Raw genomic sequence first — 576,716 nt, forward strand, 5'->3', positions numbered from 1 at the left:
TGACACATTGGACCACTTGGATTTAATCGATATTTTCAGAGCATTTCACTCCAATGCTACAGAATACATGTTCTTCTCAAGCGCACATGGAACATTTTCCAAGATAGACCATAAGTTAGGCCACAAAACAAGTCTTGATAAATTTAAGAAAATTGAAATCATACCAATTTGTCTTCTCTGACCACAGTGCTATGAAATTAGAAATGAACTACAGGAAAAAAACTGAAAGACACACCAATTCATGGAGGCTGAAGAACATGTTACTAAATAATGAATGGGTCAACCAGGAGATCAAGGAAGCAATCAAAAGATATCTCGAGACAAACGAAAATGAAAACATGACGACCCAAAATCTATGGGATACTGTGAAAGCAGTCCTCAGAGGGAAATTCATAGCATTGCTGGCCTACCTAAAGAAACAAGAAACATCACTAATCAACAGTTTATCTTCACACTTAAGGGATCTGGAAAAAGAACAGCAAAATAAGCCCAAAGGGAGTACAAGGAAGGAGATAATAAAGATCAGAGCAGAAATAAATGAAATAGAAACCAGAAAAACAATACAAAAGATCAATGAATCCAAGAGTTGGTTCTTAGGGAAGATAAACAAAATCAACAAAACTTTAGCCAGACTCATTAAAAAAAAGAGAGAGAGGACCCAAATTAATAAAATCAGAAATGAAAGAGAAGTGACAACAGACACAGCAGAAATACAAAAAATTTTAAGAAACTACTATGAGCAACTATATGCCAACAAATTTGACAATCTGGAAGAAATGGACAATTTTCTAGAGGTGTATAACCTTCCAAGGCTAACTCAAGAAGAAACAGAAAACCTGAATGGACTGATTACCACCAGGGAAATTGAATCAGTAATCAACAATCTCCCAACAAACAAAAGCCCTGGACCAGATGGCTTTACAGGTGAATTTTACAAAACGTTGAAAAAAGAATTATCACCTATTTTCCTCAAGCTCTTCCAAAAAATCCAGAAGGAGGGAAGATTCCCAAACGCTTTTTATGAAGCCACTATCACCCTGATCCCAAAATCAGACAAAGACACCACAAAAAAAGAAAACTACAGGCCGATATCTCTAATGAACATAGATGCAAAAATCCTCAACAAAATATTAGCGAACAGAATTCAGCAATACATTAAAAAGATCATACACCATGATCAAGTGGGATTCATCCCTGGTATGCAAGGGTGGTTCAACATCCGAAAATCAATTAATGTGATATACCACATTAACAAAATGAAAAATAAAAATCACATGATCATATCGATAGATGCAGAAAAAGCATTTGATAAAATCCAGCAGCCATTTATGATAAAAACCCTTAAGAAAGTGGGAATAGAGGGATCATATCTCAACATAATAAAGGCCATATATGACAAACCCACAGCTAACATCATACTCAACGGGGAAAAGCTAAAACCATTCCCCCTAAGATCAGGAACAAGGCAAGGTTGCCCACTATCTCCGCTTCTATTCAACATAGTGCTGGAAGTTCTAGCCACAGCAATCAGACAAGAAAAAGAAATAAAAGGCATCCAAATTGGTAAGGAGGAAGTAAAATTATCATTATATGCAGATGATATGATACTATATAGAGAGAACCCTAAAGACTCCACCAAGAAGCTATTAGAGCTGATAGATGAATTTAGTAAAGTAGCAGGATACAAAATTAATGTTCAGAAATCAGTTGCATTTGTATATACCAATAATAAAACATCAGAAGGAGAAATTAAAAAAAACATTCCCATTTACAATTGCTCCAAAGTGTATAAAATACCTGGGAATAAATTTAACCAAAGAAGTAAAAGATCTGTACTCAGAAAATTATAAGACACTGAAGAAAGGAATGAAAGAAGATGTAAATAGATGGAAACACATATCATGTTCATGGATAGGAAGAATTAATATAGTTAAAATGTCCATACTGCCTAAGGCAATATACATATTCAACGCAATTCCTATCAAACTACCAACGACGTTTTTCACAGAAATAGAACATATAATCCAAAAATTTATATGGGACCATAAAAGACCCTGGATAGCCTCAGCAATCTTGAGAAATAAGAACAAAGTGGGAGGTATAACAATACCTGACTTCAAATTATACTACAAGGCTACAGTAATCAAAACAGCATGGTACTGGCATAAAAACAGATACAGATCAATGGAGCAGAATAGAGAGTCCAGAAATAAATCCATGCCTATATGGCCATTTAATGTACGACAATGGAAGCAAGAATGTACGATGGGGTAAAGACAGTCTATTCAATAAATGGTGCTGGGAAACCTGGACAGACACATGCAAAAAAATGAAGGTGGACCACCTCCTTACACCATATACAAAAATAAATTCAAAATGGCTTAAAGACTTAAATGTAAGATCTGAAACCATAAAATACCTAGAAGAAAATATAGGAAGAAACTTCACAGACATTACCAGACATATACTGATATATCCCCTCGCGCGAGGGAAGTAAGAGAAAAAATAAACATGTGGGATTACATCAAACTAAAAATTTTTTTCACAGCAAAGGAAACCATCAATAAACCAAAAAGGGATCCTACTGAATGGGAAAAGATATTTGCCAATGATATATCTGATAAGGGATTAATATCACAAATCTATAGAAAACTCACTCAACTCAACTCCAAAAAAACAAACGACCCAATTAAAAAATGGGCAGAGGACTTGAAGAGACATTTTTCTAAAAAAGACATACAGATGGCAAACAGACATATGAAGAAATGCTCAACCTCACTAACCATCAGAGAAATGCAAATGAAAACCACAATGAGATACCACCTCACCCCAGTCAAAATGGCCATCATCAATAAATCAACAAACAACAAGTGCTGGCGCGGATGTGGAAAAAAGGGAAGGCTTGTGCACTGTTGGTGGGATTGCAGATTGGTGCAGCCACTATGGAAAACAGTATTGAGGTATCTCAAAAATCTGAAAATGGAACTACCCTATGATCCAGTAATTCCACTCCTAGGTATCTATCCGGAGAAATCCAAAACTCCAATTCAAAAATCTTTATGCACTCCTATGTTTATTGCAGCACTATACACAATAGCTAAGACATGGAAACAACTGAAATGCCCATCGGTAGATGACTGGATTAAGAAAATGTGATACATTTATACAACGGAGTATTACACAGCCATAAAGAAGAAAGAAATCTTACCATTTGCAACAACATGGATGGACCTAGAGAACATTATGTTAAATGAAATAAGTCAGAGAAAGATAAGTACCATATGATCTCCCTTATATGCGGAATCTAAAGAAAAGAATAAGTGAATGAACTAATCAGAAACAGTTTTGGAGACAAAGACGAAAAACTGAGGGTTGCTAGATGGGCGGGGGGCGGTGGGGGCAAAGGGGAAGGTGAGGGGATTAGAAAACAATCAATAACCACAAGATGGCCACGGGGTTTTGAAAATTAATCTGGGGAATGTAATTTAGTGGTTACCAGAAGGTAAGGGGGGTAAGGGGTGGGAGATGAGGGTAAGGGGGATCAAATATATGGTGATGGAAGGAGAACTGACTCTGGGTGGTGAACACACAATGGGATTTATAGACGATGTAATACAGAACTGTACACCTGAAATCTATGTAATTTTACTAACAATTGTCACCCCAATAAATTTAAAAAAAAAATGATACTGTAAACTGAACACCTAGAAAGGACATATCCAGATTTTGTGGATTTGAACCTGAGTTAGTTTTGGAGGCCTACTTAAAAGAAAAAATATAAAATTGCAAATGCAAAATCAAGTATGAAACTGAACATTTATTTAGAATGAGAAAAGAAATCACAACAGATAATTCATTTTAAAAAGCAGGGAATACCACAAACAACACAGGATCCAGAAAAATAACATAATGACTTTATAAATGAAATACATGCCTCTATAATACATTTTTCCTATATAATTTTAACTGCATCTTCTTTGAGCACCCCTTCCTATAACAATTGCTTTGTACTATTTTATATAGACAAAACAGAAAGATAATCTATACTTTCTTTTAATATGACTGATCAAATTTTTATTATTGAGAATAATTTGATATTAAAAATGTTACGTTAACAATTGTCAGCCCAATAAATTAAAAAAAATGTTACGTAAATATTTAGGATTGTAGTGAAATTTAGGGAAACCTCGATAATATTTATATTTGAACTGTAAGATTTTTGGGAGGTTCACATTTTATCATGCAAGACTTTAAATGCTCTTTGAAATAACAATACTAATTAATCAGAGCAAATTCAATTGCATTTAACAATGCTCTTATGTTGTAGTAAGCTATATAATTGTATAGTCAAATTATTTTTATGCTATATATTTTGACTTATTGGTAAACATGTGTAGAAGTTCTGTCATAAAAACATTTATTCTTTATTTGTTTTGCTATGTTGGTGGCAATTTTGTATGCCACTTTATCTGGAACTGTCAGATATCATCAGGACAAGATACGTGAGCCATGGCAAGATGTGCTCTGATAGCTGAGATACATAAAATATGTGACTTCACACACAGACATACTCGTTGATTGTAGTATTGCTATAGGTTTTTGCCTTACAAACACAGGAATTACGATAAATTCTATTTCATGGGAATATGATAAAAAATAAAACTAAAAAAAAATCTATGATTTGTTCAAAATTGAATGACAGGAGAGAAATTCCATTGAGAACCAAATCCCTTGTTTGTAACCTGACGTATGTGATTACTGGAAGAATTTTCCACAGACTGGCTTCTCGTTCCATAATTTAAAACCTTGTTTCTTTTCCACTTCCACGTATTTTTGACCCTGCACACCACAAAACCCACTCACATTGCACCTTCATGTCACAACCACACATGAGTCAGTAGAGTGGGCAGGAATATTCCCGGAAGGCATCTTCTACTGGGATGGCTAGTGATAATCTAAGTCCACATGGAAGAGCCTAGGAACCATATAAAAAATTCTACTATACCTAAACTAAACCTAAACTACTCCCAAGTTGACTTCTTATTTGGATCCTAAAAATGCTTGCAGGCACTTATGCTCCCTCTAACATAAAGAAAGTATAACAGAAGGAAGTCACAGTGGAAAGAAACAGCGGTCTTAATTATGGTCAAAATACCTTATCTTTAGCTCACCTCTGCAACTTTTACAGAAACAAATGATAGTGTGGGTATATTGCAGGGGAGATGCTCACTCAGTGAAGGTTCCTGAACCTAAGGTTCATTAGCTTCGTGGTAAATTTGTCTTTATCTTCAGAAAACCAAAATATTTTAATGGTGTTTAAAGGCATTTGACACAATAAAATACAGAATGTTGTTGAACTTGTTGATAAATTATTTTGAGGTTCCTTCCTCATTTAAGTTAAAAAAACCTCATACATTTTGCTACCTATGTCAGCCACTAAAATCAACTATCAAAATGAAATAAATGTAGAGCCAGACTTTTGAATTGCCATGTCACCAAGTATTATTCCAAGATTAACAAAAGTATACTAATTAAGTTATATTGCTGTCATTTAAAATACTGATTTTTTTCAGAGATGACAAAAAGGATTTTTGTACCATAAATATAAAAATATTTTAATATTATTCATTTCAGCCTTTAAAATACGTTATATAAAATACATAATCACATATTATTTGTTATATATATATATATATATATATATATATATATGTAAATGTTGGGAAGTGTGCTCAAAAATCTTTACTAATAAAATGCATGATCCAAAATATTTGGGTATCATTGAATTAAGCATTAAGGAGCCTCAAAATTTGACCCCAAGGGACCTTATCTCTTTAGCTAGCCAGAATTATTCCTACTCCCTAAAACAAGTCTTTATATTCCTATCTTAGTGTCATTATCCAAGTATATCTGATCCCATTTTCCAACTTGGAATATCCCCCTTTCTTCTGGCAAACTCAAATCTTACCTATTGTGAAGGACGCGTTCTTCCAACACTCCCTTGGCCTCTTCAGTTTTCAAAATTCTCTCATTTTGTGAAACGAATAGTACTTACTATTTTAAACAGGCCCCTAGCACCAAGGGTTAGCATACTTTAAGGCACCTCTTTTATTGTATAATTTGGTTTAATGCACAGATACCTTATTTTGCAGCTTCTCAAAGGCAAAACCTCTGTGTTACACTTTTGTATCCCCACAGTACCTCACATAAGTCTATGCAACTAATCTTCTATGAAGATTTGTGGAATCAATACTGTTTTTGGGAAAAAAAATTCACGGGAGATATCTTCCAAGTGCATAAAGTTCTGTGTCAGGGGAGGGTGTGTGTGTGAAGGCAGTCATAATGGCAACCTTTTCCTTGCCAATGACACAGTGGTAGAAGGTTTTCCCATACACATCGTCACCATGCTGAAAATATAGTCCTCATGGTGAATAAGTAAGTAAGTGGCATACACTAGAACCTCAAACTATGACACTAAAGGGAAAGAATGGCTTTATTTAGAGTCACAACGTGATTAATATATTCTCTTTCTCAAAGGAGAGAATTTTATCTTCTGAACAACTTATTTTTCTGCCTTATTTATTTTTTAATTAAAGTTTATTGGGGTGACAATTGTTAGTAAAGTTACATAAATTTCAGGTGTACAATTCTGTAATACATCATCTATAAATTCCATTGTGTGTTCACCACCCAGAGTTCAGTTCTCCTTCCATCACTATATATTTGATCCCCTTTACCTTGATCTACCACTCTCTTCCCCACTTACCCTCTGGTGACCACTATACTATTGTCTGTGTCTATACCTTATTTATCATAAGATCATGTTCATTAACAATGGCAGATGGCAGGATGGGGGTGTCTGTCCATCTCACGCTAGTTTGGAATCTCTGTAGAAAGAAAACAAATTGATAAAAAGAAATCCTGTTTCTTTTTTGAGTATACTTGTGGTGGCTCCTTTCGTTGTCGCCCTTCTGGAAGTACACTTTCACTGTCTCTCTAAAGACGTCTATTCTTTTTTAACAGTAGAGGTCCTCCTTGCTCAGCAGCCCTTCAGGATCAAGTAACTGCTCATCCTAAAAGTGTGAGATAGTTGGGAACTGCATGACTTAAACAGATTGTTAAAAGTCATGGTCTGTGCTGTAACCAGGTTTATGATGTCTTTTCATCTTGACACATGCCGACATCTCAAGGTTCTAATTAGCTGCCAATCAGGGTAAAAAGACCATAATAAGCAGCACTGTGCCTGGAATTACTATGTGGATGTATATGCAAATTACCTGTGTTAAAGATAAGAAAGAATCTGTAGTTTAGAGAATAAAAAACTATATTAATCTAGAATTATCAAACACTGATAAATGTATTATTGACCTTGTCATGATGCCAGACAAAGTAATACTGTGATCTAGAGCCCAGATTTCCTGCACACTGGTAAAACATGCTGGCTCTGGTCCGGTTACTTCCATTTGAATCACAGGGAATGGAAAGAACCAAGCCAACACTAATCTGAGCGTGTCTGGGGTCCCAAGACCATGAGATCGGGACAAACTCTACCCTGCGCCACCCACCTTTTCCCATCTGTATCTATCTACTACTGTGTTATCAGATGCTCCAGATGGAGCTTCCTGTGTAATTGTTAATTATTATTATTATTTTTATCTCTTTACCCGTAATGTCTCTAAACCCCCTGGCACTGAAACTGTTGTCTTTGTTGGAAAGAGATGATGGCCTTCTGAGATGGTGATGGTGGCATTTCTTTGTGAGCTCTCAGGAGCAGTGTGGATACTATTTAAGTTTTAAAAAATAATAATCACGTCCTGACACTTTAAAAAAGTGAATTTCTTTGTAATTAGTTGTAGTGTTTAGGATTGCTTTGAAATTCACTAGAGTTTTTCTTTTAAACAAGCAGAAAAGAGTTAGCTTGTTTCCCTTATTTGGGATCCTTTGGGATGAAAAATACTATAGAAATGTAAGCTATTATTAATCCACCCCTTCTCTAGACACTTGTCGACAGGGACTCTAAAGTATACATTAGCTGATGGTGTGTCGTCTCAAAGGAAGCTGCAAAATTATTTATAAGCATGTACTTTGAATTTGCCCAAATCCTGTCTATTTTCATGGAAATAAAAGTAACATCCTGTGGCTGAGGCTCCTGTTGGTTTTAGTAGTTACAAGCAGGTTAAGCTGGATGGATGCTACCTCCTGGATAATACCTAATACTTTTCTCTAAGTGGTTTGTATAGCAAGGGTGGGGAATAGGTTTGGTTCTGCCTGAATGCAGAGGAATACATCTCACAAATTTCCTCCAAAGATTTGCATTCCACAACAGCATCTCGATAACCGTTATCCCTTTTGCAATTGCCTTACAGGTATTGCATAGTTATGAGGAAGAGAAAATCATCATGTTTTGCCCCTGTAGCTTTACCAGCTGTGTGCTAAGTTAGAAGTTTGGAGTAGTACTTCCTTTTCCAGTGTTGCTTCACAGCTAGTATTGACTGACCCCAAACAATCTAGAAATCATGATCTCCGCTACCAGTGTCCTCTGTGGGATATCAAGTATGTACCTCCATGTGTGTATCACTGTGTTGGGCACTGCACAGGCAAGACAGGGAGACAGCTCAAGACAACCCCAAAGCAGATGGACATGTGGAGAATGTGGTGGGAACCAGCAAGCTCTGATTACTATGGAAACAGACAAGACTACACATTTACATAGCTTATCAGTTAATGTATTTGGTGAATTTCCATGTTTACCAGGGTGACATTTGTGGAATTGGGGATATTTTCATTATAATTTGGAAATGAGTGAAAGCACGGGAGCCCTTTTTTTGTTCCCTGTCCCTGAATTCCTCGGGGAATTTCAGGAGCCTTAGCTTAGTGACACGGGAAGCATCAAGACACCTTCTCAAGGTCTCACTTGGACTCTATGTCCTAAACAGGTCTGTGAGGCTGAATCTTCACCATGTGTTTCACTTATCTATTCGCTACACAGCTCAGTGGTTTAAACAATAATCATTCATTTGCTTGCAATTCTTTAGTCTTTGTTCTCTTTGCTTTTCAGTTTTCCAGGATTCTATTGATACAGTTTCTACCCCAGAAATCCTTTCCTCAGCCATGTTCAGTCTACCGATAAGCCCATCAAAGGCAGTCTTCACTTCTGTTACATTGTTTTAATCTCTAGCATTTCCTTTGGTTCTTTCTTAGGATTTCCATCTCTCTTCTTGCATTGCTCATCTGTTCTTGTATGCTGCTTTATCCATTAGATCCCTGAGCATATTACTCAGAGTTGTATTAAATTTCTGGTCTAATAATGCCAAGATCCCTGCCATGTCCAGTTCTGATGACTGCTCTGTGTCTTCAAATTGTGTTTGCTTTTTTGATATGCCTTGTAATTTTGTCTTGATAGCTAGATGTACCGGGTAAAAGAAACTTCTATAAATAGGCTTTTAGTAATGTGGTGGTGAGGTGTGGGGGAGGGGAAGTGTTCCATAGTCTATGATTAGGTCTCAGTTTTTTCGTGAGCCTCTGACTCTGAACTGTGAACTTCACAAGGGCTTCTCTGTTTTTCCCCGCCTCTCAGGTGGGGCAAGATGGCTAGAATAGGCTGGGGTGGGTATTTCTTTTATCCTGGTTAACTAGTTTAGGCTCTGGTTAACTAGTTTCTCCTGAGGACAGGCCTTATTAATTAGAATAGGGTAGAAAAGACATATGCACCCCATGTTCATTGCAGCATTATTTACAATAGCCAAGATATGGAAACAAGTGTTCATTGACGGATTAATGAATAAAGAAAATGTGGTATATATGTACAGGGGAGTATTATTCAGCCATAAAAAACAATGAAATCTTGTCATTTGTGACAACATGGATGAAGCTTGAAGGCATTATACTAAGAGAAATAAGTCAGAGAAAGACAAGTACCATATGATCTCATTTATATGTGGGATAAAAAACCAAACCAAACCAAACCACCAAAATCGTAGATACAGAGAACAGATTGGTGGTTGCCAGAGGTGGGGGGTGCACAGTGGGCAAAATGGGTGAAAGTGGTCAAAAGATATAAACTTCCACTTATAAAATAAAAAAGTCATGGGGATGTAATATACAGCATGGTAAACAGACTATAGTTAATAATACTGTATTGCATATTTGAAAGTTGCTAAGAGTAAATCTTAAAAGTTCTCATCACAAGAAAAAATCCTATAACTATCTGTGCTGATGGATTTTAACTACACTTATTGTGGTAGTCATTTTGCAATATATACAAATATTGAATCATTATGTTGTACACACAAAACTAATATAATGTTGAATATCAATTATCCCTCAACTTAAAAAAATAGAAGAACAACAGAGTGGTCTGGCTACTTCAAAATGGTTCCTATTTCTCTCACCTGCTGGAAACACAAGAATATTTTTCTTGATATTTGCTATGGGAACCTGGTTGAGCTCTTGGAGGTAAATCTCACAATATTGTAGGAACCCCAGTGACTGGGTCCCCCTGGAATCTTACCTCTCAGTGTTGTCCGCAATGAACCTCTAGCTCAATCACAGTTCAGGTTTTCCTACCCTGGCACTGGTTCTCACAGCAGTTTCCTTGGTGTCTCTGCTCCGGTAAATTGTTATTTTCTGTATTCTCCCATTGGTCTCTCCAGTCTTGGGGGCAGCCATTTGCCTTGTGTCTTCCCCTTTCCTATGGATCCAAGAAGAGTTGTTGATTTTTTCAGTCTATTCTGCTTTTTAGTTGTTAAGATGAAGCAGCGGCTTCCAAGCCCCTTATATGCAAAACCAGAAAACCTGCTTATGGTTCCTTAATTTGATTATGACTCTGCAGGACCAGTACGATACTGCCCCATATGGTGTTATCTTCTAAAATGGCTCACTCACATGGCAAGCAAACTGGTACTGAGCTGGGGCAGCCAGCCCAGGGCACCTTGGTCAGCAGGATCCTTTCCATGTGGTCTCTCCAGGGGGCCAGTCTAGGCTTCTGCACAGCAAAGTGGCCCAGGGTAGTCAGGTTTCTTATATTTTGGCTAGCTTTCCCTAGAATGCAAACGCAGAAGCTGCCAGACGTTTTTAAGGCTCAGTCCTAGATCTAGTACTGCTTCACTTCTGCAGGGTCACAGGACAGCTCGGATTCAAGGGGAGAGGTTACACAAGGATGTGAACACATACCAGGAAATTGGATTCACTGACAATAGTCTTCCATTTTGTTCCCTGGTCCCAGTGGCTGCCCCTGTCTTGGTACCCCTATTCTTAATTTGGCACCCCCTATTCCTCAAAGTTTTGGGATCCTGCCTTCTTCTTGCCAGAACTTCTAAGGACTGAAGTCTTTCTTTCCAAACTTTATCCTCATGGCGGCTACCAAATGCCTTGCTCTGTTTGTTGGCACAACCATTGATTTCCCCCATGAAGGTTTCTGGAGGCTGCCTACCAGATCACCTGGGCCTTTACTACGTTCCTGACAATCAAACAGAGGCCTGAATACACCTAGGTGTATGGAACTATGTGCCAAGGAGTGTGGGCAATTTGAGAGAAAAGCATGAATCATCTTCCCTGAAAGTAGATTTTACTCAAAAATACAGATTGAAAAAATTCTCATTTCAATCATTATTTTTTCATATAAAGCTTTTATGTAAAAGCAAATGTGAATATGTTGTGGAATAAATGTGGCTCTATTGAATTTTTTTTGTCTTGTTTCTTAAGATTTTTATTACAATATAACGAACATGCAATATTATATTAGTTTCAGGATTAGTTTCACTGTTGCATTTAGTTATGCAACAGTATCCACCTGGCACTATACATAATTATTATCATATTATTGACTGTTTCCTGTGCTAAAAAAGTGATCACTATGATAAGTCCAGCAACCATCTGACACCATACCACGCTATCACAATATTATTGACTATATTTCCTATGCTATACATTATATCCCCAAGACTTATTTGTTTTATTACCTGAAACTCTGAATTCCCCTTTATCTTCCCCTCCCTTTTTAATTTTTCAATTACAGTTGACATTCAATATTATTTTATATTAATTACAGGTATACAGCATAGTGGTTAGACATTTATATAATTTACAAACTGATCCCCCGCCCGGACTAATGCCCACCTGGCACTATACATATTTATTACCATATTATTGATTATATTCCCTATATTTTAGTTTACATCCCCGTGACTATTTTGTAACTACCAATTTATACTTCTTAATCCCTTCCCCTTTTTCACCCTGTCCCCCAACACCCCTCCAATCTATCACCCTGATAGATCTAGTACCCGTCTGACACCATACATACTTATTAAAATATTACTGACTATATTCCTTATGCTATACCCTACATCCCCATGATTACTGGGTAACAACCAATTTGTACTTCTTAGTCCCTTCCCCCTTTTCACCCACCTCTACCTCTCCTCCCATTGGGCAACCATCAAAATGTTCTGTGTACCTATGAGTTTGTTTCTGTTTCATTTGTTTGTTTATTTTGTTCTTTAGATTCCACTTATAAGTGAAATCATATGACATTTGTCTTTCACTGTCTGACTTACTACACTCAGCACAGTACCCTCTAGGTCTATCCATGTTGTTTCTGATGGCAAGATTTCATTTGTTTTTATGGATGAGTAATATTCCATTGTATATATGTACCACTTGTTCTTTATCCATTCATCCATTCAGGGACACCCAGGCTGCCTTAGTATTTTGACTATTGTATGAGTAAGTAATGCTGCAATGAAAATATGGATGAGCACATCTGTTTGAAGTAGAATTTTGGGTTTCTTCGGATAAATATCCAGAAGTGGGATTACTAGGTCCTTCCTTGTCTCTTGTTATAGTCTTTGTTTCAAAGTCTATTTTGTCTGGTATAAGTATTGCTACCCTAATTGCTACCCCAAGGTTTTTTTGTTTCTTGTTTTTGTTTTTTTTTTTACAGGACTTTATTGGGGAACAGTGTGTACTTTCAGGACTTTTTTCCAAGTCAAGTTGTTGTCCTTTCAATCTTAGTTGTGGAGGGTGCCGTTCAGCTTCAAGTTGTTGTCCTTTCAGTCTTGGTTGTGGAGGGCGCAGCTCAGCTCCAGGTCCAGTTGCCTGGGGTCCAGTTGCAATTACTAGTTGCAGGGAGCGCAGCCCACCATCCCTTGTGGGAGTCGAACAAGCAACCTTGTGGTTGAGAGGATGCGCTCCAACCAGCTGAGCCATCCGGGAGCTCAGCGGCAGCTCAGCTCAAGGTGCCGTGTTCAATCTTAGTTGCAGGGGGTTCTCCCCACCATCCCTTGCGGGACTCGAGGAATTGAACTGGCAACCCTGTGGTTGAGAGCCCACTGGCCCATGTGGGAATCGAACCGGTAGCCTTCGGAGTTAGGAGCATGGAGCTCTAACCGCCTGAGCCACCGGGCCAGCCCCTACCTCAAGGTTTTTGTTGTTGTTTGTCTGTTTCCATTTTCATGAAACATCTTTTCCCATGTATTTACTTTGAGTCTGTGTGTGTCTTTCGGTCTGAAGCGAGTCTCTCATAGGCAGCATATGTAAGGATCTTGTTTTCTTATCCATTCAGGCCTCCTATCTTTTGAATGGAGCATTTCATTCATTTACATTGAAAGTAGTTGTTGGTAGGTATGTAATTGTTGCCATTTTATTCATTTTTTCTGTTTTGTTTTGTTTTAAAGAAGACCCTCGAAGATCCCTTGTAATACTGGTTTGGTGGTGATGAACTCCTTTAAGTTTTTCTTGTCTGGGAAGCTCTGTATTTGTCCTTTGATTCAAAATAATAACTTGCTGGGTAGAGTAATCTTGGTTGTAGGTCTTTACTTTTCATTTCTTTGAGTATTTTCTGCCAATCTCTTCTAGCTTGAAAAGTCTCTGTTGAGAAATTAGCTGACAGTCTTACTGGAGCTCCCTTGTAGCTAACTAACTGCTTTTCTCTTGCTGCTTTTAAGATTTGCTCTTTGTCTTTAACCCTTGGCATTTTAATTATGATGTGTCTTGGCGTTGGCCTCTTTGGGTTCATCTTGTTTGGGACTCTCTGTGCTTCCTAAACTTGTATACATTTCCTGTGCAGGTTAGGAAAGTTTTCAGTCATTATTTCTTCAAATAGGTTTTCAATTCCTTGCTCTCTATCTTCTCCTTCTGGTACCCCTGTAGTGTGAATGTTGTTTTGCTTGATGTTGTCCCAGAGGCCCCTTAAACTCTCCTCATTTTTTTGGATTCTTTTTTCTTTTTGCTGTTCTGATTGGATGTTTTCTGCTACCTTAACTTCTAAATCACTAATTTGATCTTTATCTAATCTACTATTGATTCCCTCTAATGTATTATTCATTTCAGTTATTGTATTCTTTATTTCTGACTGGTTCTTTTTTATGTTTTCTATCTCCCTTTTTATGTTTCCTATCTCTTTGTTGAAGTTCTCCCTGAGATCATTGAGCATTTTTATAACCAGTGTTTGGAAATCTGCATCTGTTAGATTGCTTGTCTCCATTTTATTTAGTTTTTTTTTTCTGGAGATTTGTTCTGTTCTCTTATTTGGGACATGTTTGTTTGTCTCCCAATTTTGGCTGCCTCTCTATGTTTGTTTCCATGTGTTAGGTAGGGCTGCTATGTCTCCCAATCTTAGTAGAGTGGACTTGTGTAGTAGGTATGCTGTGGGGCTCAGTGGTGTAGTTTCCCTGGTCACTAGACCCACACACTACAAGTGTGTCCCTTGTGTGGGTTGTGTGTGCCCTCCTGTTGTAGTTGAGCCCTGGCTGCTGTTTACACATCAATGGAAGGGATTGACCCTCAGGCTCTTTGGTTGTGAGGACTGGCTGTGACTATAGTGGAGGAGTTGTGGTTCAGGGGCTGACCCTACAGAGCAGGATCTGCTCTCGTGCCTGCCCACTGTGCCCTTAGGGTGTATCTTCCTTGGTGGTGATTGGGTGATGCTCCAGCTCATTTCAAAGCTGGTCACTAGGTGCACCAGCCCAAAAGCCATCTGGGAGGGGACCTTCTGCAGGTCAGGTTCAGCTACAGCCCATGCCCCACCTGGGCCATCCAGCAGGAGCCACAAAGCAATCCGTAATGGCCACCACCTGTGCTTTGCTTGGAAGTGCCTCGAGAGGCCAAGCCACAAACCAAGTGCTAGGTTTAGGGCTGTTCATCCAGAGGTACTAGACATGCTCAAACCAGATGCTCCTTGTCTGGGTTCTACGAACCTTTGAGAGACCTTAGGAAAGCCTGCAGCATGAGCCAAAGCAGGCGGTTTGTACAAAAAAAGCCACTGGAAGTGGCTTGGGTATGCCCAAAATTTGGGCAGTGTCTGAGAATCACCAGGGTGTGGCAATCGAATAGTGTTAGCCAGCTTGATGGAAACTCAAATATGGTGTCTACCTGAATCGGCATGCTGGGAAGGGGGAGGGCTCAACAAAGAAATAATGGCTTCCACCAACTTTTTCATCTGGGAGAATGCTGCCCCTCAAGTCCTCATCCTGAAGCCAGACATATCAGTTTCCTCCCATACAGTTTCCTCCTGTATGTTCCTGTCACCTCTCCAGCTGCTGCCCCAGTGCTGGAGCTCAGAGCCAGGGGTTCCGTCGGTGGGTAAATCCATGCACAGTCCCTTTAAGAGGAGCACTAGGGACTCCAGCCACCCACCATCTCACTCAGCCACAATCTCTGCTGGTTTTCACAACCAAAAGTTATGGGGACATCTCTCCCTGGCACTGGAACCATGGGCTGGGGAGCCTGGTATGGCACTGGGACCCCTTGCTCCTTTGGAGAGGACCTCTGCAGCCGAGATATCCCTCCCAATTTTTAATGTCACATGCAGGTGTGGGACCAGCCCAGTTCTGCATCTCTACCCCTTTTACCAGTCTTGAGGTGGCTTCTTCTATGTGTTCTTAATTGTAGGACTTCAGTTCAGCTAGACTTCATGCAATTCTCAATGATAATTGTTTTGTAATTTAGTTCTAATTTTGATGTGGTTGTGAGAGAAGGTAAGCACAGTGGTTACTTATTCTGCCACCTTGACTAGAACTCCTCTGTTGAACTTTTAAGATAGAATACAAGGCTTCAAGGACATTTAAAGCTTAGTGTGGCTGCTTCAAACTATACCCCCAATTCGAGGAGGCATGGATGTATTCTCTCACGTCACTGTCATTCTCTCTGTTCACTTTTTGTTCCTAGAGACTTTTCTTCTCAATTTGCTTATCCTGTCACCCATCCAGGAATGGATCAGACTCCACTACGTCCTGGGCCCTGACCTTGGTACATTTGATGCTTGTTGTCTATGAAAGCTTCCTTGTAAAGGGAAAAGACTGTCCTCTAATGGTGAAGGAAAAGTGCATTGTTTCTGTATCCTTTTTCTGGGGCCCAAATCCTGTTGTAAATTTTGTTCCATTAAAACCAGACCCTGCTGTTTGCTTAGTGTACTACCCCCACCGCTTGCTTTCCCAGCCTCTCAATATTACTGATTAAGAATACTCAAACAATACAATACTGGATTGTATTACTTTGAATGGAAGCCCCAGAGGTGAGAGATTTTCTCCTGTGTTCTGTGCTTAGCATGGCTGAGCGCCTCCAGTAGAGCTGTTGGGAACTTCAGCAATTCTTCATTTCTGATTCCTGATATTTGGCAAAGTCTTTGAATATTGCACTGCACGCATGGGCTCAGTCAGTTACTGTGGACCCCAGTCTATTTCCCCAATGGGGAAAGGGTGGTACCTAGTGAGCTTAGTGGTGAATTTTAGGCAGGGCTCAGGAATGCCAGGAAGCTTTGTCTCCTGTGTGTGCAGGAGCCTCTAGCTCTAAGAGAATGAGGATGAAGGAGGTGACATGAGGCAGTATGTCATGGTCAGTGCTTGCTGGGGATTACAGTTGCTGGGAGTCCATTGCAGAGGTCCGATAAGTCTTTAAGTAACTACAGAAGAATAAGGTTGCTCTTTGATATGGCTCACATCTTAGCCTAACTAAGTCCCATGGTATTTAAATTCTGTCCCATCTTCACTACATCCCAGAGGAAAATATTTGTCTTCTTTCAGTTGGTGAGTTGGTAAAGCCCAGCCCAGCGCAACCGGTCTCCTGAAAGAACTTAGTATTTTGGACTCAAGTAGACCCTCAGCATTTTTATGTTGTTCTGATTAAGTTTCAAACCCTCAGAGCTTCCCTCCTAGATGTCCATAGTGCTGCAGGGACAGGCATTGCGGGAACCATAAGATCCTGAGCCTCCCTTTCTTACCTATATTTTTGTCCCTTTGGAGGGGTAGCCTTAGAGCCTAGTGCAGCCAAGCTACCTGTGAGCACAGGCTCAGATGTTCATTGCAAACTCGGTTTTAATGCTTCTGGATTCAGTGTTGATGTCATTTCACCAGGGGCTTTCTCTGGGTGCTCTGGAGCTGGGGAACTCAATACTAAGTGTGTCCTTGATGACCCAGAAGCCAGCAGAACTGAATTCAAGCCAATGTAGTTAGAGAAGAACCCTCATGCACAGCTGAATGCTTTTCTCACTAATCTTACATGGAAATGTATGTTTTGAGTTCTCTTGAGTAAGAGCCAAAAGTGCCTCTGTCACTTGGAACAGATTAGAGCAGAGCGAATTATTGCCCTTTAGTAACTACTGAAGAGTCAGTGTTAGGGTGGGGTTGCCTATAAACTCCATATGTGATGTACACTATCCTCTGAGGAGCACTCTAGGAGGGGCCATCTGAGACTCTAAAGTGGACTCAAGACTCAATTATGGTTTTTCAAGTATCAGTATATTGTAAGAGCAAAGGTTCTGCTCTTAGACAGACTGGTTTGAAACACCAGTTTCTCCATATACTAATTGTGTAACCATGGACAAGTTACATAATCTCTTGGGGGTCTCACTTTTCTCATTCCTAATTATGTGGTAACAATAGTACCTACCCCGAGGGATGTTGGGTGGGCTAAATGAGATAATGTGTCTGGCATGTAGTAAACCCTCTGTAATTCTTGAAATAATAACAACAACAACAATAACAGTAGCATTTTTTTGTGCAACTTAGTGTAAGTCTAGCACAGTATTAAGCATGTTACCTGCTTTGCATACAAAAGGCCTATGTTACTATTATCAGGCGACTGTTAGCTAATAGATAAAGAAGCTGAAACTTTTGCTTGAATTCAAAGCCTATGTTCTTCCTCTTGGCCATTCTTTATGTCCTGCTAGCTCTTACCCCAAAAACTACAGGAATCCTGGAGAGGAAGACAGTGTAATTACCAGTCTGGCTCCGTTACCAGTTCATCTACCAATTTCCTGAGTTGGAGGACATCTCTGACTTAAGCTTAGATCTGGCCCAGACTCCACTCTAATCAAGGAGACTATTAGCTCTAGGCCAAGAGGGAGCTCACTGCTGACTGCTCTGACTACCCCATAGTTGTAATAGAAGCCTCCATCTTGGACCCACGTTCTGGTAACTGGATCTCTGTCATATTTTTTTCTGTCCCCACCTTATACTCCAACCTGCACTTTAGTTCCTCAAGAGTCATCCTCCACTGATTGCCAATCCATGAAACTTTTGATCCTGGTCTCTTATCTATCTAGATATCAGTCTGTTCTCTGGCTAGGACACCTGATTAGTCTGCTCAGCATTCTTCCTATGGCATAGCGATTGATGCTTCCTGGATTAGCTTCTGGCCTGAATGGACCTATTCATTCATTCATTCATTCAATAATATTTAGGAAACATGACTACATTAATCCTAATCTTAAGATACAAGGTCCTTTAACCACTCTCCTTTTTCGAGCCTTCCCATATCTTGGACAAACCCTCATTTCTCCTGAGAAATAGCTCCTGGTTCTGAGACTTTATTCTTAGTTGCTTTCTGCATATTTCTTGGACATTCAGTAATCTTAGGATAGAAAATTCTCAAGTGGTTGCTACCTGTCCTCCTTGGAAACTTGAACTTGGAGGGTAACACTAACCACTGGTTCCATCTGAATAAAGAAGTAGAGATGAATAAAGATGCTGCAGTCAGGTATGTTATGTTTACACTCCCCTGTTTCTGGTTTGTTGTGCTCAAAAGCTTAAAGGCAAAGGATCACTTAATCGGATGTTTCATCTGGAAAACAATTTCATAAACTAGGCTCCAATACTTTGGCTGGCGAGGATGGCTTCTAGCACACGGAGAAAATGCCCTGGGGATTTGCTCTTTTGCTGATATTGGGCTCTAATAAAACGATCGTTTTAGTTTTTTTTAATATAAGAATGCTCCATGGATGTATTTGTCAAATTCATTTCTATATTTAACAGTGTCATAGCAGAGTTCCATAAGATAGATTTCATGCATTATGTCAGTGTGGCCTTGGAATGACAAACCAGGTAGTTAAGTTGATTAATGGAGGGTATGTTTAGTCACCATTTCAAATAAAACAGAGGGAGTCAATAAGTGAACTCTTTCTGGAACCCAGCGTTATCACCCCTATTAAAATATTAACGCTATCTATTCCCTGGCAGCCTCACTAATCAATTCTTTTTTCATATTAATTTAGTTTTTAGGCCAGGCTTTTTCCCAAAGCTTGCCCAGGCAAACAAGATAAATCACAGGTGGTAATCACATCAAATGATGGCCATGGTTAGCGTCAACTCTTGCAAAACTCTAAGTAGGGTCTATGAGAAAGAACTTCCTTATTAGGAAAAGTGTAACCAAGGGCACATCAAAACCTTCCATCTTTCTAGTCTGAGAAATCAAAGCATTATTAAATCTCATTTAATTCATATTATCTGCAAGGATCTATATAGTCAGTGAGCAAAGTTCTCTTTAACAAGCATATCTCAAGGTTCACAGATTATCCAAACACTATTCTCTCTGTACTGATTGTATTCTTCCACCTTTGTCACAGTGATTCACACCTTCCTACCAGTGTAACTGGATTTTCTATTTTGCAGAGAGGGAAGTTGCTGGTGGGGCATGTTGGGGGCCAGAGGAATGGGTCCAGGTTAAAAAATACATATATATCAATGAGTCAATGATTGATCCATCTTTCTCTGTTTAACCACAAGGGATCATCCAGTTGGGAGGGAAGTGGCGGTTAATATAATTCATCAAGTTAAACTGTTTCTTTTTTGGGATAGTTGAAGTGCTTGATTTTCTGTTTCCCTTTTCTTGAGTTTTCTAGTCAAGCTATTTTAAAATGGGTTGTTTTTGAACACATCATAGCAATTAATGGCAATAAATAAAATCTCTGTTAAAGACTTCCAAATTTACCGTGTTTCCCAGAAAATAAGACCTAGACAGACCTTTAGCTCTACTAAGTCTTTTGGAGCCAAAATTAATATAAGACCCAGTATTATATTATTATATTATATTATATTATATTATATTATATTATATTATATTATATTATATTATATTATATAGACCCTGTCTGATATTATATTAAAATAAGACTGGGTCTTATATTAGGTTTTGCTCCAAAAGATGCATTAGAGGTAATGGTCTGGCTAGGTCTTATTTTTGGGGAAACACGGTATATCTCCAAGTTTGACTTCTTTTTGATGTCCAGACTTCTATATTTAATTGCCTTAGATTTCCACTTGGATTTGTAATGGACATCATAAACACATTGTTTGGCTTTTCCCTTCGAAGCTGCTTCTCCCCTTTCCTAACTGCCTCATCTCATGAAATGGCATCATTTACATTTCTCTAAGTTGCTCAGGCCCCAAACCTAGAACTCATTCTTTTTTTTTTTTTTTTAATTTATTGGGGTGACAATTGTTAGTGAAATTACATAGATTTCAGGTGTACAATTCTGTAAGAACTCATTCTTGTTTCCTCCCTTTCTCACTTCCCCACAACATGGCAACTCTTCGATTTACTTTCAAAATGTGCATCAAATATGACCACCTCTCATCACCTCCACTGCTGTCATGGTAGTTCGAGGCACCATCAATCTTCTCTCACTTGGATGATTGCAAAGACTCCTAAAATCACACTCTTCCCCCTTTAGTAGAATCTATAGCCAAAGTGATCATACAACTTCCTTGCTCAAAACCCTTGAATGACCTCTTGTTACATTTAGAATAAAGTCTAAATCTCTGACCATCTCTGCAAGGCCTTATGATCTTTTAATGCTCATCTTCTGCTGTTCTTTCCTTCATTCGTGCTGCTTCAGCCCCTCGGCCTCAAACATTTCAAGGTCTTCCCATCGCAGAGCTTGTGTTCTTGTTCTCTTGTCCTCTGAGCCTGTTCTTCCCTCTCATGCTCACCTGCCCTGCTCTCTCACTTCTTTTCTCAGCTCAAATGTCTTCACCACTTCAGAAATGTCTTCTTAACTACCTTGCAATAAATAAGTCTTAAAACTTTATTTATATTTTGTGTTCCCCACTGGGAGTTAGATCAAAGAAGTCAAGGATCTTGTCTGCTTTTCTCAGCATTCTCCTCAGCACCTAGAATAGTGCCTGAAACATAGTAATGTTTACTAAATATTGAATAAAAGGATGCCTCCATATATAGACATACTGTACTGGGAACTCAACTGGAGAGAATTAGGTGTATTAAAGATCAGCAATGCTCTCAAAGCCAGGGTTCAACATTTGGAGAACAATAGGAGAGTGAATAAAGAAGACAGTACGGTTGCTTAGTTAGCTACATTCTAACCTTTTCCATCTTGTAATCAAAAGGCTTAAACTAAAATAAAACAACATTTATTGATCATTTATTCTGTCCAAAGCATGGGAGCAGGGAATAGACCAAAATACTTGTATGGTGTGTGTGTGTTTGTGTATGTGTGTGTGTAAGAGGGACAGATCTTAATGACAAAGGAGTAAGGAAACTTTCCCCATAAACTGCAGGTAGTCAGACCTAAAGCATGGAAAAGTGGTTAGAGTACAGCTCGAGGACAGCTTCCCAGTGACTCTGCCGGTTACAAGCATGAGTCATGAGCAGCCTCCTTCTTTTGCTAAAATCTAAACAAACATATTAAAACTAAAACTAAACAGTATGCATAAAAAAGAGTGGGAAGCATTTAAGCACATGCATGTAACAGAAGAGAAATTGATGTGTTTTGGAATTTGCTAAGGTAACCTTTCTGGGACCTTCTGGGGCCGTTTCTGGGCACCTAGGGCATTCAAACTCAACCATGGTTCTTTTTTTTTTTTTTTTTGGAAGGGGAACAGGACTTTATTGGGGAACAGTGTGTACTTCCAGGACTTTTTTTTTTTTTTCCCCCAAGTCAAGTTGTTGTCTTTTCAATCCTAGTTGTGGAGGGTGCCATTCAGCTTCAAGTTGTTGTCCTTTCAGTCTTAGTTGTGGAGGGTGCAGCTCAGCTCCAGGTCCAGTTGCCGTTGCTAGTTGCAGGGGGCAGTGCCCACCATCCCTTGTGGGATTCGAGGAGTTGAACTGGCAACCTTGTGGTTGAGAGCCCACTGGCCCATGTGGGAATCGAACCGGCAGCCTTCGGAGTTAGGAGCACGGAGCTCTAACCGCCTGAGCCACCGGGACGGCCCCCTCAACCATGGTTCTTGCTGCCCCTCTGTTTCATGAGGAAAAGGTGCCTCAGAATTGTTACCAGTGTCCAGTATCCACTCATGACGCAGCAGAGGCTGTATCCTGCTATAAGGAATTCACCAACGTGAGTCTTGGCCTCTTTGCAGCACCTTCCAGTGTTTTCCTTGGAGATGGTATCTAGCAGTTAGAAGTCCAGGTAAACTCAATTCTTTCCAGCTATTCCAAAGGAGTGACCAAGTATATATATATTATATTATATATAATATATAATATACATTATATATGTATGTATATATATGTATATATTATATATATATTATATATATATATATATATATATATATATATATATATATATATATAGTTTTTTTTAGAGAGAGAGAAAATTATGTGGGGGTTTGGGAATTGTGGGGGGTTTTGCTGCTAACAAGAAGCCTTTCTTCTCCATTCAAATTTCTCCTCTTTAAGTTCTTTATTCTTCCTCCTTCTCCTTTATGTTTTTCTCTTTCTCTTCTCCCTCTGCTCTTGCTGTCCTCTTTTCATCCTCTTCACCTCTGTCTGCTGTTTCCTCAACACTCCCCAAAGTTGGTGGTTGATGACAGTCAGTGAGTAATAAGCAGTCAGAGAGGTGAATTCCAAAGTCAACTGTGGGAAACCAAACCACACACCACAGTGATGCTTTTCCTTCCTTTCTCCTTGTGCTTCTCCCCTGCGTGAACCAAGGACTTGGGTTTTCCTGCCAGTGCTATACGATGGAGTGGAGCAAGAGAAAGAGGAAATAGGAAACAAATGGCGCTTGACTTAATCACACCAGGAGCTCATTTATCAGAATACCAAGTTAATTTATAGCATCGTGACACGGAACATCATATTTCAGTACACAGAATTAAATCAAGTAGGGTATCATGGTTTTTTAGATAGGGTCTTTCTTGAGCAATGGGCCTGCGGAGACGTTGTAGCCATCTGTCTGCATTATAGCCAGAAAAACAGCTGTTTTCCACATTACTAAGGCAGAGTTTGTTTTGGCTGGGGTCCGTGTGCCCGGTAAAGTACTGGTCTGCTCTGGTTGTTCTGAAGGAGGTCAGAGCACTTCTTGTAAGTGGTGACTCTAGAAGGAACTAGGCGGATTTCAAGAAAGCCCTGGGCCTGACCAATGAGATATTCAGTTATTTCTTCCCCATTCTTTCTTGCCTTCTGCAGTTCAGGTAAGCAACTAGATTCAGAACCTTATTTCAGAATCCTGAGAGGAGACTCATGGATCACAGAACCTTAGGACTAGAAAGGACTTTAGAGGCCATCGACGTCACCACTGGCTAATGTTCCTTCCTTCCTTTCTTCTTCTGCCTTTCTATCTGAACAGTAACAGAAACTTTCCACATCCTGAGATAGCACATCCAATATTTCTAATTTCATAGAAGCTCTAATGGTTGGAGAGCTCTTTTTCCTATTGACTCAGCATCTCTCTTCTGCCTAAAGTTTCCCCACTGGCCCCTCTCAGTGTTCTTCTGGGACCCTGTGAAACAAGTCTTGGATTAGTCTAGAAGGCAACGGGACCCGCTAATGGAATGAATGTCCTACAGTCTTCAGTAGAAATAGCCTTAACCCTTGAAGCTGGGATGAAAGGAAGTAGTTGAAGCAAGATGTGCCATGAACTCAGTGAGCTTAATCAGAATGGTATAATTCTCTTTCTGGAATGTTCTCACTATTAATTCTTTAGAGACAGGATGGAGGCACTCTTTACCATTATTATTATTAATTTAATACCAAAGGCCTAAAAAATAGATTCAACACTGAGAAAAAAAATGTTATATGCAGATTCTCTCCCCCAAATGATAGAGTCTTTTTCTGGGGTCTTTTCTGATATGATTTAGGGACATTGGTTCTGAAAGGGCACAGAAATAAGATACAGCTTTTCTTTAGCAGGGAACAGGAAGTCCTAAATTTTATGTTAAAAGCTTGGAGTGTAAGCGCATTTAATTCTTTCAGTTACTAGAGAAGAGACCTACCTCTAAACTTCCTTAGGTGAGAGTCTGAAATCTTATAACTATCCATAGGTATGGTGGTACTTTTCTACTCTGTTTCTCATTATTTAATAAATAGTTCAACAATGTTTGTTAAGCACCAATCCCATGTTAGGCACTGTGCTCCAAATGCATGGGAAAGAGAAGGGTGATGTTCGTTTCACTTTCTGAGGCTTAACTTAGAACTAGTTTTGTCCATTCTGTTGATAGGTTGGATGAGATTTGCTGTTCACTAATGGCTTTTCTCTTCCTATCACCATAAAAATGTAGGTGGGGCCAGAGTTTACTGACCTGCTTTCAAAGATGGCATTATTTTTTGATTGATCAGATAGAACCCCTAAATCCAATTAGCCATCTGGCTTAAATTAATCGTTCATAAACTTAAGTGTGAATTTTAGTATATATTAATATTAACTCGCTTATAAATACTTATCTATAGTATATGTTCATTAAACCATTTTGATACTTCTATACCCTTCATTTTGTGGCTGCAAAGAAAGTACATTGTTAGTCTTGAGTATTGTTATAAACACAAATGTTGCACTCTGACAATCCTGAGTGTTCAAGCAGTAAGTTTCTGTACACAGCGATGTTGCGCAGGGATACAGACATTATCTGGGAACAGAGAAACCAAACTGGGGTTTGGCTGAGGGTTGAGGGGGGAGGTTGCCCCCAGGTTCTGGAGAGAACCAAGAGCCAATGTGGTGAGATGTGGCTGGGAAAACAGACGCCCTTCTTATAAAAGGAGACAGTCTGCAAATTGCTTTCCTCTGGTAACCAAGGTTTCGGTTCAGCCAGAAATAGTGATATGTAAACACCCTGATCCCCTCATGTGCAGGCAGAGAACTGAGCCAGTAAACACACAAACATTTTTTTTATTCTGCAGAAGGCGAATGCCAGTTCCGTTAAGTGTGATACCTAAATGGAAAGGTAATTTCAGTTTGCAAAATGCTGTCAAGGTCCTATCATTCAGCAGGACTAACAGAAAAAAGTAATTTAAAAATGAAATCCTTTGCCTTATCCCATCAGCTGCTTCTAACGAGCAACTCTTCCAATAAATGCACAGAGATGGGAATAGGCGAAGTGCAGGTGGGGCGCTTTGAGGTTTACAACCTGAATTCCCCTTTTGGCAGCTTGCTTTGTCCTTTAGGTTGCTAAGTGTTTGGGAACTACCCTCTCTTTGGCTTTAGTTTGCCTTTTCCACCTTGTGTTTTTTCTTCTATCTTCTCATAAGTCTAAAGGAATCTGGGGATGATGGTAGAAGAGCTATTGAGTGATCGGGTTTGTTGGACGGGAAATATCTTGCTGCTTGAAAAGCCATGCCTCAGATTGTTCTTGCATGACTTAATTTCATTCCAAATTGTGGGGAGATGAGGATATCCTGCCCCGTCCAATGCAGTAGCCTCTAGCCACATGAAGCCATCTAGGTGGCAATCTAACACTTGAAATGTGATTAATGGGACTAAAGAACTGAAATTTTAACTTAATGATACATTTTAGAGGAATGAGAAGAGAAGAGGTTTGTACAGGAGAGGGTATAGTAAAGAATTATCACAGGCACACCTGGTCCTCCTGTGTACAATCAACAAAGAATCTGGGCAAGTTAGTTAAAAATTAGGGTTAATAGGATTGGAAAATCATTTTGAAAGTGTCTATTGGACTTGGTTACAAGAAAAATAGAAAGAGAATAATAAATATTGTAAGTGCTAACACCCTGAGGTAAAATAGAAATGCTGTAATACATTAGTGACAAAGTCAGGAAAACAAAGGTCATAATGGTGCATATTATAGACTAAGAAGAAACTAGAAAAATGGTTTTAAATCATATATTATTTATTATTTATTATATTTGTGAAGGAAAATGTGATGACCCATGCTATGGAAAAGATTGATATATAAGTCTGTTTTTATATCATTTTTAAAATGAAAAAAATTGTATATCATCTATAATTCATTTCATTCTTACAAATTGCTAATGACTGGAGTATGGCCTATATTTTTAAACTGCAGATTAAAACCCACTGGTGGGTTACAAAATCAATTTAGTGGGTCACAATGAGCACTTGAATATAGAATAGAAAATTATCAGAGTGCATTTCATAACATAAGGAAAATTACTGTTTTGTGACATTTGTTTTTATTAGTGTGTGTGTGTGTGTGTGTGTGTGTGTGTGTGTGTACAGTAGGTCTGCCGTTGAAAATGTTTGAAAGCCATCAACCAAGATAACTTTTCATGAATCCTAATTCTGGTATATAACAATTCTGTATGTTAAAAAAAGTTGACTTCTGTAGGTAGAAATCATTTTTGTAGGATTTTAGGGAGTACTTCCATCTGGGCAAAGCACTAATTTCTGCTGAATGGAATTTGACTTATGGTGCCTCCACTTTGGACTACAAGAAAAGAGTGTTTAAATATTAAAGCACCAGCAGTCTCATCTTTAAGGCAGTCTAAAATTATGGAGCTGGTAGATATAATTAAGGGAAAGCTCCATTATATGAAACTATTTCTTCTATATATCTGCTGTATTTCTCTGTATGAGTTTATCAGAATTATCCAATTAATTGGGGGCTTCTAAATGCATGAATTAGAATAAATGTGTATGATTTTTTTTAAAAAAGTCATGTTTGGTATTACAGGTATTGGAAACATTTCTTTGCCTTTCTTGGTAACATATGTATGCATAAACTTTGCACATCATGATTCTTTAAAGAGCAGTCAGTGCAGAATTTACAAGAATACACATGATCTCTGGCTTTTCACACAGTAATTTAATAGAAAGAAGCTCAGTCCATCCTTCCTTATTACGTTTCTTTGCTATTATCTGTAAAAGCCCAGTTTTGAATTCGTGGGGATGATGATGCACTGTCTAAACAGGCCAGTTCTGTGGCATATAATTCCACAGAGTGCTGCCCAAGAACCGTGGTGGTGGTGGGAAGAGAGTTAGGTTTCCTAATAGCCTATGCTGCACATGTACTGATCGGCCATTCTGATAAACCTTATAAAGGATTCTTGACAACTGAGCACAATCAGGCGAGGTGAATGTTGTTTTGTGATCTGTAGCCTTAATAAAAATTCCATTACTATGGTGTATTTTTCACTCTGTGCACAGCTATGTGCACACCTCATGTACGCATGACATAGTCTTGGTATGTTCTCATGGTCTTTGGCCATATTATGCTCACAAAATTTTACAAGTGAGAAATATAGGGCTTTCACCAGAACTGACTTTGATATAATCAAATGTATTGGTATAAAGACAGTAAAATTATACCTGGTGAGAAGTTGGCTTATGTTCAAATAAGCACACACATGGTGATTCCGTAGGCAACTGATATAAAAATGTCGTATCAAAAGAGAAATAAAATAACAGCCCTTGAAACAATGTGAATCTTATTTTATAGCGAAGCTATCTTTGCTACCACTAGTGTTCTCCTATGGATTTCTTGCATTTCATCAGCAGGAGTTTTTGGCCTAGTTTTAGCAATGCTGAGGCAACGTTTCCTTTTGGCTCCAATCCCTTAACAGCTTTAATTAATAGTACTTATTCAGCTCATGCTTAGCAGTTTTATTTTTGCAAGATGATTTATAATCATTTTTATTAGTTATTCTAAATTGAGATTTAGAATGGCATGTCATAAAGAAAATGCTTCATGTTCGAAAAAAGGACACTAATCCTACCCAGCATTTGTCTAAATAGCATAATTATGGCTACATTACTCATGGATTGTTAATTATTTATTCTTTAATCTGTACATAGATGTAAATACACCACTTCAACCTACAATTATGGAAGGTCTGTAAAGCTTCCATAGCAGTTCAACTGATATCTGTAAGAATTCTTATAGCAAAGTTGAGTGTGTGTCTGTGGTAAAACACTATTAAAGAAAAAGAAAGTTGTAGTAACGATATAAATTATTAGATACTTATGACAATCCAAATTTGGTAGTGTATGTAATGATGCCATTCCATTAGAAATCAAAAGTATCAGCATAATATCACTTATTTATATAAAAGTAGTACATTTTTAAAATTTAATTTTATATTAGTTTCAGGTGTACACCACAGTAGTTAAACATTTATATAATCTATGAAGTCCAGTACGATAAGTCCAGTGCCCACCTGACACCCTACATAGTCTTTACAACATAATTGATTATATTCCCCATACTGTATTTCGTATTCCTGTGATTACCAATTTATACTTCTTAATCCGTTCACCTTTCTCAACCATCTCCCCGTCCCCTCCCATCTATCAACCATCAGTTTGCTCTCTGTTATCTGTGAGTCTATTTCTGTTTTGTTTGCTAGTTTATTCTGTTCTTTAGATTCCACATGTTAAGTGAGATCACATGGTATTTATCTTTCTCAGTCTGACTTATTTCACTTAGCATAATATTCTCTAGGTCCATCCATGTTGTTGCAAATGGTCAGATTTCATTCTTTTTTAAGACAGAGTAATACTCCATTGTATAAATGTACCATAATTTCTTTATCTAATTGTCTATTGATGGGCATTTCAGTTGTATCCATTGATGATAGCCTTTCTGACAGGAGTAAGGTGATATCTCACTGTGGTTTTAATTTGCATTTCTCTGATGATTAGTGATGTTGAGCATCTATTCATATGTCTATTGGCCATCTCCTCTTTGGAGAAATGTCTATTCAGGTCCTCTGCCCATTTTTTAATTGGATTGTTTGTTTTTTGGGTGCTGAGTTGTATGAGTTCTTTACAAATTTTGGATATTAACCCCTTACCAGATGTATGATTGACAAATATCTTCTCCCATTCAGGATGTACTTTTGTTTTGTCGATGGTTTCCTTTGCTGTAAAAAATCTTTGCAGTTTGATGTAGTCCCATTTTTTTTTTTAAAGTAGTACATATTAATAGAACATGTATTAATGTGTTTGCAATAAAAAGGTAATTGGAAAATACCTTAATGTGTTTCCAATAAAAAGGTAATTGGGAAATACCTTTTCACACAATATGAATCAAGGTTGTCATTAAAATGTTGAAAAATGTTGATTTTTTTGAATTGAATTTTTTAGATTTTGTATATACCAAAAGGACAAAAACATTAGCGTAAGCAATATTTTAATGACTTTATATATTACTTTCGCATACATTATAGAATGTAACATATAAATTCAAAGCTATGAAACTAGGAAATTTGAAATGAAATGTAATGTTCTAATTACATTAACTCAGTACACAAGTTTCAACTGATTTTTGATTTTTCAAAGACCTTCTAATCTTGGATTATGTGTAACTCAGTTGGCCTTTTGCATCTGCCTTTTGGATATTATGCTACACATGTAAGAATCTTTATCAGAGTCGGCAGCCAGAAGGGAGAAATGGTGAAACAGTGACCAACTTCCTTGCTTGCTGGGGAAGGCAATGGTGGAAAAAGAAAAACAACACCAGCTAAGAAACTCTCTATACCAGGGAAACTGGCACCCACTTGATTTAAAGCCATATTTTCAGAGTTAAATCCAGTGTTCAGACTATCAAATGATGAGAACAGATTTCATGGAAAAGTTTTTTTTCCCTGGTTACCATGGGGTTTATGAGAGAAAAGAACTATGAACAACAACTTAGGTTTATGGGGAAAAACCCAATTGAAAAATCAGAATGTCAGGCAAACACATCCTTGACTCAGTGTGTCTATTTTTTTTGTTGTTGTTTAATGGTTTGTACTTTTGGGTTTTTCTTTTTCTTTTTCTTTTTCTTTTTCTTTTTAGTTAAAGTTTATTGGGGTGACAATTGTTAGTAAAGTTACATAGATTTCAGGTGTACAATTCTGTAATACATCACCTATAAATCCCATTGTGTGCTCACCACCCAGAGTCAGTTCTCCTTCCATCACCATATATTTGATCCCCCTTACCCTCATCTACTATCCCCTTCTCCCCTTTACCCTCTGGGAACCACTAAACTATTGTCTGTGTCTATGAGTTTTTGTTTCTCTTTTGTTTGTCTTGTTCTTTTGTTGTTTTTGGTTTATATAACACGTATCAGTGAAATCATATGGTTCTTTGCTTTTTCTGTCTGACTGATTTCGCTTAGCATTATAATCTCAAGATCCATCCATGTTGTCACAAATGCTCCTATTTCATCTTTTCTTACCACCGAATAGTATTCCATTGTGTATATATATCACAGCTTCTTTATCCATTCATCTATCGAAGGACATTTTGGTTGTTTCCATGTCTTGGCCACCGTAAATAAAGCTGCAATGAACATTGGAGCACACATGTCTTTATGGATAAATGTTTTCAGATTTTTTGGGTAGATACCCAGGAGAGGGATTGCTGGGTCATACGGTAATTCTATTTGTAATTTTTTGAGGAACCTCCAGTCTATTTTTTTAAGGAACGAGTAATATAAACATGTAGCCACACAGTATCTGCATAGATATTAAATATGATAAAAAATTTACGAATGTACAACTGTGACTTGAATGAAAGGGCATGTCTAAACACAATGAGTCCAATTCTCTGCTTACACTGGCAAAGAAACCAACTACTGTGCCTAAAAAAACAGTTTAGTTTTATTAGCTAAATAAACAGACTAATCAACACCACTGCTGCCCTGCTCCCCCTTACCCAAAGCTTTTTCAAAACCTGGGAGGTTTCTCAAAGGCAAGTTACAGATTTTAAATGGTGAATTGAGGTTTTAAATTCACTGAAATTCAAGTGATGGTTTCCATGTTTGGAAAACCACTTCCTTCAGCCACTTTCTTGGAATGGCAAAGTACCTCCCCTTTTAACATCAAATCCCTAAGTCCCTTATGCCATGTAACAATGTGCAGAAAAAGGAGTAGCTGGCTTGGAGAAGGGCACTTGGTGTTGGCAGGCACTTCTGTCAGTATAGATTCTGATTCCTCATCAGACCAGATTCTAGCCATTCTGCGAGAGCTCCATCTCTTTTTGCCACCCATGGTGTTCTGGGTCAGGGCAGAAGGAGAGTGGGTAAAGTGTGGGTGGGCCAGCAAGAGATGAGTTAGCTTGTGTGTGCTTTCCGCATTGCAAATATCCAAATGGGCATCTGATGTGAATTGGAGAACAGAGGCCTGAAGTAACATGTTTCATTTTCATCTGGCAGATCTTAAAAGTCCAGTCTTTTTACCCAGAAAATACCTGGGTAGATTTCATAGTACCTCTTATGTGGCTTATTTAAAAATATGTATGTAGTAAAATACCAACAAAATGAGAAGATGCAGTGTTAATTATAAAAGAAAAATGTAGATACAAAATATGTGTATTGTTATGCGTCTATGTCTGTACAATGAAAATTGACCAAGGTCATGTAGTTAGTAGACGAATGAGCTAGGATTTAAACCCATGTAGTTTGATTCTAGAGTTGACAGTCGTAACCACTACCCAATACTTCCTCTTCCTTGATCTCTATTTGGAAGGAATTAAACACATTTCCTGTTGTTTTATCTTATACACATGTCTAGGTAAATGTTAACTCTAGGCCTTTTTGTTTTCCCCAAGAACCAAGGAGCAGCTGTTATAAATGTCAAATTTTGTTTGATGCCATTTTTTGGATGCTTGATAAAATTGTAATTCTTCTACTATATACTGAACTTTTTTCATGTGGAATCCCATTTTATTTCTATAGCAATTTAACAGGAAGCAAAGGAACATTCACTTTAAAGATTCAGAAACCAGCTTAAATAATGAGAAGAGGAAACCAGAAATGGGGAGAGGCATATGGGCAGAGGGAATCGGAATGTAATATCACGGAGTTGGTGGGGTATCATGACATGGAAGAGAGTATAGATGAAAAATGAGGTAAATAAAAGGTAGGAAATTAGAAAAAAGGAGAGAGCTTTAAAAAAAAACAAACTTGGTCTAAAGAAAGTACATCAATGAAGACGATTTGAGAAAAATACCCACAGACTAGCAACAGTGTTTGTGTCTTTTTACCATATTTAAAGTAAAAAAATAAAAAAACCTAATAATTTTTCAAAAATGGGCATTGTACTCATTTCTCCTTACCGGTACATACTCTTTTCTTATACTAGCTAGATGTTAAAAATGAGGCTTTGATGAACTCTGAAGGAAGATCTACCTTTTAGAGAAGTAGGGCACCTTCGATAATAAATATTTATTTTCCAAATAAATATAAAAACCTTAAGAATGCATAAAATTGTAAAGAAACCATATTTCCTCAGTACTGGTAAGGATTCTATGCCTGAGGAGGGAATGTGTCTATCAATGGGCAGAAGGAGGAGACTTTCAGTGTTTCCAACTTGATTTTCTTTCCCTTGCAAAGATAAAATCATGAGGGAGCCATAGGGTTTTGATAGAGACATCAATCACCCTGAGCTCTTCTCTGCGAAGCAAATAAGCTTCTCAGTGTGTATTAAATAAACAACTTGTGTGATTGCCCTAAAGGCAAGTACAGTGTTATAGAGTAAGAAAAGATATCACGTGGCAATATGATTATTTCATTAACTTACTCTCCCAGACATTTATTGCCCCACCCATGCATCATCATTCATGTCCCATTGGTGGGTGTCACTGAGGGGATGATGTCAGTGGCAGGGAATGTGAAGATAGGAAAGTCACCTCCGGTTACCATCCCATCAGGTAGAGGGGTGATGGCTCACCACACTTCCATATGGCAAATCTCCATCTGTTCTTTTTCAATTATGACGATAGTCTAATCCTATTTATAATTCATAAATTGCTTACGTGTGTATTTATTTAATGTTTATCTTCTATAGCAACTCTATAGCAAGCTCCATTGGACAGGGACTATATCATGTCTTGTTTATTGCTTTTTTTTATTTTTTTTTAATTTATTGGGGTGACAATTGTTAGTAAAATTATGTAGATTTCAGGTGTACAATTCTGTATTACATCATCTATAAATCCCATTGTGTGTTCACCACCCAGAGTCAGTTCTCCTTCCATCACCATATATTTGATGTCTTGTTAACTGTTGTTTGTTCCCACTACTGAGCATAGTGTTTGACACAATAAATTCTATAAATTGTTGAATAAACAAATACTGCAAAACAGAGTAAGAGCATGGCAGGTGATAAAAGATAATTATAGGCTCTAGGTCTAACCTGTGTTCTCGGATAACTATTAAGACTTTTTAAGAGATGAAGGAAAGATAACATGATACAATAGGAAAGATGTCTACTCTCATGGATTATTTAATTCTGTTCTCAGAGTTTAAGAAGGGAATACAAAGGTATAGATATGAATCTTTTCTCTTCGTCTATAATTCTGTCCATATTTCCACTCCAATTTGCTAATTGGGTGTAGGGTTACCATGAGGTTTGCAGTTCCATAGGAAATAAAGAGATGAATTTAAAAATGAAGACTATTCCAATGCTTATTTCTATGCCAAGCTATTACCTTAATTCAATCAACATCATTTGGAAGAGATAATATTCTTGCTTACCCAATTGAAGATAGAATATAGATTGAGGCATTCAATACGTTTGATGGACTGAGAGGGTTATTTAAAATTATTTTAGTATTATAATTGTGTCTTTTCTTTGCATGGTTATTGAACAACTGTTAATACCCTCACCTTTACCACCAGCAGCACTGACGTCCCACCATCACCATAATAACAGAGGTTACCCAAAAGATCAGTTGTAAAACCAAACTTCAACCCCAGAGTGATCTGATTCCAAAGCTCATGCTCTTTTCTGTCACACTCTTGTTACAAAGTGTAGTCTCCATAGGCAGGTCCTCTTACAAGGAACTAGGACAGTTGCATCCCATTTGATACCACAATCTTTGGCAGAGACTAGGGGGTCAGCGAGCTAGATATTATAATTACAGAGAAAAAAAGGGTGTCAACTTTTTAGAAAGTGATTGGAAACACAAACTGGGAAGAAAATAAAAATGTCAGGCCAGGTTGATCACATCAGATGCATCATTTAGCCATAGGAGTAGGAGGCTATTAAATACTTTATAAAGTTAACTTTTTAATCTACTATTTTCCTTCACTTTTACTTAATAATGAGAATGGTTAGGGCACGGGCTTTGTTTGTGTCATGCCATTTTTAGGAGGTTGTTTAATTTAAGTGAAACGGAAGTGTCCATGTGTGTTATATCAGTGCCTCTCAGGAGTGCCCACACCGTCAGCCACTTCAGCTATCAGTTGTAATTTAGGTATATCAGAATGCTTTGGTAACAGAATGCTTTGCTAAATGTTCTGAAATTGTATTTTCACCCCTCCCTCCAACTCCGAAATACTAGATACAGCCTTTTGGTCTGTTTCTTTCTGTAGTGGTGTCCCAGAGTAGTTTGGTAGCATTCCTATGACTGCTGTCATATAATTGACTTATCTCAGTCTGATGCAATAGGGGAGGCTGGGGAAATGTGAGAAGGCACAGTATAGTCTGCAATAAAACTGAACAAGAGGTATAAAGACGTGCGAAGGAGACATAAAAGGTAATTTTTTCCCATAAATAAACATGATTGCATTCTATTATATTTTATTAATGTAGTCTGCCTTTAGTTTCAACCAGGGGTTGGCAAAGTGTGGCCCTCTGTGAGTGAATTTGGCCACACCCATTCATTTGCATATTGCTTACAGCTGCTTTCTCACAACAATGGCAAAGTTGAGTAGTTGAGACAGAATGTTTGGCTGGCAAAGCCAACAACATTCTGACTGACTTTTAGCCAACTGATAGCCAACAACTATCTGACTTTTTACAGAAAAAGTTTGGAAACTCCTGGTTTAAATTAATTTCTTATCTTATTTTTTATTGAGTATACATTCATGAAATATAACCAGTCCCTAAATTCAAACTCTTCAGAAAACAAAAACAAAATATTTGTTTTGAAATTGTTATAGTACACCATTTAAAAAATAATGTGTCCCCATAAGTACAAAACAAAAATTTCCATATGACAGCCCAAACATTCCAGGGCTCTAAATCTCTAAATACTGAGTGTGTTAGTTTATTTCTTTGGAAAGAAATGAAAAAAAAATTTTTTTAAAAAAAAATTTTATTGTGGAAGGGGAACAGGACTTTATTGGGGAACAGTGTGTACTTCCAGGATTTTTTCCAAATCAAGTTGTTGTCCTTTCAATCATAGTTGTGGAGTTGTGGAGGGTACAGTGCAGCTCCAGGTCCAGTAGCCATTGTTAGTTGCAGGGGGAAGAGCCCACCATCCCTTGCGGGAGTTGAGGAGTCGAATGGGCAATTTTGTGGTTGAGAGCCCACTGGCCCATGTGGGAATCAAACCTGCAGTTTTCGGTGTTAGGAGCACGGAGCCCCTGAGCCACCGGGCAGGCCCTGAAAAAAAATTTTTAAGCACACGTAGTTACTGCTTTTAGTGGCTTCCAGAATTTTAACACTCCAAATAGAGCACCAATATTAGTATTATCCGTATGCATAATCGTGAAAGCAGAAGTAGAGTCTACAGCCTTGAGTTCAGTTTATTTTATCCATAAAAGTCTACAAATTTTATATTTATTATGGATCTGCAAGGGTAATCAAAACATATTGGCTCACTGCAGAGTAAAACATGATAAAAAACCAGTATTGTCAGAGCCAGGAGGCAGTGGCTAAAATAACTGCTGTCTCTCGGAATGTAATTTATTGTTAGCACTTGCTGAAGTCACTCATATGAAGGAGTGATTAATCACTAAATATTTCTCATTGTTGTAGAGGCAAAACAAATTGGCTTTATTTACTCATAGGATAGCAGGTACTAATTCCTAGGAAAATAATTACCTTTCAAAATTTAGCACTTGTGTTAACATAGTTTTCAAATCAAATTATTATTTTTAGAGAAATATCCTAATATCCAAGGCCAAATTCTCGTAATTCACATTTCTTGAAAGAAAATATTTAGTGGTAAGACAAGATAAAATATAGAAGATTGTTTCTGAAAACAAAACAACTTTGTCTTCCAATTCCCTAACCACCTGTCATGCCTAGGAATTTTATTCATAAGTAATCTATTTGTAGCTCCACTCATGTGGACTTAGAAATATTTGCAGGAAAAGTGCTTATGGAATGTGAGGGAAATCACAAGCTTTGAAATGTGCATCAGGACTTTAAAATGTGGCTTCGGTTGCTAGCTTTTGTTAATCTTGAATATACTTTACTATCAAACTTAATTTTACCAAAAAGAATTAAGTGCCAAATTTATGTCTAAACTTCAGATTCCTTGTCTGTCCCACAGTAATATGATTAATCAACCTTCACTGGAGTAAGTAAAATGCTATTTAGTTGAAGAATCTTGTTTGGTTGTTGCATGTTCCTCTAGAATGTAACATTGAACTGTACAGAAAGCATATTGGTACCATCATAGCTTAGATGTATGTATTTGCAGGATGTTTGATTAACTAGCTGATCTGGTTACAATTGCTGCTAAACGAACTACCTCAACATTTAGTAGCTTACAATAATCATTTTATTATGCTCATGGATTCTGTGGGTCAGGATAGGGCACAGCAAGATGGCTTTTCCCTGCTACACTGTGTCTAGGATCTCAACTGAGAATATTTGACGGCTGGGGTGATTTGATGGCTGGGACTGCAGTCATCTGGGGGTCCCTTCACTCATATGTCCGGTGGCTGAGTTGGGAAGAACTGGAGAGAACTGCCAACTGGACTGCATACAGGTGGCTTCTCCATGTGGCTCTTCCAAGTGGCTTGTCTTGGAGCCATGCATGGCAGCCTTAGGACAACTGGATTTCTTACATGCCAGCTCAAGGCTCCAAGCATGACTGTTCCAGCAAACAAACTGATAGCTACATCATCCTTTATGATTCAGCCTTGGAAGCCTCACAGTCTCACTTCCATTGTGTTCTACTGGTCAAAGCAATCCTAAGCCCTTCCAGATTCAAGGAGAGAAGAATTAGACTTTACCTCTTAATAGGGACGAGTGGCAAAGTCACACTGAACAATAGGATGTAGGAATGGGAGATGTCAATGACACTCTCCCTCTTCGGGAAATATAATCTTCTACACTGGCCAAAGAAAAAGTGAGTACACAGTTGATAAAGAGTAATGTTAACATTTTTGGGATGTTGGTTATTAGAATTGGATGCTAAAAGACGTCTCAAATTTACTGTGTTCAGAACAGTGTTCTATGTCTTCCCCCAAAATCGAAATAATGAATTTGTCTTCAAAGTTGGTCCTTGGCAGTTGTCACCATCTTAGAAAATGGTACTATTTTGTAGCCAAAACTTAGGAGTCAGTCTTGATTTGTCTTGTTCTTTCAACTCTTATATCTAATATGTAAAGTCCACTTAGTTCTGCCATCTAAAATGTCTCTCAAATTCATTCACTTCTCCATCTTCAGTTCCTTCCCCCTACTGCAAGCCATCAATTCCAGTTCAATCCATTTTTCCATTTAGTAGCAAGAATGAACTTCCCAAACCATAAATTTGATTATGTGACACCTTGGTTTGCACTATTCAGTAGCTTTGGAATAATGATCTTAGAAAAATGATCTTAATTCCTTCTCGAACCTAAAAAATACTGCAAGATTTGCCTCCTGCCTTCTCCAAACCTCATCTCATACCACTCTCACCTTTGCTCATTGTCCTCCACCCTCACCAAGTCTTTTGTTCCTCAACTCCCACGGGTCTTTGAACCTACTGTTTTCACTAGGAGTGCTTTCTGCACAGCTATCTGCAAGGCTTGCTCATTTAAAATCTCTGTTACCTCCTCAAGCCTTTCCTGACCAGCCAATCTAAAGTATTCCATCTCATTGTTCTCTCTTTTATGATCATATTAATTTCTGTAATAAAACTTATGATTCTATATATTTCTTTACTTGATTGTGTCTCTTTCCAACTAGAATTTAAGCTCCCTGAAGATAATGGCAGTCTGTCTTGCTCACCTGTTTCTTCAGTACTTTGCTGAATCTTGTGCATAATAGATATTCCATAAATATTTTTTTGAATGAATAATTGACAGGTTGTTTAAAACAAGGGGAAAATTGTATGTTTAAGTTTAATTTCTCATGAATACATCCATATTGTACTCAAGCCTATGACTGAACATAAAAGATGACTTTTACATTAATAGCCACAGAGAAGTAAAAAGTTACAAGTGTTTTTTTGAGTTCAGTCTCTTTTTTCAAAGAGGCTATTACTATATTTGAAGTTGTTATTGTCACTGACTAAACCTCAGTTTCATTTATTCATCCTTTCATTTATTTATTCAGTTTTATTAGTGAGAGTCTACTCTATGCATGGGACTGTACTAGAGTAGAAGAGGAATGTAAAAATGTATAAGATACATTTCCTACTTTCACAGAGCCTACAATTTTATGGGCAAATGAGAAACATATACCAAAACCCTCATTACATTCACATGGTTTCAGTGACACGTAAGTGGCAGAACCTAAATGCTATCAGTATTGAGGAGGTCTTTTGTGCCAAACTAATCAGAGAAGATAATATGGAATAGGTAGTATTTGAATTGGATGTTTAAAAGTAAAAAGGCTTATAATAGGTGGAAATGGAGGTGGAGGAAAGAAAGGCAATCATAGTAAAATAAGTGTAGCAAGCAAGTAACCAGGATCAAGAAAGCAAAATGCATGTTTAGGAAATGGTGAGAGTCCAGGTTGTGTGGAGTTTCAAGCCATGCGTGGGATCAATTGCCAATATAGCTGACTGAAGCTAAGTTATGAAAAGCATGACTCCAAGCTAAATAATTTTGACTTCAATCAATAGTTGATAAAGAACACTAAAAGTGTTTTATTTATTTTTGTATTTCTTAGGGAGGGCAGGTGCTTCATCAAACAGTGCTTTAGGAAGATTAACCTGCTTTGTTTGCACTATTAGACTGAAAATGGGGTATAAGGAGTAAGGATTATGGAGGTGAGGGGCTCAAGCTTTATCCATCAAGGACCAAGTAATGTCAACTTTCTCTATGATTGTCCTAGAGGTAAATTGAGGAAACATGGTATGGTGGAAAGAACAGGGGCTTAGGTCTGTTTTTAGAGCCCTGGATCCACGGCTTTGGTACATGTATGATCTGAGGTCAATCACATGACATTTCTGAGCCTCTGTTTCCTTAATTGTAAAATAGGGATAATTTTTATCCTATCGTTCAAGATTTCCATGAGGATTAAGAAGTACTTGACAAATGGTAGCTATTATTAATTTTTGAATGCAGCATTGAATTTGTTCACTTAAAATCTTTTAGCATTTATGCTGGACTACTTCCAACTGCCTTGATTGGTGGTCTTGCTAAAGCAAGATTATGAAAGCAGTTTGTTAGGATAGAAGCACTACACCTAGTATGTAATATTTTCTTCAGCCTTCTCTGAAAAATCACCTCCATCTATTTGATTACTCTGCTCTTTATTCCAAATAGTAACTGCAGCATCAGCAGAAGCTTTTGCATAGTTGTTCTTCTAAATGGAGTGTCTTTTACTCTTGCCAGGATAGACAAAGTGTTAAATAAGTACTCAATACTTACTGTAATTTAATCAAAGAAGCAGTAATAGAATTTGAGGGCTACTGGCTGGAGCAGAGAGAGAGCTCTCTAGCACTCTTTCTTATATTTTGTTCCATTTGCCTATTATTCTTTGTTCCTCTTTAGGGTTTATTTTAATACCTTCCTTGGACTAGGATGCCAGGCTATTGGTTCTAGGACATCACTAAGCCTATGAAGAAATGTGAGTACCTAGAAGTAATTTGGGGTTACTTTACCTAGATCAAAGTTACCAAAGTACTCAAGTGGAAACCTGAGAGGAAAGGAATTTACCTTTCACTGATTGGAAGGTTACTTCCCTCTTTCAGTTTCTGACTTACCATTAAGTATGCTAGCACAGATACTTTCTGACAAAGTTTGCTAAATTCTAACCTTCAAGTTTAAGTAAGAATTGATAAAGGAAATTTATTACCAATTTCTGTGTAATTATGGATAAAATGTTAGTTTTTCTAAACAGAGATAAAAGTCTCAAAATTAAACTTAGGGATGATGATCACTGGTAGCAGGCCGAGGGCATAAATACCAAAACAACAGTAACAATACCAGAACACAAAGAAAAAGATTTCCTTCCCCCACTTATTTTAACATGAATAAGCAAAAAGTCAAAGAGGAACAGTACAAGCAAATACCATAGTGTTACCTATTCATGGGAAGTTATTAATTAATGGTCTTTAAACCATATATGTCATATGTCTATTGTGAGCCCAACAGGGATGATTGTGGATACAAAGCACATACATGTCATTGAAATTAAAAGTAAAGGCCACTGAATATCTCATTTTGAATAACCATGATAAAACATTAGCTATATTAACAAAAAGGAAAATAAAACCAAAGTATATTGCCTTTAAGTTCCAAAATTTTTTTTTTTTTGGATAGCTGAGTTCTCGAAAGTATAAACCCACATACATATATGTCAAATAATTTTGACAAAGGAACCAAAAATATGCAATGGAGAAAAGAAAGCCTCTTCAATAAATGGTGAGAAAATTGGAGAGCCACATACAAAATAATTAAACTAGACTGATATTTGTCACCATACATAAAAATTTACTCAAAGTGGATCAGAGACCTAAACATAAGAGCTGAAACAATAAAATATGTAGAAGAAAACATAGGTACCAAACTTATGGACCTTGGATTCAGAGATAATTTTATGAATTTGACTTCAAAAGCAATGGAAGTGAAAGCAAAAATAAATGAATGGGACTATATCAATCTAAAAAGCTTCTGCACAGCAAAAGAAACTATCAACAAAGCAAAAAGTCAACCAACTGAATGGGAGAATGTATTTGCAAACAACACCTCCTATAATGGGTTGATATCCAAAATATATAAAGAACTCATACAACTCAACAACAAAATAACCTAAACAATCCTATTAAAAATGAGCAGAGGACCTAAACAGACCCTTCTCCCAAGAAGACATACAAATGGCCAACAGGCATATGAAAAGATACTCAACTTCACTAGCTACCATGTTTCCCCCCAAATTAGCCCTAATCGAACAATCAGTTCTAAAATCAGCTTTTTTGGAGCAAAAATTAATATAAGATCTGGTCTTATTTTACTATAATATAAGACCGAGTATAATATAATATAATATAATATAATATAATATAATATAATATAATATAATATAATATAATATAATACCAGGTTTTATTTTACTATAATCTAAGACCAGGTATAATATAATATAACATAATACCGGGTCTTATATTAATTTTTGCTCCAAAGACACATTAGAGCTGGTTTTCTGGGTAGGTTTTATTTTCGGGGAAACATGGTATAAGGGAAATGCAAATCAAAACCACAATGAGATACCACCTTACCCTGTTAGAATGGTTATTATCAACAAGACAAGAAATAATAAGTGTTGGAGAGGCTGTGAGGAAAAGGAACCCTTAAATGAGGTGTGATCAAAAAATATGGTGAATGTTCAAATTTTAAAAAATTACAGTAAAAGACACATTGCCATTAATTGACCCTCAAAATATCCCCCTTTGCTTTGAACACACTTATCCCGTTGTTCTTGCCACTTTCTGAGCAGTTCTGGAAGTCTTTTGTGAATGTCTTTAGTTGCGCTATCGTGGCTGCCTCAATGTCCTGAATCGATTCAAAACATTTACTTTTCATGGTCATTTTGACTTTGGGGAAGAGCCAGAAGTTGCATGATACCAGATCTGGTAAATAAGGTGGATAAGGACACACCATAATGTTTTTATTTGACAGAAATTTGACTAGAAGTGATATATGACACAGAGCCTTTCTGTTGTGATCAAGAAATATGGTGAATGCTGCTGCTGAGTGCCATCCAACAGAAAGAGGGATCTTCAATATGGGAAGCAATGCATTGAACCTTAGTAACAGTGTGTGACAAGTTTCAACTTGTTTGGTGCAGTCAGGTGTGACTATGGTTGAGAGAAGGTACGTTTTAAAGTGTGCCATAAATCATTCTCTATCATGACAATGCTCCATGTCACACATCACTTCTAGTATGGCAATTTCTTTCAAATAAAAACATTATGGTGTGTCCTCATCCACCTTATTCACTGGATGGCACCATGCAACTTCTGGATCTTCCCCCAAATCAAAATGATTCAGGACATCGGACAGCCACAACAGTGCAACTGAAGACACTAATGAAAGAGGTCTTCCAGAACTGCTTCAGAAAGTGGCAAGAATGATGGGATAAGAGTGTTCAAAGCAAAGGGTAGTATTTTGAGGGGGATTGACAGCAATGTGTCTTTTACTGTAATAACTTTTTTTAAATTTAAACATTCACTGTATTGTTTGATCACACCTCATACACTGCCTGTGAGAATGTAAATTGGTACCACCACTATGGAAAACAATATGGAGCTTTATCAAACAATTAAGAATAGAATTACCATATCACCCAGCAATTCTTCTTCTGGGTATCTACCTGAAAAAATTTGAAAACATGTATTTGTAAAGATATGCCATGTTTCCCTGAAAATAAGACCTAGCCAGACAATCAGCTCTAATGTGTCGTTCAGAGTAAAAATTAACGTAATATCTGGTCTTATTTTACTATAAGACCAGGTCTTATATAATATAAGACCGGGTCTTAAATTAATTATATTTTACTATAAGACCAGGTCTTACATTAATTTTTGCTCCAAAAGATGCATTAGAGCTGATTGTCTGTCTAGGTCTTATTTTCAGGGAAACAGTGTTTGTACCCCTATGTTCATTGTAGCACTATTCAATGTGGCCAAGAGGTGGAAACAACTGAAGTGTCCTCTGATAGATGATTGGATAAAGAAGATGTGGTACATATATACAATGGAATATTCCTCAGTCACAAGAAAAGATGAAATACTGCCATCTGCGACAAGGATGGACCTTGAGAATATCATGCTAAGTGAAATAAGTCAGATGGATAAAGTCAAGAACCATGTGATTTCACTCATATGTGAGATATAAAACTGAAAGCAACAAATGAATAAAACAAACAAACAAAAACTCATAGACACAGATAACAGTATGGTGGTTACCAGAGGGAAAGGAGGATGGGGGAGGTAGAAAAAGGTAAAAGGGGTCAAATTTATGGTGATGGAAGGAGACTTGACTTTGGGTGGTGAACACACGATGCAATATATGGATGATAGAATTGAAACCTGTATAATCTTATTAACCAATGTCACCCCCAATAAATTTAATTAAAAAAAGTAATTCTTGATGAAAAAAGATTGAATTAATTTATGTTAAATAATTAGAACAGTCCCTGGAACATGGTAATAACTATGTAGGTGTTGGCTATTGTTGTTGTTAGTGAGGCTGTCAATATTTTCTTTGCCAGATGACAGAAACTATCCACAGAGAGCCTATTCCATAGGAATTTTTGTTAAAGGCAATTCTGGAATTGTGCTGAGATAAGAGCACAACAGCTATCAACTTGGTTTAGAAAGATGGTACCAAATTTAGATCCCCTCTTTTTTCTAGCCATATCTCTTAAAACTTGTGTTTCATGCCAAAAGAGATTGTCCTCACTCAAAGACCACACATTAAAAAAAATACAATATGATCAATCAACTATAAGCCACAAATTTAAATTATGCAAAGAAGAAAATATGCCAGAACACTAGCAGTCTTCTTTGAAAGAGGGTATTTCTCACTGCCATTTCATCTATTTTTCTCTATCGTACAACTTTTTTACAATGAAACTACATTACTTTTATAATGGAAAAAAGCAGATTCTCACTGTTGAAAACCTAACACCTGTAATCAAAGGTACAGCAAGATGCCCAATAAAATGTTATTTAAAAATTTTTGTACTGTGTACATTTGCCCAGGTGCCAAGAAAAGCAGCAACATCCTTTTGAATATCTCTTTGTCTCATGACACTAATTTGAACGAAGCCCAGGTGGGCAGTGAGCAAACACTGTCAGCACTAAACAGCATCCACTAAGTAGGAGAGGGCACAGGTGCTCTAGCGCTGTCACTGGCGTTACAGTAGCCACTGTTTCATAGTTCATCAGGATATTAATCTCCCTGTCCATCATTTCTGTTAATTATATATTATAATAATATATATAATGATATATTATTCATATGAAAAAACAGCTCTAGGCATAGAACTGTTTTGCATATATAGGTATTTATTTATATATAAATATATATTAGTTATTTTAATTGAAATTTAAATTAAAAAACCAGCAATCTATCCACATGGCTCAAATTTCAAAAATGTACCAAGGATGCAGTGAAATGTCATTCTCCCTATGCCCACCCCACTATCATCTAGTTCTTAGCCCTGGAGGCAAATTATGCTTTTAGTTGCTCATATACGTTTATCCTTCCAGAGATTGCTTTATTTATATGCAAATAAATACACTGATGTAGTGTAGAAGTTGTTGTTTAAGAAGAATGATGTCTTCAGGAATTTGTGGAGCCCGAATCTGTCTTAACAGAAATATATTCTGGTTGAGTAACACCCTTTTTTTTTCAATGTTCCAAAAAGAGTGGATGCATCAATCATTCTATAAGTAATTACTGAGTTCCTACTATGTGTAAGGCACCACGCCAGATGGTGTTTATCCAGTCAACGTGCCTTTAACATTCTTCCTATTTTTGCTTCTTGGCATTAGGTCTGTGTGCTCAGACAACAGCGCGTCAGAGGCCTTTCCTAACACCCACTTGAAACAAGCTCTCCTGTGCCCTGTCACCGTGTTTTATCTCTCCTAGAGCTAGGGCGATTCTATCGTTTCTCACCAGGTTCTCTTCTGAAAGTAAAAGGGAGTGCTGTTATCATTACACAGGGATAACAGGGGTAAACTGCAACTGTTAGCTGGGATGCTTGGCCACCCTATTCATAGCATTTACTGCTTCATAGAAATTTGCATTCCAAGGAAATGGAAATTATCTTCTCCATTTATTTGTTTACTTAAAGTATGTAACTTTGTCTACTCGTTCCAGGAACCCATCTCCTAGAAGAATCCTTGACATATAGTAAGTAGGTTCTTAACAAGTATTTGTGGACTGAATGGATGACCCCATCATGTTCCATGTTCTGTGCTGAACTGAGCTTCCTTTGGTTAGTATTGGGAAATTGGAAAGCCTCAAAGGGCAAATTTGCTCAGAATGTTCCCTGCCCTCAAGATAGAGGAAGAAAGGAACCAACTTTTAATATTCAGATTTCAATCTTGCAGCATCCTCATAAAAAAAAAATCAGTCTGGCAGATATGTACTTGAAGTGTCAACTGATTTACTACTTAGAAGGAGATCGAGGTGCTGTGGTCTACAGGGTAAGCCTGGTGGGGGAACAGACAAGTGGATGAGAGCGGTCATAGCCCAGTTTGATCCAGTCGTCCCTTACGCTGTAGAAAACCTGTCTCCATGCGATGGAACGGCTGTGTCCACGTGACTCAATCCACAGGAGAAAAGGAAGAGCAACTTTAGAGCAGCCTGCGATCTGAGCTTATTCATCCCCTAATGAGGTAGGTAGGCCAGCGGGACACAAAGGAACAAGCACCTTTCTGTGTGTGGTGTGTACACACACACACACACACACATACACACACACACACACACACACTGATTAGCAGAGTCCAAAGGCCCTGGAAGTCAATTGTGGCAGAGAAGTCTGACGTATTTCTCTACTATCTTACCTAAAACCAGACCAATCTTTTTAATCAGGGGGCGTAGGTTTTAGTGGTTTAGTAGCTCAATTTAATTTGTCCTTTTCCTTTCAAACAGAGAAGTCTGTGTCCTGTGTAATGCTGATCCATGGGAGAATTCCTGTAGGAGGAAGAGGCTGAAACTCTGGCCTTGGGTTATTAAACAGAACATTCATAATAAATGTGTCAATACCATGTCTGAAAGATTTGCATGTTTCTCTATCACAAACGTAGTGTTCACATTTTATTAGAGAAAAAAGATTCTGGTATCCTATCAGAATTACTGGGTTTTTTTTTTTTTTTTTTTTTTTTTTTTTTTTTTTTTTTTTTTTTGGTAATTATCTTAAGCCCCTTGATTTTATTATGGGAATTGAGTCCCAGAAAGGTCCAAAAACTTCCTTGAAATGAACAGAGATAGGCTTCTGTTTTTAGAAGTTAGAAACTTCCGTAAGATTTGACTTTAGGTATGTTTTTAAAAGACAGATAGATATAGTTGAGAGCTTACCATAGTACATTAAGCTGTAAAGCAATTTATGACACATTTAACCAAATGAAATTATTTTCCCTAGCTCATGCCATGCTTACAACTGTAAAAACTGTGTTCACCTTTCTTCTCTCCTCATAAAAAATTAGCTACAGTTATTTTTAAGCCTGGGATTTGAAGGAGGGAATATAAATTATAAGTCTAGTTGGCTGAATTTATTCAGGAATGTCATATTGAATATGAACTTTCTGGAGTGTAAGTGAAACAAAAATGAGGTCTTTAAGTGATCTCTCTCTCTTTCTCTCTCTCTCTTTCTCTCTCTTTCATCTATGTCTGTCTTCAGTTTTATCCCAGGCTGGTCCCAGAATGAGAAAAAGTGATCTTCTCTTTCCTTACTCTTACATCATGAAGTGTTTGACTAAATTGATTACAGAGTGGCAAGTTTAATGATCATTCTTTTGCAAGATTGTTTAATAACAAAACAACTGCAAGTCAAAACAAATATTAGCACAAAGAAAATCTCTATTCTGTATAGCAAAATGTTTGTCAAACTTCCACCAATGAGTCACGTATTTAAAAAGGAGCTGATACTGAGAAACATTTCAGATCATTCTTTGAAGTTTGTAGTAATAGGAGATAACATATCTGCTACCACCTTTTTATTTAGGCCCCCCAAATGAGATGTGTATGGATGTTATAATTTTGTATAACTCCAGGATAAACACTCAATCATATTGTTCCCTTTTCCCCTTTTCTAATAAAATTGAATCACAGAAAAAAATCCGCAAATACAATAGTTATAATTATTGGTTCTGCTATTTGTTGAACAAATGTTTTATAGATAATATCTAGTGACAAGCCCTTCTTATTTTATGTAATGAGGAAACTTAAATACAGAGGTCTTTAAGTACAAAAATACAGAGGTCTTTATACAGAGAAGTGATTATACAAAGTCAACAAAAATTGAGAAAATACTATGGCAATAATCCCATCTGCAGGTCAGATCTGTAACCTATTTACTTTGAATAACCCACACAGGGCCTACTAGTAGCATTATTTTACTATATACAACGTTCTTGTTTTAGAATCAAAGAGTGCCATGCTTAGACAGGACCAGGAACGCCTGGACTGCCTATTCAAAAGCTTTTATTTTTATTCTTGTCAGAGACATTATGCTGTCAGGAGGTTTCATCACCTGCTGCCACTAGATGGTGCTTGTCATTGAAATAAAGTTTCTTCCTCCCATCTTTCTATTTTCTTTAGGTGCCTATTAAGACTGGATGATATGAAAGAACTTTGATTGATAAGCTAAGTAATGGGTGGGTATTCTAGAAGGTCATTTATCACAGAGAATTATTGATTAAAAAATAAATCATTATCAGTAAAGATTACTTATACTGTTGTTCTAATTCCATTAATTTTTCCATTCATTCATCCTGTCACCAAGCTGTGTGAACCCCCAGATAAAAAGAACAAATAAATCTTTCTTTGGGCTCATGAGAATCAAGAGATATAACTCAAATTTTAGGATACGTGAAAAATAGGTTTCAGGATTCATTGTCCTCACCTGAAATAGCATTAGCAAAGGTGACCACATGCAGAGTTAACAAGAAAAGTTAATCAATGACCTTTCAAAGGAAAAACACCGCATCTCAATTACTGGACAATAATCAATAGGAAAGGAAATGGAACATGTTCTTTTAATTGGGGAATAGCAAACACCAAGTACTGAGACTGATAACAGTGGTTGTTGGCTCTTTGCCAAAGACAACTCTTTTTTTTCCTCATTAATTTAAGGCATATACAAAACTTCACCCCATAGTGCTCTAATTCCCTCCCTGCCTCCCACCCCACATACCAACTTTATACCCCTTTCAGGATAAAATTTTGCCAATCTCGATAGTGAAATGCCTCCAGGAATTTTATCTGTTTGGTTTGTGTGAAAGACAGTTTGATATATTTTGCAGCAGAGTACTGGAAAACATACATTTCTTGAACTTTTTCTTTCCCAAACATTCTCCAATGCTGGCCATTCATGGCTGGTTCACTATTATAATAAGAAATTGCCAGCTATGTTGAAATACATAATCCACAGTGTGAAAAACTGCTGAACAGCGGTAGCACACTCTTAATACAAAAGTGGCTTTCCTTTGCCCAAGAGCTTTGGGGTTGCTGAATCTTGCTGTGTGCTCAGGGACTGAAAGTTAATTTTATCGTCAGTCTACAAACATTTTGCCTAAAACTATGTAGGAAAAAACTTTAAAGCTATTTTTTAAAAATATTTTGTTTTGAATTTCCCATGTCACTGCAGTGAGTCATGTAAAATGTGTGAACATACATATCACCCAGATGTGACAACAGCCAGACACACGACATTAGATTTTAATCTAAGACATTAGACAGCTTCCGGTGGTTCCTAAGTGCCTTCTGAGCATTAACCAAGGATTTTAAACATAACAGCTTTAAAAAAGATACAAGCTTATAACTGCTTCCTAAGGACTTGTTGAGGTACAATGGATCTTTTCCAGTTTTAAAAACTAGAAAGAAAAACTTCTGTCCACATATTATTTTCCTCCAGATTTCTTTCTCCTAGAGGTCTTACTAGGTATAGCTTAGTACTGTGGCAAGATTTGGAACCTGGAGCAGGTAGTCAGTATGTGAAATTATTTCTCTTGGACTTTATGTGTTTTGGTGGGTTCTGTTGAAAATGCAGTTTGGTTATTGTCTTCCACACACTTCTTATATACGACGTGTATTAATAGGAAATGCATCATGTGCCATGCGGCTCAAATCCATTAAGTGGCTACTCTAGCAGTATTCAGAACATTAGATGGTGCCGGTGCCGACAGTCTGTACCTATGGTTTACTTTACTGTTCTTAATGGGGCTGGATCACTGACATATTTTAGCATTATTTGCTTGGCAAAGGGTACTTTAACCTCTTTAATTAGCCTTATGGATAGAGTAAATACAAATGATCACTTTGTACACTTAAGAAACTCCCTTGGACGGCTAAAGATGTTTCCCAAACTGCTCGAGGAAGACATAAGCCATCAGTGACCTAAGTGAAAGACAAGATTGAGAACCGTGCTCTTCCTAGACATTCTTCGATAACGGTGAACGATGACTTAGTGCTGTGTGCTGGCAACCCTCCCTCTACCTACACTCAGTTTTACAAAGGAGCGTCAAAAGTGATCTGGGGCTGGGAAAGCGAGCAACTTCAGTTCTGCATGAGGGCACAAGCTCTGCTCAGCGGGGAACTCTCGTGAGCAGGACAAAAAGCTGGACGTAGCAGCCCGCCCAGGGCGTGAGAGAGAAGGAGCCCAGGAAAGCGAGGGCAGCGGGTCGGGAGCTGGGTCCCCGGCCAGCTCCAGGCGGGTGCAGCGCGCAGAGCCGGAGCCCCCGGCGGAGGCGGTGCGGCCCGAGGCCCCTCCCCGTCGCCGCGGAGGCCCGGGCGGCTGACGCCGAGCGGCAGCCCGGAACGGCGGGGGCCGGGCGGGCGCGAGCGAGGGCAGGGCTGGGGGCTGGCCGAAGCCACTCGGGGCTTTAAATATGGATCGCTGCCTCGCTCTCGTGGCACAGCCTCCTGCACGGCCACCTTCCCCAATTCTCCGTCCCCGGCTGGCTCCCGAGGGGAGCCCGGGCCGGGCTCCACTGCTGCAGTGTTAGCTACTCGCAGAAAAAGCGGAGAGCCCCATAATATGCAGGCGCTGCAGAAGGCAAAGTAGAGTAGACGCCCCCGCTCTCACACGCTCACCCGCCGCGCGCCACGCGGGCGGTGTAGACATCTCCCCCCGGCGCCACCTTCCCCCGGTTCTCGCGGGCCGTTCAGGTTCCAGTCCTGCCGGCTCCGAAGACGCTCCCGCCCCAGCGCCCTCGTCCCGCTCTCGCCTCCGCCCCTGAGCGCGCACCCACCCAGGCGGCAAAGTTGTGACTACTTGGGCGCGGGTGGCTCGCTCCCCGCTCGCACAGCGCCTCGCGCCGACAACTTCCCGCGGCGCGGTCCCGCCGCGCCCCGGTCCCGCGCCTCCGGGGATCCCGTGGGCCCCCAGCTTCCAGCCCCGGCGGCGCGCCGGGCAGCGCTTCGGTGGCGGCTGCGGTGGCAGTGAAGGCGGTGGCGGCAGCAGCCGCTGCAGCCCCACATTCCGTCGCCAAACTGGAGGAACGACGGAAGCCGGACCCCAGGAGGTGAGCGCCCGGCTGGGGGCGGCAGCGGGCGCAGAGGTGGCGGGCGGGGGGCCGGTCGGGGAGGGAGCGCTCGGGAGAGGCAGAGAGAGGTCAGTTGCGGGCCGGGCATCCCCTGGGCTGGGCGCTGGCGGACTGTGGAGGCTGCTTCCGCGGAAAAGTACTTTTTCACCCCTTCGTAGTGTTTAGAGGAGGAGTTCGGGTGGTCCTGGTTCTCCCCCACTGTAAAGCCCCCTTCGCGTCACCCGGTATTGTTGCCCAGACTGTGGGGCCAGTGCCCGCGGCGGGCTGGGCTCCGGCTCAGTGACACGTGTGATCCTGTGAGCTTGGGTGGTCCCAGTGTGGCGGGGCACCTGCTTGAGGGGGAAACAGCCCCAAGCCCACTATGGGGGGAGTGCTGGGGAGACTCACGTTGCTCCGAGACCGCGACCCCCACTTCACTACCGGCTCCGAGACGGAGCCTGGCACGCCGAAAACGGGGGGTGAGTCAGGCAGATTCTCTGCTAGTGGCACACACACAATTATTTGCAATGGATTTGGAAGGGGGAGGCAGAGGTTAAATTGGGATTTCTCTTGGCCAGCGACAGCGGAGCTCTTCCTCAGGTACTGGGCAGTGTGTACGTTTTGGCAAGGGCAGGTGATTTCTTTTTTTCTTAAGTGCATTTTACCCAGCCTTTGCCAGTCCGTTAATAAGAGTCACCAGTGGAAGGCAGGAGTTGGGAACTACATCAGCAAACTGCAGCAAGCACCACAAGGCAAAAGTTATTAAAGAACAAAAGAAAAAAAAAAAGCAGCAACCCTGAATTTGACGTGAAAGATGAAGGAAACCATTATACTTCTCTTCTACCATCGTAAAGCATTTTTTTAGCTCCTTGTAAACCCTCTGTTTTTTCCACCCCTCATTCTGTCTCAGGGCCTTACCTTCTCAGCATAATTGCCTGCAGCAAGCCCTCCATTCTTGACTTTCATTAAAGAGCAGTTAACTTTGGCTTACCCTCCCTAATTCTTTTCCCATTTCACTTTAGTGCAGGAGAAAGTTGCTCTTAACGGGAAATTAGGAACACTGGGCTGTACTAGACGTAAATTGTCTTAAATTCTGGAACAGTTCCTTCCCTAAGAGACACTGCATTGTAGTATACCATAGTTCCCTTTTATCTTGTATCTGGAACTTGTAGAATATTACCTGAATTAAAGTGTACCTTGCACACACACAAAAAAAGCACACCTTGCACATTAGGATTTATTTCTTTCATTCTGATTTGAATAGAGCCTTCCATGCAGTCAATGCAGTATTCACTAATTTCTTATAGACAATCTAATGTCTCTTGACAAGGTTTCTGAGAATTCTCCCTGTATTTGTCACATTAGAATTTAAATAATTTCCATGGTCTTTATAGCATTTACATTGAGGTTATACGTAGAACTTCAATCAAAAGAACCATGTCTGCTTATTTTTTATAGCTTTAGCAACTGAGAAAAAAACTTTTACTTTTATTTTAAAGTTAAATGTAGTGATAGGATTCTGTTCTCTTTAAATGAATAGTTTCAATTTGATCCCAGAGTCTCTAGTAAGACGACACAACAATTCCCACATGCATGGATAGGGAGAGGAAAGTTGTACTCTTATGAACTGTTGAGGCATAGGACATTTATAAGAGGTGATGCGGGAGAGACAAGATGGGATATTTTGATAGTTCCAAGCGTGCCTACCTTTGAGAAAACAGAAAACCAGGAACCCCCCAACATTTCGTACGAGAATATTTTCAAAATGAGCGTTTTGGTATCATTCAATGTTTGGGGATCATTCTGGAGACTAACATATATAAGGTACCCCAGCCAATGAGATTGCCAGAATGTACTCTCAAGTTTTTAATGATGTATCTCTTTTAGTATATTTTGTCAACATAAAATCACTTTAAATGTTTGAATGTTAATGTTTTTATTTTAGTCATATAAACGATTACATACATTTTGGATTTACAACAATGTGTGAAAGGAACATAGGGAATCATATTTAAAGACAAAATGTGATACCAATCAAATAACCTTTGGGACAACTCTGGTGGTGATTTTATTTTTTTATTGATCTCTGGCACATACAGTTTTCAGGTTTTGATCCCTTGTTCTGATAACAAGACAGATCATCTAGCCATACCTTGCATCTTAAAGAAAAGCACAAGGAAAGGAAATACCGGTTAGCTGTGAATCATGTAGGTAATCAGGTTTGTTGGCCCGCCTCTGAGGGCGCTGCAGTTTAGCACTATTGCTGGGGGAGAGTCCTGAGACAATTCACTGCTACTTAAGTGTGGGGATAATACACATCATCTCTTTGTTTCTTGGAGTTTCTTTGTGTTCATTTTTAATAACGTGAATGCAACTAAGACTAGAGTTGATAGTTATTAAGATTGGGAGTGGAAAGAACAAACTGAGAAGAAAAAAATCTAACGGCGATGAAAGTCGCTAAGTTGTTTCTTCTTGATTGCTAAGATGGAAGAAATCAGGGGACATGATTTGATGGGAAGCTGTCAGCACAACATATATCTTATTTCTCACTGTTGATGCCGTTTCTGAAGCCAACCTATGATTTATGACATTTATGTATTTGGGGGAGTCATTTAACAAAATGGATAGTTTAGGAACATCCAGGAAGTTGGTAAGACTTTACAAAACAGGATCTTGCTACTTTCAGGATTGTTTTTTGCTTAATGAAGGAATTTTTAGGGAAGAGTAATGTTTCTTTCATGTAAGGTCAGTGCTAAGTTGTATTCCAAATACATTTTGCCTTTTTCCCATTATCTAAACATTTGATATGTTTATGTCACAAAATAGAAAGTATGCTGCTCTCCTAACATGAAAGACATATATATTCCCTCTAGTGCACATTGTTAGTGATTTTTCGAGCAATGGAGATGGAGTCTCCTAATCTACTCTTTTACTCAGTTCTTTTCTCTGATACACATTTACACACACAACACATAACTCATTTGTAGAGGTGGCCGATTTTCTTTTCTCTAAAGTCACATTTGATTAAAGTCTAAATGATTTTGTGGCATTGACTTTTATTGCATTTCTCTGGTCTCAGCAGTGCAATGGTATTTTAAAGAAGGCATTGAAAGGACAGCCAGCTATGAATGGTAATGGATTTATTTACCTGCTGTGGCAAAGAAGAGATAAAACTTTTACTTTCCATCTTCATGAGGTTTATAATTTTATTCCTTAGTGATAAGGTCTTACTAGCCTCTGAATTATACTATGTGTTCAAAAAAGATGGTGATAGAAATAGTAATGCTGAAACCATATACATCTGTAATTGTTTTCATATAAGCCCAAACCTCATTATGTTCTTTTTCCCTGCAAATTAAGTAGATGTAAGGGATTATCATGTTCGTTGAAGAGATGAGGAAACTATGACACAGAACTTTGTATGCTTTTCTTGAATGAAACGAAAATTGTTGAAGGTCAGAGCGAACATTTTAGCTTTGAACTAGCGATACCTATTTAAACTAGAGAATGACTGTCATCCAATGAATGAATTTGGTTTTAGTCACAGCTGAAGACGCTAAAGTAGATAAAAGTTTAGCCTGGTTTAAAGTGATGATTGGCCTTCCCTGTTGGTAATTCTGCTCATCGGCAGCACCTACTTGCCTCAACCTTATTTTAGATCCTGCAATGCCAGGGCCTGTTTTCACTAGTGAAGAATTTTCAGTGTGTGCACCAGTTTTAGCTCCAGTCTTGAGAACTAACTTGTTTTTCATGGAGAATGAATACAGAAAGAAGTTACCTGAAAGCAATATGTTAAAGGAAGTAAGTAACCATCAACTGATACTTCTCTTGTTTTAATTTTGTGGGTTATTTTGTAGAAAAAGGGTACCCTCAGTGTAACTGGAGTTTCTGTATTAGAAACCTTAAATAAAACTCGTAACATACTTTTTGGGGGACTTTAACAATCAAAAATAATAAAAATACAAAATGAGGAAGGAATATATTATCTTAAAACTGATACAATGTTCTATGAGTGACACAATTAGAAAACTTGTTCATAATGTCTTGGATAAGAAGTTAGCAGTTTCTTTTCTATAAATATATTCACTAATTGACATTCTCCTTTATACTATTTGCAAATAAGAAAACTTGTGGGATCTGGAATTTTATGTTAGTTAATTCTAGCTTTGGCCTGGAGATCTAGTATTCGCCGATTGGGCCCAGTAACAATTTCATCTATTGGATAGATGAAATACTCCTGTATTTGGCATATTCTCCAGCAAAAAGCATGCATCCGAGCAGACAGAATAGAGGTGGGGGAAAAGACATATATTAAAGAGGATTCACTTTACTTATAAGCAATCCCTCAGGGTCTGTTTATTCTTTATTCATATACAGTTATAACATGACTGCTTATAAGATTTGTAATCCCATAGCAAACATAAAACTGCTCAGAATGCCCTGATATTGGCAGCTACATGGATAATACTGAAAAGTGCCAGAGGACAGCTTGTAGAAGAGGTAGCCTAAGGACTAGAAGCAGATGTAAAAATTAACACAAGCACAGCACTTAACTGTTTAGGTGTACCCTGAGAACATCCCTTCCTGCACTCCCTTTCCCCTCCTTTCCCTTTTTCCTTTCTTTTTTCTCTCCTTCCTGTTTATCTAAATTTTTATTGAAATCTAATGTGTATAGAAAAGTATGCATGTTATTAAATCATAAGTTAATAGCTTGGGGTGATTTACTTAAGTGAACACATCCTCCTAACCAGCACCAAGGCCAAGATGTAGACCATTGTCAGCAGCCAAAACCCCCTCTTCCCTACTCCCCGCCACCGCCTGTCATTACGCCCCTCCCAAAGGTAATTTTTGACCTCTGAGTCAAAAATTGACTTCTGAGACTTCTGAGACTATTGGTTACTTTTATCTATTATTGAACTTTCTACCAGAATACGTGATAAAGGTCCTTGTGTCTGACTTCTTTTGCTCAACGTTATTTTGTGACGTTCTTTCATGTTTTGTGTGTAGCAACAGTTTGTTTATTCTCATTGCTCTATAGTGTTCCACTTTATGAGAAGGCCACAATTTACTTGTCCATTTCCCTCTTGATGGTCCTTTGGGTTGTTTCCAGTTTGGGGCTATTATGAATAGTGCTGCTAAGAACATTCTTACATGTGTCTTTTGGTAAACATGTGGGAATTTTGGTTGTGTGTGTTGTGAGTTGAACTGCCGAGCCAGTGTTAGTAGATAATGCCTTCCTTCAAAAGGGGTACTAATTCACTTTCCGACCAGCACCTTGTGAGAGTATCTTCTATTTCACATCCTTACAAACAGCTGGTATTATCTGCCTTTTTACAAAGCAGAGTATCTTGTAATGTGGTATTGCCTAGTGACCGATGGGAATAGGGGTTTGGAAGATCAGGGCTGGAGACCCAGTTCTCTCACTTGCTGGTTTTTGATTTGGGGAGTTTAAAAAATAATATGTGTCTCTCTTTTTTCCTTATTAAAATGATTGTAAAACCTAATCACAGAGGTGTTATTTATGAAACCTTGTTCAGAACTGTAAATGGCTATACATACGTTTGTTGTTGTTGTTGAATTTTATAATACAACATTTCTTATTCTTGAGTTGAATTGTGCCAGCACTGAGAACAGTTCCTGGCATGTTAATAAATGTTTGTTGGCTAAACGAATGCACAACACATTTAAGCATCTTTCTTGCTTTGTTACCCTGAGTGATTCAAACTGCGTTTGTTACACTTTTTTCTCTAGGACTATTACTTTTTATCACTACAGCTATGATGAGGACAGTTTATTAAACCTCAGCTTGAAAAATTGAGGCTTAAATAGCCAGCAGTTTGTGATCACGCATTTCACTATATAACTCATATCAAATTTATGCCCCCTAGTAACACAAACAGACCTGGAGAACCCTTGAAAATGATTACAATGCTCTTCACCTGATGGGTGATCCCCAAAAGCTTACACGCTGAATATATTTAGCTTCTATAATTAGAATGCTGGTCAACAAATTTCCAGATTTAAAATATTGTAGTGGGTTCTCCAGGGCTGATACCTTGGAAACCATATTTCGTGCAAAATTGGATGTTGAAGGATGTATAATAGCTGGAAACTGGAATTTGTAGAGAGCCTTTTCAGCTTAGTATGTGTAGGGTGGTTCTTAGACATGTTGATTATAATATCAACAGCAAATTTGCAGCATATACCTTATAAACGTTTGTGTAAAACAATTCTTAATCCTATGAAAGGTCTCATTCTTAACTATTGGTTTGACTTTGGGACCCTCAATTTTCTTCATCTGAAAAGACGTTAGTGCCATATATTTATTTTAAAATTAGATACAATGGTTTTTATTTTGGAGAACTGCATGATGAACAACAATAGGTATTCCTCTGCAAAGTCAGGCTTGCAGCAGAAGGAACTTAGATTTTGATGTGGAAATCTAATTAGATTTTGTTACCCAAAGACTGATTTTCTTTGCCTTTTTACTTGTATTTGAGCTTTTTTTTTTCTCTTTCTTTTGAGAGTAGTGGTAGTCTTGGTTAGTTGGCTTTCATTGTTGAACTGTTTTTGGTACCCAGAGTACTGAGTATGTAACATATTACTTCAGAGTAACCTAAGTCAGTCTACATTTTATGAGGGCATTTACATTTTAGGTAGCATCCTTCATATCTGCTTGACCCAAATGTGGCTGCTTTATGGTGATTTTGTGGAAAATGAAATAATCTGGTATAGCAGACAGTTTTGTTTTCTGTTACACACATAATATAGAAAATTGAAATGAAAAAAGGGTAATTATGGTAAAACTTGTTAAACTACTGTTTTAAAATAAGTGAATTTTAGGGAACCTCATCTTCTGTTTTGGCTGATTTCATTCCTGTGAGAAGTTAAACAGGGTTGATTGAAAATAAAAGCATGCAGGCATGTCTGGTATTGCTGCGTTAAATGCTGGGAGCAAGGTTCCTCATTTTGGTGACCACTCAGCACATGAAAGTTTTTTTAAAAAAAATTAGTGTTATGGATTAGGGAAGGACAACTCTCTAAAGACTAGGATCATGACAATGATAATATCTAAACCATTATCTCGAGGGAATGGGATTAGCTTTCCCATTTCTTGTGTTCTTCAGCGTGGAAATCTGCTGTCTCTATGCAAGATGGGCCTATTCCTAACATCTTTTATACACATCAGGTTTTTGTATCTTCTACCCCAGAATGATCATGCTTGAAATCCTGAAACAGTTATTTGGTGCAACATGTTTGTTCTGAGTGAAGACTCAGTGAGACCGTCACTCAGACTGAAAGTTTGACTGGACTTGAGTGTTGATTGATGGCTGCACCCCTAAAACCCTCCCGTCCTTAATGCGTGTTGACTGTGGTGAGACTTTGGTGGAATTGCATCAAAAATTCCTTCTTTCCTTTGACCTTTGACCTCTGGAGACTGTGTCCTTAGGAATGTGAGATGAACACTCATGATGTGAGCAGAGAATAGGGCCTCCTCGTAGGAGATCGCTGAAGTACTGATTACAATCGCCTTTAGAAAATTGCTGAGTGTTAACAAATTGAGCAGAAACACAGATCACACGTTTGCACTTTACAAGTTGAGCAACTTTGCCAGGGAAAACAGAGAAGACGGATAGAAAATGTCTCAAAAGATTTAGATGAATGAGATAAGATAATTTCCCTTAAAAATAGATTAAGAAATAAAACAAAAATACCCATTCAAAAACATCAGAAGAAAATATAGTTCAAGCACTCACACGTTTTTACTGTCAAAACTTTACTCAGAGAATTCTATACTTTAATCAATCACTTTATTACTGCTTATTGCTCTTCACTGACCTTTAATTGTTTCCTTTTACATTTTCTCAGTGTAGGAACTGTATCACAATATCTTTTGTGGTCCTCAAAGTGGCTAGCATATTTTATAGTGAAAATACTTACTTAATGGAATGATACTTAAAAAATCTAGACAAACTAATCAGATGCCCAGTCATTATACCCAACTTTATCTAAACACTATTTCTTATAGAGCTATCCATAGAGTGTTTAAGCTTTGATCATTGCTGTTGGGTCTTTCAAATATTTCTGTGAAATTTATTGTCATGAAGTTTGGAATCCAGTAACTTTTTGGATGAAACTTTGTTATTAGGCTCTCTGATGGGTCTTGTAGTTCCTTGGAAAAATTACCTAATCTTTCTGTTTAGATACAACTGTATTTTATCTGTTCTCTGAATTAGAGACAGTTCTATTTACTATTTTTTTTTAAGTAAGTCTGAATTGTTAGCACTTAAAAATTTTTTTTATTTTAAAATAGTTGTAGGTTCACAGGAAGTTGCAAAAATATAGTATAGATTTATATAGCCTTCACCCAGCTTCCCCAATGAGCACCGCCTTTAAGATTTCTAAAAAGGAATTTACCTAAAAAAAATTTATAACTTTTTTTCCTTCTCTGAATTACGTTATATATATACCTCATATAATATATATACATATATATATATATATGTATATATATTATAGAGGTATTATAGAAAATACAGAATAAGGCACACGTAGTATTTTCTGGGTTTCACTTGGGAAAGGAGCTCCTGTGGTAGGCAAGGGGAAAGCACCAGTCATTCACTTATTTATTCACATCTGTGAATTTGGTGTTCATCTCATTCAAATCATTTCTTAATTGATCATATTGAACTAGGAGTTTTAAGCCCAGATGTTGTTCACATAAAATCTTTGGCAGCTATAACACAAATATAAGTGAGGGAAAGTAGATGTCCTTTATCATACTGGTATTAGGCATGGTGCTAATACCGGATTTTATATAAAGGTGAGAGCATATCATTGTACTATACATATCTATGCGTTGAAACATATGTGTCTTATAATATATGTGAATATATTGAGACATTTTGGAATACATGTTTTATTTATATTATATACATATTTCTAGTGAAATCGCATTATGCTTTACTATTCTTTAGTATATTGATAAATATTACATTTGAACAGATATTTGAATTCGGTTATCACCTCTTAATAGGGGTCTTTTAATAATACTGTATGTCTGCATTGTCCTTGTGGCTGAACCGTATGCATTCTTCACGTAGAATGCTCCATTAAAGATTTGGTCTTGTACTTCAAGATAGACTGAAATGGGAAAGGTCTAGAGAAATGCACTGCATATCATGAAAATAAAGGAATGTCTTTAAGAGAACAGACAGAAATCTACTCGAGCGCTATAGTCTTGAACAGTGAAGTCTGACAGGAGATCTTACCTAAGCCTATAATATCGTGAACAGTTTCCTCCAAAGCTAAGAACTTCAGAACCAGGAAGACCGCTTACAACTGAAAGAAATAAGCTTCACATAAAAAAAAGATTATGTGGTGGGTATTGATGTGACCAGCTTGTCACCCCAAGAGGAGACATTGGCTTCTCTCAAGAGGAGAAAGCCCACAATGAATCTTTGGTTCAAGTATTCATACAATTTAAAAGAGAATGTGGGCATGTTTGCTCGGTGTTCTGTTTTTACCTAGGGCTCTCTCAGCACCTTATTCAAGTCACTTATCATTTTGTAGAATGATTTCTTTGTTCTTTGGTATCACTGTCAGCTGTCCCTGAACGTTGGTCTAAACTCTAAAGGATTGTGTGTCTGACCTCACGTGACATTTGCTCTCAAATTTACCTGCCTCTGCACGCCCCGTCTCAGCTCTTGACCTTGACTAGAGGCACTAATATAAGTGCAGATAAGTGGATAAGCGCATTTTTACACGTGAGGTTATAAAATGATCAGATCATTTAGACCTTAAAAAATTTCTCTGAATCAAGTCCACACCTTGCTGCTCATAAAATGAATTTGGGTGTCACTGATGACTCCTTGGGTTCTGGGTCCATTTGGGATACTTCCACTAATCTAAAATAGTTTGCTTTCCCGACTAAAGGGAATATATTTCATTTTGTGCAGGTTTAAAAATCATTGTGTTAGATAACTTTCTTAGATGTAGTATTATGTTCACAAATTAAATAAAGAGCTTGGAAAGTCCAGTGCCATATATCCCTGTTTGACCCACAGCTTTTAGCTTCTGTGATGGAAGGACTTGAGTGTACGGCCTTGAATAACAGTGCACTTTATATTGAAACCAGAGCAGCAGAAAAAGACAGGCTAGAGCATGTGGCCCAGGCTTCAAGCACATTGCTGCTTGAGTCATGCATGAGCTAGTGGAATAACTTCTTTGTCCTGTAGAGACAGTGAGGGATTCAATTCTAAGGTGGGTGTCCAGGGATATAGAATCTGAAGGAGACTTGCTGACTTGGGGAGCAGTGACAGGACGTGTGAGTGCCTGAAGCTTGGGCAGTAGGTGCCATGAGTTGCAGAATCTGTGGAATCAAGAAAGGGGAAATCATATCTTGAGGAGCCTGTTTCTGGGAAATTGTGTATCTGTCTGCTTACGTAGCAGGAGTGGTCTATTTTCTACTGTCATTAGATTATGAAGTATTCACTGTAATTGAATTGTCTGATAACTGAAGCTTAGTTAATCAAGGGTCCAAACTAAAATTGTCTTAAAATAAGTTTTGATGTACATCATTCCCAAATAAATTGCACACACTTATCTCCTTTCTTAACAACATACTGAAAATAATTTCCCCTTTTGTTCCTGTCTCATGAATACCTCAGCGATGCTCTTAGCGCTGGAGATGTGTGGAGCTATTGCTCCCACGCCAGATGTCCCCATGTTGTTGTGCTTTGTGCTTTACACATTATTTTGCTTATCTTTTACGTTGTAAAGAGGGTGTCTTAGCTGTATGTGAACAAGGACGAAGGTTCTGGCTATTTGCTTACATCATGGGCAGTGATCCCTGATGTATGAGGAAATGCAGTTTTGAGTATAGGCTGGGATGAGAGGTGGGAACGAGGGGGAATGGAGGACACTGTGCTGTCTCTGCCTTACTGTGCCCTAGGGAGGATGCCGTAGCCACACTGAGAGAGAGAGACCATAGGACAAAGCTGAAGGGCCCGTTTTCATGAGGTAGTCGCAGAGTGGTGGGCTATGAGAGGGCTTCTTCAGGATCCAGCTGGCAGAGTGTATTTCAGGGGTAATGTAGCCTGAGGCACAGGTTGGGTGCTTCAGTGGCTTAAAGGTTTAGAGGATTACGTAGGAGACCCAGGAGAGAGCATCCTGGGCGGGAAAGTAGCATTCTCAAGTAGTCATTGGCCATCAGTGAAGAAGCCCAAGTAGAAGGACACGAAAAGACTGGCAGTCAGCGTGGCTGACAGACCCCAGAAATAAGAGGAGGTTGCTGAGATCCAGCAGTCATGTGGCTAATTTCAGTTGTTATCAAGACATTTTTCTATATACAGCCTGTTGAGGCCGGGGGAAACTCCCACCGAAGTTCTTTTCTGAATCCGCATTGACAGTCACGATTTCACTGGGCTGGTTACAAGCATGGATTCTGGAGTGAGAGTGCCTGGGCTTGAATCCTGTCTCCACCCCTGTCTTGGGTGGGGTTTCCTGGAAAACAGTTTCTGATTGTGCAGAAAGTTTACTGGGGCTGGCGCTGAGGGGTAAAACCTGTGAGGGAGTGAGGTGAGTTGGATTGGGCAGAGGGAGAAGTTGAAGTGTGAAGTGCAATTCAGTAGCAACAAAGATATGCACTGGTTGATGCCACCAGGAGCTCTGGAGCCGAGGAGACTGCACAGTTGCCCCACCTTGAGGTAAGGGAGCTGGTCCTTTTACCCATCACCAGTTGTGATGCGGGCTGCCCTTGGACAGGGCTGTGACTTTGGCTCAGGTGGCTCTCTTTGACTAAGACAATTTCCCGAGCAAGACTGAACTGAGTGAGCATCATTAGTCCCCAACACTCCCACTGGCCGGGGAAGCACCCCATTTTGAAGGGAGATTGGGGCAGTGAAGCATGGCACCCAAATACTTAGAGCCTTATGACTTGGGCGTCTCTGTGCTTGCAGTTTTTCATCCCAACCTACTTCATTTAATTCCTAGGGCTTAAGTAAGTTAATACATGAAAAATGCTTAGAAAAGTGTGCAGCTTATAGTAAGTATGATTTAGGTGTTAGTTATTATGATCAGACCTGATTTTATCAGCCCTGCCTTTCCCGTATAATATAGTTCTTTTAATACTCTATGAGTTTGAAGGCTAATGCTCTCATTATAAGATTTTTTTTTCTAAATTTATTTGCAAGGGGAGAACATTTGACAATATCTTAGTAGTAAGAAATAATTTAATGTACTTGTATTTTAGTAGTATTTGCATTTTAAATTTTACCAGAAGATACAAAAGAAATAATTCCTGATGATGAAATTTGAAGGAATTGGACATATGGTGAATGAAATTTTTAGATATTTGTTAGTTCTTAGCTTCCCTTAAAGTAACTTAGATAAGAAGCTTCTAAGTTAAGGGCGGACCCATCCCTGCTTTTGAGTTGAGAAGTGGTTGCATGATAGCCATTCAGGACCAGGTGAGATTGTCCTGCTGTGACCGTCCTCAGAGTCTCGGTTTTTGTCCCTTCTGTCATTCTGGTTTTAGATCTAAACATTACAACATACAATCAACAAATATAACATTGCCACTTAATTAAATTGTTTCATTTCTTCAATATTTTAGAAGCATTCTTTTCAATATTTCAGTATTTAAATTCCATAAATATAGAGTCGATCACCTGGAGTGTTTTAGAAATTTGGTTTTGATTCAAAGTAATGTTCTCATGGAGGCTCGGCCCCTGCCAATTCATTTCTCATTTATTTGGGGACATGGCTAATTCCTTTGGACAGTTTTTATCTCCTTCACATTCGTATGGATGGAAAACATTTCATTCGAAATGACGTACTTGTCCCCCCTCCACTCAGAATGGCAACTATATCGTATTAAGTAGTTTATTTTTAAGGAACTCGATGATTGCCCTTTTAATATTAAAACAGCAGAGATAGCTAACAATGTATGGCATAAACACTTCTTTAAAACATAAAGTGTGCCTGTTTCTTTTGTTTGTACAACAGCCCATGGTTGGCACACCCTAATGAAGCCAGAAGAGCAGAGGAAGAAATACTATCACCCCTCTTTTGAAATAATTTTTTTAAAGAAACCTTCTTTGAATCCATTTTCCTTCCAGTTTTAAGTTGCTTATAGCTATTCTCACTGTCTTTTAAAGAAATGAAAATGTTAGGAATGAACCATGAAAAGCTATTTACATGTTTATTATACAATAATTTGTAGAAGATGAAGATTATGTGGAATACATAGTAAGCATCAAGCTGAGTCGGTAAGAAATTTTGTCTTAGCTCTTTGGCATTAATTTTATTTTTGAGTTAAGGTGTCTGTTGTGGGGTCCATGCAGAATTCCGTAGTGACTTTTACATGAGTCAGCAACCTCTTGGAGCTCACCTCACTTCAGTAACCAACGAGCACTCTCTTTTTTCCCCTACTGAGATTAAGAATGTTGAACACATTTCACTTCCACATTTTTGGGGGGAGATGTTTGGGAAGGGTGAATATGGATAAAAGATTTAAGGTTGGCTAATAGATGTGTAAAAGGTATTAATATTTAAAGTGGTAAAAACTCATCTTGTAACAAGCCCTTTCTAAAAGCAAAGATGACTTTTAAAGCTGTGCATTTTGGGGATTAAAATACATAAATCCTCTTTTTAGAGCAATGTTGAGCTTGAGCTAATAGGAAACAAGTCCCATTTCCAAGAAGATTATGTCAGTACAGCTTTTAATTCTCAAAAACGTGAAATTATGACTTTGTATATATGATCTTTCAGTGTATGGGAGATATGAAATAAAAAGTAATATTTTGGACAAAGTTATTTATTGTTTCCAAAATGGATATAGGTGTGAATGATTTCTACACCTGTATATTTAATCCCAAACCAACCACAATTACTGTGTGACGGCTTTGCCCAGCACAGCCTCCTAATGCGTCTCTATTTAAATACCACTTAATGCCTTCCTCCTTTTTATTTTATTTTTTTTCATGAATGCAGGTGGGTTTTTATGAGGGTTTTAAGTTAAACTTTAGTGAAGAAAATTTTTTTTCAGTCTTGGTCCATTGTTTTGCGTTTTAAAAGCAATACATTCTAACCACAATACATTGCAGATAAGAAGGAAAATTTGTTTAACAAAAACACTTTTTTAATTTAAGAAGAATAGCTTTTTACTTTAATTGAAATTATTAATCAAGGTTAATCAATTCTTAGATTGTTCATCTAAATTTATACATGTAACGGAGTCATGGGTACTTAAATAAATATGCTTGCTTAAATGATAACTAATAGAGTAGAAGTACATTAAACAAGATTTTAATTACTCTTAAAGTTTTACAAATGAAATTTTTAGTAAGTTTACTGTTTATTATAATACTTAAATAAAAAACAGAAGAGGAAGAATACCTAACAAACATATTACTGTAAGTTCCAGTGAAACTTCGTTGTTAGAGTTTACATTTTCTCTGAAAATTAAAGACAAGGTTTTTTACTCATAGGACACTGAAAAGTTGACCTGAAGGAAAGGAAGGTTCCATATGGGTGTTGGCTGTTTGGTCTAATGGTCTAAATGAAATGGGAAAAGAAAACATGGACTTACACTAATGGTTCAGTTTCCAACAAAAAACCTGGTGAGTTCACTTTAAGTGCGGTTTGCTGAAAATTGATGATGATTTTTAGCACTCAGCTTCTTGTCTCAAAAGCACTTTCCAAACGTTGAATAATTAATTGCCACAACCCCCATGTGGAGGTAGAATATCAAGCATATCTTTCTGTTTACCAGGAAACCATTATGGCAAAGTCTGGAAATGTTGATTTTTATTTTTAAAAGTTTCTGTGCTTTCCAAGGTGACCACCTTTTAAAATGTTGTCCTGGTTTTTAATTACAGGGTCATGGGAAAAGTAACCAAGGATGTTGAATACTTAAAAACTTTTTCTTTTCATTGTTCCCATACAGATTTCACTTTTCATTTCATTTCTGTCTGCTCATCATTTTGCAATACACTTGTTTAAAAATGGAATATTAAATATCAGTAAGCTTTGTCTCTGCAGTTAATATAGTCTCTTCTTACCTGATAAATTCAGAATTTAGGAAACCTGGTTGAACTGTGAGAATAAATCTCAGTGACAAAAAAGTCACATTCTGAAAAAAGTTAGTAAATTAAAAAACTGTGTCTTTCAAACAATAGCTTTTGTAACTTAATCGTGGAATCTGAGGAATAATGAATATAGAATATATATATGTAATATATATTATACATATACACATGCACACACACATATATGCTTAATAGTGCATTATAAACAATTGAGCTATGTGGCATCTATAAAGGATAAACATATTACAAAATTAGAGAACCAGAAAGAATATGAGAGAGGCTAATTTACTATAGAATAGATAATTGAACACTGGCGTTAATAAATCCGAAAGGATTTTGAGAAGAGAGAGGTCTTGAGTGAAGGTGCAGACTGACAAGAGCCTTGAGTGAGGTGGGTGGCAGAACTTATGCGATGGTTCTGGTGGTGACTGTGGCTGGCCTACCAGATAATACCTACATTAGTCAGACTAATTCCTGGCTTGTTTGTGTTGCCAGCGGCAGGATGTCTACTGATTAACTCTCTGGAGAGATGCAGGATGAAGTCACCATGGCAGACACAGAAGGCTATGCATCCCTTAGGTTCTCAACCTTTGAAATAGAAAAAAGTCAGGACCTTTCTTTGAGAGAACAGTTAGTACCTTTATGTTTTGAAAAACTCACCAGGTAACAAAGACTATGTGTGGTGATTGTTTCTGATGAATACTAACTTTCTTTGCATACGGTTAACTCATTTAAAGGGGGAGCAGAATTAGATTTGTTTCAAGATGAAGTCTTAGAAATCATATTAATAGATGTGTCGGCTCACCCTTGTCTCCTGAGTATGGGGATAGGTTCTTAATGTTGAGGTCTGGAGTCCATGGTTGGGCTTTAGGGGGCTCCTGAAACCCCTAGATATCATATGCAGAATTTGTTTGTATATATGTTTTTGGAGGAGTGCATCCAAAGTATCGATGATGTTGCTAAAACTGTGACATATACAAAAACATTTAATCTTTAATATGGTCTAACGTCCCTTAAGAATGTTTACTTAGTCTCCTCCAGATAACAAAATAAAATATTAGTTTCCAGCTTTTTACTCCCCAAAATCTGGATGGAAAAGGAAGGAGTGCCTATCAGCTTCAGGACATCACTTCTAAAAATCTGATGTTTTTATGTTATCTGAAACATCAGGAAGTGCAATGATGCAATCACAACCAGTGAACATGGTTATTTAACGACAGTACATTAAATTTGGGAAGGTAGTGATCAAGTTCATCTTATCTACAATCAGTCTTGGGGCTTTCTTGCTATCAAATCTGAAGGAGGTGTGCCCAGAAGGATAAGGCAGTTTCAATTATGCATTTGTGATTTAGCTTACTTTCAGACATGAGGTGTTTTGATAGCATTTTTGTGGGAAACTGCTCACTGATTATGTGATAGAACTCATGCAGGAAGTAGAGGAATTCGTTGCTTCTATGTGGTTCCTTCTGTAAGCAATGTAGCTGTTTTCCTGAATATTTGTGGATTAATTTTTGTAACTGAGGTCATGCTTATGTGAAGTTTTGCAAATAAGATCTTGATTACAACTCAGGGGAAGTTTGATATTTAAAGGAATACTGCAATATAACAGAATATGTAAATACTAGTACAAAATAAGGCCCCCAATTCCCTAAAGTTTCTTGGTTGACCTTTGGGAAATGGGGGTTCAATAACCTCATGAAATAGCAACATTTTAATTATATACTTATATTTCCATTTTATTTTGAGTTTAGAATCTACAGCTTTCATCAGATTTTCAAACGATCCATGGCCCAAAAAGAGGTTAAGAATCATTAGTTTATAATGTCAGAATCTTATACAAGGTTGAAAAATTAAGTTTGCGAAGTCATCCTAGAAAAAGTGCTACATACCTCATTGCTGAACATCACTACAGTCACCTTCGAAGTACTCCCCTTGGGAAGCTATGTCCACCTTTCAAAGGTGGACGTGCCAGCGCCTAGTCCACCCTTCAAAGCAATTTTGAAACATTTTCTGGAATGGCGATCAGAGCTGTCGTCATATTACCCTTGATGTCCTGAATGTCATCAAAATGTCTTCCTTTTCAATATTTCCTTTATCTTCAGATAAAAACAGAAGTCACTGGGGGTCAGATCAGGTGAGTAGGGAGGGTATTCCAATTCAGTTATTTGTTGACTGGCTAAAAAAATCCCTCATAAGCAGTGCCGTGTGAACTGGTGCATTGTCGTGATGGAAGAGCCATGAATTGTTGGCAAAAATTCAGGTTGTCTAACTTTTTCATGTAGCCTTTTCAGTATTTTCAAATAGTAAACTTGGTTAACTGTTTGTCTAGTTGGTACAAATTCGTAATAAATAATCCCTCTGATATCAAAAAAGGTTAACAACATTGTTGCAACAAGTTCGCAAACTTAATTGTCAGACCTCATACATGCTTATCTAAAAAGAAGGCTTCTGTGGTTTTCAAAACTTTGCTCAACTTCAGAAATTTAAAGACAGGTCATTCATTGGTAAGGAATAAAATGATACTACAAAATAGAGTTTAAAATTGTTTAGGTCTGCCATGGTCTGAAAGTGTATTACTCCCCCATTCATAGGTTGAAAACTTACTACTTAAAGGTGATGGTATTAGTAGGTAGTAGGTGATTGCAGGGGCCGGGGGACGGGTGCTTAGGGCTTGAGGGTGGAGCCCTCATGAATGGGATAAGAGAGAAGTCAGCATTTTGGCAGAGTGAGATGAATGGAATTAAGTGCTTTTATAAGAGGTAGCACAGAGCTAGATCCCTAGCCCTTTTTGCTGTTTGAGGAGGTTACACTGAGAAGTCTGTGACCTTACCTGACCATGCTGGCACCCTGAATTTTGACTTCCAGACTCCAGAATTATGAGCAATAAATTTCTGTTTTCTGTAAGCTCCTCGTCTGTGGTATTTTGTTACAGCTGCTTGAAGGAACTAAGACAAGGGCTAAAAGTTCTGGAAGTCTGTTGTACAATAATGTAAATATATTTAAGTTACCGAACCGTACAGTTAAAAAAGGTTAAGATGGTAAATTTTATGTTACGTGTTTTTTTCCCCACCATAATTTAAAAAAAGTGTGTAGGGATGAGTACAGTGCTTGATAAATATGTATCAGATTTGATAAATGTATAAGAAGAAAAACAGGAAAGATAAAACTGGTAACTCAATTTGAGGGTCTGGGATTGAATATATGGGTTGAAATCTATAGATAATCCATGAGTCTCATTAAGACCAGTAATTGGAACCATTTCACTCATGAAATGCACATTCATTTTGATTATTAAAACAAACAGGAGAGGGTGGTTTCTTACCCTAGTGACTGGTTTGGGTTTCATTTCCTGTACTGGAGTTATCTTCTGAAGGCAAATCACACGTTTAAGTATTCAGGCTCTGGCATCAGATCAGATGGTCATATTGCTTTGCCATTTATGACTGTGATCTTGGGCAAGTCACTTGACAAATCTGTGCCCCTCATTTGTAAAATAAGCATAACAATAGTCCTGATCTCATAGGGTAGTTGTGAAAAATCTAATGCTCTAATATACAAGGGGTGCTAAAAAAATGTATACAATTGGACACTTTAGTCAACGTTGCTCAAGCAGTAGTTCGCCGTAATCAGAAGTGTCTGGATGCTGATGGTAACCACTTTGAGCACCTCTTGTAATTGCAGAAGTCAAATGTGACTTGTATCCATCTTTTGTTATTGGTATACACTGAGTATTACAATTTTAATACAGTTTTCCTTTCTTAAAATGTGTATACATGTTTTTGCACCTTCTGTAAATTCACAACAATGCCTTCTCATGATAAGGACTTAATAATTGTTAGTTTATTACTACTTTTGGAGTGATGCCTGCCAATAAGATAGATAAGATACTATAAGCTGAAAGGACAGCAAGAAGTAAGGTTGTTGGCTGTATTCCCAACACTATAATCATCCCTTGAATAAATGAGAATTACAGTTTATGTCATTGACACCAATCTGAATTCTCATGTAGATGTTTCATTTGATTTAAAATGTCTAGACACTTGGGTTTTCCAAATAGAACATTTCTAAGCTTATTAATTCAGAATTATAAAGATTGAAAAAAATCTGTATCCACGTGTGAGGAAAAATTTACAGGATGTGCTTCCACATCCTTAAAGCGAAGTATGCCTGTAGGTATAAATCACTGTTGATTTTAAAATTAAATAATGACTTCTCATCATTTGGTGGTTATTTAACTTTCTTCTTTCGTACACACACAAACATGCACACATACAAACTAAACAAAGGTCACCGACTATTAAATGCACTTTAAAATGTTAAAATCAGATCATTTAGTGCGTAAACTTACTTTTCATCTTTCAGTAGTGGTAAAGGAAACTCTGGAAGTGGGAAAGTGATGCAAAATTTGCTACTTCAAATTCTCCATGAATCACTTCATGGTCTTCCAAACAACTTTGTGTTTCTAAGAACTGCATGAAAGCTTTTTTTCTTTTTGTAGAAAAAAATTAGTGCTTGAGTATTTTTTTTCTTTTCATTTATATTGGAGTTTAAGCCATTTTTGGAAGGCTTCCTTTTGAGACATTAAAATAATATATAACAAGGTTATTATTACAGGTATTTAGATATATTATTGGTTAATCATATCTTCAGAATTAAAAAAAAAAGATTACTGGAAATAAAATCTGACATTACACAGTTTATCATATTACATCAAAAGGGCTGTATTATAGTATGTGGAAGCAAACCTGGGTTTTTTTTTGGTTTGTACTAAAATCTTGTCATCTTGTTTAATGGTAACTCAACTATGGTTCTCTTTCCTATTGTGGTCTTTGCTTTCAATATTATCATCTGGACTCTTCTATTTGAAACCACCTTTCTGTTTATGACTGTGTGAAAAGCAATTAAGTTGGGTTCTAGGATGTCTGGATCAGTTTTCCAGGTCATTTGTACCATCTCTTGAGGATCCTGGATGGTACTCAGCTAGCCCTAACTTGGATCTAGAGTAATTGTTGAGACATGACCAAAAAAAGTTTGACCTGAGATTCTAAAACTATTCAGAAAGTCTGTGTCAAACATTTCTTGCCCTTGAAGTTTATCCTGCATGATCAGAATAAGTATGGCATAAATGACTTTATATGACCTGGGCACATATTTATATCTCAATGCTCAACATAGTATGCAAATCAAAAGGACCCCTTACACTATTTGTGCTACTGGACACAATGTATTGTAGTTTTACTTTTGAAATTAATAGTGGTGTTTTTATTTAATAGTCACCTATTGTTTTGAGCATTATAATAGGATTTTGGGAGAAAGCAGAAGTGTTGCCCATGTCCACTTTAATGTCTAACAGCTATTTGGCGGGCAGGAGGAGGGGACAGGGTGATGCAGACACATTTAGAAAATTACTACAGGGATGCTGTCAGATCAGGTTCAAGAGTGTGGAGGATAAATGAGGTTCACAGGTGCTGAGGCAGTAGTTGAAACCTTTCTTTTTAACTTTTCTTTCTTTCTTTTGTATATAATACTTAGATCATATAGTTTCAGATAATAAAGATGTATCATAAAATATGGATACCAGTAAGCTCTATGTGAGCATTTTGGATGTTTTCATTTTATTACATGTTTCTTCAGAATATTACAAGTGTTTCTGCCTGTTAGAAAGTATTAATACTTCTCTGCAGTCACCTGTGATACAAACCCAGCTTACTCAATCTCTGATTTTCAGATGTACTTCTTTTTATGAGGTATTTAGGAACCCTAGCTTTAAAGATAGCTGATTCTTCTATCATGGTTTATTGGGCCAAATGAAAACTGTCTTAGGCAATGACAAAAACAAACAAATAAAAAAGCAATAAACAACGGTGACTGCCAGAAAATGAGAAAAATAAATTGTGATTTGTTCTTAGATTAATTATCTACAACCTTCAGGATATGCCAGAGTTTTATTTCATTATTATTACTTTTATTATTATCATTTTGATATATTTTTTTGGAGGGGTTGTTCCAATGCTTTCTTGTCATCTATGTCCAGTTTCCTATGATATTTGGCTATGAAGGCTTCTGAGAATTAAACATTTATACATTTTTTTTGGGGGGGTAACTATGTGACTCTAATTATTTCTTTATTTCCTTTTGCTTCTTACCTTGCTTTCTTTGGGGAGCAGATGCTACAAAGCTGGAATCCATAATTTTCTAGATAGTAAGCAAGCATGTTAGCATTCTTTTTGGCTATTGAATAACCATTATATAATTTAAGGAAAAATCATGGCATTTATATAGTCACTGTCAAAAGAGTCAATGACTTAAATGTACTCAATGTGACAGTTGTCAGAAATGATGAAATTAAGTGTTGTCTTTGAGCAGGTGTTGAGTTTGTGGTCAATATAGTATGTGTTACAATGACTAACCATTGGTAATTTTTCAGTAAAAAATTTCTTATGAGTTGTTTCTCACAAGAGAATGTATTATTTGTGATGTCTCTCTTTCTGCCTCCCTCCTTCCACTCCCCACCCCCACCCCAAGTACGAGCCTAGAGAAATTAACCTTAACTAAGGAGAATGCTTTCTGCTTGATACGGGGAATGCTCTGTTTGTAGACAAAAAGGACATAAGAAACATCTCTGTTAATCTTTAACAAATTAAAAATTTTTAAAAAAATTTTTCAATTACAGTTGACATACAATATTATATTAGTTTTAGGTGTACGAGGGGTGATAAAAAATACCGTGAATTTTTAAATTAAAAAAATGATTACAGTAAAAGACACATTGCCATGAGTCCCTGTCAAAATACTCCCCCTTGCTAGGAACACACTTCTCCCATCATTCTTGCCACTTTCTGAAGCAGTTCTGGAAGTCCTCTTTCATGAGTGTCTTCAGTTGTGCTGTCGTGGCTGCCTTGGTGTCTTGAATTGATTCAAAATGTTTACTTTCATGGTCATTTTGATTTTGGGGAAGAGCCAGAAGTTGTACAGTGCCAGATCCAGTGAATAAGGTGCATGAGGACACACTGTAATGTTTTTATTTGACAGAAATTGCTGTACCAAAAGCAATGTGTGACACGAAGTGATCAAAAAATACGGTGAATGCTGCTGCCAAGTGCCATACAAGAGAAAGGAAGGGATCTTCAATATGGGAAGCGACGTGTGGAACCTTAGTAACAGTGTGACAAGTTGCAGCTTGTTAGGTGAAGCCAGTTGGGTGTGAGCTACGGTTGAGGGAAGGTGTGTTTTAAAGTGTGCTGTAAATCATCCTCCATTATGATAAAGCTCTGTGTCGCACATCACGGAGGGCGATTTCTGTCAAATAAAAACATTATGGTGTGTCCTCATCCACCTTATTCACTGGATGGCACCGTGCGACTTCTGGCTCTTCCCCAAAATCAAAATGATTCAGGACATCGGGCAGCCACAACAGTGCAACTAAAGACACTCACGAAAGAGGACTTCCAGAACTGCTTCAGAAAGTGGCAAGAGCAATGGGATAAGCGTGTTTTAAGTGAGGGGGAGTATTTTGAGGGGGATTAATGACAATGTGTCCTTTACTGTAATAACTTTTTTAAAATTTAAACATTCACCATATTCTTTGATCACAACTCATATGACATACTGATTAGACATTTATGTAACTTAAAACGTGATCGCCCCAATAAATCTAGTGCCCATCTGACACCATACATGTTATTACAATATTATGGACTATATTTCCTATGCTGTACTTTACATCCCCATGACTACTTTGTAACTACTAATTTGTACTTCTTAATCCCTTCCCCCTTTTCACACACGTCCCGAGCCCCCCTCCCATCTGCAACCATCAAAATTTTCTCTGTATCTATGAGTTTATTTCAGTTTTGTTTATATTTTAACTTGTTCTTTAGATTCCACATATAAGTGAAATCATATGACATTTGTCTTTGTCTGTCTGACTTACTCCACTCAGCACAATGCCCTCTAGGTCCATCCATGTTGTTGCAGGTGGCAAGATTTCATTCCTTTTCATGGCTGAGTAAATATTCCATTGTATATATGTACCACTTCTTTATCCATTCATCCATTGATGGACACGCTTGTTAACTCCATATCTCAGCCATTGTAAACAATGCTGCAATGAATATATGAATGCACACTTCCCCTTGAAGTAGTGCTTTGTGTTTCTTCTGATAAACACCCAGAGGTGGAATTACTGGATTTTTCTTTGTCTCTTGTTATAGCCATTGTTTAAAAGTCTGTTTTGTCTGGTATTAGTGTTCTACCCTAGGTTTGTTTTGTTTTGTTTTGTTTTTTTCATTTTCATGAAATATCTTTTTCTCATCCCTTTACTTTCAGTCTATGTGTCTTTCAGTCTGAAGTGAGTCTCTTGTAGGCAGCATATGTGAAGGTTTTGTTTTCTTATCCATTCAGCCCCCCTATCTTTTGATTGGAGTATTTAACTCATTTACATTGAAAGTAATTATTGATAGATATGTAGTTATTGCCATTTTATTATGCATATTATTAATTTATTTTTCCTTTTTCTTCTTAAAGAAGTCCCTGTAATATTTCTTGTAGAAGTGGTTTGGTGGTGATGAAAGTTTTAACTTTTTATTGTCTGGGAATCTCTTTATCTGTCTTTTGATTCTAAATGATACCTTGCTGAGTAGCATAATCTTGGTTGTAGGTCCTTCTTTTCATCACTTTTAATATTTTGTGCCAATCCCTTCTGGCCTGCAAAGTGTTTTTTTTTAGGTAACCAACAAAAGTCATGTTTAAATGAGATAGTATTATTTGCCTATTACATTAGCACAGTTACAAAAGATACTAATACATAGTGCTTTCAAGGATGGAGCCAGATGACCAGTGTTATACAACATTGGTGTGGGTGCAAATAGACACAACCAGTCTAAAAAGTCATTTAAACCAAGCCTTCACAATGTTTATGCCCTTTATTCCACTACTAGGAATTTATCCTAAGGAAATATATATATTTTTCTGAATGCAGACATTTTGATACTTTGCTAGTAAATACTTCAGCACATTATTTTGTAAGAACAAGGACGTTATTCTACATGTCCACAATATCATTATCAGACATGGGAAATTTGACATGAATGCAATGCTATTTTTAATTTGTACTCCATGTTCAGATTTGCCCAACTATTTCAAAATGTTCTTTTTTTATTAGCTTCAGGTACACAAACCAATGTAATAGTTACACATTTATCATTTATATCCATCACATAGTGACAACCCCCCGTCCCCATCCACTATCCCTCTGACATCACAAACTGGCCTGCAAAGTTTTTGTTGAGAAATCAGCTGACATTCTTATCGGAGCTCCCTTGTAGGTAACTAACTTCTTTTCTCTTGCTGCTTTTAAGATTCACTCTTATCTCTAACCTTTGGCAGTTTAATTATGCTGTATTTTGGTGTGGTACCCTTTGGTTCATCTTGTTTGGGACTCTGAGCTTCCTGGGCTCGTATATCTATTTCCTTTACCACGTTAGGAAGTTTTCCATCATTATTTCTTCAAATAGGTTTTCAATTCCTTGCTCTCTCTCTTCTCCTTCTGGTACCCTATGATTTGAATGTTGGTATGTTTGATGTTGTCCCAGAGGCACCTTAAACTATCCTCATATTTTAGATTCTTTTTTCTTTTTGCTGCTGTGATTAGGTGTTTTATGCTATCTTCTAAATCACTGATTTGATCCTCTGCTTCATCTCATCTACTATTGATTCCCTCTTATGTATTCTTCATTTCAGTTATTGTATTCTTCATTTCTGACTGGTTCTTTTTTATGTTTCCTTTCTCCATTTTTTTCTCTTTGTTTCCTATCTCTTTGTTGAAGGTCACTCTGAGATCATTGAGCATCCTTATAACTAGCGTTTTGAATTCTGCATCTGGTAGATTGCTTGTGTCCCTTTTCTTTAGTTCTTTTTCTGGAGCTTTGTTCTGTTTTTTCATTTGGGACATGTCTCTTTGTCTTCTCATTTTGTCTGCCTCCCTGTGTTTGTTTCTATGTATTATGTAGAACTGTTGTGTCTCTCAATCTTAGTAGAATGGCCTTAGGTAGTAGGTGTCTGGTGGGGCCCAGTGGTACAGTCTCCTTGGTCACCTGAACTGGATGCTCCAGGTGTGCTCCTTGTGTAGGTTGTCTGTGTCCTCCTGTTGTAGTTGAGTTTTAGTTGCTGTTTGCATGTCAGTGGGAGGGATTGACCCTCAGGCTCATTGGTTGTGAGGACTGGCTCTGACTACAGTGGAGGAGCTGTTTTGCAGGGGCAGACCCTATGGAACAGGATTCACTATAGCAGGATCGCTCTAGTGGGGCTCTGGTGCTGGTTGAATCTGCCCTTTTGATATGTCATTTGTGGATGTGGTTGGGTGGAGATCTGATGTGGTTTGAAGCTGGACACTGGGTGTGTTAGTTCTGGTTCTCTTGTGAGGGACTCTAGTGCAGGCCAATGCTAGCCGCTGCCTGTGACCTGCCTGGAGACACTTAGTATGAGCTACAAAGTGATCTGTAGATGGTTGCCACTTGTGCTGGGCTTGGAGGTGCCTGGGAGAGGCTAAGCTGCAAACCAAGGCCAGCTGCCCCTACTGCTGGGCTGGGGCTGCTCAGCAAGAGATACGGGACATGCTGAGGCCAGATGCTAGTTGTTTGCGGTTTGTGAACCTTTGAGAGATTCTAGGCAAGTCTGTAGCATCAGCTACAACAGGCCATTTGTACAGAAAAGCCACTGGGAGTATCTTGGATTGGCCTTCAAGTTGGGTGGGGTGGGGTCTCAGAAAATCACTAGAGTGGACTGAATTGTGTTAGCTAAGTTGATGGAGATTCAGATGTGGTGGCCTCCTGAGACTGCATGCTGGGTGGCGGGAGGGCCCAACAAAGGAACAATGGCTTCTGCCAACAATTCTATCTGGGAGAGTTGCCCCTTCTGTCCTTGCTCTGAAGCCAGATGATTCAGTTTCTCCCCCTATGTCCCTGGAGCCTTTTGAGCTGCTGCCCCAGTGCTGGAGCAGAGAGTGAGTAAGACAATCAGCAAGTAAGTCCATGTGTGGACCCTTTAAGAGGAGCGCCTGGGACTCCAGACGCCTCCATCTCAATCAAGAACAATCTCTGCTGGTTTTCACAGCAAGAAGTTATGGGATCTTTTATTCCTGGCAATGGAACCTTGAGCTGAGGAACCTCGTTTGGGATTGGGACTCCTCACTGCTCAGGAGGGACCTCCGCAGCCGAGCTGTCCTTCCCAAATATTAACCACCATACGTGGGTGTGGGACCAGCCCATTCTGTATCCCCCGCCCCTCTCTGTTAATGTTGAATAAGTATATTTCTCAGAGTTTGAAGCTATGCAAAGTTATCTTATCAACGTGTCTTTCTACCTCAGCAGTCTAATCTCCTCCGCGAAGTGGCTCTATCTTACTCATTTTTTTATGTCACCAGTTTCTGGCATGGAATGCCATAGAGTAGGTTTTCAATAAAAAGATGTTCGAGTAAACAGACCTGGAAGTGTACAACTGCAATGATGAAAACGGAAAGTGATAAAAGAACAGTTTATGTAATCAATGTTCCAAAGAATTATTTGAAAACTCTGAACACACTTCAAATATACTACAAATAAAACACATTCAGAATGTTTTTCTTTATCATTTATCTTGGGAACATTTATTCATTTGCACATCTATGTGGTTTTTAGACTGCTTTCAAATACTATCTTTATATGCCAGGATGATTGCGTCATATACTTTTATCACAAAAACACCTTTACAAAACAGTTTATCTTTTCATAATTACTTTCTCTCTTTTCCTTTGTTTATACCTACAGATTTTGGGGTTTGGTCGGTGATTTAAAAATGATTTATAGTTTATTTGCTTTTAACAATATGAAGACATAGTGATTCTCCTATGATTCAACACTGTGGTAAATTTAGATGTCACTACTATGCTTTATTTAAAATACAGAAGTTTTTACATACTGCCACTGAAACCCCAAATGATTCGCAAAATTAAAATGCCAAAATGGTATATGATAGATTACATAATTCCTGAGGTTCTTTTGTCAGGGAGCTAGAAAGACATTTTGGGTCTATAACAGAAAATACAACAAATTTCTGTCCATATTATTCAGACTATACCAGCAAAATCTAGCGGTGACCTTAATGCCGCTGCATTCTGAAGCTTTAAAAACACGTGGTTAGGTTTTACACAGCTTCCTGATAAATGTGAGCTTGAACCTGAAGAGATAGAACCTTGCTGAAATCAAGCAGACTAACTTTTACAAATCTATTGCTAACAAGGTGAACATTTGTCAATTTAAAGTCATGTACCCTATAAGTTGGGAGCAAACACACATTAGTAATAGTATCTCTTGAATTTATCTGATAATTATTTGTGTGTGTGTGTGTGTGTGTGTGTGTGTGAAGAGTTTATAGGGCTTCATGAATCGTATCAGAACCACGTAGTGTTCTCAGATCTGAGGTTATGCCAAAGTGAGCTTTGTCTCTTGTAGTTGAAGAAAGAAATACAAAGAAAGAAGAGATTTGCTGGGAGTTACCTAAGTCAGGGCTTGTAAAATTTACAACCAACTTCATGGATGTGATGACTGTAGTGCTACATCACCAAGAAAATCAGCCAACTGTCAGGATGTCACTTACTGAGACAACTTAGATGCCATCTAAAAAAAAGATCTAACTTTCCAACCTTTGCTTGTACAAGTGTGTCTACCCTTAAAGAATCTGTCTTCTATCTGAATTAATAAAGTCAGGCTTCATTTCAAAATTATCTGATTCCACTCTGAAATTCTGAGCTTTATAGCTTTAATGTCCTCTGTTCTGAGCTTTGGTTTCTCACTTGGTTAGATTCAAGCCTAGCTTTAATATATTCACCATTCTGTGTTTTATACTTAGGATCAGGAATGGATGTAGGCAAAATTGTGTTTGGCTGGGAAAGCAGCAAGGAAGAGGCCCAATCCTCTGAGGCCAGGCAAAGAAGGGGGAAGTCACTCTTGCTTGGAGCAGAGAGTGAATACAATGCTGACCTGAACTGGTCAGAGGGGCTCACCAGAAATGAGAGAGAAGTCAAGAGGTCACTAAGACCAGATTGCTTCCACCGAGCAGAGCCACATAGCGGTAGGTAATAATGGGATGTGAAAGTGTGAGGCAGAGTTTGAGACGAGGGGAATGAGACGGTGATGAGCTATATTCCAAAATGGTAACGATACTGCCTCTGTGTGTGTGTGTGCATGTGTGCAGGCATGTGAATAGAATAACTCGGGGCAATTTTGGGCAGACCAGGTCATATTAAGGAGAGGGGATGGGACAGATACTAGGGAGCTAAGCAGAGAGATTTTCATGAGGTCAGAACTCCTCTAGTGCTAGGGAAAGGTATAGTCAGCCCTCTGTATCTTGGGTTCTACATTTGCGAATTCAACCATCCGTAGATTGAAAATTTTCAAAGAAAGGTTATGCTGTTGCTGCCACACACTATGTAGTTAGGCCTACTATGGTTGCGTCTATACTAAATGTTGTGCAGACTTTTTTCTTGTCATTATTCCCTAAACAATACAGTAGGACAGCTATTTACCTAGCATTTACATTGTATTAGGTATTATAAGTAATCTAGAGATGGTTTAAAATATGCTGGTTTAAAGTATGCAGGAGGATATATGTAGGTTATATGAAAATATTATGCCATTTTCTGTAAGGGACTTGAGCATCCTGGGATTTCTTTTTTTTTTTTTTTAATTTTATTGGGGAATATTGGGAAACATTATGTTTCTCCAGGGCCCATCAGCTCCAAGTCGTTGTCCTTCAATCTAGTTTTGGAGGGTGCAGCTCCCTCCAAGTCCAGTTGCCATTTTTAATCTTTAGTTGCAGGGGCCACAGCCCACCATCCCATGCGGGAATTGAACCAGCAACCTTGTTGTTGAGAGCTTGCTCTCTAATAACCAACTGAGCCATCCAGCCACCCCTCTGGAAGCTCAGTGGCAGCTCGTTGTCTTCAGTCTAGTTGTGGAGGGCGCAGCTCACTGGCCCACGTGGGAATTGAACCAGCAACCCTTTGTTCAGAGCTTACGCTCTAACCAACTGAGCCATCTGGCTGCCAGAGCATCCTGGGATTTTGGTATCTGGGGGGCGGAGGGGTCCTGGAAAAATCCCCCATGGATGCTGAGGGACAAATATATCTAAACAGGAGAGAACTAGGTATAAGACCTGATAACATCTCGGAATTCTGTGTTATCCTATATGCACTGTGTTACTGTCTTGCTGGAATGTATACCTTCCTGTATTCTCATTACTAGTAATAATTTTGAATTTTGTCTCATAAAGTGTTGGCCCGTGAGTGCAGCTCTTGATGTGTTACAAGGAGCTCATAAAGTAGAAGTAGGGGAGCCTGTGTTCTTATTTTGGATTTGGAGACACAAGAGAGCTCTGCTTCCTGCCTGGTGGGCTTCAAGGCAGGGGTGTCTTTTGCCACCACACAGGTCCTTGGGCCCTAGTTCCTGTGGAGTACTGAGTTCTACTGCACACCAATTGCTTTTTATAAAGTCATTTCTGAGGTTGTCCTTATGCGTGTGCCCTTTACTGTGTATTGAAGATACAGTGAAAGCTGAAATGGTGAGAAGGAAATCTCCTTCACTGCTCCTCACGCAGGCGGTTCCTACAATACCTTTGTGATTGTTCAGTTGACATTAATACCTTAATCGTTTTTTTTTTTTTTGACATGGCCCCAGGCACCCTTATGTACCCCATGACATTTTGTGATAGGCCTGTGTAGAGACCTGAACCATGCGTGGCTCTCTCTTTGGCACCCACTGATCCTATACTGAGGGATGTAGAAGTGCCTTCATCTGTGGCCTCCTAACTTGGTTTACACAGACTTGTATACAGTAGTTTGGAAAGTGTGTCATCTTCAGCTTGGGATGACGCTGGCTAACAGCTGTTAGAAAAATAATGGCCCCATGGGAAAGGAAAGGGATTGAGAAGGAATGGTTTTTGAAGCCACTCCAGGTACCTTGTGGATTTTCTAAGCTATTAGCATTTCCTGATCAAAAGGTTGGTGAAATGATGAATTTGTTTACTAAAGCTTCTGAATCTTTTTCACGTTTCAGAATGTTTAGTAAGTAGTAGTAATATTTGTAGGGCACACTGGATAAACATTCCAGACATCTGTGGCTGGAGGTAATTGGCCTGAGGCTCTGGCTGTGTGCTTGGCCTTTCGTGGTAGCCCCCAGGAAGGCGGGAGGGACATCTCAGCCCATCTGGAAATTATTCCCAGCACATTGGCTGGGAACCATCAGGATTCATAGTTGACACAGTGGCAACTTTATCTGGTGAAATAAATTCTATACCAGGAAGTAGGGTTACGATTTTGCTTCTGCTGTGATTTCTTTATGTGCTTGGAACCTCCTTTTATCTGTATTGTCATATCTCTAACCTAGACTAAATATAATACCTATCTTCTTATTAGCTATTAGGCATGTTGAGGAAATAGTATGAAACTCTTGGAGCACCTTGAAGGTAATACCCTATATGATTACAGTGGTATGAAACTTTGAAAGTCATTTTGTCTGTCCTCCTGTCTTCAGTCTTATTGATTGTATAGAGTAGATTAAAACATTACATATGAGCTTATTTATTTATTTATTGAATTAATTAATTTTCTTTTGATTGCTTTTATTGGTTTACTGAGAACTTTGTATTCTAGTCCTGTCCAAGGTGCAGATGGTTATGCTTTCAGAACATCGTATTGTTATAATAGTGCCCATTTAAAATAATCAATGCACTTCTCTTCATTTCATCATTTTCAGTACCATTGTTTTGGTCCCTGAGAAGAAGGTGATGCTTTTCCACTGATACTCTGGTTTTGAGCCTCCATCCACCTGGTACCTTTCCCAGGTTGCTAAGGAGGGACATGTCAAATGAACCCCGTGTTGGGTGCTTTCCTGGCCAGGAAGAGAGAGCATTTGAGAGGTTTTTGAATCAGATAGATCTGGGTGTGAATTTCCATTCTTCCCCTCTGTGCCAGGGAGCCATTTTCCTTATGGCGCCGAGACTGTGTTTCTTCCTATTTGTAAAATGGAGCTAGTAGGAACTCTAGCACTTGTGTGTTGTGAAATCACAAGTGACCCATCTACAGGGACCAGCAAATAATTGGTGCACAACCAAGTACACATACTCGTATAATTGTCATTATTGATAATTCTTAGCGTCATGCAGAGTCAGTAGTTTTACTACACAAAATAAACTATTATTGCTCCTCAACCATTTCTATTTTATGAAATCATTAGTTTCGGAAAATTAATTCTTACCAGAGCGATGTTAGTGAAGATGCTGGGGTACATTTTGTCTTTCTTTTCTTGCCTCTGTCCCTCAGTCACTACTATTTTTATTTTTATTTTTATTTTATTCTGATTTTTAAAAATTGGCATTTGGGTCATTTTCAAGTTTTTTTTCCAGTCACAAAAATTACACAAGCATGTCCGTGTTTCACAAGGTGACCACCTTTCAGAAATATGCTGCTGACTTGTTTCCAGTCCTCACCACGTTCCCAGTGAGTCCTCTGAGTATTATCCACACATTGAGAAGTTTGACCTCTGGGATATAAAGAGGTACAAGTTTGATAATTTCTTTCCTGGATGCCCCTGTACTTTATATAAAATTTAGAAGAGGGAAGCTTCTCTCATCCTTTGTTCCTGGATCCCACCCTGGGGCTCATAAACTCAGAGAAGACTTCGGAAGAACTAGCTGGTGGTTCTTCCTATTTCAAGCCCAGGAGGCAGAGCTGCGTGTGAATTCCCTCTCTGCCAGTTGCTAGCAGTGTGACCTTCATGAAGCCTTCTGTCTGAGAAAGTTCAGGACTTTGCTGCTTAATAATACCAGCTGCCTCTGTAGTCTGCAGCTCTTTTCCAACCACCTGCCATGCAGAGTGCTTTTCTGGATATATCCCGTAGCTTCCCTACATTTGAACAATTGTAGGTTTTACTAAGCCCATTTCTCAGATGGAGAGATTGAGACTGTTAACTTGAATTATATTCATTTGATAAAAATTTTTTTACTAATTTTTTTAGAAAAATTGTGTGAGTGGGATAAGGTCAAGAGAATCAGAATTGGGCAAGAAATACCACTTTAGATTTGCTCAAACATCAAAGTTTCTTTTTTTTTTAAGTAGACTAATCCTTACTGAGACTGACTAATAAGTTGTTTCTACTAATGAATGGGCCATCAGTGCTAATGAGAAAAGAGTGCAAATCAGTAGTTTAATGAAGCAATAAATGATTTGGCTGCTAACAAAATAGCGCTTGTAGAGCTTAGCGTGGGTAATTTTTATCAGTAGGTGCTTATTATATGCTCACATTTCAAAACCCATTGTAAACAAAATGATTCTGTGAATGTAACAGAATGGGCAACGCTCAGCTGGTCATTGCTTCCATGTGGTATAAGAGTGTCATCATTTGTAGTTAGCTGGCCTTTCTTGGTCTTGACTGTTGGTTTTACAGAACTGGAATCATAGGCAAGTCAACTTACAAAACACACTTGGAGGTTTCTGTCAAGGCTGGAACATGGAAGTGATTTGGGCTCTTCTTTTCATCTTGGCGGCAACTAGTAAACTGGGAGGACAGTGAAAGTTAAAACGAATGGAGATTGGAGAGCAAGTAATCCTAATTTCTCCTAAGACCCTTCTTAGCAAAGGGGATTTTCTACTGATATTTAAATGAAGACATCATTCTTCCTTTTAGCCAGTGGCTTGTGAAATTGATTCTAGTTGGCAATAGTTCACAAGCCAGTCCCGAATCTCCAAAGAGCGAATGTTAGCACACTGAACAGACCTTTAAGAAATGATTGATATTTTCCTTTGGTCTTTAGCTGTCATGGGTTTATCCCAATAATTGATTTTTGAGATGAGAAAAGCAAATGTAAAAAATTGCTTTCGACAATATGTGTACTCGTACGATGTCTGTACATAAGACTGGAGCTTTCTTTGGGATCTTAGAAGAACAAAAAGTATCCAAAACCAGTATAGTAGTCCCTTTTATTGGTAGACATTGGTAGGGTACAAGGGAAAGCAGAAGAGGGATGCTCCTGGTGACACCAGATACTCCTTTTGCCAAACACAGGACATCTATTTTTCCCAAAGAAATAATATTAATTGTTGGGTAGGTTCCAAAGCCAACTCACAAAGATCTATTCACTGCAAATGTGAACAAATTATAGTAATAATAATAAAAGCTAATGTAATAAGTGCTTTATGTGAATTATTGAAACTTATTACCAGTCCATGAAATAAGTGCTATTAATATCCTTATTTTACAGATAATGAAATTGAAACTTAAAGGTAAGCGAGTTGTCAAGGTCGTACAGCAATGGAACCCACATAGGTTACCAGCTAGTAGTATTAAAACTACTAATAATAGTAAAATGCTAAAAGTATTGTTTTAGGTACATAATGGGTAAAGTAGACAAGTGTGGGCTCAAATGGAATCCTAATAATTATCATTCTAATATTCTTTTCTATGGAGAAATACGAGTACATTTTGAGTTTCAAACAACCATATATAATGATGGCATTCCAAAAATAAGAAGCATGCATTTGGTTAGAAAGGTCATCAGAAAAAGAACTGAAATTAGAAGATAATTATCAGGTGTTATCTCTAATAGATAATCACAAATAAAATTGACCACAATCAGTTGAGACAAACCTACTCCAAGAAAAAATTGCATACACGTATTCCATTCTTAGGCAAGGGATGACAAGCTGATGGCATTTTCCTTCAAAATACAATAGATGTAGCTATGGAATTTGCAATCTTCCTGTGTCCTTCCTGTTCTCATAAAATTAATACAGAAAACTTACAGTTAGCAACAACTTTAAACATATTCCTTTCTTATTGACAGCTTAGACTTAAATCATGGGTGTTAAAAGGCCACCAACAAATCCATTCCATGCTATTCTCCTGATATCTACATATTAATCATCTGTTGTGGCATCTTCTAACACTGTGTTAAGTGTTGCCATCCCTGGGGCAAATTTAGGTAGGCGAGGATTCAGGTGGCAACTACTTGAGTCATGAGCTTTGAGGCTCGCTTGGCAGAAGTTAATAAAGATTATATGAATAAGTTAATGCAGATTGGCCTCAGTTCTGAGCACTGACTGACACATTGCTCAGCACCTCCGTGAGGCGGGAGTCAATATGCAGACACTGAACACTGGGGATAAAGTCATCCAAGGTGTGTCGGTCCAGTCTTTGATCTGCAGACACAGGACTGGGTCAGGTTCTAGCATGGCTGCTGCAGGATGCTGACCCAGCAGACCCTGCCTGGAACTTCTAAGCTGTGGCCCCTGGAAGACTTTCTGAGTAGAAGTAGGTTCCAGGAAGGATCTTAATGGAAATGTTTACATAATGACAGATTCAAGAAGTAAAGAAGACTGTTGTAAGCTTGAGGAAATATCACTGCTGCTCAGAATCTGCAGTGGTTTCTGCTCGCTGCTCACAGTAAACAGCAGAGTCCTGAGTGGCCGCCCAGGCCACACAGCCTGCCCCTCCTTTGGTTTTACCTCTCTGACCTGAGCCCCTACTTTCCATGCTTACTATGCTCTGGCCACTGCTAAGTTCCAAGACTCTGCCAGGCTCTGTCTTGCCTCATAGCCTTTGTATTTGCTGTTCTTCCTGCATACTCACTTCTTAACTTCCTTCCTTATTCACTTCCTCACTTCCGCACCCCCTTCAGGTAGGTCTTTGTTCAGTTACCGCTTACTGAGGGCTTCCCTAACTACCTATGTAAAACTGCCTTCCCTGCCTCTGCCTGTCTCACCAGCACTCCCTGAATCTCTTGCTCGCTTGTATTTTTCCGTAGCATTGTCACTTTCTAACATATACAATTTACTTTTTAATTTTGTTTATTGTCTATTTCCTACCATGGGTTTATCCTTAGTCCCTAGAATAATGGCTGGCCATAGGTAGTAGACATTTATTAAATTGTTTAAATGAGGGAATAGATGAGTCAAATTCTGGAAAATTTGATTACAAGAATACACGGAGAGATTCCTTGGGGAAAATGAAGGATGAACTTTGAACAGTATTGTAGAAAGACGCACTGTAGTTGGGGACGTGGAGCATTGTCATCACTGTTCATGTGACAGTGAATGTGCTCATAAAGTTTGAGATAAAGGTGTTTTTCTGCTTAGTAGTGTCGCCCATATGGTGCGTGATATAGTCGCTGCCTTTTGATGTAGTAGATCTTTGGCATATGTACATCTAACAATTGTGATTTCAGCTCTTTGCTGGCAGCCCTGAAGGGTCCCCCTGCCCAGTTGTTTATGCGTTGTAGAGACACATGTGGTGAACCCTGTGCCAGAAGTGAGCCCAGGCTGAGCCTGGGGTGCCCACATCTGCTTGCAGCTCATCCTGCTAGTCTTCTTTTCCTTGAGAATTCAGAAACTCTATATAGTTACACGTGACCACGTGCTCTATCAGAAATTATATGTCACAGTGTTATTGGTAAATTTGGGCATTTGCAAACCAGGACTGAGGGAGTAGATGTTTCATGAATGTCAAGGGGCTGATAATCTGTAGGCATTCTGGTGAGTCTGCTCTTTTACCAAAGGTCTGCTTAATATTTGTGATCCCAGTTTCCTAAAGAATTTGGAACAGATCAATCAAATCAGCTCAAGAGAGGCAGCGTGACATGTACTGGTTAAGAGTACAGACTTGTGAAGTTGGACTGCATGGGTTTGAATCCTGACCTTGACAGTTATTAGCTGTGTGACTTTGGGCAAGTCACTTAATCTCTCTGTGCCTCAGAAATGATGATGAAAAAATGGTACATACCGCATTGGATTGTTGTGAGAATTAAATGAGTTAATAATATTTATGAAACAGGTATAACGGTGACTGGCATGTAATAACCTCAACCTAAGTGTTTGCTAAATAAAAATAAAGACATTTATCTGGGAGTCCTCCTAGAGGATGTTTCAACCTTTTGCCAGTAGGCGTACCAAGACAGGGAAAGAGGTGAATGTAAGTGATATAATTTGAAGTTATAAGAAGGCATAGTGAAGTTTAACAACATTAAAAAAAATTATTGAAGGTAATCCTTAATGAGCATGAATTAGTTAGTTACGAAGGAGTATAGTAGAGTGGTTAAAATTGTGGACTGCTGAGGTAGACTCCCTGCCTAGTCTTCTGGTGACCCTCACTGTGTGATTTTGGACAAATCACTTAACTTCAAATTACAACTCTAAAATGGGTATGTGAAAAGTACTTACCTCACGGGGTGATCGTGAGGATGAATCAAATAATTGTTGTAAAGTGCTTAGCACAATAATTGGCATGTAGTAAATGTTTAAAAATGGAACTTAAAAAAAAAGATGAGAGTCCCTAATCTGTGTCCCCTACGTTGTTTTAGGTATTGACATCCTTTAGCTAGAACCTTCAGTCCTGTCCTATTACTGAGCCATTTGGGCAAAATCCAACATTAAGAATGAAATAATGCATGCGTGATGCTTAGCACAGTGCCTAGCATGTAGCAAGAACTCAATAAAATCCCTGCCAGCAGACGTGCTGGTTCAAGATGGAAGATGTGAAGAGTATGGCTGCTATCTTGGGAATATGCGAGAAGGAAGGACACCCTTCCGCAGTCACCACTCTGGTGTCAGAGTTGGGTAGGTCAGGAGCTATGCCTGATCAGATACCATCCAGCTGACTCCCGGTACTATGTCCTGGAACAAACTCCTACTCTGGTGTCCCTATCTCCCTGACAACCTGGATCTGACCTGAGGTCAGTGTAAAAGCCACAATAAATGTGTGCAAAATCACAGACTAAAATGAAATGTATGAATTAATTGTGGATTTCAGTTATCTGTGCTTTTCCTGTACTAATTATTACAAATGATTGACATTGTTGTATACATTTAAAGTTAGACTACAATTTCTAGAGCTCAAGTTAAAGGTTTTTATTGACATTTCAAATTCTAACTTCCTTGTGGAGGTAGTTGCCATCCAGTTTCTTTCTTGGCTCACCTAAACACGTTACAGAGTTTTATTTGTCATTTTGCAGGCCTGAGGCTCAAAATTGAGCTTTCTCGTAACTTTTCATGCTTCTATTGGATTTTAATAGCAATTTAAGTTGTGATCTATTTTAAGTTCATTCATTTATATAGTTATGGAACTAATATTTACTTAGAGCCTACTATGTGGCAGGTCCAGGAACCTCTTAACTTTTTTTTTTTTTTAAAGCACACAAGGAGAAATCCTCATTTGAATTTAATTCTGCCACTACATATTTCAGCGTAGTTACAGTCTATGTGAAGGGTTAAATTCCAAAGTTAGCCAATAAGGCATGTAGTAAGGAGAAAATTAGATAGTTAAATATATATATTTTTTAGTTAAAATTATTTTTTAAAGACTCCCTTAGTTCACCCACAGACATAATATCTTTAAGGGAATGCAACACAGCCATTTCCTCGCTCTAGGTTTGGAACAAATCACTTTTTTGTTTCTTCAGTTGAATACTAGACAAGTAATTAGAAGTTTGCTTCTGTAAGGGATTCATGTTGTTTGAAAAATACATTCAGAGCCTTTAAACTTAGAGATGCACTTAGTACGAAACATGTATGTACTCTCACTCTACCTACCCCTTGTTGGTTGGTTGATTCATTCATTCAGTCAACATTTAACGAGTACTTACTATGTGTAGTGACTATGCTTGACACTGGAGGTAGAATGACTATGGAAAGAAGATACCTGCTCTCTAGCTCATGATGTAGTGGGGTCGACTACATTATGTCGACTACATTATGTACATCATGGGGATGACATGTCCAAGTACAGTGTGTGAGGTGAAATGATTGTGACAATGCAGTGCCGTACATGCTGTATGAGAATGCTTTATATGCGATGTACACGTTCGAAGAGCCGATGGAGAACAGAGGATCACAGCTCTTCTTGGGGAAGGGTGTGTCTGCGAATGTAGAGAGGGCTCTAGAGAGGTTTGAGGTGGGTCTTGAAATGTGTTAACTAAGATGACATGTTAATGAGAGGAAATAGTATGTGTACAAGAGCATGGTGGCCTGCTCAGGGAACGGAATGGGTGGGGGATGGCAAGAGCTAAGCATGGACAGCTCATGACGAGCCTCAAATTCCATGTTGAGCAGTTTGGACTTCTTTAATATAACGAAGAACCATAGAATGGTGTTTAAAAGGAGAATGGTACCAAATTACTTTATAAGTGGATGGGATGGGGGGCGGGGACTGAGTTCAGAGCCAGAGAGTCCAGTTAGAAACCGTGGGTGGGAGGGCAGATTGCAAGCCAGCCATTACATAGTCACTTCTACGCCAGTGCATAGTTGGAGCATCCCTAAATTCACAGCTGCCTTGCAGGATGAGTTTCCAGCTACAGATAGTCATTTTCCCTTCTGTTCCCCCGTGGGTTGTCTCCCCTTCTTCCCTTTGCTCTGCCTTCTTTCTCTGCTGCTGGTTCAGTCAGGCTTTGGCTGAAGACCTGGCAGTGTGAGAAGGAAAGGAGACGGGACAGATGTGCCCGTGACGCCCTCCTGGCTTCTCACATGCAGCATCCCAGGCTTTTCAGTTCTTGCCTGACGCCTCTCTTAGAATCTTTCTGATTTTCACAGCAGGGCCCTTGAAGGACGATTGAAAGTAGAAAGTGGTTAGAAGGGAGCCTCCTTTTTCTGTCCCTAACAGGCAAAACTCGGAGAATACTTTCAGTGAGCAGAGTGCCGAATCTCTGACACACGAATGAGACTGCTGTGTTCTTCAGTGGAACTCTGGTCAGGGCGGCACGTGGTGGTGGCCGTGGAAGCACATGGTCAGCCCGTTGGAAAAATGGCAGTGTGTGTGACTGTGGTATAGGCTGTCAGGGGAATGTTCTGAGGGGGTCACGCAAGCCATTCTTTTTTGAGCATTTATCCCCCTCTCCAGCAATTGCTCCCTTCACCTGCCACCTCCCCTGAGCCTCTATGCCCTTCATCACCCCAAAACCCCTGTCTCCATCTTGTACCCGTTCTTTTCTTGTCCTTTATTGCTGAGCCTATTCCAGCCTTTCGGAGCTTAGTCAGGAATCTGAGGGCAGAATATAGGAGACCTTGGCCCAACATGGAAAAGATTCGGGGGAGAGGAGTTGGATCCTGTGGCCTCGAGGGGCAGTTTATTGCGGTGTCCCCAGTTAACACTCCCATGCATTTGCTCATGGAGGCAGAAGTACGGCCCTCGGGTCTGCAGGACTGTTCATACTCGATGGTACTTCCTAGGGACCTTAGATTTAGATTCAACTAAAGTTAATTGAATTTATTTCCTCCAGGAAATTATCTAATACCACAAATCACTTAGGAAGCGTTTTAGGCTTATTTGAAAGGAAACTGAAGTGAGAGGTTAACTTTCCCGAGGTTACACAGTTCTTAAGGGCACACCTGAGATCGGCCCTTAGTGCACCTGAATGTGCGTATGTATACGTGGGCCAGCTCCCATACCTGACCATCACGTAAAGTAATGTTTCCAGGGGAAATTAAAAAGCCAGATTTGCAAGTGAACTTTTTTTTAATTGAAATTTTGATTAAGGTAATGTTAGATTCCTGTGCATATTTGAGAAATAACACACAGAGTCCATTTGTACACTTTCAGTTTTCCTCACTGTTAACATTTTATAAAACTTTAGTACAATATCACAACCAGGATATTGGCACTGATGTATCCACTGAATTTATTCAGATTTCCTCAGTTTTACTTGTACTCATTTCTCTGTGTGTGTATTTTAATTTTGTACAATTTTGTCACCTGTGTGGATTCATGTATCCATCACCACAGGTAAGAGCCAACTCTGTAAAGATCTCTCATGTGGTCCTTTTATAACAACAAACACCCCCCTGTCCCCCAACTTCCACCCTCTGGGCACCACTAATCTGTCTTTCATATCTAAAATATTGTCATTTAAAAAATGATACATAAATGGAATCATATAGTATATAACTTCTTGGAGTTAGCATTTTTCACTTAGCATAATCCGCTGGAGAGTCATTCAATTTGTTTTGTGTATCAATAGTTTGTTCCTTTTTATTGCCAAGCAGTATTCCATGTTATGGATGTACCACAGTCTGTTGAACCATTCACTTGCAGAAAGACATCTGGGCGAATTCTAGTTTTCGGCAATTGCAAGTAAAGCTGCTGTGAACATTCATGTACACATTTTCTGTGAATATAAATTTTCACTTCTCTGGGCTTAGTGCCCAAGGGTACAAATGAACTTTTAATGCAGTTCATAAATCCAGAATTATATTTGGCATGATCCTGCTCTGGATTGTATTTTCACCTTTTATCTGGTCGGCAGTCAGATTTCATGTGGGGCGGTCACCCAGTTCTCCCTGTCCCTGGGCCTGTGTAAATTTCCAGACTGATTAGGGCACTCCTGAGCTCTGCGTAGGGGATTTGCTTTGCTTTGTTGCTGGCTAATCTCTGGGAGTTGCCTCTGCCATTCGTCATGCTTGTCAGGCTCGCCACACTGATGTCTCTTTTCCCCACCATGGATGTCCAGAGCTCCAGCAGCATCTACAGTGACAATAAAACTGTGTTCTTTTCCCTTCTTTGCTGTGGGAGTGATGGTCTTTCTCAGGCTGGCGAAGTTAGGACGGGCATAGTTGTAGGTTTTTCTCTGTCTCCACCCTCAGCTTCCGTGTAGTGAACACATGTTGCCAAAAGATGGCAGTGCTCTTTGCAGCCACTGAGATTGCTCTCCCTGTCTCTGTTGTTTGGAGCATGGATAGTGTTCTCGAGGTAAATGTTGAAAATGTGGACAGCAGATTTTCCAAAACAACGAAGGCACCAGTAAAAAGCTGTGTGGCTTAAAACGTTTGAAAGAAAACATCATGTTTGCAAATGATTTGTAATGAAGTTATTTGAATAGGGAATAGAATTCAGAGAGGTGTGTATGAGTGCATAATTTTAAATGTCAGTATGATTGTCGCATTCTGTGTAGTTCCAGAAAGAGGCCTGTGAAAAGGCGGATTTTTGCCTCCTGTCTGATCTAAGACCAGTCAAGTAGCAAGGACAGTCTGCGTTTGAGCTGTGAGACCTGAGATGAACACTGCTCAATCCTCAAGTAAAGGCTCTTATGCACACTGTAAATATAATTTTCATGGCAGCGAAGACTAATGGTAATCATAAAACTCTTCACTTCCTAGTATTTGTGCACTCCCCTGCGTGCGTCATTTCAGTGTGTGTGTGGGCATGTGTGTAAAGAACTGTTTAAACATTTGCTATGCACAGGAAAGCTGTTGTAAAACGAGGGAATATGGGGTTCACTGGATGTCATAAACAGATCAAGCTAGGGAGGATAAAGTGGGATGAGTTTAAGTATGAGGTTAACTAATAAATTTTAATTAAGCTGTATCCGTGGAAAGAACCAGCGGTATCAAATTCAGGAAGGGACATGTTAAAAAACTGGAGCTATTCTGCTCCCTAGGGTGTCATCCTCTAGTGCTTTTTTGGAAGTAGTCAGAAAGCCCCACTATTCACGTGATCCATGTGCAGCCTGGTTAAGTGGATTACAGGGTGTGGAAGAGGGTGGGCCGGCTATGGGATTGGGGCTGCAAGCCCCGGAGTGGGTCCTCTACGCGTGGGCCAGTCTTGTGGCAGTTGGAGGGTCTGGTGTCTGCTTCCCCCGTTGGAGTGCTGCCTCTGCTGTGACCCTGCAGCTCACAAGATAGCCACAGTCCTGGGGTGACAAGAGAACAGGTGGCTCTACCTTAAGCAGCAGCCTTTTTGCTACTGTATCCTTTGGCAAAAAAGCTTTAGGTTAGGAGGAAAATTGCTCTCTGTCAAGTTATAACCCTGAAACCAGATGCTGTTACTCTAGAGAGAGTGAGATGCCGCCGTGGGAGGCGTAACAGAGGAGGGGTAGGAGAAGGGCAATGGGAGGGCAAGTGAGGAGAATTAGAGGCTAGCACACCCGAAGACCTTCAACCTTTAGCAGCCCTATGACAGGGCAGGCTTGCATTCTGAAACTTCTGTGCTGGCGGCCTGCCACTTGCTGACTGGCTGAGTGGCAGCTGCTAGCACTGTGTGGACTAGCTGGTGAGCACGTTGGCAGTTGGCGAGGCCTCTGGGGGGTGGGACCTCAGAGGGGTGGAATGTAGATGGGCGCCCAAGGCCCAATGGCTGACAGTTTTGCACAAATGTTTCTCGTGCTGGGCTTCAGTCACCCTTACAAGCCTGTTCAGTGATTAGGACTGGCTGGTGAAAGCCGGTCTGTTTGGCAGCAGATTTGACATGTGTTACAGTTACATCATTTAGTGCCCTAGAATAATGGGGAATAAGAGAAACCTCCCGTTGGGTGTGGACTTCTGAGGAATGGTCTCCCGTCTCCCGTCAGAGGCAGTATTGGCCCTGTGTGGATTTTGTACTGACTGCTCTGACCCTTAGCCCCGTGATCCTGGGGAGAAGCTTCCAAATCTATTCTGAACTTTGCCTCATGCCGGCGATGTGAGCCACCCGGGAACGGTTTAGAAGCATGCTCCTTCCCTTCTCTGTTTTCAGCAAATGCAGTTCATGTGAAAGGAACGTTTTAAGAATGGAGTTGGGGGCCTGACTAGGGACTTGATGAGTTCATTTCTTTCTACGGATAGAGGGGAAAACTGGTTGGGTCACACAGTCATTTCAAAAGATAGCTCTGTCTTGCTAATAATAGCAAGCGACTGTTGAGGGGATTTTAGGGGGGGAACACAAACCTAAATAATTGACATGGAGTGATGTAAAGGTGGAAAAAAGCTGTAAATTCCTTGTACTTCGTACAAAAACCCAGGTGCTCCAGGCTGGACTTTCTCTGGAGGAAGAGAGGGCAGCTTTGGGGAAAGACCCCTCTGGGCCTGTAGGTTTTATATTCTCACTTCCTCCTTGGAAGAGGCTGCTTGCAGACCCTCTCTGCATTGTCCCTCAGAAAGAACTAGGTTTCTAATTACTTGCTATATATAGTCTTGGAGGGAATGTGAAATATGTATCAATAAGCCAAGGAATGCACAAATCATTATTCTCACTCTAACTCATGGAGCAGGGGTTTGGGTGGGGCCAGTGCTTCAGTTAGGCTGGATGGGTTTCTCCACCTCAGAAGACAGCTCTGGGCATTCAAGTTTCTACAGTTGTTACAGTGGTTACAATGTCTCACTTGTTACTGCTTTCCTTCCTTTATTTCTACTTTGCTTGTTTGTTGCATGCACTTTTGGGAAGGGCTTGGGTGCAAAGGCTGAACGTTTTATTGAGGGAACGTTTAAAAAGTCAATGAAAGACTTTAGGGCCAGCTTGATTAATGGTGGGGTGTACAAATGATGTTCCATGGGAAATTGTGTTGGATTCTATAGGTTGATAGGACGGGAAAGGGTTAATTCTGAGAAGAAATGTGGTTTAATCTCTTCTTTGTTTTCCAAAAGGGAGACAGTCCTTTTAAGGGATATGCAGTAGTACAGAGAGCCAGGGTTTTGTTGTACTTCCGAGGTCTTTTAAGGAAACTTCCCCATCAAGTGGTCATCCTTACCGATGTCTTTAAGGACTGTCTGTGTTCTTGCCCCGTGGATGGACTCGCCTAGATTGCTGCAGGAGTCTTCGAGCAGGCAGATGTAAATACACTAGAGCAACATCAATCATTGTATCTCCAGTGCCTAGAAGTGTGCCTGGCACCTAGTAGGTACTCAGTGAATATATACTGAATGAATGAATGGAGGAGGCCAGGAAAGAGAAAAGGGAATGATTGCATGCTCTCTGGCACTATGTATGGTGTGTTTTAAGGGCGTTGGTCACCATCAGCAACATCAATAACCACCATACTGCCAGGTGTTTTCTTCTCTGCCTCTCAGTAGCAGTGCTCTCCTCTTTTCTCAGCCTTCTGACATCACTCTTCCTGTTTTTTTCTCTTCATTAACTGCTTTTGTTCCGCTATTCTGTTTATAAATGTTGGTGTGCCCAGGATTTGGTCTTAGGTTTATACCTCTATTTCTACCTTTTCTTCTTGGATGATCTCATCTAGGAATAGTTTCAGTGACCACCTTTATTCATTGATTTGCCAATTTTTATCTCCAGCCCCAGGCTCCTGAGCTCTAGACTGAGACATCTCATTGTGTATTGGACAGTTCCTTTTTTATGTATAATAAACATCTTAACCATAAAGTGGCCAGAAAAGAGATTTTGATTCCTTCCCAAAAACCTGTTTCTCCCAGTCTTCCCTGGGACCCTGAGATAATTTCCTAGTTTCTTTGGTCTCTTGATTGTCTATTTTTCACATAGCAGAGTGATCCTTTAAAAAAGTAAAACAGCTGAAGTTACTTTCCATCTTAAAACTGTTAACTGTAGTTAATAATACTGTATTGCATATTGGAAAGTTGCTAGAACAGTAGATCTTAAAAGTTCTCATCAAGAAAAACAAATTTTGTAACTATGTATGTGATGGATGTTAACTAGACTTATTGTGGTCATCATTTCACAATATAGTTGTCCCCCTGTGAAATCAGGGGTTTTACTTTTAGTTACCTGTAGTCATTTGGGGTCTAAAAATATCAAATGGAAAAGTCCAGAAATATGTAATTGATAAGTTTTAAATTGTGCGCTGTTCTGAGTATTGTGATGAAATCTCGTGCTTTCGTGCTATGTCCCGCCTGGGATGTGAGTCTTCCTTTTGTCTAGTGTGTCCATGTTGTACACACTCCCTACCTGTTAGTTACTTAGTAGACATCTTGGTTATCCGCTCCACTGTCGCAGTACCACAGGTACCCTTATTTATTTAACAATGGTCCCAAAGTGCAAGAGTCGTGATACTGGCACTTTGTATATGCCAAAGGGAAGCCGTAAAGTGCTTCCTTTAAGTAAAAAGGTGAAAGTTCATGACTTAATAAAGAAAGAAAAAACTATTGTATGCTGAGTTTGCTAAAATCTACAGTAAGAATGAATCTCCTATCTGTAAACTTTATCATAGGTATGTATGTATAGGAAAAAACATTGTGTGTGTGTGTGTATATATATATATATATATAAGGTTCAGTACTATTGGCAGTTTCAGGTATCCACTGGGCGTCTTGGACCATATCCCTTATAGATAAGGGGCAACTACTGTATATACAAATATTAACTCATCGTGCTGTACACCTGAAACTAATATAATGTCATATATCAAGTGTTCTTCAATAGAATAGAACAGAACAAAACTCTTCAATGGCTCCTAGAACACCTAAAATTCTGACTGCTTGCCATGGCTTGCATGGCCCTGACACCCAATTAGTGCTATTGACTACTCTTGACTTTTTGTCTCTCTGTCTAGCCTCCCTGACCCTGGAACATGCTAAACTGGTTCGCACCTTAGGGCCTTTGCACTTATTGCTGCCTTTGCTTGAAACACTTTGCCCCCAGACCTCCAAATATCTGGTTCATTTGTATGATTTTTGTTCTCTGCTCAAATATCACCTCCTCAGAAGCCTCACCTGAACCATCTTATGCCAATAGCCAGCCCCCTGCCTCATTTTATTTCCTGCAAAGCACACAATGTCTAAAATTAGCTTGTTTATTTATTATTAGTTTCTTAGGAATTGTCTGTCTTATTCACAGATGTATTCTCCTTTCTCTGTAGAGTGCCAGAAACCTAACAGACACTAAATACACGCGTATTTGCTGAATCAGTGAATCACTGAATCAGTGATTCAATGTATCATTTAATCTTCATGGTAGCCTGAGGCTCAGAGAGGGCTAGTGAATGACTTGACTTCTCAAGTCTTCAAGGCATTTTTTTCTCCTATAATCCTGATGGCTGATCCATATCCTCTTTGCATTTAGTTTTTTTGTTTTTATTTTTAATACAGAGAAGGAAGAAGATATGTCAGGATGAATTATTGCATACAAGTCTCATATCCCTGAAAGAAGATATTCTGCAAGTATCTAAAGGTCATGATTTTCTTAATGACATTGTCCACCAGTAAAGATCAGGGTTAGAAAGGAAGGAAACTTAACCTTTATTAAACACTACTAGGTGCTAGGCACAAAACTCAGTGCTTTCACATGTTTCCTAATTTGAATCTCAAAGCACTCTTGCAAAATTGATATTATTGCTTTCAATTTTAAAGATGGAAACAATGAGGCTCAGAAAAGTTAAATACTTTGTTCCAGGTGATACAAATCCTAAATAGTGGGAGTAGATTTTTGAAACCCAGGTCTACCTGACACCAGACTTCTGACTTTTGTACTAGGATGGTTGTTTTGCGTGATGGATACATTCCTAAAATAGAAAGGAGGAAAATGTGGATTCAGTGCATATCCACATATAGTATAACAAATATTTGAAGCTCAAGGATAAGTCATACAGACAATATGGAAAACAGACCTACAGCATTCAGTGCCTAAGCATATAATTGGATGAATAGGCTACAGAGTGAACATTTGGTTCTCTGGCAGAGCTCATGTACTACGGTATGACATGGAGCAGCTGTCTCCAGAGAAAATTCTTTGTTTCTAGACCGGTACGATACAAGTAGCATTTGAGCAATTCGGGATTTCTTTCTGCTTTCACTATAAATAGAGTTCGTGGAGTTCTGTATGTCAAAGTAGATGCGATGAAAAGGAATCACAGAATATGGAGATAAACCTTAACTCAGTACACTGGAAACATGTTTGGCATTGGGAGGCTGTAAAAAGCGCTGTCATTACTTGGATGGATTCTGAGGTCTTATTTAGCATACGAAATTGCAGAGTAGATCTATTATGTAAGGAAGCGGGGGGTGGGGGGAGCTAGCATAATGTGGCTACAAAATGAAGAACTTTGTGCCCTTCAGAGAAGAGTTAACAGGACAGATGTGCATAGAGAGAGACGTGTGCTAAGAATGTGGAAAATGAATGAATGGGTGGTATATATATATATGTGACTGTTGCCGAAACCGGGTTGCTGGATAATCCTCAGATGTCCGTAAGGCCAACATGTGACTCAAAGCTTGCCACGCAACAGAATAGTGGGCTGTGCTGGTATTAAGAGGCTGGCTGGAAGCTAGGCTCCCACTGTGCACTAGCCTAACTCCCTGTCGCTTTCTGTGTGTGGGTGGGTGTGCATGTGTGTGCGCGAGGGCATACATTTTTATGCAGTGGGTGTTTAAAGAGCTAAGCACTGAAGCTGGGTTTCCACAAACGATCATCACGAGCACTTCAGACACACCAAATTTTCTCTCTTGGTATTTTTTTTTTTCTTTCATCTTTATTATTATTATTATTATTTTTTGCAAATCCCAAAGGGGAGAAACCCTCAACATCCAGATGATTTTCTCTCACCTGTCCATGTGGGTGCCCTCTCAAGGTTAGAGCCGAAGCTATGTGGGACCAGCATATTCTCCAGCACCAGAGGAGAGGAGCTGCGTGAAGGAGTCGCAGACACCAAGGAAGAGAGACTCTGCCCCGTTATCATGAACAACAGCTTGCAGGTTAACCTGCCCAGAAGCTGGGCTGCTGCAAGTGGCTCACTCCAGGAGAAGTCTGAGCATTCTTTTTTTCTTTTTTATTACTATAGGATGGAGGATGAAGCTGTCCTGGACAGAGGGGCTTCCTTCCTTAAGCATGTGTGTGATGAAGAAGAAGTAGAAGGTGAGATTTATGGGTCTGGGCAAGTGTATATTCATATACATATATCTTTGTAGATAAGTTACATACAGTTCATGTAACTTTTATTTTTGAAGTTAAAAACCAAAGCTTTTCTATGGAGTTTGATTAATCTCCACATTTTGCTTCAACACACACAGTAATTTTAAGAACTTTATTGTGCCATCAGAATCTGTCAGTGTAGTACTGCTTGGTTTAAAAATAAAGGGGAGGGGGTTTCCTTTGACGCAGGTACCTATGTTAGTGATACCTCTTCGTGAAAAATAAATATCTTGCCAGATAATATGAACCACCTTTCAATGACTAATTCAAGGAAGATGTTAGTTAGATTTATAGAAATGTATTTGGTTGAATCTTCTAATCTTTTTCCTTACAGCTTGCAGGGTAGGTGTTGCAGAGAACGACACCATTGTTGCCAGCAAAATGGGGCTAAGCTGAGGATATGTGAATGGTAATCATGGATGAGTCTCAGTTAGGAAAAGATGGACAAGCATGTTGTACTTAAAAACCCTTCAGGACATCTTTTGCTGATGTTCCCCTGTGCCCGTTCGGTGATGGAAGGGGAGCTGTCTCTGGGTGGTGAACACACAGTGTGATTTATGGATGATGTGATTCAGAATTGCACAACTGAAATCTATGTAATTCTACTAACAATTGTCACCCCAATAAATTAAAAAAAAAAAAAAAAAAAAAAAAAAAAAAAAAAAAAAAACCAAATGAGAGTTAAATTTTAGCTCATACTGTGATATTCTTATTGCGCCTTGTCTTATCTCTTGACTTATCAATAATGTGGGAATAATACTGTTTATTTGACAGTGAGAAGACAGGGCTTAATTTTTATTTATTAAAGTAGTTATGTGAAGGCATCACAAATACATAGGTATTTATTAATACTTATAATGAGATTTAAAAAGATAATCAGTACTCATAAAGTTAAATGAAACTTGCAGGTGAACCATGTCATAAATTGTGCCATTTAAAATCACCTGAGAGACAATTCATATGTGTTTTGGAAACTATAGTCTGATTGATGCCATTTGGTAAACATTTAATGCCTACCAAAAACTTGGACCAAAGTGGCGGTGCAGTTAGGAAAGAGGGGGTCGGTATTGTGTGTTCTGGAGTGATTCTTCGACCCAACTGGTCCCAGACAAGTGACACTCCGGTGCCACCTGGAATAGTTTGAACAGTGTGACAGTGCGTTTTCTCTCACGTTTCCTTAGTAAGTTTCTTCTGACCATGTAATGTTGAAGGGTTGGTTCCCCCCTCCACCTCCCTACTTCCCGCATTTATGCTCTTGTGACTAATAAGAATTTGATACCTAAGTTTCTTAGGAAAAAGGAAACTACAATATTTTCTTTCATATTGTTTTATGGGTTCCTTGCACTTTTACAACATGACTGTGGGAAAATGTCAAGTTAAGGAAAGCAAAATAGTAAAACTTTTGTTTTAAGATTCTTGTAACCCATGATGTAAAGTCTCCATTGTGGTGACTTTGTCACTGTCCCAGTGTCAAAGAGGAGATAAGAATCTTAAAGTTGTATAGCATGTGGATGTAAGAAATATTGTAGATTGAGTGAATATTCCACTGTTTCAGGACAATTATAGTAGAAGGCAGCTTGAGAATGAGATGCCGTGTGTGTGTGTGTGTGTGTGTGTGTGTGTGTGTGTGTGTGTTCCTTGAGAAGAATGTTCTAGCTAAGTTCCCAGGAGATGTAAATCACTTCTTGAGTTTATAAGGTTTTAGGATTGACAGTATCTTACTGCAGTTTGATATATTGTACATGGGTTTCTTAAGGCTTTGATTAAGAAGTTTATTTCCTGAAGTATTTCCCTTGATTTTCAGGCACAGAAATTAAGACAACAATGTAATGAATAGCACACAAATTTGTAGCCAGTTTTCTTTAAAAGAGAAACAAAAAAGACAGCAAAAGTTGGTAGAAACATCTGTAAAATTGCTTGGCTTTGTGGTGATTAAACTTGCCCTATGGATTTTGTGTATTTTCCTGTTCGGATAAGACTTTTATTTTAATGAGCATCTTCCATGTTGGTTGGAGCCTGAGTTAATTACATTTCTTTCAAGGCATCTTTAACTAGTTGCTTGTTGTTGAATTCTGAGGCCCTAAAGGATGGCTGTTTGTGGTGTCATTATTTGGTGGAGAACATCCAACAGCACAGGTTCCTCTATAGTACAAGTCTTAAAACTACAATTCGGAACTATTAGTTTCTAATTCAGTGCCCACCCAGTTGACTCTCCCATTTTCTCACCTGGCTTCTTCTGGTGGGGGTGGAAGCACTAACATTTTATAGTAAATCTCAGTGAAAGTGTACAGAAGTTGAAATGGACATGGGTTTGATGGCGTATCCACGGTGTCAGTGGTTGGGGATGAAGAAACAGATGACTCGACTGTCGACACCTCTAATAAGGATTTGTATTTTGAGTGGTAATGTATTCCTCAAGGACATAGTCTATGCCCTACTTTAAATTGCATTGAGAAGGGTGTATTTGAAGGAAAGCAAACTGTTATCTCTATTTGGAAGTAACTGAGTTCTGGTACATTTATGGTAGAAGAAAGTGCTCCCGTTTTAAAAATCAGAAATTCAAAGGGCAAGGAGCTGGAACACCTTACATTTCTTTTATCAAACATATTTCTTTTTATCCAAGTATCTTTTTTATCTTTCTCTTGCTTCTAGGATAAACATAGCTGAAGCGTATTACAGCACACTTGGCAAAAGTAAACCTAAAATAAAAATGAGATTTTTGAAATAATTGGCACAAAGAAGATGCACTCCCATTAAGTGACTACTAGGGTGAGTAAGGTCCACAAGCCCTAGTTACTTTGAAACATTCATGCTTTTAAAGTTCTTTTTAGGGTTCCCCAAATTTGGGGGGATTGCCTTCAGCTCAGCCTGAAGATGAGAAGAGCCAGATGCTCTCTCATAGTTCCTTCTAATGTTGTAGTTCTGAGAAGGGGAGAGAGACTGAGACTTCCAACCACACCCTCAGTTCACCTGGTTCAACTTTACTCTCAGTGGGTGGCATGTGACACTTAATCCACGTTCTGAAAGCTCAATAGAAACCATCAACTGCAAAACTCACTAAGAATAGTGAGTCAGAAGAGGAGTCATCTGCTGTTTAAATAATACATTTACCTATGTGGGATATATTTAAAGAACTAAACCTTGTTTTCACATAATTTGCCTTGTACATTTGTGTTAGTGGTGTAAAGAGATACTCTTCAAAAAGGAAACTAAGTGTCAATTTTTAATCCTTAAAATAAAGAGAAGCTTTAATATCTGTTCTTTCACTAGTTACAGTAGGTTTTGTAAAGTTAACATTTTAGGCACAAAGTGGTTATTGTGGGTAAACTCATTTAAATATTTTAACATTTCTGACATGTTTGTTTCTGTACCAAAAGGCTCCATCTCTAGCCCAGACACTTTCATAGAATTGGTCTGTAGATGACAAATTGATGTGACCAGAATGACCCAGAAATGCCAACTGTGAGAACACTCGGTTTTCATTTCAAACGCATGTATAGACAGGGAAAATTGACAAATTTTTGTGGGGTGAACGAAGGTTGAGGTAGGTAGAAAGAGTACCAGGTAGCTTTTTCTTATGGATGTTTTATCCTTAAAAAAGTCAGCCAGGATTTTGGATCTGTGTGATGTAAACAGATTACTTAATAGTCTCCTATTTCGCAATAGGGGAAAAGGGCAAACTCCACCTTATCCTCTGAGATAAGGCCTTGGCTCTGCAGGGCTAGGTAACTCCCCAGCAAGGCAAGCACTGGCGATGTGGACGTTATGGGGAGGGGCCTTTTCTTAACATCAAGTCTAACCAGCGACTCAGGAAGCATAAAGTACAGCAAGACAATATTGGCTGAAATGTGTCTCCGTTTCTGAAGTCTGATCAGTGCTCTCATAGCTACTATGATGTATTGTGGTGGCTTTCCTCTTCCATTCAAAACCACGGCCAAAAGGAAGTGAGCTGCCAACTGTCCAAATGGAACAATAATTTTGCAGAGTCCCATGTCTACTGATGGGCATTACGAGAGTTTTGTTAAAAATGCATGGAATTTGCAGGAGTATTATTTTCAGGGAAATAAAAGTAAAAAAGTAGGACACCCTGGAGCAGAGTAAATATTTACCAAATATTTGTTAAAAGGAAGAGTGAATAAATGCATAATAGAAACTAAATGAAGAATATGTAGAATTATTTTATATAATTCTTTGTTTAAATTTTTAGTTAGAAATGTCGTTCTCGGTACTTGTAGTCAAATGAGATGATATAGTCTCTAGTGTTCCTGTCCTTGCTGTTAACTCCTGTTTGATTTTGCAAACATCATTGACATATCATTTATACATTTATATTGAGAAGAAGAAGAAGCCTCCAAAGCACCTCTGCCTTATTCTTTTCCCTCCTTTTACTCTACCTTTTGAGGAGGGAGACTGAAGTGATGAAATGGTAGCGTTTGTCTTTTTGGAGGTCAGGATATCAACATTTTACAGACATGAAATCATAATGACTTAAACCTATTTTTCACTAGAGAATATTATGATGATGTATTTATGTGTATTGGAGGAGGTAGTTTTCTAAAGAAAAATTGGGGCCTGGTAGACATTTGTTAATAATTACAGTGGTAAAAAACTGAATTGCTGAGAAGGAGTGAATGAAAACCTATTGGATGGGAAGGGAGGGGCGGAGTTGGGGCTGGGGCTATTCTGAGCGCTGGGTATAAGTGTCCGGTTGCATTTTGCTGACCTCTTCTCTGCTGTTCACTCTAATTTCTCAGAAACAGTGTGTACAGAGGAAACACTTGGGCAAATATTGCTGAAGGAAAAGCCTTCTCAGAAGAAACAATGTACCCACACATTGGAGAGCTTTAAAGAAATGTGGTGAGGTGTTTAAAGGTTGATATATAAATAGTAACTTGGGTTTTCCAGAGCAGGTTGAGCCCACTGTAGCCCTTTCCCAAGGCCCTGCTTCTTTCTCCTCATGGCCTTAGCTGAAAGCCTGCCAGAGGCCCTCAAGTAGGCAGCACTTAGCTGGGGAGCTGTCTGACACCTCCTGCTGTGTCAGTGAGGTTAAATACTATTTGTATACAGATTTCTTCAGCGTCAAGGAAATCTGATGATAATTCCATGGTTTTTTGAAACTGAAATCAGACATCCCTTCCCAGAGTTTTTCCAATTGTAGAGAATTCCCTGGTATGGGCTAAGGCCCTTTTGAAGCCACTGTCTGTCCTAGATGTCTACATTCTTTTTTGGCAATAAGCTATAAAAAATTGAATTTGGTACTTGGGTTGTGTTTTGCAAGGATCCAGAAATTCTGAAGTGATACATTTGCAGCAATTTTGTCTATAGATTAAATTTCTTTTTAGAAGCTTTATATCTGGTCATATTTTGGAGATACATTGTTTGGTATTTTTGGGGGGTAGTCTCAGTCTCTATCATTTGTTTGATTCATGTGTTGTTAAAGCAGAGTAGCTAAGCTTCAGTTTGGGAATGAAAGTTTAAAAGTTGCTCTATTGCAGAATCATTACATAAGTTAAGGATGAAATTTACAGTTTGGAGTTTGGATTTCTTGCTCTGTCAAATGGAAATAATAGAACATGCCATTCACCGTAGAACTGTTTGGGTAGTTACCAGGAACAATGTTTTGTACCTGGCATTAGGAATAGGTGTGCTTTATACTCTACCACTCTCTGTTCTTTTTGTTTCTGATTGATAATAGTCTCCCCAATAATTTTCATTTTCACCAATAATTAATATCATTCCAAAAATTGTAACTGGTCTAAATGATTTTTATTTGCTTAATTTATTTTTACTACTAGCTAACCTTTGCCTTCATAACCACACTTACCTACTGCTTCTTGTATTGGAAAAGACAAGTTAGACTGGTCAAGGGAAGGTTCCCAAGCCCTGCTGTCTGTTTCTCTTTGGACTCATTCTGATTCCTTTAAGCTCTGGGTGTGAGATCTGATTTTCATGGTTACACTGTTCCAATGCACATTGCCCCTAATTTGGTAAATTACCTTCTTTTCCAAGAAGAGGTATATTAACTCTAATTGTATACAGAATAAAATACATGCCCATTGCCTAATAAAACACATGCAAATTTTCTCCTTTTGGAAAACAGATTTAAGTGTACAGTATTTTTTCACCAATGAAGAGGATTCACTGTCTATTAGATGTATATGTAATTTACAGCAGCATATTTTATATGGTCCACAAACAGGCTATTATGTAATTTAGGTGTCAATTAAATGAGAGTATGCAATATTATAGACATAATACTATATATTCAAACCTGAGCTAAATATTTCCCCATTTTTATCCTCACAAGATTCAGAATCACTGGGAGAATTGTGAATTGTGACTGGAGAATAGAGTAAGACGAGAATAAAGCTGCTTAAGGCCCACCCGAGTTTCTCTAGTTACTGTGGTGAGCTTGCTGGTGGGATTTTGTTGTTATGTTTTATTTTTATTTTTTGGCTGACGGCATTAGGGGAGTGAGGTGAGTGCCTGTCATGACAGGAGTTAACAGAAGGTTACAAACATTGTATCCCGAAGCTGCTGATTGCTGGGTGGGATGAAGGTGAAGGTAGGGAGGGTGGTGAGTGACATCCACTGAATCAACAGTACATAAATGTGACTGAAATAACTCCCTTCTCTGAATAGCTGCAAGAGCTTTTTCAATCTGGTTATTGTTTTTACCTTTCCATAGTGTTAGAATTAGAAGGCAGCTATCTTCAGTGCTTTATCCAATGTGTTTGCCTTTCTTTGTATTCTGTTGACTTGGAAAGGAGAACAGACTCTACTTAAACATCTTGAGACATTATTTTATTGACTCTTTTCATGGGGGAATGCTCAATAACTTTTACTAGGCTCAAACTTTTGGAAATAAAAATAGATTCTGCATTTTCATAGCATCAGCCAATATATCGGCTTTAGAGGGTCAGAATCACACATGTGTAATTGGTTAAATCACGACCCCAGCCCGATTTAGTTTTCAACAAGTGATTCTATCCCTACTGAAACATAAAGAAAATGTCTTGGATGTACAATGAAAACTCATAACTGAATACAGTTAATACATGTACTTAACAAACTAACTCAGAATCTGATTGTTCAGGTGCTTTTATTCAGGCAGTGTCGTGGGTTAGAGAACATAGTGGAGAACCAGAAACTGCAGGACCTGTTTCTGTTCCTGACTTTGCCCTACCTATTTGGATGACATGGGGACAATCGTGGTTGTGTGGTTACATTTCCTTCATGCCTATGGCAGTTAACCCGTCTCCTCACCCACTTACAAGAGATGCTCAAAGGATTCTTGGCAAATACCTAAAAAATACTTTGATGTTTGCTCTAAACCATTGACAAAGTACTTAATTTCTGATTCTTTTTTTTTTTTTGCATAAAGAAATAGCATTTGCACTTCCTTGTTTCCTAGTTCAAACTAATTTGAAATTCCCCAGAATAAACCCTATAAATTTAAGATATCATCTCCTTTGGATATAGTTGCTGTAGGTAATTTGTCTTTATGCACAACACTTCCTCACTAGTGGTTGCTGTGATTGCGCTGAATGCTTTCAGACTAAAGCTAATACTGACATCCGGTAATCAACACATTATTTGATTCATGTTATGTTAACTGTTCTGATGAACTTTAACTGACCGATAGTGCATTTTTTTTCTTTAAGCTTGTGAAAATGGTAAGAAAAGTTGCAGATATAAGTTCTAACATGTTGCCTTTCTAGGCTCACGTGTATCACTGAATATGATAATATAATTCCAGTTATGTTATATGCCACAGTTAATGTTTAGACAAATCAACCAGTCATTATTTAAGAACACAAGGTTAGTTGACATGATAATTTAGAGAGCGTATCATGTATGTGGGTGAATTTATATGGGAGACCAGAGTATAATAAGAGTATATATCGCCCATAGAGGGACATTACGTTGAGACCTAAAAGATGAAGAGGAATTTAGGGACACATCAGAAATGAGGGAAGCATCACAGGCAAGCATGTGTAATGGCACAGAGGTGAGAAAGAGGTAGGCCTATTTGAGAAGTGGAAATAAGGCCTGCATGGCTGGACCATGTGAATAGGGAGAGTGGCCTGAGTTGTGTGGAAGCTGAAAAAAAGTTTCTTCCTCCCTCCTTCTAAGTTCTTTTAGCTGGCCTAATATTCAGATTTTCAGAGAGATTAACAGAAGGAAATGTCCAAAGTTTATTATACAAAGGCACATTCAGGGGTGCTATAAGAATGAGACCTGAAATGCATCGGGCAGTTGAAGCTTATATGTATGTTATGGACAAAAGAGAAAAAGAGGCCGAGGTCTGGGATTTCCAAGGGGAAATAGGCACTTGCAGGTAGCTACCAGAGCTGAACACCTGGTAAACAAATTCCTGGTAAGCAACCCAGAAATAATGGGACACAAGGGGGTAATCTAGCTAACAGGCCCTTGCTTGGATCCTTCCTATCTAACACTAGGGGGGATATGCTAAGATTCCCTTCCTGGAGCAGCTTTTCCATCTTAATCTCTTAGGTAGGAAAGGGGGAGGGTCAAGGTTCTTTCTGAGTCTTCTGTTTCTTGATAACCTGCTTAAAATCAGTATTCCAAAAGGCACATTTGGGGGAGGCAAAACTTTGGTCCTCTTCAGGAGGCTAGGACACAGATAAGCCCTGGCCTTTTATGATATGCTAAAGATAGAGGGTTTTATGGAGTGTGCCCTCGGTAGCCATTGCGGAGGGTTTTAAGCAGGGAAGTGTCGAGACAAAATTTGCATTTAAAAAGAGATCTCTGGCTAATGGAAGAGTGAGAAAAGGACTGGACTAGGCTCTGTAAGTGCCAGCATTTGGAGACTGAGAGGAGCAGTCATAGAAGTTGGAGGAACACCAGGGAGACTGTGCCTTTGAGGCCAAGAGAAGAGCACTTTCAATAAGAAGCAAGTGATTGACAGTGTTGAATACTGCTTGGAGTCAGGTGGATGAGGACAGAAAAGTAGCCAGTGGATTTGGCAGAAGGAAGGCAATTGGCGGCTTTTGTTAGCAATGTGGGTGGCATTGTAAGGAAAGAGTCAAATTAGAGTAGATTGAAGAGTGTCTGAAGAGAAAGCTATCAGAAGAAGTTGGGAAGAGACTGAGAAATGGTAGAAAACGTTTGGCCTTTCCCTCCACGTGCTCCAATACACTTAACCAATTAAAATACTTCGAATTGTTATAGAATTTTTAGAGCTAGAAAGGATCTTAGAGAAAATTTAGCTCAACGTTCTCACCTTACAGATGAATAGGTGAGCCCTGGGGAGGTTAAAGTGATTTGCTTGCGGTAACACTATACCGTGTTTCCCCGAAAATAAGACCGGGTCTTACATTAATTTTTGCTCCAAAAGATGCATTAGGGCTTATGTTCAGGGGATGTCATCAGAAAAATCATGCTAGGGCTTATTTTCCGGTTAGGTTTTCTTTTCGGGGAAACACTGTGGTAACTGGAAAAACAAGGATAAAGACCAGGCTTTCTGACTTGCCCAGGGCAGTGCTAATTCCAAAAAAAGTGTGCTTGACGTCTTTTACCTCTGGAATGGGAAAGGAATTTAGAAAGGAAGATGGATGAGCGCTAGAAACAGCACCTGGAAGAGTAGAAGGGGGAAGAACTGAAAGGAGAAGACTAAGTTGTTGGAAAGTGGCTTATGAAAAGGTGAGACAGAAAGAAGACCCGAGCCTGGCTGGCCTCATCGTTGAATGACTGCAGGTCATCGCTGGGCAGATGTCACAGCCAGAACATCCTTATATTCTGGGGCAGCTTATGGAACTAAGGGTTGTGGCCTTAAACTTGTCCTTCTGTGATTATAAGAGGGAAACATTTTCAGAGAATTCTCGAGCCCTTTTTTCCTTCTATGTAACTAGGTAATCACTAAGTTGAAAAGACTTTTTTTTTTTTTTTTTTTTTAATTTTGGTTGTGTGGTGCAGACAGTGGAAGATGGGAGGTGTGGTGGTGGGGCTGGTACCATGGTAGTGGGAAGGTGGGAAAGGAAACCTTATATATCCCGGACGGCCAAGGGTCCCAGGCTTTATATCATCAACTGACTATTGGGCTTTAGTTGGTTCACTGGTAAATTAAGAGGTTGAACCAGGTGATGTTTAAGGTCATTTAAACTCTGAAAGTATAATTATGTGCCGTTCTGTTGGTGAACACCATTCACTTTTTTGGGTGCTTATGGAAAACCGTAGTCATGAAGCTTCTGGGATTGGGTTTAACCAGGTTGACTTCAGTCTCTTACAACTTTCCCTAGTTCTTGGTTATTTTCCGTGTCTCACCTATATTGCAGGTGTGTGAATGGAGGTAATTATATAAACTAATATTAAATATTTGATACACGATTAGCCATTGATGCATTAACTAGGTGGTGGATTATCTGTCTATGGCAACTAAAGACTGTTCTTCCTATTGCCCAGCCAGGGCTTAGGGCAATGCTAAAAGGGAAGCCATGACAGAGGCAGGGATGGACAGTGTGGTTAGGATGAGAGTGTGAATGTGAGCATTTATGTGTCTCTCTAAGCTGCTTTGCTGGCTGCAATTGCACATGCAGTTATCAGTGACCATTATTAGGTTAGCCAGTGTTTTCTCTCTTCCAACTCTACTACCCATTCAGTTGTGCAAATGGTGATAATAAGAGGAAAAATGGAAATGGTTAGTTTTCCTGTGTCTGACTCACAGGTGGATTTTGTCTGACTGCATGTGTACTGCACATTAAAATCCGCCGGCTCTCTTGGGGTTCTGGGGTGTCAGGATGAGTGGTGGTTCCTCTCTTTCTGTCGGGTGGTTCCTCTTCGCTCTTAGCTCTTCTCTGCCTGGCACTGGCCTTCCCAGGCCTTTTGGCTCTTCTCTACTCTGTTCAGTCGAGTAAAAGGACCAACAGACCCAGTTGCTGGGGTTGGCACTCACTTTGTGAAAGCTCAAGAGGACACTCTACCCAGGGCAGGGTGGGGCTGGCGGGCACTTGCTTCTGGGCAAAGTGAGGGGAGATTGAGGTAATGAAAGGTTTCTGTTGAACAAACTGTATGAGTGAAGCAGCTGAGCGAGGGACCGGCTAGACTTGGCCTGCAGTCCGTTATTTTGTCCTGCTCAGGGTGAATATCCTGGAGTGCTTTTGCTAGAGAACAGTGCGGGTTCCAAAGTTATTATCAGGGCTCCAGGCAGGTGGAAATGAGAAATAGTGCTTTGTTTTTTCTCCTTTGGAAAGGGAAAGGGAGAAATAGGATCAACGCTTATGGGGCACCTTTGGGTACCAGACACAGTGGGAGACACTTGGTCAACATTACCTGATTTGCATTGTTTTAAAAAATCTCTGTCGCTATATATCTCCCTCTATAAAGAAATGGTACAGATTTTATGTATAGAGAGATACAGTTATAAATACAGAGGTACAAATATAGGTTATATTTTATATCTAGATATGAATATAGAAAAGATTTTGCAAGAGCAAGGTTAAAATTACTTTGGAGAATCAACTTTTTAGAGATGGTGAAGCACTTCAAGAACTGCTGTTTATAAAAGATAAGGTGATTTTTAGTTCTGGTTTATTCATTAAGGTAGGATCCCATAGAACCTTTTAAGTGGTTATTCCAGCCTACATATTTTCAAGTAATTTATGATCACTGAACATAGTAAAGTTGTATTTCTTTAAAAACATTCACTGATTTTGACTTTTTATAGTGCTGGTCACTGTTTGCCTCTCTTATCAGCTATAAGTAATGGAAACTGTAATGGAAACTTAACTTCAGTGTATGGTGTCAGGGTCCTTAGCTGAAGAATTTAGAAGTATTTTGCTAAATACGAGCACTGCAAAGGCAGGCGTAGAAGCTTACTGGGTTAAAGGACAGGAGTTGACTCCCTTTCAAGACCTTTTTCCTGTAGCTGTTGTTTTCCTAGAGATTGTTATCATCGTGATCATCAAATATTAAATATTAAAAGTACTGTGCTCAACAAACACCAGGTAAACAAGTTGAGATTTCTTATCAGTTTTGCTCGAGGAACCTCAGGTCACCTTAAGGATTTCTGAGAGGCTATCAGTGAACAAAATTCCCAGGCAGTTCAGTGGGAAGAAAACTATTTCCCTGTTTTTCATTGTGTTTCGTATTTATTTCCTTGCATGCCTGATCCTAAGTGTAATCAGTCGCATTAATTACAATAATTTACTCATCAGCATTCAAAATGATCTATAAATAAATTACACATGTAGTATGTAATTATCTACTAATAAATGTATGCATTATTTTTTTCTATGTGAAAAGTTGCCCCTATTCAAAATAAAAAAATAGAAACCATCCCTTGTCCCGAGCAGTATGTATGTTTGAAATGTGGATCCTCATGAAAACATTTCACAATGGCTGACATGCCCCCATTTAACTGAAATTACACCATGCCTTTCGAAGGGTGTTTTCTTTTCATGAGCTGGTATTTATGCCCAAGTAACTTAGCGATGTTACTTTGATTATAGCTTATTAGAGCTGCTTGTGGACACTTTCACGGGTTTGTGAGTAATAAGCTAACAAATTATTTGTATTTCACTTATTAAAGTGTTTAGGATTATATATATTGACCCATTTCTCATTATATGAAGTGCTACACGCAAATCTCTGTAGCATCTGGATTTAATACTATGGTTCTATTTAAGGATGCTTCTAAAAAATCGTGGAGATTATTATTACTATTTTTGGCTCAAGAAGTTAAGTTCTTATAGCATCTTTGTATAATGTATCACTCATCCAGGGTCTTTGCCTCTTCTACCTTTTTCATTTTATAATTAAAAAGAAATAATAAATATCTCTTAATTTTGCTTCCCTTCCGTACATCCCTCTTGGCAATAGCCACAACATGGCATCTTGCCAGTAGGACAGGTTACTTTAGATAAGCCAGGGAAGGCAGTATTTAAGTTATATTTTGGGGATATTGCTGATTAGTTCTAAAAGAATGATATAAGTGCCAAGTGTTGTGGAATCTTTGCTTTAAACTAGAGAGAAAAGAAATTCAGTTGATTATAGGAAGAGCAATCCTGTGGATAAAAATCAAATTCAGAACGTCCCTCCATGTTTAATTATGTACTCGTAGGAGGATGTATGGAGGAGGCTGAGGGTAGAGGATAGGGATGGCTGGGGGTGGCTGTGGGGGAATGTCGATTTCCAGGCAAAGATTTAGACCTATAGATTTAGATCTATCTAAAGGATCACCAGAGGACAGGTAAAATTTTTGCCCAAAAGTCTACCTCCCTCACAGCTACCTCCGGATATCTCCATCCTCTACCCACAATATTGGCATCTTGGTTTAAAGGCAATATTTATATACTACCTTATTCCAAAATGGTTAGTGTGAAGGGAAAATAGCAGTTGAAAATTTGGAAGAGTGAGGTTAGTATATAACATTCATGTCACGAAACTGTTTACCCACTAGAGATTGGCCTGAGATTTGTCTCTTCTATTTCTAGTAGTCAACATGAGGAAGGAAACATAATCAGTTGTAAGACTGATAGTATAAATATTGTATATATTACAACAAAACTTTGCCAAAACAGTGAAGAAGTGCTCATTAGTCTTACTACTGACAATCTGAGAGAGAGTTCTCCTGTGGGATTTTATGAGCTAACTGGTGACAGTATCCTTGACTTCCCTGAACCTTGGTTTCTTTGCTTTTATAGTGGGGATAATAACAGTATTTAATTTGTGCAGTTGTGAGGATTGCATGAGGAAATAGATATAAGAGACCCAGCCAGAACCTGGCACATTTGTAAGTACTCATAAATAGTTTCTGTCATCTGTGTGTACTGTAAACACAGCAATGTGTATCCGAAAGAAGCTAATAGATCTACTTTGCATGTAGAGACGTATGTTAACCACCCAGTCCTCTAGAGAATGTTTGGCTGGCTGGTGCAAAACCCTTTTCTGGTTTGATGGGTTTAATTCTATAAAGTCTTAAATCATCCCTGGTAGGAAAGTGGGTCTCTGTGAAGGCCTCTTTAACTTGAATGACTATAGAGTTACTAAGTATATGTGTTCTCTGTCGGCCTGAAAATGTAGTAATAGCAACTATCAGTGCAGTTAGTTTAGAAATACCTTAGGAATTGGGAGAACTGGACATCATGTATTCACAGTACTTGTGCTTCCAAATGAGGTGGAGCAGGTGAGGATGGGAAGAAACAAGGATCACCTGGTGATAATTTCTGACATGCAGAGATAACCCGGAAAGCCATGTTTTCTGTCCAGTTGTACCAGCTGTGGGATGGGTTGTGAGATATTCCCAAGACATTGAGAGTTTGTGGGGAATTTGCACCATCTGTCAGAGAAAGGCATGCAGGGTATTTATTTGAACATATGATACTGAGACCACTGCCAGATCAAGGACTGAATGCCCTTTGACTCTCACGTAAATGAATACCATCAAATATAAATTCTAGTAGTTTTACCCTACAAAATTTTGAGTAGCAAGAATGTAACCTTTATTTTAATAACATTTTAACCCATCACCTTTTCCTTATGAATTATTGTTATTTAAAAAACATTTTTGCTCCTTTTTATACTACCTTTGAAGCAGTTTTATTGACAGTTCTAGCAGAGAATTTTTTTTTTTAAGCCTAAACTTCCCTTGTAAGTTAAGCAGATCACTGTCCCTGATTTTTTGAGTGTCTTCCTGTTTTGTAGACTCTTGCTGGATTGAAAGCTTGTCTGTCAACTTTCTCATTTTCATTTTACATGTAAAATAATACTACACCCTCAATCTTTATGGCTTTCTTAAGAGCTTGCTGTCATTTTGTGAGTTGTGATTTAAAAAATGGCCATCAAGCTTCATGACATATCTCTGAGACAGGTAAAGATATTTTAATGAAAACAAATGTTGAGATCCACCTACGAAAGTCTTATCAATAATAGCCTAGCTATCAGTTATGCTGCTTTTATTGATCCTGAAGACCGGTGTTCTGTGGGCGTGGTAAGAATGCTGCCATTCTAACTCATTTTACTTTTGGTATTTTTGTTACTTAGCACATACAGCTTATGAAATATTTGGTCATCACCTTGAGAAAACATGCCTAAGCCCCACTCACTGAAGCAAGGCTGTCCTCATGGACAAACTGATTTGGAGAGAGGTCGAGAAGTAATTGATGAAACCCAGGCCCTGTCCCTGAGTTCCTGAAGGTTTGTTTAACCTCGGGACCACGTTCCTTTTCTTCTATCTGAACACATGATAGAAAAGGAAAATTTGGATACCAGTAATGTGTGAGAGGAAAAGGAAGATGCTTTGAGTTTTGGATTGTTCAGCTCACTGCCACGATTTCCTCTGGCAGCTCTTGGAAGGCCGTATCTTCCTCACTCAGGGAATATTGTATTTTACTGTGCTGTAAGGACCTCTATGAAAATTTCATAGTCATGTGGGTACCAGAGATTTGTAGTTTTCCACAAGCCATCACTGACAGTATCAAAAATGTCAAAGAGCGGTTGTATGGAGTGGGAGTGGAAACAGACCTAGCCAGAACCTGGCACTTTTTCTCAGTACTCAGATGGGCGCGGTGTGTGTGTCTTTTTTAATTGATGGAAATGTTCTAAAATTGGATTATGGTGATGATTGCACAATTTTGTAAATGTCCTAAAAATCATTGAATTCTACTGTTAAAATGTGTGAATTTTGTGGCATGTAAATCATCTCTCAGTAAAGCTGATAAAAAATGCCTGAAATCTGGGCTGGCTTGGAAGGAACCCCATTTCGTAGGCCAGCATCTTATCTGAAAGCTTCCGCACCTGTCTGAAGGTGTGTGGCAAAGTGAGTGGGGGAAGGCTTCAAAGGCAGGAGCCAGAGGAAATGAGGATGAGCTGACTCTTACTCATAAGGCAGGGAGGAGGGCTGTGATCACAATGGGGATAAAATGGCACTGCTTTGTGGTGATGACAACTCAAACTAGATTCCAAAAGGTAAGGTACATTCCTCTCCATGGGCTTCGAAAGCTTACTTTCTGAATCACCGTAACTCTTGCATTTGGTGGACAACAACACTTTATAGCCCGAAATCTTACCCTAAAATCCTACCAGCCCATACAGAGTGTCCTTTAACTGATTTATCAGTTGGGCTATACAGATTTGGGTAAATAATAATAAAAAAATCCATATAACATCACTGTAACTAATGTAGCTCAACTGCTATTTTTTTCTTAGTTGCCATTATTTAATAAAATGTAGACAATACTTAATGTGACAGGTTTTAAAACATTTCCAATTTCTTATTGTTTTTTCATGATGTTTTCCTAATTACTGAATGAAAGCAACCAAGCTTTCAGTGTTTACTTTACTAAAGAAATTGGTTGGCTTTGCTTACATATATTGTGTGACTTGAGATAAAGCTGCAGGACGCCCTCAGTAACTGGAGCACAGGAAACAATTGACACTGTTACTTAATTCACATTGTTTCTGAGACATTTCCTACTTCCTAGTGTAATATAACTTTCCCATGAGAACAATTTGCTTGCAAATGGTTAGACATGATAAATTTCTCATTGGTACACATTCTATGAGGAGAATTTGATGGTACTTTGTAGTATTTGAATTGGTGTGTGTGTGTGCGTGTGTGTATATGTGTGTGTGTGTGTGTGTGTGTTGGGGGGGAGGTTCATGCATTATGTAGATGTCTCCAACTTCATTTCAAGCATCAGAGGTTTTCTTTTGAATGTTAACCCATTCACTGAGGGTTCTGCATTCCTTCCTTGGAACCTCTTTCTTGAAGGAGGATATAATTGTTTTAATCCTTCCACTTTAAGGGAAGACCCCTGTGAATTAATGGTATTTTTAGATATGGCTAATGAGTTACTGTGGAAAGTAATTCACAGCAATTTATATCAGACATGCTCCATGTTCCAGTATTCCATGTAAGTGTGTGATATTATCTGTGGCGCTGTGAATGGTCATTAAGGAATAATTCCAGAATGGGAGAGGAAACCCATAGATGAGATAATCTAACCTGCAGTTAAAAAAATAAGAAGAAGTTTCACATTACTCCTCAAATAGTGGTTCCCACATTCAGAAGTTATGCTGTACATAAAGTGAAAGTAAAAGTTTACCAATTAAAAAAAAAAAGATATTGGAACTTTGAGTTCTTTTTTTTCTATCTTATCAGATTTTGTAAAAATAATATCACTTGTCAGTTTTGCAGCTCCTTCCATCGAGAGAACTAAAAGCATTTCACAACGTTTTTTTCCTCATGCCCTTCTCTTCAAGGCAATTTTTGCTGGGCTAGGTTTATTTTTATCATTGCAGCAACCAGTTTTTAGAAACTTTTGGAAACAAAAAAAGAAAAAATGAGAATGGCACTGTAGTTGACATTCATTTTAGCTGCTTCCTAGTGGGAACATTTGAGTATTTCTGAAATCTTCTAAGTATGTCTTATTTTTTCTCAGTTTGTCCCAGTTCTAAATCTCTATTCTGCTGATTGGGTAAAAAAATAAAAAAGAAAAAAAGTTTTAGTGTAAAACCTTATCCCCAGAAGAATGACTTCATGAACTTTGAGTTAGATCTTTATTTTTTGCTGCTTCATGACCTTCTTTTTCAGCACCCTGTTGGGTATAAACACAGAAGGCTAGAATGGGAAGGACCTCTGAGGGTTACCAATTTAAGTCTCTCATTATACATGATGAATGATTAAGGGACATGCTCAGGGGACATGCTCAAGGTCATTGATGGTAGAGGTCTGACTAAAATCAGGAATTTCTGATTTCCGGTTTGGTATTTTTTGATTTTCCTAAACAAAAGTCATCTATCTGGATGGAACTAAAGGACGTCCTCACAGAATCCTAGTGCCAACCAACAGGTTGAATTATACACTAGCTAGTTGAAAATTGGGAGGGGTTCTATTTTTCCAGTTTGAGTTTGTTTGTCAAGTATAGAATGGTAATGTTGAATGCAAGACATTTTTTTTCTGACCTGTGGATCTCGTGCAATTTATATGTAGCAGATTTGAAATGACTGGTGATTTGTGTTCCTTTCTTTAGGCCACCACACCATCTACATTGGGGTCCATGTGCCGAAGAGCTACAGAAGAAGGAGACGTCACAAGAGAAAGACAGGGCACAAAGAAAAGAAGGAAAAGGAGAGAATCTCTGAGAACTACTCTGACAAGTCAGATGTGGAAAACGCCGACGAATCCAGCAGCAGCATCCTCAAGCCGCTGAGTGAGTGCCCTCGGGGGTCGGCGCCTCTCTCTGCCTCACTCCCACACCCTTGGGAAAGACACTTTTTAGGATCTTGTTGCCAATGGGGGAGGGACCCAGTAATATGGGGATGGTCTCCTGTAAAGGATAATGTCTACGAAGATGCTTTTCTTGTCCTAACAAGTTGGTCTAGGAGGAGATTTGGTAAAAATTCTGGGTTGGTCAGAAAAGATCTAACGATATTTAGGCATGGTCGTGGTTCTGTATTTTGATTAGGGAAATGGCAGAATATTATAGATGGTATTTAACTACAGTAATCAACAGCAACTGGAAGATTCTTCAATAAGATTTTAGATTGTTTCTGCTTAGAAATAAGCTCTATTGAGATAGTAGGTCAAGGTGAGCATTTTATATATACAATTATGTTTAGATGTAGATAGATATAGATATAGATATAGATATAGATGATACTTACTTGGTTATATGTGACATTTAACCAGATTGTGGGCCAGCCAATGATTTAAAAAGGAGTAATGGAAAAGCATCCTGTAAGTCAGAGAAGAATGTAGAATGACACAGCTTTTGAAATGTTGAACATATTAGATATCATACTTTGGATAGAAGTGTTACTGAGAACAGAATAGTGGAAAGTCAGAGAACACCCTTGGATTCAAGTAATTGGGTGGGCTGTGTGTTTAGGTACATGTGTACATTGTTTTCGATGTGGAGAATATTTGGCTATCTGAGTAACTGTGTCTGAAGTGATAATGAGTATGTGCCGTAGAAGGGAGGAGCAGTAGAAACACATGCCAATTTTGGGAGATTCCCCAACACGAGTTACATAGTGACAGCTTTTCATGTTGGCAGAGCTCTGTACATTCTTCATCTTTTTGCTACAGTTGCAGAAATACGGAACCTGCCATAAAATGCATTAGGGGTAGCACAGATGAAGATCCGTTTCAGTCATTGCAGGTGATGAGAGATCAAATTAGAATTAACCGCTCAGAAGTGTTGAAAAGTGAATTCACAGAGTTAAATTAAAGAAGGTGCAAAATGTAGTGATGTGAATCTGTGAATCTTTTATAGTCTCACCATTGGAACTGAGCAGGTGGTTTCGAAGCTAGAGAGGTACTATGCCGCGAAGGGCACTACAGATGGACCTCCAAATTAAAGATAAACGATTTGAGGAGAGTTTGGAGATGGACCACTAAATTGAAATTTAAAGGTGTTGGAATAAATGTAAGACTTAGAAAGAACCAGATGGGAGGAGGCAAGAGTTATGCACTTTGCATTGGAATGTTAAGGTAAAGCCTTTCTGAAAGGAATCCTTCACATAGTGACTAAAAAAAAGGGGTGGGGGGATCTGTTTCAAGTAAAGTCCTTGAAATGCAGATAAAAAAGGTCACAGTTAATAGTCTGGAGGAACAAAAGATAACATCCCTTTCCAGATAAATTACTACTGTCTATCTTGATTTGCTATCTTTTTCCGCAAGGCTTGAGCCGGAACCAGAGGTGCTCTCCTCAGTCTGTATGTGTGATCTCTCTGTCTCTCTCATAGTCATCTCTCATCTGCAATTTAAGAACAAGAGTGCATCATCACTATAAATACTTAAAAGGGAGAGACGCTCACCTAGACAATGGGCCAAAGGATTTGAGATGATAATTATGTACCAGCTTTGTAGGAAAGGCAATGGAAACTACTATGGCCTTGATACTCAAGTCAGTAATAGGTAATGAATGGATCAGAAAGGTAGTGAGATGGAATGTGTGTCTACCATGGGACTACTGTTGCTTCCTGTGGTATTTGGGGAACAGTTTGAGTACAGCATGTACAATAAACAAAGCAGTTCATTCTCTTTTCACTCAGAGGTCTCCTCCCTGGGGAGTACTGCATTGTGGTGTTGTATACTTGGTTTTGGAAGCGATTGTATGGAGAGACCATTGTTAAGGACCAAATTGTTCAGTGATCATAAGGAAATTATTTATAAATTTGCATTTTATACTTAGTTATTTTCCTGCTGGTCAATAAGGTATGCTGTAATATGCCTTGGACATATTTGACACGACTCATCCAATTTGACATGAAGGTTCTCTTAGAAATTACTGTATATTTTCTCCAGTGCTTATCTTGGAGATTAGATGGATTGGTAGCTGGTTTATCTGGTGCAGTTCTACTTAAGATGTTACACTTGTTACATTCAGATACAGGACATTTAACTATGATTTTGGGGAAGTTATAGGCCTCTGGCACCAACATGACAAAATTCTTACGGGAAAACTCTGCTGAAATATCTGCTTAGTATGTCGTTATTGTTTCTCAAGAACAGCCACACACAGTTTCTGTTACTCTTGGATCTAGGGTTTTGGAGTTAACTCGTGTCTGTAGACATACCATGACCTGTAGACCAGATTCTAGTATGGGCCTGAGATTGTATCAGGTGACGCTTCTTCTGAAAAAGCCCCACATATAAAGGGAGTAACTGAATGAGAATCATCTCTGATTCTTTCCTTGCTGTCACCCCCATATGCAATCTATCAGTGACTTTTGTTGAAATACGTCTGAATCTGTCTATTACTGAAAAGTTTGGCCTCCACATTCTGGTTCAGGGAATTGTCATCTCTTGTATAGACAAGTGCAATAGGCTCCACTAGTCAAGTCTTTTTCCAAAAAGACGCAACAGTGATCATCATAGAGTGTAAATCCTGTCATGAAATTCCTCTGCTGAAAAGTTCCTATTGTCCTTAGATTAAAGTCTTGATTGGGAATCATGGCCCCCAGTGTCTCAACAGTCATGCCCTGTCATTCTCTCCTTGCTTACTTTACTTCAGCCACACTGATTTTTCAGCTTTTTGGTGCCCAAACCTTTTCTGCCTCAGGGCCTTTCCACGTGTAACTCTGTTTTTGTGGGATAGTCACCCCATTTTTGTCCCGGTTAGCGTTTCTCTTCCTCTGTGTTCCAGCTTTAAAATTTTGTCTCTTCTGAAAGGATTTCCTTATTACTCTAATGTATGTTCTCCAGCTCCATATTTGTTTCCTTCATAATCCATGTACCAACTTGTGATTTTGTGAGCCTACAGTTTTGTCTTGTGCTCATGCTCCACGAGTGCAGGGATTAGGTTTGTTAACTATGTTATCTCTGGCACAGAATTTTGTGCATAGTGTATGTTTAATAAATGCTTACTGAAGAGGAGTTGAATGGATTGATTACTACAGAGAAAGACATAAGCATTGCTTTTATTTGTCTAAATATTTCCTACATTACAGATAAAGGTTCAGCTGATTTTCCTGTTTTTAATCCTTGCAAATCATCTTTATACCTCCCTACTCTGCTTTCCTCCCTTGCCATGTAAATCTGATTTAACTTTTAATTATTTTGCTTTGGAAGATGCCTCATTATTTTAACCGTTGCTGCAGTGGTGTTTTGGCCCGGGTAGATGGCTCCCAGGTCTGTTGAACTGCTTGTCATGCACAAGTGATGGAAGAAATTGATCCACTGGGCACATGGATGCATCATGTACACTTAAAAATGCTCACTACTCCACACAAAACTCGGGCACCTCAGCTTCAGAAGCCGTATTAAAGAGGCATGGAATTGAATACTAAAGGGCGTTTGTAAGAAAAAATAAGCCAAATGTCTCCCAGTATTTAGGCACGTAAGGAAGACGGTATGATTAATGGGTTCATTTAGCTTATGACACAGATTCATTTTCTTTTCTCCATGGTTTTGGTGTCAAGACAGGGCTTCCAGAGGCTCTTTTTCTATTTTTCTTTTTTTTTAAGGCGGGTGCAGCTCACAGTGGCCCATGCAGGGATCGAAGCGGCAATCTTGGTGTTATCAGCACCATGCTCTAACCAACTGAACTAATCGGCCACCCTAAGACAGGGCTTCTAAAAAGTGAATGCACGTTTTGGTTCTTACACTTTTGATGCTTTGAGGAAGGAAGCTAGCTAGCTTTATTTTCCCCTCTGAGCTCAGCAGTAGCTCCACGTGCTTGCAAAGCTGCTCTTCTTCCCAATGTAGTATTGAGCTGGTGTCCCAACTTGGGACACAGAGAAGGAAACGTGTGACAAGTGTGGTTGGTATATGAGCAGTGGGGAGAGAGGCTGGGGAAGAAAAGTGAAATGGAAGAGCGAGTAGGAGGAAAGACAAGGGAATGAGGAGGTGGTGTGGAGTGGGTGGTGGAGAGAAAAGTTAGATTGTGCTCTTTCTTAAAAATAATCCTTTTGCCTCCTCCATGGTGCACTTTCTTCCCCCCTAAGGTAGCAGCTGCCATCCTCTGAGAGTTGCCCAGATAGTGGGTGGGAAGGTGGTCCTTGATGAGATAGGCTCTGGAAACACAGCTTCCCACCATAGATGGTTTTGGCCTCTATCCTTCTCATTTTGTTAGTGTCCTGGATATTTATGGGGGATTCACAGGCTGCTGTGTGACTGCAAAGACTCTGACGATGTGTAATTTGTTAGGGAACAGAGCTACAGATGGAACAGCCTGTTCAGCATATTGGTCTGAGGTGCAATATATTTCTTGACAAGCTTGAATGTGCATCGGTGCCTGGGGTGCTAACTGCCTTGCTCACGTATGCCTTACCTGTGGAAGAGGCATCTTGCTAGGTATATGCACACAGACACTCATTCGGTCTGTGGAATCCTTTTTTAGCTCTTTGGCTGTGTATGAGAGCTGATGGATCTATGCTGGTGAGCATTGTTCTGTCAGCCTGGAACAATGGATGCCCGTGGGTGATCCTGTCACATGCAGGAAACTGAAACAGAGAAATGGTGGTAGCTCTTGTTTAGTGCTTCCAGGTGAATGGTCAGAAAAGCTTTTCACAAGAGCCGAGGTTATGTGGGCTTTTGTCATTTGACTTACCCTTTTCCCAGTGCATACCCCTGTGCCCTCCCTACCGCCTGACCTTACTCTTCTCGGTGCATTTCTACTTTTTCTTGATTTTTAAATGTTTTCGGTTAAGACCTCTAAGTCCCCTAATTCCGATATTATGAAATAAGATTTCTTCAGTTTTCTTTTCTTCTTCTTCTTTTTTTCTTTAAATTTTCCATTATGCCATTTGCATATCCCCCAAATGAATCTGTATGCAGGAGAGAGAAGGGGATCTTTGTAATGTGTGTGAAATGAGGTAGATTCTTTCCCTGTTATGAAACAAAACCAAACACAACACAAAAAAGCTATATACTGTCTCCTCCATCTTCTTCTCTGTTCTTCGTCTTATATAAGTAGGAGGAAGTACTTTATCTTTAGGTCTGAAACAAAGGCTTTTTATATTGAAAAACTGAAAACTTAAAATGTGCCTTTTCAGAAGGGACCTTGCGGTGTCATTTTACTGGAAAGGTAGCATATTATAGTAGGTAGAAGCACATACGCTAGCCATATCAAGTTTGAATTCCAGCTTACACCAGCAGTGTAACCGTGGCAAGATACTGAACATCTCTGTGCTCCAGTTTCCTCATCTGTAAAAAAGGGACAATGTCTAGGACTTAATTCACAGTGTTCTGAGTATTAAATGAACAGTGCATCTGGTTAGCAATAATGGTTAGTAATTATTGTTTTGAGTTACTCCGAACACATTCTTCAAGCTCGTCTTTCCCCATACTTTGTACACAGGTAATGCCAAAAACTTCAGACTAAAACTGTAGAGATTAATTCCCTATGAATGCTAATCACTATTCTTTAATCTCTTCTGGCCTTTTCTACTACAAATTCCCACTAGCTCTTCCTTTGCTTTACTGTCAGGTTGGCTCCTGGCTCCCAACGGCATCTTTGGGAGAAGTAACCCAAATAATAGTGTCTTAACTTGCAGTGGGTATCAGCCTGGATGCTGGTTGGCAGGTGAAAAGCCCAAGGAAATAAGACTTTCAGGAGGCAGAGGTGATACCTATTGTTGCTGCACTTTTGTGTAGAATACTGCCACTAGCAATGGACTGTTTACCAAATGTGCCCTTGAATTTAGTCAACAGTTGGAATTCCCAGTTCTGGGCTCCTGTAAGCAAATGGACCATTTGCTCTTTCATGAGAAAGACGTCTTTCTGTCTCCTTCTTTGTGTTTCTCAGTGAAATTAATCTGGTTAAGAAGGGCTGTTGGGTGGGACAAGTCAGCAACTTGAAGGCAGTGCTGTGCAGAAAGAATACATGTTTGGCATACTTGTGTTTTTGGTGGCACTGGGTTGGCTCAACAATGTTGTATTTTGTGTAGTACAAATAATTCCTTTGTGACGCTGATGAATCCAGGAGGGCTATGCCATGGTGCTTCTGTCTTCTTTAGCCAGTTAATTCTATAAATCTCTTCGGGAGCCTTGGATTTCTGAAATGAAGCCCTCTTGAAGTCACCTAGAAGTGCCCTCCAAGGGGCAGTTCTTAGACCATGGAAGGGTGTCACTTCTTGTTGTCTCTGACTGTTCTGTTACAATAGTGATTTTGTTTTATCTTACCCTGAGAAGTTATGAATAGTGTGTTTACGTGTGTCATGGGAGAGTTGATGTTGCTGCTATTTATAGTGACTCAGAAGTTCAGGAGACCTCAGAGTGTTCCGCTGTGCTCCAGGGGCTGGGGTACTCAAGGCTAAAAAGAGATTGTGACTGGGGGAGAAAATCGGGGGAATCAGAGCAGCGTGTAGAATTTAAGATGTGAAATATACTTTACAGAAGTGAATGGGGTGCAAATAAGTGTCTGCCACGGGCATTGCCACCTAAGCAGAAGGCAGGACGTGTCCTATGGTTTGGGGTCAAATTTATAAGACCAGAATTGTGAGCAGTGAGTGTATTTGTGAATATGTGTGTGATCGGAATGCACTGAAAGAATAAGAGAGAGTGGTAGGGATCTTCTTGAAATGGTATTCTGTTTAGGAAATTTCTCTTCGAAGGAAATTATTTTTAAAGGATTATGTGGGTTCTTAATACTGGGGATTTAGACTCAGGGCTTTGCGAGTTCAAACTCGCAAAGCCCTGAGTCTAATGCAGAAGCAGTTAGGATGAGGGACCATCGGGAACCATGGGTATACTCAGTAAATAAATTCTCTGGAATTCTTTCATAAAGTAGGAATGCTGGATTCTTTTAATAACTTTCCTATGGATGGAGAGTGTTACTTGACTTTTTATCACATTTTGATAAATGTATTGTGAACATGGAGTCCCCATTATCCTGGTTACTTGTATAATAATAATCTCAATCATCCTTGATTATTCCCTATTCTTTTTCTTCCATAGGCAGCCACTCACTGAGTCCTATTGTTTTTTTTTTTTTCTTCAAACTGTCTCTTATGTCTGCCCTTTTCTTGAAATCCTAAGGCAATAGCTTATTTGGATTTTCAGCCTTTAGGTTCTTCCTTGAAACAGAAGGGAGATATTTCAGACAAGGCTCCCAGACATCTAAAATATCACTTCATCCAGCCTTTCTTTAATTAAACAAACAAACAATTAAAAAAAAAAGAAAAAAGAAACTTCTAATGCTCTTTTTTAGTTAAAGCAGTTTCCTAACCTGGGGTCCTTAGACATTTAAGAGTGAATTGATGATGTAATGGAGTTTCCTCTACGATTTTCAGTATTTTAAGTAGTTTAATGAAAATTACAGGTTTACTGTGTCTTAGCAAGGCCTTAAAGGTACATTCATAATGACTTTTCAAGTTTTTGAACTCCTGTGGCAAGTATGATCTACATTACATATTCTGGTACTTAGATCTGTAATGCTTCAAGTATTGACTTACCTCTTTCATTCAGGTGTGTGTCATCTCTCCAACAGTATTGTTAGAGCCTCAAGGGCGGGAATAATATCTCATACTTACTTTGAATCATGTTCTGATATTTATACATCCCTTGAATGGATGCATAAATGAAATGTCCAGAAATTACCAATTAGGTTAAAATATTCTGGTCTGTCCATGAAAATAAAAACTGAAAAGAAAAGGTAATGTAATTACTCAGTATTAACAATTACCTTAGTTAAAAAAAAAAAAAGCTAACCCCCCCCCCCAACCAAATCTTATTTAAATGTGATTAAAATATAGTAGAAATCACCCAAGTCGTGCAATAGGGTGAGTTGAATAACGGTGAAATGAAAAGAGAGAAGGTCAGGAAAAGCAATTTTTTTCTCATGCTATATAGTTCTGCAGCTTTGTTTCGCAATAATTAGCGTGTAAATAAAATAGAAATTATTCACGTTTTCATAACAGAAATAAAGGTGCTACCCTGCATATACTTTTTCTCATTGGAAAATATTAAAATGTGTGAAAATATACAGGTCAATGTAAGAGTGCGAAATATTGTTCAAGATGCATTTCTCTAAAGAACCATATAGCATGCTTTAGTTGGAATAATCCTGCCTCTGCTTATCACTTTTTATTTAGGATTAATATTCCACTGTGGTGAGTGAGGATTATATCAGATAGGCTTCTTATGATAGTGAGATTTCTTAATTACTGAGTGTGTCAGCAATGCTGTTTGTGGAGTGTCTCACATAGAGACTTTGAGAATTGTTTATGCTCAGCCTTTAAAAAAAGGAAAGAAAAGAAAAGAAAAGAAAGGAAAAGAAATCTCAACATTTGCAACAACATGGATGGACCTAGAGGGTTTTACCCTAAGTGAAACAAATCAAACAGAGAAAGACAAATACCATATGATCTCACTTGTATGTGGAATCTAAAGAAAAACAACAAAAACAAAACAGAAACAGACTCATAAATACAGAGAACAAACTGATAGTTACCAGATTTGGGTAGGATGGGGAGGTTTGGGTAGGATGGTGAAAAAGATGAAGGGATTAAGAAGTATAAATTGGCAGTTACAGAATAGTCATGGGGATGTAAAGTATAGCATGGGAAATAGAGTCAATAATATTGTAATAACTATGTATGGTGCCAGGTGGGTACTAGATTTACCTGGGAGATCACTTTGTAAGTTATATAAATGTCTAACCACTATGCTATACACCTGAACCTAATATAACATCAAATGTCAACTAATTGAAAAAAATGTTATTTCCAAAAAAATAATTGTTTATATATGTGTATTATGGATAAATAGATTAATCCATGTTGCTGCAGGGATGAACGTCTGTATTAGGTTGGTACAAAAGTAATTGTGGTTGAAAAGGTTAAAAGTAATTGCAAAAACTGTAATTTCTTTTGTACCAACCTAAAAATACATCCTTCTCAGAATTAGGATTTAATGATTTTGAAACAAAAATGTTCCTGAATTTTTTAATTCTTTTGCTCTTTGCCAATTAAGCAGAATTCCATTTTTTTAAAAAAGCAGGATGCACTCTATATCCTTAGAAGCCACTTCTGGTAGTGGTGTTATTGTGATCCAGCAATTTGTATTAAAATTATCCTTTGTCAGTTACTCAAATTTTATCACAAAGGCCACAAGAGAAAGCAATTCTATTTAATTGATTCTGCTTCATTTATGAGGCTTTGGGAAGGAATAACTTAGGTGTAATGGAAAATGTGACTTCTGAATGCAAATTTACAATGAACATGTGGACCATATAGCTGGCTGTGTTGGTTCAAAACCAGTGTTGTTTTGAGCAGAAAATAGAGGGTGATTTCTGTACCCAAGGCATGGGAATAGCAATTTCTATAACTAGAAATTCACTGCAGATTCACCCAATGTTCAGAACACATGCTTGAACAACTACAAAATCCTGCTATGTCAATTCTTGGTCTAACTCTACTTTGTTACTTCTTGTGAAAATGCTGAACTCCCCGAAGAGAAACCAAAAAGCAAACAAGCAAAAAATTTCAGAAAGATTTTTGGATTATTTTTAATTGATGTCCACACCCAGAAACAGCTAATACTCTCCTTTGTTCCTCCAATTTTTAAATATAGAGTTTGAGCTAAAGATAATCTGGTTAAGAAGGACTGAAGGCAGATAACTGGTATTCCACTGGCTATTTCATTTCGATTAAGTGTTAATCAAAGTTTTTGAAAAGTATGTGTGATAAGTTTGGCTTGAAGAAACTTCTGAGTTATTATTTGCATTCTCAGAACAAATTTGGAAAGTTTATAGATCTCTTTCCCCCAATGAAACTGACTGGAAATCTGCATGCTTCATTTTTTAAGCTCCATTTATTTGATTATTTATAATTCTTTCTGACATTTGTGTAAACATCTAACTGGTGAATATAATGGGACAAGTTTGAAGATCTTCTTTGCATAGTTTTGTATACAGGTGAAAGTGGCAGAGATGTTTTTCTTGTTTGACAGGTTGGGGAGAATGTACTGTCTTTAAGAGTGGGAGTGGGGAACTTTTATTTTAATAGAAGGCTCATATTAGTGTAGATGAAAAAGAAACCAGTCAAGGGCAATGTATAAGAAAAACCAAGCTAGAGAATGTATTTATTTTTTAATAACAATTGAGTTTAAAAAAATGTCATTGAGTTCTATATTTTGGCCAGTCCTGGCGATAGAGGGAGAAAGTGCATGAATGACCCTGAAGGGAAGGAGAGAGGAGATGACAAATTCTGAGAAAGAGGAAGTGGAGGAACCCTGACTATCAAGAAAAACAATAAAACCAAAGAAGAACAGAACAGTTACTGGGAGAGTGACAAAGGCTAAGACATCTCCCCTCAAAATAGAGCCCCATTACTTAGCAGGACCAAGTCTCTCTACATGCTCTCCTCAAACCATTACCTGCCTTACTTTAATTCCCTAGGAATAGCTTTTTTTTGCACCATGATTATGAGATGATTAGCTTCCTTTCATTCTTATATTTATCTTTTTGTATTGGTTTTAGAATCACCTCTATAAGATGTTCTTCCTTAAGGAACTTGGGCTTTGTCTTATAGCTATACTAGTCCTTCTCTTAATACTTCCTAGTTCTTGTTTGTTTGTTTTTTTTGTTTGTTTTTGTTTTTTTTGATTCCAGAACACCATAGTATAAATAACCTTAGCATTCTGAAAAGTAATTTTAAATACTCTCTAGTCTTCTAGCAGGTCATTAAATATAATTCTGCAATTTAATATATACTCCTTATATGAGAACACTCCCCAGGATTTGTTCAGCCATCAGACAAAGCTGGAGGAAGGTACTTATTTTCTACAGAGGCTACCCTGAGTGTCCACACCAAATCCAAGACTGGCTCCTTAGATGTCTGCCTGATGACGGGAAATTCAGAGTGATTCAATGGGATTTTTTTGGAAGACAGCTGGACTAGGGGAATTTTTGTAAGCAATGAACCATTCTTTAATTGAAACCATTGGATGTGGTTAGTAGTTGATTTTAAAAAACACCATGTGTTAGTTAATTCCTATATACTGTGACAATCATAGTTTAATCAAAAGCTGCTTGTGACATTTCTGTTTAGAGTTCATAGAAGAGTGGCTTGCTTCCTTGAAATCCTGAACTCTGTGCCAAATGCGAGCACATTCACAGTTATAGTTTGGATTTTAGGCAATTGTGCAACTTTTTGAGTATGTGGTAGGTTTTTATTTATTTTTGTCACTTTCACTAATTTGTCATATTCGGAAATGGAATAATATTTTCCCAGCCCTTTGTTTGGTAACAGTGACTTTTACTCCTTTCTCCATAGTTCCCCTGAGAGGAAATATGTTAATATAACTGTTTTTTGATTCTCCCTTTATTTGTCCAGAAAGCCAAGCTAATGCATGATCTCGCTGAGACATGACCTGTTTGTATGAACTGTCAGCTTGTAAGCTTGTCATCATCCTTGATGGTACTGGGGCAGGCACCCTGTTCGCCAGGACAACAGGGTAGGACAAGAGGTGTGGCCAGATCCTTGAGTTTTCAATGCGGTGGAGCGCAAGTCAATTCAGTTCTTTTCAGTTCCATTTGATCCAATCCAAGAAATAGTTATGGAGTACTTTTCCTTTTCAGGCACAGTCCTAGGCACTGGGCCTACGGAGATGAAAATTTCATGAAAAAACTGACAGTTTAGTGGAGAAAAATGGCACATATCAGACACATTTCAGAGAACATGGTAGTTGCTCTAGTGGAGTTAGATGCCAGGTGGGATGAGCACATAAGGGGGACTACCTGAGCTTGGTTGGGGATGGAGGAGAGGACCTCATACAGGAAGTAGCACTTGAGTTGGGCCTCAGAGCAGCAGGTGGATGTCAGGAGGTTGGGGAGGGAGGACAAAGAACTGGTAGGTTTCACTGTCTTTTTACCCAGGAATGGGCCAACACACGTGGTGAGCAAGCTGAGGTACGTCTACCAAAACATCCCTTCCCGTTTAAGAAGGAAAGAATATGGTCGTTTTCTTTCTGTGCTGAAACGACCATGAGAGTCCATTTTAGGAGACTGCCTAATATCCATTCCTTTCTTCTTTATACTCAGAATCCCAGTTTTGTTGATGGCAGCAATGTAGCAGCTAAAAATTTCGATTTCCCAGGTTCCCATGTGGCCATGTGACTTAGTCCTGACCACTAAGATGTAAGCTTAAGTGTATGGGGTGGTTCTTGGGAGAAATGTATTGTTTCCTAGTGGAAAGGGATAGGTGCTGACACACATTTTAATGGGTATTCGTAAATGAATATTTTAGTTTCATTATTTGCTCCATAAAGTTAAAAATTGTCATGTGTTTTTACTTCCAGTAAGTAAGACCTGACACCTCTTAACTTTGTCATTAGTGCTGGTGAGCCTGAGTAGTCCCTTACATTTTCTAGGTTGGTCTGTTATATGTCTGTCTTTTCTCTCTCTCCTTACACAAGAATATTATGAGAAGTAGTAAGAATGAATCTGTGTATGAGATGACTTGAATTTCATTGATAAAATGTTGCTGATAATAATAGTAATAATAATAATAGTAATAATAATAATAATAAATATTTATTGCGCACTACTTTAGACTAGGCACTCTGCAGTTACCTAAAAAATATAATCTTAGTTTTCCTCATCCAAGGTTTTAGAGGTTACTAGCCTCTTTTTCGGGGTTGAGAACATTGAAACTCACAGAGGTGAGTGACTCACCTGATATTATGTGGTTGGCAGGTGGCATTGCTGGGACACTGGGGTCTCTCTGACTCCAAGCAAAGGCTCTTAACCATTGCACTATTGTGATTATGAAAAAGGTTGGATCAGGCTTTTTCACAGCTTCATGCTAGAGTGAATGAAATTTGGCATCCAAATTCAATTTGTGTTATCAATATTGATTCTTCACACTGCACTGCACAGTGATCAAGAACTTAAGCAAAATGAGTGAAGAAGCGTTTCCTCTTCTCCCTTGAAATCCTACATGTGTAATAGAAATCTTAGCTTAGAGTCAGAAGTCATATTGTGAATCCTTATATTGCTGATTTTTAAAGTAATTACATTTACTATTTGAGAAGGTACATAAAACAAACTAACTAAAGTAGCTAAATAAGCTGAAATAGGTAGCGTGGGTAGATTTTGCTAAGCACTGATAGTTTTCCTTTTTGAGTGAAATATCAATAACCTGTTATTTGTCGATTGATAAATTTATTGACAAATTGATCATTTGTTATTTTTTTAATTTTAAAGGTTTGAAATTTGGTCAGTTATCTTGTTTGCATATTTTGAAAATATTTTGGTTTCAAGTGAGTTTACTATAAAACGTTACTCAGCTTCCCTGCTCTAGGAAGTCCTTAGCCCTCCAGTCTGTTCTTTTGGAACACAGGATGTCATGGAAAAGTTATCCAGTACTGAGAACTCTAGGAAGAATCTCTCAGTAAACCCCAGGATCACATGAGTATCAGGAAGGATGAAATACCTTTCATTCATTCATTCATTCATTCATTCATCCAGAATATTTATTGAAGTTCTACTGTGTACCAAGGGTGGTGCTAGATGCTTGGGATATGATATGGGAGCAAAATTAAAGACACTTTATAGGTTACTGGGAGAGGCACTTACTAATCAAAAACCCATACAAATAAATGTTAAATCGCACCTATGTTAAGTGCTATGATGGAGTATGGCCCGTGGTGCTATGAAATCTGGTAATAGAGAGACTTGACTAGATTAGGGAGGTTAGGAGATGACTTCTGAGAAAGTCATACTTGTGTTGAGATCTGAAGTAAGAGAAAGAAAAAATTTGGTGGAGGTTGAGGAGAAGAACACTGCAGGTAAAAAGAAGAGCACAGAACAAGGAAGGTTCTGTGCCAGGAAGAAGCATGGTGAGCATAAGCACTCTTGTTTAAGACACGCCGTTAACACTGGTTGAGTATGGAGAGGCCTCATTAAGGAAAATTGCATCTAAAAAAATAATTGTTTCCTTGGACTAATATTTGAGAAAATGAAAGTACCAATTTCAGGTTAATAGTCATATAGAATGGTAAATGCACATAGTAAGTTAAAGCATCAATTTTTAAAAATCTGAGTTTAAAGAGGACTTTTTGTTTCCCGACTTTGTATTCCCCCCCCCCCCCCAGTGCTGTTTTATCTACTGAATTACCTCCAACTTCTGCTTACGTATCATTATCTTTGCTTCTGCAACCATTGTTCTTACTCTATCAGTATTTCAAACCAAGGGTTTGTTTTTCAGCCATTAATGAGTCTTGGCAAATGCTTCTTGTGTTGGCAGGAGAGATGCATTCCTCCCTTCTCTAGTGGCTCCATGACTGTCTTTTTTGATGCAACATTTTAGTGGCAATGAAGATCATCCCCCGAGGATACCAGTTCTACGATTTAGAGTATAGAAGGGAGGAGGGGCAAACCATTCTGCGTGGATGTTTGAGTAGCATTGACTTGAAATCCCGTACATGCCTTTTCTATCTGTGACTCACATGGTGTAAGGAAGGGGAGGATCGCATGACAGGATCAACAGCATATAAAACCTCAGCCCTGCTTCTGCTTACTCAAAGATTTCCTTCCTGATGACTTTACGTGTATCCCCAGAGTGTGGAATGATATCTTCCCATGACGATTCGTGGTTTTGGTTTGTTAATCTTATTCTGTCATAGCTAGGGCAAGAAGAGAAATTTCTGATGCAAAGGGAGATTTTATTGAGCCAGAGGAATTTTGAAACCTTTGTAGTACGTACATCAGTGTATTTTTTGTTCACTGTCCTTTTGAAGTCTGTGACTAGGAAATGTGTGTTTTCTCTAAAAAGAAATCAGAAGAAATCCGAGGAGGGCCTCATTAATTGTAGTGAAATATGTTTTTTATAGTACTTGTCATGTTTTCACACATTGCTTTTTCCTCCTTTGCTCCAAGTTGCGTTTTTCCATCAAAATTTTTTGGATGGCATTGAAAGTTGGCCCAGGGCCCTTTGTGCACAGTCCAAAGGGCATTCAGAAAGTTGAGTAAGTTGAGTTGACTATATTTTACAAAATATTTTTGTGTTGTGCTGTATAACTTATAGAGGCTTTTATACACAGTATCCAATTGTTCCATAACCCTTGACACAATTAGAGCAAGCATTAGTACCATTTTAGAAATACAAATCAGAGGTTCCCAAAGGCTAACAACTTCCTGAAGTCACACATCCTGTATTGGAGGAGTCAGGCTTAGGACAAGGTCTTTGGACTCCTGGGCTGGCTCTCTTTATACTGTATCATGAAGCTGTATCACTGGTGTGGCTTGGGCTGAAAGTGAGGAGCATTTGATGGGGTGCAATCAAGTTCTGGAGGATTCCATGATTCATTTCTCCAAAGCTTGGTGTATTCAAAATTAGAAAATTACAGCTCTGAGTAGTTGTTTTCCACTCGATTGGTCTAAAGTCAACTGAATCCTATAGAAAACTCATTTAAAGTGGGTTGCCTTGGAAATGGATGAGCACAGCAGTATAATAGCTTTTACTGTATTTGAAATTCCAGCAGTTTAGGTGACAGTTGTGTCTTTCTGAAGGGTGTGGGCACATTCTGAACGGGCTTTTCCCGTTGCTCATCAGCTCAGTCGTCACTGCTCTTATTAGAGCAGGCACTCAGTTTCACACATGTCTTTTGAAAATCTTGGTGGTTGTTTATTTTCTGAGTTCAGAACATGTAGAAGTAACTTCCTTTTGGCGTATTGCATCCGTTGTCCTTGCCTAGCAGGTAGTTGGTGTTAGGAAATGCATGCTGATTTGAGTAGGAACATGGCACATTTGTGCCTTTACTTTAGACTTAATGAAGGGCTGCCATCTCCATGATTATATTTGATCTCACAACCACCTTGTGAGAAATTTAATGTCTGTTTTAGTGTTCCCTTATTTTACAGATGAAGAAAGCAGGATTTACCAAAATGACACAGTGGTTAAAACCACAGGCTTGAAATCATCGTTTGAGTTCAGCTTTCGGAATGCCTGACTTACCAGCTGTTGGTGGGCATGCCTCATGACTGTCCTAAGTCTCAGTTCTTATAACTTGTAAAATAATGAGAGAAAGGTATCCATCTTTGGGTTCCTGTGAGGGTTCAGTGAGTTCTGAGGCCTTCACCCAGCACTGGTAAATAATAAGGACCCGTGTCTATTCATTATTGTTAAGTGACTGGATCATATTCACACGTTAGCAAGGAGTGCAGTTGGGACTTGATCCTGTGACTTTCAACTCCACCTTCTACCTCATCATCTTTTCAGCATACAGTCCTGCAGCAGTTTCCTTTTTACTCTCTTCCATGAACAGGCCGCTGCTGCATTACCTTATTCATGAAGGGGATGGGTTTTTGGAATAAAAGATTTAGAGATGCTGAGAGAACATTTGAACTCCTGGAATAAAGTCAGCAAATTATTCTAAAAATGGAGAAACACCTACCCTCCCTATTATTAAGAGCTGTTTGGTTCTAGCTCAAATTTAGCTTTTGAAAAATTCCCCCTCTCCGAATTACATTAACAGTCTGTGAGTACTTTGGATGTACCAGTTGATGTGAAGTATCTGCTGTCAGTGGTAGGGCATTAAGGGGAGATGTTGCATCCCCATATTATAAGCCTCCTTGTGACCCACAACCTGTTCCTGGGATGGGGCTGGGATGAGGGGTGCAGCTCACAGGCTCATGAGGAACAAAGCATAGTTTCATCTGCAATGTTCTTCTCTAAGCCAATCAGTTTAAATTGGTGGCCAAACAAAAAATTGGCTTGAGATGTTTACTGAATTGGGATTGTCCCTTGAAGTGTTTACTGAATTGGGATTGTCCTTTGAAGTGTTTACATTCATTTCCATTATGCTGCTGCTGTTTTTTCTCAGGGAGTCCTGCTAGCACTTTCTGTGGGGCCTAGCATGGTGGCTGCTTTGGGCCCCCATCACGACACATCTTTCCCATTTGCTGTAGGGGTCCTCGGTGCTGCACCGTAGTCTGCATCTGTGTGCACACTTTTACTTGGGTGACATTCACCTCTTCTCTGATGTAAAAATCATAATACCTGACCTTATATAGCACTTGACAGGTTACAAAGCAGACTCGTATACATAAATGATTCTGAGAGGCGTTCAGAGATTATTATTCCTACTTGACATGAGAAACCGAAGGTCTGAAAGTTTACATGAATTGCCCAGGAAGAGGGGATTATTATGAGAAATACTTAGGCCTTGGGCATCCCAAGTCTGGTGCTTTTTTCATAATACTTAAATCAGTATTTTCCCCTTGACGGAATGAATTAGTTGATTAGCTAATAGTGTCTCACAGCCTATGAAAGATTTGGGTGTCTTGTAATAATTAAATATGAATGAAAATAGATGTCAGAAGCAGGGAGAACATACAGTATGCAGAACTACTAGGGCCAATATTGTTACTAGAGGTGAATTTAATTTGTCTTTGAGCTTCCTGGCAGTCCAGATAAAAAGAGAGACAACTGGTTACATGTTTCTTATCAGGAAAGGAAGAACATGCTAAAGAGAAGGAAAGATTTTACTACGATTGTATTCTAAAAGGAATGTTTCACTTGAGGCTTTAGATAAGGGACAATAAGAATAATCGAAGATAATGCTCTCAATTAAATTGTATAGCTATGTAATACAGTAGTCCTCCCTTATTTGTGGGACATATGTTCCAAGACCTCCAATGGATGCTTGAAATCGGAGTGTACCGAATCCTATATATACTATGTTTTTTTCTATACATACATACATACATACATACCTATGCTAAAGTTTAATTTATAAATTAGTCGTAGTAAAATAACTACAATAACTAGTAGTTAAACAAAACAAGTGTAACATTATACTCTAATAAAAGTTATGTGAATGTGTGCTCTCGTGCGCTCGCGCTCTCTCTCAAAATTTTTTATAGCATTGCTCACCCTTCTGGTGATGATGAGATGCAATGAAATGAATAGTGTGGGCATTGAAATGTAGCACTAGGCTATTATAAGGGTTATTTGAACACAAGCACTGCCATACTACAACAGTTAATCTAATAACTGAGATGACTCAGGCATGGAGCATATACAGTGTGGACACACTGGACAAAGGGATGGTTGATATCCTGGGCAGGGCAGAGCAGGGCAACATGCGATTTCATCACGCTACTCAGAACGGCACACAGTTTAAAACGTACGAATTGTTTATTTCTGGAATTTTCCATTTAATATTTCTGGACCGCTGTTGACCGTGGGTAACTGAAACCATGAAAAATGAAACTACAGATAAGGGACAGGGATTATTGTATCATAAAAATACGTTGCAAGGGGGCTAATGTTTGTTGGGTACTATTATGTGGTAGGCACTATACTTATTTTATTTAATCCCCATAGGCATTTAACTATTACAACTACCTTATAAAGTTATCATTATGCCCACTTGATGGTAAGGAAAGTCAGTCTCAAATAATTTATATAACTTGCTCTAGATCACATACCTAATAAGGGGTAAACTTGTAACTGGGACCCAGACCGTGTCTGATTGTGGAGTCCATGCTGTCTCCACTCCATCACGCTGTTACAATGCTTTGAGGAGGGAAGTTAACAGAAAGCAAGTATATCTAGTGCTTCTGCATTTTCCGGGGATGTGTTTTCAGAGGACTGTTTTCTATAAACATCACTTCTCTCATCGAGGCTTTGGTAGGAGGTGGGTGGTAGAAAACCTCTTGTTCTGTTGCTGCTTGAGAGTATTTCCTTAAACTAAGGATAATAGTTATTTGTTGTCGTTGTTGAATATCACTCACTTTATATACGTGATCTTCTTTAGTCTTCCCAGCAACTCAATGAGGAAAGTATTGTTATTATTCCCATTTTGCAGGGGAGGAAAGTGTGGCTTACTGAGGTTAGAAGACTCACAAAGGGTCCTACAACCGCTCATTGCCAAGCTTCAAATACAGATCTCTCTGGTTTTAAAGCATATGCTTCACTATTGTGTTAGTGGGCCTCTAGAAGTGGTAGAAGTTGTTCATCTTTGGGGGGTGCACGGTGCGGGGTGGGATGAGATCCTAATCTAGTCTCTTGTCTGGAAGGATGATTATCTCATCTCAGCACTGTGATAGACTGCAGGGGTACCTACAGGCAAGTCCAAATTTTCGTTGAAAGGTAGTTGGGTCGGCTTCAGCATATGTTCAAGATTTAGCGTGCAGAATTTCACGTCATATATCATGAATAATAGGACACTGACAAGCAAAATTTTCAAAGGAGATGTTCTTAATGACTTTCACAACCACAGGAATACCTTAAAATGTTTCAGTGGATTTTATTTTATGAGGTCTGTGAGGAAGCCCCCAGGGTGAATTAACTACTAGATTTAGGCATGTCAGGAATCAATATGGACCAATTTAATTTTGGAGAATGCAACCAAATGTAATGATTTTACTTTAGAATATTTAATGCAGAACTGTTCTTTTTGACAGTCTTTCAATATCACGATCAATTATGTAAGCGAAGTCACTCCCGTGTTGTGATTATTCTAATATAAGAACCACTTCTACCATCACCACAGTAAGAATAGGTAATGTTGACTAAATATTTTTCTGAGTGCTTGACAAGTAGTAGCTCATTTAATCCTCATAACAAGGCCTGTGAGGGACGTATAATTATTAACTCTATTTTATAAATGAAGAAATGTAGGCAGGTGAGTAAACTCACCCAAGGCACACAGCTGATAAATGGTTTGCTCACTCTACTAGTCTGGTTTTTATACATGGTGGATCAAATAAAGATAATTATATCCTCTTCTTCATTTCTGGTTGCAGTACAACAAATTCATATGCAAGTGATTTGAAATCCTTAAAAATAGAAATTAAAAATAATGAGGGCAGGGATGCAGAAAACAGCCGATGACTGCTAACTTCTTAGGAGGAGACCACGCCGGCTCAGCCTACTTTTACAGTTGAGGAAAGTACCAAATGACTAGGAGTGTCCACTGAGTGCATGTAGTTTGGTTCATAATTGGTTTCAGTCCACAGAGTCAAAAGCTGGTTTAAAGTCCAGAAAAATTCAATCTTATGACATTATTCTTGACAGATTTCCTCACAAGGTAATGCACAGTTTCATTTATTGATAGTAGCATACTTTTGCTTAAAGTCCACTTGCACCTTAAGCTGAATATTGGATTGAGAATTCTAGGTCTGTATACTGATAAAGAACAGATTGGCATAAAGTTTTGAAAGGACAGCTAAGTGATTAAGCAGTCTGTGGCTCTGGGAAGCATATTGGTTAAGGCTTGGATGCTGAAACCAGATTGACCTGGATTAGATGTGTGGCCTTGGTCCAATTTACTAATTCTAAATTTCAATTTCCTCATCTGAAAAAATGGGGATAATACTACTTAACCAACAAAGTTGTGATGATAAAATGAGAGTCAATAAAAAGTCCTTAGCCTCGTCACTGGCATATTATAAGCTATATAAATATACCTTATAAGGTTACCCATTAAAAATGGGACAATGTTTGGAGTCCATTCAGATAGAATTATACATGAAGAATTACAGCAAACAGTTTGGTAAGGATTGGGGGTGGGGGTTGTCACCAAATAAATATTCCTGAGTAATTTAGGTATCAGAATTTAAATTTCCACATGCAGTTTGTATCTTTGGTGGAGCTTGGGCTCTGATGATCAAAGTCCGTAGAATTTTTTTTCCACCTGAAAGGGAGGAGGGCTGTCCTGTGGCAGAGCAGAGAGAGCAGTAGCTGCTACTCAAGGGGTGGCGTTCTAGGCCAGTTGTACCTTTACCAGCTCCTTGACATTGTGCACGTCATTGTTTTTTGGCTTCAATTTACTGAGCCGCGGAATGAAAAGTTGGTGTAGGTAATCTCTAATTTTTCTTCCAGTTCTCATATTTTACCGTAAATTAGTTTAAGCTATATAAAACTAGATAATCAGTTAAAAAAAAAAGTTGCCAGAAAGAGCTTTTCTTCAGATAGTCACAAATAAAACAGAGAAGAAATAACTGAAAATAAAACTCCAAAGTAGGTTGCTGGAGATTCTGTTTTTTTTAAATTCCAAAATGTCCCTTAGGGCCAAATGACCCTTTACTATCTTTCATTGATTTCTTTGGAGAAATGTCCTCAGCTCATTCACAGGCCTAGGATCTTTTGCTTCCTTCCTTGATTGAAAAAAAATTCTTTTCAGTTCTTTTCACTGCAACAGCAGGAGTCGCCCCAAAGGATGCAGGCACAGGAAATGTTTTTAATTGTTGCCAGTGGCAGTGCAACTCTTCTCTGAGTTGCCCTGAGCTGTCACCAGAATGAATATGTGAATGAATCAAATGAATAGGGAAGATAGTTCAAATAGCAGAGCACAGTTTTTTTCTCCCAAAGAACAATTTTGACTTCAGCTATGGGTCATTTGAACTGGAGATATAGTTGGCACAGTGCCTTGGAAAGGCTTGTCACTTTCTTTCTACAATACTTCCTGAAAAGTTTCCCTTTTATTTGAGACTTGTTCAAAGTGGCTGTCATAATTTTCCTTATAATAATAGTGACAGGGAGTGATGACTAAATGTAGAGTACATTCTAGATCTGGTCTCTGCCTTTCAAAGTTTCAAGGTAATAAGATTTTTTTTCTCAGAAATTTAGCTCTTTTTTCTCCGATAGTACTTTGAGAGCAGTAGTAATATATAGCAGGCCAACAACATCACAAATTAGTTAAACCTCTACATTTAATATATGAGACAAGTGAGGAAAAGTGACGTGGCCAAGGTCACCGAAACAGTTAACTTAGGCCCCTAGCACTCAAGAAACTGTTTTCTCTACCATGCCACATTTCCTTCCTATATTGGGCTGGGGCTTCCTACTTTGTACATAATAACTAGAATTTGCCACAGCAGTAACCATCTTTCACCAACATTAGAACTTTAGAAGAATGGAAATATTTTCCTTCTTTCTGAAGCCATGCTTCTAAGTGAGGTTGAGCATCACATTAATGAGGATGTGGTTGCCAAACTCTCCTGAAACTAAGAGAGCAAAGTGAAGAGCAAAGTGAAAGCACATGTGATGGAACTAGAGCTTCCAAGGCAATTGGTGAGTAAAAGAGCTCTAAGTTTATATCCGAGACTTTTTGGAGGGCTGAGAATGTGGCAATCAGTCTGGAATACTCCTGTGGCACTGCAAACTGGAATATTATAGTATTTTTTTGAAAAACATTTTTTTTGCAAAAACAATATAGATTTATAGGAAGTTGCAAAAGATAGTACAGAGAAGTCCTACCATGTTTCCCCGAAAATAAGACCTAGCTGAACAGTCAGCTCTAATGCGTCTTTTGGAGCAAACATTAATAAATTATTATATTATCTTAGACTGGATATTATCTCATACCAGATCTTATATTATATAAGACCCAGTCTTATATTATAGTAAAATAAGACCGAGTCTTATATTAATTTTTGCTCCAAAAGACGCATTAGAGCTAATTGTCTTGCTAGGTCTTATTTTCGGGGAAACACGGTATGTACCCTTCACCCCATTTCCCCCAAATGGTTACATCTTATATAATTATAGTATAATATCAAAACCAGGAAATTGACACTGGTACAATGTGTGCATATAGTTCTGTGTCATTTTATCATCTCTGTATAGATTTGTGTAACCACAAGATACAGAATAATTCCATTACTACAAAACCTTCCTAGGGCTCTTCTTTATAGTTACACCCTCTCCTTTCACACCATCTCTACGCTTGGCACCTCCTAATCTGTTTTCCATGTCTGTAATTTTGTCAATTAATTGATCTTATATAAATGAATCATATAGTATGTAAACTTTTTAGATTGGCTTTTTTTTTTCCAATCAGAGTAATATCCTTTAGATTCATTCAAGTTGTTGCAAAGAGTTTCATTTTTCATTGTTGTGTAAAAATCTGTGGTGTGGGTATACCAGTTTGTTTAACTGTTTGCCTATTAAGAGACATTTTGGTTGTTTCCAGTTTCAGGTTATTACAGATAAAGTTTCTGTGAACAATTGTACACAGGCTTTTGAATGGACATTACTTCATTTCTCTGAGATAAATGCCCAGGAGTGCAATTGCTGGGGTGTATGGTAAATGTCTGTATAGTTTTTTTAAGAAACTGCCAAACTATTTTTCAGAGTGGTTTTACCATTTTATTTTCCCACCAGCAGTGTATGAGTTACCCAGTTCCTCTGTATTCTCACCAGCATTTGGTGGTGTCATTAGTTTTTGTTTTAGCTCTTAGAATAAGTATGTAGTGATACTTCTGTTCTGGTCCTAGCTTGCATTTTTCTGATGGCTAGTGGTGTTGAATATATTTTCATGTTCTTATTAACCATCTGTATATCCTTTTTGGTGAAATGTCTGTATGTGTTGCCCATTTTCTAGTGGGATTGTTTATTTTATTTTTTTACTGTTGAGTTTTCAGAATTCTGTACATAGTCTAGATATGAGTCCTTTGTCAGATACGTGATTTGTAAATATTTTCTTCCAGCCTATCACTGGTCTCTTCATTCTTTTATCATGGTCTTTCACAGAGCAAAACTTTTAAGTTGTGACGAAGTCCAGTTTATTGGCTGTTTTTTTCTTTTATGGATTATGTTCTACATGTCATGTCTATAAATTTTTCATTAAGTCCTAGTGCTGAAGATTTCCCCCTTTGTTATCATCTGAAATTAAAAAAAAATACATTTAAATCTATGATCTATTTTGAGTTCATTTTGTACAAGGTGTGAGGTTTAGGTCAAGTTTTATTTTTAAAATTTATTTTTTCCTCTAAATAAAGATATATTATCTATATGAAAATGCACATGTGGTAAGTTCATGTACAGTTATTATGTTACCCACTTTTTGTATTTAGACAGTGTCTCCTTTAGAAGTGGTCCCTGTGAAGAAATAAAAAGGAAAAGAATTAACGTAAACTTGCTAATTTTGGGTGGCTACTGAATATTTAAATAATTGAGAGGTAGTAGATTTCAGGCCGAGTAGGACTCCAGAGGAGTGTATCTCCACCCCGGATTTTATTTCCCGATTGCCACTTGAATGCATTATACTTGATTTGAGTTAGACAGTAGATGCTAACTACAGAGCAGACTCCAGAGCTTGTATTTGTCATTGATGATTCTGCAGTGGGCCTGGAGTCAAGTTCAAGGCTCTACTTAAGAAGTGCAAAGTGGGATCTGAGTCCATCTTCGTATTTAATACAGTGTTGAAGGAAGAGTGCACTAGACTTTGAGGGGCAACGTAATATAGAAGAAAGAATGCTAGGGTAGGAATCTGGAGGCCTGGATTCTAGGGGCAGGCCTGTAGTAAGGGGTTTTATGACTTGCTGCAACCAATTTTAACTCAGCCCCAATTTTCTCCTTTGTGAAACAAGGGGCTTGGACCCTAGATGATCTCTGAAGTCTCTTCCAGATTTATATTTCATAGTTCTGTGAATTTTTTTTTTTAATAAAATGGACTGTGGTATGATCTTCGTTTTCTCTTGATTAGAATTAAAACCTTGATATAGGAAATGATAATTAAATGTAGTGTGTTGTGGAAATGCCCCCTTTGACTGTGTGTGTGTGTGTGTGTGTGTGTGTGTGTGTGTGTGTGTATAGTTTACATGTATCTAATGCAACAGGGTTAATTGATTGACAGGTTCTCTTTCAAAAATATTTGAGGGATTTTAATGCCCTGTTAAATATTGTCTGTTCTCTTGAAATTGACAATCCATTAGCAATATCTAAGTATTGCCCATGAAATGCAAACTGTTGATTTGTTTTGAACAATACACAACATCAGTGACTGATGGCAAAAGGCATTCAAATTTTCTCTCTTTTTTTGTTTCTCTTTAATTTTTTGAGTGAGATGACTGCATGATGTATTTTATTTCATTCTTCTATTGCTTATTGATCTCAGTTCTTGCTCACTGGTACAAGCTCTGAAAAAGAGTGATTTTTTAATGAACCTTGTTAAAAAAACCTTATAAAGTTTGGCTTGGGATTTGAACACAAAAGAAATGGAAAAATGATCTGAGTTCTTAGGCAAGAAAAAGCATCCATGGCTTGATAAAGTTACAAGTGGGCTCTGTGGAAAGCCAGAAAATAACCTGTTTGGCCAGTGTATTATAGTGTGTGGCAAGCAGACAGGTAGCTGCATTAAAAAAAAGGGCAGCCGTAACACTGATTTTAACTGGATCAGAATCATGTTAATCAGTATTAATGAGTGGAACACCTGTGACATTTTTTTCAAATATTCAAAGAAACAGGGACCATTACATTTATAGCCAAGGCGTGACCATGCCAAATAGACTTGGTTTTTAAATCTGATGAGCGAAATCTGTTGTGAAAATACCTACCAAGTGTCCTGCCATGCATTTTGGGAAAGGTATGTCACTCTTTGCCTTTTATGATAAACTAAAACTGTCTATCTGCCTGTGTACAGCAACAACGACCATGGCTCTGGTGATTTGTTTTGTATTTAACATCATTATAATCTTCACTCTTCCATCTCACCTATCCCCTGATCCTCATTTGTCTTTTGTTGTCTTAGGAAAGCTTTGAATGAAAACCCCGTCTCCATCTTTAATCTTTGTGTGCTCTTTTATGGCGATGTCTCTTGGAACAAGAGGATGAGTGGGGCACAGAGTGTCTGCAGTAGCTGAAATGTGTGCAGTCTTGGCATTTGACTCACAGAAGGAGCTTCTCTTGTCATCAGAGTCACGCACGGCCAAACTGCTCTGCCTCAGTTGCATCGACTGTCTTGCCTTTGTGGGTGGGAAACCAGCCGAATCTTGGCAGGATCAGGTGTAAAAGCCGCTCTTGCCTCATATGTGCAAATCCATAGCCTCATTACCCTGATTTCCAGGACAGGAAATGTAAGGCTGTCAAGGAGTGGCTTTTTAGTCAACATTATTGTTATGGGATCCCCCACTTTTCTTTCTTTAAGATTCACAGCTGTAACATCACCTGATTTTACCCATTAAGAATTGATTGCTGTGTATCTGATTGGGTATGAAACTTTGATTACTTTTTTCTACAAAATTTCCAATGGTTTTGCGTGCGTTCCAGGTCACAGGGAACTTCCATGCAGAGTTCAGTGTAAGCTGATCCCAGGCTGGTCTACAGTGTCATCCTTTCAGACCCAAGGAGCTTTTTATAGTCCTCTTGCGGCAGATCCCTTCTCCTTTGCCTCTTTATGCTAAATGAGGAGAGTGAATGATCATCTTAGAATTTTCTCAGAGTCAGCTTTCAGGAATAGAGTCATTTTTTTTCTTTGTCTTGTCAAGTCTATAAACTTGTGTTGGAAACTTAGCCTACAGTGATAAGGGTAATAGGAGTAATGCTAGTAGTAGTATGATGTCATAGGTAAAAATAAGTACCAGTTATATTTCCCAGAATGGCAATAAAGGGCTTGTAATTTAGACTGGGATCATTTAGATATTATACTCTTTGCCAGATTCATTATTCCTCCTTTAATGGTAGAAAAACTTGGTTTATACTCTAAGTATTTTTAATAGAATTTGAGCACAAAGAGAATTTAAGGGCTAGCTATTCTCTCTCTCACTAAAGTAAAAATCCTTGCTACAATTTTACTGACTGATCATAATTCACACTCCTCGGCTTAGGAGCTCATTGCTTGCAACGTGATCTGTTCCATATGTGGACAGTTTTAATTGCCTAAATGCCTTTCATTACATTGGATCAAAATCAGCCTTTCTGCGCTTTTGACCCTTTGCTCTTAGTTGTGCCCTTGATAATACAATTAATCCTTTTTCCTTTTTCTACATAACAGTCCTTGAAAATAAAAGGAGTTGTAACATCTCTCAGCTTTGTGTGACTTGATGTTTTTGTTATTTTTAAAGGTATGTTCTATTTATCTGTCTTCTTTGAAGTCATTGCTAACAATGTCAAATAGAACAGTGCATTACTCTTCCAAGCTGATCTTGGTTTATTAGTCAACTGTCTTTGTGCTTATGTCTTTCTGAACTTTGCATTGAAACTAGCATGATGACCCACTTGTACTTCTGGTCTTTGAACCCCTTTACTCCCACTGGTGCTTTTGCTTCCCATTCTTTTCTTGTGTCTTTCTGTATTTTTACACTTTGGGTTTTGTTTCTTGTTTCCAGTTTTACGTTGTCCCCTAGTCACATCTGGTTTTCTGGTATTTCCTGCTTCAGTCACATTGGGTAACTACCTGCCAACCTACTTCTCTCACTGATAGCTACCAGACTGGTGCACCCAATGGGAAGACTGATCAGGCCATTGTTGAGTCACAGAGTAATATTCCTTAGAGTGTGCTTCCCAACAAACAGTGTCCTGCAGTAGTGGATTACAGAGGTGCTGAGAAATTGATCTCCGCAGCTCTTGGATAGCTGGCTAAGGCCTCAGTGGACCCAGGTGTCATAGTATCCTCTATCTACTTTAGAGTGACTTACAAATGTCATTCTCTGTGTGTTCCCTGATGGGCCACAGCCTTAAGAACTGCCTCAAGGAATCATACATTACCACTAAGTTAGTTATGGGGTAGGGTTAGTAATTTTGCTTAACTTAAGTGATACAGTCATTAAATCAGAAAAGGAAACGAGGCTTTTTTTTGGCATAGCACAGTCTTTGTGAACCCATCATGGCTCCTGGTAACCCTTTGGTTGAAAGAACTGTTGTGAATGTGGCTGGGTACTGTTGGTGGTGTTCCTGTGGGGATACCCCCCACAGGCTCACCTGGATAGTGTGAAGATTGCTTGTGTTGGTTACCATCCTCTTATTAGATGTCTCTAACCTCAAAAAATGGATGGTAGTATTTCAGGCATGTTCAATTGAAGGCTGGGGTTTGATGAAGCATTGGAACTTGAAAATATGCTGATTTTCAACTCCTGTTTTTTATGGCTGGCACAGGCAAATGAGCAAGTGTTAAGGGAAGTGAATCAATTTCTGGAGCACTAGAGCAACCTGACTGTTCAACAATGACCAGTTATAAAGCAATTCTTTTATTATTCTATGAGATGATATTGAAAAGATGTATTATAAAAATGACGGGGTGAGGTGAGCCTCTTGAAAGCTCCCCTGGAATTTACAGCAAATTGAACAACTATAACTCCACAAAGGACTCCCTGCGCAGCAGACAGGCATGACTAAGAGGTGCGCAACTAAAATCATCTAAAGGTGGGCAAATTGCATGAGCAGGGGAGGAGGGAAGGGAAAAGTGCGGAGACGGAGCTGCGCGGGCGCAGGACGCAGACCTAGCTCAGTGCTCTGAGCTCGCTCCATCCCGGAACTACCGCAGCTGCAGGAGAGGGAAGAACTCGCTCTGCTTATGGCCCATAGGGCTGAGGGACAGCATATAATACGGCTGAATCCAACGCTCACGGCAGAGAGAGACCTCGGAGCAAAGAATGAGGGAAGAAGGGTGAGAACTGGCTGTGTAAGCCCTTACTGCCGCAGAGAATGGAAGCCTTAGGCACTGAGACTAGCTGCCCCCTTCCTACCCTCCCTGAACTCGTCCCACCCCCACCCTCCCAGCGCTAGAAGCGGAAAGGTAGCAGTATCAGATCAAAAGAACAGAATATTTTCAGTTCTGAGAACTGCCGCCTTTAGCCACGGACTTGCAGCCCAACTAGTTCTGACAAAGGGGAGGGAGCCTTGGATGCAGGACTGGCTGTGCTAGTGGTCACTGCCATTGCTCTGGGCCACCTCTTACAACCCACTCGCCCCTGTCCCCACCTATCTGGGCAGATCCCTGCAGGAGTAAACAGAGCCAATGAAACACACGGGCTCTGAATCTGGTGCAGGAAGAGCTTTGGGACTTCAGAAGTTCTCCACATGCCCCCACAGAGGTGACACCCTTTGACCCAGGTGAACTGTTCACAGAGGAGAAGCCCGCCTTCCAGGGAATCCCCCCATTGTGTGAGAAGCTGGGATAGTGCAGAGAAAATATAACACTACAGAGTGAGAGAGAATAAAATGGCTGCAGTCAGAGAGAAAATAAAACATTCTACCAACAGCTACTGGGCAAAAAAAGAAACACCTCTTCCTGTCAACCTGTTGCAGAACACACTCCTGTCGATGCCTAGGAAGATAAATAATAATTCATTAATTGCCATGAATAACCAAGGTAACAAGACAGCTCAGAAAGAAAATGAAAAGTCTCCAGAAAATGAACTTAAAGACATGGAAATATGTGACTTGAATGACAGAGACTTCAAGATTGCAGTTCTTAAAAAACTCAGTGAGATGCAAGAAAACACAGACAGATAGTTTAATGAACTCAGAAACACAATCAAAGAACAAAATGAACATTTTACCAAAGAGATTGAAATTTTAGAAAAGAACCGAATAGAATTTCTGGAGATTAAGAACTCAATAAAAGAAATGAAGAATGAAATAGCCAGCTTAGGTAATAGAGTTGACCAGATGGAGGAAAGAATCAGGGACTTTGAAGACAGAAATCTGGAATTGACACAGGCAATGAAATAGCAGGAAGAAGAGAGACACTTGAGAATTGAAAGAAATGAAAGAACTCTACAAGAACTTTTTGACTCCATCAGAAAGAGCAATGTAAGAATAATGGGCATACCAGAGGGAGAAGAAAGGGAGTAGGGAGCAGAGAGTATATTCAAACAAATAATGACGAGAACTTCCCAAACTTGTGGACAGAACTGGATCCTCGAATCCAAGAAGCAAATAGAACACCTAATTACCTCAATTCCAACAGGCCTTCTCCAAGGCACATTGTACTGAAGCTGTCAAAAATTAACAACAAAGAAAGAATCCTCAAGGCAGTCGGTAAAAAGAAGACGATAACCTACAAAGGAAAGCCCATTAGATTATCATCAGATTTTTCAGCAGAAACTCTACAAGCCAGGAGGGAGTGGAAACAAATATTCAAACTATTGAAAGAGAGAAATTATGAGCCAAAAATAATATATCCAGCAAAGATACCTTTAGATATGAAGGAGGAATAAAGACCTTTCCAGACATACAGAAGCTGAGGGAATTTTCTAACATACGACTTGCACTACAAGAAATACTGAAGAAGGCTATTCAACCTGAAACAAAAAAGCAAAAGAATACAAGACTACGAATAGTATTACGAACAGATAGAAGCAGGAAATGGCAACCACTACACCAAGTAGGACACTGTACACTTAAACATAACATACAGGCTAAAGAAGAAAAAAAAAAACCAAAACACTTAGAAAAAGAGGAAAAAGACAACTTGCTACTGCAGCACAGAAATCAACTCCCAGTATAAATAGGGATAATTTTTTTAAAAAATTAGTTTCAGGTGCACAAGATAAAGTAATACTTAGATGTTTATCTTTTATATCCCTCACATTGTGTGAACCCTCCTCCCCCATCCACTAACCCTCTGACATCGCACACAGCCATTACATTTCCACTGTCTCTATTCCTAATGCTGTACTCCGCTTCTTGTAAGTACATACATATACGCACACACATATATATGTGTGTGTATATATATATATATATATATATATATATATATATATATATATACACATATACATACAAACTTGTAGTTGACATTCATTTTTGTTCAGCTTCAGCTTCAGGTGTACAATGCAGTGATCAAGCATCTACATCATCCCTGAAGTGGTCTCCCTAATGAGACAAGTGTCCATCGGATACCCTACAAAATCTTTACAACGTTATTGATTACATTCCCCAAATTAATTTTCAGAACCCCGTGGCCATCTTGTGGTTACTGACTGTTTTCTAATCCCCTCACCTTCCCCCTTATCCCCACCCACTTCCCATCTAGCAACCCTCAGTTTTTCCTCTATGTCTCCAAAACAGTTTCTGGTTAGTTCATTCACTTATTCTTTTCTTTAGATTCCGCATATAAGTGAGATCATATGGTATTTGTCTTTCTCTGTTTGACTTATTTCACTTAACATAATGTTCCCTAGATCCATCCATGTTATTGCAATGGTAAGATTTCTTTCTTCTTTATGGCTGCATAATACTCCATTGTATAAATGTACCACAGTTTCTTAATCCAGTCGCCTACCAATGGGCATTTCAGTTGTTTCCATGTCTTGGCTATTGTGTATAGTGAAGTAAATATAGGAGTGCATAAAGTTTTTTGAATTAGAGTTTTGGATTTCTCCGGATAGATACATAGGACTGGAATTGCTGGATCATAAGGTAGTTCCATTTTCAGATTTTTGAGATACCTCCATACTGTTTCCCATAGTGGCCACAACAATCTGCAATCCCACCAACAGTGCACAAGGGTTCCCTTTTCTCCACATCCGCCCCAGCACTTGTTTGTTGATTTATTGATGATAGTTATTTTGACTGGGGTGAGGTGGTGTCTCATTGTGTTTTTTATTTGCATTTCTCTAATGATTAGTGAGTTTGAGCATTTTTTTCATATGTCTGTTTGCCATCTATATGTCCTTTTTAGAAAAATGTCTCTTCATGTGTTCTGCCCATTTTTTAATTGGGTTGTTTGTTTTTCTGGAGTTGAGTTGAGTGAGTTTTTAATAAATTTGTGATATTAACCCCTTATCAGGTATATCATTGGCAAATATCTTTTTCCATTTAGTAAGATCCCTTTTTGTTTTATTGATGGTTTCCTTTGCTGTGAAAAAACTTTTTAGTTTGATGTAATCCCACAAGTTTATTTTTTTCTCTTACTTCCCTCGCGCGAGGGGATATATCAGTAAAAATCCTACTCCTGGTAATGTCTGTGAAGTTTCTTCCTATATTTTCTTCTAGGTATTTTATGGTTTCAGATCTTACATTTAAGTCTTTAAGCCATTTTGAATTTATTTTTGTATATGGTGTAAGGAGGTGGTCCAGCTTCATTTTTTTGCATGTGTCTGTCCAGGTTTCCCAGCACCATTTATTGAATAGACTGTCTTTACCCCACCGTAATTCTTGCGTCCATTGTCGTAGATTAAATGGCCATATAGGCATGGATTTATTTCTGGACTCTCTATTCTGCTCCATTGATCTGTGTCTGTTTTTATGCCAGTACCATGCTGTTTTGATTACTGTAGCCTTGTAGTATAATTTGATGTCAGGTATTGTTATACCTCCCACTTTGTTCTTATTTCTCAAGATTGCTGAGGCTATCCAGGCTCTTTTATGGTCCCATATAAATTTTAGGATTATATGTTCTATTTCTGTGAAAAACGTCGTTGGTAGTTTGATAGGAATTGCGTTGAATATGTATATTGCCTTAGGCAGTCTGGACATTTTCACTATATTAATTCTTCCTATCCATGAACATGGTATGTGTTTCCATCTATTTGTATCTTCTTTCATTTCTTTCTTCAGTGTCTTATAATTTTCTGAGTACAGATCTTTTACTTCTTTGGTTAAATTTATTCCCAGGTATTTTATAGTCTTTGGAGCAATTGTAAATGGGATTGTTTTTTTAATTTCTCCTTCTGATGTTTTATTATTGGTATATACAAATGCAACTGATTTCTGAATATTAATTTTGTATCCTGCTACTTTACTAAATTCATCTATCAGCTCTAATAGTTTCTTGGTGGAGTCTTTAGGGTTCTCTATATATAGTATCATGTCATCTGCATATAATGACAGTTTTACTTCCTCCTTACCGATTTGGATGCCTTTTATTTCTTTTTCTTGTCTGATTGCTGTGGCTAGAACTTCCAGCACTATGTTGAATAAAAGCGGAGAAAGTGGGCAACCTTGCCTTGTTCCTGACCTTAGGGGGAATGGTTTTAGCTTTTCCCCGTTGAGTATGATGTTAGCTGTGGGTTTATCATATATGGCCTTTATTATGTTGAGATATGATCCCTCTATTCCCACTTTCTTAAGGGTTTTTATCATAAATGGCTGTTGGATTTTATCAAATGCCTTTTCTGCATCTATCGATATGATCATGTGGTTTTTATTTTTCATTTTGTTAATGTGGTGTATCACATTAATTGATTTGCGGATGTTGAACCACCCTTGCATACCAGGGATGAATCCTACTTGATCATGGTGTATGATCTTTTTAATGTATTGCTGAATTCCGTTTGCTAATATTTTGTTGAGGATTTTTGCATCTTTGTTCATTAGAAATATTGGCCTGTAGTTTTCTTTTTTTGTGGTTTCTTTGTCTGTTTTTGGGATCAGGGTGATAGTGGCTTCGTAAAAAGTGTTTGGGAGTCTTCCCTCCTTCTGGGTTTTTTGGAAAAGCTTGAGAAGAATAGGTGATAATTCTTCTTTGAACGTTTTGTAAAATCCACCTGTAAAGCCATCTGGTCCAGGGCTTTTGTTTGTTGGGAGATTGTTGATCACTGATTCAATTTCTCTGGTGGTAATCAGTCTATTCAGGTTTTCTGTTTCTTCTTGAGTTAGCCTTGGAAGGTTGTACGCCTCTAGAAAATTGTCCATTTCTTCCAGATTGTCAAATTTGTTGGCATATAGTTGCTCATAGTAGTTTCTTAAAATTTTTTGTATTTCTGCTGTGTCTGTTGTCACTTCTCTTTCATTTCTGATTTTATTAATTTGGGTCCTCTCTCTCTTTTTTTTAATGAGTCTGGCTAAAGTTTTGTTGATTTTGTTTATCTTCCCTAAGAACCAACTCTTGGATTCATTGATCTTTTGTATTGTTTTTCTGGTTTCTATTTCATTTATTTCTGCTCCGATCTTTATTATCTCCTTCCTTGTACTCCCTTTGGGCTTATTTTGCTGTTCTTTTTCCAGATCCCTTAGCTATGAAGAGGAACTGTTGATTAGTGATTTTTCTTGTTTCTTTAGGGTGGGCCTGCAATGCTATGAATTTTCCTCTGAGGACTGCTTTCGCAGTATCCCACAGATTTTGGGTCGTCATGTTTTCATTTTTGTTTGTCTCGAGATATCTTTTGATTTCTTCCTTGATCTCCTGCTTGACCCATTCATTATTTAGTAACATGTTATTCAGCCTCCATGAATTGGTGTGTCTTTCAGTTTTTTTCCTGCAGTTCATTTCTAATTTTATAGCACTGTGGTCAGAGAAGACAAATTGATATGGTTTCAATATCCTTAAATTTATCAAGACTTGTTTTGTGGCCTAACATATGGTCTATCTTGGAAAATGTTCCATGTGCGCTTGAGAAGAACATGTATTCTGTAGCATTGGGGTAAAATGCTCAGAAAATACCGATTAAATCCAAGTGGTCCAATGTGTCATTTAAGGCCGTTGTTTCCATATTGATTTTCCATCTAGAAGACCTGTCCCTTGTTGTCAGAGGTGTGTTGAAGTCCCCTACTATGATAGTGTTACTGTTGATCTCTGTCTTTATGTCAGTCAATATCTGTTTTATGTATTTAGGTGCTCCTATGTTGGGTGTATAGATGTTTACTAGGGTTATGTCCTCTTGTCGGATCGATCCCTTTATTATTATATAATGCCCATCTTTGTCTTTTAATATGTTCTTCATTTTAAAGTCTATTTTGTCAGATATAAGTATTGCAACTCCAGCTTTTTTCTCGTTTCCATTTGCATGAAATATCTTACTCCAACCCTTCACTTTCAGCCTGTGTGTGTCTTTTGATCTGAGGTGAGTCTCTTGTATACAGCATATATAAGGGCCTTGCTTTCTTATCCACTCAGCCACCCCATGTCTCTTGATTGGAGCATTTAATCCGTTTACATTTAAAGTGATTATTGATAGGTACATAGTTATTGGCATTTTTAAATTTGTAGTTAGATTGTTTTCATCTTTCTTCTATTTACAGAAGTCCTTTTAGTATTTCTTACAATGCTGGCTTGGTGGTAATAAATTCCTTTAGCTTATTCTTTTCTGGGAAGCTCTTTATCTCTCCATCAACTTTAAATGATAGCCTTGCTGGATAAAGCAATCTAGGTTGTAGGCCTTTGTTTTCAATCACATCTCCTGCCACTCCCTCCTGGCCTTCAATGGTAGAAAAGTCATTTGATAGACTTATGGGAGTTCCCTTGTATGTAACCCTCTGTCTTTCTCTTGCTGCTTTTAGGATTCTCTCTTTGTCTTTAACCTTTGCCATTTGACCTATAATGTGTTGGTGTGGACCTGTTTGGGTTTATCCTGGTTGGAACTCTCTGCACTTCCTGGGCTTGTATGTTGGTTTCCTTCATCAGGTTGGGGAAGTTTTTGGACATTATTACTTCAAATATGTTCTCAATCCCTTGCTTCCTCTCTTCACCTTCTGGTATTCCTATGATGTGCATGTTTTACACTTGGTGTTATCCCAGAGGTCTCTTAAACCATCTTCATTGTTTTTTATTCTTTTTTCTTTCTGTTCTGTTTGGGTGATCTCTGCTACCTATTCTAAGTCGCTGATTCGATCCTCTGCTTCATCTAACCTTCAAGTGATTTCTCTATTTCAGTAATTGTGTTCTTTAATTCTAACTGATTGTTCATTATGATTTCTCTATCCTTCTTTATGTCTTCTCTAAGCTCCTTAAACTTTCTTATCATCAGTGTTCTGAACTCTGTCTCTGATAGGTTGGTTACCTTTGTTTCATTTGGCTCCATTTCTGGAGGTTTCTTCTGTTCTTTTATTTGGGACATGTTTCTTTTTTTCCCCATTCTGGCTGACTCTCTGTGTTTGCTTCGATGTATTAGGTAGATCCCCTAGAGTTCTTAGTTCTTGCTGGGTTATCTTATGTAGTATGTGTCCTTATATTTGACTTGCACTACTTCATTCTTCTCCTCTGCGTGTGCTCCAAAGGTGACTTTTTTGTGTATATTGTCCTGTTAAAGAAGATCTTTAATTGCTTTTCTCTTGTGAGTAGGTGGGGTTAACTCCTAGGCTGATTAGTTGTGAGACTTGGCTCTGCCCACCGCAGGGTGTTCTGCTGCGTGAGGGTTACAACTTAAATGTGGTTTGGCCTCCATTGGCTCTTGTGCCTGTAGAGAATTCCCTCTGGGTGTGTCACTTGTAGGTCAAACCCGGTAGTACTCTGGTTGGTCTGGAGTTGTCCTCTGGGTGTGTTGAATCTTGTGCCTCTTAAGCTGGGCCCTGGTAGGGCAATTTCAGAACAAAGCAAATCACCAAGCACAACAACAACAACAACAACAACAACAAAGAAAAAATCAAATTCATTCACATGTGAAAACAACCGACAACCCACACTCAACATAGGCAAAGATATCAAAGATATAAAGACAAAATAAAAAACAAACAAACAAAAAAACAAGGCAAAAAAGCAGTGCCAGTCTTGGCTTAAGCCCACCAAGTAATCTCCAGGTTGTCCTCTGCTGTACCAAAGAGTCCTTTGTGTATTGTGCAGGCAGAGCCAGTCACCTGGTGCCCAGAGTGTTGTTGGGACTGCAGATTTAGATGCATAGGGCTGAGTTATCTGGGTGATAGTTTCTACAAAGTCAATGCAGTTTCTGCCCTTGCCTGCACCTATGTGCACTGAGAGTAGCACCACCAGTCCTATGTCCAGTTCTCCTGAGTCTTAGGGCACTTCTCCGTGTGTGTGTGTGTGTGTGTGTGTGTGTGTGTGTGTGTGTATGGCGGGAGGGAGATTTCTGAGCTGCTGAAAGCCCAGAGCTGCGTCTGCTGCTTACTGCTGATCCCTGGGAGTGCCTTCGCAGTTTTAATTGCCCTGCCCTAGGCCGGCCAGAAAGAGTTGGGGCTGGGGATGAAGGGGTCTTCTCTCTCCCAGGCCAGCCGTGTCACACTCCTTCCGCAGGCCAGAAAAGGTGGTGGCTGGGGGTGGAGGAGTCTCTTCTCTCCTAGCCCAGCAAAAATCACACCATTCCCAGCCTCTTCCCTAGGTCAGAACTACTCGCCAGTCTTCCCAGAGCCTGAGCACTAAGGCTCCTCTGTAATCTGACACTGATCCTCAGTTCAGGGGCCAGTTTAAATCTCTGGAAGGGCGAGGGTAGGATTGGAAGAGCAGGGGGAGGGACCCAGGTATGGAGTTTGTGTCCTTTGTCCGACCTAGGTCCCAACTGGCTTCCACCTTGGCGGGAGAGATCAGCTGTGGGACGCAGGGAAAGAGCCCACCTCCTGGCTTTTGTGTTCTCTGTTCCATTCTGGGATCCCCTGCGTCTCTGCAGCTGCAGATGCCGACGGCATTTCCAACGCTGCAGATGCGGGCCGTGCTTCCACTCCGCTCCCTTCCCTCTTCCCCTGCTCATCCAATTTGCCCATCTTCAAGTAATCCTTGCACGAGGCTCTTAGCTGTTCTGCGTGATGAGCAGAGAGTCCTTTGATGGGTTATAAATGTCCCGTTTGTGATAAGATCCGGAGGAGAACTCAAAAAGTGTGCCCCGCTGTCGCCATTCCTATGACGTCAGTCCTTCTCAATAGGGATAATTTTTGATAACAGAAACATGAAAGGAGAGAGAGTAAATATCTGAACTGGTACAAGGAAATGGAGAAAGAAGCATAATGAAGAAAATGGAGTACTCTAAAGATGAAACTTACATAAACTTAATGGTAACCACTCAAAAAAATTCGGAATGGAAATATATAACATAAAAAAAAAATAGAGGGAAAAAATCATAGAATACCACTACACTGAAATAAGACAGCAACAAAACGGCAAAGAAACAAGGGAGACACCATCCTACCAGAAAACCAGAGATAGAATGATAGGAAATTCTCATATATCAATAATCACCCTAAATGTAAATGGACTGAACTCACCAACAAAAAGGCACAGAGTAGCAGATTGGATAAAAAAACTAAACCCAACCATATGCTACCTCCAAGAGACACATCTCAGATACAATGACAAATACAGACTCAAAGTGAAAGGGTGGAAACTGACACTCCAAGTAAATGGTATTCAGATAAATGCAGTTGTAACTGTACTGATATCAGATGAAACAGACTTCAGGATAAAAAAAGGAAACAACAGACAAAGATGGGCATTTCATAACAATAAAGGGGACTAGACAACAAGAACACTTAACAGTCATCAATATTTATGCCCTCAATCAGGGAGCACTGAAATATATCAAGCAAGTACTAATAAAACTAAAGAGAGAAATTGACCAAAACACAATTATAGTAGGGGACCCAAATACATCATTGACAGCTACGGGTAGATCATCCAAACAGAAAATAAGTAACGAAATAGCAGCTCTAAATGACATATTAGATGAAATGGATATAATTGAAATTTATAGAGCACTTCATCCTAGAACATCAGACTATACATTTTTTTCTAGTGTACATGGAACATTCTCAAGGATAGAACATATATTGGGACACAAAACTAGCCTCAGCAAATTTAAGAAGGCTGAAATCATACCAAGCATATTCTCTGATCACAGGGCTTTGAAATTGGATATCAACTGCAAAAAGAAAGCAGGAAAAAACATGAAAAACCACAAACATGTGGAGATTAAACAACATACTTTCAAAGAATGACTGGGTCAAAGAAGAAATAAGAGGAGAGATCAAAAGATACATAGAAACAAATGACAATGAAAATACATGCTACCAAAATTTTTGGGATGCAGTGAAAGCAGTTTTAAGAGGGAAATTTATATTATTACAGGCCTATCTGAATAAAAAAGAAAAATCTCAGATAAGTAACCTCATGTTACAACTTAAAGAACTAGAAATAGAAGAACAAATGAAACCCAAAGATAGCAGAAGGAAGGAAATAATAAAAATCAGAGCAGAACTAAATGAAGTAGAGAACAGACAATAGAAAAAATTAATGCGACAAAGAGCTGATTCTTTGAAAAGATTAATAAAATTGACAAACCCTTGTTAGACTCACTAAGATAAAAAGAGAAAAGACAGGGCGACTGGATGGCTCAGCTGGTTAGAGTGTGAGCTCTGAACAGCAGGGCTGCTGGTTCGATTCCCGCATGGGCCAGTGAGCTGCACCCTCCACAACTAGATTGAAGGACAATGACTTGGAGCTGATGGGTCCTGGAGAAACACACTGTTCCCCAATATTCTCCAGTAAAATGTGTTAAAAAAAAAAAAGAGAGAGAGAGAGAGAAAAGACATTAATACACAAAATCAGAAATGAAAGAGGGGAAGTTACCACAGATGCCACAGAAATACAAAGAATCATCCAAGAATACTATGAAGGATTATATGCCACCAAACTCAATAACCTAGAAGAAAGGGACATGTTCTTAGAAACATATAGCCTTCCTGGGGTGAATCATGAAGAACTGGAAAATCTAAATAGGCCGATCAGTGCTAAGGAAATTGAATCAGTCATCTGAAACCTTCACAAAAGTAAAAGTCCGGAACCAGATGGCTTCACTAGTGAATTCTACCAAACATTCAAAGAGGACCTAATACCAATCCTACTCAAACTCTTCCAAAAAATTGAAGACGAGACAATACTTTCTAACTCATTTTATGAAGCCAACATTACCCTGATTCCAAAATCTGGTAAGGATAACACAAAAAAAGAAAACTACAGACCATATCTCTGATGAATACTGATGCAAAAATCCTAAACAAAATTCTAGCAAATTGAATGCAGCAATACATTAAAAAGATTATTCATCACGATTAAGTGGGGTTCATCCCAGGGGCACAAGGATGGTTCAACATATGCAAATCCATCAATGTGATACACCACATAAACAAAATAAAGGACAAAAATCATACGATTATATCAATAGATGCAGAAAAAGCATTTGACAAGATACAGCATCCATTTATGATTAAAACACTTAATAAAATGGGTATAGAAGGAAAATATTAACATTTAAAGGCCATATATCACAAACCCTCAGCTACTATCATAATTAATAGTGAAAAACTGAAACCCTCTGCTCTACGTTCAGGAACACGACAGGGCTGTCCCCTATCACCTCTGCTTTTCAACATAGTATTGGCAGTCCTAGCCAGAGAAATCAGGCAAGAGAAAGACATAAAAGTCATCCAAGCTGGGAATGAAGAAGTTAAATTGTCACTTTTTGCAGATGACATGATGCTATATATAGAAAACCCTAAAGACTCCACCAAAAAGCTATTAGAAACAATAAACAAGTACAGTAAAGTTGCCGGCTACAAAATCAATTTACAAAACTCCATTGCATTCCACTATACCGTGTTTCCCCAATATACCTTATTTCCCTGATCCAAGAAAACCGGGTCTTATATTAATATTTTGCTCCAAATGATGCATTAGGGCTTATGTAAGGGGATGTTATCCTGAAAAAACATGCTAGGGCTTATTTTTGGGGAAACATGGTACTAACAATGAAATCTCAGGAAAGAAATGAAAAAAAACAATTCCTTTTGCAATTACAACAAAAAGAATAAAATACCTAGGAATAAACTTAACCATGGATATGAAAGACTTATATACTGAAAACTATAAGACATTTTAAAAAGAAATTGAAGAAGACGCAAAGAAATGGAAAGACATTCCGTGTCCACGTATTGGAAGAATAAACATAGTTAAAATGGCGATATTACCCAAAGAAATATACAGATTTAATGCAATCCCCATCAAAATCCAAATGGCATTTTTTTAAAGAAATAGAACAAAAAATCATCAGATTTCTATGGAACCACAAAAGACCCCGAATAGAAAAAGCAATCCTAAAAAAAAACGATCAATGCTGGAGGTATCACACTCCCTGATTTCAGCTTGTACTACAAGACAACAATTATCAAAATAGTATGGTATTGGCAGAAAAAAAGACACACAGACCAATGGAATAGCATTGAGAACCCAGAAATAAACCCACATAAATATGGACAGATAATTTTTGACAAAGAAGCCAAAAACATACAATGGAGAAAAGATAGCCTCTTCAATAAATGGTGCTGGGAGAATTGGAAAGCCACATGCAAAAGAATGAAACTGGACTGCTATCTGTCACCATGTACCAAAATTAACTCAAAATGGATCAAAGACCAAAATATAAGACCTGAAACAATAAACTACATAGAAGAAAGCATAGGTACTAAACTTATGGACCTTGGGTTCAAAGAGCATTTCATGAATTTGACTCCAAAGGCAATGGAAGTAAAAGCTGAAATAAATGAATGGGACTATATCAAACTCAAAAGCTTCTGCACAGCAAAAGAAACCATTGCCAAAATAAAGAGGCAACCAACCGAATGGAAGAAGATTTTTGCAAACAACACCTCCGAGAAGAGGCTGATATCCAAAAGGTATAAGTAACTCACACAACTCAACAACAGAAAAACAAACAATCCAATTAAAAAATGGGCAGAGGACCTGAAGAGATAATTTCTCCAAAGAAGACATAAATGGCCAATAGACATATGAAAAAATGCTCAGCATCACTAATCATCAGAGAAATGCAAATATAAACCACAATGAGGTATCACCTCACCCCAGTTAGAATGGCTATCATCAATAAGACAAATAGTAACAAGTGTTGGAGAGGCTGTGGAGAAAAAGGAACACTCATACACTGTTGGTGGGAATGCAGACTGGTGCAGCCCCTATGGAAGCCAGTGTGGAGGTTCCTCAAAAAAATAAGAATAGAAGTACCGTATGACTCAACAATCCCTGTCCTGGGTATCTACCCAAAAAATCTGAAAACTTTTATCCGTATAGATATATGTGTTCCAGTGTTCACTGCAGTTTTATTTAAGGTAGCCAAGACATGGAAACAACCAAAGTGTCCTTTAATAGATGATTGGATAAAGAAGTTGTGGTATATATACCACATGTGGAGTACTATTCTGCCATAAGAAAAGATGAAATGGTACCATTTGGGACAACATGGGTGGATCTTGAGATTATAATGCTAAGAGAAATAAGTCAGACAAAAAGTTGAGAACCATATGATTTCACTGATATGTGGTATATGAAACTGAAAACAACAAAAGAAGACAAACAAATGAAGAAACAATAGTTTAGTGGTTACCAGAGAGTAAGGGGTGGTGGTGGTGGTAGATGAGGGTAAAGGGGATCCAGTATATGAGGATGGAAAGAGAACTGACTCTAGGTGGTGAACAGACAATGCCATATATAGATGATGTATTACAGAATTGTACACCTGAAATATATGTAACTTTATTAACAATTGTCACCCCAATAAACTTTAATTAAAAAAAGATGTATTTAAAGGATAAATTAAACCTTGATTTATTTTTTGAACTTTATCTACTATATCCATTTCAAAATTAGTACTTAGATTAAAATTTTGTGGTAAGATGATCTTTCTCCTTGTCTTGGGTAGACAATATTTCATAGTGAAAAGTGCTAGCTGTGTTTATGATTTTTCACAACAAAACTTTGAAGCAGCAGTTCTCAAACTTGAACATTAGAACCACTTGAAGGTCTTATTAAAAATTTAGATTTTTGGCTTTACTCCCAGAGATTTTGACTAAGTCAGTCAGGATGTTGCTAAGGAGTGTTTTATAAAAGCATGGCATGTGGATTCTCTTGCAAGTGGTCAGAAGACCAGACATTGAAAAGCATTGTATATAAAGGATGATGCTTTCCTACTTACCAGCTGGTGGATGCTTTTGATTGTATTGTCAAAGGATCCTTTTTTTTTTTTGTAGACTTGTATTTCCTTGGCACATGTCTCTTCTTGTGTTGTATTGAAATACAGAAACATCCAATCAAACAGGATTCTTCACCAGCAGTTTCTATAACTTTGTGCATAGTCAGGTCAATCACTATATGTTGTTTTTGGTTATGACATTCAAAAAACACTCAACTATTAAGATGGACAAAATAATATCACCGTAACATTTGTGTATATTTATACCATTAAGCAGTGTTTTTTACTGACATTGTCTCAATTGATCTTTATAACCGTCTTTTGCAGCTAGTATTGTTATTTTCATTTCATGAAGTAGGAAGTTTTAAGGTTGTGAGTAAATGATAAATGTATAATTCCAACCCATATTATTTATACTTCAAAATTAGGAAGGGTTTCATATGTGCCAGGGACTATGATGTACATGTGGTTCATTCTCTCTTAGAATCTTCATAAGGACACTGTGAGGTAAGTATTGTTATCTTTATTATTATCATGACTTTTTTCTTTAAAGTTGGCTCTTGATGAGGTTAAGTAACAGTAACTTCTCAAGGTCATGCCTTTAGGAAATTTCAGAGCCAAGATTTGAGCTAGGTTTGTCTGACACCAAAGTTCATGCTCTTACCGTGAGTTGTGTGAAGGCAGATTGCCTGGATTGATTACAGTGCTCTAATTAGATGTCTCTGTTCTCTGAAGGATGGGTGGTAGTATTTCCAGGCAAGTTACCAGTATACATTACAGCAAGTTGCCGGTATACATTATACAAAGCCATGCTACAACTCTCTCTAGAAACAAGAGAAAGTAACAAAGGTCTAACAGGAAGGACAGTATACATTCATAATATGAAAGTTAACACCCAATGAAAGGAAATAAAATTGTACATTTTTGGAAAAACTTGATAAAAATACCATTTACATTTTTCAATCACCAGAAGCACAACGGGTAGAAAACGTATTAAGTTGTGGTGTACATACATTCTGATAATGTTAGCCATTCTTCTCGAAGAAGCAGTAGAGTTGCTTTGTGTTTTGTAGACTTTTGAGTGTTGTTCAGTCTTCCATTTATGTAATCGTATTTCCATTACTAATACCAACTGGCATTTGACCTTTCATGCTTATGCCCTTGGCAATGATTGTCTTTATATCTTCAATGTACAGTATGGCCTTTGTGTTTTAAATCAGAAGTTTGCTTTCATCAGCTACTGCTTGTGTTGTGCTAGTGTTTTTACCCCTATTGATAGAAAAGTCTCATTGATGCAGTATTTATCCTGGATTTCTTTATGAAAGTTTGAAATTAACAATTTTGGTTTTGGTAGTTTTCGTTGTAAAATACAATGATGACTTTTATCACAGAAGAAATAAACAAAATATTATTTTTTGCCCTGAATCTTACTCTGAATGATGGATCAAAACAAGTATTTTCTATTTACTAATTTTCACCAAGCTTCGGGGTGAATAAGTGATTTATTTAAATCATTGTTTTTGTCTCAAGTCAAGCTTTATCATGACCTCGTATCATTTATTAGTGATGGTGATGAAAATCCTCAGGATCTAATATGTTGTGCTGACATCTTTTAATTCCCTATCTACCATTGTATATTTAGCAACTGTCAATACCTATGCGACTTTTAATACTTACCAATTGCGTATTAATATCCTTTGGCTCTGACAGTCTAGGGGACTGTGCCAGAAAGGAGCAGCATTCAGGATGACGTCCTATTTGAATTGGTTCTGTCTTGCGTGGTGCCCTACTTGAAAGCCATGAGTGGAAGATCTGGGATACATCAGTTCAGAACTATGTTTTGTAAATGCTTTTCCTTCAGGGAGAATGGCTAAAAATGTCAGAGGCCCTACTTTCTGACAGAGACAGTGAGTTCATGCAGCTCTTGATAGTTTGGCTTGATAACAAGGAGTCAGAGAGCAAACGCAGGGTAGGGCCTCTAGAGGAGCTCTCAAGGTCATCTGAGCCATCGGGTCAGTGTCCTCACCAGAGACATCTTGTACAGTTCAGTTATTTATCCAATTTGAAAAACTCCATGAAAATGCTCTGCAGAGTACCCTGCTTTTTTCCTTACTCCATCCTGTGAGTAAGGGCAAGCATTTTCCACTTCTCTTTTTTTCTCCTTTGTATAAATGGCATCAAAATACTTGTACGTATGTATGACTTTTGTATCTTTCAGTCAAATGCAGCCTGACTTTTACGGTAGTTGGTGGAGTTATATTCAGGTTCTCAGACTTGAGGAACTTAAGCAGAGGCCTAGGCTGACCTTGGGAATACGCTTGTTTATGTCTTTGAGAGTCGCACTGAGCAAGGCAGGTGGGGGAGCCAGGATTCCAATACAGGGAGGAGTAGGGAATTAGGTTAGGCAAGGAATTACTCCTTTTCCTTCGAGCAGGTGGACAAGCTAAAGAGGCAAACATGAGAAAGGAAATAAAGTTAATTTGAAGAGTGAAATTGTCTATAATAGAATATTTTAAAACTTTTATTGGAGGAAATTCTCTCTCTTTTCACTATTTGAAATGTACATTGGATTTGTAGTTTCTTATAGTTACAGGATTTGTGTATAGGATTATGACATTGGCCAGCCATGATGACTAATTTATTAATGAACAAATAGTGAATACCTCCTGGACTGGAGTACCAAAATGTTCAAAATATTTTTATATAACAACTAAAATGTTATTATAAATAATAGAGATTCCCTGCTTCCAAGGCATTTTATAATCTAGCAACTGTAAAGATAACGTGTATATGACACTAGTTGAGAACACTTGCCAAGTAAAATATTGATAAGTGAAAAAATATAGTGTAAATTACACATCTAAGTATGGAGTGATTAAGGGAGTGGTGTTAAAGATATGCGGCTAACTGAGGATGGAGCTGAATTTTGAACTGGATAACGAAGGAAGAGAGAAACGAATTGGCAGACAGGAGTAAGGATGGCATTTTGAGTGAGAAGAAAGGTATATGAGAGGACAGGTTTGGAAATGACAATAAGCAAGTCATGTGTGGTGGTTCCCAAGTACACTGGCTTGATCTAGATGGGACTTCCATAGCCATGGATAATTTGTGATGAATTCGATTATTGATTTGATGTGATAGTAAGGATGTGCCATAGGTTCTTAAATACAGCAGGTCGTTGAATAATGTCATTCCATTAAACGTCATTTCATTATAACATTGATGAGATGCCAAAGGAACTTAGCTCTTGTTTATATCAGTTAGTCTGTGGTAGAATTGATTTCATTATACTTCATGGCAATTAAAGTTGCAGAACCTATTGATGATGTGAAGTGAGGATTTAGTATACATGCAATATGCTAGATATGATAGAAAATGATAGATATGATAATTGTTGAGGCAGCAATATCTGTGATGAATTGGAGTGGTATAGCCGAAGGTGGAGACAGTGTTAGAAAGGTGTTTTTTAATTCAGATGTAAAATAATGAGGGTTTAATGTGAGGTGTTGGAAAAGTCTGCTGGGCTGGAAAAAAAACGAGCTCAGTTTTTGAGATATCATAGCCTGAGATTGACTAGTCAGTAACTGGACATGGGATCACAATTTGGAGGTCAAGGTTTAATTGTTGATTTTTGAGGCATATGTGCAAGGTGATAGCTCAGTACCGCACGTGGTGAATATTATGGTGGTGAATACTGACGGAGAAATGCAGAAAGCCAAGTTTGGAACCTTAGGAGCGGTTGCCAGCCAAGGGGGTGGAGGCAGACAAAAGGAACAGTCAGCAAATGAGACACAGAGGTAGCTGAAGAACACAGAGAACGTCCAGGGAAACCATGCGAGGAGAGAATTTCAACAGTGCTAAATGAAGCATAGAGGTCAAGGGGATTGAAAACTTGAGAAAGGCCTATCGGATTTGTTAAGGGAAAGGTCTTTGGAGACTTAGAAAAATGTGTTTCTAGTGAAGTTTCAGTGCAAAAGTACATCAGGGAATTTCCTAGGTACTCTGCATGATGGGATTAATGTTTAATAAATAAATCCATTCTGTAATGCTTTAGCACATATGACTGGGTAGCTGGGTCGTCAGTATTTCAAGGGAAATTGTGAGGTCACCTCAGGAAGGAATTGAGGTTCAGTTTCTCGTATTATGCAAACCAATCAGGTGATTTGGTGTTTTATGTGAGAGAGAAACTCTCAGAACTGAATTGTTGGGCTGACTTGGATTCTTGAGATCATGTTGTCTCTGGGGAAAATCTTTGGGACAATGTAAAACCCAAGCAATGTTTGAAAGACTCTTTATAGGTACTATTCTTCGGTGTATGCTAATGGATGAGCCTGAAGTATTTGTCACAAATGTTGAATTGTGTAAAAGAATAAGAATTAGATTTCAATTTATGAAAATAATTAACATTAATTTACATGGAAGTGGAGGTACCAAAGAAATTTTGATCAAGATTGAATCAGCTCTAAATTTAATGACCTGTTATTAATGTGATGCCAAAAGAACATAACATCAGTCAGTTGAAGAAATGGAGGTGATCGTCAGGTTTGATATGGTGAAGAACCCAAACTTTAAAAGTCAGCAGATACTTTTTTACGACTTAAAGTGAGAAATTTATAGAAAGAAAACAAACTTTTCAATTTATCTCCCATTCAACTAATCATTGGTAGCTTCATTAATTATAAAACTTTAAACTATAGCTATTGCATGATCTAAGTTAGATGTAATTGATTTTGTTATACTTCATTTTACTTACATAACTCGATGAAAATGTAGTGCTTTTTTGGTGAGTTAAATATGTGATTTTGGATTTATAATCACACCACAACAAACTAGTTGAGAAGGGACGAAGGTAAAAATTGAATTAAAATTTTCTTTTTTGCCTTTATCTTGTTTTTCTTTAATATTCAGGTGGTAGTTGTCTAGAACTCACTAGGGGCTAAATACAGTTTTGCTGTAATTGAGGATATGACTTTAATATTTTTACAGATTTTCATGTCTCTACAGCAAAACATGAACTGTTTGTGCTGTTTCTCTATATAAAATGGAGACTTTTCCAGTGCTCTATAAAATGTAACTTATACATGTGAATTTGGAACTATGCTTAAACTTAGATTGCATGAGAAACTGAAATTTGCCTGGTTATCTGTTCAAGCTGATACTTGACTGTGATAGTGTGTTTCTTTTTGATTTCTCAGAAGCTGCTATACAGTATAGGATGTATATTGACTTCTTTTTAAATTTACTGATTTAATCTCCACCTTATTACTGAAAACAGATCCAAGGTGACATATCGTTATTCCATAAACTAAAAGAATACAAAATAAGTTCTAGATAAGTTGGAAAATGACAGGAAAAAAAAGATAGAGACTAAAATGGAATCAAGAAAGAACAAATGTAAAACATGAAGTAGTCATGGACCTCATTTTTGTGTTTAAGTTTTCTACCAGCCAGGGAAAAATATGAAACTTGATTACTTAATATATAGAGACAGTGAATTAAAAACAAATCACTTGCTTAGGAGAAGCACAAGTGATCGCACAGAACCCAGAAAGAAATAAAGAGGACTTTGTATAACGCTATGAACGATGCCCTTAACAACATCTTGACTGGAGACCAGTCAAGCTCCCTGGGTTGCACTGAGCTGGCTCTCTGAGTCCATAGACCGTTTGTGTCACATGAACTTCTTGCTTATATTACATTGAGTTCCGCAAAGTCAATTCACTGGTGGGTATTCAGGGTCAGTTATAATTCTCTTAGTACTTATATTTGGGATAACTAGTTTTCTTTCTACCTCATGTGTTTTGAACTTTCAGGGCATCCATTACAATTCAGGACATACCCATGCCACTCGTAAGGTCGGAGCACTTGTGTTGAAAGCACTCTCTGTGTGAGCTCTCTTCTTATGGGAGAAGCAGGAAGGATGAGTTTCCATAACATCAGTGAAGAGTGATGTAATTATTACATAATTGGTTTTGGAATACATGATAAAGAAATGCCAAGGAAACAGTTAGGGTCTTCAGTTCCCCAGTGGATAGAATGGAGAACTAACCCTGACAAAAATTTCCAGAAATAGTTTTCCTGTTCCCTCCAAAACCAGGAGGATATTAGTAAGTAACTACCGCAAATTCTTTGTGGAATGAGGTGGAACATTCAGAAAAATAAAATAAATGCAATAGCGGTAAGATTCCTGTGAGTTTAAGGGAGAAACTAATTCTCTAGTTAGGAAAGGTTGCCGCTGTGTGGCTGTCTTGGGCTGCCTTGGAACAGATTCCCTGAGAGGTACGAGCCGCATCTTTACTTTCAGTGGCCTCTTCTTTGTATTTCCCTTGGCATGTGATTCAGGCTGTTGGAGACCTTGGTAAACTCATCACATTAGATCATGGGTTGATGTAAGTTCATGTTTGGATGTTTTAAAAATTGGTTGGGACTTGGCTACGGGAAGAATGTATGTCTACAACTGCCCTGAAAGAGATTAAACAAGTTTGAAATGTTTTTTATGGCAGCGAAGTGGATAGTAATAGTTCTTTAGCAGTGAGCTAGCAAGTGTGCCTGTTAGGAGAGCATTCCTGAACACGTGGTGAACCAGAGACTGATTAGCTATCGTTTAGGTAAGGCATCTGGAAACTGTTTGTGAGGGGGTTTTGCCGTTAATTATAGAAGATACACATGCCGCCAATTTAAGGACTAAAGATGGGGATTGGCTCTTAACCAAACGGATTTCTGTCCCATTGTATGTTTTCTTTACATTAAACTTGAGGACTTGCTGCCTTAAAAGTAGTTGATCTTCTTCAGCCAGTGATATGTAAAGAATGAATGGTTTCCATAATTGTTACAAATATTATATTTAGAGTTATATTTAATTAAAACACGACAAGTCAGTAGTCAAAAAAGCACAGTTTAGTTTTTTTCTTGGCCAAAAATTCAACCTTGTTCCATACAACAGAGTCTTTACCACCCATTGCTTTTTCAAGACTATTTACCTTTCTATAATTTCGAGCTGTTAGGTACTCTAAAGTTGTAAAGCATGCTTACGCAGACCTTAAGTTTTTAGGTATGTATGGCTGGGGGAAATACCAATTTCAGTGATAGAAGTGGGGGAACAGAGCTCATTTCTCTAGGGAGTGATAATTGGAGACAAAGGAGTAAAGCTTAGGAACATCATGGTTGTAGATGTTGATTCAGGAGTCATCTATTGTACTTCAAAAATATTTTCTTATTGCAAAAGTAATATATATTTATTAAAGAAAATATTGTTAACACTGATAAACACAAAGAAGAAAATAACAATCACCTAACATCTATAGGCAGCCATTCATAGGTATATCCTCTTATGTTTGTGTATTAAACATATTTTTTGACCAAAAAATGGCATCATACTATAAATACTATATAACTTGCTGTTTTCTCCTAACGGTAGCTCATGAAAATCTCCCTTGGTCGTTATATAGGTTTATAAGCCAGTATCATTTTTAATGGCTATTGTACAGGTGTATATCATGGTTTATTTAACTATTCCTCTGTTTTGGGGTGTTGTATTCTTCCTCATTTTGGTTACTCTAAGTAGTACTTTAACAAACATCCCTGCAGTTAAATCCTTAAGCCCATCTATGGTTATTTCCTCAGAATAAATTTCAAAAAGTGGAATTACTGGATCAAAGCATACACGGAACTAAAAGTTTCTGCCTCACCGCATCACAATTGTCCTCTACAGAGTCTGTATTAATTTACCATACGATCAGTGGGATATAAGAGGGAGTATTTGAGCAACATCCTGTTCAGAGGTAATAGCTGAAGTTTCGCCATCATAATGTAACTTGATTGATTGAAATGTAACTTGATTGATTGATAATTTGGCTTAGCCCCTGGGACCTCTTTCTTGGGACTTGGAGCTTTCTTCAGCTTCTACACTATTGTGTTTGGTAATATTTTATTTTTTATTATTTTTTTAAGCTTTTATTTTATTTTAAGTGTGTTTTTCCAGGACCCATCAGCTCCAAGTCAAGTAGTTGTTTCAATCTAGTTGTGGAGGGCGCAGCTCACAGTGGCCCATGTGGGGATCGAACTGGTAACCCTGGTTTTACGAACATCGCGCTCTAATCAGCTGAGCTAACCGGCTGCCCCAGGGTCTGGTAATATTTTAGACTGACTCTATCCTGAGCCAGAATCCTCCCCCTTACAATTTAAAACCACCTTCTTGGATCGGTCGTGCACTCTGGCCAAGGGAAAAGCTCTTCTTTTCCTCCCCACACCTGCCTTTCTTTGACTTAGAGCTATCCACACATATTCTTGCCCTGCTTTGAGTTTCAGTCATTTTCCATCAGAGTCTAGTATACTGAAACTGGGGACTGTTGCTTTACCCCTGTACTTAGAGACCAAGAGGAATTGTAGTATGACAGGTTAGACCCTGGAGCTGCAAACCGTAGGCATTTATGTAGCAACTCTGGACTGGTTTACCTTTGGTGTGGAATAACACAAATCCTTTTTAATACTCATGGAAGAGATTAACAGGGGCTTTACCTTGATTTTCCTCAGAGAGGAGGCAATCAGAGAACTGAATCCCTTTTCATAATTCTTCAACATTGATTGGAGAAAAAAATATTTGTAGGCCCCCCTGCCTTTTCACTTTTAGAAAGCCTTCATAGTGTCATTTATTTTGAAACAAAGTGTGCTCCTCCATGGCAGCAGCTGCCTACCCCTCCATTTCTAAAGCTTTGTATCATTCAGAGGTTGTTTCCAGGTTTGTTTTTTTTGTGGTCCTGCCTTAAACCAAATCTTCTAATCTTTTTTCACTTTTTCTTTCTTTATCTCATACAAATAAAATTTGAATGTGTTTTTATTTTCCTAGTTCAAACAATTGGAGTAAAAAGCAATAAAATACAGAATGAATATTGGAGCAGAAAATCAAAGCCTCTCTTCATCTTTTTGATCTTAAGCGCTCTCCAGGGTTGTCTTTCTACTCCTTTCTCTTTGGATTTATAGCATGTAAATGTACATGTAGGAAAATATTAACTTGTGTTTTGCAATAGATAGAATTAAAAAGTTACCTGTCTCATGTAATGATCGATGAACTGTGAGCCTAAAAATCCAATGTGTACCTTTTAGGAGCATGCAGCATTTCTATGTTATAAGAAGGGTCTGGATAAATGGCAAAGCTCTCGGCTTCTCAAGTTTATTTTTGTTTAGAGTTGGATGTATTTTCTATTTCAGGGCCATTAGTTACTTTTAGACATAATAGACTAAATCATAATGTTTTAAACATCAAAAGTGGATTTGGGGAGATTAAAATATGACTTGATAATTTCTACTGAGTTATATATACTGTCTCGTTAATATTTTCCTAATTTAAAAAAGTGGCCTACTTATGTGTTTGGCATACCTTGGAGTTGATCAACTCAAATAATTCTCCACTTATTACACATACCTGAAAATCAGTTTTCTCGGGTTAAAAGGGAGAAGTATTCTGTGCTTGTAGATACGTCATTTCACAGATATATCAGTTTGCCTTATTGAATGGGTAACAGGAAATAAAGGGCAGAAAATAAGAAATTATCCTCCATTGGATATTGCCTTGTTCTCTCATATTATCTGGATTTAAAAGTATTATTGGAAAAAAATATGCCCTAATCTTTTATTAAAGATAAAAAACAAGCGCTTACAAAGTATAGGTTGTTTGCCGGAGTGAGAACTATTGGAAATGTGTCTTGGCTCAACCAGCTGGCCACTCTCGAGAGCCAGCAACACTAAGTGGCTCAGCTTAGTTGCACTCAGTGGCAAGAGATGTTCTGAGGTTTCCCATGTGTTGGGAGGGGGCCCAAGACAAAGAAGTCCTTGTAAGACTCAGCTAGAGGCCTGGCCGTGGGACAGAGTCCTTGACAAATCGACATTAACTGTGCCCTGCCCAGTGGCATGCTGCTACCGCCCCTGTGCTGGGAACCATCAGCATCATGGAATGAGTTGGCAATTCCAGGTAGATACTCTGAGCTGCTTCAGCTTACTGACCGCATTATTACCCCTGAACTCTGGAGAGGCCTGGTAGCATCGGATGCCTTCGCTGCAAAATCACATCACACGTTCATTGTTAAAAACTGCTTCCTCTTTATTTTCTCCTGTGTGGTTGTTTCTGTAGAAGATAATTACTTATCCTTCCATCCACCTTTCTGGTTTGCTGTGTGTGTGTGTGTGGATGTATTTATGAATATATATCTATATCTATATATATATATATATATGAATAATGATTTAAAATTCACCAATGCATTTTTGCCACAGTATAAAGAGCATAGTATGTGAAACCAGAAGACCTGGGTTCAAGTTCTGTTTCTGCCACTTAATAGCATGATGACCTTCTGAGGCTCTGTTTCTATTTCCCTTTCTCATCTCATTTGGGACTTAAGAGCCTCAAATGAGGTAACATATTTAAAATCATGTGAATTGTAAATTGCCACACAAATGTTAATTATTGTTATTATTTTAAGTTTACTTTCTCTCAAGTAAAATCAAACATTAGTAATGAATGCCTCAGGAGTCATCTTAATCCCAGAGAAGACATGTAAATTGATGTACCCTACTTTGGTGGTCAAAAGGCATATTCATATAAAGCTACTGGTAAGGAGTGAAAATTACAGGTATGCTAATTTCATACTGGGTTCTACCAGCAGCCTTGGGTGGAGAAAGGAGGAAGCAGAGGACAGAGATCCGTAAGGGTTTACTTTATATACAGGCTGGTGAAAGATTGCATTTTGAAGGATTGAGTTCAGTTGTTAAGGTTGATAATGTTTTCACACTTTACATTAATACTTAAAATTGTAGCATTTATCAACTTTTAAAACAATAATTTTGTGAATCACCAAATACACATGTATGATCAAATATGCATTATGCTTTTCAGAGAAAGTAGCTTTTTGGGTAGTCCTTTGATTACATAGTAAACAGCATAGGAGAGAAGGTTTAGTATTTCCTAAGGTGAGTTTCACATCCTGGAAAATGTGTTTCCTCAGTTGGATGCTGTGGCCATCTTCAGGTTAGAAAGTGTCAACAGGAAATATTTCAGGTTCAGGTATGGGGCAGGTTCCTGGTTCCCAGTTTGTAAAAGGGCGTCTCATTATCAGTTGTGACGCTGTTTTCGTCTACCCAGCCTCTTGGATGAGTGGCCAGTTTCATTTATTTCTTTGGCTTCATCTTCAATTTATTTGCTTGTTCATTCCGTTGGGAACTCTTAATTTTTCTGATGAGAATGTTCTCTGGAGTTCAACTTTAGTGAAATCTTAGCAAATTTTATTTATTATTCTAGCTTATTATAACATCTACTTTGAAGCAGGACAGCTCACACATCTAGACGTTCATAATATGAACATAGTTTATATTTCCCCAAAAAAAGTTTTATTCTAGGTTTGAGTGAACTGCTGAATTAGCCGGGTGAAGAGATTCATTTTTGCTATCCGTGAGGCAGAAAAGTAGCGGAAGGATATGTGACTTCAGCCAGCTGGCCGTGGACCAGCCTCCCTGTTGTCTAGGCTGTAGGAAATAGGGCATGTGGAGACAGGTGCTGAGGAAATGAATAACAGTGAGATAAGTCTGACACATTCCCAGTTTTGTTCTCTATATTTGGTGTTTGATGCTTTTGTTGTATTGCAAAAGATGGTATAGCTTAGTAAGACATTATTTTATTTCATTTTCAAGGTAGGAATGACATTTCTACATGGGTGCTGTAGACATGCAGAGAAGGCACATGGTGTGAGTTTGGACCTCCTACTCTGTTTCCCTGAAAATAAAACCTAGCCGGACAATCAGCTCTCATGTGTCTTTTGGAGCAAAAATTAATATAAGACCAGGTCTTATATAACATAATATAAGACCTTATAGTAAAATAAGACCAGGTCTTACATTATATTATATTAATATTTATATTATATTATACCTGATCTTATAGTAAAATAAGACCAGGTATTATATTATATTGTATTTTATTATATTATATTATACTTATTTTACTATAAGACCAGGTCTTCTAATAATTTTTGCTCCAAAAGACGCATTAGAGCTGATTGTCCAGGTAGGTCTTATTTTTTGGGAAACACGGTATTTAGTCTTGTGGGCTTGGAAGTAGTGGTGATTTTTTTTTTTTTTTTCAGTCTTAGTAAAGGAAATATTTAAAATCTTTCGAAACAACCAGGTAAGACATGTTGTAGTAGTAGAAAGAGCAATGTGCTGAGAGTAATAAATAAAAAATATATCTTGACTCTGCTAATAGCTTGCTGACCATGGACATTTCCCATAATGCTCAGAACCTCTGTTTACTTGTTTATAAAATGATATTTCTATGTAATTTCTCCTTCTACATCTAAAATGCTGTGACTCTGATTTTTCTCTATGATTACAATATTTGTGTGATCCCCTGCACAGAGTCCAAAGGTAACAGGTATTCGTTATCAATGAAAATTACCTTTAAAGATATAAGGTGGCAAATTTTGTTGCAAAGAGCATGTGTGGAAATGGTTCTGTGGGTCTGGAAACTAACTGGGTTGCCTGTAGCTCATTCTCTATGAAGTGTATTACCTGCACTGTGGATTCCTGGCTGGCTGTTTCTCCGCCTCTAGGTATGCAGAGATTCTGGAAGGTAGGCATTCAGTCTTGAATGTGTAGTTTTTCCGCAACCTTTTTCTAGATAGGACATGCGTATTTCAATGGTGACCTCCAGTGGCGACAATGCCCCATCTTTCATTGTAGGACCCTTAGGTAACACTAAGATTGGGACTTCTCAACCCTATGGGAAAGGAGGATGGTGCTACGTTAGGACTGAGTAGGGTGTTTTGGAGATACAAAATGTCACATAGTCCACCTCAGCATAGATTTTGGTAAATGGCTTTTAGATAGAGTGTTTTTGTAGTAATGACTACGTATTGTAGTAATCATTTTTCTGTTGTTTGCAATACATTGTATTATCAATGAGGTTTACCATCTGCTAAAAAGAAAAGAATAAAAATCAGGCGGTGCCCATCTTTTACTGTCTCTAAAGTTATTTCCATCAGATGTCATTTTCTTCTTTAATCTGTCCTGTAAATACGGTAGTGATCTTGAGTCATGTACCTCACGGATATCAATCTGCAGAGGGAGGGAGAAATAAATGCTAAGGTGGAATTGCGGGAGTAGATTGATTATTCAAGTAACACTGCTTGGGAGTAAAGAAAAGCAGTTTGGTTGTTTATGATAAAGTTTAGCGCAAATGGCATTTGCACAATCATGAGGTTTATTTCATAGCCATGCAGTATGCCTATTAGCGTTTCATACATGTCTCTGTCGCTCTGTCAGAATATTTGCAGATGACTTTGTTGCTCCTGCTTATAGGCACTGTTTGTCTCCTGGCGTCTTTCCCATGGACCATGGCTTGATAATTCTTCTAGTTGAAACATATCTATTTATGACCCATTCCATTTTAGTTTTTAATTTTTTTGGATTAGGAATTACAATTTCTGTTACTATTAGCAGAAAGAATAAAACGGGAGGCCATAGTTTAACATTCTAATCCAGGATCAAAATCACAACCCTATGAACCCAAGACTGTGAACTCTTAATAGAATTTCAGCTATAACATCCTAGATTGGTGTTTTGATCTCATTTTCTTTCCTTCCCTCTCCCTTCTTCTTCCGCTTCCCTTTGCCTCTCCCTTTTTCCCTCCCTCCTCTCTCATTGTATTTAAGTACTTGCAAGAAAAGGGGCATCAACACTTTGCTGCATCTCACGATCTCCAGATTCTGCTCATCAATATCTGTCACGTGACTATTATATTCTTGGCTCCATGCTAGGCCCATTCCTGTGCATTGTCTCATCTAAATCCTGGAGCAGTCTTGTGAGAAAGCTATTTCATTCCCATTGTATTCATGAGGAAACTGATTCACAGAGCTGGTATGTGGCAGAGCCTGAATCTGAAATTAGGTCTTCTGAATCCTTCTTCTACTAGATAGAAACTCTGTGTTTCAGTTTGGAAGTGCTTTCTGAGAAAGAGACACACCATAGTATGGGAGCAAGGCAGGTGCGATTAAATGAGAAAAAATGAGAAACTAGATTCTGGTTTCAGATTCCCCAATTACTGAGTTGGTCTTGGACAAGTTTTTTACTTTTGTTCATTAGAGTCCCTACTTACTAAATAGGGATAGTGAAAAGGTGTTCTAGAAGAATGTTAATCTATAGATGTCTCCATTCGCTGTAGAATATTACTTTCTTTTTCTATGTTTAATTTTGTGGAACACTTGGAACTTCTTAGTTGGGAGAAAAATCCCAATCTCGTTGTTTTTATAGCACAACATTTAATAAAAGTTTTATTATCTAAATTGATTGTTAACAAATGTGCTGAATTGCTGAGCAGAATCTGATTATTCAGTGGGCCAATTCATATATATTAATTGAATACCTACTGTGTGACTAACACCTACATTTATTACATTTAATCTTTATATCATTCCTTGAGTTCTCAGTCGCTAACCTTGCAAATGATAAAAATGAGGCTCATGAACACATAGAAATAGAGAGTAGAATCAGGGAAAATAGAGAGATGTTTGTGAAAGGGTATAGACTTTCGGTTTCAGTTATAAGATGAATAAATTCTGGAGATCTAATATACAGCATGGTGACTATAGTTAACACTGTATTATATACTTGAAAGTTACTAAGAGAGTAAATGTTAAATGTTCTCACCGCACACACGTAGGTATATGAGGTGACAGAGGTGTTAACTCACCTTATTGTAATCATTTCGCAATAAGTACTTGTACCAAATCATCATGTTTTATTCCTTGATCTTCCACAATTTTATATATCAGTTATATTTCAATAAAGCTGGAAAAAAATGAGGCTCAGAGAAGTTAAATGCTTTTCTTGTGGTCACATAACTAGTAGAAGGTGGAGCTAGGATTTGGATCTTTGAGAACACAGAAATAGTACAGTGGTTACCAGTGTGGGATTTAAGTTCCAGTTGTGTCTCTTACTACTAGCTGTATAACCTTGGGCAAGTGACTTGACCTCTCTAAATCTTTATTTTTACAATGTGCTACTTCAGAGGATTCTTCTGAAAATTAAGTCTCAAGTATGTATGCCTTTAGTGTGGTCTGACATAGTAAGTAAGATATGACATGGCCCTTGTCTACAAGGGTTTACTATATTAAATGAGAGACAAAGCATAAAGGTGAAATGTGAACAACATTTTATATGTCTCATAATGTATGATAAAATGTTAACTCATGAAGTTTTAGGAAAAGAGAAGACTAGTCTGGTGTATGTCGTAAATTAGACAGAACGTTGAATTATGGCTAGGATATACAAACTCTTTTTCTCATCTTTTCCAAGCATACTGTAACTATTAGAGCAAGTTATTTTACTTCAGTGTCCCTCTTTTTGTGTTTCATTTTTTCATTCATTAATCAGGTATCTGTTGACAGATAGCAGTGTGTCCAGACACACTGGACTGGGAATCGAGGTACTGGAGAAGGACCTAAGACATAGTCTCTGTTCCCAAATGGGCCATGGAGCTTGCAACCTAATAATGGGAGGAGAGGAGACATAAGAAGACTTAATAATAATAATGCAGTGTGAAAAGTGATATAATAGTGCTTGAGAGAGGGAGACACACATAATACTTTGTACACCTACAGAAGACACTGATTATTTCTGTCTGGAGTCAGGGAAGGCTTTATGAAAGAGTTGACAATTGAATTAAGCAGGGAAGATGAGAAAGCACTATGTCTTATTCATCTTTGTATTAATATTTACCAAAGCACTGAGTGCAGTGCCTAACACATAATAGACCCCCAGTGGTGGATTAGGTACTGATTTGCAAACCTGATTTGTTTTGAAGATTTGTTTCTTCTTATGTGTCTTGTAATAGCTTGTCTACCACTGTCGAACACAGTTCTAGCCCATAATATACTCAGTGTCAGTACACCAGAGTGGTTAAAAGCAGAGGCTCTGTAATCAGACTTCCTGGTTTGAGTTTCTCTCTCTACCACTTACTGGCTCTTTGACCTTGGACAGGTTACTTAACATGTCCTTGCCTCAATTTCCTCATCTGTAAAAGGGGAATAATAATGGTACCTGGTGTTATTAAATGGAAAAAAAAATATCTGCAGAGAACTTAGAATGGGGACTAAGTATTAAGAATAATAATCACTTAATAGTTATCAGCAATTTTTATTTTCATTTACATATATCTTTGCCATAAGTTCGTTTATCTAATGCTGCCTCACAAATGCGCTTTGTTACCTGCAAAAATAGTATTTTCCTGTGTGTTTTCTCATTGACGGGACAAAAAGAGAAGGTGACTTATTTTTAGGAAGCAAGTTACTAATTCATGGCCTGCTCTTGCTGTAAAGCACTGATCGTAAGGTTCTGGTTTATGCTACAAGCAACTCACATGGATTTTGCTAATTACAAATCATGCTTCTTGGAGGCCCCTTTAACAGTGAAAATGACCTCCAGATTCTGATTTTCCTTCACTCTTTATTAATAGTTAACAAACTGTTTCATGCGTGGCAAGAAAGGCAAGTAAGCCTGAAGCATTTAGAAAATGGTATGTGAATTAGTTGTAAACTGTTTCAGTAAACATTAAATGGGTGGCAATTACTTAAAATGATTGTCTAAGTTTCATTAAAGTATTTAAGAGAAAACTATGTGCTTAATGCTGCTTTAATGTTAAGGAACTCATTAGGGTTTCTTCAATCTAGAGTTTACCAAATCAGTGTAATTCATAACCTCTCCTAGGGCATCTCGTAAAAATACAGATTCCTGACCTGCCCCTCTCCTGTCAGACCTGCTGAGAAGGAGGAACCTGGTAATCTGTGTTTTTAATTACCTCAGGTGAATCTGAGGAGCAGGTTTGAAAACGCTACTCAGTTATTATTTAGCTAAAAGCCCACTTTATATTTTGCTTTCAACAATCAGAAAAAGTACTTAAAGATACTTTAGTATCACTGGTTACCAAGGGTTAATAGTGGAGAATGTAGAATGAGAGTAGCTGAGAAAATGGAAGTCTGGGATTTGTGGATTGCCTTCCTAAGCCACTAGTATTAGCGGCAACATCATTTATTGGGCTGTGGCAGGAAATGCTACAGCTAGATTTGCCCACAAGTTAGTTTTTTTAGATAGGTGAAGAGTATGGATGAAAATAAGGTTAATCTTATCACATGTCTGATACCGTGTTTCCCCGAAAATAAGACCTAGCTGGACCATCAGCTCTAATACATCTTTTGGAGCAAAATTTAATATAAAACCCGGTCTTATTTTACTATAATATAAGACCGGGTCTTATATAATATAATATAATATAATATAATATAATATAATATAATATAATATAATATAATATAAGACTGGGTCCTATATTAATTTTTGCTCCAAAAGGTGCATTAGAGCTGATGGTCTGGCTAGGTCTTATTTTCGGGGAAAGACGTATGTGGAAGTGGTACATTTGTGAAGAGAGTTGCAAAAGAAATGCTGAGTATACTTTTGAATCAAGATAGCCTAACCACAGATTATTGGAAATAATCAGAAGCAGGCAACTACATTATCAAGGTGTGTGCAGCCAAGAAAACAGAGATGCTGAGATGCAAAGAGCAGTCAGTTGAATAGGTGTCCACAACTATTAATCACAACTTTACAGATATATTTATTCATTGTGGTAAGAGCTGTGAATACCCTGCTTCCTTCACCTCACCAGCTATGGCACTGCCCTAAACGGTTTTCTAAAACACACACCAGGTTTTGCCACTTCCTGCTTGAGACCCTCAATACTTCCCTATTGGTACTATAGGATAAAGTCTAAATGCCTTATCAAAGTATATAGGGCCATTCACGATTATCTCATATCTGTTTTTATAGTCTCTTTCTCACCGCATTTTCATGCTCTGTGCTTCAGCCACATGGAACTGTAGGCTTCCAAAGTGCTTTAACAAAAACACACTATTCTGTTATAGCCCCTAGCATGTTGCCTAGTAGGGGTCAAATACACAGTATGTGCATAGTAAGTGTTTATTGGATGAATGAATAAATCAACAGTACTTAACACAATTATTTGTTTACATGTGGGTTTTTCTGTTTTGGCATGTGAGCCAACCCAGAGCTCTAAAGTGTGTGCAGTTTCCGGCACATCATAGATATTCATTAAAATTTTTTGAATGATTCAATAGTTTGATTGGATCACAGACGACAGGGACTTTGCATATTTATGGTCAACCCTTAGTTATCCATGCTGTTGAAGGGAGATTGGATAAGCAAAACATTAAATAATAATATGTTTGATTTTCTTGGAATTTATAAAATTATCAAGCCAAACATGACTATCTGAATCTTGACAGACTAGAAATTTGGCTGGCTTTTTAGGTTCCTCCCTTTCCCATGGTATTTTTTGCTTTTCTCTATTCTATGTCCAACCGCATCAAAACTAAGACTCATGCAAATACCACAGATTTAAGCAGAGTTGACCTGTCCAAAATCACTTTCTCAATAGTTCACACCTCACCAAGGTTGGGAAGGCAAGTAAGTGTTTTGAATTGTATAAGGAATTTAGCTTGAGTTGGATTTCCTGGGAAAATGAAAACAGACAAGAGGTATTGAGTAATCATTATATTACTTTATCCTAGTCAGTTTAGTTGTGACGAAAAACTAAAAGGAATGGATGAGAGTTGGTCATAGTCACCTGGATGCACGTTGAGCTGTGCAAAGCTGTGGTAAAGACGTTGATTTAGACCTTCTTGAACAGAGGCTAAGAAGACTTCCTTCTCACACTGGGCTCTAGATGCTCCCAGGGTTGGTATGAAGTACAGAATAAACATATAATATTAACCTGAAGCATCGCTTTTATTTGGAGATTTGGAAAGAAATATTTTTATAATAAAATAAACATATAACTATTAATTCGAAATGCAAAAATCCATGAGTCTTTGAAGTTTAAGGACAAAACGTGGATTCTCAATTTTCCACTCTGATTAAAGTTAGACTACAGGACTGGTTTGTAATGTGGAAACCATACCAATTTAACTTTTATTTATTTTTAAGTGTGTTTTTCCAAGACCCATCAGCTCCAAGTCAAGTAGTTGTTTCAATCTAGTTGTGGAGGGCGCAGCTCACAGTGGCCCACGTGGGGATTGAACCGGCAACCTTGTTGTTAAGACCACCGCACTCAAACCAACTGAGCTAACCAGCTGCCCCCAACATTTTCCATTTAAAGTACACATTTAAAGGACAAAACCATTCAAAGTCTTAGTTTTTGACTTCATGTGTGAGTATTCTAAAGTTCCCTCTCACCACTTCTTGGGCATACAGAACAGTGCTACAATTGTTAGCTTCATTTTATTGCATGAGAAACCAGTCAGGATCCAAAGCTTCAGAAAGAGAGAGATGGCTTCCTGCTTTTGAGAACAAGTTACGTCAGGAACTGCTTTATTTGGAGCCAGTTGGAGGTAGCATGCTGCTGGCAATCCCAAATCATTTGAAAAACAAAAGTTATGGTTATTAATTTTTGAAGCCACAGAAGCATGAATCAACATTATAGCAGTGTCAGTATCTCAGTAGGAACTGGTTTCAACTGAACTGTGGCAGCAAAATAAATGTTTGCAAATTGTTTTGACAGAATGTCATCCACTGGGCTTCAGTTTATTCGCCAGCAGCCTTACTTTTGAAACAGAGTTGCTGCACTTGAAGTAGAGAAGAAAATCCTCCCTCTGAACATTTCTGGATCTCAGCAAATAACTCTATTTGCAAACATTTGTGATGTAGATCTGCAAATGTTTTCAGTAGGAGCTGGATATGTTGCTAAGAGATGTGCCTCTAAACATCTGTTTGACATATTTCACTGTGGTGCAGATGAGGGAAATGGATTCATGAAGCCATGTGGTCAGCTGGTCACCATGGTGGTACAGGCCATTTTAAAACAGGTCACATGGGTTCTTAAAGCTCTCTAGACAGATTTCTCTAGATAGGTTAAATGGAGAGGTACTTTTTCAACTAATGTACTGTGAGCATTATTGTGAGCATTTATCAATCCTTGACAGTTAGTTAGTCTTAAAAATTATAATGCTTCTTGGCTGATTTTTATGGGATACTTTTTTTTTTTAACTTCTAAGATTCTATGGCAGTATGTTTACACCGTTAGTTGATTTTATTCTTATTTTCTAATGTACACTCATCACTGAAGCTTAGGTACATGCAAACCTAGGAGGTTTATTCCCTGGAATGAATGTCTTTTTTTGTTTTGAAAGTTGTTTCATGAGTTTGAAGAAAATCATTTTCCACAGCAATCACATCCATTTTATACAAAACTCTGCTTGTTTGTGTTTGTATGCATTTCATCTGACTCTTAAACATATCTGTAGCCTCCAAAGTTAAAACTGACAAGTTTACAGACTAAGTTATTTGAGCTCTGGAATGAATTTAGGCAGCTCTTAAAGTCATTTATAATCAGAGGAAAGTAAATGAAAGTAATAGAATGGATAGCTTGTTGAAAAGTAAAGGAATCAATCCTGAGCTTAGTGTAGAAAAAGTTCAGCTCTCATTGGAAGGCACTTAGTAATATGTAATGTTTGGTTACTTTAAAGGAAAAGTAAATGTTGTTATTATCAAGATTTTTACCGTGCCTTACTTTCAAAGAGTTCTGTCCATGGCCAGATGTGTTTTTGAGATACGGAGTGTAGGCTCTTGTAGGGTGCCCTTACTCAGAAGTACAGTAGAAATAGAAATGAAGGTGGCGGGGAGGCACACTATAATAAAAAGTGTATGGACATTATGGTCAGTCAAATCTGTATAACAGTGCATTCTAAATCTAGAACTCCTCAGTACTAGATTTGTCATCTGTGTAATGTATATGACCTCCTTGAACATGTTTCACTTATGAATATAGAGATAATAAATACTGCGGTTATAGGAGTGTTCTTAAAAGAGATATTGTATGTTCCTAGTAAGTGATGGATTTTTATTAAGTAATATTTCCAATCAAGTGCCCTAACTAACACAAATATTACAGTTTAAACTGCTTGGGCAGAAAAAAATAGAAAGCGAGCCGAACTCTCTCTTCAATAAACTCCATTTTAGTAATCATCTCTTGAAGATGTATGCGTGTGGTGAACAGTTGACTGCAGAAAAATGAAGTCTTGTGATAGTGGGCAATAGAAGTATTAATTTTGGAAGAAAATACTGCCATGAGTGTGTAGCTCGGTTTGCTTATATGTGATTATATCCCCAAAGAGATTGCAAGCCAAGTTATTATACTCAAAGCCTTTGATCATTTTAAATAGTAATACTTCAGGATAAAAGAGAAATTTACTTCTGAAGTGAGTTTGATTTCAACATGTGAAATGATATGTTTTTTTTGACTGAGCTTAGAACACACTAATTTCATAGACAAATTTACCAGTTGTCATTTATAGCAGGGCATACCATATAAGCATTTCAGAAAAATTTTAATTGCACTTGGTGTTCTAAAGTGAATTCTTGGACATAACCATCTATGTAACTTCGGTGGTTATAGCATCTTGGACATGACATCTATATAACTGTAGGAGAAAATTTAGTATTAACTGATTTAATGTCCAAATAATAAAATTTAATTATTTAGGCATATTTTATATTAATGGCCAAAAAAGTATTAGAAATTGACTTTCAGAATTTTGTTTAGATGATTTATTTAGCTGAGATCATAACGAACTATGAGATGGCATTTTTGGGTGTGTTTTAAAGTAGGATTAGGCGAATATAACATTATAAGAACTGGGCATTGGCTAGTTTTTCTTTGAGTATACAAGGCAGAAGTTCAGAGTTTATTTAATAACTATAATTTATTTTTGTATAAACCAGTGATGGAATTTGTAAAAATATTTGGGATCTTGTTTTGAAAATGTAAGACTTTTTTAAGGAACAGGGTTAAGAACTGATTTACATGTTTTATTTTAACATGAATTTTGTTCTCCTGTAGTAGACAATCATACTTCCTAGAACCTCTACTTGGCAAGAGTGGAGATCTTAGGGAGTAACAATATTAATGTGTGTATTTTTTGGGTACAGCTCAGAGATAACCAGTGTTATTTAATAGTCATTGACTATCTCTTGGGTTGGTGATTGTGTATTTGTTTTTAAGATAGACTCTACTTGAGAAAAAGTAGATGTTTGTCAATAAAACTTGTGAAACAAAACTTGTGTTCCACATAAAATTTCCATATTCATAAAATTTTCATATTCACAGTCACCATTGAGCACAGCTTAGTTCTTTGACCACATATTCTTTTTATCTGTGAACCATGTATACCTGTCCCTTTCTGTCTTTGCAAATCCTCATCCTTACTCATGTGCTTTATTTTTCCAGTGAAATCTCAGCTTTCTAATCATCTTAAATGGTTAGTGCTTAGTTAGGCCTCGAGTTGGTTACGTGCCTTTACTTACCTCTTAAGATCACTTTTCACTTAAGTTTATTTTTGTTGCCAAAATTGATACATTTATTGAAAAAGGAAGAGTTGCATTCATTATGCAACTTCTTGATGTAGCTGGTGTCTAAATACTCCTAGTTAATGCTCACTACACCTCTTTAACTAAATAACAGGGTCAATAAAGGAGGAGACACTTGCTAAGGATTAGTTTTCCCTCCAGGAATGCCAAGTTCAGTTTTTCTCAATCTTTCCATTTGAAAATTTGTTGGTATTGCTTCTCAAAGGAAAGAGTACAAAAGTGACAAAGTGAATAGTAAATTAGTTTATCACTTAATATAATAGCACTGTCTTGTATTTCTGAGTAGATTTTTGTAAGCTTAACTTAATCCCACTATCCATAGATGTGCCTTGTAATCTTTTTACTCTTCTTGTTGTTATTTGTCAACCAGATAGGGAAGCTGAGTCAGGGGTAAAGGGGATTTGCTCACTCAGCAGAGTTGGAGTTGAGCATGGGATCTAGGTCTTACAATTCTGATTCCATCACTCCATCCATGATTACTGTTTACTCATGGTCGTGTTGTATCTTGAGAAGCAAATTCCCGTGCTGTGGCCGGCCCGGTGGCTCAGCGGTTGGAGCTCTGTGCTCCTAACTCTGAAGGCTGCTGGTTCGATTCCCACATGGGCCAGTGGACTCTCAACCACAAGGTTGCTGGTTCAACTCCTCGAGTCCTACAAGGGATGGTGGGCTGCGCCCCCTGCAACTAGCAACGGCAACTGGACTTGGATCTGAGCTGCACCCTCCACAACTAAGACTGAAAGGTCAACAACTTGACTGGAAAAAAGTCCTGGAAGTACACACTGTTCCCCAATAAAGTCCTATATAAAAAAAAAAATTCCCTGTGCTGTCACTAGACAGGAGAGCATGTGCAGAGCCCCATAGGAACAAGAATGCTCCTTAAGCTGTAAAGATGTATTTTCCCTCAGAATGTGAGAACCAGCTGTGGCAAAGACTTCCTTGATCCCTTGGGGGAATTTTACAACATGTCAGCCAGGTTGGGAGGGTGTTTGGTATCTCATATGAATCTTTAAAAAAATTTTTGGAGAACCCCCCCACCCCAGCCCTCCAATTATACCCCCAAACAACGGTACTTCTTTAGTTCATTTTCACATTATTAGACAACTTGAGTATTTATATTTGTCTTGACCTTTAAGTCCTATTGACTTACCTACATATCAACATTGGGTTGCCTTTATCTCCATTTACCGGTAACTTCTCACTCTTAACTTAGTAACCTGACCTAGATAGTTCCTTCTGGTCCCTTTAGGTTTGCTATTTATATTTTCTGGCTTTGGCATTTGAACCTTGGCTTCCTCCTATGGATTTTGGCTTATCTCAATTTTCAGGTCCAGAGCACCTTCCATTGCCTTAGTAGGAGTCCCCTGTCTCATTCTTTATATCCTTCTATATTTAATCCCACCATCCCACATAAGGAAGGTGGTAGAGGGATTTGGACAGTTTTCAAGTGAAGGCCTAATCTCTGCCTTATAAGGTTACTATAAAGCGTTTTATGAACACAGTTCTAGGAAAGACAGATTTGAGCTTACGTAGTTCTTAAAACGTGTCATAAAGAGACAAATGTATTTCTAAATTAGCTTAAACTGATATGTGATGGATCTAAAGAAGGGGTTGTCTGAGAAGGCAAAGGAACTTGAAGTTTTATGATTGATATTTAATTAATTGGAAATTCTGCATCCAATTAAGAACTAGCCATGCCTTCCACATATCATGAGCCTTAGAAGTGACTAAATACTTTCTCTGCCTGTTCTTTGTGAACAGGAAGCTATTAATAATGAATCTCTTTTGAAGTGGCCCTCATTTACTCCTCCCTGATGAACTGAGGTTATCTCCAGATGACCTGAGCTGTTATACATGGGTTTTTATATAAGGGATTAAGAAATAATTGGCTAGAAAGATTATAGTGAAACATACTGTGTTGAAAAGGTGACTTCCTTACTTTTGTTGATATTACTCTGTAAAATACATGGATTGTTCATAGCACACTTTAATAGGAAGTCAAAATCCCTAATTAGTGCACATATACTTTCTGATCTTTGATTTCCATCAGATTTTTGTGGTTTAGCTATATGGATAATTTAGAAGGAAGTTTATTTCTATCACAAATTACCATGTTTCCCTGAAAATAAGACCTACCCCGAAAATAAGCCTCAGTTAAGATCGTCAGCCAGACGGATGCATTTAGTACGTTATGACAATGTTCCAGAAGAAGATGACATGACTGTATTTGAATAAATGTAGAATGTTGTACATGAAAAAAATAAGGCATCCCCTGAATATACTCCCTAATGCATCTGTTGGAGCAAACATTAATAGAAGACCCAGTCTTACTTTCGGGGAAACACGGTATGCTCCTCTTCTCTTAAATATGGTTCTAAAAACTTAGCTGATCTCATTTTATTGTTTATTGAAAATAGATTTAGCAAACCTCTATTGATAATTTGGGAAGGTACTGAATGAAATGGTATCAAAACTTTACTTGTTTACTTGTAATTAGACTCTTGTTACTCATATGCCATTTCTCAAGCAGTTGAAATCAGGTTTTACAAGTCTTCTTTTAGATTCTGGCCTGGATTTGTGGTCTTTGCTGGCCACTGGACATGTATGTGTTGCTGGTTGGCTTCCCTAATGCAGTCTTGTGGGTAAGCAAAACAAGGCAAGTGAAGCGGTATGCTGAGAACAGTGAAACTATACATGTCAAGTAGGTAGTGTTGGAGGACCTGTTACATATTCTTTTCTTTGCTGGGAATGTAAATTAGCTTCAGAGAGGCTGGGGATCAGTGGAACTAATTTTAGACCCTTAACTCAGAACAGACTTAAATAAGGCAGGAAAGAATAAAAGCTTATTGTAGAATCCTGTTGATATTTCTGTATCACGTTCAGAGTTATATCAAAATCTTTAGAGCAGTGATATATCTGTGAGGAATGTGACTTTTTTTTTTTTAAGAAAAAGTCAGCCCCTATGTAACTACGTAATGTTTCCTTGATGCCTCTAGTCCCCACTCTCCCCTTTTAATGGGATTATATTTGAAGCATATTTTTGAATATTGCTATACAGGAAAAATGGGTAGAATTTTTTGGCAATGCGGGGATGGACTCCTAAAGATTCTTTAAGGTCTGCTGCCTTTATATTCTTACGCATTTGACAGAGAGTCTCCAGGAAGAAGGATATCTTTTTTATTTTTTGTATGTAGAGGCATCTAATGGCAGCATTAGCATGGTGGCTGTGACACTAATATTGGAGCAATAAATTTAGCTACTTTGTATAGAAAGTAGTTGCACTTGAGCAAGGTCTGTAGAGTTTATTTTGGGAAGCTTGAAGATTTCCTAATGTTGATGAAAATTGAGTCTGACTTTAGAAACCTCAGGGGATAAATTGTGCTGATAATTGTTCTGAGTTGAACCTGAAGAAAATGCTGATGTGTTCACTCTTAAGCAAAGTGATTCATCATATAAACCTTATCATGGACAGGTCTGGCAGAGCAAAGAGAAATGAAGTAGGGAGTAAAAATTAAAGGAAAATGGAAATGAGAGCTATGACATACATTAGGAATTTTTAGGTCTTTTAGGAAGAGGTTGCTGAGTGGCAATATTCTTTACCATCTTAATTAATGGGTAAGTTCCCATTTACAGAAAGGTAAGCTTTCTGTGCCACATGCATGGAGCCCCTCACCCCTGACTCCACTGTGCTGTGCCCATGGGATTATTTTTGGACCTATGTGGCTACCCAGTCTGCTAGCTTTCAGGACCATGGCCAGCCCTGTTACATGGTACTGTAACAGGGTACTGACATTGCTGTGCTGGGCCCTCGTGACAGTGTCTATAATATGATACCCTTTCCAGGTGGTTTTACAGACACAGGGCCTCAACAATGGGATGGGACCAAAAAGATGAATATGTGTGAAACATCCACTGGGTACCCAACAAATACCCGTGAGGTAGAGTTATCAGGGGGTGCAGTCTTGTTATATGCAACTGGGGCAAGAGTCAGTGAAATTCAGTAATTACCGTTTCTGTGAGCCCATTTTTCTCTCAAAGGCTTGTGAATACCATACAAACCTCGATTATGTAGGGGAAATGATACTGTGGAAGGTAAAGTCTAGAAAAAGAGTCAAAAGTTTTGTTTCTCCATTAGTCAATTTAGTGACGGTGTTAATCAGTATTGGCTGCCATAACAAAATACCAGAGACTAGGTGGCTTAAACAACTGGAATTTATTTCTCACAGTTCTGGAGGCTGAGAAGTCCAAGATCAAGTTGCCAGGTGATTTGGTTCCCTGGTAGGAGCTCACTTCTTGGCTTGCAGACGGCAGCGTTCTCACCGTGTCCTCAGTCCTCACATAGTGGAGAGAAAGAAGAAGCAAATTCTCTGATGTCTGTTCTTAGAAAGGCACTAATCCCATCATGAGCGCCCCACTCCCATGACCTCATCTACACCTAATTACCTCCCAAGAGCCCCATCTCCAAATACCATCACATTGGGGGGTAGGGTTTTAACATATGAATTTTGGGGGGACAGAGTTCAGTCCATAATTGTTACATATTTTAGGTCATCAGTGAGGTTGCTACAACCCAAAATGACTGATGTGAATTTTATGTCTCTCTGATAGAGATTCTTGAGATAGTGAAATAATACTAATAATTTAAGTAATATAATTGGGATTAGTAACAAAAAGAATCAGTAGACCAAAAAAGGCTTTGAGCCAATGTTTTCTCATATGGCTTGTCCAGGAATTTTGTAGACAAAATTTATTTGATAGCTAGACCGTTGCTGAGAGTGCTTCTTTGTGAATGACTTAGCAGCATTTACAAAACATATATTAACATTACTGACAGCCTAGTTTTAATTTCTCCAACCTACTCTGTTGGCAGAGATTATGAAGAAGGAAGACAGAATTAGTTGGGGCATATAAGAGCTACCACCTTTTTATTCTAAAGAATTCTGGGTATCTTATATATATGATTCAAGTTCTGATAACTTTTTTGTAATGTAAACCATAGGTAAATTATTTTCTTTCAACATTTTGAAGATGAAAGGCTAAGATACATATATTTTCCAAAAATGTCTCAGCAAATTCCAGGGTTTATTACCTCTTGCTAGCTGAAATTGATCTAATTCTGCTCCTAAGTAAGATAGTTTGGTAGCATTCTGAAATCCAGGGTTTTAGTGCTGCTGACTCTTTATAGCTGAATAATAATGTCGTGGCATATTAAGGATAATTGTGATAATTGACAGCTTTTCATGTGTGGGAGTTTATTAATACATGGATACTTAAGTATTTTAAAAATTATCTATCTTAATGAATGCTATTTGGCTGTTTCAGTTTCTTAGCTAATTTGATACAGAAAAAGTAACCATCTAATTTATCTGTCTAGAGTCTGACAGCATGTAAATCAATAGTCATTTTCTGGATTTGTTGAGGCAGAGGTAGGTTAATGCATGGAGAAAGTCTAGATCACTTGTATAGATCACTCGAAGAAAACTCGGATTCTATAAAAACAGATTCTTCAATGCAATTAATTTGAAGATGCTAATAAGTGGATGGCCAATACAAGTTTCCTCTACTCTGACCCATTAAAATGGAGTCACAGACGTGTACATCAGGGTTCTTTTGGTTGCAAGTGACAAAAAAAAAAAAGTCAGTTCAATTTACTTTAAGCTAAAAGGGAAGGGAATCATCACATATGATTGAAAAGTAACTGACATGGCATGGCTGGATCTAGGTGCTTAAGTGATGGCATCAGGAACCTGTCTCAACCTCGGTTCTAAGTACTTCCATGTTTACTTTCTTCTCAGGCAGGTTTTTCCCTTAGGGTTGCAAGATGGCCATCTGCACTCAAAACTTTTATTACCATCTTAGCACCTTAGCATAAAGTGAAAATGTATTTCCCAGAAGTTCCAACGAAAGGCTGACACTTAGTTACTGTTCGGCCTGGATTAGGTGAAGTGTCTGCTCAAAAATTAATTGCTGTGGCCAAGAGGTGTGGTTTTCTCATTGTACAGACCTTTATTGCAGGGGGTGGATTCAGCCTCAAAGGACTTACAAATATGAAGGTGGTTCTCCAAAGGGAAATGGGATGTTGTTATCAGAAAAAGAAGCTAGGTTGCTGAATGGGCGGGAGTAACAGATAGCCACAGTGCAATGTGTGTGTGTGTTTTAAAGATTTATATATATATGAAACTTCGTTTACTCAGTTATTTTCATTTCTTATAGTTATAAATGTGAAAATGAAGTTTGAAGATTTTATATATACATTTAAGTGTATTTACAGAATACTACAGTGGTCTAATAATTAGGTAAATTGTGGAAGTTTTAACAACTGTGGTGTCGACCCACAAACTTGTATCTAAGAATGAAGGAAGGACAAAAAAAAAAAGAACGAAGGAGGGAAATGAATACTTAAAATGATAACTATGTGTACCAGTTGGTGATAGACATTAATAACTTAAAGAAATAAACATTTATTTCTTTTTGTACTTTGATTTTAGAGTTAAGACTTTACCAGATGGTGGACTTTGCCAGGAGAAAATACAAAATCCAGAAGTCCTTATTTAACCCACAGAACAGAATTTGCATATAAATTTGTCGTGCTCAGTATGAATTGTTCATTATGATAACTATTTCTATTAAAAAATTTTTTTTTTGGTAGCCTGCAGGGTGGCCACAGTGGGCTGCTTCCCAGACCAAAAATAAAAGGGCACAGTCACAAATTGACTATTGGTGTAATGAACCAAATGTTCAATTAATTTACTTTAGGACGATTTCATATGCCATTATAATTTCTGCCTCTTCTGAAATCCAGTACATTTATGTCTGTACTGTTCATGTGGCAATCTGATTTAAAAAAAAAAAAAAAAAGAGATCTTTTATTAGAGTGCGGTGGCTAAGAAATGGGCTTGAAAATAATACAACTGGATATGAGGTCATATCACTTACTAGTTTTGTGGTCTTGGGGAAGTCCTTGACCTCTTTATACTCAGTTTCCCCATTTGTAATATAAGAGTAAATGAGAGAAGAACAACAGTAGATATTTCATAGGCTTCAGTGAAATAAGTAATGTAATAAATGGAAAGCACTTAACTTAAGCTACAGCATAACCATTCCGAAATGTTAGTTATTGCATATTACATGTTTACTATTGTTATATGTTATCCCATTTATAAGCTCCTCAAGGATATGGAAATTATCTTAAAAATATTTTTGTGTTTCTTCAACAAATACTATAGTGTATTGCATCTACTAAAAATTAGTAAGTATTAAGTTACCAAATGAAAGAGTGTAGAACTATACTTCAATTATTGCTAAGCCTCAGGGTTTCCGTTTTGTCACACCATGTCTTTTTCCTACTCGCATTTAAAAAAGAGGCAGAGGAAAGAAGCAGAGAAAAAAATTATCATGAGAAATTGTGGCAGAATATATATTATTCATTTTTTAATTCATTGTTTTGCTTATTCTTTTCCCCATCCTTTCTTGTATAACTTCACTGTGTACTAGGCAGGTGCCAAGAATAGTTGAAATAAGGGATGAACCAGATGGTTGGCTTAGTAAAGGTGCAAAGACAAAGGACAGCAATGAATACCACACAAAGCAGTGGATAGTAAATGTCTTAATAGAAGTTCGGATTAAGTATTGTGGTCCCTCGGGTAGGAGGGATTGCATCTAGCAGAGGAAAATAGCTTACCTGAAGTGTTTATTCTTTTATTTGTGGCTTACTCAACATTGAATGGTGACTGTGTTTTGGTCACTGTGCAGCGAATGCAAAGATGGATTAGGGGAAGGGTAGAATAAGGACAGTTTTCAAAACTTAAGACATTTTCCATTTCAGAATTCTTAATGTAAGCTTCCCTTTGCAAATGCTTATGTTTTTATGTACTTGAAAATGTCCAAGATTTATGAAGCCAGATCTAATTCATTACTATTCAAAGTGACTATTAGGTGCAGGGTACTATGTCTTTGAGGAAGGTACGTAAAACACAGACACTGTCTTCCCGGATCTTGGTGATCTAGTTGGAGAGAAAAGTCACATCTACCATAGTTAGGTGATCATGAGAAAGCTGTATATTTGTTGGTACTAAATGAGTAAGTAGTTCAGACACAGTGTTTTTATGGTTTGAATAAAGGAGAGACTCACATTTCTGTGAATTGTTAGTGTAGGTTAATGGAAAAGGTAGTCTTTTCAACTGGGCCTTAGCAACTGAGTCAGAGTTAGAGAGGAGAGAAAAGAATATGAGGTTGGACAATTAAGTTCGTGAACTCATCCTAGAAAAAGTGCTACATACCTCGTTGCTGAATATCACTAGGGTCACCTTCGAAGTACTCCCCTTGGAAAGCTATGCACTGATGCTTGCGCCTAGTCCATGCTTCAAAGCAATTTTGGAACTCTTTTTCTGGAATGGCCATCAGAGCTGTCATCGTATTACCCTTGATGTCCTGAGTGTCATCAAAATGCCTACCTTTCAATATTTCCTTTATCTTTGGGTAAAGAAAGAAGTCATTGGGGCCAGATCAGGTGAGTAGGGAGGGTGTTCCAATACAGTTATTTGTTAACTGGCTAAAAACTCCCTCACAGACAGTGCTGTGTGAGCTGGTGCATTGTCGTGATGTAAGAGCCATGAATTGGTAAAAAGTTCAGGTCGTCTAACTTTTTCATGTAGCCTTTTCAGCACTTCTAAACAGTAAACTTGGTTAACTGTCCAGTTAGTACAAATTCATAATGAATAATCCCTTTGATCTCCAAAAAGGTTGGCAACATCGTTGCAACAAGTTCGCAAACTTCATTGTCAGACCTCGTAATCTATTCTGGAAAAGTGAAAAAGATCTGAAAATGAGCAGTATGTTCTGTCATAAGAACAGCTTCTGAGCTGCTGTGGGAGACAAAGTCCAACACACAAATTAGGGCCAGAATGATCTGAAAGGCAAACTGAAAGGAGACTGTCCTCTGGTGAGGCATGGTGGAGAGGATTCGTCTCACACATCATCTCTGACTGATGATAGCGGCTGCTCTGAGAGCAACCAAGTTCAGGCTCAGCAGGAGTGAATGTGATGACGTGTAAATGATGTCTGCCATGGGTGCTGGTAGTGGGAGTGGTATGGACAGCATTCCTGCCACATATCTGCCTTTCCTTTTGTTGGCAACGGGGATTGCGGTGCCCTGGGTCTTTCCGAGCCCTGCACAGCATCACGTTGTTATCCTGCAGGTAGACGCTGGTCAAAGATAAGCACACTGATGTAGGACCCTCCAGGAAATTCTACAGCTACTCAAAAAACCCAAAACTCATTCTAACCAGAGAACGGAATAAAAAAAAGAAGCAAGTCAAGGCAGACGGGAGGTATTAACTTGGCTTTGATCTACAGGTCTTCTGTTCTGACAAATGTGATTAGATAAATTTGGCAGTTTCTCTCTATCCTTCATTCTCTTCCTCCCTGTCACCATCTCTCATTTTCTCCAGGATCTCTTTTCCGATGAAACTAGGTTAGTTATTACTTAGAATCATAATCTATTCATCTGTAATACAAGTTGATTTTCGGATGCCCTGCCCCTGTATTAAAGTGAGGCTAAAAGGGCTTCATTATTTTCCGCTTGTTCTTTTATTGGCTGTTTCCTAGAATGTAGGTAATCTTTGTGTCTCATTACTGAAGGTACCTAATTAACCTAAGTAACATAGGCAGAACTGCTGGATTTTTTTCTTTCCTACCTTGTATGTTTTCAACATATAGGGGCTATTAAGGCCACTATCTCTGAGAGCGTTTTTTTATTAGAAGCTAGGCAGGTTTTGCAAGAACCAGCAATTTTTAAACTAATTTAAGCCTTGTATTTTAGCTACTATAATGATCATCATCATCCTGCTTTTTAGGTGAGGAATTTGAGACACAGAGCAATTACTTAACTTGTCTTAGGTCACACCACAAGTAAGTAGCCCAGTTTGGATTCAAACCCTGGTAGTTTGGCTCCAGAGTCTATACTTTTAATCTCAATGCAATGCTGTGTCTTGTGTTTAGCTCATTGAACCATTTGATCAAAACTTATGGGGCAAAAAATGAATTCTTGACATGATTCATTAGGGAGACTCTCACTCTGCATATCTTTATGTTAAGAATGATGTTAGAAATTGGGAAGGGTATTTGCTGGCCACAGAGGATGCCCCCTCCCACAGGTCTATACTTACAAAATTGCTGTGGCCTCCTGCTTCTAATTCCTGGAGAAGCTTAGGGGAGCAACTGAGGAAACAAATTGAAAAGAGTAGCAAGCTAGCTAATGACACACGATTCTGGAATTTTATCCCAAAGGGATTGTTATACTGGTTGCTCAGAGGCTGTATTTAATAAATAAGACAACTTAGGAAAGGTGCTTAAACATGGTGCCTAGAGAGGAAGACCCGGAGGTAACGTTACATCCTTCTTCCATTCCATTTTGCAGAAGTCACAGCTGAGTTGCTGTCTGATAAGAAGTGAGTCGTGTTTTCCTAACTTGAGAATGCCGGACTAGAGTAATGCGCTGTGGCTTAGAGCCGAGCCAAGATGTGTGCTGTCTGTGCCAGGGATTCGGTTATTTCAGCTTGAGAAACATTTATTCTCCTTAGAGTAGAGGTGGGGATATACCCATATCATATGTTTTAGAAATGGACAAAATGTTGATTCTCTAAATGTAGACTCCTCACTTCAAAAAGCTAGTTCTAACTCAGGGATCTTGGATGTTGAATGTTGATGAACATCAATCAAATTTGTTATTGTCAGTTTCAGAACCACTATGATCAATAAGTAACTATATTTTTATTAGTGTGAACACTATACTCCTTAGACGTATCATCCAGATTCCAAATTTTGCCGATGATTTCTAACCCTCCCATTATTGTTTTTTTCATGCCTTTCCTGATCCTCTAAAATAATTACACATCCTCTTTCTTGACTGGAAAGGCATTGTAAATGTTTTTACACAAAGTCCTGGAACTTTAGAATTTTTTCCTCCCAGTTACATTAAGAAATTTCAAATCCATTTTTTTTTTTCTAATTACAGAAGTAAAACATTGTATCCTGAATTAATAATATGTGTTCAATTACCTTATTTTAATATTTTGCAAGCACAGTTCATAGATACTTTTGTTTGTTGGTTTATGTACTAGTTCATTTTTTCACTTTACTAATTAATTGATTAATTAATTACTTAATGTTTGTTTCCCTTTCTAGCATGTAAACTTGATAGCAACAGGGCTCTTTTTGTCAAGTTCTTTGCTTTATCTTCAGAGCCTGAAACAAAGCCTATTTAGAGCATAGACAGTACTCAAATATTTGCTGAATGAATATATGAATGAATTGTGAACATTTCAGAATTGATAGAAAAATGAAAGGAAGAAAATAGAAGCCCTAGAAATAAACATTTAAAAGATACAAGCAGTCTTTACTTTGCATAGTAGTGCAGGACCATAAAAATAACTATGCAAGCTGAAATTATGCAAAACAATCCTAATAATCGATAGAAATAGTTTCTATTATTCTTTGACCTTTAAAAAATTTGCCAAGTTATTAAAATTGTTCTTGCTGTTGGCTCTAAAGTCACTGGGAAATGAAAACATATAGTAAAACTGAGATTTATTTATTTACTCTAATTTAAAACATTAGAGACATTAAGATTAAAGAGACTGATTTTTCTTTTTAAATCTCATCAGAAGTAGTTTGAATACGTAGTACTTGTTTTCTTGCTGTAGTACAACTAATGAAATGGAGCAAGCATCTTTTCTATGCCCAAATTGTCATACTTCTCTGTAAGTTTGGATCAGCTTCCAACATTTTATCCTTTGTGCTTTCCATGTCAAGACATGGCTCTGAGAATTCCTTTAATGTGTAGGGTTTTTTTTTTCCCCAAGTGTTATTTCTTCTGGAATTGTGCTATCCTTTTCGTACACCCACCTTCCTTATTTACGTTAATGAATGCCTTCACTAAGTTCCTCCACTATGTATTTAGTTTGTCAAATGGCCAACCAATGGCAGCGTTTTCTACATTGCCATGATCAGCTAGGGCTTCCAGAACTCCATTTACATTTGATTACAGATTTCACTTCCAGTGTCATCACTTTTTGTTTCTGTAGTGTAATCTTTGTTGGCTGCAACTCCCTCTTGTGAGTATCAATGTTGTATGAATTTATCATGGGGAGATATGAAAGCAACACAACTACACACTTTGCTGTCTGTACATGAAGAACTGGATAACAAATGTGTAGTGGTCAATTACTGACGGACTTTGAAAGACTCATTGTGATTGGTCACTGATCATGAGGCACATGTTATTTACATAGTAATTGTGGACTAAAGAGGTAGCAGTGAAGTCTGTACTTTATGCAATTTCTCATAGTTAACATACCATGCTAACTAAAATTTGTACTGTGTTGTTAGGGGACTAGTGCTATTTAACTAAACTGTGGTAACTGAAATTCACGCATATTGGAACCCTGCAAAGTGAGGGCTCCCTAGATTCCAGACTAGTGTGTGTGTGTGTGTGTGTGTGTGTGTGTTTCTTTACTGGAGTGGAATCACTTTATGCTTTATGCATATAACTTTGCAATTTTATTTATTTAATATTATATGGTATACATCAAAAAACCAATAATCTTGACTTCATGTTTTATGACTATATGGTATTTTATTGAATAGTTATACTGTAGTTTTTTAACCAGTCCTCCTTTTTGAACATTTATTCTTTTTCTATTTTTCTCAGTAATAAACAATGCTGCAGTGGTCACCCCTTCTTGTAGCTGAGTCTTTGAGATAATGACTATTATTTGTTTGAAATAAATGTCCTGTGATAGAATTACTGGCTCACAGGATACATATACTTTTGAAACATTTCTGTATCCTTTGAAATTTCAGAGAATTGTTCCCATTTATACTCCAACCAGTGACAATAAATTTCCTACATCCTTGCTAATAGTGGACATTATCGTTCTTTTTAATTTTGCAATTTTAATAGATAAAACATGTATCTTATTTTAATAGTTTTGATTACTAGTTAGGTTGAATATTTTTCATGGGTTTATTTGTAGTAAATATATTTTTATCTATGTAATTTATTCTTGTCCTGTATTATAGTAGTTTTCAGATGGTAAGGATTTTCTTGTTATTTATTTAGTTTTTTGGTTGAGTACATGTATCCCTACATATTTATGTGCATATATACATATACATATTTACATATGTATGTGTATGTGTATATGTATATACGTATGTATATATACATACAAACATACATATGCATATATATGTATGTATGTATATATACACACATATGGATATATCTGTGTACCTGGATTGCATTTATATGTATATAACATTCTTAGTTTTACGTAGGGATTATAAAGAGTATCTGTGGACCTTAGTTTTGTAACATGACTATCAGTTTCCAAATGCTATCTTTTTTTAAAGGAAAAAAGAATGGGAAAATAACCCATGAACTGGAGAAGATGCTAGTTAATTTTTCATTACATTATTTTCAGGAGATGGGGTCAAAAGGAGCTAGTAGGGAATTCAATTATGTACTTCAGTGTGGTGAAAAAAATTTTTTTTCCCTCAGGTGTACAATATTTTACTTGGACTTGTTTTTCAAATGCACTGAAGTGTGACTAAACATTTTTGGGTACTGCCATTATGTAAAGAAGAGGTCCCATCTTGTTAAATATTATTTCATCGACTTTGTAGTTAGCCAGTTATGGGCAGCGAGGAGCCTGTGAGGGCATGGGCATTGGACAGAGGGAGGGTGTGTAGGAGGTGGGCACCTGGGGGGAAACTCAGGATTGGGGTGCTGTGTTGCCCCCTCCCACTGTTGTAGGAAAACTGATTGGCTCAAGCTGGTTTCTGTCTAATAATTTTGGATGGGTCATAAGTGGAGAAGGAGGGAAAGTCATGTGGTTGGACCTCAGCTCATCTGAGGGCTAAAGGTTCTTTGTCATATACCACACAGAACTAGAGCATTGTCCTTTTGGAGAGTGGTGGGGCGCTGAGATACAGTTTTAAACCAAAGGAACAGAGAAGGGCTTTGATTTTTCATCTTTAGGTTGGAGACAAGGGAGGCTCAGCAAGGAAGATGTCCACTGAAAATGTGGATGGGAAGCCCAACAGCGTTGGGGACAGAGGAAGAGCTTGGAGCTACAGTTTCCTCAGGGTTGTGCAGCCAGTATTTAATCACAGTATTTTCACTTCTGCAGTCTCTCCCGCCGCAGAGCGCATCCGATTCATCTTGGGCGAGGAGGATGACAGCCCAGCACCCCCTCAGCTCTTCACTGAGCTGGATGAGCTGCTGTCCGTGGATGGGCAGGAGATGGAGTGGAAGGAGACCGCAAGGTGAGGCATGGCCGACTGTGTGCAGTACTTACCTGTGGAAACAAGTGTGGGGCGAGAGAGTTGAGTCTGTCAGTGAATACCTTTCTCTAACCTTAGCATTTTGCAAAACTGGTGAGCATGATGTTGGCTGGGTTAAGGAGTCAAATAATTATTTTTCTTCTCTTTTACATTGACATAGATGCAGGAGACCCTTTATTTCACTATTGAAGCATTGTTTCATGGATCCATATTGTAATAATTTTAACCTTAATAAGGAATTAGTAGTAAATCTCCATTTGTGTGCTATTTAATAGTGAAATATTTTAGAAATAAACTCAAGTACCCAAACAAGATAGCCTAGAGATATGTATCCATAGTCTCCACATGCCAAGGTATCTTGTGAGATCATGTCTGATTTATTCCCCATTCCATTAGAAGGAGGTTGCAAAGACAGTGACTGGTACCCACCAACTTACTATTATTCCAAGTAAAAACTTGCCATCTTTTAAATATCCAGTGAAAGTAAGTAGAAGGTTCACCTGAATTTGGAATTTAGAGACCTGAGTTCAATTTCAGACTGACACCTGTTAGCTACATAACACTCAGTTAATCAGAACTTTGTTTTCATCAATAGAGTATATAATAATGCCTATTACATATAATGTATATGCACACTATATAGGATATGTTATATATGTAAATATAATGTACAATATATGTCTAATTATGTCACATATATACTTGTGTGTATATATGGAAATTCTTTGTAAATTGTTAAGCCTTATACAAATATCTAAGGTTTGGTTAATCTCACAATAACAGAGCCTTTCTTTGCTTCCTTCTTTCTACATATATATTTAGTTATTTATTCCATACTAAATCTGCTATGACATGTAACAATTATATAATATAAAGACTTTGATATAATGCAGTTATTGGCATCTCATTTTCATCATTACATGAAGATTCAATGTAGTTCACTTTCACAAACAGAATATTATTAAGATATGCTTTTTATCTTTTATAGGCTGTAATGCAATTCAAATCAATTAAATTGAACCAGAGTTTTTTTGAATGCATAGAATATGTTGCATACTGTTTTTAGGTACTGGGAATACACAAGTGAATATTTTCATTCATTGCTCTTTTAGGGCCTCTTTTCATGATACGGTAATAGTCTCTTATTCCATTTCTCAGCACCAATAACCTGGATATTAAAAGTCTTCCATAAAGTATAGTTTTAGTTCATAAACCGTCTTCCAAAAGAAGGATTTTGAAGCAAAAACTTTTACTGGTATCTTGATTTCATTCTTTCTTTTCCTTCTAACAGGAAAAAAAAATGGAGTGGGAATTGTAGACTCACACTGGTGCAGCCTGAACTAAGTGTTGGGGAGATTTTGGCCTAGTCTTTGCTTTGTTGCTAACTAGCTATTTATCTTTGGGCAAGTCATGTAATCATGTAGTCTCCTTGAGTTTGAGTTTTCTATTCTATAAAATGAGGATCATATTGGGTTGCATCCTCTCTAACATCATGCATATCTTACAGCTTTTAAAATCCCATCCCTGTGTGTATACTGTTGTAGTCAGCAGTGACTAGAAGAGCTACTTTGATTCGTATTTTTATCTAAAAATTCTGTGTGAGTACCTATATAGAGTAGAATTCAGATACGCCATTCTGTTTTTCTTTTACTCAAATAAAGACTACACTTTATTTTATATGACCCCTGGTCCCAGAAATGCGGACAGATCACAGTTCACTCTATAGGTAATTCGGACACAGTGTTTTCCTTTAAGTTTCTTAAAGGAGTAAGATGGTCTTGAATACTTTACCATCCTTAAAGACTTTATTTCCTTGTGAATGTGTGTGTCATTTGGGTGATGTCATTAGTCCCTGAGAGACTATACTGCTGGAGAAGAAGTGTGGTGAGAGTACGCCATGTGTTGGGGGTGGGGGAAGCTGTCCAGGAAGAATCATATGTATAGTCTACACTCTGTAACTTTTCCTATATAGGACTTGTCACAATGTATGCTTAATTAATAGAATTACTATTAAGCATACATGTGGTGTTATTGCTTCTGTTTTATCTCCCGGATTACACTAATTCCTCTGAAGGCAGGGACCACCATGTCTGTTTTTCACTATTGTATTACCAGTGCCTTGTTGTGCATGGATACGTGATAAGTGCTGAATAAAATTTTTTGCAGGTGATTAGTTGAGAACTGATTGCCTTAGAAACAGCATACACATACTACTTTCTTAGAAATATTACTTGACCAAATTTGGAGTTCTGTAAAAATCCACCTGTTTCTGATTGATGCACAGCTGAATGACAGACTCAAGGTGCCCAGTACATCATTAATAATGCTCAGAAGAGGACCTAAATTTGATGTTTCAAACTAATTCATCATTATGCTATGCCATCTGCATTTAGTTTTCTAGCCCAGACTTCTTGCTTTATTTGGTAGGAAACAAATAATTGAAGGGCTAATAGGCATCTCAAAACAACATGTGTAGAACTGAACTTCTGATTTACCCACTTCAGATAATACTCCTACACAGTTCCCTCCCCACCACAATGGATAACTCCGTTTTTCTAGTTGCTCAAGTCAGAAACATTGGAGTCTTCTTTGACTCCTGTCTTTCTCTACACCCTTTACTTGATCCACTGGTGAATCCTATCTATTTTACCCTCAAAGATGTATTCAGAATCTCACCATATCCACATTCAGTACCACCACCACCCTGGTCCAAGCCACCATCATCTCTCACCTAGATTACTGCAAAAGCTTCTTAATTAGTCCACCTCTCTGCACCTGCCCTTGCCTCCTCATGAACTGTCCACCGTGATCTCTTTGACTTTGTCTACTTCTCCACCTCTTGTTCCTCTGCTTCAGCCTCCCTGGCCAGTCATGTTCCTGTGCCAGGGACTTGGCCCTTCTGTCTGAAATGCTCTCCCTGCCACATCCCCACAGTTACCTACATGGCTCATGTTTTTTTACCCCCTTCAGGTCTTTATTCAAATACGACCTTCTCAGTGACTGCCCTTTCTACAATGGAAATCTTCTCCCAACACTCTCTGTCCCCTCTCCTCCGTCATTTATGTCCATAGTACTTCGCAGCGTTGAGCATATCATACCTCTAATCTTTTCTTCCCAATAAAATAAAAACTCCATTCATGAAGGCAGGAATTTTTGGTTGTTTTGTTCACTACTGTAGTCCTAGTACCTACAAGTACCTGGCACACAATCCATAATCAAGAAATATGTTTCAATAGAATGAATGGAGAAATTGAACCTTGATTCTTAGTTTGTTGCTCCACTGAAATCCTGCTGGGAGGTTTGGAGGTGATTGTACCTCAGGAAATCATTCAGATTTTCAGTGAATTGTACTTCCTGCAACATACTCTGCTTCAGAATGTTTTTGCAGTAATTTTTGACTGCCATTTATGATGTCCCATTTCCAGACATGATAGGGAATCCCCCACCCCACTCCGCCATGGAAAGCTCTGAAACCTACCAGACTAAAAAAAAAAGTGTAGTGCTTAGAAGGTATTTGCTTTATATATGAAAAATGCAGCATCAATATTTTTCTGGCTAACTTATAAAATTGAGAATTTTTTTTGATTTTTTTTTTTTTTTTTGGTGAAAAACCTCAATTAACAGACTATTTCGTTCCATAGAGAACTAACCTGCCAGACTTCTCCTGCTTAATGTAGTTTGTACTATAAGCCCATATCCCCACGGAACACAATCCTACCCCTTTTAAACTCTCCCTTTTAATGTTTACTACCTTTTGGCTGACTAATGATTTGATTTCACCAAGAATATCCTATATTGAATCTTAGCATTACTGCAGTTTCAGTCCTACTTCAGGAGTTCAGGTTTGCTCTGTGTCTCAAAAAATAAAGAGAATGATTTCAGTAGTAGGAAAAATATTTAGGTCTTGGAAAGCACAGTAGTCAGGTAAAACTATGAACAAGGGAAGCCTTTATTTACGTGAATTTTGAAGTACAGCTATCTCTACCACTCTCTTTGTTTCACTTCTTTTTCCTGCTCTTCCCTTTCTTAAAAATTAGAACTTTGAATTTTCACTGGCTCTTCCAACATGGAGCGCAAGTCGAAGACTGTGCAAAGGGTAGAACGCTCAGACCTGAGAAGTGTATATGGTCAGTGGAATGCAGAGAACACTGTTTTAAGGAGTAGTCCTAAGTGTTAGGTCATTAGAATATTGACATTTAGTAAGGTAGCAGTAATTATAATAGACTATTTGGTATCAGGGAAGAAGCTTATGTTCCTCATTAACAATTTCTAGATAGCTAGGCATTAGTTAATGGATTCATGAAGCAAACTGGTAAACGAATAAGTCATGGGCCAGCTTTGGTGATGGCCCAAAGCCAGGAAGAAGGGCTACCACTACCCCCTGCTACCCCCAAACTATTTCAGTTGGTGATGTCTGTGCAAAAATCATTATTGGCTTTCACTTTCCCTTCAGCAACTCTTCAGATGGGCAATGTTGGAAGAGGTGAACTGTTATAAGACTATATGTTAAAGATCACTCCCCCAATGTGATTCACATTTTACTGCCAAACAAGTAACACCATCACAAGTTTCAACAAACACAGCAAGCCAAAAAAGGAAAAGGGTATTGATGTTTCACTTTTAATGGAACAGCACAAAGGAACAGCCATTTGTCTTTCTGCTCTGCACACTGACCTGACATACCCCTGGACAACCTGGTTCCAGGGCCTGGCCACCAAACACAGACACGTGCACTTACCCTGGGGGTTTGGAGAGGGACCACTGTCTTCGCAATCTCCACTGACCTCTATCTTTCCTCTACTGGATTACTTCGGAAAATTCCATTCAGACCGTGTTTATTTTTTCGGTAAGAAAAAGGCTGAAGGAAAATAAGTTTAATCACTTGTGTAATTATATGTAGTTACAAAATACATATAACTTTTACAACAACATACACAGAACTTTATGTAACTTTTATATAACTTTTATAAGTATGCATACATGTAACTTTATAACTTTTATACATACACATAACTTTTACATAACATTTATAACAACATACAGATAACTTTTGCAATAACTTTCACAGTTGATCTAAAAATTTAAGAATTCTCCTTAAAAACATCTCTTACGCCAGATACACACTAGCACTGGCTGCTTTTTTATGTGTGATGAGGCACTTATTAGTTAGGAAGAAATTTTATCATCATTTTGATAGTTTTATGAAGTTGGAGTATAATCTAGGGTGAAGGTCATGTCTATTTTCCACAGTAAAACTGGCATGTTTTTAAGTTAGAGGTTTTGTCTTTTCTTAATTATATTTAATCATATGATTGGAAAATTGCAAAATTCAATGATTCCCAGTGGGCCTTCTGTTTCTTCAACAAGCGAGTTGAAATACTGTTTGGTTGGCAGTCACTCAAAGTGTGTTAAACTTCAGTGTACTTTATCATTATTCTTCTAAGACCTTGGAATAAATAAACTTCACCTAATAAACTACTCTTCCAAGGTTACAACAGTTCTATAATTGCAAGCATTTGAAAAGCCAACTTCTGAAATTAATTTTCCTGTAACATGTCAAGTACCAAGCAGAAGGAAAAGTAGGAAACTTACTGCTAATATATGGTTATTCCTAGTTATTATGAAGAGAGAGAGTGGCTTTTAGTACATTTTACAGTAAGAATGTCTGGTGTTTTTTTTTTTAAGAAAAATAATTGCACGGTTCTGAAGCACCTTTACAAATTCATTGGCACTCAGATAGCTGAACTTTGGTTCCTTGACCTTAGCCTTTTCTTTAATGGGTTCTGGTTTGAGTTGAGTAGTTTTCAGTTTTTTTGTTTTCAAATTTGTCCTTGATATGTGAGGATAGACATAGCATGTACAGTTTCTGAAATGAAACTACCTGCAAATAATCTGTTTTAATGGTCAAACCATTACTTTATGCCTGAATGCAAATGTTGGAAGTATAATCAGTTCCTTAAACAATTACATCAATATATTTTAAAGGAATTGTATAGTCACTATTCCAGAGCTTCCTTTATGCCCTTAGCTTTGCTGATATGACGTGATCACAGCATTCAGTATTTACTGAACTCAAAGTGAAATAGAGGCTAAATGGAACTGTGAGATAATACTGATCACTTAGGAATGTGGATTCTAAGAACCTGATAGTTTGAGACTACATTTCCATTCCTTTATTGTTAAATCTTGACCTAAAGAGCTGATGTATTCCAGGAGGATGAGTAATGAATGCTATCCCATAAATCCAAACTAGTTAAGATTTATGATTTCTAAATGTGCTTTTAAGACTTGTTCAAAGTCATATTGAAGTCCAGTCAGGTTGCCTAAAATATAAACTATGGAGAGGAATGAAATATAAGATCCATCACAAAAAAATGCAGTGGTTTTGCTCCTTTAAAAAAATACTAAACTTACATTTTTTGGACATTTGAGGATAATGGTAGAAAAGAGCCCTTGTCCCATGTTGTATGTAAGTGAGCCTTAGTTTTATTTTAAGAAATGGATTTGGCAAAACTGATTTATGGCAACTGATAGAAAGGGGGTTCATTTAGTAAAGATAAGCAGGAAGGGAAGGCTGTATAAAACACTCCCCTTTGCTGAGTTTCTAGTTGGCCCTTGTCATTCATCTTGGGCTTAAATTTTATGACCAAAGATTCTATCCTTCACTTAATAAGAATACTCTTAGGACTAAAAACAAGGAGTCCACAGATGCCATTCACAGATGCCATAATTATATGTAACCCTGTCTTGGTTTCATAACTATGGAATCTTCTATCTTCTAAAACCTTATCTTGAGCAATAAATTATAATATCAAAGGTAAATAACATTCATATACGAGTTACCCACAAATATGGTTAGCGATTCTGTGAGCAAGTGTGAGAAAATAATATATCTAAAGTTAACCAATGAAATATATGCTCCGTAAAATGATTACATTCAAAATAAACCCCAATTACCTTTTATCATTTTCGAAAATCCATAGAATTCTATGAGTGTGATGTAAAATTGACATTTCCCCTCCACTTCTATTTCTGTGGTTCTAATACCATGTGCAAAGCAAAGAACTAATTTACACACACACACACACACACACACACACACACAATATTAAGGGTCTTCCATTCTTTTTGGAATATTTTTCAACCACTTTGTAGAAATGAACAAGGTCCAGCTCTGAAGTTTTAAAACTTTGGTGGTGATGTTGGCTTTTTAACTTGTGAGGAAAACGTAAAAACCTCCATTGCCTACATTTTTTGGAATACAGGGGAAAGGAAGAGGGTCTCAGAATTGTGGGTGAAGTTGGGAATAAGGTTGCCATTGACATGTGGTTGTTTCCTGCCAGGGCGAGGCTTCCTGAGACGGGTAATGGAGGGAGACTCTTTGATTTTGGCCAAATACTTCTGAATCACATGAGTGTTGGGCTTGATTAAAATTCTAAATTTTCTTTGACACTGTGGCTGATCTCTTGATCTATTTTTACTCCCGGTTCTGCTAATGTGTTTTTTCTTCCCTCCTCTGGGGGTGGTGAGTGGTCTATAAATAATACCTCATGTAGAACTTCCTCTGATCTCTGCCCTTTGTTCTCATCTTTAGTGAGCTAGGTGAGCGTTTACCTTTTCTAGGAAAACATTTTTCAATCATTAAACCTTTGGGTGAAGAATGTAGAAAAACAATTTTTTTTAACCCCACTGTTGATCTTTTCAGAAGGTTTGAAGTGAGGGAAACAGTTTTCTTTGGGTCGTAATGAATAGCAAAATGATGATTCTTTCCTTTTTTTTTTTTTTTTAACCAGTATAAGAAGAGTCTATATGTGTAATATGTGGGACGTAAAAATTGTCAAATGTGTTTTGCCTTTACTTCCATTAAACTTTTAAAAATTGATGTATATTGCTAAGCTATCAAAATGTCTAGGAGTCTTAGAAGAAGCTATGAAAGAGGGTTGTTTGCTCCAATAATAAGGATGCTAGGAGATCTGTTATTTCAGAATAGATGTGTTGTTCATTGAGCTTGCATATTTTTAAACACATGTGGAACCAGACTTTAAGGGGGAACATGTGTCAGCTGAGGAACATATATTAAAGTAAGACATAGCAACATATGCTGACCCTCTTTAGGCATTAAAGGGAAATTATATATTCATTTGACCACTTCATAGACTGTGCCTTTCAAATATTTAAGATAAATATTGGTTCATACCTGATATTTCACCTTATATAAATTTGCCTTGTGGAGATACAACAGAATTCTCACAATGGTGGCTATTACACATTGTAAGCTCTACCTACAAGGAGAATTTTGTAATGCGTATTTTTTCTACCTTATTTAAAAGATTTAGTTAAATAATTGTTCTTAAGGTTTTCATGGTTACATATAGATAGATATAAAACCAAGAGTACTTTGGTTCCTTTTGGTTTGTTTTCTTTTTCTCTAATATTAGGGAAAGGAACAGTCTAGTTCTTCTATTTAGTGTGTTTATAAATATAGGTAACACAAATTAATGATATAAATAAGCTTTGAAGACTCCACAAAAGGAGATGTTTTGGAAGTACTGGTGGGGGTGGAAATGGAAGGGTTGATGTTGCCATTTCCAAGAAGGTTAAAACACTTTTAATTGCTACTCACTAATTTCATGTTTCTAGGTGGATTAAGTTTGAAGAAAAGGTGGAACAGGGTGGGGAGAGATGGAGCAAGCCCCACGTGGCCACATTATCCCTTCACAGTTTATTTGAGCTGAGGACGTGTATGGAGAAAGGATCCATTATGCTTGACAGGGAAGCTTCTTCTCTCCCACAGTTGGTGGGTAAGTATGTTGTTTTAAGTTCCTATCATTTTTACAGCTTTTCCTGCCTATCCATGAGTCTCCATCAAAGCAGATGACTTCTAGTATAAGCAGAGTTGAATATTCTAGAACATTTATTCTTTTTCTCTTCTTATGTTATAAAACTAGTAGGATTTATTGCAGAAAATTTGGAAAATAACAGACAAATATTGAGAAGAAAATTTAAAAAGTCATTCATTATACCTCTCTCCGGTCAGTCATTATTGACATTTTGGCGTATTTCCATTCAGTTTTGTTTCTCAGTCTTCTTTCTTGTGCTTTTTGTTTTCTATGTTATTTTTTAAAAATTAAAATTTGGATCCTATTGTATGTGTACATATTTGTATTCATTTTTTCACTGATTAGCATAAAATTAATATTTTTAATAAAGGTGCCCCTTACCCCCACTCACCCTTGGCGATATTGGATTGGAAGTCTGGACACTAGATTACTCTTTGATCTTGGACATTGCACTGAACTCTGGGCCTCAGTTTTGTCATCTGTAAAATAGGGTTTAAATCCTCTACAGGAAGGAAAATAGTCTAGTTCCTGGGTTAGGGCTGATTTTGTAGATGGAAGTCAAGCTCCCTTAACTGTTTGTAGAGAAAAGTTATGTGGGGGCAATCAGTCAGCAGAACAGGGGTTAGTGGCTGAGTCAGGTCACTTTGGTGCTGAGTATCATTTGTGCAACCACCTGCAAGTCACTGAACCTCATGGTGCAGGGTGGCTTTGGCATCTTTTGCAACAATTAGTGTTGTGTAGTGCATGCTAACTCACCATGGCGAACAGCTTGGGCACACACCACTACATTCCAAACAATAGTATTTGTTTTCATTTTCTGCCAGGGCCTGGTCTAAGCTGCCTTATTACCGTTCAGATCTGGGTGCGTTGACCAACAGCACAGATGGGGTGTTCATTGAGCACACCCCGAGAAACAGGGGCAGTCACTCTGATTGTTACTCCTAGGAAAATTCCATAACCTGGTTATTCCATAACCAGGTGAACACTGGGCCTGCTTAGATGACGGCCCTTTCCCAAGGGGTCTGTAGGGTGCCTACCTTGGGATTGTGGAGAATTGGATATGGATCATGGCTCTGCAGAAAGTGACCAGTGTAAAGTTCCTGTGTAATTTCAGACTTACTGCAAAATTTCTTTGACTGTCTGTAGACAAAAGACTTGTCTATGGCATCTGAGTGTTTATAGAAAATGGGGAGGCTATAGCATTTGTATTGAAAAAAAGAGTAGTAGTCAAAGGAGGCATATATCTAGCTGATGTATATGTATTCAGTTCTTCAGAGAACTTGTTAGATTTGTGAAGAAGCTCCACAATTGTCATGCATCTGAGGTACTTAAGGTGCAAATGGGGAAGAGAGAAAGACTAAGGTGATGATGCTAGGTGGACAGAATTAATTCTCGCGTTTATTCAGCAGTGGAGTGTAAGCTTCTACAATGTGCCAGACACTGTTCCAGGCCCTGGAATTAGGTTTGCAAATCTACCACTTTGTAAATGGGTAAGTTACAAATCCATATATACGTAGGTAGTTAGAAAGTAATGTAGGAAATACTATGTAGAATTTTTCATATTTGACAGGACAGGTAAGGCCGAAATGGACAGTTGATAGATCATGAAAGATCTTGGATTATTGTACCAAGGGAAGGTGGAATCCATCTGCAAAGACAGAAGCAAATGGAAGGAATGGTTTTCTGGGTGGTTTGTTCCACTGAGTTTGTTTCATTTGATAAAGGCGGCAAGAGAGGTTTTTATCTAAAAAAATATCATGGTTAGCAAATATCAGTCCAGTTTTTGAGTGAGAATTGCATTTACTGTCTACTTGGACATTAAGAACTAATCTGGAGCAAAGACGTCTGAAATCAGACAAGTCGAGAAAAATACTATCAGATGCATAAATGCAGGGTAAAATGGAAATTAACCTTGTGACGTGGCAATGTACAGGCAATCTAGGAGGAGAATATGTGTTGTGGTTTAACGGTCACCAGAAAGGTTCCTATTAAAAAAAAAAGTCTCTCTATAGGCCACAGGCAATTGTTACTGCCTGAAATTCTACCATTTGGAGATTTCATTTCACTGAGCCCAGGGTTTGTCCTCTATTATAATATATACATTCTGCCCGACAGAGGTCATACATGAATTCCATGAGATGCAGAGTGGTGTCATAGAAAGAATGGTGGATTTAAATTTGGAGGGGGTTTAATTAATGTCTACCCCTACTAGCATGTATGACTATGGGATGCACAAAGCAATTACTTTTTAACAGTCTCAGGTTACTACTCATCTGTAAAAGTAGGATGAGCGTGGACCTTTCATAGTGGTTGTGAGAATTAAATGAGGAGGACATTAGGTGTTATTGTTACATACTTACGTGACTATCCCAGTATAAATGAGTTTATGCACATCTTTCTACATGGCACTAGCAGAGGGCTGAGTGTAGACTCAGTCAGGTAGAGAGATGCTTAGGTACTACATGAGCAGGAGAAAAGTTTCCGAAAGGTGTAGTAGATGGAGCTGGAAACAATTTAACAGCTTCTTTGCTATGCCTAGAGCTGTTCCAACAAGGGTGACAAAAGTTAAAGTTGAATATATACTTGGACTTTTCTGTAAAACTGTCTTTGGGTTCTTCATCACCAGAAAGAGCCATCTTTTGGAACTTTGGGTCCTTAGCAAATAACTGACCCTTTATATGCAGTAGAAGACAGAACCCCCCATTATATTGGAGACTCGTTAGTCAATGGCCAACAAGAGAGGTTCTGCTATTTATTACATTTATGAACGGTTCTCCAAGCTTTCTGTGTTCTCACTTTAATTTTCCATTACTTGTTATTATTGGCTGTGAACTTTTCCTGTAACCTCATGCGTTTACTTTAAAAATTGTCATTAAATTTTAAAATTACACACCAGTAGGTCACTGAAGTATCATCACCCAGTAATATGTTTGTTCTACAGTCCCCGCGGCAAACAGGAGTGAGCCAGTGCTATTATTCTGGAGTTGATAATACAGAAAAACAATTTAGAGGCAAATAAAGAGGCCAAAAAGAAAAAAAAATTCACAAGCAAAAGAAAGAAAAAAAAAGAGACCTGATTTGCAGGAGTGCGAGGAGAAGAACATGATTGAGAGAGTGTGACTGGTTGAAAAGAAATACTTAAAAGTCCTCTGAAAGAATCTAAACCTTGAAGTGGGTTAAAAACCACGAAGGAAAAGAAAAGCCCTTATTTCATTTTAAATGACAGAAGACGGCATGATAACTTGGAGTTATTGTCATTATTTGGTTATCAAAACAATTCTTTTTTAGGAGAGGAGGAAATGGAGTTGTTTAGTCTTGAATCGTGCTGATAATTCAGAGTTGAGAATTATGAATAGCTGTCTTAAGATGCATCTCTCAACGCCAGTGTTATCTCAACATACCGGAAGAAACAGTAGTAATAACGAGTGTGATTATGTCAAACAATCAATAGCAAGATTTTTATCCTTTTTTGCTACTCCTCCTTGGTGGCCTGCCTCTGAGAGACATCCCCTGGCTACAGGTGCAAAGGTCCTGTGTCATGAGCAGTGGGTGACTGTTTAAACAGGTGTTACTTCTCACACTTGCAGAAAAAAATTCAGCCTAAGTCTGATTTCTTCTCAGGAGCTCTCCTTGTTTTCTTCATGAAGAACACCTTCTTAATAGTAATAGAAAAATTTGTCCTTAAAGGTATTTCAAGGATAAATCATCATTTTCATGGATTATTTTAGTAGCTTTATTATTACTATCATCATTATAATTCTACATTTAAAGAGTGTCAGTCACAAGTGAAGCCAACTGCATCGGAATTTACCTCTGAGTTACCATCTGAGTTAAAAAAAAATTATAAGCCATTTCAGGTATTTTATAATGATGGGAAATAGATTAGGAAAATGTAGCTCTATTTTTGGAGTTCTCATTTTTATATTTAAAGGCGTTCCTGAGCTGTGGCTGTTGGCAGATGTGTTAGTCAAGTCATTTCTTGCTTTTTACACCTTTTGTATTTTCAAAATGGTAATATATTTATTTTTTTTAATCACAAATCTATGTTCATTTTTAAACAATCCAGGAAAATATAACATACAAAAATCAGAATACCATAAATCTGTTCTTTTAGGACTATCCTCCCAGCAGTTTCTCTGTACATCTGTTGACACATATGAAATTTATTTTACAAAATGGTTTCATCCTGTAGCACTTTAATCAGTCTTTTAAAACTTAAAGAGATCAAGTGAATTATCTTTCCGTGTCATTAAATATAAATATAAAATATTTAATAATCTACTACTGGGCATTTAAGTTGCCTTCAGTTTTTACGGTAAAGAAAAGTGAGCATTTTTATGCTACTTCTGTGAAACTGATGATTTCCTTAATATGGATTTCTAATGGTGCAATATGCAAAGGGCTTGAACGTAATGAAGGGTTTTGTTATGTGGTTGCCAAGTGGCCTTCAGGAAAGGTTGTGCTCGTTCTGCTGTTCTCAGCAGTACGTGGATTGCCTGTTGCACACATCCTTCTCGTCACTGGGGATTAGTCTTTTAATTTTTGCCATTTTGTAGATTAACAGATATCTCATAATTGGTTATATTTGCGTAATTTGTTTAAATTGCCTGTTAGTCTTGAAGTTGACTATATCTTGGGTCTTTGTATTTCTCTTAAGAATGTTTGTCATCTTTGGCCTTTTTTCTGTTGCATGGCCATCCTTCTGTTGGTTTGCATAAATTCTGCATATAGCAATTTTTTTTTTTTTTTTTTTTTTGGTCTCGAGCTTCCTTTTTAAATAAAGAAAAATACTGTGTGGTACGGAAAAAGATCTAAATGAAGACTCAGAAAACCTGCTTTTATTTGGGAGGTTTTGCCTCTGATTAGGCCATGTTTGTGAGCAAGTCTCCTCTCTTGCCCTCTGTTTCCTCATCTGTATAACAAGGATCTCGAACTTGATGGCTCCTGGAGATTCCTTTCAGCTCCGCTATCATCTAGAGTTGGTACATCCCCAAGTGGTAGTGCCTGTGGGATTTTGAACACTGAAGGCTTAATTTCAGTGTAGCTGTGAAATGTTACTGCCCCCTGACTTTCCTTGAAAGGATTTGTAGTTTATGTGTAAAGAGATCCCTGCCCTGTGGGCCATTTTTATGGAAACTTAATGAAGGGCGTCAGCCACACAGATGTTTTAACCTGTTCTAACTGGTGATTTCCAGGCATTCGTAATAGAGGGCCGGCTGTGCATATATATGGATCAGTTTGAGATTACAGGGGAGAGAAAGAACAGAGGGAGGCTCTGCCAGGAAGGGTAGATAAGAAACACTTTAATCCACAACCTTGGAATTAGAGTAGGAGTTTGGTAACACAGCAGATATGCTGGGACTGTTTATTTATTTTTGTGGTTCTTCTGTAAAATGAAGTTTCCACATTGAACGATACTTAAAGGGAATGTAGAGGGGTTGTGTCAGTAGCACCTATTTATTTGACTGTGGAACAAAGTTAATTCTATTACAGGATCAGTTAAAAATACTCAGAGCTAATGGCCACTGTCAAACGAAAACATTCCCATGGGAGAAACTCTTCCTGCCATGCCCAGGCTCCCCACTAAGTGGTCTAGCATTAAGAGACATTTATGACATCTGTGTAAGACATATGGTAGAAAATTCTGGATTCAGTCTGCTTGGTTCCCAAATAGTTGATTGCATACTGTGTAAATCGTTAGTTTCTAGCCGTGCCTCATGAGGCCAGTTCTGAGTGCTTGCTTGATCAGGATGAACTTCTGAGAGGTGCCACCATGCCCACGCAAAGCCTCTTGCGTATTTGTAAATTCTCTTTACAAAAGGATGGGAATGCTTGAGAGACACTCTTATCCTACCAGCACCTATCAATTTTCTTGTCAGACTTTTATAAAAGGAGAGCTTTTGTTTTCTTCTCCACTTTTGGACACTGAGAAATTTGCCCAAGAGGAAATTATTGATGTGCTAGATGCACCCGTGCACTTGAACAGGTAGGCATGGGACACACTGTTCGGGTTCTGTGAAGGGGACAAAAGCTCTAACTGCATACAGTGAGGTAGCATCCTGCCGTTGCCTATCTTGCACAGATTTTGTGATATTTTGTCCTGAACCCTGTTTTGGGCAGAGGAAATGTCGACCTGTGATGTGACAGTAAGGTAGGGTGCACCAGGTTACATTTATGCTATACTGTTGCATACGTTGTATGCTGACTTGTGAGAAAAAGGATTTCTTGTTTTCTATTAGAGTAAAACTTTCCCTTCAGCAGAGCCACCCATGGAGCAATTTCTATGAAACACAGTCATCTTTTCTAGTTAAAATCATTCTTTAAAAAAGAGCTAATATAAATTTTAATATTTTTAATAGTAAGACTAAGATATTAAAATTTCATAGAAAATTCAGGTCAAGTTATACTTCAAAATGACTAATGGTTTATATTAGAAAGGCTTTAGATGGATCTAAACGAAGAATAACCCTCCCTTCTTAGAAAAGACTAAGGCATAATTTTATAGTTTAATCTTTCTTTCATTGGATTAATTGGTGTTCAAATAACCCGATATAGGGAAAGGTACTGTTTTCCTTTACTTGGTCCTATTTACTTGGTCCTATTATAAAGAAACAGCAACATTACAGGAGAATTTGAGGAAATAGATTTAAAAAATCAGTAATGTCACTACTTTAAATTTTATATATTCTTAAGTTTTTTTCATATCATTTATATTTCTGGCACACTTGATATAGCATACATGAAATTTTCTAATCTTTTTTCTCGTAATTGAAAAATGTAAATTACTAACTTATTGTGCTACTCATAAAAGAATGTTATCTACGCGAATTCAGTATTAACTGGACTTGGAAAAAAATGAACAAGACAGTTTTTCTCTAAAACTATAATTACTGTAATATTTATAATTTTCTCATTAATTAATGCCAGTGTCACTGTTTGTTTACCCTTCACGTAAAGTGGGAAGTTGGAAATTTGGAAAATAGTATATTGATATTAAATCTGAGGATGACATCTATAAAGTTAGAGTAAAAAATTAACTTCATGGTCTTCTGACGGAGTTTTTGTTTTTTGTTTTGTTTTTGTATCAGAGATGATTGTTGACCATCAGATTGAGACAGGCCTTTTGAAACCTGACCTTAAGGATAAGGTGACCTATACTTTGCTCCGAAAGCACCGGCATCAAACCAAGAAATCCAACCTTCGATCCCTGGCTGACATTGGGAAGACAGTCTCCAGTGCAAGTAGGATGTTTGCGAACCCTGATAATGGTAATGCAGGGGCCGACTGGCTGCTGCTGTCTGTACCAGTCTCACTTTTATCCATCTCTTGTCATCTCTCTTTTTTTTTTTTTTAACCTCTCTCCATGTTTCTTCTTTTCTCAAGTTCATATGCCACAGCCATTTCATAATAACACTTTTTATCCAGTTGGGCAGGTTTGCAGTCCTGTTGGAAAGATTTCAGCAGTTATTGTAGTCTGCAAATGCCAAGATGCCTTGCTTGCTCCATATATCTCTACTTTGATTGAGAAGGTTTGGTAATAATGCTACGATGAAACAACTGAATATTTGAGATGAATCAGCAAACTTGTAGATTATTGAGTACATCAAGGAATATACTTTCAATATGGTGGTTTGTCAGAAGTAGGAGGACAGACTAAGATATGATGCTCTGAAATCTCTTATTGTGAAGTATTTGCTTGATTTGATATGTGAGCTGCTGTCCGGCTTATACATGATCATTCATCAAAATAAGGCTCACTATTATTTTTCTACTTAAAAAAAAAAAATCTCTTTTGTTGTATGATAATGATAGCTAGATGTGAGAATAATGATTCAAGGTGGGATAGTAACCCCATTTACATACCATGTTTCCCTGAAAATAAGACCTAGCTGGGCCATCAGCTCTAATGCGTCTTTTGGAGCAAAAATTAATATAAGAGTTGGTCTTATTTTACTGTAATATAAGACCGGGTCTTATATTTTATAATATTATAATATAATATAATATAATTAATGTAATATAATAAATATATATTAATATATTAATACAACAATATATTAATAATATATTATATATTGTATAATAATATAATTATGTAATAATAATTATATAATAAGATAATATAATAATAATATAATGATATAAGTTATATTAATAATATAAAAGACCAGGTCTAATATAATACAATATAATATAATACCCGATCTTATATTAATTTTTTCTCCAAAAGACACATTAGAGCTGATTGTCTGGCTAGGTCTTATTTTTGGAGAAACAGGGTAGCAATAGGAAAGGCACTATGTCTTACTTATGCTCTGTTTTTCATTTCCCAGAGTTTTCTGTAAAGTGTCTATCTTCTGTATCATTACCTTTGTTTCAAATAAATTTCATGATTGGATGCAATCTGAGAGGGAGAAGTTAATTTCCGTGAAGTATGAAACATGAAGGCACGGTGGAACGAGTTGCTAAGCATTGAGCTGGTGGAAGTAGGTCTCTCCCATTCCACCCTTTTTAGCATTAAGAGAAATGAGCAGATAAGGGAGCTTCTACTTCTACTTCATGGCCATCAGCTGCATTTTCAGAATAACATAAAACATACTGCCATGGAAAAGGTGGGCTAAATGAATTGTATGAACTGAATTCTAACTCAGTTGTTTCGTTTCTGGAAAATTGGGTTTTCTGACTAAATATTAAAATTAGTGGTAGTCTGGAAGAAAGCTTACCCTTGGCAAACTTTCTCTGGAATATTTTCGAACCATTCCATCATTGTAGTTTCTATAAGAGTGTTTAGTCCTTAAATAGAACCAAATGAGAAGTTCAGTCTTATTGAGTGGCTTATATATTGATTTAACTGCTGCCATAAATTTTTTAAGAAGCAAAATTGATTATAAATAAATACTTAAAATAGAAATGCTATTTATAAAAAGCATTCACAAAAGAAATCATCTAATTTAGAACATTCCTACTACAATTTGATGGTTCTGCCATTACCTGGAATATTGATGCTGACGGGAAATATTTTTTTTTTTTAATTTTTATTTTTTTAATTGTATTTTTGAAGAGAGGTGTTGTTTAATGGCTGCAAAGCTTATGGGGTAAACAGTTTATTATAACTGATGTCACAGATATTTCATTTTAAAAGCAACCCATGTTTTTAAAATTATGGCAATTAAAGTAAAAATCTGTCTTTTATGTCTTATTTATTATCCTCGCTCTCACATGAAATTAAATTCTATGATTTGGAGATTTTTTTTTTAATCACGAAGCTGGTGGTAGTATAAAGAAGCAAGAAAGTGCATTATTTTCAAATATTGATATATTTGCAAAGAGAAGAGGAATGAATATAGTAGGTTGAGCGTGCCTTCAACTAGGATGGTGTGAGCTTCATTTTCATGGAAGTGCAGGCAGAGTAGAAATTAGGAACAGATGGGTCTTGGGAGGCTAGTATTTTGTACTTTAGGAGAAAGCATTTGGATGTGGAATACAACTAATTAGTTGATATCACTCATCACTCAGTCTTTTATCCTATCAGTAGATCTTTGTACTTCAGAGGAAAGTTGAAATTGCTTTTGTCATTCACCTTTTCTCTCGTGAAATCTTATCTATGCTAGGCAGAATGCAAATGGGAAGGCCAGGCACTTCTTTTCCTTTCCAGCTCTTCAGCTGATCAGCTTACACCCTGAAGCATGGAATATGATTAGGCCTTTTAAGACATGTTATTATTGGCCTTTGTGTTACCTAACTCCTTTTACATTTCCAGAGGTAAGGTTTGGCTTTGAGAGATTTTATAGGAATGAATTTGTGCCTCCATGACACATTATTATGAATGATCAAATGGCAAATTTTTGGTTTTCTAGAAGCACTTATTCTTATAAGTTTATACAGTTACCTTTGTATATTAGGGTTTAGTTAATATTTTAAACATTATGAAATGTTCTTAGAATAAATTTCTAAAATAAAGAGTTATAGAACTGTTACTACTATTTTACTAAAACAGAAACTTCTATTTATTATAATTAGAGCTAGGTTCTAATATGCCCATGTGAAACCTAGATAAATTGAAGTCACTCAGTCTTCTATCGTAGGCTACAAAATAGACCGAATGACACTGTCAACTTTAGTTATGAGAGCAACAATGTATATAATAGCTAAAATTTATGAAGATACTTTAGAACTGGAAATGTTTTCATTTTGCACTGGTGTGCTGGAGCCACCTTTTAGGCTGGAGCCATCTCTTACCTACTCATAAGAGCCAATCATCAGGAATTTTGTGAGCTGGTTATTAAACATAGATACTATTAAAAATTAAGTTATATAAATAAACAAATAATTATATTAAAACTAACGGTGATAAATACTCAAAATCGCTCACTTCCTACTTATTTTTGTGCATTTTACTGTAGTCTACGCTGTTGAGGTTATTTACGTCTTTTGTGTTTATATGGTAGAAATACTATAAAATGATATGCTACTGTGCATCTCTTCCCAATTCTTCATTCAGTGACTTCATATTAGTAATTTGAAATCAGCCACGATGGTAGTATTTACACCATAGAAATCAGCAGAGGCTATAAATCAGAGCTTGATTTTTGTTAATTGTCTCTAGACTTTATAAAATTATGGAGAAAATGATAATCATGCAGATTCAACTTAAAAGTACATAATGTCTATAGCTGTTGTCTTAGTCAGCTTGGCTACTATAACAAATTACCATAGATTGGGTGGTTTAGACAACATTTATTTCTCATAGTTCTGGAGGCTGGGAAGTCCAAGATCAAGGTGCTGCAGAGTTGGTTCTTGGTGAGGGCCTTCTTCTTGACTTGTAGATGGCTGCCTTCTCATTGTATTTTCAAATGGCAGAAAGAGATTATCTTGTTCTCCTGTCTTTTTTTATAAGGGCACTAATTCCATTCCAGAAGGCTCTGCTCAATTACCTTCCAAAGACCCCATCTCCTAATATCATCCCTTGGGGGTTAGGATTTCAACATACGAATTTCCAGAGGATACAAACGTTCAGTTCATGCCAGCTGTTAAAATGTGAATAGCACAAAGAATTGAGAAAATATTATTCTGGTATTTAAAAATGATTATCCAGTGTAGCAAAGGAGTCACTGACATCATTGACAAAGAGTGAAGTCTGACATACGTCTTCATTGTTTTGCTTTTGTCTTACCTGTTAGCATATATGATGATGGATGTTTAACAGGGATGTTTGAACTGTGCTTGCTTGCCAATTGCCACTATAAATTGGCTACTGATAAAAGAGTTCATTAAAAATCAACAAAAGCATTCTATATGCAATTTACAAAAGTATATTTTATTATTATTTATATGTGTGCTGCACATCCTTTATATCAGCAAAATTTATTACACACACACACACACACACACACACACACACACACACACGTACTTTTTTTTCACCTGGAGAGCTGGTTTTCAAACATTTACCAGTCCAGTCACTGTCTATCCATAGCTGAAGATTCACTCTCATGCTTAGGGTCCTCCTGTAGCTTGAGGTTCAAGATGATTTAGTGTTTCTAAAAAGAAATGAAAACCATTTTTATTTGTAATAAATTAGGAAAAAATCCGGCTAGCTTCCAAGATGTTAATTATTGTGAAATTGCCACTTGTCTGAGGCATCTGTGCATTCGGATGGACATGTCTACCAGGTATGAATTTTTAGGCAAGTGCTATAATTTCTCAATATATTAATTGAGGCATTTCTATAGAGGTAGTGTTGTATGAAGAAAGTAATGAGGTTACCATTTCCTCTGGTGTTGAATTTCCTTTACTTCTTCTATGTCTCACTATTGTTTTAGATTGAACCACATGAAATTGCCATTTTTGTGGGTAAGATAAAGTTGACTAATTGGTAATTTTATATAGTTCTGTTTAATAATTTGGTATGAGATACTTAGGTAATAGTTCTGTATCAGTGTGGTTTACTATGAAAGAATGATATTTCAGCCCAGGAACGTTCCTTGGTAATAGTTAAAAGTCAAGTAAGATGTATTCAGTTTGTTTTTTATTAGAAAGTGAAGTAAATGTTTATACTTAATTGGTATTCATTCAATAAAAATTTCGTAAGATGTTTATGACAAGATTACCTGATAACTCTGTTTTAAAAAGTTTATAGTAGGATGATCAGATTTTAAAAAATATTACTTCCCATTTAATCTGTATGGTCTAAGCTTACAAAAGATGAATGGGACCTGACTTTAGGATCAAGATCAGCTGGGAACCTTGATTTGAGTATTCAGCTTCACTACCTTTGTGGAAATTTGGGCAAAGCCATCATCAGTTTGTCCCTGTTCTTTTCTTGGCTTCTTCGTTTTTTTCCTCACTAAATATCATAAAAATCAGTTCCTAGCCTTTCTTGGTCTGAGAGTACAGATGTCCTTCATTGGAAAATTACTTTGGTTATCCAATCAGACCTAGACTTTGAATTTCATTTTTCCCTAATACAATTTTGTAACCCCATTTTTCATTAGTATGTTTTTCAATAAAATATTTGAAAGGTAATTTAACTCTTGTTTTGATGTCTGTAAAACAGAGACAATGGGAATTAAATGAGATAATGTATGTAAAATGTTTGGACTGGTAACTGGCACATAGTAGTCACTCAACAAATGACATTAAATTACATATAATATGTTTAAACACAATTAAGAAAGTCTCATGTTTAGTAAGAGTTTCTGCAATGATATTTGCTCTGTACCTTACTGCTTTGGAAGAAACTCATGGATATAGTGCTGATTTGTTTCTTCTGCTTTTTGGGGATTGACACCAATATTGTTTCATCACCAGTGGGAGAGGACGGAGCCCTTTCTCTTTATAGCCCTCTTATAGAACATCTGTCCACATCATTGATTTCACTTTTTGCTAACTAGCTATCAGGGAAACCCTAAACCACACTGAGAATCTGAGACTTACATGAGGACTTGGGAAAATGTGGCAGCTCCATGCCAGGCAGCCAGTTCTAGGCCTCGCACTGCTTCCTCCATGCTTTTTCCTGGTGCGATATGATGTCTTCTGTATTTACTAGGATACAGACTACTCCTGATTGAGCCTCTGGATTTTGTCTTCAATTCACCTTTTTTTCTTTTTTCTATTAAGTATGAGAAATGCGATCAGTTTACCCCCACCACTCATTGCCACCACTTACCCTCTTTCTGGATTCCTCTTTTCAAAGTTATGCACCAGGCAGAATGCTGCTTCCTAGCCTCTCTCTCACGCTGCTGTTTTTGACATAAGCACACAACAACTTGAGGTATTTTTAACAGTATAACCTATTGCTACAGCAAGATAGTGGGTAACAACATAGAATGAACAATGGAAAGAAATCTTTTTTGTTTTGTTCATCGTAATTCCGGGCCCCATTGAAATGTCAGTGGGATTAGCTAGGCGCTTGTTGCTTTAGATCTGATTTAAGATTAGGTATATTCAAGCTATTTATTGTGGATATTAGATTAAGCTGACTAGATGCTGGCATGTGGTGGATCGGGCTGGGATCATTGCCAGGTCTGGCAGCTTCCTCAATTCTCTTTAGAATTCTTAGTGTTATTCTGGGTTTTGGATTTCAGCTTTTCCCAATTGTCTCTGGCTGGGTGATTCTACTTTGTGGCTCCCCTTCTCCCCATATCCTTTAATTCAGAACTGGTCCCTGAATCGGCGGGTAAGGCGACATTTCCCTAACTTCCCTCAAAGATTCTGTTTCTCTGAAGCAGGCTGTCATGCTTCTCCAGTTCTGAGATGGGTCAGTTAACAGGCTCACACCACTTTAAAATGGATGAGTCATCTTGCCAGGTGCCTTTCTGCATCTAGTCAGCTCTCTCCAAAAACCAACAACACCCATCCATCTGTTTTGTTCAGGACTCTTAATTCTGCATTCAGTTGCGCAGCATAGATGAATGCCCTGGCCAGAACCCAGTGAACGATCAAGTTCTTCTCAGCCTTCGATTAAATGAGACAATCCATGGAAAGTTTTTAGAAAAGTATCTGAATGAAAGTGTTTCCTAATAACAATAATTATTAGCATTGTTTTTATTATATTTCTAAGTCATCTATCAGACCCCATTCTTATCTTTCTTTTCCCCAGGTAAGTGACTGATCTTCCAGATTTATAATGTTCAAATCTTTAAATAAACAACAATACATTTTTTACCAAGTGTCATTCTCTCCTAGTGTTTGGTATTATATTCTGTTCTATATGACAATGAAGAGTCAGGCGTAAGAGATGTAACAAAAGTGAGTATTTAGATTTTGACATTAATGGCCTACTTTATAATCTTGAAGACATGGTATTATGTTTTCCAAAGACTTCATTCTAATCCTAGGCTAACAGTAAGCACTGATTTTGAACAATTTACATAGTCATCTTGAGCCTTAGTTTTTATATTTATCAAATTAGTGTAGTAATGTATGCAGCCAGGAGTGAATAAGGTACCTTTGTGAAAGTAGTTAATAAGTATAACGTGAGCTACAACTGTAAGGAACAGCTATGATTCAGGAGTACTTTAAGGGGCAAATTCAGTGCCTTTCAGATTTAAAACTGAGGACAGAGCTTCAATTTCCCATCATTATTTTGTATTCTATTATTTTCTGAGTCTCTTAGTGTTTTTCTTTTACTACCTAATATATTAAAACATTCTTGGAGGTTTATTTTTATTTATTTTATTTTTAAAAGATTTTTATTAAAATATAGCTAACATACAATATTATGTTCGTTTCAGGTGTTAACACCGTAACACCATAGTTATTTTACATTTGTACACCTAAAGAAGTGATCACCATGATAAGTCCAGCAACCATCTGACATTGTAGTATGCTATCACAATATTATTGACTATATTCCCTGTGCTGTACATTACATCCCCATGACTTATTCATTTTATATATGAACATTTTATTACCCTGTACCTTTTCCCCTCTTTTTAAAAATTTTTTGATTACAGTTGACATTCAATTTTATTTTGTATTAGTTTCAGGTGTACAGTGTAACGGTAGACATTTATGTAATTTACAAAGTGATCCCCCTTCCTAGTCTAGTGCCAACCTGGCACCATACGTAGTTGTTACCACATTAATGACCACATTCCCTGTGCTTTACTTTATATCCCCGTGACTATTTCATAACTACCAATTGGTATTTCTTAATCCCTTCACCCCTTTCACTATGCCCCCAAACCTCCCTCCCATCTGGCAACAATCAATTTGTTCTCTGTATTTATGAGTCTGTTTCTGTTTTGTTTAATTTATTTTGTTCTTTAGATTCCACATATAAGTGAGATCATATGTTATTTGTCTTTCCCTGTGTGACTTATTTCACTTAGCATAATACCTTCTTCAGGTCCATCCATGTTGTTGCAAATACTAAAATTTCATTCTTTTTTATAATCAAGTAATATTCCATTTCAATAATCTTCTTCTTCATATAAAGAAGAAGAATAGATCACTTCTTCTTTATTCAGTCATCTATTGATGGGTACTTAGGTTGCTCCCGTAGCTTGACTATTATAAATAATGCTGCAATGAACATAGGTGTGCATGTATTTTTTCAAATTAGTGCTTTGGATTTCTTTGAATACATATGCAGAAGTGAAATTGCTGGGTCATAAGGTATTTCAATTTTTAATTTTTTTTAGGAACTTCAGTACTGTTTTCCATAGCGGCTGCACCAATTTGCAATCCCACCAATAGTGCATGAGGGTTCCCTTTTCTCCACGTCCTCACCAACGTTTGTTTGTTGATTTATTGATGATGGCCGTTTTGACAGCTATGAGGTGATATCTCACTGTGGTTTTAATTTCCATTTCTCTGATGATTAGTGACCTTGAGCCTCTTTTCATGTCTTTTGGTCATGTTTATGTCCTCTTTAGAGAAATGTTTATTCAGGTCCTCTACCCATCTTTTAATTGGGTTGTTAGTTTTTTTGGTGTTAAGTTGTGTGAGTTCTTTATAAATTTTGGCTATTAACCCCTTATTGGGTGTCTCATTGGCAAATACCTTCTTCCTTACAGTAGGTTGTTTATCCTTTTTGTTGATGGTTTCATTTGCTATGCAAATCTTTTTAGTTTGATGTACCCATTTCTTTAATTTTACTTTTGTTTCCCTTGCCTCAGGAGACATATCAGAAAAAATACTACTAAGAGCAATATGAGAAAGTTTACTACCTATGTTTTCCTCTAGGAGTTTTATGGTTTTGGGTGTTAACATTTAAGTCTTTAATCCATTTTGAGTTTATTCTTGTATATGGTGTAAGAAGGTGGTCTAGTTTCATTTTTTTTTTTTTGCATGTATCTGTCCAGTTTTCTCAGTACCATTTATAGACTCTTTACCCCATTGTATATTCTTTTCTCCTTTGTCATAGATTAATTGACCATATAGATGTGGATTTATTTTGGGGCTCTCTATTCTATTTCATTGATCTGTGTGTTTGTTTTTATTTCAGTACCATGCTGTTTTGATTACTGTAGACTTACAGTATAGTTTGGCATCAGGTGTTGTGATACCTCTCACTTTGTTTTTTTTCCTTAAGAAAGTGGTGGCTATTTGGGGTCTTTTGTGGTTCCATGTAAATTTTAGGATTATTTGTTCTAGTTTTATGAAGAATTCTATTACTATTTTGATAGGGATTGCATTGAATCTATACCTATCTTGCTTTGGGGTGTATGGACATTTGGACAATTCTTCCTATCCATGAGCATGGTATGTGCTTCCATTTATTTGTATCTTCCTCAGTTTCTTTCTTCAACGTCTTCTTTCTGAGTACAAATGTTTTACCTCTTTGGTTAAACCTGTTCTTTGGTATTTCATTTTTTTTGATGCAATTGCAAATGGGATTGTTTTCTTAATTTTTGTGATAATTCATTCTTGGTGTATAGAAATGCAACTGATTTCTAAATATTAATTTTATATCCTGCTACATTACTGAATTCATTTATCAGTTCTAATAGTTTTTTGGTGGAATCAGGGTTCTCTATGTATAGTATCATGTTATCTGTAAATAATGACAGTTTTTTGTCTTCCTTTCTAATTTGGATACCTTTTATTTCTTTTTCTTGTCTGATTGCTGTGGTTACGACTTATAATACTGTGTTGAATAAAAGTGGTGAAAGTGAACATCTTTGTCTTGTTCCTGATCTTAAGGAAAATTAGCTTTTCCTGTTAAGTATGATGTTAGTGGTGGGTTTGTCATATGTGGCCTTTATTAAGTTGAGATATATGCTCTCTATTCTTACTTTGGTGAGAGTTTTTATCATAAATGGTTGCTGGATTTTGTCAAATGCTTTTTCTGCATCTATTGATATGATCATATGATTTTCATCTTTCATTTTGTTTATGAGGTATATCATATTAATTGATTTGTGTATATTTAATTAACCTTGTGTCCCAAGAATGAGTCTCACTTGATCATAGTAAATGATCTTTTTAAAATATTGCTAAATTTTGTTTGCTAATATTTTATTGAGGATTTTTACATCTATGTTCATCAGGGATATAGATCTGTAATTTTTTTTTTTTTTTTTTTTTTGTAATGTCTTTGTCTGGCTTTGGAATCAGGATAATGGTGGCTTCATATAATGAGATTGGTATCCTTTCATCCTCTTGAATTATTTGGAATAGCTTGAGAAGTTTAGATGTTAATTCTTCTTTGAATGTTTGGTAAAATTCACCTGTGTTTGCTTTGTCCCATAGATTTTGGGTCATTGTGTTTTATTTTCGTTTGTCTCAAGGTATCTTTTAGTTTATTCCTTGATCTCATTGTTAACCCTTTCATTATTTAGTAGTATGTTGTTTAGCCTCCATGTGTTTGTGTTTTTTAGATTTTTTTTTCTTGTAATTGATTCTAGTTTCATACCACTGTGATCAGAGACTTAAGATGATTTCAGTCTTCTTAAATTCATTGAGACTTGTTTTATGGCCTAACATGTGGTCTATCTTGGAAGATGTTTTATGTGCACTTGAAAAGAATGTATATTCTGTTGCATTGGGATGAAATGCTATAAAAAATATCTGGTCTAGTGTGTCATTTAAGGCCGCTGTTTTCTTGTTAATATTCTGCCTGGAAGATCCATCAATCATGTGTTAAAAGCCTCTACAATGATTGTATTACTGTAGCTCTCTCCCTTTATGTCAGTCAATATTTGCTTTATATATTCAAGTGCTCCTGTGTTAAGTGCATAAATGTTTACCAGGGTTATATCCTCTTGTTGGATCGATCCCTTTATCATTAAGTAATTTCATTCTTTGTCTCTTATTATAGTTTTGTTTTAAAGTCTATTTTGTCTGATATAAGTATTGATACTCCAGCTTTTGTTTTTCCATTTCCATTGCATGAAATATCTTTTTCCATCTCTTTCAGTCTATGTGTCTTTCGAAGTGGCTCTCTTGTAGACAGCATATGTATGGGTCTTGGCTTCTTATCCATTCAGCTACCCTATGTCTTTTGATTGGAGCATTTAATCCTTTTACATTAAAAGTAATTGTTAATTGCCATTTTATTATATATATATATATATATTTTTTTTTTTTTTCCTGCCCTTTCTACTTCTTAAAGAAGTTCCTTTAACATTTCTTGTAATACTGGTTTGGTGGTGGTTTACTCCTTTAGCTTTTTCTTGTCTGAGAAGCTCTTTATCTCTCCTTCAAATTGAAATGATAGACTTGCTGCATAAAGTACTCTTGGTTGTATGTCCTTGCTTTTCATCACTTTGAATATTGAGTGCCAATCCCTTCTAGCCTGCAAAATTTCTGTTGAGATATCAGCTGACAGTCTTATGGGAACTCCCTCATAAGTAACCAGTTACCTTTCTCTTGCTGCTTTTAGGATTCCCTCTTTGTCTTTAATCTTTGACATTTTAAATATAATGTGTCTTTGTGTGGGCCTCCTTGGGTTCTTCTTGCTGGGGACTGCGCTTCCTGGACTTGTCTATCTATTTCCTTTGCCAGGTTAGGAAAGTTTCCATTCATTATTTCTTCAAATAGATTCTCAATCCGTTGTTCTCGCTTCTCCTTCTGGTATCCCTTTGATGCGCATATTGTTATGCATGATGTCCCAGAGGGCCTTCAAACTATCATTTTTTTAAATTGTTTTTTCCTTTTGCTGTTCCAATTGAGTGTTTTCTGCTCCTTCTCATCAAATTACTTATTTGGTTCCCTGCTTCATCTAACTTGCTATTGATTCCTTCTAGTGTATTGTTTATTTCAGTTATTCTTCATTTCTGACTGTTTTCTTATAGTTTCTGTGTACTTTTTTTTAATGCTTACTATCTCTTTGTTGAAATTTTCACTCAGTTCCTTAAGCATCCTTATAACCAGTGTTTTGAACTCTGTATCTGATAGATTGCTTGCCTCTATTTTGGTTACTTCTTTTTCTGGTGTTTTCTCCTATTCTTTCATTTACGACTTTTTTGGTTTGTTTGTTTCCTCATTTTGGCTGCCTCTCTGTGTTTGTTTCTATAGATTAGGTAGATCTGCTTCTTCTTGCATTCTTGGCCAGGTAGACTTATATAGTAGGTGTCCTGTGGGGTCTAGTGGCACAGTCTCCCTGGACTCCTAAGCTGGATGCTATAGGAGTGTCCCTTGTGTGGGTGGTGTGTGCCTTCCTGTTGTAGTTGAGTCTTGATTGCTGTTGGCATGACAGTGGATGGGATTAACTCTCAGATTGACTGGCTGTGGGGTTTGGCCATGTCCACTGCTTATGGGCTGTTGAGCAGGGGGCTTACCTCATGGAGATGGATTTGCCCTATTGGGCTCTGGTGCCTGCCAATACCAGCCTTTTGGTGTCCTGCTTGTGGAGCTAATCGGGTGGTGTTCTGTTATGGTTTGAAGCTGGCCACAAGGTGCTGGTTCTAGGGCCTCTTAGGATGGGTTTCTGTGCCGGCCAAGGTCGGTTGCTGCCTGTGACTGGTCTGGGGCTACCTGGTTGGAGCTACAAAGCCATCTGTGGTTGGTCACTAACTGTGTTGGACCTGGAGGTGTGTGGGAGATTCCATGCTGGGAACCAAGGCTGGCTGTCACTAGTACCGGGCCTGATGCAGCTCAGTAAAATGCCCAGGGAACCCCAAGGCCTGCCACCTCCTGTCATCTGTCCATAAGTTTCAGCTGCTGAAAGAGCCTTGGGTGGTATAGGAGTTTGGTGGGGTGAGGTCTCAGGGATTCACCAGTGTGGGGTGAGTGGTATTCAGTGGGTTAATGCAGATTCAGATTTGATGCCAGTTTTCAGTCTGGGTCCACTCTGCAAAAGGCTCAGAGCACACCAAGGCCAGTTGCCACCTCCCTGGGGCATGTGAACCCCAACAGTTGTTCAAGAAAGACTTCAGCATGGGCTAACACTGGATACCTGCAGGCCCTGGAAACAGCCTGCATTGGTGCATGAGTTGGGTAGGGCCAGGTATCAGAAAGTCACCAGTGTGGGACAAGTGGTATTCGACAGTTTAAGGCAGATTCAGATCTTATCCTAGTTCTAAGCCTGGGTCCACCCCACAAAAGTTTTAAAGCACTCCGAAGCCAGCTGCCACCTCCCTGGAGTCCACGGACCCCAGAGAGTTGTCCAAGAAAGACTGTAGCACGTGCCAACACTGGCTGCCTGCCAGCCAGGAAAAAGCCTCTGACATTGTGCAAGTTGGGTGGGGCAGAGTCCCAGGGTGTCAGCGGGGTGGAATGAGCAGAACTCACCAGGCCAATTAAACTTCAGGTTTGTCCGTGTGGGGGATAGGTCAACACAGGAAAGATGGCGCCCACCATCTGGCTACAAGGGAGGAGGGCTGAATGCATGGGTAATGGTGGCTTTCTCTCCAACACTTGATCTGAAGCCACGCAACTCGGTCTCTTCCCGTATGTCTGTGGCACCTCCCGAGTCTCAGTCTCTCTGCCAGAGCCCATGGTGAGTGCCTGATTAGTGCCAAGAGAGTGTGAGAGTCTGTATGTGGGGCCTTTAAGTGTACACCTGAGTTTCCAGCTGCTTTCTCTCTCATCCAGTCAGATGGAATCCCTACTGCTGTCACAACCAGATGCCATGGCAGCTCCTCTTCCCATCACTGGTTCTATGGGCTGGAGAGCCTGGTGTGGGGCTAGGACCCCTCACACTTTGGTGGGGGGATCACTGCACCTGAGATATCACTCCTGATTGGACCACCACATGTGAATGTTAGGCCAGCCCATTTTGCGTCTCTGCCTGTCCTTCCTATCTTGGGGTGGCTGCTGCTTTATATCTTGAGTTACAGAACTTCTCTTCGGCTAGTTTTCAGATGGTTTTCCAGGTTGATTGTTCTATAATTTAGTTGCAATTTTAATGTGGTCATGGGAGGAGGCAAGCACAGCCTTCACCTACTCTGCCATCTTCACCAGAAACCTTGGAGTTTTATTTTTAAAACAGGGATACTTTCATTGTCAAATTTACAGATGCCAAATAATATGATGAGATATCACCCATGAACTTTATATTTTTAGTTTAGAGTATAAAAATTGATCAATATGTCTGAGCAATAACCTTTTTAGCTATAAATACATAATATATGTATACCAGGATGTTATCATGAAATAAACGTATTTTAAAATTTTACTAATTACGAGTCTGTTATACATAGCCAAGGCCTGTTATGGAGTAAACGAATGGAATGATTCTCTTTGTCTTATTCTATCACATATGAGTACTCTCCTCTCTGTTTCTCCCTCTCTGGAAAAGACATATATTCAAAGATCTTTCACTGATTTGCTGCTGCCATCCCTGAGTAAATCTTCCATGGCTTGAGGTCCTTGATAGAGCCACCCTTGTGAAGTTTTGTTTTCCCAAGCCTCATCTTTCTCTAAGAGCAGATAAGAAAGTAAGTGTAGATCTGGGACCATGTCCTGGTGTCTGTGAAAGAGAAATAGAGGGAAGAATAGAGGGAAATATGGAAGAATGCGGGAAAAGGAGGATAAGCAAAATAAAGATATGAGATATGAGCATTGTGGACTCTTTACTATGTCTTCCCAAAAGAAAAAAAAGGGGAATAAAATTAAAGTCTTCAAGAATGATTAAGCATGCCTCATTCTATTAAAACCCTGTTTTAGTATAATACAAAGAAGAAAAAGCAGATCTTTTCAGGTTTGCAAACCTGATTTCTTAAGAATCAAATTTTGAATTTTAAGTAGGCCAAGGTTACTGTCTTTAGTGTTTTCCAACATCTTTCAGGATGTTGAACAAAGGAAACATTCCACCTATGGTATTAGTAGTAGCAGGGATAATAATACCTCCCATTAATTGAGCACCTGTTATATATACTAGGCATTGTTCTCTCTGATGTTTCTAATGTATCTATCATTATCTTCATTAGAAGACAAAAAACCTGACGCTCAGAAACTTGTCCAAGCATAAGAAATGGAGGAACATAGTGTGCTTAATAACAATATGCTAATTCAACTACAATGGGTATTGAGTTTCTTCAACCATAATTTATTTCCCACACATCAATAAATCCAGATCTCTTACTTTGTGTAGTCATGTGCTGTTGAAGGGCTCTGGAGATCATTCTATATCTAGAAAGAAATACACGCCATACATGGCAGTTGAATATTTTTATTGGCTTTCCAAATGGAAATTTCTAGGCATGTGTTTACAGGTGAAATGCTGCTATACTCTTGGGTTAAAGTTCTTGACAAAATAACAATGTGGAATTCATAGTTGGTGCTTAATAACCATTTGAGCACACAACATTACAATCCTGAAAGAATCCTAAAACTTTAACATGAGTAAAATTTATTTTCTTCTTCATTGGACTATATAAAAAGCATTTCGCTGGAGTGAATTTTTGGTCTATTTGTATAATTCAAGTAGGGACACCCTCTTCACTTGAACAGATTTGGGATCGATGGTTTTGGACAAGTTGATTGTCAAGGTAAATATGAATCATTAAAAAAAGTTCTCCTTACATCTTTTTCTGCAGTCTAGATATTGTAAACCATCACTCACACATCTTTAGAGTTATATCTTTTCTCATCAAGTCCCAATCATATAAACTAATTTCCACCTTGTTTATGCCTGAAGTCAGGCAAAAGTGATTTAAAAAAGCATATATAAGATAGCAAAACTAAGTTGTTATTTGTAGCGTAAGTGTAGAAGAGGTACAATAACAACATTATTTGGAAAAGGCGTACAATAATAGCTTATCACCGTGGTATAATTATAGAAAGTTCAGCTCCAGCTTTGGGAACAAATTTTAAAAATTTTATCTTTGGAGTAAATTTGTGAAGAGAATATAAGCAACATGAAAGGGTTACAGAGTTTGTATCTCTTTATGCACAAAAGTATGCATAGGGTCCAACAAATCAAATTGTTGGAATTTGCCAGTATAAGTAATAGATGCTGTGAGCCTCCCAGTTTTCGTGATGGTAAGCAGCCAGATGGCTCCAGTCATCTTTGCAAAAACACAGGTGCCAAGTCTCTATGGGCAGTTTCATTTTCATGTGTGTCTTTGGAGCCAGGTTCTTTGCTGGTGCGTGCCAGGCTCCATTCCACTGTCCCCTTGATGGTGAGGCTCAGCATAAGTGGAGACTGTCGATGAAAAAGGAGTTTCCAGCTTTAGTTCCCAGCAAACAGCACATTGACATGTTGAATAGAGGAGAGAGAAGCTGTTGGGGAAAGTTAGTTTTTAGCACCTGAGTTTTGGAGCAGCTGCTGACCTCTTGTACTTGCTTTAGGGGCAAGCCACGGTATCAGTGAGCTACATACCGATCTGAAGCTAAAGAATGTGAACACTATTTTGAATTTGCTTTGCATTACCAACCTCTGTCAGTTCTCACTGATCTGGAATTTCAGTAGGTCTTTGCTTGGGCCTAGATAAACGGCTGCCAGTTGTCTAGCCTGTTTCATTTCCTTTAGCTATGCTTGCAAGAATATTGGCTCTTTAAGCAGGTCACTTGGTTTTCAAAATAAATAGGAGGTGAAACTTGGTCATTATGATAATATACAATATGATAATATCGTATGTTTCCAAATGCCTCCCTTTTGACAAAAGCAATTTTGGAATAATCTCAACTGGTTCATTTCCCTTTATCATTTTTCTTAGTGTAATAAAAACTTGCAAAGAAGTTCAATTATGGGAAACAATTAAAAATTCAGATTGCAAAGAGAAGACATGAGATTTGACTCAAACAGGTGCTGGCACAGATGGCCGCTCACAAGTGCTGACTTTATTTACAGCATTTAAACACAGACAGATAAATTGACAAAAATGTTTCTAGATTTCATAATGTGCTGAATACACAAATTTAGCCGTAAACTTACATTAACTTGTAAATGTTTCAATTTAAAACCTGACCTCCCAAGTCACCACTAGCTTTAAGAAGACCATTTGAGTGGCCTGTCATTTGCACACTTCTGTGAATTGATTATTTAATCTTTGCTGTTGGTTGGACATGCTTTGTTTATTGCCTTGATCATTTAATGACTGTCTTTATTATTAAGGGGGGGGAACTCTCTCATGCTAAATTGTATGTAGGCTGATGGTTAGATATTTCCAGCTTTGTTGTCCTTCCTTGAAGGATAATTATGCTGCCTATTTCTTACTAGCCTTGGGGTGAGAGGCATTTGATGAGAATAGCAAAATAGATGACATGAAACCCAAATGAAATTGTCTTTAGGCCGAAGCTAATGATGCTCTGCCATTGATGAAAACTATCTGGAGAAACCATAGTATATTTTCAGCCTGCATCATTCTGTCTCAGATGTGGTCTAAGATTTGGCATGCGTGCACCAAATATTAAAGTCATGATAAAATGAGTATTAAAGGGTATCAGAAAGTGAGGACTAATATGCATTTCTAAATTGGTTTGTATTAAGGTACTGATTTATCTATATCCCTGTCTCGTTTCTGAAGGGCTGAAAGACTATTGGCAAAGGCAATTGAAACCAGTTCTATATTCATCAAGGAAAATATTTCGAAAGTAGAAGTATGAACTATTGCTTTCTGTATTTGTGCACAGGATCCATAGAAGCGTGGTTTGTTGGGTAGATCATAAGAAGGCGCCTTACTAATATGACACTCTACTCCCCATGATTCACAAAACTGTGTAACTTCCCTGTGTGTGCTTATGTGGTGCAAAATTATTAACAGTCTTGCTCTTACATCTTGAGATTAGTGTTCATTATGTGAATCCTCGGGATACAGTTCATGTTTTATGTATTAGAACTGCAGGGCAGATCATCCCTTGGTACTTGGGGAACTATAATGATTGAATGTAGTTTTTTTTAAGGCTTTTAAATTCTGTGTTGGGATTTGTTCCATCAAAGGATGCAGGGTCATGGGAGGTGATGTGTGTCAATGTGATATGTCATTATTTTCCTTTAACCCACTTACGTGATTTGCTTTAGTATTTTTTTCTTCTTAATTAATGCTTCCATCCTCATCCTTGCTGTGGCTGCTCATGTGTCCTCCTCCTCCTCCTCCTGTCTTCTGCTTCTGACACTAAAGCCCGCAGCCCGCTTGAGAACTCAGTGCCCTGCCTAGCAACCCCCAGCTTGGACGATGACCCCCGAGTGCGGCGCACTCCCAGCGTGGGATGGCTAAGTAAGTCAATGATTGGGGAACGGGCAAGGATGGCGGCGGTGGTGGGCAGTGGGAGGGCAGGACGACTGGGGTCCTCGTTACTGAGTGGAGGGCTTCCTCAAGAATTCCTGAAAGGACCAGGCTTACCGACTCCTGAACTCACGATTACTGGTTCATGCCTTCTCCTACCAAACAGTACAGTAATGATGTATTCTCTGGGTGACCTGCCATCCCGAATTTAACTTCAGTACCTTGTCAGGCGGTGGAAAGAGTCTGAGACGGAGGGCTAGGCCTGGCACTGGCAGCACTCCCTCCATGGAGTACTTCTCAGAATGTGGTTTCCTCATGAGTGGAATGATTCTGGACCTGCTTACTTCAGAGGATTCTGAGGAAGATACTTGAGATGAGATCTCTGAAGGTGATTTGAAAGCATTCAGGTGTTGGGTAAGAGGAAGAACTTGCAAAGTTAATGGTATAAAAACAAAACAAAACAAAATAAAATACCTGTTACATGCTAGAAAGGAAGGAGATGCTATGGACAATGAAAAAATAGCATAGGATAGAATCTTTATTCTTTCAAATAAAATCTTTGTTAAAGAGACGGGATTTAAATGCCTAAAACACAAAGAACATGCACAAAAAACTACATGGACTTTCCCCTAATATTTCCAAATTTGATTATGTGTGACATACATTTTTTTTAGTTGTCAAGAAATCCACCCATGGTGACATTCAGCTTTTAAGTGTTTATTATTACCTTTCTTATAATAAATCTATTGATTTAATTAAGCTTTTTACTAGTTTAGTATGAGGAAATTTTACTTTCCTAGGAAGATGTCTTTCTCTCATGACTAAATGGGGGAACTTTTAGTTCATCCTGAAATGGTGTTCACTGTGCTACATTCTTCCAGAGCTTTCCAGAGTCAATTTGACCTTTTAAGAAACTATATTAGTAATCTCTGTATCCAGTAGGGACATAAACGCACCTGGTGTTTAGAGATGAATAAGTGAGCCTTTGCCTTCAGGGGGCTTTTTCCTGCTAGTGAGGGAGACAGGACACAATGGATAATAATTGTACAATTATTATAATTGTGCTAAGTGAAATGATTGAAAACACACATACACTCACACACGCACAAATAAGATTATGGGAACATGTGACCTGCTTCACTTGGGAGCTGTGATGGTAGAAGAGACTTTTGGAGGAGATGTTTTTTGAGCTAACTCTTAAAGGAAAAGTAGGAGTTTGGTGGTGGGAGAATTGGAGAAAGGACCCTTTATTGAATGATTAACTTTTTAATGGTTTCTGGTAAAGTAGATCTAATTCTACTTGACTAATAATAGATGATTTTAAGCATTTATTCATTCCTTTTCAAGTACAAACACTGAGCTTAGTATTTTATGTAACACATTTTTAATTTTCTGGACAATCCTGTGAAATGGCTATTGATGTTATCCACATGGTACAGATGAAGAAAAGGGGCTTAGAGAGCTTTAGTAACTTGCCCAAGTCACACAGTTTCTAAGTGTCTAGGGCAGGACTTGAACTTTATCATATGGTAGTTTTATCTATAACTTTGATGGGTAGTGTCTTATTGAAATGACAGCATAGGAAATTCACATGGTTAGATTGCCAAAAAGATCTGCTGACCCCACAATGAAATCCTGACACCCATACGATTCTCTCTGCAAGATCATACATTCCTTCTAATAAATTCTTTTTTCTCAGTGATGCCTCTTGGGGAAAAAATAAATTCAGGTCAGAAGTTTAGTTGTTGGGGTTTGGAGTCAGGCAGGATTGGGTTTGAATCCCACATCTGCCTCTTGTTGGTCTGCAGACTTTGGGCAAGTTACTTCTCTACTATAAATTTGGGTTTGTCGACTATAAAATTAAGTTAATCTTACCCACATAGCATTGTTGTAAGAATTAAATTAGAAATGTGTAAAATGTTTAGTATATTACTCAACACTTAATAAGTCTCCCATTACTGTTATTAGCAAAGTGTTTAAAGGCATTCTCAAGAAATTGTAGCTGTTCTTATCCTCTGCAAGTTTTATTTATTACGTGTCAGACATCTAGACACTGAAGTATCGTTGTGGATAAAGCATCAAGAAAATTGACCAAAATGTTCAGTTTGTTGATGATAATGGAAATCTAGTAATTATTTGGAAATCAACCTATTACCACACCTTAGGTCAATCCTACTAAGAAAATACATTTTAGTTATGAGAGAAGATTTTTATCATTGTCTATTTATGTGATATATTCTCTCCTTAAACAAATAGCTTTGATATATAGTCTCAGTCACCTTCTCCAGGGTTCCCTATTACCTACTACATCAATTCAATGAATTTAACGTACACATATTAAATAATGAAGGTGTACAAAGTGGTGTTAAGTTTTGCTGGTTTTAAGCTACCTATCGAACCTCATTTCATCTTTTTTTCAATATGAATCTCTAGTCTAATCAGCTTGTCTTTTTTCTTTTGCTTTATATTGTGATCCTACTTCCGTGCCTTAGCTGATTTCTCTGCCCTTCCAAGAATGCCTTTTCAAGTATACCTATCCAGGACTATTCAGTAAGGTCTGAGTGAAGTTCTATCCCTTTATAGAATAGTTCTAGTAAACACAGATCTTTTCAGTTCTTAAAGTTCTACAGCTCCTAGTGTCTGTGCCTCACAATTGAAGACTTACTACATATTGTTTATGTTGTCCTCTGATGCTTCATTGTTTGTACTTTTTAGTTTCTACCACATTACGAAGCTCCATTAGGGCAGGGGCTGTATCTCATGCTTTTGTGAGACCTCCAGTGCAGCGCAGGTACTTGAAACAAGGGAGTTCTACAGTAAACAATTATTAATCCTTAGCACCTCAGCGTTCCATTAAAAGCAACCAATAACCCATTTTGATCACAGTAAACTATTAACCACAAGTGAATGTTGTTTACATGCAAAAACTGTTTCCCCATATTTCTGCTCATCCTGATCTGATATATTTGATTACCAGTTTATTCTAATAGTTAATGTGTAATTGTTTTTCAAAATCACTGCCAAAAATATCAGATAAAACAGGCTTGTGAACAAGGCTCCAATAATTTAATTTTTAAGTATTAGCAAGATATTTTCGGGCTTAGTGTAACTTGCAGTAACTAACTACGTTTAAAAGGCTACATTTAAACTTGCTTTTGGGGAGAGTAAGCTCTCATCATTTTTACATTGTGTGCTGCTTATCTTAGTTGTCACCTGAGACAGATGTGAGCTTGCAGCTCTTATCCATTTCAAATGCTGCCAAGGTATTGAATTAGAAGTTGGAACACAACCAAACATGATTTCCTCTTACAGATCTCACCGGCAGGTCTGAAACCAGGCCAGGCCACTGAGAACAAAAGAGAAGCGTTCACCTGTGCTTTTCAGAACAAACTAAAGCCCACCTAAATGCTTTGCCACTATTCGGAGCAGACCCTATCTTGATAGATCTAGAATGGCTCTTCTCTGTCGCGCTTAGCTGTGAATTCTGTTTGATGTCAATAGGTGTCATCCTCTGAGCCCTTAGAAATCACTTGTGTCCTTTTCTAGTTACTGGCAATTGAGATCAGCTCTTCAGACTTTTAGGTCTGAACTTCAAAGAAAAAAGTGAGGTTTAGGGTTTTTTCCTACCATCTTCTGCACAATCCAGCATCTGTCTTCACTTTGCTTTGCGTTGTGTCCATCTGTCTAGTTGATAAACCTACCAAGGCAGGGACCTCCTGGTACAGTTCAGTGTTTTGTTTTGTAAGTACTTATCCAGTGTTTGATGTTATTACTATCCTAAGTAATAATATTAGATAATACTGTTTCTTTTTCTTTTTTTAATGAAAACATAGTGGTGTAACTGTAGATTCTTGTTTCACCTTACAACCATGTTACGTAGTTAACATTAGAATTTAAAGCACTAAATTGTAAGTGAGTTTTTTTTGCATTAAAAAAAAAACCTTTTGTTTTTATTTCCTTTTGGGCATTTCTGGAATTAAGCAATTCAGAGTCTTTCAATTGTTGGAAAGTTTACTCACTAAATAAAAATGATAATTTTCTGTGGCACTAAAGTTTTCTTAAAAGGTTTTAGAATTTCTTTAGGAAAGTGGTGAACCCAGAGAGTTCATTTTCATAAGTTTAGGTCAACACCTACTCACTGAGCTCTTACTTTTCCAGTTTCATAGTCCAGTTGAAGGAGATGAGGGAAGTTCACAGGTAACGACGAATGAGAGAGGCAATGGTAAGGTGCAACCAGAAGAGGACGAGGGCAGACCTGTTTGTCCACTCTCTGAAAATGTTTATGAGAAGAATAGATAGGGGAACATAAAAAGAAAATCAAAAGAATAATTCTTCTTAGAGGAGGCAGACTTTTGAAAGGGCCTGAAGGATAAGTTATAATTCCATAAATGAAAACTGTGGGAAAAGCAGATGAGACACTGAAAGGAGATGCTAGTCTGAGAGAAAAGTATAAAAAAGCACCCAAGTTATTGAGAAAGTATAAAGAGTTTGTGTGAGGTAAAGTGAGTTGATTAGCAGAGATGGCATGAGAATGGAACGTATAGGTGTTACGGTGGCAAAGGAATTGAATCGTTTTGTGGAAGGTCTCTTTTTAGCAGGGAGGTAGAATGGTCAGAACTGTGTATTAAGGAAATTAATCTGCCAGGGATTCTTTGAATGGAATAGAATGAGGAAATGCTTAAGGTAGGGAGAGAGTTAGGAAGTGATTACACTGGACCAGATGGAGAGAATGAGGATCTGGGCTAAGATTGTGACTGTGGAAACGGAAAGGAGGGGATAATGCAAGAAATGTTACAGAAATGGCATCTGCAGGACTTGGCAACTGGTCAGATGTTAGGGGAGGAAAAGGAAGGAATCCAGGATGCCTCAGGTTTTGAGTTTGAAACCATTCGTGGAAAAAGTTGATGGGATTTACAAGCATGACAGTTCAGATTTCTGCACCTATTATGCATGCTGTGGTCATCTTTGAAGATAATATTTCACTAAGAGATTTTTAGATGATTTATCATGGGCCAAGACACTCTTATATTTCTGCTTTGTTACCACATTCTCACCTTAGTTTTTCAGATCCATCTAAACCTAACTTAGGGGTGGAGAATTACCAGTACACACACAGTACAGCGCTTTATATGGCCTAGTGAATTTACAGCATTTTCATGTTGATTCCAAGTATTTTACCTTCCAGCCCTCTGTTCCTGTCTTCAGCAGATTCAAAACCTGGGCTTGTTCTTGACTGGAAATTATTTGAGTCATTTCTTGTACCATTCTTACATACATTTTTGGCCTTTTTAAAGGCAAAATGAAATCCAAGAACAATTTTCAAAATTCCCTTACTATAGCTTTTCATAGTCATAAATTTCAGAAGACTGTAGGAAATAAAATCTTTTGGCAACCTGATGTCTACTTTTCAGAAAACTTAACGCTATCCAAGAATGTTACAATATTCTTCAAATGCAGACCGTCCTAACCATTTAAAAACACAAAAAGGGGGAGTTAGTTACTCTTTATCCTGAGCTTCTGAAAGAGGCCTCATTAGTTATTTTATTGATAATCTAATACAGTATTTACAATGAGCTAAAGTATATGCTGGTTCTAGAAGTCTATAAATAGAATCCAAGTGAAGAAAAAATAAGAACCTAGAAATTCTGTTATATGTCAGAGCACTGGAGAGTTGGAGGAGATTTCAAGAGGCGCAGATTTAGAAAAACGTTGACAATCTGCTGGAATTATAAAATAGAGTTTTTTCCCCCAGCAAGTAGGGTTTGGGATTTGTGAACATTCTGACTTATACTTGGCAAAGTGGGGATATATGGATTGTGTTCATATTCACACTCTTCATCTCATCACCACATCTTTCCCTTTTCCTGACCTTCCTGTTTCTTACCGTCTTCTCCCTTCTTTCAGACTTGGAACCTGAGAGTTACCTTTGACATGCACTCTTTCTTCCCCTCTACCCTGAGTGAACCACTACATCTCTTAAATGTTACCTGTGTACTGTTGCTTGCCTCTGTCTCCTTTCTAGTCCTACTGTCACTGCTTTTGTTCAGGTCCTTATTTCCTCTTGCTTAATCCAATTCAATAGCCTGTTATCTGGTGTCACTGTTTATGGTTGGACATATGCAACTGCATCCAACACTTTGCTTTCCAGTTGATCTTATACTTGGTGGATGAATTACCTCCTCAGGTGGAAATGGTCAGTGGCAGCTGTGCATCTCAAACAACATCCAAACCCCTGGGCCTAGAATTCAAGGCCCATTGCTGACCTAGAGTTGAGTAAGCAGCATTTCATGCTACGGTATTTCCTGTTATCTACACTGTATTTCAACAGCTACGTACCATTACTTCAATTTGCGAGTGTCTTTGCCCTGGACATTCTTTCTACTTGGAATACTCTCCTTCCTTCTGAGACTTTTCTGTCAAAATTATGCCCATCCTTCGAGGCCTACATTCTCCTTGAAACCTTCCCAACGTGAGGTACTCTGTACTGACCTTGAACTCGGGAAGCACCTTTTTTGAGACTCCTCATAGGACATTTATTTCATTCTGCTTCGTGTTATACTGTGTGAGTACATATGCTATTGCCTGTACTAGCTATACATTTCTTAAGGTCAGGATCTGAGTCTAATTCATTTAGGTACGTCTATTGCAGGGATGGACAAACTATGGCCCATGGATCAAATCTCAGCTGCTGCCTGGTTTCGTAAATAAATTTTTTACTGGAAAATAGCCATAGTCATTTGTTTATATATTGTCTATCGCTGCGTCATGCTACAATGGTAGAGTTATGTAGTTGCAATAGTGATCGTATGGCACACAAAGCCTAAAATATTTACTAGCCGCCCCTTTACAGAAAGTCTTCTGACACTTAACACTATAGTACTGGTTCTCAAAGTGTGGACTGGGGAGCCTTGGGTATCCCTGAGGTTCTTTCAGAGGGTCTGAAAGGTCTTAGGGTTTTCTTTATATCATTCAGCCAAAAATAACGTGTCTCAACAGATTGAGCGCAGAAGCAGACATGAGAATCCAGCAGTATTTCATTAAGCCATACATTAAAGAGATTTGTAAAAATGTGAAACAATGCCATCCTTTTTGCCATTTTCTGTTTTGAAAAAGTTATTTTTCATAGAAAACATTATGTTAACATGTAATGGGTTTATTAATGTTATTTAAAATTAATAGATGAATTGTTTTAAACTTTAGTTTTCATTTCTAATATGGTAAATATTAAGAGATATAACCCAGATAAACACTTAATTTTTAAGTATATAAAGGTATCCTGAGACCAAAAATTTTGACAACTCCTGCTTCGTTGTGTCTAGTAGAGTGCCTTACACATAGCAGTAATGTTGAATGAATGAGTAACAGGACCAAATGATCAAATGTAAAATTAAAGCACAGTGGTAATAATTGAAAGCATGGAAAAGAAAGTATAGGAGCCATTGCGAAATGATGTCTACCATGTGTTTGTGACTTTGATCCTCTCTTTGCCTCCAGAGAACATTGATGAGGCATAGTGGAGTGAGTGTGTCAGAAGAAGAGCTGGTCTTCCTGACCTTCAGTCTTTGCTGCTTTTATGACAACTAGTAGTCAAGATGGGCTGGATTGTACTATAGTGACAGCTAACCCCAAACATGTCAGTTACTGGACACCATAGTTTCTTACTCCTACTAATACTACATGTTTAATGTGGAACTTCAGGGAGCTCTGCTCACCATTATTAGTCAGGATCTAGGCTCACGGAAGGTTTCTCTTAATAGATGCTTCCACAGTCCCTGAAGCCGTGGAGAAGGGACAGTGACTCACAGGCTGCCTCTTCTGCATGGCCGTGACATGTTACTTTCACTGACATTTCATTCTCCGTAGTGAGTCATATGTCCACACCTAACTGCAGAGAATTGTTATCCTGCTGTGTGCTCAGAAGATAGCAATTCAGAAATATTGGGTACATAGTACTAATGACAACCGCCCAGTCATAACAGAAAGTGTAGCCTTGACTTTAGAACGTGTGCTTCTTGGCAGTGCTAAGAGCAGTGTGAGGTTATGTAAGGGTAGTATACACAAAACAGTCTCCTTCTGCATACTCTTATAGATAGAGGAGAGGCCTTTTCTCATAGTTAGGGAGGGCTGGGGTTACCAGTTCAAGGTCTACTGAAGAACCCCTGGGCCTGTGGTTTTACAGGGGACTTCTGAGGTAGACCTGATTAATTTGAAGCTGGTGGAGAGTCTTTCATGCAGATATATAGTAAACCACTCTTATTAGACCAAACAATGTCTGGATTTAATTCTTGGAAACAACTTAAGATCTAACTACTTGAATTAGTATGTCTGTACACATGTGAGTGAAGAGACTGGAGGAAAAGCAAATGTAATATTCTAGCTGCAGATACCAATTTTAAAGTTAATAATGAAATTTCTTCTTGGCAGCAAACAGTAGACTTTTACCTTGATGAAAATTGCTAGCAGAATCTTCAGAAATATGGCTTTTCCTTCTGTGGTAAACTGAATGTTTATGGTGTTTAGAGATTTTCTGGTCATTCAGGTCCCAAATTTGCTCCTCTTAACGCATCTTTTATCTCAGTAGCTCCTCATCCATCCCTTGTCAGGCCAAAGGTCCCTGTCTTGTCATCTCAGACTTCTCCTTGTCCTTCATCTAACATACTCTTCTGCTGTTTTCCTTCCTATTCGTTCATGCCCTTCTCTGACTCTCCATTATAGCTGTTCTACTTCATATACTCACTATCTCTTGTGAAAACTATTTCAGTATCCTTCTGTTTCCCCAGACTTTATTCTTATCCCTGTAAATTCATCCATTACAACTGCCAAAAGGACCTATCTAAAGTCACAAATGCAAAGATATCGCTTCTTCTGCTCTATAACCTTGAGTGACAACTCTCTATCCTTTAAATGCTCCAGCCCAAGCTCTCTAGCCTTGCTGATTTTTAGAAGACCAAGTCCAGTTTTCTAACCTGTGAAATGCTCCTTGACTTGGTCTCTGTTTAACTCTCTAATCATCTCTTGACATTCCCACTCTGGTACTACAAGCTCCAGTAATATTTGGATTCTCATATACTTAGATTCCTTTCAATCTCTATTCCGGTTTCTCCCACTTGACCTGACTAAATTTAACCTACCCTTGAAGCTCTTATTTCTTCCAGGAGAGTCTTTTCATCTCTCTCTTCTCCCACCCTCACACGAGACTGCTTCTCCCTCTTTTCTGGTCTCATACCTCTGGCCCTTGCTTTATCATCACACCACAGTACTAGTATATTTTCTTCAGTGTTGGCAAAGTGCTCGAAGAAGAGTTTGAAACACATCTCATTCATCTTTTAATCCCCATCACCAAGCACAATGCCACTCACTTAGTTGATGTTCACTAAATCTTGGACTGGACAAATTCATCCACCTGAATCTTGCCATGGGTAAATTATTTGTTAACCAAGCATTCTCAGTCACACTTGTATCTCCTCTAAAGGTGAGAAAAAGAAACCCCCTGTGAAAGAAGAATTAGGAGATGAGAATGAGTGAAGAAATAAATGAGGACCTCAGCAAAAGAAAAGGAGAGCCTTAGGTAGTCTAGGGAAACAGAAATAGCTCCAAGAATTTGATTGGCTTGGAAAATGAAAATGATTTGAGGAAAAAAGGACAGCCAAAGATTCAGGTAACTATCAAAGTAGGTGAGTAAAGCTCTGGCCAAAAGCTGAAGGCATCCTAGTATATGGGGCAAAGATAATGGAGAAGACATCCTCCTAGAGAGAGCTGGAAGTGTGCAGAGGCCAAACCACAACATAACAAACATCTATGCCAACGAGTCCTCACAGAGACTATTCTTTTCTTTTGAAGACCATTCTCTACCCTTTTGAGACTTCTGCCGTCCCCTGCTTCTGGATAATCTACCTAAGCTCAATTTCTTTGACTCCGTTCTCTCCTGTTTTTGAGTTTTCTGACTACTCTGTGGGCTTTTCCCATGATTCAGTGTTAGGTCTGAGACATCTGAATGTCAAACATACAAGGTTCACCTCTTCTAATTCTTTTTAAATTTCAACCAATGAAAGCAAAATGCTCTAACCATGGCGACTCCCATTCTAGTAAGACTGCACTGGATATTTAATTCTTGTTATACTCTGAAGTAGACAGTTTAATCTAGGTCCTAAGGACAGAGATGCTGAGCCAAACCCCCAGCTAGTGTACAATGGACATTACCATGACTGAGGAATAAATCACTATTGCTTTAAGCCATGAGAATCTGAGGTTGTTCTTTTATTGTAACCTTGCTTGGGTGGCAGGGAGAGTCTTTGAGGTCACCCAGTAAGTAGGGAACCGGGCTTTGAATTCCCGTGTGTAGACTCCAGATGACACGGTTCCTTTTGATTTCTGTCTTTGTTTCTCATTTTCTGTGCCCTCGGGTCTCCCTCCTTCCAGCCACAGATAGCGCTCTTGTCTGCTAACAAGAGGGGTGGACACTGATGACTCGGAGCTTTATTGTCTCAAGTCAGAAAATGAAATTCCTGGGGTGTCTCAATGAGAGGCAACAAGTCAGCATTCAGAAGTGCAATCTTGTGGGATGGTTCTGTTGTCTAAAGCCCATTCTTATCAACCCCAGCAAACATCTGGAGGACACTGTTATGGGCCTGATCAGTTTTTGCCTCAAGAAGAGCCATAAGTTGTGATGGGTTAGGCAAGTAGTAACCATGGTTACAAATCAAAGAACAGTCTCGTTAGGTGAATGTAGCAGAGAGATGGATATCGGCGTCCTTCTCAAGGAGGAAGAACAGGATAAATCCAATTATAATGACAAGTTTTTACTTCAATAAATGTCTTGCTTTAAAAATCAATTTTTCTAGCACACACACAAGCTGGGGCCTGGATTTTCGGAATTGTTGTAGGTGTCAAGGTGAAATCATTTCTTCAATTTCTGTAGGACGTCTTTGAATGATTTGTGTCTGACTTTCTAGGGAATTGCCTAGAGCCTGAAAGAAAGTGACACTTCCTTTAACTAGCTAATGACTGAAGCTGTGTGAGTTACTATTTTTAGTAATTTGTCGGTGATAGTTGTGACTGTTCTCTTCTGTAAGAATGATTGTTTATCCCCTTCGACTGGGAGTATCTCTTCCCCTTTAGTAGTGATAATTATGCTATACCCAGTTAAAGTGATAGAGTTTTTTGGGTGTTATATTAATTCATGCGAATTGTTCATTCATTCATTCTCTTAAATATTTTTAGGTGCCAGTCTTTGGCCAGTGTGCAGCTGGAGCTGGGAAGATACAATGAACAAGGCAGACACAGTACACACCTTCAGAGACCTTCTGGTTAGACTTGTTTTTACCAAGGGGAGAGTGATGTTTGTGATAAGCTGGTTCTCCTGAGCAAAGTGGGAAGTGCTGTAGAGAGAGTGCGTCACCTCTGAAGGGGGAATGAGAACCTAGAAACAATCTAGGAGGTGATCAGATCGTGAGAAATCTGACTGGGACTAAGGAGTGCTGATTAGAGGAATCGGAGAAAGGGCAGCTTAGTTGGTTCCTGAGAACTGGCTTAATACAAACATGTAGAGGAAAATCGACTTTGCTGCTTCAGAGAACAGAACCAGGCCCTATTGGTGAACATTTTAGAGGAGAAGATACTGATTTGACACTCCTGATGTTTTAGGTAGGGATTAGAATGTAATTTTTATTTTCATGGTTCATGAACTTCAATGATTTTCCAAAAGAATCAGTGACCTGATCAAGGTTGGGGCTGGTAAAGTGCATTTAGCAAGGGACGTAGTGCCATCCCTTCTGGATGAGGATGCAAGGTTTCCCCATCTATCCAGGGGCCTTTGTTTACCAGCGTCTTAGGAGGAAATGAGGGTTGCAGGGACCAACGCCCCAGTGCTAAAGAACAGTAAACTGTAGAGCAAAGGCCTCTACTTAAGCCTGCGAACAATGAGGATATGCATTATTTCTAAGAAGTTATGTCTATTTAAATGAAAGCTGGTTCTTTCTGAGCATGTGTGTGCTTTGGTTGGCACATTCTGTCTTTTGGTCCATCCACATGCTGTTATTTACCTGTGAAATTGAGGTGTTGTACTACATGTAAGAATGAGCTTTATTACAATGAAATTGATTGTCTCATTAAGTGGCAAGTTACGTGTCATTGAAAGTATATATAAGAGATTGGCTCTGTCTGATGTTATAGGGGAAAAACTGCTTGGGAAGGAACTTGGTTATGATGGCTAGGTGTCCTTTGATTCTGTGATCCTGGAGGCATATCTGTAATAACATATTTAACCTTCTAGAGTATTCACCCTATGGGGCGCTTAAACTCATCCTGCTACAGAGATAATGTATACTGTGAGAAAATTCTAATAGTCCTATACTGGAGGAATTTCTGAAGCTAACGTTTTGATACTGATTCAGGTTATTATTGATATGAGCTTCATATTCTGGTTTTTTTCGTGTGTGTTTGTTTTGCTTTTTGTTTTCCCCCACTTCATCAGAAAATAAATCTGGTTTAGCAGAAAATAGATTTTCTAGGATGTACCTTTGTCCACTGATTTAAGCAATCTTTAAATAGCATTACTAGACTCATTCTTGGCGTCTTTGCATCTTCTTTTTTTTTTTTTTTTGGTTGTTTCAGGCTTCGTATATTTACCATTTGCTCTTTTTCCCACCCAATTCACCCTCTGTACCACTTCAGTTCTAAACATGGAAAGGCATATCTTGCCCTCAAATCAGTGATAGGTGCTAGAATGAACTAAGACCACAGTCTCCTCAGAAAACAGTAGAGGTTATATAAGGAACTTTCTGTCTCCACAATATAACACACGTAAGTAAGCTAGATACATATTGCATAGGTTTCTCAAGTAAATAATTACTAAGGACCTCTGCACTCAGTGAGACATCCCACACTTTTGCTAGACACTGTCTAACTTTCGTTTGCCAGAAGTCACCGCATACCCTCTATGTGATGATAAACAGCTACATTTAGGCTTCAGTCCTCATTTCTTGATTTGGCTCCGATGATTTCAACCCCTAGCTGCAATTTCTCATTTCTCTGAGCTCATCTCCGTAGGCTGGAAAATTACAAGTGGTGGGACCCTACCATAGCAATTGTTCACAGTTTCCTGAGGATCTTGAATTCAGAGAGGATTTACATGTATGTGGTTGCATGCCCAAGGGAAGGAGAAACAAACAAAAAAAACCCAAAAAACCCAAATGCATGTTTTTTGACTCTCTGGGCAGGACTCTTGCTCATGTGTTTTCTTGCTTAATCCTTTCAGCAATCCTATACAAGATTATTAGTCCCTTTTATAGTCTTCTCTTAATTTAGCTTTGTCTTCTTCCCATTACATCATTTATATTATAAATAAATATATAAATTTTATATTTATATCATCTCACCTGAGAGAGGTGAGATGCGAACCACCACCCTGTACCCACCTACCTCCCACCAGTCAGAAAAATGATGGCCATGGCAGTGGGTGTCATGCTGGTCTGTGTCATGGAAGACCTTGACCCTTGGGATTTCTTAGAACTCGACAGATGACTAAATGTGAGTTCGGAGTAGGATAGTATCGACAGGAAACTGCAAGCTTCTCAATTCAGCTTGGGCTTTTAAATAAGAAGGAAATCCTGGGCCCATCTTAATTTTGATCAGGATTCCCAGAGTAACTCTAGGATCACTTCAGGCCTCAAAGCTATTACACCACTTTGAACCTAGACGTCACTTTGGCTCATTTGTATAATAAACCTCTCCAAGAGGGAGAACATGAGAGTCTGAGCAAGTGCACACCAGGAAAGGTGCTGCACCCCACCTTTGCTCCTCTCCCTCAGACTTATGGTGCTTACATGTGGATAGTCTTCACAGCTACTTGGGGCATCCAGACATTCTGGGCCCAGAGGTGGTGTGTCCTTCTTTCCTGGAGGCTGCCCTCTGAGTTGTGGGTGACCTGTGATCATGGATTACCCAATGTCTACTAACTAATTGGATGTGCGTCAGCAAGCCCATGAAGAATTACTGCATGAGGAAGCCAATTTGAATGGCTTTTTTCCAGGTCACATTTTGTGAGCCATAAATCAAGAGCAGTGAGGAGGGGCCGCATTTGTAACTGGAGACACTGAGAATGTGTCTATTACTCCTTCAAAGTGTTATCTCTGTGTCCATGTTTATACCTATACTTATATCCAATACTAATAAATTATATCGACATTGATATTGACACCCATATCTCTATATTTATTTGGCTGCAGATGTAGAACTATGTTAAATGGCTTGCCTTTCTGCACATGCTTTTTTCTTTTTTTTTTGCATACACTTTTAGGTTTTATAGGTATAGGGTTTTTGTTGACGAAAGCTATATAAGTGAATCTTTGATAATTCAGACAGAGCCTTCAGGAAAAATTTCCTTTGCTATAATTTAAAATACAATGTAAGTATTATTTCATGGAGCACGTAAAACTACTTACAAATTGATTTTACACTCTTTTAAATTTTGACCTCAATGTTTATATTATAATTTGATTTAATTAAAGCTCCCAAGGTTGTCTGCTAGTCAGTAATATTTCAGTTTAATCTCAGGTACTTAGAAATAATAAAAGTAGACTTAACTAACTTTTATCATATGACAAATATACATATGTAATGTATTTTTATTAAAGTTTTATGCATAAATGGTTATGAAAGTGAAAAGCACAGAAGGATTTCTAACGAAAAACAAACTCCTTTGCTTTATCATCCCTGCTCCCAGGTCTGCCCTTGTAACAATTACTTTTGACTCTTTAAATTGTTTCCGATTTTTTTCTTTTAGTTTTATCATGAATATCTTTATAACTCTATATAATAAGCTTATCTTGCTAGTTTTGGCAGGATCTTTTCACTTTTTACCTTGAAGGAAAGGGTATTAGCTTCCCTACCCTTTCTTGTCCCTCTCTTTGCTACCTTCACTCCCAGGCTTCTGTCATTGGTACTTGCATTTATTGTCAATGCTGGTTAGATTTACATTCTTGTCTCTATCTATAAATACAATCTGTTCTTTTTCTTATCAGTTGTTTCTAAAGTCGAAATCCATAAAGAGCATTTATATTATTATGACGGTATGAATATAGTTTACTCTAAGGCTATATAATGGGTTATAATTACATTTTCTCTGTTATGCAGTTTTTTTTTTAACCTGGAGTCTTAAATTGCATGTTTTAGAATTGCGTTTTGTTACTGTATTCCCAAGCTCTTTCCTAAAGATGTGAGTAAAACGGTATAGATACCTCCATCTTTCAGATCCATCCTTTCTTGTCGTCTTCCCTCTTCCCTACACCATCATCCTTGCTCCATAAGACACCATTGCTCTGAATTAGCACAGTCTAGACCTGCTGCTGTTCTGGCATTTCCTTTCATTGCTCTCCTGAGTTGGAGACCATATCTCTCTTTTTCTTATGCGTAGTTTATTACTTCATTTTGCTAAATCACGTTTCAAGTAACTTTGAATGGAAGGACAGATAGAGGTTGACAATTTTTAGGTTTTTTGTTTTTTAATGCCCTAAAAGTATTTTGTTTTTTGTTTTTCACACTTGATCGATTGTTTGGATGAGTATATGATTCTACGTTGAAAATAATTTTTTCCCCAAAACTTTGAAAGCATAGTTCCATTCTCTACTACCATTCTGTGTTGCGTAAGAAAATTGCAAAATCTAATTCTTATTTCTTTTCTTCTCTAAATAGAAAATTTTAGGATGTTCTCTTCATTCTTGGTATTGTGAAGTTTCACAATGATTCATGTACGTACAGGGTTGGATTTTTGTGTGTGTGTATGTGTGGTTTGTTTCTTTGTTTATTGTTCCCTAGGGACCCTTAGTGATTTGAAGAAACATGTCCTTTAGCTCTAGTATATTCTCTTTAATAATGTTCTCTTCTCCAATTCCTTGCTCTGACTTAGTAAGACTCCTGATATTCAGATATTGGCCTTCCTGGATTGAGCCTTTGTTCTCCTGGTCTTTTCTTTCATACTTTCTGGCTCTTTGTCCCCCTCTACCCTACTTTTTTTGGAATGTTTTCTTGATTTTATTTTCTAACCCTCATATTGTTTTATTTTATTAATTTTGATTTACAATCATATATAGTCTTTAAGTGTAATTATAACTCTAAAACATTTTCCTCGTTCTATTTTTCATAACATCCTGTCCCTGTTTTATGGATACAATATCTTCTTAAATCTCTCTGCAAACTAGTAAGAGTTTTATTTAAATTTTCTAAATAATACTTATTTATTGCAATTGTTTGTTTTTTTGTTGTTTTGGTGTATGTTTTAGTCTTTGGCTTTCTCTCTTATATATCTGATGATTCTCAATTGTCCATTTATATATAAGAAAGAGGATTTATTTTTGAGTGAGTAGGAAATGTTATCCTGAGGTGTCCCCTAAATTCTAGAATTCAGAACACTTTGTTCTGAGGTACGAACACCTGCACAAATTATCCTGGTCTTTTCTGAACACCTCTTTAGTGCAGAGCCCTGCTGTGTAAATGCTGAACATTCTGCCCATTGGGGTGCTATTAAACTCTATGTGCATAGACTTTGCGTAAACATCTCTTTCAGCCTCCATTATAATTGGCTTCTTCCAGTGTGAAGCTTCTTTAAGTTTTGCAGGGAAAATCTTTTCGTATTTGACTGCATGCCTGTCTGCACTATTATCAGTTCTTTTAATTGATGTGGATATATATATATATACACACACACACACACATACACACATATATGTACATATATACACATATATACATATACATAATTTTTTAAAAGTATTTTTTTGCAATGTCATTTTAAATGTTTATAGGAAGGGACAGGGATAAACTCATTTGCTTAGTCATATACTAGGTTAAATTGATAGCCTTTGTGAATTATTTTAAATGTAGACACTTTGTCAATTCAGAAAATTTCTCCATTAATCTGAATTAGCACAATTTTACTATACCTTGGATCTGATATCTACATATAGATACAAGAGAGTAGGCCCAACTAATAAAGTCAGACACTGCTACATGTACTTGGAGTGATTAAGTTGACTTAGGGGCATTTAGTAAAATCACTTTGGGTCAATGCCTATTTGCAGAGAAGGCAGTGAGATGTTTATTTGCTGCTGTCATAAGCTGCCATTGGTCTTTCCCAAATATCCTTTCATTAGATAGCATAGGCTTGTAGATGGTGTGTTCTTTTTCTATTTTTGTGAGATAAGGTCACAAATTATTTTATATACTTCCACCGATATTCTTGGACAGAATAAAATCTTGTTCGTGTGTGTGTGTGTGTGTGTGTGTGTGTGTGTATGTGAGACAGAGAAAGAACCACAAATTCTATATGTAATCACAAGGACCGTAGATTTGTTGTACTTTATGGGACTTTCCTATTTAGTAAGTTTTCCAGTCCTTGTTTGTTTCTGAATGTTTCCTCAGCTGAGTAGAGATTTTTTCAATGTCTGTTTTATGTGTCTCTGTGCAGAAAAAGAATGAAATGATGCTTTTAAAAAAATTTAAACTGTCTACTTTAGAGTATAATAAGAAGTATCCAATGCAATATTATTAGAATGGGAGTCTCCATGGTTAGAACATTTTGCTTTTGCTGGTTGAAATTTAAAAAGAATTAAAAGAGGCGAATCTTGTGTATTTGACATTCAGATGTCTAAGACCTAACATGGGAAAAGCCCACAGAGTAGTCAGAAAACTCAAAAACAGGAGAGAACGGAGTCAAGGAAATTGAGCTTAGATAGATTATCCAGAGGCATGGGGCAGCAGAAGTCTCAAAAGGGTAGAGAATGGTCTTCAAAAGAAAAGAATAGTCTCTGTGAGGACTCGTTGGCATAGATGTTTGTTATGTTGTGGTTTGGCCTCTGCACACTTCCAGCTCTCTCTAGGAGGATGTCTTCTCCATTATCTTTGCCCCATATACTAGGATGCCTTCAGCTTTTGGCCAGAGCTTTACTCACCTACTTTGATAGTTACCTGAATCTTTGGCTGTCCTTTTTTCCTCAAATCATTTTCATTTTCCAAGCCAATCAAATTCTTGGAGCTATTTCTGTTTCCCTAGACTACCTAAGGCTCTCCTTTTCTTTTGCTGAGGTTTTTTTTTTTTTTTTTTTTTCACTTCTCTCATTCTCACCTCCCAATTCTTCTTTCACAGGGGGTTTCTTTTTCTCACCTCTATTGCCTCTTACTTCTGTTCCACTACTGACTGACAGGCTTTTAGCCAATTTGGCAGAGTCTTTCCATTCTGTTAGTTCTGGGCCAGCTACAAACTTCGTTATTTACTCTAAGGCTTTCCAAGTTTGAAGGCTCCTGGAGTGTGCACACAACATCTCCCTCCATAGGAAATGGACTTTGAACAGTAGTGTTTGTAGTAGTGACTGGAAATGGAGGTAAAATGATACCCACTTGCTATTATTAATTCATTCACAAATATTTATTAAGTGCCATTAGTGCCAAGCTCAGAGTCTATAACTGTGAACAAGACAAACCAAGATCCTTGGAGTTGACATTATGTCATAAACAAACAAACAACAAAAATTCTCTAAATGAAACAAAACAATTACAATTGAAATGAGTAAAAATATTCAAACTGAATTTGTCTTAGTTACAAAATTACTTCAAAGGGCTACTTCTGATATTTTTAACTTTCCTTAGTCTAATATTTACATTTTAAATATTTCTGTATTTTATTTGGAGATGGGGAATAAGAGTGGGTTGGAATTTTTAATGCCATGCTTATTTTATTATTATTTTTGTTGAGGACAGCTGGATATTCTGTTGCCTTGGAAGACTAGGAAACAGCTCTGACAAAATCCAAGCTTATCTTTTAGCTACTCCCTCTAGACTTTCTCAGTCAAACTTACTGTGAGTATCCCGAATGATTTCCTCGCCTTGTCTCATTATTTTCCTGCTTTAGTGGTTGAAATGAAAAGAAACTGCAGTTGGAGTAACCTGAAATGTGGAAAACCAATATGGAAATAATGAAGAATTGGCTGTATGATCATTGTGGAATTTTACAAACACTTGGCTGTAACTGTGAATTAGGACATTCAGAAGCATGTGGTGTTACTGCTTTTATAATTACGTTGCTGTTGCTTGTAGCATCTTTTCTTCTTTGACATAAAGCTGTGGTTTGGGGTTACTGTTTAATCTCAGTGGCAAACAGAGTAGCTGAGTTCAATATTTCCATCCCTATTTTTTTTTTATGAAAATGAAAAAAAAGATATGTAAATTCTATTTTTGGAATTTACAAAATTGGAATGGTCTTTAAAAGAAAAGAATAGTCTCTATGATGGCACAGCTAAAATTGGAAACCAAGAATATTTCTACCTTAAACATTTTTAGTAATATTATATTTCACATAATTGCCATGGAAATGTAATATATTCATTGTAGTTATACATTAAAGTTTCTCTCCATTAGAAATGATGAAGTTTATGTGTTTATTTATGTAAATAACATAAAGAGACCAGTTTTTGTTTCAGGCTGTGAGATTGGTATTAAGAGATCCAGATTTAAATTGTGTTTTTACCACTTGCTGTGTGACCATGAACTTAACCTCCTTGAGGTTCATTTTATGTGTAAAGTGGTAATAATAATACTAACCTCAAAATGTATATATGAGATATAAGATAATGTAAGTTAAGTATGTAGTACTCAAAAAGGTTTGTTGGCCCTTAATCTTAGATATAGACATTTTCCAGTAGATGTGTTATGTCAACCAAGAAGGGGAAAAGAATATCAGTGAGTCAGTCGGGAATAGAACACATTAGCATGAATTACTCTGAAACTATATTTATTAATAGTTTTGTGGTCCCAAGCAGTTCAAATCATACCCATGGCCCTGAATTTTCTGACCTTAAGATTCATTTAAATTGTCCATTATACATAAGTTACTGTAGTTATTTTTATGTTAAAATATTATTTAATTATTATTAAGAATAAAAAACCTGGTTTATTTCATAGCCCATGTAATCTTTGTTTCAGCTTGTTCCTAGATTCTCTATTAGCTTGTTATAAAGGTATGAGATGTATGTGTGTGGGTCAGTTTGTGTCATTACATTACATACATAGTTACATTTTTATCTGGTATGTACACATTTAAATATTCTCTTTCTATCCTCTTTGTTCTCCTTACCCATTTTTAATTGCTTCTAACAGATACAGTTACAAAGGACTTTATGAATTGCTACATGTGTGCTAAAGAATAACAGTGATTTTCAAACTTAGTACAGAATTCAATTAATTTTTACAGAAGACAGTATGTACCTTCCAAGTGGATACTTTGAAAATGAAATTGTTTTTGATTGTGTGAAACTGCCTGAAAATGTGATCCTCCAAAGCGCTCTTTTTCTTATGGCAAGAAAACAGTGATATCGGAATTAATTATAATTATGCACTCAAGGCTGGTTCTTCTTTTTCTTCTTTTTTAAAAATCAAAGCTTAAAAAAACTAAGGTTTCTCTGCACCAAGTGCAATTATAAGACATTTGTATGCCTTGGATTTTAGATGGAAAGGGTTTACTGGTGGCGGCTTTGAGTAAAGGAATCGCCACTTGTACGAGAAGTAGCATACGTTAGGGTATCCTTGTAGCACACCTTTTTGGTATAAGGTGACATTTTCCTCTACTACCCCCACTCACTCAGGATTGCAGTATAATAAGTTTGTATTTTAGACCAAAACTCTAAACACAAAGCACCTGTTTATTCTGACAATGTGTCTTATTGAATGTCAGGAGCAAAATATCCACAACAGAATGTTGTTAGGAACCTGTTGTGTAACAGCTTCCTGGGTTCGCTAAAATGCCACATGCACATTTCTGATTCCCAGGTATAATCTGGTTTGTAATCTCTTTTGGCTCGTCTTTTTGAATTGGGTGATACGTTTCTCGAAAAGGCTGAGTAAACAATGAGTTTCCAAAACAAAGTTATTTATTTGTATGATACTATAGGTGAAGATTTAGAAGAAAAGCCAAGTATGGTCATTTTTTTATACTTACATGGCTAATTTAACGATTTGCTTGCAATACAACAATTTGGAGCAGTGGCTTGGAAGAGAGCAAGGTTATCAGAACTACTCCTCTGGCTACTTAAGCTTATATATATACCTTTCAACTCAGATTTTGACCGGGACACCCTCCGGTTAAGGTAACTGGTTTATTTCGAGCAGTGGTTCTTAAACTTCAGCATGCTTAAGAATCACTTAGAAGGTTTGTTAATTCCCGCGTCGCTGGGCCCCGTACCAAGTTTTGATAGAGTTGTTATGGGGTGAGTTCCAGGAGTTTGCATTTCTAACAAGTGCTCATGTGATGCTGACGGTCAGAGAACCACACGATACTTTGGGAACCATCGCATTGGGAAGGAAGCATCTGTCCCTCGCTCAATGTGTTAGGGTGCAGGGGTGGGGAGGTTGCTGGGGAGGACGGTGGGAAAAGATTGAAGAATGCTGATCATCTTGTTATGGTTTACCCGGAAGTGTTGATTTCAGAATTCTTCCAGTGTATTACAAACTTAAACATTGGTGACTAGAACTGATACTACTCTTTAATACTACATTTATTAATATTACTTCTATTAATGAGAATTGAATAATGTTAGGAGCGACAATAGATCGGATTATTTCTTAACATTGGTCTCCTCTTCCCCTTCTGGTTCCTGCCTGTTGGACCTGTGCCTCCTTCTGCCCCCCGTGTCATACAAATATAGATAGCTTTACTCTAACTGTCTTTTAGAAATGAGAGAAATGATGAGACAGTATATGCGGTTTCTTGGAAAAGTTGTGCTATCTGTCAAGATTACCATAATAATCAAAGCCTTATTTATTTGGCTTCTACCTATTCAGATTTTGCAGCAGTTAGGACAGTGCTTGGTTTGAAATGTACCAAAGCAAATCAGTGAGTTTAGGATATTGCCCAGGAAATTTAAATTATTTAACAAGAAACTTCTTCCAATTTATTTCAAAACTTCCACTTACATACAATTGTTTTATAATTAGAAATCAGTCTTATCTAAGCATTTACATAAGCTACTTTTAATTTATGATTACGATTGCTAAGGCTTCATTGCCTTGGGAACACATAGTTCACATTTCTTACCCGTTTAGTTTAAATAATGAGTTTTGTTTTTAATGTAAAGTGCAAAATTATATCTACTTATTGTTTCCTGTTAGTTTTAAGCCCCATGTTATTTGGGGGCATTCATGTTTGTACCTGGTGTCTTTTGTATGGAGTGGACACTAGAAACTTGGTATGCAGTTCAAAGAAAAAAATGTGACCTCAGAGAGGTTCTTTTAATTTTGTTCATAAAGCATTTTTTTCAGCTGTTACTTTCCTTTGAAAAATGCTCTGTGCTCAGATTTTCCTGGGATAAAACATCCAACCAGGTAAAGGATTTAAGAGAATTAGGCCACGCTTACTCAATGAAATGCGGTGGAGTGGAAAATATCCTGCCTTGCCAGCCCAAGAAAATTATGATTTTTCTGATCTAGTAGTTAAAGAAAATTATATTATTTAAAGAGCTGATGTTATATCGACATTAAATTACTAGGAGTAGTGTTTAGTCTTTTATAAGATTATGCGTTGACTTTTTAATCTAAAGGAATTAAAGTCTGTAATCTAAAGAATTACTTGGAAGCAAAGCGGTGTTCGAGCTTCTGTCCTTTTTTTCAACCCTTGTCCTCTTGGAGTGAAGACCAGCCTGAGTCAGAGCACTGAGGATTAAATGATGAATGCATTACTCAGCACCCTGCAGGGGTTGGGTCAAGCGCCCTGGCTTTGAAAAGTTACTCTTTTGCTTAGTAAGCCTAGAAATTTTAGGTCCAACCACAGAAGGAAAGTTCACAGTATCCTGCTGATTAACACAGTCCACTTGAAAATGATCTTTCACTCCTCTAGCTGTCCCCCCTCTCTCTTCTGTGTCACTGTGTCTGAAGTCACTGACTAGGTTGCCAGTGGATTTTACCTACTGCAGCTATATTGCCACACAACTTGGTTCCCATGAAGTATTCCTGGTGAAACCATCCCTTGACTTGAATAAGAAGTTGGCATGCTAAGGGCAAAGCACGGATACACTTATTTTAGTCTGGCAGAGACGGGGAACCTGTGACAATACTATTTTGAAGCAAAGAACAGGGATTCTGGATCAGGTGCCCACTAAGAATACATATTCTTAATTAAAGTGTTAGCTAAAGAAGGGAACACAGATGGCTTTTGGGGTTGATTAGAGCAAGCGCTGTCCTAGGAAGGATTGCAGAGACCTGGGGGAGAGGAAGGCTGGGCCTGAATCCTGGGGCCAGCTCTACTCACCTGAGGAAACAGCCTGTCTCTGCAGGGGATGGGAAAAGGAAAGGGTACCAGGTAGATGGATGTGGGTAAAAGGGCTGTGACAAAAAGTAAATCAAACCAGGAGTAAATTTATTTGCATGCTTACTGTTTTTGAGTTTTCTCTCAAAGTTTAACTTATCTTGAAAGAGAGCCAGGCAGTAAGATTTAAACAAGTTATTTGGGATTTTTTCATACTTTCCATTTTACCATGTTTGTGCTCTGACCTGGATGTAGCTGAAGCCTCATCACCATGTCCATCATCATTTACTAGTGTTCGTAAAGTATACAACCAACGCCTTTGGGTTTTTGGAAGGAAGTCTTGAATTAGGATTTCATTTTGTTTTTCCAGGTAGCCCAGCCATGACCCATAGGAATCTGACTTCTGCCAGTCTGAATGACATTTCTGATAAACCAGAGAAGGACCAGGTAAGCAAAGAATTCTTGCTTCTTTGAAATGTAAGACTAAGTGTGTATCTAGAAGATGCTGGGAAAAGATTAGAAATGATAGTTCCCTAGCTTAAAATGAACCAATAAGTGTCGATGGGTTTTTTGCACTTTCTCTGAGGCAAGAGGAAGCAGTATGTGAAGGGATTTGAAGTTCAAAAGATAAGAATTAAGAGTCTTGACTCCAGCCTTTACAGATGTATCTGCTTGGGCAGTTTAAATCTTGGAGCGATAGTTGTCCCAGTTTTAAAATAGTAAAAATAATTCCTACCTCAGGGTTATTGTGAGGATTAAATGAGATACTTCATGAAAAAATGCACTGATAAACTATAAAAGGCTAAGAAATGCTGGCAATTGTTAACTTTTGTGGGATACTTTAGGCAAAGGTAATATAGCTGTTTGTTAGCTGTTTGTCTACTAAAACACATAGTAAGTAGCCTATTTGAAATGAAGAGCAATTAGGTTTTGAATCTCAAATTTCCTTCTTTAAAAAGAATATTGTGGAAAGTGGGCCATTTTCCCAGTTGGGTGAATATCTGGGTGGATAATAGAAAATGGTGAGTAGACGTAATTTTTCATTTTACTTAAAAACCCCAAACCAGTTATTTGTCCTAATGGATGAAAACTCTCCCTGAATTGATAGATCTGAATTATATATTCCTAAGGCAATGAAGCCTTTTCTGTGACGATGTTCCTCTTTAACTGGCAATACTTGTAATAGCGATAAGGTGTATAGGTCTTGGTGAATTGTAAAAAGAACAGGAAAGGTGAAATTTATTTTTTCTTGTGAAGCAGCTTTTGAATCCTTCCTTCTTCTCACCAGCTCAACCCTAAAACGATAAAGCTCAACCTTTATCATCTATCTCAGAATGGATTGCTAGAAAAACCTTTGGAACTAATCCCATGTCTCTATTTTCTCAATTTAACGTGCTTTTCATATTATTGCCCTCATATTTCTCCCCTGGATCAAAAACTTATAATGATTTTCTGTCAAGGTAAGTTCAGAATTCCCTATATGACTTCTAAGACTCTCTGAAATCTGGTGTTATCCTTCTCATCTTATTTATGTTTCCTAGAAGAGGGTCTCTGCTTTGGTCAGGCCTAATTCCTCCCTTTTTATACTGAGATTAATTCTTGGTTCCTAGAGCTGCTCCCCTTTCAAATGCTAATATGGATAGCTCTCCTCCCCTCCATTTACCTACCTCTTGAAACATCAGGGTGAAGATGATGTAAATGCGGGATACACTGGCAGGTACATACCAGTAGCAGAAAAAGGACAACTCTTGTCAACTAGGTCTTGGTGCCAAAGTCTAGGTCCGCCAAAACAATTTTGCACAGTCTCGGTGCCATTCAATATTTATCAAGCAACATTCTAATAATGAAGTTTGCCAGGGGTCTTGATTCTGGATAAGGCAAGCGTGTTTAGGAAAGGCTTCTTTTATTAGGCATAGTTCTTCTCTTGGCAGGAATTCATATCAGGGCATATGCAGAAGAAATCTGATGGCATAAGATGTGTATTACATAAGATTTTGATTCAGGTATTAGAAGCAATAGGCTGGAGCATATGATTTGGGGGTGTTGATTTAAGTTGCTATAAAACCTGTGTGATGGCAGTTCTTGGAACCAGACGCTTTGATGCCTGTCACTAACATTTAATATTCATTAAGGTTTATGTTAAAATGAAACCGGGAAGATTTAATTCCGGAGTTTTGTTCTTGTTGTTTTTAAAGCCAGAAAATGAGATTGACCTGTATGTCATTTTAAGAGCAACCATCCATCTTTGGGTACCTAATATAATAGCCATCGTTAATCCAATGCGCTCTTCATCCCCCACCAAAAGAACTAGCTACGTTCTTTGCTTCCCACCAAAAGTTTGAAAAGAAGCTTTGTAATCGACCCATGATCTCTTCTGCAACCAAAGATAGAGTAGGAATTCAAACTAATAGTTCCAGTTTCTATACCTACTATTTTAGTAACTTCTAATACAAACACCCCTGGATCATGTTAGTGTGATAAGGAGAAAATGGGCTTGCCAAGAAGATGAAGCTATGGCGAAAAACCCAATAAACTCAGGCTTTTATTTTTTAACGTACTTTTTTTCTCTGGGTAGGAAACAAAGGTTACCAGGCACAAATTTGTTTTGAAAAAGCTTTTATAATTAATTAGCCAGTGTCCTGGAAATGATCTTGGCAGTAAAGTCAAACTTGTTCTGTATGCGTTTCCAAGTTGGCCGCAAAACTTCCATCCGACTGGAACTGAAGTTTCTGATTGACTGATTATTCTGCCCGGATACAACTTGAACCGTTGTGATGGTGCCTCATGACTTCCCGGAGCTATATAACTTCCCAGTAGCACAAGAAATGGGTTTAACGTTCAGAGTTAGAAACGGGAGCAGATTTTCTCTTTCTGACAGCTACACAGTGACCAAATTTGAAGGCATATTTTTTTATGAGATTCTGTTTTGGGGAAACAGTAGAAACAAATCTGTACACTATACTTTTTCTCGCTGGCTCTGCCAAGCCTATGTACTGATGATTTTAGTAGCGGCTACCTTACTGAGAAATACCTCAGAATAGTTAACAGCAGAAGAAGAGCATAGCCAAAATTTAGGTGATTCAATGCTTCAACAATATTCCAAGTTGGATGCTATAGTTATTAAGCAGAAAAACACCTGGGATAAGTAGATTTAAAAAATTACATCTGGAGCTCCTCTGCTTGTAGCTCTTCATAAATAATCTCTTCTATTTTGTTACAATGGTGGTGTTTCCCTTCATTGTCCACTTACCTTCCCCAATTTCCTTAGTTTGATTTGTTTCTCTCTCTTTTTATTCCTTTTCTGTTCTTTAAAAGATTTACAAGTGCAATCAACGGGTGCTTATCAACTACAGTGGGTTTAGTTCTCAGTTTCAGTAAGTATGGAATCAGCTGTGAGGGTAAAATCTTTCTCATCATGTTACCTCTTAGCTTTAACTCTCTGGTGGAAGTACCGTGTGCTAAGTGGGGCAATGACTTTAAAAGAGATTGACTTTTTTCCTCCGGGTTTCTCAATACTGCAATAACACCTCACAATTACAAGACCAGCCTAAGTGAAATTGCAGTCCATAGATTGCAGTGCATGTAGTAGATGTAGAATTACCTTGCAGATTCTCAGGAAGACACTTAGGACTCAGATAACCTTGTAACTTACGTGGTTATGACTTCCATGATACTCATTATTTAGCTTAGCTAGCTTTTCTGAGAACCTACCCATAGGTCTTCTGGTGGAATTTGGCCTAAGGTTAATTCCTAAAGAGTATTGTTATCATTTTTTAGCACTATTATTGACTTTTATCTTTAAATATACTTGGCTGTCTTGATTATTATTTTTGAAGTTTTTGTCTTTTACAGAAATAGTCCTGAATTTAAATATTTTGTCAGAGAGTAAGAGGATGAAACCATTAAACCATGTGCAAGTTTGAAATAACTAAGCCCATGACTTCCTTAAAATGAAATCTAGAAACACTTTGTGTTTGAACGACTCCTAACCCTTTTCTTACATATATGTAATATAGGAGGGAGTCAGCTAAATTAGACAGAGATGACCTTTTCATAGTTTTGAAGATCCCCATCCTAAAGCCCATATAAAGCTTCCCTTAGCGTTAGTAACTATTTCATATTCACAGTGACAGAAAAGGAGAACAGCGCCGCCTTCTCTTTTTCGTGGCTCAACCAGAAAAACTCTCTAATTTACACAGAGCACTGGGTAGTCTTGCTCCACTTCTTGGAGAAGGTGCAGTAGGTAAGGAAGATTCATGTTTTCCGAGGGGACAATATTTGTCTTTAGCATGTTTTCAGGGACCAGTGAAACACTGCTGTGTCATGAGAGCTCCAAATGGAATCACATCTGTGAGAACCTGAGAACAAAGGCGTGTTGTGAGGAGGTGGTTACAGTCGTCCAGTGTCACTAAGTCACTACACTTTTGGTAACTGCCTGGTTCAGCGGCTACAGCTTTTCTTCACCAATTGTCCTTGACTGGAAATGGTGTTAGCCATTGCGATGACTGATTATCTTTGGAGGGCCTTTGAAAGGAAATTAGCTTGCTGCTTAAATAATTAACAACAGTGATGTTTGTCATCATCTTTTTCCCCGTTCTACAAGAAATTTGACTTTATGTACCTTTCTTCTCCCACCTTATGTTCTCTTCTGTATTCTTAAAGAATTAATAATCAGTGGTATTAGCAGTGTTTGAGAAGCACCGATATTCATACTGACATCAAGGACCCGTGTTTTTGAACCTGTATCCCAATTAAATTCAAACACAGTTGAATTTTACCGTTTTTTTTTTGAATTTTCCCGAACTATGCTATTCTTCTGTGAAAGCTATTTATCTGGATCAGAAAACTAGCATTCATTTAAAAATCGGTAATGTGTCACCTTGAAAATGAAGTAGATAAACCTGCCTTAAGTAAACTAATGTCTATCTTGTGTTTTCAGGTAAGAAAAAAGAGGAGTTTTGTAAAATTTAGAACTATGGTTTTAAGGAATTATGAAGTTGCAATAAGTTTGAACTTCTAAATCCCCCAATAATTGTATGCTACTATGATTTAAACTCGTTCATTCATTCAAAAAGTATATCTGTAGTAGAAAATGTGGTAGGATTCCAGACGTGAATGAGAAAGATAAATCTTTTGACTCATAGAGCTGGTGTGCTTTTTAGGCGCAGATAGACAATAAACATCAAAAACAAGTAAACAAATGAACAGGAGCATTTCACACAATGATAAGTGCTATCCTGAAAATACAGCAGGATAATGTGGAGAGGTACAGGAAAGCTGTTGTAGGTAGGAGAGTTTGCCCGAGAGAAGATCTGGGGGAAGTGGTTTCTAGGCTGAGTGAAAGCTAGAGTAAAGCCTTCAGGCAAGAATGAGTGTGGTGTATTCAAGAAATAGGAGGAAGAAGGAAAAAAAAAAAAAATCCAGAGCAGCTAGAGAAAAGTAGCAGGCGTGCAGAGGTAGGTGAGGCCAGGGAAGTCCGTGGGGGGACCTTTTAATTTTATCCTAAGTGCAGTGAGACACTATTGTAGGAGTTTTGTGTTCTGATTTACGTTTTGAAAAGATCCCTGGATGCTGTGTGACAAGATGGAGGAATTTGCCCGTATTCTGGATCAACTGGTGGTGTTCCTATAATTAAGCACTGGGTGAGCACCCTTCTGCGTTCCACTCAGAGCACTGGAGACCCAACCGCCAGTTTGCTATAGACATCAAGACCTTCCTCCTGTCAGAAAAGGAAGTTCTTTTGTTCCATAGGAGAATTGTAAGAAAGAAAAAGAGTTCCCTAATTAAAATAGTTTCCATTAGATCAAATTATTAATTAATATTAATAAAAATTAAGTACTTTAATGCACTAGAAGTAGACACAGGCCAAGGAGAGTACTGAGATTGAGCTTTTGAGTGATTGATTGTACCTATACGTCCTGCTCTCTTGACGTTACTATTGGCTAATGTCAGTTGTGTCAGCTGGTAAAACACATGACTCATGAAACCTTTGCTAGAGGCCTGTCTGAGGAAACAAGCATCTTTGTTTTCATTGTTCAGAAAGGGGCATCAGGGTGTGTAGGAGGACAGAGCAGCCAAGTGGGATCTTGACCACAGTCTTACTTATACCAGTGAAAGAACGGAACTCCGGGGGCACTGCAGGGCAGTCCTGTATTTGACAGTTAGTAAAAGGCGTAGCAGGTTTTACATGTCTTAAATAGTTCACTGGAATGTTTTATATTTGATGCCACTTTTGTTTTTCTCTTTCGGATCAGTGGCATTCCACTGTATTTCTATGCCATGAATGTCTTCAGAATACATTGCAGAGAGTAGTAGAATGCCATCAACAATTATCTTTGACGGATGTCTACTTTCATGTCACGTTACCCACTTCTGACCACCACCACACGCACAAAAACCAAAAAAACAAAATAAAACAAAACAAAACTCTTTCCCCCTTGGAAAGGGGAAATTATTAGAAAACCAGAAAGCAGCAATATCTTATGATGAACACTCTAAGGGCATAGTTAAAAAATCTTTATAATAGTTGCAGGTATACACATGGAATTATTCTTTACCTGTTATAGTAACATGTTATTGTTATTATCTATAACATTTTTTAAAACTACTTTTTTTCTGATTCAAAAGTATACAAAATTGCTAAAAAAATCAAACAAAGCAAAAAAAATGAGTAAAATGGAAAGTGAAAATTCACAAATTCTCATCCTCAAAATAATCTTCTGGAACTTTCTGTAAATAAATGCCTATACATTTATTTATATAAAATACAAATGAGACCACAGTGTTCTGCACTTGCATTTTTAAAAAACCGAACAGAATACCATGGATATCTATCCTATTCTTCTTGAAGGTTTTATAGTACATATGAATCATTTTATTTAAGTGATCTTTAATTGATATTTAGTTACTTTCATTTCTTTGTAAGTACAAAAAAATCTTTAAGAAATACCCTTATTGTAATTTCATTTGTTTATTTATTTATTTTTGCATTCTTCCATGAGTATTTCTGGAGAAGAAATTTTTATAAGTGAATTGCTGGGTCACCGTATTGCCAGTTACCTTCCCAAAAGATTATACTAATTTGTCTCCTAGATCTTTTAAACACTGTAATAAATTCTCCTCCACTGCTAGGATACTGTTTGCTATTCACTTTTGAGTTTCTCCTGTATGAGTCACTCCACTAAAAGCTTAGCAACTCAAAGTGAAAAGAATCTCAGTCACTAGCATCTGCCTCCCCACCCACTTTGGGGGCTTTTTTCAGAAATTTATAATATTGAGGCTAAAACTGGGTGATTCTCCTGGTCTAATTGGATTCTGAGCTGGTTAATGTGCCCATGTTATGAAGCAAGAAGGTGAAAAGTGAAGTGGCAGTAGACTTGGCCACCTGTATGTTTCTTATTGCTTTTGCTAAGGGTGCTGCTGTTCCCAGCTCTGAGAGAAATCCTTCAGGCTTTGTGGGAATGTCCTTGGCAACCAAAAATGGCTTCATCTCAAGAACCCTTCTTGGTGGTCAGCCTTTGGAACAAAAAAGGAACTTTGTAAGAAAAGTTGGACAAGTGTTCTCCTTGAAGTACTATTCACCACGTTTGCAGCTTGGCTTTGCACCTACTTCCTCCCCTCTCCTCTATCCCCAAGAGAATTTTGAGTGCACTTACATCTAGACCATAAAGTTAGTTAAATGAGTAGTTTATACCTTATGTGGAATGCTTTATTAGGAGCTTTGAAGGAGTGTTGTCATCTGGGAAAACTGATAAAAGGATCAGCGAGTTGTTCTTTGCATGTTAAGGAGTATTTGCAGATTTTGGCGCTTTGCTGCTTCCCTGTTTTCCTCTCAACACTGACTCTCTGCACAGGAGATTTATGAAGAGGCCGTGCCATGGGAGGAAGTTTCTCTTGCTCTTCTTCAGAAAGAGAAGGGCTTCCCACTGTTTCCATCTCACTTGTCTGATTGATCCAGTGGCTAGTTGATTTACTTGACTTAGCAGAATCTCATGACCTTATCAATCACCAGCAGTGCTTCCTGATTTCTCTCTGTGTTGCCACCAATGGTCTGGTTTCACTTCCTAGAATGGAACTGAACTGAAAACAAGCATGCTTTTTTCTTTTCTGCTGCCATGTTAAAGGGTAGGTATAATTTTTTATACAATTCGAAAGGCAGTGGTTAATCATACCAAGCTGACATTACTGCCTAATCAGTGTTCTATGGGTACACATACAAGAGGCTAGAAAGTAACTGGCTCATTGTATAGGGGCTGCTGTAATAGCTTTGAACTTCAAATTTAGCTGAACTGTTAATTATTCAGGGGCTTTACCTGATTGTATTGAGTCTATTCCTCTTTAAAGAATAATTAACAACTAACGTAGACTGGGCACATATTCACACTAATGCTTTGGTTGGTACTAGTAACCCTATTTTACATATTGGTAAACTTAGGCATGACAAAAGTAAGTAAGTTCCTCAAACTTAAATAACATCTGAGTGGTGGAGCTTAGATGAGCACAGGAGCCTGTGCTGTTAATAAATGCAGTGAATTCTGCCTATTTGCATTGTGGTCTTTTCTGGTGCTAAGCCCCAGGTGTCCAGTTGAGAGTTACCAGCCTAGGGTCTGTTTTTGAGGCACACATCATGCTGAATAGGCTAATCACCAGAATTACTATTAAATAAACCAACAATTCTTAAGGTTGTTATGGTGGCCGGAGGTTTCTGCTGCCATAGTGATTAAAAGACTCAATGAACCACACTTGTGTTGTGTGTTCATACCCTGAGTGGTGTTGGTTGAGGTCAGTGAGAAGAAGCTGATGTAATTTGGAAAAGGATAATACATGACCTCAGATTATGATTTTATATCTAACTAGACAGACCAAATACACTGTGATGCTTACAGTAAAGTGGAGCCGTTCAGTGGAAGACAAGATAAGAGTGTGGGTGGAACCATCAATCAAAGAGAAACAGGGCACTTTAGAAGCATCTTTCTGTTTTAGAGAACAGAAGATAAGTGTTTTAACCAAATGAAACATTCTTCCTTGGAGAAAGAGTGAGGTATGAAATGTGAGAAATAAATTAGAATGTAACTATGTGCAGTTTTGACGTATGCATGACTTGGTTTACCCAAAAAGTGGCAAGTAATGTGACTTCTAAAAATTCTTTCAATAAGGGTCAGTAATCTCCAAAATTTGATGAAGTACAGAGTTTCAATGTTAACTTTTTTTTGTAGTTAGAGTTACCTGTAGAATTAGCCAAAGTGGATTAGATTATTTAGCCAATTGACCTGTCCATGGACCACAGTGCATGTGCTCCTGCTTTTTATTTTTGGTTTTGTTTTGCAGTAAGTTTCGCTAGGATGGAAGTCAGGTCCATTTTAGATTCCATTCCTTACCTTTCAACTTTACATTGTTAATTTGGCTTTTTGGGGTTTCATGCTCTTAATTTCTATACTCCACTGCTCTACTTGCACTCTAATAAAATGTGCCTGTCCTTCCATGAATATTGTTATTGCATGAACATTTCCTTTGGACCCATGCATCCCATTTTCTTGCTACAAGTCCTACCTTTCTTTCAAGACCTACATCAAATGCTATTTTTCTCTTACGTACGTCCTTGAACATTCTGACTCATGTTGATTACGCCTGTCTCAAATTTCTAAAACCACCCAGCATTTACTACTTGTCATTTCACGGGGACTCACTTGTTTGTTATTGTTTGTTGTGTGTCTCATCTTCTTTAGGGGATGGGGTGGGGAGGCCCAGGGTCTGGGGAGGAGGAAGAGGTAGGACCCTTAAATTAGTTGCTGAGGGAAATGATAATGGCGACTAATTGGGGAGAATCATCTTTCCCTTACCCTTTCTCTCAGAACTTTTTCTAAAGGCTGAGAAAACGACTGACTATGAGAGTTTCTCAGAAGATGGTGATTTCTCCAAGTATTGTTATTGTCTTATCTTTTCATTCTGGCCACTTTAAAAATTAGTATTTCTGGTCACGATCACTGACAGTGTTTCATTAGGTTAACCAGTTGCTTGAATGCACTTGAAATTCTTGCCCATCTCATACATTAAATTTTTTTTTCATCTAGGGCAATCATGTAAATGTTAATATTTCAAATACAGTTTGCTCTTTCATTTGTTAAAATTCATTTGCACATTTTTCTCATAATGAGAGCTCAATGACTGTAGTTAACTGGCTGATTGACATAGTTTAAAGAAAACACTGAACTTTTTTTTTTTTTCAACCTAAAACAAAGTGCAGTGTGTCATAAGGACATGTTAGAAAAGCCAACTGTCAGTACAGAATGATGTTCTATTGCAAGATGACATGGTATTGCTAAGTTTTCCCAAGCATGGCACATTTCAAATCAAGGACTGTCCAGTGTTCTACTTTTAGACATGAGCTACTTCATTTTGTATGACATGAGATAGTGTGAAATTAGAGTTAAGGCAGATCAAACCTGGAAAGGATGTATCATTGAATGGCATAAAATGGCATTTATTAAAGAATTTACTTGTTTTATACATTATTTTAACCCTTTTCACTTTACATTTTTCTTATAGTTTAGATTCCAAAGACCGTATTATGGTAAAGATCCAAGTATATTATTGAAAATGAAAAAAAAGGACAAGTCAGGTTGAAATCCAGTTATGTATCAGGATGACTTGTTTCAGAAAAACCCTTTGGTCAGAGATTAGAAAAGTTTATCTTTTCTCCTAGTGTCTTTGACTACTAGTGTCTTTGATTATTCATAGAGCTTTTTCACTAACTTATTTGTGATGCTTTTATTAAGTCCTCCTTTGCACTAAATCTGTATTAGGGAACAGGACTATAAAAATGAATAGGATACAATCTCTACCTTTCAGGGGTTCTGATTATAGACGGTGAGACAAATCTGTAAATAGTGTACGGTGGCAGAGGTCTTAGCTAGAGAAGGGAGTACGAATTCTGCCAGGGGCTGGGGAGTAGACAAAGGTGACATTTGAATTAATCTTTGAATTGAATGCTTTTGTCTTATCCATAATGTTCAAGAAGAAGCAGATGACTATATGGTAGGAATATAGGATGTTAGGAATATTAGGTCATTGAGTAGGAAATGGGGTTAGATAACCTTTGAGTTTTTTAAGATGTTCTGATTTGATGAATGTGGAATGAATGGCATATGGAGATTTAAAAAATTCAAAATTCAAAAAAGAGGTAGAATTTACACTGGGATGTACCATGGGACAAAGGAGTGAACAGACCCTCAGGCTCAATATTCATGTTCGTAAAGTGATCAGAACCCACTGGTGCTTACTCGGAGCCCACCAGGTACAAATGAGGAACCTTGCAGGGAAATTTTTGTGTAGCTGTCGCCTGCTTAGAACTTTACTCTCCCCTTTTTCTTCTTCCTCAGTATTTTCTATTGTTCTAATTTGGTGCATGTTCTCAGAGACCTAAGTGAAGGGTACATTAAAAAAATTCTGCTAAATAAATAATAGCATGCCTCCTACAGATTTAATTATAGCCATACAGCTGCCTGTTTGAAGTGTTCTGCTGGGGCCATATGGTTCCTTGTGCATTCCAGCCCTGGAAGGACCTGGTTTAAATGTTTCCCAGCTGATCACATTGAATTCTCAGAGAACTGCTAGCAGCCATTTGGAATTCAATAGATGGTGAGCTTTACCTCCCTTGTCTCTCTTTGGATGGACATTTTATTGGCAATTTCTTATTAGACCCAAGGTAATCAGACATTAAAGCACCCACCCAGTCAGGTCTTAAGATTTATGACTACTTGCTGTTTTCAGGCTGATTTTTGTCACCACGTTTGATATGCTGAATGGAAAATTCTTCTACATTTAACCACTTGCACTTAATGGCTTTTTTTAAAAAAAAGTATTTGAATGGAGGATTTTTAAAATTATTTTCTGTCCCAGAAGTGGGGGAACAGAAATAGGGCTCAGGAGAGGGAACCTGCCCTTCCCCTGCCGCTGTTCTAGGAGTGTGACTGTGAATTAAGTAACTTCTCTGAGCCCCAGGAGAGCCAGAACTGGCCCCTGTAGTTCCTTTCCCTTTCCAGAATTCTGCGAGAATCAGCTGGGGAACATGTTCTTTTGGTGACAAGCGTCTAGAGTAGAGTGGTAGTCTTCCCTTTTCCCATTGTGGCATTCTGGTGTCTCTTCCCCTAGTGATTAGAAAGCCAAAATTTCCCAACCCTTGGGCCACAAAAATCTTTCCATCTGAAGTGTGTATAAAGGTCTAAACCTCAGAGAGTAGCAGTTTTGGCTTCACTATGTGTTGTCTAATGTAGTGGTTTTTAACCTTTTTCAATGTCAAGTATCCAGTTGAATTTGTGATGAAACAATGGATGCTTTCACCAGAGAAATGCAAAATAATTCTTAAGGCACAAAAAGTTGCGAAAAATTACAAAGTGCCCATGGAGCAGCTGGTCCCCTAGTCCAGAACTGTTGGCTCTGTGCTTTGATAAGAGCCTTGCCTTTTCCTTTTTGTTCCGAGGGAAGAGAACTGCACGTGAAGTCGAGGACAGAGAAGTAGAAAGTGTGAAGCCTGAAGATCACATGGTAGAAAGGGCTCAGCTTTGCCGGGCTCATGGATTGCATTGGGTTGGAGCAAACAGTGGGGGTGGTGGACGGTATTTCCTCAGTTCCCACACAAGAAAAGCATTCTGCATAGGTGTTTGTCAAGCCATTAGCTTTCTACTCTGGGTTGCATACATTGCCTCTGATGATTCTACCTTCCCACCTCTCATGACTTGAACTTTTTGTTTTTAAATAGTATTTGTTTTTTATTAGCTAGCCAACTGGGATGTGAGCAGAAAAGAATGTCCGTGAAACATTTCCCATTAAACTATAATTTTCTCTTTCACTAATACCACGACACTAATTTTTAGGGGTCTTGTTTGTTTTGTCTTTCTTTGGTTTTTCCTTCTGCAACCCTACTCTCCAGGTGTCATCTGTAGATTGTGAGGCAGAAAGAATGAAAGTAACCGTATGTTTAGGATCTTTCTTCTGGGGGTGGGAGAGGGAAGACTGTAAACAGATACTGCTTTATAGATATTGATAGGCAGGGTGAAAGTTAAAAGGAAAGCATTTCGTGTTTTATTTCCTGCTGAAAACAGTCATTCAAAGATAAGGCGTCATCTGAGGGAATGCAGATAAAATGGTGCCATTATTGCGAGGAATTATATTTGTTTTACAGTATAGCTACACTGGTCCACCCACACTAATCTCAGCCTTCATTATATCTTAGCCTTACCACGGGAATGTTATCTCTGCAGCCTTCTCAAGTTGAAACTCAAGCATCTGTACAGCCGGTAGAATTAACTTAAACGTAGAGAGTTACTCTGCTGGATGAATATACGTTTTTAAGTCTATGATACAAACTAGGGAAAGAGATTTCTATCTAAAATTCAGAGAATTGTATATCTGAATTAAATGTAGTACCAGCGTAACTTTATTCCTTTGGGAGAGAAAAGTTTTATTTTGTGACATCATGTTTTCCATATATTCTAGGATTATCTTAAAACTTTGACATGATGGTTATCGTTACCACTTATTGAATATGTACTTGGCTATTTCAGACACTGTGCTAGGAGGTTTTTATATATAATCTACATGTAATACATTACTATCAACATGACTCTACAAATGAAGAGGCCAAATGCAAAACATAAGGAACTCAGTGGTCTTCTCAGCAACTATTGCTTAGGTTAAAATAAAAGGAAAATTTAGGGCACCAGTATTTTTAGTGCTGAGCCGGATTTTCACTGGTGCATCTGTTGTTACTCACTAGCATTGGTGAAATATTTCCTTTTGATGTTAGGAAGCATCGGGCCTTTGAAGAAAGGCAGTTCTAGTGTTGTGTGTCATTCTAGACTCTTCCTTCTTCACTTCCTCTATCCAGGCATTCAACCATTCCTGTGTATTCTGCCTTTTAATTGTTCTCAATTCTGTTTTCAACATTCTGTTCCCACTGATGTTCTTTGGGTTCCTCTATTTATTACATTTATTAAGCAGCCTGTTAACTTGCTGAGCACTATGCTTAAACACTTTGAAATATTATCTGATTTACTCCTTTTACATCTGTGAGGGGTCACTCATTATCCCCATTTTACAGATGAGGAAACTCAGCTTACAGAAATGCAGTAATTTGCCCAGAGTCCACTAGCTAGAAAAAGGAAGAACTGAGATGTGCTTATAGCTCTGTCTAACTCACTAAAGATCATTCTCTTTTTCTCTTTGAATTTAAATCAACTGGAGGGCAACCACCAAGCTTAGCATGGTGAATCCTGGTCTCTGGAGACAGACAGACAGTCTTTGGTTTGAATTTTCTTTCCTAGTGTCATGATCTCAGACAATTTGTGTAATCTCTAAATCTCATGTCCTCTTGGGTAAATAGTGACGACAATAGTAGCAGTTTATAGAAATGTTGTGAGAGTTTAATAAGATACTGAGTGTAGAGTTCCTGGTTCAGTGTCTGGCCAGGAACACTGATTAAAAAATGTTAGTAATCATTATCAGTGTTAATTTAAAATTATTGTTGAAGGCTTTTGTGCCTCTTGATGACAATAATGCCTTTAGAGTGCAGTTTTTCTGATGAGAGATTCAAAATCTTAAATTAGGAAATCATTCAACATACAACTATTCTTTAAAAGCAGGACCCCTTTCAAAGTCTCACCAGTAAATCCTGGAGAAGGGTACTACTTTAAGGCACTTCAGGAATTTTTAAACAACAGTGAATGGTAACTATCAAGCCACCCTACAGTTTTCATTGACCTACGTTCCTAGGTTTTGGAACCAGTAAAGGCTCTATTCTTCTCACCAGAGACCTTTCTCAAGTTTGCTACTACCAAATGTAGCTCCTTTCTTGGAGACTTCAGTGTCCTTGCTTGTATTTATGCAGAACGTAAGGCTACCATGACACAGGTGTGATCACATGGATTCCATGCATTTAACAAGCGTTTAGTGAACACTTCCTGCGAGGTGGTGCCTTTATAAGGCACTCGAGAAACAAAGTTGAATAATATATCGTTTCTTTTTATAGGGTAATTTAGAATCCTTTTAAAAGATACTTATAGTCTAATGAGAGTCACAGCCAAGTCAATTAATGAATGCATTGTGATAGGTATAATTTCAGAGGGAAGGCTAAAGTCCTGTGGTAGAACAAAATCAGGAAAGTTGGGGGAATCAGAGTTGTCTGGCTTACCTTTCCTGTAATTCTTGGCTAGAGTTCAGAGGCATAAGTGTATAGCTAGCATTTATAGGAGTATTTGTAACATTTAAGGAGAAACCAGGGGCAGGGCATTTCCCGCTATATAGATTATTTCAACTCTCTTTCCTTGACGCATGGAGTAGGTGACCTGCCTTTACATATGGTGAGTTCATGACACAACAATGAAAGAGGAAAAATAACTCTTAAAATATTACCTAACTTAACTATCACCTAGAGTTTACAGGTTCTTGATTTTCTTTAAATACTTTTTAAAATGCCATTCTCTTTATTTGGGTTTTTGGCTTTCCTGCCCCCCACCCCGTAGTTTTTCTTTTTCTTTTTCTTTTTCTTTTCTTTTCTTTTCTTTTTTTTTTTTTTTTTTTGCAATTAAGTACTGTTAAATACTTTAAAATATAGTCATTAATTTTTTTTTCTTTAAATTAAATTTTATTGGGGCAGCAATTGTTAGTAAAGTTACATAGATTTCAGGTGTACAATTCTGTAATACATTATCTATGTCTCACATTGTGTGTTCACCACCCAGAGTCAGTTCTCTTTCCATCACCGTATATTAGACCCCGTTTACCCTCTTCTAGAGCCCTGCTTCCCCCATCCCATTACTCTCTGGTAACCCCTAAACTATTGTCTATATCTATGAGTTGTTGTTCTTTCAGTTGTTTGTCTTGTTTTTTTGTTGTTTTCTGTATGGAGCCTAAACTACTTTAGATGCTTAACACTGGTTTGCTATACAAAAGGTTCAGAAATTTCAGAACAATATCTTCTACGCTTTAGGTAGTAAAACATATTCATCAGGAATATCAGAATTTCACAGTATAGTGAAGCGGACAGAGCATTAAAAATTAGAATTACTGTCCTGGCCTGGCTGTTTAGCCATAGGAGCCTCTGAAATTCCTTAAACTTTTTGAACTTTAGTTTCTCTGATCTGTAAGATGGTTTAAAAATATATTTATCATAAGCTTGCAGTAAGAATTCAATTAAGATAGTAAATGTGAAAGTTTTAAAAACTGTAACTAGCAATAAACACTAACAATATTATGTTTTAATGATATAAAACAGAAAATGTGACTAGAGATTTTGACAAGTTGATTTTTAAACTAGGTCAGTACTTGAAATTTCATCCTATTTAGGAATTCAGAACTGATGGATTGTACTTAATGTTATATTTAGTTTAATAGCCATTTGTAAATGTGCTGCTTTGCAGAATCATTTGCATTAATGGTGGTAAGATGTTTATATTTGGAAGGAGAAGTTAGAAAATCAAATTTTCACCCTCAGGGAACTGGTTTCATTTTGTATTTTTTTAAATGGAATAAACAAAAATAGGAGAGTGTTCAAAAAGTAAAAACATGCAGCCACAGAGCCTTTTGGCATCTTGTCTCATTTAATGAATTTGATTGCATTCTGTCATATTTCATGCATTCTGGAAATCTGAGACCATATCATGGATGTTCAGTACTAATAACCTTATAAGTGATTGTCTAAATTTTGGATTCTGTAGACGAACAAGCAATTGCGTCTTTTTAAGCTTCTTAGACACTGGGTCAGTGGTTTATAAATTTAGCCATTGGAAATATTCTTCTAAATCACAGTTTGAAGAAATCCTAAAGGGCAATCAGAGTTTCCATTCAAAACAAAACATGTTTATAATAATTATTCTAGTCGTTCTCTCTGTCACACCAAAAAAGTCCTATCCCACAAACTAGCTTAAGGGATGAATAAAGAATATCCTTATTTAATAGAAAAGTTTTAAGATAATTTTTCTTTTCTGGTCTTGGTATTAAAAGCAATACCTGGTTAAGTTATAAAGCAGCTATTCTTATCTTTTCCCTTCTGTGATTTCCTAATTCGGCAATCATATAATTTATAGTGAAGTAAGATTTAGGAATGGAATGCTGGGGTATGTTCACGATGGTGTTTGTCCAGGCTATTCAGGAACACCTAAACCCTATCTTCTGCCTACCCCTCTCTCTAGAAGATCATCAGAGGAAATGTGTACACAGAGAATCAAAGGCCAAGGAACCCTTTATTACTGGCTGAGGCTTTGGCTGCTAAACCCAAAGCAGATCTCTGGTAAAGTAGGAAGAGCCTCTCATCTTGATAGCTGTAAAGAACCTAGAAGCAAAACAAGCTCCTTGTACTTGGGACTAAAGAGTTAGGCCTGGTCTTGTGCTGGGAACCCCCTATTATAAAGAAAGTCTGGAACAGAGCTTTCAGTGAGAAGAACTATTTTCCCTGTATGTGGTGTAGGCTAATTGACTTAGAATTTAATTAGTTTAGATCAGTCCTTTGTTCAGATGAGTGAGAGAGCTGCTGGAAAGTGGGAAGAGGATGAGCGATAGGGACAGTCGTCAATTAAGCATAGAAGCCATCTGTAGGCAATGAACTGGTCTCCAACTATCATACTCCAGGATCTCCAGAGGTTGAGACTGTAGGTCTGCTCCAAATAAGTACACATACGTAGTTCTTGGTAGGTCAAATCTATTTCAAAATTATCCCAGGGGTTAGTTTTCACAAGGCTACTTTTGGTGGCCTGCTTCTTTATCCCAGTCCCGTTGGAGGCTAATTTTAACTTGCAGAAAGTACACTTTACTAGGTTATATTATATTTATGTTGAGTAGTATGATATTAGGGTTTGTATACCATTGGAAGATAAAGGCAGGAGTAGCACATCACTTCAGACAGAGCACATTCAGATGGTCTCCCCAGTATGCACTGAGGAAGAAAGAAGGCAGTGGGGAGGTTTACTTTCTGTGTTGGAGAAACTAAAAAGAAGAAGGAAGAAGTGAGCCCCACGTTTTTTTGTATCTTGCTAGGCATTTTACATCTTATCTCTTCTAATCTTTACAAAAGTTTTTAAAGAATGAGTTATGGCTATGGAATATGGTTTTAGTTTTTCACTTTCCTTGATATTCTTTATGGGTTTTCTGCCGAGGGAGCACTACATGTAAGCCAGATTTGCAAAGTAATAACAGTTTATGTGATAAGAAACTCATTGTAGTGTAATTGTTTTATTAAAGTAAAACATAGGTGTGTGATTTATCTATACACAGGTATATAAAACATTAATCTACTTTTTTACAATGTGAACACACCTGTGTAATTGTCACTCAGATTATGAAATAGAACATGACCAGCACAGTATATTTGTTTTCTATGTCACGCTTTCTTCTTTTGTTTTTATTTTCTTCTTTGTACCTTCTTTGAGTTTCATTTGCTATTTTATTTTTACTTCTTGAGATATGTTCAGTGAACATCAGCTTTTCTTCTTTTGCAATATTTGCACTTAAAGTCATGCATTTTACTCAGTGCATATGTTTAGCTGCATTCCACAAATTTTGATATGTCATATTTTTATATTGACTTTAACAAATCAATGATACATATTTTAATCGCTACTTTTAGAATAGATTCTGCTGAAATTCTCCATCTTGTCATAAATATTTTAAAAATGATGTTATTTAAAAGTCAATGTCTGATAATTGCAATATGTAGCTCTGCTTTAAGTTTGTTTCAGTTTCTGTTTTTTTGTGTGTGTTGTTTTTTCCTCTGGGGTCACAGTCATTTGATCATGCCTACAAGGATGCCTAGCAATTTCTGATTGAATGTCAGATAACATATATACATAGGAGAGATAATTTGATACTTTTGATGATATTATCTTTCTTCTGAGATTATTTCTTTTGCTTTTGGATGGTATTTAGGCTAAGGGCAGGTCACCTTAATATTTAGTCTGGAAATGAGCTGATTGGAAGCTGGGTTTCAGTCTTTATGTGGATTGGTCCATTCCTGTTTTGCCCTGTGCCTCGCATCTTGTCCATTATGGGTCCCAACTGGGTGACTGGCATGTCAGCACACTCATTTTGAGTGTGCTGAGGCATCAACTCAATTTCTAAATATCTGCAGCTACTTAGGAATCATCAAATGCCTTTATAAGAAAATCAGCTGAATTTAGCCTCTCTTCTATGCGGTTTCCTTCTTCAGGGATATTGTCTCCTCAAGTTGTTAATGTCGTAGTAACTTTCTGATTCCTTTAAACACATTATAAAGATCCAGTTTTTCAATTTTTCTTGCAGGAAGCATTGGCGTTCTGCAAGCTAGTTTACCATAGCTGGAAGTGAAGTCTCTTAGACATTATTTAGGTTGGAAATTCTTAGTTCACCAAATACACACAGCTCCAGGCCTATAACCACCCACGCAGAATCTAAATTTTGGAATTCATAGACCTAAGAGTTATGTGTTATGATAGAGAAATATAGTTGAGCCTATGAAACAGACTGTCAACTTATCTAACCAACCACATGAATGAAGATGTCAGGTCTCTTTTTTCCATTCACTTGTCTTGCTGTAAGATAAAATAGCTTACTTCTTGTCCTCAAGGCACTGTGCACTCGCATTAGAAAAAAGTCCCAATGAATTTGCCAAACTTCAATTCATCAAATTGGCCACTTTTACCAAGGTGTAGAGAAAGAGAATGGGCAGAGGCAGAAGCATCTCACTCATGGTGAGTGAGAGAACACTTTTTTTCCTATCCTAACAGTCAATATTGCTTGCCTATAGTAAATGAAAAAATTCATACTCAGAGAACATAAATAATTTACTAAGATGCTGTTTGACCTAGGCTTTCCTTCATTCTTTTGAGGTCCTTGAATCTTAAGCTTCCACAGCATGTAATTATTCTTCAACACCATATCTTAGGCACTGCTCGAGAGTCAACCTCAGAGAGATTAATATGTAAAGTGACCATATATTTTTTTCATAGTCCAAGATACTTTTGAGTATGAAAGAAGGTAATATTAATAATTATACCAGGACCATGGGGTAAACTGGGACTGCCGTAAGCAAACTGGTAAGACCCAGCTTTACTGTTAACACAGGTATCTTTGCAGTGGAAGGACATGGTACTAGAGTCACCTAGAATGATTATGAGCTTACCAGATGAGTTTTTTGGGAAAGAGTAAGAGCTGGCGATTTCCGAAGAGAATAGAAGGGGCAAAGTCAATAGGAAGAAGAGAAAATAAGCTAAGAAGAAGAAAAGAGGAGAGGAAAGAGCACCAATGAGAAAGCCAGGAGTAAGCTCTTTGCTCAGGAAAACAACTAGATGTTAGCCTATGGGCATGAGGCATTAGTCAGGGTGAACTGAGAATAAGTACAGATTGGAAGAGTAAAATCATTCTTATGGAAAAGAAGAATGTATGGAATGGGATAGCAGTGGATGTAAGCTTTGTAAAAATAATGAGAAAGTATGCTCAAGTTTAGATGATTTTTAAGACATTGCTTGTGTTAAGGACAGCCTATAGGATCACCTTCTAATAAATCAGGTTCAAATGACAAACCATAAGTTGTCCAGGTTATAAATGACACGTTATTATAGATGCACTTATTTTAGCATGTGCCAATGATGGCAGAGAAAAGGAGGCAGGGTTTAAATACTTGTCTAGTATCTGAGGAATAATGTGATGACCTGGACCCACTTACCAGGTGATGCTGTAGGTCTGAGGGCGATGGTAATGAAGCTAGAAGGACATAGTGTTACTCAACTGGTTATCTCAGTAAATGGCTATTACCATTGGTTAGCAGTTCCATTGTGATAGGTCCCATAGAGATACCCTAAAATATGCAAACTTCTTTCATAGAAGAGGGCAAGAGAATCTAAGACCTGAGTGGAGTAGGGAAGATCGACTTTTTCAATTAGCTGTATGTGATGCTTATCCCTTGTGTATGAATAACTTTTCCCTCAGCACACAGAGCTGTCATCCCAAGTAAGCTATCTTTTATAATCAGTCAATGGGTCCTGGTTTATCCATTCAGATTCTCTAGTTTCTTGGTATGGTAATACTGTGTTCACTGGGTTGTTAGAAAACCACTCCAAAAGTAAGGGAGGTTAAGAAGTAAACATTTGTGGCAGAGGGCAAACTGTATACATCTGCATAATTATAGCAAGATCATACTCTGAAAGAAAGAATACAGGCCAGTAGTATAAAAGGAGCCTGTAGTGTACACATCTGGAGTCACAGAGGTGGTGGTGTTAACTGGGTAAAGACAAAAAGGCACAAAATTGCTGACCTAGTCATAGTATCTTTTACCAATTGTAGCTCCACAGAGCAACCATTTAAAATCCATTTCTTTGAAATCTAGGTTGGCTCAGGGAATTTGTTCTCACTGTGTGTGTATTCTCTTCGTTGCCCCTGCATAAAATTCAGGTTGGGTGTTCTCCTGGAGACTCAACTAATGATCTATAACAAAGGAATACCAAATTTTATCTTTGGAATTCAATCTGGATGCGTTTATTGGGTGATTTTCAACCTGATTTGAAAGCCCTAGATTCTGTTCTTGCTTTTGTTATCTTTTTTTTATTGTTCTTTGTAATTCCTGGGTTATTCTTCACCTTTTTGTTTAATGTTTACAACTTTTTCTTAGTATTTTATTATTGTTTATAGTTTATTGTGTAAGCCAGAATTGGTTTTCATACTTCAGTCATTACTTTTTTCTTTATCAGATATTATTGAGGTAGTTGAAAAAGATAACATATATGAATTAGTATCTGATGAGCCCACTTTTATGAGAGAGATCTTTAAACGTTGATTCAGAGGAGATTCTTCCTTGAACTCTGTTGCCAGGTGTGATTGCTTACTTTGTGACCTCCAATTGCACAATGTACTTCTCATATGGCATTTATGTTTTCTTCTTTCATTGTAGCTATTTCTATATTTGCTTCTCTCCATTGGACTGTAAACTTCAGGAGAATAGGGTTTGTCTATTCTCTACAGCGCCCACTACCAGGCCTTGATGCTGTAGGCACCCGTAAAGTTTGAAGAAAATTAAATGGAGTTGGGAGTGGAATTAAATGGGAGATGAGTCAATTTCTATCCAATGCAGCATTTTCTATTCTGTTTTCACACCATAATGTGTTTTATTTATCTCCTGGGAGATAAAGCAGTCCTAGACATACAGGCATATTCAAGGTTCTGAGAGAGTCTGTAGTATAGTACATATTTTATTTAACCTGAAATTCCTCAAATTTATTTGACAAATACACTTTTGTGAAGGGTCTGGATTCTGCAGTAGACCGAAATCACCTCAAATTAATTAAAGCTCCAAATGGAATTTTGGCTTATCTAATTGGTAAGAATTCTTGATGAGTTTCACAGCATGGAGAAAGTACAGGGCCTGGGACTGTGGACTAAACAACCACTCTTGTCATCCATTTTTCTCTCCTGCTTTATCTGTTTCATTTTTGGTGCTGACCTCATTCTCTCCTAGTATGGACAGCCCCTTTCAACATGGAGGGGAGCAACCTCGGTGAAACAGAAAACGATTTTAACATATTCCAATGTTGATTTTTCCAAATGGGTTTGGTCCCTACTTGGGTCATGCATCCATCTTTTGGACTAATCATTATTATCAGGCATGGAGTTCACTAAGATTGCCCATATCTAGGGTTTTTGTCCACTTAAGTGGTTTGGGTGGTGGTGGAATGTCCAGAACCTATGACTGTAAGAGAGGAGTTAGGAAAGCTTGTTGGGAAGAGCAGAAATCATAACTATCACTCAACAAATACTTATTAAATCTTTCTCCTCAGACACTCTTCTAGGCATGAGGTGATATAACACTCAACAAAATAGATGGATATTCCTACCGTCAGGGAGCTTACATCCTAGTGGGGAGGCAGAAACTAAATAAGTAAAACGCATAGCATGTTTGGCTAAGTCCAAAGAAGAAAAAAATAAAACAGGAAAAAGGAGTGAGAAGAATCTGTACGGAGAAGGAGTGGCCAGGGAAAGACTTACTGGTAAGAAGGTGACTTTTAAATGAAGATCTGAAAGAAAACGAAGTGAGGGACGGGGCTGTGCAGACACTCCATTCAGAGGCAACAGCAGGTGTAAAGGCCCTGAGGTACCGGCGTGCCTGGCGTGTTTGAGGGAGGTCATGGAGACTGGAGTGGCAGGTATGGACAAGCGTGGGAGAGAGCAGTAGGAAATAAGGTCAGGGAGTTGAGGGAAAGCCAGGTAATGCTGGGGTTCTGGCTTGTCATAAAGACATTGTCTTCCCTCTTAGTGAAATGGGGGCCAATAGAGGGTTTTGAGCAGAGGAGAGACATGATCTGACTACTGATTTGACTTCTGGCTGCTGGGTGAATAGACTGGGGGCAAGGGCAGAAGCAGATAATTCAGCCAGGTGGCCAAAGCCATAATCCAGAAGAGGAATGATCATAAAATGGACGGGGATCGTGGCAGTGAAGTTGGTGAGAAATGGTCAGATTCTGGATATACTTTGAATATAGATCCAACAGGATTTGCTGACAGAATGGACAGGGGATATGAGAGAAAGAGGAGTATTGAAGACGACAGCAAGGTTTTGGCTTGAGAGATGGAAGATTGGAGTTGCCATTACCCTGATGAGGAAGATTGCGGGAAGAGCCAGTTAGAAGGGACTGTCAGGGACGCTCAGTGTTGGACGTGTGAGGTTTGAAATGCCTGTTAGACATCCAAGTAGAGATGCTGTAAGTCTGGGGTTCAGGAAAGAGGTCCTGGCTAAAGAGAAACATTTGTGAGTCATCAGCTTATAGATGGTACGTAAAGACACACGACTCAATGAGACCCCGGGAGAGTGGGTGTAGCACCAGCCAAGGACTGAGTTCTGGGGCACCTCAGGCACCACACAGTTTTATTTTAGACTAGCCATTAGTTTTTCTAAGAACATGTGTATTCCACAAGCACAGATTAAAATATGCTGATCTAAAAGAACATATCTTGGCAGCTATTATACTTATCTCCAGAGCATATAGAATACGGTTTATTTACTTTGTCTTTTAAAAATATAACCCTCATTTTGCAAGATGGTACATGAATCTCCATAAAGGTACCACAGTACTAGGAAAACATTTTATGGAAATATATAATCGACTGGGATATTCTGCACGTGTTGTGAGTCAGGTAGTTGCTTAGTGACAGGTGAAGATATAGTAGGTTCTAGAATAAGCTTTGAAAACTTCACTAACTTTCCTGGGTATTTGAGGGTCTTTTGGTCTGATTTTTAGTGCCACAGAGTTTATTTCTTTCATTCAAAATATTTATTACAGCTGAATTATGTGCAAAGTAGGTGATCAGTACAATAAAGGATACACTGTTTTTTAACCCTCAAGAAACTGGGGGAAAAAAATTTAAACATGGACAAAAAATGTGATTTAGAAAAAGACCGCTCCTGGAGTTCCCAAGGAAGTGGGCTGAGATGGTAGAAAGGCTCAAGCTGAGCTCTGAAGGATGTTTAGCAAAAGTAAAAATGAGGAAAGGACAGTTTTTGATAATGACTGTGGGACTCCAAGTACATCAAACAGAAGTGGATTATGATCAGATGGTCTGCCTAATTAGAGTAAAGAGTGCTGAAGAGAATGGGAAGTAAAATCAGATTATTATAGAGCCCAGTGTTGGTAATGGGAATTCTCTGGAAAGAGTCTGAGGATGGGTACTCTAGCAGTGATATTTTGTTATGCATTTGGGCCACTTGCCACATCCCATAGTCTATATGTCCTGTGTTTTAGAGAACAGTTTATTACTGTAACTTCTTTCGACCATAATAACAGTTTTGGCAAGTTGATGTTTTTAGACCCCCTCCCACGACGACTCTTTTCATATCTGTAGAATGTAAACAGATGTTTTTTTAAATATTAGCATTCTTGGAGGATTAATGGTATAAACTTTGGAAAAATCCCTACTGCTTAGAAGTAGTCATGTTTCTAACATCTAAAAATATATATTTTATCTTTTTAAAAAAATTTTGGTTTCCACTAAATTATTAGCCCTAACTTCCTCATTTTGTTTTTGTTTTGTTTTTTCTTTTTTTCTTGCCTCACTACTTTCCTCTTACATGAAGTACAAAATTAAAGACAAAAATCCCATAAAAATGCTAGTGAGGGTGATGGAGTTTTAAAGATTAATTCTCTTGACACTTATTTTCTCTAATTGAGAACTCTTTAAACGGAAATGAAAAATAAAAAGTTACTAATCACCTTTTTATTAATGGGGAAAATTGGGCCATGCCTGCCACTTCCCATCGAAGTGACAGTTCATGGCACAAAATGCCGAGTACACTGGTAACTTTTGACTTGAGGGGAAAGACATTTATATTGATGATAACTGTATATTAGAAGTCTCCTTTTCATATGGTCCTGCAAAATTCTTATCTCTATCCTTCCATGATTGTTGACATGTTTTCCTGGGGCTGGGGGAGGCATTTCTCACTCACTAAATGATGCTTAAACAAGCCTGTTCTAAGTGGGGTTGGGGAGAGAGGGGAAAGTAAGGAATAACACCTACAAGATAAGCGTTCAAAGTGACTGTGTTAAGCAATGTTCACTCTCCAGGAAAACCACTGTACACCTTTACCACTGTCCTCAAACTCCTGCATACTTCCCCCTCCTCCTCACCATCAGCTCACTTGAATTTCACTGCAAAAATAAGAATCCTCGGAAGCCCTCATCTTCACCCACCAAATCTCCCGGATGACCCCCATCGGTACCCGTATAGTCTGCTTTCCCTCGTTAGGAGTGATGCGCTCCCTGTGTACCTATCTGGTGCTGATCCCTCTACTTGTGATGTGGATATAGTCTCTTCTCAATAGTTAAGGTTGCTTGAGCAGCTTTTGAAGTTATCCCCTCTCTTGCAGCAAATATCTGTCTCTATTAGACCATTCTCCTTAGCATTCCAAAGTGTTATCATATTTCCCACTTTAAAAACATCCTCTATTTTATGCCTTCCTCCACCTACCTCCCTATTTCTTGGCTTTTCTTGGTAGCAGCATTTCTCAAAATAATCATCTTAACCCGCCGTCTCCTTTTCTTCACTTCTCATTCTTTACTGGGCACCCTGGTATCCACTGTAACAGCTCTTGTCTAGATCACCCAACACCTCCATTTTGGCAAATTCATTGGTCCATTCTTAGTTCTCACCTTATTTGAGCTTTCAGCAGCCTTTGACTCAGCTGAGACACTTCCTTATTGAGCCCTTTCTTCATCTGACTGTTGTGAAGTGCTGGTTTTCCTCCTACCTCTCTGGCTGCTCTTTTCCAGCGTCCTCTGCCGATAGCTCCTCCCATTCCTGTAAATGATAGAGTGGCCCAGGGTTTAGATCTTATCCCTTTTCTCTGTCTTCACTGACACCCAAGCTTGTGTCATCCTGTCCCATGGTTTTAAATATTGTTTACCTGGTGATATATCTTAAATTCATATCTTTCGACTCTACCTTTTCACTTGGACTTTTAGTAGGCAAGTCCCACCTAAAACATACAGAACTCCTTATTACGGCCTTTAAAGCCCTTACCAGATGGTCCCCCACCTCCCAACCCCTTACCTATGCGACTTGATTTGCTGCGGGTTTTTTCTCCACTGCTCCTTCAGCTGCCATCACACTTTCCTTCTTATTATTCCTCTAACTGCCAAGCTTTCCCATCTCAGAGGCTTTTCACTTGCTGTTCTCTTTGCCCAGAATGTTCTGTACCCAGATCTTTGCATGGCTTGTACTCAAATGTATTTCTTCAGAGGCCATCCCTGACCTCCCTTCCTAAGAGGACCCTCTTAACAGTTTTACTTTTTTTCCTCTTAGCACTTATCACTACTTGAAATTGTATTTTGTTTCTCCCCTGCTGTACTATGAGCCCAAGGAGGACATGTAATTAATGGATCCTTCCCGGTATTTATAGGGCTCAGATCAGGAGATCTGATAGGCTCTCAACACATGTTTATTGAGTGAATGAATCAATAAATTTATTGTTTCATATGTAAACATTGTTTTATATGTACACCATGTGACTATACCCTCGATATTTGTTTAATTCAAAGTACAGAGAAATGTTGATGATAATAGAATGGTTAAACATAATAGAAAAATGGGTATAACTAGGGCCTGTTGTGTGTAGACTCATATAAAGGAATTCTCTTAAGTGATATATGGAGTGTTTCTTCTTGTTCCCTTCTCTGGAAATAAGTTGTGTTTCTTCTCTTTTTCTTTTCCTTTCTTTCTTTTTTTTTTTTTTTTCCTGACTCTTCCCATGCAGCTGAAGAACAAGTTCATGAAAAAACTGCCCCGTGATGCAGAAGCCTCCAATGTGCTTGTCGGGGAGGTGGACTTCTTAGATATGCCTTTCATCGCCTTTGTTCGGCTACAGCAGGCGGTCATGCTGGGTGCCCTGACTGAGGTCCCTGTGCCCACGAGGTAAGCTGCTCCCTGACCTGCTGAGGTCTACAGTGTGGTTATAGGGAAATCTCTTCTCCTCCAGGCTACAGAATCAATAGACTAAGGATACATCCAGAGCAAGCATATTGGGAAGTTTTAATCTGATTTTCATGCTATCACATTACTTGACACTTGTATAGTAGTAATAATAAGAACAATTTAAATAATTTCTTGGGCTACGTAGTAGTTTCTTCCTTCTTATGGATTAGTTTATTTAATCTTCAGTAATAGTCTTTTATGTATAAATATAAGTATACAGATTTTACGGATGAAGAAACTGAGTCTGAGAGTTTTAAGTAACTTGTCCAAGGTCATATAGATGGTAATTGGTTCAGAGTCAGAGTTGCTTCCATTTGCTCTGTTTTAGCAGAAAATTGGTTGTATGTGTCTATACTCACACATATAAAAATAATAAAGCTTACCCTTAAATTTGCATACTTTACTGTTATGCATAAATTTTTATTTTGAAAGGAAGATTATTACTGTTACTATAATCGTGTATTCAATATACTTCAGATTAATCCTGTTTACCTTCCTCTACAACTGTGCTCAGTGGAGTTAGGACGCTTGACTTACAGAATGCAATAGGTGAATAGAAATTAATGCTTCCCTTAAACTTGTGCAGAAGAGTTTAAAGAGATGCTTGTAATCTTCAAGTTGGTATCAGAAAATTATCATATGAATAGGGGTGTGTGTGTGTGTGTGCGCGCGCGCGCGTGCGCGCGTGCGCGCTCCTGCTTTGTTTGGGTTCCAGAGCAAGAACAGGTGGCTTTTCTCTTCTTTAGGTTTCCCCAGGTGAGCAGGAATGGCTAAGAATTCCCAGTGATCTCAGATGTTCTGAGCATGATTAACTCACAATGACAAAGGGCTCAAGGTTTGTTTTCAGCCAAATTAGGAAAATTAGGGTAACATTTCCCTATGGCCTCCCAATTCGTAGGTTACAGAAAATTCTTTCTGATCGTACAGGTATTTTTTCCTCATTTTTATATTACTTAGACACTTCAAAGAGGAATGAGACTTGTCATCATTAGGCAGTCATTGGACAAATAGCAGAGGAAAAGATATGATCATAGTTTATTCAAGTGATGGGATTGTCACGATTTGTGTTTTCTGTAACTTAGCATTTTTCTTGAAAACATGCCAGTGGAGTCTTCAAGTTCTGTCTGAGCCATCACCTGGTGAACAGCTCGCTGATGCAGGTCATGGCTCAAGTCCAGCTTTTGTGTCCCTGTGGTTTTATTTCTGTCTCTTTGGACTAACTTCACTATGCTTGTAAGAAAAAAAAAATTGCAAGAAGTGTTAAATTGCTCTTGCTTTTTCATTTTTATTATTATTTTTCTTTAGAAGCTACAAATAAAAAACACTTTCGAAGGCTTTTTATGTCACAATAATATGAGTTTATTGAGTAGCAAATTATGACCATTTTTGTGTCCATCTTATCATATACTTCTGCCCGTCTCATTCTTTTCTTCTGGACTGGAGCGTGGCGCTAGTCTAGAGGTGAAATACAGCATCATAGGAATTAACAAAAGGAGCCCAGCAATTCAAGGGAATGTAATTCAATAATGTCATAAAACTTTCTGGGCAATAATCTGAACAATATATCCTAGCATGTTAACATTTTTCCAGGAAATAGTTTCATCCGTTTGCTGTCCTCTGAACCAGTGCAAGCTGTAATCACTGAGCAGGGAGCCTTATTAGCTTTTTTTGTGTATGAGTAATGTGGGGCCATTTACACTGGCTGCATCCTGTGAAATCCAATAAAGGAAATCCCACAAGGAATGTGGTGGTCACGGTGAAGGCGTGTCTCTGCCCTCAGTGATGGGCTGGAACACGCACGCTCCTCTGGTACTGCGGGGAGACCTGAAAAGTCTACTCTATGAACATCTTGTAGTGACTGTTTTTCCTTTTGAAGATGGAGGAAGGTTATGCTGTCATGCTTGTTGTTATTATTATTATTCAAAGGTATTACTGCTGTGTACCTTTCAGGACGTGTAGTTCTAGGAGCTCCCCTTGGGTATTCACAAGTTTATTTATTCTGTTATTTGGTTGATCTATTTTAGCATTCTGCTTATGGCTGGACTATTATCAACTGTGTGGATGTTACCTATTTCGGGGACCTTCTTGCTATCCATGTGAAAGCAATCAAACTCTGTTTTTTGATCTTTGGTCACTTGGTAGGGTATGTTTATGATTTTCCTAGCATCTTGCACACACTTTGCTTGCTGTTATCTTTATCTGTCCATAGAGGCTGCCACTAACTCCTACTTATGAGCTATGTAGGGGATAAATATTATTATTCCCATTTTATAGTTGTGAAATGGAGGCAAAAGGAAGAGTCATGATCAGTGCTAGAAATAGAACTGCAGATTTCTGACTTTGACACCAGGCTTTTAGGGAGAATCTAAGGCGATATCTAGAAGGGATTGGAATAAAATACTTTAGGGTTTTCCCAGGAAGAATAATAAAAGTCTCAGATCCGTCTGTCCTTTTTTGACCTTGAGTTTTACATCTAAAGCAAATAGTTATTCAGTGAGTTCTAGCCCTCTAAAACATTAGAATGTTTACCTCTTTAGTTTCACTGTAAGTTAATATATATTTTATGTTATAAAGGACGATTTGCCTAAAAGTAGTAGTTTGTCTTAATCGTCAAACCATGAAATATCCTATTAGAGGGACTGGGATGGAGGTCCTGCTAGTTCAATTCTGTCTTGTCTAACAATCCAGTTGCTAGCTGCTGTTTACATAAGTAATGTGGTTGGTTCTTTGTGGGTTTGTGGTCCTCATGAGTCTATTATGGAAGCTACAGTTTAGCTACATTTTCCAAAGCTGCTAAATATGAATAATGATTTATTTGATTCACTGTTGTTTTGAGAGAACGGAGTAAAGGATTGGTACATGTTGAGTTTATTCTAGAAATAGCTGTGATATATCAGGAAGGAGGGGGGTGTACATCCTTTCTAAAAAGATTGAGTGGTTTAGGAAAGCTAGCTCTTTTTCTGATATTATGCTCTGTTTCTGGCTATAATTATTTTGTGAATGTGAGTATAGTCCATTGGTTCCGGACACAGATCATCTGGCACTTATTTTTGTTGTGGAAAATGCTAAAGGCATCCTCCCCGGGCATAATCAGTTATATGGAAAAGCTCACAAGAGTAGAAGTGCTTCATGAAGATTCTAGAAACAACTAGTGCTATTAAAAATTGTAACTATGACTTATTTATAGTTATGAGTGAATAAAAGGGACACATTAACGTATATTAAATTTTTCCCTGAGTTGTCAACATGATCTGTGCCCTTCTAGCCACACAAATGTGTTTATTCTAATTTAATAATAAAGACAAAAGATTCTAGTTAAAAATAACATCTGTCCATTGACAGAAAACAGCTTGGGTCATGAAAAGAGTTTTCAGTACATTATAAAAGCTGAGTTTGGCAAGATGTACTTCTGTCACAAAAGTTGTAACAGCTTTCGCTTCTTTGAGGGTTAAAGGGGAGAGAACATGTTTCAAACAGAAGGAACTTCAACTTGATGAGTTGTTCTGTGTTGTTACTTCTCCCAGATCTCTCATCCCCATTTCAACAATGCAGTCCACATTAGAGGCTTATTAAGGGTCTCCATTCCTACAGATGAAGTTCTTGACCTGAAGTGATGTTTCCTGTTATTTATAGATGGCCCGGGTTTTTTCCTTCTCTGTATCATTTTTAGGAGATGGATTTACTGAATGATTCCTGACTGGAATAGTGTGAAAATTTTAACTGATATGTAACATGTTATTTCTATTCGGCACTTAATGACTTCCCATTAAAGAAACACAGACACACACACACACACTTTACCCAGGAAAGAGGAATTGTACCTTTACATCAGGTTACTGAAATTACTGAAACAATAAATTCTCATATATTGGGTTTATTGCTATAATACATGTTATAGTTACCATTGGTCTGCTCCTTCCATTCATTCTTTGGGTACCATTTAGCAGAGACCAAAATATATATTTATAGAAAATGTATGCCTTTATCTCATAGGTTTTAACTTAGAGGCTCCATTATTCTATCAGCTCTTGGAATAGTTATCCATTGTCTGCTTAAGTTTATATTGAAGGACTTTTAATGACTGAGACTACTTTACTTACTTTCCAATAAGAGAATAGTTTGGCTTTGTTGCCATATAGTCAACCTGATAATTAACTCATGTCAGTTGATAAATATGTATTTCCATAATGTGTATGCATGTATAATCATAATGGAGATGCTAGGGAGAAGCAGAAAGAATGTTCTGGAAAGGTTTTAGGTATTATGTATTACTGAAAAACTAGTATTTACATACATTGAAATAATGAAAAATGGCAGACAAAGGAAACTCATTATTAAAAAATGTATTAAGTAAAGATCCAGGTGTCAATTTTTCTCTTGCCTAAAACTGTGCCCTTATTGTGCTGCCTGACAGCTGGCTGTTGGTAGACAAATAGGATTAGGAAATGTGACTAGTACTATAGGTGTTTCTTAATTTGTATTTGCCTTAGTGGTTAAATATTTTTTGCATGTGTTGCACTCAAATCAGTCAGTGTTCAGTTTGTTTAGAAAAATACATTTTACTGTCATAAAGAAGCACCATGTACTGTAATATTATATGTAGTGGTATATCATTTAGATTCAGCTTCAAAGGAAGAAAAGTTCTAGTATCAATGGAACTTCAGTGTTGGAAGAACTAAAATCCAGTTCCAGTAATGACTTCCTTCGTATTTGAACAGACTTTTGTCCTGCTGATTGCTTTTGCTATTTCGTCTACTGTGATAACACTTGAAAGTGAATGTGCCGCCCCCCTCCAGAACTGGTTTCTAAGCAAATAAACACTGAATAGCTTTATGGTTCTCCTGGTGTAAAATCTAAGTATTCATACTTTCTGGTACCTTCTTATATTAATTTGTTTTTTTACTTCTTTGGATTGAATTTTATGATAAAAAAAAGAAATTGTCTAATCAGGGGAATTTTGGAAAAGACCTTAACACTTTGAAGAGTACTTCCTGTCTGTCCTTTTTTATTTAAAGTAAGGTTTATAAATAAATAAGTGAAAAATTTAAGAGAAATCCTAAGCCATTCCTGGCCCCATAAAACTTTACCTCAGATTTCTTGTCCCTAGATAATTATCCACAACATATTTCCCCAGGGTGATCTGTGGAAGTCACTGTTTGATAGCTTTTCTCTATTGAATCAACCCTGGTGTATAGGTTGGACAGGTAATACTAGGCAGAACTGTGTGCTGAAAAAGAACAGGAGGTAGGAAGTCCTATGTGTTCTCTCTTTTACTAGGCTGTCTGTCGGCTCATCCATTAGCCAACCTCCTTGTGCCTCAGTTTCTTCACCATTAAAAAGGAATAGGATACCTGTCTTTATTGCAAAGGGGTTTATGGAGTTTAAATGAGGTGATGAATGTGAAATGCTTTGCAAGCTTTAAAAAGCTGAGCAAATATATGATGTGATCATTTTTATTGTCCCCATTATCTCTGTGTTAGGTAAGATGTGATTATAAGCAAGACAGGGATTTATCCAATGTTGCCTTTAGTGTATTTTTTCTTACTCATTTACAGATCAGGTTTCCTCCTCCGTAGTCAGACATGCATCTTTGCCCTTGTGGTCAGTAAGGGATTTCTTCCAACATGATAAGAGGTGAACCTAAATGGGGGGTAAGCTCATTATTACAAGTTTCGGGACCTACTTACTGTCAAAAAATCTTAACTGTGAATGATGCTTTATTTCGAATTTCTTTCATATTTCTCTTTCTTTATTTTGGCTGTCAGTATGTGGCTTACTTGTAGAGGACTTGGTTTTTGCTGACCCCCAGTCACTTCTGAGTAGAAACATATCTTAAGAGTGTGGAGAAGATCATATGTCACGGTCCATGTTGGGTGAGGAAAAGTCACAGAAGTCTGAAGAGGTACTAAGTCTTCCAAAGACCACAATTCAGTAGAAATGGAGAGAGAAGAAAGTTTAGAAATGAAAGAATAAGTGACTCAAAGTGAACCTTTCCTTCTCAATGAAGAAGCTTCTCAGGTTTCCACGATAAATTCTCCATTGCCTCCAAATAAACTGAACAACAATTTGTGTTTCACGGTAGTGTGAAAGAGTGTCTTTTATATTACCAGGAATATTACCTTTGTTTTAAAGATGTATTCTAGACCTAACTTTTTAATGAACTAGAATAAATGCGTCTCAGTTTTATGTATACTGAATTTGAGGAGATGTGTGTTATAGCCTTTGTTTCTTTCCTCTTCCGTTAGGTTCTTGTTCATTCTCTTAGGTCCTAAGGGGAAAGCCAAGTCCTACCATGAGATTGGCAGAGCCATTGCCACCTTGATGTCTGACGAGGTAGGGAATCGGGAGGATGGTGATCTGTGAGTGTCTTACTTGTGTTGTTTTATACTGTGAATTGGCTGTCACTGTAAGTTAATACAGTGACTTTAACTTTTTAAAGAATGTTAAACATACATCGGTTTTAAGAATGGAATATGTTTAGGAAATAGAGGAAAATGTGTTTTATTCCAACATAAAATTTACTTTTTGAAAACTCTGTCAATGTCAGCTTATTTGCCATGAATGACTGTACCTCATTATAAAGAACGCTGGTAACCACAGCATTCTAATTGAATAACGTCCATTTGGGAAGCTCCTTCTTTGGATATTTGCATAAAAGACATGGAGCATTAAGTTCCTTAGGTAGTTTAGTTATTGCATGGATAAGCAGATTAACACATAGATGCTATCTACATTCCAGAATGTCCTTTTTGTCAACTGTTCTATTCTTCTAACCTAGCTGATGATCTGAAAGTCCTTTACTATACATAACCTAAGCCTTTCATAGCTAGACAGGTGATCTCCTACTTTGCTTTATGTGTTGCCAATATAACTCAGATTTTTCTTTTTTAAAAAAACTAACATTATTTGTGTGTTTGAGAGCTGCAGTGTTTGGGTCTTAACCCAATCTTGACACCAAGTTTGGACTTTCCCTTCTTGAATTATCGGCAATTGTTTGTCCTTGTATTTTTTATTTCAGGAAATGACTCTTCAGTATATTTCTCCAAATCATTTTCATCTGGCTTCTACAGATGAAAGACAACTTTATTTCATAGTATTGATAGAAAAAAAACGTGTAAAAGAAACACCTCCATTTGTTTTCTCATGACTTCATATATTCTTTGGATTATTACTGAAATATTTTGGAGGCAAGCTGAATAACAAGGAATGTTAAGAATCTGATTATAGCAATAGTAAAGTGGGCTATGAATTGCATTCCTCAGGCTGGACATGATGTGAGACGTGTGGAGAGTTACCTTGTTGTATCAGCGCATCTCTTATTCTTCTTTAGGTGTTTCATGACATTGCTTATAAAGCAAAAGATCGGCAGGACCTGATTGCTGGCATTGATGAGTTCCTCGATGAAGTCATTGTCCTTCCGCCTGGGGAATGGGATCCAGCGATCAGGATAGAGCCTCCTAAGAGTCTTCCATCGTCTGACAAAAGGTAAATTATCAAGCAGTTGGGAGTTTCAACCTTGAGAAGGAGGTTGTATTTGGCAAAGGAAATGGAATCAGGCAACTGCCCTAATATTTTTAGGTTCCTACTTAACTTGATATATTATCTCATCTCAAATGAATCATAAGAGTGCCTTGGTTTGACATTTCATGGACACTGTAAAATGAATGTTACCTGTTGTGATGTTCTTTGATGATTATAAATTAGAGATCTCAGATTATGATACTGAAATACATCACAGAGATCCTTTGGGGATATTTTGGAGAATCCCTGTCCATGTGGAAATATCATTTTACTCCTGAGGAGGCCCTGTAGGTTTCAGAGGTTAAGAAATTGGGTGAGATAATTGAGTAGAAGGCATTCCCTAGAAATATGTTATTTTCCAGGTGAAACAATTTCCCTCTTATACAATATACAATTTATTCAGCTTTTCTATGCATCCAGTCATTTGTCTTGGCTCTAAATATAACTCTTTAAGAGTTGTCTGTTAGAATGGAAGAAGGAAATAATGATCTTTCTTAGTTCATCTCTTCATTAGATAGTATGAGACACAGCTAAGAAGCAGGTAAAAAACCACACTAATATTCTCTTGGGCTCTGTTGTCTTGCTTAGAAAGAACATGTACTCGGGTGGAGAGAATGTTCAGATGAATGGGGACACGCCCCACGATGGAGGCCACGGAGGAGGAGGAGGACACGGTGACAGTGAAGAATTGCAGAGAACTGGACGGTAACTGATGGATTTTTGTCATTCACAATGAGATTCTCTTTAGACCTGAATTTCTTTTCATCTTTCTATCAGCATTTTATCGACTGGTTTGTACTTTTGTTCAGCCAACAAATATTTGTAGTGTACTTAATAGTCACAGGCTCTGGGGATGCAGCAGTGACTTAAACAAAAACCCCAGTCCTTACAGGTCTTACTTTGTCATGGTGGAGACAAACCCTGAGCAAATAAAGGAAGGTGGTGATGGTTTTATGAGGACAAATAAAGCAGAAGTAGAGAGTTTTGTGATGGAAGAAAGGTATTACAGTTTTAGAGAAGGGTGGTCAGGGATGGTCTTAAAAAAAATTGCAGCATTTGAGGAAAGTCCTAGAGGAGGTGGGAGACAGACCATGTAGATGTAGGGTTGGGAGAGGGGACAGCAGAGTGCCTGGTGTGTGTTGGGTTGGCATCGAGGCTGGTACAACTGGAGTGGAGTGAGTGAGGGGGTGTTAGAGAGAAAAACAGAGAGATTGTGGTGTGGGTGTGTATGGCAGGAAGACTGAGTAATGTGCCAGTCTTCCGCACTTGGCTTTTATGATTCCATCTCTTCCCTGTACATTTACTCAAAAGTGGATAACATATTACAGAGATGAGTACTCACAGGTCACGGTCTCCCTAGCCTACAGTTGGGAATTCAGGTTTTTTAGATTACTTTGGCTAAATCTCTTTTCATGATAGTTCTTCCCTCTCTGCTATTAGAGTCCCCATTTCATTTTGAGTTAAAGAAAAAAAAAATTAAGTAGGATGCTCATTTTATGAAGATACATGGCTTTTAAAAAACACTGCAGGTTTTTTTTTAAACACAAACATATGTCATTTTCATATGCAATGGAATCTGAATGAATTTAAGTTACCTCCCCCCGACCCCACCATGACCCACTTGGGTTTCTCTGCCAAGTTAAGAGAACATTATTCCCCTCTCCTTCCTTCTTACAGAATAGAGAACATAAAACCTTCTCTCCCACATTTTTTCTAAATAGTTCTTTACAAACTATTTCCATTAGCAATATCCTTTTTCCTTTGTACAGATACGAGTTCTGGAACTTAACTTTTTATTTAATCAGACTATGATTTCATTCTTCCATATTTCACCTTTTCTAAATGCACTGTCTGCAATTTGCTCCGTATCATGTGCGGTCCTGTGCATACCAAGAAAACTGAAGCAGGGCACTGAATGCAGCTAAGGGCCAGAGAGCACCCAGACAGATAGATGGAGGGAGGGAATTGTAGGCAGAAGGAACGGCAGGCTGAAGGCTGAGATGTGAGGTTTGGATGAGAGGATGAGTGGACTGATGCCTAAGTCAGCTGACCAACTTACATTTATAATGGTGCTCGGCTTGCAACGCTTTTCCACTACATACTTTCATGGCTTCCTCCCTTATTTCCTTCATGTTCTTACCCCAAAGTCACTTGCTCGGGAGACCTGTTCTGGCCACTATCATATTTCAACCACTGCTACTCTAGCATTTAATAATCCTCTTCCCCATTTGATTTTTTCCTTAATTTTTTAGCACCATGCATTTTACTTACTTTGTCTCCTCAACACAGAAAGTAAACTTCACAAAGGTAGGTATGTTTGTCCTGTGTTGTTCACTGTTGTATCTCCAGCAACCAGAATAGTTCTAGGCGTATCACAGATGCTCAATAACCATTTATGGAATGAATGAATGAATGAATGAATGAATGAATGAGGCTGGAAAGGAAACTGTGGCAAGATTATAAAGGTCCTTGTATGATCTACTCACATGTTTAGATGTTTTTCTTTAGACAGTGAGAAATTTTAATTTATCTACACAATTCACAACTGTCTGATCTTTCGGGAGTGTGACACCTAATTTGGTGACTAAAACAGAGACAAAAGAAAATTCATTCCTCCACAGTTTTCTGGTTTTATCTTAAGTGGTTAAACAGTACCTTGTTGTTCATTCAAGCACTGTAAATACAAATTCTTTGTGGTTTAATAAGTTATCGCGTAATTTGATGGTAATTTATTTTACATTGTCACATGTTTGTTTTCTCCCTTTCCAGGTTCTGTGGTGGACTAATTAAGGACATAAAGAGGAAAGCACCATTTTTTGCCAGTGATTTTTATGATGCTTTAAATATTCAGGCGCTATCAGCAATTCTCTTCATTTATTTGGCAACTGTAACTAATGCCATCACTTTTGGAGGACTGCTTGGGGATGCCACAGACAACATGCAGGTGGGTTTGGTTTTGGGGAAGACACAAATAGTACAGCACAGAATGCCTTCCTCACCCCTACAGCTCAGTGAGGAGCAGATGGCCTTTCAGTTACTCAGCGTGATTTTCTTTTTTTGCTGGATGCTGCGTTTTACTTTGCTTCTGGCCTGCTGCTATATTTCCAACGTTTTAGTAATTATAAAAATAGCTCGATGAAATCTGGCTTGAGTCACAAGTAGGGAAAAGAAGCAAAGGAAATGAGAATATACAATTCTGTTTGGGCAAAAGCATATCAACTGCCTTACTGTGCAGGGCCCATGGTTTAGATCTTCTACTACCTTGAGTATTGGCCATGTTGTTAAACTTGATGGTCACATTTTTCAGGAATGCAGGATTACCTTCATTTTCCGTGTAAGCAAAAAGAATCATCAGACTATTGAATGACTTGCTCAAGGGTGGATTTGCTTATCTATGGGTAGAACTCAGTTTTAAAAAATACAAGCTAAGAGTTTTCTCCTGTTCCTGAATTTGCCTCTCATTAAGCTGTAAAAATTCTGGATTGATTGATTTTGTATGAACCACAATTTGTCGGTTACTTTGCAGGTGACATTCGCCTTCATTTTGTATCGGTAATAGCTGAAGTTTTAGTGATAGGAAAGATACTTTAGATTCTCTCTGTCAATCAGAAAAATATGTACAGAACTCCTTTTAGTTGATCCAATTGTTAAGAAAAAAAATAGGCATTGTGCTAGGTACTGAATACAGAGTTGTGAGTGAAGGTGCTGTTCTGATGTAAAGAGCCAGATTCCAGCCCTTTTCAAACTCTGTCCTTCTCTTTTACTACTTATTACTGTTTAACCTATGTGACATTCCTAAGTGTAGCCAGCCAGCTTAATTAAAAAAAAAAAAATACAGCTGATTCCAAATGATCACTTTTCTTCCACTGTTGTTTTCCTCCCTGGGCACATTTATGTTTTAGATTTCTACCTAAACACTAAAATAAGATGGAGACTACTGTGACATCTATGTCGACGCAAGTAAAAAGAGAGAAGCTATTTTAAACAATTGTATTTAGTTTGTTAAGGGTACTTTCTTTCTTTTAGCTCTTTACTGTTGCTACATAGCATATTATCCTAAAACTTATCGGCTTGCAACAACCATTTTCTCTCTCGTGGTTTTGGTGGTTGTGGACTCATCTGGGTGGTTCTCTCTTTGGTCTTCATACACGTGTAAGATGGTGGCTGAGGCTGGAGCCTCCTGAAGGCTTCTTTACTCACATGTCTGGTGCCTAGGCTGGGATGTCTGGAAGAACAGGGGACTTGCCACATGGCTTTCTCACAGCTGGGGACTGTGTTGACTTCTCAGAACTCATGTTCTATTGGAAAGGGCTAGTTGCCACTCAGCTCTGCTTGTTCCCACGTGAATGTATACTCAGTATTACTTCATTTCTTGATTTTCGAAGAGAGGTTGACATTTCAAATTCTTATGTGAAATCTGGTGATTTTTAAATTCCGGCAACTGATTAACATTTTAAAAATAACGCTGTGCTGGCCAGAGGTCACATATCTGTATGTTCCCAATGAGAGACCTGTGGCATGGGGAATAGAAACCAAGTATGGCAGGACACAGGGATGAAGTATACGAAGAGGACATTTTCCCTTTTTTCCTCATTCATAAGACAGGAATGAAAAAATTAAATTGTATCAGTGATGTCAATAATAGAATTTTTATAATATCCGGTGTGTGTCCAAATTGGGCCACTGTTCTTCATCCAAATGAGAGCATAACGATAACTAAAACAGATCATTCAAGAAAACAAGTGCTAAAGAAAGCACTGGGGAAGCATCCCGAGGCCAGAATGAAGAAGATGATATAGGCAGCCACATAGTCAGAAAAGAAAGCCATGATTTTGAAAGAGTAGCAAGAACAAAAACTGTCTTCTTTCAGAATATAGGGAGACACTTTTATTGTGCAGATAATTTTTCACCCCATTTTTTTCCGTGGTTATTCTTCTCATTGAAATAGGGGAATTATGACACCTCCTATGTGTTAATTTATTGCCTTTTTAAATTGAATTGACTCCTTTTCAAGAGTTCTTGGGAAAGTAAAGGATTCTGTTGTGCAATATAGTCTATAGTTAACATGGATATTTTTCTCCTCTTTGATAAATTACATGGGAAAGGCCTTGCTGGTGGAGTAAGCTGTTTGAGGTTTTGAAAACTTCAGGAGAAACACAAATGCTTTCAGTGGTCAGAATGCTAAGTAGTCCACTAAAATGACCATTTGCTGGATATTACTCCTAGAAGTTGACTTTGAATTCAAAGTATCAAATTCAAACCTATGAGGATATTTGCCAGACATAGTTTAATCATTTTATTAATAGATTTTGTAATCTCTATTGATAATTTTACTGAAACTGTGAATTCATTATTTTAAAAGTTTCTCTAGATGAAAATATTGGAGGACATGTTTTTCACTCACCTCTAAAGCCTTTTTCCTTTAAGAAATGTATTAATGAAGTACTACAATTTGGTACTTCTAGAAGTCACAGTGGGTGGCAGAAACACTAAAACCAGGGATGGAAAAGTAATGATTGTTAATGCATATGTATTTGTTGAACTGAATAGTCTATTATTGATTTCTTTTGGGTGAACTGATGCTAGTGGTAAATGGATGCATAGATCTAAGCTCTGGGTTTATAGATCTAAAAATCTGTACAAAATAGGAATTAACTAGTATGTGTACACACATACCCAACTCTATGGTTATATAGTAATTTTACATATACTAATATTTTAATATCAAAGCTTTTACTCATAGTCACATAAGGTTTTCTTGCAATGGTAGATGATTATACTTGTATAATGTATTTTAAGGATCAGGGAGTGAGGTGTCTTAATATATTAAGGAGTATCTCAACATTGAAAGGGTATATACCTTAACATACAGAAGACCTGATGCTCTGGCAGTAGAAAACTTCTTGACTTGGCATTAGGACCACAAAACATTTTGTGGATTTGATGCTAAGACCCAGGTCATTTCACAGGTCTATGGCAGAGGTTGATTTATTCCTTTATAAATATTTATTTAGTGTCTGCTGTGTGCCAGATACTATTTTAAGTGGTGGGGATACAGATAAGTCACCAAAATAGACCAGAGCCCTATTCTGAGGACATTTACAGTCCAGGGTGTTGATAAAGCTATCTTTTTCTGTGCCCTCAAGAGATACCTGTAGTGGTATGTAGTGGGCTTATTTAGGGGCTGAGATCCTCTGTCTCTATCTGACTTTCTAAACACTAGATCAAGACTAGGCAGAAAAGCACTGGCACAGCCTGAAAGAATCTTCAATTATATCACTTGCCTTCATAAATGTGGCAGTGGGTTACTCTCAAAAGCACGAGCAGCTCAAATGAGTCAACTGAAAACAGTGTCCTTGCTTTTAAAGGCAGACAGCTCAGAGATGGTTCACACAGGGCTTTTATTGTCAGGTTACAAATAGATATGGGTGCTGGGGAGAAACATGTTGTGAAAACACAGATGAGTCACTGCACTGCTGTTGTTTAAGCAGATTCTTCTGCCAGCGTCTGTGCAGGTCTTGCCTACTCAAAGACAGGAACTCACATTTAAGCATTTATTTTGGTGCTAAAACATACACAGATATTTCATATTCATACATATATAACGTAGTATATATATTTAATATTTATACACAAATTTATATAATGTATATATTTAATATCCCGACATATATTTTTGTGTACACACACACACACACACACACACACCATTTGATGCAGATGACCTTGTGGGCCATATGGATCATTTCCAATGGATTTGTGATTAAAATAAAACAATGGAAACTACGATGGCTGCAAGTACAGTCAATTTTTAAGGGCCACATAAACTACTGTACAATTTCCCCAACTTGGCATATTCATTTTGACCATCAGGCTGTTCTGAGAGGACTTGGAGGCTTCTAGAGTGGATATTCATGGCTTTCTTGTTACGTGTGTGCAATCGAAGTTTAGCTTGGGCTTCTTGGAGTGACTGAACTGCTTCGTCAAGAGTTAATCTAGGATCCCGGCGTGACTTGTGACTGTTTCCTCTTCTTAGAATTCAACAAGAGCAGACGTTTAGGAATTGTGCTTAAGCTCTTACTATATTATTAGTCTTACTAGCTTTTCGAGTAAGTCCCACTGTAATAAAGCCCTGGGCCTCTTGCCATACTGTGAAGTAAACAAGGGCCTTTCAGCCTCACCATCCTAAAAACATGTCCTTTATACAACTAAATTCTGTGACCATGCACACCATTTCACTGCATTGTATTTATATTCTTGGTTACCAAGCAGGTATACTATTCTATTCATTTAAATACTTCTAATTAAATTGTTAAATGTTGATTTAACAAATATTTGTGGATAGCTTGCTCCATGGGCAAGATACTGATAAAGGAACACTTTTTGATATTTCCTAGCAAGTCTTTGTGTTATTTAAAAGTTGTTCTTAGCTTTACAAAACAAAAGAAAGTATTTTAACTTAAATCAACGTTGTTGATTGTGAATGAGCACAGTTTAAAGTGAAGATTGAGTGAAGAAAATAATTTTAATTTTTTTGTATGTGTATATATAATCCTATTTTCACAACCCTTTAGCCAAAGAATACAGTTAAGATTTTTAGAATTTTGTGATATTTGTGGAGTCTAACAGTACATTTTAAGGGACCGTGTCTCATAATAAGGAACATTTATAGCTGGCATCTCCAAATTTGAGGCTTTAACACACTGCTGTGCTGAGAATATTTGATCAATCTGCTTAAGTTGGAAATATTTCTTATTCACATATTCTTTGATGAGATAGACATTTCTTTACAATTTTTTTTTTAGTTACAGTTGACGTAACAATATTATATTAGTTTCAGGTGTATAACATAATGATTAGACATTTACATAACTTATGAAGTGATCACCCTGATAAATCTAGTACCCATCTGACACCATACATAGTTATTACAGTATTATTGACTATATTCCCTATGCTGTACTTTACATCCCTGCAATTGTTTTTATAACTGGCAATTTGTACTTCTTAAACCCTTCCCCTTTTTTACCCATCCCTCCAATCCCCATCCCATCTGACAATCATCAATTTGTTCTCTGTATCTATGAGTTTATTTCTGTTTTGCTCATTTATTTTGTTTTTTAGATTCCACATATGAGTGAAATAATATTTTTCTTTGTCTGACTCGTTTTACTTAGGATACACTCTAGGTCTATCCATGTTGTCGCAAATGGCAAGATTTTGTCGTCTTTTTATGGCCAAGTAATATTCCACTGCTTGTAGGTGCCACATCTGTTTTATGTATTCATCTATCAATGGACACTTAGGTTGCTTCCACATCTTGGCTATTGTAAGTAGCCAATGAAAATAGGGGTGTATATGTCTTTTCGAATAAGTGTTTTGGATGTTTGGATAAATACCCAGACGTGGACTTGCTGGGTCATATGGTAGTTCTATTTTCAATGTTTTGAGGAACCTCCATACTGTTTTCCATAGTGGCTGCACAATTTACAATCCCACCAACGGTATACAAGAATTCCTTTTTCTCCATATCCTCGCCAACACTCGTTTGTTAGACATTTCTTCATGAAGCTTATCATGTATAATTTATAATAGCAAGATTAAAGCAAACTGATGATTGCTTCACTATATTGAGGACTGTGTAGTAATTTCAATTTACCTAAATGTTGCCCATTGGTACCAAAATGCATTTTTTCCTTGAAGTGGAAATGTAAAGGGACAGGCTAAATTGCCTGAAATGGTCTTCCAGAAAAAATATTTCAGTTTCAAAAAGTTAGGTAGATGTATCCTGTTGGAAAGATACAGCTGGGTTGCTTTGGTAAGGAAAAAATAAATGGTGACAAAGTAAGGAGCTCTGCGTTGCTCACTTGCCTGCAATGTCAACTGGCAAAGAAAGAGCTTCCCAGGAAAGAGCTTCAACTAATTTTCTTCACTTCACACACAAGGTCTGAATTAAACCTGTTTGATTAAAGTTGAATAATTTGTGACCAAATTTCACTTACCACAAATTTATTTGGTTGTTTTTTTCATTTCAAAGACCTTTGTCGACTCTGTTTTCTTGGTGATCAGAAAAGTACATCGATTTAGGCAAGTTGGGGATTCAAAATGTTGCAAAATTCTAAAATTATTTTGTGTTTGGGTTAAAATTATTTTGAAATAGCTTTCTTTTTAATAAGATATAATTAGGAATTGTAGAATATTCAAGCAATACAGAAAAACTACATAGAATGTGATTTTGCCCTTAAACTCTTCATCCTGAAACAACCATTATTGGCATTTTCATGAGTATCTTCCCATACATCTTTCAGTGCATGTGTAAACAAATTGATGTATAGGATTTTATATAAATGAGATCGTATACATGCTGTTTCAAAGTGTGACTAGTATTTAATGGAAGTCCTTCCCCTTTCCTGAAGATCTTGAGTATCATTTTCTAATGACCACAACTATTTATACACATCTATAAATGACCACATTATACACATTTTTTAATAGACCACATCTATTAATGACCACATCTATTTATATGGTGTATGTACTATAATTTACTTAATAAGTCCCCTACTAGTAGACTTTCAGCTTTCCCCAATTTACTCATTTATAAACTATGGTCGTTAACTACATTTTCATTCTACCTGCTTAGGGTAGATTCCTAGCAGAATGGTTAAATGATACACTTATTTTATTTTTTCACATTTATTTCAAGTTATACTCCACAAAGGTCATGCCAACTTACATTTGTACCAAAAAGGAGAAGAGTATCCACTTGTTTACACCCTTGCAGAAGCAGGATTGTGTCCTATATTCTCATTTTTCTCATTCTGTGGGTTGCAAAATGATAGCTCATTCTTATTCAATTATCCTTCCACATTTTCAGTATCTATCTATTCCTCTTTATATTTGTGTCCCTGGCGTATTTTTGTTTTAGACATTTATTTTTTTCTCATTGACGTCTAAGAACTCTTTGTGTGATGAGGATATTTTCCTTTCGCTTGTCAGAAATATCACAAATGTATTTTTCCTAGATTCACCATGTCTTTTAAACTTATTTATGATTTCTTTTGCTATATAGAGTCTAATTTTTATATAGCAAAATCTTCAATCTTTTATAGTTTCTTATTTTCGTGATATATTTAGAGAGGTTTCCCTACCCCAAGATTAGAACAATATTTACCCACAAGTCTTAGTTCTTTTATGTTTTCATTTGAATTTTTTATCCATCTGGAATTGATTTTTGTGTAAGGTTATACTGGCATTTGATGTTTGGGCACTTCAGATGACCTGGATATATATTCACAGCTCTTCAAATAAAAAATATATTGTAAAGTCTCCCTGTCTTGCCCATCCATTCCAATTGACTTGGAGTTGAAGCTCTTTGGTAAAGGTTTTGGCTCAGACTTTTCTTCAAGCAGGGAGCTAATTTGTCTTTCAAGTCTTCCCACTTTTTTCAGTTCCTGCTGAGCAGTGTAAACAGAAATCCTGTTTATGATGACAAAGCACTTTTAGGCAGAGTAGATGGCAATAAGGATTTGGCAGCTGTGATCTGTCAGGATAAATCACTGATTTATAAGCTGTAGCTTCACAGGTGAAATAAATGAGGGTTGTATATCCAATCTTCTTCCCGAGTATAGGTGAACGGTCTGTGTAACCAAGCCTTAACCATGCTTGCAAGTGGTTCTTAGTTTGAAAGAGGAGGAAAGGTTGCCTGAATGAATATACCTCAAATTTGGGCTACAGGAGAATCACCCGGGGGAGCTTTGAAAAGATACTGATTTTCCAGACCTGACCTTCAGAGATCCTGATTTGTTCAAAGTAGAGATCAAGAATCAGTACTTCCCCCCCCCCAATAAATAAATAAATGAAAAGCTTCTCAGATAATTTTTATGTAACAAAATTTGATTTAAACACTTGCATCATTTCTCCACTCATTTTTGATCATTTGACTTGGCTTACGCTGGGGACCTGACATCAAGACTCCTGCAGGTAATTCAGATCTGACTGCCTATTTCCAGTGGCTATGTTTAAATGGCATTAGGCTGCATCATTTTTCTTGGCTAAATTTCAGATTCAAAGACTCATCTAGAGAAATTTAATTTTATTATTCAACATTCTACAGTTTGTATAAATTACCACCAACATAAGCTGGAATTTCTGTTTTTACGGTGAGAAACATTTTAATTTTAATTTTTTTTTAAAGCTTGAAATAATAATGTTGGTGAATGCTTTATCATTTACTGCCACCAAAATATTTTATGTTCCAAGTTTTATTTGATTGAAAATTGTCAGCGAAATAGAAAATCTTTTGTTTTGGGGGCAGTTGTGCTGCTTTTCTCTTTCTGTTATTGCCATCCAACCTCCTCAAACAGGGTTGTGATTATTATTCCAATAATAAATTCTTTAAAAAAGGGACATAACACAAGAATGGCAGTTCTTTAGTGTTGTATGAAAATACTAAATTACAATAAAGTCAAAGTTGACAAGCATAAATTTTTAATTTTTAATACGGGTGTTATCAGTCGTGGTTGTATTTTTTTTTTTAATAGAATCTCACTCCTATAGTCTGAGTTGTTCTATGATTGATTTTTTATTATGGACTTGTGCCTATTTTCTTGGCTGTTTTGTGAAACAAGGGCCATGTTTGGTTTAACCCCATACCCTGATGTAAGCAGAAAAATGTTCACAAATTATTCCGTATGTGGATTTTGACTTCACTGTTGTAAAATAAAACAAACTATTTTGTTTTATTGTAGTTGATTCCATGTGTTTAGTAACACAAGGAATGAAAAGAAGCAACTCTCAATGGCTGTAGTGTTGCCCCTAAGGCTTCTGTTGATTTAGAATTTGCTTTGGGGAGTAGTGAGGATTGTCATGCAAGGTGTCATGCTGGGTCTCGGCTCCCGCTCCCCACATAAGAACGCAGGACACGGTGAGGCCAAAAAGGGACACCCATGGAGCCATAGATAGGGGAGTCATACCACTATGTTCTTGCTGGTGGGTGGGTTGGAGACACAGGAAGCAGGAGCCACACTATCCACAACCTGCTGTCCACTTCTCTGCCAACGACCACTTCCTAGCTGCTAACTGCAACCTGCTGTGCTAACTGCAACCCGCTCCTGCCAGCTCAGCCACCATCTTCCCGCTAGCCCCTATTTGCTGCTAATGTAGCCATGGCAGTTACATTAGTGACCAATGGCTCACTGGTTACAGCTGCCGGCCAACTAGCCACAGCTGATGGCCATCCAATCACAGTTGACGGCCATTTATTACCCAAGTGAACACCTTTCCACGTGAGGGCGAGAGCGTGGAAAATGCACTCCTGGCTCTGTCCCCACAAGGATCTAAAGAGGCTTTTTACCCCTTTTCCTCTGAGGACTAATCTTCATCTTTTCATGTCACATCTTTTAACTTTCGTTTTCCATCCCTTTCCTCTTTTGAAGGAAAGAGAAATGATATAGGCTCATTGGAAAGAAGGGGATGAGAAGCAGTGAAGGAAAGGGAACCAACATTTTATTGTATCTCTACTTTATTCTTAGCTCTTTATATATTATTGTCCTATTTAGTCCAAATAATTATCCTATGAAATAGCCATTGATTTTACAGAAGAGAGAATTAGGAGTTAAAAAGGCTGGTGATGGGTGTAGTGAGATTTAAACTCCGATATTCCTGATTCCACAACATGCTCTTTGTGCTGAGCCACCTGGAAGAGACCTTGGAAATTATTTAATTCAACTTTCTCATCTTCAATCTAAATAAATACATTATGTATATGTTACTATTCATCAAAAACGTATTATCGCTATTGATGGGCACTTAGTTTAATTCTATATCTTGGCTATTGTCAACATGCTGCAATGAACACAGGGGTGCATATATCTTTTAGAAATAGTGTTTTGGATTTCTTCAGATACCAAGACGTGGAATTGCTGGGTCATAAGGTAGTTCAATTTTTATTTTTTGAGAACTCTCCATACTGGTTCCCGTAGTGGCTGCACCAATTTGCAATCCTACCAAAAGTGCACGAGTGTTAACCTTTTCTCCACATTCTCGCCAATACTTATTTGTTGATAGCCATCCTGATAGGCGTGGTGATATCTCATTGTGGTTTTATTTTGCATTTCTCTGATGATTAGTGACGTTGAGCATCTTTACATATGTCTATTGGCCATATATATGTCCTCTTTGGAGAAATGTCTATTCAGGTCCTCTGCCCATTTTTTTAATTGGGTTTTTTGTTGTTTTTTTTCTTTTTGGTGCTGATTTTTATGAATTCTTTATAAATCTTGGATGTTAACCCTTATTGGATGTATCATTGGTGAATATCTTTTCCCATTCAGTAGGCTGTCTTTTCATTTTGTTGATAGTTTCTTTTGCTGGGCAGAAGCTTTTTAGTTTGATGTAGTCCCCACTTGTTTATTTTTTCTTTCCCTTGCCTAAGGAGATATAGCAGAAAAAAAAATACCTCTTAGAGCAATATGGTACATGTATACAGTGGAATATTACTCGGCCATAAAAAAGAATGAAATCTCACCATTTGCAACACCATGGATGGACCTAGAGGGTATTATGCTAAGTAAAATAAGTCAGACTAAGAAAGACAAATACCATATAATTTCACTTATGTGGAATCTACAGTACAAAATAAATGAACAAAACAGAAATAGACTCATGGCTACAGAGAACAAACTGATGGTTGCCAAGGGTAGTGGCGTTGGGGAGGCTGGGGGAAAAAGGTGAAGGGATTAATTAAGAAATACAAATCGGTAGTTACAAAGTAGTCACCAGGATGTAAAGTACAGCATAGGAAATGCAGTCAGTAATGTTGCAACAACTATGTGTAGTGCCAGGTAGGCATTGGACTAATTGGGGAGATCACTGCATAAATTATATAAATGTCTCACCACTATGCTGTATATCTGAAACTAATATAAAATAATATTGAATGTCAGCTGTAACTGGAAAAAATTAATAAATAATTTTTTAAAAAAGTATGATTCAACCAAGATGATGCTGAACACTTTATATACATTATCTAATCTAATACACATACTAACTGTATAAGGCACAGAGAGATTAAATAGCTGTATGAGGCACAGAGAGATTAAATAGCTTGTGTAAAGTCATTAATTGAATAAATGGTACAGTTTGGACATCAACTAGAGATTGCCTGACTCCAGAGGTCATTGTTATACTATAGCATCTCTATACTTTTCTCCTACACGAAAAAACTAAGTTTCACAAAGGTTAAGTGACATTCCCAACATCATCAGCTTTTTGGCGGCAGAACAAAGTCTAGACTCTAGGTTTTCTGACTGCCTGTTGTTTGCTCTTTCTACTCTTCTGCAGTGGGCGACACCTGATCAGGAATGGAATAAAATAAAAGCCTACCAAAATGAAGCTGGACCACTCTGTGGCACCTGAATCTGCTACACTGCAGAGCTCAGCCGTCTGTATTCCCATGAATTGCTAGGCAGTGTCTTGCTCTGTGGGAAATCAGATGTAGAAGTGTCTTTATGAGTTATAGCTATTAAAAATAAACACATCCACATATCATTTTTCTTTTTTTATAATAGTGAGTACTGAATATAATAAATCAGAAAAGGGATTTCCGATAGTTCACCTTATAAATTGCTTTAAATTCTAGTTACAGTTGAACTAAAATTGAGATTATTTTAAAGTTTTCTGTATTGTCAAGATAGCATGTCAAAATGTGGTGAAAATAGTTATTTTCTCAGAAATGCTGGAAGCGTCTCTAAGTTTAAGCAAGTTTCCAGTGCAGTGTGTATAATAAATCACCTGTCTGTTTCAAAATTGTCAGCAACAGAATGGAAACTCTAGCACTTACCAAAGGATCAAGTACTGAAATAAAAATAATCTGCCTTTTAACTGTCACATGGCTTCCATAAATCAAAGCCATTTTATGGAAGAAATCAGTTGTTATCTTTACTGAATGAGCAACATTGGCTGTTGACCTTTGATAAGTGGAACCTAGGGTGTGATTTGGGCACTTTTTCTTTGATTCCTTTAGTGCTTCCTGCTTCCTGAGTGCCTGCAGAGCACGTGGAGATGTAGTGTATAGCATGATGGCACCGGGAAACCTTGTTCTTGTCCTCACAGACATTGATAGCTATGTCAAATCAAATAGAGATTCTTAATCTCACATTCTTCCTTTCTTCCTTCATGTTCTCTCATATACACAGGCTGTGCTGTATTTTGGTCCGGCAATAATATTGAAAGCTAGGCACTGCATACTTGATAAAGAATGATGCATTGTAACTTTGCCTATCACTTGTTCCCAGAGTATGGCTTGTCCAGCTACCTGGATCATTCCAGTCCTACCCTTTCATGTTACACACACTAAAGCAAGTCATGAAAAAGAAAAATAAAGTATAAAGACATAAAAAGCCCAATGTCAATGCACGGGGTAGGAAGCTGCATGTTCATGAAAATCTCAGCTGAAGACATACATTTTCTCCTTGCTAAGTAACAGTGATGTAGTGACTGGACAGCTACCCATACTCCAAAGACTTTTTGTGCTACATTGAAAGTGATTTGTTGTAAAGATCTGTACTCAGAAAACTGTAAGACACCGAGAAAGAAATTGAAGAAGATAAAAATAAGTGGAAGCATATACTGTGCTCATGGACTGGAAGAATTAATATGATTAAAATGTCCATATTACCCAAAGCAGTCTATAGATTCAGTGCAATCCCTATCAAAATACCAATGGCATTTTTCACAGAACTAGAACAAATAATACTAAATTTTATATGGAACCACAAAAGACCCCGAAAAGACACAGCAATCTTGAGAAAGAAGAACAAAATTGGAGGTATCACACTACCTGATAGCAAAATATACTACAAGGCTATAGTAATCAAAACAGCATGGTACTGGCATACAAACAGACACATAGATCAATGGAACAGAATAGAGAGACCAGAAATAAACCTACGTCTATATGGTCATTTAATCTATATGGTCATTTAGTCTATATGGTCATTTAATCAATAAATCCACATCTATGTGGTCGTGTTATTGCCTCAGAGGAGGCAATAATGTGCAGAGTGGTAAAAACAGTCTATTCAATTAATGGTGCTGGGAAAACTGGACAGATATGTGCAAAAGCAAAATACAAAAAAACTGGACCACCTTATTGCAGAACATACTCAAGAATAAATTCAAAATGGATAAAAGTCTTAAATGCGACCATAAAGTTCCTAGAAGAAAACATAAGCAGTAAACTCATATTCCTCTTAGCAATATGTTTTTGTGATCTCTTCGGGCAAGGGAAACAAAAGAAAAAAGAAATGGGACTACATTAAACTAAAAAGTTTTTGCACAGCAAAGGAAACCATTAACAAAACAAAAAGCCTACTGAATGAAAGAAGATATTTACCAGTGGTACATTTAATACGACGTTAATATCAAGAAATTTATGAAAAGCTCAGAAAACTTAACACCAAAAAAACTAACAATTCAATTAAAAATGGGCAGAGGACCTGAATAGACATTTCTCCAAAGAGGATATAAACATGACCAATAGACTATGAAAAGATGTTCAATGTCACTAATCATCAGAGAAATGCAAATTAAAACCACAATGAGATACGACCTCACACCTGTCAGAATGGCTATCATCAGTCAATCAACAAACAACAAGTGTTGGTGAGCATGTGGAGAAAAGGAAATCCTCACTGTTAATGGGACTGCAAATTGGTGCAGCCACTATGGAAAATCGTGTGGCAGTTCCTCAAAAAATTAGAACTTACCTTATGACCCAGAAATTGTACTTCTGGGTATAAAAAAAATAAAAGAAAATGGGTTTGTTTATTTAACCCCCTGAATTTCAGTATCTCACGTTTGAGATCAAGACTAATAGTGTTTGTTGGACACAAGGGAATCTCTTCTCTGCATAATTGCTACCTGTTTCTGCTAGCCTTGCTTGTTATTCTGCTTCCTGTCTTTCTGAGGAAAATTGGGGTGGATACTCTTGATTGCATATGTAATGGCTGTAAAACAATGAGATGGCACCCTTCAGCCAGCCATACAGTAGAGCTCAACATCCATGGAAATTGGGTCACCTCCTGCCAGCCTTCAAAACTAGACTTCTTAGAAGAAATTGTCCTGAATTTTTTCAGAATGTATCTACTCACTGTGAGAGAAGCCAGTCTTATTACTCATCAACCCTTGTTTGTTTGTTTTTTGCCCCATCCCCACCCCAACTTCGTTGTTACATACTGCTACACTAAAGGATTTGGGTCTGTTTTCTGAATTGAACTCTACCCTTAAATGAGGAGAAGGTGCTGTTGCTAACGTCATTCTAAGGAGAATATTCCTGGCTCTGAGGCAGTGTAAAAAATATTTTGAATAATCATCATAATAAAGATCTCTCCTAGGAAGGATTTTGAATGGGGATAACAGTGTATTTCAGTTCTGTACATTGATTTTATAAAAACAATTTCTTTATAATCATTTCATGTATGTTATATAATCAATGAATGAAAAGTTGCTGGAGAACTTTTGGGGCAGTGGAAAGAGGTGACTTAATGAGGCTGACAGGTAATTAGGTGAATAGGTTAATGGAGGCAGGGGCAGGAAATGACGGAGGGACATCTCAGATACCCCAGAAATCCACTCTGCTCCAGTCAGAGGGTGGTTTAGATTAAGAGGTGGCTTGTTTTATATATACATAAATCATACTTCTAGGAACAGATAATTTGTTATTCAATTGAAAAGGGAAATATTCCTAGTACTATTTTGTTTTAATATAAAGTTACAGACATCACATAATTTTCCTGTACTATGTAGATTAATTTATTATGTATATTTTTGTGCCGTCTAAAGCTGTAGAATGTCTTTATCTATTTATTTGAAAAATGTTTTACCTCATCGGTTTTATGGTTCAGATTTACAGCCTTATGTATGAATAAAGGGTCTCCATCATCTTTTTATAAAAATCGTGTCTTGCGGGGTGGCCAGTTAGCTCAGTTGGTTAGAGCGTGGTGCTAGTAACATCAGGGTTGCTGGTTTGATCCCCGCATGGGCCACTGTGAGCTGTGCCCTCCTTAAAAAAAAAAAAAAAGTTTCACAGAAAAAAACCGTGTCTTGATAGAATACTATTTTAAGTTTATGAAAGGACCTTTTCACAAATAAATATGTGCTTTTCTAACTGAAGTTTGAAATGATGAAAAATATAGGAAAGAGGCTAATTTGCCATTGTCTGAGGCATTGGTCCCAAATGATGTGATTAAGAATGCTAATATAATTTTCTAAGTCAGTGATGCTTTATGGCTTGTTTTTCTTTGCTTGTTTTGCTGAAAGAAAATAATGGGTTGATTTCCAGAGGTATAACTACAGGGACAATTGGCCACAAAGGCTTAGCTATTTATGTCCCTGCACATTTATTTCCTCTATGATAAAATAAATTGAAACTCCTATATAAGTTTACACTGGACAATGAATATGCGATAAGAATATTTTTTGGAATTAGTGTCTTAGAGATTGCAGGATGCAGGACAAATCACTTTTTGTGTCCTTCCCTACTTGAAAAGCTTTCCTCTTAAAAAAGAAAAAAGAAAAAAATATATATATAATCTTTGGAGCATAAAATGTAGCTACTTAAAAGTACCTGCTGGATGCCAGGTGGAATCAGGCTAAAACAAACACTGAAGGTAACCACAAAGAGAAAAATGCCACCAAAAGTACTAAATTACTTCTACCCACTTGGTGGGATTATATAATGTGATTTGATGTGCAGAAGCTTCAGTTAATTTTTTAGAATGGATCAGAGTCACCTTTTGCCTTCTGTAGTAAACCATGAGTCATTACAGTCACTGTAGCTTTTTGGAGCAATTCAGCCGTTAGGGTACAGAGGAATGACTAAATTGTATGTATGGTAAAGTAAATGGCGCTATTTATATTAAGAATCTTTATTGTTCATATCTGTTTGCTATGGCCCTCATAATAGCATATTCATGTGGCTTAATTTCCCCAGTGACATCATACATGGGGAGGAAAAAGATGTGTTATTGTTGTTTTTTTTTAACACCTATGTTTTTTTTTTCTATTAGGGTGTGTTGGAGAGCTTCCTGGGCACAGCTGTCTCTGGAGCCATCTTTTGCCTCTTTGCTGGTCAACCACTCACTATTTTGAGCAGCACAGGACCTGTTCTAGTTTTTGAGAGGCTTCTATTTAATTTCAGCAAGTATGTGTATACATATCTAATTAAAAATTAGGATTGTTTAATTGTAGAACATTCATAGTCAGGATAGAGCACAGAATAGTAATTCAGTAGATCAGAATATGACCGTTCAAGATCTGGTGGTTGAAAGATCCTGAGACATTAGGTAGTCCAAACATCATTTTACATTTGATTCAACTGAAGCCCATATGTTATATTATCTGCTTGTCCTCTACCAGTATTCTCTGCCCCTTATCATCCTGCGTTGTACTTCAGGGGACTGACCCCTGTGGATGCAACACTCGGACTCCTTTGCCCTCCGGCTTCCTATTGGGTTTGGCGAGTGCAGAGTACCAATAGGATCGGAAGAGAGAGGTCAGGGTGTGTGTCCGACTCCCTCCTCTAACTGTCTCTGCTTTAGCACTGCAGTCTGGCTTGTCCCCTGAATACAGCCCCTGTCAGGTGTCTTCTCCACCCTGGCTACAGCCCTCACCAGGCTCTGGTGATTCTATTCCTTCCTTGGCCTTTTCATGCCAGGAGGTAGAAATGGCTTCCTGATGTTGCAAGTCCCTGAGTACCTCACCATTCTTGGTTACTCACTCCTCTGTAAATAGCCCATTTATTAACTTTTCCCCCAAAACCCAATTGAGACTCCTTTTCCTGCCATGATCCTGACTGACACACTGGAGAAATGAAATGTGTTGTTCAAGGTCACATGGCTCATTCATGAAAGAAACTGCATGCTCCTGTGGTCCACTGCTCTTAATATTGATTATAATATTCTTAACTAAAGATACATTTCGAGACTCTGCTGAGTAATTACTTACATTTGTAGAGTGCTGACCACATATTATCCTACATGTACTTCCTCATTTAATTCTTGTTAATTCTTGTAGCAGTCCTATGAGATAGGATCTGTATCCTGTTTTATAGATGAGAGAGCAGGCGATTGCTGAAGGGTATCTCCCCAATTGTTTGCAGGGCTGGGCTTTGAATCCCTGCTTTCTGACTCCAGAGCTTCCGCTTCTTGTGGGATCACTGGACGCTACTAATGGGGATGACAATTGTGATAGCAATGTTGTCTTCTAGAAATTGATGGATCGTTGTAAGAAGGAGAAAATCTGGTTAAGCGAATTATCCAAGTGGCCACATTAGCACACAAATAGGCTCAAAATCAAATTGGGTATTCTGGCCTCTTTCTAATGAACGTGATACTTCTTAGAGATAATTGCCTTTACTGGCAGATCTCAATTTTTAGAGAGACTGCAGAATTTCGTAGAGTTTGCTAGTACTCTTTGTTGGAATTTCCATATTCTTATTATACAGTTTTAGGATTTTAATGTTAGAAATGTCATTGCCTACATAATTACCTCATGGACTTAAGGACTCATATAATAGCCTTTGAAACTGTGTGTGACCTTAAAAATGATCCCGAGGTAGAGGAGGAAATGAGGATTTAAAACTAGTGTTTTGGACACTAGGATGAGACCATCAGTGAGGGTCTTCTGAGAATTTAAAGTTCTAAATTTTAATTAATGTTGTGACTTTTCTGTGGATCATCACTACCCATTTCTCCTCCATCATAATCCTCAGGGCACTGGAAAGAATTCTGTTCATGTCATTTCATAGAAAGAGTCAAACAGTTGTTATATGTTTAAGGAAACACTGTGTGAGACAAGAAAGCCTCTGTGAAAAATTAGACAAGCATGTAGTATAAACAGGAACAAACATGTGCGACCTTTGCAGAAAGATTTATTGGATGCAATGTGATCAGAGCCTTAATGTACAGAAAACGTTTGCGTTCCCGTTTACTTTAGATAATTGTAGGAAAGAGATTATTTTCTTTCACTAGGCAAGTTCCTTTCCCACTTTCCCTTCTGTTTCATCATCATTGGTAACATAAACACAGGTCCAAGTGACTTATTTGAAGACAGTTGTAAAGCAACAAGAAACATTTGAGAAACCGTGCTTGAAATCCATCATTGAGTAACACGTGGCATTTAACGTGGAAAACTATTTTTTTTTTTTCACATTGCTGTATCGTTTACTGGTCTATTAGGACAGCAGTGCTAATATTTTGTCTAGATGTGGGTTTTGGTGTAGATCACTAATTCCCAAAGTGTGTTTCATCAATTACTATTCCCATTAGAGGCTCTATGCAAAAAGCTTCCATGACCCCAGCAATTCTGGAAAATGCTACATACCTCCCTCTTGGTAACCCACTTTACACTTTAGCTTAGTAAGGGATCTGAGAAGTCCTTCAGTAAAGAAACTGTTTTACTCTGTCTTGCCCAGATTTACCCCACATATTTTACCATTTTTTTGACAAATAGGTAAATCCTTGTTTTACAGATTCAGTGGACTCAAACAGTAACTCCACATAATCTACAGATCTATCTCTGACATGGGACACAGGTTTTAATATTTTCCCTGTAAATTGGAGAGTCATAAAAGAATATGAATGATGTGCTGTCACCTTTTAAAATTAGTCACACAATGAAGGAAAGAGCTCATAAGTGTTTTCCCAATTTTGCAGTCTGTTTTATACTATTTTTAAACATTGTATAACAATAATAGAGAATTAGATTTATTTTTCTTGAGTGAGGAATATGAAAGAAGTTTTAACTATGTGTTCTAAGTCATGTAGGATCTTCATAATTTAAGTTAGATTTTAGCCTGTATAATTGTCATTTGGTCGTTTGATAATTTCTTCCTTATATTCTTTGAACAATTTACTTAGAGTCCTTCAAATGATTATTTTCTTCTACTATATTATTGGTTTAATTCGTTTAGGGAGTTTATATTTATTTGTCAATGGCTGAACACTTATTTCTGTAGCATGTTTGAAATAGGAGTTCTTCAGTTTGTCTCTATCTTTGGTTTTATGCTACTCAGAAATTAACTCAAAATATCTAGGAACACTAAATGGTACCATAAGAATATAAACCCATTTTATCCTTCTAATTCACCATAGTTTCTTTGGTCTCTTACTGTCTTTTCCTTGGCACCAAAGGAACTGATAGTATTATTGGATGTAATATTGCCATTTTATTGTAGTCATTATTATTGATCAACTTGTTTAAAAAAGTTTCTCATCTCTTATCCCCCTCCTTGCTGCTGTAAACATATCACTTTCATAATGAAGTGGCATTGGTTTTAGGGATTTTATTTCAATTATTCTTATATAGCTACTCTGGAAGTCTTTAAAGATTTTAGGGAAGCTAGGCTGATACGTTGTGTAGGTCCTAAGACTTAAGTTTATACATGCATATTTTTTCCCTTGGACTCAAACTGATCAACATGCATATTTTTTCCCTTGGACTCAAACTGATCATGTTCCTAACCATTAGATAGCTAGTTGATGGATTTGTAGCTCATCCTGTCCTGTAAACATCAATTCTATAAACAATTGTTAGCATTCTTAGAACAAATCAAAATTGCTCTTTCATCTTGTTAGGGAAGCAAAACTAGGTAATTGGTTAAAACTTGAAAGAAAAGTCTGTTGGCTCAGAAATAATAAAACTGTTTCTTAGCTCTGACTCTGACGTTGGTACATTGTATGACAATGTAAATTATCTCAAATTCCCAGAATTTAGCTTTTTCTAAAGTCTATGTCACAAAGACATGCTTAGGATTAAACATTGGCGTTCCAGACATAAAGGAAACTGGAAGGGAATGCAAAAGGTGTCTTCAGAAAGATCCCGGGAAATCTGTAGACCAGAACTATCTACCCCATTGTAGATAATCTCTTGCTTTGGGAATGTATTCCAATTTTGGTGATTTGGTGAGAAGAGGGAAACAAAGGACAATGACATTAAGGCCCACCCTATCATTCACTAAATACAAATAGGAGAGGGGGACCATGGTGTAATTTTTAAAAGGGCCAGAGTAAGAACACAATTTGTTTTCTGGTCCAGTTCTGCCATTAAAACCTTGGCACTGAATAAATGACTCAACTTGCATTGGCCTTGGTGTGCTCATCTATAAAATTAGGCATATTTGACTAAATGGTATCTGTATTAGTCAGGATTCTCCAGAGAAACAGGACCGATAGAATGTGTATGAGTATGTACATATATAAAGAGATTTATTATAAGGAATCAGCACATATTGTTATAGAGGTTTACTGTATGTACATATATAAAGAGATTTATTGTAAGGAATTTGCACATACTGTTATAGAGGGTTACAAGTCTAAAATCTGCAGGGTGAGCCAGCAGGCTGGATACCCAGGAGAGTTGATATTCAAAGGTTTTCTGCTACGGAGGTAGGAAGAGCCCATGTTATAGATGAAGTCCGAAGGCAGTCTGCGGGAGAATGCTCTCTTGCTTGGGGGAGGCCAGTCTTTTTGTTCTATTCAGGCCTTTGACTGCTTGGGTGAGGCGCTCCCGCATTATGGGCAGCAGTCTGCTTTACGCAGTCTACCAATTTCAATGTTAATATCATGCAAAAATACCCTGAAAGAAGCACTCAGAATATTTGATCCGATATCTGGGCACCCCATAGCCCAGAGAAGTTGACACATAAAATTAACCATCATAATATCTAAGGAACTGTTAATTCTAATGTTTCATAAAATTTTTAGTCAATTTTCTCCTGGTGCCGTACGACAGCTCATAGGTCAATGTCAGTAACTGTTCAGTCGCTATCTGTCTCAGTAAAGTCGTAGGCCACAGGCATGTGTTAATGCATCCAGCAAGTCTTCACTGGGCACCTTCTATGTGCCCGGCACCGTGCTAGGTGGAAGATTTGAATTTGATTCGGAGAGCGGTGGGAAACTCGAAAGGTTTGGGAGATATCCCGTTTACATTTAGAAAGATCCTTTCGTCTGTGCTGTGGAAAATTGCTTTGAGCAGTGCAAACATGGATATGAGTAAGGATATCAGTAAGGAAGTTTTGTAATAAGCAGACAATGACTTCTTGTTGGCCCAGACTGGGTTGGTGGTGGTGAAGGTGTTGATACAATGCCTTCAGGAAAGTACTGAACTACATCACTGACAGTTATCAGAAACTCATTGTCTAAAAGCAAGACTACAGTGCTTTGAGCATGCATGATCCTTGATTTAGTTCTTTTTCTCAGACAGGAAATGTGACTACTACTATCTGCTTTTTTAACCCCCCAAAAAATTATGAGAAAAAAGTATTATAACACACTCTCCACATAATTTTAAAAGAATCAGTATGAAATGGTAAAAGGTCAGCACTTCTCCCATATTTTCCTAAATGTGAATCTTGAACTATTCACTTGTAAGAAATAGAAGGGCATCAAAAAAAACAATGGCCCCTTTGTTGGCAGTGGTCTGTTCTAACAGTACCGTGGGATAGTCACAGACAGAAAAGGTGATCAACAAGATACTTCTTCACACACAGCTTGGCAGAAGGGTATCATTATCAGTGGATAAATATCAGGAGAGGTGGGAGCGTCTGGTTATAGCACGCAAGACAGCCTTTCTTGATCTGACTGCAGCCTATGTTTCTAATGTCATGTGCTCATGTTGGTGGCACTCTGTCCACAGTGAGCGTTATATGGGGTCTCGTGCCTTTTTAAGGACTCTTTCAGCTCTTCCTAGCCTACCCTGCCTCCCCCGCCATCTTCCAGGAAAGTTCCTATGTAAGTACCTTTGAATTTTTTCTGCAGCTTCGTCTATCTTCCCAACCAGAATTAGTATCACTCCTTCTGTGACACTGTGTGAACCTTTAGGTATCACTTAGTATTTTATAGTGTGATTGTTCATTAGTTTGTCTCCCTCAGTAGACTGCAATGACTTGGAGACCGAGAATATATTTATCTTAGTGTCTTAATTAACTAGTAAAGCTCACAAACATATGTTGGGCACATGCTGGGTACCAATGTTAGGCTTTCAAATTCCTTGGCTATAAATTCCATGAAGGCAGGGACCATATTTTTAAAGGAGGAAATTAGTGAATTACTCACATACCAATGGTATGACAACTTTTGATGTGCTTTTCTCAAATTTCTGGAATTATTTCTCTATGGTAGCATAATAATATTACTAGACCAACCCTTAAATTTAATATTTTGGGGATAAAATCAAGAATAAGCATTCTATCTAGTGTGTTTTTAGCAATCTTTTTGCAGGCATTTGGTAGTTTTATATTATTCTTTGTGTTCCGTGGAGGCATCTAACCTTTCTTCCTTCTTTTCAGGGACCATAATTTTAACTATTTGGAGTTCCGCCTGTGGATTGGCCTGTGGTCAGCCTTCCTGTGTTTCATTTTGGTTGCTACTGATGCCAGCTTCTTGGTTCAGTACTTCACTCGCTTCACCGAAGAAGGCTTCTCTTCTCTCATTAGCTTCATCTTTATCTACGATGCTTTCAAGAAGATGATCAAGCTTGCTCATTACTACCCCATCAACTCCGACTTCAAAGTGGGCTACAATACTCATTTTTCCTGTGCCTGTATGCCGCCCGACCCAGGTGAGGACATCGTGCCTAGTGTTTGTGCTTGCCCTGTGTTTGGAGGAAGGTGTGGGCTTCATGCATGACAGCTTTCAACATGGTGTCGTGATCCTCAGGAAAGGAGTTTATTTTAGTTTCTCTGAGAAACCATCCTGCTGAATTGAAAGTCTCATTACCTGAGGTATCTTAGCCATGTGATTCAATCAGGAGGTGAAACCAGGAGCTCTGGAATATAAACATAATTAGCTCAATACTTAAACCACAGTATTTGCAAGGAAATTTTGTGTATATTATACTTAATCTTATCTGATAGGTGAGGAAACCTGCTACATATATCGGGGGTGCCAAAAAAATGTATACACATGACTTGTATTCGTCTTTTGTTATCAGTATATATTGAATATTACAATTTTCATACAGTTTTTCCTTTCTTAAAATGTGTATACATTTTTTTGGCACCGTCTGTATTAACAGATGTAAGGACCAGACAAACCTAGTCCTCTGAACTTTTAGCTTATGTTTCACTGCCTCCTTATTGCTATAGGAATCTCCTCCTTTAAGTAAACTCGAAATAGATTATTTTAAGCCTATGGAAGAAACAAAGGAGATACTAATTTACTTTGTGTAATTTGAGGCATGAAATTACAAAACAAATTCAGACTTGAGTCACCTAGTGGTAACGTAGTAGGCTTTAATGTTAATCTCCGTTAGACAACATAAAAAAGAAAGGAAAGAAAAGGAAAAGAAGAAACAAAAGAAAGTAAGAAAAGAAAGAATGTTATGTTCTCAGAGAAGATTTATGCTCTAGAGTCAGGAAAGACATAAAAGTAAAAATAACTTCTGGGTAATGTATGTGATTCTATACATCTTAGCACTTTAACATCTATCTTGCCAAACCTGAGAACTTTTTCACAAAAAAGTGCTCAACCTGGTCTTTGGAAATTTTTCTTGGAGTAATTCATCATCATTTTATAATATGGAAGGCATTTATAACAAAGAATTCACTTTGAGGCGCATTGCTTTACATCTGTTCTAGGCAATTCAATGGTAATAGTGCTAATGATCCTAAGTTAAGCAGTTAGCTACAGATCGATGCCCCTTAAAATAAAAATTGATATGCAACCCACGGTTTTTGACTAAGGCCTTATAGCAGCAGAAGTGCAGCAGTGTTCCGAGGGCTGTGTAAACCTGGGCCTAAGTGTGGGGCACATTCCTGCAAGTCTGAGGAAAAACCTCTTAATATTTACGGTAAAACAAACGTGCTTGTATTATAGACTAAAATGCAAAATGCTTATGAATTTAAAACCTAAACAAGATGCTACAAAGAATTTTGATGCTTGTGGTGGCTGTGTCAGATTACTCCAAGATATTTGAGTCGTATATCTTCATTCTTCTCTGCCACTTTTGTGGAGAAGTCTTAGAAAACGGATATGTATCTTGAATGGTGAGAGAAAGGAGAACAGTATCTCCCTAAACATGAGGCTGTCAGTAACGTTGATGAAAAGATAGAGCATTATTGGGCTTTGCACTCAAGGATATCTTTTGTCTCGTTGAAGAAAAATCAACACACCTTAAAAGAAAACCTATGCTTATAAGCAAAGCAGAGAGAATACAAAGTGGAAATACAAAGATTCAAGAGAACATGAATGACACAGTTGTTGTTACTATTATTATTATTATTATTATTATTATTATTATCATCATCATTATCATAAGATGTATAATGCTTGGAAATACTTCATAACTTAAAAAGTGCTTAGAAAAGAGTAGGTATTCAATATACGATAGGTATTATTATTAGAAAGAATTAAATATATTTCTCAGGGAACACAAATGTTGCCATGACACAACTGTGTAGATCTCTTCTAGGAGAGAAGGGGGCAAAACCTCTCGTAACCACCACCCTGGACTTTCAGGGGAAGTCCACACTACACATATTCAAAATATTGGATCATAGACATACAGTATGTCCTTGAATACATTATTTTGTTCAGCGTTGTTTTGTTAATATGTTGATGATATGCTATAGGAACTTAACTCTTATTTATAGTCAGTTAGCCTACGGTGAAATTGGTTTTATTATACTTCATTTCGCCTGAAGTTACAGAACCTATTGACGGCGTTAAGTGAGGACTTACTGTATTTAACTGTGGGACTTTGAACTCTCCTTTTCATTTATTTATTTCTCTCCATCTGTATGTATTAATGTATTTATGGAAAAGTCTATAAGCTGACTTCTTAGGTAAGTCTGAGTAATCATACAGTAAGATTTTCTAAAGGAAAAAAAATACTACTCAGTTGTTCTGAGATCTGCGGTGTTCATAAAGCCAGATGAGGGCTTCATCAGCTACCCTGTCACAAAAAACCTCTTGTCAGCCCTGTACCTACGTGAGGCTAATGGAAACTTGCATCCATTGTTTTACTGGGATGTTGGCTGAAAAGGTAACCCAGGTTTCAGATATGAAACCCAGGAAGACATATCTGAATGTGTTTTCATTGTAAAAGATAAGACCAAGATTTTACATGTAGTCTGCCAAGAGGGATATTTGTGTTTTTGAAAAAGTGATGTTGAGTGTTGAACTGATTTTACATTGACATGACAAGTGCTAGCTGAAGTGGTGACAACTTTTCCTTTGACTTATTTCCCCCAGCTGTGTAAAAGTCATTCCTAAATAGCTAGGAGGTGTCTCGGAAGGACTCTGACAATTCCTACTCTCTCTAGCAGGTACCAGTAAAGCAGTGCCACTTTGCTTTGAAGTCAGGAAATTTCATATTCCTGTCCCAGTGTGGCTAATGCCCAGTTGTTACTTTGGGCAAGTTCCTTTTCTCAGTGTAGCTTAGTCTTGTGCTCGCTTCGGCAGCACATATACTAAAGTCAGTGTAGCTTAGTCTTACCAGATCATCTGTAAAATGGGGTTTAAAATAGTACCTACTTTGTAGAATTGTTTTGATGGGTAGTATAGACAAAGCACTTAGGACAGTTTCTAATATGTATTAAGTAATTAAATGTTAACTGCTATTATTATTGCTGTTATTATTCATTAACGTTTAAAGTTTCTATGTAGCCTTTAAGTATGAATGATAAAACAAATCAGTCTTCATCATTCTCCCTTCTGAGCAAGTATTGTTGGGAATTAGGCCATTCTGCAATAAGATTTTTGGTTGCACCCAGTATTTTTAGTCGTCCAGCTAAGTTGCACTCGTGAACCATATGTTTATGAATGCAAGGATTATATAAACCTATGGAGATGAAATCTGGTTTGGAAAAAGGCAAATGCATATTTACATTATCATGACAATCCATGTTTTACAAAACCCCTTAAGATTAATGATTATGTATTTCTCCTGTAACCTTAATGCTTTTTTAATAGCAAACTACATAGATCCACCTTAAATTTAGTACCTCATGATAGCAAACTGAAAAATGATAGTGAGAGAATAATACAGTTACATGTACAGCTAGAGTAAGTATTCTAAAAACAACAAAAGACTGCCCTTTCATCACAACATGCACTCCTAGTAAAAGAATTCAATCAATGAGTCAATAATATTTAAACTGGCGGGTGACTTGTTTTTCAACACTGGGCAGTATGTAACGATGAACCAGCAACTGCACAGATGTAGTCGTGATCTTGCAAACTGAGCAATGATTTTACAGGAAAGGAAATCGGAGTCACTTATTACTGAGAAAACTCTGTTTATGGCCACAATAGTACTGTGATTTCTTTTGTGCTTTGTGAAGACAACCTTTCCTCCTTTCTGTCTTCCTCATCTTTCTTGTTCTTACTTGCAGCCTTAAAACTTCGTCACTTCCTGAGTTTCCATTTTCTTTACCTTTTTCTCCCTTCTCCTCACGCTAACTATTGCTCAGTAATCCAGGCCACATACCTAGTTCTCACTTACTGAGGAACTGAGGCCGCTCCATTGCAAGTGCTAAAACTGGCCATGAAGTTTGACCTATTAGTCAGGTAGATACATGGGTTTTGTGCTAAAATTTCCTTTTCTCAGAGATAGGATAGCTATTAATGTTTGTAGTGGCAACAGATATTATATTACCCACTTTGTCTTGATGGTTACACAGCAGAGGGGTATAAGAAGGATGATTCAGTTCTAAAGCCAAAAGTAAAAACTGAAAAATATTCTGTTAAAGGACAAGTCAGAATATCTCATTCCATCACCAACATCCCAATTTAGAAAATTGCTAGTGTGATAAAGTGTAAACAAATATGTGCTTTGGAGAAAAGGAAACTGAGTTTGAATTTCAACTCGAACTAGCAGTGTGACCCTGGGCTAAGCTAATTACCTAAGCTTTTTGTTTCATAATCTGTGAACTGGGTTAGTAATTGTACTTGTTCTAAGAGGTTACTGTAAGGGATGAATGAAATACTATATGTAAAAGTGTTTGGCATCTACCGTGTTTCCCTGGAAATAAGACCTAGCTGAATAATCAACTCTAATGCGTCTTTTGGAGCAAAAATTAATATAAGACCCAGTCTTATTTTACTATAAGACCGGATATAATATAATATAATATAATATATAAGACAATACAATGTAATACCAGGTCTTATATTAATATTAATAATATTAATAATATTATAAAATATAAGACCCGGTCTTATATTACAGTAAATTAAGACCAGCTCTTATATTAATTTTTGCTCCGAAGGACACATTAGAGCTGATTGTCCAGCTAGGTCTTATTTTCGGGCAAACAGGGTAACAGACACTGCATAAAAATTTGTTCTTTTTTTTCCCGTCATTTCTCATTGTCCCACAAAACTTTCTCCAGCCAGTTTAGTCTTCTAATTGTATTCGTTTAAAGGAGTTCAAACATTTTGTTTTCCCTGAAATTTTACTAGAGAAAGATACTAACTAGGCTTCTACTGGAAGCCTGCCAAAAAAAAAAAAAAAAATTAACAACTAATATGCCATTGTAGATAAATGTGAAACGTTGAAGTCATATTTAAAGAAAAAAATGTTAAGGAATTCAGCACATCATAGTTAGATAATTTAATACTATTCCACTGAATCTGAAGACAATAGAAGTATTGTACACATACATGGTCATGTGGAGAAGGCTTCAAAGTCGTTAAGGTGAGATGTTCAGTTCTTCTTAGAGGAATCTATCTAATTTATTCAAAAACATAAATGCCAGAATTTTGTAAATTGGAAATAAGACGTGGACTTTCTTCCTTTCTTTCCCCTACCCTTTTTTCCTTCCTCTTCTGCCATCCACAGAAATGTACTGAGGACCTGTTTCATTGTTTTTTAGCAATTGTGCTACTCACAATGAAGTAGAATGCACACCACACACACATACACACAAACCATATATACATATTGATTATTAAAATGTGTTGTTTTTTAGTGTTACTCACTTTTTAAATGAACAAGGTCAGATTTTCATTTGACCCAGACTTTAGAAGTAAATTTCTACTTTAGTACCTGTATTCATTTGCTTAATGTGTCAAGGTTGCAGTAACTATACACTTAAGGGCATGCTAATATTTTGGAAAGGCCAAAATAAATATTCTGACCAGGTATTGGTTTTGTATCTGGCAAGGAAAGAAGCCTTGCTAAAAATGATAAATTAGAAAAGCAAGAAAAATTGCCTCAAGTGGGTAGAAACTATGCTTTATTGTTAACAGAAGGAATATATTTTACTGATTCACTGTTGACTGTTCCAGGGAGAACGTGCTTAATAATGGATGAATGATTAAGAGGAATAGAGCCTTTCTCAGGCACCAAGTGCATCATTTCTATGGTATCTATAAGTAGAAGATGACCTTTTCCCTGGTGTGAAACTATAAGACCAACTCAAGTGATTGGAAGTGGCCGTGGCTTCCATTTCCATACCTTTCTATTCACAGAGGCTTCCAGAGAGGATCTTCCACAGAGGATCTAAAATGGTTGTCACTAAAGTGGAATTTCATTACCATTTTTATATATAATTTTTCTATTATATTAATAAATGCTATCTACTAGTATGTTATGACCATTAGAAAGAACTGCTAGTGCATAATTCCTGTGGTCCCATATTATAGTCAGTATGTGTTTCATAATTAGAAAGCAAATTACAAGAAAATGAAAGAAAATCCTAATTTATCTCCCATGACCTGCATCATGTTCTGTGCAATTTTTTTTATTGTGTGTCATTCCCTCCTTAGATTACAAAGTAGGTTTAAATCGTAGACTAATGGTTAAACAGGAAGTACAAGGCCCTCTGGTATAGCATTACTCAGGCTTGCATTTGTAAGGACACTTTACCAGCACAGCTGACATCATTCGTGGTAATATGGTCTTTTGAGAAAACCATAGATACTTGAAGGACCCATCATTTTAGTTTTCTTTTACTGTCCTAACCGATATTTTAGCAATTTCTGTATAATGCTTGCAGGAATCAGAAAAGGAGAAGCAATGAATTTGGATAATCACCAGACCTCAAGTTTCTCTAGCTTTGGGTTTGCATAAAACACAGGTTGTGAAAACCAACCCCAGAATAATGTCTATACACATCCTAAATGCAAGGATGAGTGGGTATGGAAGAGAAGTTTTGTGAAAATAGTGGCTAAATATATCTAGCTTAATACAAGACAGTAGTTCAGCTCTTTAATTTCCAGTGCAGTATCATAGGTGAACATGTGAAAAGTGCCCATGGGTGGAAGAGTGTCATAACTTGAACTTGCCTCGTTATAGTGAAAATCTCAAGCATCAGGCTTAGTTTATAATACTTAGGGAAACAAAAAGGATAATAAGGAAAAGTGAAGAAAAACTTTCTAATAATTTTGTTTTAAGATTGGTGGTATAGTGGCAGGTAATTTCCCTAAGAGCTACTTTCCCCAAAGTTTTCCTCATTCACTTTGTCATCCCTGAAAAAGCCATTTTGGCCTTTACTGATCTGGAAATCGGAAGCATAAATATTTGACTTGATCAAGAGGCACTTGTTTGTTCATGTTGTTGAGGACTCTTAAATAAATCTGACATGACCATGCAGGCAAGAAGCTTATTTAATTTTATTCTGTATCTATTTTCCAGTTACTCAGTTTCCTCAAGATGTTGCTTAAATAGAATGGAATAAAATATTAAAGTTTTATTGTCATGAAGAATACCCTTAAATTTATTGTAATTCAAGGCAGACTAATCAGTTCCACATTATGTATTGAAACTCTACAAGCAATGTTGAGGGTATAGATTCAGATTTGGCTAACATTGATTAAATACCATCCAAGTGATAGACATTTTACTAGGGGATTTTAATAAACTACATTTTAATATATATTATGTTATGCTAGATTATATTATAATATCTATATACGTATTTAATCATTACATAAACTCTGTGAGGTAGCTGACATTCTTCTCAGGTGTGAAGTTCTACATTCTCCAGGTCATAAAGCTGGAAATAATCTTGGCTGTCATTTATTTAGCTCTTACCTGGTACTGGACACTCTGCTAACAATGTCTTGTTTAATCTGCACCGTAACCTTATGAGGTAGATGGTTTCAAATCCAATTTCACCAATGAGGGACTTGTAGTCGAAAGGAGTGAGTTAACTTCCTGAAGAGTATGTAGTGAGGGAGTTTGGGGGCACTGTGCTCCAGAAGGTGGAGAATTCTGGTTCCAGAAGGTGGAACCAGAATTCCAGCCCAGTCCCCTAGTATTCCTTTCTCTATATTGTGATGTGTTGGTACCTCAAAGCAGACAGATCTGCTTCAGGGGCCACTTATTGCTTGTACTTGATCTCATGGTTCAAGTGAGCTGTTGTGTGTATTCCTGATGGTACATTTCCTGCTAACGTGTGAAGTAGAGGAGTCATAGGATAGTTCCTCGTGCCAGGTCACTAGAGGATAAAGGACAACCTTAAACAGTGCAATTGATATTCCTTTTGCAGGAGGGCACAGTGACACATGGATGTGTCTGCTCATAGCTCCTGCAGTCTGTTCTTTCTCCAGATCTCTTATTAAGCATCAAGAAGGAAAAGCCAGCTCACAGACACATTTTAAAATGTTTATTACTGACAGTGTTCATTCCCCATTCCAGAGGATCAGCTAGATTTTGATACATGGGAAGGAGGATCAAGAAGTGAAAATCCAAGTAACATAAAACGATCAACCTGTGGAAACTCCCTGAAACCCAAGTATGGGACACAGACTGTCCCAGTAACAATTGGCTAATTCTAAATGAGCCCAACTCTTAGGGCAAAGAGTTTCTTTGCTTCACCATGGTGCCAAGCAAATAATGAAGACACATAGAGAGCAGCATGTTTTGGCTTTCCCATTGGCCTTTCCAGAATCCTGATTAAAGATGTTGCAGATTGTGTATAAACAGACCATTCTGCAATTGTTTGCCAAAATATTTGCATTGTATGTGTCTGGATCCAAATGGTGACCAATGGCTCTTGTAGACCAAGCTCCCAATTAGAATTAATCATTTTCTCTTCTGTGAGTTTAAAGAAATTAATTTTAAATCTTATTTATGGACTCTACTATATTCTGTATGTGTGTGTGTGTCTATACGCGTACACACACACACACACACACACAGAATATGGTAGAGTCCATGCATATATGGAAGTGCTTGTTTGTATATTTATTTTGAAGTCTTTCTCTTGAAGCAACTACTTATTAAAATAAGTATAAAAAAAGTTTATACCTTTTACTGTGTTTTTGATACTGGTCTTTTAGGATTTTGAGAGCCAATGTGCTTTAATAGCTTATCTCAGAGGAAGACTGAAAAATAAAAAGGAATTTTATGAGCAGAATTGATGTGTATCCAAACCTCCAGAATAGTTACTAAAAGTTCAGGTTGTAATTCTATTTTAGTCCACTCATGGTCTTTATCATCCGTCATTCATTTCACAAAGAAGGAGTTTTGACTGTCTTTCCTTCTCACTCCTCACTCCTTGTTTTTATGCAGAAAAGTTTGTTGCAAAAAGACCTTCACTGTTTTGTGACAGGAAGCTCATAAATTGCATTAAAGATTCTAGCTCAGGAAGAGCAGCTTCCCAGACACCATCTAAATAGTGCCTGTTATTTCACATACACTGTTTTCCTTCAGACGCTCAGTTAAGTCAAAACTATTCAGCTACTAGTCGAGATTCACATCATCTAACATTGGCAAGTACTATCCCACCTTTAGTTCTGTGGCCACATAAATCATCTTGATTTTGATAATTAGAAATGCTGGTTAGGAAAAGAAAGAGTGCTGAACAAGGATTTGGTACCAACTCTACTTCTGATTGACTCTGTATGGTAATCCTGGGCGAGAAACCTGACATAACACGTTTCAGAATCCCATCCACAATAGAATGGGTATAAAAGTATACCTGTTATGTGGTCTTATATGTTTTTAAGTGAACGAATGGAATATTGTAAGAAAATGTAATTTAAGGGGGTGGCCGGTTAGCTCAGTTGGTTAGAGCTTGGTGCTGGTAGCACGAAGGTTGCTGGTTCGATCCCCGCATGGGCCACTGTGAGCTGTGCCCTCCTTAAAAAAAAAAAAAAAAAAAAATGTAATTTAAGCTTTTTCTAACAAAATAGTAATAAAAATCTGAGTTTTGTTAATAATAATTTACTAACATCTTCTTCCTTCTGGGAATGGATTCATGTTCTGTTTTATTGTTTGGGCCAAGCATCCTTTAGCCTATTTTGATTATTTTTGTGACCTGTAATGAAACAGAGGATAAGCAAACAGTTTGCATTTATGCTTGTTTTATGGAGGAAATAGGGAAGCCCTGGAAACAGCTTGCTTTAGATTAAAAGTTTACCAATTCCAGACCCTTCAAAGATCAAAATGGATACCCAAATTAAGAAAAACTAGGACTCAAGCTAAATATTTTCTTTCTTTTTTTGCTTTTCTTATTTCATTTCTTTTGCTTTTATCTGCTTTCATTTTTTTGTAGTCATTAAATGGCTGCTGTCCTAGCTTCTTTTATTGACAGTTAAATATTTTTTCAGCTTTATTGACGTATAATCGACAAATAAAGTTTTAATATATTTAAAATTACAACATAATAACTTCATATATGTATACATTGTGAAAGGATTCCCAAGTTAATTAACACATCCATAACCTCACGTATTTATTTTATTTGGTGAGAACACTTAAATTCTACTCTCTTAGTAAATTTCAGTTATACAATACAGACTATCAGTTATAGTCGCCATGTTATTCATTAGATCCTCAGACTTTATTCATCTTATAACTGAAAGTTTGTACCCTTTTGCCAACCTCTTCCTATTTCCCCCACCCCCGGCATCTGGCAACCACCGTTCTCGTCTCTGTTTCAATGAGTTAGACTTTTTTTCTTTTTTCTTTTTCCTTCCTTCCATTCCCTTCCTTTCCCTTCCTTTCCTTTCTCTTCCCTTCCCTTCCCTTCCCTTCTCTTCTCTTTTCTTTTAGATTCTACCTATAAGTGATCCCATACAGTATTTATCTTTCTCTGTCTGACTTATTTTACTTAGCATAATGTGCTCCAGTTTTATCCATGTTGTCACAAGTGGCAGGATTTCCTTCTTTTTAAAGACTGAATGATAAACAAATATTTTTGAGTTCCTTTTACTTAAGTGCCAGCCCGGGCAGATTCTGGAGAAAAGCAGTGAACAAGACATGCCCCTTCTATTCTTCCCTCATGGATCTTACATTCTTAAGTTCAACAGTCAAATAACTTAACTATTTCTCCTCACAAGTTTATGTAGACAAGACCTGAACCATGGCAAACTAAAAGGACAGGTTAGGAGCTTGAAAAAGAGGTGGTTCTCAGGGCCCACACAATAATTGACAGTTTGCATGTTAAATGAAAAATGTGGTCCTCAAAGACAGAAACCTAATAAGTGTTAATATTATTTCCATAAATTAGGGATATTCTCTGAGTAACAGTTTTTTTTAATAATACGTAAAGTTTCACATAAGGGATAAAAGGTCATCTGATAAAGAAAAATGTTTTAATTATAGAATACTTTTTAAATATTATGTTTTAATTTGACTCATAAATAGAAAAAAAAAAAGAAATATTTCCAAGAGCAGGGTTGGTTTAATAAATAAATTAGGTTCTTCTGCAAGTGATATCTTAAATCTACAAGTGATGCCAAATTATATGAAAATAATTTTCAAATTTGGATTAAACATTCATCCCAATTATATTTATGTAATTTATTATTTAAGCACCTTTTTGTTTTTACACATTTTGCAGAGATATACAGTCTGAATTTCTCATATACAGTCTAAATTTCCAAAAATACCAAATCAGTTAATTGTTTTTTCCCTCCCAAATCAGTTAATTCTTAGTTAGTAAAACTCCAATTTCTGAAATTTGACTCTACACGAAGCCAGTCATCAACTTACTCACCTATTAACAGCCATTTCTTCCACCAGGCAAAATAATATTGAATGCCTTTTAGTAACAGAGAAGTTTTTTTTTTTTTTTTTGGAAACCTGAAACAAGTAAGTTTTATACCATCTCATTAAATATTTGCCATTGTTTCTTATCAGATTTCAGGAAAATAGATGTGTCCAAATTTTTGGTTATTTATCTAGATGAAAGTAAATATAGTTATAATAAGGAATAATTCATTGTGCCCTTATGTTGTTTGAAGACATTTTTAATGCTTAACCCTGCTTTTTTAGATTACTAATTATGCATTTTAGTCTTTTTTATTTTATTTTTATAGTAAAAATTGTCTTTTTTCTTACAGTTAATATCTCAATATCTAATGACACTACAATGGCTCCAGAGGATTTGCCAACTCTGTCTTCTACTGATTTGGTGAGTGACTTAATATTTCAAACCACTTGCACACTTGCATATTATATACTCTAATTATTATATTTATATTATAAAGTCTCATACCATTCATCTCATATTCATAATGTCTCCTGCCATTCAGCAATCTGAGCATGAACACATATTTAATAATCAGTGATAGTAGAAGGCAGAAAAAAACACTTTCCTACTTTCCTTGCTCTAGTCAAGCTTTTTGTTTTTGTTTTCAAACTAAAGTGAATGTTTACTTCTACCACTTACTTTTTAAACTCTCTTGGGAAGTTAATTACTATATCCCCTTAATTGCCACCTTGAAATATTTTTACAAGGGAAAATGAGGGAAGTCGAGAAATGAGAGCATGGTATTCTCTCTCTCTTTCTGGTATGATTAAGAATTCTTCTGGCTACCAAATGGTGCTGTGTTCTCTTCACTAAGGGTGATTGTAGCAGGACATTTCCTCTGTCACTTAGAAAAGACTGTGCCTCTGTCACATGATATCCTTTCCCATGGCTTGTAACCAAGGATCTTTAAGAATCTGGAACTGAGCTTTAAAAATGAGCTGTTTTGCATGGAAGGTCACACACTGGAAGGAGACTTTTGTGTTGGAGAAAAAGGGAAAGTGCTGTTTCAGACTTCCAATTGTGTTCCTTCTCTACTGGATATGGACTCTTACCAAAGAATATCAATCTTTCAGTTATAAAGATAGAAACCGTAATACCTTGTATTGATAGAGTGCCCATCTCTCAGGAGACCGGGATGCTTCTGTAGACATTATATAATGAGTATCCACAACTTCTCCTTCAAAGATGATGTTTTCTGTCTTTCCTGGACAACTCTCGCTTGACCCTATTTCTCTTTTGTTTTCTTATTCTGTGGCTCTCTTGACTTTTTAAAGTTTTCTCTGACTTTCCCCAAACTTTGCCTCTTGATTTCTTCTATGTTTGAGTGTGTGTGTGTGTATGTGTGTGTGTGACAGTAGGTGTATCTTTAAGAGCCGCATATAGAAAAGAGTTCAGTTTTCAGTCTTTGAGCCAGTTAGCCTATTGCCTGAAAGGACTTGATTAAAATACAAAGAAAAATAGTTTCTTCTAGACGTTAAAGAATTTTAATTAAAGTCTAATTAAAAAATTTAAAAATACATGCAATTAATTAAAACCATAAGTTAATTTCCAATAAAAATAAATAAACCACTCACTTCCACTGACTTAAAAAGAGATTGTGCCTAATTTAATTCTTTTTGTAACTAATCAAGGAAAGCTTTAAATTTAATGAATTTTTAAGCCCTGTCTTTGGGCAAGTCCTGGAGAGACTCCAGTAATTGATATATATAAAGCTTTCTAATTCCAAAACTGCCTATTTCCATTCTTTGGGGAATCAGAACAATGTTTCATGTAGAACTTACAGATACTGAGTTCTCGGGTCAGACTGCCTGGTTTCAAATGCAGGCTCCACTACTGTGGAACCTTCTCGGTTTCCCATTGTAAATGTTGATGTTAATAATGTTTACCTCCAAGATACTACTACATGGGTCAAATTAATAGATAGGCAGGACTTAGCATAGTGGCTGACACGTATTTATCTCTCAATCAAGGTTAGGTACTGTTATTATTCTATTTAGATATTATTATCATTCCAGTAGGCCATGCTGCCTCCATAACTCAGGTTCGTGGAAAGAAGAAACTGGAAACCACTGCATGTCACAGGCTACTGAGACCTCTATTTGCCCAGCCAGGCTAGCTCTACTACCCTGAACCTGTTGTAGGACATACAGTCATTAGCACTTAATTTCCTTCTTTTCATTTAAGCCATAGTAAGATTATGACATAAGGTACTGTAAAAGTGACGTGCAGTTCTGGGCACCAGCAAGATTCCCTCTCACAGGCCTGTGAGAACATTGTGTTAGAGGGAGGAAGGCTTTTTTCCCTTCAGCTTCATTAGCTGAAGACAAGCTTTTTTCTTCTTAGTGCTGGGGGGTGTGTTTTCAGGGGGAAAGAGCAGGAAAATTGGGGCATTAGAGCTTTCAGACAGAGATTAGAACTCTAGAATAACCAACCCTCAAGATAAAAAGGCAGGTTTTCGGTTATTTTCATTTATTGTTTGGATCGTGTCTTTAATTCTTCTTATCTTCATCAGTTTTCCCATAGATTTCTCATTTGGCATAGTCCTTCAACTTGTAAACAAAATTCTTTAAAAGGTCCCTATAAAATTGTGAGACCAGCCACAGCTTATCCACACTGTATATCTAAACTATAAGCATTAAGATCTGTTGGCTTCCACTTAGCAGCTCTCAAAGGGAAAGACCAGATTTCAAAAATCTAACCATCACTCTCTTCTGAGGAGGTGATTGAATGGATCAGTTAAGTATTTGTTTTTCACATTGGATTCTTTTTTTTTTTTTAATTAAATCAAGGCATGTCATAAAATGCATAGTTCTTACATACTCATTGTGATGCATTTTGACTATTTATACACTCATGTAAACACCACCCAAAACAAGATAAAGAACATTTCCCTCATCCCAGAGTGTCCAATGGTCTGCTCTGCATCTTGTTTTATGCCCCAGATTTCTGAACCTTGGGAGATGTTTCTTTTCCCAGCCGCTCTGCCTGCAGCCCCTCATAGGGCAGATGCCTTAGCCCTCCTAGTCAGAGCTGCCTGAATGCCTCCGAGGGTTTTCTCTCAGCTCTCCTTTTCTGCCTCCCATCTTAGGAAACTGGCTTTCTTGCATCTGTGTCTAAGGCAGGATTTCCCTCAGCAATCTTGTCTAACCTCCAACCTTTTGTGTACTACCTGGGCATTTAGCAAAGACTGTGAGAAAGTTTGGTGGGTGGATGCAAGCTCCGTCTATGCCTAGGGCTCCTTAGAATTGTACTTTCACCCCAGTCTACACGCAGTCATTAAAAACTCATTCAAGATCTGGCTTATATCTCCTTACCTCCATCTACAGTTGATATATCTTCTACCTTTCTCTGCCAGGGGTGAGACCGTGGATCTCTTCATTCCTATGAAGGTCTTGTAACTGTTTAGAATTTATTTGGGTTTCACTGCATCCTCATCTCTCTGGTGGATTTTTAAAAACTATAATCTTATAGCTTATCCAGCTTGCTTTAGTTCTTAGGTTGGAATCACAGTGTCCTGCAACTTTCTATTATCTTAGTCACAAGCAGAACAATCAATTCGTTTTGGCACTTTACAACAATACATGTAACTACGGAAAACTGCAGTTCAGATGCATCCTGTCCGTAATATAGTAAGATTGCAGATTACTGCAAATCGGGCTCACCCACTACAGGGAAACAAAATCCTTAAATGAGTAAATGTACTATTTAACCTTGAGACTTCCATTTGTAGCATTACCCTCATTTTTATATATGTAAAAAGACACATATTTTGCCAGTCTGTACTCAAGGAGAGCAATGTGGAATTTTAAATTTTTACCTTTTTGCTTATTATATTACCCAGTGAAGAATATCATGTCTACATGGAGACATGCTAGTCACGGGAAGTATTTCATTCTCTATATATTCTGCTTGGTAGTCCGACATGAAAGCAAAAGTACTTTGATTTGATGTTCCTTCAGGGCAATTCTGGGAGGTAACATTCATTTTCATGGGAAATGGAATGTCCTTTCAATCTTTTCAGAGCATTCCTGTGATTTTCTCTCATTGAGAAAGTCAATTCTGTCCTTAAATCTACTTGAAGATTACATATTCCTACTTTTGAAATATTATGGAAAATTTAAAACATACGCTAAAGTGGAGACAATACAATGAACCTCATATACGCCTCACCTGGATTAAAGACTGTCAACGTTTTCCCATCCTTTCTTACATATCCCCCACTGTTGTCTTTGGAGAGGATGCTATAGTATTTTAAAATTTAAAATCAATCTTTCACTATGCATTCTGCTTTTAAGATTTATAAACACATCTCTCAATATAAACAGGGTCTCTAGAAAATGAGATCCAGAAAAATAGATTCAAATGTCTTTCCATGGGATTGGCCTCAGTTAAGACCCTCAGCAACTTGGTCTCATTTCCTTTACACCTTTTTTCTCACTATCCAGTTACATAAACAATCTGCTTTGGTCCATCAGGTGCACTTACTCTAAGCTCCTCCACATAGTGAGCGTTCAATGAGTTTTGAATAAAGGATTTATTGGATAAGTGAATGAAGCATTGTATGTAAGCAAGAAAACATCTATCATTTCATGTACATCTGTATAGTGTTTACTTTGACCTGAATCTCTAAGAAAATCAATAAAACTGCCTGTTGGGATTTTTTCAAAATTATTTATTCATTTTTTTCTACTTACAATTGGTAATTCAGTATTATATTGTATTACTTTCAGGTGTACAGCCTAGTGGTTAGCATTTATATAATTTATGCAGTGATCCCCCAATTAGTCTAGTACCCACCTGGCACTATACTTGTACATCCTGTTGCAACATTTTGACTACATTCTCTATGCTGTACTTCACATCCACATGACTATTTTGTAACTACCAATTTGTATTTCTTAATCCCTTCACCTTTTTCACCCATCCTGCCAAACCCTGCCCTTCCCTCTGGCAATCATGAATCAGTTTGTTTTCTGTATCTATGAGTCTGTTTCTGTTCTGTTCATTTATTTTGTTGTTTAGATTTCACACGTAAGATCATATGGTATTTGTCTTTGTCTGACTTATTTCACTTAGCATAATACCGTTTAGGTCCAGCCATGTTGTCACAAATGATAAGATTTCATTCTTTTTTATGGCCAAGTAATATTCCGTTGTATATATGTATCTTTTTTTTTAGACCAGTTTTCTATTGATGGACACTTAGATTGCTTCATATCTTGGCTATTATAAATAATGCTGCAATGAACATAGCGGTGCATATATCTTGTTGAATTAGTGTCTTGGATTTCTTTGGAAAAAATACGCAGAAGTGGAATTGCTGGGTAGTTCTATTTTTAATTTTTTGAGGAACCTCAACAATTTTCCATAGTGGTTTCACTGTTGGTAGGATTGCCAATTTCATGAGGGTTGCCTTTTCTCCGCACCCTTGCCAACACTTGTTGTTTGTTGATTTATTGATGATGACCATTCTGACAGGTGTGAAGTGATAACTCATTGTGGTTTTAATTTGTAATTCTCTGATGATTAGTGCCATTGACCATCTCTTCATATGTCTATTAGCCATTTGTATGTCCTCTTTGGAGAAATGTCTATTCAGGTCCTCTGCCCATTTTTTAATTGGATTGTTAGTTTTTTGGGTGTTGTGTGAGTTCTTTATAAACTTTGAATATTAATCCCTTATCAGATGTATCATTGGCAAATATCTTCTCCAATTCAGTAGGCTGCCTTTTGTTTTGTTGATGGTTTCCTTTGCTGTGCAAAACCTTTTTAGTTTGGTGTAGTCTCATTTGTTTATTTTTTCTTTTGTTTCCCTTGCCCAAAGAGATATATCAGTGAAAGTATTACTAAGGGTAATGTCTAAGAGTTTACTTCCTATATTTTCGTTGAGGAGTTTTATGGTTTCCGGTCTTACATTTAAGTCTTTAATCCATTTTGAGTTTATTCTTGTAGATGTTGTAAGAAGGTGGTCCAATTTCACTTTTTTTGCATGTTATCTGTCCAGTTTTCCCAGCACCATTTATTAAATTTGTTTACCCTAATGTAAAGTTTTGCCTCCTTTGTCGTAGATTAAATGACCATATAAGAGTGACTTTATTTCTGGGCTCTCTGTTCTGTTCCATTGATCTATGTTGTCTGTTTTTTATGCCAGTACCATGCTGTTTTGATTGCTATAGCCTTGTACTATAGTTTGATATCAGGTTGTGTGATACCTCCAGCTTTGTTCTTCTTCCTCGAGATTGTTGTGACTATTCAGGGTCTTTTGTTGTTCCTTATAAATTTCAAGATTGTTTGTTCTAGTTCTGTGAAAAACGCCATTGGTATTTTGATAGGGATTACCTTGAAAGTATAGATTGCTTTGGGTCATATGGACGTTTTAATGATGTTAATTCTTCCTATCCATGAGCATGGTGTGTGCTTCCATTTATTTTTATCTTCTTCAGTTTGTTTCTTCAGTGTCTTATAGTTTTCCAAGCACAGATCTTTTACCTCCTTGGTTACATTTATTCCTAGGTATTTTTTTGTTTTTTGGATGCAATTGTAAATGGGATTGTTTTCTTAATTTGTCTTTCTGATAGTTCACTATTAGTGTATAAATATACAACTGATTTCTAAATATTGATTTAGTATTCTGTTACTTGACTGAATTCATTTATCAGTTTCAATTGTTTTTTGGTAGAATCTTTGGGGTCCTGTACATATAGTATCATGTCATCTGCAAATAGTGACAGTTTTCTTCTTCCTTTCCTATTTGGATGGCTTTCATTTCTTCTCCTTTCTAATTACTGTGGCTTGGACTTCCAATACTACATTGAATAAAAGTGATGAAAGTGAGCTTCCTTGTCTTTTCCTGATTTTAAAGGGAACGCTTTTAGCTTTTCCCCATTGAGCAGGAGGTTAGCTGTGGGTTTGTCGTTTATGGCCTTATTATTTTGAGGTATGTTTTCTCTAGTCCCACTTTGATGAGAGTTTTTATTATAAATGGATGCTGGTTTTTGTCAGATGCTTCTTCTGCATCTGTTTATATGACCATATGATTTTTCTGTTTTCATTTTTTTTATGTTGTGTATCATGTTAATTGATTTGCAGACATTGAACCAACCTTACATCCCAGGAATGAACCCCACTTGATCATGATGTATGATCTTTTTAATGTCTTCTTGCATTTGGTTTGCTAATATTTTGTTTAGGGTTTTTCCATCTATGTTCATCATGTATGTTGACTTATAATTTTCTTTTTTTGGTAATGTCTTCGTCTGGTTTTGGAATCAGGGTAATGATGGCCTTGTAAAACGAGCTTGAGAGCTTTCACTCCTTTTAAATTTTTTGAAATAGTTTGAAAAGGATAGGTATTGAAGCATTCTTTTTTGAATGTTTGGTACAATTCACCTTTGAAGCCATCTGGTCCAAAACTTTGGGAGTTTTGTGATTACTTGTTCGATTTTATTTGTAGTAATTGGTCTGTTTAGATTTTCTGTTTCTTCTTGATTCAGTCTTGGACGATTGTATGTTTTTAAGAATTTATCCATTTCTTCCAGATTGTCCAATTTGTTGGCATATAATTGTTTGTAATATTTTCTTATACTCCTTTATATTTCTGTAGTATCAGTTGTCACTTCTCATTCATTTCTCATTTTATTTGTTTAGGTCTTCTCTCTTTTTTTCTTGGTGAGTCTGGTTAAAAGTTTATCAATTTTGTTTATCTTTTCAAAGAATCAGTTCTTGGTTTCATGATTTTATGGTTTCTTTATTGGTTGTGGTATTTTTTTCAGACTCTATTTTATTTATTTTTGCTCTGATCTTTATTATTTCCTTCCTTCTACTCACTTTGGGCTGTTTGCTGTTCTTTTTCTAGTTCCTTTAAGTGTAGGGTTAGATTGTTTATTTGAGATTTTTCTTGTTTCTTGAGGCAGGCCTATGTTGCTATGAATTTCCCTCTAAGGACTGCTGTTGTTGTGTCCCATAGATTTGAGGTCATTGTGTTTTCATTTTCATTTGTCTCAAGGTATCTTTTGATTTCTTCCTTGATCTTTTTTTTACCCTTTTGTTATTTAGTAACATGTTATTTAGTCTCCATGCATTTCTGTGTTTTTCAGTTTTATTTCTTGTAATTGGTTTCTAGTTTCATACCATTGTAGTCAGAGAAGACGCTTGATATGATTTCAGTCCTCCTGAATTTATTGAGACTTGTTTTGTGGCCTAACATGTGGTCTGTCTTGGGAAATGTTCCATGTGTTCTTGAAAAGAATGTATATTCTGCTGCTTTGGGGTGAAATGCTCTAAAAATATCAATTAAATCCATCTAGTCTAGTGGGTCATTTATGGCCACTGTTTCCTTGTTGATTTTCTGTCTAGAAGATTTGTTCATTGTTGTCAAGAGGGTGTTAAAGTTCCCTACTATGATTGTATTACTGTCAATCTCTGCCTTTATGTCAGTCAATATTTGCTTTTTATATTTAGGTGCCCTTGTGTTCAGTGCATAAATGTTTACAAGTGTTATATCCTCTTGTTAGACCGATCCCTTCATCATTATGTAATGTCCCTCTTTGTCTCTTATTACAGCCTTTGTTTTACTATCTGTTTTGTCTGATATAAGTACTGGTACCCCAGCCTTTTATTTCATTTCCATTTGCATTAAGTATATTTTTCCATCCCTTTACTTTCAGTCTGTGTGTGTCTATTTATCTGAAGTGGCTCTCTTATTGATGTCATATGTGTGGGTCTTGTTTACTTATCCATTCAGCTACCTTATGTCTTTTGATTGGAACATTTAATCCTTTTACAGTTAAAGTAATTATTGATAGATACATAGTTGTTGCCATTTTATTATTCATATTTATGTCCCTCCCTTCTTTTTATTTTATTTTATTTTTTTATTGTGGTAGAAATCCTTTTAACATTTCTGTTAATACTGGTTTGGTGGTGATGAAGTCATTAGCTTTATTCTTGTCTGGCAAGCTCTTTCTCTCTTCTTCAATTTTAAGTGATAGCCTTGCTGGGTAGAGTAGCCTTGGTTGTAGTTGCTTGCATTTCATCTCTTTGAATATTATGTACCAATATTTCCTATCCTGCAAAGTTTCTGTTGAGAAATCAGCTGACAATCTTATGGGAGCTCCCTTATAAATAACTAGTTGCCTTTCTCTTGCTGCTTTTAGGAATCTCTCTTTGTCGTTAAACTTTGGTATTTTAATTATGATGTGTCATGGTGTGGGCCTCTTTGGGTTCATTTTGTTTGTGGCTCTCTGTACTCACTGGACATGTATGCCTATCTCCTTCACCAGGTTGGAAAGTCTTCATTCAATATTTCTTTCAATACATTGGTTTCTTGGTTCTCCTTCTGCTACCTCTACGATGCAAATGATGCTAAGCTTGATTTTGTTACAGAGGTCCCTTAAACTAGCCTCATTGTTTTTTCTTTTTGCTATTCCAGTTTTTTCTGCTACTAGGTGTGATCACAAAATACAGTGAATGTTCCAATAACAAAAGTTATTACAGTAAATGACACATGGCCATTAATCCCCCTCAAAAGGACCCTCCCCCTCACTTCAAACACACTTATCCCGTCGCTCTTGCCACTTTCTGAAGCAGTTCCTGAAGTCCTCCTTCTTGAGTGTCTTTAGTTACACTGTCGTGGCTGCCTTGATGTCCTGAATCGTTTTGACTTTGGGGAAGAGCCAGAAATCGCACGGTGCCAGATCCCATAAATAAGGTGGATGAGGAAAAACTGTGATGTTTTTATTTGACAGAAATTGTCATATACCAGAAACAATATGTGACACGGAGCCTTTCTGATGTGATCAAACAATATGGTGAATGCTGCAGCTGAGTGCCATCCAATGGACAGGCAGGGATCTTCAATATGGGAAGCAGTACATTAAACCTTAACAAGTTTCACCTTGTTTGGTGCAGTCAGTCAGGTGTGAGCTATGGTTGAAAGAGGTGTCTTTTAAAGTGTGCCATAAATCATCCTCCATTATGACAACACTCCGTGTCACACATCTCTTCTGGTATATGGCAATTTCTGTGAATGAAAACATTGCAGTGTGTCCTCGTCCAACTTATTCAACGGATTCAAAAGGACTTCCAGAACTGTTTCAGAAAGTGGCAAGAACGATAAGATAAGTGTGTTCAAAGGGGGGGGGAGTATTTTGAGGAGGATTAATGGCAATGTGTCTTTTACTATAATAACTTTTCAAATTTAAACATTCACCATATTGTTTGATCACACCATGTACTTTGTCTTCCAAATCGCTGATTTGTTCCTTTGCTTCATCTAATCTGCTGGTGATTACTTCTGGTGTATTCTTAATTTCAGTAATTGTGTTTTCATTTTTAACTAGTTCTCTTTTTTATGGTTTCTATGTCCTTTTTTACACTTGCCATCTATTGTTGAAGTTCTAAGTTCCTTGAGCATCCTTATAATCGTTGTTTCAAACTCTGTATCTGGTAGATTGCTCCATTACATGTAGTTCTTTTCCTGGAGTTTTCTCCTGTTCTTTCATTTGGGAATATTTCTTTGTTTCCTCATTTTTGCTGCCTCTGTGTTTTTTTTTATGCATTAAATAGATCTCCTACATCTCCCAGTCTTTGCCAGGTGGTCTTACATAATGGGTGCCCTGTAGGGGCCAGTGGTGCTGTCTCTCTGATCACCTGTGCCAGTGCTCCAGGAGTGTCCCTTTTCTGGGTTGTGTGTGTCCTCCTATTGTAGTTGAGCCTTGATTGCTGTTAGCATATTAGTGGATGGGATTGATTATCAGGCTGATGGACTGTAGGGTTTGACCAAGTTCACAGCTTACGGGCTGATGTGCAGGGGGCTTCCCCCACAGAATGGGATTCGTTCCAGTGGGCTCTGGTGCCTGCTGAGACTACGCTTTTGTGTGTGCCACTTGTGGGGCTAATTGGGTGGTGCTCTGCTGCTGTCTGAAGCCAGCCTTCATCTATGTTGATTCTGGGACCTCTTGGGAGGGGCTCCAGTGCAGGTCCAGGTCAGCCACTGCCTGTGATCAGCCCAGGACTACCTTGTAGGAGCTACAAAGCAATCCACTGTTGGTCGTTTCCTATGCTGGACCTGGAAGCATGTGGGAGAGGCCATTCTGTGAACCCAGGACAGCTGCCATCAGTACTGGATCTGGGGTAACTCCAAAAAATGCCAGGGCATCCCAAGGCTTGCTGCCACCTGTTGGCTGCCCATAAGTCTCAGCTGCTGATAGAGTCTCATGAGGTAGGCGAGTTGGGTGGTACATGTCATAAGGAATCACTAGGGTGTCGCAAGTGGTGTTCACCAGGTTAATGTAGATTTTGGTTTGGTACCAGTTCTGAGCCTGGAGCTACTCAACAAAAGTCTCAGAGCACACCGAGACCAGCCACCAGGCACCTGGGGCCCACTGACCTTTGAGAGTTGTCCAAGAAAGACTCTATCACTAGCAGGGGCTGGCTCTAGCCTTGAAAGTTTCTCCATTGGCCCATGAGTTGAAGTCAGCTGTTTGCTGCCAAAAGAGCCTCTTTTGGTGTGTAGGGCAGGGATGGCTGCAAGTTATGAAAAGTACCCCCAGTGGTGCATGAACTGGGTGGGACAGGGTCCCAGGAAATCACCAGGGTGAAGTGAGCAGAGTTCACCAGGTTAATGCAGATTCAAATTTGACCATGTGAGGGAAGGGCTCAACACAGGAAAGATGTCACCCACCTACCAACTCTTGGTAGAAGGGTTTTACACTGGGATAATGGTGACTGTCCCTCCAGCCATCATCCCGCAGCCACACAACTCAGTCTCTCCCTATAAGTCTCTTGTGACTCCCGAGTTGCCATTCCTTAGCTGGAGCCCAGAATGAGTGCCTGCGAGAGAGTGAATCTGTGCATGGGCCCTATAAGAGGGTATCTGGGTTTCCCACAGCCTTCTGTCTCCCTGGAAGGTCAGAATCTCCACTGTTTTACACATCCAGATGTTGTGGGGGCTCCAACACGTGTTATCTGGGCTTGGAATCCCAGTGTGTAGCTGGGGTCCCTTGCTCCTCTGAGGAGTTCTTCTGTGGCTGAGATACCCCTCCTGATTTTCAACTGCCACACACAAGTGTGACACCAGTCCACTTCATGTCTTCACCCCTCCTACCAGTCTCAATGTGGCTTCTTTATATCTGTAATTATAGGATTTCCATTCAGCTGGACTTCTGATGGTTGTCTAGATTACTTGTTCTGTAAATTAGTTGTAAGTTTAGTTTTATCATGGGAGGCCACATTTGTCCACTCTGCCATCTTGCCTCCGTCCTGCTGTTGGGATTGTTTTAATGCACCTTACTGCTTTGGGGAACTCTAGTTATAAAAAAGGATTCTGGTGATATTAAAGTGCTGAAGTAAAATTATGATAAATTTTTGTTGATTTTAAAACAAAGAAATCTGTTACCTATTATGGCCTCTAACCTTTATATTCTGTTGAAAACATCCTTTTTTTCAGAAGTCTGGAAAAAAATGAGATATGATTAATCACTTCTCATAAGCAGCATTTGATAAAACGGTAATTATGTAATTCAGCTATTTAGAAGTTGAAGCTAATATAGAAAAAATATTTCAGGGAATGATCTAGAGTTTATTTTTTATTGTAAAAAAAGGTGAGAGCATTTTACTTTTTGAGCTCTATAAAAATATAGAACTCTGTCTGGCCAGAGATTCTCCTTTTATGTGTGTGATGTTTTATGACTAGATCACTCATATCAAGAGAATTCGTTGAATAGTAAAGGATACTGATGATGCTTGGTTTGAGGTACCGTGTTTCCCTGAAAATAAAAGACCTACAGCGAAAATAAGCCCCAGTTAAGATCGTCAGCCAGACAGACCCATTTAGTATGTTATGGCACTATTCCAGAAGAAGGTGACATGACTGTATTTCAATAAATGTAGATTGTTGTACATGGTAAAGAAGACATCCCCTGAAAATACACCCTAATGCATCTTTTGAAGCAAAAATTAATATAAGACCTGGTCTTATTTTAGGGGAAATATGGTAGAACTCTTGCCTCCAAGAACAGGAGAAAGTCATCTTTCCACATTTATTTGCAGGGTATTCTCCAATAACTCTTTCATTAGCACATCATATACCCATTAGCCCTGGACCCAAGAGGAGGTCCAATATCACAGTGTTGGCAGATTCAGGCGCTGGGGTCTCTTTTATAAGAACTTTAATCCCATTCATGAGGGTTCCACCTGATGACCTAATCATCTCCCAAAGGCCCCACCTCCAAATACTATTATATAGAGCAGGGATGTCCAAACTGCGGCCCGCGGGCCAACTGTGGCCCGCAATCCATTTTTAATTGGCCCACAGGAAATTCCAAAAATGTATTTAGTTTACTTAAATAAACCAGGTGAGGCAGTACGTACTTCACCTCGAGTGAGTGGCCCGGCCGTTTGTGTATTTTACCGCATATGGCCCTGGGTAAAAAAACGTTGAAACAAGTTTGTACACCCCTGACATAGAGATATGCTTTGAACATATGAATTTTAGGGGAGCCCAGGTATTCAGTCACTAGCAACCCCCATCAGTGTTGGTCAGTAATTGGCTGCAAGAGGGCATAACATTTCAGGTGAGGTAGTTCTTACATGGCTGAAGGCAGTTCTCTAGAGGAGACAGCTGTGAGCTGATCATGGCTGAAACTCAGAGCAGCTGAAAGATGAGTGCACTGGCCTTGTCCACTACGCTAGCAAAGGGACTCTCCTGCATAGTAGAAAAAGAAAAAAAGCAATAAGAATGAGCTGCTTTTGAGAAGTACAGCATTGACAACATGACAGCAATTCATGAGATACAAAAAAATTTGAAAATTGACCTATGAACTTGAGGCCATGTAACATAGGGGATGGATATTCTATACATAACTCCATAGCCCATTACTGCACTTTCTAATAATGGATGTTAATGATGCAGACCTGGAGTCAACAAGAAAAAAATGCTATATTTTATTGGGATATGCAATTGCAAAAGCAGGGACCATCAGCATTTTTATAATTTAATTCCTTAAATCACCAATCTCTAGTTATTTAGAAAAGAAATACCTCGTTTGTGGAAGTGCTGGGTAAATGAGTATTTAACCTAATATAACTTTTAGACCATTAACCATGGGTCATCAGCTTGAAGCACAAGAAGCTGCAAACTACAAAAGTAAGTACTTTTTCAACAACAGTGGTGTTTCAGAGTCTCAAGTTTTGAGATTAGGGTATTATTGTGTCTCAGTTTACTTTCAGGAAGGTTGACAGGAAAGAAGGACTTTGTGGTTTGTTTCTGTTGAACAAGTGGGTGATTGTAGAGCTGTACCTCAAACCAGGTAACAGATTGCATCATGCTCATTTTATTTTCAATAATTGCTAGCCCCCTGGCCCCGCTTACCTGTTATTCCATTAACACCTCATCAGATTTTACCCTGCAGTGGTTACTCTCAGAGTGTCATACCGAAACTTTGAACATAATCCCTACATAGCCCATCAAGTATCAAAAACTGCTTTGATATGTCTGTGTTCTCTAGAAAAATGTGAATGTTTTTCTTCTTCAGTTCCATAATGCTACCTTTGACTGGGCACTGTTGTCGAAGAAGGAGTGTTTGAAATATGGAGGACAGCTCCTGGGGAACAACTGTGATTTTGTTCCTGATATCTCACTTATGTCTTTCATCCTCTTCTTGGGCACCTACACCTCTTCTATGGCTCTGAAAAAATTCAAAACTAGTCGTTATTTTCCAACCACAGTAAGTACCTGCACTTTAAATAATTTTCATTGAAGTTACACTGTATCAGCAATAATACATTTTATCAAAGAAAAAGGCCACCTGCAATTCAACCTTTCCAACATAATTGTGTGCATTTAAAAAAATTGCTTTCCAGTCTTTATCCATATGCATATGTATTTTTAACATAATTGTAGTCCAGCTTTGAAAAACCTTCGAAGAATTTTGCTTACATAATTCTGTCATAAATTCTGACTGTCATAATTCTGACTAGTGGGGCGTATTCTATCTAAAAATGCACTAGTTAAGAAAATACTTTTTAAATTCATGGTGTTTAAGTACATAAGCAAAAACTCTTTATATTAATCACATTGTATTAATACGAAACACTGAATTTTGACGTTGTAGAATTTCTTGCTCATCAGCTGTCCAGGTGAGTAATTTAGTAGTTGAATTACGGACAATGGGAGTAAACTTAAATTGTTTTGTTATACAGATATTGGTGCAAGATATGAGTGTTATCTGAGCCACACTTTCCTTTTCATTATGATGACTGTCATATGGAAAACAGATCATTGAGCTGGGTTGTGCAGACATCCTGTCTCCCATTAATATGCTTGGGTGAACTTAAAGTTAAAGCTGTGGTTCCTTGGAAGGGAACAAGATAAGAGCAGCATTTAGTTAATGGCATTTTGTTTTCTTACCTACAGATGGAGACTAAGATAATCCTTTGCTTTGCAGTTCAATTCTCAGTGTTTAGGATGTCAATAATTCTTAGGTAATCGTGATAATACCTGATTTTTATCAGTGAACTACTCTCTATAGCTGGAATCTCAGGAACTCTCTCCACTTGTATTTTGTGTAAAAGCAGTGGAAGAACTTTAGAAGACATGAGATGCAGTTGATGAAGTTCTTTCTTTCAATTCCTAGGAAATGAGACTTAAAGTTAATATATCGCTCTCACCTGGGATGATTTTTGACTTTGAGCCTTCTTCTAAAATTGAAAATGAAGTGGAGTGTTGATAATTGTCTTAGTCTGTTTGGGCTACTATAACAGAAGACCACAGGCTGGGTGGCTTATAGACAACAGAAGTTTTCTCAGTTCTGGGCTCTGGGAAGTCCAAGGTCAGGCACCACCATAGTTTGGTGGTGGGTCTTCTTCCTGGTTCATAGTCAGCGCCTTCTCACTGTGTCCTCATGTGGCAGACGGGCTAAGGATCTCTTTGGGATCCCTTTTATAAAAACACTACTTCCATTCCTAAAGACTCCACCCTCATGACCTAAGCATCTTCCTAAACCCCACCCGCTAATACCATCTTCTTTGGGAGTTAGGATTTCAACATACCGCTTTTTGACGGACACACATTCAGAGCACAGCAATAATGAGATGTCCCAAACTAGCTGGCCCAGGGAATGAAAAATTTCCACAAAATGAAATGTAGAAAGAAGTATTCGACTTAGTCTTCCTAAAATGAACACCACAAACTGGTGGTCCACAGGCAGAATTCAGCCCCCCACCAGCCATTCTTTGTTTAGAGCACAGGTATGTATGTCAATACACACACTTGAGGCCTTAGTGAACCTGTACTTTGCAGGTTGTTATTGTACTAACAGCTCTCTATTGTCTAAGATTTGTATACTTCACACATTCAGATTAACTGCCTGTCCCTGAAGACATTTGATTTGTAACACTTTCATACACTTGATCTACCTCTTCAATGGTATAAGTTTCCTGTAGAACAGATTCCTGGGTAAAGGTCTTCTAGGATGATTTCTTCTTCTCTATTGAAGTTTTCTTTCTTTTTAAATTATTAATTCATTGGACGTCTTTTTTGGCTTATACTTTGGGAATCATCTCTCACTTGCCAAAGTCTGGTATTATTTAGGCATAGTAGGTGGAGAAGTGGAAAATTCGTGAAGCACTTGTAAGTCGTAATTAGAAAGTAAACTAATTTCAACCTTAGATGAAGAGAGATCATTTTAACTATATGTAGACATTACCTTTTTTATCCAGCAATAATTCCCATATTGATAATAGCTGTTCAGACTTAAAAAAAATTTTCCCCTTATAACGCCCAAGCAGGTAATTTCTCAGCCATAGATAAATGCTGTTGAAAAAGTCATGAGTATGTGAAAATAGAATAATGATAGCATTCTAGTTACAACTTGTGTTAAGAAGGTTCTCAGAATAGTTTTGCATTGTATATACCAAATTATACAATAAACAGGGAGGAGAAAGTGAATGTGATTTCTAAGGAGCAATGATTAAGTGTGTAGGCTTTCTGACTTTCATCTCTTCTACTCACTTCACATGCACAGCTAAATAGTAACAATACGTACATAAGTTCACACATACATACGTAAATAATAAGAACATGTTTTTTCTTGCACATTTGCCAAAATATGTTTTCATTTAAGCTGTCATCTAGAATGATGGTTTCAATAGGAGCAGATAGGTGTATAGATTCTTACAAGTACATATTATACTCTACAATTAAAATTTGTATCCTTAAACATGGTACATTAGATAGATCTTGATTGCTGTGACAATAATTAAGCCTGTTATTATTTCGTCCCTCGCAACAATTCACATGAAACCTCTAAAATCTCAAAATGTTAATACTAGATGACAGTGCCCTTGTCATGCAAACTGTTCTATTCTCCTTCAGCTCACACAGTCATTTTTCTTTTATACTCTCATTTCTAAACATTTATATGATTTGGTAGTCAATTTAAGACTATAAACTGCTGGGAAACTGTTATACTTCTATTTTATTCCTTTCATCAATTAGGACAAAGCTGGATGGAGACTAGGCACTCAATATTTGTTGACTAGTGGAAACCAGTCAGGTAGAGATAAATGCTGTATTTTGTGAAAAGAGCCCAGATGAAAGAATCCAGAAGTCATAGATTCTAGTGTCAGCACTGCCATTAACTGTGTGCTGTTTGATAGCTGGCTGTGGTCTAACCACAACCCTGAAAGGAGAGCTCAGCTAGATGAAAATTAACATCCTTCAAAGCTCTAATATTCTATAATTAGAATTATATTAAACACATTCTCTATGTTAAACTAGTGCTTATAGTAATGATCAGGACTTACACAATTCCAAAAATTAATTGTTATCTACATCTTTATGCTAGGTGCACTTGTGCAAGTGCTGCCAACCTCTCTCTCTAGATGATCCACAGTTGTCCGTTAGCAAATTCAACATGTGGTTTTTCTTCCCACATTTGAACTTACTCGTCTTCCTGTATTTATTATCTCAGCTAATAATATCACCTATCTTCACAGCCACCCAAGATCAAAATCTTAAAATCATATTTGATGTAGCAAATGAGTCCCAGAAGGAAGCAATGATACATTCAAATTAGCATAATTTGAGGGGTTTAATAAAGGCATTTTTACAAAGATGAGATTAGGTTTAGAGAAACCACAGGGAGAGTGTAGTGTCCCAACGCTAGTAACAGTAGGATTGTTACTATCCCTGGCCCAAAGGATATGGAAAGGGTGTGGTTGCTGGAACCCCAAAGAAGAGAGAAGGGTAGAGAGCAGTGTCTTGAGAGGTGCTGTGACCTTAGATGGAGGAATTTAGCCATCTTGAGGTAACCTCATCTTGAGGATCCAGGTAAGGGAATCAATCCTTTGATCTCTCACTTCCTTGTGATGGCCTGCCCAGGCTGCCACAGCTAAATGCAGCTGGAGTCCAGAGAGCAAGGGAGCCCATTGTAGACCACACAGGTCAGCCTCCCAAGGCAGAGAGTATGGTGGGAAAGAGTAGAAAATGGATCTGGTATGACAAAATGTGGTATCCATCGCATTTGCCTCTCCCAAGTTGTTTTCTTACTTTTTTGTCAAATTAAACTTACCACTGTCCCCTTGATGATCCTGCTAGGATCTCTCTCCTTTGCACTTATACTTCTGTTCCCTGAGTTCAGGTCCTCATTACCTTTGCCTAGATCAGAATCAGTTACCCATGAAGCCACTTGTAATCCATCAGTATGAGCATTTAAGATGAAGCAGATGCCTTTGCTAGCCTGTCTATCCAGAATTTAATTTGTGTATCAGATACTTCCAGAGAGCCCAAATGCTCAGTGGACATGGGAAGAATACCAGTACTCTGCTGATTGTCTCCTTTGTGCCCCTATACTTGTTAGAGGGGCGCATCAATCTGTTATCCCACACAGTAACTGGTCTGTTACATCAGCCTCAAGTCTTTATTAAAGTCTTTCAGTATCAAAACTTCCTGTAGGAGCATCACAGCATAATCTGCAATCTCTGTGGCAGAAGGACGAGGGCATTAACATGAAATGTTCTTCCAGAGTTCCATACCAACCTTTGATCGTATGCATGGAACAAAGACGCCATCCCTGCCTGTGGGGTGGAAAAGTGAAAGCAGAAGCACGTAGATAGAGCAGGAAAACGCTTAGCAGAACTTATAAAGCTACAGAGCCCTCTGAATTAGGCCAAATTATTGGTACTTTAATATAATCAAATTCTGTGTGGCCAGCTGATGTATGTAATTAGCATGAAAATGCATTTCTTAGGAACTACTTAATTTCCTCATTTTTCTTCTCTTAGATTAAGTAACAATTATAACCCTCATGTGAATTGATGTAATGGTAAATTCTTTGTAAATATACCTCCTGGTTGTAAGAGTCATTTAAATAAATAAAACCAGTACATTCCAGGGTACATCAACAGTTATGATACCTTCTATGCTTTATTCAGGTGACATTTCACCAGAGTGTTCTTTGATACAATTATTTAAAAAGACAGTATTCTGTATCCTATAATTAGTATATTCACTCAATATTAAAAAAAATTATTATGATTCTATGCTTAACACAATACTAGATGGTAGGGATTCAAAGACAAGTTAATTCATGGTGTAGTAGGGACATAGTAGGACTTTATTTTTCTTTAATAAGTTAGATTTTGGGGTTTTTAAATGAGAATGACTGATTTTGATCCTTCTGCCCCATTCATGCTTATTACCTTCTGTGAGACCACACTTTGGTGCCTTTGACCTTAGTAAGTTGATGGTGATCTTTGAGAAACTGGCTTTATGGATGAGGTAAAAGTATAGGGCTTCAGTAATTTCAATGTAAACATAATGAGCATTTTAGGTTATACATTTAGTTTTTATCCATGTAAAACACAGGAAAGTCTAGAATTCCGCAATTAGCTTATATTTTTGGAAACATGATTGTTTTTTTGACATTTTGGCCTTTGACAATTCTATTAAAATCAGATATGTTTAGTTTATAAATAACTCTTTGTGAAAATCAGGTGACATCCCTATTCTGTATTCTTTTTCTCTCAGAAACTTTCTTGGTGAATGATAAAAACTGTCCATCTAAACCAAATAATGTATCAAAAAATGAGAACAAAATGATGCATTTTATGTCTACTATTACTAATACTGGGTGACATTTGGCTGGTTCTTGCAGAAACATCAGACCACATCATGCCATTGAAACTCATTCAGAAAATGACTTTGCTGTCAGTGAAGGAAAACCAGATTTTCAAATTCTTGTGCTATATTGTACCAAGGGAAGTAATTTTTAAAGTCAAATTTGTTTTTAATCCAAAATTGTTTTTCATACTTATTTTCTTAACAATGACAAAGGGATATTTAGTTTGAAAATACAATGTAATCTATTAAATATTTAACAAAGATTACGAATACTTTAGTTCTTATGGACATATGACTGAAAAAAAAAACACAAAAAAACGTCAACCTAAACTGAATCCTAAGAAAAATATGGTTGGGAGCACTGATAGGCCAAAGCATTTTGTGAGACCTTTAATGGTGGCATAGAGGCAGTGTATGGATAAAAAGTAATTTTGACCCTGGTACCTTGTTGGTACTAAACACTTTCAGCTTACTTGTTCACCATAGAAAAGTCATCAACATTGAAATCCATCCATTAATACAAAATGGTCTCCTACTCCTATTTCCAGTTTGTATAATTTATACATATGATTTACTAATTGTTGTTACATTTTTTTAATTTTTGTATCTTAATGTAAATTATAAAACCACTTTAAGTACTGGAACCTTTTATTATAATCTTTTGACTTGGAGGGGGTTGGGGGGAATATATCCAAGAAGACCCTATTAGTAGATCAAGAAATTTTGATGATTAGGACTTAATCATTGACTTGTACTGTTAGGACTTTGAACACCACCTAGTCCAACATTGCCTCTTAATTTCTGACAAGTGGTCTTCTGTGGGCTGCTTGAATGCTTCCAGGAACAGGAACTTCATGTCTCCGAAAGCATTCCTGCCAGAAACACAAATCTGTCTTTCTGTAGCCTCTGTCCTCAGGGACTGTCCCTGCCCTTTGAAGCTACACAGAACAAGTTTAGTCTTTCTTTCCTATCACAGATTTCACATTTTTGAAGACAGTTTCTCCCTACAACTTCTTGAGACCTACCATCATTTTTATGTGAGTGGTTTTGGACGCCCATTCCTCTGGTTATCCTTCTCTGGATCAGCTCGAGATTTTCAGTTTCAACTTAGAATACAGTGACTAGATTGGGACGTAGCATTTTTCATGTGACTTGATCACTTGCTTCTGGCACACATTCATTTGGCTCTGTTCTACTGCTCAGTTTTGAGGAAGGAGGGAGGAAAGGGCCTGTGATTGCTTCAGTCTCCTTAGCATCCCTGCTGAACCACTTTATTAGGCCTACTCCCTTCTGTTCCATACTACTTGGAAAAACATTTTTTTCTGGTAGACTTCCGTTGGCAAGCTCTAAGCCTCACCCAGATAAATTGCCCAGTTGAATTCCCTTCTTTGTTCCCCAAACTCTCTGACTCTGGAACTTAAGGCATTAAAATCCTAGAGTCTAAATCGGACTTTCCTTTTATTGAATTCTAATTATAGCAGGCATTATTGATTCAAAATATGGTATATTCTGATTACCATACTGATATCAGTGCTATTTCTTTTACAGTGCTTTATAGCGTTGGCTTCTAGGGGGGATTCAATTTCTAAATTCTCCTGGTACATTGTGCCTTTTTGTAATTGCCAAAAGGCATATATTTATCTGGCTTTTTTTTTCCATCTAGAATAAATGCTTTTTTACGCAATTATTTAGCATTTTCGAAGCACCATGATCATGAGAGGAATTGACGTTGTGAATTAATACTTATTGAGAATGCACAGGGTGCCTGCTGCTGTGCTTGTCTCTTTGTAACAGCTCCATCCATTGAGAACCGCTCTGCAGACTCACAGCCTTTACCCCAGTTAATTTAGGAGCAGCTGCAGTCCTCGCAAAGTGAAAACCAAATGTCCTCTGGGGCCTCAGAGGAACCAAATTCATTTTTCACCCCTGTAAATTAACTAGCTTCTCTCTGTGGGGTCCCCATGATTATGACTCTTTTAATAAGTAATACAGTATCATCGTTTGTGAAGAATATGTTTATAATAGATTTATTAGGTTGCTTTTGCCCAAGAACAAAAGAACAGCTTATGGTTATTTGAATTTCCCTTTTGGTCCACTTAATTTCTTCCTTGCTTTGGTAATTTAAATATTTAAGCTGGTTGCCTCTTATTAGATGGATTGAGATATTTTGGAATTAATTTTACAGAGGACGGAAATATTTTTTCTTTTCATGTTTATAATTAAAAATGGTAAACAACAATAAAAGAGCTCAAAACCAATCTGATATAAAAGAATGTTAGCTGAAACACTTTTCCTCATTCGTGCATTCGAGTTACGAATTATCATATGTCATAGCACCAAACTTTTTTATGGCAAGCCCTTGCTACATATGAGTTATCTTAATTTGTGTTTCACTTAGATTGCGGTAATGTGTATTCCTGGAATACTGTAATTTGTGCCTGGAGAGACTTAGCGTTTGACTGGATGGACATCCATAAGTTAGGATTTTTCCAAGCTACGTTTGAGGCCTCTGAATCCACAGGACTGGGCATGAAATCTTGTGGAAATGGGTTTTCTCATGAAAACTTTGGCACTTCTAATCATTACTAGTAATAACTGGTAGAGAATTAAGAACTATGAGTTTCTAATTGATTTCTTTATTTATGTGTTGACACATAAAAGGGTGCTGTATTGGAGTTTGATGAAAATGGAAAGTAGAAATAAACAACAACAAAAAAAGGAAGGGAAATTCACATATGTTTCTTTTTTAAATGTGTTTGGAAATGTGAGAAGGGCCCAAAGAGAGTGATTCTTATCTCCTAGAGTCACACTCAAAGCTCCTATACACACACAGGTCCTAGAGTATATCTAGTAAGTACTATATTCTCAGTGCTTGACATTTTCTAGTTCTGTTGCTTTTGCCTCCTTCAAATTAAAGTTCAATTTTAGTATAGGGTAAAACCTGAATAACCTGCTAAAATAGCACCCCTACCTGCCTTCTCTAATTAAAGGATTTAGAGTTGAATACAAAACTGGCCTGGGAAAAATCAGTTTACTTGACTATGAGTTTAAACTGGATCCAATATCTTAGTAATGAATGTCTTACAATAAACACTCTCCAGGAGTGACTTCTGATATAACTGAACTGTATTGTACAATTTAAGGGAAAGGAATGGGAAATAAAAGTGAATATATTATATAAATCATATAATCCTGCCTGTGATTTTTTAATGAGGTTAAACACTATTACAAGCAAAATTGAGTAGCTTTTTCCTCATAATTTAAAGAAATGTCATCCTGAAGTTTATTAGCATTTGTCTTTTTAGCTACTTTTATACCTACAGTTTAATAGTATATCTGACAAGAATACCATTACCAAGAGGTTCTTCAAAATTTATATATTGATGTATAAATTTGAAAAACTAATAACTAAACTAAAATAGATAAACTATTTATTTATATTAGTTATTAGTTTCCCATGGCTGCTATATCAAATTACTCCAAACATGATGGCTTAAAACAACCACAAATTTATTGTCTTGAGACCTAGAGGTCAGAAGGCTCACATGGGTTCCAATGGGCTAAATCAAGGTGCTGTCAGGGCTGTGTTCTTTCTGAATGCTCTGGGGGAGAATGTCTCTCCTTGCCTTTTCCAACTTTCAGAGGCTGCCCACATTCCTGGCTCATGGCCCCTTCCTTCATCTTTAAAGCCAACAATGGACAGTGGTGTCTTTCTCACATAGTATCACTCTGACATTGACTCTCTTGCCTCTCTCTTTCACTTATAAGGACCCTTAAGATTACGTTGGGCCCATTGGAATAATACCAGATCACTTCCCCAACCTCTAAGTCAGCTGATTAGCAACCTTCATTCTGTCTGTGAACTTAATTCTCCCCAGTGAGGTACATATTCATAGGTCCCAGGAATCAGGACATGGACATCTTTTGGGGGATAATATTCTGCTTACCACATTATCTGACCTAAATTTTAACATGATTATGTTGAGTGATAACCCCATAACCCCGACAGTATACTGAAGGGCAGCAAGAATAGAAGCAGGAAGATGAGATAGGAAGCCAGTGCAGGAAACCATATGAGATAAAGTGGTGGATTAGACAAGGATGGTAATAGCTGTGGAGGTGGTGAGAAGTAAGAGGATCCTGGGTATGTTTTAGAGGTAATTTGCTGAGCTGTTAGACGTAAGATGTGAGAGAAAGAGAAGAGTTGTGTAGATGGTCCAAAAATTTTGGCCTAAGCATTAGAAAGAAATAAGCTGCCATTAATTAAGATGTAAAAAAACTGCTGGAAGAGTAGGTTTGGGGCTTTAGTGTTCAGTTAATGGAAGGCTGACAATGCCTCCTCTCCTAACGAAAGAAGCAGCATTTTCAGGTGCCTGGTAGTGATTCTAGTCAGGCCGATGTGTCCCCTGTCAGGCCCTATGGGAATTTCTACCAAGGAACTGAAGATTGTATTCATTGGCTACCCTCTACTTCTCTTCTCCTGTTTGCGAGGAAGGAGCAGTGATGTCTTTTTAATAATGACTTCTAGGATATCTGCATTGTCAAGAAGTTGGATTTGGGAGGGTGGTAAAGAAAAGAGAACACTTTTGCCTTTGTGATGACCTCTATTATTCCAGTGACTTATGACCTACTAGACCAGAGAGGTTGTTGTAACCACCTAATATATTACTGAAACTGCTTTGCATGACAATCTTGTCAGGTCATCCTGAACTGCCTGTGTCAACACTTACTTGCATAAAACTTAAGAAATGGGAGTTTCCTCCAGTATTGAGCCCCTGGGAAGCATCCTTTTTCTGTAGGGATTCCAGATACTTCCAACCAAAAGTAACCCTGAGTGACAATTCCGTATTATTACTGGGCTTTTACTTCTTGTTTCTTGTATTTGAAGATTCCTTTCAAAGACCTCCTGACGGTAGATTATTTAGTTATTCCAGTGGTTTTTGCAGCCAAAGAGTCCTTGTGGAACTTGAAAAGCAATAGTTAATGTATATTAGGAGAAGTTATTATGTTCCAGATGTTATATTAAACACTTTCATTGGCTTATTTTATTTAATTCTTAGAGCAAAGCAGTGAAATTGTAGGGATTATTTTGGCTACATTTTACAGATGGAGTAATTAAAGCTAAGAAATAGTATTTACAGACAGGGAAGCACGGTGTTGGAGTTCCAGCCTAGGTAATCTGACTAGAGAAACTGTGCTGCTCGCTGCTATACCGTATTTTCTCCCCAAACTGATCCCTGCCATCTATTCATGCTTGAAATTATTGTGTGTGATTGACGTTAACTCGTCCCTAAAAGGTCTCATAGCTAGCTTTCTGCTCCTCTATGTGTACTTCTCAAGAAAGCTAAGCCTAGCGGAACCCAGCCCTGTAAGAGGGAAAGATACTCCTGGCAGAAAGGGCCATCTTTGATGCTGGTGCTAGTTAGTATCCACGGCTCCTGACACCTGGTAAACAATGGTCAGGAATTGAGCACCACCATGGCCTTCAGCATGCCCACATCGCCAGGTGATTTCATTCTTCGCTTCAATGTCTGTGGAACACCTGACCGCAGTAGTGCTACTACTCTTTCAAAATACCCTCTGTCCTGAAAACTGTGCAGCCACTCATTCTATCACTGATCTCGCTTCGTCTAGCAGTGCCAGAAAACAGACTGTTCCCCCTGAGATAACTTGATAACTGCTGAATCAACCCTGCTTTTATTTGGGAGCAGGCTTCCTTGTGTGTGATTTGACTGTGAGCTTCCTGAGGACATGGATTATGTCTGTTTTGTTCACTGTGGCCTCTAGCACCAAGCAAAGTATTAGGTACTGAGTAAGTTCTTGTTGAATGATCAGATTGTGCACAGCCATGTGTCCATACCTTATGGGCAAACTCTGGTGTCTGTGTTCTAGTGGTGCTCTTAGGCTGTTGTCAGTGCCACTAGACACTGCAGAGGAATGGCCAAGCCACGATATGGGCTCCCCTACTGACTCAGAAATGCACCCACTCCATGGGAAAAGTTTGGATTTAATGCTACAGCCCATTAAGCCCAGCCCTTGTCCTGGCCAGAGACAGGTACTTAGGAAGTGTGAAGGTTGTGGACTAACGGCAACCACTCTTAAGGAGATGCTCCACGTACAGGAAATTTTAAGCACTAACTTAGAGTGAAAAATACTTTCTTTGAAAAAATCAGTGAAACCATCAAATTTCCATCTGTCATCATTTTACATTTCTATGAGGTATTGGGTCCATTCAATGGACTGGAACCTTTCTCTGCTACATTCTCTGTGTTTTCTGGTTACCTTATGGAATTTATCTTGCTCTCTACTTAAAACGCTGCCTCCCAAATAATAAAGAGAATTCTGTGTTTTTATGTAGATTTTTATAATATGCCCCGAAATTTCATCCTTATTCAGGTCTCTTTTGTGCTACAATAGGAAGGATGTTTATACAGAATTTCAGGGATGTCTTACCCTTGATTCCTTTCCCCTGCACACATACACACCGACCTGTTGTGTGGGATTAGATTATTACTGGCCAGCTGAAAAGTGATGCAAAATCAATTTTAAAAAATTTCTCTGCATTGTGATACCTCCATTAATTTGTTGATGAAGCTGTAACTATAAACTGTTAGAAAATACAGAATTCTTCATTTAGTTCAAACACAGGCAAATATAAGTATGCAGTGCTAAACAGTCCCTGGTTTCTTTCTGTTTTTCCAGGCAAGAAAACTGATCAGTGATTTTGCCATTATCTTGTCCATTCTCATCTTTTGTGTGATAGATGCACTGGTAGGTGTGGATACTCCAAAACTAATTGTGCCAAGCGAGTTCAAGGTAGGTGAATTTCTGTCTTTTGGTCATTCCTGGAACTCTTTGGCTTTCTTTCCTTTCCTCTATGCTTGTTTGTCATATTGCTCTTTGAGTTAGTTTAGTACAATTATCCATTTCTTTACTTCAAAATTGTCCCCTTGCTAGGTAGGTGCATACATATGTTTTGTCTATTTCTTCACTAAAATGAAATGCTTGACTTGGATCAAGTGTAACATTCACATTATATTGATTTTTGTTGAAAAGTACCTTACAATAACATTGAAATCTCTGGTTTATATTTTTAGAATATTTTAAAATATCCAAAGTATTTCATACAACTTATCACTTTGATCCATATAATTCTAGGATGCAGTGTATCATCATTTTGATTTTATAATGTTGAGTTTAAAATTCACAAAAATTAAGTAAAATGCCCATGATTACATTACTAACTCACTGCTCTTTTCCTGCAACCAAACTATCTGCCATATATACGCACATTTATATATAACGTGCATTTTAATTATTATAAAGAAGATACAGGAATTTTATAAACCTGTTAGTATGTGCAGGCCTAATGGCTAAATTTACATTTCAGTCATTTTTAAATATCTGTACCTAACTTTCCATTATAAGTTTTTCACCCATTTTCTAGAACATTCCTAGCCTTTCTCTCCATCACGGAGACCATATACTGGCTAAGGAACATTAACTGTAGCTTTAGCTTAATAACTAGTCAGTGAGAAAAGGATATCTATGTTATAGCAAGCAAAATATTTTTTGCATTATCTCCGCCTTCACCTACTCATTAACAAAAATAAAGTTCATTCAATCATTAATTCATTTAAGCCAATATTTGCTGAATGTTTGCTTTGAACTAGGCCCTGTATTGGGGATTTGCAATGCATTGATGAGCAAGATAAGGTTCCTTCCCTTACAAGCTCACATCCTGGTAAAGGTAGTAAAATGTGGATAGATTCAGTGATGGTGCTATGAGCAAAGTGACACAGAAGACACAAATATCTTCAGAGAAGTGAAACTTTCTCGATGGTAAATGTGGAGAAAATCATTCATAGATAGGATTCTATTTTAGTTTATGTGCATTGTTTAAAGTTAGGAAAAAGATAGGAAATTTTTTTTCTGTAGTAGAAATGTGTCATCTACTGATAGAAGAGTAGATGGAGAACTGGAAAATGGCCATATTTTTCATTTTCTGTGATATTTCTGAAGATATAGCCAGTTAGTCTGGGTTATTTTTCATATATAAAATAAAAAAGACCAGAGTGTTCAAATACATTCAGTTATAACAGGGAGAAGTATTTGTAGCTCTTTACATATTATATTATGAAACTATTACAATTTGGCAGTAGTAGACACGACTCCAGTATAGTTGCTAAAACCTATGAACAAAGTTCATGGTGGTTTTGTCATTTCTTGCCTGCCTCTCTACTGAACATTACATCTGGGTTTTTCTTATGACTGCCCCTTAAACTTAAGTCACTTTCTTCCATGTCGAGTGTCCTTATCTTAGGTGGTTCTAAATGCACAAAATGGCATTTACTTCTTTTCTACCAGCCTATATTCTTAGTCTCCTTCATTTAAAATATTGCCTTAAAAATAATCTCTGTTGGGAAATTTTGGGTGAATAATCTTTGTTCAACCTGTCAGTAAAGCATTTCCATTTTTCAATATGTTGGCCCTCCAATAATGAAAGTGTGTCTCCCCCAGTGATTTTGCACCAAGTATGTGTTAATGTTGTTTGTTTATGTATTAATATTGTTTGTTTTTTCTCCTCTTCAAGCCAACAAGTCCAAACCGTGGTTGGTTTGTTTCACCATTTGGAGGAAACCCCTGGTGGGTGTACCTTGCAGCTGCTATCCCAGCTTTGTTGGTCACCATTCTGATTTTCATGGACCAGCAAATCACAGCTGTGATTGTAAACAGGAAAGAACATAAACTCAAGGTGAATGTTCATAATAACAATTATCATTGCCTTCTGCTTTCTTTGCGGTACATGAAAATACATATTGACTAAAAACCAAGATGGTTTTATTGGGAGTTATAGCCAGTGTTAAGACTTGGCAGAGTCATAGATAGATCACCTTGTGTTGACACAGCTGCTCAATATACTACTTTAGAAAAACTTCATTTAAATCTGAAAGAATTGTTTTATATCATATTTCCTTAGCCACTGAAGAGGGCAATATAAACTGTTTACCACTCAACCACTGTCATCATCCTGCATTTGATTTTAATGTGATAATTGGCCTTAACAAAGACAATGACAAATGCTTTTTCTGAAACTAGAAAGATAAAACTGGGGGTTTTCTTTTTTAATTAATTGATGTGGTGAGTTATGTTAATAGATTTTTCTATTATTAAACCAACCTTGCAACCTGGTAGAATATAGTTTCTTTTTATGCATAGTGGATTTGGTTTGCATATATTATTTGGGAATGAGGGTAGGGGATTATTGCATCTCTGTTTAAGAGTGACATTGGTCTGTAATTTCCCTTTCTTATAGTGTCCCTGTCCGACTTGGGTATCAGGAATATACTATCCTTATAAAATCAGCGGCGAAGTGTTTTTCCTCCTATTCCACTTCTAGTCCATTCTCTGAAATAGAATATAATGTTATCTTTATTGTATGCAACATGCCAATTATCTTTTCAGTGAATGATCAGACATGATTGCAAAATTAACTGGGAAGTTTCTGTGTGGAACTTGTAAAACTGATAAACTGTTTTGATGGCTATAAAATATTCAGAATTTCTGTTTTTCTATTGTTTATATTATCTTTTTTTATTTTTCTAGTCTGAATCTATTATTTTTCCCTTAAATTCCTAATATTATTGATCAATCTAGCCAGAGGTTTGTTAATTGTATTATTCTTTTTTCAAAGAAGCAATTTTTTACTATATTGTAAAATTCCCTTTTTACATTCTTAGCTTTTAACTGAAGTATTTAATTCATTTAAATTGATACTGATGACTCATAGATTTGTATTCATTTTTACCACCTTTTTTTTGCTTTCTAAATTTCTGTGTTCTTTTTTATTTTCCTTTTTTGATTTCTTATAGGTTGATTTAATTTTGTTTTTCTTATTTTCTTCACTCTCCTTTTTTTCCTATTACTTTGGAAATCACACGCTTTTCTTTTAGTGATTATTTTGCATATTTTAAAACGCATGTTTTACGTCTAAAGTTAGTATTTACCCTTCTCCTGAATAATGCTAATGGATAAAAAATGGCTTAATTTTTTTTTCCAATTTACAAATATTTATGTATTGAAAATGAGGGAGGAAAAACACTCAAAGGGAAAAACATCCTGATTCAATCTAATACATATATTATTAATCAAACCAAGAACACTTTCCCATGACTGTCCAACCACCCATCACTCAAACCCCATCATCCTCGACTTCTTACTGACACCCCACCCTCCCTGTATCATACACTCGACTAACACAAGGCTGCTCACATCTCCAGATGTGCACCAAGCTTTTCCTTGCACAGCTGTTCACTTCATCTGGGATGTCATTCCCTGCTTCCTTGTCATTCCTTAAGACCCAATATCTTCCAAGAGGCCTTTCTTTAATAACCAGGCTAACAAATAACACATGGCTGAAATGATCTATTTATATGTCTCTATCCCAGCTGGACTGTAAGCTTCTCCAGGCCAAGTAACAAGACCACAAGTCACACAGGTTGGGAAAATGTTAATCCTTGCCTCCTCTTCATCATTCTCCCCCCTCCCAAATTACGGACTCACCAAGTGACAAGGACAGATGAAAAAAGGATTACTAGGACCAAATGTGAAATTATTATCATAATGCATAAAAATACAGTGAGCAAAAAGCCATTTTCTGCCTTCCGTCACATGCCTCCACAGTAAAGAAATCGAAGTGGGTAATCTGCATCTAATTTGGTATTGCTCCTTAGGGCTCCTTTGCAATCATGCCCACCAGATTCAGAAATGTCAGCAGCCATCTCACAAACCCAGGTGGTCGCAAAGCCACTGCCGCTGCCTCTGCTCGCGCTACTACTGCCCCAAAATGGCTTAATTTTGATATTCCTTCCTGAGTCATATGCTGTGATTACCCAGATTTTATTGCTATCTGAATTTTAAAATTCAGTTAGACATGGTCTGTATTTTTACAATTATGTACAAATTCACTGTTTTCTTTGCTTATTTTTTTTTCTGCATTTCAAAACTTACGTTTTGGAATATTTTCCTTTAGACTGAATTATTTTTCTTAAACAGAATTTACTTACCAGACTTTTGAAATTTTCTCTTGTGAAGGCCTTTGTGTGGTAAACTCTTTCGTTTGTATTTGTCTGAAAATGTTTTTGTTTCATCCTTATTCTTGAAAGGTAATTTCTCTGGATATATAATGTTAGGTTGAAAGCTAATTTTTTCAGCACTTAGAAACTATTTCCTATTATTTCTGACTTCCATGAAGGTGAACTGTCATTATAATTCTCATTTCTTTGTGAGTAATCATTCTTTTCTTTTGCATGCTTTTATCTTTTTTTTGTCTTTATTCTAGAATTTCACTCTTAACTTGTATAAGCACAGATTTCTTTTTATTATATATTGGGTTATTGGGCTTCTTGAATCTTCCTGTCATTAACAAATTATGGAATTTTGTAAGTCTCTGATACTTTCAATCTCTTAATACCCGCTTCTGAAATTCCAGGTAGAACTTTTTTGTATGTCTCCATTTTGTACTCTATTCCATATTTGTTTGTTTGTTTTACGTTTCTTATCTCTTGGTCTCTGTGTTGTTTTGGGTGGTTTCTCCAGATCTCTCTTTTTACTAATTCTGTCTTCTCTTGGTTCTGTTCTACTACCAACGCAGTCCATTGCATTTTTTCTTTCAAGAATTACACCTTTGTAGTATTTAAAACATCTATTTTTTCTTTTCCAAATCTTCCTGTTCAGTCCCTAATTTCTTTATTATTCTTACACGCTTTTATTTATTATTTTATATATATTGCGGGTTTGATTCTGAACTTTGTTTTCTTTGCTTACTCTTACTTCTGGTATCTGGTATCTTTTTCCTTATGTATTTAGTGCTGCTTTTTTTTTTTTTTTTTTTTTTTTTTTTTTGTGAGTTAATCTTCCTATGCATGTGCTTCAGAGAAGATTTTATTTGCTTCTGGAAAGTATAGGAGAGTCCAACCAACCCAGTAATACGTTATTTTTATTTATTCCTATAAAAATAGTTTATTTTGGAAAGTTTTAAACATATATAAAGTAGACAGAATGGTATAATTAAGATATGTATCAACCACCTTTCACAATTATCAACTCATGTCCAATCTTATATCATTTAAAATCCCCATTACCTTATTCCTTTCGTATAATACTTTGAAGTAAATATAGACACATTTCATATTATCTATAACTTTTAGAGAGTATGTACTTCTAAAGATGAGATCTCTTTTTAAAACCACGACTATGGTACCATTATCAGTCTAAAAGAAGTTAACAGAATTCCTTAATATCAAATATCCAGTCAATATTTAAATTTCTGAATGTGCCATAAATATAATAAACTTTAAAATATAATTTATTTGTTTAAATCAGGATCCAAATAAAGTTTAAACAATATTATCTTAAATCTTTTAAAAACTTTTAATTCAAAGATTTTCCCCTCTAGCAATCTGTTTTCCCTTATTATTTGTTGAGAACCACCAGATTGTCTTTCCATTTATGTTTTACTATATAATAAACCACCTGAAAACTTAGCAACTTGAAACAATAATTTATTATCATCTTTCATGTTTCTTTGGGTTGACAGGGCTAAGGTGAATGCTTCTTGCTTGAGGTCTGTCCTGCAGTGGCAATTAGTAATGGGTGGGGTCACTGTCATCTGAAAGGTAAATGGACTAATTGTCCAAGATCACAAATGTCCTTCACTCACATGTCTCACATATCTAATACCTTGATATCCCTTGGTATGTTTGTCTGTCTGTCTCTTCCTCTCTCTTATCTGTCACCTGGCATCTCATTCTCCAGAGCCTTTCCATGTGGGTTAGGCTTCTTGCAGCATGGCAGTTTTGACTTATTTGCACTTGTTCCATGGCACCTGACTTCTAAGAATTAAGTAGGGGACGATGCTAGGCCATTTCATAGTTATACATGCCGCTGTCTCAGCTTTACTTCTTTACTGTGCCACACACAGTTCACTAGTCAAAATAGTCACAGGGCCAGCCTCCATTCAAGGGGGTGAAGAAGAACCCCACTATTTGATGAAGAAATGGCAATTTTACATTGTAGAAAAATATGTAGGATAGGAGATATTTTTCCAGCCATTTTGGTAAATAAAATCTGCCATATTTATGCTGAAGAATTTCATAACCTAGATCTTGGTGATTGCTTCCCTGTGGTGTCATTTAGTATGTGTTTGTAATATGAATATCAGCCCCAAACCCAGTTGTCAGTTTATGGTTAGGAATATCATTGGAGAATATTTTTTCTTTTCTTATGGCTTTGCATCTAGTGGCAAGGCCAGGAGAAGCATGTATCCTCACTGGCTTTCTTTGTAGGGTGGTATTTTTTGTGTTGTTTTTTTTTTTTTTTCCTGGTTGACCAACTGAGTATGCTGTGTTTAGAATATCTTACTTTTATTTCAGGGGCTGTCTTCATCTATACCCTTTGCCCATATCCCTAGGATTGGTCCCCTGTCTCCAGAGTTCAGATAGTCATTCTAGTCCAGGGCTTATACCCCCCAAGGATTTGCATGGTCTCTCAGGGCAGGCCCAGACTCCAGGGCTTACTGACCCTGTAGATTTACTCTTTCTTGCTGCCACAGTTTTTTTGTATCCAGTTATTTCTCTTACTTTCCAGCAGATAAGCCATGATTTTTTATAAGATATTTTCTGTATTTTGTTGAACATTTTCAGGTGTTCCATACTGAGAGGGGTTTCAGTGTTGATTTAGTTTGAAAGGCTGTGAATGGATGTTAACTAATATCTTTTATTCTGAAAACATTTAGAAACATATTCTTAGTTTTGTTATATAGTTGGCCAGATTTGCTACGTGTCTTTGGAGGTAAATGCCTGTTACTTTTTGCTTGTTAACTTGTTAAGTTTTCTTATTAATAAAATTCAGAATTTCAAATTTAGGAAATTTAAGATTGATAAAATATAGAATTTTTAAATTCCCTGTAGAAAATATTAGAAAATCAAGGCATATTAGGAGTTGAATATATAAAAAGTAAGTTTTTTATGACTTTTGGAATTGCTTATTTGAAATCATTCCTTTGAATGACAATAGTTACAGAAGAAGTGCCAGTCTTTTGGCACAAATCTAATGATACCAATGGAGATATCTTCATGAATTAAAGGCTTTTCACTCTGGATATTGTTTTGTTCACATTTTGTTAGGAAAAGAGGCTGTGGAATGTGAAAATTGGAGATACTGTCTAAAATTATAAAGGGCCCTGACTGCCATGAAATTGATTCAAAAGAGAAACCTGAAACAGTGAGAGAGATGGAGGCATTGTGATATTAAAAGCAGCATGTTTTTGGGTGGCATTTGCATTGGCTCTGTGTCAAGTGGCCCTGGCTGGCTGATTGCTCTTTTTGGGATGGGATCCACCTTTCCACTCTGCTGAACAGTTCCGTATTGATGTAGGAATGCCAAGGCACTTGGCTTTTTTTGGCCATCATTTTGGTTAGTTATATCCCACATTATCCCTGCAGAGCACTCAAAAGCAAACCAGATTCAGCAAGGTCATGACTTCTTCAAGGTCATTCTCCAAGTTTGCAGAAGCAGGAAGAGTGTCTGAATGTCAGATTGCAAAGCAAGGGATACTTGTCACTAGGAAAGTGATTTTAAGCGTATAAATAGAGTATGGGAGGGAAAAATAGTTTAGGATAGGTATAAAGAAACAGATTTTAGGTGATTGTAACAATACATTTTTTCTGATGTCCTCTATGGTAAAATCCTTAATTTAAGTGCATTTTCTTGGATAATTCCAAAACTTGCCTTGCTTTTCTTTTTTCTTTTTATTTCTGCTATCATAAAATTAGGTCCAGTCCTTTTATTTTATTTCTAGACTATTCTAATGGTTTAGCCATGAGTTAATAACCAGTCTCTCTTCATTCTAAAAGCACTCATTTTTTGGTAAAGCATTGTTCTTTTATGTTAGTCCTTCATTTCTAAACCTTTACACTTTGGCCTCTAAATCTTTGGCCCTTGAAGAATGTCCATTTGCCTTAGCCTGGGGTTTAAGTTTCTTTGTGATACGATCTCAACCTGAATTGGAAGTGAGTCTCTCCGTATACTATACAATGCTCCGGTCAAATGAGTTATTCGTTTCTCCTCAAATCCGGCTTTCTTCTGCTAGTTACTCTAACTCTCCACTCCTAAATGATTACCACTTATCAAAATCCTCCCCATTCTTTAAGATCCTCCAAAAATAAAAATTTGTCAGTGTAGCCTTCACTCCTAATGTAATTTCTATTATTCTTTTTTTTGCTCTTAGTAAATTTGCATTACTCTGTGACACTGGTCTCATGACGTCTCATGTGCCTCCAGTCATGACCATTTCCAGTACATCCTCTACAAGCCAACAAACCCATCCTTCAAAACAGAAATCTGATTATATCACTTGCCTGCTTAAAACCGTTCAGTGTCTTCCTATTGTATTTGTAGTAAAAATTTCCAAAGCTTTTAACGAAACATCAAAGTTTTTAACTTTTCTCACCTATTTCCTACCTTTCCCCTCTCTTCCTATGCACCAACTCTATTTCGTTTTCTCTAAATGGCAGCTTATTTGCCTAGATTTTTTCTCCACTTCCCATATCTTGTCCCCCAGCTGGTGGTTATGGCTCCCATTTTAGGACTTAGCTTACATACGACCTCTTATGCAAACCACCCCTGACTTTGGGCTGAGTTGGGTACCCTTCCTGGATGTTCCCATGGCACCCAAACTCACCCTTCCTGTAGACCTTTAACACTGTGGTATTGTGAGTATTTGTTGATTTGTACCCCTCTGCCACTACACTAGAAACCACTTGAGGGCAAGGACTGTGTATCGTCTATGATTTTACTCCTAGGGTCTAGAGAGTGCCATTGCCATTGAAGGAACATTCATTTGCCCAGCAGACATTATTCAGAGTGTCGCCTCTGTGTTGGGCACTGTGCCACGCGATGGGGTTTCAGTGGGGAAGAGAAACACGTCGGCCCTACCCTCGTAGAACCTGATTGCATTAAAATAATCATGCAAAATACGACCCTGCAAATGTGTCTGGTGCTGGGACGGAGAGGTGATGGTTTTAGAGTCTGTAAGAGAGGGTTTGTCCTAGTCCAGGAGGTACAGAGAGTTCCCCAAGGCAGTGGCACTGAGGTCTAAAGCATTAATAGGAATTAGCAGACGGAAGCAGGGTGGGAAAAGTGTTTCATCAGGGCACAGGAATCACTGTACACACACAGGCTTTAAAGAGGAGGTAACTGGCAAGAACGAGTGCCTGAAATAATCCAGTTTGCTGCTGTAAGAGAGGGAGAGGGAACGCTATAGAGGCAGACCAGGCAGGACCTTCAGGTCACATTGATGATTTTCCTTTCCTCTCAAAAGTATCAGGAAGTCTCAGTGTAATTGAGGGAAAGGAAGACTTTTTGAAGGGAGTGATATCAAGAGGCACAAAGTAATTATATATACCTATAATTATTTTGTCCCAGAACATTTATTTATTTTAGTGCTTTTGAAGTTACCTTTATAATCCACTTTCTAAAATCCTCATTCTACCCTCTTTGGTATTGTGTGTGACATAAGTGACTTTTTTTTTTGCAACAGCTATTCTTTTGACCTATTGATCTGGTCAGTGTGCACATTTTTGGTTATTACAGTTTCCTTGGTGACAGGTTTGAGGATCCTGCCTATATGCCAGTACTTCTAATATGATCTTGAGTGATTTAGTCTAATTAGGGTTTAAAACTGTGATTGTTCTAGCTGTTGTTCACCCCACTTCCCTCCCCAAATGATTTACATTTCTCCAATTAACAAATAAAGTTAAAAAATTTTTTCTCGCTAATTAAGACTATGGTTATGATTCAGAAAAATGTATACATTCTAGTTGTCATTCATTTTTAATAAACCTTAATAAGAATTGACTATGTGACGTGCACTCTGCTAACATATACAGGATACAGTCAAGCTCCTGTTGTAGTCTAATGTCAAAGACAGATACATACACATCCAACTTCAAAACAGTGTGATGAGTGCCGTGATAAAGTATAAAGTGACAGGGGAATATAAAGGAGGAGATCTAACCTCACTGGACTCAACTATCTTACCTGGGCTGAAGCAGAAAAACTACCAGAAAAGGTGAAGACTGATTTAAGTTTTAAGGCTCAGTAAGACTGAGCCAAGGGAAGAAGAAGGCAGAATAGAGGTTATTTAAGGTAGGGGGTGCCGTATGGGCAAAGACACAAAAGGCATTATTAGTAAGACATATTCAAGGAATTGCATATGGCTGAAAGTGGTCATGGTACAGGATCCAAGCAGGGGAGGAAAGATGAGGTTGCAGATGTGAACGGAGCCCAGATCCTGAATGGCCTGTATGTAGTAAGGCCACAGGAGACATCCACAGGCAGGAGTGAGCAAATTCTGCGGTTTCCACCCTGAGGTGGAATCCAACCACTGTTTGCCATCTTCACTGCTACCACTCTGGTTCGAACCATCACAATCTCTCACATGGATTATGGCAATAACCTCCCAACTGGTCTTACTGTCCGTGGCCCTCCTCAGTCTGTTCTTAACACAGCAGCCATAGTGTTTTGAACATAAGCAAATCATGTCACCCCTCCATTTAAAACCCTCCAGTGGCTTCCCAGTATACTCAGTGTACAAGCCCAAGTTCTCACAGTTCTCCTTAGGGCTTGTTACTACTTAAGATACTGTATAGTTTACTTATTTATGTTGTTTATTATTGTCTTCCTCAGTAGAATGGAAACTCCATGAGTGCAGAAACTTTTGTCTGTTTTATTCGCAAGTATGTCACCAACACCTAGGACTATGGCTATTAATAAATTGGCAATCAGTATCTGTTGAAAGAATGAATGACACCCCAGATACGAGTATATTGTGATACTTGCCTCGTTAGTCACTATTGAATGAGTTTATTTCAGCCATCTCCACCCTTACCCTCCTTTCCCTGACCTTACCCCACTCCCAATTTAAACCATTATGCTCTCAGACCACTTCTGTTGAAATGAACTGGTTTAATGAATATATATTAACCTCTTTGTCTCCTGAGAAGATTTTCATTCTTAGTGAAACCTGGACTTAGTAAATATATGCTTTTCTTTCTTGTGTCAACTACCCTTGACTGTGATGAATTCTCTGAGAACATGATTAGACCCATGTGTGTGAGCCAGGAATGAAATCTGGGCTCTTCGGTTAGAAGAGAGCAGTGTTCTGACTAATTGTAACAGGATCTGAACCAAAACAGTCACTGGGTTCCTAGTGTAAATCACATTCTCATTTTTTAAAGCCAATGTCTCTATTCTCTCAGATTGGTCATATTCTGGCTCTTGGTGCTGCTGCTTTCATGCTGTGAAAATGGACTGCTCTATTTTCTCAGGCTCCATAGGGGTATTAAGCATTTGATTTCTTCACAAATAGAGCAGAGAAATATAACCATAAAATAACATTGTGGACACATTTAACAATATTTATTTAGTGAGTAAAAGAGCCAGACCTTTTGTTACATTGTCTACTCTTCCTGTCAGTAAATGTTACTGTGACCATTGGCAATGTTTGAAACCAGCCTTTGTGATTAAGGGGGTTAATTACCTTAATGACAATGTTTCATAGATAGTAAACAGTTGTTTTCGTATACTGTGAAAGGTGAGAAATGGTCTTCTACACAACATCTCCAAGTTGCTTTCAGATCTTTAGTCTGCATAGGCTGAATGCTGTCTAGGTAAACAGTGTGCTGCTCAATGGTCAAGCAGAGAAGGCATAGTGTGTGCGTGTGAAGTGCTTATCGTGCTTATGTTAACAACATCTGATACCACTACTGCTGCTGTCGCCATTTATTGAGCTCCTACTATGTAATAACCACTACCATTTAAGTTCCTACAAGAGGCTTTGCCTCTCTTACTTCATTGAATGGTCCCAGTGACTCTTCAAAGTAGACATATGTGTATCTCCATTGTTCTGATTACAAAATTGGATACAGAGAAGATACGTAATAATAAGCAAATAATGAGTAACCTGTAACAAATCAAGCTAGAGGAGGTGTTGTGTGGCTGCTTTGTGTTTCATTGCTAGGATGAAGATGAAGATGATAAAATCCCGTCACCCAAGGAGCTTACCTTCTAATAGATATTTTTATCAAGTAAAATGAGTTTGTTTCATTTAGTAATCTGAATTCCCATCTGGAAACCTGACTATTCATAGATAGCAATATGAGTATTTTCTCCACATGGTTTTGTTACCTCTTCCTATAGAAAGGAGCTGGGTATCACCTGGATCTCTTTTGGGTGGCCGTCCTCATGGTGGTGTGCTCCTTCATGGCTCTTCCGTGGTATGTGGCTGCGACTGTCATCTCCATTGCCCACATCGACAGTTTGAAGATGGAGACAGAGACTTCTGCACCTGGAGAACAACCAAAGTTCCTCGGAGTGAGGTATGTTAAGTCAGAGGAAACTGGCTTTATAAAACACATCATGACAATCCATGTGTCAGTTACCAGGAAATGGGCAGATATGAAGGAGAAAGGGCTGGTGATGATTAATTGATTCCTGTACTTGCTCTTCTAGAAAGGACTAAATATTTTATCAGAGAATCTTTAATAATTCTTTGAGTACACTTCTTATGATACATAAATTTCCTTTGATTAATAAAAGGCTAAATGATACAATATAAAATTTCAAACAGGTCATTCACTTTTTTTCAACATGCAGGTCCTTTTGGTGCTGTGGTACTTACTCAGTCACAATCACCTTTAAAGGCCAAACCCTTTAATCTTTCAGCTCCGTTGAGACTCCCTAAAACTCTTGAATCTGCCTATGATTTTAAGATTCTATGAAGAGAAAGTAATCCTTATTTTCCAGTTCATTTTCTGTCCCCACAAGCATTGAGAAACTTTGATCTCCAGCTGTGAAATTTGGGTAGCCATGAAGGGCTGTGTAAGACTGTTATACGCTGTTGCATATTTTTGCAGCCAACACTGCTCCTGAGTGCTTGGGTGACTAGCTCACACGACAGAGCCATCGTTTCCCACGCCACTACAGTGGGTGATTCTTTCTTGGGGGCCAGAGGAGGAGGTGTTGCATGGGAATCATATTTGTTAAAAAGCACTTTTGTTGTTATAGATTTGGAAATTAGGCTGACGGGATTTATTGCACTTATGAAAATTCCCTGAGCTGTTTATTAATTAGAATGTGAGACAATACAATATCTGTCTACTGTGAAAGAAGGTATAATTACACAACAGTTCAAGTTGTTTAAAAAATAAATGCTCCAAAGAGGCCAGTTCTTGATGGACCAAGAGCAAGTGATTTTGTTTTCTTTCTTGATTCTAAAAGGAACAAAGGATTTAGCAGGATCAGTTTTCTCTTGATGAATTCAAATCACATATTGCAATAGTTTTAAGAGAATTTCATAATTATGTTTAGCTTATATGCTGTCCTGGAGTATTAGTTAAATATGATAACACCTTTGCTGTTATAGAAGGTGAGAAGACAAGAGCATGTTTATGAAAACAAGAAGTAGATTGGTAATCTTTTGATTTGGTTTCAGGGAACAAAGAGTCACTGGAATCCTTGTGTTTATTCTGACTGGTCTGTCAGTCTTTATGGCTCCCATCTTGAAGGTAAATATGTGAAATAATCACCTCTTCCTTCTCAGAATACTGACAGATAATTGGATATGTGAAGAGCAGAATTCCTTATGAACTATCTGCGGGATTCTTATCAGTTCTAAAACACACAGAAGCAGGGCTCAGGCAGAATGAGGACTTTAGAAAACTTTTATCTTGACTTTCTTCTCACTCCTTTACTCCTGTTATTATTATTACAGTTATTTGGTTGAACCATATTAAATTGCCAATATTCAAATTTTTTAACCTATGAAAATGGCAATTTCACACAGTTCAACCTAACTGATATCCCCTCTACCCCACATTTAAAAAAAATTGTTTTAAATATTTGAAAACATTTTTTCAGTTAAAGTTGACATACAATATTACATTAATTTCAGGTATTCAATAGTGATTAGGCATTTACATAACTTACAAAGTGATTATCCTAATAAGTCTAGTACCCATCTGAGACTGTACATAGTTATTACAATATTATTGATTATATTCCCGATGCTGTACTTTACATCCCTATGACTGTTTTTATATCTGGCAATTTTATTTTATTTCCCTAGTCTCCTTACATCCTTTTTTCCCATCACTTTCCATTAACTTGTCCCTAAATCCTACCTCCTCCGTACCATATTAGAATCCTGGATTACATGAGTGACAGAATTATCATTTTGCAAATTTTCTCATATTCTTAATTATTGCTGATTGTGTTTCTATTTTCTTTGACTAAGAAGGCCTAATATCCACAAAGGGTGAATAGAGTAAAATTACTGATTTATAATTAGAAAACTTAGAATTGAACTTTTGAAGAAGAAAAATGATATGGTAGATTATTCAGAAAGTTAGGAGTCAATGTAAAAATTTGATTGATGGAGTGCATATGTAAGTACAGAGGGTGCCAAAAAATGTATACACATTTTAAGAAAGGAAAAAACTGTATTAAAATTGTAATACTCAATATATACCTATAACAAAGTTGAACACAAGTCACATTTGACTCCTACAATTACAAGAGGTGCTGAAAGTGGTTACCATCAGCGTAATTTTAATACAGTTTTTTCCTTTCTTAAAATGTGTATACATTTTTTGGCATCCTGTGTATATAAATATAAACTACATGTGAATGCCTATTTAGAAGCTGAACTAGGACTAAAACTAGTCAATTAGTATGTACGTGTCATGAAGCTCCCAGTTTCCTTTTGTGACACAAGGACTTTATTTTCCTTTTCTATTATATAAACAATAATAGCTAGTTATTGATATTTTTTGTATCTTAATGCTTTGCACCAAATATAAAGCACAAAAGATCGCCTATAGACCTAAAGTCTGTAAACAACCACTGTTACCAATATCCTTCCAAATTTTTCTCTGAAAATGTTCGTTTATTTTTGAACAATTCTAATTTTTAAGGTTTTTAAAATGCTTATTTAATCACACAAGTAATGGAGCAGAACAGTCTTGTAAAGAATTCGAACAATACGGAAGGACAGAGAGTGAAAGGCAAAAGCCCTCCATTTCTCTCAAGTTAGCACATTTATGTGTTCAATTGCAAATCAGATGATTTTGAGGAAAAATAGAACTGCAATTTCCATTTTCTGACTTTGCCTTCAGCGTGTTTAGATGAATGCACCCATTATGCACAAAATACCTGGTAAACAGTTAAAATATTTAAATATTCATCTTTCATCCTTGGTTTCCGCAATGTCAGTTAACTGGTTTAATTCCTTTCTAACTGCAATCATGAAGGAATATGTATCTCATGTAACACATAGGTTAGTAAAATAACCTCAAAGAAGTCATTTCTGGTTACATGGAGAGGACCTTACAAATTTTAATGTTCTTCGAGGACAGAGAGAAATCTATTGTTGCCTTTGCCAGTACACAGCAAGTTGTGCGGTAGGTTTGACGTTGTACATCAGCTGGTGGAAAAATCTAATGACAAGCTTTTTACCACACAGGCAGTCGGACACCATCTGGAGAGATCAGTTTTTAGAGAAGTCATTGCAAGCAGTTATGACCCCCTGTTGTGGGAGGCTGTACTGGGAATGAATTTGACCCTGGGTCCCCTGGAGGTGGGCTTGAATGACACACTGCAAAGTTTCTTTTATGGGGTCTCTTTGTGCTTAGCCACTAGCAAGGGATAATAGAGATCTTTCCATCAGTTCAAAGTTACTCATCACCCTCCACCCATTATTTTATTTTATTTTTATGTTATTTCTTTTCATTTATACAGTATAAAATCCTAATAACAGAAAGTTAGATGTGTTTAAAAGCTCTTTTTTGTTGTTGATACAGCAAATTGGCCTTAGTGTTGGAGAATCTGTCAGCTGAGTAATCATGTATGATTCCAAAGGGACACAGAGAACAGATACTGCATAAATTGCTATTTTTAGGAAGAGATGCAAGACTCACATTTTGAACAACGCCTCTTCCTATTTTCTCACCTTGCACCCAAATATGGCTGCAGAGGAGATAAAGCTGAAAGCCCTTTTGTCTTTCTTTTACAATGATTCATTTTGCCCCTGATGTGCAAAGCACTGTAGTATCTTCAGGAACAGATCAGAATATAGAGAAAGGAGAAAGAGAGATGTAAGGGATCAGTGAGCATGAGCTTGTTTTTCCTTTGACCTTCCTGAAGTAATCCATGCTTTGGCTCACCCTCATTCAGCTGCTGGCAGCCATTATTGTGGCCATTTCTACCTCATCACTTTGGGTCAATACAAAGAATCATTGTAGGAATCAGTGGAAAAAGCAGTCCAGCAAACATTTTTGTTAGGCAAGATTTTGCTCAAAATGTGGGACATGAAATTGTTTGGTTAATGTAGTTTCCAACATATTGTGGCAACCCTAGAGTTAAAAACAAGGATAAAATAGTCTAGCATTGACTACTGCGATTCTTTCCTTAAGTTATTAAGGCTATTTCATACTTCAGGAATCATATCTGACAAAGTCAGCTAATTTTAGATCATGTGTCTTTATCATTAAAGTTTGGTAAGTTGTATGCATTCACCACAAACCCCTTGTAGCTCATTTGAAAAGTCAATACAGGAAGAAGCAGAGGTTGAGGGTACAGTTAAACTAACACCTAAATCTAAAGTTGCGATTAAAAGTCAAGATTGACAGTTAACCTCAGAATTCAGACAGAAAAAGATGTCTGAGATTACTTGGGAGGAAGAACCATTTTTCCCCCCACCATGTGACTATATGTTTTAAAGCAACAGATGACGACTTTAGAGAATGGTCTTACTTAAGGGTCTGCCTTAAAAAGCAGATCAAATGAAGGGGATCGAGAAATGTGTGACTTTTACTTTTTAAAATGAAATAGCTCAACACCTTCCCTCCCAGCTCAATACATCTCCCAAAAGTTTCGTGGCCTCAGATGATCCTAGTAATATTCTCCCACGCATGAAGCAGTATAGGTAGTTGTTGCCTGTGCCTCCTTACACAGGTTTACTTTGAACATGAAGTTTCTGACCTCTGTTTTAATCTTTTTGCCAAAATCTGTCTTTTTACATGGAAGAATGTAGGGAATCATAGTGTACTAGCTTGAAGTTCACGAGTGTAACGCTTGACCTTAGCTGGCTACAGTCTTACATGCCTTAAATCTCACCACTGATTGAATACACAACTGTTGGAAAGCAGGCATCACTGGCTTCCCAGGCTGGTTAAACAGTTTAGATCTGTTTCTGTAGCAGAACATTGCCTGGTAAGCTAGTGTTCTGTATTGGGAGACTTGGGGAAACAAAAAGAGCAGCAAAAAGAGGAAATGTAATTCCTTGAACTTTTTTCATTCTTTAGACAAGCCTAAAGAAATAAAGATCATGTAAAGTTCACTGCTACTTCTGTTACCTTTGCTTGATGTAGTTTAACATGACGAGTGGCCACCATTTATCTTTCAGATTTGTTTATTGGTCTAAAATGTGGAGGATAGCGTTTAATTTGTATGAGGCTAACATTGGTTGACCTCCTACAATAATGCCACACACTCTGCCCATTAACAGGGAAGCAAAGAGAAATGAGAGGGATGATGATAAAGATGATAATGATGGTGGTGAATGATAAGGATGGTGAGTGTAATAGAAGCTCCCATTTATTGAGCTTGGCATTGGACTAAAGGCTCTGCACCAAGTTTTAAAATTTAGTTCTCCAGTAACACCTACAAAAATATATTAATAATTCTGTTTATTTCACAGATAAGAACAATTATGAATAACTTGCCAGATCACAAAGTTCTTAAATGGTAGAGCCAAGATTTGAACTCAGGCAGTTCTGGCTCCAAAGCCTGATTTCAGATCCATCACGGTATACCGCCTTTTAAAATAAAACAGTATTTGGCATCAAAGAATTCATTCACTTTGATTTCCCAGGAGATGATCTTTCCCAGCCTCTTTGATCCACCAGTTCTCTTATGTAGAGAGAAATGTGGCATTTTTTGTCCTCATCACGCTGCACTCCACGGTTTCTTCAGTGACTTAGGGACCAGATTGCAAGTCAGCAGCTTTCTTATGAGCCCAGATTTTTATGGCTTAAGAGCATTAGGATGTTATTTTAATAACATGTTCCTGAAGACAGCTGTTACAGTTGAAAGGGCAATATTGTAGAGCTTAAATAAAACTAAGGCTTCAAATCTGACCTTTGCAGACATCCTTACTCCTGCCACCTTTGCTCCCACCATGGAAGGACCAAGGAGAATTGTGCTTTGCAGTTGCAGGCTTTTGACTTGCCAGTAAAGGTCCTGATAATAATAATGACATCCATACCACATTTATCATTTATTGAGTATCTGTTATGAGCCAGGCTCTGAACTAGGTGTTTTGTGCTATGTAATCCTTATCATAACCACTACATAGATGAGAGTACTGAGGATAGAGGAAGTTGATCATTTTCTCTGGGTTCCACAACAGGTAAACCAGATTGGAACCCATGTCTGTCTGACTTTTGTGCACATGCTCTTAATTGGGACCTGATTTTGGCTTTTACACACACACACACACACACATACACCCTCCCTCCCTCCCTCCCTCCCTCCCTCCCTCCCTCTCTCTCTCTCTCTCTCTCTCTCTCTCTCTCTCTCTCTCTCTCTCTGTTATTCTGCTAGGAGGCCTCACTCCTGTACTGAAATCTGTGCTGAGGATAATTACAGGGTACCTTTCTTATTAAACTCTCCCTTTTTGCATTTTTCCTTATGGGAATCATCTAATGCTATTAGAAAATCAAAGGGAAGGGTAAGTGAAAAAGAGTGGAATGACAGTCACCACAATTTGAAAAATTCAGTGACACAGTCTGAATGTGTTCATCTTCATTGACTTCACCTCAGTTTCATTATTCTATCTCGTTGTAGGACCAAGCACTTAGTTTTTTCCATTTTAATGTTCATTAAAAGCATAGTAATATTTATTTGTAATTATAGTTTTTGGCTTCTTGGGTATGATTGATTATTTATATAATTTACTTTGCATAATTTTATCATTTGGAAATTCTTCATATGCCTATGAACCTAGTATACCTTTGTGTTTTTTATGTTTTAATTTCTTCTGTCTTGCTTTGGAAAAATGTCTATTTGCTATTACTATGGATATTATATTATTTTAACTTAAAATTGGATCCCATCTTTTAAAAACACATTCTTCTTTTCCTTCCTTTGGGAAATTTCTATTGTGATGAATTTTTAAAGGTTGACCTTCTGATGAGACTCATGAACCAAATCCAATAAAAAATATCCTCTAACCCAGTATTTCTTTTAAATTTCACCAAGATTTCTAAACCGGAAGGTTTTTATTGAGACACTGCATTATCATAAAGAAAATGGTGAATTTCCTAAGACATTTGTATCAAATTGAAGTTAGCTAAAAATCTAATTAATAGCCTTTCTTGTATATACTGTTTCCATTTCACTGAAGAATATTTTTTAACATCTTCGGATCTAAAGCTATTTTCCTATCCGTACCCCATGCCATTCCAAGCTAATAGTGACTTCTGATTATATTTTGTGGTAGATTCAGCAAGATCTGTCATCATAAGTTCAGAGAGGATAGACCTAAACATCAAGGCACAACTTCCTTTCACCTTGGCGTTAGAAGTACATTAGAGAAAATATTAGCCAAGCTTAGGTAGGTGTGGGGTGGAGATAAGGCCGGGATCACCTTTGTGATTACTTTCTTTCAAGCCAGAAAAACACTTTACGCAGATTAAAAAGTAACTACTACAGTTTCTAAATAGTTTCCCATGAACTATACTTCTCTTTCCTGCTTCCACCATGCTTTTCTTCCCAAGAAATTAGAAATAAATTGACAAGAAAGAATTTATCCTATATTAAGGTAAAATGGAAGTGCCCTGGCCTGTAGAAGATATTTTAAAAACTTATGAAGTGAGTCAAAGATATGATATGGTCCCTTTGTTAATTTTATTTTTTGGTACATTCGTACTGGGGAATCATAGGAAATGGAAGCATGCACTTTCTAAAAGAAACAAAGGCACTTGTCAGAACTCCAGTGGTTTGAACGTGATGTGTTCACCTCTTTGTGGTGACTCTTGGCAATTGCAGCACACACGGCTTCCCCACCACTCGCACCATCTTTCCCACCTCCTTCAACACTCAATGTCATTTATTTTTCTCTGAGCTCAAGATCAAATTACCTATGTTTAAAATGTTAGTCTTTTTTTAGACGCATGTGATGTTTTATATAAATAAGTATATTTATTCATATTATTAAATTATATTTAACAATTTCTATAGCTAACCAATAACAATTGGAGACAGTCGTGACATTTTGGAATTTATTATTTTCCCCAGTAACAGCCAAAAGCTTCAACTACAGAGCTATGTAAGGTAATCACAAGGAAAAGCTGATAGAAATGGTGCTTCACTTAATACATACAATAGTTCTTTAAAAATTACTCTATATAAAGTCATACTGTTTTCTGGCTATAATAGCCTCCTTTATGTAGATTTGATAAGACTGGACTTGATTGCGGTTTTAGTATTTTAGCTTTGAAAACTCCTGAAATTACTTGAACTTCTTTCCAAAATGCAAGCTTGAGAACCTTTTGTAGTTCAGATAGAAGACGTCCCAGAAACAGAGTCATCCTTGATTTGCTTAGTTTCTGCAGTGGTAGGAACATTTCAAAGGTCTAGGAATAGATAAAACTTATGAATATCACATTGGAACTTCCCATTGTTAAAACACATTGTATTCATGTAAAAAGCAATTTTGCTAATTAAAACATGAAGTGTATTAATTCCGTTTTTAAAGTTGTGTATTAATTCATGTGTGTAATTAATTGCTGCCAGATGCTAGATGCTCCTTTCAAGCAGTGTTCTCATTAGTTAGTTCTTTTAATATTCCTGAGAGGAAGAAAGGGACAGTCGTTTGATGTTTTTTTAATTGAAGGAAGCATTTAAATACCAAGCTGATAGATCATTTGATGAAAATTATTAGGGAAATATCAACAGACTTGGTAAAAGAACTTGGTCTCAGGAGTGAGGTGACCCCTTTCTCTCTCTTTGTCCCTCACAGTCCATGCAAGTGTCGGGTTTTATAGTCATTTCTTTTAAGGTGAAAGGGAAACAGAAACTTCTATCCCAATTAAAAAAAAAAGTTATTATTAAGGTCATGCATGCTTATTATAAAAAAATGCAAACTGGCATCAAATGAAAATTGAAAGTCTCCTTCATCCACCTTCGTTTATTTCCAGTACAAAGGATTTAGAAGTTTATCAATGATGAGTAAAGCACACTGACTAGAGATCACTACATTATGTCCTGTATTTAGTTTCAGATTTAGCTTTTAAACTATGCCTCTCCATTACTGTTGTTGTTATTATTATTGTTTTAAACCTTTCTCCAATTTTTTGTCCTTCCTAGTTTATCCCCATGCCTGTACTCTATGGCGTGTTCCTGTATATGGGGGTAGCATCACTTAATGGTGTCCAGGTAAGTATTCCATAGCAATCTAAATATCGTCATATTTTTCTAGTAGTAAGGCTAGCCCAGTAATAGATCTTTGAAGAAAAGTACTAATTATTTGCCAAGTTCTTAAAGTACATTTGTTTTCTTTTTTTTATTAGTTTTAGGTATGCAAAACAACATAGTGATTAGACATTTATATACCTCACAGAGTAAAAACCCCAATAAGTCTATTACCCATCTGACACTGTACAGAGTTATTAGAATATTATTGACTATATTCCCTATGCTGTACCATATATCCCCATGACTATTTTTTAAATTATAGTTGACATTCAATATTATTTTATATTAGTTTCAGGTGTACAGCATAGTGGTTAGACATTTATATAATTTATTCAATGATCCCCCTGATAAGTCTGTACGCACCTGACACAATACGTAGTTATTACAATATTGTTGACTGTATTCCCCATACTGTACTTGACATCCCCATGACTCTTGTGTAACTACCAATTGATACTTCTTAATCCCTTCACCTTTCTCACTGAGCCCCCCCAACCCCCTCCCATCTAGTAACCATCAGTTTGTTCGCTGTATCTGTGGTCTGTTTCTATTTTGTTTGTTCTTTTTTTTTTTTGTCCTTTAGATTCCACATGTAAGTGAGATTTTGTGGTATTTGTCTTTCTTAGGCTGACTTATTTCATTTAGCATAATACCCTCTAGGTCCATTCATGTTGTTGCAAATGGTAAGATTTCATTCTTTTTTATGGTAAAGTAATATTCCATTGTATATATGTACCACAATTTCCTTATTTAATCATCTATTGACAGGCGTTTTGCTTGTTTCCATATCTTGACTATTGTAAATAGCACTGTAGTGAACATGGAGTGCATATATCTCCTCGAATTAGTGTTTTGGATTTCCAAAGTGCATTTATTTTCTACTTTCTCCACCAGTCTCCTGCTTTTCGTTTTCTGATTTAATTAACAAAGTTAGCTTGTGTTAACTGAAGTTATCATACATACCCATTCTTAAAATAGTCTATTAAAGGTCATTTGACCAGGAAGGTAAGAGAGCTATGATCTACCTTCCTACTTCCTTTCCTTCTTTCCGTCTTTCCTTCCTTCCTTCCTTCCTTCCTTCCTTCCTTCCTTCCTTCCTTCCTCCCTCCCTCCCTCCCTCCCTCCCTCCTTCCTTCCTTCCTTCCTTCCTTCCTTTTTCCTTTCTTCTTTCCTTCTTTCCTTCTTTCCTTCTTTCCTTCTTTCCTTCTTTCTTTCTTTCTTTCTTTTCTTTCTTTCTTTCTTTCATGGTCTTAATAAGGAATTCTAACCCTTTTTAGTGTACTCTTTAAGATACTATTTACGCATTTGCCTTTACCCTGTACTAAGAACAGGCTATTCTTATTTGATTTGCTTTCCATATGGTTGAGATTAATGATCAAAGGTTTTAAACCAATAAAAGAATAAAGTCAGTGTGGTTTATGTGTTACTTTTGTCAAAATCTTCAGCTATTCACAACTTTTGTTGGGGGTAAAACTGGCCCCCTTTTTAAAAAATCATTAGGGAAAACTTTGTAAGGCACTTTGTCTTTCAACTGAGGTTTAATTTAATTTGCACCAGGAAACTGGAAGTACTTCTGCTGCTTTCTGGCACCTTGTTAATTGTAGCCTTATTTAGCACTTAGTAATGTTTTAATGGGAAAAGACTGCATGTTCTGTGAACATCATAAGAATTTATTTAAACCTCTTCATAATAGCCCCTGCTTTCATTTATTGGATTTAGATTAATTTGGGTTTAGAGTGAGATAGAGCTGGGCAAATGGCCAGACTCCCCAAAAGAGAAAAGTCTATTTTATTTTTCCTTATTTAGGTCCACTGAATAGAGTTCTTCACCATTTGGGTAATTGTTACAAAACACAAGGTGGTTCTTCATAGATTAGACTAGATGAATATGAATGTGGGTTTATTTGTTCTCATGAAACTTTTGGGAGGAGAAATGTGTAAAAATATTTCATTCATACCTGGCATTATAAATATTCTTCATTCCTCTAAATGGAAAAATATGACCTCTAAACTAATAGTTCTTAATTTTGTTTAGCTTTAATAGGTCATTCCAGATTTTAAAAAAAAGTTGATTTTATGCATTCTAGGTGCGTAATTGACGATTGGAGCTCAGTATATATTTATTAAATTAAATAGAAGAAAAAAATCAATTTCATAATGATGGGGGTGATCCTTTGCTGAAGGGAAAGATAGTTGATTTTTAAAATTCTGCAGTGCTGTTGTCCCTATGTTTTCTCTCTTTCTTACTTTTCTCTTGATTTTCCCCTTTTTAGACCTTTTGACAAGATTTGATTTAGCAAGAAGTTTTGTAACCCAATCTTTATACACAGCAGGGCTCCCACCAATCAAAAATAGGCCTGAAGGAAAAAAGAAAACTTTTAGATAGGAAATCACTTCAGAGAAGATTGTCTATGATATTCTAGTTTAGTTTTACACTTCTCTCTTCCCTCCAAAAGGAAGCAGAGGTGTTATTTCAGAGTACTTATTATATAATAACAATTCAATAGCTACCGTGTTTCCCTGAAAATAAGACCTAACCGGAAAACAAGCCCTAGCATGGTTTTTCAGGATGACATCCCCTGAACATTAGCCCTAATGCGTCTTTTGGAGCTAAAATTAATATAAGATGCAGTCTTATTTTCGGTAAAACACGGCATTTACTGAGCATCTTCCATCTGAAAGATCCTGTGACAGGTACCTAGATTTCATCCCTATCATCGTCATTAGTGTAAACTCAGCAGTTATTCTTTGAAGCACAGCTCCTGGCACATAGGTGCTCAGCAGTCATTTCAATGCTTTGTAATAGCCTCTCCTAGACTCAAATATCTAGTTGTTGACACCCTGAAACTCACTGTCATTAGTATTCATATGGCTTTTCTCTAAAAAGAAATGATAAGGTATTACTGAATGTATTAGTTAAATTATGCCATAGATAAACAATGTAGAATGTGAAAATACCAAAATATTCACATTTTTCCAGATGGATACTTCCTTTATATCCTTGAAACATCCCTGAAATGTATATGATGCATAACAGCATCTCCTCCTCTTTCAGATAAGACAGCGAAGATAGAGTGAGATGCATGAGTTAGGTGTCTTGCTTCAGCATATCATTACTAAAATAGTCACGAGATCCTTTCTTCTAAGACTCAGATAGTATAAATAGAAACTAAGAGATGAGCATTGAGAATTTATATTTTGTTTGTGACTATTCTTTGGTAGCCACTTTATCTCATATATCTGCATAACACTCTTGAAAAATAATAATAAAAATTGGAAGACTCATATAATGTCTCACTGTGCTAGACTAAATTTCTGCACCCCCTTACTGGTGTCCTTTAGAAAAGACACTGATTGCCTAAAGTATAGACTATAAATCACTAGTGGATAGCTAGGCATAATAGAAATGCCTCTGTGGATCAGCTCTTGAAGTAACGTGGTTGTTCTCTCTTCCTGTGTCTTCCCCAGTTCATGGATCGTCTGAAGCTGCTTCTGATGCCTCTGAAGCATCAGCCTGACTTTATCTACCTGCGCCATGTCCCCCTGCGCAGAGTCCACCTGTTCACGTTCCTGCAGGTGTTGTGCCTAGCCCTGCTCTGGATCCTCAAGTCAACTGTGGCTGCTATCATTTTTCCAGTCATGGTAGGCATTCCTTAAATTGAACCTACCCATGAGGTCACACCACTATCATGTGGTTATTGTAATATAGAAGTCATGTGTGTGTTTTGTGTTTGGTTGTAATTTTTTCCAGCTTTGGCCAAATGACTTTGATTTGATCAGTTGTAATTTAAAGCTCCTATCATGTTTCCCCGAAAATAAGACCTAGCCAGACAATCAGCTCTAATGCGTCTTTTGGAGCAAAAATTAATATGATTTTACTATAAGGCTGGATCTTATATAATATTATAATATAATATAATATAATATAATATAATATAATATAATATAATATAATATAATATAATATAATACCGGGTCTTATATTAATTTTTGCTCTAAAAGATGCATTAGAGCTGATTGCCTGGCTAGGTCTTATTTTCGAGGAAACGGTATGTCTGTGGTTGTCTACACTAGATCTTAGAGTCAGATGAAGCTAAGTTCAGATACTGACTTTGATTTGTGCTGGTCAGTGAACCTTCCTGAGTTGCCATGAACTTATCAGTAAAATGTAGATGGAATTGTTATTGTTATTCTGAGCATCAATAGTGAATATCCTGTATAGCACAACGCCTGGCACATAGTAGACACCATTGCACATTAGTTATTTTTAAAATACCATTGTAGAATAGAATCAATCTAAATAACAATAGACAGCACATTTCAGTCCAAATAGTAGGGAACAAATGGGGCAACTTACGAAAGTTATCCAGTGAATTAGAAGAAATGGAGTGAGATATTTAGTTTTTGAAGTTCTTGCTAGTTTGTATCATGCTAAGTTTAAGTCTGGGCTCTCTATCCTTGCTCTGTATGATATGATGAAAAGCAAAGTAAAATAACTTATATTCCACTCTGAATCACAAGTGAAAGAAGGAAAAAAGGAAATGCTAATTCTGTATTTGGCTTCATTATTGAATTTCATACTTTACCATAGTGTTCCATTTCTTGCAGGAAAATGCGTATGCATACATTCGAAACAAGTTACAAAGCCAGCTAAGTTTCCCCCATTGCTTTGGAAACAGAATTTCATACACTAGCCATATTTTATTTTTTTATAAAAATCTTCTTAGCCAGTATTATTATTTTGTTTTATGGGTCTTTATTGTTTATAATTTTTTTTTCTCCAGGGAAGAAGAAAAAATGGTATAAAACACTAGTGATATTTGTAGAGTCAGATTTTTTTTATCTTGATGATCCCTTATCTCTCTCTCTCTCTCTTTTTTTAAACTGTCTGAACTTACTGGAAAACAAACTGGATGTGAGAAATGACTCCTATTTGGTATAACCGACCTATCTATTAGTTCTGCTAAAGCCAGGAAAAAACAAAGTTAGACCTGGATAAATTTGAAATATATGCAGTAAATCACTTATTACTTGTGCTAAATAATAAAAAAGTACTTTTTTATCTTTTGAGGGCTTTTATTGGAACACAAAACAATCATGTAATATCAGGAGGGCAGATGTTATTAATTTCTCTAGGAAATGAAGAAACTGCCATCTAGAGATCATATGGATAAAGATGATTATTTATTTGAGAGAGAGTCATGACTCTTGTATCTGAGTGCATACTAATTTTACTCTTACGCAAAGACATCTTTAAGGTACCTTCACAAGTTACTCTGCAAGAGCAATTCATAGAATCAAAAATACCGAGTTTAAGAATACTGATTTTAGATGCAGACAGCTGGGCCCCACTGTACTCTTCCTTTTTCTGGCTTTGTGATCTTGGATGTCATACTTATGTCTCTAAGCTTCAGTTTCCTCAGCTGTAAGATGGAGATCCTAATATCTACTCTTTGGGTTTGTTGTGGGAATAAATAAGAAAATACTGCCTAAGAGTTTAGCACAGCATCTGACACATGGTAAGTATTTCGTTAATGTAGTTTTTGAAGTCGTCCAGTAGATTAAATGGTCTCTGCATACTCCACGACTACCTCATTAATAATAGTTTGAAGATGTCTTAGTGTACTGTATGCTGCACAGATTTTCTTGATTTTCAAAAACTTGTATAATATTTTAATTTTGAATAATTAGAAATCATATACAGGCTATTTTTCCCCTTTAATTATTTAGTTATTTTATTAAAAATCCGACACGGAAGAAAATGGTTTAAAAACTAATCCTTCCACATTGAAACTCTAAGTGAATATGATCATACCTTTCAATGAACACAACAAAGTGAGTTTCAAGTAAGACTTCTATAAACCAACTTTCCCCATAAAGAAAATGTTATGGTCCACTTAATATAAGTCCATATAAGCAAGATGAGTTTCATCATCCTCTACCCTTACACAAAACAGGTTTATACTGCTTTTGATAGAGCGGTATTTATATCACTATGACTTCATCTGACATGGTTTCTTTCATACTTTTTTATATTTATCCTTCCAGATCTTGGCACTTGTAGCTGTCCGAAAAGGCATGGACTACCTCTTCTCACAGCATGACCTCAGCTTCCTCGATGATGTCATTCCAGAAAAGGACAAGAAAAAGAAGGAAGATGAGAAGAAAAAGAAAAAGAAGAAAGGAAGTCTGGACAGTGACAATGATGATGTAAGGAACTTTCCAAAATTGCAAAGTAAAGCTAGTTAAAGAAACAAATGTAAAAAATCTATTTTCAATCCCTTATGGGAGATGTTTGGCGGAGTTGCGAGAATATTTACTTGGCCATGTTGTATGTCAGTTTTCACCTTCCTTTGCCCTTTATTTTCTCTCTTTAGTTTTTTTCTATTTTCTGAAGTCTTTCTTTAACCATTAATACACTAAAAATGATAAAATAACTTCTAAAAACAAAACAAAAAAGTCCACCACACCTAAAGAACTTCAGTCTCCAGTCTCATAGATGAAAAGGAAGTTTGTTTAGTGGTGCTCTAAAGTGAATTGCTGTGATAATCCAGGATTTAAATTTGAGATAATTCAGTTTTCTGTAACGTTAAGCCTAATGTGGACAAACTCTGGTGACCTTACCTTCTGTGATCTGTGTGTCTGTCTGCGTCGGCTCTCAGCCAGAGTTCTCTGCTAGTGCACTTATCCTTGTGTTGGGCTTTGACATGATTGGGGATTATTTCTCAGTAACCCTTCATTAAAAAGGAAAGGAAATTGGAGTTTGGGGTCTTTTTCCATAATTAGTTGTAGTCTCATGGTCTAGATGATCTCCTGCAATTGGGTGTTTAAGTTGAGAAATAAAATTATTGCCCGTTTTTTCCTTTACTAAACCATTTCACAGAAATACAGGTGCTCCAGTAGGAGTCTGTAATAAGTGCTAGGAGAACAGCTGAGATTTGTTTAAAACACACACACACACACACTTTTTTTTTACACAGTGCAGTGTCCTCATTCTAATGGGATCCCTGGTATCCCATTCTAAAGTGGGAGTATAGTTCATTTATGGTGGCTACTCTGTACTTGATCATTTTTATTGATCCTGCATACTGGTCCTTAATTTCCATAAGAGCTCTTTATTGTATATATTTTTGTTCCTATTTTACAGATGAGGAAATTTAGACTGAAATGTTAAGTCATTTTTCTAAGTGTACATAGCCATAGTGGCAAAGCCAAAACTAATCCAGGCCTGTCTGGTTATTTCCAATTGATCAGGCTGTCTGATTGTTTTCTATTTAGAGAACTTGGAAATAGTACAGTGAAAGAAGGCAACAGCCAAAATTGGATTTCAGATAAATTGATCCAATAAGAAAAGGCTAAATATATGAGGCACATTTAGCTAAAGAGAGAAAGAGTCTCAGGGAGCTTTTGTGAGTATCCTCATTCATCTTCGATGAGAACAGGTATATAAATTTTCTGTTTCCAATGATGATAAAAAGAGAGAATGTATTTAAACTGCAGCACAGATTAAGATGCAGTATTAAAAAAATGATATGTTTATACATTAAATAGATATTAAGATTTGAAATAAATTTCTAGACCACTCAAGATAAAAAAGAAATTTGCCTGAAATACCGAGATAATGAAAGCAGTATTTCATCTTGAATTTTCAGAACTAGTACCTCAATTTATGGACATGGACACCAAACTTAAAATTCAATTAACATTATGAACATAGGAAGTAATATTATAGAATCCTCTTTTCTAATGTTTTTTAGAAAAAAATAAAATTTCAACTTTGGGGAATGTTTTAAATTTAGTGCTCTCTGTGTCAAAAGTTGGAACAAATTAGCTCCTGAGAAGTTCTTCCAATTCTTAGATTTGATTTTCAACAAATCATATTTTATTTAAACAATGTTATTATTTTACTAATAATATTTATTATTTTCAGCTCCATATTTTCAACAGATTTCTTGAAGATAATATGTGGTACTTGTTTCTTTTCCTTTTTCTTCTTCTCCCGCCCCACCAAAACAAACAAACAAGCTTTTATAAGCTTATATATTTATCCCAGGTAGTGAATGCAACCAGGAAATTTAGAGTACATCTGTGTAATAAGTTCTTCATGTTGAGCTCATGATTTGGGGCCTCCACATTTGGAAGGTGGCTTTCCTGATGTTCACCTGACAATCATGGGTTGTGGGGTTCCTGGCTATAGGGAGCAACGTGGGGGCATGGGAGTTATAGCTCGAATGGTTGTGAGTAGAAGTAGTGAAAATTATGGCTTGCCAACATTTTGAGCCACTCAGTCATTTTTGAACCTGCATGGTAGGCTATGATTAAGGGTTGGCTACCAACCTGTTCATTTGTAAATGCTATTATTTGGGGAAATGTTTGAAATACTGTAAGAAAACTTGTTCTTCTTGATACTCTCATAAAGGTGCATGTAATATCTTCATTATTTTTTGTCAATTTTAATATAATATCTTAGTCCTTTAAAAGTAACATTGTGGCTCATTACCCTCTTTAGACTCATCATAAAGGAATTTTTTAATGTGTATTGTAGGCTTTATGTTAAGATATAATTTTTCCTTATATTCTTTGACCCCTAGTTCCTCTTCTTTTTTCTTTTTTTTTTTTTCCCCTTTCAACTAAAGGTCATCTTCTTGGTACTTTCAGTTAAAAGATGAATTTGATCTTTTGAATCCAAACATAGACTGCATCAATAAAGTGAATTCTAGAAAAAAGTAAAGTGGTAATCCTGTGGAAAGCTGTTATACCTTGGCTTAGGTGGCCTGTTCTTTAAGTAGCCTCATGATTAGCTGTCTGGTTTTCTTCTATTCTGGTTATGATTCTTCTCTGCTCATTTGACCATCGTAGGCACCTTCCTTGTGCTTTTATTTTCTCATGTTTTGCTAAGTTTTCAAATATCTTTGGTACAAGCAAATTAAAATTAACCTTTAACTATAAAATAGTTTAATAAAATATTAGCTCAAGGAACGGAGGTTTATTTCCAAGTGTGTATCCTGGATAGTGGATGTTAGAGCCTTCTACCTGTCTTAGAAGGAAACATGAGTCATCGTTTTCCTGGAAATAGAATCAGAAAGCATGGCCAGAAAGAACAAGAAGACCATATTACAGTTTAGGTAGTTTCCTAGATTTAATCTTCCATATTCAGATTATTTGCCTTACACATACAACAAACTCATAAATATTTGCTGATTGGGAATCCAGCTTATGGAAAGCTTTGCAATAGTTCTAATGTGTAGTGTTCTCCATTTGGTGCAGTTCTAGTTTTAATTGACTCAATTCCATTAACTCAGAAGAGAAGAAAACAAAGGTGAGTAGGAAAGATTGTACAGAATTTGGAAAGTTAACAAAGTGGGAATGATTAGGTAAAAGGCTTTTCTACTTAGTGCCATGTAAACGATAATTGATAGGTTTAATCAATACTGGAAGGTAGGAAGGACTGTATAGTAAAAGCTTTCTAAAAACTATTGTAAATTTCTTTCACAGTCTGACTGCCCATATTCAGAAAAAGTTCCAAGTATTAAAATTCCAATGGACATCATGGAACAGCAACCTTTCCTAAGTGATAGCAAACCTTCCGACAGTGAGTAGAACTAACCTCTTGCTTGCCTGTCTGAATATGATTTGCACTTGCAGAGAAAAAACTTTAGGACTATCATTTACGTTAACTTTTCCTCTATTTTCTTTTTTTCTATGTGAAGATTTATACTTAATTATTATAAAACTTCATTTTTTCATTTTCTGAGTGTCCTTTTATTTTCCTCTTATCTATAACCTTTTAACTTTTTTTTTCAGTAGTCTTTTCTCAGATCCAAGTTATCACCAGTTTCTTTCAGTTGCTAAACTCATAACCATATTTTTAATTGATTTTCCTTTCTTCTGCTGGTATTAAAAATTGCAGCTTATAGTACTACATCACTGTCTGTTACTGTTTGTCTTCCTTAGGCTTCAGCCAATGACCAAATCAGCTCAAAAGAGAAATTGCAACATGAGTCTCTGAATGATCAATGAATCAATCGTTAATATTGAGAATTTGTAATAATTTGTTATTTTCAATTTAATTGGCAATCATAAAATATTAACACAACTTTTTAGGTCGAATTTATATGTGCGTTTTCTTCCTAATTTCATCATTCCCCTCTGCTATTTCAAAAATCACCTTTGTAATTGTACTGTTTTTTTCTGGGGTAATAGCCTAATGGCTAAAGTGTAATGATTTCTGACATTCACCTTTTTTTTTTTTTTTTTGTATTTGAATTAATAGGACATTTGAAAAGGAGGAAAATCTCTGTAGTAACATTAGTGAATATAGCTCAGGCTTTTCCAATAGCAAGTAGCAATTGCTTCCAAACTACTTTCATTTTGAGTTTTCATTTGCAGAAAATGTATTCTTTTAGATCCAGATGTACTTCAAAGTCTACTGATCTGCTAAAGGAAAAATACGGTTGAGAGTTTTTTATTTCTATCTGGCAATGACATTTCAACTTCAATAACAGGTCACCAGAAAAAGTTTGACATGAATGACTGAAAAATAGGTATATTGGTTATTTATTGCTGTGTAACAAATTACTACAAAATTTAGGAGAAACAACAAACATATTTTCTTACACAGTTTCTGACATTCAGAAATTAAGGAGCAGCTGCTTTTGGTGATTCTGACTCTGGTTCTCTCATGAAATTTCAGTCAAGCTCTTGGCTGGGGCTCAATCTGAAAACTTGACTGGAACTGGGGATCTGCTTCCAAGATTACTCACAAGGTAGTAGGCAGGAGGTTTCAGTTCTTTGGCTTATACGCATCTCTACAGGGCTGCCCATGCATGATAGGGCTTCCCGCAGAGCCAATGACAGCAGAGAGTGAAACCAAGACAGAAACTGCGGTCTTTTATAAGTGAATCTCAGAAGTGGTTTACCATCCCTTCTGCCATATTCTACTGGTCACACAAACCAACCCTACTACAATGTGGGAAGGAATTACATGAGGACATGAATACCAGGATGCAGGGAGCATCGGGGACCATCTTGGAGGCTGAATACCACACAAGGTTTAAAGAATTAAAACACTCTCACCTTTAGTGTGCAATCTGTATGTAACCTATCGTATGTAACCTGAGACTAATTTCTTCTCAGTCCTGTCAGTCGGATTTAGTTAATTTTTTCTTTTTGAATTCAAGTTCCACAAATCATGTTCTGCTTTCGTTTTTCATCTCTGGAGCATTAATAGCGAACGGAGACTGTGAAGAGAGCCCCGCATGTATGTTGTCCATTGACATCACAGAGCCCTTTTAAGTCCAATTTAAAGGCTACTTAAAAAAAAAAAAAATCACCAGCTAGAATTTGAGGTTACTGGAAAAAGTTTATGGCAATTAGATTATTAGTGTCCTTCATTCTGTCAAAAACTCTTTAGAAAGGACACTTTGAAAGTTATGATATTAGCAAAATATCCATGATCATTCTAACTGAATGTTTTTTTAATGTCATATTAATCTTTTATAATCCATGAAAAAACAAAGTTGATAGTAGAGTTGCAGTAAAAATAAGTTCCTCAAAATCTTTTTATTCCCCCATGAATAACAGCAGGACAAAATTGTGCATGCTGGGATGGAAGGAAATCCAAGAGCAAGCCTTAGACACTATGTAGATGCAATCACCTTCTAACAAGAATTCACCTCTTCCTCACTGAAAAGAACAACAATGGTTCTTCCCAGAAAACCTGGAGTAAAGGAAACTAAATGATTTGGGCTCCATCACACTAGATTCTTAGCGATACAATGTTTATTGATACTGTCTAAACTTGCCTTTCTTACTCTTTCCAGTCGTGAAAGATGCATCAATTTTTATGAAGATTTTTATTTTCACTCTAATTTTATACGTTGCCAAATACTCTTTATGATTAAAAATATTTTTTCCCCCCAGGAGAACGATCCCCAACATTCCTTGAACGCCACACATCATGCTGATAAAATTCCTTTCCTGCAGTCACTCGGTATGCCAAGGTAAAGGACGGCCTCGTGTCTTATGCTGTTCTGTGGGATGATTGTCCCACAGAAATGTAGTCAGTGGCGGGTTATTGGCAGAATACCTCGTTCTCCTTCCTTTCTACACTTCATCTTAAACAAATTATCCAATCACCAAACCTCGTCCCAGTTTTTACTGGTAGAAAATCTCCTAAGAGAACTACTCTACTTACTCTTAGAAATACTGTAATCTTTCAGTATCATTAAGGTAAAGCCCAGGATCAATGCCAACTCTTATCGATTCTGATTTAAGGGGTAACTGCGTGTCCTGGCTGCCCTCCTCCAGGAGTTTCCTTCCTTCTTAACACGGATCTAGAGATTTCAGATCCTACTTGATTTTTAAGAGTGAAATCTCTGAATATTTTCTTCATATAAGTCTTTTTGTCCTTTAATTTATGATGGTATCACCCAGCTGGCAATCTGCCTTCTTGTTTTTTGTGGTTTTTTTTTTTAAATCTAGGTATGATAGCTTATGAAATTTTTACTTGAATATCTTAATGCTATTAGCATTTATGCTATTAGTAGCTATTAATGCTATTAGTAGCATTTATGGTATACTTAATGCTATTATAGCTTCATCGCATTTAAAAATGTTTGTTTATAATACAGAAAGAAAGAGAAGTATTTAAAGAGAACGAAGGACACATATGGCTTTTGTACAATGCTTAAACATTTGACAAATGACAAAGGAAATCTGATTTACTCACTGTTTCTTTTCTTTTTTTCTTTTTCTCTAGTCCTCCTAGAACTCCAGTAACAGTTGTGCCTCAAATTAGAATAGAACTTGTGTCTGAAGACAATGATTGTTTGTGGAGGAGCAAGGGAACAGAAACTACATTGTAACCTGTTTGTCTTTCTTAAACTAATAGTTTTTGTTGTTAATGTTCTTGTTTTTTGTCTGGTTGTTTATTTTTTTAATTTTTGTTTTGTTTTACTTTTTGGCCATTGGCCAAATGCTACAGCACTCTCTCCGCTTCTCTTTTGCATAGGTAAAATTAAGACAGTAGTACGCCATTCCTTAAAAGCATCTGAAAAATCCCCTTTTGTTCTTAGACTTTTCCATGTGTCCTCTGACAACCAAATTCCTCTGTCACTCAAGACATGCACAGACACTATCCTTTTCCTTTATCAAGCAGGGGACAAAAGTATTAAGGATTTTATAACACTTTTTATTCAAATATTGCAGGAACTTACAACTTTAGCTTTGGAGCTGTGCTTACTGGCTTGTCTTTCTGTCTGGTAGAACAAACCTTGACCTCCAGGCAGTGTCTTCTTGCTTACAGAGCTCTCCGAGACTGGAAAAAGTGCTGCTATTCTAACTTGCTCTTGCTTGTAAACCCTAATCCTAGAGTTATCAAAGAAGAAAATCTAAAGGTACTTTACACCCAGTAGAGAAACTATTGCCATCATTGTAGCAAGTGCTGGAATGTCCCTTTTTCCTATGCAACTTTTTTTAACCCTTTAATGAACTTATCTGTTGAGTACATTTGAAGAATATTTTTCTTCCTAGATTTTGTTGTTTAAATTATGGGGCCTAACCTGCAACTTATTTTTGTCAACTTTTTAACTTTTTTTTAATTACTGTAAAGAAAATGAATTTTTTCCTGCAGCAGGAAACATAGTTTTGAGTAGTTCTACCTCTTATTTGTAGCTGCCAGGCTTTCTGTAAAAATTGTATTGTATATAATGTGATTTTTACACACACACACACACACACACACAAGTACACAATCTCTAGGGTAAGCCAGAGGGCTAGATCAGATGGAAAAACACCATGTTTCTAGGCATCCATTTTTCCCTTTCTGTAAAAGAAAATTATCTGTTTTATGAAGGAGATGGGGGGAAAGGGACAAGCTCCTATGTAACGGGAATGACTGATGTTTTGATAATGGTAGTATCCTGGCACAGATGCTGATTGTATTACCATGTTCGATGTCCTATGCAGTATTGTTAGACATTTTGTTTTTCACTTTGAAATACTCATGTGTTTGTGTATGTATTCTGTGTGTGGTGGGTGCCCATATGTGCGAAGTTAGAGACAGAGTGATGGCAGGCGAAGGGCAAAGTTATGCAGCCTCTGGTGTCAGTTTTCATAAAACCCAAACCACATATGAAAAATCAATATGAGATCCAAGAGAATTACCATTATGCAAATGAGGGTAAATATTGTATTGCCCAGATATCAGTCACCATCAGTGATACAATAGCCCATATTTACAATACAAAATTCATAGAAATATCCATGCCATTTACACATTCTATAAAGTGTTAATGGGAGTGCAGGTAGATCTGCAGAGGTATATGTGTATGAATTTTAACAATACACATTTTTTAGGAAAGGCAATTATGCCTTGTGATTTGGATGTTTAGAATGTACGTGTATATGTGTACTTCAAAGTACCAGATTGAAAATTAGAAAAAAGAAAATTAGATCTTTATTGTCTAAATTTAGCATGTTATCTAAATATGTTTTTAATAGGTTGCATTGGGTATTGTGAATCTCCTTTAAAAACATTTAAATATTGAATCCATATTTTGGATTCATATAACCATATTTTTTTATATATCCTAACTAAAACAGATTGTTGGAGAAGTACTAGGAACAGAATGAAACTACTTATTTTGGTTTCATAATATACACATATTGACTCCTACTCATTCTTATATTAATTAATTATAATTCTGTCCTCTTGAAATTTTGATTATAAAGAAATTTGTGCTGGATTAGCTGTTACTTTTATTGTAGCTGATAATCTTAAAACTTTCAATTTTATACAAATTAGATGTAAGTGACCTGCAATTTTTTTCATTCAAATGAAAGTGGTAAATTACGTGTTATTTGTTAAAACTTCACATACCAAATTTTGGCATCACATTTGTATTTACAGTTATCTTTAAAATGATTATATTATCTAATTTTTCATTACCCTAATATAAAACTATATAAGAAGATTTTCCCTTTTCTTTACTGATAGAAGCATCCACAAATGCTTAAAAGCCATGCATAATATGTTCAGCCTAACCTACAATCTTGTTATTAATGGTATTTTTGTTCACTTTTATAAAATCTCGAGATATAATAATTTATTTTTCTGATCATGAATCAAGTACAGGAGGATTCATACTCCTCTCCATCCCTTTCAAAGAACTGCTAAAGAAACTTAGCTCAGTGTTTCCGCCTTTGAGTAAATCTAAAAGTTACCTGCACCTCTATTTTATGATCCATATTCTGTGACAGAAGGTTGAGACTCATAATATGAATTAAGAATAATGCCTTACGTTTGCTAAAAGGAACAGTTAGCATTAAACCGTTTTAATATTTTGGAACCCAGGGAAGTATTTTAAAAAATCAGTACCTTCAGAGGAATAAAAGTAGTTACTAAACAAGCAAAAAAACCTGAGGTCCCTGCAGAGCCACCAAATTATCTGTATTTTAACTGAATTTACTCATTATCTAAGAACTAACTAGATTGGGTGGTTTTGTTTTTATGTAAACTGGACACACAGAATACACTGGTAAATTTTTTACAAAGCGTTTTTCTTCCTGATGTGAATATGGAGAAAAAAGATTTAAGTCGTTAGAAGTAAATGACGAAGTGTACACTCAGAATTGAAGTCGAGTGATGGTACAGACTTATGGTTGGAGGAAAAGATCCTTAGGCCAAGAGTCTGCCTATGGTAGCCTAAAGATCTTTGGTTTTTCATTTGAAAGGAAATCTCTTGGAGGCACTGTTTTCTTGATAAAAGTCGTTCTTCTCTATAATATAAATCTAGGACTTAGAACCCGAATTATTTTGTGTGCCATATAGAGTAGTGTTCCTGACTCTTCCAGTCAGGCAGTGGAGTGGGGTGGGGGAAATGGAGGCTTGTACAAGTAGGAAAAAAACCCTCTCTAATTAGCCCCCACCTCAAAGAATGGGGGAGGGGAAGTACATGTCTGCCTTTAGTAATTCAGTCTGTGTATATTATATGCACATGTACCAGCACGCAAGGAGTAATCTTTTATCAGCTGTATATTGGTGTTTAATACAGAAAATGATTGTCTTCCCAGTTCTGTTTTTTTTTTTCTTGTTAACTATGTTAAAGTACTTGAATTGTATTGACTGCTGACTATCTTAAAAAAAAAAAACACAAACTATTTGAATTGTATTACAGAGGATGACATTGTTCAGGGATGGGACAAAGCTTTCTTCAATCCTTTTCATACCACTTAATGATTTTGGTGCAGGAACTTGAGATTTTCTTATTTATTCCATGATACTTCATATCTGCTCTTCACAGCATGATCATGAAGCCCAGTGGCACCAAGTGACTGAATAAAATCAAATGATGTTTATGGCACTTGACTATCTGAAGTACCTTGGGAGTTTTCAGATGATGATTTCATTGAGCTTCATTGTAGCCTGAAATAAAGTTTTGTGCTGTATGTGAGCCAATCAAGTTGTGTTTTGACCAGATATTTAGCTATGTCCTATTTCTTGGCTCATTTCTTTGTGTTCTATAGGTACATATAAAAATCCTGAATTCTATTTCCTAGATAAATATTGCAACTCAGGGCTAATGTCATCCAGTGAAACTTTTAGAGCCAGAAGTAACTTTGTCCCATTCCTACAATGTGAAAGAGTGAATAGTTGCCTCTTTTTAGCCATTTTTATGGCTGGTACATATTCGTACACATTACTTTTCAAAATCAATACGCACTTTCAGATATTCTTATTTTTATTCTCTTAAATCTTTATTAACTTTGGAGAAATGATGCATCTTTTTATTTTAAATGAAGTAGATCAACATGGTGGAACAAAATGATAAAGAACAGAAAACATTTCAATATATTACTAATAATTTTTTTCCGATATAAAACCTAAAATTCCTATAACATTATAGTATTTTACAGTTTTATGAAGCTTTCTATCGTGACTTTTATGGAATTAAGAGATGAAGAAGATGAGATATTTTAGCATTTATATTTTTCAAAATTAAATGTATACTTAAAATAAAGTAACTTTATGCATTTATGAGTGTCAAGTGCTTCTGTTCATGTCTTGAAATAATTAAGTCCCTATTTTACTCCTTTGGGGCTGTGGGAAATACAAAGATGAGTGAGTTGGAATCCCTGACCCCAGATTGCTTTTCATCACTCGAGGCAGGAGGATAAAATAAATGTTCTAATTGTATAAAACAAGAGATCGTAGAAATTATCAAAGTACTAATGAAATGCTATTATGCAAGAGTTCAAAGCAAGAAAAAAATATGTCCAACTAAGAACAATAGAGTGGTTTTATTGAGAAAGTCGTATTGTTATTCTTCTTTCATAAAGTTAGTAAAATAAAAAATGCCATTTTCTTGAATACATGTATGATATTGTTAACCTCAAAATAAAAGACCGAAGTGAGAGGCAACAAGCATTTATTTGAGATCCAAAAGAATAGCTATTCAGGAAGCACTGATTTAGGTAGGCAGAAACCCAAATAGTGTTCTGATTAGGGGGTGAAGGTAAGAAATATTTATGAGAAAGGGAAGGGGAATAATTACATGAATAGAAGGAAGGAATTGCTATAGGTGTAGATAAGCTAAGATGGTGATGCTAATTCTAAAGAATGTCTATAATTTTCAGTCTGGTAGTCATGATGTCTGCTTCCCTGTTATCTTTGCAAACAGTTGTTTGGAATACAATGCTGCTTTAGGCCCAGGCCAAAGGTTATTTTGCCCAGTTTTAACATTCAAAAGGTTTGAAGAGTAAGACATGCAAAGCAGTTCCTCTGGGATGGCAGCTCAGGCTACATCTTGAAATGGCTCATTTATATTATTTATCACAATATATATTGATGCATACAGTTATTCTCAAGCAAAAAATACCTGCTAAGCATAAGCACTTATTAAAATATAGGTATTCATGGGGGGTTCAGGGTGGGTGCAAAAGATGAGGGGATTAAGAAATGTAAATCTGCAGCTACAAAATAGTCACGGGGATGTAAAGTGCAGCATACGGAATACAGTCAATGATATTATAATAATCATAGTTATAATATTATCTGTGGATCACTTCATAAGTTATATAAATGTCTAATCACTGTACTGTACATATGAAACTAATATAATATTGAATGTTAACTGTAATTGAAAGAAAAATCAGAGATTACAAATTAAAGAAAAAAAAGTATTAAATGAATATATCCTGGAATGGTACACCACTGAAAATACATGACACACGTTTCCTGCTGAGCCTATCCAGGCTTGCATGTGATATTTACAACTCTCTAGGAAATTTCATTTCATCCCTAAGTTATAATCAATGGTGGTGGGTGTTAGGGGGAGCAAAGAGAAGGGATGAGAAAGAACTACTGATAGCAGTAAAAAGTTACATTGAAAAAATAAAAAGATAGTAAGGCAGGAACATTGGCCAAAATAATCTTCAAATCTGGAATCTTAGAGGCAACTGCTCTGAGCATCTTGATGGTGGTGGAGGTGATAATGGGGGTAGGGGATGGGGTTTGGAGTGTATCACTGAGCTGGAAGACGCAGCAGAAGACAGACTCAGAATAGATCACAATATGGGAGAATTTGATTAGTTTTTCCACATACCCACAGAGAATTAATTAAATATTTCCATGCATAACTAACTGAGTTAAGAAATTAGGGTGAAATTCTCTGTAGCATGTTGTGAAAAGGAAATGTGCACTTCAGCATTTCTTCATTATACTACCTGACCTACCTGAGGACAAGGCAGTAAGACAGAACCCTCAGAACTAATAAACTATCTGTCTCAAGGTCTGGGCACCCCAGCTTGAGCACCGTAGTTGTGAGAGAGGCAAAGACACCACAACAGGTCTTAAAGGGAAAATGTGTTGATTTTATATTGATAGAAATGTATTGATTACATGATTAAATTGGTCAAATGTCTCAAAGGCAAAGAGTATTGCAGTTAATATTCAAAATAATGACATGGGGCCACCAGAAATTATTAAACTATGTTCTCTTTTTAATGAATTTATAAGTGTTGAATGGGGTAGTTGCTAAAGAACCAAAAATAAGACATGATTCCTAAGTTTAAATAACTTAATGACGTGGGAAAGAAGTACATGTAGACAAAACAGTGAAATAAAAACTTGTAAGTGCTGCCAAAGAAGTATGTGTCTGGTGCAGTGAAGGCCCACAGGAGGAAGTTATAAATTCTTTTGGAGAATAAGAGGCCAAATTGTCAGGGAAAGTTTCTAAAGCTATCTGTTGGATTGGGTGAAAAAATGCCAGACAAATGGTGTCCAGAGTGGAATTAAGAAAATGGAATAGACATTCCAAATCTGGGAGGCATAAAACAGAATGGTGCAAGGTAGAGAATTGCCATGCATGTGTTCAATCATTAATTCAATTCAAAAATTATTAGACACCTACTATGTCCCAGACTCTTTTTTTTTTTGGTCAAAGTAGTGAACATATGTTCTCAAATGGATGGTTGACAGGAGAGGGAGGTAGCGGGATGGATGAAAAAGGGGAAGGGGAATAAGACGCACAGACTTCCAGTTATAAAATAAGTAAGACATGGAGAGGTAATGTATAGCACAGGGAATATAGTCAATAGTATTTTAATAACTTTGTACACATGGTTACTAGATTTATTACAGTCATCACTGTGTAAGGTATATAAATGTTGGATAAGTATGCTGTACACCTGAAACTTCTATAATATTGTATGTCAACTATAATTTAAAAAATTAGAAATACTTCTTGCCCTAATGAAGTGTGTGGTCTAGAAGAGGATATACACAATGAGCAAATAAAAAATAAATAGAAATAGAAATAACATAAAGTATGACGTAGTATAACATAAATAGAAATAACAGAAGTATGAATTATTATTAGGGCTGTGAAGGAAGAAGATGGGATAATACAAGAATGAGATGGACCTAGTGGAGATTGGGTGGACAGGGAAGGTCTCCCTGAGAATTAATAGTTGAGTGGAGACAAGAAGTGTGTGTGGAGGAAGCTGAGTGGACAGTGAGGGGAAGATTGGCCTAAGCAGAGGAAACAGCACTGCAGTGAAGGCAGAAAGGGCTGAAGGACAGGGAGAGTGTTGAAGGTTTATGGGACAGGGCATCTCTGTGCAGACACAATGCCAATACACTGGGAATAACTGACCACACTTGCTAGCTGGCATGAAGTTACGGTCTGAGAGTAGAAGGCCTAAACGAATCCTTTCAGAGATGAACGATCTCTGAGAAAACAAGGTCCAGGAAGTGTCTTCAGGAGGCGGTGGACCTCTCAACAGTGTTTGACACCATGGGACCCTTTCTTCAGCTCACAGAGTTTGGACTTATGTTAAAGGGCAATGCTTATCTATTAAAGCTTTTGAGAAGGGAAACAATTCATCCCAGAATGAGGACTAGATTGGAGTCCTCCATTTGGTAGTTATTAGCTATAACTACCCCTATTTGACACTAGGGGAATGGGTCTGATTGCCCATACATGTTTTACTAAAGGCAACTCCAGAGGAAACCATTGCAATATCCAAATGAGGGATGGCAGTTGGAATGGTCAGAGCTGGGCATTGCCAGGTGGGTGCATTGGAAGGACAATAGAGCTTCTGGACACTTCAGGTTCCCAGATTTTCTTGTACTTTTTCTTGAATCTTAGAATTTTTCATGCCTTTTTTTTCTTCCTCAAACAATTAGACATTAATGTTTCTTAAGTACTTCCTTTCTTTCTGCTCCTTCTCAGGTGCTTTTGTAGGCTCCTCTTCCTCTTCTTACAGTACCGTGTTTCCCCGAAAATAAGACTGGGTCTCATATTAAGTGTTGCTCCAAAAGATGTATTAGGGCTTATGTTCAGGGGATGTCCTCCTGAAAAATCATGCTAGGGCTTATTTTCCAGTTAGGTCTTATTTTTGGGGAAACATGATATTAATATTAGTATTCTTTACGATTCTGCCTGAGGTCTGATTCTTACTTTTCATGTTCTGTCAGGGCAATCAGACCCATTCCCTTGGTGTCAAATAGCATCTATAACTCATAACTACTAACTCTGCATTTTCAGCCCAGATCTCTCTCCTGAACTTCTGACTTACACATGTAACTGATTTCAGAATATTTGGCCTTAAATAATACAGGTCATATTCAAGTTAAACTCATCCTCCCATCCCACCAAAACACTCTCCCATGTTCCCTATATTAACAAGTGATGTCATCAGCCACATAGTTTAAGTCAGAGACCTGAATGTCATTCTTAATTCTCACATCTTTCTCATTTCACTCATTTAATGAATCACTAGTTCTATTCTACCTCCTTAGTAAATCTAAACAATTAACTTTTTATAAATATCTTTGTCTAAATGTCCTTCATCTACTACCTGGATTGCTGAACTAGCCTCCTATTGCTGCCTATACCCCTCGGTTTGCCTGTTCAAACTATACTCTCCCCACCCTGCCTTCAGGATTATTTTTTTAAAACAAAACTGACTTCTGTACAAACTGGTGAACCAAGACTTCTTTACAAGATTCCATTAAAATGATTGTATAGGAATAAAAAAATAAATTGTAGAAGGTGGCACAGGTAGACCAGAAACTTCCACAAAATCTAACGATGAAAGGTAAATGCAAGTTTGGATGATGAAGCTGCAGCCCAAAACACACGTGAAAGAGGATGCAGTTAAGGCCATCAGTAAAAGGCCAGGAGAATCTCAGGAAGTCTCAGACTCAGACACTGCAGGTAAGATCAAAGATGAGAATGGGAAATGTGGCTGGCTGAGGGTGGATATTAGTAACTTGTGTGTGTATATAGAGCCCTCCTTCCACCTCTGCTTGTCAATAAGCCTAATGCCAAGGTCTTATCCTTACCTGTAAAAACAAACAAAAAAAAATCAGTTCTTCTCTAAGATAATTGAACAAATTGCCTTGGGAGAAATTGGTAACCCTGTTTGGGTTTTTTTGTTTTGTTTTTTAAACTCCTCATCTAACATTAATGAATAATTGGCTTTCTGTACACTGAGGCAAGGCTTAGAAGTCAACAAGACTCACCCACAGACACAAAGCTCCCTGTCAAATACATCACTGTCGTTCGAAAATGTGAAGTTATGCATTGACAACAAGAATCACAAAACGTTTAAAGAAATCCTTTAAGCATTACTGAGAAAGACTGACATTAATGGAAAAGATCAGCCTTATGAAAAGTATTTCAAAGACTAGAAGAGATAACTTTGAAAAAATTATTCTAATTAGCTTTATACTTGAAAAAAAAAAAAACACTACCTGTACAAAATTTGAAAAGGATCATATAAAAAAGAACAATCAAAGGATGAAAGAGAATTCTTGGACTAAAAATATTATTATATTTTTTTTAAAAAAATCTAAGAATAGTTGGGAGATCAAGGTTATGAAATATCCCAAAATATAGGATCAAAAGAAAAGAGAAAAAGTATATAAGGAAAGGTTGAAGATATCAATCTATAAAATAATAAATTTTCTCAGACATGAAGGTAGATACACATCTTCATATACAAATCTGAATGCTCAGAATAACAAATAATTTAAAATATATATATGCATAGTACTGTGGAATTCCAGATTACCAAAAATAAAAATATCCAGAACCCAAGAATATCTTAAAATTGTCCAGAGAAAGAGGCCACATACAGAAAAATCATAACCAAGATGATGATAATCTTTTGAAGCAAAATTGGATGCCAGAAGATAGTGTAATGTCTTAAAAGTTTTGGAGGAAAATCATTTTAAACCTAAAATTCTATATCTAACTATCTTATAATCAAGTGTAAAGCAGAATGAAATACTTAGAAATCATCAGATTCCAAACAGTTTGTATTCCACTCATGTACTTTTAGAAAATTACTCAAGAGTATACCTCACTGTGAGGGATTAAACTGAGACAAAGAGTCAAGGTTGCAAAAAACGATTTAACCTTATTGAACAGTAAGTCCCAGGATAGTAGTTGTGCATCAGGCCTAGAGAACAACCAATCAAAACTAAAGTAGAAGGACAGAGAGTTTGGGGAAAGTACATAGAGAAAGTACTCCATGAAATGGATAAAACCCAAAACTTGGAAAACTTAGGTATAAGAAAAAGGTACTAAAAAAAGAGCAATCAGGAAATGCTGGAAAAACAAAGTTGCACAATATAATCATAGTCCAAATATTAAGAGACCAGTCCAAATTGGGGTAAGTATTAGCAAACTTCAAGCAATAGAATGCGCTAGACCTCAAGAAGGAAGAATCTGGAAGATACTAAGGGTACGGTGAAGAAGACTTCTGTTTATGTTGCCAAAGAGAAAACAAAGCAATCAGAACTGTAGGAAAAATAAAAATAAATACTATATGAGCAGCAAATACTCCAAACATGTAGTAGACTTAAATTTACTTGAACTTGATAATCTCCTTTGAGTGGCTCTGGTATGATTATACTGGATTTGTAATTATAGTCTACTACTTGGTTCTACTACAATGTTAACATCGCTATAATGTTAACATAGAATATTAACATAGCCATAATGAAACGCTACTTATTGGTTTCAGCATTCAGAATCAACCCATACACCTAGCATAGTACATTAAAAATCGTTAGAGAACCAAATGTAAATGAGATTACTCTTGACAATGTAAAAGGCAGCTAAGGGAATGTTGAGAAGTAGAAATGAGAGAAAAGATGGAGAGAAGTGTGAGGACACTGTATCTGTCAGCACTGTGTTTGGAAGAACTGCTAAATTTTAATTTTGGCTTAAATAGTCTGGGTTACGCAGCTTCCGGCTTTTGTTCAGTGTGTAGCTGCTGTCAGGGTAGCCTCTTTGTGATTCTCTTAGCTGTTTATTCACGTTCACAGGGTAGCTGTTACACTTTGTCATTATATTAAAACAGGAAAAAGCAGGTAGACATGCAAAGGGCTTTCTCTTAGCTGAGCTTTGCTTTCTATGTCGCAAAGGAAGTTCTGCCCAGCCGACTTCCCCTTATGTCTCTTTTGGTAGATCTGATATCAATCACACTTATGTCAATCACAGTCTGAAGGGAATTTGATTCGCATCTTCCGGGATTAGGCTGGAGTTGTGGTTTGTCCTTCCTGAGCTCAGGTAGCTCAGTCTACTATCTGGACAAATTGGAGCTAGTGTGATGGGGTGGGAAGAATGGATGCTGAACGGTGAAATAGCACAGGAATGTTGTTTTGAAAACAAGCATTCTCAAGTATCTGGAATACTGTTCTCTTCTTTTTCCTATTTAACCTGACTTGATAAAAATTAGCTTAGTCAGGACATTTCAAACTTCGAGATTCGGTGATGGAATTGTCAAGAAGGTGCATCAGTTGAGCATGAGCAGTTGTGGAGCTTCAATTATTGATTAGGTTTCTCAACTGGCAGACACAACTGCTGACTTTGGGCAGAATTACAACTATGAATTAGTGGATTAGTGACTATATATAAGCTGTTTTTAAAGGATCAGCTATTTGAAGGGTGAGACTATGATTAGATGCTATGATTAGAAAAGTGCTGAGTGTATTTTTGACGCCATGATACATATCCTCATGCTAAATATGCAATTTAATACAAAATGTATCTTTTTATATAATGCTTCCAGAATACCATGCAAGCTGACATCTTCATTTTAAATGCAAGTTATGTTTAACATTTCAGTATCTTAATTATTTATCTGAGATGGGAGGCTTGAGTCTTTCATTAAGAAACTGGGGGCGGGGGAGAAAGCTGCAAAATGATGCTGGTGGGTTAAGAATCTCTGTGAAGGATAACACAAGCAGGCTATGTTTTCTTTGAGTGCAATGCTTAAGAAATCAAGTATTTCAAAAACGTGGAAGAGCTGAGTGAGAGGGTGACTAATGCACATATGGAAGGAAAGAGAGTGCAGTGAGTGGTTAAGCATTGAGCCTTTAGAGTCAGCTTTGAATCCCAGTCTTGCCAAATCTTCTGAGTCTCAGGTTCCCATCTATACACAGATGGACTAACAAACAGTATAGTATCTATCTCTTAAGGTGGATGTAATGGGGAAATGAGTAAATGTGCGTCAGAAATTTAGTACAGCACCTGCCAAAAATTATACCCCTTTAATTCATGTTTCAGCAATTCAAGATCTATAATGATTTGACTAAAGCCTGAGATAAATTTTATATTTGCATGAATGCTAAAAAGCAGCTTCCAAGGAAATTAATACTTTTTTTAGGATTTTCATGGAGAACTTCTAAACTACTTGAGAACTAACTGCTTTCAAACATTTAAAAGCATTCAGAGTGATTATCCCCATAGAAACAATAGACTGATTATAAAATTCCCCTATTTGTTAAAGTACATTCTTTGAAAACCTCTACTGGACAATTATTTATGTAACAGTCACGTATATAGTCTCACTATGTGGCAGGCAATGTTCCAGATGCTTTACAAATATGAATTTATCCTCATAATAACCAATGAGAGAGGTACTATGATTTCTCCTGTTTTATAGATGAAGAAACCAAGGGACACATGAGTTGAGTAACTTGTTCATGGTGACTGCTGTGGTGCCCTTGCCAGCGCTTGTTCAGCACCCAGCCTCTCATTCTGGGTGTGCTGGCTGCTGATAATCACAGGTGAGTTCCTCCCCAGAAATTTCCTTTGGCCACAGGAAGCCTCTTTGCCCAAGGTGTTTCCCGTCCCCCAGGGGCAATGACATCCGGTACCCCTTACCTAATTCAGGACATCTCTGAAAGACTACTACAGCTCCAGAGCTCCCCATAGGAATCAGGGGAGGCCTCTGTTGCAACTACATCGAAGTCCAACTTTTCCTTCCACTCAGCCCTGTTCTGTCACTCCCTCAGAAGTATCGATCCCTAGAGTCCCCTCCACCAAACTTCCTGCATGGAAATCTCTGCCTCGGAGCCTGTTTCCCAGGAGCCCAACCTAAGACAACCATGCAGCTAATAAGTGATAGAGCTGACCAGAGCAATCTGGCTGCAGGATCTCTCCCTTCAACCACTGACCTCTACTGTATGTTATAACAATTCACCTTAATAACATGCTTTGTAAAAGTTTTCACTTAAAAAATATTCTATAAAATATTTTTTTCAGTAATCTAGCCCTCCTCTCCATTTGCCCAGATAGGCCAGGTTGTTATTGTTCCTTTTCTAGGTAAATGTTCTGAGATCTTCGAGCTCTGTTGTCCGTAGGTCCCACTACAAGGACAAGCCAATGTACTCAACAAGTGGCTATCTCACTGAGATGAAAAATACCTGTTATTACACATTTAGTGCTAGTTTAGAAGCCAATAAATGGGGAACTAACTGTACAGTAAAGGCTTCCTCCAACCCTCTTAGGCATTGAAACTTTTGGAGTTTCTGTGGCGCCATGAGAGTAAATTTGGTTTTCCAGTTTAAAACAAGTGCGGGCAGGCTTTATGCTGTGGTTCTTCTAATCTCTTGAGGTCGGTTTTTTATCTCTGTGTAGTTCCCTAGGAATACATCCTGATCTCAAGCCAAAGTGGAAACCTGTTGAGCTAAGCTTCCACAGGTCTCTTCCCAACCTCAGTGATGTCATGAGAACAAGAGAAAGCAAGCCTTGCTCCCCCTACATGATATCTTAGCTCTTCTTTTTCTTTAGCACCGTGGAGTGACTCATGTTCCCAACCAACAGCTGATGCATCTGTTTGGTTGGGGGTGAGAACATGTTAGAGACTCACATCTCATATAAGTGCTACAGGGCTCAAGGACATCTTTGAAAAGGTCAATATGTTTAGCAAAGCTCCAAAAGGGGAAGAAAAGCCATATCAGTCAGTTTGGGAAAAATTATGTTGAGGCAACAAAGGCTTCAAAAACTCATAGGCTTATAACAACACAGGTTTATCTCTGACTTTGGCAACAAGTCAATTACAAGTTGGCTGAAACTCAGCTCCATGTCATCCTTGCTATAAGATCCAGGTTGACAGAGTACTCCCACCTGGATATAGCTGAATTCATCGGACAGAGCAAGTATAGAGCACAAGAGAACCATTGATGGCTCTTAAAGCTTCTGCTCATAGTTCATTGGCCCAAACAAGTCACATGACCAAGCCTAGGTAAACAAGGCAGGGGTGTAAAATCCTCCTTCAGAGAAAGATGGCAAATAAAGAATAGGACAAAACACAATCTAGTACAGTCCCCAATCTTATTCACAAATATTTGCTTCCCTCTGTTCTGAACATAAAATATACTTATTTCCCTTCTAGAGGAGAAAAATCCGAAGTCCAGGAATAACATCAAGATGAAAGTAAACAATTTTGTGATTGTCTTTACTACATCAGGTCTGAGTGTGGTTTCTCTTCATCAAGAGAAATTCAGTGATAAAGGAGAGAGAGGATAGTTGCAAAAGATATTCTCTTTCAGAAAGGGAAATAAGGAGAGGCCTGAGGAAATTCTGAAATCACATAGAGTAAATGTTTCAAGAATCCTTGTACTTGGAGGATGAGTTATACTCCTTGATTAGACCCCTCTTCTGTTCCCAGAGAATAAATTCCCAGTCTGTTATCCTCTGTAGCTCTCAACTCTACTGCCCAGCCCACTTTATCCACATGGAACACTGGGGAGCCCCAAGGGTCATTTTCAGTCAAAAACTGTCAACAATCATATTTAGTCCGAACTAGTATAATACTCTCAGAACTCTCTCAGGCTTTTTTATTTATTTGGTCCTAGCCTGCTTCATGTTCCTATAGTCTCATTCATGATTCTTTTCAAGACATGCTTCTTTCTCTAAACATAATTACAGGTAACTTGAGCAAATGAGGGTTTTTGGAGGTGGGGGTAGATTCATACCCTTAGTCTCATATCCATGAACTATTTCATTCAACCAAAAGGATTTCACAGGCCCCATCTTAATTCATTAACAAAGGGTATTATGGCCATATGTTTGATGTCATCCTTGGAACGAAGTGAATTTTATTTACCCATTTGTAGCTCAAAGACCCTCTTAGTTGTGCCTGTATGTTTGGGGAGGAGAAACAAATGTATCTTTAATTCTATTCCCTTTCACCTCTGATTGCAAATTGACTTAAAAAAAAATCATCTCTGTCTTGTACTATATGGGAAGTAAGGTGTGCCACTAACTTTGATTACCAGTCTCTGTGCCTAAATCTAAAGCTCACTCAGTACATTAACTGTCTTCCAAGTTATTGCAAGTAACAGTTTTCTGAAATGTTTTGCCAATGCAGAATATGGACTGTCATCTTTCCAGATTCCACTAACAGTTCGTTTACCAACCACTGGCTGGCACCTGAGCCAACATGACACAGCTTAGGTTTTTGTTAGGGTAGCATTGCATTTTATGAAGGTATCAATTTCTATATAAACCAGCTCAAAATTATGCTATGCTAGCAAATAACCTCAAAAGTATACATACATACATAGGTATATATACATACATACATACATACATACATACATATATATACCCTTCGTATACAGAGGGTGCCAAAAAAATGTATACACATTTTTTTTTTAGATTTTTTTTTTTTTTATTGGGGAAGGGGAACAGGACTTTATTGGGGAACAGTGTGTACTTCCAGGACTTTTTTCCAAGTCAAGTTGTCCTTTCAGTCTTAGTTGTGGAGGGTGCAGCTCAGCTCCAGGTCCAGTTGCTGTTGCTAGTTGCAGGGGGCGCAGCCCACCACCCCCGGGACTCGAGGAGTTGAACCGGCAACCTTGTGGTTGAGAGCCCACTGGCCCATGTGGGAATCGAACCGGCAGCCTTTGGAGTTAGGAGCACGGAGCTCTAACCGCCTGAGCCACTGGGCCGGCCCTATGCACATTTTAAAAAAGGAAAAAACTGTATTGAAATTACAATACAATGAATGACAGTAGCATTCCTTTGATTAACACCATCTTCTGAGCCAACATTATACTATACATTGCTATGTAATTCAATTCAACTTCGAAAAGTAATACACAGATAACATCTCTTAAAATACGTATACATTTTTTGACACCTGGTATATATACAACGTGTTGTATATATGTTATACATATCCTTTATGTATGATAATTTTTACAACAAAAACATGGGGAAAAGTAGTTACTGTAAGTTCTGTGGGCATGCATTTGTCGTGTTGACTTGTGAGCTTCACTGTAAGGTAGGCTGACTGGACCTCCAACTGTCACTACCTGTGGGTCTTTTCTCTTGGTCTGGTCAGTTTATCCAGGGAGAAATCCTCTAACATGGACAGTGCTCTCACGGACAAATAAAGATAAGGGACTAGGAGGTCTCAAAATTCCATATAGTACATTTCATTTAGTTCTGTTTTCCATCTGATACTCTCATCCTCTGCTGAGCCTAGTGTTCCCAAGTCCAGAGTCTTTCTTCTTGAACTTCACTGTAGAGTAAACCCCCAGACTTGTGCTGGTGTGGGGAGAGATAATTGCTTGGGTATACATGGTGTGAGAAGGGAACTAAGGACCTGACTGCTTCTTATATGGGTTTTCATTCATTCTCATTTTTAGCCTGTCTACATTACTATTTTTGGAGGTAGCTTGTGCCTCCAATTCCAAGTCTTTCTGGGGTTCTGTGCTACCAGTGGTTTTGCTTCTGTGTTTCTTCCACTGCTGGATGACCTTTTATTTTTCTTAGTTTGTTGAAATACTTTTCAGTTGGTCCATTGCTTTCCAGCTTCCATTATTTTTAAGCTGTCATTTCTTCTATTTTCTGCATCCTTGTGTTTTCATTTCAGATGATAAACACACAGCAAAAAATCCATACTCAGTGTCCATATCTTGGTTACTAAATACTGTGCTCCAATAAGAGGAGGCAGGATTCACTGGGAAAATGGCTGAATTGAGGGCTCGCTCACAAATAATACAATATGATCCTATAACATCTTGTACCAAAAAGCAAGGAAGTGCTAAAATAATGTAAATGTAGGGGTCTGTCAAAAGGACACAGGATCTGACCTGAAAGAGCTTCCAATGGCAATGCTAGACCAATTTAAGTAACAAAGTAAATAATGTCATATTGAATAATAACCCAAAATATAAAATAAATATGCATGAGTTCACATTGAAATAAATAAATGATTAAATAGATAAACAAATGGGGGAGGAGGAAAAATCTTCCTTACAAAATAATTCAAATAATATGTGTATCCAAAGGTGGAACCTATCCAAAAAGTGGAACTTAATTCCTCTCCCCTTGAGTGTAGGCTGGACTTACTGACTTTTTTACAAAGAAGAGAGTAAGGAAAGGGAAAAATAATAACTTTGCTATCCGTGGCAGACCCTCCCTTAAAGAACTGGTGGTGATTAACATCAATGTTGCTACGCTATGCTGCTGCCACATCCTCCTGATTTGATGCGATGAGGACACTTCACCTCTTGTGATATTCTTCCCCAAATCCATAATGCTAATTGAATCACGAAAAAACATCAGACAAATGCAATTGGAATATGTTTTACAAAATATCTGACCAATTCTCTTTAAAATTGTCAGTCATGAAAAATAAGGAAAAAGTGATAAACTGTCACGTATTAGAGCAGGCTAAAGAGACATGACAACTACATATAATGTTGTATCCTGAATTGGATCCTGGGACAGAAAAAGGACGTTACTATAAAAAATTGATGACATGAATAATGTCTGTTGTTTACTTAATAGGATCATATCAATATTAATTTCTCAGTTTTGAGAAATGTGCTATGGTCAAGTAAGATGTTACCATTAGGGAAAGATATATTATCTTTGTAACTTTTGTAACTTTCTGTACATTTAAAATTATTCCAAAATAAAAAGTTAATTTAAAAATAAATACCTGTAGTGGAGTTCCAAGAGGGGACTATGTTCTACCAGATTTAACTGGAAGTTCATAATCCTGGTAAGGTCCTACTTATAATTCAAGACTCAGCTGGATGGTGACTGCTTGTGGGCTGCTTCCTTCACCTTCCCCAGACACAGGGTTTCCGTAGCACCTTGGACTTACCTCCTTTTAATAGCACTTATCACAGTATCTCCCCAGTGGACTGGGCAATCTCAAGGGAAAGGATCAGGATCTAGCCATTATTTTGTGTTCAGTGTCGGCAAAATGCCTCTGGAAGGCATACGAGCATTTAATAAATACATGTGTATTTGAGCCACATTGGTGATGGAGGAAGCACAGCCACTTTAACATAAGAAATAAAATGAAGAAAAAAATGCTAGTTACTTCTTCCTTAAAAATCAAGTTTCTACTAGAATATTCTGCTTACTGTTTGCTCTAAAACCCTGTATTTCTTTGGAAATAAAGTATAGCCCAAGACCATTGCTTCAAATCACCGGGAACTATAGCAACCAGAGCTAGACAGTGATGAAAAGCAAAGGTTTGATTAGCCTTGTTCCAGGGACATTTTTCTTAATAGTAAAGGATGCACCCTAACAATCCCACTCCTAATTATTAGGGGAATTGTGCCTAACCAGATGATGTTTAATGGGCCAGACAGGCAGGAAATATTTGACATTGGTAGCCTCTTGGTGTAGTGTTTGTCTTTTATCTTTGGGGGTTTCTTTTCCATGAAACAATCAAGAATTACCGTGACTTTACTCCCAGAGGCTGAAAATTAGCTGGCTAAGCTTGAGCCCAAATCAGATTCTGATGACTAAGAATTAATCTATTTTAGCGGAAGCATGTCTAACGGAAATCAGTGCAGCTCTTTGTCACAGCAGAGCAGTCGCTGCTGTCACCTGTGATTGATATGCAGTTAGCCAAATGTGGAAATCATTCAGGTCTGAATCCCTTTGTTCTCTGGCCAATATTGTTCAAATTTGGTTTTTTCAGAGTATGTCTGTTCACACGCATTGCTTCGCAAGGTTAACAAAACCTTCATCTTGAAGGCTAAAAAGTAGTATTTTAAGAGAGTATTTAAACTCTTTTGGCATGAATACCTGTACCAGTGATTTCCCACTCCTGACTTTGTGCTCCTGGCTTATTCCAATTATTTTGAGAAGTGGCAGAAAGTTGTTAGTATTTTTAAATTCAAAGTTTAAAAATCTTTCAAATTAGGTTATATTTTACTAGATCATAAGAAAAATTGCAAGTGATAAAACAATATGATAAAGAACTACAACTCAAAGAAGCTATACATAGGGAATCTATGTATTCACAACGTATTTAGTATTTCTTTCTTGAGTACTTACTATTTTCAGGTATTGCGGTATGTGTCAATAAGAACTGGTGAATAAAATAGCTGTTGTTCTTGACTTCTTGGGCTTTCGGTGTGAAAGAAAAGAAATAAAAAGCATATCCACATCAGATTTGCAGTTGCTTTCATTACTGCATTTATCTACTGATTAATGGCACGTCCCTTGCTTCAGTCAGACTCATTTTTTAAATGTAAGTCAAGGGTGAACAGATGTCTTAGAGTTGGTGAAAGTAGAAATGTATTTGTGTGGTATGATTTGAGGGGTCTGTTGTTTTAAAATAGCTCTTCAATCCAGGTGTAACACTGGTTAATTTTCCAGGATAAGTAATCCTCTTTAAAATACAAATACTCCCAGGAATATTATGAACTGCTTCTTATAATCGTATCTATACTTACTGGTAACTTCTCCTCAGCCAAGTGCTGTTCTAAGGGAAAGATATATTATCTTTGTAACTTTTGTAACTTTCTGTACATTTAAAATTATTCCATGGCTACCTCTGTGACAGGGATGGAGCAGTGAACTCAGTAAATAAGGAGAGGGAACATGAAAGTAGGTTAAAGCACATGTACCCATGCCTGAGGTCTATTCCGTTGTTGGAATAAGATTTTGAGGGAAATATAAGAGTTATCTAATTGAAAGATAAACTATAAAATGAACCTGATAATAGGTTATGAGCTTATGAATTCTGTATGAGAAGACAACAGCAGTCACACTTGATGTGGGTCCCTGCTCCTGAGCCCCAACAGGGAGGTCAGGCAATTGATTACATGGAATTTCGTGTCACATCAAGAATTAATTCCTGGAATGCTATTCAAGGGTGACCTTGACAGAGCTATTTATCTTCTTTCTGCCTCAATGTCCTCATATGTTAAATAGGGATAAGATTTCCTGTCTCCTACGGCTGTCCTATGGATTAAATAAGGCTATGAAAGTCAAGTGCTTAGCACTGTATCTAGCAAGTTAGCAAATATTTAATAAATGTTAGCTGCATTAATATTATAAGTTATTCCATAGTTACTATTAATAGTTGCTCAATAAATGTAGTTACATCTAAACTTGATAAAATAAGCTTCTCTCTAGAAAAAAATTTCTTTTCGAAGCAAAAACAGGAGGCACTGTGCAATCTGACTAGGAAATATTAATATATGTTTAATTCTGCAGCCTAGCCTGTGATCATAAGACCTTTTACAAGGAACTTCCAACAAATCTCAGAAAAATCAGCATTGACAAAGAGTCACAGAGGTTTGCTCACTTTCACTCTTGCACTAAGATGAAACCAGAGACTGGTATGTAGATAGTGGTCAAATAATATTTGGGGAATGAATGCTGTTGTATAGCCTGTGGGTATTTGAAAAGTTTTGAAAGTATTTATCAAAATATATCTTTATTTGCTATGGGTATATGCATGAGGGCCTGATACTTTCCTTGGTAATGACAGACTTAACAACAAGGTTATTTTTTCATAAATGACCTGAGGAAAGGCTGGTGTAAAATTTACTCCAAGTGAAATACCATGGTAGACAGGTAATGTTTTAACAGAATTATCTGAATGTAGATAGTATTCTTTTTCTTTTCTTGCAACATGTTAATAGTATTTTCCTCTCTTTGAACACTGGTAAGTTAAATAAATGCTATGTGAAAAATAATTCCAAAGTTCTGCTTAGGGTATTCTGAAAACAGGTGGAAGTTTCAAAAGACCTCTTTAATCCCAGCATTCTGTTCATTAAATTTATTTTAAAAGTTAATAATCTGTTGGTTAGTTGCACTTATAGAGAACAAATGAGTCTGGTAGTTGCATATTGATGTCTCTACCTTGAACCCTTTGTCTTTCTAACCTCAGCCCTATAGAAAAACACTTTCTTTCAGGAGTTTCCAGTAAATATTTAACAACCTATTATCAGAAAAATGAAAAAACAAAAACAAAATAAACTGGGTTTCAGTGTATACTGATTTCTGCTGTGTAAATATTCCCACCATGGCTGATTCAAGTTACCTATCTGGAGTTTGGAAGAGATACACACAGTTGATACTCGAGCTAGAGCTGGCTCCAGCCCACAACTCCTCCTATCCCTTACCCATTGACTCTGGAGGGGCTGGCATTAGCAACATGCCAAACAAAAAGGTGGGCACGTAAATGAGACATGGCCAACCTTCATGCCCAATCCCATTGCTTTAGGTATTGGTTCAGGGGTGGAGGATGTGTTACCCAGTTTTGGTTAATCCAAGTCTTCATAAGGAATTTAATATTTGAATTTAATGTTTGAAAGCTATAGAGAAGTTCTTTTTTTGCTTTTGAATAATGAGTTGAGATGTCATAAACTCAGAGCTTCTAGAGCCCTGCTCTCCACGCATATGTTGTAAGAGAGAATAAGTCCTGGTAGAGGCTGAGAGAGATGATGATGAGGAGTGAGAGAGAGAGAGAGAGAGAGAGAGAGAGAGAGAGAGAGAGAGAGAGAGATTGACTCCATCAGTTTTCAATATCTTTAACAGCTACATGTGCCAACATTTTCATTACTTGCTTACATTAAGTTGAATTCAATTTCTCTAACTTGTCATGTAGTACATATCTGGCATATCAAACAATATGTTACTACAATACTATTAAAATTATTTAGAAGCATAATAATTCACATTTGAAGATTTTTCTATAATTACCATGAATTTTATTTAAGATTTTTTAAAGTTTTTAAAAATTGCATGTGGATTAAAGTCACAAGTTTTCTATGGTTTTTTTGATCTACAATTCCCCTTGAAAATTGGCATTTTAATGGACCAAATGATTCATACTATGCATATATTAATTTTTCATCAACAGAGAAACTAACAAACAAAAAATAACTTTAGACCCCAATCTGAGTTCAAGATGCAAAAATCTAGCGAAGTAATGGATAGAAATAACTATTTTCCTTCAAAAAACAAAACAAGCCCTTTATTCCAATACTGACCCCAACATCTTAGGACCATCTATTTCCAGGGTGTCTCAGATAGCTATCTGATTCCTATGGTTACAGAAATTGGAATTTTGATTCTGGTCAAGATGGCAGAGTAGGTAAATCCTGTGCTCACCTCCTCCCATGACCACATCAACATTACAACTAAATTATACAACAACCATCCTTGTAAACCACCTGAAAACTAGCTGAACAGAAGAACTCCTATAGCTAAGGGTGTGATAAAGAAGTCATGCCAAGACTGGTAGGAGGGGTGGAGACATGAATCAGGCTGATCCCACACCCATGTGTGGCATTAAGAATCAGGAGGGATATTTCAGCTGTGGCGGTCTACCCTGATGACCAAGGGGTCCCAGCCTCACACCGGGCTCCCCAATTTTGACCAGCAGTGTTGAGAATAGGAGTCCCCACAACATTTGCTTGTGAAAATCAGCAATCATGCTGTCTGGGCAAGACAAAGGACTGCTGGAGACCCAGGCGTTCCTCTTAAGGAGCCCACATACAGTATAACTTGCTGATGGACTCATTTTCTCTAAGCTCCAGTGGTGGGGCAGTGGCTCAAAAACCACAAGGGACATATGGAGAGGAACTGAATTGACTGGCTTCGGGGTGAGGGTTGTAGAGTCACCTTTCTCTGGGACCAAACTGCTGACAGGTGCCATTGTTCCTTTGCTGAGCACTCCCCCCACCCAGCATGCAGGCACAGGGGGGCAGCAAATCTGAGTTTCCATCAAATTTGCTCTACCCTTGTGACTCTCTGAGAACCTGTCCTCCCCAAAACATGCACCAGCTCAAACCTCTTTCAGTGGCTGTTATTCACAAGCTGCCAGCCTCAGACCATCCTGCAGACCTTCCTAAAAATCTCTCAGAAGCCCACAATTCCCAAACAGGCATTCACTGGTCTTGGCATGCCCTGTAACTCTTGCTAAGTGTCCCTGTCACTAGTGGCAGTTGGCCTTGGTTCACAGCATAGCCTCTCCCAGGCACCTCCAAGTCCAGAACAGGCAGTTACTAATAGCATATCACTTTGTAGTTTCTACCAGGTGGCCCCAGTCTGGGCACAGGCAGTGGCTGACTAGGGCCTGCACCGACGACCCTCCCAAGAGGCTCCAGAAGCAACACACCCAATGGCTGACTTCAGACCACACCAGAGCATCACCCAATCAGCTCCACAAATGACACACCCCAAGGGTACACTTGCCAGGCACCAGAGCCCCACTACAGTGAATGCAGCTCCATGGGGTTAGCCCCGCATTACAACTTGTGCACTATAGTCATGGCCAGTCCTCACAGCCAGTCAGCCTGAAGGTCAATCCCACCCACTGATGTGACTTGAGCAATCAAGACTTAACTACAACAGGAGAGCACATAACTACAACAGGAGAGCACACACAACCCACACAAGGGACTACCTGGAACACATGACTCAGGTGACAAGGGAGTCTGCACAACTCGGCCCCACAGGACACTTATTCATAAGGCCATCCTTCCAAAACTGAGAGCAGATTGACCTGATATAGCAGATTGATGTGATACATAGACACACAGACAAGGAGGCAGCCAAAATAAGGAAACAAAGAAACATGTCCCAAAAGAAAGAATAAAACTAAAGTCCAAAAAATGAAGTAAACAAAATGGAGAAAAGCAATTTACCAGATACAGAGTTCAAAACACTAGTTATAAAGATGTTCAATGAACTTAGGGGAAGAATAGATGAAATCAGTGAGAACTTACACAAAGAGCTAGAAACTATGAAAAAGAACCAGTCAGAAATGAAGTATACAATAACTGAAAAAAAATTACATTAGATAAAATCAACAGCAGATTAGATGAAGCAGAGGATCAAATCAGTGATTTGGAAGACAAATCGCAGAAAACATTCAATCAGAACAGCAAAAAGAAAAAAGAAAAATAGATAAATAAATAAATAAATAAATAAGGATACTTTAAGGGACCTCTTGGACAACTTCAAGCATAAAAATACTTGCATCATGGGGGTACCAAAAGGAGAAGAGAGAGTGCAAGGGATTGAAAATCTATTTGAAGAAATAGTGATTAAATACTTCTCTAGCCTGGTGAAGAAAATAGACATACAAGTCCAGGAAGCACAAAGAATCCCAAACAAAATGAACCCAGAGAGGCCCACACAAAGACACCATAATTAAAATGCCAAAGGTTAAAGACAAAGAAAGAATCTTAAAAGTAGCAAAAGAAAAGCAGTTAGTTATCTATGAGGAAGCTCCTATAAGACTGTCAGCTGATTTCTCAACAGAAACTTTGTAGGCTAGAAGGGATTAGCACTAAATATTCAATGTGATGAAAAGCAAGGACCTGCAACCAAGATTACTCTACCCAGCAAAGCTATTATTTAGAATTAAAGAGCTAAAGAGCTTCCCAGACAAGAAAAAACTAAAGGAGTTCATCACTACTTAACCAGTATTACAGGAAATGTTAAAGGGACTTCTTTAAGAATAAGAGGAAGAAGAAGAAAGAAGTTCAAAAATATGAATAATAAAATGGCAATAATTACATACCTGTCAATAATTACTTTAAATGTAAATGGATTAAATGTTGCACTCAAAAGATACAGGGTGGCTGCATGGATAAGAAAATAAAACCTTACATATGCTGCCTACAAGAAACACACTTTAGATTGAAAGACACACAAACTGAAAGTAAAGGGATAGAAAAAGATATTTCATGAAAATGGAAACAAACACACACAAAATCTGGAGTAGCAATACTTATAGCAGACGTAATAGACTTTAAAACAGAAGCTGTGGCAAGAGACAAAGAAAGACATTTTATATGTCCTTCGATAGATGAATGGATTAAGAAGTTGTGGTATATATACACAATGGAATACTATTCGGCAGTAAGAAAAGATGAAATAGGACCATTTGTGACAACATGGACAGATCTTGAGATTATAATCCTAAGTGAAATAAGTCAGATTGAAAAAGCAGAGAACCATATGATTTCACTGATATGTGGTATATAAAGCTGAAAACAACAAAAGAACAAGACAAACAAATGAGAAACAAAAACTCATAGACACAGACGATAGCTTAGTGGTTACCAGAGGGTAAGGGGGGAGGAAGGTGGTGGATGAGGGTAAAGGGGATCAAATATACGGTGATGGAAGGAGAACTGACTCTGGGTGGTGAACACACAATGTGATTTATAGATGATGTAATACAGAATTGTACACCTGAAATCTATGTAACTTTACTAATAATTGTCACCCCAATAAACTTTAATTAAAAAACAAGACATTTTATATACCATAGTCAAGATATGGAAGCAATCTAAGTGCCCATGAATAGATAATTTGATAAAGAAGTGGTACACGTATACAATGGAATATTACTTGGCCATGAAAAAGAATAAAATCTTACGATTTGCAATAACACGGGAAGACCTAGAGGGCAGTATGCTAAGTGAAATAAATCAGACAGAAAAAGATAAATACCATATGATTTCATTTATATGTGGAATCTACAAAAAAATTTTTAAAAAGAACAATTAAAACAGAAACAAACTTATACATACAGAGAACAAACTGATTGTTGACAGATGAAAGGGATGTTAGGGGGATGGTTGAGAGAGGTAAAGGGATTAAGAAGTACAAATTGGCAGTTACAAAATAGTCACAGGGACGTAAAGTACAGCATATGGTATGTAGTCAATAATGTTGTAATAAATATGTATGGTGCCAGGTGGGGAGGACTTGTTGGGGGATCACTTAGTAAGTTATATAAACATCTAACCATTATATTGTACCCTGAAACTAATATAATATTGAATGTCAACTGTAATTGAAAAATTATAATTTTCTTAAATAGATAAATAAAACGGGAAAAAATTGGAATGTTGATTCCAGAAATTTCCACAGATGCCTCCTGCACACTTTTATTTGTTAAAGAAGCTGCCACAAAGATTTGAGTGTTGTGACACTGCTGCATCGTGGTTCAGAGCATTTCTTAGCCATGTGATCTTGGGTAAGTACTTAACTTTTTAAATATCATTTGCCTCATGTGTCAAATGAGAGCATTTATATTCTAGGAGGTTCCATTTTTTCATCTGCCCTACAACCTATGCCAGCACTTTTTTCTGAAAATTTCCCTTTCCTAACCTGTCATCTACATGACTGTCCTGAACATTGCCAAGATCATGAAATAAGGGTGACTTGTTCCTCTTCAGCCTACCCATACACCTGTACTGAAGTTTTCCTTTTCCACCACTGCTATCATTTGGTGGGTCAAGTTTCCTATGCTCTGTTTTGGATTGATGATAAACGTAGTGTCCACAATAGGCTTTGCAAAGTTTTGGGCAAAGATGTTCATATACTGGATAATACGCTGCTGAGTTGGAGGCAGCTGGTAATGGCAGCCATTTTTTACCCAATAGTGATGGCAGCAGTTGATATGGCTTTTCTGTATGCACGAGGAAAGTCTATTGTCTTGGCTTCCACACTGCTCCCTAGAGCTGGCCACTTTATGGTGATTGGCCATATTTCCATGTCAACTCTTCTTTCTCATCCTTAACTGCCCTGTGATTTTTCTGATCTGGAGATTTTCTCCTCTTCTGAGGTCTTGGCCCCACCATTTCGTTTCCTCTCTCAGTCCAAGTAGTCCTCAACCATCTTCCTTCCAAGTGTAGGAGTTAGAGTCATTTTCTTCCCTCTTTTTTGTTTTTTAATTTTTGACCCACTTCCTTCCGGGACTTCTTTTAGGGTCTCAAGACACTAGTTATGAAGCATAAAACAAAACAAAATCCAACCATCCAACAACAATCAAACTAAACTTGCAAATGAATGTAAATATATATTTTTCTTTTTACTGTCATTGTAGAAAAATAGTAAAGCTTCTGAATTTTTCTGACTAATTGGAAGGAGGATGAAAGTGCATGAAAGAAAGTAAAATCAGAAATATTGACATATTAAATTCTTAATACCTGATATAACAGATATGACCTACTGAACACTGCTGGTTTGGTGTCGGGCATCTGAATAAACCTTGAACAATTGTGGTGCCTTTCCAGGCACATTAGAATTGCAACTCAGAAAGCATAGCCTTTCTTTGGTGTTAAAAATTTAAGACGTAAAACCTAGTTATTAGTGGTCTTGTTTTTTTGTCATATAGATATAAGAACCAGAGGAAATTCATCTGCAGACCAAGAAAGAAGAGTGTGGGGACTTGCAAAGAGGAGCAGAGGTGGCAGAGTAAGAAACATAATTTCTTCTAAAACCTGGTGTCGATGCTTTTAGAATTCTAACTACATTCTTATTACTGGGTTCTATGAGTTGGATTTCTGTCACTTGGGATCAGAGTCCTATTACAGAAACCTACTGCAGAGGGTTTCTGTGCAGTTTCGACACAGTATGCTCTCTGTTTCTTAATATAATATCTGGCACTAGTAAGCCTACAGAATGTTGCTATTAATTGTTGAAAACAATACACTTTTTGGAATCTAACTAGTGGGTATCAAGATTTTATAATCACTACCCATACTTATTGAAAACAAAGTGATTTACTTATTGTCTATCCACTCTGTTCATGTTTTGGTTAAAGACTCATTCCTGGATTTTTCCAACCTTATAGTAGGCTCTTAGATTCCGTTCCTTACTTAGGGCAGTGTCTGGCACATAGTAAGCATTAAAAGATATGTTCATTGAATGCATTTGGCATATAATGTGGTAATAATTGATTAATTTCTGTGATTTAAAAATAAGGAAACCAAAATATGACTCCTAACTGTTGCCATATATATTAAAATCAAAACTTGGCGTTCATGAAAAAAATTCTGACATTTCCTTGAAAATGTCTGATAAAACTTCTACTGACAAAGGATATTTTGGTTTTGTATTAATTTTGAAAACTTACCTATTCTTGCAGATTTGGGATTTCTGTAATGAAAATCTACATAAGGTCATCATGTTATGAATTTATCTTAAACAAATGGAGGAAGAGAATCTTTATGTGGGACAAAAATGTACAGAATATCACCATTTTATGAAATTTGCCACAAAATTTTACTACACATTATGTTTTTATACTTTCTTATTTGCAGATTTTAAAAGATATTTTTTTAAAAATAACCTCTGTTGGGCTTTTGTTTTGTGATTTATAGTAGAAATTATTGTTTATTAGGGGAAAATGTTAATATTAACCTCTACTATTTGAGGGGAATGTTGACTTAACAAGAGTACTTTCTTGATGACCTACGTGGCGTGGCATTCCATTGTGATTCCATTTATTACTATTAAAATTACACATTACTTGTCAGAGTAATTCTACTGCTCAAGTGGGAACAAAAAAAAATCTCTAAAAAGACTTTAATTTGGGCATTTTCAATTCCTTTAAGATCCTCCCCTAAACTGCTGTTTTTTCTAATGAAGCCTTGTTTGTTTCTATTTTGGAGAAGAGAATGTCAGGATGTTACCTAATGAAAACCTTTAGGAATAAATACAAATACAAAGAAAAGATTGTGTTCAACGTAATCTGAAAAAAGATGGAGAAGATCCAGAGTTTAAATTATGGAATGAAAGAATAAGAATTAGCTTGAAATCAGTGAAAATTTTTTTGTGATATTCTTGTTTGCCGTTGATGCCTTCATTTCACTTTAAAGCTATGAATCCACTCCCTAACGAGATCTATACATCAGTATACATAAAATTCTTCGTGACATTTCAGAGTCCACAAACATGCTAAAACTCTTCTATGAATTCGATGCTAAAAACATTTGCTCTAAAAAAACATTTTTCCAACAATGAAGATTGTTTAATACTTAACTTAGTTGCTTTCCATGAAGATTTGTTCAAATGGGAAGTATAGTCTTGGCTGATGTAATATCTGAACAGATATCTGTAATATCTGTTCTTGAACTGATGTAATAGCTGTTCATTGAAATATTGAGATACTAAAGCCACTTTCTGCTCTGTGAACACTTGAAAGATAAATTTTCTGCAAAATGTGTGTACATTCATATTATAAATAGTGAAACTGAGGGAAGCATCTGCTCTGTTTGAAACAGTACCTGCCATAATAGGACATGCATCATAATTTGGGGAGGAGAATCAATTTACAGAGTGGACTATATAGGATTGGATGGAAAATTAAATTTAGTTTCATTAATCATAGGAACAATGCACTTAAATGTTCTAAGTATTATCTTCTAATACCATAAAGAAAAGTGGGATGAGTTGTTGTTTTATGTAAAATAATAAATCAAGAACACAAAAATGGTCAGGGATATTTATTGCTATTTTTGTCCCAAACATCTCAGCAGGATATGGCCAGAAGGCTTCTGCTGGTGGTCATGAGTTTGTACCTGGTTTACCGGAGCGTTTCATCCACAGGGACAGCTCAACCCCTCTAACAACATGTATTTTTAACACTATGAATGGACATAATGGTAGATGAAGGATATTTGATGCTTGCCTTTTGTTTAGAACAAAAGCACATGATAACATATTACATATGATTATATGTAATATATATAATACATGAAACTGTAAATATTTTACATATATGTATGTGTACGTTCATATTATAAATAGTGAAACTGAGGGAAGCATCTGCTCTGTTTGAAACAGTACCTGCCATAATAGGATATATATATATATATATGTCATGCATACATATATGCATATGTATATGCATATATATATGTCATGCAACTGTTGCTTTTAATTCTCAGATAGACCAGGGAAGACTGATATTTTCAGAGAATTTTTGAGGAACCTAAAGTCAATGTGTACTTTTTTTGAGTTTTTTTAGTTTCAGGTGTACAAAACAACATAACGATTAGACATTTACACAAAGCGATAACCCCCCTCCTAGTCTACTACCCCGCTGACATCGTATATAGCTGTTACAATACAATTGACTCTATTCCCTATGCTGTATTTACATTCCATGACCTTATATATATTTAATTATAGTTTACATTCAATGTTATTTATTCTACATCAGTTCCAGTTGTACAGTGCAGTGGTCAGGCATATACACAATCTATGAAGTGATCACCCTGATAAGTCCAGTACCCATCTGGCACCCTACAAAATCTATACATTATATACCCCATACTGTATTTCACATCCTCATGACTATTTTATGACTACCAATTTATACTTTCTAATCCCTTCACCTTTCCCCCATCCCCCAACCCCCCTCCCATCTAGTAGCCATCAGTTTTTTTCTCTGTATCTCTGAGTCTATTTCTCTTTTATTTGCTCATTTATTCTGTTCTTTAGATTCCACATATACGTAAGACCATATGGTATTTGTCTTTCTCAGTCTAACTTACTTCACTTAGCATAATATTCTCTAGGTCCATCCATTGTTGTCACAAATGGTAAGATTTTATTCTTTTTTATGGCAGATTAATACTTCATTGTATAAATGTACCACAGTTTCTTTATCCAACTGTCTATTGATGGGCATTTCAGTTGTTTCCATACATCAAACTAAAAAGTTTTTCACAGCAAAGGAAACCATCAACAAAACAAAAAGACATCCTACTGAATGGGAGAAGATATTTGCCAATGATATATCTGATAAGGGGTTAATATCCAAAATTTATATTAAAAAAAACCTCATACTACTCAACATCAAAAAACACAAACAACCCAATTAAAAAATGGGCAGACATGAAGCAACATTTCTCTAAAGAGGACATACAGATGGCCAACAGACATATGAAAAAATGCTCAACATCATTAATCATTAGAGAAATGCAAATAAAAATCACAATGAGATACCACCTCACTCCGGTCAGAATAGCTACTATCAACAAATCAACAAATAGTAAGTGTTGGTGAGGATGTGGAGAAAAGGGAACCGTGCACTGTTGGTGGGATTGCAAATTTGTGCAGCCACTATGGAAAACAATATAGAGGTTCCTCAAAAAATTAAAAATAGAACTACCTTATGACCTAGCAATTCTACTCCTGGGTATTAATCTGAAGAAATCCAAAACACTAATTCGAAAAAAAATACGCATCCCTATGTTTATTGTAATGCTATTCACAATAGCCAACGTATACTTCTTGATCACTGTTTTCAGAGATTTTCGACTGAAGCCCAGAGTAAGATATACATATGACCTATTACTCTGTACAGATACATAAAAATAAAAAAATTACAAAAATATGCTTACTATCTCTAATACTTAAATATTTTAAAAAGTGTAATACACTTGACTCTTTGCTATTTCATTATTTCCATTTTACTTTACTTTATAAAAACATGCGGTTACCTTAAATTGATTTCACAACACCTGAAGAATGAAAACAGTTTAAAAAATCCATCTTAAAGTTAAAGGTTCTCAAAATTTGGTGTATAAAAGAAAATCCCAAGGAACTCTTTCAAAATGCAGATTACCACACCCACCTTCTGAGATTCTGATTCACTAGGATTGTGTGCAGTTCAGGAATCCACAATATTCAGAAGCTTCCAAGGTTATTTTGATAGAGATTGTCAAAAATAGGTTATATCTAGTAATCTATGTTCTGTCCTTGAATTAAGTTAGATCAGCCAAAAATTGCAACATTTACACTAGGCTGTGTTGGCTTCTCACAGGGTTGCTTTTAATAGAAACACGCTTTGGTAGCTTGTCCTCAGTTTTCATTGAAAGATGCAAGAAATTTAATATTGTACTTTCATTCCGACGAGTCTTCATAGAATAGCAGTGTTGCCTACATGAAGCTTCAAACGAAACTATTTTCAGTACTATACATCAGGGAAGGCTTCACTTCCCTTAAAGAATTGCTATTTTTTCTTATTATCAAAGAGAATCATATAACTGACTACAGTTGACCCTTTGAACGATGCAGGGTATTAGGAGCACTGACACCCCACACAGTAAAAACACAAAAAAATCTGTGTATAATTTTTGACTCCCCCAAAACTTAACTACTAATAGCCTACTGTTGGCCAGAAACCTTACTGATAACATAAACAGTTGATTAACACATATTTTGTACGTTATATGCATTATATACTGTATTCTTATTATAAAGTAAGCTAGAGAAAATAAAATATTAGTAAGAAAATCATAAAAGAAAATGAAAATGCAGCACTGTACATATTTACTGAAAAAAGAAAAAATCCACGTGTAAGTCAACCCACGCAATTCAAATCTGTGATATTCAAGGGTCAACTGTATTTGGTGCCATGAGAGCAGCAAAGACTTTTTACTCTTTTAACTGCTGCATTCCTAGCACCTAGAACAATGGTTGTCTCACAGTATATAGTGACAAAGTGAGTATTTGTTCAATTGAATTAAGTGGTTCCATTTTACTTTAGCTGCCAGCAATATTGGAGGCAAATTTATACCTCAGCTATGACACTAAGTAGCTCTTATAGCCTATGTGTGTGCACATTTATTACCTTTGTGATTTTTGACATTTTATGCTGATTTGTGTGCTTCTGTGTTTTTATTTGGTAAGCTTATATATATGGCCAGGTCTGTATAAATAAATATCACCAACAACTACTTTGTGTATCATACATAATAGTATGGATTATTTTCACATGTATAACTTTATTTTCTCCTCACAAGAGGCTAAAATAAAACTAAAACTACCAATAAGGAAATTGAATCAGTCATCCAAAACCTTCACAAAAGCAAAAGTCTGGGGCCAGATAGCTTCACTAGTGAATTCTACCAAACATTCAAAGAGGATCTAAGACCTGTCCTACTCAAACTCTTCCAAAAAACTGAAAAAGAGACAATACTCCCTAATTCGTTTTATGAGGCTAACATTACCCGGATACCAAAACCTGGTAAGGATCATGCAAAAAAACAAAACTACACACCAATATCTCTGATGAATACAGATGCAAAAATCTTAAACAAAATTCTAGCAAATTGAATGCAACAATATATTAAAAAGATTATTCATCATGACCAAGTGGGGTTCATCCCAGGGGCACAAGGATGGTTCAACATATGCAAATCCATCAATGTGATACATCACATAAACAAAATAAAGGACAAAAATCATATGAAAATATCAATTGATGCAGAAAAATCAGTTAACAAGATACAACATCCATTTATGATTAAAACACTTAATAAAATAGGTATAGAATGAAAATACCTTAACATAATAGAGACCATATATGACAAACCCTCAGCTAATAACATAATTAACAATAAAAAACTGAAGCCCTCTGCTCTATGTTTAGGAACACGACAGGGCTGTCCCCTATCACCTCTGCTTTTCATCATCGTGTTGGAAGTCCTTGCCAGAGAAATCAGGCAAGAGAAAGAAATAAAAGGCAATCAAATTGGGAATGAAGAAGTTAAATTGTCACTTTTTGCAGATGACATGATGCTATATATAGAAAACACTAAAGACACCACCAAAAAACTATTAGAAACAATAAACGAATACAGTAAAGTTGCTGGCTACAAAATCAACGTACAAAAGTCCGTTGCATTCCTATATACTAACAATGAAATCTCAGAAAGAGAAATTTAAAAAAAAAAATTCTTTTTGCAATTGCAACAAAAAGAATAAAATACCTAGGAATGAACTTAACCAAGGATGTGAAAGACCTATATGCTGAAAACTATAAAACATTTTTAAAAGAAATTGAAAAAGACACAAAGAAATGGAAAGACATTCCGTGCTCATGGAATGGAAGAATCAACATAGTTAAAATGGCAGTATTACCCAAAGCAATATACAGATTTAATACAATCCGCATCAAAATCCCAATAACATTTTTTAAAGAAATAGAACAAAAAATCATCAGATTTGTTTGGAACTACAAAAGACCCCAAACAGCCAAAGCAATCCTAAGAAAAAAGAACAATGCTGGAGGTATCACACTCCCTGACTTTAGCTTGTACTACAGGGCAATAATAATCAAAACAGCATGGTATTGGCAGAAAAACAGACTCATAGACCAATGGAATAGAATTGAGAACCCAGAAATAAACTCACATAAACACAGACAGATAATTTTTGACAAAGAAGCAAAAAACTTACAATGGAAAAAAGACAGCCTCTTCAATAAATGGTGCTGGCAGAATTGGAAAGCCACATGCAAAAGAATGAAAGTGGACTGCTATCTGTCACCATGTACCAAAATTAATTCAAAATGGATCAAAAACTTAAACATAAGACCTGAAGCAATAAACTGCATAGACGAAAACATAGGTACTAAACTAGTGGACCTTGGATTCAAAGAGCATTATGAATTTGACTCCAAAGCAAGGTAAAAGCTAAAATGAACGAATGGGATTGTATCAAACTTAAAAGCTTCTGCACAGCAAAAGAAACCATCGACAAAATAAAGAGGCAACCAAGTAAATGGGAGAAGATTTTTGCAAACAGTGTGTCCAATAAGGGGCTGAATTCCAAAATATACAAGGAACTCAAACAACTCAACACCAAAAAAAGAAACAACCCAATTGAAAAATGGGCAGAGGACCTGAAGAGACATTTCTCCAAAGAGGACATACAAATGGCAAACAGACATATGAAAAAATGCTCAACATCACTAATCATCAGAGAAATGCAAATAAAAACCCCAATGAGATATCACCGCACCCCAGTTAGAATGGCTATCATCAACAAGACAAATAGTAACAAGTGTTGGAGAGGCTGTGGAGAAAAAGGAAGCCTCATACACTGTTGGTGGGAATGCAGACTGGTACAGCCGCTATGGAAGGTAGTGTGGAAGTTCCTCAAAAAATTTCGAATAGAATTGCCATATGACCCAGCAGTCCCTCTCCTGGGCATTTACCCAAAAAATCTGAAAACATTTATCCATAAAGACAAGTGTGCTCCATTGTTCATTGCAGATTTATTTACGGTGGCCAAGACGAGAAAACAACCAAAATGTCCTTCAATAGATGAATGGATAAAGAAGTTGTGGTATATATGCACAATGGAATACTATTTGGCGGTAAGAAAAGATGAAATAGGAGCATTTGTGACAACATGGATGGTTCTTGAGATTATAATGCTAAGCAAAATAAGTCAGACAGAAATAATAGAGAGCCATATGATTTTACTGATATGTGGTATATAAACTGAAAACAACAAAAGAACAAGACAAACAACTAAAAGAACAAAAACTCATAGACATAGACAATAGTTTAGGGGATACCAAAGGGTAAAGGGGAAGAGGGGAGCGGGGCTATAGAAGAGGGTAAACGTGGTCTAATATATGGTGATGGAAAGAGAACTGACTGGGTGGTGAACACACAATGTGAGATACAGATAATCTATTACAGAATTGTACACCTGAAATCTATGTAACTTGACTAACAATTGTCGCCCCAATAAACTTTAATTTAAAGAAACAAACAAAAGAAAACAAACGAAAAAACTAAAACTTAGAGAGATTTAATGATTTACCCAATTTAGACCCATATATTCTGCCTATATGACTCATATTCCTTTCATTGTATCAGGGGTTGGCAAATGCAAATCATAGGCCATATCCTCTCTGCTCCACATTTTGTGTGACCCATGCACCATACGAAACATTTTTAAATGACGGAAAAAAAATTCAAAGAACAATATTTTGCATCATGTGAGAGTTGTATGAAATTTACATGTCGGTGTCCATATGTGAAGTTTACTGGAGCACAACCACACCCATTTGTATACAGTGTCTATGGCTGCTTTCGAGCTACAGTGGCAGAGGTGAGTAGTTGCTACAGAGACCGGAAACCATATATATAGACCATAAAATCTAACATATTTATTATCTGGCCTTTTACAGAAAATCTTTGCTGACTCCTGCATTTTACATCCTGCTCCAACAAACCTAGTTTCTTTTGGAAAAATATTGATTTGCAAGAGAGAAACTGTCGGTATGGTGGCTGTCCATGAATTAGGTAAGCTGATTTTAGATGAGCTGTATAGATAAAGCTCTGCTCAAGTATAAATTAATTCTACTGTTTTTTGATAAACTTAAATGTTCCTTGATATTTCTGTTCACTGTATTGTGCTGGCCCAAATATAGTTAATTAACATTTCTATAATTAATAGCCATCTTTCAAATGAACAGACATTTCTTTTCATCTTAGTGGGCTTGTGCTTCAGTGTTTTCTCTAGGGATGGTCTAGTTTCCATACCTTGACCTAATGTGTAAATATAATGTTATGTTTTACACTAGAATTGTCAACCCTTCGCATCATGTCTGTGTAGAGTAAAGAGGCTGGGGGCGATCTGAATAGGGTCATTGATCTTGAAACATAGGGTTTCAGTTTCTTGATACTTGCAGTGTAGTTTCAGCCTCATCATAAGATGGAGAGAAAGAGAATGAATGGGAAAGTGGATGCAGAGGGAGCAGACTGAAAGGCTAATAGGTGGGAACGGTTAGAGAGAGTTTGAATAAATGATACACAAATTCATTTTCATAAAATACTATAAAAGTTTGGAGCTCTGGCCTTTACATGTGGAAATAAACAGTGTAAAGTAGTGAGATAAAGCAGGAAATAAACAGTGTAAAACAGTAAAGCAGTGTAAAACAGTGTAAAGCAGTGTTCACTCAAGGTCATGATCTGGCCCTGCTGCTCCCTGAGTTCTTGGCTCCTACATCGTATGTCAGGCTTCTGTGTGTGTCTTTCATAAAATTCATAATTCTCTTAAGCCTACAGGAGAGTCTTGAGGACTCTGACAAAATCATCATGAGCATAGCATAAGCCTGTGGTTACAGAGTATTTGTTCCCCTACAAATATTGTGGAAACTTGGTTACCCAAGTTTGCTGTTGAGATGTATCTGGAGACTGCCAGCCTGTGTTCAATTAAGCTTCAAATGCCATTCCCCCTCTCTGCTCCCCATTTTGTGTTGAAGCACATAACAAGAATGCCTTGTTATGCAATAATCTTGAGTATTCTCAAGAAAAATCTCTTAATGATACTGTACTGAACAGGATCGCAAAAGTATTTAAGTCACAACTAAAAGGGTTACATCAGAGCAGGAAAGTTAGCACTTGTAGGTATGTTTTTCCAGTGCGTTTTCCTATGCTCCTCCATAAAGGTTCATCTTATTACTCTCTTCTACAAAGAATGATGGAGGGCTGAAACTTTTAATATGAGTTTTGGATAATTTTGCTTTGACAGAGTTTCTAGTGCTCACATTATTTTGGGGTAGCCAGCCTAGGTGTGGCTGAGCCTTGGGGGCTCATCTGCTGCCATGATCAGAGGGGAAAAGTAAGATGTTGATTGCCTTCTCACTCCAGTTTGGGAGTCTTTCTCTCATAGTTTACTCTTTCTCATTTTTCAAAATTGTTGAGAATGTGCCTCTTGTAAAGAATGTGCTCAGGGGGAGAAATAGTTCTTCCAGCTCCTCTCCTATGGGGTTTCTGCTCAGCATAGGGTTGAAACATCCAGCTGTTTGACCATTCGTGCATAAGTGGTTTTTGATTAATTCATCTCCTTTGTTCATTATACCATGGATGACTACGAACAGGGAATAAGTGTGAGGGGGGAAAAAGAAATGTGGAAATTAGCGTTTATCAAGTATCTCCTAAGTTATGTGCTTTAAGCATTTTTTTACTTTTTATTTTGAAACAAGTTACAAATGTAACTAGCCCCTTGGAAATAGCCTTATTGGGTATTATTATCATCCACTTTATAGATGAAAAAAACTACTTCTCAGAGAGGTTAAGCAACTTGCCAAAATCACATGCTAGTCAGTTGCCAGCATATTTGTCTAAATTCATTGTCTGTTTCCACCAGAACACATGCACTCACAAATCCATGAGCAGGCAAGGAAAGGCACCCCACTTTCTCTGAGAGCACTAGTAGTAATTACATTACTGGGTTGCTATCATTTACGGAAGGATAATATCCAAAATTGATGTATTTGCTCCTTTGTAGAGAAATTGTATTAGTGGTTTACTTGTTTTATACTGATTCAGGGAGAGTCCAAGTTTTGTTTTAGTAATAATAAAGTATTGCCTGTGAAAGCCCTGTTTATTAGTATACATCAAGCATTCCAGAACTTGTAACTGTATGCAGACTCTGGTCCCTTTTCAGTGTTAGCTTGTTGAGATATGTATCTAAATTTTAAGATAGGCTTTTCTTACTTCCATCGGGTCAATACATCTGTCCATTGCTTCCGATGCAGGCCTCCAAGTTCCTCGCCAGTTCCATCTACTCCACCCTCTTGACAGACTGTCAGTTACTTAAAGTAGTGTTCAGGTGTATACTTCAGAACGCAAGGAAAAAAGCATGAAAGTAAGAAAGGATAAAGGAAAGTGTTGACGTAAGAAATGTCCAAACCTGTAGACAATTTTTGTAAGAGTTTGTTTGAGCCAAACTGACAACATATGCCAGGGAGCAAGATCTCAAATGCTCTAGAGAATAACAGTTTGCCGCTTCTTTTGTGCATGTAAGATTCAGGAGGGAACATAAGGAAAATTACCTGGAGGTGGGGAAAAAACAAGGTGGGGATTGGATTACAGGATAGTTAACAAGATTATGTGCCTTCTTGAGGGTGGTTACAGTTTATTTCAAAGGTGTGTTAACCTAGATGCACAGAAACAATGGACAGGGCTTGCTTTTAAGGCAAAGATAAACCTTTTACTAAAGAAGTTCTATGCCTAGGGCATGACTACCCACCATGACCTGCCCAATTAGGAATTTATGATCAGATCACCCTGTGAGGTTACTTTTCATAGAACCCCCTTTTTTTCCCCATCTACAAAAGGAATGGTCTACTCACTGACAAAATTTAAAAAGAAACAGATTGTGATAAGGAGTCTTTAAAGCTTAGACATGAAGGCTGGTTATTACTGAATCAGCATGAGGTTACTTTTCTTCTGTTATCCCAGATAGTAATTTAGATAACCTCTAATGGCCACCTTCTTTCTGTGGAGAGCTTATTTCTTCTTTATCTGTATGTCATTTGAGTAACTCTCTCAATGAGATTAAAAATTGATGTCCAATGAAAGTTATCCAGCACCTGAATGATCACTAACCAGTAATCTCATTACTGCTCTGGAATAAATGATACGATTATTTCATATTACACATGGGTCAGAACTATGGAGTTCAGAGAACTTTTCTCTTATGCCCTTTAAAAAATGGCCCAAAATTCTTATAAACACACCAAACAAATTAAATAGTGGTATTTTAAAAGGCCTTTCAGTCTTTATTCTGGGACAGGTAAACAATTCAACAATCCTTTGGGAGAAGCAGAATGCCCTTTGTCACTGTGTTTTGGTATCACCCATAGACAATGGGCTTGTGTATCTTCAGGACATGCTTTCTGGGTCAGGTCTGCTTATCTAGACTAAGTCATATCATTCTGCTGAGGTCAATTTTCTATCTCTTCCTATTATTACAGAATTCTACAGTAGTATGTTTCTATGGTGGATACTGTATTTGATTAAATCAGTTGTTAGGCTATACACTCAAACTTGACTGAATGGTTCCGTAGGAAGTTTTTCCCCATTTCTCTTAGAAAATATATATTGTGACTCTTTCATGAATTAAAGCTGGTGTTTTGGAAAATGTGACCAGTGATTGCTGTGTTGATGACAAGCAACCGTTACTCTGATGCTTCTGTATGTGTCTGTGTCCCAGCCTCCTAACAGTTTTAGATACAATTTCTACATATGATATTAATAATGGCTCTTCAGTATCTTCCAATGATCCCTCTATGCTGAATTTTAACTGTGGACTACGGGGGAGAAATAAGTACAATTTTTCTCCTTAGAGACACTCTTGCCTTTCATTAATTTTGGCTCAGCTCACAGCCCTCTTATCCACCCCACCTATAGTCCCACCTTTTTTAAGTCTCTTGCCTTCTCAGTGGAATAACAATGGCCCACCCATTTGCACAATTGGTTGGTAATGGATCAAAGGTAAAGAGGAAAGGAGAGTCTTTAGCAGAGTGTTCTGGGATTTCTTTATGATCCAGAGAAGTAATGAGGCATTAAATCAATACAGAATAGAACTGTATGTAATTCACCCTCACTCTTTATTCCACAATCTGAAATACTTTCCAAAATCTGTAAACATTTTCCGAGTTTTATCAAAGTTTAGTATTATGTCCAGTCATACCTCTCTCTATGGAACCATTAGAAAAGTATGCTTCCTCCAAACCTAAAAGCTAGAAAAGTCTGCCAAGATAGAGAGATATTATTTATATACCAATATATGGAAATATTTTATTTCTAATAAACTGTAGTCTCACATAAGAGAAATTTACATCATTAAACTTCCCAACCTTAGAAAACATATTGGTATCATATAGAGAGAATGCTAGAAATAACTTTACATTTTGTTGATTATACAGCACCATCATTATAAATATTAAATCTCTATAACTTTCTAAAACAATTCTTTTTTTAAATTAAATTTTTTTCAATTACAGTTGGCACACAATATTATGTTATTTTCAGATGTACAACATAGTGATTAGACATTTATATAATTTGTAAAGTGATCACCCCAGTAAGTCTAGTACACATTAGATACCATACATAGTTATTAAAATGTTACTGACTATATTCCTATATGCTGTATTTTATATCCCTGTGACTGTTTTTTATAACTGGCAGTTTATATTTCCTAATTCCTTCACCTTATGCACTCATCCTCACAACCCCTCTCCAATCTGGCAACCATCAATTTATTCTCTGTATCTATGACTTTTTAAAACAATTCTGTCTTGATTGATTGGTAAGTAGGTCCTATACTAGCAAAAGGTAAAAATACTATTTTCTGATAACGTACTACATTAATTTGCTCGGGCTTCCATAAAAATTAATGTAGGCTGGGTGTCTTAAATAACATAAATTTATTTCTCACAAGAGATTAATTTGCCAGTGTCACTCAGCTAGTAAATAGCAAATCCAAGATCACCATATAATAAGATCACTATATAGATTTATATGTCCAATGGCCAAATATTTACTGAAGTTACTATATATAATGTATTCTCTGGGCATTACATGGAATAATAAGATAGAGCACCCTCAAAAATATCCTTCAAAATCTCTTTCTAAACATTTGCCACTCTCATCAATCCCCTTCCTCACCTCATCCCCATAGAATATAATCTAGTTTCATATTTCATAATTGAAATACAGGATCAACAATGTACCTCCCTTTGACTGTGACTTAATCTCAACTCAGTTCTTTATCTCCTTTTAGTCTTTTCTCTATCTTACATTGTTTTCTTTCTTGAACTCTATTGCCCCATGTATATTCCAAATGTTGTCATGCAATTGCCTGTTTATATATTAGTACCTTAGGAGACGTTTTTTATTTATGTGTTTGGCTGCCCACCACCCTGACTTCCTTTTACAGAATTGCTCTTTTCCCGTGGTATGCTGATAAATGTTTAACAGCTGGCTCTCTTGGGGAGGGAGGTAATATATATACACACAATTCATTATGAGTTTTACTCATATAAAGAACATGTAACAATTTACATAATAATAAAATATATAATACTCTATCCCTTCACTGTAAATTCCATATAGCCAATTAATTCCCACAGAACACTTTTGTTGATTTTTGCCAAACTCTTATGACCAAACTACAGTTGCAGTTGGTGAAATAGTTTATAACTCACTGATGGTTGGATTGTTTTAATGTGTGTTAATGAGTACGGCAAAATGAAACAACAATGTATGTCAGAACTTTCTTGTGCATCAGTGACATAAATGAATTCTTTGCTGAATCTGATAATAGTTTTTGAATACTGGAAGAATATTTCCTCAGTTTTTTGTGCTCTTCACAACATAATGGCTGCAGACATGATGCAATTTTAAGTTTAATTTGTATTATTTACATTCCTCCATCACTTTCTTAAATCGTATGCAATCAAGAGAACCATAAATCAAGTCCTACCTAGCAGCATTTGTGAATTTATATGCTGTAAAACAGTCTCACTTGGGCCAATTTCAAGCTACTGACATGATGTCACTGAAGGTGGAGATGAGAAGAGATGTGCAGCAGCACATCATGTATAATAGTTTCACTACCCAGCCACGGTACATATAAATAACCTCAAGAACATAAATGATAGTAAAATGTAGTAAATGCTTAGGAAGTAGTAAGCTTTGAGTATTTACTACTTTTGTTTTTAATATGATTTACATAATTCTAAGTTAATGTAATTTTAAATAAGTACTGTATTTAATAACTGGTTTATAAACTTCGTGAAAATTTAATAATTGGCTCTCATAAACACGGAAAGCCAGTTCCAGCATACCACTTCTTCTCCCCTACTGGTTTTGGGTAGCCTTGGGTAGGAGGGACCATCTCCCTCTTCCATAAAGGAGACCAAAGGAAACAGGTCTTCCCTAAACTCTGAGGAACAAAGAGACAGACCTGGGAACTGAACTTGGCCCCTTATGTTCTCTCTCCTGGGGCTCTGAATCTTGACTGACTCATAAAAGGAAGGAGGAAACAGTTGGAGCTCCATCACCCATCATAATATCGGTTGCTAACCAAACAGCTCCTCTTATGAGGTAGTGCCGTGTTTCCCTTTCTACTGTCTGGAGCCTCCAGAATTATTTCTCTTTCATAATTCTGGAGGCTAGAAGATCAAGGTGTTGACAGGTTTGGTTTCTTATGAGATCTCTCTTCCTGGTTTGCAGATGGACATCTTCTCACTGTGATCTCACTTACAGTGACATGAAATTGGATTATGGTCCAGTCTAGCATCCTCATTTTAACTTAATCACCTCTTTAAAAGCTCTATCTTCAAATACCTCACCATGTGATGCACTGGCAGTTAAGGCTTCAAGATATGAATTTTGGAGGGACACAGTTCAGCCCTTAACATATACCCATGGTGGAATTCTGACAACTACATTTGTTGCTTTGAGTCAACTTAGGAAAATTTTTTAATCAACTGAGGTGTTAGGAAGAATGGAAGGGAAAATGGCTGAATCACTCTTTCCTTTAAAAACGTATTTTTCAAAGTTACTAATTTAGTCTGGCCTCTCCTTCCCCTCCCCCCCAAATCTGAGCCTGAGACAAGGTATTTTATTTGGGAATTAATCCTAGGGAACAGGAGTAAGTGACTGGAACAAATAACATTGAGACGGAGGAACAACCAATAAAAGAGTTTGTTACTTAATCTATCACCACCGTGGGCCACTGGGGCTCAGTCTTGCTGGGACCCTCTGAAAAGCATGTAGAATGCTGCTTGGAATTTTTTCTTGGAGGGACCAAACAGGGGAAGAATTACCTACTCACTTCTATTCCCCATTAATGAAAACTTGTCTGCTATTCTTCCACTTCCAGATTGTCCATGCATGGGTGTGCTATGCCAAGATGTCAGGGAAGTACCTGAGAATGCGGTGGAGTTGAGATGAGGAATTGTTAGGCCTCACCTGTGTGAAGTTCATTGCTACATCAATGACTGGAGTGAAAGGTAAGTGGAGGAGATGTAGAGTAGGCACAAGAAGTACCCAATTCCTTGACAAACACCACCTCCCTCCAGCTGCCAATACAATTATTATTATCGTTAAAATCATCACCAGCATCTTAATATAAGGGAATACCTTATGAATAAATATGCTTGAAACATCTATAATTATCATAAGCAGAAACATTGTGCTACAACATTTATTCTTAATCACTAAAGAACTCAGAACACAATTTTATTATTTTAAATTACGTTAGAGACTTGTATATAATCAGGAATGTCATTCTCACTGCAAAATCCATTCATATATTTATTTTAGCAAATATTTATTGTGCCTTCACTTGGTGCTAGAGCCATGTAAGGTGCAAGGCTTAGAAACAGGAAGATGATCCGACCCTTGATCCTAAGGAGCTCACATAGTAACTGTTAGGTTTATTGATTGTGAACAATAGAAACATGCCAAAGGTAATTTACAGAAAGAATATGGGAGGATCACAGGTTTGAGGACAGGTGCAGAAAGAGATAGTGACTAACGGTGCTCCAGACAGCAGAAAGGAAAACACGGCACTACCTCATAGGAGGAGCTGTTTGGTTAGCAACCGATATTATGATGGGTGATGGAGCTCCAACTGTTTCCTCCTTCCTTTTATGAGTCAGTCAAGATTCAGAGCCCCAGGAGAGAGAACATAAGGGGCCAAGTTCGGTTCCCAGGTCTGTCTCTTTGTTCCTCAGGGTTCAGGGGAGACCTGTTTCCTTTGGTCTCCTTTATGGAAGAGGGAGATGGTCCCTCCTACCCAAGGCTACCCAAAACCAGTAGGGGAGAAGAAGTGGTATGCTGGAACTGGCTTTCCGTGTTTATGAGAGCCAATTATTAAATTTTCATGAAGTTTATAAACCAGTTATTAAATACAGTACTTATTTAAAATTACATTAACTTAGAATTATGTAAATCATATTAAAAACAAAAGTAGTAAATACTCAAAGCTTACTACTTCCTAAGCATTTACTACATTTTACTATCATTTATGTTCTTGAGGTTATTTATATGTACCGTGGCTGGGTAGTGAAACTATTATACATGATGTGCTGCTGCACATCTCTTCTCATCTCCACCTTCAGTGACATCATGTCAGTAGCTTGAAATTGGCCCAAGTGAGACTGTTTTACAGCATATAAATTCACAAATGCTGCTAGGTAGGACTTGATTTATGGTTCTCTTGATTGCATACGATTTAAGAAAGTGATGGAGGAATGTAAATAATACAAATTAAACTTAAAATTGCATCATGTCTGCAGCCATTATGTTGTGAAGAGCACAAAAAACTGAGGAAATATTCTTCCAGTATTCAAAAACTATTATCAGATTCAGCAAAGAATTCATTTATGTCACTGATGCACACGAAAGTTCTGACATACATCTTTGTTGTTTCATTTTGCCGTACTCATTAACTCACATTAAAACAATCCAACCATCAGTGAGTTATAAACTATTTCACCAACTGCAACTGTAGTTTGGCCATAAGAGTTTGGCAAAAATCAACAAAAGTGTTCTGTGGGAATTAATTGGCTATATGGAATTTACAGTGAAGGGATAGAGTATTATATATTTTATTATTATGTAAATTGTTACATGTTCTTTATATGAGTAAAACTCATAATGAATTGTGTGTATATATATTACCTCCCTCTCCCAGAGAGCCAGTTGTTAAACATTTGTCAGCGTACCACGGGAAAAGAGTAATTCTGTAAAAGGAAATCAAGGTGGTGGGCAGCCAAACACATAAATAAAAAACGTCTCCTAAGATACAAATATATAAACAGGCAATTGCATGACAACACTTGGAGTATACATGGGACAGTAGAGTTCAAGAAAGAAAACAATGTAAGCATAGAGAAAAGACTAAAAGGAGATAAAGAACTGAATTGAGATTAAGTCAAAGTCAAAGGGAGGTACATTGTTGATCCTGTATTTCAATTATGAAATATGAAACTTGTTGTCATGCAGCAGCCTACCCGTCTGTCTCCTCGTACCTACCCCTAAAGAAAGGAGAGTCTTTGAGACATATCCTTACAGGGACTTTGCTTCACCTTTGTGCTTACACCTTATGTCTCCCTGTTTGGCCCCAAATTATGGCTGGCTAGTCAAAGGCGGGTAGAACTTCCCATGGGGGTGGCAACCCAAGCCAGACACAGCCATTTGGGGACCATGTGGGGAACTCACAGGGTCGATAGAGGTGGGCACAGCCCCCCACCTTTCCCTGGCTAAGGAGAGCCTCTGCCTCTGTGGCTGCATTGCTTCCCACAACCTGGGGAAGTGACTCAATGATGTGCTCTCCATCTATTCATATGCATAAAGGTTTTGTTTCTTAGGGAAGTACTTATCCTGAGATTTATGGTTCCACTGCCTGCAGGCAAGGGTGATTGGCTTAAATCAGTTTCCTATTGTAATGTATGGGATTCACAGATCTTGAGATTGACAAGTTTTACTTCTTTTACTTCCACACCTAACTAATAAAAGCCATGGGTTGGCCCAATTCAGGGCTCAGTCCTTGAGACTTGACTCCCTTGGTCCTGCTTGCACTCGACTCTTGTCTACTGTCTTTCTTAACATTGTGCCACCCTTCTCGCTTCCCACTGCTCGTGTTGTGCTGGATGCGACAGAAACTAGATTATATTCTATGGGGATGAGGTGAGGAAGGGGATTGATGAAAGTGGCGAATGTTTAGAAGAGATTTTGAATTATATTTTTGAGGGAGCTATATCTTATTATTCCATGTAATGCCCAGAGAATGCTTTATATATAGTAACTTAAGTAAATATTTGGCCATTGGCCATATAAATCCATCGTTGTGTTATATAGTGATCTTGGATTTGCTATTCACTAGCTGGGTGAAATTGGCAAATTAATCTCTTGTTCCTAAAGTTTGCTCATCTATAAAACGAAGATAATAATATTAGCTATTGAGAATGACAAATGTTTGGCATATGTAAAGCCTTAGAATTGGCAGGTAGTTGTCTTTTTCCTTCTCCTCCTCCTCCTCCTCCTCCTCCTCCTCAACAATATTCTCAACAGAAACAAACAATGCCAAGAACAAGCCTCAGCAAAGCCACTACATGAGCACAGAAATGACTAAACACCCCCCTCTTCTGGCTAACAGGAAGTATTGTTGCTTCTTCATCAGTCGCAATTCTAGGTTTCCTTTAATCTTCCCACCTCTAAGACAAAAAGTGTTACGAGTCCCAATCACTGCGCTTTCCCTGCTTATTGAGAGCTTCCAATCTAGAACTGGTCCCTGTTTCCTAACTTTTCTTTAGAATCATCCAGCATAAACTCAAATCCCATAAGCAGCCCTTCTCAACTCCTTACAGAGACTACTCCTCTGGTTCTTTCATAGGGGGTGCAATCTTCCTTGCTGCTGCAAACGGAATGAACTCAACCTTATTTTTCTGTTGTTTTTACAAGTATGCTCCTGGTGTTCTTTGGTCTGTTGGCCTCAACAGTGGTTATGTAATTGGTAGTTGGCTGAAAAGGTTGAAAACTAAATATAATTTGTTAATAATTGTGTGTTACGTGAGACTGACTGATTTTTAGTAAGTTGCAAAGTGAATGATGCCAATATGGTACCAGGGCTTGGAAGGATGAAGTTCCACCTGCATGTATGACATTTGAGTCTCCGCCGAGTTCTGGAGAGTTGAGCTGACACATAAACGTGGTATTATTCTTTGTTTGTTTCTTTATCTAGAAGAAAAATAAATTGTCCGAAAAGTGAGATCGACAGTAAGTAGAAAAAACTTTTTTCCTGAAGCAATTTTGTGTAAGTTGCTGATCTGCTTTAGCGCCTTTAAATACCTGAAAGTGTATTTCCTAAAAACAAGGACATAACCACAGGACATCCTTCAAAATCAGGAAATTACCATAAATATCTTGCTACCATCTCATCCTCAGACCACATTTAAACAATATCCTTATAGTTAAGGGATGCAATTAAGACACACATGCTGCATTTAACTGTCTTATTTCTTTAGTCTCCTTGAATCTGGGACAGCTCCTCACTCTTTCCTCAACTAATGATCCTGACACTTTTGAAGATTATAGCCCAATTATTTTTCAGACTGTCCTCTGTGTTTGTTTAATATTTCCTTATGTTTAGAGTCTGATTATGTATCTTTAACAGAAATATTGCAAAAGCGATACTCCATTCTTTTCTTTACGTTTTTGTCGTGGGCATACTTTCATTTGTTCTATTGCTGGTGATGACTGGAATCACTGAAATAAGGTGGTGTCTGCCAGGTTGTCCACTGTGAAGTGACTCTTTTTCCCTTTGGAGTTTAATAAGTATTTTTTTCAAGGGAAGGTAATTTGAGATTATATAAAATCCCTTTTCTCATCTTAGTTTCAATTTATTTGCTTGTTTATTTACTTACTTATATAAATATAGACTCGTGGTTTTCTATTTTATTTACTTTGTAAAGACCATTTTTAAGAACAATTGTAGATTCACAACAAAATTGAGAAGGCAGTACAGAGACTTCCCATATAACCCCAGACCCCATACATGAAGTCTCCCCCATTAAATGTCACCCACCAGAGTGGCACATTTGTTACAATTCCATTTTATTTAATAGGTCATAATCTGTTACTTTTTATATATTTTGACCTTCAAGTTATCCCTGACTTAGCCGGTGAAAGCCCCTTCAATCTAGTTTTTGTGACTTTGACAAGTCCCCCTCATTTTTCGAATAGTTCCTCACTTTCAGGTACAATAAGATAGTGTAGGCTCATCTTGTACTTTTTCTTCCCCAACCTTGGAATCAGCTATTTCTTCAAAGAAGCCCTGTTTCCAGTGGATAAAGGTCATTAGAAACCAAAATCTGGGTGTTAGGTGTTCATATTGCTTTTGCCCTCATCATATCCTCTCAGTAGACAGAGCTAGGGAATATATGTGCACATACATTAAACATACACATACACACTTACACCTGTATTTATTCCCCCATCTATCATAGATACCTTTGTTTCCCCCATCTATCAGAGATACCTCATAGATAGCTCTGAGTTTACACTGAAGACTTCAATTCCAGTCAACACCATAGGGTTCCCTTCCATAATTATAAATCCATTCTCTCGTGGTGAAAAACCTTCACCATTACCCTTAATGTACTTATTTATTAACCCAAATGTACATAACTCACTCCCATCACTATTCTTGCCCCTTCCCTCCCAGGCATATCCACCTCGTTCCACTCAGGTCTTAAGTCCTCCTACTAGGTTGCTGCCACATCCCCTCCCCACTATGAGCACCTTTTTACTCCAGCTGGGCTCTTACAGCCCACACTGGGCTGCTGTCCCACACAGAAACCGACCTCACCCCTCCTGAGTTCTGCCACCCTGTACCGAATCATCCCCACATACAGATGTCTTCTTCACCCAACCTGAGCTCTAGTTCCCCACACCAGGCGGCCCTTCCCTCACAGATACACTCCTCATTCTGCACGCAGGCTTTGACACCCTGCACCAGCCACCTCTTTCATGGTGTCTTCCTTATTCTCCTTAGCTTTGATATCCTGCGCTGGGCTATGACTCAAAGGAAATGCGCAGGCTCCAGCCCTTATGCCAGGCTGCACCTGACCGGAATGCTCTTCTCACCCCGCGTGAGCGCTGACATCCCACACTATGCTGCCTCCCTAGGTGGACATTTTCTCCCCCCATCTTGCTGCAAAGTCCCACTCTGGGTGCCTGTGGCTCTCCTACGCTGAGGCAGACACCTGCCATCCTTCATCGCACCTGATTGTCTAGGACTAATGTGTCAGGACAATAAGTGGAGGGAAGAAAAAAAGTCCTGTTGGTTTATTTTTAATTAGGAATTTCTAATTCATTGTTTTTAATTATCCATGTGTTTTAATAAGTCTGGCACTTTTGTATTTCTGTGGTGGAATCTATGAAACTAGCATTTTAAGACACAGGAAATTACTTGGAATATTTTCAGTTTTGTTAGACCAAACTTACCATTCGCTTTCCCTTGCTTAGATTAGATTTAATACAGGACTTTCTCAATCTATTTCTCTTGCCTCCTTTCCATGTACTTTCTGTCATGTAACAGCACTTCAGCTCTTCCAAACTCTTTGTCCTACCATGAATCTGCCATGCCCTTCCATGAATCCACTTACATCTGCTTTTCCTTCCTGGTTTGTCCTCACCTTCTTTTTTATCTGAAAACCTCTGCCTCATTCTTTAAGATGTAGATCAAATTTCACTTCTCAGTGAAATCTTTCCCAACTACCCCAAGGACAAGTAAGTCCTTCCTGGTTCTGTAAAGTATTCACAGTATATGCCATTAAACTTCTGCCCCTGACTGGCTATGTAAACTTGGACAAATTTCTTAATCTTACTGAGTCTCAGTTTCCTCATCTGTGAAGTGGATAATAATACAACTGAATCAGCTTCATAGAGTTGTTACAAAGGTGAATTTTGATAATGCACTACCCATCACAAATCGTCAAAATGTTTATTATTGCAATTATGATGATTATCTGATTATGTCTGCCAAAAAGATTGTATGTTCTTAGATATAGTCTCAGAACTTAATCCAACATCCAAAACATAATGTGCCAAATGTTTTCTGAAGGAGGTTATTCATTCTGCAAATATTTTTAAGTGTGTCCTTTGTGTCAGGCATGTGTTATGCAATATTGTGACCAAAATAGAGGTGTATTCTGAGCTTGTGGGATTCATAGTCTGGTAGGGAATAGAGAATTTATCAAATAAACATACAAATGAATAAATAAACGAAAATCATAAGCCTTAAGAAGGATAATAATTGTAAGATCAGTAAGAGAATGAACGGGATGCTAATTTAAAGTAGGAGTTAGAAAAGTATTTCTGAAAAAGTGGTATTTGCCTGAGACCTGAATGCTGAGTAGAAATTAAACAGGTCAGAAGCGCATGTAAGAGGATCAGTGTGAGTGGAAGCATGAGGCAAAAAAAGAACTTGGTTCCATTAAGCCAAGTTTCAGAATTCAGGGAATGGGGACGGTAGGGAGGAAGAGTATGAGATGAGATGTAAGAGGTAGTTTGGAATTGTGTCATGTTGAATTTAAGGAATTTTGTGGGTTATAAAACCTACAATGGAACGCCATTGAACTTTTTCGTTAGAGGTGTGATCTGATTCTACTTTCCTCCACAAAATACTCTGGGGAGAACATATAGCAGGGGCACAACTAAGAGGATATGGGAGATGTAGATGAGGTGACGGCAGTGGAGACAGAGGGAAGTGCACTTGCAAGATGAAATAGACAGGTCTGGTGATGGTGTGGGTGCAGTTGGTGGGCTGCTCAAGATGACCAAGGGTCAGGCCTGCGTGGGAGAAAGAGCAGGAGCAAGAGCACAGGGACCATTGTCTCAGGTGGAAGCTGGACCCGAGCAGTGTTTTGAGAGAAGATGAAGAGTTCTGTTTTGGGCATATTAGTGCATTTGGAATGACTGCAAGATGTCTAAGAGGAAATGGCGAGTACACTGTTGATTACATAAGTATGGAGGCCGGAAGAAGGATCTGAGCTCAGTATATAAAATGGTGAGTTGTCACCACAGAGATGAAATGCCCATCCCTCCACTTCCCCTTCTCTCATTAGCAACAAACTACTAATCTTATTTACTATATTTTTTCTAGATAATTATCATACTAATCTGATGTGTAGGTAAGTTGTATTCTCAGAAAGCTGGAAGCCTCCTCTGAAGGTTATCAGTCAGTGCTGCTGTAACATGATACTGTATATGTGTTCCTCAAAATGGAAATGCTACACAACATTGTGCAATAAAGACCACAGGGCTTATGGGAAAAACAGATCACAACACTCAAAAACTTCATCTGTGACATGTTAAGAAAAGATAAGGACCAAATAAAAATGGCAGCACAATTTTATACATGTTAAATGGTTAAGAAATGCATAAGTATGGCAATAAATATGGCAGTTTATCTTAAAAAGTTTGCTCGTGGCAGTGGGCATCATCTAACATGCTTAAAGAGCATAATGTGAAAAATCATACTGTAAAAAGTATAGGAGAAAATAGAAATTAATACATTTTCGAATTCCTGTATGAGGAAAGATTTTTCAGACTTTACGTCTTGGATGTGGTTTCTTATACCCTGCTGACCAAGTAGCAATATTCTTAGTGTGTAACCACATCAATGACATTTTAATGCTGTTAGTATATTGTATCCTTTTCTTGCAAAACTGTAGATTTGAAAATACTGTCACTTTGGGTTCTGGGAATGTGTTTTAGCAATGGAAACCTATTTGACTGTCACTACTGGCAACACCAATGGCAGAGACCTTCAGGGGTCTCACCAAGATTAGGTACAAATCATCAATCTCACTGTTACCAATAAGCAGTGTACACAAACTGGCACAAACTTCCTTGAAACTCCTTGCACTCTGGTACAAAACAACATCATAATCCATCATAATCCTATGTTTCAAGCCATGACCAGGGATCAAGTATTTTTGGTAGATCTTTTATTTGGTAAAATAACCTAATTCTAGTCTTGCTGGAATTAACCCGTGAACAGTCTGAAATATTAGAAGGAGATGGCTTGACATGGAGATCCATCATTAGACTTGGATGACCATTTTCGTCTCCAAGTGTGTTGAGTATATCAGCAGCCCTTCCATTAACAGATGCAGGTTTTAGATTATATTGTTGACTGCATATCCATCTCGCAGCTACTCCTGCTTATGTGCATAGGGAATCTATCAGGAGCATCCTGGGACTTGAAGGACATTTTTGTGAATTCTTCATTTAAATGCAAATTGGATTCACCAGCTGTTGTTGCTGTAAGTATTAGCGACTTTAAAAGTTATTTCATCCTAGCAACCAGAGAGGCTATAGATAACAAATTTTATTTTTATAAAAAAGAAAGATCAGAAAGCATAGAAGAAATATTTTTTTCAAATTCATCTGTGTCACAACGAGAAATTTTTTCAAAAGAATTTAAGAAGGCCACAGTCAATTACTTCAAAAGATTTCCACAAAGTAACTACCATGGCCAAGATGGATGAGATCAGCAGTCTACAGCATTTTAGGTTCTATGCTAGGAAATGATTTCATTTCATCAGTTAACAAAAACTGTCTGAGTGGATGCAATAAGCTGTACCTTAAACTCATCAATGTTGATAAAGCCACATTTGCATGGATTGTCCCCATTTTAATCAAAAGTATTTTAGATTATTAACTTAGTCTTCTTTTTTACATGGCAAAGATTTATTTCATGGTCCATATTCCTTTTGGAGAAACTGTTTTATCAAAATATTTTAAAACATTTCAGCTTTGACAGACTTGAACTCTTGACATGGAGGGATCGAGTCTCACTTGTCATGAACAGGGCCTTTTTTGCAACTTTTCTTCAGTAAAAATCTACTGAAGTAAATTCAAATGTCATTTCATTTAACATCAAGTTTCATCATTTATCCAGGTTGTTCTTGAAACTTCACTTTCTGGAGCCCAAGGCTTAGTCATTGCTATTTCACTAAATAATATTTATGACGAATTTCTAAAGAGACCAGATAGGTGCAAAATCCTTTCTTCTTTAGAATGTCTTGAAATATTTTTATGAATATATTTAGATATATTTTATCTTTTTGCATCTTCATCTCATAGCAAAACTCAAATACAAACATAGATGATAGATAGATGGATAGAAATATTTTTTTCAAGAGGCTTTCACTACTTTAGAATTTTCCTAAAACCTCAAAGAGAAAACTTAATTCTTTGTTAGAACATGGGTTTTAGAATTATACATAGTCTAAACCTGCAACACAAAATCACTATTAGGTATTTTCTAATTTGCTTCACTTTTGTGGGTCTGTTAGGTGAAGTTAAAAAAAATCAATGTTTAAGTATCTCCATAATTTTGTTTGTTATAAAAATGTAAGTGATGATATTCTGGGAATTATTACCTGTTAATGACACTCAGTGGTTCTCAAGCTTTGGAGAGTATCAAAATCACTGGTGGAATTAGTTTAAAATTCAGTATGAAGGATTTCTACTAGTTTTTTCTACTAGTTTTATCTTTCCTAAAGATATGTTATCTTTAACTTGATTCCTGTTAAGTACTTAACTTGCATATCTAAAGGAAGGGAAAAAAATATTATCGGTATAGTTAATTCCTCCACTCCTCTAATCCCCATTTTCTATCAGTCAATGTGTCCTATAAATTCCATCTAATTAAGATCTTTCAAAACTGCCCCCCTTTTCCATTCCACTGCCTTGGTTAATGCTCTGGAGATGGTAATAGCTTCCCAACTGGTTCCCCTATGTATAGTCTTGCTCCCTTTCAATTCATCATCTCTATTACACAGAGTTATTATATAAGTATAATTATGTTATATGCATGTATGGATATATATAATTGTACCCATAAATAAAAATTCTTCAGTGGTTGCTCATCATGGTCTTTTCCAAAGATTGTGGAATGCATAGCACTAGAGGAATAAAACAAGATTTTTAGGTAGGACATGATAACTATTTAAAAAATAATTGTTAAGAATTCTCTGTGTATTAAAAATGTAGTTAGCACCTTCTTTTTAAGGCAAGAGAGATAGGTTTCCAGTATATGGTAGTGTACCAGGTACTGTCAATATCCTGTCCATATTTCCTTGGCCCACCTGGACCTCACTTATACTGCCTAACTTGCTGAGGCAGATACTTGGCCCACGCCTGGGGGTAGACCTGAAGGAGGCAGAGAGTTAAATCCTCTCAAAGAAACCAACAAATAATGAGGGTCAGGAGTTTGTGGAAAAATACCTCAACTTCCTTGCCCTTTGGTGGGACAATTCTGATGTGTATTCTACAGTTTCTCAGAGAATATCAGTTGCCCACTGTGGTGGCCTGCTCTTTAACATGTTATTTACTGGTTTTCCTCCATTCCCTTTAAGAGTTTCCTACTCCATCAACACACTATTTGGAATTACTTCCCAAGAAAATTACTTGCATCCAAATCCTTGACCCAAGGCCTGCTTTTTTAGGAAACCCAATGTAAAACAGTTGATAACAGAGGTGGTCCTAGAAAACAGACCCACAGAATGAGAGTCTGAAATTTGGTCACGCTCTAATCAAATAAAGACCCCATTGCTGATACTAATTGGGATAGTGATAATCCTGGCATGTTGTAGCATCGCTATAATGGGCTTTCAAGAAACCCTAAAGGTCAGCAGACGCAGTACCTGTCTGTCTCACAGGTCCTATTGCCTGGAAGCTTGCAAAGGCTTCTCTTGAGGACTTTCAAGATGATGCTTGCCCTCCTCAACATTGTTTCTCGTCCAATACCTGGGGTCAAGTCTCAGCATGGAAGGAACAGGTAAGTAAGGCTCTGCTATTGGAAAAAATGGATTATTAATTAAAGAGCTGTAGTACCTGGCTAATTCGGACAGTAACTAGAAGAGCACGTATGGGAATAGTGTAGGATGGGGCAGGAACAAAATATAAAGCTGGGTAGGGAAGAGTTTGTGGCTATGGAGGCACTTTCTCATGACTCAGGGTCTAACATACTGGCAATAACACCTAGACCTGGTCTTAATACACTGCTCATATCACTCCTTGAAACTGTGGAGATAACAATGATACAGAAAAATGAAGCAGAGATGCTGTAATGGCCTTCCTTGATAGACAATTAGGCAAGGGATGAGAAGGCTGAGAGGGGTGGCCATACTAGAATACACTTATTACATAAAACAGCTGTCTCTGTTTCCTGTAGTGTGCAGAAGACACTTTCTTTGCTTAATCAGTGAAGAAAGAATTGGTGAGGAGGGCATTGGCATCACTGAGAGGTTCAGTGATGGCTGTCTGCTGTGAGCAAGTTAATGGTAGGAGTTGCTACTATGGAACTAACTGTACTATCAATGGGGATGACAGGATTCTAGAATAGAGGAAGCCCAGTAGTGGCGGCTAACCACCAGAGGCAAGGTGGTTATAATTACTGGAATAGTCAGCACAATTGGATAACAACTGGGGGATCTGTGACAGTAGCTGATGGACCATAGTTTCTTAGGGACATTAGAAATGGGCAGCCAATGAGAATATTCCTTGCATTATATAGCCAAGTAATATTAAGAGCTTGCAAGGAGAGGTTTGAAGTCGACTGCTGCAATAGAAAAAAAAATCACCTCTACCCATTTTACAGACTTGAGCCTAATGACTGAAAAGAGGAGGTCAGTCCCCCCTGAGGAAGGTCTATGAATTACTACAATACGTATTTCCGGAAGGTGTTAACCAGTTTATTTGCAAAGGTCCCTACGGCCGTTTAGGACGGCCAACTGTACACTCAGATTTCTTGGGGGCTACAGAGGCTGAGCCAGTACTGACACCAGAGGACTCAAAATGCTGTCATGTTACCCTTATTAGACTTGCTAAATATGAGGGCCAAGAAACAAAAGGAGTCCTGGCCCATGTTCAACTCACAGTAGGTCCAACCCACAACCCATCTGTGGCTGTTTCTTTAGTTCCTGAGTGCATAGTCACAGTGGCTACATTTAATAACTGGCAGAAACATCACTCCGGTTCCCTCACATGTGGAGTAAGAGCCATCCTGTTAGGAAAGGCCAAGGGAAAGCCTTTGAAATTGCCCATCCCCTTTCCCCCACAACACACACCTTATACTCTGGTTAAGGTAGTAAATCAAAATAGTCCCGCAGTACTCCATCCCAGAAGGAAGTGCAGCAATTCTACCAATGACTAAAAAGATGCAGGGGTAGTGGTCTTCCTCATATCTAATTTGCATTCATTTGTTGAGCCTTTATAAAAAACCAGATGCATTATGGTTGGTGCAGGTGAACTACAGAATGGAACAGCGTTAGCTAGCGTTAGTCATTATTATTGTTTTTATTACAGGTATCCTGGAAGCTGAATGAAGAAACTGTTTCCAGGAAAGGGAAGTGATCCTGTAGGTCACATGCTGCTTGTATGTCAACTAAATGAGAACTGAGACTTGACTATTGGATTTAACATCATGAAGGTAATTGTCGTCCTTGAGAAGAGCAATTTTGGTAAAGTAGTGGTGGTAAAAGCCTGGATGCGAAGGGTTCAAGAGAGAACGAAGGAGAATAATTGGAGATAGGAAATACAGGCAACTATTTTGAGGAATTTTTCTATAAGAATAGGAGAAGCTAGAGGGGATGTGAGGTCAAGAGGGGTTTATTTTTTCATGGAAGAAATGATAGCATTTGCATGTAGGTGGGAAATATTCAGGAAAGAGAAAAAATTTATGTGAGTTAGGGGAGAAATGCTGCAGCACTTTTCTTGAGTAGGTGAAAAGAATTGGAATCCAGTGCACAAGTGGAAGGATTCAAGTTTTAAAAATTGCTTTGGAGTTGAATAGGAAGGATTCAATTTTTTCAATTGCTTTTGACTAGATGAGGCAATGTGTAAATGAATGAAATGAATGAAAAGTGTTCTCTTTCAATAGCTGTGGTTAGGTTAGTAATAGGTATACATGGCTTCAGAAAATACTATCCTCAGGGGATTAAAAAGAATTAGAATATTTCAAGTATTTTACCATTTATAATGTTCAAGTTTTGAGTGTTGGAGATGTAGTGCTGTAATTATGTCTAATAAGAACTTGGACAATTGGCTCAGACTTTTCCATTTACTAAATGCAAAAAGTAAGTACTCTTACCCTTCAAATTCCTTTTACTTCTAACACATATTCTGAAGGAAACTGCTGTGATATTCTAACAATTCAGATGAGACGAGACTGATATTATTCTACATGTATCTGAGCATTTGGGTAACTCTTACGCTTTCATATTTCCTTATTATTAATTTTTAGGATATGTGTCCAATTTCCAAAAGAAACTTTCTAGGAAACAGTAAGGGCTTTGGCAGTTTTGTGTAAGTTACAAGTATATGGGGAAGGAGAAAGTCTCAGGATGACTGAGCATCTGTAAAAGCATTGGGAAACAGAGACGTTTCTGAGGCGAAGGACATCAGAAATCACCTAGCTCAGCCCCCTGAGTTTGCAGATGAGGGAGATTAACTGATTCAGCCTAAATGTCATGAGCCAGAGTTAGAGGCAAAGTTTCCTTTTGGTGATTATTACTAGACTCCCAATCTAGTGCTCTTTCTACCATACCTTCCCTTTGGATGGTAATAAATTTGTAACAATGTGAATGTGTCAAATTTTAGAACATACATAAATAATTATTTTTCAGTATGATATATAGTCACAAAGGAGTTCATGTAAATGGCTTATCCAATATTTATTTTGTATAGTCAAACATAATTTTTATTTTTGAATAAAATAATTTAGAAAGATTTTGAAAACTGGTGTAAATTACTTTTGTGAAAGAATAAGTTAGGTTGAGAGACACTTTTCCTGTTTTGATGGAGTAGGCTGTTAGAGACTAGGAAACCATATTAAAGAAAGGAAGGAAGAAAAAGTGCTATTGATCAGCTACTACGTTAGGTCACTAAGCAAGAATTTACATCTACCCTTTATTTTTTCCAAGGCTTTATGAATAGGCATTATCTCCAATGCACATATAAGGTAACAAGCTCACAAAGGTTAAGCAATGGTCCCAAGGTAACACATTCATGGTAGTCCATGAAAGAGAAATTTGAGAAAGAAAGGAAAAGATTACTGACCTCATAATTTTGTGAAGGTCTGGCTGTTTTTTATGACTTTGTTCAAATTTACTCCACTGACATTCAATATTATTCTAGGTCAGCTTCAGGTGTATAGTGCAGTGGTCATCTCCACAGTCTATGAAGCGATCCCCCTGATCAGTCCAGTGCCCATTTGGCACCCTACACAATCTTTACAACATTATTGATTATCTTCCCTAGACTGTACTTCATATTGCCATGACTATATTGTGACTACCAATTTGTACTTTCTAATCCCTTCACCTTCTTCCCCACTCCCACCCCATCCTATCCAGCAACCATCAGTTTTTATTGAATGTCAACTATAATTAAATAGTCCCGGGATGTAAAGTACAGCACAGGGAATATAGTCAATGGTATTGTAACAGCTATATATGATGTCAGAGCCGTAGTAGATTGGGGGAAGGGGTTATCACTTTGTGAGGGGTGTAAATGTCTAACTGTTACATTGCTTTGTACCCGTGAAACTAATAAACATAGATAAAATTGAAAAATAAAATGTATTGGGGTGACAATAATCAACAAAACTAAAATGATAATAATAATAATAATTACCCTACTGTGAATAATGATATAATGATAAGAACAAAAAGGTATGGGCAGTCAATGAATAACTGGTTAATTGGTTGATTGACAGTGTCTACTGTATTTTCTTTAACCAACTTCTTTGTGACTGTAAGAAAATCACTTAACCTCTTTCTGTCCTCATCTAATTATTGAGATCAATTTCGAGTTTTAATATTTATGAGTCTATGTGCTCATAAATCTGAGAATTTAAAAAATTCATAGAATAGACACAATCCACGTACCATTGAATACTTTTGGTGAGTATTCTATTTCCATTGAGGAAATATTTGGACATTATACAAGCTAGTAATTTGCCAGATGCACTGCATAATTCATATGTTATTTAAAAAGACATTGATAAGTAATTTAGAAACAAAATAGAGGTATGTAAGTTTTTTTGTGAAAAGAAGAAGGAACAAAAATATATATATAATTTTAAAAACTGATATATATAGTAATTTCCCAAAAGCTTCTATTACAAGAAAAGATCTTGTGCATAAGAACCCAAAGGTAAATTGGATTAGAAATCAATATGAAACTGTCAGTGAAATGATTCTTTTAAAATTCAGTGATATGTGAATGTAAATATGCCAAGCCTCAACTTGCATTTCAGCCAGTTTAGGATATAGTTGGTCATAACATTTAAAAACCTATAGCAAAAGAAAAAAAATTGAGAAGTTCTTCAACTTTGATGTGTTAATTTATGCACCAATTTAAAGACCTTTTCTTAGGACAAATCGTGAAAAATGGAAAATGTACCTTCACAGTCTCTTTCTCCCCCTTTCTTCAACATATATTTCTTTAAGCACCTATCATACAAGGCTCTGTATTTTTAGGAGCTCTGAGGAGTTTTAAAAATGGAGAAGACATTACTACCTTCAAATGACAGGGTATAGGAGAGGGAATAAGACAAGCATGCGTATAATTGTAATGCAGCGTGAAGGATTTGAAGTCTCAGAGGTATGGTCAAAAATCTTACGAAACTGTGATTGAGATGACATTGAAATTAAGGTGTTAAATCAACCAACCATGGACATGGAATCTACTCCATAAAGTTCTAGAGCATTCCTTATAAGTGTAATCCTAGTTCACGTTGCTGTTGTGAATGGCCCTGCATTTTGTAGTTGGTTATTGCTGGTGAAGAGGAAAGCTTTTGATTTTTCAAATTGATTTTATAAAACTTGCTGATTTGTTTAAATCACGCTAGTAAGTGGTTATTCATGTTGGCAAAGAATGTTTGTGGTCAGGTCTTATGAAATTAAGGAAGTTCCAAGTTTTCTATTCCTAGTCTCAGGTAATGTTTTACTTTATTTTAGTTTTTAAGTAATAGTCAAATATTTTTCTGTATCATTGGAGAAATCACATGATTATCCAGTTTGAATAAATTAATTTGGTGACTTATAATTGGTAGGCTTTTCTGTTAGTCAATCATTTTATGAATCCTGAGTTAAATCTTACTTGATTGTTATTTTAAAATGAACTGTTGGAGTTGGTAGGCTAATATGTTGCCAAATCAAGTTCTCAGAACATGAAATGAGACAAACAAAAAGACAATAACTATCAGGGGGAGAGAAAGGATTGACAACCAGTGAGTACCCCAAATTAAATTCAGGAGTCACAGTTCAAAGATCTAATTCTTACAAATGTTTTTGCCTGCCAATCTCAATTTGGAAAGGAAGGGATAATGTGAAATTTTGTATTCCTTTCTTCACTGGGCACCACAGCTAGAAATGGAAGAGCTGAGTTTGGTAAGAATTCTCACCCTTTGCCAGCTTCTGCCAGTTTTCCCAGGATCCATCTGTAGGTTCTGGAGTAAGTGGGGTGTCCGAGTTGGTCTCATCCTGGTTACTAGAAACTGTAGAGGAGGAAAAATAACTTTCCCTCTACTCTTTACGATGAGTAGTTGTCTGAGACTTCTTTTTCCTAAGACACCACATACATGGATAAGATTATTTAGGTTAAAAGTCCTCCAGTGTAACTGCTGTAATTGAAGATTAGCTTTGGTAAGGTTAACCTGCTTGTTCAGCCTTAAAACAAAATTTAATTCACTTGAGGCCTCACACTGGACCCAGTCAAGCTTAAGTTGACCTGTCCAATCCTGGACCCTGTCTGGTGTTCCCAGATCCTGGATCCAGTCCAGTTTTTAAGTAGGACCCAGTCTGGTCCCAGCTGGTTTCTGGCTCCAGCCGGTTTCTGCACCCCGTCTGGAAAAAGAAATGCTCAAAGTCTGAAAGCTCATAACCCAAAAGCTGCAGAGCTAGAATCCTATAGGGACTTATCCACCGCCTCCCAAGGCAGCAAGAAAGCAAAGAACTCATGGGGCTCAACAGATTTCCTACGTCTGGTTGCTCATTGATCCTTGGGGTTGTTGGGGTTCTTCTTTGGTTTCTTCTTCTGACAGCAGCAGTGTTAACCGATAAACTCAGGCATATTGAAAATTTAAGAGTTTATTTGTGCAAACATCATTTCGAATTGTGTGGCATCCAGTCTAGCTGATAGAGAGGAACTCCAAGGAGCTGTACAAAATGAAAGACTTAGAAGAAGACTGGAATGGGAATAAGGAAGTTATACTGGCGAAAAGCAGGTTGGTTATTGCAAGGTTACTTTCCTTATAGGGAATGGCGGGGATCTATCAGGCACATTAACTACCTAATGCTGATCAGATGATTCCTGATTTACTGGTTTAAGATTCCATTTCTGGGAGAGTTGAAACTGTAATCAAGTTAAGTGTTGGTTTGCTGATGTGGAGCTTAGCATAAGTGACTCCATTTTGGGCGTGCTTTCTTTTTTTTTTTAACAGCTGTTACTCTTCTTCTTATGGCTTGTTAATGAAGTCTGCACATGATACGAAATATCTGTACTTTTTCTGACTTCTGCATGCAGCTGTGCACTTTGACTTTGGCAAGAAGGCCCCTGCTCTTAGTCCTGCACTTTAGAAGACCCCACTCTGACCCTCCTCCAGCTATGCTCCTACCCGGAGGTGTAGGAGTCTGCAGGGTCAAGAGGATGGGTTGATCTGATTCTTTTGCCACCCCTCCCTCTGCTGCCATCTAAACTATGTTCTGGATGGTTTGGTCCCTGGAATTCTTCACCAAACACATCTGAGCCCACTTCAAGGGCCTGGTTGTGACTTTTTATTAGGAAGGTCATGTTGCTGCTCCTGATTATTCGAACGGGAATTTGGGATGGGAATGGGGAGGGGTTTTCAGGTTGGGGACTGGGGTCAAGGCTGTAGGTAGACTCTCCCCACCATCTTCAGGTGCAAAACTCCAACAAGTCCACTCATTCTAAATTCAGACCTGACTTTGCCACTTTTTAGAGTCCTTTGAAGAAGCTAAAAGGCTGATACCAACCTTTTGGAAAGAGGGCTGGGCCACTGTGGAGAGAAATTACCCAGGCCGTACTGGATGGGGCTGCGAGGAACCTCCGGGCATATGGGGGGAGCCTGTGCAGGCCCAGACCTCTGTCTTTATCATTTCTTGTTCTGTTCTTACCAAAACTAGCACAAAAAAATATTTGATTCCTCTAATTTGTTCTCTATTAAGCACTAAAATAACATAAATAAAAGGTTCTTTTTAAAGAAGATTTTGATAATTGTTTGCAGCAACCAATTTATTCTTAAGAACATTTTTAACTATCTACTTTGATCAAAGAGCTCATCATATTTCATGAACTTTTGATGGTCTAGCAATACGTTATGATTTTGGAAACATTTCAGGGTCAAATAAGTTTGGCGAACATGGATATATCACATTCTTCAAGCATCTGAGATTGACCACATCAAGCCTACATCCTCTTTCAAGACTTTCAGATAACCTCTCTCATATTAATGCTGATTTCCAAACTGCTCTGTATCTCTCTTAACTTGCTCCATCATGCTGCCCACCTGACCTTCCCGAACTTTCAATTATGACTTCCAGAACTCATGGCCTACCAGCAGCAAACTGCCTACATTTTCAGTATCCTCTGCGAGCACTTCTTTGAACCTTCTTACTCTAACTGAAACTTTGAGATTAGCGCTTTTCCTGTGATTTTTCTTCCTGTATACTAAGTACCTCAGAACCTGGAATTGCTGTAGATAACCTTGGTGACTTTCGTTGTTGTGAAGATCTTGTTCCTCACTATTTCTTAAGTTCTTCTGTTTCTCTTTATTTGCACAACTACCCTAACTTGAACTCATTAACTGGCTCTAGATCCTTTAATAGCTCCCTAACTGCATTTCCTGTCCCCAGTGTGGCCTATCTTTAATCTGTCCTCCGCTCTGTTGTGATATTCATCTTCTTAATCATGCGATTTCCTTGCTTAAAGTCCTTCAATAGCTCCCCACAGCTTTCAAGGATAAAGTTCAAACTCTTTCATTTAGTATATAAGGCCTTTCGTGACCCCATCTCTTTCTATGTTTTCAGCTTTATTGTCTGCCTCTCTTTCACATTCACCCTTTGCTCTGGCCATACTGAACAATTTATAGTTCTTTGCAGTTTTCCAGAGATGCACTATTCCTGAGATGTACTGTCTGAGCTGCACTATTCCTCTACCCCAATACACTGTCCGTCTCCAACCATCTATTGCACTGTCCCACGGTCTCTGATTTGTAACTTCTTGATGGCAGGCACCATGTCTCAGTCAGGTTCGAATCTCTAGAACTTGTAGGTGTTTGTTGAATAGATGAGTAAAGGAAGGGAAGGGATAAGTAAATATTACCAATATTTATGGGACATAATTTTGAGAGTTTTTTTTCACTCAGAAGTGGAGTTGGTTTATGTTGGTTGATTAGTTTATTTTCTTTCTATTGCTTTCCATGAAGTTGCGTGTTATATGTATATGTTGGGTGGTGTTGGTGGTGATGTGGAGTGTATGCTTGTGTGTGTTTGTGGAAGGGAAGGCTGCGGGATAAAATTACTTTCCTAAATATACCCTCGAAAACCTGGCTCTCACGAACAGCAGAGAATAAATTTCTGGAATTTGCTGTTGAATAAATTCTCAGGACTACCTGTCTTGGAATGCTCTTATGGTCTAGGATTAAAGTCTTTTAGGGTTCTTCACCCTAGGTTCTCTGTGCACATTCTTTTGGCCAGCCATCCAATTAATATGAAGTTATCATTAACATCACAATCTAATCAACCAAATTTACTTTCACAGAAACAACCCTCAGACATTTGGCATGGACTAACCAGTTAATGAGGCTAATGGGCTTTAAAATCAGACTGGCTGAAAAAGTAGGCAGTGTCTTTTATGTCCTTCCCTTGGCCTGGAATGTCCTCTCCTGGCTTTCTGCTAGGCAAACTCTGGTTCGTTCTTCAAGACTTCCCTGAGTTGTTTGGGCTGACCCAATCATCGTCCCATGTTTCCCCACACCCTGTGATACTTATAGTATAGCACTGACAGAACTATAAGTTCTTGAGGAACAGAGAGAGAGAGTGTGTGTTTATCCACAGTTCCTAGTATTGTATCTAATGCATAGTAGAAGACAATTAATATTGCTTAAATTTCGGGATCTCAGGAGAAATAAAATCTGATGATGGCTATATGGCTTGACCAGAGAAATTACTTGCATATACAATAACTACATACTTGTTTATATGCAAATAACATACACTATTCATAGAGAATTTGGAATACATAGAAGTGTACAAGAAAGAACATTTAAATTGCCTGTAATCTTCACACCTACCCAGAATTAATTACTGTCAGCAACTTGAATACTTTACTTCTGTGTACATACAAAATTTGAGGATCTAATTTCAATATTTGTGACACGTTTAAACATTTGTCTTAACTTCAGATCAAATCAAGAATCATAAAATGTGACGCACTCCTAAGAAATCAAGTAGTCCCTTGAGGCAAAGTAGTTTCAAGGACAAGGGACATGTGATTTTTTTAAAAAAAAGGAAGTTCAATTTAGGGAAACATTTAGCCTTGAAGGAGCTATTTACTTGGTATGAGTGAGCATTTTATTCTGAAACTAAACCTTATTTGTATAGGATTAGTCTTTTGAAGTTTTCCTACTTTTCAAAACCTGTTTTATAAAGATTGAAGAACCAGTTATTCTAATCTACAGGGACTTGTGTATTGAGCTTACTAGCTGAGGGGTAGCTGGCAGCCAGGATGAAGAGAAATGACTGAAACTGAGTAGATATTCCCAGGTGGCTCTTGGCTTCCAGCCCTTGCAGTGATGCCTCAATTGTTCCTAATGTTACCAAGTATATATTCTGGCTGCTCAGCTTGATTTGTGAACTGGTAGCAGTGACATCACCTGAGCATTTGTTAGAAATGCAGAATCTCTATCCCAACCCAGATTTCCTGACTCAGAATCTACATTGTCACAATATCAGCAGTGACCCGAAGCCCATTAAGTTTGAGAAGTAGGGAATAGTATAAAATAACACCACAGCTTTCGGGAATCCTTTAAGTTACAGCAGCAGATATTTGATGATTTTGACTTTTGAACCGCCATCCAGATCTGGCTTTGTGGATCCACTGGGCACACACCGCTGTCTGGAGGGGGATACTTGATGTTCAGCTTTTTCTTTTCTTCTTTCTTCTGTGGTCTGCCGCTGATTCCATCATTGCTCCACCTTCCATAAACCTTTGGTTCTGTTGAAATTCCGAGTTTCTTGGTGACTCCAGGTCTCCAAGCTTCTTGTAGCCTGTTCCCTCGACTATCTCTGGTGGTCGTAGGAATGAACAGTGAAAGCTTTGTGACCAGGAAGGCTGCTGGTTATACCACAGTCCTTTTTCCAACACTTAAATGTACACATGGGTCATATCACTGTGTGGCACTGTCTTCAAGTCTATGGCACAGAACAGTAGGGCATTCTAAGGCTTATATAGGGGCCATAGAAGGACATATGAGGAGTGTGTGGCTTTCACACACTCCTAGAAATTTCACTAGATGCAACACTCTTGTGCTGGTCTTTTGCAGTCTATAGCTGGCTTCTACCTCAATATGGTGGCATTGATGGGATACTACCGTTCTTTTGTCTTGTGTCTCCTTTTGACTTGCATGCTTGGAGTTCCACCTCTCTGACTGTAGGAGATGAGGCAGGTGCTATATAACTGTTATTCTATAGACAAGTAAGGTTTGGAAGAGATACAAAGCTTCCCCAAATTCACCTGGCTTTTAATTGACAGAACCAGAACTGACATCACTAAAGCTTCCTAAAAACATTTGAGGTAGCCAGCCTCCAAAATGGCCCGCTATGATTCTTGCCTTTTGACATTTGTACTTCTGTGCAGTTCCCAACCTTTTTGTATCAGGAGTGGTCTGTGTAACCAATGGAATATGGCAGAAGTGATGGTATGTCACTCTAAGCTTGGATTATAAAAGACACTGTAACTTTCATCTTGGTTCTCTCTCTTTTGCATCATGCACTTGAGGAAAGCCAGCTGTCAGATCATGGGCAGCCCCATGGAGAGGCCCAAGTACTGAAGCCTCCTGCCAACAGTCATGCGAGTAAACTTGCAAGCAGATCCTCCATCCCAATTAAGGCTACAAATGACTGCAGCTCCAGATGACATCTTGACTGCAGCCTCCTGAGATACCCTGATCCAGAAACATCCAGTTAAGCTCCTTCCTCAGAAATTATGTGAGATCACAAATGGTTATTTAATTAGCTAAGGATTAGAGTAACTTGTTATGCAGCAGTAGATATCCAACACACAGTCCATATTTCCCTTTGTCTCTATCAAAATACAAAGGCCCTGAGGACTTTAGACAGTGGACTATTTACAGGACAATAAACATTATTGTGGCCACATAATTTAACTTAGCCTCAAGAATTATTTGAGAGAAAAATAATATGAAAATTACAAAAATAAAGAAAAGTAATCCCTTTGAAATCTAGGTGGAGGCAGCCATACCCCCATGGTTCTTTCCAGTCCCACTCATACCACATCTGGGCTCAAAAGAGCTGTCTCAAGGATGGCTGAGAAACATGGAGTTGGAGAGTTGGGACCAGAGCCCAGGATGTGAGGTGGCACCAGGCAAGATGCACTGCAGTCCCACAGGCATGGTGGTCCCTCATTTAAAACTACTCTGCCCGCCCCCTCCCCTTTTTCCACTTCGGGCATCTGATGAGAATGGCAGCTCTGAGGATCTCTCAATTGCCTTCATGGTCATCCTTCTGTAGTCTTGGACAATAGGTACCAGCCGCTGTTGAGATGGCTGATCCATGTTGATATTTTTATCAAATGGCCCCTTAGCCGCTCTCTTAGTGTTCTCTTAGAACAAGCTTTCTCACCTTTTTTTCCCTCCTTTTTTTAATAATATAGATAGGCTGAGAATTTTCTGAATCTTTGAGGTCTGCTTAACAAATTGCTTAACAATGCAATCTTTAAATAATTTCTCTCTTGTCACATTTCACTATAAGCAGTGAGGAGAAAGGAACCAGGCTGCTCCTCTAACACTTAACTTTGAGATTTCTTCAGCCAATTATTTAATTTCATCATTCGCAAGTTCTACCTTCCGCAAAACACTAGGGCACAAACAAAACTCGGCCAAGTTCTTTGCCACTTTCTTACTAGGATTGCTTTTCCTCTAGTTTCCAATAGCGTGTTCCTCATTTCTGTCTGAAACCTCATCAAAATGGCTTTTATCATCCATATTTCCACCAACACTTTGTTCAGATTTACTTAGATATTTTTAAAGAAGTTTGAGGCACTCCCTGGAGCTAAGAAAGGACTCAGCTACCCCTGGAGCATTAGGTCATTTAGAAGAGGGGGAACAAAATTCAAAATCTGTTAGAGAGAATGAATGGGGGGGGCAGTGTTGTTTACATTCTTGTTTAATTCTTTTCCCTTAAGTATGGACTGGACCTATGGACATGCTACTAATAAATGCAATACAGAAAAATGATGGGCTGTCACTTCCACATTTAGGTTATAAGAGATTCCAATTTTTATCTGGCTGCATTTTCTCTCCCTGGCTCTTCTTGTATGTTTACTTTGATGAAACAAAGTGGGAAAGCCCATGTGGCAAGGAAGTGAGGGCAGCCTCTCACCCAACTACTATGGAGGAACTGAGGCCTCAGTCCAAACAGACAAACATTCATGACACTAAATAAATATCCAATGTGCTGGATATTTTCCCTTACAAATCCATTCTCCACCCTGCTAAGTGTCCCCAGTGGATGATCAGTATGGTCTCCATCATGGGCTTCCTTGCCCTCTGGCCTCCATTTGGGTTCTACCAAGAGGAGCACTAGCTAGAGGTGACAGGTAGAACAGAGTGAGTTCTGGGTATTTGCTCTCCCAGCAACCTCACTGTGAATGTGACATTATTTGGAAATAGGGTCTTTGTAGATGTAATCAAGTTAAGATGGGGTCATATTGGATTAGGGTGGACCTCTATCCAATGACTGGTATCCTTAAAAGAAAAGGGAAATTTCAACACAGACACACAGGGAGAAGGCTATGTGATAATGGAGTAATGTGCCTACAAGCCAAGGAATGCCAAGGAGTTCTTTCCAGCAACAAAGAAAGAGGCATGGAATAGATTCTCCCTCAGAGCCTCCAGAAGGAACCAACCCTGTCGACACCTTGATTTTGGGCTTCTAACCTGCAGAACTGTGAGGAAATAAATTTCTGTTTTAAACTAAAAGAAGGAGAAGAAGAAGGAGAAACAGAAGGAGAAGGAGGAGGCGGAAGAGGAGGAGGAGGAGGAGGAGGAGGAGGAGGAGGAGGAGGAGGAGGAGGAGGAGGAGGAGGAGGAGGAGGAGAAGAAGAAGAAGAGAAGAAGAAGAAGAAGAAGAAGAAGAAGAAAGAAGAAGAAGAAGAAGAAGAAGAAGAGAAGAAGAAGAAGAAGAAGAAAGAAGAGAAGACAGAAGAAGAAGAAGAAGAAGAAGAAGAGAAAGAAGAAAGAAAAAGAAAGAAGAAGAAAAGAAGAAAGACGAAAAGAAAGAAGAAAGAAAGGAAGAGAAGAAAGAAGAAGAGAAGAAAAAAGAAAAGAAGAGAAAGAAAGAAGAAGAAGAAGAAGAAGAAGAAGAAGAAGAAGAAGAAGAAGGAGAAAGAAGAAAAAGAAGGAGAAAAAGAAGAAGGAGAAGAAGAAGAAAGAGAGAACGAAGGAGAAGGAGAAGAAGGAGAAGGAGAAGGAGAAGGAGAAGAAGGAGAGAAGAAGAGAAGAAGGAGAAGAAGGAGAAGAAGGAGAAGAGGAGAAGAAGGAGAAGAAGAAGGAGAAGAAGGAGAAGAAGGAGAAGAAGAGAAGAAGTTGTTTGAGGCTTTCCCCATAGCTCTCCTCATTTCTTTCTGCGCTCTCATCAGAATGACCCTTAATGATCCACTCAAGGCAACACTGACTTTTTCTAACACACATCTCAAAAGTCTTCCAGCCTCTATCCATTACTCAGGTCCATAGCTGCTTCCATGTTTTTAGATATTTTACAGCAGCCCCACTTCTCAGTGCCAATTTCTGTCTTAGTCCATTTGGGTTGTTAAAACAGAATACCATAGACTGGGTAGCTTGTAAATAAAACAAATTTACTTCTCACATTTCTGGAGCTTGGGAAGTCCAAGATCAAGGCACTGGCAGATTTGGTGTCTGGTGAGGGCTTGCTTCTTGGTTCAGAGACAGCAGTCTTTGTATAGTTTTTGCTGTGTACAGTTGTCCCCCCTAATCCACAGTTTCACTTTCCTTGGTTTCAGTTACCATGCGGTCAACCAAGGTCCAAAGTATTAAATAAAATATTCCAGAAAAAAAATTCGTAGGTTTTAAATTGTGTACCTTCTGCATAGCATGATGAAATCTCATGCTATCCTGCTGCATCCTGCTGGCAACGTGAATCATCCCTTTGTCCAGCATATCCACGCGGTATATGCTCCCCACCCTAAGGTAGTTACTTAGTAGCCTTTTTGGCTTTCATATGAGATTGTAATCTCCTAGACAGAAAGAACTATATTTCTTGGATTCACCATAGTTCCAACACATTATCAAATGTGGAAAGTAATAAATATCTTAATGAATCACTACAGAAAAAAAATCCATGAAATTGTAATCGGAAGTCTATCTCACTGTGCTGGATGCAATACAAAACAAATGGCCTAATGATGCAATTCCGTATTTTCTATCCTGAGAAATAGCATGAGAACCAGAAACTCTAATTACTGTTTGGTCATAAAATCATTCTGGGAATTTGCTAAGAAAAATATGCATATTTTTCTTATTCTGGTTCTCACTGATGTTTGCAGTGATTACATTCACAATGGAGGAAAAGCCTGATCCAAGAATAGTTTCAAGGGGAGGTAAAGTACCACACAAAACAGAATTAAAAGCAGAGATAACTAGAAGGATTATTTCAACAAGAAACAATTTCTTCCTTAATTCACTATTTCCTTTTAAGGTTCCTTTTGCTCAGGAAATCTAATATCCTTCATCCCACAGTTAAGACCAAATCAATAGGAACCTTAGGCAGTTATTTCTCATCTTTCTCATCTTATGAGTCCAATGTCATTAAGTTCACTGAGAACCTTCTGTAGCCAATTCAGGTAGATGGAGTCATCTAAGGGGAAGAGAATTCTTTGAGTTTTAGGAAGAAAAGCAATGTATGAAATAAACACTAGCATTCATTAATTGATTATTAATTAATTCAACACATGTTTATTATTCCAGATGCTAATAATAAACAAATCCGACACCCCCCCCCAAAAAATTCACATCTTTCATCTGCAGAGGGGAGAAGAAATATAATAAGTAAAATACAAAGGATATCAACTATTGATATGAAGAAAAAGAAAGCAGAAGAGGGGATAAAGGGTTCTGCGTAGTGAAAGTATTAGGGGTTTGCTACTTTAAGTAGCGTGGTCAGGAAGTCCTCAATGAGAAGCTGACATGGAGCAGAGCTCTAACAAAAGTGAGGGATGGGACATGTGGATAACTGTGGGAAGTATAGCCCAGTCAGAAGAAACTGCAAGAGCAAAGGCCCTGGGGTAGAAGTGGACTTAGCTTGCTTGAGGAACAGCAAGGAAGCCTAGGTTTCAGAAGTGGAGGTCGTGAGGGAGGGCAGAAAAGTCAGAGGTGAAGTTAAAGAAATGAGATGGTGCAGGACTTTGGAGTCCATTTTGACTACTGTGGTGTTTCCTGATAGCGAGATGGGTTTTGAGCAGAAGCACTTTAATGATGTTTTGAGAAGAGACTGTAGGGCAGATCTGGTCTTGTCTGGCGCCCAGTTGTGATATATGAAGGCGTACTCTCATCCTGTGGCAGTTAAGATCTGGATGAGACGGCTGTTAGTGCTGGCTGCATCTATGGAGGGTGCTGCTGTCTCTGTAGTATAGCAGAGAGGGGATGGATTTCCAGATCAGAAAGACTTGTGTTTGACGTTGGTTCCTTCCTTTACCCACTGAGTGATGTTTCAAGTAATTTAATCTTAGTGAGTCTTAGTTTCTTCATCTATAAACAGAGCTCAGGAGAAGGTCAAACAAGATAATTATGTAGCGTGCTTGGTGGAGCATTGCCAGATAGTAGGCACTCAATGACTGTTATAAGTATTGTGATCCTAGTCCCCTGTTACACTAGCAGGCCTTGGTGCTTCCTCATGCTTTAGTCTGGCCGCCCTTTTGTGCTCCCTGCCCTGCTGCTTGCTATGGAGAGTAGTGTTGCGTGTCAGTCGCTCTCCCAGTATCTCACAAAGTAAGACTGATGGTGTGGCACTGTGCTGAAACCCTAGCCCAACCTTGGGCTGTGCCTCCGAGTTTCTTTTTAAATCTATAGTCTCTGACTGGGGGCACTGGGGAAGAGAAAAGCTATTCATTTGCAATATTCTCTACCCATTTTTAAATATACTGAAAAGAAGATGCCTAGACCAATGATTCATAACTTGCTCACAGCATGGGACACATAGAAAATAATAATGTTTGTATTTGGGTAAATGGGAGAGGCTCCCTGAGCTGGAAGTCATGGATCTAAGAACTTCAGCTACCCCAGGTTCTGCTCTGCTGCCAGTAAAGCTGAGGGCATTAATATCTTGACCTAATCATCGCATAGCATTAGGGGAAAACAATCTTCTGGTTTACATACAATTTAGGGGGTTTCCTAAGATGTGGGATTTTTCAGTGCCAAAACTGGGAAGTCCGAGGCAAAACAGGACAAGTTGGTCACCGTACATACCAGTTGGGAACCTCTGGACTAACTCACATAAAGCCTGCTGCTTACGCTGAGTCTATGGAGGAAATAAGTAAATGAGGGGAAAAACAGAATCTAGAGAGGCCAGCTGGATTCATATGCAAAGGTCAGAGAGTCACTGGTGGAAGAGGTCAGAGAGGAGAGAGGAAAGGAGCCAAGAATTTCAAGATGCCTTTTGGGATGCATTTTAGAGAGGTTACTTTTTGTGGAGAGCTTAGAGTGGAATAAAAGGAGACCTTGAGAACAGATGTTTTCCAAGTATTTTTGGATCCTAGAACCTGTTATCAGGACTGGGTTTCACGATGACTCAGCTTTATGTAGGTAACCCTGGGACTTAGACATGAGGCCATGAGAGCTGGGTCAGAGGTTATTCTGAGAAAACTAGCTCTGTGAGCTTCTCAACATTGCTTTTCTTTCTGACATTGAAACATTTCCTTCAAATCAAGCGTGTGTAGTTGATTCTCACTTTCATGATAACAGAGTGTTCTTCCAAGATAGTCCTTAGTTGGAAAGCAAATGAACTCCTGTAACATCTTTATTCATCTGGCGCCTGATTCCCGGCTGTGATACAGTTTAGGCGCATACTGGGCACCTCAGGTATGCCGCCATGATAGTCCCCTTTCCCACACCTCTTCCTTTGTGCAGGTTCAGCATTTGTTTCACAAATTAAGATGGTGCTTTGGGACTTTAAAAGGCCTTATTAACTTCCTTTAAATAGTCTTTATATTTTTTCCCATGTCCCTCACTTAATTATAACACTCCTCACCTGACCAAATGGAGAGAATTTCTGAGCAATCTCTTTTGGGATTCAAAATACATTCCGTCTTACTTCTCTTCACTTATCATTTTATTTACTCTAGGCCTGGGGCACTCTAGGAAGGTTGAGGGTAAAAAGCTTTTAGTAGCACTGATTTGCAGCCAAGCCATTTGTTGCCAGCGGTTCGCCCCTGTGGTATGAAGGAAAAGAGTTGTGCAAGGTTAACACCAGTTACTCCATAGTAAATACAGCAGCTGCTGCCAGAATGATTTCTAAAACCTTAGCTCCTGGAAATTAGGTTGTACTTGCTGTACTATGAGATTTATGAAAGTAGTTAATATGCTCAAGTTTTTCTCTCTTTAGGAGTGGTGGGTGGCATTAGTTGGATGGAGAGGTAATAATTTAGGAGATAACAATAGGTTTTAAGGAATCTTGCAAGCTGATGTGGAAAGACAAAGGGGAAATTTAAAGCAGGGGGCAAAGGAACGTTAACAGGGGAAGGAGAAATGTATCTCATATTCAAGAAGAAGGGATAGGACCAATTATTTAGGAGTGTGACAAAAAAAGATCTTGGGTGTTAGCAGACAGTAGGGTGAAGGGAAGTTGAGATGCTTTATGAACTCTATTCCTTAATGCGTTAGTTTCTCCCAAAATGTGTGAGTGTAAGTTAATAAGGCCTGGCTGCATTTCAGTAGGACACTTGAAGATAGCTCCTTGGCCTTTTGCTAAAGTGACCCTGAGTACTTCCTCAGTGTTGACTGAGAATATTTTTCCATCAGCTCTGCATTCTCCAATTCCTCCATAAAAGAAGTAATCAATCTGTTACTCTCCCATTTGGTTTGCTTATTCCATAAATGTAATTCCTCTTGTTTAATCCAAAGTTGTAAAGACTTTTCTTCTTCGATAAAAGTCAAATCATGAGGATAGGAAGTCCATTAATTCTTTCTTACACAATTTCAGTGTGAAGAGATATGAGATCATTTCCTGAAAGCATTTTGAGAGGGTGGGTAAGAGAAGGCAGTGAGGAGAGGGCATTAGGATATAGAAAGGAGGAGACAAGCTGTTCCAGAACACAAGCTTTGCTTCCGGTCAATTTGCCAGCCTCCTCTACCTGCCTTGGTTGAAATAGGAGCTTCTGGAATTCTGCCAAGTGTTTTCCTGACTCATTTTAACTTGTCATATTTTATGCATAACTCTCTATTGTTCAGACTTTGTTTTAGGACAGTTTTTTCAATAATTAATATTTAAAAGAATATAGCACACGTATTTATCTCTAGATACCAAAAGAAAGTAGTTTTTGTGGGATTCCCAAACTCTTCTATCTAGAAGAGTTATGACAATGTAATTTCAGGGATCTGTGAAAATATTTGTAAATAAAAATGTCATAACCAAACTTACAGGTCAAAGACGATGCAGGAGAATCAGGCTCTAGAAAAGGCAGTTATTTGTCACCATAGACAAAAATAAACTAAAATGAATCAAAGACCTAAATATAAGACCTGAAACAATAAATACATAGAAGAAAACATAGACACTAAGCGTATGGACCTTGGTTTTACAGAGGATTTTATGAATTTGACCCCAAAGGCAAGGGAAGTAAAGCAAAAATAAATGAAAGGGACTATATCAAACTAAAAGCTCCTGTACAGCAAAAGAAACCATCAACAAAACAAAGAGACAACCAACTGAATGGGAGAAGATATTTGCAAACAATACCTCTGATAAGACGCTAATATGCAAAATATGTAAAGAACTTAATACAACTCAATAACAAAAGAAACAATCCAATTAAAAAGTGGGTAGAGGACCTGAACAGACACTTCTTCCAAGAAGATACACAAATGGCCAACAGATTTATGAAACATTCTAAACATCACTAGCTGTTAGGGAAATGCAAATCAAAACCACAATGAGATACCATCTCATACTGTTAGAATGGCTATTGTCAACAAAAACAAGTAGTAACAAGTGTTAGAGAGGCTGTGGAGAAAAGGGAACCCTCATACACTGCTGATGGCAATGTAAATTGGTACAGCCACTATAGTATGGAGGGTCCTCAAAAATTAAGAATAGAATTATCATACAACCTAGCAATCTCTCTTCTGGGTATCTACCTGAAAATTTGAAAACATTTATTTATAAAGATATATGTACCCCTCTGTTCATTACAGCATTATCCACAGTGGACAAGACCTGGAAATGACCTAAATGTCCTTTGATGGGTGATTGGATAAGAAGATGTGGTGCATATATACAATGGAATACTACTCAGTCACAAGGAAAGAAAAATGAAATATGCTATTTTCAACAACATGGGTGGATCTAGAGAATATTCTAAGCGAAATAACTCAGATGGAAAAAAACAAAAACCATATGATTTCACTCATATGTGGGATACAAAACTGAAAGCAACAAACAAAAAACTCATAGTCACAGGACAATAGTATTGTGGTTACCTGAGTAAGGAAAAATGGGGTGAAGGCAATGTAGAGCGTGTTAAGTGGGTCAATTATACGGTGATGGAAGGAGATTTGACTTTGGTGAACATACAATGCCATATACAGATGATATATTATAGAATTGTACACTTAAAACTTATATAATCGTATTAACCAATGTCACCCCAATAAATTTAATAAACTTATATTAAAAAACAACAACTAATTCTTGAGCACTGGGAGGTGGGCAGGCTATAAGTACTCTGAGTGGATGATGGAAACGAAGCAGGTAAACTTCCCTGGGCCCGGCAGGACTTTCCCTTACAGAGTTCTTTATTTGGCTGCTATAAATATCTTCATTCATCCCTGGGAAAATTTGTCTAGTGTGGAAGAGAACGTGAAAGGAGGGTAAGGGTGGATTTGAAGATTGAGGTAGGATGAGATTATAGATGACATACATGTATTATACAATTTTCTCTCTTGGATTATGGGAAATGAAATAATTTGTGGGGCTTGTGTCAAACACAATTTCCTCAGAACTGCTTTAGATTAGAAGCAATGCTGGAATGAAAGGGAGCCAGAATAAAAATGTTTAATTAATTCTTCCTGTTATGAAATGCCCTTTTTCATATTTATTTGAGCCAAGCTTAGAGAAGTTATCCCATTCACTTCTAAAATTTAACCTATTTTGAATATTTCATCCTTGAAAAAATTCCTTTTTTCTTCCATCCATCCAGTCAGTGAATGAGATAATGATCCATTCAAAACTATTTGAGTGCCTGCTATGTGCCAGGCGTGATGCTAGTGATGGAGAAACAAAAATGGACGAGGGCCTCTATGCTATTCTGAGGTGTTTAGGCTTTATCCTATAAGCCCCGGGGAGCCATAAAAGATTTTTAAATAGATGAATTATATGATCCAATCTATAATTTAGAAAGGTCACTCTGGTGTAGTTTGGAGGACATACTCAGGAGGACAAGACCATTATAATAATCAAGATCAATTTGGAAAAAAATGTTATCTAAATTTCCAATTCAGAAACATGATATATATCTCCATTTCTTCTGATATTCTTTAATTTCTCTTAGCAATGTTTTGTTGTTTTTATTTAAAAGTTCTTGCACATATTTTATTAAATTTATTTCTCAGATTTCATGTTTCTGTTGCTGCTATATATAGTATTGTTTCAAATTTAAATTTCCAATTGCTTGTTGCTAGTATATACAAATGCATTTGATTTGGGTATGTTAATGTTGTATACGTAGATCATGCTAAACTAGATTATTAGTTCCGGTAACTTTTTTTTTTTGTAGATTCTTTAGGAGTCTAAAAAATGCACATTATTATGTTTTCTGCAAAGTTTTACTAAGTATATCTTTTTCCCCTTGCCTTTTGCACTAAAACTGCCAATACAATTTAGAGTAGGAGAGGTAGTAGTGGACATTCTCACCTGCCTCCTGATCTTAGTGGAAAAGCATTTAGTCTTTTACTATTAAGTATTAGGGTTATCCTGGCGTCTGAAGGTCATTAAACAGTTCTTTTTGTGAATGTATGTCAAATTCTACTTTATTGGAATAGAGAAAATAAGTAACAGGAATCACATTTGGAGATGGTAGCTCTAAGTCTCCTGCCTCTATCCCTCTCAGCTGTAAGGGCTGGGAGACTCCTGCCCCCAAGGGGCTCTCCTGTTTATTTGCACCAGGTGACGCCTTCACTTTGGAAAACTGCTCTGGGCGGGAGTTTCCAATGTGCTGTTTGCTACTGGCTTCATGATTAGCAGCAAATGCTTACAATGACAAGAACAGCAACCATATTGGAACTGACATTTAAGGAAAGAATGCAAAAAAGAGTAAATCATACCCACAGCACATGTTAACAGTCACACAACGAAAGACACAATATTGGTGTGGCTTTTCAGTTCATACCAATGGCAAGAAACATCCACATATAATATAGAAATCTCTACTTACCTGTCTACCTCTAATTAAGCTTGAACTTCTTTTGTTAGCTTAGTATTCAAGTTTAAATTACTATAATCTGAATACTTTTTTAATGCGTGTTGTTAAGTAACGTTAAAAATTCAGATTTTGTAAGTTGGAGATTTATCATAATGTAAATTATGGTAGATGATATTTGTATATTTAAACTTGTGAACATTATTACAAACCTTTTTTTATGTCATATACCATGCTAGGAAGAGGGCCATGTCCCTGTCTTCAGTCTTTACACACACACACACACACACACACACACACACATTTGCAATGATTTGCAATGATTGCAGTACAAGGCAGACTGAGATACAGTAGGTATCAAACTGTATGGAAATACTGGAGATAGAATAATTAATGCTTTTGGATCAAAAAAGACAATGTTATGGGAATTAAGAGACTGATGGCACACAGAGAGCCCTGGAGGGGGCGTGGAGTTATTACTCTTTAAGTATTAGAAAAAATTAACTGAACACTAACATTCACATTCTCTGGGAGGACAGTCAATTTGGGAATTGATTCTTACTCTTCTATTTTCTGATAAAGTATGTGTAAGATTGGTATTTTTTTTCTGTAAATTTTTAGAATTTCACTAGAAATCACTAGTGAAGCTATTGGGCCTTGAGTTTTCTTTGTGGGAAGATTTCAAATTATATATTACATTCTTTAATAGACTTAGTCTTATTGAGATTTTCTGTTACTTCTTTAGGCATTTATGGTAATATGTGTCTTTCAAGAAATTTGGCCATTTCATCTAAGACATCAATTTTTTTGCCAAAAATGTTTTGTAATATTCCCATTTTATTTTTTTATTGTCTGCCGAATATATAGTAATGTCCTCTATTTCGTTCTTGATCATTTGTTTGTCTCTTCTTTTCCCTGATAAGTCTAGCCAGAGGTTTATTAATTTCATTGATTTTTTTTAAGCACCTTCCTTTTGGTTTTTTTTTTTATTTCCTCTATTGGCTTTTCACTTTTCTATTTTTCTTGATTTCTATTATTTAGTCTTTTCTTCCATCTACTTGAGTTTAGTTTGTTCTTATTTTTCTAGCTTCTTAAGGATAATGATTAAGTCATTGATTTGAGATCTTTTCTCATACAATCAACTAAAGTTATAAATTCCTCTTTGAGCTCTGTTTTAGCTGCATCCTACTAATTGCAATATACTGGGTTTTGATTTTTCATTTATTTTAAAACATTTCACAATTACCTGTGTGGTTTCTTCTTTGACCAATATGTTGCTTGAAAATTTAATTTCTAAATATTTGGGTGTTTTCTAAATGTTTATTCTGCTATGGATTTCTAATTTAATTTGGTTGTGGTAAATTATTGTATATGGTATGATTTTAATCCTTTTAAATTTGTTGAAACTAGTTTTTATGGCATGACATTTGGTCTATTGTGATTAGTGTTCCATGTGCACTTTAAATAATATTTCATAATAACTTTATGATGCTTACTTTGTCTGATATTAATGTAGCCACTCCAGCTTTCCTATGATTAATGTTTGCATGTTAAATCTTTCTTCCATGCTTTACATTTTAAACTGTATCTTATCTTTAAAATAGGTTTCAGGTAAACAATATATAGTTGAGTCTTATTGTATAATCCAGTCTGACAATCTGTCATTTAATTAAAATATTTAGACTATTACATGTAATGTAATTATAGATATGGTTGAATTTAAATCTACCATCTTGACATTGTTTTCTCTGTTTGTTTTCTTTTTTTTCTGTCTTATTGTGGATTAATTTAAATGTTTTTAGGGTTATACATTACTTCCACTAATGGTTTATTCATGGACTCTCTCAGCTTTGTTTTTCTGGTAAAGTTCTAATTATTTCTTTTTTTCTCCAAGGATATTTCGTGGAATATAGATTCTACAGTCTACTAAATGCCTGTGTATTCAGTGAAGTCTGTATATTCTAGCTGGAGGGAATTAAAACTCTTCCTGGCCCAGTCTTAGCTCCAGGAACTACTCATCTTTCAGTTTCCTGTGATTGCTTTTTCCTCAGAAAATTTCTTGTCTGTCCTCATGGGAGTTTACCCTATATATGGGCAGATTGCTATTTAGGCAAAGACTCAGGAGAGCCTCACACAGATTTTGGAGCTCTTCTCTATGTGATTTTGTACTCTCAGGTATGGTGCTTTGCAAATTCTAGCATTTCTGGCCTCCCTGAACACCAGTCTATGTCTGCTTAACACAATGACAGTGCTGGACTCTCTTTAGTTTCTTCCCTGTATCACTGAGTGATGGCAAGGTTCAACTAGTTCCCCCCCACTCCTATATTACCTCCATTTCTCCAGAATCATAATGGTTGTGATGTCCGTTGACAAGTATCTGAAAATAGCTGTTTCCTGTATTTTGTACATGGCCTGAAGGGTAATTTCTAATGACCTAAATGGTAATTCCAAATTGCCTAAGAGAGTAACTCTTCTGGACAGAAATAGAAGTTTTTTGCCTCTTTACCCTCAGCCTGTTCCCATTATCATGCTTCTTTTCCTCTCTACTTAAGCCAATCAGCACTTACTTTTATCTTTCTTTCTGGGTGGATGAGGTAAGAAAGGACTTAGACCTTGTGCACAAGGAAAGGGGAATAAGGAGAAGAGAGCCGAGCATCTACAAGGCAAGCAGATCTTTCTGCTTTTAAGATTGGTTCCTCCATTAACAAGATGCCCAGTCATTATTATGCTAAAAGATTCTCTGTCCCCTTTTCAGCCTTATTAATATTGTTTAGATTGTCTCCTTCTCATAAGTCTGGTATAGTACTATGCTAAAAAAAATCTATGATTTCCCCCCCCCTCTGTTTTAACAAAACTCTTGCTATTTTGTAGTTTCCTATGGCTCAGTATCCCAAAAGGCAGTGAAGAGTGAAGAAAACCACTAAGGTGTTACAAAAGTGAAAGAAAAACTTGGGGTCACGCACTGTGGTTATGAGAACAGTCTTTTTGAAGTTAATGATTGCTTCTCATGGAAGCATAATTTTAATGTCTGCCCACAATCATTTATCATTCATATTTCTACCTGGGAGAGTATTTATTTAAGAGCTTGGGAGGCCAGCAGGATACGCTAGGGAACAAACCCAGATGATAAAGTAGATTTCTCCCATATGACCTGCTTTTTGTTATTTTTTTATTTATGATTTTGACATAACTGGTTCTTCCTTTATTTATCTCAAAGATATACTGAGGTTATTTTTTCATAAGCACTGTTTTCTATATGTAGAATGAAGTCACCTTAAACTAGTTAAGCAAATATTTACAAACATCTCTGCACCCTTGTATTTTAAGAAAATGGTATTTAGTATTGACAAATCCTTATACTATGTTGTAATTTATTTTCTATAGTACTTATTATCATGCTGTATAATCAATTGATTCTTACAGATTTATTCCTCTTCCACTGCAACCCATCCTATTTGCTCTCCACTCCACCCTCCATATTCACTATCGAACTTTTTTTGGTGCTTCTTTGACCTCCCCCGCCCAAGATTACAAAATGCATTGTCTGGCATCTATATTTGGTTCTCTTGCCTTGATGGGTCTAGAAAACTGACAGAAGAAGATTGGAGGGAGAAAAAGAAAGATGAAGTGGTATTTTGCCCCTTCTTCCTTCCCACACTCTAGGAGTGGCTCTTGTAGAGTGATTTTCTTCTCAGACTTCAGCTCTCTTAGGCCTCAGGTACCTTCTGTTTGTCCCTCCAGGCTTTGGGGCAGTAACAGCTCCTCTCTGTTGCTAACCCCTGGGTAATTCACTATCCCATGTTGGCTGACTTAATCCTACCCATGCCTTTATAAGTAAACCCTTTTGAGTATGGCTCTTTTTCTTGCCAGGACGCTTACTGATATAAATCCCTTTCCATATATTGTTCAGAGAGCTCTTTTTAAAACCTAAGTCAAATAAGTTCACTCCCCTATTTCAAACTCTTTAAAAATCTTCTGTTACAATTAGAATCAAATCCAAACTCCTTGATTTTAACTGCCCAATTTCATCTTGTTCTAGTCCCTCCCTCTCTTATCCTATTTGAGAGACACTGCTCTTCTTTCTTTCCCATGAACATGCTAAACTCATTATTCATGCCTTGGAGACTGTACACTTGCTGGTTTCTCAACATGGCAAACCCAGGTCTTTACATGACTGATTCCTTCTCATCATTCATGTTTCTTTTCAATTTTCATCTCCTTGGAGAGACATTCATTAATCAACTTATCTAAATCAGCATCCTCCTTCGATATTCTAAATACAATTAGCCCACCTTATTTTCAAATGGCAATTATTACTATTAGAAATAATTTAATTTACATCTCTAGTTGTTTACTGTCTGTCTATCCTCCCTGAAATGTAAGTAGCTATCTTCAAGACCTCTGTATGTCTCATTCACCAGTGTATCTTCAGTGTGTGAGCACATGATGCACCCTCAAGAAATGCTTACTGAATGAGTGAATGAAAGGTTAATTTAATGAAAGATTGAAATAGTTAAATGAAGCTGAAGAAGTCAAAGCATTCTTAATCCTCTGGAAGGTGAATGGCGTATATATATCCATACTTAGAAAATGTAACCTGTCCCATTAATAGTTCTGGATGGAAGGACAGAACAATTGGTAGCAGCATAAGCAATTCTGACTTGGAGGAAGACAGGCGGGTTGAGCAGAATGGAGCTGAGGATGTGGTGAAAACAGTGAGCAGGAAAGTGATCACAGGCCAAGGCTATAGTGGATAGAATTGCTCTTTTTTAAAGGGGAAAATGCAGCAGAAAATAAACTCAAGCTATTATAGATCAGGAATAGACTTTCTCAGTTAAGGTGAAGAAGAGCTACTGGAGCCATAGAACTGATCGGATTTGAAGTCAGTGTTATAGCTAAAGTCATGGGAGTCAGAGAAAAGTGCCATATAAGACCCAGACAAACATATACCTAGATGCTCTTAGTGCAGTGCTGTGGGCCTCTGCTTCTCTGGTCCAGCATCTGCTCCTAGGTGATGCACTCTCAGCCATTTGGTCACCCATAGCACTCCCTGATCAACTAGATATCCGCGGGGAAGACTTGGAGTTGTATTTGTCACTGAGTGCCTTTTTTTCCCAGCAAAATCAACAATTCTAGCAGAAGGATTCCTTTCTCTTGAGTGCCACCCCTCTGTTTAAAGCTCAGTAAGCTCTGCACCCATGAACTCTTTCAAAAGCAGAGCCATGGTGACTCTGGAGAGTGAAGCATGCTACCTTTCCCTTTTGCATTTGGAGTTCTATTTCTTCCTCGAACTACAGGAGACTCCCAAATCCTGGCTATTCTAAGATACCCTACACGTCATGCTGACTGCTCTATCCATCTTGTCTTTTAACAATAGGGTGCTGCATCCCTTCCTCAGGCTCACTGCTTCCTTACCCAGAAACTGATAAGACTCCTCTCTTGTCCTAAAACGTAACCTCATTAGTCAATGGAAGAAAAACTCTCAAATTAGCTAAAGATATCAGTGAAATACATTCGTTACTGGTCCTCATACCAAATGAAACCGAGGACCTCCTCAGTGGCTCCTAACAATTTCAATAGCCTCTAACAGCTTTTAAGCCTCTTTACTAGGTGTGAGGAGATGCTGTGCTGCAATGGTGACCTTATAACAATCTCATCCCACACCAAAGGAAGCAGAATTACTTTTGAAAAATCAGATAACTATGTTTCCCTGAGGTAATTTTTCTAGAGCATCACTGTTTAATAGAAGCTTCTTCGATGATGGAAATGTTCTATATTTGTTCTGTCCACTGCAGGAACCACTAGTCATATATGGCTATTGAACATTTGAATTGTGGATGGTACAGTGAGGAACTGAATATTAAATTTTAATTCAATACAAATAATTAAAATTTAAAAAGCCACATTGGCTACTGGCTACCATATTAGACAACATAATTCTAGAATCTGCCTATAAATATGCCACAGCCCAAGTGTAAAATTTTGCACTTCCTTTTGTTTAGGAGGTATGACCCAGTGGAGGGATTGGCAAGAGTCAGAATCATTTTGGAAGGGTACCACACACACACAAGACTGTATCTTGGTCAGGTAGCAGTTTGTAAAGGGTATTCCTTCTTGGTCTACTCACTCTGGGAACCATACTGAATAGAACCAAGTAATGTATTTCTAGTGTTAGTCATCAATTACTTCTTAATTTAGTGTTGATAAAATTTGTAGTCCAGCTATCAAGGAAGTCTCTCACTGGAGTCTGCACTGAAAATTCATTCTCAACTGATCCCCATGCAAATTCTTCTCCAATACTCATGCTTGCTGAACAGTCAGTATTAGTTCTGACAAATTCAACTACTATTATCGTTTTCTGACATTGCTCCATCCTTTAAAGTACAGTCACTCTGCATTGGCTGCAGAGTGCATTAACTATATTCTAAAGCTTTAGATAACTCTATTCTTTTCTCATTTCATAAAGCTGTATAAGTGCTGCTCTCTGGCTCTTTTCCAGCACTTAATTGTGCTATCTGTAAAATATTCCTTCAGTGTCCTCCAAGAAGCAGAAACCAAGATGGGACTAATCATGCATGTAAGGATTCTATTAGGGGAAGGTGCCTACGTGAAAGGAAGTAGAGAGGTACCCAGAGAAGGCTGGGAGAACCATCTGACCACTATGCAATCTAACTCAGAGTGAAGGAGAGAGAGAGAGAATGTTGGGTGGAGTGCCATAGTTTCAGCAAATCTATCAGGGAATCCTCCAGACAAAGTTGCCATCTCTGGAATGGGATCTGCCTTAGTATCATTGCTGCACTCAGTCATTGGCTGGAACAGTCCACGGGGGAGCAGTCTGGAAGCAAACACAAATATGGATTTCCATGCTGGGTCCCTTGGTCAATTACACTTTCTGTAGTAGGAGGTGGGCAAAGCACATTGCCAAGCCCCCACACCTTGTACAAGTCCTGCTTCAGTTATGATGGATAGACAGGAAAATGAAAGATAAAAGATAGGATGGCTAGAGAACAAAACATCTCCACAATACATAGAAGAGTTTTCTCCACTCCTCAGAATTATCCTCTATGGTTAATTCCAGTTCTACTCTATCAAATGTTTTTCCATTGGCTGCAAAATTGGGGTTACTGGCTATCTTCTTGCCACCTCTCTGGGCTTTTCAGGTAAATTGTTAATATACCCATTTAAAAATGGGTCACATTGATCTGGCCAAGCAGGGCTACATTAGTAAAGCATGGGGATGGAAAAACTGGACCAGTATTATTTTTTAAACCACTTCTAACCAATTGTAGTCCTTTATTTCCAGAATACATCAAAGAGAAGCTGTTTTCTTCCTTTGTATCCTGTTTGCAAGCTACTGTTATCAATTTATCTATAGTTTTGGGGTCTTTGAAGGGGCCTAATGAATAGCACACTGCTTCCTCATTCAGTTTCAGAATAATTGAGAAATAAAAAGAAAAATCAGTAGAGAGAAGCCCAAAACACTCTTAATTACTGATGAAACTGTATTGGAGAATTTGACATATCTGTGGACAAGTTGGCTTCCTAATGCTGCATCTAGAGTTAAGCGGTGCATCTGTTTGGCTTTGTCTGCACTGGAAAAGAGCAGGCACTTCCCTCTCCAAGTGCAGATTGTATTATACCCAAGCTGTAGAAGACAGCACTTGTTTCCTGACAGCTTTCACAGTTTCTCTTTCAAATTCACCAATTAGATTAAGTCACTCCTACTCTTCTGGGTCTGAATGAGTGATGGAGGCAGAGAGAGGCCAGGAATGTTAAATTAATGCAAGGAAAAATCTGGGTTGGGGAAGATGCATGTCCTCCCTGACATGAAAGACAAGTCCCCAAATAACACATGTCGGGGAATACACAGGCTCAGTAATAAAACAGAGGCCAATTATTCTCTTGTTTCGGGGTGGTCCTAAAATTACTTTTAAGAATTCTGAGTTCAGCTAGTAGTTACATTTATATCCCATCTTCTCTTGGACCTTTGAAAAATGTTTCCCTTTTTCTATTTTGGCTCAAAATTTTGGGTCAGAGTATTTTTAGAGACGCTCATGAAAGCTGTGGATTCTCCCCTAACATAAAGTATACAAACTCAGTTTGTACCTTAGTGATTAAAAAAATAGATTGGATTTCTTCCTTGATTAAAACTCCAGGTTTCTTTTCTATATTGTTTTTATTTTGCGCGTGCACACACACACACACACACACACACACACACACACACACTTGTAGTACTTCAGGTTCTAAAGGCCCTTTCTTTCTGGTTTTTCTTAAGCTCACTTGAGATGAGCCAAAATCACCATAATCGTGAATTTTGAACTTGGGGAGCTTATGTGAATTGGTCCATTAACTCACTCTAACCAAAGGTTACCAGTGCCATTTCTGTATTACTGTGAAATTAAATCCCCTTTCTCAGACACACTTTTACATTATCTTTCTCAGGTCAGAAGCCCAACCTGAATTTTATGGATTTTGGGAAACAATTATAATTGCGTCATTGTATATAGTGAGGTAGTATATTGCATTTTGTAGGAATTTAGGCACTGGAGACAGTCAGACATATCTGTACTTAAATCCTAGTTCTTAGATCTTGTTCACACTACTAAACCTCTCAGGAACATAAGTTCTTCGTAAAATGAGTACAATGATAGTACACATGTCACAGGGAGATGGTGAGAATTAGAGGAGAAAACGTACTCGTATATAAAGCATTTAGTAGGGTGCCAGGCACATAATCAGCGGTCAATAAGAATAAGCCATTCTTATTGTTACTATTATTTTTATTCAGCTTTGTATTAGTAGTTGCTACAGTGGTTGACATAGAATAAATGTTCAAGAAGTGTTTACTAAATAAATGACCAGGACGCGTCTAGTCACTTTGTTCCTCTTGTGCCCAAGAGTAGTAGACCTTCCTATAGTATATGTCATTATGCAATGGAATTCAAAACAGACTTGCCACATTTTCGGTCTTCTGTGACTAGCAGAATTCATCTGAAGACATGATACTGAACAATGTAGTATCTCCAGCTATTGTTAAGAGAATATCTGTTGAACATTCCCTCAGAAACTTCTCTTTAGGATAACTCAAAATGCTTCTGGCTCAGTAAACACACTCACCGAGAGCTTCAATACAGAGATTTCTGATCTGTGTGAGCAGACTGTTTTCAAGGATTGGTACAATTCTTTGGGAGTCCAAAGTCAAATTAAGTTAGAATTGACCTGAGAGGTAGAAATTACTTACCTAGAACCATTTCTCGCTCTCTCTCTCTCTCTTTTTTTTTTTTACCCTTTTACAAATATATCTATACCTATAAAAATAGATAGATATAGATATACATGTTTTGAGATTAGCTTTCATAGGTTCTAGATAATTCTTACCAAACCTTTTACCTTAGTACGTCATCAAAAGTTTTTATATCAGGAAACACAGGTTCAACAAAGTTTTTGTTTAAAAACACGTTTCATTTCTTTGGTGTTCTCTCTTGCACAATTTCCCTCATTTGCCTTGCTGAACAGATAGAATCTTATGAGGATGTCAGCATGCCAAATAATTGAAATTCTTTTCAGTAATATAGAACCCAAATCAAAAACATTCCTGGAGACTAGTACATTTACAAATATTATTGCTTATACAGATGTGTGGTGGAATGAAATAAAATGTTAAGTATGACAACAACAAATTATAGAAATATGAGGCTGCCTTCAGGCACATGAATATATACATGAGGGTAGAAATATTTTGGTGGGAATTATTACCAAGGATGTGGGATCTTTGAAGCAATATTTGGGAACAGAGGATTCCAAGTGAAAGTCAAGGGACCCAGTCAATAAATATTTCTTGAACACTAATTGTGTGCCAGACACAGAGGATATATCTGTGAATGAAACAAACACAGTCCTAGTCTGGGCTTATAGCCAGTTGCAGAAGACAGATACTAAGCAAACAAATAATTTAGGAGGGTGCAGTGCTTTGAAGTTCAGAGTCTTGTAGAATTTATGGAAGTGTAGGCTGAGGAGGAGAGGGAAATTTCTTTATCTAGGTGAAGGGAACAGTATGGGCAAAGGCCCACGCAGAAAGGTGAGAGAAATCCAGTGTATTAGTTTCCTGGGGCTGTTGGAACAAAGTTCCACAACTTGGTGCCTTAAACAACAGAAATGTATTGTTTCACAGTTCTGAAGGCTAGAAGTCCAAGATGAACGTGTCAGCAGGGTTGGTTTCTTTGGAGGGCTGAGAGGAAGAATTTGTTCCACGCTTCTCCCCGAGCTTTTGGTAGATTGCAGCAATCTCTGGTGTTTTTTGTCTTGTAGAAGCATCGCATTTTTTGCCTACATCATCATATGGCATTCTCCCTGCTTGTGTGTCTATGTCTAAGTTTCCCATCTTTATAAGAACACCAGTCACATTGGATTAGGGGCCCACCCTACTCCAGAATTACCTCATTTTAACTAATATCTACAATGACAGTTTCCACAGAAGATCACATTCTGAGGCATTGGGAGTTAGAACTTTAACATATGACCTTTTGTGGGGACATAATTAAACATGTAATGCACAGTATGCCCAGACTGGAAAGAGGATTGACTGTGGTTTGATGTGATACCAGAAAGATTATTAGGGTCCAGGCAAGCAATACATTTTTTAGGTCAAGTTAGGGTTTTGTATTTTTTTCTAAGAGCCATGGTAAACTATGAATTTTAAGCGAGGGAATGAAAATGATCATATTTGTGTTTTTAAATGATGTCTCTGGCTTCACTAGGGGCGATAGATTAGTAGGAGGGTAAAACATTATGTTGCATCTCTCCACTTTTCTTTTTTAGCATTCGTTACTCCTCCCCCTATATGTACTTCCCTCTACTCCAAGGCCATGAATGCCATTTAGCTGGCCTTTGGGGTGCCCAAATTTCTCCCATTTGTGAAATGCTCTTGTGGGAAACTTCCTATGCTTCTGAATTCATCTGTCATCTATCCATAATGTGTTTTTTTCTCCTGCAGACATCAACAGATCACAAAGTTCAAATTTACACAAAGAATGTAATTAAGTCAAATAACTCTTGATCTTTTCAAATCATTGAAACTTCACATGAAAGTTCAAATGAAAATATTGTTAAAAAATGTTTAAAAATAAAAAGAATATGTGTGGGTATAAAATTTGTGTAAAATTAAGTATTTAAGTCTAGGTTTCTGCAAAGCTGTGAGAGGGTTCTTAAAGTTCCTTTTTGGTCAATGACTTGCATAAGCAAAGGCAAGTCAGCTTCAGGTGACTTTCCCAGAGCTCCTTCTGACTCCCCCTTGTAAGCTGCAGGATTTCAGGGTTCAAACCTCATGTCATTGGCAAGGGCTCCCTGCCTGCTTCACACGGATAGGCAGAAAACTACTTTTAGTGATCTAATCTTCTCATAGGATTATGCCTGGGGATAATAAAACTTTACTAAATGCCTGTGGGAATTTAAAGATAGCCTTTGTAGTGGAGATAAACCTATTGTCATACTGCATGCTAGGAAAATGGAAGGATATTGAAAGTGATTAACAGAGCAATTAAAAGACATAATGAAGGGGCCTGCGGCTCAGTTGTTAAGAAAGAAGAAAAGACCATCATTGGAACATTGATCTTAAGCTTCAACATGTGCTTCTGTGATCATTGTTGGCAGGCTAACAAGATTTATTCTCCTTTTTGTTTTTGTCCCAAATCAAAACTTCTGTTTCTTCTGTTACAATTATTAACATTGAGAACTGGAACATGCTTCAACAATTATTTGTTCAGGACCTTCCGCATTAGCTAGGGTTCAGGCTAAGCTAATGTAACAAAGAGAACCCAAACCCAAGTCTAAATAAGAGAAGCCATTTTTTTCTTCTCTCTCACGTTAGAGTCAGGGGTAAGTGACACAGTGTTGCTGGGACTTCTCTATTCATTGATGCCCCTCAGGAACCCAGGCTGGTGGGGAGGCTCTGCCATCCTAGACATGTAGCTCCCAGGCTGAGTCTAAGCTGATGGGCCCAGTTGGGGTCATTTGCTACCCAGGGAAAAAGGGCAGAGTCCAGGTCAGGTAGCTTCATCTTTAAGGAAATAATATAAAAATTACAAAATCTTTGCTATTTCATGACCACTGCTAGCTAAAAGGAAACCTGGAAATACAGTCTGTAGTTTGCCACCCTGTACCTAGTGAAAACTTGGGGGATTTATTACTAAAAGGCATTCTGGAGCAATTAATGGTTTCATCATTTAATGAGGGTATTATGACTCAGAAAAGGGAAATGACTAGCCAAAATTCCCACAGTTATTGAAACTTAGATTTTCAGACTCCCAGTAAAGGACAAACTTTACTTAATACTCCTGGTAGTTGCCTTTGGTCATGTTACCTTCATATTGCTGATATTAAAGAGAACTGTGGACAAAGGTAAAGAGTTTGTCACTTGGTTTCCATGGATTTCTAAGAATTAACTAATATTAAGTATTGCTCTGGAAAACGCTTTTAAATTTACTAAGCTGCTTGTCAGAATAGAAAGACAATGGTAAGTTATCTTTCTTGCTCTAGAATAGTTTTCTCCATACCAATGTGCTGCTCTCAACCCTAAATTCATATTGACCCATCTTTGCTTCTTTTACAAATTTTCAAATAAAAATCCAACTTTCTGATGCAGTCTGTCACTGTTAGCTTTTTTACATATTGTCTTCCATTCTGAAATCATCACACTATTTGCTCAGATACACCAAGTAGCACATATAACATCTCCCCTACTATTTTTTGAGAGAAACATGGATCAAGCAAACTGAATGGGCTAGTATTGGGAATGAAGATTTATAAGTGTAAATAAAACATTATATTTCATTCTGTTTTTTTAGCTTAAATATTAAAAATAATACTTTTCAAGAAGACCTAATTTATCCTTGTTTTATTCTTAGAATCATATTTCCTTGGAAGGAGTTTTTGCCTAAACTTAAAAAATCTGTGTGTAAGCAGTGGTACTTCAGGCTCTCTGGGGCTTTGTCAGGTAATAAGATTTCTGTATTATGTTTTCTCTTGATCAGTCCTGGGCAAGATTGCTTCCCTTTTTCAGGATAGCAATGTTTTAGCTCTAAAGATAAGATCTTTCTCACTTACACACTGGAGAAACCCTGGGGTTGTATTTTTCTGAAATGAAGATGGTTCAATACTACACATCCCTTTATACAACTATTCAAGATGTATCTGTGACTAAATATTAAGTCTTTAAAAGGCCTTCAGGAAAATAAATGTTAGAATAGCATTTGTCTTCGTTAGATACAGTAAGGGTAGATTTTCTTGTCCTTTTCTTAAATTTCTTAAATTGCATTATTGAGTCTTGCTAACTCTAAGAATAACTCTAAGAAGTGAGAATGATGATACTCAAAATAATGCTCAGATTATTCGATTGCCAGATTCAAATATTTGAATTTTTCTTGTTTTTTAAAAATATTATTTTTATATTTCAGTTACATTTGACATACAATATTATATTAATTTCAGGTGTACCATATAGTGATTAGACATTTATATAACTTACAAAGTGATCACCCCAATAAATCTAATATCCACTTGACACCGTATATAGTTATTATAATATTATTGACTATATTCCTTATGCTACACTTTACATCCCCATGACTATTTTGTAACTACCAATTTGTACTTCTTAATCCCTTCCCCTTTTTCACCCATGCTCCCCAGCCCCCATCTCATTTAGCAGCCATCAAAATGTTTTCTGTATCTATTAGTTTGTTTCTATTTTGTTGGTTTGTTTATTTTGTTCTTCAAATTCCAAATGTAAGTGAAATCATAAGGCATTTGTCTTTCTCTGTCTGACTTACTCCACTCAGCAAAATATCCTTTAGATCCATCCATGTTGTTGCAGATGGCAAAATTTCATTCCTTTTTATGGCTGAATAATATTCCATTGTATATATGTGCCACTTCTTCTTTATCCACTCATCCATTGATGGACACTCAGGCTGCCTCCATATCTTGGCTACTGTAAATAATGCTGCAATGGACATATGGAGGCACAAGTCCCTTCAAAGTAGTGTTTTGGGTTTATTCAGATAAATAATCAGTAGTGGGATTGCTGGGTCCTTCTTTGTCTCTTATTATAGCCTTCATTTTAAAGTCTATTTTGTCTGGAATAAATATTGCTACCACAGCTTTTTTTTTTGCATTTTCATGAAATATATGTTTTTCCATGTCTTTACTTTCCATCTGTATATTTTTCGATCTGAAGTGAATTTCTTATAGGAAACATATGTAAGGTTTTTGTTTTCTTATCCATTAAGCCACCCTATGCCTTTTAATTAGAGCATTTTATCCATTTACATTTAAAGTAATGGTTAATAGATGTGTAGTCATTGTCATTTTATTATTTATATTTTTTATTTATTTTTTCTTCTTCTTCTTAGGGAAGTCCCTCTAACATTTCTTGTAATACTGGTTTGGTATTGATGAACTCTTTTTTTCTTGTCTGGGAAGTTCTTTATCTCTCCTTCAATTCTAAATGATAGCTTTGCTGGGTAGAGTAATCTTGGTTGTAAATCCTTGCTTTTCATCACTTTTAATATTTTGTGCCAATCCCTTCTGGCTTTCAAAGTTTCTGTTGAAAAACCAGCTGACAGTCTTATGGGAACTCCCTCGTTAAGTAACTATCTGCTTTTCTCTTGCTGCTTTTAAGATTTTTTTTTTTAACGTTTGACATTTTAATTATAATGGGTCTTGGTGTGGGTCTCTTTGGGTTCATCTTGTTGGGGACTCTCTGCACTTCCCTGGTTTGTAAGTCTATTTCCTTTGCTAGATAAGGGAAGTTGTCCATCATTACTTCTTGAAACAGTTTCTTAATTTCTTGATCCCTCTCTCTTCTCTGGTACCCCTATGATGCGAATGTTGTTATACTTGATGTTGTCCCAGAGGCCCCTTAAACTATCCTCATTTTTAAAAAATTTTTATTCTTTTTTCTTTTTTCTGTTCTGGCTGGGTGTTTTCTGCTACCTTACCTTCTAAGCAGAGGGATTTGTCATTGATACAAAGGGCAATATTTTTTTCACTCTAACAGGAGGCAAAGAAGAAAGGATGGGTGCAGATATAGGTGAGCTTTTTTTCAGCTTGGTGATTAGAAATTAAGTAACTATCTTCATGATTAAAGTAACTATCGCATGTCCTAATTTGTCTGGAAAATGTTGGTTGATACCTACTGTCCTGGTGTATATATATAAGAGTATCCCCCTTTACTCACAAAATTGTCTTAATCTAGATGAGAATTTCTATAGTCACCCTACTTAAGATAGCTTCTTTTTACTCAGTAGCATTGGAGGTGAGATGTAGGTGCAGGTTTGAAGAGAACGAAAAAGTATGAAATAGTAGCTATGGAAAATGGGAGAGCAAACTGACCAGAGCAAAAGAGGCTGTAAGATAGTATTGCTGGCCCAACTGAGTTGGGAGTTCAATTTTCTAGAACACCACTATATATCTGTCACTGAACAGTAATCCTTTAAGACCTGTATTAATGGGCCTATTCATAGGCAAGAAAGCCAACTCACAGAGATCACATAACTTTCTTCAGGTCACAGAAATGAGTGGTAGAGCTTGGATTTGAACCCAAAGTTTTTCTGATTCCAACATCTGTGTACTTAACTACTACCTTGTATTATCATTGTCATGAAACATTTTGGGATTTTAGGTAGTATGAAACACCTACCTGTGCTCTTGACTAACATGCTATAATGTGTAAGTTTGGGAATGAAGCTCGGAGATTAAAGATGATAGGTTATAATTATTGCTTTGTACCCTAAGGTGAAGTGTCACCACAAAACACTGGTATGGATCATTGGTTGTGAGGACAGATCACTAGCAATATGTTACTAATAACCTTCATCACAGGGCAGTTTGCATATGGCTTATTTTAAAAATAAATAGAATTAGAGAATATACAAAGTCAACTTTGTGTATATATAGTAAGGTAGGGGAGACACATGAATAATTTTGGTAATTATGATATTTTTCTATCCATTATTTTCTTTCCAGAATTTTTCTTCACTAATAAAATTATATTAATTTTATTCCAACTACATCAATAAGTAATGTCTTTTTTGTGTTCCCTGATTACATTTATCATGTTAAGATGCACTTCCAAATTTAATTTAATCTTATATTTTATAGTATGGAATGTACTCATTTGGTTTCTTAACCACACAGAATAGCAAATGGATTTTTAATTCAACCTCATACTTATGGATTTATTGACCTTCTGGGTAATATTAATGAGATATGTAGAACTTATAAGAACAAAATAAAAACATCTCAACTTTTAGGCATATATAAATAAGTTTTCTTTGGCCTATGTGTGAAACCCTTCTTTAGCTTCAGCTTTGTCTTAAACATCTCAATATTTTTTTCAATTCCATGTCAGATTCTTAAAATTCATCATTTTAGACAAGTGTGCTATGCTAGGCATCATAATGCCATCCCCCCAACACCCCCAACAAAAAAGCTATCCACATCGTAATCCCCAGAACCTGTGAATATGTTAAGTTACATAGTCAGGGGAATTAAGGTTACTGATGGAATTAAGGTTCCTAATCAAGTGGGTTTAAAATAGGGAGATTATTCTGGATTATCTGAGTTGGCCCAATGTGATCACAAGAGTCCTTAAAAATGGAAGGAGAAAGCAGAAGAGTCAAAGGGAAATGCAATTACAGAAAAGGCACTGGGAGAGGCAGTATTGCTGGCTTTGAAGATGCAGGAAGATGGCCATGATCCAAGGAATGTGGGCAGACTCTAAAAACTGGAAAGGACAAGGAAAAGGATTCTCCTCTAGAGCTTTCAGAAAGAAAGGCAGATCTGCCAACACATTGATTTTAGCGTCTGAACTTCAGAATGGTTAGGTAACACATTGAATCATTTTAAGTTACTAATCTTCTAATTTGTTAGAGCAGCAATGGAAAACTAATACATGTGCCATTTGCAAGATTGCAATATTTATATTTTAGATACCTCATCTTTTTGTTTGTACCTTCTCTGCTTCTTTAAAAACATCTCCCATCAGTGGCATAGATGATCTGAGTAGATAAATTTGGGAGAATTGACATTTTCACTATATTAAGTTTTTCAATTAATGAACATGGTATATCTCTCTCTCTCTCTCTTTTTTTAAGTCTTCTTTGCTTTCTTTCATCAGCATTTGTAATTTTCAGTATACAGCTCCTGTATATATTTTGTTAGACTTATACCTAGTATTTCATTCTTTTAGTTATTATAAATGGTATTAAAAACATTTTTGCTTTCCAATTGATTGTTGGTATATAGAAATATGATTGATTTTATTTGTGTATTGATCCTGTTTACTGCAACTTTGCTAAAGTCACTTACTAGTGCAATTTTTTTCTTTTGATGGTTCACTAGAGATTTTCTAACTGAACAAACGTTATCTGTAAATATAAAATTTTTATTTATCCCTTGCAATCTGCATGCATTCTATTTCTTTTTCTTGCCTATTGCACTGTCTCGCACTTCCAGTATAGTAATGAATATGAGTAGTAAGAGTCATATCTTTGCCTTGTTCTCATTCTTGGGAAAACATTCGATGTTTTACAATTAAGCACAATGTTAGTGATATTACACTGAGAAAATGGCCTTCTATTTCTAGTTTGCTGAGAAGTTTTTTTTGTTTTGTTTTCATATCGTGAATGGGTGTTGAATTTTGTCAAATGATTTTTCTACGTTACTTGATATAGTTTTGGCTTTTGAAAATTCTTATAGACTGCTATTATGGTGGATTACATGGTTTGAATTTTGAATATTGAGTCAGCCTTCTATTCTTGGGATAAACCACACTTGGTCATTGTATATTATTATTATTATTGTTACTATTATTGTTACTATGAGGTCAGACAATTAAGTTCGTGAACTCATCCTAGAAAAAGTGCTACCTACCTCATTGCTGTATATCACTATGGTCACCTTCGAAGTACTCCCCTTGGGAAGCCTATGCACTGACACCAGTGCCTAGTCCACCCTTCAAAGCAGTTTTGGAACTCTTTTTCTGGAATGGCCCTCAGAGCTGTTGTCATATAACCCTTGATGTCCTGAATGTCATCAAAATGTCTTTCTTTCAATATTTCTTTTATCTTCAGGTAAAGAAAGAAGTCACTGGGGGCCAGATCAGGTGAGTAGGGAGGGAGTTCCAATAGTTATTTGTTTACTGACTAAAAACTCCCTCACAGATAGTGCCAAATGAATCGGGGCATTGTCGTGATGCAAGAACCATGAATTGTTGGCGAAAAGTTCAGGTCGTCTAACTTTTTCATACGGGATTTCAGCACTTCCAAATAGTAAACTTGATTAACTGTTTGTTCAGTTGGTATGAATTCATAATAAATAATCCTTCTGATATAAAATATGGTTAGCAACATCGTTACAAGTTCATGAACATAAATGTCAGACCTTGTATATATATTGTTGCATTACATTTGCTAATATTTTATTGAGGATTTTTCAATCTATGTTCACAAAGGATATCGGGTTGTAGTTTTCTTTTGTTGTATTACCCTTGTTTGGTTTTGTTATGAAAGTAATGCTGGCCTCAAAATCAGTTGGAAAGTGTTCTCTTGTTTTTTAATTTTTTGAAGAGATTGTGTAGGTTTTTTCGTTATTCTATCAATGTTTTGGAAAACCCTGAGCGAACCAATCTCGGCCTAGGGATGTCTTACTTAAAATGTTTATAACTATAAATTTAATTGTCTTGCTACTCATAACATTATTCCTGTTTTCCGTTTCGTCTTGGATGAATTTAAATGGTTTGTGCTTTTTGGTTAACAATCTGTTTCATCTATGTTGTAAAAATGTGCGCAGACCTCTGTGTAGTGTCCCCTAATTTTCCTTTCAGTGTCTGCAGAGCCTGTCCTGACATCCCCTCTTTCATTCCTATTTTTAAAGTCTTTACAGTCCTATTTGGATCTGACCTGTGTGTGTATCATTCAGTAGCAAGTCCGAGACTTGAACAATGATCTACCTCTAAGTTTAGTTATCAGAGTCTTCTCTACGCTGACTAGCGTCAGATCTATGCATGCAAAGCTTGGGGGTGAAGTGCATAGTCAACTTTATAGGAGAGTTTTCCTGAGCTCCTCCCTGTCTGTGATTTCCCTGTTTACTTTCCATTTCCCCAAAGCTCACCTTTTCAGTCCTGCTGCCAGAAAGTTGGAACTTGATTTACTCTTCTCTGCCAGGCGTTTCTCACGACGCCACCAGTGTTTGTGGCTTGGTAATTGAAAGATAGAGAGTGACAAAAACCAGCGTGCATTTACCCCACTCCATACCTCCTCCAAGTGGGGAGAAAGTTTCCCCTTCTTCAGAGTTTTAGGCACCTGCAGGCTCCCTCATTCACTGTGCTGTTCAATGACCCTTTATCTATTCCTCAAGCCTAGAGAGCTTTTCCTGGAACTTTTTCTGTCTTCACTTACTTCAGGATTTTAGGGTGTTTGGAGTTTAGGCCAGGGGATACCAGTGATAAAGAAAGGTAAACACACTGCTGTTTCAGTGGTACTCCAAATCTTACCTTCTTTCCTAATCCACCTGTTCCCAGTTTTCAAATAACTGCTGTACGCATCGTGTCTATATTTAGTGAGAGAGATAGGATAGAATGTGTTTATTCTATCTTACTACAAACTAGAACTGGATAGAAAATTTTTATTAGATTGGAAGGTAGTGCACTTTGAACTGAGAACCTTTACAATTGTAAATTTGTGGAGGACACTTGTGCCCCGATAGGATAGTGATGATAAGGAGGTGTTCCTAGTATGAAGATCAAAATTAAGTAGCTTCTTCATAACTTTACCAAGAACTGCCTCAGCTCTCAAACTCATTGTCCTCTGCCCCTGCCCTTCCCTGGATTCCTTGAAGGCCCCATATTGAAGGGTTGGAGTTCTTTTCTATTCACAGGCACTATTTACCATAAACCTCAGTGTCACAGGATTGCAAACTGAGCATAACAGAATTCCACCTCCATTGCCCTATTTTTCCAGTCAGTTGTCAACTGATGGTTGTATTTGTCAACATTTGCTAATTTTATCATCATTTTCATGTGACATCTGTAGTAAACTTAAAGACCATTGCATAGAAAATTTCTTGAATGAAACTTAAGGATTCTTATATTTTTATAGCTTCACTTAAAAAAAATTTTTTTTAGACTATTAGTTAATGATTCAGGGACATGTTGAAATGGTGAGAGTTCACACTGCTCTAAAGCCCACAGAAAGACGATTATATGTAATTTGCTGGAATCCTCCTTGTTGTTATGTCACCAGTAAATCTCCTGTAAGCAGTTTAGTTATTCACACATTGAAAAGTATGAGTATGTGGATTAGGGAGAGTAAAAGACTGTGTGGGAATTTACAAAGATCAGGAATGTTGGCTGGCCCTGTTGAATCCAATTTTGTCTTCTTCATGATCAGCTTAGAATCAGAATATAATTGCTGAAATGGACTATTATTGCTAACATTAGACTGTTAATCTAACTTATGAAAAAACAAAATTAAATCACTTGCTCTGGGTTGCACAGCTGCTAGTAGATGCCAAGACTAGGCCCTGCTAAGATATAGGCCTTCTGACTTTCATCTTATTGTACCATGAAACAATTCTAAAGACTCAACATTAGCAGGAATAGGATTCAGAATGCCAGGGGCCACCAAATGTAACAGGCATGCAGGAAGTTTATGTCCTTTTGAAGCCTATTTCCTGGCTTTAGTTCTTGTTAGGGGTGGTTGAATTCTTTTGAATATTTGTATACGCATTGAGCTTAAAGGTCAGAAGAGGGCTAAAGGTCAGGGGGTTTATGAGTCTGCACTTCGGTCACTCAGCAGGACACTATCATCAGCTTCTGCTTTTGGTATATACTCAGTCGTGTCGTCCACAACAACAGTGACGAGGGCAAACAGTCATTGAGAGCATGTGTGTGCCAGGCATCAGATTGGTTCCTGGTGATAAAGACGGGAGGCCAGGTTCAGTCTCGGCCCTCAAGTTGCTGAGTGTAGTGTGGTCTGTATCTGCAAAATTTTTCCTGAGCTAAAGAATGCATAATTAGAGGTCAACCTTTTTCTTTTATTCTCTTGCCTTTTTTCCCTTTTATTTTGTATTCATTTCTAAATGTGGGATATGCATCTAAGAACTATTTTAATCTTCCTTGCCTTTTTGAAGGCCCTGAGCCATCTTTGGTGAATAAAGAATGAGTGGTATAAGCAGATAGATTCATAATACTGCCTCATTAAGATGGTAACCATAATTTTTTTTTCCCGGTTTCTTCAACGGCCTTGGCAGCCTTAGGTGTTGGAGTGCTGCTAAGTCTCTAGGTCTTTGACCTCATCCCTGCTGGCGTCTAAAGGGTGTTAGCTATTTCTAGGCTAAGCTCACCCCTGGTTCTGCTTTCTCATCACCTGTTCTGATTCTGAGTGGCTGGGCTGTATTCTCCATCACATTTGACCGTGGCTGGGCCATGTTCTCTGATTCATCACTGTCTGTCAGCACTGATATCTTGACTAGACTCACCCTGTTACACAGATTAAGTTATCAGCATACATCTAGAGTATCACTAAATAAATTATATGATAAACACTGAATTACGAAAGAAAGAAAGAAAAGAAAAGAAAAGAAAGACAAAACCAGAAACCTATTGCAGTGTAGTTCTTTGGAAAAGATCTTAAAGGGATGATTTCTGGTAGGAACTATTTTGGCTCTGCATGGCACCTTAATTCTGCTAGGTTGTAACATCAGATATTTTCAGAGTGATGATAACTGATGAGGTCAAAGAAGCAAGGTGGCTCCTAGGAATTATATTTGTTTAATGACTTGATGCCTTTGGCTTCTTCAGTATTTTATGTCTTTAAGGCTTTAACCCAAAACCTAGAAGAACATGACAATTCTTGTCACACAATATATAACACAATGTTTTTATTTAGAAGTAATATAATTGATGACTGGTAAATAAACAGTGCCAATTGAAAGAGGAACCAGACACGTTGTCTTCTGCAATCCAGGTTATGTTACTAGTCTTTGCAGTGTTTTGCTAGGATTGGAAGCCCACCATGTATCCCTGAAGGCCTTCAGATTGGCTTCCTATTCTTTAAGGGGGAATCTAAGAGACTACAGGCCACAGGTCAGAGCCCTTAGAGAGCACTTTCAAAGAGTTCCAGTGAGGATTAGTTAAGGCAGAATACCTAGACTTCTTTAGGACTGACAGATCCAAGGTCTGGAACGTTTTGTAGCAACTTAGACTAGAGAGGATTCCATGAGGTGTTTCTAGACCCATGTGTTATTCTGTGTGGACTCCAACCCTTTAAGTGAGAATCAGCCTAAACCCCCGGCTTATACCTTCAAATACCAAGAGGAAGGGGTGGTAGGAAAAATGGTCTGAAAGAGTCTAAATCCCATGGAGCAAAACCATAATAATAATTAAAAAGCAATGACAAACACTTATTAACTGCTTTACTTGTTATGTCTATTTGCTCATTGCAATACTTTTTGGAGATACTATTATTTCCCCCCTTTTGCAATTTGCCAATGAGGAAACAAAAATATTGTTAATTGCTCAGATTCTCATGGATAGAAAATGGAATTTTCCTTTGTGAGAAACACAGACTCTTTAAATGACTCAGGGTAGAAAAAGAGGAGTATGCTATTTAGATGTATCTTGTTCTTACAATAGTAACTATGAATATTCAGTCATAGTTTCAGATCTGGAAGATGCCCTTTGATTTTATGGTAGGTAATCAGAAACCCCAAAAGTCTCCTTTGACCAAGATGATACAAGTAGTAAATGCAGAGCTGAGAGTAGCACTCAAGTCTTTTGCTGACCAAGGGACAGTCCTTCCATTAACGTTTTGGTGGTAGTATTCAGAGATGTTCCGGAAAGTTGAATTGGCTGTGTGCAATCATACAGTAAGCAGGAATCTGCTACCATCTAGTGGGTCAACTGAGTAATTGACGTTTTTGAAAAGTTTCAGATAATGTGTATAGAGAGCACTATCGAACACAAAGTATACTCTTGTCAGAGAATTTGGGTGAATTAGGAATTGTAGAGGTTATCTGTTGTTAACACTTTACAGATGGGAATATGGGGATATTGAACGGAATTTCCAAGGTCACGTAAGATGGAAAACTGGGATAAAACTCTGGTCTGTACTTCCAGTTCAGTCGTTTTTCCGTTTGGTGTTCCACCCATGGGAAAGAAAAGGTCCTTTCAATTCACAGAATCCAAAATCAAAGTATTTGCCTTAAGTATTGTGAGGCTTTCAGTGTACATAATGTCAACTTTGCATGTTGGCAGTCAGTTCTTAGTTATATTAATGGAAGGGAAAACTGGTATATGTAATATGAACATATATCTGTATCGTATTTTATGGCTATGTCTCTTCCGCTACCTGTATCTTTAATCATTTTTCTTAGATTAACACTAGAATAAATAGAATAAATTTCATTTTTTGGGGCACTTGATAACCTGCGATAGCCTAGAAGTACACTGAATGGCATTAGACTGCTGGTCAGTATTTGTTCAAGAGTTAGTAAAATATAAAAAGGTTAATAGAGTATATGGTATGCATTATATAAACTGTACCTTATGGCATTATAGTCACAGTAGTAGAGGAATTTTGTAACAAGTTTCAAAGATGATTATTTCAAAAACAGATTTTTACTTGTTCTTTTGATAAATTTATATTCCATATCAAGTAGCATACAAGATGACCACGATAAACTTTTTAATATTCTTTAAGAACTAGTTTGTTGAATCTGTGCATGAAATGGACAGTAATGAAACGGACAGTCTTCCCTCTTTGTCTGTTTGCTAGTTTTATTTCTTCAGTTCTTTTTTCTGAATAAATGGACTGAATATCCGGGGGAATAAGAACTGTTTATTTAAAAGAACTGTTGTTCTCTTTAAAAACAGCAGGGGAGCTGGGACAGAGAGAAACATAGGTTTCTCTCAGGAAAAATCGGTTCTTGTCTTTTTTTTCGGATGATCTTGGCTATGTGAGAGATTTTGGAGATTTTCTTGCTCTGTCACCTCTTTTCTATACTTTCTGGATATACTCGTCTAAGCCATTCTCATCAGTGGAAATCACTGTCAAGTATCTGATCACTTGTTATCATCTTCTATTTGTGGGATGCTGGGCACACTTTAATAATTCTACCATATTTTCATCAATTTTATAGCAATACCTAAAAGAAAGACATCTTTAAAACCCTTGGACCCAGACAAAAATATATAAAATGAGCCTGGCTATTAAATATATAGGTAGAAAATGCCTTTCTGACCAAACCATGAAAAATTTATTCTATCATAATTTGGGGCATAATTTGGAGACGCTGCTCTTCCTTAATTAAGCACGATGCCCGATGGTCAGAGACAGTGTGGTGTACAAGTTGAGTATATGGGCCCTGAGGTCAGATTGCCCAACTTGAAAACCACCTTCTTTACCATTTACTACTGGGAAGCCTTCAGCCAATAAACCTCCTCATATGGCAGTTTTCTGATTTATAAAATTGGCATAATTATCGTAGCTATTTCCTAGAGGCTTATTTTAACTTCACTATGAGATAGTGAAGTTAAAGTGTTTTAAACAATGTTTGGCACACAGTAAATTTTCAGCTGTTAAAATACTTTTTAATGGGCTCTAGTTAGAGATCTAAGCTTAGCTCATGAGACCATAAATCAGATAACCAATCGGTATTCTAGCCATTTAGAACTAATTCTGTTCCTTAGAGAATAGTTCTTCGATGTCTTGGAAAGAGCAGTGTTTCCTTTGAATGTGTTGAATCTGACTCCGCTCTGTACTATGTGGGGCTATGCAGATTAGTCTAATGTTGGGGGGATCCATTATCCTTTTTCTTCCTCCACAATTGTTAGAAGTGGTTGGCATCACCAGGGTAAAAGGTGATGTAGACTACTCTTCAACAGTACGTGGACAATGCCAAGTTCTGGCCCTGTCCTTGGCTTACTGGTCCCTGGGCAGGAAGCAACAGGCATAACTGGTCTCTGAGAGTGATGTTTTTATGGCAGGCTGGGCTATGCCAAGGAGACATGGGCATTGGAGCCCCGGATTTACTGTGGAGAATTCCTTGGAATACCATATCATAACTTCCTCATCTCTCTCAACTATTGTCACATACCAATGGAGATGTTTTGGAAAAAGCCACGGGCAGTGTGGACCTGCACGGTACCTCATGTGTAGAAACGATAAAGTCCTGGCATAGCATTTTGAGATTTGAGACCTTTTCCATATCTGAGTTAGAATACTTTTCCTTTCTTGTTGGGTCTCAAGTGCGGACGGTTAGTTAATGATGTTAGTCACACTCTTTAGTTGATACACGTTATATTCTTTGGTTTATGTAAGGCCCAGCTCTTCTTTAATTTATCCCATTCCTCATACCTCATTTCCCTCTGCCTATAAGTAACAGTTCTATGTACTGTTGATCTATTTACTTTCATTGTATCTATTCTTGTTAAAAATAAAATTTTGATTTACATGCGTGCATTTTTAATTTATGTAAATGGTAATGTGTAAAAAACATCATTGTGTTTCTTGTATTTCTTTTGTCAGCACTATGATTTTAACATCCATCCATGTTGCTATATATGTACATCTTCTAGTATTTTTAATGTCTGTGTAATATTCCACAGTGTGCATCTGTCATATTCTACCTGTTTATTCTAGGCTAGGCCTGGATATCCAGTCTTTGTTTGACTCTCTGCCTCCACATACAGCACTACAGAAGCAGATACGAGTCACAAGTTCCCTCTTTCTCAACCTGGCTACTAAATGAGAATGGAGTGACTTAAAACAGAGGCTGGAAAGTACGGATAGCAATTGGGGAAAACAGGCCACCTTTTAATGAAACCCCACTAAGTACGGAGAGTATGGTTGCTTTAAAGTTGTGTTATGGTTGGATTTAAAATCAAATGATGTGTTCACTTAATTGTGTATGGAAAAAAAGGTAAAGTCCACAACACTGATGTTCTTCGCATTTTATTCAATGGGCAAAATGAGTCTTTCATTTAGGAGGGAAGGTTAGACAGGGTAAAATATAAACTGTTTCTGTTTTGTAAAAATTGTGTTCTGGACTGGCAGCTGCACAAATCAGTCTCTGATTGGGAGGGGTCAACAGTACCACATGTCATATGAAGTAGCAGAAAAGGCTCAGATCTCATAGAAATGCAAGTCAGAGAGAGATAGAGGAGTTTAAATGACTGGTCATTTTTATCATCTGTTCTGTGGCTCAGATTCTTGTAAATAGAGGAATGATGAATAGTGATGGCCTCATTGCACTTAGAGCATAAACGAAAGTATGGGTGGATAGCCGGAGTTTCTGAGCAGTTCAGTATTTTGTCTGATGTTCCCTATATACTGCTCATAAGTTTAAGCAGAGGTGTGGAGGTTGTGACCAGTTTCACAGACACGTGCTCCTGAGAGGACTCTCTCTCTCTTTTTTTTCAGTTAAGTATTTAAAACACAGCATACCATGGCTTCATGGTTGTTTTTCAGGAATGACTAAGAAATAGAAGAAAGATCTGGAAGATCTATTTTCGAGAATGATGATCTTTCCTAAATTTATGGCAATAACAATGCAGTTTTAAAATTAACGTGTCAGAAAAGTTTCCTCAATGTTTGCATTTTATGTAACCATGGAAAAGCTTAAAGCAACAATAATTTTAAAATATAGCTGTGCTAATTAAAAGTTATATAGTTGACTTTATATAATTGCAATTGATGTGAGTATTGATGTTATTTGAATCAAAATTAATCACAGGTTTCATCATTGCAGTCTTTTGAGTTAATCCCTGATTCTTTATAATTACTGTAACTGTGCATTTTACATAGAAACAATCTATTAGAAATAGAGTGGTGGTTGAGTATAATTGTTGGTTTAATTTGAGTACATTAGATATCATAATTAGGAACATATCAATGACAATGAACCATATATCTGATAAACTGGATGTGAAAAATGTTATTATAGATTAACATTTATTTTCTTTTTATCTCTATGTTAAGTTTGTAGCACTTTTGGCCTTATTCTGAATTTATATCAGTTCCTTATTTTCATCTGATTAATTTTATAATATCTAAACTTATTTTATGTACTACTTCTCAGATTATGGATTTAGAAAGTAATTTTTTTTTAAATGCTGGTGATTTTATTTCTGCTCAGCAAGACTAGATTTAACTTACACTTTCTTTACATTATTTTGCTAGCCTCAGAAGTGCTTTGCCGTATTCTGCATGGCCACTGTCAATGACAAATGTGTTGATATGACAAATTTCCAAAAGAATACCATTTATGTTTGACTCTCTCACTCTATCTTTCCATGCCCCTTCTCCTTCTCCAAGGCTTTCCCCAACTACCTGTGCTATTCCATTTCCTAATGGCCAGGGACTATTCAGATGGATCCCCCAATACATCTGGGCCAGTTGCCAGTTCATGGCCATCATCTGTCCTTACTGTTCAGTGTCCTGTTAGGATTATTCAGGACCTGTGCCATACCAATTGTCAAATATTTTGAATCTCACCCCTGTTAACAGACTTCAGCCTCATTCCTTTTCTAACAAAATTGGCTTTTAAGCAAATATCTGTAGTATCAGTTATTTACATATTTCTATGAATTTTGGTCAATGTCTTATATTTTCAAGGGCACCAATTTGAGACTAGTTGAAATGATTTTGTTTCACGCAGGGGTGATTTGGAAGAATGGGTATGATCACTACAGAGTTGGCTGGCCTCGTAAATAGGCAGAGAGGACGTGTCCACATGCTACAATGTGGTCTTGTGGAGAGTCTATTGTTCTAAAATGTTTTCTCCCATCCATGTGTTTCTAAAATTTGAGTTACATTTTAAGTCCTTTGGCTTCTACTATACATATTTAATTTTTATTTTCAGTACATTAAATGACTCATAAAACATTCTAAAAACGTATAATTTTTCCTCGTTAACAAATTGTAATAAAACATAAACCCCCTAAACAGAATACTTGACATTTATAATTCAAAATAAAATTAACAGAATATTAAATATTTATAAAACTATATCTTTAAAAATATTTATAAAGTTACATGCAGTTTTGTAGAATTGGCATAAAAGAAAGGCTCAAAGAGGAGAGAGTTTTTCTTCATGCCTAATAATAAAATATGTCCAAAGGAAGCTGTGAAGACTCTTGAGCACATAAGATCTTCAGTTTCAGTGCCAAAGCCTGTGTCTTTGTAAGAATTGCATGTGAGAATTTATGCATGTGAGGGGCTTGTTACAATACCTGGGACTGAGGACCTTGAGGACCGGTGCTCTCCTCCCTCCATTTTCAGTGTAGTAACATTGACCTTTGGCTGCAACCAACACAGTCCGTAGTTTTGCAAATGTTGATTAAAGATACTTTCCTTCAGAACCTTGAGACTTTTCAATAATTGAGCCTCTTCAGAACCTATGGCTTTAAATGTCACCTGATTCATTCTTTGGGAGTCATCTGCACTTTGGAAACGATGGCCGACACGATCAGGTTCCACAGGCCCGTCCTGTGGGGTGGGTGGTTGAGCTGAGCAGGGACACGGTTTCCCTTACAACCTTTGACTCTTATACATGGAACATCAGCAGTTATCAGTATGTAAACTAGTAGGGCAGTAAATAAACCACCATAGAAGCAGGAAGAGTGACAAAATGATAGGGATTGAGGAGAGTGCAACCCAATTCCTACTCGGCAGGTACTCACTAGAAATACTGGAGTGAGTGGACGAGTGCAAGACTCAATCAGCCTGTGCTCAAACAGGAAAAACATTACAGCTATGTGACGTTACAACTGCTACTGTGCCTCCATATATAATGTGTAACGTAAATTAACTATGCTGACTTCTTGTGATAAAGGACCTATAGAATTCTAAATAGTGAATTAAAATCGTCCACCTACTAACTACTATATTAACAAACTGACCCCTGTAATCTTTTGAAAATTATAGATAATGCTGGTTTTCTAAATACCCAATCACATATTTTCTTTCAAAACAACAAATTTGTTTATTTTCATTAGAAATGCTAGCTCCCATTTCCTCAGTGCACTTTAGCAATTAGGAGTTTTAACATTTAAATGTTTTCTAATTTTCATTACTACCGTGAAATAAAAATGAGAAAATAAGCTAAGAAATTGAGTTTTTGCTTAAAAAAAAAAAAAAAAGATTAAATAGTTGTTTTATCCCAACAGTGTATTCTACTTCGATCTATATATTCCACTTTCCCCATTCTTAGAAGTAAAAAATGGAATTAGAAACCTTAATATATGATAGACTACTCAGAGCAAAGTGGCTGGGACCACACCTACCTGGTTGTCACAGCATTTAGAAACAGCCCATGATTTCAGGAAAACGACTAAGTTGTTGAAAGGGTCAGTCTGATCTGTGTTTCTAACTGATGAGGACATCTTTTGAGGAAATGCAAAGGCTTACTGACTTTGTTTGCTTTCACAGAGAAATTCATCAGAAATAATACTGCCAGCAAATATTCCAAAGTCTAAGTATACAATTCACTTGGGAAGAGATCTCACGGGCTGGCAGCTTTGTATCCTGTGTATCTCATATTTACGTTTTACAGTTCTAAACTTGGAGTGACCTCATTGGACATGTCACACTGATGTAAATGATGTTGGATCTGCTGGCAGTTTCTGGGTGTGGGCCGGGATCCTGTCTCGTGAGACCGAAGAATGGACACACGGACTCAGGAGAGGCAAAGAGTTTTAGAAAGAGGATAGTTTATTGAAAGCAAAGCATCAGAGCTCCCGAGTGGGAGGGAGTCCCTAATGGGGGTGCCCAGTGACTGAAGCAAAAGTTCTTACTTTTATACCTTCCCTTGCCTGCTTGGGGAAGGGGCCTGGCACCTTCTAATGGAATTCATCTATCAGGTTTGTCCTGTTTGCCCATCCTGAAGGGATCAACAAAATAACCCATTCTTATCGATCAGATCGGCTCCTTTGTCCGGGGCCAAAAGGTATCTGAGATTATTTATTAACCTCAAGGCATATTCTCATGTCTCTGTCCTGGAGTGTAGGAGACATGCCAGGACCTGGAGTTTCAGGATATGGCTGCTTTTTTTGTTTGTTCCACCACGGACCCCCTTGTCTACCTAGCAATGTACTAACCAACCTGTCTCAACCCCACACACGCAAGTAAACTAGGAATTTTTCTAAGATCTTTGATGACCGAAACGCAACCACAGAATGTCTGAACTTATTTACCTCAATTTGAATATCATACTTCAAATCAACTTTTCTGTTTTAATTTTTTAATTTTTTAATTTTTTAATTTTTTTAGCGTTGTACTTAACGCTAACCTCTAACATTTATCAAACTAGTTATAAGTGTAACAACAGATGGTTTCATCCCCCAATACTGACCATTAAAACAAAAAAAAACTAAATATGATTTTTTTCTTTTGTTATGAGACAGTTTTCAACAATTTCACTGTGTTCAAATAAGATTTATTAAAAATATTTCTTGTTTAAAAAACCCCCAAAATTAAAAGTTTGACTTTCAGCACTTTTAGTCACTGAAATAACGGCCTTCAGAAATACTAAAATCATAAATATTGATGAGTCTTTCTTTAACATATTGTGACAAGTTCTAGTCTAATACTCTTTAAGGCAAAGTTGTATCAGTTCTCGTTATTTTGACATTTTGTAGTGTTTGTAATTTAAGAGATCAATGTAACATTCCTTATAAAAGCTGTTATACCCTAGGCATCACTGTTGCTTAAAAACATTTACTACTGTGTACCAGGAAGTGAGTTAAGAATACAGAGATTTGTCAATTCTGTATTACATAGAAATAAAACTACTAAAATAAAACTCTAAAAAACTCTATTAAAAGCCTTTCATGAAAAAAAAATGTAACAGCTTTATGCTTTAGTTTCTATAAAATCAGGAAACTGATCTCAAAATTTGAAGCCTCACATCACAATACCTCAAATTCTAGGGTATTCTTTTGATTTACACCAATTTTGCCTGAGGCCGATTGTCCCATTTTAAGAATGATTGGAATATTGTGATTTTCTTTTCTTAAATAAATATTGAACTGGAAAATCCCTGTGCAAGGCGTAACCAATCAATATTTTAATACTGAAGTCTTTAGCATTTAAAATACTATCATTTGAGCAGAAAATACCCGTTAGCCTTGAGGATTTAAGCGCCTAAATTTCAAACCAAAAAGCTCTGATTGCAATGGGATGAAACTGAGAGCTGTGTGGCGAGGACTTTATTTCCCACCTTAATAAAACTGGACTTCTGCAGGTCTCGTAGCTCGGTCCTGTTGGTGTGGTCTCTTTTAGAGTCTTACCACTTTCTATTGTTTTCCAGGTAATTTTTAACAGAACTAACTACTAATATACTGCCTAAGACAAAAGAAGTAGACAGAAGAAAATTTCAAATCTTTTGCTCATAAATTACAGGAGCATATTTTGTTGAAATGTATGTCTCAAGTATGAATCCATTAGCAGTAAGCCTTGTCACCCAATACAGTTTTTTAAGGGAACAAATATTTCTGGAAAAGAGAATACCAAATTAAATCAACTCAAAGTATTAGCCCAATTTGGAGACTGGATAAACATATCAAATACAATAATTAAAACACAGATACATATAAAAGAGTAAAAAAATATATGACCATAAGGTGTTATTATCACTGTTGTCAGAGCACTGGCAACCTTAAGGAGAGTTTGAGTAAAAAGAGGGATTAACTAAAAAGTACAAAAGAGCATCCAGAGCTGGTTATTGATGGCCTTGGAAGACATATTCAGTCTCCTACCTATTTGCCCAGGTAGATGGCACAGAGCCTGACTGTGTACAGGTGGCTTTGTAGAGGTGGCAGTGTGACTTATTTTAATTATTATTTAATGTGTCATCTTACCACTTATCACTAAAGTAAGCAAAAACTATAAAACCAAACAACTTATGGTGACTTTTCAACTAGAGGCTAATGACTGAGGTATCAGTCCCATTGTCCTTCTGAACTTCAATTCCCAGATGGAATTTCAGGAAAGCTGATTTGGCTGGTGAGATGCAGGAGGAGAAATGACAGATTGTGTGATCTTTGCATTGAGCAAGAGGCATTATGAAGTAACCTGTCTTGGAACAGACTTAACAGCAGAGAGCAGCTTTCACCCTTAAAGAGCCGGTGCTGATATTCAAATTTGGAAACTTCCCACTGAGTTTTCTTCTCAGCTCCACCTTAGTGATTCCCTTCTCTCTGCCTCCATCATTTACTTCCTAGTTGATTGGTATACATGTCTCTCTTTCCTATTAGAGTGGAAATTCCTCTGAGGATAGGGACTATGCTTTGTAAATTCTGACTAGATGCTCAATAAATTTATTTAAAAGATGATGTATTCTGCAAAACATAGCCTTGCTACATATGATATTCCTGTAGAAATGGGATAAAGGAAAATACAAATGTAGGCATTTTTATTTTTTTTAACCTGATAATTATGGTTGATATGGTTGCAATACCCTTCAGAATTGCCAGTGTATATCCAGCTACCAATTCCAATGTCAATATGGTGTATATATGTAGAGGTTAAGAGTATCTGGAGTCTGGACTCACACTATCTGGATTTTAAAATCCTAACACTGTAAACTAGTGTTTGACCTTGAGAGGGTAATTTAGCTACACTGTGCCTCAACTTCCCCATGTATAAATTGTGAAAGTAGTAGTTCCTACCTCACAGAAGTCATTGTAGCTATGTATAGATAATGGTTTTAAAACATCTACAAATGATTTGATGCTACATTCATCAAAAAATGCAGCCTATTTCACCTCTGCTTGAAACTGGATGGTTCTTTACACTGCCTATTGAATAGCTTGTGGTGGAAATGTACACTGCCAGACTTCTGAGGGTCGATTAGAAATGACAACATCTGCCATTACAGTAGTTCTCCCTTATCCTTGGGGGATATGTTCCCAGACACCCCCCTCCAATGGATGCTTGAAACTGTGGATAGTACCAAACCCTACATATATACGGTGTTTTTTCCCTATATATCTATGATAAAGTTTAATTTGTAAATTAGGTATTTTCATGGATAGAAGATTCGTTTTTACCATAGATGTTAGCAACAAAAGCATATTTTTTTATTTCCTTATCAATTCAAGAACCTCTACGTTTTCACTGAAAGGAAGCACTTTATGGCTTCTTTTTGATATATCTGCCAGCGTCATTACTCTTGAGCTTTGGGTCACTATTACGTTAAATAAAGGTTACTTGAACAGGAGCACTGCAATACTGAAAAAGTAGATCTAAGTCAGACAGAGAAAGATAAGTACCATATGATCTCACTTATTTGCGGAATCTAAAGAAAAGAATAAGTGAATGAACTAACCAGAAACAGTGTTGGAGACAAAGAGGAAAAACTGAGGATTGCTAGATGGGCGGCGGGGGGGGGGGGGGGGGGGGGGGGGGGTGAAGGGATTGAAGGGCAGTCGGTGACCACAGGATGGCCACGGGGTTTGAAAATTAATCTGGGGAACGTAATTTAGCGGTTACCAGAGGGTAAAGGGGTTGGGGGGTGGGGGATGAGGGTAAGGGGGATCAAATATACGGTGATGGAAGGAGAACTGACTCTGGGTGGTGAACACACAATGTAATTTATAGATGATGTGATATAGAATTGCACACCTGAAATCTATGTAATTTTAATAACAATTGTCACCCCAATAAATTTAAATAAAAAAAAAAGTAGATCTGATCATCTAAATGGCTACTAGGTGACAAAAGGGTGGGAGTATATTGGAGGTATGATAATTAAGTTCGTGAACTTGTTGCAACAATGTTGCTAAACTTTTTGATATCAGATGGTTTGTTCATTATGAATTTGTAACAACTGGACAAACAGTTAACCAAGTTTACTATTTGGAAGTGCTGAAAATGCTGCATGAAAAAATTAGATGACTTGAACTTTTCCCCAACAATTCATGGCTCTTGAATCACGACAATGCACCAGCTCACACGGCACTGTCTGTGAGGGAGTTTTTAGCCAGTAAACCAATAACTGTATTGGAACACCCCCCTACTCACCTGATCTGGCCCCCATGACTTCTTTCTTTACCCTAAGATAAAGGAAATATTGAAAGGAAGACATTTTGATGACATTCAGGACATCAAGGATAATATGACGACAGCTCTAATGGCCATTCCAGAAAAAGAGTTCCAAAACTGCTTTGAAGGATGGACTAGGTGCTTGCGTTAGTGCATAGCTTTCCAAAGGGAGTACTTTGAAGGTAACCGTAGTGATACTCAACAATGAAATGTATAGCACTTTTTCTAGGATGAGTTTGCAAACTTAATTGTCAGAACTTGTACAACGTGGACACTCTGGACAAAGGGATGATTTAGGATGGGGCCGAATAGGGTGGCATGAGAGTTCATCATGCTACTCAGAACAGTGCACCATTTAAAACTTATGAATTATTTATTTCTGGAATTTTCCATTTAATATTTTTGGACCACGGGTCACTGAAACAATGGAAAACAAGACCATGTGTAAAGGAGAACTACTGTATATCTTGGGAAACTCTATCTGAAAACCTTCAGCCACCAAGTGAAAAGTCTGGCTGCTCTGAGCCTACCATGTGGAGACCATCTGAATACACCACCTAGAGAGAGAGAGATGCCCAGGGAGACCCACGGATCCAGACCCCAGCTGTTTGGTTTCTCTGAACCCAGGCCAGCTTATATGATTGAAAAAGCTTTCAAGACGCCTCAACCCCAGCCACTGTTTGATTGCAACTGCATGAGAAACCCTGAGTCCTGTCAACTCCCAGATTCATTAGCAATTTGTTTCAAGCTCCTTTTTAGGGTTGCGTGTTACTAAGCAATAGGTAAGTGCATTTGTTATTGTTAGATCAGTCTTTGCTGTTAGCTTATTAGTGTGTTCATCTCACTGAAACCATTTTATCTGTCAATTATATATATTAGGACCTGGATTATCTCATAGCCTCGTGATTGTGATGAAGATTAGATGAAATAATGGAGGAAAGTCCATTGAAAAGTAATACAGTGTGTAAAAAGTGAAGTATTTTACTATTTTTTACTTTTTTTCCTTCCTAATCTTAGTCGGAATTTAATATTGCAAAGAGATTCATACTCCATCACTAACGTTATCTTTTAAGAGTTAAAATGGGTCAAATATTTTCTCAAATTTTTAAACATTCTCAGGAACTAAATGAAAAATTTAGATGAATCATTTGGTTTGTGTGTACAAAGTTGCCAAATTGACACAGTTGTTAAAACCTCTGAGAATAAAAGTTGAAAATTCTGTGTCTTGTTAACTTGGCTTCAAACTTTTTGTGTTGTTCTAAATAGAACTGTAGCACAAAGTAAGCACATTCCAAGTGATTATGTACTGTCAATTTTATTAAGATCTGATTTCAGAATCTATTTCTGCACAACTATCAGCATTTAGACCTGCCATCCACAAGGTGGAGGCAAAGATTTTATTTGAAACAGGCATGCCCTCCTGAGATCTTTCTCTCTCTCTCTGTCTCTCTGTCTCTCTGTCTCTCTCTTTCTTTCTTTCTCTCTCTCTCTCTCTCTCTCTCTCTCTTTCCTTTTTTCTTTCTTTCCTTTTTTCATTAAAATGTATTGGGGTGACAATGGTTAGTAAAATTACGAAGTATACAATTCTGTAATACATCATCTATATATCACACTGTGTGTTCACCACCCAGAGTCAGTTCTTCCATCACCATATATTTGACCCCCTTTATTCTCTTCTACCATCCCCCCAACCCCATACACTCTGGTAACCACTAAATTATTGTCTTTATTTGTTTGTCTTGTTTCTTTGTTACTTTCAGTTTTACATCCCACATCTGAGTGAAGTCATATGGTTCTCGACTTTTTCTGTCTGACTTATTTCACTTAGCATAATGACCGCAAGATCCATCCATGATGTCGCAAATGGCACTATTTCATTTTTTCTTATGGCAGAGTAGTATTTCATTGTGTATATATACCACGTCTTCTTTATCCAATCATCTGGTGAGCACACAAGGAATACAAAGAGCCATACTTCTGATATTGAAGAGTGAGTACACAGACACATAGTTTATCGTTAGAAACTTTCTTCCTGGGGTAGACTCAACATAGGAATCCCAAACCCCTGATCTATGGATGGTAAGTAGGTACTATCATTAATTGCAAACTAGTTAATTTGCCAAAAAGCTTAAGTTATGAAAGTAGGAGCCTAGTGGTGGTGGTTGTGGTGGAAGGAACAATTAGATACTTTCTTGGCCTGATGGGGAAAAGAATATTTCGGAGCCTGGAAGAAATGGACAAAGATGAAGTAGCCTCTGAGAAAGACCACCTTTGATTTTATTATTTATGACTGGTTTTGTTTATTGGGAGACAAAAAAATTTATCCTATAATGATGCAATTCTCATAATGCGATGGTGGATTGAGAAAGAGCTGTATTAGAAATTTACCCTTGCATGATATGATCAGTCATTTAGCCAACAACTGCTTAACTGATTTATCTTAGATGCTTTTCTTTTTCAATTTGGGTGAGGGTGCCAAAACAGTGACCCAGGGGCTTTATTTCATAGCAGTTTTCACTCAAGACAAGACTGATTAAATCCAAATCTCTGAGAAAGGGTCCTGGGCCCTGTTCTGTGTTTGTTTTGTTTTTTTCCTTCACAATTTCTCAGATAATTCTAACGTGCCACAAGGGGTGAGAATTACTCGTCTATAGGTAGTGTGGGTTTGAGACTTGTGTGGTGGGGAGAAGTGCACAAAAGGGAGATCAGAAGCATAAAAACACAACCTTCTAAGCCTTCTTGTTTATTTTCAACTATTTATATCCAAATTGAAATTGGGTAAACTATCAGGTTGATTAAATCCCTGCTTTATTAGACCATATTGCTGTTGAATTAAATGACAAAATGGAAACGCTTTTCCCTTGTTATGTTTTTAAATTTAAATCTGCACAAAAAGAAGCTTTGCTTTTCAAGGATTTCTAGGTGAAGTATTGATTAATACACTAATCCTGTGTAGACCATTTCAGGGGATAATTCTCAGGTGATGATTTAAGAATCACCTGTGCGATGACTTAGGAATCCAGAAACATCACAGGAAGTTAGTACTGCAACTTGAAAGACTTTAAACCTTGTGGGGGACTACAGAAATAACAGAAGGTTTGTGTGACTGTTAAATTTTATGTATCAACTTGGCTAGGCTATGGTACCCACTTGTTTAATCAAACATTAGTGTGGACGCTGTTCTAAAGGTATTTTGTAGATGTGATTGACATCTACCACCAGCTGAGTTTAAGTGAAGATTACCCTTCATGACGTACATGGGCCTCATCCAATCAGTGGAAGGCCTTAAAAGGAAAAGTGAGGTTTCGCGGGAATTCTACCTCACACTGTGGCATAGAAACCCTGCATGAGTTTCCAGACTGTCGGCCTGCCTTGCAGACTTCAGACTTGCCACCTCCACAGTTGGGTGAGCCAATTCCTTAAAATAAAATTTCCCATTTCTCTACTTATTGCTTCTATTTTTCTTGGAGCACCCTGACTGATACAGTTTGTAAATGTCATTCTTAGAAACAAAATAGAGTTTTGTTTGTTTCTATCACGGCGAGGATCCAGGTTTTTTAATAAAGGTGATATGTAAGGTATAAAAAATTGAGGACTACTTATATAATGGATATTAACTAGTCACATCAGCTATAGCTAACAGGAAATGGAAATTCAAAAGCATTTCTTTAATGTTGGGAGACAGCGAGTAAGCATAAATTTTGGCAATATTTTTTCAAAAGATCTCTACTTTCTAGAAAATTGAACAAATGCCGGCATAATTATGCATATAAAGCAGAAAATTAAAACTTTTGTAGTAAAATGATGAACTAATTGGGTCAGTGAATCTTAATATAAAAAAAGGTGAAAGGTTTGCTGGAAAATATACCCAGGGGAACCATGAAAACACTACTTCAACCAATCATGTAATATTTATTGAATACTTTGTGACAAAAAAACCCAGTTCTACCTGGTCAGGAATAAAAATACCTGACCAAAATGGACCAGTTTGTAGTAGTTAATAAATAACTTGTAAATATAACTTCACAAATAAGAACTGCAGAATTTTTAAAAATTCATTTCACAGAGCAATAATTCTGGGTGATATCCAAAGGAAAGGGGTCAGCGGTTAAATTTGGGTATACTAAATTATATACAATAAATTGTGACTCTTCAAGTCCCATATACTATGTTTGTTCCCAAAACCAATTTGATCAGGTAACATGTTCTTCAAATATGCCGATTAACCTTGCATGCCATTCTGAAATGGAAAGCTAAGTCTCTGGAATTTGTTTCTTTACTATATTACCTTCATTTGCCTTATTCTCCTCATCTTTTTATCAATGGTATCTATTTCTCAAAGTTGGTTTTGAAGTTTCAGCAAGGTAATTTTGGAAGTGAAAAAGAACTTTAAAAATGTAGGATTGGGTCCAAGATGGAGGATTAGGTAAACACTATGCCTACTGCATCCCAGGATCACACCAAAGTTACAAATAAATTATAGAACAATCAACCTCAAGAATCATCTGAACAGAACACCTATAAGTAAGGATATAAAGAAGAGGCCACACTGAGATTTGTAGGAGGGGGGAGACATGAAGTGGGCTGACTCCAAGCCCATGATGGTGGTTGCATGCTGGGAGGGACAGCTCAGTGGTAGAAGTCCCCTGTGAAGAGGGAGGAGCCCCAGGCCCACACCGGGCTCCCTAGCCCAGGGGTCCTGTGCCGGGAAGAGAAGTTCCCATGGCATCTGGCAGCGAAAATCAGCGAGGACTCTATCTGCCGTTCCTGGTGAGCCAGAGGGTGACTGGAAACCCAGATGCCTTCATGTAGAGCTGGCACACGGACTCGCTTGCTTGCAGGCACTCGCCTGGTCTCTGGTGGAGGGGCAGCAGCTGAGGATGCCCAGAGATGTGCAGGGAAGGACTGAGTTTTGTGTCTTTCGGGCAGGAGCTGGAAGGACAGGAGCCATTGTTGCCCCCATGTGGAGTCTGACACACGTGGCCTACAAGAAGTCACCATCTTTTCAGTGTTAGGCCCTCCCTCAAAGGGCCAAGTCTGGGACCACATTGGTGTGGTGGAATCTGCATGTGTGCACCACCTTGGTGATGCCCTTGTTCCCTGCCCCCACACAGCCGGTGCTACATCACCTAGGACACTCTTGACTACTGAGCTGCTGGCCTCACCCCACAGGCTGAAGAAGCCTTTTTGCAGCTGGCAGATGGTCTGCAGTGGCCCAGAAAACTATTGCTGGTGGGTGGTGACCCAAGACCTGTGCTTCAGCATCTCTTAGGCAGCTGTCAGAAACCTGAAGGCCTGAGATAGGTGATGGCTGGTCATGGTGTTCTCTGGGCATTTTCGCAGGGTGGTTGTGGGCCCAGCACTGGTGCAGGAGATGAGATTGCATTGACTTTGTAGAAACCACCAACTACACACCTTAGCTCCCTGGAACCCTGCTCACCCACCTAGAGCTGCATTGCCAGGGGCACTCTGGGTGCCTGGGTGGTGGATCCTGCCACATAAGCTGAGGAGACCTCTTGCAGCAGCAGAGGACCCACGACAGCTCGGGGAGATTTTGGTGGTGGACAGTGACCAAAACCTGCACTGCAGCCATTCTTGGGTAGTTCTTGGGGATTTGAAAGCCTGAGGAAAACAGTGGCTGGCTGTGGTGTTCTAAGAGTGTTTTCGCCAAGTGATCCAGGCCAGGCACTGCCTGGCACCACCTGAGGCTGTGGTGTTCTAGGGCGCTGTGTGAAGTGGTCACAGGCCGGGTACTGAAGTAAGAACTGAATCTGCATTAACTTTGTGAAAACTACTGGCCACATCTCTTGACTTCCTGGGACTCTACCTAACTCAGGAGTGCTGCATTGCTGTGGGCACTCTCAACACCAGGTCAACCAGCCTGGCCTGTACACCTAAGGAGGCTCTTTCAACCACTGGGCCTTGTAGGCGGCCTGTTGGTGGCAATAGACCTGGGGGCCTTAGGCCTTTTGCCAAGCTGTCTCGGGCCTACGACTGGTGGCAGCCAGCCTCGGTTTACAGCAAGACCACCCCCACATGCCTTCAGGTCCAGCACAGGCAGCAGCCAACCATATATAGCTTTGTGGGACCTACCACTTAGCTGCAGCCTGGTAACATGTAAGGCTGAAATTGGTCTACATAGGAGTCCCTCCTAAGAGACACCAGAAACAACACACCCAGAGGCCAGCTTCAGACCACACCAGAACACTACCTGACTAGCATCACAAATGTCACACTGAATGGGGGGGGGGGGAGCTTATAACAGGCACAAGAGCCCATGGGGGCAAATTTTCCTCTGCTCCCACACAGCAGCTCATACACTGTGGGCATAGCCAATCCTCACAGTCAGTCAGCCTGGGAGTCAATCCCACCCACTCATGTGCCAAAAGCAATCAAGGCTCAACTGAAACAGGAGAACATAAACAACACACTCAAGGGACACTCCTGGAACACATGCACAGGAGATCAAGGAGACTGCACCCTTGGATCACACAGAACACATACTACATACAGAGGCCACCCCGCAAAGACTGAGAGACATAGGAGATATACCTAATACATAGAAGCAAACATTGAGTGGCAGCCAGGGAAGGAAATAGAGAAACACGTCCCAAATTAAAGAACAAGAGAGAACTCCAGAAATAGAACTAACTGAAATGGAGGCAGTTAACCTTCCAGAGACAGGATTTAAAGCAATGATTATAAGAATGCTTAAGAAATTTAGTGAGAATTACAACAAAAAGATAAAGAAGGACATAGAAACCATAAAAAAGAACCAGTCACAAATAAAATACAGTAACTGAAATGAAGAATACACCAGAAGGAATAAACAGAAGATTAGATGAAGCAGAGGCTCGAGTCAGTGATTTAGAAAACAAGGCAGTAGAAAACACCCAATTGGAACAATAAAAAGAAAAAAACAATAACAGGGGACAGTGAAGATAGTTTAAGGGACCTGTGGGACAATATCAAGCATAACAACATTCACATCATAAAAGTACCAGAAGGAGAAGAGAGGGAGCAAGGGATTGAGAATCTATTTGAAGAAATAATGACTGAAAACTTCTCTTACCTGGGGAAAGAAATAGATATACAAGCCCAGGAAACACAGAGAATCCCAGACAAGACAAACCTTAACAGGCTCACACCATGACACATCATAATTAAAATGGCAAGGCTTGAAGACAAAGAGAATCCTAAAAGCAGCAAGAGAAAGACAACTATTTACTTACAAGGGAGCTCCCACACAATTGTCAGCTTATTTCTGAACAGAAACTGTAGGCCAGAAGGGAGTGGCAGGAAATATTCAAAGTGCTGAAAAATAAGGGCCTATAACCAAGACTGCTCTTCCCAACAAAGCTGTCATTTAAAATGAAAGAGACAAAGAGCTTCCCAGACAAGAAAGAGCTAAAGGAATTCATTATCCTCAACCCAGTATTACAAGAAATGTTGAAAGCAGAAGAAAGAAAACAAATGAAGATCTAAAATATTAATAATATAATGGCAATAACTACGTACCTATTAATAATCACTTTAAATGTAAATGGATTAAATGTTCCAATCAAAAGACATAGGGTAGCTGAGAGGATAAGAAAACAAGACCCATGCATATGCTGTCTACAAGAGACCCACTTCCTACTGAAAGACTCATAGACTGAAAGAAAAGGGATGGAAAAATGTATTAAATTGGTGCAAAAGTAATTGCAGTTTTTGCAATTATTTTTAACCTTTTAAACCACAATTACTTTTGCACCACCTAATATTTCACGCACATGGAAACAAGAAAAATGCTGGGGTAGCAATGCTCATATCGGACAAGATAGACTCTAAAATGAAGATTATAATAAGAGACAAAGAAGGACATTACATAATACTGATAAAGGGATCAATCCAACAAAGAGGACATCACCCTAGTTGTTTTTTTGTTTTATTTTTAAGAAGTGAGCTATCTTAGGCTATTTATGGTGCAACGCTGGTTTATTTTTTCTTGATAATACTTAAGCAAGAGAAGCAATCCAGGAGTGGAGCTTAATATGTTGGGAATTGTAAAGTGGATGCTTAAAGTTGTGAATCTTTTAGAGAGACACAGCAGAGATCTGGAAAACGGGCTCGTGAGGTTGAGGCTACCTACTGTAGTATCTTTGTGAAAATTGCAGGAATAGAGTGAAGACTTTTTAACATCATCCTCAGAAACATTTATGGTTTGCATTATATTTCAATTTATTTTGATAGCAAATCATCACACTTATCACTGTATGAAGATACTGTAGCTGATAAAAAGCAGGGAGTATCTTAGATGTTTCCTCAGGAGCTCTGGTTTTGCCTAGGTTTGGCCATCAGATGTCATTCCCAGGGTGGTTCCAGCTCTAGGTCTATGAGAATAATGGAATTGTTAGAAAAACAGAACTAATTGGCAACACTCATAATACTGCTCAACAGGTGCATATAAGGTCAAGTTATTTTTATGTTTAAAGACAAACCAATCTAGTATGACCCATATACCCACGATGGCCCACAGGTGGGTCCAGAATAAAAAATTCCCAAGACTTGCATATAAAGCATCACTGGTGCTATACCAAGGTACATCATATACTTGTTTTTTCTTTGAATTAATGATGTATGTAACATTCTGCTTTAGGAGACTGAATACTCACTGCCAGGGCAAAAAAAAAAAAAAAAAAAAAAAAGAAGTAAGAACAAGAACCAATGACACATGAGCCTCCCCTGTCACTTCCTGTCATGGAATTGAGGAAATAGTTCAGTAGTTGTATTTTACTAAAACACTGAGTTTGAGTTTTTATTAAATCACTTTTGACTTTATAATGAGGCAAATATGTCTCCTCTTTGATTCTCCCCAGGCTCTTTTCCAAGACAGTACAGCAGAGTTGTATCATAATTCTATTGGCACGGTGAAAGAAATTCTACCTTTCATTGTTCTCGATGAGTTTATGACTCGGAGTGAGGATAAGATAAGAGACACATCTGTGCTTGCCCCACTTATGTTTCTCTTACAGTGTAAGCACCTGGCTGTGCTGAGTGTGATTCTGGTATTTAAAGTATTTTCCATCCAACCTGATTGTACAGTGTGAGCCAACTCCTTTTATTTGTTGGCAACCCAGGGTACATTAATTGTTTCTAAAGCTGAAGGGAAAAAATATAATTGGTTTTGTGGGGCTGATTAAGACACAGTAATTCCTTCTCCAGTGGGCATGCAAATATGGCCACAATCAATTTGGGGGCTTGAAGAAAAAAATTGATCAAGTGGACCAATAACTGCCAGGATGACAACTCAGATTTATAGTAATAAGACTTTAGTTAAGAATGAAATAGCATCAAACTGTTGACTGGAAGACATGAACTGTAGATGTACCTAAGCTTGGGAACACCTGAGGCAAAGGCTTCAGCTTCTATAAGCTGTTCAAATCTTTAAAGAGGGGTAGGCTTTCACTGGAAAGAAATACATAGCCAGCCAAAATTGGTTTAATGGCTTAGGAAGTGTTTCACACTAAACATGTGCCACTTAAGAGTTTACCTGTTACAGTAAGAGAAAAATCATAGAAGAAAATGGATATATTCCAAAGCAATTTAAAATGTGATAAAAAGTCTGGTCTATCTCGAGGAATAGCTGCTCACCACTTAGTGTGGAATCATTAAGTTAAGTCCTGGGTCCAGAGCAGCTCAAGACTGTTGTTTTGGGGCAATGCTGCTGATATTTGAATGAATCGAGGCTTGTCCTATAGAGCTACAAAATTCTCCCTGGAACCCAAGAACCACAATCTTCCGGTTGTGTACGGGAAACCTAATAAAACGTTTAAGTTGTGACAACCTTATTTCTGGATATCAGGTGCCGCAGTCCTACAACCTTGTGAGCAAGGTATAATCAGCTCTTTCAAAACCACATAAATACTCCTAATGTAAGAGCTTGTCATTATAATAAAAAGGCAGTGGATAAAATTGACCTCAAGAGTCAATGCATATTGTTGAAATCTATGGAAGGAATATGTGAGTTATTTTAGGACTTCCTTCCAGTTGACCAAAATGCACTTGGGTAGACATACAACTGGGACATGCAAAAATTGCAAGATTAATTAAAGACCACAGAAAAGCATTAACTAACACAGGATAAGTGATAAAACATTTCTATTGAAGATGAAAATAATGACTATGAACCAGGAGAATCAGTATAGTACAATCATCAATCTGTCATTAAAAAAATAGAATTTACCTATTGACAGCATTAAAAGTATTCCTGAAAGTTGTTAGGTTAAAAAAAAAACTCTTGAAATCCATCAAATAGTGTTGCCTCCCCTTAGCCTGAAAGAATATACGTGAAATACAAAGAAAGTGCACTCTGAGCTCCTAAACAATAACATAGTCCAGTGACAACAAATCTAAAGGTGAAATTATTATATAGCTCCCAAACAACCCTGATACTTTTTTTTAAATTAAAGTTTATTGGGGTGACAATACAACCCTGATTCTTGTTAAAACTTGAGATATCTTAAAGGGTAGGACATGAACTAACTGTTGTGTATTGAAATGTTTAACTCTAGAGAGATTACATATAGATTGAGGTAAAGGGAGACTGGATTATTTTAAGTAAGGGAAGGGGAATAGCTTATCAGTAACAGAGACCAGATGCTGTTTTAACTCTGAAAATTTCACTGAAAATAACTCAGATTTCAATTCTTTTCCCCAGAAATTATCCAGAGAATTTACTTTCCCTTTAGACTATATCTATATGATGAAGCACAGACATATACAGGCAGGGAAACTTATGTTTTAGGTGCATCTTATGAACAGCAGTAATAGAAGCAGCTGCAGCAGGAATCTTTGCTAGGATGACTGTTATTTTCTAGGTAGTTTATAGACATCATCATCTCACTTGACCATTAAAACAGTGCTGAGAAGTGGATATTGTCATTTTCTTTTTACAACCCCCCCCCGAGCTTTAGGGAATGTAAGTAACTTGCTCAAGTTCACAAAGACAGATAGTTGGACTAGGGATTCTGGTCCAGATTGGGTAATTCCCAGAATGAGTTTCCTTGATTAGCCCCGTCCGACTGCCTCTCAGAGTGCTCATTTTCTGTTTTACTGTTTCATAGGATTCAAATCGTCGATCGTTGAAAACCTGAATATGATTGAGTAATTTAATTTCGTTAGTTAATGGCTTTTGCTTCCACATCATTTGGGGGAAAGTTGGTAGTAAATTAGCAAAATAATATTTTTATATCATTGAAAAGCCTTGGCTCAATTAATATCTGAGATAAACCAAAATCATTGTTTTTACCATTTTTTAATGTCAGAAGTAATACCTTTAAAATAAAGACAAATCTGGAGAGAAAATATTTTTGTCGAAATGTACAGAGTTGAGGTCATCTTCAGTTTAAGGCATGGAATTCTGTCTAAACTATTTTATGCTCTTAGTATCTTGAGGCCTTTTAAAATGAGTGAAAATGTAATATCTGAAAGAAGCAAGTGATAAAGCGTGTTTCCCCCAAAATAAGACTGGGTTTTATATTAATTTTTGCTCCATTAGGGCTTTATTTCAGGGGATGCCTTATTTTTTTCATGTACAACAATCTACATTTTTTCAAATTCAGTCATGTCATCTTCTTCGGGAACATCGTCATAACGTACTAAATGCATCTGTCTGGCTGAGGTTTATTTTGGGGGTAAGTCTTATTTTCAGGGAAACAGAGTATTTCAACAGTATTGCTTTAATTTGAAGAACACCTCTTTCATCCTGAAAACGCTACCTTGTTATCTTTAAGACTTGATAGACGTGAGTCTTTGAACTCACATTTTTTTTCTATTGAACGCATCAAATCCCCGCAATGATCTCATGCTGCCATTATCTTAGATGTAATGTTATGATGGGTGTAGTACCAGGCTGGGGACCCAAATTCTAGTCCTAAATGTGTCCGTAGTTGGCTGTGTATACCGTCCTTGTGTCAGCTCCTTCACTTTTCTAGATGCTTAATATTCTCATCTATAAAATGAGTTTGAATAGATAATAGTTAAAATAAATAATTTAAAAGTCTTCTTTTCATTCTATGATTTTTAAAATGATTTTGCACAAAGGTGGATTCTTTGCTGCCTTTGAAAAAATAATACTTACCTAACACAATACACATGCATCAAGACTGCAGGGTACTTTTCATTTCAGCATCAATCTGAAATGAAAAAAGAATATTATATAATTATTACTGAACTATTTTATTTGTAAACTACCAGGTCATAAAGAAGGTATATAAAATTTGAACCTTGGTTACAGGAAAGGATTCTTGTCAAAAGGCAGTTTTATATTGAACTTTTTTCTGGCCATCCTTCACATTTATTTAGTTTTATACTGTCCCTGCCCTTAAAGAGTTTACAGTATTCTAAGGAAAATAGACAAGAAAAACATGACAATAGAGTTAATAAGTGCTAATTATTGGGTGTGCCCAGAATATTAAAGAGCAACAGAAGAGCTTGAGGGCCAGGGAAGGATTGCCAGGGGTGATCTCTGAATTGAATCCTGAAGCTTGAAGAAAGATATAACCAGGTTATAGCACCTAGATCGGGCAATCCAGGATGAATCATGAAGTGCAAAAGCCTTAAGGGGAGAGCAAGGTTAATGTACTTGGGAGAACTGCAAGTGGTTCCGGAGAACCAAAGGCAGAGGAACCAGAAAGTGAAAGACCAGGCTGGAGAGGGTGGTAAGGGTCCAAACTTTGACATCACTGTAGAGATGGGATTGGGTGTGAGGCACTGGGAGAGGACTGGAGATGAGAGATCAATTGGGAGGTTGTAATCTGGGTAAAAGATTGCCACATTTAAGTACTGATAATGTAGAAGAAGGTAGAGTGAGATTGAGGCACACTGAGGAGTTGGAATTGAGAGGATTTGGAATTTGATTGGTATATATGGAAAAGAGAAATTAAGGATCACTGTTTTTATCTTGGACAATGAGTAAATGGTAGTAACAGTCATAAATGTAGGAAATACCAGAGGAGATTTTAAGGGGGAGGTTTAGGGCATGTTGAGTTTGAATTTCTTGTGGGACAAGAGCCCTTAATATTTGGATAAAAAATTTGGTGCTGAAGAGAGAGATCCTGGCTGAAAGTAGAGATTTGGAGATTAAAGGCACGTCCATGGATGAGAACACTCAGGGAAAATGTAATTTCATGGAAAGTGAAGAAGACCATGGAAAAAATAGAATTTTAAGAGATGGGTAGGAGAAGAGGAAAATATGAACCAGAACAAGAAGCGAAGAATCATAGAGGGATAAAAAGTAGAATATGATAATGGGATTTAGTGATTATACTGACCTGGTGTCATTTTGCTATTTTAACAATTTTGGACTGTCAATCAAGTTAATAGTTTTTTGATATCAATATTTTGCTTTTGTCATTAAATCAGGGCTGAAGTCTGACAATGACACGGAGAGTAACAGACTCGTATGGAATAACCTTATGATTTTCCTAACATCATGTAACCTCAGTATATTTCATTCAACTTACCTGTAAATTGGGAATTAAAATGGTACCTAACATTCAGAATTATTTTAGATTATTCTACAAGAATGTACATATAAGGCTATTAAAATTCTACTTAAATAGTATTGGCTTCATAAATGCTACATATTACACTGAGAATCATAAAATCTAGATATACTGAGAGAGATAACAAACTATAGTGGATATGCTAGCTTTTCTTGAAATACGAGAGAGGAAGAAAGGGAAGGTGGTGGGAATGGAGGAAAGAGGCGGGTCCCCTTTCTCCTCTCTGCCCAGCTTCCACTTGGCTATTTGTGTTTGTCTCTATGTTTTCAAGATTTTAACAATCAATTCCAGCATATAATAATGGCTTTCTGAATACTTTGGAAATCATAGTTGATACCCACTAGCACTCTGTTGGGACATCTTAGAGGAAACATAGTAATGAGTTCTCAGAAGAGGTAGGGATACCCTACCTGAATGATGGTGGAGAGAAAAAAAAAAATCAAGTCTAATTTTGCAACTAAGTTCTTCTGCAGTCAATGGAGCTTGATGGCCTAATAAAATGAACCAAATCTGAGAGTGCCATGGTGAAACAAACAAACAAAATTATACTCGTTGCTCTATTTCCTAGTCATTTCAAGATGGGGTGAGGGTAAGACTAGATTACCATATAATGAAGCATGAATATAATTCAGAAGCCCTTTTGCCACTTTTCCAGTGACTATGCCAAATATATTTAGAATGGCAGGTAGAGATGGATCCCTGGATATAAATGACTTGGTGGGAATGTAGTAGATGGGCATTACTTGTAAGGAAAAATTTTCAAGCAAATATAGGACAAGGAGATTTAACAAGAATTACAATCCAAACATTATAGGGTAAATGGGACCAATGAACTAAGCATTGAGAATTAAAGTGAATGCTGCTCTAACAGATTGGCCCTGACATGAAGTCAGAAAGCAGAGGTGAGCTCATTCACCTAGCTATCAGATCAATGTAGAAAGACCATCAAAAAGGCTAACAGAAACACCAGGAGGTCTAATCTCTGAACGGTGTAAATACAAAGTATCTCGAAAATGTCTACAAAGTATCTCAAATGTCTACAAGTATCTCGAAAACTTCATTCATCTTACTCTTCTTTAGCAATTACTGAAAGACTGGCTACTTGGCAGCAGCACTGCGATAAATTTAATGGGTTTAAAGCAAGAAAATAGAAAGTTACAAACCTGCCTTCTCATCATTGTAGTTGAAGATAACAGTTTTTAAATGGCAATGTGTTATAATGAAAAATATACTGAAAAACAACTCAAGGAAATGAAAAGCAAGAGGCTTGAAGGAAGGAAGCATGCATTTTGTGACTAAAGCTCAGTTTGTCTTGTATGATGTCGGAAAAGGAAATGTATAGATAAGAGATAAAAGGACTGGGGAAGGATTATAAAAGTGATATTTTAACAGAATGCAAAACAATATTTAGACTTTTTTTCCTTTTTAAAAATGCTGTATTAGACCATCAGAGTAAATTCTGCTGGTAGCAAACAACTTCTAGGTAAGATGACTTTATTTTTCTGGAGCAAGGCAATCTAAATTCAGCTGTTGTATTACCAAAAGCAAATTGGTAGTAAAAGAAGGAACTGCTAAATTTAATTGTTTAATGCTAAATGTTTTACTGTTGATAATGACCAAAATATCCAAACACTCCAGCTCTTTCATTTTTGTTTGTTTGTTTAAAATGTTACTTAGTTTGAATTTTAATAAAAGATAAACATATATTTCTTAGCAGAATTTAAAGAATAGGCGTTTATTCTACTGTACTCATTTCATCTGGAATTCTGACTTTACAAATTGTTACAAACAATCTTAGCAGTTAGGTTTGGGACTAGAGTGTAAATGTAGAAATTGGAAAAGAAATCAGAATCTCTAAATGTATAAAGAAAAATGAACAAGATGAAGTAGCTTGATTTGTCAACCTAATTAAGACTTTGTTGGCACTATCCAGTAAAAAACAAGCAAAACTTCACTAAAACATTAACAGAATCGCTATGCATAGCTCAAGGCTTTCAAAAATACTTTACACAGGCCAATTTTTAAAAAGTCACTTCAAGTTTAAAAAAAACTGCTATCGAGAACAGAGAATGGATATTTTCTAGTTGATAGAGAAAGCCAGACTACACTTAACAGAAATCATGAGGCGTGAATATCATGGCTTAAATTGTAGAAAAATATTCTCAGAAGTGCAGCTACCCTGGCAGTGAAATAGGCTACTTCTAGGAGAAAATAAATTGACTATAGGTATTTAAATAGAGGCTGAATGATCTCTGGAAGGAATTGACTGAGTGAAAAATTACACTAGGTGATTTTTATTGTCTTTCCACATTTAAACTTTTGTGATTTTTTTATTAGGTTCCTAGATATTTTCAATGTGCTCCTATAGAATAATAATAGAAACAGAAAAATAATAGAACAATAAAATGAAACCTGGCTTTGTTGCTTTTATGGTTTAATAAATGAATAAAAATTCATTGGAATCTTTGAAGGAAAAACATTCTTTGATTTATAGTAAAGGACTTTTATCTGGCATGAAATCATTAGCCTAAGTGGCATTGACTTTTACATTTATAGTTTATTTTATGGACAAAAATGATGGGTCAAAATGTATCATAAAAGCTACTTCTTTTTCACTAGCACATAACGTAATAATAACATCCATTGAAAACATCTCAGCCACCAACTTAATATCATGAACTTCAGAAAGAGGTGGGCAAAGGAAGAAAATATTTTGATATGACAGAGTTGGTCTTAACCTTCCTCTGTATTCCAGAAATGGAATGGATGAGACAACAGGATTCTTGAAATTGCCACTAATATCTCCAAATTAGCAGTACGGTGAAATAGAGTGTTATCCTTTGTCTCTTCTAGATAATTGAATTGACTGCTGGGGAGTAACTGGTCAAATGGAGGATGTGAACAAATGGGATGAATGTATCTGAAAAGGGCCAACCAAACATCTCCCCATGGTATTTAGGATAGACACTGACTGGGAGGAGGAAATCCTGGTATACGACATGTAACAAAATGTTAGAGAAAGCACAGATCAGGTCTACTCATGACGGATCCACACAATTGAAGCTGGTCTCTCCTCCTCTCCTTCATGCCTTCAGTTGACATAAAGATAGAACACCAAGTACCAGCCTCACATTATGGTTTTTAGCAGAAAACTGATAGCTCAGATGTGGTGAAAGGGATACACTAATCCGCCTATTATCAGAGAAAATAAAAGGTCTGCCTGGAACTGCACAAGGTAAAAAAATATAAATGATCTGGCAACTATGCAACTACATTTAAGAGACAGAGGGAAATACAGAGAGGGGGAAAGGAAGAGGAGAGGAGGGAGACAGAAATGTGAGGGAGCCAGGGCCTAAAAGGGCAGGGGGGTCATATTTAAAGAAAGAAGAACCGAAGAACTAACAAATTAGGAGGAGGAGGGAAGGAAATTAGAAAATATTTCACAGTTAGAAGCCAGTTGATAGTATTTAAAAGAAAAAAGTACAATTGAAAATGATTCTAACATTTTAATATTAACATATTTTTTTAGCTTCTAGAAAATCACTCATGGTGAAGAAACATTTGTGTGACCTCTACTAATCAAGTTGCATTTTTTTTTCTTGTGTTACATTAAAGCTAAATTACTTTTATAATTAAGCTAGAAGGTATGGTATAATCCATTTTTCTAAAAATATTTCTTTATCAATCTATCCACTAATACCTATGTACATACATATGCATATACATATATAAAATAAAACTTTCATGAAATATTTATCCTCTCTATGTTAGATGGACTAATATTATCTTTTTTCTTTCATTTAAAAAAGCTGTTAATAGGTTACAAACTACAGTTTAAAAAACACTGACTATACTTCGCTGCCTGTATTCACATACACTTTTTTCTTAAAAGTTTAAGATTTTGTAAATTTTGCAACTACCTCAGTTTGCATTCAAATTAGCATAACATGGAAACAGTCATTTTTCTTTCATTGTAAAGACAACACAGTTATAACAGCACCAGGAAAAGACTGCCATGTAATGGCATTTCAATAACAAGAAAGAAAGAAATGAGTAAATCTGAGCACATAAGTCTTTCAAATACTTTGCAGTGATAACTGAAGGGTCAAATGTTCTTACCTCAGAATCACAGTAGAGGGGAGGTGAGTTTATGGAACAGCACTTGGAGGCAAAGTCTGAGCGCCTGCCAACCAGCTCTTCGAGTTCTGTGTCTGTGGCGTCAGGAAATTTTGTTCTTAATCGTTCTGCTAGTCTGAAAGATCATTTTTTGTAAGGTTTTATTAGATGTACTTTATAAACATTTCTAATGGAAAATGATAGCCATTTCAAATATTTTACAATAAAAAAATGAAAATAGAAATACTTGTCCCTCAAGAAAATTCTATATATCTGTGGAACTATTTTTAGTGACTCAATTTGAGATTAGAAAGTGAAATCTATACTTCTTTTAGGATCATGAAAGTAAACATAAATTTCTGCTGAATTTGAATTCCAGTCTTTCCCTTTTGATTTGCTCAATTATATCAACTTGGGTAACTTCCTCTTATATTTTCCTTGACCTCTCATCTTCTCTCCAGTTTTAAGTTTCAAGTACCTTAAAGACTGTTTCCCTTACAGAAAGTCATGTTACTGTACTAATTTTTCTTTTCTCTCACATTTTGTACAAATCTCCCTCAGTTTGCCTACTTCTCACCTAGCTATGCTGGAAAATGCGTTTCAAGTTTAGGAACATTTGGTTCTTGTTTTTGGTTCTACTGTTTACAGCTCTCCATATCACTTTCAATGTGGTGCTAGGATTTAAATTATCTTGATTCTTCCTCAGATTGAACTGTCTATGATCTTAGTAACTCTCTACCCTCATGGTGGACAATTCAGCCTGATTTTATGACTTTCTCCAAGAATATTTGCCAGCCAAGTAGAAGGCAATGGGAGGCAGAAGAGATCCAGATTTATCTAGCATTGGGGTTGGCAAGATGGATGCTGGGAAGGGACAAGAGGATCATGGGGACTAGTTTGCACCTAAAGCGTTATTGAAATGAGTCTGTTCCAGCTGGGAGAGGAGGCGGATGAGACCAGAAGGAACTCACAGGAATGGGGGAAACGGGGTGGTGGGATTTCAAATACATAGATGAATAGTCTCAATCTTCTCTAATTTCACAACCCTAAATGTGAATTCATGTTCATCTGGAATAGAGATTATATCAATTATCACTTAATTGCCCCATGTAATTCTGGAGTTTAAAACTGTTAGTAGAGAACTTAATCTTGCATCATCTGTTTAACATTCTTCTATACTACTTCTGTAATGTATTGACTAACAGTTTTCTGATAACTGGTAAATGACAATTTTGAACTTAAGGCTTTCACAGTTTTCATTTTCTTTAACAGCTTTGATAAGATTGACTTCATGGGGATCATTGAAAGAGGTGATTTGGGGATTCTTTAGAAAGGTCTTTTTATGGAGTTCTATTTGTTCTTACTTGAGGCCTGTGTTGTTCAAGATGATATGACATGGATCTAAGACATTTACTTAATGAGATGGAGAATGACATGGTCTTTTCAACAGAGACATTTTCTAGGAACCCAGTAAAACTACTTTCCTTATTATGGCCTATTTAAGACCGTTTTGTAAAGAAATACTTTCTCATCTTAACTGAGAAAAATGACTATTGACAACATTACAGATGATAAATTAACATTTGTTTTCAGGTTTGTAGAGAATGCTTACTGGTGATGGGTAATACTATTCTTAATTGAAGTTTGGGTTCTTTTCTCAGACAATATGCCATTAAGTTAGAAAACATTTTCCAGCAGTTTTATAGTTTCTCAATTATGTATATTGACATCTACAGATTGATAAACTATGGACTAATTTTTTAAAATCAATTTATAAATTATAAGTCTCTTGCAATTTATATTTTTGTGGCTGTGTTCTAATTTATCCCTCATCTGATATATATGACTCCCTCCACCCCAGAAAACTGTTTCTTCTTACACAGATATTAGATTCTAACTACTTTTTAAACACTCTTTTAATTGATCTCTTTTTATATTGCTCGCTTAGCATATTTTAAGTCTTCAGCTGTGTTTTCAAATCACAATATTGGGGTAATATTGATAAATCTGGAGGATATGGCTAGAACAGTTCCCTTACTTTTTCTTATACTCAGTAAATGTGTTTTCTGAATAATCTGCACAGAGTTCTCGTCCCTTGTCAATGAAAGAAGATAGCTCCTTCTTCAGTTGAGGGACCTGTAAGAAAATAATAATTACGTTAAAAAATATTTGTCTTAACGCTGTTCCAGGAGGCATCAAATCAGAATTGCATGTAACGTGTCAGTATGAGTGTTTAATCTACACTAGACATTGGCAAACATTTTCTGTGTAAGGCCAGATAGTAAATATTTTAGGCTTTTTTGTGGGCTTTTTTGTAGTTTCTGTTGTAACCACTCAACTCTGCCATTATGGCACAAAAGCAGCCATAAACAGTGAGCATGGCTTATATATGAACACTGATATTTGAATTTCATATGATTTTAATGGGAAAAGCTAGTCCTTTTTAAAAGCCATTTAAAAATATAAGACCATTTTAGCTCATAGGCCATACAAAAACAAGCACCAGTCCAGATGTGGCCTATGAGCTACACTTTGCCAACCTTTGTTCTAGACCAGGGGGAGGAAGAAATATAGCCAATTGTACCTTAGCATTAAAACAGGCAGTAGAATCTTCAGAGTCACAGCATTCTTGAAGGTTTTTCGAGGTTTGCTCAAGTATTTTACTGAGAAAGACTTCTGGAACATGAGTCCTCCTACTTAGTTCAAATGTATACCTAGCATGAGAGAGAAAGAAGATGATACACTTTAACATGCATGGGTATATTTGTGTATAAGTGTCATGGTTTGAAATTTGGCATCTATAACAAAGGCAGGGCAACCAGTTTCTACGTCTTTAATTAAAAACAAAAGATTTAGCTAAAACTGAATCCAAATCAACATGTTTAGGATTAAAAATAATATCCTCATTGAAATCCAAATTATTAATAGTTGTTTTGAGGTTATTGTGACTAGTTAATACTGAATTAAAGCTCTGTATATACTATATATACATTTATATACTATATTATATGGAGTTAATTGTATTATTGTTACACCAAAGACAGTTCCATATGCATTTGAAGTAGACGCATTCAGTAGGACCTTTAAATGGCTTTTCTGAGCAAATAGATTTGTGTAAATTCTTCCATTGTCTTATCCCATGGTTCTCTATGCATTTATAAAAACAATGAGTATTTATTCAAATACAGAGTTTCCATGCAGTCTAAATTCTGCTCTATGATATTGATAAATTATATTCTGACCTGTTAATTCAACCTACTTGCGAAATATTTTTATGACATAAGTATGCATATACTACACATAGTATATGCATAGCAACCAATTGTTTATTTATCTTAATTCTTTTCTTAGTTGGGTGAAACCAGATAAAGGTTTAGCATTTCTTCCCCATCTAATTTCTTTGTTGTTTAATGCTAGTGAATATCAATACTGTCAAGAAAAAAAATTGATCGGCTCTACTTACTTATCCATGGCTTCGGTGTTTTCTTTACCACACACATGTTTACTTGTGGGCAGCTCAACTTCCGGCAGCTCAAGTGGCTGAGCAGCTGGTGTGAAGTAAGCGCACATAAAAATGTCCATGGGTGTTTTCTCCTGACAACAGTCTTTGAACTTAGTATTCTTTGTGGATAAGTTGTCACAGATTTTTACTGTGTGTTCAGGCAGCTACAAAAGTAATTGTGATTTTGTGCATTGTTAGTTTTTTGGTAGGTTCAATTAAAAGTAAGGAAGGTTCCTTTAAAGAGGCAATTCAGTTAAAATGAGGCCTTGAGGGTGACCCTAATCCAATATGACTGATGATCTTATTAAGAAAAAAATTTGGAGCTGAACAGTTACAGAGGGAAGGCCATGTGAAGACACAGAGAAGAGGACCATCTACAAGCCAAGGACAGAGGCTTCAGAAGAAATCAGTACCGCTGGCACCTTGCTCTTGGGCTTCTAGCTTCCAGAACTGTGAGAAAATAAATTTCTGTTGTTTAATCCAAAAAAAAAAAAAAAAAAAAAAAAAAAAAAGTAAGGAAGGTTTACATAGGCTTACCAGCCCTGGCGAGGTATATATAAAAGTCAGTGTGAATGTTCTTAGGAAGCGAATTGGTAGAATATTTTTGGAGAGAAATTTGATAATATGTATGAAAAGCCCTAAAACGTACAATTTGACTTTCAAGAATTTATCCTCAGAAAATGATGATGGTAAAGGGAAGATTGAGTTATAAGGCTATTAGGAGCAACATGGCTTATAATACAAAACCCAAAACAACCTAAACCCAATAGTAGAGGACTAGTTAAATAAAATATGGTAGATAGATGCAGTACGTGCAATAGATATGTACAGTAGAGTCCTACTAGCCATTATAACTCAGGTTGTAGAAAAACACCTATTAATGCAGACATACATTCTTAATGGAAAAAGACCAGGCATCATCATATATCTATTCCTAAAGAGGTCCACAGACTTGGAGAGTGACAGATGTTGGAAAAAATTGGGATGAACATCAAATTATAACAGGTAGAATAAAAACAATAGTAGCTTCTAATAGTATAATGGTTGCAGTCTTGTCTAATATAACTTTACTAGCTGATGATGAAAATTATGTGTATCTGTACTAATACAATGGAGCATATGTAATATGGCTAGTGTGACTGAAGAACCGAAGTTTAAATTTTATTTCAGTTTAATTATAATTAACTGAAATAACCTTACACAGCTACTGGATACTGTACTGGGCTCTGCAGGTGGACGGAGTCCTTGGGAATCAGATAATCTTGTCCGTGTGCGTGAGCTTTGCCACTTACTAGTTGTGTGACTTACAAATGATTGACCCTTGCTAATCTGTTTCTTCATCTGTAAAGTGGAGTTCCCAAGATAGTTATAGTTCATAGGATACATGTGAGGATCATTGAGATGATGCATTTAAAAAGCAGCTTAGGAGAGTGCCTGCCACCCAGTGCATGGCCCTTGATGATGGTGATGGTGATGAATTCTCTTACCTCCTTGGCCATGCAGTCCTCAGAGGGCGACTCACAGCACTTGGAGAGGATTGCAGTAACATCTTCAGCTAGTGGCAAAACATCCTCCAGATTAGCACTAGGTGCTTTTTGGGATAATTTTATGAGATGGCTAAACAGTTAAAAAAGAATTTGTTAGCTTACCCAGATTCTTAGTTTTCTTGGTTTCATTATGAGCACACAGTCTGGAGCAATGATATCCTAGTTTCCAGCAGCTACACAGAGCACATCTGCTATGTGATGGATCCTATGTGCTGAATCTGCTACTCGGAATTTAATCATCCCCAATGAATCTTTTCAAATTTTCAGTATTCATATACAGCTTCTCTCCTGGCCAGATCTACATAGTTGAAGCATACTTTTAAAATGTTAGATCTAAAATGGTACTAAAGAAAGCACTAATGTCTCTCTAATCATAAGGCCAATGTTGTTTTGGGGGCTTGTCACAGTCATCATACATGTTTTTATAAGTTCATTTAGAAACTACAGTATAAATAAAATAAAAGAAGCAATGGAGGTGTACAACCCTAAACCACTGAGTTAATAGATGTTGATGTTTTGGTGTGAAACCCTTAGTATTTTATAAGGTTTACAATATATTAAGTATTTTATAAGGGATTGTGCTCTAATAAACTATTGACATGTTTACCTTTCACTTACCATATCAGGACTCACTTCTATATTATTAAATATTCTTTATTGTGGTTAAAAACATAACATTATGTTTTATCATCATAACTATTTTTATGTGTACAGTTCAATAATGTTAAGTAAATTCATGTTGTTGTAACACATCAATAGAACTTTTTTGTCCTATAAAACTGAAACCCTATACCCATTAAACACTGATTTGCAACCCCACCCACATTGCAACCACATTTTTATTTTCTGTTTTAATGATTTTTACTACTTTAGATACCCCATATGACTGGAATCATACAGTATTTGTCCTTTTATGATTGTATTTTGCTTCGCATAAGGTCCTCAAGGTTTATTCATGTTCTGGTATGTGATAGGATTTTCTTCTTCTTTAAGGCTGCATAATATTCTTTTTTAAATCCTTTACCAGGAATTTATTTTTTAATTCAATTTATGGGGATAACATTGGTTAATAAATCATATAGGTTGCAAGTGTACAATTCTATATTACATCATCTGTATATCTCATTGTGTGTTCACCACCCAGTGTCAGTTCTCCTTCCATCACGGTATATTTGACCCCCTTTACCCTTTTCTACCACCTCCCTTTCCCCTTACCCTCTGGTAACGACTAAACTGCTGTCTGTGTTTGAGTTTTTGTTTGTTTGTTTGTCTTGTTGTTTTCAGTTTTATATGCCACATGAGTAAAATCATATGGTTTTCAACTTTTTCTGTCTGATTTATTTCACTTAGCATGATGCAAATGGCAGTATTTCATCTTTTCTTATGGCTGAGTATTTTTGCTTTGGTTGCCTATGCTTTGGTGTTAATTCCAAGAAATCATTGCCAAATCCAATGCCCGGAAACTTTTCCCTTATGTTTTCTGCTGGAAGTTTTATAGTTTTAGGTCTAATGTTTAGGTCTTTAATCTATTTACATAATATATTTTAAGTTAATTGTAATATATAAAGTAAGGATTCAACTTTATTCTTTTACAAGTTGATATCAATTTTTGGAGCACCATTTGTTGAAGAGACTGTCCTTTTTCCTTTGTGTATTCTAATCATCCTTGTCAAAAATCATTTGACCAAATACATAAGAGTTTATTTCTGAGTTCTCTGTTCTGTTCCCTTGGTCTGTATATCTTTTTATGACAGTATCACAGAATCTTTATTATTGTTACTTTGTAGTATGTTTTGAAATTAGAAAGTATGAGGCCTCTAAATTTGATCTTCTTTTTCAAGATTGTTTTGGCAATATGGAGTCCCTTGATATTCCATATGAATTTAGGATGCTTTTTTTCTATTTCTGCAAAAACATGCCGTTGGAATATTGATAGGAATTGCATTGAATCTGTAGATCGCTTTGGGTAGTATAGACCTTCAAAAATACTAATTCTTCCAACCCATGAGCATGGAATGTTTTCCTCTTTATTTTGTATCTTCAATTTCTTTTGTCAATGTTTTATAGTTTTCATTAAATATTCCTTTACAATATAATTATAACAAACTATGGCATTCTTTCATATGATAAACCATAATTGATTTAAGTATGCTGTATTCTAGGGACACTTAGGAAATCTCTAATTTTTTCGTATTTAAAGAAAAGAGCAGCAATATTTGTAGCTAAATCTTTCTTCACACTCAGTGCTATATTTCCTTGGGGTAAATTTCTGGACACTATTGCAAGTATAATCTATCTATCTATCTATCTATCTATCTATCTATCTATCTATCTATTTAGATATACATATATCTAGATATATATATGTATATGTAGTGGTTTTACATTATAAATTCCTATGCTTTACTTGACAACTACACTTTCTTAATGCAAAAGTAAAACTAAAGTGAAGGTCTAGTGAAAATGCCACTTTGTCTTAGAACTACTCAGATGGAAGATTATTTTTAAAGGACTGATGAAAGTAGTTTCTATTCCCATTAGGGAAGCTTAGGATCTGGTGCCAACATGAAAAAGATTCTTTATTCCCATCAAAGGAAAAAAGTTTGTAGAGGAGAAGGAGTTAAAGGACTATAAATAGTGAAAAGATAAAGCTGGCAATCTAGATGTCTGAAGAGAATTGAGGGAAGTATTAACATAGAAACTGTCAGAATTAAAATATGGCATTAAGAGTAGCCATACAAAAATCAAAGAGAAGGTTACAAATAGAGTAGCTAAGCAATTAGTATAAATTCACAAAACTTAAGAGAGATATATATTATATAGTACAAAGCTTCACATAACAAATGAGAATCCAGAAAGTCTCATCTCAAAAAAAAAAAAAAATGGGCAAAGCAAATAATAGGTGATAAACAAAAAACAATTTGCTCTTGTATTTGCGATATACTCATATGGTAATATGAATGTTGAAGAAATTATTTCTAGTGGTCTACCAGTTTTCTGCATGAGTATATGGAAAAGGTTGATTTAAAAACAAACTCATGTTTTGCAACATAACATCCCTCATTCATATTCTGTGTAGAGAAAACAAAGACGAACTGGGCCATATATTTGGAAATCATTGAAGCATAAGACTATAATTAATATCTTCTATTACAAACATTTTCTTAGAGAATCCTAATATTATGAATAGATAGCACAGAATCAAACAGCTGACCATACTAATGGTACTTAATCTTTACCTGAGCCTTGATTTCTCCTTTCCATAAGCCACATATTGTGAACAGATTCTATTTGACATAGTGGTGAGAAGTGATAAATGTTTAATCTGGAGTCTCTAGGAAATAAGTTAAAGAAACTCATTAGATGGTTAAGGTCCATTGAAAGCAGTGTGCAGGAATCGCAAAATGACCGTATTAATATCATGACTTTTTAAATATTTTATTTTAATTAAAAAAATTATTTTTCAATGAACATTGACAACAATATTATATTAGTTTCATGTGTACAAAACTACGCAGTGGTTACACATTTATATATCTCACAAAGTGATCACCCCAATAAGCCTATCACCCATATGACACTGTACACAGTTATTACAATATTACTGACTGTATTTATTCCCTCTGCTAGTAGGTGTTGGACTTATCGAGGGAATCACCTCATAAATTATATAAATGTCTAACCACTAGTCTGTACATCTGAAACTAATATAATATTGAATGTCAATTACTATTGAGGAAAGTAGTCACAGGGATGTAAAATATCATGACTTTTTTTGATGACTACAAAACTGAATCCTGACCAAAGAAATTTATTGATATTTCTTTTCCAGAGGTGGCGGTATGTTTTTCCAATTAACAAAATGCAAAAGAGGCATGTTAGAAACCTACTGATTCCAGAATCTGAACTTCTACCATTTTAAAATAGGAATAGCATTAATAAAAGAAAAAAAATAATGTAACTATGTAATAAATGATACATACCTCTTTCAAAAAGCATATGGTTGGGTTTTGTGAAGTACAACAGGACCCTACCATAGACAGGTAACTCTTGGTGTAACTGACTAAAAGCGACAGAGGAGCTTGGCCATAATTAATGGAATATTCATACATAAATCTGTGGAGAAGAAAAATAGTAGAATTTGTCAAACATTTCTAGGAAACAAAATATTTTTCATAAGCATTTTGATGGAGAAAGGATGCATGTTAAGTTAGTTTCTAGTTTTGGTATGTAAAAAGCACTATCGATTTACAGAAAAGGTTATAATACCAGTCACTTTTAATCAATATTTTCGTTAAATAAAAATAGGTTCTTTCCTAAATTTCCATGTGAAGTGCTTGAGAGGAAGGCCACTTTTACCTTTATTAGCTTAGTGTCTCAGGTGCATGCCCATGGTAGCTGTTTATTAATATTGATTGATCTAGTTAAAATAATGTAATTAATGGATTTACCTTTCATTATCTACCTTAGTTTACTGTTCTAGACAATTGCTATGTGTAGGTTTATTTATTGAAATCATTTAATTTTGTAGGAGCATAAGCCCCTATGGGCCTAAAAGAGGCTCTGAAATATTGGGCAAAATCCTCTCTGAATATTTGCAGGAATGGGCAAACCAACAAATTTTTGTAAAATTGTGACCTTGATTTCATACTTTTAAAGCCAGTTTGAATAACATTGAATAACATATATATATATACACACACACACACAAACACAAATATATATATTTGTGTATGTGTATGTGTATGTGTGTATATATATATATATATATATATATATATATATATATATTCATTATCATTGAATCCCCCCCATTTTTATGATTTCTAAGACTAATATAAAGAAGCAATGAATAATGTGGCTTCTGATGAATGTTACACAATGAGAAAGTCAAAGTAATATGTTTACTTATATAGTACATGTGTCAACTTCACAACTATTTCTGGGGATATACTGTAGGAATAAGGAAAAAAAACTTTATTTCTTATGCTTTCCTGGAAATTAAGTATTAAAAATGTACACAGCAATAAAATTCTGTCAGATGGAGTATGGAAAGATCCCTAACTTAAGGGGAGCTGCCAAATATTTGAAAATATGTCATGAGGACAGGGAATCCAAGTAATTCTGCTTTAGTAAATAGATAGGGAAAGTTGGGTGGGAGTTTGGGAAAGTTGATTTCATCTCTGTCTCAGAAAGCCATTTACAATAATCAGGAATGACAGAGATGGGCTGTCTTGAGTGAAAGCCAAGTTATTTTTATTGAAAGTTATCAAGATTGCTATAGAAGAGATGTCTGTATAGAATAGGTGGTTAGATTAGATATATTTCTGATATTTCAGGCCCTAAAGTTCTACTTCTCATGAAAGCAGCTTACTCGTCAGCAAATCCCTTGGGATCTTTCCTGAATGCCTCACAGATTTCATCATTACTTGGCTCTATGTAGGTTGGAAATTCTTGTGGCTGGTGCTTCAGGGCAGCCATACAGAGTTTCTTTTCGAGGCCCTCTTTGGTACAGCACTCAGAGGTTCCTGGGTGCTCGGGGAATGGAGAGTCACTTTCACAGGACCTAGCAGACAATGCTGAGGTCTAGAATGAGAGAAGAAAAACAAGAAACTCAATATGTATACAATTTCCAGGTTTGTAGTTCTCCATTCAGTGTAACATCTTTAGTCTTAAATTTTAAAATTCTCATTAGTAACAACTGTCTATACCAAGGTTCATGAGATGATTAGTCAACATGGCAAGTTATATAATCATAGTTATAAGAAAGTACAAGGTCTTATATTAATAAATGACTTTCCTCAGAGTAGGATGAAAATAGAACCTTCATTAATAAGTGGACTGTGTTTGATTGTAGCCGTTACAAGCATTATCCTCTAGCCCAGGACCTCTCCATGGGGATGTTAATGTCTCTGAGGATAAAGAAGGTCATTTCAAAAAGCTTGGATCTGATCCCCTACCTGCTTTCTGCTGCAAATACCTCATAGAGACTGAGGATCTACCTCTGCCTTCCCCCTTTCCCTTTATTACAGGAGCTGACTTTTAACTCTTGTCTGCTTTAGTCTTTTACATTGGTTTGCATTCTTTTACTGAGTGGTTCTTGAGTCTGCTTTTGCATCAGAATCTCTCATAGTGTGGATAAAAATAGAAATGTGTGGGCTGCACAGTGCAGAAAATCTGATTCAATAGGTTGAAGATGAAGCCTGACAATCTGTTTTTCCCCCAAGCCCCAAAACTTATTCTAATGTTTACCCTGGGTTGAATACCACTGGTGGAACTTAATCTACTGCCTCAACACTAATACACTGATACACGTGAGCAGACTAAGCCCATGGTAAGTGTACCACCAACATAACAGTAGCAACAAAATGTTCTTTTAGAAAGAATTTAGAATAAAAGTATAAACTAGAAATAGTCATCATGGAAAACATTGTTTTGGGATTTACACGGGAAAAAGTAGTTTCACATCTTTAGACTTATTTTACATGTTAGTTGTTACCTTTTTAAGGACAAACTTCTAAAGGTCTTTTCTAGCAATGAAGAAAAACAACATAATGAATTAGTTATATAAACTAAAAGTAAACATCTTCTCGTCTCCCACATCTACCTTCCTCAGATTCTCAGAACTTAGGAATTCTTAGAAACTCTTTTTTTACTATTATCTCTCTTTTCAGTGAATGTCCTTTTCCTTTCCATTTCTTTCCCTGGCAACTTTCCTGTTTTACCTTTATTACCTCCTTTCAAATAAAAATGACGTTTAAAAAGAAAAAGTATCAACACATTAGAAAAATGCTTTGAACTAGCAGGAGAAGGAGGAAGGTGATGTGCAAAAAAAAGTGAGTCCCAACTGTGTTCTCTTATGATCTGTCCCTACAATCCTACAGCTTATTCCTGATAAATGGATTGGTTAGTAAATACATGAAATAAAATAAAAATGTGTTCTGTTATTTTCATCACAGTTGGTAGTTTGATGCCTGTTTATTTTAAGGTGGTTCAGAAGGTCAGGTTTGAAATGACAGTTGTTTATGAAATTGGTAATGGGAGAAAATGATTATAAAATTATTAGAAAGTAGGTAAGGATCAGATAAAGCAATTAATGAGTAAGAATAATCATTGTATAGAATATATTCTGATCAGATCTTTGGTACACTGTTTCTGCAGGGAGTCATTTGACTACAGAGGTTTTTATCAAGATGCATCTAAGTGTCATTTTCATCAGGCGCTGACTACATTAGTAAGTTGCTTGAAACACCTGTGTTTTTGCTTTTTTCAGCTATATTTCAGTCTATGTTTTGAACCCTGTCATTGCAGCATTTTGATTTCTGAATATATACTTCAGGGGAGAAAACACAGAACCTAGTAGTACATATATAGGAAAACCTTTGTGCCTCAAATTAATTTGAAGCTAACACTATGTTGTTCTGGGGCAGTCAGTACCAGGCTTGGCATGATAAAGGTATGCATAGGCTTTTAAGATACACAAAATACATTAGAATTATTTCAAGAGGTTTATGAGTCTATACATGGCTTTGTTTATTTCATTTGAACCTTGTAGGACTAATGAGCAAAATTGATTTGTTATGCTGGAATAAATATGGGCTCTAGTGATAACAGGCTTCATAATTCCCCCAAAATTGGAGTAGATGGAGTTGCTGACTACGATTTCTCCAAGACATGGCATAAAGGGCTGTCTTGACTTCCTTCTATGGGCCACCACATGGCCAGGCCAAGTAAACCTACCCTGTCATCATAGCAGTCAGGGTCAGCCCCGTCAGCACAGCAGGCTTCTGTCAAGGAGACAACTTCCTTCACAAGATGACTGATCTGTTCAAATGTGCCACTCGGAAATTTTCTGCTGTATAGGACCATTGATCTGAGGGGAAATATAAAGTCAATATATTAATTAGAATTAAAGTTTTTTTCACATGTGCACAGGTGAAAATATAAGATGCGTTCAGTTTTTTCAAGGATCACTGCACACATTTTCTCGACTCCTGAAAAGAATATAAGGCTGCCTTTAAAATCATTTTTTGTCCTAAGTAAATTTACCTTGTAAAGCAGAAGTTGGACTTGAGGGTTCCACTGAACTAGCCTCATGTTCTTTCCTCTCTGAAGCCTCCCCAGATGAACCTGTTCTGTACCTTGTTGCCTTTGTTTGCCAGTCCTAGCATGTACTATTTGCATTTTAATTTACCTTAGAAAACTATGCTTACTTATTCTCTTTCAACTCATTCCTAAACATACTGGTAACAAATTCTTAGACCTTAGTAACAACAGTTCAACTGGAATATTTGGATGTCCTCCATTTGCCTGGGCTCTATCCTCTTAATCTTAGCAGAGATCAGTTCAGCTCTTTATGCTGAACTAAAGTTACCTCACACACATTTTCATTCAAGGTCAAGTAACCAAGAGAGTGAGTGAATACCTCATACTTACAAAGATGTGAAGTCATCTTTTCCCAGACTGGTGAGTTCCTTACAGACTTTATCCTTCTCATAATCTCGTCCTGGGAACCAAAAAATAGAAAATTTTGTATTTATTCCCTTTTAATGAATGTTACATTAAATACATATGCATAAAGGAATCCTTCACATGACTTTTCTGTAGTGAAAGTAGCATTTTCTCAATAGCTACATACGATTCCATTTTGGCTGTTTTATCAAAATGGATCAGAATTTTACAGCATGCTACAAATTTTAATGGACAATAGGAAAAAAGAGTGAACTAGCACTGAAAGTAGATCAGTCAAGAGTCAGAACCTGGAAATTATTTTCCTGGGTTCCATCTTATTATAATGCTAAAATGGGACATTTTATCCCTCCCTTCTTTATCTCAGTTTTAACTAAGGCCTTGAAACAAACAAGAACAAACAAAAAATGGGGAGTGAAGAGTTAGTCTCATTATGTGGGACCTTAAAGGAGGTGTGTGAGAGTGAGTGTTGTGTCACGCTTGCTCCATTACCCACCTCCAGACTCTATAAGTAAAAGCTAGGAATTCAGCTGAGGGAAAAGATGAAAATTAGGCAAAATAGTTTTTGGAGAAAGTTGGCAGTATGGTGGATTTGGAGGAATGGTGGGGAGTGCTTCCCCTCACTTCAAACATAGTGAGAGGGACTTCAAGGAAAACACTCAGATCTTGGTAGTTTTCCCTTAGAGTTTGGGGTACAATGGAAGGTGTCTGATTCAGACTGGAGAAATCTAAAGAGTGAGTGGACTGATTCAGTGGCTTGAGGAAACACAAGAGAAGGTTATCAGTGGGAATTCGTGCTGTGGCTTATGGACCTAATATAGATAAAGCAGGAGAGCAAGCTGGCCTGGAGCTGTCTTAAATGTTCCCACTCCCCTTCTCCCCTCTCATTCTCTCTCCCCCCTCTCTCCTTTCCCTCTCTCTTTCCCCCAGTCTCTCCTCCTCCCCTCAAAAAAGGGCTATCTAAAGCACAGCAGGGCTGCCAACAGTGGGACACCTCCATTACAGAGGCAGACAATTTGAAAATCAGAGGGCCAAAGGAAAGTTTTAAGGTGCCAGCTGGATGTGAGAGATCCCCAGGGATAATGGGAAAGGGATCTCCAAAGAAGCCACAAACAGAAAATGTCAACATGGAACATCTCCCATAGCCAGAGGACAAAACACTAGTTCACAAAGCTGCCCACTGAATCGGGTTTTCCTGCTACTTACTTCTCCTGCTAGTTTCTTCCTTCCCTGTGTTTGAGGAGCCAAAAGCAGCCTAGAGTATGAGGAAGGAGAAGAGGAGAGGAAGCAGAGAAAAAGAGAGGAAAGTGTGTATGTCTCCATTTCCCACTATAGGCAACTGGACTGAAACAGGCCTGATCTGGGGGCGTAGTTTCAACTTTAAGCAAATTTACAAATTGTTGATTAAGACAAGCAGATAGTCCCACATCTATGATGAGGTAGTTATTTCGAGCTTCAGAAGGACCAGCGGACTTTTTATTTGAGAATGAGCAAAAAAAATCACAGTATCTACCCTTTAGTCCATTCACGTGACTAGGAAGAGCTAGTTTGCACAGGAGGAGATGAGTTTTCTATTGTTCATGAAACCCACTTGTTCAACACACCTATTCCACACATAACAGGGTGGACACATGGAAGGTAGTCAATGTTTTTCTTCCCTGATACGTATTTTATGCAAATAAGTCTTGGAAAATTTCTCATACTTTATATCCTTTGGGAAAAAAAAAATGTAAGAAGTATATAAATGGCTCTGTTTTTGTTCTGAGATAAGTGGTTTTAACTTTTAGTAACTTATCTTCCTGGCATGAAATATTTGAAAATCCATCTCAGGTGATGTCAGTTGCTGTCATGCCTTTTTACCCCCAACTGTTAGGGAGGTCATCACCTCCCTAACAGTTACAATTCTGTGGAAGAGTGACAGTGCAGAAGCCAGGACAGGAATTTTTGTTTTATGGTTTGGAGGGCAGGATAGGGTGGTGGTGGTTGGATATAGGCTAAAGAGGTGTTTCTTCTTCTTTTAAGAAAAAAAATCTGTTTAGGATTTGTTAGATTGAATGGTGAGAATTGCCTGTAGAGGATGCTGTTGCTCTCTGTATCTTTTAGGTGGAAAACGCAAAGTATGTTACTGAGGTGAGAAGAGTCAGAATCGAGGAACAAAGACATTCTTAAGCAATACTTGGTAGTAAGGGACCAACTCAAATACCATCAAAATCACAGAAAAAACCCCACAGGTTCAAATCTCACATTATCTTGGAAACTAGAACAAACACAGTAGGATTGATAAAGCGAATAGTCAATGGAGTACAAAAAACCACTTGCAGCAAACCTCTGTTATATCTGAGAACCTTCACATCTAGTACACTTTCTGGAATTTATTGACTAGTTTACAAAGTTGAATATTGTCTGTTTCAAAAGGTCAAAATAAGGCAGAAAATTTTCGTTAATTATTAATGGCATTCTGTGGGATTGGTGATTAGGACATAGAGGGGAAGAATTTAAGGTAGAGCTGTGCCCTGTAACATTAGGCTGTCAATAGAGTTGTTTTGTGTTGTTCTTAAGGTAGAGCTAGGAAAAATGGCTGCCAATAGATTTTGGTTCAATGTGAGAACTTTGCTGTCACCATGATTAAATAATATCTGAAATGATAAACAGCTTGAAGAAGTGAGTTTGTTTTGTTACTGGAAATGTTCAAATGGGTTTAAATAATCATATATATTAAAGACTCCTGATTTTAGTACAAGATTGTATCTTCTTGATCTTTAAGATCACTTACAAGGGATTATAAAATAATCTCTTTTAGAAGTAGTAAGAAATTATATGGAATCTTTTTTCCCCAAGCTTACTGTGTTTACAAAAAACAGCTCTAATAAGAATCTCTTTCTGTTTTTAATGCATTGGAACTAACTTTGTTTAATAAAATCTCCCTATCAAAGTGCAAAGATTATTTTTGTTAATACTTTTGATTGTAGCCATTCAATAACATTTAAAGTGAGAGCCCATATGCAAAAGGGGCACCTCTGATGGTGAACGTTTTGAGAAGTATTTTGTTTCTAGCCTTCCAGGTTCAGATTTCTCACTTCACCAAAAAATTAGTTTTCATTCAGTGTGTTGCAGGAATGTGTGAGTACTTGTGAATGTAGTGAAAATGGCCACTACAGATTATCCCTTGTTAAATAGCTTTAATTAAATCAACTGCTTGTGTTTGCACAGAAGTACATTAGAATCCACAGGCATTATGTGCAGCTTTAGTTAGAATACAAAATTATTAGAGAAAAGTGGAAAACTAGATTGACTACACAAGACTTAAAATGGTTTTGGAACCATTTTTTGCTTCAACATTCAGCCTTGGGCATGACAGAAGCCCAAAAGGGAGGCATTGAGAAAGTTCAGAATTAAAATACAAGGGTAAAACCACTCGTACAAAACCAATCTGTAGAGGAGGCTGTTGCACCATGTATCTTTCTGTTGGACTGAATTGAAATATATTTCTGATTAAAAAAAATCATTAATTCATTTATCCAAAGACAACATATACAGCTTACAAGGCTACGCAAATATGTTAATCATTTTCTCATCTTCCAAAAAACAACAAATACTGAAGTTAATTTGCAGTGTGATTGTTTAAAATTGATTTCTCATTCCAAGGAATACTGCTTAATATTTTTTTCATGCCAGTCGAGCTTGCTTTGATTCATATGATTAAATCCTATCTTGAATGAATTGTAAATGACATACTTTGTTCGTTAATGTGCTGTGTGGTTATAAAGAGGGAGGTCTGGACTTTGACATGGTCTCTGTAAACATTGCATAATCTTAGTGACACTGGTGAAGTCTTTTTCACACAGTGACATCTCAACAGTAAATATTTACAAATTTCATTAACAGAATTTTTGCTTTTTGTAATAGCATGTCTTATTTCTATTTGTATTGTGAAATATTCTGATAAGCCATGTCTGATTCTGGACTTTTGAAAACAAATGTGATTTACTTTCAAGAAATCTTTAGTGCTCATGTAACTCACCTCTCCTAACACAGCTGACAATATTCATTCATACATGCAACATACATGTTTTGAAGACTTATTCTGTGTGAGGCATTGGGTTCAATGTGGAATTATGATGGAGAGCAAAATGGACACATCTCTGCCTTTATAGAACTTTCAGTCTAGTGGGCTGAGTCAATAAGATACTCACTGTCTTGGTATAAACTTTACTAAAATAAGTATTTTGAATGCTTTAACTTTTGTTAGAATCTTCCTCTAAAACCAATTTGGTCACCTAGAGAAGCTGTTTATATACCATTGAATTGGATACATGCTTATACAGAATCCTAGGAACTGTCTTAAGTTGCTATTTCCTATTGTTTTCTGAAGAATCATGGGGTTTTAGAGCTCTGTTGGAATTTTATAGTTTTGCAATTTTATTCCTTTGGCATTTTATTTCTGACAGGCTCATCTGTATCAGAAAAGGTCAGTATATTTGTTTTTGATTTTTTTTTAAACTTTACCTTTTAAGAATATGGTTTGCAGTGCTTATTCAAACAGTCAGGCTAGATATTGGTGATTTCAGAGTAGTGGCTTTCACTTAAGAAATTAAACATTGCTGGACTGGTTTAGGAAGCCAACCTTATTATTGGAGCTAAACAAAATGGTTGATATATCACTAGAAACTCTGTCAAGGAAGAAGTGACAATTGAATTAACATTTATTTCATTTTCAGGCTTTTAAAAAAAATTCCCTCTCCATTGATATTTTTAATCATATGAAGCGTTAATATGGCTTTTCATGTTGATACTAATGTTTGCTGTCAGGTGTGCAGTTTTCTGAGTCTGAGTCACTGGAAAGAAATTCAGTTCTTTAAATTACTAAACCTAGAAAGGTAAGCAGTTTGGCAGAAAGTCTCAGTTCAGTGCTCTGGTTTCTGTAGAGACAGGTATATGTAGTAACTCACTAGATATTTGCTAACAGATCTTAGAGAGGAGTACAATACTAATTATGTTTCCTTTAAGGAGAATTGTCTTATTTTCTGTGAAAGTTCTTTCAATGCAAAGATCATATTGTTAGGTCCCGAGTGCCTGGCACAATTCTGGACAGATATGAGTATTCAAAAAGCCAATTCATTAAGCATTTCTTATGAAATCTGAAGAAAGTATTATTCAATAAGGAATGGCAAAATCATATTTCCATATTGTATACCTTTGAGCTGATAAAAACAGGAAGAGGTGATGATTCTGCTTCATTAGCTAACCATGTACTCTATCTCTTAATTAAAACAATTCAGAAAATATTGGACACAGATAATTTTCTTTCACTGTTTCCTATCAATCCACACATCTCAATAGCTATTAAAACTGCATAATTTCCATATATACACTTAATCCAATGACAAAACTATAATGTTTATTTTTATCACTGTCTCTATCATCATACATGGCTTTTGTCAAGCAGATCTCTTGAGCCCTTTAAATGCCTTTTTAAGTCCAGCAGATTACACCATAAATGGCATTATTTTGTATATGGTAAATTTCTTTTCAAAGGTTAGTGACCATTTTTTTTTAATTATAAAAACTATTTGTATAAACTTTTTATAAAGCTAAAACAATTCTATAGCACATAATTATTATGCTGAAGTATTAACAATTTTTTTTTTACTTAATGGAATGCAATTTTCTAATTATGAAATTCCAGTGAGAAACTGAAGACTCATTATTAGATACTATCCAAGACACCAAGGATAGCAAATACAAATGCCCTTAGGATGTGGGAACTGTGTAACTTAACATTTGATCCAAGTGAAGAAAGAAAAATGCCCAGTATTGGTTTCATGGTTCTACTTGAAAAGGGCCAGTCATAATTCAGCTCCAGGTCATTGTTGCCACATGAAAATTTGGCCCTATTGCTACATCTTCTCATGCTTTTGGAGAAACTCAAAATCTGGATTTTTATGTGAAATCTTCAGATTTTAAAATGTTGACAACAAATCAAGTTGAACTTTAAAGACACCTTGCTGACTCAAACCACACAGGCCAAAGAAAATATCCATGGCTGTTTTATCATGATTATTTCATATTTTATCATGACTTAGGGATGAGATCCTGGATCCAGACTGCCTGGATTTGAATCCCTGCTAATAGTGAGACCAAGGTCAAGTTCTCTATCCTGTCTGTTCCTCCTCAGCCTTCTCATTTGTAAAACAGAGACAACTGTATTTCATAGGATTGTTGTGAAGATTCGATTAGTTAATTACAATGAGGTGTGATCAAAACATACAGTGAATGTTTAAATTCAAAAAAATTTATTACATTAAAAGACACATTGCCATTAATCCCCTCAAAATAGTTCCCCTTGCTTTGAACACACTTATCCCATCATTCTTGCCACATTCTGAAGCAGTTCTGGAAGTCCTTTGTGAGTGTCTTCAGTTGTGCTGTTGTGGCTGCCTCAATGTCCTGAATCATTTTGACTTTGGGGAAGAGCCAGAAGTCTCACAGTGCAGATCTGGTGAATAAGGTGGATGAGACACACCGTAACGTTTTTATTTGACAGAAGTTGCTGTGTACCAGAAGCGATGCGTGACACGGAGCGTTGTCATGATGGAGGATGTTATATGGCACACTTTAAAACATGCCTTCTCTCAACCATAGCTCACATCCGACTGCAGCAAACAAGTTGAAACTTGTCACACACTGTTACTAAGTTTCAATGTGCCACTTCCCGTATTGAAGATCCCTGCCTTTCCGTTGGATGGCATTTGGTAACAGCATTCACTGTATTTTGTGATCACAACAGAAAACCTCCATGTCACACAACACTTCTGGTATAGAAATTTCGGTCAAAAAAACATTACAGTGTGTCCTCCTCCACCGTATTCCTCAGATCTGGCATGCGACTTCTGGCTCTTCCCCAAAGTCAAAATGACCATGAAAGGAAAACGTTTTGAATCAATTCAGGACATGGAGGCATCCACAACAGCACAACTAAAGACACTCATGAAAGTGGACTTCCAGAACTGCTCCAGAAAGTGCCAAGAATGATGGGATAAATGTGTTCGAAGCGAGGGGGAGTATTTTGAGGGGTACTGATGGCAATGTGTCTTTTACTGTAATAATTTTTTTTACTTAAGCATTCATCATACTGTTTGATCACACCTTGTATATGTAAAATGCTTAAAACAGTGCCTGCTCCCTCCACAGTAAACAGCATATACTTGTCAGTTATTATTACTAGCTAAATCGAGTCAGTTTGTGATTATTTTTATACATTTGCATGAGACAAATCTCTATTGACCATGTATACCAAGAGTAAGTTACTATGCAAAAGAAAACTCTAAAGTCACCAATCCTTAAGGAAACGAAGTCTGGAAGTAGAGATAAGTGTACAACACTAATAGTGATCATTGCCTCAGGAGAAATTGAAGCAAAGCATTCTGAAATTTTAGAACGGAAGAGGGCTTTTAGAAAGCTTCATGTAAAGAACTATTATATTAATTGAGCTGGACCATGAATGATAAGTAGGATTTTAACAGGAGTAAATGAATTAGGAGAGAATTTTACTTGAAGTTGGAAAATCACAAGTCATGTCTAGGGACTAATGAGTAGTTGGATAAGGAAACTGGAGTATGGGACTTAAACACAGAAAGGCTTGAGAGTCAAAGTTTTACTTCTTTTTTTAAGATAATAGGTTATCTATTGAAATATATTCAAGTAGGGGAATGACCAACTCAAGCCGTGTTCAAATAATAGAAATCTTGGATTTAAGATCAATAGTACCTTCTCCATAAGGCTGTTATATGAAACATGTTAATCTATATAAAAATGCTTAGCACATCTCCTGCCTAACATGTGGTAAACACTCAATGAATATTAGCAACTGCTCTTATAGTAAAATCCAGCGATAATGTATTGTATCAGATTTTATATTCTCTTATGATATAGATATATGATTCCTCTAGTCCTCACACATGATAGGCTAAAGTATTTCTGGTCAGAGGAATATGGAAAAGGAGATAAAAATAGAAAACTCCCAGGGAGCAGGGACTTTAGTTAATATGTACCACAGTCATTTCCTGGCCAACTCTCCCAACTTCATTGGATCTGACCAATAAAATCGTAGTCTATCAACAATGAGATGCCTTGACTCAATGTTCCTTTTCTTCAGGAAGTCCCAGCTAGTCACAGGACCCAGAAGCATACCATACTACATTTCTACTGCTACTGTAACAAACTACCACAAGTTTAGTGCCTTAAACAACACAGATTGTTGTACCTTACAGTTCTATTGTGTAATCTGACACAGGTCTCAGGGGGTTAAAATCAGTGTGTCAGCAGGACTATGTTCCTCTTGGAGGCTGTAGGGGAGGATCCATTTCCTTGCCTTTTCTAGCTTCTAGAGGTGGCCTACATTTCTTGGCTGTAGGCCACTTTCCTCCATCTTCTAAGCCAGCAATTTTGTATCTCTCTGTGCCTTTTTTTTTTTGTCACCTCTTTTCTGCTTCTCTCTTCCACCTTAAAGATCCTTGTGATTCCATTGGTCCCACCCAGACAATCCCAATTGTTTTTCTACTTTAAGTTCAGCTGATTAGCAAACATTCTTCCATCTGCAACTTTAATTCTCTTTTGTGATGTAACCTATCCTATCCACAGTTTCTGGGCATTAGGATGTGGACATTTTTGGAGGGCCCTCATTCTGCCTACCACACACTCATTAATATTTAAGCCTGAGATCACACCCACCATCAGGTGACTCTAAACAGAGATTAGAATTGGGGTGGATTCATATCAGACAGCTTGATCCCTAGAATCTCACCAGCCAGCTATACATACTCAAACCCATTATTTCATTAATCTCACAATGGTGATTCTGATTTTTTAATGTAATCAATTCATTTTTGGACTCCATTTATTACATCATGTCAAGTTTTATATTGTATTTTAATAATAATTAGTTGGGCAAAGGGTGGGAGGCAGGGATTTGGTTAGGAAGACATAATAGTCAGGTAAAGGGGAACAAAGGCCTGGACTAGGACAGTGTATGGAAATGTAAATGGAAACCTAGTAGGTTTGAGAGGCGGTGTTCACAGACCGAGAACCAGGCATATGAGGAAGGTAAAGGGGAGATACAAAAGGAACACTGAGGAAGTTTCTACATTAGAACGCTATGTACAAAGTCCGAGCCATTTCAAGGCTGAATTTTATAGAATGTGGAAATGATTGAATATGGATAATAAGATGAAGAAAGAAGTCCAAGAAGGCTTTATAGGATTGAACATAAATAACCCAGATATGATGGTGTCAGGAAAATAGGGAAGTTAGAAGACAGAGTTAGTTTCACGGGATAGGGATGATGTGGCGTTTGGACCAGTTATGGATGATTCATAGTAAGCAGCATGAGTTTCACTTAATTCCCCCTACACTGGTGATAGTGACAGGTATTTCCCTCTTATACTTGGTCGTACAGTAGCAAAAGATTTTAGCTGAGGTAACTCAAATAAAGGCAGCAATGCAAGTGATAGCATTATCTTTGTAAACCCAACTAATTAGCATAAAATTCTGGTTCTGCCAGAATTCTACATTTTACAGTTTACATTTTAATTCATTACAAAAAACAAATGAACAGCTGGTGATAAGGTAAGGTGATGAATGCTAAAAAAAAAAGGCATGGTACAGGAATAGAGAAAAATGGAGTGGTACGTGCTATTTGAGATAGGTTAGTCAAGGAAGCCTTCTCAGTACATGAAGTTGGAGCAAACACCAGAAGGAGGTGAGGAAGGGAGCTAGATGGATTATCAGGGGGATCAGTGATCTAAGAGGAGGGAGGACTAGTACGAAGCCCTGAGGTACAGAGTTCATAGAGTATGGGATAGTGTGGAGGACAGCGTGGGTGCGGCACGGTGAGCTGGGGGAAAATAGGAGAAAGAAACGTTGCAGTAGGCAGAATTAATACTGGATACTGGATACTATCATAGATAGTAGAGGAGAGAGTTATCGATTCCTTTTAGGGATTTCTTTATCTCCTTCCTATATCGATTCATCTGTGGCCTTTTAAAGAATGTGCACACTTATCCCTACACCACACACAAGTTGATGAGTGCACACCAGGCATTGCACATTGCAACGATGAAATGTGATATTGTTATTGATGTCCAGGAAGGTTAGCATTGCTTTTGATGACGAAGTTAGCTACTTTTCTGGCTTTGGCTCCTTTTCCTTTCCCCTCTTGGCTAAGACTCTTTTATGCTTTTACTCTGGATTCTTTGTGCACTTGGATTGGACCATGTTTGTTCTTAGCTCAGGACTTTTACACCTGAGTTCCTCCCACTTCAAACTCACTTCTAGATCTTTACGTGGCTGTCTTCTTTTCATCATGTAGTGCTCACATTCTACGTCTTCTCCTCAATAATCATATGTAGGTTTTACAGAAAGCTTATAAAGTTATTTGGAAAAATAGAGGGGATATCTACTTATCCTAAGTTATTTCTCTCTGGCATTCTGTACAGCTGTGTTCCTGAACCAAACTTAGGACAGCTTTGTTTTTCAAGTGGTAACTGATGAAGGGGCAGGAAACTTGTAAAAAAGAGAAACAGTGATTCAGTGGTGGTTTGGGAGATTGGGATAACCCACATTGTCTACGGCTGTTTTGACAAGCAAGTGGAAGAAGGAAACATAGCTCATCCACCAACCCAAAGGGGGCTTTCTTTCTGTTGGGTATTATTTAGTAAAACTGTATGCTGAGAATGAAGTGCTTAAAGCAAAAATGAAAATGTTCATAGTAAATGTCCTATTCTTGCCAACAGCTTGTATAAATTATAATGGTTTATTTCCTGTTAGCATTATTTCTTTGATAATTGTATAGTTGTGTCAGCAGTCTTTGTTACTTGTGTTTTTTTTTTTTTTGGGGGGGGAGAGAAAGATACATTGCAGATTAGTGCTACTTACATTTCAGTCCTGGGGAAAGAAGCCAAGGGGAGGCAACTGGCAAACACTGCCTTTTTGCCTTTCAAGGGGTAGCTAAAGTGGATGTTTCCTTATGACACCACCTAGATTTGGCACATTTGATAAGCCCTTCTCTCCCCAGATGTGAACTGAATTCCCAGGGCGGCTTGATTAAAGAGGACTGGCCTAACTGGCGTTGATGTTCATGTTGAGCGACAGCAGTGTCAATTTTCAAAGAATACTTTCATGGGGTCTTGGCATTTTAGGTAAAAGCCAGTGTGCTTGGGGAATTCTGAGTTAAATAAGGTTTCTTTCTGGTAGGACTGCTCAGACAAAACCTTGGGGACAATAAAGGCATTGATTGTGAACTAACCAAGAAGGACTAATGCATGTTTTATTTCTTAAATGTGTTTGGCCATATAAAGTTTTTTCCAAGACAAGTCTTGAGTGAAATATACTTTGGAAGAGGTGTTCTAAACAAATGCTGTAGACGATCAGTTAGCTCTCCAGAACTGTAACAGGCAGAGAGAGCTGCAGCCCAAACCAATCCCTCACCATCCAAAGCTCTCTCAACTCCTTTATCCATATACTTTGTAACTTCCTGCCAGAGGGCACATGCCTAGCTTCCAAGTGAACCACTAACTTGGTATTTGGGTCATGCTCAGGCCTTATAGAACAGAGGACTGATGGGTCAGGAGCATCATTTCCAAATGTTGAATATTTGTTGCTTATAAATGTCTGTCTCAGATAATATCATCAGACCTATGGCACATGGGTAATTTGAAGTTCATTGTGAAGTTTAGACTTTTAAGGCAGCTGGCTTGAGGTTTTTAGCATTCATTTCATCAGAGCCAGAAAATACAGAAGGATGTCGAAACAGAGGTTGCAGAATAATCTGCTAGTTTTCAAAGGGCACCGTAACTCTTCGAGGTGAGACCAATGTACAGTTATTGAGTCCGTAGTCCAAAATGGTCACTCATGTCCCACATTATGGAGTCCACATATAATTCCAGCACTGGACCTTCTCTGTTTTGGATATTCTGAACTAAACCTGCTTCAGTAGGATTTTTCAGGTTCATATCTGCTCCAGGGAAACCTTGGACAAAAGAGTAAGCTTGTAGGGTTTCTTGGGTCTTGGCGTATTCAGAGGTCTTGTAAGGGACACAATTTATTTTACTTATCTATACCCCATATCTCAGACTTTGTAGTCTTACATAAAGAAAGATCCATAGCTTATTTAAGAATCTATGGGTGAATAAGACAAAATTTTAAATTATTTGAATGATAAAAGTAAGATCAAGGAAAAGTGAAAGTAAAAAGAATAAGAAAATGTCCGCAGTAAGATTATTCATGTTATAGTTAATACCAATAATTTCTGATACAGACGTAGTACACGTAGTTTATTCCAATGGTTAAATACATTATTAATATGAATACTAATGTATGATTTGGATGAGATTCTTAACTGAAAGCACTAAATGAAAGTTAATTTTTCAAAGCAGGATGAATGCAGATTCCCTTAGAAGCATTAAAGAATCAGCCAGGAAAGTAAATTGAAACTGATTATAAATTTTGCAGCATGGGAACTTTCCACAAAGTTATATGCATAATTTCAGCCTGTATCATTTAAAAAGGTTTTAAACATTGCTAAAAGATGGAGATGCCATTTGAAGAATAATCTTAATAAAAAATATAGCTCAATTATCTTTTATAGTTTCATAGCTATTGAATTATTTTATTTGGGATATTTTAAAAACGATAATGCATTTCCAAATATTACACATACAGGAAGGATTCCTTGAAGAGGATCAAAGAAATCTCAGTTAACCTCATGCATCATTGATATGGTATATTATGCTTTCAATGGCGATAAATATTTGAAGTCTGAAAAAATGCTCAGTGATGTTTCATAGACTCCATTTGCATTATCTTTTAACAACTAAAATATTTCTAATTTCAAACCATTCTCTCTAGGTTTCAAAAAAGCAAGGAAGGCTAACTGACAAATTATATAATTTTTCTTTCTTTCATGAGATTAACTTGATTTCTTGGCTATTCCAATTGAAGGCTACATACCATATTTGAGCTCTGACACGAGTCTCTCTGATCCTTCCCTTTCTCCCCAACATATTCACAAATTCTCTTGTTTATCACCATTTGTATAATTTTTTAAAACGGTAACAGAAAATTAGACTAGTAAGAGTTCTCATACATAGTCACACCACTGGAAGTCTTACCTCTCTCTAGAGCATGCACAAATGCTACAGCCAGCAGGAGAAACGGCACCTTCTTCATTTTCCTGCCAGCAAGTCCTGCAGCACTCCTGTTTCCTGCAGGTTACCCAGTGAAAAATGCAGCCCAAAGTAATCAATTCCCTTTTACTATTTCCCAACTATGAACTAATCAATTATTAATCTCTACACAGAAGAAAGGGCAGTCATCCTTGGCCCACAGAGATAAAATAATATCAATCAAGGCAAATAAACACCCTGGGGAAAATGCAGTGACAAATCTGGGAGACTTTAATCATTAACTTTGTCAAACTTGAAAAGAGTCAGAGTATACACAGATTATTTTCCACTGCTGCTTTTTACTAAAGTTTATTTAATTTATTAGTGGGTACATCCTGCCTGTCCTTTATAGGTCTTTTTTGGACATTCCCTACCTTTCTCATACATAAATAGAAACTTGGAGGTTTCTGTGTTTCTCCTTCCCTCCCTTCTTCCTTCTCTGTTTCAACCTACTGCAAATAAGGATTACCTTAAAATACTGCAGGCTAGGTTTTTTTTGTGTGTTTTTTTTTTAATTTATTGGGGTGACAATTGTTAGTAAAATTACATAGATTTCAGGTGTATAATTCTGTATCACATCATCTATAAATTACATTGTGTGTTCACCACCCAGAATCAGTTCTCCTTCCATCATCATATATTTGATCCCCCTTACCCTCATCTCCTACCCCCCAACCCCCTTACCCTCTGGTAACCACTAAATCAGACTAGTTTTTTTTAAGTGATGAGGGAAAAAACAAGAGTGAGAAGCCAATTTATCACAATTGCTCAAATCCATAATTCAATGCTATAAAATGTATTGAAGGGGATGGGATAGTACTTTATATTTAGGTTCTATATTAAATTTTTTGAAGCTACTGAGATACAGACACAAGCACGTGAGTGCGCGCGCGCTCACACACACACACACACACACACACACACATATAAATGCATATACACACACATATATATATATAATAACCTCTTCTTGAGGGAGATAACTAGAGAGGTTAAATGACTGTCCCCAAATCACAAAAGTTATCTTGGACTTTCTACACCTAATTTAAACTTCTTTCTATTAATACCATACCACTAGTTTATTTCAGGATACTATAATTTGAGATCTCATAGTGGCCTTATACAGCATGGAATTCTACATCTTCAATTTACAGAAGAGGAAACGAAGTCCTAGACAGATTCTGTGATTTGCCCAGAGAGGCACAAGTAGTTACCATTCATTGGAATCAAGTCAGCTCCTGGTTCTTATAATAGCCCTCTTTTCAGGAAGGCAGGATTAGGTAGGGGTTGGGTATGCAAGCTCTAGAATCAAATCCCTACTCAGCGCTTATTGACTACATAATCTTGGGAAGTTATTTTGTCTCTTTAAGTCTCATTTTTCTCATATGCAAAGTGGTGATAACTCGTAGTACTTTTGTCATAAGATTGTTGTGAGTTTAATTAAGATAATTCATGTGTAGGGTTTACCATAACATCAACCACATAGTACCATGCCTTAATGTTTTCTATTCATCATATTCTAGCTATTATCACTTTCTCCACTGGCTTTTCAAATTTATAATATCTGAAAAGATCATTGGAATAAATGAGGCCTGGAACTCAGTGGAAAATTTAAAACCAGCCCTGTATCCTAGGTTTAGAACTATCACAGATAAGTGATATAGAATTCCATTATCAATTTAGTAGCTAAGGACTAACTGCATGGGCAAATTCCATCAAAATCTTAATAAGCTGCACTAAGCAGTTACATTTTTTGTCAGATCCTCCATCTATATTGAAAATACTTGGGTGTTAGGTTCTGAAAATAGAGTCCAGTTAGTTGGAAAAAAGATAACAAAGCAAGAGATATCTGTGTAAGGCCAATGGAAACCCATGTGGTAAAGGAAATTAGTAGATAGTGTGAACATTGTTGGAGGGAATATGGGAAGATAGTCTTGTTCAAAAATTAACTTTCTGCCTACCACAAATCTAAACTTTTCCTTTGGTTAAACTCCTAGTTTTCTTTGTAAGTTAATTAGAAAATGCTTTAGTCTTACTGTAAATTATTTGGAAACAAAGAAACTCTAAAAGAGTGCCAAAGAGTTTGAAAATAATTGACAAACCCAGAATTCAGAGAATAACTGTTAACACATTATAGTTTTCATCTTTATTTAAGATAATACAACATATGTACTTTTGTAGTTTTTAATTTAATGGTATTTCAGTCATCTTCTGATGATTAATTCATTCAAACATACAGCTACTTGTTTCCTATGATTTGCTACAGAGCTTAAGACCAACCTGTTCTTTCATTTTTTAAAAAAAAATCTTTGCTTTTGCAATTACATCAACCACTTTTGTTTAATGATAAACTACATGTAGCAAGAATTGCAACATCTCATTTAGGTGTTCTCTTGAGAAATCTCTACACTAGCTGCCAAATGCATTCTTTTGGCAGAGTTTATCTTTTTCTAACTGAAAATTGGCACTCACATGCTAGGAGCTAAATACATGAACCTTTTCTCAGTCTTATTTATGTAATTTTACTTAATCTTTCAAATGTTGATTGCTTACATTGATTCTAAAACTGGAAAGAAAGAATCGTAATTGGCTTAAATGAGAGGTCTCATGTTGCAATGGTTGCTCTAAATAAGTCAGATGGGGAAAAAGGGTGAAAAATATGAAGCAAATCTTCTGACACTGTTACAGCAATAGTTACAGCAACTCAGAAATTTATTACAGAAATATTTTTAAAAATTATTCATTAAATATTGAAGCAATGGAATTTTACAGGAGTTGTTTTGCCCATAAAGAACTGATTGGAAGTAGTTTCCCTTCTTCTTTATCTTGCCATTAACTTCAGAAAAAAATTAGGATTTTCCCTCAGTAAAGCTAGTTGTAGGCAAAATTGTGAGACAAAGTCCATCTTTAGTTCTTTCTCTATCACATTTTTCTCTTCCTGCCAAGGCTGCTTGGAAACTTTTACATTATACTATTGCTGTCCTGTATGTAGTGTCTTCGTTTTTCCTGATTGCATCTAAAATTATCACTTTACCTTTGGTTTTCAGTAGTTATCCTCTGTACATAGTGTTGCTCTTTTCATATTTATCTTGATAAGCGTGCATTAAACTTCTTGTATCTATGTATAAGTCAATGTGTTTTTCTTTCTTTCTTTTTTTTTTCTTTTTTACCAAATATATGAAATGTTCAGCCGTTATTTTTGAAGTACTTTTCTGACACATTCTAGCTCTTTTCTCTTGGGGACTTTAAATACTCAAGCTCCCAATGGTGTATCAGACTATTTGATATTATCCTACACATTTCTGAGGCTCTACTCAATTTCTTCTCTCTGTTCTTCAGTTTGGATAATTCTTGTTCATTAGTCTCAAGTTCATTATTCTTCTATCTCTAATCTCATTCAAAGAATTTCTATTTGATTTTTTTAATAGGTTCTATTTTGCTGCTGAGATTCTGTTTATTCATTAAGACTACTCATATGTTTATTTCTAATTCTTCGAACACATTGTCCTTTAAATCTTTTTCCAAATTAATAAATGTTTCCTTGTAGTCTTTGTCGACTATGTACGTACTGTGTTTGAGCCATCTCAGAGTTGGTTTCTATTGATTTGTTTTTATCTTGATTATGGGTGACATTTTTCTATTTCTTTGCATATGTAGTAATTTTTTCACTATACACTGGACAAGTAATGTGAAAATTTGATATTTTGTATGACTTAATTATTTTTAAGTTCCCTATAACTTAAGTTGTTTTCACATTATTTTTCTCATTCTTGATACTCCTAAAGTTTAGTGTGACTCAGACATCCTTTTGATTGTATTGATTGGATAACAGTTAAATTGCTACCCAATTCAGTCAAACCACCATTTGGAATTCTAAAATGTATGACAAAGATATTAATATAAAGGGATTTGATGAGCTCAGTTTTATGTCATACTTAAACTAATTGGTTGGGGATAAAAAGAACTGGGCAAGTTGTTTCCTGGTAACAGAAATTTTTATTCTCATTCTACTCCCAACCTTGTTTTTCTTTTTTTTTTTTAAATGGAATCTCTGATTATCTATTAGAAAGTTCACTCCTGATTTTCATTTCAAATATGTAGATTTTAAACAGGAGGTTAATGCATAATCAATGATTGATTGATAACCACATATTTCGACTTTTTTTGCTTTTTTCAAGTTACTGCCATGTGAATTCTATATGAAGATGCACTCTGAAAAAGGAATCCAGTTAAATATAAAAGAATAGAGTGTAATATAAAAGAATAGAGTGGATATTTCTGTTATTCTATTTATATATATTATTTGTCATCTTCAGATATCTGGGACTTGACTACATTTCCACAAAGAAAATTTGGTGCAAAGTTATAACTATTAAAAAAAAAAGTCTTCTTGACAGTATGAACATAGAGCTGAGTACTAATACAACAATATCATATTCTTTAATATTGCTTTACAGTTCATATTCACTTTCCTATACTTACTCATTTGCTCTGGACATCAATTTATGCATTGGTAGGCAGAACATTATAAATTTCATAAATTTTACAAATAAGGAAGTTGAAGTTCAGAGCCTACCAATGGTACTTGAAATTCTTTGAAATTAGAATATAGAATCTGACTCCAAGACCAGAGTGTTTGTCACTAACTGAATTAGTTCAGATCATCACCATTGGTAGATAAGTTAGGTGACTTTCTCCTGGTGGAATAAGCAATCTCTTAGAACAGTAAAGAAAGTATGAATTTTGGTTGTAGGTAAACATTTGTATGCAAGCTCTACTAATTAACCTCAATTAGTACAATAATACAATGAGTTTAAAAATAACAGTTTAAATGGAAAAATTTACTTAAAGCATCTAGCCAAACACAAACATTCAATTCACAACACACACACATAATACAAGGTATGACAATTAAGTTCAGGAACTCATCCTAGAAAAAGTGCTATACATGTCATTGCTGAATATCACCATGGTCACCTTCAAAGTACTCCCTTTGGGAAGCTATGCACGGATGCTAGTGCCTAGTCCACCCTTCAAAGCAATTTTCGAATTCTCGCTGGAATGGCCATCAGAGCTATTGTTGTACTACCGTTGATGTCCTGAATGTCATCAAAATGTCTTTCTTTCAATATTTCCTTTATCTTCAGGTAAAGAAAGAAGTCATTGGGGGCCAGATCAGATGAGTAGGGAAGGTATTCCAGTACAGTTATTTGTTTACTGGCTAAAAACTCCCTCACAGACAGTGCTGTGTGAGCTGGTGCATTGTCGTGATGCAAGAGCCAGGAATTGTTGGTGAAAAGTTCAGGTTGCCTAACTGTTTTACACAGCCTTTTCAGCACTTCCAAATAGTAAATTTGGTTAACTGTTTGTTCAGCTGGTATAAATTCATAATGAATAATCCCTCTGATATCAAAAGGGTTAGTAACATCATACAACAAGTTCACGAACATAATTGTTAGATCTCATATAACTTCTGTTTTTTGAGAATTCGTTGTTTTTCTCAATCGTGGCTAATTTATGAGAAGTGTGTTAAAATTTTCAATTCTACAAATGTTAACTGATAAAACAAGTCAGAAGAATAAATAGAATAAAAAGCCTGCCTTTAAAAAAAACCACCATAACTACCGAATCTGTAGTTATGTGGTCTAAGTATAGTAACATGTTGTTCATAACATATTCTTTGTTGTATTGTTAATTATAGTAATTGGACTTGCATTAATAACATTCATTCATTCAAACATTTTTATTGATTCAGGCACTGTTCCAAGTTTTGGGGGGAAGGTCATGAAAATGCAGATGAAGGTATTTGCCCTCATGGAGCATAATTCTAGTGGGATACAAAATATAGCAATCATGTTTTAATAAGTATTTATATATTAAGTAGTAATAATTGCTTTCTGATGTAAAGTTTTTAGTGAACCCTCTTTATGCAGATAATTTACACTGGGAGAAACTTGACAAGCCCATGTGCTTTTAAACCGGGTGAGATGTATTAAGTCAGACACAGTCCTCTAGTAGATACAATCATGTAATTTTTAATTTGAAGGATAATTGAGCCAATGTTACCCAAAGAAAATTGTTTTATAATCAGCAGTCCATCCCAATACAATTTGTTTTTTTAAAGATTTATATTTTTTAAAAATTATAAAGTCAGTTAGTACCAAGGAGAATTAGACTTATGATTCTGCTGTACTTGTTTTTGCCCTTCTAGTCAATAAAAAGTGTTTCTGATTTAATAACAAAAGTAAAAAGTAGAACAGTTGTGGGCAATAAAAAATAAACAAAAGCACTCATGGACTTAGCAGTGTATGAAGCAACAGGAATAGCGCCATGAAAAGTATATAAATATTAGGTGAAAAAGCTCTTTTTTTAGGAGGGTTTTGAGGGAAGATGGTTAGCAGTAAGAAAAAGAAAACAATTGCCATTTTCCCTTGTTATCACCTCTTATTTCAACTCCTGTATTACCTTCATGATATATTACCTAAGATGTGTATAACGCTTAAGAATTTAAATTAGCTTTTCCAAAGTTATCTAAAAGAAGTGTTGCTGTTTTTCTTATATATATATTGGTAGGCAGAACATTATAAATTTTACAAATAAGGCATCTAGAATTCTTACTAAGGAGACGATTAATTTATAGTATAAGCAAAGAAGTGATAAGGATTATTTTCAAAGATAATTCTTCTTTTAATTTATCAACTAATATCTCAGGTCATTCTTAAATTTACTCCAAGGTTTTCAAATTCCAATGAAATCAATTGGCATTTAAGTAAAATTCTCAATGAACCAGCCAAAAAATTTCCAATACAGCATAGACATTAATACTATCTCTATTTCTACACTACTGCTATCGTGACCTAAATGTCTTTTGCTCAGCAACCTGGACTGGGTAGACTAATTAATGACACTGGTTTTTTCCTAGTCTTTTTTTGGGAAAAGGCATCAGTGTCATTTCAAATAGGCAGTAGGTCCGTATGCATACCACTAAAAAACATTTACATGGAGTGAGAGTTTAACATATGTACTCTGTTGAACACTTTACATGGATTTCCTCATTTAATCTTTATAACCTCATCTGAAGAATGTGATGTCATCCTCTTTTTTATAGATGAGGAAACTGAACCTTAGGGAGTTTTCTAATAAGTAGAGTCTGAATTTTAAAATCAAGCATTTTGACCCAGAGCCACTGTGAAACTAGTGCTCTACTATCAGCAAGGAAGCAATGACTGTAAATGGAACATACATTTTCCATAAGACACTTTCAATTATATTTAGTGCTCTTCTGATTATTGAAATGCAAGTTCATTTAAAAGAACTGATTAAGAGTGGCTATCATGGGTGGGAGATGTTGATAAAATTTTTGATAGTAAAAAAAGGGCTGCATACTTGAAAAAGTTGGGAGCCATAAAATTAGAAGTTGACAGTATCGACCTTGGGGTCGTTGGCTCAGAACTGAAACCAATTAGCACTATTCTCATAAAAAACACTCTATGGCTATAGTTTCAGCATAACTGGACATCTTAGATATGCAAGCTTTTTTGTCTTAAAAGGGACTGAAACATTAGAGCACTGTAATGGAAATGTCAATTCAAGTCACTTGCAATAAAATGAGTTAATTCTGTAAATCTTTCCATGTAATAGAGGCAACTTTTCTTTTTTTGAGCCTAAAAGATGACATTTTTCTTTTCTTTTTTATCAATGCAAATATGAAATCAATCTTAATTTAATTTTTTAGAATAAAATCTGTATTCAAGGGCAGGGAATGAATGCAGCTTTTTGTTTGGTTTGGTTTTGGTTTTGGTTTTAGCCGCACCAAAGGAACATCTTAGCTTTATTAATACCGTATTTCTCCTAAAATAAGACCTAACCAGAAAATAAGCACTAGCATGATTTTTCAGGATGTCATCCTGAACATAAGCCCTAATGAGTCTTTTGGAGCAAAAATTAATATAAGACCTGGTCTTATTTTCAGGGAAACGTGGTAGTCCTGCACTGCAGAGTCAATATAAAAACACAAAAAGTTCCATCAGTTTAATAACAATGAAAACCCCCCAAAACGGAGAACTACGGGGGCAGAGAAGAGGCCCCTGGGCCAGGAGCATGGAGAGCACTGCTCACAGCACCAGGCCTGGCCACCGGGAGCTCCGGTATCATTGCTGCTATGAGGTGGGGGCGGGGTAGGGGCCACCGTTCATGGGCGCCAGCAAGTACCCTTACTACTTTCCAGGTGTGCTCATCTTCTGCATGTCTCGGATCCTGTCCAACAGTCCAGAAATGAAGAACTCAGTGGGTTCGTAACAGTCAACCCAGCTCCCTGACCCTGGAAGCCAGATGTCGTCACTCTACTTCCATGAGCTTCTCTACATCAATCTCCAGCTCGGGGATCTCCTCTTCCTGGCAGTCATAGAGGTAAGTGCGTTGCTGCAGGATCCACTCCTCCAGGGTAGATGCTTCCTAGCTCCTTGCAGTCTTACTTGACCATGACCTTCCTTTGGTGCCTAGCTGGGCCCTGGCCTCAGCCCCAGGGAGACTGAAAGTATTCAGATGACCGATGCCCCACCCCCTGGAAGAAGAGGCAGCTCTTTATAATTGGTTGAGAGTAAGCTGAAACCTTTTCTCATTTTGTTGTCTCCTTTATTCTGTCTGCCTATTACTACCTTTATAAATACATACACAAAATATATAAAATGGACATATTAGGTAGGAATCCAGAGAAGCTTTATATATATATATATAGCTTTGTGATCATGCTAGACTGAGTGTATCTTTACTTTTGAGTTAGGCAGAACAGAACATAATATTTTTAAAAACCAAAATAAAAAATTGACTATATCTGTAAAGATTTCTGAGCTACCTTAAACTCTACTTCATTTCAAATATCTTTCAGGTTAACTTATGCTAAAGAACAATCGCTGAGTCATTATTTAAATTTTTCATGTTTGTTCCATAAACATAGGTTAGTTGAACCTGCTGAAATATGAGTCTGCCTTTTGTCTCTACTGTCTGTCTACCATTGAGACATGATGGAGACTGACTGCTGGATAATGTGTTTCATAAAGCATGATGAAATGTTTTAGTTCACTTGCTTGATAATGAGGAGGTCCTATATCTACATATTTAGTAGCTAAAATAACATATTTCTTAATTTTATTTTATTAGGAATTCAACTGTCAGCAGCATTGTTCATTTATTAATTTGTTCTTTGACTCATTTATTCAACAGATATTTGTTGAACACGTACTAAGATGAAACACACTCTGTCCTTGGCCTCATGGAGGGTACGGACTGTGATCCTATTATGTATCTAGTGGGCTCTATGGTACACCCACCTAGTGTTTCTCAGACTCCCCTTCCTTCCAGGAGCATGGCCTGCACTGGACACCGATTGTATCTTACGGCCCATCCTCTCACACACCCCGAAACATTGCCATAGAAACTTGTTGTGAACAGGTGTAACCTAACAGCCCCCATTTCGGCTGCATTGGGGAGCTCTCATTTTATACTTCAGGGCTTCTCTGCCACATCTGCATGGGACACCTGCAAAAACCCTCTCAATTATTTGGATGAATGTTCAAAGCTGGAAGGATGAGAGAGTTATTACCCCATGAGACAGGCTTAGACAAAGCGAATAGGAGTTAGTGGGTAAATATTGTTCTTTTCCAGCCATAGGCAGGGAATTTTGAGGCTCCAAGGGAACCATTTCAGCAGGTGACAATGTCCCAAGATAAAACACATGTATGCAAGCCCTGTCAGTTTCTGCTTATATGGGAAACCCAGGCTAAGATAGTTAGTATTATAAGCTCTGTGGTATTTTTCTAGCAGACCTCCTGATGGGATTGCGGAAGTGGTAATTAACTGGTCACAAGGTGATCAGCCCCCACTGGTGGTGGTGTGGTGGTAAAACGCTTGGCATACAGTAGCGTCAGTATAAATACAACTTTGCTGATGGGTTGAGAAGAGGCACCGGACATAGTAAGTCATTGGCTTATATGCTAACAGTAGCACTGAGTAATATTGTGGCAATAATAACTGTGGAGTTGGCTGGGTTTTAACTGCTTTAGAAACTTTGATAAGGAGAACCACTGGGTCAGTTTTGCCACTTATCAATTCAAAGCATGCCATTCCGAAAGTCTCTATGCAGTGTTTACAGCCATATCTCCTGTAGTCATTCCCAATCACTGCCTTATCCCAGAGTTATGTTAACTCTTCTGTTCTTTGTAACATTATAGTCTGAAGACCATGAGTTTCTTGACATTGTGCAGAATATTATGCTGGCTCACTACATTATTGACATCAGGCTGATTGGACATGTTGAATAGGAAGTAGGATGTAGTCTGATATGGCAGTAGGACATATGAGTGGCAGAACATGAAGGATAAACTAGAAGACTCAGGAGTCTGTCATATGGGTAAAATGTGTAGAAGTCCTATAAAAAGACGAGATCCTGCACTGGGTAAGCCTGTTTGGATTTTGGTGGTGGCATTTAATGCACTTCAATACCTCTCTGACTCTGTTATTAGTGATTTAAAAGTTGGCTGGTTTAATGGGGCTCAGAGCAAGTGATGTCTTTAAGAAGAAGCTAGCTTACCAGTACACCTCTGGTTTGGGGGTTGTCATTCAGGATGCATTATGTACACTGAAACAATAGTTTATAGACTGTGTTCTCAATAACTAGAACATATGGGAATGGGAACCAAAGGGAGGATTGTCTCCTCTCACCAGTATTCCAAGTGACCTCTTTGGGAATTTGTGCTTCCCTTTCCTTGGCTCTGCTGGAATAGGATCCAGGACCTCTGTCAGGAAAATACTTCTGCCAGCGGTAAGGATTCAAATGGCCTGAAGCTCTACTACTGCCTTTTCATTTTAATTCTTAATGATTTTGAACCATTAGACAATGCAGAGTTACTGTATGGGTGGGAAAGATTGATCCTGTTTACCTCTGATAGAGATGCTACAGAATGGGGACAAGAGGAGTACATCTGGTATCCAGGGGAACGTCTAGGTGCTTCTACGCCCAGTCACGACTCTGTGAAGGTGATTGTAGTAACCATGGTTAAACCACAGTGTAGTAACTGTGAAGGTTTGGATTTCTCATGGAGGTCTATATTATCCCACTAAGCAAGAAATCTGGAGCTACTGAATTGTTGCCTGAGGATTAAGGAAATCTAAAGTGTGTGGTGGAGAGAAAGAACAAATGCCAATGATAGCCTTGGGACAGGTTGCAGCTCTCGGGATTGTAGCTTGTTAAATCCTGGATTTAATGTAGGTCACAAGTGGATGTGAGCAGTATAAATGGTGAACTGTGTTAGATGAGACCTGTGCCCTGCTGCCCAGTCTCTCAGCCCATTTTTCTGTACTAGCTATTGAAGTGGCAATCCGCTATGGAGAGGTGTAACTTGATAGCAATTTGCCTCAGCTGCACTGCATATCGTTTGTTTTTGCACTGGTGATTTTCTATGAACCAGTGTAGAACCTCAGCAGGAACCAGCTTAGCCATTCTAATGCATATACCAGGCAGGAAGTGTGTGCGAGTAATTGCCATGGGGCAATTCCTGGCTGAAGAAGATGGAGGCAGGTGGATGAACACTTTTGTTTATCACTGGGATGGGCAATTCTGGATACATTTTGTATGGCTCCTGTGAGTCTTCCCAGCATGACTGAGCCTCACAGAGACAATCAGCTTGCTAACAAACCCCAGAATTGCCTTTCCCTCCTTCCCTGTGTTATTCTTCCCAGTCTCCTCTTGTTTCTAGGATTACTTTTCAAAATAAATGACTTACAGGCATGCATTTGACTCTGATTTTCCTGGGGAAGGTAATGCAGACTAAGACATCCCCTTGAAGTGATCGGTATGTGACATATTTGGCTGTGCTTAGAAGCACTTGAGATCCCTTGTGCAATTATTAATAATCCCTGTTTACTTTCTTAGTCATGGTAATTGTATAAACTTGTGTTGCTCTGAAGCCCAATGGGATGTGGACCCACCACAGTGAAGCCAGCTGCTCTGCAAGAGTGAAATTGAACTTCAGTTATGCCATGAACATTTTGGAGGTAGTGAAGCATAACCTAGGACATTCTGGCTAGTTGTGGTTTAAATAACAATGAGTGAAACAGGCTGCATTAGGAAGAAGGAACATAGCACGAACGTCTTTTCTCACTACCCTTATCCTCACTTCCAGAAAAATCTAAATTTTGCTTAATTTTCACTTTATTATGAGTTATTCCAAATATGTTCAGAGGTACAGAGAATCATTTAATTCAAATTCGTGTACGTCACATAAAAATACAACCAAAGCACATTTCCGGGATGACATTCTTCTACCTTCAAGGTAACCAGTATCATTAATTTTTTTTTGCATTTTTTTCACGCCACTAAATGTCTTAATATTTTTATCCTCAACGAATGATTCGCTAAACAATAATACTGGTTTGCATGCTTCTATACTTACATGCTGTCAACACTGTAGGCTACTTTTGCAAAATGCCTTTTCTTCCCTCTAAAACAATGATTTTGAGATTTGCTTGGGTTGATGCGAGGAACTCGACTTCACTCATTTTCCCAGCAGTGTAACGATTGCATGGATATGCCATATTTTATTTATCCATTGTCCTGTCAATAGACATGTAAGTTGTTTATAGAATTGAGCTGAAAGTCTGAGCTGTTCTTATACCTTCTTTTCCTCCCCAGGGAAAGTAAAGAGCTTTGTGGTTCAGACCCTTTAAGGAGGATTAAACCATTTACCTTTGTGAGAGCTGCTTCTGTGAACTACTGGGGCAGAGGCCAAATGCTATTGGGGTCTGAGCAGGAGATGGGGAAGAGAAGCGTCTGATAGAATCATTAAAAGTCTGTGAGTTAACTGGTTTGCAGGGTTTGAACATGGATATATGTTTGAGGAGAATGCTTGGCCAATATCAGGGGATGCTCCCTTCTGTTTATTGTTTTCATAAGGCACAGACTTTATTTTTAGAAGGTTCAGAACTCTTCACACCATCTGTCAGAGAGGTTTGTAACCGTGTTTTCATTTTCCATTCAAGATCTCATTAAATAATCATCTGGTATTATTTACATTGGTTGTAAGAGCTCTCATGTTAAGGTCTCATTGCTTGAATTGTTTCAATGATTTGAACTTAAATGGACATTTCTATACCCCCTTGCCTAGTCTTGGGACAAAATAGCAGAAATAAATCAAGACGTTTGTATTTCATCAAACTTTATGGACATAGTCTAGTCAGTGCTTCTCAGTGAGTAGTGACCAGTCTTCATTTTTGATATCCACATTGGCAGGAGTGATTTCTGTTAAAATTTTTCTTTTCCTTACTTGGGACACTGATAAGTGGACTTCATTGGTTTGATACTATATATCTATCAAAAGAGCAAGTGTGGAGATATTCCCATGATACAGTGCAAGCTATAAAGACTAGAGGTTATGTCATATGCTTTCCTCCTCCCTTTGGGGGTAACCATACATAATTGATCTCCTGAGAGTATAAGGACCTAAGTCTTGTAAGAACCAGCACTCTCTGTTTACAAGGCCATAAATTCATAGATGAAGCCATTTGTCACATGGCTAATGGCCAAGAAGCCCCCACTTCATGGCTGCCCAGTATTGTCCTGAGTCCCCAGAGTCCTCAGGGTTGTCAATAGTTTCCCCTTTTTCAGAAAAGCTCTTATTATACAGGACACTTGATTTGTGGAATTCAGCAGTCTGTTCGTGTGCAGCACCTCAGAGGGACCAAAAACTGCTTATCAGGGACCTGACTCCCCTACTTAGCATGGACCGTGATGCCCACAACACCCAACCAAACAGCAGTGTTCCTCCTTCCTAATGACCATAGGGCTTTTCAGCTGTGGACTAATAAAAGGTCCTTGAATGTTCTGAAATAAATAAGACCCCGGAGCTCTTATATTATGTTAGAGTGGAGCCCTCCAAACTACAACATGATTGAATTTCTTCCTGGTCAAGAGTGTAGGAATTCAGAACAAATTTAATTAGATCTCGAAAAATAAAGAAATATATTATTCCTTTGTCTCTGAGAGTTGGGGAATAAATTTCTTAGCTCCTATAGTTGAAAATATAAATGTAATCAACATCAATAAAAAGCTGAATATGCACTCTGAAGCTGTGACATACAGTAAAACTAATGGGCATTGCTCCACTAGACTCTAGCCAATCAATCAGGTTGGCACATCCTCTGATTGCAGTGCCCAGAAAATAGTAGATGCCATATATTTTTTTAAAAAAATCTATCACTGAGTCTTGTCATTTGCACTTCCAAGATGATCATGATAGTAACGATGGCAATAGATAGCCTTTATTGAGGTCTCTGTCTGTGCCAACAATGCTTCTAATCACTTTACATGCATTATTATTTCATTTAATCCTAACAGGAGTGTTATGAGGAAGAGTGCATTAATATCCCAGTCTTCCAGAAGAGAAAATTGAGGCTCTGAGAGGAAGTTGCCCATCTCTAATTCATTCATTCCCTTTTATACCCTTTGCTACCATCTTAACCTGGGCCCAGCCACGTCTTTCTTTCATTACTACAGCAGCCTCCTCCTAATGGCTTCCTGTACTGTCTTGCCTGCCCTCTCTCCATTTCCCCCAGGACGACCAGAGCAAATTTTTAGAAAGTACATCGGATTCTATCCTTTTCCTGACCTCTCATGGACTTCCTGTTGCTTTTCTGTTACCATGGTGGCCTGGACTCAGTTTATATCCCCAGAGTATATCATCAGTGTATAGTCATCCTATAGGATGTCTTTCCTTGCTTGCTAATTTTTAGCAGAACTAGTCTTTTGATTCTGGAAGTATAGCCTCAGGATCTTTGCACACAATATTGCCTCAGTTCATCTTCCCATTCTGGTTAATATTAGGTTCAGCAATGATGGACTGAAAATTCCAACTAACAGTAGCTGAAACTAGATAGGAGTCTACTCATCTTACATGAAATTTTTGTAAATGGTCTGTGGCTCCACGGTGTCAGGGTCTGAGTTCCTTCTGTCTTGTCACTCTGCTATGTGTGGCTTCCCTTCACGGTCCAGGTTGGCTTCATCCATGTTCCCGGTATGAAGATGAAAGAAGGGATAGAGAAGACTTCTTGCACAGTCCAGAAAAATCTCTCCACAGAGGGAGAAGACATAGAAAACATTTTTATTACTGAATACTCATTAAACCAGAATGTGGTGTGCATCATAGGCAATCTGCTGAAGAGTTTGCAATGACAGAAAAAAATATCACTCCCTCACGTAGCCAGATATAACCCACTACATAGACGTTTTCAAGAAAAGTAATAACTAGCTCTCAAGTAAGAGGACTTGACAGCACCGTTTGTCACACATAGTTCCTTCTAAATCCACTGGTTTTTGGTCTCTTCTCCCCTCATGTCCCATTAAATTTCCCCAGGTGAGTCTAATCTGCAGATGAATCGAGAAACACTCAGCTAGGTTGGGAAAACAGAAAGTTGGTATTTATGTAGAACAAATATGAAGGAAGAAGAGGAATAAACAGTGTCTAAGAACAGACACAAATGAAAACGTTGCTGTTCGGAAATATTCATGAGCACTCATAGCTTGAAAAATTTATGAAGGTTAGAGTAATAAGATGACTGCCTGTATCAGGGAACATTTAACAAAAACTTTTTCAATCTTAAACTAAAGCCTCAAGGGACTTTTGAGAGGACTCATTAAAATTGTGTAGAATAAGGAAACAATAGCAGAACATAGCGTAACTACTATACGAAGAGCAGAATGACACTATGTGTACCCTCTTTCAATTTCTATCTTGATTGATCATTTATGTTCTGTTTCTTATAGAGTCTTGAAATAGTAACTGTTATAAGAGCTAATACATTCTGCTTGGAACAAGAACTGAATTGATGACCCTGGGAATCTAATTATTAAGTTTATGAAAGGAAAAAACAACAACAAAAATGTACTTACTATCTGCATTGTGTTACATTTGTGTGAGATTTTTCTGGGCAAATTTCAAGTAGCAAATATTAACTCTGGTTCTCAATAACGCTATTGGTAAAGCTTCCTCCAGTCAACAACCTACTTAGCTGTGATAAGGCCTACTAGACAAAATTGCAGTTTCTCTGACTTATCAACCTCTAATTGTCCCAATCAATTGAGAAGAGATTTTTGTTTTTTCAATTTGTCCCAAAGGGAGAAATGGGAAAGGAAAGCAAAAAGTTTAATGATATACCACTATTTTGAGAAATCATTAGATGGTTCCATCCTGATAGTTCATTATACCTTGTGTAGTAGACACTGTTAGTTTTCTTACAGCTTGTTCACCCCTCATTTGTTGCACAACAGCTATTATATTCAGGTGAGATCGGTCTCTTGTCTGGTAAACCCTTTCTGGAAATAGCTTATTAGTATAATTAACCCCCCACCCACCCACCCACTCTTTTGCCACAGTTTAAAGAACTCGCCTACCCGTAGTGATTGTTTCAGGAAAAGGTAAATAACCTAAGTTAAACCAATCAGAGTAAGGCCATAATGAGATGTCCCAAAGAGATGGTTTACAGGTGACAGATATGAAAGTATTTCAGATTTTGTTATCATGAAGGTTATATTTGGTGATGGACAGAACCAAGAAAATTACAGAGCAGGTTGATTGGAACCCCCTGATAAAACAAACAACAAAAACAACAAAACATGCTTAAGCTTGCTAACTCTATTTTTAGCTACAGATGCTAATAAATTATTCTTGTTTAAAACCAGTTTGAACTGAGTTTTTGGTTAGTTGCAACCAAAAGAATCCTCTCTGATAAAATAGCTATCATCTCAACTGATAAGATAGCTACCACTCAGTATGCATGGCATTGTGCAAAATGCACTTGCTGTCATTTGATTCACATTTTAAAGGCTAATCTTACTCTTTCCACTATCACAGAATTTACATTCATCTTTTCTTACAAATTCAATCTCACCTCATCAACTGTGTTTATTTTTGTACATGGTCAATCGGCTTCCATTAAAACAAAACAACTTCAGTCAACATCTCATTGTTCAGCAATTGTTACCTTTTCTCTTTTTTTCCCCCAGTTTTATTGAGATACAATTGACATATAACATTGTATTAGTTTTAGGTGTACAAAATGGTGATTTGACAGGGAAGCCTTATTGTAGAAGGACCACTGTTTTTAATGGTGAAACCAAGTACAGTAATCCAATAAAGTATGTATTTTTAAATGTTGGGATTAGTGAATCTGCTAAGTACTTAACTTATATATGCTAGAGAGATGCTTCTCCTGTCTCTGCAATTAGGATGAAATTAAGCAAATGGGCTTCCCTTAGGGACTTCTGAAAAGAAGATCATTATGGCTGTTATTATGCGTTATATGTTATGTAAAAGAAATCCATTTGCAGAAAGAATAGATGCAAATGTAGTTTGTAATTTTATGTGCACCATTAGTTAATTTACCACCAACAAACCAGCAACCCAGCTGCCTTTCATTATGAGATTATCTTTATTTTTGTTTATGTAGAGTTAACCAAAATCAGGTGTTTTTTCAAAATCATTTGATTTCAACCAAAAAAGCAATTTCTCTTTAAAAATAAAATTCAACAGATTTTCAAGGCAACTGATTATTATAAGTTTATAAGTATGAAGATTTTCATAGAATTAAAATGAGAGAAAACTGTTGAGATACATTTTACTTATCTGAGAAATGGGCCTTTTGATCCTGAGAACATAATATTTTGTTGGGGCAGTGGAAATATAGAGTATCTTATTATTTCCAGATAATTAAAAAATATATATTTTTGCCCTCTAAATAACCTTATATGACAAAAGGAGGTAAGTCAATAAGATAAAGCATATGAAATAAGTTAAAATCTTTGATTTAAAACAGGCTCATTTAGGAAACAGTAGTCTGAGTTCAGAGTAAAGATTTTAAGATATCCCTACCTCTTCTGAGGATTGACTTTTTGCCTAGATAAGAAGTGTCAGAATGGCAGAAAGGAAGTTTGCAAAAAGGGAATTAAAAACTTGAGACAAAGACAGATAAGTAGAAAGGTGATGTTGAGTTGTCAATATTATGAACGGCTTTATCTGATTAGACTAGCATAAAGCTAATTCATTTTCTATCCTGTTAATTGCTACAGTATGTGGCTAATAGTTCCAGTGTAATGGCAAATGTTACAAATGCCTAATAATAAGTGGCAGTTTTAAGAGTTATTTTTTTTCTCAAGTCTTTCAAGTGCCTATTAAAATAAGATGATAGAAGGAAGATGGCCAACAGTCATTTCATTGAACATTCAGTTATTAAAATGCTAATGAGGAAACCTCTTAACCTTTCAACAGATAGTGCACAGGACAGTTTCATGTTAATGAAGTTTGGCTAAGAGAAAGCCAATTCAATCTGTTTAAGTGTTAACAGAAAGCACTCTTTTTGGTTTTGTTTTACAGGAAAAAGTGAGGGTTTAATTTAATTGCATTTATTTCCCACATTTCATGGAAGACTACTTTTTCACCCATTTCATGGAAGACTTCTTTATTTTCTATCTCTAAAGAGGCATTATAAATAATTGAAGGGGGTCTCTTACATATGAGCTGGAAATGTGACCCAGCCAGTGGAGCTATTAAAATTTTTAGCATCTGTCCCAAATTTTGTTTTCCACACTACTAGAGGGAAAGTTTTCTACTTTTACTTCTTATCCTGCAGTACTAGAGACTGATTGAAATCCAGCAAACCTTTGTTATAAAAAGAGGCTGTTTGTTGGAAGAAGCTGGTGTCAAGAAAAAGAAATAATGTTCTGATTTTACTTTTTTAGGTACTTTTAAAATTTATTGTTGTGTAAATGCAGATTTGCTTCCAATTCCTGTATCTTCCCAAATCTATACCTACAATTTTATACAAGGAAAAATTGTTTTCATAATGATAATTTTGAAGTTGTGAAAGACAAAACACACTGAACAGTTAAGGAGATATTTTTATTCAAGCTATTGCAATAAAGAGTATGTTTATTAAAAAGTAATAAAGTAACATTAAGGAGAAATTACACCTGATAGAATTAAATAGGCAAGGGAAACTTTGTTCAAGACTATTGCAATAGGAGGGAGAGACTATTGCAGTAGAACAGAGAGATTAAAGTCAAATCCACTGAAATCCACTGAAACAAAAGGTGGGAGTTTTTCCATGCTGGAGCGAGCTAGTGGAAAAGTACTGGAGGACTTTAGAGGGAGATTTGTCTCCGTGATTGGACGAACTCTGTTTACAAATTGGCATTTATCAAAGTTAGTAGGAGGTTTCCACCCACAGAGACTGGGAGATAGGGGTGCTATCTTGATGTTTACATTTCAAAGGGATGGCCCAGGTCCTCGTGAAAGATTTTCTATAGGTTATAAAACTGGCAAGTCTGGGAAAAGATTTACGTCTCAAAGGGGCACAGAAAGATTTATAATTGCAAACTATCTAAAGTGCTCTAAGAAAAGGGGGTCAGGAGCCTATAGTCAGGAAGAAACCTGTCTAAATTTAGTCAAATTGAGAGGACGGTTAAGGATGTTTTGATCAGGAAAGTCTCAAAGAAGGGGGAGAAAACTTGGGGTTTTATAATACAAGAGACTCATTGAGGGAGAGTGGAGGTGGGTCTTCACTTACTGAGACCCTTCCCAGAATATGTAAAGGACATTTCTCAGAACACAAAAGGATGGAGGAAATTTTTAATCCTCGATTTCTAAGCCAACCTATTCAGGGAGCACAAGTTCAACGTGGTCAAACCAATGTAAGATCCCCTTTTGTCAAAGAATCATGTAGTTACCTCAACTATACTGTGCTTTCTAGGTAGGAACATTTTAGCAGGGTTTCCATCATAATGGTAACCTCATTGATTAACATATGACAGAGTCTACCTAATCTAGGCTCCGAAACCATTCTGTTAAGCAAAATAGCAGTTTTACTGCAAGGCGCAAAGAGTTCTTCTGTTTATGGTATTTTCTTTGCTTTTTAAATGTTTCATTTTTTGTTGTTATTGGTTGGTTTCTGTTTGTTATGATTACCTGCTTATTCTACAGAACACTAATCCCTCAAATTTGTATTGTGTTCTATAGATTGCAAACCTTTTGTTTGTATTATCTCATTTGATAATTACATTAACACCATTTGAGGTAATTAAGAGCAGGAATCTGCAAACATTTTCTGTAAAGGAACAGATAGTAAATATTTTAGGTTATGTGCCATAGGTCTCTTTGATAACTACTCAACTCTGATTTTGTAGCGTGAAAACAGCCATACACATAAATACGTACATGAGTGAACATGAATGTATTTCAATAAAATGTTATTCATGGACACTGAAATTTGAATTTCATTTTTTTCCTGAGTCATGATATAATATTCTTAAGATTTTTTTCAACTGTCCTTAGTTTGTGGGCCATAGAAAAACAGTCAGCAGGCCAGTTTTGGCCTCTGAATTGTAATTTGCTGACTGTGGGATTAGAGGGTGATATAATGTGAAGGGTTGAATCTTATGTTTGCTACTTACTAACACAGAAGTCTTGGGGAAATAATTTTATTTTGAACTGCCATTTCCACATTTTCATAGAACTAATAATGTCTACTTCACAGTTCTTCTGGGAGTATGAAGTTAAATGAGAATAAATGAGATAAAATATTAAGTTTCTAGAATCAATAGGTTCTCAAGAAATTTTGCCTTCTTTACACATGTGTTATGGATGAGGAAGCTAAGTCTCAGAAGTTAAGTGTTTTGCCCAGGACCATAGAGTTGTCAGTGGTAAAGCTGAGACTTTCAGTTCATATATTTTTTTTTCTTCTTCTTCTTCTTGCTTTCTTTCTTTCTCTTATTTTGTTTTGGCCATTCACGTCTTTTTAAAGTTTGGTGTACTCCAACCAAGTTGCCTTATCACATGGCTGTAGTGTAGAATAGATCTCTTCCCCGATCTCTGGCCTTTCTCAGATGCAACTTGTGCAGCTCACTTGCTTCCACTCCTTGTGTTCTTAATCACTCAATATTCTAATTCACTTAGTATTCTAAATTAAGCTGTTTCTTTCTTTCTTTCTTTTCTTTTAATCCACAAAACCCAGAAATAGGGCTTGCTGCTTCAACTAATTCCCCTAGGCTCCTACCCACTACAGACCACTAGGTTTATTAGAATGGAAAAGCTCATTTGTGTTCACCTTTTATTGTGTATTTTGTTTTATATTATGTGAGGGTTCTCATCTGAATTTTATAATGGACAGCTGCCAGTGGAAAATTTGAAAGGACTAAAACGATATTAAAATAGAGTATAAAATGGCACACTGTATTTGAAAATGCTAGCTCAACCTTTCAGCAACCTTTTCACTAAAATATGAAAACACAGCTGGTTCCATCCACAATGCAACTAGCTGTCAAAGTGGGCTAAAATGTAGAGTCCAGTGTTGAATATATTCTAGTTCCTGCATGTTCAAGTCAGATGATTTAAAATGGTATTGTTGAAATATCTTTCTGATGAATAAATACTCAGAGCTGAATAACAACCTTTGGTAACTATAGCAAGAAATTGAAACTGAGTGCAGTTGAACTGGTCTTGCAAGAATGAATTGTTAGTAAAAATTCCATTGGCTTCTTTTCAAAAATTTTCTCCTTTCCCCCTCTTTTTGGTCCACATTGTTCTGCCCTAGAAGCTAGGATAATAGTGGCTAAAGTACCAGAAATATGAGTCAACTGAATCTAGCTTCTAACAGTAAGAAATAATATGCTTCCAATTGCAACCATCTAAATACAGATAGCAATTCTAAAACCCTCTTTGCCAAGGTATGTCCTGTGAATACTAATTTAGTTAAATATTACTAGGTGTTACATGAACAATGTGCTCTGGTGTCCAATATTTGGGGAATTCTGGTTTAAACAAAGTTAAATGTATACTCAAAACTTTTAACATTTTAATATGCCTTTGTGAATCTCCAAGACAGAGGTGTATTCAATAGCATTTTCCTTTATACAAAAATTAATATTTGGAAGGGCCATCCTTGGGATGGTACAATTCTCAAGACAGTTTTTAGAAGGTCATAAGAACATGTACATCCCATGTCTTAGTAATTTTATGTAGACAAATTAAATAATAATATATTCATTCAAGTATATATTCATGCTCTATGTATGTGCGTAACTAGAGAAATGCAGCTGCACCAACTCTCACTTGGTTCATGGGATAAACTGTGGTTCTTTTAAACACCAGCTAGGTTGTACCACTGATTAAGTGTACAGTGATATCTCACTGTGGATTTAAATTGCATTCCCCTAATGATTGAGGTTGCATGTATTTTCATTTGCTTATTTGACATCTGTAGCTTTTTTCCGATGAAATGTCTGTTCAAATCTTTTGCCCATGGATTTGAGTTATTAATATATATTCTGGATAGATCTTTCTCATATATATTTTCAATATTTTCTGCTAGTTTGTGACTTGTCTTTTAATGTCCTTAATGGTGTCTTTCAAAAAGCAGACATTTTAAATTTTGATGAGGTCTACTATATCAATTTTTTTCTTTTTTATGAATCATACTTTTGAAGTTGCACCTAACCCAAGGTGACAAAGGTTTTCTATTAAAAGTGATATAGCTTTAGGTTTTACATTTAGTTCTATGATTAGAGTTATTTTTTATATAGGCTGTGACATCTGGATTGAAGTTTTTCTGCACACGGCTATCGAATGGTTCCAGAACAATGTGTTGAAAACACTATCTTTTTCCCATACAACTGCCTTTGCACCTTTGTCAAAAATCAATGAACTACATATGTGGATCTAATTCTGTCTTCTGTGTTCCATTGATTGTCCATGTTGATGACAACACCACACACTCTTCATTCTTGGCCCTCCAACTTTGTTGTTTGTCAAAGTTGTTTTGGCTATGCTGGCTCCTTCGCATTTCTATTTTAGTTTTATGATTAGTAAGTTAATTTCTTCAAAAAAGAAATCCTCCAATGGGGATTTTGACTTAGGTTGCAGAAAATCTACAGGTCATTTTGGAGGAATTGATATTCTTTATAACATTGTGTCTTTTAATCTATTAACATGAAATATCTCTTGATTTGTTTAGCTCTTCTTTATTTATTCTAATACTTTTTTGTCATTTTTCAGTACATAGGTTTGTGTATACTATATTATAGATCAGTATGCATAGCTTTGTTAGAGCTAACCTTAAGTATTTCATATTTTTGATACTACTGTTAATGGCATTGTTATCTAAATTTCAATATGTGATTATTTGATAATATAGAGTATTAAAATGGGCTTTTAAAATAGTGCTTTTATAGCCTGTAAATTTGCTGAACTCCCTAGTTAGTTCTAGTAGCATTTTCAAATATTCTATTTCCCCCAGAATTTTCCATATAGATGATCATATTGCCTACAAATAAAGGCAGTTTTATTCTTCCTTTCTAGTCTGAAAGCGTTTTATTTCTTTTTATTGCTTCTTGCATTGGCTAAAACTTTCACTACAAAGTTTAATAGAATTGACGAGAATGAACATTCTGGCATTGTTTCAGATCATAGAGAAAAAAACGTCGTATCATGGAGCAAATTTGTTGCTTTCTTTTTCTTCTTTTATTTTGTAGATGTAGATGCTTTATATCAGTGGAACAAGTTAAATTCTATTTCAAGTTTGCTGAGGTTTTTTTCTTGGGGGTAGCAGAAATGGATATTGGATTTGTCAAATATTCTAGATGATCGTGTTTCCTTTTCTAGTCTGGTGAATACAGTGAATACACTGAAATTCTAATGGCAAGCTAACCTTGCATTTCTGGAGTAAACGTGACTTGGTCATGATACACTATCCTTTTTACAGATTTTGGATTCAATTTGTAAAATTTTGTTAAGTGTTTTTACATCTGTATTCATGAGGAATATTTTTATGTGTTTTTTTTTTTCAAAGTAGAATTACTAGTCATAAGGTAACTTTTTTTTTTTTTTTTAAGATTTTTATTGAGGAAGGGGAACAGGACTTTATTGGGGAGCAGTGTATACTTCTGGGAATTTTTCAAGTCAAGTTGTTGTCCTTTCAATCTTAGTTGTGGAGGGTGCTGTTCAGCTTCAAGTTGTTGTCCTCTCAGTCTTAGTTGTGGAGAGCGCAGCTCAGCTCCAGGTCCAGTTGCCCTTGCTAGTTGCAGGGGTCGCAGTCCACCGTCCCTTGGGGGCCTTGAGGAGTTGAACCGGCAACCTTGCGGTTAAGAGCCCACTGGCCCATGTGGGAATCAAACCGGCAACCTTTGGAGTTAGGAGCACGGAGCTCCAACCTCCTGAGCCATCGGGCCGGCCCCATGTTGTTGTTTTTTTTTTGTAATGTCTTTTTCTGGTCTTAGTATCAGTGTAATGCTGGCTTAAAAACGAGTTGGTAAGTCTTCCCTCCTTTTCCATTTTCTAGAAGAGTCTGTGTATTATTGGTAATATTTCTTCCTTAAATGTTTGGTAGTGAGGCCCAATGAAGGTCTGCAGTTCTTATGTGCTCTCTCTGTGTGCAATTGTTTTCTTTCTTGTCCTCTTTACTGTGAAGTCTAGCTGCTTTGATCTCCCTGTGTTGAGTTTAGATAACTATTAGATAAAGCCTAGAGTTCAAGTTAGATGATTTGATTGAAATATAAAGTTAGGTATTGTGAGTATATATAGTATATTTAAAGCTTATGAGACAGCATGCCATTACCAAAGGCGTTAGTGTGGACAAGGAAGAGAGACGATTAAGATGTTGAGCCCGGGGGACTCCAACATTAGGAGGCTGGGATATAAAAAAGGAGAAGCCAGAAGAGAAGGCAGAGAAATGCAATTATTCTAGCTTCTTAATGTTTTCCATACTCTACCATCATCTTATATTACCGAAAAACAAATACATCTGTTATCCAGAATTTTTAGGTATCCTACAAAGCAAAGTGTTTCTTGACATATAGTGCATAACTTTGCCAGCAATATGTCTTCCTTCACATTAATTTTCACTTACTTTTTTTTAGACTGAGGATTGTCTCTATAATAAATGGTAAATTAATGGCATATCCTATTTAGATCTATTTTCTTTTAAATTTCAGTTTTGCATTACAGCTACTCCTAGGAAAGTATATTCCTGATGTGATCTCAGAATTAAACCTAGTGCCACAGACTTACTTATAGTTGCTTGTTAAGAATATAGGTTATTAGGACCTATCCCAGATTTAGAGAATCTATAAATTTTCATTTTTATCAAGATGTTCAGCTGATTCTTTGGTACACCCTAATTGGACAACCTATGCCTCATCTAGTCAGTGGTCTGAACCCTCACTGTACACTAAAATCATCTGGAGGTTTTGTGAAAATATTGATACCTGGGCCCTATGTGTAGAAACTTTGATTTAATTGACTTGGTTTGGAGCTCGGGCATTTGTATTTTTAGTCCTTTCAAGTAATTATAATGTGTAGCTAGAAATGAGAACCATTGTGTTAGGGTGCATTATGAGGACATGTAAGTGGGTGTTTTAGTGGAGAAATGTAGAATTTTTTTTCAACAGGCAATGTAGCTACCGTGTTTCCCCCAAAATAAGACCTAGCCGGACCATCAGCTCTAACACGTCTTTTGGAGCAAAAATTAATATAAGACCTGGTCTTAATATAATATAAGACCACGTCATAATATAATATAATATAATATAATGTAATGTAATGTAATGTAATACAATACAATACAATATAATATAATGTAATATAGTATAATAATACTGCATCTTATATGAGACCGGGTCTTATATTAATTTTTGCTCCAAAAGATGCATTAGAACTGATGGTCCAGTTAGGTCTTATTTTCAGGGAAACATGGTAAATGCAAAGAAAATGAGTGAGTAAGAACCTGGCTGTTGTCATAATCAGGCAGGTTGTGCGTCAAATACAGAAAGTTAGACAGGCATGAAATGATTAGAGGATCATGTCAGCCAAAGTAATGTTAAGATAGAATCTGAGGCAGAAGTATGCTCATTTAATCTCCCATGATTCTGCCTGAGGGCTCTAAATCTGGAATGCCAGCGAGTCAAAGGATCCGAGTGAACAGAAGTGTAAAACCTTATTGCTGACCTTAAGGTAGTTTTTTTATCCTATATTACAATATTTATTGTGTGTATGGCTTAGGGCTCAGAGATTTGTCTTTATAGCAGAGAATATCAAAGCTCTATGCACCCTAATTAAGATAGTGGCAAACGTGCATAGATTTATGTCAATGAGGAGCACAGTTTTTTTTCATTTCTTCTAATTTTTTTCTCCTCTCTTTTTAACCCTTTTCTTGACTTTTGACTATATTCCCTTCATGTACTGAAACTTTTAAAGCTGTTTTTAGGAAAGGATTTTATCCAGAAGAAGGATTGCTTCTTCGAGGTTATTTTCACTTAAATGGGAGACTTTTTAATGAAATAAATATCTCTCTAATCATTGGAGGATCAAATATTTTAAGAATATATGATTTTCCCCTGATGTCCCTGAAGTCATACCACACAGCGTTTGCTATAGACAGTGTGTATTCCCCCAAAATTTATGTTGAAATCCTAACTCCCAAGGTGATGGTTATAGGAGGTGGGGCCTTTGGGAGGTGAATCCTCATGAATGGGATTGATGCCCTTATAAAGGTCATGAGAGATCTTCTCTTCTCTGTTATGTGAGGACACAGTGAGAAGTTGGTAGTCTGTAACGTAGAAGAGGGCTCTCTCCAGAAACTGACCATGCTGGCACCCTGATCTTGAACTTCCAGCTTCCAGAACTATGAGAAATAAATTTATGTTGTTTATAAAATACCTAGTCTATGCTAATTTGTTATAGCAGCCCAAAAAGACTAAGACAGCATCAATCTACTTCAAATATATGTATGACCATCTCTTTATCCACATATTGTGTGTGTGCGCGCGCACACACACACACACACATACACAGTATATTTAGCTTTGCAGGAATGTTATTGAGATAGCTACACAGGTAGTGTCTACCTTTCCCTGAGTCTCAGTCTCTCCTTGCCACTCTGTTAGTTTTACTACTTACCTCTAACTATAGCTTACTTCAATACAGAGCTCTCATGTCTGACAGCTTTGGCTGCCATCAACCTGTGCTTTGATTATGCCTTACGTTCTGAATTGCTTTTTGTGGTGTCCTTGTCTGAGAGGTAAATTCAGTTTCATTGTCCATCTTGAAGATGTCAATTCTTGTACATAAATCATCTTAGTTGAGTTTAACCTTGCTGTGTAATGACTCCATTGTCTTTGAAGCAATTGCACTTCAGAAACTGATTCCAAATTATCTGAGTCTACCAGTTGGGAGGAATGTTAACAATTAGGTAGATTTGATTAAATTGTTTCACAAAAATAAATGCAATGTATAAAACTGAAAGCCTTCCATGTGTGACTTCATTTTTGCCAGGACAATTTGAAAAAGAAGACCCCAATGGTAAATGACCTTGTTTTCCAGAAAATAAAATATAGCAGTATCTTGGATAAGGATTTTAAAACCAAAGGACTGTAAAAATAATCAATATGAGTTTCAAAGAATATGGCACTGTAATACTCAAGTGTATTGCAGGCACAAGGTCAGACTTTTACCTAATTGCTTCAAAGAGACGGGGTAAACTATTTTCTTCTACATATTGATACTTTATTTTTTTTACTTTTCTTTACAATTTGCGTTTTACATATTCTTCAAAGTTTATTATTATTCCATTAGATAATTAATACTATTGCCCTAAAGATAATTTGAAAAAACAAACAAAAAGATGTTACCTACCATTAATGTTTTAATGTGTTTGCTTCATTTATTCTCCTAAGCAAATTTGTTTCTTTTAAATATTGCTCTTCGCATCTGTAGATTTGGTCACATCTCTTTTATTTGCACAAAATAAATTAATGCTATTTTAAGAATCAGTATGCTAGTTTGATGAGTAGGAAGTCTATCACCCTTCCTGTTCATTCCCTAAAAGTCTGGGTTTTCGGAGTTTGTAAGAAAGTGCTTCAGAAAGCCTACCCAAGTAGAGAGTGCCTTAGTTCCTAATATGTTTGCCACCACCTGTGGTAGTGTGGCCTCTTCCTATTACACAAATGTTTTCTTTGATTAAAGGTCATTCACAGTATGAAAATATTGCAAATTGTGTCTTGTCCTCCCAGCTCCCACTATAGACCAGTCTGGTCTTTTGAGACACGTGACTTTTTTAAGGAGTAGTCTCTTTTTTTCAATGTTAGACATAGCTGAGCTGCCCCACACTGGTTCCCAGGTGCCATCTTAGAGCCCAAACCCTTCAGTACAAACCATATTTGTTGCCTGTGAAAGGGTCAGCCTATCCAGAAATATTGCACCTGCATTGGGTTTATGGTGGTGAGCTGATCCACAATCATATCCATTTTTCAGTTCCTGGGATGTTTTGGGTTCAGACATTTTTCCTTTTCAGTCTCTGAAAGCAAATTGTTCATTCTACTTTCTTCTTGGACAATGAAATGTTCTATGATGGCTGCCTGTGCAGTTGTTAGGGCCAGACCCATCCATATCTGCCTGAAAGAATCTTATTTTTTAAAGTTTTTAAAACAGAGGGATTATATATTATATCCTTTATGAAAAATGGAGTTTGAATTGTTTCAAGGATTCAAGGAAAGCTTGTTAACTCACTGTGAGAGGAGCAGCATTCTGTTACTGTATAGTCTGTATGTCACCTCCATAGTACCACACGGGTGACTTTCTTTAAATGTTCTCTCCAAAAGAGTGAAAAATAACATGAAATCCAACTTAAATTTTTATCTCCTTTATTTTTGAAATAATTTTAGATTCATATGCAGTTGGAAGACATAATACAAAGAGGTGTTATTAACCCCTTACCCAGTTTCCCCCAGTGATAGCATCTTGTAAAACTGTAGCACAGTACCACAACCAAGGTATGGGCATCGATGCAGTCAAGATACAGAACATTTTCCTCATCACAAGGATCCCTCTCGTTGCTCTTGTATACTCACACTCACTTCCATTCTACCTCACTCATTTCTTTTTTCAGAATGTTATATAAATTGAATCACATACTTTGTAACCATTTGGAATTGGCTTTTATTCTCTGAATATAATTGTCTAGAGATTCATCCAGTTTGTGTTATGTGTTGGTAGATCTTCCTTATGGCTGAGTAGTATTCCACGGTTCAGTGTGCCACAGTCTGTTTAACCATTCACCCATTAAAAGAAATCTGGGTTTCCAGTTTCTGGCAATTATGAGTAAAGCTGCTGTAAAAATTCATGTACAGTTTTCCTGGGGGGAATGAGGTGGTGGTGGTGGTGATGGAATATTGGTCATTTTTCTGAGAAATATGCCTAGGAGTGTAATTTTGGGGTCATATAGTAATAACATAAGAATTTAAAATCGACAGAATTCATCAATGTTGGAGCTCATTGATAACTCTGATAAGAACTGTTTTGGTGGAAAGTTGGTGATACAAACTCAATTGGGTAAGTTCAAGAAAGATTGGAAAGAGAGGAAATAGAATGAATATAGGGGTTTGCTATAAGAGAACTTGGATATGGGACAGTAGTTGGAGAAGTATGTGAAAAATAATAGTGTGTTGATATACTGATGTACATGAGTAAGAGGGAACCAGTGATGTTGAAGAGGTGGGGACATGGAGATCTGGAAAAGGATGCTGGCCTTTCATCAATGAGAGGAAATAGGATGCATGCCAAAATGGCGCTTTCGTATGGACACTTTATCTATAGCAATGGGAGGTCATGGAATTTTTTCTCATAATGTTGGTTTGATAATCTCCTGTATTCTGGTTTTCCTGTTCTTTTTGAACTCCTATTAGATACATATTGGATCTCTTTTACTAAACTTCTAATGTCAGACTTTTCTCCTGTAATTCTTTCGTCTTGTTCTTCGCTCTGTGAAATTTCCTTAACTTTACCTTACTTAATTTTTTAAAACATGTCTACTGATTTTTTTTTATTTCTACAATCTTCTTAGTTTTTCATAGCATTTTATAATTCATTTAAGTATTTTTATTTTCACCCAATTCTATTTTCATGTATGCAACATATGCTGGCTTCAATGTGAATATTAATTCTGGTGTTTATTTGTGATGGTTAATTTCATATTCAACTTGACTGAGCTAAGAGATGCCAAGAGAGCTAGTAAAACATTTCTGGGTGTGTCTGTGAGGGTGTTTCTGGATGAGATTAGCATCTGGTTCAGCAGACTGAGTAAAGATGTACCCCACTGATGTGGGTGGGATCATCCTTTGCTGAGGGCCCAAATAGAACAAAAGGGCAAAGGAAGAGTGAATTCCCTCTCTCCTTGAGCTGGGATGTCCATTATTCCTCTCCTTGATCATCGGAGCTCCTGATACTTGAGCCTTGGGACTCAGACTATATTATACTGCTATGTGAACCAATACCTATTTATATATATATTTGTATATATATGCATATATATACATATATACACACACATATATGTATATATATGTATATATATATACACACACACATGCACACATATAAGCATGTGTGCTCATGTACACATGTGTGTACACACACACACACACACACACACACATCTATACTCCTATAAATTCTGCTTCTCTGGACAACCCTAACACATTAACACATTACTGGAAGTATTCTTTTATTTTCCCTACATTGTTTCTGTTTACTACACATTCTTTTCCCCCACTTTTTTGAGTTTCTTTAAATTCTATAAGAGGGTTCTCCTAATGATCCATGGTTCTTTACTTATATTTAAGAACCAGGAACTAAAAAGCTTCTATGGATATTCTGGGCATGTGTGCAAGTCTGGTTGTCTCATGGACATCAGTATTCATAAGAACTGCAAAGTATCTATAAGTTACCTCTCTTGGGAGGATCAAGTTCTGCAGACAGAAATTTTCTTGTCTGAGTGGTGTAAGCCTGGCTACGAGTATTCTGATTACTGAGAGGGGAAAGCATTGAAGTATTTAGTATCCTCTTAATCCTCGCATTTTGACTGGTGACTGACTTCTGCCCTCTGCAGTGTCTGCTGGCCTCGATTTCAGAATATCACTGTTGCTGGGAAGGGAAGTTCAGTTTCCGGTCTGCACAGGCTGCAGAGGCGATCCAGAGGTCGACCTGCTCCATAAACCAATGTCCAGAAAATCTGGGTTTTCAGCCAATCTTGCATCCTTGTCTTCAGACACATGTGATGCTTTCACTTTCTGAGTCTTTCCAGAGACCTGCTTGCTTCTGTTGGTTTCCCCTCTGTAGGAAGGGGAATTTCAGCTCTTTCTGCCTTACAAAGTGAGGTTCGAAGTCACTCATCTACTTTTCCACCTTGCAAAAGTTGACATTTTTATCTCATGTTACCTTCTTTCCTAGAGTATTTGTCTTTAGGTATTTAAAACTTAAAAAAAAAATCTCTTTATTGGTGAATAAATCACTAATGGGTGGTGATTCATGAGGTGAGTATATGTGTTCAACCTCTCATATAACTGGAAAACACTGTTGTTCAAACAGACAGTGTACCATAGCAACTAGAGCTATTTAATAAAATAAGAGGATAATTTCATCAAACGGCAACCTATTCTAGGGTATTTTTTAATGGAATATTTCAGGTTATTATTAGACTTGCCCAAGTCCCATAATGTGAGCTGCCAATAATGAAACCAAGGGTTTTTTTTCATTTTTTTTTTAAGTTTCCCTCCAATAACCCAAAACAATACAGCCTTATGGGTTTGTGTCTTAATATAGAAGAGATGTGAAATTTTGTCTAATTATCTGAAACTGTAACATAGCTTTAAAAATAAATTAGTGGACAAAATATGAAAAACACTTAACAATTGCCAGGTATTTTACATTTTATTAAGTCACATATATCTCTAAGGTAGGTCTAATTGGTATCTCTACTTTACAGATAGGGGGTCTGCTTTAGTCACTTTGGGCTTCCATAACAAAATACTACAGACTGGGTATTAAACGGCAATTTATTTTCTCCGTTCTGGAGACGAGAAGTTGCAGATCGAGGTGCTGGCAGATGGGTTTTTAGGGAGACTCTTGCTGGCTTGCAGCTGGCCACCTTCTCGTTGTGTCACGTGTCTGTTTCTCTGTTCACACGTAGAAAGAGAAAGAGGTCTTTTGTCCTTTCCTCTTATACAGACCCCAGTCCTAGGTGACTAGACTCCTATCTTTATGCCTTCCTATACCCCAGTTACCTTTCTAAAGGCCCAATTTCCAAATACAGACACAAGGAGGGCTTCAATATACGCATTTTAGGGGGATACAACTTAGTCCATAAAAGAGGCTGAAACAAAGCCGAGGGTTCTACAGAGTGTAAGTGGCAGAGGGCAGTTTGGCTTCAGAGTTCATGTTTCAATAATTGGCTATAGTACATCAATAAAGAGTGATTGGTCAAATCTTTTTTCAGTCTTTTTTTTTTTTTTTTTAATGTTGTATTGAGGTAATGATCAAATCATTACCATGGCATTTCCTATCTCCGTGTGTAGCCTGTGGAGGAAGTACCTTCACCCACCAGCACTATAATTCTCTCATTTGGTCAATAAGAATAGTTAGGTCACAATAAGGCCTTGAAAATGTGTGTTGGCTTTTGACAGCAAGCTTTATTAAGCAGGAAGACTCAGGCTTAAGGTAAATTTTTCCTTTCTTGTATTTTTTTATCTGTTGGGAAATCAAATATATGAATTGGATTAACTAACTTAATAGTATTTAATATTTTAGGAGAATAGAATATTTTTATTTCCTTACAGTATTGTGCATATTAAGAGCATTGCTTATACCAGAGAGAGATGTTCTGTTTTCAAGTTGAATCTTGAAAATTCATCTTTTAAAATAAAATGATCATTTTTTGAATAGGTGACATATGTCCATGATGAAAAAGTTGAAAAGATATAAAAGGGTATAGAGTGAAAAGCAGGATTGTATCTTATCCACATGCTCCAGTTAGCAGATTTCCCTCTCCAGAAGCAAGGAAGGTTATAGTTTCTTATTAATTGGTCTAATTTTTAATTGTATAGTTAGTCAAGCTATTATATCACAGTTCTAATTTTTAAAATGTGAATCCAGCCAAATGGAATGCACACAGAAGAGCATGGTCACTCGATCTCTATTAGGAAATGCTTGGTTAGAAGTACTAATGACCGTTAAACTAAAGATGCATAAGCCCTTAGTGTTTAGTGGTGAGCACTCATTGCACGATTATAGCTGTTAATCATGTTTCCTAGATAAGATTATCTCCTGGACTATATAAAAACATTACTAGTTAACGTATTAGAATACATGATTTTTTAATATATAAAAAGACAAGAGTTTAAGACTTGTCACTGTCACAATAAATGATTTAAATGTTTCTAGTAAGAAAAGGTAACTAATTCCCTTGATTCTTCACGCAAGTAAGAGAACATTGAAGAGAATACATAAACTTCACTTTACCATTTTTGTTCTTATGATTCTGTTTTATTTAGCAGTCTTTGGTGGTGAGTAATAGAACTTAAATCAAAACTGATTTATGCAGATGTGTAAGTGTAAACTCCAAAAGAATGTGCCTATCAGGTAAGGCACTGTAGCTCAGCAAGGAATCAAAATAGGAATCATATTAAACTCTCACAACAACTACTACTAATATTGTTATAATCCGTACAGTTAATTTCCTTTTATGGCATGCCCCGGGACCTTGTCGTCAAATCTCATCTCTTCTCTTCATGTACTCATTAGGCCACCTGCTGAATGAAGTTCAAGTTTATATCTTCAGCTTAGAATTGTCCGCTGTGCTCTGAACTTTCTTTATCAAGTCAGAAACCTTGAAATTTTACTTGACTTTTTAAAAAAATTTTATTACAATCCGTTCAATCTATCAGCAAATCATGTTGGTTCTGCCTTCGAAATATATCCAGAATCTAATCTGCTTCTCATCGTT

The 576,716-nt window shown here is 37.3% G+C and overlaps 2 protein-coding genes and 1 non-coding gene across 13 annotated transcripts; 2 read left to right on the forward strand and 1 right to left on the reverse strand.

The window, feature by feature from the left end:
- The first annotated feature begins 40,078 nt into the window (after positions 1-40,078).
- SLC4A4 (solute carrier family 4 member 4) lies at positions 40,079-388,661 on the forward strand. Of its 11 annotated transcripts, XM_033105862.1 has the most exons (27): positions 40,079-40,098; positions 98,332-98,405; positions 116,456-116,635; positions 195,862-195,997; positions 204,656-204,816; positions 211,944-212,123; positions 230,313-230,408; positions 254,072-254,148; positions 280,964-281,121; positions 287,427-287,514; positions 288,512-288,666; positions 289,291-289,407; positions 291,472-291,646; positions 307,773-307,906; positions 314,051-314,322; positions 326,001-326,071; positions 340,225-340,416; positions 352,515-352,628; positions 354,406-354,567; positions 365,073-365,251; positions 366,367-366,439; positions 374,301-374,369; positions 377,876-378,049; positions 380,456-380,617; positions 383,903-383,999; positions 386,330-386,409; positions 387,168-388,661. In XM_033105862.1, coding segments are annotated over exons 1-26 (3,342 nt in total). In that variant the 5' UTR covers positions 40,079-40,096; the 3' UTR covers positions 386,374-386,409; positions 387,168-388,661. The 11 variants fall into 11 exon arrangements, with proteins under 11 accessions (XP_032961753.1, XP_032961749.1, XP_032961752.1 ...); XM_033105858.1 differs by lacking the exon at positions 383,903-383,999; XM_033105861.1 differs by lacking the exon at positions 383,903-383,999 and having other exon boundaries at positions 211,944-212,096.
- TRNAT-GGU (transfer RNA threonine (anticodon GGU)) lies at positions 323,703-323,776 on the forward strand. The gene has a single exon. It is a non-coding gene; the product is annotated as a tRNA-Thr (tRNA).
- A 117,982-nt stretch (positions 388,662-506,643) lies between the features above and the next one.
- Positions 506,644-542,935, reverse strand: GC (GC vitamin D binding protein). The gene is made up of 13 exons (XM_033106458.1): positions 542,796-542,935; positions 529,597-529,666; positions 528,901-529,033; positions 526,535-526,746; positions 525,144-525,276; positions 524,400-524,494; positions 521,101-521,230; positions 519,575-519,777; positions 518,696-518,825; positions 518,150-518,247; positions 516,115-516,247; positions 510,570-510,624; positions 506,644-506,820 (listed from the first exon to the last, which is right to left on the reverse strand). Exons 1-12 carry the CDS (start codon positions 542,851-542,853, stop codon positions 510,589-510,591), a joined length of 1,431 nt encoding a protein of 476 aa, XP_032962349.1. The 5' UTR covers positions 542,854-542,935; the 3' UTR covers positions 506,644-506,820; positions 510,570-510,588.
- Positions 542,936-576,716: the final 33,781 nt, after the last annotated feature.

The sequence above is a fragment of the Rhinolophus ferrumequinum genome, chromosome 5 (genome assembly GCF_004115265.2).
Source record: "Rhinolophus ferrumequinum isolate MPI-CBG mRhiFer1 chromosome 5, mRhiFer1_v1.p, whole genome shotgun sequence".
NCBI lineage: Eukaryota > Metazoa > Chordata > Mammalia > Chiroptera > Rhinolophidae > Rhinolophus > Rhinolophus ferrumequinum.

What these genes read in the sequence shown, in the direction of transcription:
- GC (XM_033106458.1), bottom strand. Translation starts at nt 542,853, where the DNA reads ATGAAGAAGGTGCCGTTTCTCCTGCTGGCTGTAGCATTTGTGCATGCT. An exon ending in CTGCCTGTTTTAATGCTAAG is followed by an intron (nt 518,248 to 518,695) that starts GTACAATTGGCT and finishes ATTTTCTTACAG; the next exon opens with GTCCCTCAACTGAAGAAGGA. An exon ending in TTTACTGAGTATAAGAAAAA is followed by an intron (nt 516,248 to 518,149) that starts GTAAGGGAACTG and finishes ATGATCTTTCAG; the next exon opens with ACTAGCAGAACGATTAAGAA.
- SLC4A4 (XM_033105856.1), top strand. Translation starts at nt 98,228, where the DNA reads ATGAACAACAGCTTGCAGGTTAACCTGCCCAGAAGCTGGGCTGCTGCA. An exon ending in CTCTGTCTTCTACTGATTTG is followed by an intron (nt 326,072 to 340,224) that starts GTGAGTGACTTA and finishes TTTCTTCTTCAG; the next exon opens with TTCCATAATGCTACCTTTGA. An exon ending in CAGTCACTCGGTATGCCAAG is followed by an intron (nt 386,410 to 387,167) that starts GTAAAGGACGGC and finishes CTTTTTCTCTAG; the next exon opens with TCCTCCTAGAACTCCAGTAA.